General features: G+C 46.8%; 10 protein-coding genes across 37 annotated transcripts; 3 read left to right on the top strand and 7 right to left on the bottom strand.

Moving 5' to 3' along the window:
* The first annotated feature begins 7512 nt into the window (after positions 1-7512).
* On the top strand, positions 7513-15855 carry SQSTM1 (sequestosome 1). 3 transcript variants are annotated; one of them, XM_073355372.1, is made up of 8 exons: positions 7513-7883; positions 10367-10486; positions 12389-12618; positions 12795-12951; positions 13233-13316; positions 13971-14215; positions 14497-14704; positions 15550-15855. In XM_073355372.1, the coding sequence occupies exons 1-8, from the start codon at positions 7703-7705 to the stop codon at positions 15705-15707; spliced, it is 1383 nt and encodes a 460-aa protein (XP_073211473.1). In that variant the 5' UTR covers positions 7513-7702; the 3' UTR covers positions 15708-15855. The 3 variants fall into 3 exon arrangements, with proteins under 3 accessions (XP_073211473.1, XP_073211472.1, XP_073211474.1); XM_073355371.1 differs by having other exon boundaries at positions 7518-7883; positions 13230-13316; XM_073355373.1 differs by having other exon boundaries at positions 7524-7883; positions 10391-10486; positions 13230-13316.
* MRNIP (MRN complex interacting protein) lies at positions 15561-24383 on the bottom strand. Of its 3 annotated transcripts, none has more exons than XM_073355374.1 (7): positions 24261-24383; positions 22075-22134; positions 21889-21986; positions 20655-20727; positions 20100-20239; positions 19724-19826; positions 15561-17898 (listed from the first exon to the last, which is right to left on the bottom strand). In XM_073355374.1, the coding sequence occupies exons 1-7, from the start codon at positions 24318-24320 to the stop codon at positions 17224-17226; spliced, it is 1209 nt and encodes a 402-aa protein (XP_073211475.1). In that variant the 5' UTR covers positions 24321-24383; the 3' UTR covers positions 15561-17223. The 3 variants fall into 3 exon arrangements, with proteins under 3 accessions (XP_073211475.1, XP_073211477.1, XP_073211476.1); XM_073355376.1 differs by lacking the exon at positions 24261-24383 and adding an exon at positions 22241-22312; XM_073355375.1 differs by lacking the exon at positions 22075-22134.
* Positions 24384-27847: 3464 nt separating this feature from the next.
* TBC1D9B (TBC1 domain family member 9B) lies at positions 27848-65958 on the bottom strand. Of its 4 annotated transcripts, none has more exons than XM_073355367.1 (22): positions 65746-65958; positions 60910-61020; positions 55634-55752; positions 53047-53275; positions 52140-52398; positions 51052-51259; positions 48502-48714; positions 47151-47315; positions 46159-46309; positions 45443-45657; positions 44427-44544; positions 43169-43454; positions 41176-41305; positions 39459-39557; positions 38473-38541; positions 37367-37607; positions 36978-37043; positions 36393-36464; positions 35931-35981; positions 33138-33191; positions 31181-31287; positions 27848-30571 (listed from the first exon to the last, which is right to left on the bottom strand). In XM_073355367.1, exons 1-22 carry the CDS (start codon positions 65840-65842, stop codon positions 29876-29878), a joined length of 3756 nt encoding a protein of 1251 aa, XP_073211468.1. In that variant the 5' UTR covers positions 65843-65958; the 3' UTR covers positions 27848-29875. The 4 variants fall into 4 exon arrangements, with proteins under 4 accessions (XP_073211468.1, XP_073211467.1, XP_073211471.1 ...); XM_073355366.1 differs by having other exon boundaries at positions 65725-65957; XM_073355370.1 differs by lacking the exon at positions 47151-47315 and having other exon boundaries at positions 65725-65958.
* A 20108-nt stretch (positions 65959-86066) lies between these two features.
* On the bottom strand, positions 86067-177081 carry RNF130 (ring finger protein 130). Of its 4 annotated transcripts, XM_073355362.1 has the most exons (9): positions 176293-177076; positions 155517-155711; positions 134452-134702; positions 124024-124095; positions 120705-120787; positions 108547-108643; positions 107220-107424; positions 104985-105078; positions 101539-101724 (listed from the first exon to the last, which is right to left on the bottom strand). In XM_073355362.1, the coding sequence occupies exons 1-9, from the start codon at positions 176558-176560 to the stop codon at positions 101709-101711; spliced, it is 1281 nt and encodes a 426-aa protein (XP_073211463.1). In that variant the 5' UTR covers positions 176561-177076; the 3' UTR covers positions 101539-101708. The 4 variants fall into 4 exon arrangements, with proteins under 4 accessions (XP_073211464.1, XP_073211463.1, XP_073211465.1 ...); XM_073355363.1 differs by lacking the exons at positions 101539-101724; positions 104985-105078 and adding an exon at positions 86067-89941 and having other exon boundaries at positions 176293-177081; XM_073355364.1 differs by lacking the exon at positions 104985-105078 and having other exon boundaries at positions 176293-177079.
* Positions 177082-183403: 6322 nt separating this feature from the next.
* On the bottom strand, positions 183404-289093 carry FLT4 (fms related receptor tyrosine kinase 4). 4 transcript variants are annotated; one of them, XM_073355357.1, is made up of 30 exons: positions 288797-289093; positions 250457-250553; positions 241157-241431; positions 232784-232896; positions 231717-231879; positions 230601-230740; positions 229181-229352; positions 228125-228242; positions 227040-227194; positions 225595-225757; positions 212135-212276; positions 208746-208854; positions 206668-207027; positions 206218-206364; positions 204980-205111; positions 204443-204549; positions 203825-203960; positions 201872-201976; positions 197165-197278; positions 196790-196878; positions 196305-196452; positions 195043-195137; positions 194231-194353; positions 193532-193643; positions 193054-193153; positions 192508-192613; positions 190800-190939; positions 189595-189715; positions 188880-188965; positions 183404-187603 (listed from the first exon to the last, which is right to left on the bottom strand). In XM_073355357.1, the coding sequence occupies exons 1-30, from the start codon at positions 288852-288854 to the stop codon at positions 187393-187395; spliced, it is 4137 nt and encodes a 1378-aa protein (XP_073211458.1). In that variant the 5' UTR covers positions 288855-289093; the 3' UTR covers positions 183404-187392. The 4 variants fall into 4 exon arrangements, with proteins under 4 accessions (XP_073211458.1, XP_073211459.1, XP_073211461.1 ...); XM_073355358.1 differs by having other exon boundaries at positions 183404-187600; XM_073355360.1 differs by lacking the exon at positions 206668-207027.
* Positions 289094-294342: 5249 nt separating this feature from the next.
* Positions 294343-319509, bottom strand: LOC140915566 (zinc-binding protein A33-like). 3 transcript variants are annotated; one of them, XM_073355354.1, is made up of 7 exons: positions 319415-319509; positions 317659-317933; positions 316206-316301; positions 310557-310790; positions 308844-308863; positions 306760-306875; positions 294343-306617 (listed from the first exon to the last, which is right to left on the bottom strand). In XM_073355354.1, exons 2-7 carry the CDS (start codon positions 317929-317931, stop codon positions 306073-306075), a joined length of 1284 nt encoding a protein of 427 aa, XP_073211455.1. In that variant the 5' UTR covers positions 317932-317933; positions 319415-319509; the 3' UTR covers positions 294343-306072. The 3 variants fall into 3 exon arrangements, with proteins under 3 accessions (XP_073211455.1, XP_073211456.1, XP_073211457.1); XM_073355355.1 differs by lacking the exon at positions 319415-319509 and adding an exon at positions 318461-318592; XM_073355356.1 differs by lacking the exon at positions 316206-316301.
* A 26059-nt stretch (positions 319510-345568) lies between these two features.
* On the top strand, positions 345569-356199 carry LOC140915565 (neuropeptide Y receptor type 2-like). 3 transcript variants are annotated; one of them, XR_012160200.1, is made up of 2 exons: positions 345569-345852; positions 351485-351741. XR_012160200.1 is itself a non-coding variant. In XM_073355352.1 (2 exons), the coding sequence occupies exon 2, from the start codon at positions 354643-354645 to the stop codon at positions 355804-355806; it is 1164 nt and encodes a 387-aa protein (XP_073211453.1). In that variant the 5' UTR covers positions 345569-345852; positions 354597-354642; the 3' UTR covers positions 355807-356199. The 3 variants fall into 3 exon arrangements, 2 of the variants coding, with proteins under 2 accessions (XP_073211453.1, XP_073211454.1); XM_073355352.1 differs by lacking the exon at positions 351485-351741 and adding an exon at positions 354597-356199; XM_073355353.1 differs by lacking the exons at positions 345569-345852; positions 351485-351741 and adding exons at positions 353978-354121; positions 354597-356199.
* Positions 356200-386611: 30412 nt separating this feature from the next.
* On the top strand, positions 386612-450714 carry HMGXB3 (HMG-box containing 3). Of its 4 annotated transcripts, XR_012160199.1 has the most exons (22): positions 386612-386893; positions 388048-388195; positions 390219-390393; positions 391280-391846; positions 392553-392651; positions 393721-393852; positions 395204-395610; positions 396131-396306; positions 396730-396827; positions 397441-397539; positions 398654-398803; positions 402123-402424; positions 403728-403855; positions 404457-404588; positions 406171-406355; positions 407666-407885; positions 409409-409542; positions 410000-410116; positions 410665-410874; positions 411592-412162; positions 427253-427437; positions 449367-450714. XR_012160199.1 is itself a non-coding variant. In XM_073355339.1 (20 exons), the coding sequence occupies exons 2-20, from the start codon at positions 388050-388052 to the stop codon at positions 412066-412068; spliced, it is 3954 nt and encodes a 1317-aa protein (XP_073211440.1). In that variant the 5' UTR covers positions 386612-386893; positions 388048-388049; the 3' UTR covers positions 412069-413818. The 4 variants fall into 4 exon arrangements, 3 of the variants coding, with proteins under 3 accessions (XP_073211440.1, XP_073211441.1, XP_073211442.1); XM_073355339.1 differs by lacking the exons at positions 427253-427437; positions 449367-450714 and having other exon boundaries at positions 411592-413818; XM_073355340.1 differs by lacking the exons at positions 397441-397539; positions 427253-427437; positions 449367-450714 and having other exon boundaries at positions 411592-413818.
* CSF1R (colony stimulating factor 1 receptor) lies at positions 413056-459798 on the bottom strand. Of its 6 annotated transcripts, none has more exons than XM_073355349.1 (22): positions 459708-459780; positions 446147-446277; positions 440466-440720; positions 439262-439546; positions 438220-438356; positions 437166-437325; positions 435629-435818; positions 433203-433318; positions 431328-431448; positions 430176-430366; positions 427235-427347; positions 424153-424279; positions 423438-423542; positions 422937-423047; positions 422205-422367; positions 421267-421358; positions 421005-421111; positions 419681-419803; positions 419161-419272; positions 418716-418815; positions 417774-417879; positions 413056-416750 (listed from the first exon to the last, which is right to left on the bottom strand). In XM_073355349.1, the coding sequence occupies exons 2-22, from the start codon at positions 446193-446195 to the stop codon at positions 416619-416621; spliced, it is 2895 nt and encodes a 964-aa protein (XP_073211450.1). In that variant the 5' UTR covers positions 446196-446277; positions 459708-459780; the 3' UTR covers positions 413056-416618. The 6 variants fall into 6 exon arrangements, with proteins under 6 accessions (XP_073211450.1, XP_073211448.1, XP_073211452.1 ...); XM_073355347.1 differs by having other exon boundaries at positions 446147-446385; positions 459708-459763; XM_073355351.1 differs by having other exon boundaries at positions 421279-421358; positions 446147-446385; positions 459708-459763.
* A 3396-nt stretch (positions 459799-463194) lies between these two features.
* PDGFRB (platelet derived growth factor receptor beta) lies at positions 463195-519219 on the bottom strand. Of its 3 annotated transcripts, XM_073355343.1 has the most exons (24): positions 518618-519217; positions 508361-508550; positions 494385-494458; positions 491964-492260; positions 491178-491444; positions 489882-490009; positions 488446-488620; positions 485321-485513; positions 484913-485028; positions 483640-483766; positions 482266-482477; positions 480852-480949; positions 479949-480081; positions 478683-478787; positions 478027-478137; positions 476926-477079; positions 473052-473218; positions 472656-472774; positions 471473-471595; positions 466314-466425; positions 465878-465977; positions 465649-465754; positions 463975-464213; positions 463195-463345 (listed from the first exon to the last, which is right to left on the bottom strand). In XM_073355343.1, exons 3-24 carry the CDS (start codon positions 494455-494457, stop codon positions 463195-463197), a joined length of 3306 nt encoding a protein of 1101 aa, XP_073211444.1. In that variant the 5' UTR covers position 494458; positions 508361-508550; positions 518618-519217. The 3 variants fall into 3 exon arrangements, with proteins under 3 accessions (XP_073211444.1, XP_073211443.1, XP_073211445.1); XM_073355342.1 differs by lacking the exon at positions 508361-508550; XM_073355344.1 differs by lacking the exons at positions 463195-463345; positions 463975-464213; positions 465649-465754; ... (1 more) ...; positions 466314-466425; positions 508361-508550 and adding an exon at positions 470470-470900 and having other exon boundaries at positions 518618-519219.
* Positions 519220-524466: the final 5247 nt, after the last annotated feature.

Genomic DNA, 524466 nt, shown 5'->3' with positions numbered 1-524466 from the left:
TGTATATGTAAAAAAAAAATTCTATTTCTCACTCCTTGGTCTTAAGTTCTTATTATATATTTGTATAATTCTAAGCGTGTGCTAGGTGCGTGGTGTTCCCCCTCATGCACATTGTTTTGTATCTTCTATGTAGCGTGAAGAAAATATCTCCTAGAAGCTTTGTGCTTAAAAAACATTTTATGATACTCCAGTTAAAATTGGTGTTGACTGATGAGATGTCCTGTGTAAGAATCCTGACATTTCACAGCTAACCTTTCAGGATAGCTTAACCTCAAAATATGAAAATAAGACGGGCTGCTTTTTTTGCTCCTGCCTGTGGCCTTGAGAGAGAAAGAAAATCCCTCTACATCCAATCTCACATAGAGATTTTTCTGATTATGGCCATTCACCTGCAGGACCCCAGAAGGCATGCAGAAGCAGGAGATCACTGCATGAGAGCTTGTGGCTCCTTAGAGACCTCTAAGGTGCCACAAGTCCTCCTTTTCTTTTTGCGAATGCAGACTAACACGGCTGCTGCTCTGAAATGGGCATGAGAGCTGACACTGGTATGGAAAACGCTCTGGCAGAGTCTGACCTAACACAACAATGAATAAACGTTTCAGACCTAACTCCCTGCTATCCCAGCCTGAAATTTTCTCTTTGTGCAATTATGAATACTCTAGGGTTAGGAGAAAGGACGGCCTCCTCCCCGGGAGCACGGTAATTATTTCTCATAGTCACAAGACCTGAAGAACTCTGACTCCAACCTGGATTTAGCAGGCTGCAGATCACCCCATACTGACCTGCTCCTGTGCCAATGACGAAGCAGAGATGTCTGTGTGTATGTCTGTAGGAGGGGAATGTTAGATCACTGATCCCAAGCATTATCTAATCCCCAGTCTACAGCTCCCTCCCCAAACTTTGGGGAGAAAGGAAAGTGATCATCACGGGACCCAGCTGAGTCACAGCCATCTGACTTACTTCCCTTAAGTCGTCCAAGAGGGACCATCAGGGGGGTTCCAGAGGGCCGACAGCAAATTGTGGGAAGATTTTATGTGTATATATTTCAAAGTTACGAAAACTCTAGAAGGAGCATGCTGACATAAAGAAGACAGAGTAACTCAGCCCAGGTAGACAGGGAACCTCCTTTAGTTTTTGGCTTTATGCACAGTCCTGCTGCAGCTGATTTCAACTCTACTTCCAAGCTAGCTACAGTTCCCACAGTTGAAGATCCCCCACATTACACTAATATAGGTGAAACTGGTATCCCAAACACTAGCTCAACACCACTGCAGAATACATCATGTCATCATCCTTTTGAGCACATAAACCCTTTGGGGCAGGATTGTTTTGATACAAGAATCCCTCCTCAGCTGAAAAAGTATTATTATTCCATGAGCATAAGCATTCTGCTTAGTGCTTTTCAAAGAAGAGATAGTACCTGAGCCAAGGAGTTTATAGTTTATTTTGTTTATACAGACATAAAACAGTTTGGACACAAACAGTACATGGTGAATGAGCCTGTGGTATAGGAATTTCCTGGCCACTTTAAAAAAGGCTTCTCAGTAGAAGGCAGTTTTGAAGGGGGATTTGAGGGAAGAAAAGAAGAAGATTCAAAAAAAGCATTTCAGCTTTCCTACAAATGCTGAGCCCCTTCTCTCCCTCACATAGCTCCAGAATTGTAGATTTTCATGGAATCAGAGTGATCTTCTTCAAATGGGAAACCAGTAGTCAGAGCAGTCTTTTACACAGGCTTCTAAACAAAACAAGTGTGTCACAAAATTCTGTCATATTAACCCGAGTCTTGTACACATATATACAGTACTTTACTCATCATCTGATTGACTGTAACATCTTTAAGACTTTTAAAAGCTCCCGCTGTCTCTTTTATTGTTTTCTGTTAGAATGAATGCTTGTTCAAAAATGAAAACTGCAGCAATTTTCATGGCAGGTGTCAACCTTATTTAATTACACTTCCTTCCTGGGCTTCCCCACTGAAAGCTTTTCAAAATAGAAATGCCAAAGATAGCATCCACAAGCAAACATAAGAAAAATTATCATAGCTCATATGAACCTCAAGATCTCCAGGCCAACTTTAGCCATGTGTTACCCCAAAAGCTCAAGGAAAAAATATGCAAGCCGTGAAGCCAGAAATGTAAGGCCAAGGTTAATCATAGAAGCACAGACATAAGATCTCTTCCATTTTTATCATAATTTGGTCCAGTCCCAATGCCGGATTGTTCCCTACAAAATGCCTTCTAAATTAGTTCCCATACTATAATCAAAAAGTGCTCAAACCTTAACATTTTGCTGTTTTCCTGCCCATGAATTTTCCTGTCTCTGGCCAAACATGACAAAGACCCTAGAACAGTGGTTCTCAAACTAGGGCTGCCGCTTGTTCAGAGAAAGCCCCTGGCAGGCCGGGCCGCTTTGTTTACCTGCCACGTCCGCAGGTTCGGCCGATCATGGCTCCCACTGGCCATGGTTCGCCGCTCCAGGAAGCGACGTGGGCCGAGGGATGTGCTGGCCGCCCTTCCTGCAGCCCCCATTGACCTGGAGCGGCAAACCACGGCCAGTGGGAGCTGTGATCAGCCGAACCTGTGGACGTGGCAGGTAAACAAACTGGCCCGGCCTGCCAGGGGCTTTCCCTCAATAAGTGGCAGCCCTAGTGTGGGAACCACTGGTCTAGAGGGAGAAAGGACCTTCTATTATAGAGAACATGAGGATTATTCACAGTAATAAGTGAATGTGTCAAAATCAGTTTAGATTCTTAGATGTCATCTTCAGTTAGCTGGGAAGTTCTCCACACATACACTTCTGTTCCCGTGGCAACAATTAAGCGCAGGGAAAGGGAGCTTTAGCTGGATCAGGTTTCAGAGTAGCAGCCGTGTTAGTCTGTATCCGCAAAAAGAAAAGGAGGACTTGTGGCACCTTAGAGACTAACAAATTTATTTGAGCATAAGCTTTCGTGAGCTACAGCTTTTGCTCAAATAGATTTGTTAGTCTCTAAGGTGCCACGAGTACTCCTTTTCTTTTAGCTGGATCAGATTCGCTATGAGAAACTCTGCAGACTTTGAGGAGAAAGGACAGTGATATGGGACACAGGTGAATTACAGACAGATAAGATAAGCAAACAGCAATACCCTTTATGAGGCCTCAGAGTGCAAATTCCAAATACTTGCCTTTGTTGTTATTTTTCAGCTAGGAAACTTCTGGAAGGAGCATGATGTCATAAACAGAAGACCTAGCATGACTCAATACACACCAATTAGGATAGGGAAACTTCCTCTGGCTTTTGGCCACCTTTCATATTTGCTAACTGAATTAAAGTTCACACTAGCCAAATTTTAGATCTCCTTCTGTTTTTAATTTGGTGCAGCTCTTGCTTTTCATGGATGTATAAATTAATCTGGAGCAACAGTATTTAGCACATCTGTGAGAGGGATAAAGAATTCCTTACACCCCAAAAGAACCCTGTAGGACAAACATTTGTGGAGGGTGAATAGGAATGGAATACACCTCCATTTCACTTGTCTAAATACTACCCATGTTTTTAATACCAAAAATTGTTAGTGTTTCTGTGTTTGAGGCCAGGTTAGTGTCAATAGAATGTGAGTTGATGTTCTGAGACCATTTCCTAGTGGAGCAAAGGTCCACCTTTACAAATGACACTGATAGGCCCCATTGTCAGCACAGGGACAAAGGACAGAAAGTACATATAGGCTGTACTGTCTGCACACCCTAGAGGTGAGCCTGCCAGGACATGACTGAGGTACACTGGCAAAGACAGTGTGGGGAGGGGGATCTTTGTATTGCTGGTGGACATGCTGTTTCTATTTTGTGGATAAATAGAAGACTTCAGTCTCCTGTAATGTCAAGTCAATAACTTTCACCAGCATTTTGAAATAATTCCAAATTTAAATAAGATGAAAAAAAGGGAGGGCTAGTGGATTATGTCTCTGTTTTGCCCACAAACCCTTTCATGTTTAGGATCATTAGCCCCATGTACCTGTGTCTACAAACCTAGTAAAATGTTTCATTACAGACGCAGCACTATTTACCTGCACATGTGTTTAAACAGTAACTCATCACTTCAAGTCGGATCAATGGCCATAAAACATTATTACCAAGCAACTCACGTGGTTCTTCCTAAGGCAAAAAGGAGCAATTCTGTTTTCTATAAAAATAAATATACTTTAAATAAAAAGCATGTCATAATTATTTTAAAATTAATTTGTGTCTTCAAACATTTCATTGATTCACCAGGGCAGCTGAATATACTGCTGAGTCTAAAATATGTCTGGTGGGTTTTTTTTAAATATTTTTTCATCCTAAAAAAGAAATAAATCTTTCTCTTAACTTTAAAGAGCATTTAATTCATGACAAGGCCACTCAAGATTTCCCATTATGTTAGGTTAAGAAGTATGTCTCACTAAAAATCAGGGCAGCAGGCCCTTAAGGTGAAATGAAATTAACACTAACTGGGAACCTAATACTCATTGATCCATCTTTAATTATACTTGGAAGGTTCAGACAGCTTCTTCTGCCTGCCGGACTCTTATCTGACCTGATTAAGAATCCTATCAACTGTATCTGATCTGCAAATATTGCTGCCAACAAACTTGGAAAGCCCCCAAACATCCTTCTTGATGTCAGCAAGCAGCTATTTTTATGTCCCAAAAATCCAGATCCAGTAGAGATTATTAGAACAATTACTTAGCTACATTTACTAAGAGGAGGGCAGGTATATGGTACCTATTGAACATGAGGCAAATCTTGTTAACTAACACATTCACCTTCTGATTATCAAAGCGAATGGATTTTGGAGCCCCATTCCACCAAGCACTCTGTCCTGCCTATCACTGCTCGATAACATTATGGAAGCAACACAACAAGTTAAAGGGTCTCAGATGCCATGTCCACCAGAGCAAGAGCTACAGTAACACTCAGTGCTGAAGGTCCTTGGATATCATACTGTGGCATAGCAGAAGTTATGCAGTCATGTCTCCATGCTGGAGGTTTTTGGATGCTGTTTTGTAAAATAACAGAAGCACCAATTTCAATCTCATTCTTCAGCATTGTCAGTTCTTGAATGATGCACAGATGTTGTTGTTGTTGTATTTAACTAACCAAGTTTAAAAACGCTGACAAGCCTCAGATATCAAAACCCACTAGCAGCTGCTGGAAGGTGCTGAAGGTTTGTTAAATCACTTTCAGGTGAACTGGATCATATTTCCATTATACTGAGAGCTGGAGACATTAAATATTATCTGTAGTCACTCATTCATTTGAAGCTCATATATAGAGCTTTATATTTTGATTAAAAGAACACAGCACCCTCTCGCTTGTCTCCTACACTTGGAACCATTCATTCTTTTGTTCTGGGAGACAGATTTCCTCAGCACATCTATTGCCAAAAGTGGCCTAGTTGAAATCTGAAGATAGAGGGAGTTAAAAAGCCCTGTTAAAGCAGAGTCAAGTAAAAAAGAAACTCCTGGCTTTGTTGAGAAGAGGCAAAAAAGACTGGGGGCTGGAAAGAGTAAAAAAGGAAGAAAGAAAAGAGAAAACCAGAAAGGGGAACGCACAAGAGGTGTACAAGGATAAAAAGACACTGGAGGAAGAATAATATGAATACAGTTCTAATGTACAGATTTCTGAATCTTGTAACTTGTCTCACTCCCTGTTGGTATTCAAAACACTTCAGGGAGGGGCAAGAGTCCAACACACAGCAGAATCTGTATTATATTACTTTTGGGGATGAGCACAGTGGATTAAATAGCAAACACAAACTGTCCTTAACTATAACTGTCACCTGTTTAATCAACAATAGACTTACGATGGATGGTTAGTAATTTGTACTAGTACAAGTAAAAGAGTAAGATAGCACCACAAAAGGTAAACAAATAGTGTAAAGAGTGAGGCGTACCATAGGTGTTTAAAATACATTTCTTCTTCAGAGCAGTTCCATGTCTATATTGTATTTGTATAGCACCTAGCACAATAGGGCCCCAGTCCTGACCGGGGTATCATAGAATATCAGGGTTGGAAGGGATCTCAGGAGGTCATCTAGTCCAACCCCCTGCTCAAAGCAGGACCACTCCCCAATTTTTGCCCCAGATCCCTAAATGGCCCCCTCAAGGATTGAACTCACAACCCGGGGTTTAGCAGGCCAGTGCTCAAACCAAGAGTCTTTGGATGCTGCCAGAGCACAAATAATAACGTATTAACTCTTGTTACCGATGTTGTAGATAAAAACTGTTCTTTTTCTAAAATATTATTTTTAATCCAATTGCATCTTTCTAAATTGAGCTTTAGACTCAATGGGCCAAATTCCTCCCCAGTATATCTGTATTACCTTCAGTGGTTTTGCACTAAGGGTGAACTATTGGTCTCCGTGTGAACATCAGTTTCATTCACTCTCTGGCCACCTGTGGAGCCACTTGCCAGCAACACCTTCTGCGTTTACCTGTGGCTCTTGGGAGGGCTTGATCCCCACCCAAAACATCAGCTGGGCGTGGGCAGCTACTGTCAGGCAGGCCTTCCTCACCTCCATCTCCTCTGACTGGAGCAGAGGGGAAAGTGCTGAGTCACGGTTACCTATGGCTTTGACAAGGCGCGTTCCCTGTGGGCTGTCGCCACCCACTCGGGATCAGGTATCACTACTGCCTCCCAGTACCTCCCTCTCCTCACCGCCGCCCCCACGCCAGGCTCTAGCCGCCTTTCCAACCCCACCCCCCGCCGTCTCCTCAGGCTTCAGACCCCTCCCCCGCCCTAGCCCCCCCCCGTCTCCTCAGGCTTCAGACCCCTCCCCCGCCCTAGCCCCCCCCCCCGTCTCCTCAGGCTTCAGACCCCTCCCCCGCCCTAGCCCCCCCCCCCGTCTCCTCAGGCTTCAGACCCCTCCCCCGCCCTAGCCCCCCCCCCCGTCTCCTCAGGCTTCAGACCCCTCCCCCGCCCTAGCCCCCCCCCCCCCGTCTCCTCAGGCTTCAGACCCCTCCCCCGCCCTAGCCCCCCCCCCCGTCTCCTCAGGCTTCAGACCCCTCCCCCGCCCTAGCCCCCCCCCCCGTCTCCTCAGGCTTCAGACCCCTCCCCCGCCCTAGCCCCCCCCCCCGTCTCCTCAGGCTTCAGACCCCTCCCCCGCCCTAGCCCCCCCCCCCGTCTCCTCAGGCTTCAGACCCCTCCCCCGCCCTAGCCCCCCCCCCCGTCTCCTCAGGCTTCAGACCCCTCCCCCGCCCTAGCCCCCCCCGTCTCCTCAGGCTTCAGACCCCTCCCCCGCCCTAGCCCCCCCCCGTCTCCTCAGGCTTCAGACCCCCGTCCCCGCCCTAGCCCCCCCCCCCCGTCTCCTCAGGCTTCAGACCCCCGCCCCCACCCCCACCCCCGTCTCCTCAGGCTTCAGACCCCGCCCCCGAATCTAGACACACACACCCCCGGCCTCCTCAGAGTCACATCCTCCCCCCCCCGCCCTACAAGCGCGAGCTCCTCAGGCTCGAGCCGAGCCCCCCCCCCGCCCGGGCGCTGAGAAGGTGCCCGAGTCGCGCCGGGTCCCGCCCTGCCTTCCCCCTAGCGGGGCGCCGCGGGGTGGGGACTTTCCCGGCTCAGGCCCGGCCTCCCGCCAGCAGGGGTATAAGGCGGGGCGGGCCGGCGGGAGCTCACGGGTCCGAGCCGCGCTCTCGCCGGAGCCTCAGCCGCCCGCCGCCTCGAATTCCTGCTGCGCCACCGCCCCGCCATGGCCGCGCTGACGGTGAAGGCCTTCCTGCTGGGCAAGGAGGAGGCGGTCCGCGAGATCCGCCGCTTCGCCCTCGCGCCGCCCGCCCGCTACCCGGAGGTGCGCGACAAGGTCTGCGAGATCTTCCCGGGGCTGCTGCGGGCCGGCGCGGCCCCCGGCACCTTCCAGATGCATTACAAGGGTGAGCGGCCGCGGAGGGGTCCTGCGGGGGGGGCGACACACGAGGGTCTGGTTCGACCGTAGCGGGTGCGTGCGATTGAACGGCACCTTTGGGGGGCCTGGCGTGTCTACACGGAAACCCCGCCGCCGCCGGCGGCCCAGCTGGTTTTAGGTCTGGGGCTTGGTTTGTCCGGCTCTGTTGCCTTCAGCAGAGATCCCAGGCGCAGTGAAACTTCACGGGCTCCCGGATCAATAAGCGTTTTTCAAGTTCTAAGCTACCTCGGAGGTCTCAAGAGAGGAAGGGAGGACCCCACGGTAGATCACTAAGAGCTTGATCTCCTTTTTATCCGATAGGACGTGCCCCGAGGGGACCTGGCTGCTCCGCTGAAGGAAAGCCAGGAACACCAAATAGCTCTTGGAACAATGCTTTGTGCCACAGCTTTGCCTCAAGAGCTTAACTTGCTTACACAAGTTCATAGGCTTTTTTGTACCTCTGTAAATGCTTAAGGCTTGGTCTACACTACACTTATGTCCCTATAACTGCACTGCTCAGGGGTGTGGATTTTCCACCCCGAGACACTTGGTTATACTGACCTAACACCCCACCCTTCCCCCCATGTGTGGACAGACTTCTTTCCTCTGCTGACATAGCTACCATTTCTCAGGGAGGTGGATTAACCATGCTGATGGGAGCATCTTCACTAAGGCGCTGTAAGGGCATAGCTGCACTGCTGTAGCACTGTGGGTGAAGACAAGCCCTTAGAAGGAAAGTACATAAAGTGGGACTTGTCTTAGCTCAAATTACAGAAAGAAAGGCTCTTGCTGCTGTTCTGCCAAGTCTTCACTAACATGAACTGAAGTTCAGTTCACACAGTATCCATCTCCTCCTTCCTTATCAATGTCTTTTGTGTCTAGACCAGCTCTTACCAAGCTGGCAAAGCATTGAGGAGACTTGCCCGCTTCTCTCCATGAGATGTATCAAACTTCCTTGAAAGTATTATTCATACAGTGACTTTATGCTGATTAAAGAGCAACATATATTTCAGTGCCAGCTACTTAGTTCTTAAATATCTTACGCTGAGGGGCCTGTTTTCTTCAGATGGTAGTTAACTCGTTTACTGTGAAATGGCTTCCTTGTAAGATTTTTCTCAGTTCCCTCCACTGCCAGTTCTTAACAAGAACACCTACAGCTCAGCAACCTAGCTTCTTCATGGGAGTTGCTGCTGTGGCAACGCAGTACTGCAGACACAGTGAGACTTATTTAAACATACCCTCCACTCTATAACCATTGCTGCAGTGCTTGTGTCTTTAAAACTATACCAATGTGGTGGGTGTGTAAACAGAAGATACTTCCCTACCAAACTACTCTCAAGTAGAGAGGCAAGGTGGGTGAGGTAATACCTCTTATTGGACCAACTTCTGTTGGTGACAGAGAAGAGCTTTTGAATGGTTGTGTCTCTCACCAACAGAAGTTGGCCCTGATATTCTGGGACCGACTTGGCTACAACACTGCATAGAACTCTCAGGTAGGTCAAACTTTGGGTCTAAGTACAGTAAAAGCTATGTTGTTTGGCACTTGATCAACTGGAAAGCTCTATAAACCAGCATTTCTGATCTTCATTTTAAGTCTGGTTTATAGTCCGGTTGGCTCCTTACCTGGCTCTGCGTGGCTGCACAGAAGCAGCAACATGTCCCTGCTGCTCCTAGGCGGAGGAACGGCCACAAGAGGTTTGGAGTGTGGGAGGGGGGTGCAGGCTCTGTGAGGGAGTTTGGGTGTGGAAGGGGGCGTGGGGCAAGGGGTTGGGGCTTTGGGGTGCTGGATCCAGGCAGCGCTCACCTTGGGCAGCTCTTCACAAGTGGCGACATGTCTCTGCCGCTCCTAGGTGGAGGCGTGGATAGACAGCTCTGCGTGCTGCCCCTGCCCTGAATGCTGGCTCCACAACGCCCATTAGCTGGGAACCGCAGCCAATGAGAGCTGCTGGGGGCGGCACCTGCGGGCTGAGGCAGTGCGCAGAGCCTCTGGCCGCACCTCTGCCTAGGAGCTGCTGAGACAGGTTCCTTCTTGTGGGGGGGTGCCTCCGCAAAGTGAGCGTGGCCTTGATCCGGCACCTCAAAACCCCTCCTGCACGCTAATCTCTGAGCCGCCTCCTGCACCCAAACTCCCTCCCTCTTGGTTAACTGGAATTTTTGATTTACCAGCACCCTCCACCCCCGCAACATGCCGGATAACAAAGCTTTTACTGTAATTGGTTTTACTGTCCCCTTTTGCTTAATCTGGGTTCTGTGAGTAAGAACCAAGTGCCATTTTGAGGCGAGGGTAGATAATCAACATTTTTATTCCGTCTCTCTTTACTTTAACAGACAGGTTCTAACATTCAAAGCAGTGAGGTGTTGCTTGATCGTTAGTCTCCATTCTTAGCAAAATACTTAAGACTACTGAGCCTAAGTCACTGTATGAAAACAATGACTTACTTGCATCTCTTCCCGATTATCACTTCTATCCAGTTTATCAATCTCTGTCTTCTCCAGATGAAGATGGGGACATGATTGCCTTCTCCAGTGACGAAGAACTCAAGATGGCACTGCCATATGTGAAGGATGGCATTTTTCGTATTTACATCAAAGGTAACCTTAGCTCTTGAGAGCCGCTATACCACCACAAAGAGACGCATGGTTGGCATTGTGCTTCTGTAATGAGTTACCGAGTATGGCAGAGGTAATACTCGGAGTACCTGAGGAAGGGTGAACACATTGGCTGCTTCAGGAGCAATAGGCAAGGAAGCACACTTGCCTTCCTCTGCTACAAGGATGGTACTGTGATATGGGTCCCTTGAGGGCAGGGTGAACAAAGCATGAAAAAGGTGTTTATGGGCTTGGAGGAACCCTATTCAATTTTGCTGAGCAGGGGATAAACTAGAAAATCCACTGTCAGATTCTACTCTAATACAAAATTCACATTATTGGATAGTTACTTTAAGAAAAAAAATAACATGGCTGGACCTTCACTAGCACTATCCACCGATGAGAAGAGTTGTGCAATTTCATTCTTAATCATGACTCATTCAGTACTCCTCTCTGATTTTTACTAGCATTTTAACATACCTCATAGTAGCACTCTGATGGTTGGAGTCAGTGCTCACATATACCTTTACGCTCTGCTCGCATAGCTTCAAAGACTGAGACATGCACAGTTTGCATATCACTGCTCCTTGTCCCTCCCTTCCTGTCTATTAAACCTGCTTGTTTTCTCTAAACTTCTCTGAAAAGTTTGTATTGTGTCTTATGATGTTTGCATGATGCCTGGAACAATGGGGCACAAACTTGATGGATCTTGGTACTGACATGATACAAGTTAAGGAATGGAATAGACTGTGGAAGTTATAAGGCTGCTGAAGTGGGGCAAAAAGTTATCCATTCTCAGCCTTGAGAAACTGATTGTGATTACATTTCATTAAGTGTAGGTTTGGGGTGTGAAACTACTTCCTTAATACATACTTAGTTCTGAGGACCAGTCCTCTAACGATTCTTGCACTGGAGCAACAATGTAAAAATCCAACCTGGAAAAGCTAATACTTGAGGGGCATTGCTGACTTTTGGCTTTGAGTTTGAGAGGGACACTAGCAATTGCAATATATTCAGCAAAGCAGACCTCTTATTCTAGAACTCTTGTGGGTGTGGTGGGTTGTTTTTTTTTAAATACCCCTTCACATGAGAACTAGTCAGGAGCTATTGAATAGACTGGTCTCAATATCATGCTCTGATCCAGATTTATGCTGGCTTTTTCCTGCGTATGTCTTTAGTTTAAATCGTACAACGAACGGTGTAGTAGAGGTAGTATCCTGACTAATGATGGAAGGGAAGAATTAAAAAAAAAATTGTTCTTACAGACTAGATGTTGTGGTTAGCAGCAAAAGTTGAAGGCAAGAGCATCAATTCTTGTCTGAGCAAAACCTCTAATGCAGTAGTCTAAGATGGAACTCTTAAAGGAGATTTACCAGTCTCAGGAGGGAATCACATATCTTAAAATTGGCACTCTTGCCTGAGTGCAGCTAAACTAATGGAAAACTTAAAGTAAATGGAGAACTTTCCATTGTTCTAAAAACAATGGCTTGAGGATTGATACCTTATACCTTTGAATTAAAATAATTGGGAACGTGACTCAAACAAATGCTCATCTATTTCAGAAGAAGTAATCCACTAAAATCCTGTGGTTTCTGTAACCTCTAAACAATATTACAAGTAGCATCTATATAAACTAGTGCAGGGATTCTCAAACTATCATACTGCAGACAGCTCCTTCCATCATCTTCCACTCATAATCCTATTCAATATGAATCCTATGAATAGTGCATAAGTAGGCATGATGGGCACCTCTGATTAGTAGGGCTTCAATGACAAGAGCTAATGTGTGCATAGTATGTACTACTAAATACATGTATAGAAACTTTCAATGGATCATACTCCTTTAAAGACTTAAAATGGCAATCTACCAGTTTCCTTTGTACTATAAAGGCATTTTCTTTTTAGAGAAAAAGGAGTGCAGACGTGAGCATCGTTCACAGTGCAACCAGGAGCGTCCCCCCAATGTGGTGCACCCCAATGTGATCTGTGATGGCTGTGAGGGACCAGTGGTAGGTGCTCGATTCAAATGCACTATTTGCCCAGACTATGACCTATGCAGCACCTGTGAGGGGAAAGGCATCCACAAGGAGCACAACATGATCATGTTTCAAAGCCCGCTGCTCAATCCATTTGAGGTGAGCAAAACTAACTTCTATCATGGGGAAGGACTGGTCTAGAGGGGAGCCTGTAGAGGACAGCTAAATGTAGGATAAACTGTAGATATTAGGTAGCTGTATCTTGTGGCTTATAATTAGAATACTCTGTCTAAATATGTGGATTCATGTAACTTTCCCGCCCTCCCCCTCCCCAGTGGTTTCCCAGAGGTCGCTGGCTTCGTAAGATGAGACATGGGGTTCCACCCTTCGCATGGATGCATGGCTGGGGGCACCCTGGTCCTGCCACTCCATGTGAAAACTCTGGGCAGGCACAAGCCAGTGCTGCACCCCAAAATCCAGACCCTGAGCAAGGTAAGGATGGAATAACTTGGTCAATGAAGTATTCAAGGTGAAATAACTGATCACTTTTGCAGAGTAGTGTGGAGTCTTTGGATTAAGTTTGTACTTTTAAGTATTTTTAAACCAGGTTTGCTAGAACTTAATGATTAAAGGGAGGGGGTGTGTGTGTGATAGGATGGTCTGGTAGAATTACCAAAACCCCTCTTTAAACTTGAAGAAATAGATTGTGCATGGTACTCCTAATTTCTGTTAACCTGCAGTACCTAATTTTTTAAAATATTTTTTTAAAGAAGCCTTTAACAGCCAGTCGCAGGACCACAATGTCACCTTTTTAAAGAATGTTGGGGAGAGTGTTGCAGCCATGCTGAGTCCTCTTGGTAAGTGACTTTTAATCTGCTATCCCAAATCCAGCATTTTACCATAGTTTGTATCCACAGGAACAGTGGCCTACTTCTGCCTCACAGGAGACCTGAGCCATTTCTGGCCACTCAGCTTGGCACATGTTTCTCCACATCTCAGTGAAGTGGGAATGAGTGAAGGTCTATTCTCCAACAAACATACGAGAGACATTAGGATTGTCCTTCTTCAGACTGAGGCAAAAGATGAGGCATATGCTACTTTACTATGTAATGCCAGTATTTAACTGGGAAGAATCAGTGGTGACTCAAGGGACTCACCTGGCTCCTGTGAGAGTGTGTATTATAGTTCCCTCCTTTGTCCTCTAAGTGAATGTAATGAGCACCTCTCTCTGACATGAGGAGGTGAAGCACATGTACAACAGTAACATGAAAATGTGCACCAAGCTGGTACTCCATTTGGAATTCTAAGTGCTAGACTTCTACCTTCAGGTACCCCGGAGGGGATGAGATGCTGTAGATGAAAATAGAACAGTTCCCCGCCCCCCACTTCTTCCTCCCCCCACCCCCGCCTCGTTTAAAATAACAGATTAATGTGAGATCACTGAAGGAACTTCCAGGACTGTATTCTGGAGACAAGTGTACTGACTCTTCTCCCCCTCAACTGTTTTCTAGGCATTGAAGTAGATATTGATGTCGAACATGGAGGACAAAAAACCAAAGTGACTCCCCCGTGTCCAAGTTCACAGAAGAGTGATTCGGAGCCTGGAGGTAGTGCCACTAGCCAAAATGGCCAGCCCAAACCAGAAGGGAGTAAAGAACCGGTCTCTGAGAAAGAAGATTCTATTACAGAGCAGATGCAGGAGATGGTGATAGAGCCTCCATCCACACATATGGAAGACAGCAATTTCCTGTCGCAGGTACGTGAATTCCTTTACTAGATGACAGACATGACAAGTTCCTTTTTGCCCTGTTCTGGTTCTTCCTACCATAAACTAAGTAGCATCACTGGAATGGATTTCAATAGCACAAATCACAGCGTAGATATTTCTGTTGGGCTCTTAGCATTCAATCCCGTAAACTCCTCTCACTAAAAGAAAGGAATAAGCCTTTTTCATGTAGTTGGTAGATAACAGCAGAGCTTGCATCCTACTCTGGAGAACTGTGCAAGACATTGGCTCCTTTGTCTTTACACTTACAGGAACAGGGTGAATCCAGTAGTTCTGCAGGGGGTGATGAGGACTGGACCCACTTATCTTCAAAAGAAGTGGATCCGTCCACAGGTGAACTGCAGTCTCTCCAAATTCCAGAGACACAGGGTCCCAGCTCTTTAGACCCATTTCAGGTTCCCCCCAGACCAGGACCTACAGGACTACGAGAAGCTGCACTCTACCCACATCTCCCACCAGGTGCGTAGCTATATTTTGGTCAACCACCTGTCCCTTTCCAATAAAGCCTATTGTTCCTTGGGTTGCTAGTATTAGGACTTTAATGCTGTCCATCATATGGGTTGTAAGAACAAAGAGCGGAAAACCTTGTCTGTGGCTGAACTATGGCTAAGGCTACTTTGTAGCCACCTCTTGCAGCATTTCATTGGAGTGGTGGTAGAAATAAGTTAACTTCAGGCTGAGTTTTTGTATTGCCCTGGATGACTCATAGTTTGTCACTTTTGCCTCACTTCAGTTTGTGTATGGAAAAATTATAGTCTGACAAATACTGCCAGGTGCACTAAATAAAATTGGAAAACCCAAGATTTATGGGGCAGTAGTAAATACTAGGTGTTACAGGGGGAAAATTCAGAGATGCTTAGTAAGGATATTCCACTATAAGCAGTTAGCTAAGTAAACTATATTTAATTCAGCCAACCAATTAGGAAATGCTGTCCTTGCTTGCTACAAGGGGCAGAGATGTTATGAGCATCCCCTTAAGAGTAAGATGGCATTTTCTAAGGAGAGCCAGTAATGGAATACTGGGCCATAATAGCCACTACCTGACTCCAGCTATTCTTCATGCAAGGATGCTGGAGATCAAGTTTGATCATGCATTTACAATAAAGCATGTGCTGTTGAACTGTATAGCATTAAGTTCTTTAGGAAGCCAGGTCAAAGGATATATCCTTGATAAGTAACTCGCTATACAACATGGTGACAGATAGTTGATATGTAGGTACAGCACAAGTTCCTCAGCTCCTTTACTCTGTTTATTAAACTGTAGGTATAATCCCACTCTGTACTCGTAACTTTTGATTTAACAGAAGCAGACCCCCGCCTGATTGAATCTCTGTCCCAGATGCTCTCCATGGGTTTCTCTGACGATGGTGGATGGCTGACCCGTCTCCTCCAGGCAAAGAAATGTGACATTGGGGCAGCACTGGATACCATCCAGTATTCCAAGCAACCACCTCGTTCCTAATGGCATTTGCATAAGCTAGAGCACTTTCCTGTGAACTGATAACTGAACAGCAGTTCTACGCTGATTCTTTGTCTCCCTACCAGAGGGGTCATTGTTTCTTTTTCCTGATTCCTTTTTAGGAAAAATAAATATTATTTCTTGTCTTTAATTATTCAGTTGTTTGTGAAATATCTGACTGTAAAATGTGCAGGGTAACCTAGCCATTCCAGGGACAAGCTGCAAAGCACTAATACATCTGGGCTGGAATTTAGTTTAGGAAGAACACCCAACCTGGGAGAACTCAGGGTCTTGGGCAAAGTAAAGAAGTAATCAATGGTCTCACTTCTAGAAGCTGTGAATGTTGCTGAGACAAGAACTGCTTCTCATTCTGCAGCAACTATTCTCTACCTACAGCAGTGCAACCCTCATGGTATCTGCTCACACAAGTATCAGAGGAGGGTTCTTGCCTTATTTTGCCAGCAACCCAATAGCATCTACTAGTCCAGAAGCAAATTCCAAGCCCTTGGAGAGAACAGCTCCACTTCCCAGATCGCTTAGTAAATTCCTTACTCCCCCTAGGAGGAATGACTGGCTCAAATCATGTCTGCACTACAACAGTCAATGCAGGAGTAAGGGCTCCTACTTCATTGTAGAGTAGTAGAAGCTCAGTCTTCCTGCACACAAGTGTTCTGTTTGTTAACTTGTAATGGAAGAAGAGTAATGACACAGATGCACTTAATTCATTTGTCTCTGGAATTAACCTTTCAGAACACTAGCTCTTCTCCAGTGCTAGAGGGTAAAGCACCCAGTACTCCTGAGCAGGGACTAGCAGTACAGTACAGCCTGTGACCTTTGTGCTGCAGCAGCAGGGCTTTGCCTCTGGAACTGGGGGGGGGAAGCACAGCTAGTGCTTATAGCTGATCAAGAGCCCACCTTTCAACATCCTCCTCAGACACAGCTGCTGGGAGAGTACAAGGCACTACCCGAGGAAACTGGTGTATTACAAACCAAGTCTGTTACTGGTGAACAGTGAAACCCCACAATAATTGCCCTGAATTGAAAAAGTCTAATAGGTCAGTTTTTCTTCTCTAAACAGAAAGATCAGGGATATTTCCCTCACAATATTCATTCCATGTTAATTCTAACTTTGGAAGAAAGTGAGGGATTAAGACTCTGTCCTTCCCAATAGCATTTCCATAGGCAGCTAGGGTTGTTAAACTAGGGACACCAACAGGCTTTAAGGATCATCACACACCTTGGGGAAAAAACCCAGGCTTTTAAAAACAGCTTTTTATAGAGGTGATAAGCATAAATGCTCCAACTCTAGCTTAAAAAGGAAACACTTCACCACACCCCATCTATCTGGCAAAATACGGAGCATGAAAATGTGCAATGTTCTAACAAACTGAGAAACACTAATGGTATTTACTAGGCTACACTATGCCTCACTTGAAGTGAGTCACTTCAACAGCAGAAGTAGGAGGGCTGGCTAGAAAAGTAAAAGCCTAGCCAGTCAAAGTGTAGAGCCTGGAACTTTTCAAAGATCATCATCAAAATCATCATCTGTGCAAAAGAGGCTGCTATTTAGAGCAGTAAGACACTGAGGCACACCACTAGAGTTAGCAAAAGGATCTGTAGAAGCAAAGGTCACAGTGTCCTTAGATAAACAGTTTGCTGGCATCACAGTGCAGGCCAAGTACAACCTGCCTTCATTATTCTCTGCAACATCAGACCCTGCCCTAATCAGGTGGTCCTTATATTTTCCAGAAAGCACATCCCCAATAGCTGCATGGCTGATGTCAAAGGCAGTCTGCACACTGGCAGCCAGTGTGGTGCTATGAAGCTTTGAGGTATATTTCTGTGCTATATACTTATTGTTGGTGAAGCTCTTTTCAGTTTGGGCACCTGTGCCTGGAGATACAGAATCTTCCTCCTGCTGTGGATATCCATCAGCCATTAGAAAGTTTCCTGCAGAGGCCCCCTGTGTCTCTAATTTCCAACTGTTCTTCTGTGCTGCAAGGGTTAAGTTACCATTATTACAGCTGCTGGGAGACAGGAGAAATTTTTCCCACTTGGACACGGTGACATCAGCTGACTCTGGAGCTTGTGTATTCTCAGGTACCCAAAACTCATTGATAGCAGGAACCACAATGCTGTTACATATATAATCTCCACAGTCCTGTTCAGCTACAGTTGTTGAATCTTTCCTGCTCTGTAACAAGAAAGACAAAATGGCTGTGCTTGCTGGTGCTATAGCCTAACTACAGTGAGCCTGGTGAACACAGAACTGACAAGACAGACATGCAAGAAGTAATCTTGTTCTTCCAAACAGCCTCACTGCTATTCCTCATCCCCTCACTTTCCAGGGAGAGGTGAGATTGGTACAGAGCCAGCTATTCTAACACATGGTAGAAAAGAACAGTCATGAAGCAGAACCCACTCTGCCCAGCTCAGCTCTACTGTGCAAAGAATATGAGCAGTTTTGAAATTGTATTTCACTAGAGGTTGAGTATATCCAAATGTTTCATTTCACTTACACAAAGATCATAAAAGAACACATCACTTAATTAGTCATCAGCATATAATCCTAAATAAGCAGATGAAAGGGGAACCCTGCTGGTTTGATCTCCTGACCTCTATTGGGCTGTCTATACATTATCTTTCTAGGTACTCATTTTGCCCCCATCGCTGTAGTATCTGAGGGCCTCACAATCTTTATGTATGTACCCTCACAATACCCCCAGGGGGCAGGGCAGTGCTATTATCCCCATTGTACAGATGGAGAACACTAATACTGAGTAACTTACCCCAAGGTCCCACAGGAAGTCTCTGGCAGAGCAGGACACTGAACCTGGGTCTCCCACGTCCAAGGCTATAGACCATCCAGCCTTTCTCCTCCCCTCAATGAGGGAATAAGCTACACCACTAAGCACCTGTTAAACTGGGTCCACACTAGCAGTTATACTGATTTCATTATTTTGGTTAAAAAAAATTTATATCGCTAACTAAAATATAGTTATGCTGGTATAAAATTGTTTACAAACAGGGCTCAGACTGGGAAAGCTCAGGAAACCAGGATCTCTGGTGTTTGGGTGTAGCTCAGCACCTCTTCTTTAGTCAGCTGCCCAGGGTGCAGTTTCATCCAACCTCTGATTTGAAAAAGGAGGCCTGCTTGTTTTAAGAATTATGGGCTGGAGCTTCGCTCTTTATTTACTGAAGCTGTATTTCACTCCTCTCAACCAGAGGATCAATGAAGCTGAACTAAGAAAGGGGCAGAGTAAATAATTATTTGTGAAATCTCTTCACTGATCGCATATTCAGCAAATTCGATACTTGTTACCACCACCCTCTGACTGACTCCTTCATAACAGGGCCAGAGCCACCCACTACACTGTTAATTACAAGCAGTCACTGCCCAATTGTGGCAAGAGCAAGGAAAGCATGATACAAGGAGCAGTGAGGAAGGCCAGCCAAGTCCAGTGCTAGCCTGGGAAGTTGGAGACCCAGGTTCAATTCCATGCTCCACCACAGACTTTGTGTAACCTTGGGCAAGTCACTTAGTCTCTCAGTGTCTCAGTTCCCCATCTGTAAAATGGGGATGGTTAGCACATCCCCATCCCGTACAAGGGATAAATACATAAGGTTGTGAGGTGCTACGATACTTACATGACACCATCCCCCCACTACCATAATATATAAGGTCAACAGAGTAGCTGGGCTAACAGGAGATTTTGACAGCAACCCTAATCTATAGCCAATTTACTGGTGAGGAGCATGCAATCACTCTGCTGATGGGAGAGTCAGGCAGAGGGGGCTAGTTTACACAGAAACAGCATTATATTTGTCTAACTATAAACTTCAAAGATAAACTATTGTTATGCAGATTTAGTCCTCCTGCCTCCCCCGCAAAGAGATGGTTACATGGAAGGATGGGAGAAAGGAGGGGAAATGATTTTATAACCACCTTTGAATGAAGCACACATACAAGGCCAAAGAAAATAATTTAGAGGCAGGAAGCATTTGCTGCAACAAAATACCTCAAAGGTTTTGACTTTCTTGGCTTGATCAGCGAGCCCATAAATTCCCTTTTCCTCAAAGCACTCCTGAGCATCGTTGTGGCAGAAGCTGCTCTTGCGTTTCCTGGTAGGGGAGCAGGAGATGGGAATTCACAGAGATGTTAGATTAGCTCAGATGGGAAATTTCAGAGATAAAAAAAGGGGACAATAAATCTGCCAGATCTGACAGATCTGCCAAGAGGTGAGGTTTTCATCCCCAAGTACCCAACACTCCTCAGGTCAGTTTGGATTGGTCACTGCAGCCTCAGCTAAATTCAGTGAACATGCCCAAAATACTGCCCAACAAATCCCCACCATCAAGCTAAAATAAGGATTATGGAAGAAGTTATTTTTGCACCTTTGTTCTTCCACAATCTTCCTTTTATGGGAGTTCAGCTGCTCTCTGTCTGTATACACCTCCTCCTCCTGATCTTCACTGTCCTTGTCCAGATACTTATTCCAGCGGCTGACCACGGGACTGAATTCCACCTCTTCTTCCTACAACATTGTAGAATGACTCAGAATGATTCCTCCAAGGAGCCCCCACAGGTGGAGTCACCACAGAGATACTAAAGTCCTAACTTTCATTGGCTTCAATAAGAATTTAGTGAGCTCAGCATTTCATGGGAAGAGATCCCAAACTGAGCTGTATTAGTGGTTATGTTCCAAAACATCATCAATCATCATCATCATGGAGCAGAGCTTCCACACATCCTATCCCATTCACACACTGTCCTGGAGCCTCTCCACTCACTGGCTAGTTTCTCCATTTGTTTTATAGCTAGCACACAGTCTTCAGAAAAATTTGGAAGGAACATTTGCCGCTGCACTACATGGGACCCTCTTTGCTACTTTACAATTGGATGGTGTTTGATTTAGCTTTGTAGATACCATTTGTCTCATAGTATCTTACCTGCCAGCCCATGTTTTCTTCCTGTGGAACTGCTGTGTTCTCTTTGTTGTCATTCAGTGGTTCTTCTATACACCTAAAAATAAAAGATTTAGCCTAGGGTTCCTACGGTATTTGTCTTACATCTATATGCACCTAACCATTAGCACCAGGGACAGAGAGCAGGATGAAACATATGTAGGAAAACAAGTCCACAGAACAGCAGATGTGAACTATAGGATTTGCCAGTAGATATGGTAAGGCCTATTTCCCAGATATTTGCAAGTGGACTGGGTGGTTGGCGGAAGGTCTCCTTTCTCCTACCCAGAGCAGTAAGGCTCATTTACAACGCTCAATGCTCACACAACCCGTTCATTTTTAATCAGCACGAGAGATATAGGAGTGTGCCTTTCAGGGCAGCCTGCTTAATTCCACAGATTCTACACTAATCAGTTAGGGAAAAGTCAAATTCTTCTTAAAGCCCATTGAGAACAGCAATAGTTTCCTCTCCACACAGAGAAAAATATAGAAAAGCCTAATGTTGAAGCACTACACACACTTCACTGGGTCACCCAGCTAGTTTTGACTGACTGCTACAAACAAGCAGAAGGTTCTACTAACAGCTAGAGAGTTTGAGATCAGTCTCCCACAACTGAATTCTGTGGTGATGGAAACAGAAAACAGCCAGATTTTCCAGCACAGTGACCACTACACCCAAGCTGCTGACATTAAACAAACCTCTCAGCACTAGCAGTGGGGAATGCCCACTGATACTTAATGGAAACTACTTGAATTCCAACACCGCAAACAAGGAGGTGAGGATTTTCATTTAGCCTCCCAACCTGAGAGGACTGGGACTCACCCTTGCACTATTCCAATACTGCTAAACAGAGTCTGTGCAATAGGTCACCACCCCCACAGTCAGTCAGGAAGTAAACAAAAAGGGCCAGTTTCAAAGATCATCCACTGCATTTTTGCATGTGAACTATGTAAACACAATCTGTGCAATTTACCAACTGAACTTATTTGACAGGACTTCTAGTGAAAAAACAAGGTTAGGACAATATGTTCCATGGATAATTTGTCCCTAAGATCTGCTTGACACGATTGTGTTCCACATCTTTGCAACTGTAAGAAATTCACTCCCTCCAGAGATCAGCGTATGTAGTTTCCATTTTGAGGTCTGAGATGTTGAGTGCATTCATTGAGACTTGCATATTAAAATAAAGGAACAGATAAGAAATACTCAATACTCTACCAAGATGTTCCCTCAGCTGCCACCTCTGTCCCAGCCCGCAGCAAGTTTAATTTTTGGACATGGCGTCTACAGTCAGATCCAGAGCCTTGGCCATAAGCCTGAAAAGGAAATTAAGGCACAGATGAGGGAGAGAAGGTCTCGCTCCGGCTCTAGCACAACATAGAGAAACAGTCTCCGCACACTCACCTTTAGCAGCAACTGCTTCTCACCACACATTTTGCAGCTCCATTTTTTGCTCTTTTTAACCTAAGACAATGATTTGAGGAGAGCAGTCAGCACTGAGTCTAATAGCAGGGATGTGCCATTTGCCTTCAGGCCCCAACTGCCCAGCACATAGTGAGACATCACCCACCTGTACTGCTCTAGGCCTACACTGGCTGCAGCTGCTTGTCTCCCTTCAGCTGGACAGATCTCTGAGCTCCTGCAATGCCTTCAACAGACCTCCCCAGGACTCAGCCCCCTGAGGCCAGAGCACCCCTATAGAACCCCCTTGGCCAGAGCCGCTGCAGGACACCCCCAAGACCTCACCACCCCCCAGGCCAGAGACCCATGCAGGATTCCCCCCCCTCCCCCCGACTTCCTCTCCCCCAAGCACCAACTCCTGGCGGAATTCCGCGCCACTGCACACACGCAGAATTCACATTCCCTGCAGATTTTTTCTTTCCTCTGCAGAAAATACCTTATGTTGGAGAGGCACTGCAGTTATGCCTTTCGCCCACCAGGGGCTGCTGTGGCATCAGAACAGAGGGAAGCTGGCTCACCGGCCACTGCAGCCAGCAGGCAATAGTGAGAAGAGGCTACGTTCCTCACAGTACCCTGCATGCGAGGCCAGGTGAGAAGGCATGGGATAGGGGGTGGACAGACAGAGGGGGGCACACAGGGCTGCTGGGAGGGTCACAGACTGGGGTTCAGATTCGCTAGTGGGCGGGGACAGACTGGAGTGGGGGGCTGAATAGATGCAGGGATACAAGGGGGTGCAGGGATACAAGGGGATGGGGGTGGCTGAGCGGAGCTCAGGGACACAAGAGGTGCCTGAGTAAAGGTGCAGGGACACATGGGGATGGGACAGCTGTACCTGACTGACAGAGGCTAGGGCTCAGCCAGAGTTTACATGGGTGAGGCTCCCCAACTCCCTAACAATCCACAACCCAAAAACTCCAACTGTTCTATATTTCTCCCACCCACACCCAACAACTCTCCAAGTTCACTCCCAGGCTCCTTCCCAGCAATTACTTCCCTCTCCTTCAGCTCCTCCGTTACCCTGACTTCCCCAAACCTTTGCACTGCTTCTGAGGGGTGCAGTAAATAAGCTACTGTATTGTAGTTTAAAAGAATTATTACTCAAATTCTGTATTTAATTGACAGCCCTAATTATCGCACATAACTCACGCGATTAACTCAAAAAAATCAATCGTGATTAAAAAAATCGTGATTAATCGCAGTTTTAATTGCGCTGTTAAACAACAGAATACCAACTGAAATGTATTAAATATTTTAGATGATTTTCTACATTTTAAAATATATTTATTCCAATTACAGCACAGAATACAAAGTGTACACTGATCACTTTATATTATTTTATTACAAAGAGTTGCACTGTAAAAATGATAAATGAAATAAATAGTGTTTTTCAATTCATCTCATACAATACCGTCATGCAATCTCTGTATCATGACAGTGCGATTTACAACAAATGTAGACTGGGCGCAGAATTTTAAATTTTTGGCGCGGAATTCCCCCAGGAGTAAGGACCTCCGCCCCCCCCAACACCTCGCCCCCCCAAGACGCTGCCGCCCCCCCGCCCAACACCTCGCCCCCCCGCCCAACACCTCGCCCCCCCCAGACCTCGACGCCCCCCCGCCCAACAACTCGCCCCCCCAAGACGCTGCCACCCCCCCCGCCCAACACCTCGCCCCCCCCAGACCTCGACGCCCCCCCGCCCAACACCTCGCCCCCCCAAGACGCTGCCACCCCCCCGCCCAGCACCTCGCCCCCCCAAGACCTCGTCGCCCCCCCGCCCAACAACTCGCCCCCCCAAGACGCTGCCACCCCCCCGCCCAACACCTCGCCCCCCCAAGACCTCGACGCCCCCCCGCCCAACACCTCGCCCCCCCAGACCTCGACGCCCCCCCGCCCAGCACCTCGCCCCCCCAAGACCTCGTCGCCCCCCCGCCCAACAACTCGCCCCCCCAAGACGCTGCCACCCCCCCCGCCCAACACCTCGCCCCCCCAAGACCTCGACGCCCCCCCGCCCAACACCTCGCCCCCCCAGACCTCGACGCCCCCCCGCCCAGCACCTCGCCCCCCCCGCCCAGAAACCGCCCCCCCCCAAAGACCAGAGACCCTCCCGTTAACTCCCCAAGCTGCCCCACCTGGTGGACCTGGAAGGTGCCGCAGGAGAAGCACCTCAGCACCCGGAACCGTTGCCCCATCCCGTGGAGCGTCCCCCCCCCCGGCTTCCGGCCGCACACGCTGGCCTCTACTTCCGGTTGAGAGCCCGTCCCCCCGCCAGCGGGGCGCTCTGTGGGACCGACTCCCCGCAGTCCTCCAACCCCGCCCCCTGCCGGAGCTGCGGAGTCTGCTCTTGCGCGGAGCCCCGGGGTTGTGGTGCCGGCGCGGAGGAAAGGGAGATCCGAGCCCTGCCCCCCCCCCGACAGGAGGTTTTGTTTGTTCCCTGCTGTCTCCCGCCTTGCCCCCTTAACCGCCCCCCCCCCCCGCTTTCCTTTCCTGCCACCCAGTGGCCGGCCGAGGAACTGCAGCTTAACACCCGCCCGGAGGCACGGGCGGTTTTCACGGATTCGGGCTGTGCCATTTGTAAAACCGTCCTGTGGAGGCTCCTCCCGAGCGCTGATATGTAAATACTAGCAGCTGGTTGCTTCAGTGCCCCTGTGTCTTGTCACCTCTTCCTCACCCCAGCCGCTCCGCATGCGGTCTCCTTCCTAGCTCTTACCCTTCCTCCTACAGCCCCTCTTCCTTGCTTTTCTGCTCAGCAGATCCTCCAAACTGAGCCTCACCCTAGCGTTCGCCAACCACCCCGCTGCTTGCATGTCGCATCCCTTTCTCTGTGTCTGTTTAGTCTGTTTACACTGGAAGCTCTTTGGGGCAGGGACTGTTTATCCAACTTTGTACAGGGCCTAGCACCAACAGGCCCTATTCTAGGTTAGGCCTAAATTCTATTTTATAATCAATCAAGACGCTTCTGCCAACTCAGACTGATATTTGTCATTACACCTTCAAGGTTCATCTAGAAATTTTCTATCAGTGTTCATAAGCAAGCAGATTTTTCATTTGCTTTTGGGTATATAATGTGAGACATTGGGTATCAGTGCTTGGCTACATGGATTCTCTCTTCATCCATTTAGTTTGTAATTAGGCCGTATTCCATGCCGTTTAGAGTTGATGGGTCCAATAACCTCTAGCTGTTCAGTTACTTTATGGGATTAAGCAATACAATTTTCTTCCTTCCCCACTGGTACGAAAAAGGCTTTTCTTTACTATTAGCACAGCTCCTTGACTTTTCAAATGCAGTCAGCAGTGGTAAAGTAAGTTTATTTGCGATTTTTTTGTATTTGTACTGCTGTAGCATCTTGGAACCCAGCATGTCTCTCCTCCAGGCAGGTTGCTTGGTTCATGTGAATTTTTCAAGAATCCCCAGACCTGTTTTTTAATCAATTTCCCCCCATAAGCTCTTTCTCACGCCCAAGTTTTTTGAAGACAACCATTTGTGGGTGTATCAATGCTATTTCCTGCCCTCACTACTTAATGGCCTCTATTACTCATGAGCACCATAGCAGTTTAAATGCCCACTCCCCTGTCTTTAAATAGAATCTAGGTACCCAGAAAGTGTGTTTATTTCATAGAAGCAGCTGACATTTTAAAGATTTTCATGAGAAAAAAATATTCAGGATTTTAAACTCTTCTATTCCCTATTTCAGATCACACAGGAGTACATGCAAGATAACTATAGCTTCTTTGGTCAATCAAATCTTTAAATATATATATAGGCAACAAGGAATCTTTCTATAGTACTTACAAAGAGTTATTGTTAGAATTTCCACTTTTAGGAGAAAACCCAGCAGGAGTGCACTGGAGAGCACATAAGGCTACCCAGAGTTGCTGGCAGCTTATTCCATGTGCCTTTGGAAGATTTTTTTTCTTTTAATGTAATGGGGGGGGGGGTAACATTTTTTATTTGTAAAAATCAGCCATAAATTTGCCTAAGAACCAAAAAGCAGAAAGTGTCCAAAAACCTTTCTGCACAGGATCTCTCTGACCTTTTCAAATAGGAAATCAACAAGATCTGCCTTTAACTCTCCCCTCCACCTTTTCTGTCGGTCTTGAGTCAGGCCCTTTCCTCATCCCTTGACTACTGTCCTCTCCTCCTCTCTGTGCTTGATACTAGTTATATTTTCCCAAGTCCATTCAAAATGCTGCTGGCTCTTCTCTTTGACCACATTACTCCTTTCAGTCTTTCTTGGCTTGCAATCTCTACTGTATTAGATATTCTTACCTTTCCCATTTAGCCCCACCCTATCAGATCTAAAGTACCGAGCTGTCAATTACCCCACCTGTGCTCTTGCATTGATGCCAACATCAATTGCCCATGTATCTTTAAGGTACCTCCATACCTTCTACTATGCCACTAGCTGTGTATTGAAAATCTTCCCATCAAAACGTGAGAACTTTATCCTCTTAAATCGTCCCTTAATACCTACCTCTGCCCTAAAGCATACAAATCACTGCTGACCTAGTTAGGCAAGTGCAAGCTGCAACTTTTGATCATAATGGTCCCTTCTGACCTTAGTATCTATGAAACTTTGTGTTTCTGCTAACTGTTCACGTTATCATGTCCTCCCAACCCACTCCCATTCTATTTGTTTGTTTTGTCCACCTACTGAAGTCTGTCCAAAACCTAGACTTGTGAGCTTTCTGGGGCAGGGACCATCTTTTGTGACTTGTCTGTACAGTGTCTGGCACAATGCAGTGCATCTCTCATACTTGGTGGTGGTTCCTTGGAGTTGTAATATAGATTATCATAAAAAGAAAAGGAGTACTAGTGGCATATTTGAGCATAAATTGGTTAGTCTCTAAGGTGTCACTAGTACTCCTTTTCTTTTTGCAAATACAGACTAAAACGGCTGCTACTCTGAAACCACAGATTATCATAGAATATCAGGGTTGGACGGGACCTCAGGAGGTCATCTAGTCCAACCCCCTGCTCAAAGCAGGACCAATCCCCAATTTTTGGCCCAGATCCCTAAATGGCCCCCTCAAGGATTGAACTCACAACCCTGGATTTAGCAGGCCAATGCTCAAACCACTGAGCTATCCCTCCCCCATATATAATATAATCACACCCTAAATTGTATCCTCTGGATTATTAGCCAAAATTTTTGGTGTACTCTTAACTCAAACAGCTTGCTTCCATGTGGAAACATCTGATGTATTAATATTCCAAAGTCAATAAAAATGTTTAAGTTGTTCAGTGCCCCAGGACCGCTGTAACAGTTGGCAAAGGCTTTTCCACAGAAGCCTCAGGCCTACCTTGATTAAAATAATCATGAAGGTGACCACTGCAAGTCAGAAAGAAGGGACATGTTTTTGCATCCCCATAGCGATTAATCAGTGTGCAGTGGCAGTCTCCTGGCATTGATACTGTGAGGGAGATGGGAATTGTGTGGAGGGGATGGGGAGAGAAAAGTGAGACCCTCCTTCTCACACTGGGACTCCCCTCCACCCGAGAGGGTCCTTTGAGTCAGAACAGCTACACTGCAATTTTATAGCCCCACAGCCTGAGACCTCTGAGCCCGAGTCAGCTGACACAGGCCATCCATTGGGTCTACTGCCTTAGGCAACAATCACGGACATACAACCTAGCTATGGAGTGAGGAAAAATCATACGCTCAGACACCCTGAGGGTAAGCAGTGTTCAGCTGATAAAGTGAAAGCCAGTCCAGGGCGGTGTGTGGATTCTGGTTCATTTATTGAGCACATGACAGATCAGACATAGACAATGTAAAATCACATGTATTACCTGTACTTAAAAAAAATTACAATAAATTACTGAAGAATTAGTAAAAGCAATTTTACTAGAGTTGCTCTCCAGAGGTACATGACAGAGGAGGCAGAGAATTAAGAAATATGCATTGGCTGTGAATACAGAGAGAACACCACAAAAGGAAGTAACACTGAACATCGCATAAAATGGTACCTTACTTGGGAACATCCATCAGCTGGCTCCAGTCTTTGTCATCCCTGTCTGTTCTGAACACCAGCCAGAAGCACCAATGTGGCTCACCCTCAGTACTGGGTCTGCACCAGCCCCATGCTAACATTCTTGCTCTCTGCCAGTGAGGCACATGCCACTGGAACACAGATGCTTTTGTAATGAGATGAACAGGTCTGTATGAAAAGAAATGATGATGCTTCCTGGGAGGGGAGGCCCTCCCACAGGGAAGTTACCGTTTCCAAATGGAGTGTCTACTTTCCTCTGGTCCACAGTTAATTTGCAGAGGGTAATCTGTAGCTGCACTCCCTCCAGCTATATAAGCTTTTAAACTCGCAGGTGAGCTAGTCTGTTCAGATTTCAGGTATTAGAGTGATGGCTGAGAGGAGAGCACCACAACTTTGCTCCCGCTTCTGCTTTACTTCTCAGGACTGAGGTGTAAACAGCTCTTTGGACTCCTGTTGTACAGGCAGCCTGGAGATGCACATGCTCCTGGAAAGCCCTGTACTTCAGAGAGCCTACAGGGAACAGTCACAAGTGGCACCAGGTGCTCATGTAAGTTTTCTGCCTCATACAAATTAGATCTGCTGTGGCCCTGTCCACAGTGAGAAACTGATCTGTTAAGGTTCTACCAAGTGATATATTTGCTCTGTGATAATTCAGTGATTGACATGGGCTCTGTAAGCCCGGGTCATACATTGATATTTGACTGGTTTATGACAAATTTACTATGGATCTTTTTAAAAATCAGATCCATCATTAGTATATTAAAATGAAGTAAAATATTGCCAGGAAATTAAATTACAGAAGATATTTTCCTTTTAAAAGCTAATGGCTGTGCTGACAGAAAGGTTGTGAACAAACTAATGTCAGAAGCAACAAGAGTAAGAAAAACAGATCTGTGTACCAACAGCTTGTAACAACTGGGCTCCAGTAAGCTGATTTCCAGTTTAGGACTTGCATCCACGATCTAAACCCTTGGCAGACCCAATATCTTTTTGGGTCCTACTGCTTCTTATGCATCAATGTCAAGGAGCTTGCGGCTTCAGACACAATTCAAAACCATCAATTCCTTGCGTCAAAGAGTTAAAAACAGAGGCTTAGAAAACAAGTGTTTACATGACACTTTCTTGTAAAATGTTGAAAAACCACACGCTACTGGGATGGCAAATCACATCCATAGAAGCCTCCAGATTTGAGAAACTACTGAATTAAAGTCTCAGGATGCTGGGAGCAATGGGATACGATTGCAATACATTTGTCAAGTTACAGTACTGTATCTAAGAACCTAATAAGACTATTTTATAGGCCAAGGACTGAGAGCACTTAGACATACTGCTTAGATCACAGAGTGACAGCCAAAGACGTACAGAGTTTCAAGCTGGGCTGCATCTTCTGTACAAAACTACCCAGGAATCTATAGCAAATGAGGACAGGGCATGGAGTGGCTGTGTTTGAAATAAAACTTCATTAAAAAAGATAACCAGAGGCAGACATGCATAATTTACAGTGGTAATTGCAAGCCTATGGGGCTATCGAGTTCTAATAGCTTTCATGCTCTTGAGAATGTAATGTAATTCCACCAAGCCAGGTCTCCAGAGAGGTGTCTATGTTAAACAGCCACTGTGACAAGCCACTTATTCAGCAGAATCTACTGTAGTTGTTGTGTAGTTATTGGTCTGGGTAAAAAAACTCCTGCCATCTGCCCAATGTCTATAGCCTCACCCTTTATCACCTGAGACATTACTGCTTTCCTTGAGTTCAGCCTGACACTGAGGAGGAGAGATCATAGTCACTGGATGAGCTGAACTGCCTCTCTACTTTCTTCTGCTCTTTTATCTTCAGGCCAATGTCGACCTTCTTCTCAAAGTAGTTTACCAGGGCTGTCTCTGTAAGCATGGAAGCCAAGATCTGCTCAAAGGAGATAGACCAGTCAGTGTCAATGGTGCTGCCATACCTTGCAGCTGAACTGCTAGCTTCACAACCAACCAGGACTGTGTCATCTGCAATATCTTCACACTGCAGGGAACCCGTGCTAACCATGGAGTAGGAAGACATGGACATATCGTCTTTGGTTTCATCATCTGACGGGAGCTGTATAGGAGATCCTGGTCCTTCTCCACCATCCCCATCTCCTGGAGTTTGTTTTTCCTGATGGGTTTTTCCAGCCTGGATATCGCCAGAAGCTCTGTCTTCAGGGTCAGCTTGGGGTTGCTGCTCCACTGCTGAATTTTGACTGTGTTCAGACGTTGGTGACTCCTCTTCACTTTCAGCATCGGTATTATTTGCTTTGCAGTCATCAGTCTTCTTCATGGGTCGGTTGGAGAATTTTTTTCCAACTTCCCCAATTCGTAGGAGGAGGCTGGCTACAGTGGCAATGGCATGGTACAGCTCTTGTTCAACTGGGTCCTCACTGAACATGTTGTAAAGGGTCTTGCATAACTCTATAAACTGCTCCTTTAAAAACAGAAAATGAAACCACAGCAAAGATTATGAAACCTCCACTAAATCTACAATGGTGGATGAACTATGAGCCACCTACTGAGAAGCAGTGACTCCTATTAGATCATCCTGTATTAGATCATGCCCTCCAAGTAGCAGCTTATGTTGTCATGATGCAGGACACTTACTAATATGTAGTCTAATATTTTGCATAGTGCTCCATCTTCCAAAGGTAGTGAAAACCCTAGGCAGTGTATAAGTCAGGGGAATGGCATTAAGGGGATGTTTGAAACACACTGCACTGGAGGGGAGCCTTTGTTTAGAGTTCTAATTGGAGGAGGAGGGTTAAATGTACCTGATTTTCACCACTGGAAATATGTCTTAAGTTTGAAACAAAATTAGTTTAGTTTATAAGTAAAATCTCAAACTAGTCCTCCATCGGATGCATGTCCATATAATAGAACCACTAGAGTTTGACATCATTAGAACTCTAAATATTGAAACAGCAAGGAATGCTGTAAGGGTTAAAGTGTATTGGCAGAACTGTGAGCCTGCTGTATCCTGCCTTACTCCATCCCTGCTGTAAATCGTCAACTGGAAACACATTCTCAGTTCACTTCCTACCTGGTTCATTTTCGGGAGATCCTTGATGGTTTCTTTCTTGGAATACTTTTCCTTGGCCCACATTCGCAAGTAGTATCTGTAATCCTGGGGGCTGGTACCCTTCTCCTCTGCAAGGCAAAGCTAGATCATTAGAGTCAGGGGATTAATGGATTGAGATGCCAAACCAACCAAGTTTCCTTCTCTGACAAGGTTACTGACCTAGTGGATGGGGAAGAAGCAGCAGACATGATATATCTTGATTTTAGCAAGGCTTCTGATACTATTCCACATGACATTCTCATGAGCAAACTAGGGAAATGCAGTCTAGAAGAAATTACTGTAAGGTGGGGGCACAACTGGTTATAATACTGTACTCAAAGAAAAGGAGTACTTGTGGCACCTTAGAGCCTAACTTTTATTAGAGCATAAGCTTTCGTGAGCTACAGCTCACTTCATCGGATACATACAAGCTTATGCTCTAATAAATGTGTTAGTCTCTATGGTGCCACAAGTACTCCTTTTCTTTTTATGGATACAGGCTAACACGACTGCTACTATGAAACCTGTACTCAGAGAGTAGTTATCAATGGTTTCCTGTCAAACTGGCGAGAAATATCTAGTTCAGTCCCACAGGTGGATCTAGTACTATTCAATATTTTCATGAAGGTCTTGGATAATGGAGTGGAGAGTATGCTTATCAAATTTGTTTATGACATCACACTTGCAAACACTTTACAGGATAGGATTACAATTCAAAACAACCTTGACAAATTGGAGAATTGGCCCAAAATTAACAAGATGAAATTTAAAAAGGCCAAGTGCAAAGTACTACACTTAGCAAGGAAAAATAAAGCTCACAAATATGAAATGGGGAATAACTGAGTAGGTGGTAGTCCTGCTGAAAAGGATCTGGAGGTTATAGTGCATTGCAAATTGAATGAGAGTAAATAATGTGATGCAGCTGTGAAAAAGGCTGACATCATTCTCGGATGTTTTAACAAGAGCATCATATGTAAGACAGGCGATAACTGTCCCACTCTACTTGGCACTGGTCGCCTCAGCTGGAATACTGTGACAATTCTGGGTGCCGCACTTTGAGGAAGATGTAGTCAAAGTGGAGAGAGGACAAACGTGATAAAAAGTTTAGAAAACCTGATTTATGAGGAAAGGTTAAAAAACTGGGCATGTTTGAAAAATGAAGACTGAATGGGGCCCTGAAATTTGAAAATGGTTATGTTAAGGCCTAAAAAAACACTGACCAATTATTTTCCATGTTCATTGAAGGATGGACAAAAAGTAATTAGTTTAATCCACAGCAAGGGAGATTTAGGTTAGAGGTTAGGAAAAATTATAAGGGTAGTTAAGCACTGGAATAGGCTGCTAAGGAAGGTTGTAGAATCACTGGAAGTTTTTAAGAACAGGATGGACACACATGTCAGGCATTGTCTAGGTTTACTTGTTCCTGCCTCAGTGCAAGGAGGCTGGAATAGATAACCTCTTGACGTCCCTTCCAGCCCTACATTTCCATGATTCTATGCTTGCAAGAATACTGTTTTAGAGGATTTCACTGACAGGACTCAGGAGACGAGACCACAGGGAACGGCACTCTGCTTTTAGAGTTTTTCTTATGTGATGCAGAGGAGCAAAACTAACACTTCTGCAATCAGCCTGGCAGGTATGAAATAAACTCTGCTTTTCTGTAAATTTTGCAGTTCTGCAGTTCATGGCTGGTGAGTTAAGGCCTCTCTAGCGCATCAAGACCCTTTCAGCTTGGAGGCTGTTACCATATCAGAATCAGCAAGACATAAAAATTCCCTAGACCACATTACATTGTGCCTCTTTCCATGAGCAAAGCCTTGAGAGGTTTCCTATGCTAGAGTAAAAGGGGTAGGAGTTAAAAAACTTGACATTACATGAATGACAAAACTGGGAAATGCCGGGAGCTACTAATTGTCCACATTAGGGACTAGTTAGTTACCTTTTTCTTTGGAATCCCCATTTCTCCCTCCTCTGTCTTCCTGAGTAGCTGCTTCTAAACAAACATTGATATTAGAAAAGTGACTCAGCGAATATTCTATTACTGCACAGTGTACAAGACAAACTTACATATCCAGTATAGTACAGACATGAGTATTTTTAATAAAATTAGGGCTAGCTTTCCTACACCATTCCCCTACAGTATATAGCGGGACTGAAAAAGCCACAGCTTGAAAAATCTACTTGCACACAGTAAGTAGGAAGCTTTTCCAGGTGAGTATCAAGTTTGCAGAATGTGAGTTTACATTTTAAAAAGTTCATAAGCCCTGTGATTCCAAAGGTTACCTGTTACTCATATTTGGAAAGTCAACTCCTTGGGCTGTGAGGCGTCTCCTAAAATTTCCAAGACTCATGGCATTGTCTAACATAGCAGTTGTCTTAATTTTTTCCACTGGTGCAGCTTAACAGCTGGTAGCAGTGATGCTGGCAGACTAGGTGCCAGTTCATGCTAAGGTCCCTAGGTTTCAACTGAACACTGACAAATACATAACTGGAAACAGTCTGGCTCCCCCATGTGTTAGTATTATTAAAATAGGCCTTAGTTATAAAAATGTGTTTAGACTTTATGGAATGCTTGTAAATTGCTGCATGCATTAATCTCACTTATAATATCTGTATCCCATGTCATAAGGTAACACATACAGGTAATGCTCTGTTACTGCGAATCACCCAGTCAGGAGAGAAGCATTACCAAGTGTGAAATACTAGCTTGCCACAGGTGTTATCTCCTGTCCAACAAAAGAAGACCCATAAACAGTAGACAAATCACTGTGGAACATGAGAGGACAAAAAACTGTTGATTGCTCTCCTCATCCCTGACTGAAAAGGAGACATGCAACTGAATTCCTCCCAACAGCTGAACTTGCAACTTGAAGCGGAAGGGGGAAAGCAGTAAAAGGTGGTAACAAGGAGAAACTGTATCTTTTATGCTGCTTGGGCTCTGAGGGGGCAAGTACTAGTAAGCATAAGCAAAAGATCCCCAATGCTTAGCCTGGGTTAGCCCTAAGGGACATATAGAACTTGCATATTATAGAAGTTTCAATTACCTTTTGAAACAGTGGAACTCATTTGTGTGAATGTGTTTACCTGCTTTAACCTTGTAAATAACTAGTTTCCTTTTCCTAGTTAATAAATCCTTAGATGGTTTATTATAGGACTGGCTACAAGGGTTGTCTTTGCTCTAAGATCTAAGGTGCAATTGACCTGGCGTAACTGACTGGTCCTTTGGGACTGGGAATAACCTGAATATTGCTGTAGTACTTGGTGTAAGGGACCATCTATCACAAAGGTAAGCTTATCTGGGTGGCAAGATAGATCAGAGTACGCAAGGGGACTATCTGTGACTTCATGTTGAGGCTGTATAGTGCTTGAGGAGTTCACACTTGATAATAGGTTAGTGAAATCTAAGTGCAGAACTCACAACTAATTTGGGGTTTGTGCCCTGCTTCTTAACAGTCTGCCCTGAGGTTGTTATTCACATTCTTGAGCCACCACAGGACAGCTTGACATTAGCAATGGTAGAAGTTTGAAGAAAAGTGTTAGCATTACACAGCCTGTGAATGAATAGACGAATAGGCAGGAAAGGTAAGAGGGAGAAGGAGAGATTGATGGGATAAGTGGGCAAAGAGAAATATGGTACAAAGGGATAGGTAGGAAAAGAGCACAATATTGGGAAAGGAAGAGAGAGAGAGCTAAGGATGAGATGAAATAGACATGGAAGTTAACTAAGCCCCATGATCTATTATAAGAAAGAAAAAGTGGAATGAGCCCCAGAAAGGAAAGAAGATACAACAACAGCAAGAGAAATTAAATATATAAAGATGATGGAACAGTATTAGATAAATATATTATTCAGATGTCACCAGTGTTATTTGAGTAATTTATTTGACACTGTTATTCAACCAGCTCTTTAGAGTAGGGGTCTCCAAACTTTTTGAATCACACACCCCCAGGGCCAGCTCTGGGTAAGCAAAAAAAAAAAAAGAAAAAAAAAAGAGCAGCCGCCAGTGTGCCGCCGAAGACGGAGTGGGAGAGCAGAGCTGCGCTCCTCCTGCCGCGCACCCCCACGGATGGTCTTGCGTGCACCCCACTTTGGAGACCACTGCTTTAGAGGGTCACACCTTATTTGGCTAATACATTATTCAATACATATTAGTGAAATTTATCAAATAATATACTTAATCCTTTTATTCTGCTATTTGATCAGCCATAGCAGTAAGTTAAATTTTAAAAAGCGTATTAAATAGAAAGTTGATTGACAATGCTGTAGTACACATTAAATACTACACAACTCTTCCTTCCTTTAAGCTGCAAGGCTCTGGAGAAGCCCTGGTGATGGCAATGCTATCTTTACATTGGCTAATAGACCTAGTTCTCAGCCTAGTAGGTGTCAAGTAAATTTTTCAATGGGAATAGCCATTGCCAAATTCCACTGGAGGAACTATAGGTCAAACTTTTTCTCAAGGCCAAAGCCTCGAATTAAAATTAGTCACCTTCGGTTATAACAGAGTTGTAGTCCAGTAGATAGAATAAACACAGTTACTGAAAGGCATCTAAAATGCACATGAGGCAAGCAAACCAAGTGCTAGGTATAGCATTGCATGTATAGAGGGAGGGCCAGTGGAAAGCAGCAATAAAATAATTTCATGGTATTTTACATGGCGCTTCAGTGCTGGCAGATTATTTTAGCATAACAACAAAGAGCTCAGCATGTGTGCACACCCTAGAGACTAACCTTGAGACTCACAGTGCAAGAAGAAATCCAGCTCTGAGACAAAAGGAGATACTGGAGCAGCAGAGAGAGGGTTTGAGGGCAGGGTAAATCCAAGGGAAAACAGAGAGTGGGCCAGACACAGAGACACACATAAAGGAGGTGGGGAAAAAAAAAAAAAAAAGACACAGTGAGACTCCCTGAACTTGAAAACAGGAAAGACAGGTTGGTAAAAGCAGACAGCATCATTAATGTTCCTCCTCAGCAGTCTGCGTGAGAGTGTTTCACAGCATGCTGCATTCTCTTCTAGAAAAGCAGAGATTAAACAGCCCATCAACTCACTCATCTTCCCCATGCAACAATGAGAAGCAACCCTAAAACATTTCTACTGATTAACCCTGCTTTCGAGGGTCACCATTCAAACTGCACAGACTTGTGCGACACTTGCAGCCTTCATCTCTTAGGTTAGAGCAGGTGTGAAGTTACCTTCTGTCGAGATATCCTCTGTGAAATAACTTGTGGCCTCCAGAGCAGACTCAGCCTCTTCTGAGATCAGAGCTGTACATGTAGAGAAAGACAGAGAGAGAGAGCAGAAGATGATTGGGTTACTGAGGTACCTCTCCCCTCCCATCTGCCATAGAATATCAGGGTTGGAAGGGACCTCAGGAGGTCATCTAGTCCAACCCCCTGCTCAAAAGCAGGACCAATCCCCAGTTAAATCATCCCAGCCAGGGATCATGTAACATCCCTATGGAAACTTACTTACACTGATAATTCATATATATCAATGGTTCGGTTTTTGGGTTTTTTTTAATATTTAGCAGTCCTTCAATGCAATTTAGTAGCTGGAAATGAGGCTGGCTATGTAACCAGCTTTCTGCAGATCATCAGCAAATTCTTCATAGATCAGTCTGAGAACCACTGAGGCAGGCTATCCATTCATTCCCCTCAGTAGGTGAGAACACAAAAAAAGCTTTATTGAAATATCTAGCAAAACATGTAAGGATGCTCCTCAGCCAATGTGATAGCTACCATTGGGTGTCAGAGAAGGAGGGAGAAGAGATCACTCACCCGGAGGCAGGTGCAATTTGTAAAGTAGTTTAAGCTTCTCAGTCAGGTCACCATGATACATCCCACCTGTGGGGGAAAGGATGAAATAAATAGCCCTTAGTGTTAAGAGTCACCGACAGCTCACAGGGGCCATCAAACAGACCCCTAGAGTTCCCATAGAAGCAAGGGGAAGCTGAAAAGATATGCAGTTACAGCTCCTGTACAGAAAGAAATCTGTGCGGCTGCATTCTGCACAACGTCTAACTTGTTTAGCAAGAAGGCATTTCTCATTCTGTAATGACATTGTCCTCCCTCCTGGATGAATTCTATTGTCTCTCTATGGTTATGTGCTCAGAACAGTGGAAAACTTTGCTAAAACATTCCACAGCATCTCTAGAAAAGACACTTACTCATTCCTGTAACAAACTCCTTGAAGTTAATGAGAGAGTCCCTGTTCTCATCTAGAAGCCGGAACATTCGCCCTGCCAGCACAGGTGTGTGGAGGCCACAGGACCAGAGGGTTAGACTGGCAAACAGCTCTCTGAACTGCTCCAGGTCAATGCGATACTGCTCCAGGTAGGGCAAGCTCTGATCTCGGTGGGCAGCTGCAGTGCGGCTGCTCCCCCAATAACAACTCGTCAGGTGTTTTGCCTTTGAGGGGAAAGGGTTAATAGGTCAAACCATTAATAGTTACACAAACCTTCATTCTTAGGGACTCAATTAAACCTCACGGACAAAGACACTGCATAGCCAGAGAAGAAACTTTTGCTCATACATCTATTTTTCTCCTCCCCTTATTTATTCCTAAGGTCCATGTGTGATCATGGCTGAGCTCTGAGAAATGAAGGAAGAGGATTTGATCAAACTAGAAAAAGACTGATTTCAAGGAGAACAAAAGGCACTATCAGATTTGGATGAAGACTCAGGCAGAGATTTGAGTACATAAGATTTGTCACAGTGCTAGAATGAAAGTTTTATGAATAAGTCATACCATCTTACTTTGCTACGTCTACAACATCGTGCAACTGAGTATTTCAAAGGCATCAAAAACACCGAGTCTTATTGCTCTCATGAGGTATGGAACTTTCATCCCATTTTTACATACGGGCAAACTGAGGCACAGAAGGGTTAAGTGACTTGCCCAAGATTACAAAGCAAGTCAGTGGCAGAGCTAGGAATAAAACCAAGGTCTTCTGAATCCAAGTCCTCTACTCTAGCCACTAAACATTCCTTTCCAGCATTGCCAGCATCTCTCCCTGATGAATATCATTTAAATGCTGTGAACAGTTTTCCATCACCTTTGTAAAAAAAACAAAAAACAAAAAAAAAACCCAGACATACTAGAGCCGGTCTCACTGGCACCATGTACCCCAGAGCCCCACTTCTGCTTTTGACAGATCAGATTCTGGATAGAAATACAATGCTATTACTACCCCATCCACTCAATCTTGGTTATCTATCTGTATATCTGAGGCAGAGTGACTAGGACACATTCTTCCCCATGCCAGGTCCCTACCTTGAACACCACATAAAGCTCTTCTAGTTGTTCCATAGAAAAACCAATGTCACCAGATATAGCTCGGACCTAAAGTAAGGGAGAGAAACAGAATGAACATTTATTTATTACTCCTAAACTGGAAAATTTATTCACTTACTATAAGAAACAATATTTCATATACCATGAAAAAGGCCAAGAGACTTGACTAAGGTACAGAGGAGGAAGGAGTGTTATAGTGATTTTGAACTGAAGGAAAACAGTCTCACCTCTCTGAGTTGCTAGGACAGGAACATGCCAGCAACTGCTGACACAAAGAACAGCTGTACCCTCCTTGAACGAGGAGGGTAAACACAGTAAAAAGCTGCTCAAAGTGTTAAGTATGTTTTCTGCTCTGACTGCATTGTAATTGGAAGTGAGAACAAGTGACATGTCACCTCTTTGCCTTTGTTTCACTTTTTGGCTTTCTAATGCCTCTATTGTCAGACATCTATAGCGCAGGTGCTACAGTGAGAGGGGCAAAGGGAACAGGTTTCACAACTGGCACAAATAGAAGAGTAAAGTGGCAGTAAGATGCAGATGCTCCTCCTCCGTCCTAGTCCTCTGTGGGTTCCCAACATCACAGCACACACTCTGGGTGGGAAGGACAGCAGTATCTACCATCCTGCAACCCTCAAAGAGCCAAGATGAAAAGTAACAAATACAGGCAGCTCTAACAAATGGAAAGTGTTACAAAGCCTGTTGTGGCTCATACTGGCAATGATTTGCCTATAATTCTACCAGGATCACATCTTCGCACTTCAACTGTTTCCTCTGCTCTTCAGCCCAACTTGTTAGACTAGATCAATGAGAGCTAAATGTCAGCAGATATATTTTCCACATTAACCATCATCCCTTTAGTCACCACATCCTGGGTTTGCTATAGAGCAGATTTTCAGAGGACTCAAAGCAAAATGTCCTACATTAACATGCCAACTGGTAGCTCATTTAATCTGGGTGTTACATACCACACTCCTCTTGGCTGTGTCCTCCAGGGATTGGATCACCTTCAATCTTTGCTTAAAGCGCATCTGCTCAATGTCATCTGCCCTCAAGTTGCTGAATTTCTACAGTAAGGAAGAAAAGCACATTGGGTCACCCCCATGTACCAATGAGACAAGTCTCACATTCAGTGACATATTGTTCCCCAAATCAGGAATCACCTTAGAAGTGACCTGAAAGGGAAAAAATGACTTTTTGTCAATAGAGATGGTCTGCTAAGACTCTTTTGTTAAGGGTGGGTGGGAAGTATAAAAACATGTGATGAGATGTGCTAGCACTCATTAGGAATCCATATTCAAATTGAGTGATGTACCTGTAAGGGGGCAGGGCTTTTTCTCAACAGCACTAATCAGAGAAGTAAAATGATTTGGATGCTGCTGCTTAAACAAGGAAGGAACAAGAAAGAATGAACAGTCAGAAAGAGTAGTGCTTTGAAGGAAGAGAGCGCAATGACAGAAACAGGATTTCCTTGAGCAGGACACAAACTGGCACAAGTTAGTGAGAAAACGAGACTAGAAAGCAACGTACGCTGTATGGGAAGAACAGTATAAGGGTGATCTGAAGGGAGAAGAAAAGGACAATGACAGAAGACAGAGAGGAAGAGAGTAGCAGAGAAAAGAAATCCACCTGAAAAACTAAGTCTTTTCCCAATTTTCCTCATTGCATTGAGGGAGAGGATGTGTCAAGTGTGCATTGATAACTGCCCTGGTAATTAAACATAAAAATAAACTATTTTCTCCCATGCAAGTATACTGTTGTCATCATCCATGAAGAGTTACTTCTGCAAAAGTGTAATTGGGAACCAGGGAGAATGCCTGCTATTTCTGTAATATGGCCTATTGGATTCGTGGCTGCTGCTGCCACCAATCCCAGGTTAGCAGACTCCAGGTCATCCAGCTATCATCACAACACAGACACCGCAGAATGGGATTCATGGGCATGCCAAACCTGGCACGATGAGTTTCGTGCAGATACGTTACTCACAACTCTCCAAAAGTTTATCCCCAAAACATTCCTTTTTCATTCCAATATTCAGTAATTAAGTTGCCTCTACAATTCCCTGGCATTAACTCACCCCATGTGCAAAATAACAGTCTAAAGCTTTTCTCCAGAGAGTGGAGGGAATCTCTGACCTATCAGCTTTAGTAGGCACTGAGAATCAATTTTCAATTTTAGTTAGCATGGTTGGTGAGATTTCATGGAATCTGAAAAGAAGAACAGAGTTGAAGTCCCACCATATTTAACATGAAGACTTGTGGCCCAATTCTGCATCCCTTGCATAAGGCCTAAGAATATGGATTATCTACATTACAGGGAAAATTTGATCTAAGCTACACAATTTGAGTTATGTGAATAGCGTAACTCAAATCGACGTAGCTAAGATCTACTTACCGCGGGGTCTACACTACGCAATGTTGACAGAGCGTCTCCCATCGACTCCCCCTACTCTTCTCGATCCAGTGGAGTACAGGAGTTGACGGGAGAGTGATCTGTGATTGATTTAGTGGATCTTCACTAGACCTGCTAAATTGACCACCAATACATCGATCACCGCAGCATCAATCCTCTGGTAAGTGTAGACAAGCCCCTAGTGAAGCCAATGAGTCTTGGCTACACAAGGAATGCAGGACTGGACCTTAAGTGGCAAAGATCACTCAAGTAAATATTAATCTTGCCTCTGACCTCATAGGATGTTTTGATGAGTTCAAAGATGTCAATTTCAAGCGGTGGCTCATCTCCACTTGTGAGTAAGGCATGCAGGTGTGGGATAGGTGGAGAAATACTCTGCCGATTTACTACATTGTCCAGGTACCTGTGGGGATAAACAAGAACAAAGGCAGGGCTCTGGATTAACACAATCTCAAGAATTAACAAAAAAGCAAGTAAGATCTTAAACATACTATTTCCACTTCCTTTGGACAATCAATCTCATTGGCTGGAATAAATTTATTTCTTCCCAGCTAGCCTGCCTAGCACCACTGATGTCTTTCACTCTAGTACAATCAGTTCTCGTTTAATTCTTCAGAGCACCTGAAACTTCTGAGATTTCAGAAAAATAAGGTGCAGGTGGTGGCATGTTTGGAATGGATCAACATTTAACTTTGCTACAGGAAGCCTTCTTACATTTGCTACATTACAGGAAGATTTGCCTCATCAGGTTTTAGGATGCTCCCCCCACTAGGAGCTGTTACTGACAGTGAATCAGAATTCTCCCTAGATTTGGTAGCAGCAACCTTTCAGACTTCAAACTCAAGCTAGACAGCAGGGATACATCATGCCAGGATGGGCCTTGGAAAATATGATGGAACTCTTCAGACCTTAGCTTTCTATCGTGAGACCCCATTTTCTGGATGCTGTAGAAGAAAGTCAACTGAATGCTTTTGGATTCTTGAGGGTAGAACAGAATGGGTCTTTCTTCATAGTGTGATGCTGTATGATTGAATGTCACCATTTAGATAATTGATACTGCCATTGTTATACAACTGCAACAAATCTTGTACAAAGTATGTCATGTAAGATGTCGATAGAAAAGTTATGATTTAGTAAGTATGATTATCCTGTTTATATGCATGCATCATTTTAGTATCTGAAGTTATCAATATTGGCTATGTATTGGCATCATACATGTGTGTTGTATTCCTGGGTAACACCCACCAGGTAAAACTTATATTAGGGCCAAACAGCTATGTACTGATGGCCCAGCAAGGACATTTAGCTCTCCCAATGGGCCATACGAAACTCACTCTGCCCAGGTAGCTCTTTCTGTGGACACCTCAGCAAGAATACGGGCCATGGCTACCCCCTGTGAGTCATCAAGCCATGTGAGGACATGGGATATGATCATGTGACCCTGGACTCCATCTTAGGCCAGTAACTTTCCACAGAGACAGTAAATTTCCAGGCACATGGCAAAGGATATAAAAGACTCCTGAGCTATCTCCATTTTGCCTCTTTCCTGCCTTGATTCTCTAGACTGTGGATTTACAACTAAAAGGAGCATTTTGAAATACGAACTGAAGACCTTCTAATCTTTTGGAAGTTATCAGAGAGATTTTACAAGCCAGCAGTCTATTCCATCACTGCTACAAATCTGATATAAGGATGTTGCTATTATTTGTATGTATATGATCAATTAACATTATTCACTCTCTTCTTTTTCTCTTTTATTATTAAAACTTTAGTTTTAGTTACTAAAGGATTGGCATCAGTGTGATTATTGGGTTGAAAGTTCCGAATTATATATTGACCTAGCTAAATGGCTGATTTCTTGGGATTAGGAGAATCCTATATTTGATTAAATTGGTTTTCAGTAACTACTCAGACAGTGTCTGGGTGGGGAGAGAAGGGCTGGAATGCCTAAAGAAACTGAATTTTTGACTTCCTGTTAACCATTGTGGTGAGACAGAAGTTTACTTTTATTACTGGATTGGTATAATCTAATGTTAGAATAACCAGCAGTTTAGGGTGAGTCTGCCTTATTTCTCAGCAGTTTGTCCTGAATTTGGCATCCTCAGCTGTGACCCACTGAGACACCGTGACATCTACTAAAGACAGTTCGAACTGCTAAGCAATGAAGATTGTGAGAGCATGAAAAATATTAAGGATTTCACACCAGAGTGGAAGGGCGAGTACCACTGCCGTTCACTTAATTACAAAGAATAATAATGAGGGCTACCTGCCCAGGACAGTCATGGCTTCGCCTTCATCACAGCAGTTTAGCAGCTTCTCCATGTTGGCATCCAGGATGGCCAGAGACACCTGCAAGATAAGCTTGATGCCCTCGTAGAAGAAGCAGTCAACAATGACCACAGCACTCTCAAAGGGCATGACGCTAAGGAAGAGGGTGAGGAACCAGGAGAGAGAAATGGTGGAAATCACTCCCAACTCCTGCATCTTCTCTGACAGCTGTGGAAGGTAGTCTCGCGTGAGCTCCTCAAAGATGCCTTGGTCCACTAATGCACCTGAAAAGACAAGGGGGAAGTGACAATTTGCTATCGCGGGACTGGGCACAAAGTAATGTAAGTCTATGCTAGTTGGATAAATATTGATTCTAATCACAAATCAGCCAGTTTTCAACAGAACTGAAATCAACTAAGGTTTGGTCATATGTATTTCCTGGTTCCCTCTTTAATATAACTGAAGAGATCTGCATACACATGTGAATATCATGTGATCTGCTACTGTACACCCTGCGGTGAGCAAGTCATTAATTGATCTGTATATCTCACCAGACGAAAGAGTGGTGGGGTGAAAGATTCTTGTTCTAAAAATAATGTCACAGAAGCAGAGAGATTAGAATTGAAGAACTGTGTGGGACAATCACCTACAGCATATACTTTAGTGCTTTATCCAGTCTAATTTTAGAAGTTCCAAGCAATGGAGCTTCCACAACTTCCCTTGGGAGACTATTCTAAAACTGAACTGATCTCACAATGAGGAAGTATTTGATAGTCAGGTTATTTTTTCTCCCCTAATTTCATCTCATCATTCCTATTTATACCCTTGAGTACCAACCTAAATAACTCCTGCCACCATTCCTTTGTGTTTACACCCTTCAAATACTTGGTAGACTTCCCACCCCTTTGTCATGTACACATTTAGCTCTTTTAAATCTTTCCATGTAAGTCTAGCCCGCCAGCCCCTTCCCATTTCTGATTCTCTTCTCTGTCTTCCCTCCAATTAATAGTTGTCTGGTCCTGAAGGGTTAAGAACTGAATTATTCCAGGGAGAATAACTGGATATTTAGAATTTGCAGGAAATTCTTTACACATCATTAATGAGGCCAAAGCTTTCATCGGCTAGTGTCCCATACTCTTTCAAATGCACTATGTTTAATGGTCTGTTAATAAACATGACTCTCCTTCTTTCCTGAGTTCTGCTGATTGTATAATAGAAGGAAGTGCCAGCCCCCATGATGAATTTGACAGACTCACCCACCACCCTGGAATTGTAGTAGTCTGGCAGCATCCGCTCGCACAAGGCCACTAGGATCCAGAAAGCCTCCTCCTCATTGCAGTACAGCAACAGTACCGATGTCACGATGTTCATGGCCTGGCAGCAGGTAGAGGAACACAAACATGCATGGAGAGAAAAATACCACAGTAGCTGAGGGTATTCAGGAAGGTAAATGGGACTCTATAAACGTGAGGTAAATGTGGTTAGAATACTATGCTCCTATGGATAAGGTAGGAGACCAGGAGTCTGAAGATCTATGTTCTGTTTCCAGCTAACCGCTCTTGGCCTCAGCTCCTGCAGCCGTGAAATGGTGATAGCCCCACGCATCTTTGTAAAGCACTTTGATCCATGGATGCAAAGTATTAGTATTAACTAACCTGGTTACTAAAACCTTGAAAAGGGTATTTATGCTGAGAGAGTTTTTGATAGAGCAGTGTGAAGGAGGCTGTAAATATCCAAAGGATAGATAAAACAATTCAGCTTCTACATACTCTGGATATCCTGTAGCAGTTTACAAATGAGTTTGGTGCAGGCTGTGCACGGTCAATACAGCTGTCTTCATAATCTCAGCTAGTTCTTGTGCACTACTTAGGAAACTAGAAGGTGCTTTTATTGAGTGAGAAAAAGTTAGCCAGGACACTGGGGCTCTCCCCAATCTAATAAAATATTCTGTGGCTCACAGCCACTAGAATTATTTCCAGGGCTGTAAGTAATAAAACCCAAGTTTGCAGAGTATGGTTTCAATCCATCAACCTCTGGGTTATGGGCCCAGCACGCTTCCGCTGCCCCACTCTGATAGGCAGAACAAATGGATTTAACATCACATCCAAAGGACAGTTACAGTTTTACAACACAGCAGCCCCTGCCTTAGCGCTGGAGTATAAGGGCATCATCAAGGAGGATCCCAAATTCCAGTGTGAAACTTCTTTAAAATGGGGGTTTGACTCTCAGTAATGTCCAAAGCGTGGGGGGACAATCCATACTCCCCTCTTACCTGACAGTACCCGATTGTGGGGTTTCGGAACGCGTAAGCTGTCAGGACCCTCCGAAGGGCCGCGATCCCCAACTCATTCTGAAAGGCAGGGTGCTCTGGCATGGAACGGTGCAGGTCTCGCTCAATTTCCTCTGTAGCAAGGCTGTATTTTCCCATTGACTTTTCCACCAGCTCTGCATAGTACCCAGGAAGCGTCACCATCTCATTCCAGGCCCCTACAATGACAAAGGCATTGCTTCACTCACTTGTCCCCAAAGTTTCAGTGAAGGGGCAGATAGGGGACGGTACACAGACTCAAATGAATACAAGCAGATCCCAAAGTTCAGAAACAAATCTGCAGATAAATCAGGTAATTCCCCAGCTTCTAAATGTCACAATTCGGACAAAGACGACTCTGTAGCACCTGGGAAAAGAGAGAATTTCCTTTCACTGTACTGTCATGCAGCCCTAGCAGGCAACAGATCATAGTCTCTTCAGAAAGCACCTGCTGGCCTACTGCATTCAGATTGAGAGAGAAACTGGGTCTCTCTAAAGCTTCATGCAGCTGGAGTACACCGGGGAGTAAATGATTAATTTAGAAATAAATGTGATCTACTTAGATATGAACATTTAACTCTTGCAACATCGGAAATTTGCAGAAGGCCTCATATTTGTTAACTGCAGAAGGGCTACCCGTTACCTGGGAACTGTCTCGAGTGTACAGTAGAGCCTTTTACCTGAGAACAAGAGCCACAACTCTCCACGAAGATTCTCTGGGATCCCTTTTAGTACCAATTCACGGGTCTTGGTTGTGCGATACATACACATTCCTCGCCCATACTCGAAGAAATGAATATTCCATGACTCTTCCTTCATCTTCTCCTTTGCCTAAGAGGAAAAACAAACAGAGCCTTTGGATGGACTAAAGCATTTTCGTCAAGTTCACCTATAGAATGAGAGGTTTCAGAATACTCAAGCCTGTACTTGACAAAGGAAATACAGTGCCACATTTAAACTGTTTCCTCTTGCTTATTCTTTGATGTGCTACATTCACTATATACATAATTTATGAACAACTGATCATCTGTATCAAGTTTCTAAGTATTCACTGCCAAAAGGTGCAAGCAAGTAGGTTGAAACGTGACATTGATACAGCTTTTACTTGAATAAAGAGGTGCTAGTCTAGGATGTGATGGATGGCACTGTCGTCATGACACATCACCCTTCATCTTAAAGATCTGATTTTAAATAGATCACAAGTGAAATGATTTTGGTGGCCTCGATCTACATTTTATGTCTCATCTACAACACACATGTAACCAAGTCAGGGTGTTCTCTTACTACATGGTTAAAATTACTACGTCCCCCGTACCCAGGCTAAAGCTCTTGGAAATCTGAAGCGAGAGCGAAACTGACTCAATGGATAATTATCAACATAGCACAAGAATTTAGCACAATTGGCAGTCTTTGCTCAAGTAGCCCACGACTGGAAAATCAAGATAGAGCTTGGGTTACAGCTCCGATGCATTTCCAGAGCTGTATGGGAGCCTAGCAATGGAACTGCAGCTGGTGAAACAGGTCAGTGGGCAGATGCACTGATGGAGCTTTGGAGTACAGAATGAAGAACGAGGAAGTTTTCACTATGCCTGTCTGTTCTAGTCTGCATTCACTTAAACACCAAACTCCTTGCAATTAATTGTTTTCCATTAAATGTAAGCAGCTTGTATACCCCTTTGGGTCCCAAGAGCTCCTCGGAGTTTCTCCTGAAGAGTTTGAGTAGCCCCTGGGAGGCCGTTGGCACATCCCCTGTACAGAAGCTGGGGACCAACTGGTTGCTGAGAGTAGAGGTTGGGCTGACTGCAGGTGGACTGCTGGAAGAGAGCTCTGGAAACTCCTGAAGAACAAAAATATATAGTCTGAAAAAAAGCATAATAAGCTTCTACTGTTTATTTTGCAAGCACATTTTGTGTGGTCAAATACTACACTGAAGTCCTCTCTACAAAACATGCTGACTTCTCCATGCTGCCCAACCAATACCCCTCAACCCAGCCCTTGCAGGGACCGCTACCCAGAGTAAAAGGTAGCTCCATCTCCAAGCCCACTCTATATTTCCCCTTTCTACCCAGACTACCAAAGGTGCCAGCTGTGATGTGGAGACCTGCCAACAAAGATTAGATGGAGATGGCCAACAGGCTACCTAACAGTAGTAATGCCACTTCTGGCCACTAACCTAAAAGTAAGAACGTCTGTATCTCATTACCAGTCCCCAGAGCTATCCATTACTTAGCTTTAAGAACTATTCTACGATCTTCAACCATAATCCATGAATGTATTAAGATTTATTGTCTCAGGCATCCTTAAGAGACCCATTGGGCCACATCCTCTGCTGTGTCCAGATCTCATTGACTGTAACAAAATATGCTCTAGTATACTGGCCACTAGAGGCTGCTCCAAACTGTGCCAGCTGGGGATTACCAGAGCATATTTAGCTCTGGCCACTTCCCCTGCCCACCCTGACATGTCCCTCACACCAGGAGTTGTGGAAAGGGAAGCTTTACGCTCCCTAGGGATTGTCCCATTCTGAGGGTATCTCCGGCACGGGATTTAGGAGGAGGTATTTGCTCCCTTTACACTGACTGACTGTGCAGAAGGGGTACAGCAGACCAGAGAATCTAGTCTAACATTTCAGCCTCTCTCTCTCTCTTCCCCTGCCTTTCAAAGAAATAGATGCAGTCTACTTCCTTTCCCCTTGCCAACAGCACTCCCCCAGCATAAACACCATTTTCTCTGTGATGCTCAGGCTCTAGCTTTCTTTATCTTGAGAAATTATAATGCAACTCTAACCAATGAATGGGTAACTTCCCTAATCTGCCGAGAATAGTGATGCAAATGAGAAATTGATGTAAATAGGTCTTATTCCCACTGTTCCTCATTATAAAGACCTGAAATGTCAGAGCTTAATCAGCCTCCAGCTTTCAGAGTAGGAGTCTGATAGGAAGATGCCATTTCCTGGAGTAGACAATGCAACAAACATCTCTTTGGAAAGGTGGAAAGTCCACTCCAGAACCCTGCTCTAGTACCTCACATCCAGTGTCACTGAAGCTCCCCTTCCACTTTCTGCCACTGCCATCCGATTTCTTTGATGGTGTTCTCTGCAAGAAGTCAGAGATTCTCTGTACCAGGAAATCTCGGTCCTTCAGGTTGGCGAAGAGGAAGGTCATTTTACTTTTGGTGCTGATGGAGAGAGGGCGGGGCAAGACACTGGAGCTGTCTGCTTTCTCAACGACTGCCACCTGGAAAAGACAGTCACAGGCAATTTAGATATAGCAGGTCTCCATCATTTCCATTTGATCATTAAAAGGGACTCTGAGACGCAGGTCCAAATTTAATTTGCTATAAAACATTTATAACCTGGATTGTCCTCCAGGTATTAATTTTTGCCAACACATCAACTCCATCATCAAATCATTTAAAAAGACACATGCAAGATGGTCTAAGCCAGCAGCCTCTGCTGTAGCTGATGTGGTTTTTACAGGAATGATAGTGGCGCCTGTTGTGGAAAGAAGGGGGAGAAAACTGATGAAGTACCACCACAAAGAGGAGTTTACTTTGCTGTTTTAACACCTTCTTCCTCATGCCTGCCATGTGCTCTGGTTTATACAGAAAGATCAAAAGGCTTTCCTCAGTTTCCTCAGCTGAAGGACAGACCTTTCACTGCCCCCCATCAAGATGCTGAGAACCCTTTTAAATTGAAAGAATAAAAACATATGCAGTGTGAATAAGATTTTGCCTTTTTTCCTATTTACAAAATTGAGTGTGTAAACAAAATAAGAAAATACAAGAGATTGTTTAAAAAAAATGGTTTCAGAGTAACAGCCGTGTTAGTCTGTATTTGCAAAAAGAAAAGGAGTACTTGTGGCACCTTAGAGACTAACCAGGTTATTTGAGCATAAGCTTTCGTGAGCTACAGCTCACTTCATCCGATGAAGTGAGCTGCAGCTCACGAAAGCTTATGCTCAAATAACCTGGTTAGTCTCTAAGGTGCCACAAGTACTCCTTTTCTTTTTAAAAAAAAAATGCTACTTTTCTAGAATAGGAGAGAGAATGCCAAGACAGAAAAGTGTGCTCACCTGCACTGGGCACAAACAGCTGTGCCCGATACTCCAACAGTAGCCCTATCTCCACTAGTACAAAACAGAGCAAGACACCCTGAAAGCTTATTTTTTATAAGAGCTACAGAAAAAATATTTTGTTATTGTTGTTCCCCCTTCCTTCTTTGTTAATGAGTTCTATTGAAGAAGCTGTGCAGATTTCATTAATGATGGCACGCAAGCAAGATGCATTTCAGTTTAATTAAAAATAGAAAAAAATCTGTTTGCCAAATGGGAACGGACAAAGTGGCATGGGGGAAAAATGCTACTTTCAAGCTGCTAAGAGGTCCTTCTTTTACAAACAGGAGAGGAAAAACAAAATCTAAAACGTAAACAAAATAAACCAACAGTCACAATGTCCTTTGAACAGACTTTGTTAAGCACTGAAAGTTTGACTTGTCTATGGATACTTCCAGAACTGGATAAGAAACAAACTTACTAGTCAGCAGTCTCATGGTTACTGAAGAAAATATTTGCATGTGTACTCTACCTTTGCTTCCTTCCCTGTTACTCAGGTTTTGGAGACAGATTTCTCTTTCAATAGGAACTGATCTCAGTCTTTTGCTAGAAACATTGCCCATTATGAAAGAATCCCCCAGTACCTAAATAAACTGTCATTTCTGGTGAAACCATTTGGGAATCATTAGGTAAGGGATAGATAAGAAGACAGAAAACATCATATTGCCTCTCTATAAATCCATGTACGCCCACATCTTGAATACTGTGTGCAGATCTGGTCACCGCATCTCAAAAAAGATATACTGGAATTGGAAAAGGTACAGAAAACAACAAAAATTATTAGGGTTATGAAACAGCTGCCATATGAGGAGAAATTAATAAGACTGGGACTTTTCAGTTGAAAAAGAGACAACTGGGAGGGATCCGATAGAGATCTATAAAATCATGACTGGCGAAAGTAAATAAGGAAGTGTTATTTACTCCTCAGAACACAAGAACCAGGGGTCACCAAATTAAATTTATAGGCAGCAGGTTTAAAACAAAAAGAAGTATTTCTTCACAATGCACAGTCGAGCTGTGGAACTCATTGCCAGAGGATGTTGTGAAGCCCAAGACTATAACAGGGTTCAAAAAAGAACTAGCTAAATTCATGGAGGATAGGTCCATCAATGGCTATGAGCCAAGACAAACAGGGATGCAAAACCATGCTCTGAAGTGTCCCTAGCCTCTGTTTGCCAGACACTGGGAATGAGTGACAGAGGATGTATCACTTGATGATTACCTCTTCTGTTCATTCCCTCTGAAGCACCTGGCATTGGCCACTGTCGGAAGACAGGATACTGAGCTAGATGGACTATTGGTCTGATCCAGTATGGCTGTTCTTATGTTCTTAGCCTATGGATTAACTGTGGTCAAGAGTCAGGATTCACAACCTGTAAGCACCAGAAACACCCAAAAGCTAAAGACCAAAAGCTTGTAGTCCTGATGCATAAGTGGCTTTTCATTTTAATAGGTTCCCACCTCCCTGAGTGGAATGATGAGATGACAGGCCTCCTCTGCTTTGCTGGCAAAACAGATGTAATTGTTGGAAACAAACATCTGGCCAGGTATGTGCATCTTGTTAAATGGAGTCCACAAGGTGCAGTCTGTATGTCCATCCAGGCGTTCATCCTTGGGCAGCCGGAAGGTGGCACGGTACCAATCATTTTTGGCTCGAGCATCCAGATCTCTGGGGGGAAAAAAGAGAAGGGTAATCCCCACACTGGGAGGCATGAATGGCCTCACCCTCCATTCTCAAAATCCTAAGAAGGAAACAACACAACCAAAGGTTCATTCCAGTCTCAGCGTGCAAGAGTGCCTCTCGTCTTCACACTGTTCACTTCTCCAACTGAGATATACCACAACACCCACACATTCTCTGGAGCACAAGTACTTAAAAGATAAAACAAGGTTTCTCTTGGATGCATCTCATAAACATAAAATATACCTTACTCTCATAAATACTTTGAGAGAAATCATCACAAGGTTGAAACAGATGGATTTAAACAACTGTACAACCTTCCATCCCAAAACAGTGGTACTATTAAAATTTGTACAATACTTTGAAGATGTAAAATGCTATAAGCGTACTATGATTTTTTTAAAAGACCCTCACCTTTTTAAAAAAGGAGATCAGAGCAGAGGATTGGGGGGAAATATAGGGATCCTGAAAGCATGCTTCTAAATAGTTGCATGCCTTGCCCTTCCCCAAATGCATTACTGTACCAAAGCAGAAGGCATTGTAGATGAAGTCATCTCCAATAGAAGCAAATTCTGCTTACATGATTATTTTCAGATAGGGATCATTGAAAGTCCAGTCTATGCCTTCATGCACAGGGGGAAAACTGAACTTGTCTAAAATATAGATGAATTGTACTCAGGACAAAAATGAGCATAGCTACAAGGGGGGAATGTCAGAGATTATGTAGCACCTAAAGTAATCAAGCCTTGATTCAGATTTGGGCCTCAGGTGCTAATCCATATATTACTAAATAATGTACGCCCATTCTTTGACTCTCCTGCTCCTCCCTTCCCCTCTTCCCATTTCCACTGCTGGAAGATACACACACCTTTTGAGTGCAGAGATGTTCTTTAGAGGCTTGCTGGGCTTGGGAAGGGACTTGTCCTCCAGGAAGCCCTCGTTGTCCAATAGCTGCCGCATGGCGATATTGGCCAGCTGTTCCATCAGCTTGAAGGTCTCATTGATGTTGAGGAACATGGAGAAGTAAAGCTCGCTATCCCTGGTACTCACTTTAATGCACTCAGGGAACAGCAGTGTGGCATTTTTTTCCAGCTGTGTCACGTCCACCCACTGGACGATCAGGGTCACTAGGGAAGCACCCAAAGTAAACCCACCAATTACAATGTGATGCAAAACACACATAGCCAGTAGGAGAGAAGTCAAAGCAGCAAGCAAGACTTACTATTTCTTTTCCCACTCTTGGGCAGTTTTTTTCTTCCCAAGTGCCTCACCATAAAGAAAGCACTGTCTGACAATAACTGGTCTATGAAACAATACTGGATCCTACCTGAATGTTGCCGAATTAGTGCATACTCCTAATTATATCTCCTCAGATTTTCATATCTCATCCATAGCAGATAACTACGGGCAACAGAGTAACTCCTGAGGCAAATGCCATCAAGATCTCAAAACTCTAATAAAGAACCGCAAACAGCACTAGGTTAATGCGAACCTTTTAGTTTGCGTCCACAGTGTCAACATGTGGGAGTTACAGGGAAGTGCAGACATTGCCACAGGCTTCTTGATCACTTTATGTGCTTTTGAGAATTCTACCCATAAAGTCATGAGAAAGCTAGATGACAAGTGTAAGCGGGACCTGAAGGCTGTGTGCTGGGGCTAAAAGAAGATTCCCATGGGGAAAAAAAATTAAAAACAGCCAAAAAAGCCAACACCAATGATCAACTATATCAAGGGGGAAGTGGCAGACAAGAGCACATAGCAAGCTGATAACTTACCTTCTTTGCCCAGCAGGAAGGAGTAGAAACAGAGGTGATTGACAGTAAGATATAGCCAGCCCTGCCTTGGAACACGCCCTTTCCAGTAGCTGCAAGAATAGTAATTGACTAGCTTCTCCACCTCAGGCATTCCAAACTGTTTTCGCATCTTGAGTTCAGCCTCCTTAAATTTACCTGGATCCTCTTCACCCAGGGGCTGCTGATTCTTGTTCTCTTCAGCAATAATGCCCTGAAGGGAGAGGAGAGGATGATGGAAAGTGGAAAAATCAGTGCTGCCTTCACTTACAGTTTTAAAGTAGCACAATCTCAGAGACAGAGAGAAAGAACATGGCAAGGGAATCAGCACCAGATCCAGGTTAAAGGCAAAACAAAGACATTTAATAAGAACAACAAATCAGAACCTGTGCCTGAACACACACTGAAAGCTAGTGTCCATAAATAACATCTCAGTGACCTTCTCATGACTGGCCTAGTAACTCAGAGTTAGCACTCTATACTGCCATGCAGGAGACCTGAGGTGAATTCCTGGTACTGCTGAAGAGTAAGCATGCTCCCTAGAGGGCTTGGAGTTCCATAGACAGCACCAATGGGCGTTAAAGAGAGTTCTGTCCTATCCTGTTTAACCAGAAGGAAAAGACTGACAGTAACCCAAGCAAGAGTTGTGGGAAGCAGGCAAGGAACCTGACAAAGATACAAAGGAGTCTCAAGAAAAACAATTTTTCACAGTCACAACTAACAATGATGTCTTGATGTTTTGTTTTCTAGATTACAGTAACAAGTCACTCCTACTTTATGGAGATTTTTATCTCCCCTTTCAATACCATTTTAAAAAACTACCATTGACTTACAGTGACACTATGGGTCTGATTTTCAGAGACAACAAGCAACTACAACTTACATAACTTCAATGGGAGTTACATGTTCTCAGGACCTCAGAAAAACAGACCCTATCAGACTTGATAGGTTAAAATATAAAGAGCTCTCCTTGATAATGGTCCACAACTTGCACTTCCTACCCTGAAAATCAAGTATTCCCCCCCACTTTAAAAAATTCAAATTCAACAGCTAAGATGCTGAAAAAGAAGCTGCCTCTGTGTTACCAATATCCAGGAGCATACACCAATTTGTGACTCAGAAATGTGTGCCATTTTCTTATTTCTATTGGAAGGATTTTTTTGGAACATTCACATATCTATTTTAAGGATAGGATGACTCTAAAAATAGATCAGTTCCTTAGCTTATCAGTGCATACAGTGTCCTTCTCAGCAAGCACAGCTGCCCTTCTCTGTTAGAGAGTCAGCAGCCTTGATGGCAGAGCCACTGCATGGGTAATGGTACTTTTTCCAAGCTCCCCATGTTAGTTATTTCTTGCTCCTATCACCTCCATCTCTCTAGAGGATGGATCATCACATCAGCTCCTAGCATCATTCTCAAATCTACAATCTAGTTTATAAACAGCTTGATTTTCAATTTTTAGAAATGTGGATACAACTGTATCTATGGCTGGACCTACAACTATGCCTCCCTCTACCAAACCAAAATACAGATAACCTATTCCGCCCTAGACTTCAGGCAAAGGCCAAAATAAGGAAGGGGAGCTTTGCACTGCTTCCAAAGCTTAACTTTGGGCACTACCAGGAAAGCAAATTCCAGAGTTAAAGTCCCTTCACCAAAAAAGCCAGCAACCCATGGTCATTTGGATCTAGGGACTGACAGTGAAGGCACAACCACCAAGTTCAACTGTTGCTATAAAACACAAGGGAAGAGGAAATCTCAGAAAATGAGGACCCAGATCATCTAGGGAATTAATAATCTATATCAACATGCTGAGACAAAAGCACTGTTTCTGACATTCTCAGGCTGTCTTTACTACTATAATATTCCTAGTGAGAAACTGTCAAAGTCAGGCATTCAGAGACCTCGTCCATCTACCTCCTTCATGGTCTTTACTAATTGGGCAAAAGCTGACTCTACCGTCATCACACCAGGAGGGCAAGATTACTTACTCAGTCTCCCAAAAAATCAAAGGCCCCACCCACTTACAGTTCAAACTGACTCTTTCTTAGTTAACCCCTCAACCAGCAAAGATACTAGTGTGTGTTTGAAACACAGCACAGTGGGAATTAGGATACAATCACTTTACACCAGAGACAGATACTAGATAGTCCTAGTAGGGAAAGTGCATTGTTTACAGGCTAGAATTATCTGGTGACAAACATGGGGGAGGTCAGAGCAGTGCAAGGTGGTCCTCTTGTTTCTCTCTCCAAAGATACAGCTCACTGGGATAAAGTCCGAAAGGCAGCAGGTTTTATTGAGTTATTGCACTAGGAGAATTCTCAAAGGCAGGCTACTCTTTGAGATCTGCCCTTTTCACATGATTTCTACTGCAGTATGTATTAATCCTGAGCTACTGCAGTAATAACATAGTACTGATAAAACAGTATAAGTTATATGAAGATCTGAAGCATACATATGTCCAGAGAAGGGTGAAGTTGGAAATATCTATAGGGAATTTTTTTCCACTCCAAAAGGTAAAAAATCTCAACACCACCTCCCCATGACCTGCAGGGAAACATGTGCCCCTTACATGTATCTTGCCCTTTATGAAAGTGGTGATGTCGTCCTCATTATCAAAGATGGAGAGGGTCTGCAGCAAGTTATTTTCTAGCCATTCCCAATGCTTTGTGATCTCCTTACGAGATGAGCCTAATGGGGGAACAAACAGGAAATAGTCAGAACACCATTCTTCTTGCAAGTTCACAGTAGGAAACAAATAAAAGCATCACTGCAGAAAACAGTGTGCAGGGCACCTGTAACAAGTCAACTACACCCATGCTAGGGAGTCATTTAAAAAAATAATATATTGAAAGTCAAACTGTTGTCACCATTGCCAGGTCCTCCTAGAAGCGATGAGCAGCACTTTCTCTTGACAGCCACGCACACTATAGGTCAGCCTGTCTGCAAGTGTACAAGTCCCATTTTTCTCCAAATCACACAGCTTGGAAAAGTTTTCTTAATTCTTAATTAGTATTTTACACTCTGTAGAATATTAGGAAAACGTTATACAAACTAATTTCAGAAAAATAGGACTTGCTGGATCCCTGCAGTTTGACGCTATTCTCCAATGCTGTGTGTGACTGCTAGGAGAGAGCAGATGGACCTGAAATAAACAAACAAGGGCAAATGTGAAACATTCACATTTGAAATGCTGCTGTGCTATTTATTTGGGACGTTTGGCACAATTTATTTATTTCAAAAGAAGCTTGTTTGTCAATCACTTTAATGCTACATCAGCAAGTTTCAAGTCTTAAAATCCCCTTTCATGCTGGAGCAAATTAGGAGGAGGGGACATTTCTACAGAAAGGGTAGCTGGCCAGTGGTTTTGTTCCTTTAGCTATTTATTTCAGAAATTTACATTTTAGTAAGAGATTTCTCCCTTTCCACCCAGGCTCAACTTTGCATTCAAGTCAGAACCATCAAGTAATGGAAATGGTTATGTCAGATATTCATTGTTATAACTTCAGAGCAGTATGAAAGCAGAGACGATAGACGGAAGCCTTCACAGAAAAACTAAGAACTTTGGTAGTTAGCAGATAAAGTAAGAAATATAATGAAATGCAACTGAAAGATTAATCAATTTATGTTTAAATCTAAAATGTTTGTAAACTTCCTCCTCAATTAAATTCCAGTAAGTTCTAAAATCCTACTTCAATTATGTACAGGACTCACTCCCAATGGAAAACAGAATAGAAATGGGATTCCTAAAAATGTGTAGGTGAACATTTCAATTGCTTTAATGACACAGCATCCATCCTACCAAGAAATTTCTATGCAGGCAAAGAAGCCACTGTGTAGAACTGATCAATGAAATTGTTTTTAATTGTTCACTTTATTCATATAACTTCATAAGCAAAGTTTTATAAATGAAACTACATTCATTCCTAAAAGCAGTTACCCCAATAACTGGCTAATTGAGTTTCACTTTCAATCCACTTGCTGCTTAAATCACTGAAACTTACACTGTTTCAACATTGTAACTTCTGCTCACTGTTTGTCATTCATTATACTTATCTATATTGTAACTTCTGTTCACTGTTTGCCATTTCTTAAACTTGTCCATATTGTAACTCAAATTCCATTTTAACTTGTCCCAAACGCCATTTTAAAACGGTCACTTCATTTTGTAAAAGCTTGCTGTAACCTTCATTTTTGCAAAACCCTGCTGTAATCTTATTAGTTTAGTTTAGATGTGTGAATGAGGTATGTATGGATAATGGAATCAACCTCCAGCCCCAGCCTGTCCTGATGAAATAAAGTGTAAACACACAACGGCTGAAGATGCAGACAACAGCCCTGACAAAGTAAAGAGGAGTCCACCCTCAAAAGAAAAGAACAAAAGTACAATTGAAGAAACATCAAAGCCAGGTCCTAGGCTGAAAGTCAGGTCTGCAATTGACGGGTGATCAATCACACCGGACCCAGAGGCAGCGTGACACAGCAAGACCTATAGACTTTGGATTCAAACTAAAGCCTACAAAAAGGATGGGTGAGATGGAAGACTTTGGAGGGTAACATTCTGCTGCCAACATGGAAGGGCATCAGTGCATGCCCAACAGAGACCCAGCTCTTCCTTGTGCCCGGCTTTCCTGCTTTTCCAGTTAGCCGCCACAAGCTACGAACCCAAGCCACGAACTCAAGCTACATTCAGGACTGGTAACTATACAGCAGCTGCAGAACCTTTGTGTGTGTGTATGAACGAACCTGTGAATGAATGTGAAACTGAATGAAATGTTATAGCTATAACTGACTGCCTACTATGATTCTTTTTGTATTCACAATAAATGTGACACTTTGTCTCATCCCCTTTAATAAGATCCTGCTGGTTTTTATTTTATTGGTATAACACCTGCACCAGGGTTGATGAAAGAAAGGGGGCGAAGGGGCGTCAAGGGAAGATACAAAGCTCCCTGAAGCTCTTACTCTACACAAGGTTTATTTCTTACCTTGTTAAGAGGCAACCTCAGCAACAAATGAGTCACAGCTGAAAGGTCTATAGTTGGACACCTAACAATGAAACTACCCCAGCTTGTCTGTGGTTACACAAAGCAAAACAAACTCAAGATCTGAAACCAGAAATTAGAATCAGCAAGAAATACTGCTCAGGGGACCATGAATTTTGTCTTCACTAGGTCAATGGAGTATAGAGAAATATACACAAAGCCAGGAGGAAAGAAGAAGTTTACCGGCAGCCTAACTTTAACCACTGATACATGTTTTGAAACTACAAGTATCACACAATCTTAAATGACTTATTCCAAAGGCACCTGAGTATCTGCTTGGTGCCTTGGACTTGGAGGAAGCATAGTGTTTATAACATGGGAATGAATCTGGAATTCTGGTTTTTTTTCCAGGAGCTCGAGTTCTTGCTGTGTGACTTTAAAGGAACTTGACCCTTAATTATCGTTTGAGATCTTTCTATGAAAGACACTAGAGTCATGCAGAGTATTATTGTTCCATAGTAGCACTATGTTACAAGAATGTTAGGACTTTACAGTTAATCACTCAATAATCAAGGACAAAAGTTGAGGTTGCATATACAACTATAACTCTGTCCACTCATATTTATACCATATCACGTTATTTCAATCTCAACTAGAGCACCTTATATATACTATTTTTACAACCTTAAATATACATATGTAATAACATCCTGTAATTTTCTTCATTCTTTTTTCTTACATCAATATAAAAACCCTGTAAATAAAGATGTCTTCTCTCTAAAGTGTATATTTTAATCATTTTATCAGCAACCAAATACTTGCTATATATTTCATTTTAGCCCACAAAACTGCATTCCTTAGAGGTAATTCAAGGATTAAAGTAGTTAACTCAGAAGCTAATTGTGACCCTGATAAACCAACTCAGGCCAGAGCCGTAGGCCAGTTCACTTGTGTGTGAATATCAAAGGAGTTAAATGGATTAGTATATATTTAGGCAGAATAGAACAGGGCAGAATAACTGAATGAGAAGACTGAGAACCCCAGAATTATTCTGGGTAGCCCGGGAAAAAACTTTTGGGAAACTGGCAGTCTATCACATCACTACCACCATTTGGAGTTACAAACAATGGTTTACCTACTTTAAGCTCTCAATAACTCTAATTCCTTTTCTAGAGAATAAACCTTTAGTTAGTTTACTAAAGAACTGGCTGCCAGTGTTGTCTTTGGTGTAAGATCCAGAGTACCAACTGATCTGGGGGTAAGTGATTTTGGGACTGGGGAGAAACCTGATGTGGTGTGATTTTTGGTTTTAATAACCTTTTATCACAAAGTTCAGTTTGTCTGCATGGCAAGATAGGCTGGAGAGGCTAAGGGGACTGACTGTGACTCCATGGTAAGACTGCTACAATGATCCAGGAGTTCACATTTTTTTACTAGCTTGGTGAAATCTCATTATAGAACATATCACCAGTTTGGGGTGTCTGCCCTTGTTTTCTGACAGCCTTCCCTGAGATAGTCACTCTCAGTGGTGAGGCACGCCAGACAGCGTGATACTAATGTTGTTGCCCATGCACTTTACATTCTTCCTTAGATGCAGGGCTCCATGCATAATGAGATTCTGAGGCTAGTTGCACAATTTACTATTGTCACATTGCTATACAAATCCCAATTTGCATCATGTACATCCATAAAAATGCTGCTTCCTTCTGCTGAGTTTCTCACCCACCATTTTGCTTTCCTGCTTTCTTCCTGTATCTTCTTCCCCACAAATGGGAGTTGATGGGTTTCTGCGGAGGAACGCAGCAGTTCTAAGCTTCTCCACTCCTGTAGGCTTTAAGCAGCTCTACAGGAGAGACTGCGTGGCCATCTGGAGGAAGGAGGGGAACAGGGGCAGAAACTGATATTTGTGGGATCAGAGGGAGATTATTTTTAGGCTCACATTTTACTTCCCTACAGCAAAGATTTCCCATCATACACTGGTCAATCTGACCCATAAGGTTGAATTGAATACAATTTTCTCCTCATCAGTGGGTAGGACTTAAAGCCTCTCAATAACCAAACTTCTCTATCAGATATAACTTAGTAGACAATGTTTGTACTTCACGGTCCAAGAGACACAGATAAGGCTTTCATCTCGGCGCCAAAAGACCAAACACATCAAGACACTTGATCATAGCCTTTAAAAGGGCATATTATCCAACTCATACCTGGCTTGTGCAGTAAGGAATGGTAAGATTCCAGTACAGCAGTGGTGCTTTACAAGTACAAGGGATGCAGATGATACGTGGGGCTGGAGTTCTCATTACGTTTTGTTAAAGGAAAAATCACGCACTAATTATAATTAGGCGGGAAAGGACTAAGCCACGACAATATAGTAAAGAGATAATCATGGGTATTGATCAGTGCCCTGAATAACCTTCATTTCCCCATTTTTGTACACGTTCCCATTTTGTGCTTTGCTACCAAGGAGCACATCATAGCACAGCAGTTGCCCTGCCACAGGAGTCCTTAGTAAACCCAGTTAAATTCTCCAAATTATTGCCCCTGCATGCAGACATACATGCACACCTCAGAGGAGGGAGAATCCACACAACCCCTGAAGAAATTAAAGCTCTCGCTGAGAATTCACAGGACCTCAGATTTTGGAGCTCAGCCAGTTTTAGCAACCCATATTGCTTGGAAGTTTGACTTAAGAGCTGTCAAGGTTCTTAATGAATTGGTTCACATCACAAAAAAGTTGTGGACACATTAAAAATCCATAACTCCTGTGACAGTTGTAACATTCAGCCTTAGTATAACTCACTGTCTGAACGGTGCAACGATAGGTATGCAGCCACCTGCCAGTAATCACAGTAGTACCTACCACATGCCACTGCCCAATAGATTTGCAAGTCCTGAGTCTGGTGCAGGATCCGGTAAGGGGCAACTCTAGCACTGGAATCCAAAACCACATCGAGGGTTCCCACAAGCAGACCTAGGAAACAAAAGATGTGAAGATAAACAAAGTGAGTCACTGATAAGAGAATTGGGATAAGGAGAAATGTAGTCTCAATGGTGGAAGCAATATGCATGACCCCTTGGCATTCCTAGGGGACAGGTGAGCAATGGTGTTTCAGTCTTGGAAGAGGGTGTGGTGAGCATCCAGTCATAGGAGCAAACAAATTATCTGTACTGAATAGCTACAGCTCACTGTTAATAACTTCATAGTTAAGACTGCATTCAGATGTCCATTATAAGCCTCAAGGTAACACTCTCCCTTTAAACTTTCTTTGGAAGGAGATGTTCCTATGAAAGTGTTTGTAATTAACACACAGAAAAGAATTCTTCTGGAGATATTCAAGTCTAAGATAAGTAATTTTCAAATGGCAAGCACTCAAACCATAAGCCCTCTTTGAAAAATATAAATAAAGTTTTTAGGGGTGGAGACCAGTTCCCAACACGGAGAATACTTTTGGGTAGTTCCAGAGAGTTTTCATTGAACTAAAACTAAAACATTATTAAAATAACCGAAAGTTATACATCCTATAGATTTCATATTCTTATAAAATGAGGAGAGATTTTAAGGATGATAAAATCCCAAAGTAATACAGCAGAGGATTTTTGTAGGCCACAGCTTTCAGTGCCACCTTTGCAAGCAGCAGCTAAGATGATAAACTCAACCATAGTAGGACCAAATAGAGAGAAATACCTGAGCAAATACTAGCAAAAGCCAATGCTCGCAGGTCTTGGTGACATTTCTAGAAGGCATATTCGATTTAATCACTTCTTAAATTAGCAATTTAGATGGGAGTGGGGTCAGATTGCACAAGCAGAGAAGTCTTTGGTATGAACAGTATGAAACTGTACTAAAATAAGGAAAGTACTTTTGGAACTAAATATTGATAACACTGGGGATAGCAGCCAGAAAAAGGGCCGGGGGGGGGGGGGGGGGGACCTGTTTGGTTTTGTGGTTTGGTTGTTTGTTAAACTGATGCTAAATCTGAATGTTAAAAGGTGATCCTCTTTCTATCAGAAGATGTTACAGAATTCCCTTCCAGGTTACAGAGGGATCAGGAGCCTAACAACTTCCCTCACTCCTATCACAAGAAAGAATGAATCCTCAGGCTGCAAGGCAAAAGAAAACTTATTTTTTGTGACTTACAGACTCCCACCCACAGGATGCGGAAGGACTTTGCCACAATTCAAAAAAGCACATAAGCACATGCTTAGTTCATCCCTATTTAGGACACTTAAGCACATGTTTAAAGTTAAGCTCTTGCTTCAGCGTTGACCTGAACATGGATGTTTTCCTGAATTGCTGACTTCATGCTGATCAAAAGAGATTTTATGGAGTTTTCACTTCCTCCTAACTTCAGAGTGAAATTTCAAGCCAAAACATTTATCCTGATGATTTTTACATCCCAGAAATCATTTTTTTGAAAATGATTGAAGAGGATGAAGTGAAACTCTCTGAGAACTTTGATACTGATTCAAAAGATTAGATAATGGTTAAAATTTATCTCCTGCAATGCTACTGAATAGCACTAACCTGGTTTATCACTTACTCTATTACATATAACCAGTACAAGAGGCTTCAGCATTTGTATATTTATACTGTTCATTTTTGATAGCTGCCAGTCTCCCAAGCAATATATACTACATGAGTACTGAAATAAATGTAACAACCCCCGCACCCCCCCCAAAAAAAACCAACTAGAGACAAGAATCATTTAAACACAAATTCTAAATTAGCTGCCTGCAAGCTCTATATTTGAAAACACAGGTAATGGAAATTGTTTTGGGTAATTTTTTAATCTGCTGATAACTAGATACAAATTAGTTGCCTCCTCCTACTGCTAAGAGGATATGCTTGTTATACTATTATTAAAATTATTTTAAAGAAATAATCATATTTGGAAAAAATTCTAACAGCCATTGTATTTTTTCTGTAAAGCTTAACTTAAAAACTTAATATAATTGTTGGTACCAGGTCTACTTATTTTAGGGTTTGCTGCAGTGTCCATCACCATAGAATCTATACATCTCATAGATATATTATATCCGCATGGCAATGTCACTAATTAACTTGAAAGAATTTTCTGCTCTTCTTTCTGCTTGAGAGATAATATTTTAGTGTTCAACTTTAAATATGGTAATTTGCACCTAGAGCTGGGGGAAATTTTTCATCCAACACTTTTTTTTTTTTTTTGCCAAAAACCACAGCTTCAGATTGACTACACACTTTGTGAATTTGTATCAAATTCACCAAATTGTTTTGGTCAGAGGAATGGGGCAGGGAGGGGAGAAATTAGAAAAAAATTAAAATGCTTTGTTTTAACATTTTTAAAATGAAACATTTCAAAACAACTTTTAAATAAAATTTAAGTAAAATTTGAAACAAAACAGGTTAAAAACTGAACTGTTTCAACTTTTAAGAGCGCAAGTACTTAATTGACTCAGTCATAACCCTATGTTCTTCTACTCCCCCAAAACATTCAGATGCGCTGAACAAGGACAGTGCCTATCTGTAGCTTCTAGAGGTCTAGGGCTTCAAAGACAGCCACTATCCTTTTTAGATGTTAAAAAAAGTTTGCACTGGAACCAAATTGGCTTGTAGGTTCAGTCACTTAATTGCTCGAGTTTAAATGTTAAAACTTTCAGGAAATCCACAGCACTAGAGATACATCTATTCTTATAGCTTCTCTTGAAAACAGGAAATTCCAACATAAAAAAAATATAATTAAGGCTATTCAAATAACTGATATACACTATATAAACAGAATAAAAAACCCTCGCCTTTAAACACTGTGGAAAAATGCACAACTACAGCAATTTGTGTAAATATTACATCATCTTATATTGAATACATTTGATGAACTAGTGTTGACATGTAAAAACTGACTATACATTTCACAAACTAGCTTAAATGTGACCTATACATTTTGCATTATTTACATAACTAATTCTGCATTTCACATAATGAAAGTTGTATGTATTCTGTTGAGGGATGTTTTAAAAGTGATTGCACACATTGGTTTTTGATCATAGTTAAACCCTTTATGATCACTTCCGTCACTACACTTTATACCCAAATCTGGCACACACAAATAAAATGAATAATTCTCACTGACCAGTAAACAACGTCAATTTTGCGACTGTAACAAAATATTCATAACAATAAAGTCTAAACCAACTGCATACATCACAAAACACTCTCTCATAGTGCACAATAAAACTATAATACCTTTCTTGTACTCATATAAAGGCTGCCAACCATACAAATCCACAGAAAGGAAGATACTCTAGCAAGTCAAGACTACATGAATATCATACAAACAACCATCTTTTCCCATGCAGAAAAAAATAATTCCATCTACTTCTATTATTGTTATTTATATTGTGATAGCTTCTAGAAGCCCCAGTCATGACCCAGGATCCGATTGAATAGGGCCCCGTACAAACAGAACAAAAGGATGGTCCCTGCCCCAAAGAGCGTCTAATCTAAGTATAAGAGGCAATGCGTGGATACAGACAGAGCAGCACAAAGAAACAATGAGACAATATTGGTGAGCATGACAGGCAGTGGTCACAGCAAACCAGTGGCCTAACCTTTATCATGATTTTTGTAGGTGTTATGGCAAAGGAGAGTTTTAAGGCGGAAGGAGGGCAATGAAATGGCTTTGCAGATCTTTACAGGGAACTTCTCCCAAGCATTATTGCCATCACAACATATAGCAGTGACACATGGCAACTTACCAAGAAAGTTATGCAAAAGCTGGATGCATTTCATCACAAATGTCTGAGAAGAATATTAGGAATAACATAGAGAGAGAGGAAGACGAATTGAAGAAGTCAGAAAAATTACTGGACAAAGTACCCTCTCACAAATAATCTACAAAAGAAGACATCAGTGGCTGGGACATGTGCTGAGAATGGAAAAAGAACGCTTACCAAAGATCGCCCTTGAATGGAAGCCAGAAAATGCAAGAAGAACGAGAGGAAGACGGCGAATAACGTGGAAATGAACAGTTCTGAACAACATCAAGCATCTCAACATGAAATGGGAGGATTTGGAGAGAAGGGCAGCTGACAGGCAAGGACGGCAAATGTGGGTAGCCCACCGTGCAGCAAAGCAGGGGATGGTCTAAGGTCAGGGCTCCCAAGAGTGAGGCGGGGCAGCCAAAGAGAACAGGTAAAGGCGCCGGTTTAGAAATTTAACAAGCCTACGATCCATGCACCTTGGCCTACCTGCCCTACCTAACTGGGGCTGGGGAACAGCCCCTAAACGCACACTGGGGATCACTGCAGAGCTCAGCTCATGTCGCTATTTGCCCGTCAGTCCTGTCGCTCACCAAACACACACACCTTGCAAGCGAGGGGGGGTCTACACGTGAGGGGAGCCAGACCTGGGACCCTTATGGCCACGAATAAGGCAGAGGGACCCCGCCCCATGGGGACCCTGCCGGGCGGCCCTCACGACCCTCGCCCCGCCTAGGATCCTTACGGGCAGGAAAGGGGCGGGGAAGGGATCCCTCCCCCCCGGCGCCCCTCACCCCGCCTGGGGGCGCCCCGGGCTCCCCTGTCAGGCCAGCCCCCGGCCCGGCTCCCGCACCCCTGCGGCCGCCTGCCCCGCCCTCTCGGCCGCAAGCAACCGTAGGACCACCCCGGCCTCGGCCCCGGGTCCCGCCCGGCCCCTCACCCGTCAGGCCGCCCCCCTTGCCGTGGCCCCGCCGCCGCTGCAGCAGGAAGAAGGGGTTGGCCCGCTCGGTGACCCAGAGCGCGTTGGCCAGCAGCACCTCCTCGGGGCCCAGCCACATGGCGCCGGCTCCGCTCCGCGCTGGGCCAGGCCGCCGGCTTCGGGCAGGCTGGGCCGGGCCGGGCCGGGCCGCGGCTGGAGCTGAGGAGACGGGCCGAGGCGACTCAGCTCAGCCCGCGCAACCGAGGGGGCGGCGCCCTCTGGCGGCCCGGCCGGCTCACGCCAGCGGCACGTCTCCGCTGGCGGACGGGAAGGGAGTTGGCCGCTCAGGGCCGCCTCCGTCCCCGAGCCCCGGGGAACAACTCCCCTGCCCCGCGCGTCAGAGACCCCCCTCGCCGCAGAGACCCTCCCCCACCCCCGGCGAACGGACCCCCCCTCGCCGCAGAGACCCTCCCCCACCCCCGGCGAACGGACCCCCCCTCGCCGCAGAGACCCTCCCCCACTCCCGGGGAACGGACCCCCCAGCGCGTCAGAGACCCCCCCCCGGGGAACGGACCCCCCAGCGCGTCAGAGACCCCCCCCCGGGGAACGGACCTCCCGTGCCGCAGAGACCCTCCCCCACTCCCGGGGAACGGACCTCCCGTGCCGCAGAGACCCTCCCCCACCCCCGGCGAACGGACCCCCCCCTCGCCGCAGAGACCCTCCCCCACCCCCGGCAACGGACCCCCCCTCGCCGCAGAGACCCTCCCCCACCCACGGCGAACGGACCTCCCGTGCCGCAGAGACCCTCCCCCACCCCCGGCGAACGGACCCCCCCCTCGCCGCAGAGACCCTCCCCCACCCCCGGCAACGGACCCCCCCTCGCCGCAGAGACCCTCCCCCACCCCCGGCGAACGGACCCCCCCTCGCCGCAGAGACCCTCCCCCACTCCCGGGGAACGGACCCCCCAGCGCGTCAGAGACCCCCCCCGGGGAACGGACCCCCCAGCGCGTCAGAGACCCCCCCCCGGGAACGGACCTCCCGTGCCGCAGAGACCCTCCCCCACCCCCGGCGAACGGACCCCCCCTCGCCGCAGAGACCCTCCCCCACTCCCGGGGAACGGACCTCCCGTGCCGCAGAGACCCTCCCCCACCCCCGGCGAACGGACCCCCCCTCGCCGCAGAGACCCTCCCCCACCCCCGGCGAACGGACCCCCCCTCGCCGCAGAGACCCTCCCCCACTCCCGGGGAACGGACCTCCCGTGCCGCAGAGACCCTCCCCCACCCCCGGCGAACGGACCCCCCCTCGCCGCAGAGACCCTCCCCCACCCCCGGCGAACGGACCCCCCCTCGCCGCAGAGACCCTCCCCCACCCCCGGCGAACGGACCCCCCCTCGCCGCAGAGACCCTCCCCCACTCCCGGGGAACGGACCCCCCAGCGCGTCAGAGACCCCCCCCCGGGGAACGGACCCCCCAGCGCGTCAGAGACCCCCCCCCGGGAACGGACCTCCCGTGCCGCAGAGACCCTCCCCCACCCCCGGCGAACGGACCCCCCCTCGCCGCAGAGACCCTCCCCCACTCCCGGGGAACGGACCTCCCGTGCCGCAGAGACCCTCCCCCACCCCCGGCGAACGGACCCCCCCCTCGCCGCAGAGACCCTCCCCCACCCCCGGCGAACGGACCCCCCCTCGCCGCAGAGACCCTCCCCCACCCCCGGCGAACGGACCCCCCCTCGCCGCAGAGACCCTCCCCCACTCCCGGGGAACGGACCTCCCAGCGCGTCAGAGACCCCCCCCCGGGGAACGGACCCCCCAGCGCGTCAGAGACCCCCCCCCGGGGAACGGACCTCCCGTGCCGCAGAGACCCTCCCCCACCCCCGGCGAACGGACCCCCCCGTGCGTCAGAGACCCCCCCCAGGGAAAGGACCCCCCCCCGTGCATCAGAGACCCCTACCCCGCGGAACGGACCCCCGTGCTGCAGAGAGCCTCCCCCACCCCCGGGGAACAGACCCCCCCCGCATAGACCCACCCCCAGGGAAAGGACCCCCCCCCGTGCATCAGAGACCCCTACCCCGTGGAACGGACCTCCATGCTGCAGAGACCCCCCCCGTGCATCAGACACCCCGCCCATGAAACAGACCCCCGTGCCACAGAGACCATCCTGCGGGGAACAGCCCCTCTTCCCTATGACACAGACACCATCCTCCCACCACCGGGGTGGAATCCCCCCCCCCAATGCCAAGACAGCGATCACCGCCAGGGGAATAGCCCCCAAAATGCCACACAGAGATTACCCCCTCCTGCCTCCATCCCTTTACAAAGGACTAGCCCTTCCCCCAGTACCACAACAGAGGTTGCCCATGGTGGGCCAGCTCCACCCCACCCCAGAGAATAGGGAGTCCCCGCCACAGCCTCCAGCTCCTAAACCCCCTGCTTCCTCCCCTGCTTAATGTTGCCAGCCCTAAGCACTCAAATATTAGGATTTAGGCCCACCCCCCAAATCATGAATGTTGTTCATAAAATAATCAGGGTCTTTTATATTTGCCTTCTGATGTCTGAACCTGTAGGGTGCACTCAGGACACGTTTTCAGGCTTTTCTCCCTCACCCTGAGGTTTAAAAACTTACTTTCTGTGAAACAAAAGCTGAGATTCCCATTGCAGTCACAACTCCTGGAGCTGGGGCTTCAAGCAAAACACCAAATATTGTGAGACTCGCGACAAAATCATGAGAGTTGGCACCACTGGAATAGGACACACCCTCCTTCCCAGTGCCTCCTCCACTCCCCTTGTCAGAGAGCAGGCTGTTAGGATCCTGGAGATGAGCGGGCAGAGGCCGCCCACTACTAAAGGACCTCCACCAGGCTAAGGGGAGGATCCACAGGGTCCAGGATCTCAATTAAGTACGGGTGACAACTAAAGATACAACAGGGATGGGAGCAAGGTCACAGGGCTAAATGAAGGGAAGCGGACGGGGACACCGAGCTGTAGTGGTATTTCACCAGAGGCCTCCCACTTATTCTACACCTCTCGTGTCTCTTCACAGTGCCAGACTAGTTTCCCTCCTCCTGGGGAAACTGGAGTATGCTGTGCAATAAATATAACCCTACTCCCAGGGAGTGACCCTCTGGGAATGGGGGTAATGCTCTCTACCACAGACAAGGAGCATCCCTTTCATGCCACCTGCAGCCTCTGGGCAACAAGAAGCAGCTCCCATGTCCCAGCCCTCTTTGGTAAAGGAACCCCTGAGAACGTAGCTTGGAAGGGAACTCTCTGCATTCCACCTACCCCTGCAAAGGGATTAGGGAGGGCTCCTCCTCATGCTGCCTTCACCTATTTAAGCCACAGAAAGTGCACCTCCTCCCCAAAACAAACAAAAATCTCACCTTCCTTGTGGGGGCAGGTTGTGGTGTTCCAGCATTTGCCAGATGATGGAGAGTATGCATCTTCCCCCATGCCATCCATTCCCAGGCCCTTAGGAACACGAAACAGTATTTGCCCCAACATCTCCTGTGCCACTGAGGAAACAGGAAGCGGCTCTCCCCTGCCCCCTCCCTGCCAATGCCACCTACATTTCCTGGGGAATACTGGTCAGCAGCTAGGGATCAATACCCATGATACCTGCTGGCATATGAGAAACAGCTCCTGCTACAGTACAGCTGTGCTGGGTGAGGCCTCTATTTGGATACTCACTTAAGAACCATGTAGTCCATGTCTGTGGATAGTAAGTTAACCAGTTATACAGCAGTTGCAGGTCATTTATTTGTGTGTAAGCAAGACATGAGATAATTCTTCCACTCTATTCTGCATTGATTAGGCTTCAACTGGAGTATTGTGTCCAGTTCTGGGCCCCACATTTCAGGAAGGATGTGGAGAAATTGGAGAGAGTCCAGAGAAGTGCAACAAAAATAATTAAAGGTCTAGAAAACATGACCTATGAGGGAAGAGTGAAAAAACTGGGTTTGTTTAGTCTGGAAAAGAGAAGACTGAGAGGGGACATGATAAGACTTTAAGTGTGTAAAAGTTTGTTAAAAGGCCAAGGGAGAAAAATTGTTTTTCTTAACCTCTGAGGACATGACAAGAAGCAATGGGCTTAAATTGCAGCAAGGAAGGTTTAGACTGGACATTAGGAAAAACTTCTTAACTGTCAGGGCGATTAAGCACTGGAATAAATTGCCTAGGGAGGTTGTAGAATCTCCATCATTGGAGATTTTTATGAGCAGGTTAGACAAACACCTGTCAAGGATCGTCTAGATAATACTTAGTCCTGCCACCAGTGCAGGGGACTGGACTAGATGACATCTCAAGGTCCCTTCCAGTCCTATGATTCTATTTTGGACTTCTGTTCTCAGGCGAATGGCTCACAAGGATAGTCTGAGGACGATGCATAGACAGGAGGCTTTGAGAGGCACAAAGATAGGGATAACTCCTTACGTGCGTTTGAAGGAAGGGGTCAAAGAGGAGATAGCCAAGCAGGTTGTGTGGGCTGGGAGGGAGCAGCCCAAAACTGGTTTAAGATGATTTAACTAAGTGCCTGGAAGGAAGCCCAGGATTGATACAGCACAGTTATCATGGACTAGTGGGCCTTCCTGAGGAACAACTTGGTGGGGCAGTGCAGAGACCAAAAGGCTGACATTTTCTGTTGAGGGAGAAACAAGAAGGAAGGAGGGAAGGTTTTTCATCACTCAGTGTCCCTGGTTTCTGGCCTCCTTCCCCTCACATCTACCATCTAGAGCAAGGATTGTCTCCTACTCTATCTCCCTCATACAGTAGCTGGAAGAACAAGGATAGGACCAATAAGCCCTTCAGCCCAGAGGAACAGGAATCATTGCCCTAGTTTGTCTCTCCAGCCATCATGTCTCTCCTGGAGGAATCAGGATCAGCCTCTTTGCTCCACTGACCCCCAAAGCTATCAGCTACAGGGCTCAAAGAAGGAGCAACAGCAGCTTCATAGCTAGAGTGAGGATATTTTGGCAAGCTAATTCTGAAAGCATAGGTGCCCGTGCCCCTCCGTCTTGTTCCTTTAATTTATGGAGTCAGCATACACAATGCGGTTGCAGCAAGTTACTTTACAAAAGGCATTTGCTGAACTCATGCCGATTTCCTCTTTTGCACTTGAATGTCCTTTCCAGCAGAACTATAATTTGCCAGTGTAATGCACTTCTATAGTAAAATTTCAGGCAGCCCCCTTGGGGTCCACTGAAGCTGACGTTAACTACCACTGGTTTAAATGCTCTTTCCCATTGTCCGCACTGCTACATAATGGCAGGGAACATCAAAAGCAGCTTTATAAATGGCAGAGGCCTTCTTATCAAACTCCCACTCCCAGCATTTATTCTGGTCCCTTCTCTTGTTTTCATAGAGCAGCTTCAGTCCCTAGTAAACAGGAGCATGTTCAGTTTCTTCTTGGCTGTGTGGAATGGGCTCAGCACCGCTGCAAAACCTGGACGCTAGGGCAGCCAGCTTTCCCACTGCAACATGCACCCCAGGCACTCAGTGTTCGCATTGCGTGGGCCTCTCTTAGCATTTAGTATACAGATCTAGATTATTTTCTGAAGGCTTGATCTGCCCCATTGAGCATTTAGGAAGATATTTTATACTTCTATCTGAAAAGTGTACATACCACCTCCACTCCAGTACCTCCCTTCAAATTTGAAACACCAGCCTTTTAAAAACTGTTACACACCTGGTCAGGCCTGTGGAGCTTTCATCTTAACTCCAAAAATTTTCATGTGTTAAGGCATTTCTGGCAACAACATTGCGAAGGACAATGTCTGTTTCAAAGCAGGAAGCCTGATTAGTACGATATACTGATATTTCCCCTCTGTTATCTGCAGAGAACTTTCATGCTCAGTTGAGTTTCCCTTCATATTTTTGTAACCGTTACTTGAGAGAATTTCTTCAGATTCCAAAAGTGGCATGAAGGAAAAACATTGGCAATCACTTTCTCACATTCTCCCTAGCAAAACTCACAGGAAGAAGGCAGTGGCATACCTTCTTTAGGCAGTGGCATGTCTTCAAGGCAGGGATCATTTATTTTCTGTGTTCATATAGCTACCCATGATAAAAATATTTATTAGTATTAGAAACAAGCTAGCCTAAACCTAGACCCTAATATTGCACTGGAACAGAATGAAGAGGATTCTGGATGTTGTTATGTGCATGAATACATTAAGTAATCTATTTTGCCTCAATTCCTGTATTTTTGGGTGAAAGGTGCCAAATCAATGGTGGTGGAAATGAAAATCCTCTCTTTATTCACAACACCGGTACTGCATGCACAGCATCAGTGCAGGCTTCTCCCCCCCTGCCCCACCAAACTGCTTCAGCCCTGACCTAGAAGAATAAGCTCTTGGGTTAATACTGATGCAGTTCCACCAGCACAAGCAACAATGGGATGGGTAGTCTTAACTTGCAGCCAGTATTTAACCACCACATCCTCTAACCCTGCTTATTGATAACACTTCTAACCACCTGCTTTGGCACCTTGGCCACACTAGTGCTCTCTGCTGCTGTTACAAACAGAGTGAACCTGTGATAACAATGGAGGGAAATTTCTGGCCAAAAAAGCAGATGAAGTCTTGGTGTGAGTGGAGGGTTCATTCTCTCTAGCCCTTTAGTCCTTAGCCTCTACCAAAAATGTCAGCAATTTGTGACAAATGAAATGGCTTTGTGAAGTGGCTAGGGATTAGCAGCCTGTTTCACAGACCACCCCATAGAGATTTTTGTATTGGAGTAGGATTTACAGAAGCCACGAAAGGCTTAAAATAAAATACAAGCTAACAGGCGGTTCAGGAGAGCCTTTGTAAAGGAAACATTCTGTTGACATTTAAACAAAAACAAGATTTAAGGTCCCAAACACCTAGCAGAACATGTGTAGATTTTGCAAGTTGGGGCCACTCAGTGCTTCATAGGAGAAGCGTAGTGCCTTGCCCCATTGCCCATAGAGATTGAGATTTCCCTGGCCCTTAAAGCAGGTGATTTTGGTTAGGCCATGTTTTACAGCTATTCAACTGTTCTGATACTAAAAATTATATATTTAGGTATATGGATATATTAAATATATTTTAAAAACCCACTTTGCCTGTAAGTCTTACGAAAATGTAGACTATAAGGGTCTGATCCAAAGCCCATGCAAGTCAATGGGAATCTTTCCATTGTCTTGTATTGGCTTTGGATCAGAACTTCCAACAATGTGGTCAAACACGAGAATGTAAAGGTTTGATTTACTTTTAAAGTTGCTCAAAGTAACCTCCTTCCCCCACAAAAGGAAAAAGGACCTCCATTTATAATGAATGTTTGCTTTTCTTGGAACATTGCATTGTAATCCACTTTTCATGCTGGACAGCCAATGGTAATGGTTAATGACAGCTGTATTCACTGGCAGAATATATATAGGCAGATTTACAGAAGCCCTAACTGATCTAGAACCAACAGTCTCAATTTCATACTCTGCCATTTAGCTACAGAGAACAATCAGGAAGATGCTTTTTAAAATGACACAGTCCAAACCGCTATGTAGTGGAGACTGCAAGTTTTAGGATCTATGGCACCTGAGAGTGCAGAAAGCACCACCAGCAAGAATTATGTTCCTTTTAAAAATGGGGAAATACACAAATGACTGCTGATTCAACTGTACTGTTAAACCCCCAACATGCAACTGAGAGGTTTTGGAGATGAAAGCAAGAACTAATTCCCCTTCCCTCCTTACTACAGGTACCCCTTGATCCGTATCTCAATCACTGGTAGTAATCCCCCACCTCAAACCCCCACCAAGTAAAGAATGGAGAAATAAATGGGGTGTATACAGCAGGATTTATTAGAATGACTCGGCAGTTAACACAAATTCGGCATGAAGCCAGGGCCCCAAACTGTAAGTGGATTAACAAGATAAACAGGTAAAACTGAACATAACCATGTTCACAGAGACACAAGGGAACAGAGACACCAACAGGACCAGGATCATGACTGGACCAGGAACAGGAGAAGACACTGATTAGGAACACCACGGACTGGAGTATGAGGATCAGGAACAACCAGGAACAGGATCAGGACCACACCTGGGAACAGATAAGTCGATTGTCTTCTTAATGGTATGGCAGTCACTGGGCTGCCACTGGGGTGGACAGTGAGCTTCACAGGGCACACAGGGATTTTACACTCCCCTGTTACTAGGCAGACTATCCCTAAGCCACACGACACAATTGTCCCGCTCTAACTGAAAAAGGGCACCAATTGGGAGGGGGGACGATGACGACAAACAACAACAATGCAAACAAAATGGCAAAAACCAAAACAAACCCTACAATACCAGATGTGCCAGGGTTTTTAACTTGGTTCACAGGGACCAAGTAAAATTTACTAGAAAAAATGTGAAACCGTCAGTTGCTTGACAGTAACATTTTATTACCTTCACAGCACCTATCGCCTTGGCAGCCAAGTGCTGTGATACAGACTATTAAAATCATACAAACAACACAGTGCTGCCCGCAACGGGAAGAGAAACTTTCCTCGCACCCTGGATCAGCTCATTTCAATCACAGAGCAATTTTGTGCAGGGGCTCTACGTGGTCTTATAATGACTAGACAAGAGGTGAACTGTGATTACTGGTACTGATTGGCTTAAAATTGCATGCTCTGTGCTAAAACATCCCATATTTGTTACTTTCAGCTTTCCCCCTTGCTGCCTGCTTATTTGCCTCATCAACCTGTAATGTCTAGTCTTTTAGATTGTAAATTCTTTGGGGATAGGGACTACCATTTCTATATATTTGTACATCACTTAGACTAGTGGAGCTCGAGACTTATAGCACAATCACAATATAACAAAACAATAATTTCCTAAATAGAGGATAAAACCAGTTCTGCCAGTGGATCTTCAACAAAGATATGCCGGACTGTCCCATAAACTTCTGCTGGGACTCCTGTCCAAGGGTAAAGATCTCATCCTCCCAACATGCATATGTACGCACCGTTCTGAAAGACACTAAGTTGACACCATTTGTATTTTAAATAACTTTTTAATGAAATGTATTACATTAGCAAATCCTAAATTATAGGTATACACTATTAACATATTGGCATATACCACATAGCTACAATACGGTATTATATTTGCATCAAAATACGTAGACCAAAAGGTTTTGCTGCTGTTGAGCTACAATTTCACAAGGGCTTGAAGGATCTGATTGTTAAGAGGCTAACATACCACCTCATTGTGCCAAGGTTCTAAACAAGGCCATAGTCCATTTCACTTTGCAAAACCTATGGTAGTTTGCTTGCAGTTTTAGAATATATATCCATAGTGGTATAGACCACGCTGTGGCAAACAAATTGAAATGCATAGAACCCGCCTTTTTATTTCACACATACACAAATCAGTAGATTTTTTTCTTATTACTTTCAGTCCCAAGATCCAGAAGAGTTTTCCTCTCTGTTATTACAATGAAATAATTCTCACTCATCTGGTTCTGTGCATAGTTAGCCATGGCCTATAACAGGTGATCCTGATAGAGACAGTGATACAAAGAAGTTTTTATTATTAATTATTTTTTATTATTTTACTTCTAACTGCTGCAGGTCTGACTAGACAATCAGATTAGAAATCATTTCACTTTACTTGTGTACACGGCTAACATGACGGGTCTCATCACCATTGTGACTTACGTATAAATGCATAAGGTGGGATGTTTCTGTTTTGGTTGTGACATTTCTCTTTTGGCATCCAAGCATGGGCTTTCCACACATTCCTTCTGGTATGCATACATGCAAGGATCTGGATCATTTGTCAGGGAAGGGTTGGGAGAGCACTTCTTCCACTGGCCATTATCATCTAGCCAGTCACTTCTGAGGCAGATACTATCATAGTACTCTAAGAATCTGTACATATCAAGCCTCGCTTTTCCAGAACTGCAAGGAGGTTGTTCCCCATATGTACTGTGCTAAGCTTTACTGGCCTTGGAAGCAAGCGAGCCAAGGTCATTTCCAAACCCCACTTTCCAGTGCTAGAGTATGAAGCAGTTGCCAAGACACCCAGCTGGCTAAGCGGAGGCTATATTCCCTAACACAGTGCAACTTTATTAATTCACATGCTGGTAATTTGCAAACTTGATAGTCTGCAATGACTTTGGATCAATGCACCATTTACTTTCTGACACATCCTGGCATTGTCACCGGTTCATCCTCAGGATACAGAAGAGGATTATTTTTAGCAGTCAATTAATTAATTACATTCAGCATCATTCAACTGTTGACCAAGTTCAGTAATTAGCAAATGCGCTTTCAGTCTTTAGTGAGGTTCTACTGTGTCCAATGTTCTGAATATTCCAAAAGAGCTAGTCTAGAACAACCAGAGCCAAGCAACAAAAGTGACAGAACATGCACAAAGCAGCAAAGAAAGGCAAACTTTACGTCAGAGTAAATATATAAAACAGATCACAAGTCATAGCTAAAATTGATCACAGGTCCTCAGTGGCCAAAGCGTAAAGTAGGCTGAGGACAGATGGAAAAAGATAAGCAAATAGGTTGTGACCTGCTCCGCCAAGCGCAAATGACAAATAAATCTATGCATGTAAACAGCATCTTCCATGCAAAGAGTTCAATGCACTTAACAGATATTACTGAAATAAGCCTCACACCATCCTGTGAGGTAGCTATCACCCCCATTTCACAGATAGGGAAACTGAGATAGAGAGTCTGATTTGCCCCCAAAGTCTGAGGGAGAGAGTCAGGAATCTCTGCTTACACAACTCTTGGCTTCTAGGCTGATGCCATAATCATATCACTATCTTCTCATGTCTCTGATAAAAAGAATCTAGGCTCTTCCCATACCTCACACCTTACAACTGGACTGGTGTACTGTAGGGCAATGTGCCAATACAAATCGTGCCAACATTAGCAGTCTCAGCAGGCAGGAAGTTCTATTCTAGGTGGATTATTATTAAACTTCAGTTTGAGAAGCCTTTTTTTTAAGTTGCAAGGTTCCAGATGCTATCGGATATTTCACTACAGAGCCCTCAGCCGTGCTTGCCACTAGGGGACGTTTCTGCACAAAAGCCATGCCTACTCTATTTAGATTGTAATCTTCTGGGAGCAAGGACTCTCTTGTGTGTCCAGTGCCTAGCACAATGGAGCCCCAGTCACAGCTGGGCACTATTCCAGTACTGGATAGTACAATACTGTACTGGATACTACAATAATACAAATAATAAAATATTAACTCAGCTATGCAACAAAACCCCTCTGCAGTCTCGAAACAGTCAGAATTGAATACATCAAAATTAACCGTTCATTCTTACATTGTAAGCTCTTTGGGGGCAGAGACCATCTTTCTGCTCTGTGTCTGTATAGTGCTTAGAAAAATAGGGTCCTGGTCCATGAGCAGAGCTGGCAGGTACTACCACAATATAAATATTAAATTAAAATTTTTTTGCAATCTTAAACTTCAAATCCCATTCCATTGTGGTATTAGTTTTGGGTTCCTCTGAGATCAGAAGGAAAAGTGAAAGGGTGACAAAGTAATAATCTGCATAAATGAGTGTCTTGCAAAACTAGGTCACATTATCCATTTAGTAACTTAACTGAGAATGACAAGGAATCACTCTACCTTCCACTGACAACAGTATTGCTGTTTCCACTTGGAGGGTTTCTTTAGAGAGAGGAGACAGTGTGGGGAAGGGAGTCAGCAGGGGATAAGCCAGGCTGAGAGAAATCTGACAAAGCTTGTTAGATAAAATAGCTGATTCGGAAGAATGCATATGGATTGTTTCACTAAATACCCAGTGTCAGACATGGCTAAATCTGTTTGTCAGATCTGAACAGTCCTGGCATCAGACTGACAGAGAACTGAGTGAATGGTGCCTTTATTGTCTTAACAAGCAGGGAGAAATATAAATAAATAAAAAGACAATAGATAAGCTTCTTATCTGACCTTCTTTAGAGTAACAGCCCCGTTAGTCTGTATTCGCAAAAAGAAAAGGAGTACTTGTGGCACTTTAGAGACTAACCAATTTATTTGAGCATGAGCTTTCGTGAGCTACAGCTCACTTCATACACATTGTAAGGAGAGTGATCACTTTATATGAGCTATTACCAACAGGAGAGTGGGTTTGTGCGGGTGGGAGGGGGGGAGAAAACCTGGATTTGTGCTGGAAATGACCCAACTTGATTATCATACACATTGTAAGGAGAGTGATCACTTTAGATAAGCTATTACCAGCAGGAGAGTGGGGTGGGGGGAGAGAAAACCTTTTGTAGTGGTAACCACCCATTTTTTCGTGGTTTGTGTGTATAAAAAGATCTTCCGTACTTTCCACAGTATGCATCCAATGAAGTGAGCTGTAGCTCATGAAAGCTTATGCTCAAATAAATTGGTTAGTCTCTAAGGTGCCACAAGTACTCCTTTTCTTTTATCTGACCTTAGGAGTTGACCCACTCTGCCCTCCCCACTAGATGTCACTGCATGCAACTGAAAATACACCACAGCTTTATTTGGTGAGCCAGACCCCACAGGTCAGGGAGAGGCTGCAATTGTCTTTTCCTCTCCTTTTGAATCATCCTGCAGGCTGCTCACCGTTTCACTCAGATGGCAGTAAAAGAAAGCAGCCTTGCTGACAGTAAAGGGTTTCGCAGCATGAAGATGGGAAGCTCAGCTATCCAGACCACTATCCACAAGTACTCCTTTTCTTTTTGTGAATACAGACTAACATGGCTGCTACTCTGAAACCTATCCAGACCTAGCAGCCTTTGTTACTGTAGCTATGGCAGAAGTAACATGCTTGTCCAGTCACTGACAATGAAATACCCCAGGAGCGGCAAGCACTGGCTCCAGGAGGCAGATCTAGACCCACTTCAGCTACCAAATAGGCAGAACATGTTCTGAGCACAAGAAGTGGCTCTGTCATTAGAAAGTCATTGAGGGTCAGAGACTGTAGGAGCTGACAGATGTCCAAAAGAAGGCAGAATGATCCTCTCATCTGTCAGGGAGGTCAGGTTTCCTCCCCAGACCTCCATCACTATTTCCCCACTCTATTAATTGTCTCTTTAGTTTGGGCTTATTTTTAGTTAGTATTAGGTTTTATTTCCTTCTGACAAAACACAATGACACAGCAGCCACTGGAATCAGTTGATATTGACCACTGTCATGTGACGGGGTATTAATCTTTTGTAACCTTAACCCATGACAGACGACTGGGGCCAGGAAGTGAAGTCCAGTCCCTTACTAGTTCTTCTACTTGTCACAGCTTCATTACAGACTTCTCCATTTTGCAGGAGAAAGACTATGGGTAACATTTACAAAAGTGCATAAGGAGTCTTAAGTCCCATTGAAAGTCTAGTCTCTTTGGCACTTTTTAAAAACTTTACCAATTTCTCTGAAGAAGAAGAGGAAGCAAGTGGCAACTGAGAGAGAGGTTATTCATTCTTGATTCTTCCCATGGACACACAGCGACAGAGCTAAGGACAAATCTAGTCCCTGGCCCCTCATCTAGCCACTAGTAAGTATGAGAGAGGAGTTGGATACTTTGTTTTCTCTTGATTTTACAAGACATATTGACTCTGCATCACACTCACTCCCCACCCTAAAAACATTTTTTTCCCTTTATAATCTGACATTTTCTGCATTTATTCAATAGGAGCATTATACATCTGCACAAAGCGTATTCTTTAAAACGCTTGCAGTGAAAAAATAACACACCTGGTGTATGGTGATCAAAGTCCATGGGGCCAGGGTTTCACACTGAATGTATTTAAAAGCTGTATTTCCTCAATCACTTCTCATACACTAGTAGTCCCTACTCTACTAAACCCAGCATTGAAGAAAAAAGGCAAGGTTGTTTTAAGAAATGTGTGTGTGTGTGTGTGTGTAAACTCTCTTTTCAGATAACACCTATTCTTCTGTACTAATAGGTTGAAAATTAAGATATACATCGGAGTTATAACAGAGAGGGTAAAAACCTAAGGTTAAAGCTTCACCTGTGATGTTTAATCTCCATTTTACCAGGAAGTGTAGTTCAGAGGAACACATTGTTCATTTACTCAAGTTCTAAGGCTACACTGCCCCGCAATCTGATATCTATATAGCCTCTATATAGTCTAACATATTAGGAAAGTTTAACGGAACACATTTTCCTCTCCACTTTTCTGTGGGAAAGTAGTTTTGTTGCCTCCCTAGTCCTAAATACTTTCCTCTCCTTCTGTAAACACATCAGCAGGGGCAGAGAACCCCACGCACAGTGGATTAGAGCAGTGAGCACCTGCTGCCTAGCATATACATTCATTATTTGGCACTGAAGGACTTGGTTTCTGAGATGCCACATGACTTCTTTGGTTTTAAAAGCACACAAAAGTACTCTCCAAGCAAAAAATTAACAATTCCTACCATTAACTGTATTCACTCACCAGCAAGCAGATTACACAGAGCTGCCTTAGGGAAACTCCAACTAGATTTCTCTGCCCTTGCACCCAACTCCATCCTCAGGCACAGAATGATGATCTAGCCTCAAACACAGACTGTTGTTAAGGGCATACCAGAGTGTTAACTTTGTCCCTGGAGCACTCTTGCTGCAGCATATTAGAGTAGCTGTCCCTATGTCTAGCTTTGTGGTTAAAGATATTTGTTCTCCCAAGCTTTTGAAATGGTTTAAATGAGCACTGCTGTTTTGATCACCTTGTTTTATCAGATGCTCCTTGCAGAAGTGTAGGTTACATCCATTTTTTATAAAGCACATGGGGACGCTCAGACAGCCAGTCAGATCATGCAGCTAAGTCTTCGGTATTGAAGAGAGATGTTGACTTGTCCAATGGAATGGGTCATAGACTACTCCAGTGTAGTTTAAACAAGGAAGAAATAAGTGTTCCATAATATATTCATAAGCACAGTGGGCATTTCTTTCGCTATTACACAATTGTTTCAGTTTCCACTTAGCCAAGGCAGTGCAGTCTTCTGACATTACAGAATCATAGAAATGTAGGGCTGGAAGGGACTTTGAAAGGTCATCTAGTCCAGCCTCCTGCCCTGAGGAAGGACCAAGTAAACCTAGACCATCCCTGATAGGTGTTTCTTCAACCTGTTCTTAGAAACCTCCAGTGATGGGGATTCCACACCCTTCCTTGGAAGCCTATTCCAGAGCTGAACTCCCCTTATAGTTCTGAAGCTTTTCCTAATATCTAACCTAAATTTCCCTTGCTGCAGAGTAAACCCATTACTTCCTGTCCTACCCTTGGTGGATGTGCAGAACAATTGATCACCATCCTCTTTTATAACAGCCCTTAACATATTTGAAGACTGTTGTCAGTCTTTTTCTCTCAAGACTAAACATGTCCAGCTTTTTTTTTTTTTAAACTTTTCCTCATAGTACACATTTTCTAAACTTTTTATAATTTTTGTTGCTCTCCTCTGGAGACTCTTAAATTTATCTACAGTTTTTTAAAAGTGTAATTCCCAAACTGGACACAATACTGGCCTCACACCAGTGCCAAGTAGAGCATGACAATTAGCTTCCCAGTCTTACATATAACACTCCTGTTAATACACCCCAGGGTATTAGTCTTTTTCACAAATGCAGCACAGAGGTGACTCATGCTCAATTTGTGATCCACTATAACCCTCAGATCCTTTTCAGCAGTACTGCCATATAGCCAGTTATTCCCCTTTTTGTAATTGTACATTTGATTTTTCCTTCCTACGTGTAGTACTTTGCACTTGGCTTTATTGAATTTCATCTTGTTGATTTCAGACTAATTCTCCAATTTGTCAAGATCGTTTTAAATTCTAATCCTGTTCTCCACAGTGCTTGCAACCTCTCCCAACTTGGTGTCATCTGCAAATTTTATAAGCGTACTCTCCCCTGCACTATCCAAGTCATTAACGAAAATATTAAGTACTACCAAACCCAGACCCCTGCAGCATCCCACTAGATAAATTCCCCCCGTTGACAGAGAACCACTGATAACTAATCCCTGAGTACAGTCTTTCAACCAATTTTGCACCCACCTTACAGTAATTTCATTTAGATCCACATTTCCTGAATTTGCTTATGAGAAAGTCATGTGGCGCTGTGCCAAAAGCCTTATTAAAATCAAGATATATCACATCTACAGCCTCCCTCTATCCACTAGCCTAGTAAAAAAAGAAGGAAATTAAGTTGGTTTGGTACTATTTTCTCTTGACAAACCATGCTGGCTGAGTATTCCTTATAACTCTATTATCCTCTAGGTGCTTATAAACTGATTATTTGATAATCGGTTCCAGTATCTTTCCAGCTATCAAAGTTAGGCTGACCCATCTCTAATTCCCCAGTTCTTCCCCCCACCCCTCTTTTTAAAGATAGGTACTATGTTTGCCCATCTCCAGTCCCCTGGGAGCTCACCTGATCTCCATGAGTAATCAAAGGTAATTACTAATGGTTGCGAGATTGCTTCAGCTAGTTTCTTAAGTACCCGAGGGTGAATTTCATCAGGCCCCGCTGCCTTGAATACATCTACTGTATCTAAATATTAATGCTGTCGATTAATCACAGTTAACTCACGCGATTAAAAAAAATTAAGAGTAATTAATCAGTTTTAATTGCACTGTTAAACAATAGAATGCCAATTGAAATTTATTAAATATTTTGGGTGTTTTTATACATTTTCATATATCTTGTATTGTGTTGTAACTGAAATCAAAGTATATATTTTTGATTACAAATATTTGCACTGTAAAAATGATAATAGTATTTTTCAATTCACTTCATCCAAGTGCTGTAGTGCAATCTCTTTGTCATGAAAGTGCAATTTACATACGTAGATTTTTTTGTTACATAACTGCACTCAAAAACAAAACAATGTAAAACTTCAGATCCTACAAGTCCACTCAGTCCTACTTCTTGTTCAGCCAATCGCTAAGACAAACAAGGTTGTTTACATTGACAGGAGATAATGCTGCCCTAATCTTATTTACAATGTCACCAGAAAGTGAGAACAGGCATTTGCGTGGTACTTTTGTAGCTGGTGTTGCAAGGTATTTACGTGCCAGATATGCTAAACAATCATATGGCCCTTCATGCTTCAGCCACCATTCCAGAGGACATGCTTCCATGCTGATGACGCTCATTAAAAAAAACAATGCATTAATTAAATTTGTCACTTAACTCCTTGGGGCAGAACTGTATGTCCCCTACTCTGTTTTACCCGCATTCTGCCCTATATTTCCTGTTATAGCAGTCTCAAATTATGACCCAGCACATGTTCGTTTTAAGAACACTTTCACTGTAGATTTCACAAAATGCAAAGAAGGTACCAATGTGAGATTTCTAACTGACCCAACGTTTAAGAATCTGAAGTGTCTTCCAAAGTCTGATCAGGACAGGGTGTGGAGCATGCTTTCAGAAGTCTTAAAAGAGCAACACTCTGATGCGGAAACTACAGAACCCGAACCACCAAAAAAGAAAATCAACCTTCTGCTGGTGGGATCTGACTCAAAATGAATGTGCATTGGTTCACACTGCTTTGGATTGTTATGGAGAAGAACCAGTCATCAGCACTGGACACACATCCCCTGGAATGGTGGTTGAAGCATGAAGGGACATACGAATCCTTAGTGCATCTGGCACATAAATATCTTGCACACCGGCTACAACAGTGCCATGCGAACACCTGTTCTCACTTTCAGGTGACATTATAAACAAGAAGTGGGCAGCATTATCTCCTGCAAATATTAACAAACTTGTTTGTCTTAGCGATTGACTGAATAAGAAGTAGGACTGAGTGGACTTGCAGGCTCTAAAATTTTAGATTGTTTTGTTTTTGAATGCAGTTTTCTTGTACCTAATTTTACATTTGCAAGTTCAACTTTCATGATAAAGAGATCACACTATATTACTTGTATTAGGTGAACTGAAAAATACTATTTCTTTTGTTTTTTTACAGTGCAAATACTTGTAATAATAAATATAAAGTGAGCACTGTACACTTTTTATTCTGTGTTGTAACTGAAATCAACATATTTGAAAATGTAGAAAACATCCAAAATATTTAAATAAATGGAATTCTATTAACAGTGCAATTAATTGAGATAAATTTTTTTAATCGCTTGACAGCCCTACTAAATATTTTTAACCTGTTCTTTCCCTATTTTGGCTGGTGATTCTTTTATTTTGTTGTTAATATTGTGTTAAGTACATAAGAACGGCCAGACTGGGTCAGACCAAAGGTCCATCCAGCCCAGTATCCTGTCTGCTGACAGTGGCCAGTGCCAGGTGCCCCAGAGGGAGAGAACATAACAGGTAATGATCAAGTGATCTCTCTCCTGCCATCCAGTAGCTTGTCACAATTAATCCAGAGGTTTTATACGAACACTATGACACTCCTCTTAAAAGTAAGAAAGATTGTGAGGGCAGATATTAAAACTGGAAGGCCCTTTTTTCTCATGACAGGTTTTATACACACAAATCCTAGTCTGGTAACCTCATATTCCCTTATCAGTGAGACTGTAAAAGTCTTGGTGGGGAAGGAACACACCAGTGCAGTCTATTTACCAATGCTCAGTAATGCATTAGCTTGCTTTATCTGTAATATTGTCTTCTTGGCACTTGTACAGCTTTGCACTGGAAGCCTGCAAAAGCGTTGTTGAAAAGGCTTCTGATCATTGCATTTCTCTTACAATGGTAATAAAACTATGAAATATTTTGCCTACTATAATTCTACCACGAATTGGTAAAATGTAGCCTCTCCTAGGGTCTGATCCTAAGAGGTGCTTAGAACCCTTTCATTACCACTGACTCAGTGTATTCAATCAATTGTAGGCTCCAGGCAGAACTCACTGCATAAGCATTTCCTACTTGTCTTTTCTACCCCAGTTCTGCTGCAGCATTAAAGTGATTGAATACCCTAGGGGTGAGAATTTGAGAGGCATATTCTCAATTGTATAGACAACGACTCAGCCACAAAGCTCTCTTTAGCAAGAGTAACAAGTGGTTCTCTAAGCCTGGCACCTCAAGGGAAAGAACACACTGTCAAGTTGTTCTGATGACCTGGTGTCTTATTTTATAGATTTCAGAGTAACAGCCGTGTTAGTCTGTATTCGCAAAAAGAAAAGGAGTACTTGTGGCACCTTAGAGACTAACCAATTTTAAGGTTGATATTATTTTCCACGTACAGAATCTTATACATGAAGAATTTAATTCCTGCCACTTGTCCTTTGAAATAATGTTTGTTTGTAATTATTTCATAGGCTTAATGATTATGTTTTTATAAGAGTGACATTGTCCAGTTGTTTGCGCCTAAAATTCAGGATTTGTTTTTTAATACACATTTATAAAACCCATTATTTTAATGATTTCTTTTCAGTTTTCTATTTGAATGTAACCATTGTAACATTATGCTAGAAGGGGAGGTAAAAGTGAAACTGACAAGTCCTTTAGGGCAGGAACTGTCATATATTGTGTTCATGAAGTGCCTAACACAGTATGACCCAACCTGATTGTGGCTTTTAGGTGCTACCACAATATAAATGTTAAAGTTTTCTTTGTCCAAGCTTAATGAAGCAAATAAACATGGATGTTGCAAAGTACATTAGATTTTAAGATGTTTTCAATTGTAATAATTTATTTATTGTTGGTAACATAGGCAAGAAACATGCTGAGAGGTTGTTTTTAACTTGAGAATATCCCTTGGCGAACACAAGTAAATCCTAATTTTACAAACATCTTGGGGGATGCAAAACTTCCATATAATTAGGAGTTGGGTAAAAATTGTGGGGAATACAATAGCCTAACTGGGAAGATGTAGGATTTGGGATAAAAAGAATTTTAATAAAATTCATAAAATTGTTGGTGTAGCTATCAAGCCTGTATTTGCTTTAAAAATATTACTTCAAGTAACTGGGACTTACTGTGCATACATTTTACTTCTGCAAAGTGACAGCCACCTGCAGTGCCACTACAGTAGAAAGAGGACAATGATGCATGCTAGCCTCTTGTTCCTTTTAATGTTAAAAAGGAAATCCCAAAACTACGATCACTTCTCTGAAAAATCAGCCATGTTCCCTACACTGTCTCTTTCACATCCTTAATATGGCCAAATACAAGGACTTCCAATACCACATGTCAAAGCATGCATTCATGGATCAGTTTGAACTAGCATTTAGCTTTCCTCACAGCACTGGAGTTTCCAAATGAGGGAGTGTCATTTACAAGTGTTAGACTCCAACATATCCCTCAACTCACGTATTTTACTAGCTACAGCACCAGTAGATCCTTAAAGTAGTATTGCCAACCCCAAGTTTTCAAAAATCGTGAACCAGGCCCCCAAAATCATGAGATTGGCTTTAAAAAAGTCCAAGAGATTTAGTAATATAATTTTTAAAATTGTATTGAAGTTTTTATTTGCCCCCTGAGACTTTAGGATTTATTTTTGCCAGATTTTCTCCACAACCATGAGGCCTGGAAACATTAGAAGCAGATCCTTGGCTGGTGTAAACTGTCATAGCTGGAGCAAAGGATCTGCTTCCTTCATTTAAAAAAAGAGTAAGCAGAGATTTTTCACATACTCACATGACTCCAGCAGCTGGAGCTTTAAGAAAAAGCAGCAAATATCACAAGAGTTTGCAACATTGTCAAATTTATCCCAAACATAAAAAGTTAGTGCAAGTTTTAATTAATCTATGGAAGCAGAGCAAATAAACTGACTTAGCAGAAGGAAAGATAACACTGATTGGAATTCAGAATTAGTGATCACTGGGCTCAGAGGATCAATATTACTTTGAAAAAGATTGTTCCTGTGAGTGCTGATGAGTTTGCCTCTTGCTTTATTGTTCACTGTGGCACTGGGTTTTAAAAACTAGAATTGGAAATAGAATTGTTTTCAAACCTAAGGAGTTGTTACCCCTCGAGTGCTGCTCAGGCTGCCTTGTCTACACAGGAAATTTGCCCCCGTACCAGCTGTCAGTGGCCAGTCCGATACAGCTGCACTGAGGCAACCCCTAGAGCAAGACAGGCAAAGATGCTGTATAAACTAGTATTTGCACAGTGGATTTTAATCCTGCTTAAAATCAGAGTAAATTGCACCAGTGCAAATAATGGTTCATAGCAGCTTTGCCTGCTTATGTTTTGTACTGCTGCAGCTACACTGGCGGCTGGACTCTCCTGCATAGTCAAGACCTGAGGCTATGTCTACACTACGGTGGTAAGTCAATGTAGCTGGAGTCAACGTACCTTAGGTCGAGTTACCGTGAGGGGTCGACGGGAGAAAATCTCCTGTCGACTTACCTTACTCTTCTCCTTGGGGTTAGAGTTCAGGGGTTGACTGGAGAGCAATCTGCAGTCGATTTCGCAGGTCTTTACTAGACCCCGCTATATCAACCGCCGGTGGCTTGATCTCAGAGCATCGCCGGCTGTAGCGCAGACCTGCCCTTAGATGCAGGTAAAGAACGTTACAGCTTGTGAGAGTGCCTAGCGAGAGCCAACTGTAACCTGCCTGGCCTGCCTTGCTATTACAAGCCCTGCTAAAAGTCACACTGTCCTTGAAAGATGGGAATTTTATTTCTTTGTCTGGTTTGGGAAGCTTGTCGTTTTTACAGATCTGCATGTAATGATCACTCAGCTACAATGATGAAAACTGAAATGATGAAAACTTGCCCAATCAGCCCTACTCGCTCCACTGCGCCTGAATTCAGTCAGACTTAAAAGCAGGGGTGAAAGTCAGTCTAGGGACTTATCGGTACGGGGCTGGGCTGGGGCCGGCTCTGGCCCCTGGAAGGGGCAGGGCCTCAGGTGGAAGAGGCAGGGCTGGGGGACGTCAGAGCCAGCCCTGGTCCACCTTGTACCGGCAAGTGCCTCCTTCCCCCTCCCCGGGGTAACAGCGGCAGCCGGGGGCTCTGGCAGCAGTTTAAAAGGCCCTGGGCAGTAGCGGCGGCTGGAGCCCTGGGCCCTTTAAATTGTCCCCAGAGCCCCACTGCTGCTTCCCCAGGGCTCCAGCAGCAGGGCTCCGGGGATGTGGTTCCGGCCGCCACTACTGCCCTGGGCCCTTTAAATAGTCCCCGGAGCCTGCCGGAGCCCTGGGGAAGCGGCGGTGGGGCTCTGACAGCCATTTAAAGGGCCGGGGCTCCAGCCACTGCCAGGAGCCGCAGGCCCCTTAAATCGCGCCTGGGAAAGCCGATCCACCCCAATACGGTGCACCAGCTCTTGCCAGTACGCCGTACCAGGGCGTACCGGCTTACTTTCACCTCTACTTAAAAGAGTCTTTGTTCAAGGAGTTTGGGGCTTGGGTGACCAGCTTCAGGACTATTCACACAATAAATATCTGCTCTGCTTCTCAGATTTAAAAGAGGAACAACAAATGCTGATCGTGGGCATCTTTTACTTGAGTAACAGTGCTATCATCATCCACCAACCTTCAGTTTCATATCCTCAATGCTCTGTGTGTTAAAACTGTGCTTCTTAAAAGTTTTAAGAAAATGTTTCTAAAGTTAGTTGACGACAGTAAAATTTGTCAAATATAAACAAGGAGCTGTAAAAGGTAAAACACTTTAAACTCTGCACCAGCCAGTCTAGAATTATCAGATTAAATACGACTCAGCAACAGGCAAAGTTTGCTCTGCTAGAAGCTCACTTCCTCACTTTAGAGTTCTTTTTTGTTTTTAACATCTGTGTTTATGTCGCAGCTGCACCACACTTCAAGTCAGAATACATGCCAAGACTGACTGCTTTATAAAAAGAAGGCAAGTTTCCCCATCTACAGCAGAAGCTGTTTACATTCAAAGATCGCAGGACATTTCTTATGTTTCTTTTCAGTTTGCCACTTGTTCTAAATCACGATTTCTATATAGAGTGAAGATTTTGTTCACATTACAAAGGACACAAATGCATTTCTACATCTACAGTTACTCAGACTGCAATGGAGAAAATATTGACATTTGTTAAACTTAAACAATTACACAGCATTCAGTAGGAAAAGGTGCATTAGACACACTGACTTACTCCCCAGAGCTGCTTTTTAAAGGAACACTGTTGACTCCTTAAAAAAAGTCGTTTTCTATTTCTGCATTACCCTTTTAGAAGCTTTAGGACAATATTAATTTCCCGGCCACTTTTTGTTACAATCCAGAAAAAACTGATTTTCCTCCAAGTGTCAAAGCGTGGGTGCTTTCCTTAACTCTTCTGCTTTCTGCATTCACATTACTGATGGCAGCAGGAAAGGGCACAGCATTGAGAAAGTGTTGGTTACTTAACTGTTGCACATCTCAGTGGGAGACCAGGGTAGGAAATTTACATTTTGATCTGTGTATAATACCAACGTGCTGGCTTCTCAAAAATCTCAGTGAAAAAAACTGGTGGATTTTTTTTTAAAGATCAAAAGAAGATAGCTATCTAGCTATCTGCACATTTCTCAAGAAGTGTAATGATTTTAAGGAAGATCAAATGGTGGGCCCATGAACATCAGCCGCATCCCCGTTGTCAAGAGATTCACTAGGCAGGAGCACGCTAGGAATGGCTGTAGTTGCATTCTGTATAGGAAACCTTTGTCCAACTTAAGTGGAAACTGAAAAATTGGATTACTTGAAACCTTTCATGGATACTCCAGACACAGCTCCTGTCTGTAGCTTTAATGCCAACCTGTTTTGTCATTACCCAGAGTTAAATGGGCAATAGGAAAGTCAATGCATTTCTACAGGTTCCCCTCAGAAAGAGGACATATCACAATAAGCTCATGGGGAGACCGAAGAAAAATGGTGTGCCTTTACACCATTGAACTTGGAATTGCCTCTGCCACCAGGTATCTTGTCTGATAGTTCAGCAAACATGTGCATGATTAAAACAATGGAAAGATCATGTGCTTATATAAAGACACCTTTTCAGTACAAAAGTAACTGGATCAGGGCAAACCCGCTTTTGTACAGGCTCGGCTGGATTGACAAAGCTAACTTGCACTCCAATTCAGCAACTTACAACAGCCCATTTTGTGTATGCATATTGTTGGCCCAGAGATGATGTCCTTGGAGACAACCATAGTTGAGCTTCATCTTTGTACTTGGAAGCCAGGCTTGTATTCTGGGAAAAGCAGCTCTTCTTTAGACAAAAGGACACCCATGGAAGGAGTACACACAACAGGAATGAGAAACAAAAAAAGGAAGAAACCAACACCACAACACACACTCCTTTCAGGTTTTGTTCTCATCGTACAGGTCCAAGGCAGGCTGGATTGTTGAGAATTCACTCTCATAGACCAGGCTCCGAGGAGACACAGAATTGCGGTGAAAGAAGTGACCACCTACAAGAGGCAGAACAAAGAAACAACCCTGTTAGGAATTTGTACATATGGCTATAAAACACCACTGGTATTGAGTATGCAAGGTCTTGTTTGTGGTTACTTATTCTCTTGTGCCTGCTCCAGTTCTAATCGAGAACATATATACTCCTAAAATTTTCCTTTTAAAGTAAACCTCTAACAGTTTGTAGTATGAAGTGGCAGAGGAAATAAGTGTGAGGAAACCTAACCTTTGTTGCATCATCATTATTTTAGGGGTGCATGTGGACAGGGAGGGAAATATTTATACCTCAGGTGTCAGAGCTGCAGGTGTGGTTCTCTTGTAATTCAAGTGTTCTCATGCTACTTTCCTTCTGCTCAGGACCAGGATCTATGTTGTGTGTAAAAAGGTAAACAGCTGTCCATTGAGGATTGGTCTATGATCAAATTAATTTTCTCCCTTAGGAGCTAACAGACCAAACAGGCCTCTTAACAAAAGTGTTTTTTCCCCCCCCTTTTGGTATTAAAAAGAAAAAGCTAGTTTTGCAAGCTCATCTGGGAAGACATTTTCTTTAAGAGCTGAAATGAGGAAGAATTGTGTGCTTCTCAAAATGAAGGCCTAACAACAGTATTGGCTGGAGCCAGAAATAATGTGGACCGGCGCCATGTGAGCTTCCTCTAGCACAGCTGACAATACACCACAATCCTGATCTGCAGCAGCCTCAATAGTTCTAGTCCTGAGCCGAGTGTGCCAATGGTGCTGAACTGCTCTGTGGTTTTGTGACAAAGACAAACATCTACTAAGGAATGCAGCAGATTGAGAACGCCAAACATTCCCCTCCACTTCTGATTTAAATCACATTCAATCCCAAATCTTCACTTGCTAGTATACTAACCCATTCAATTCTCATTTGAAGGTGAATGCTCCTGATAAAGGGGAGGGGGAGAAAGTGTTTGTGAATAATTTAATACCTCAATCTGCTGCAGTGAGTGTGAAACAAGCTGTCAAATTCCACACGGTCAAGTTGTTGACTCTGCCAATAAAGCATATATCCACACACACACAAAAACCCACACAAACTGTGCTGGAATAGGGACAGACCAGTCAATATGATTATTGACTTATTAGTGCTCAGTTTTTAGATTTGAATCCTATCCCAGACTTAAGCTTTCTGGAACTGTGCAATGCTGTAGTAAAAAGACAGATGTATTTATTATCTGCATAGGCCTACAACTCCCAAAGAGATCACTTTCCGAACAAACCTGAACTCCACTATGAAATGCCTACTTAGGAACCACGAGGGATAAATTTGATATCAGAAGTCTCCTGCATTATGTGCCTGGCCCAATGTCACTATGCATCAGGTGCATTTAGATCTTGAGAATGCTGCATCTCATGTTACCCTGCTGCTGAAATGAGCAATGGGTAATGAATGCTTCATTTCCTCTCTCCTCCCACTGAAGTGTTACATATTGTACAAGCAACGCAGAAGCAACACAAAGGGACTCTAAAGACTGAATGCTGCTCCTATTTGTTTTTATTGCACCAAATCAAACAAGGGATTAGGAAGCAGACACCCTAGGCAATCAGTGTGAGAAAGAGAGAGAATGAACTTTTGCTCCAACAAATTTGATGGAGAAATTTTAATCAACAGGCATACGGCCATAAATGTTTCACCTAACAGATTTCTTTTTTAATTAATCTGAAAGCAGACACTGCATTCAGCATCTCTAAAATTCTTTGCTGCCTTCTGTGTTTCCTTGCTGCTTGACAAAAGACATTTAACCTGCCCACCTCCAAAGAAGTTGTGTGTTTATATATAGGTACAGCCAACTGCTCAGCTTCAAAAGCACTCTTGGAACTCCAAATCCATTCTCTTTCTAATGCCTCCTATTCAAATATCAGCTAAACCAAACCGTATTTTTCCAAATTCTTCCCTGCTTAGAGGGATTGCTTGTTCACCAGATACAACCCCTAAGGATATCATTGTTTTGAAAGACAAAATATTGCAAACTCTCCCCCAGATGCACACAACTAGATGGGAGCTCCCTTCCTTCCTTTTTTCACCAGTCCCTTAGCTGGAAGTTGTTGCTGTTTACCACAATTTCACAACCCTCCCAGAAAATAGCACACCAGTCATATCTTATTGTTAATCTTGTTTCAGAACTGGAGTCTGTGTTTCCACCTACCACTATGCAGCATTCCACCTGGACAGATGAGCCTAAGGAATGTTCAAAACAGTACAAACAAAAAGTGTTTAAAAAAGAGAGACTCTGCACTAAGTCTTATATCAGGGGAGATACTGAAAATCTTAATTTCACCCAGCTCTCTTATAGTGCTTTCATCAGCAGGTCTGAAAGTGCTTTACAAAAGGTGGTCAGTATCATTATCTCCATTTTCCAGATGGGGTAACTGAAGCACAGAGAGGTGAAATGACTTGCCCAGGTACCCCAGCAGGCCAGTAGCAGAGCCGGAAATAGAACCCCAGTCTTCTGAGTGCCAGTCCAGGCTCTGTCCACTATGCAGCAATGCATCTTCTTCCAGTCAGAAGCTATTTTGGAGGCTTCAATTTGACAAGCTATGTTTACATACTGTAAGGATATCAGAGCTTGAAAAGCAAAGCTCAGGCTTGTTTTGGTTTGTAGGAATACTTAGTTGGGTTAAAGATTTAAAAGAACCACCAACATCTTGCCCAATGTATTTCCCCCCCCCAATGCAGGAAACTGCCAGCTTTGTTTACAACCATGGCATAAACACACTTTGTAAATCCGTTGCCATGTCAGGCATGAGTATATCTTGGCAGCAAGCAGCAACATGCACAGTTACACAGACACACCAATGAAGACCTATGAGCTTGCTCTCCCCATTCTGCAGCTACTGATGAAATCAGAGTAATGGGCTGAAATAAGGTTTCTGCACTTTCGGTATGGAAAGCAAACTGGAGATACACACTTCTGGTTTAACAGGTCAAAAATATGTATGCAAGTCATACTTGCCATTATTTTTCATTATTTCATTAGACTGAACCACTCTACTAACTGATTTGTATTAAACTAGAACATAAACCTCAGCCTGAAGTCTAAAATATCCCCACCATTATGGGTATGCTGCAGGAATAGGTACAGTACAAAACTGTCAGTTGAAAAGTCTCTGCATTGCTTTGATATACTAGTTGCACAACCAAGAAGTGCTACCCTGCAGTCCCTTTTTATTTGATATTTATACTACAGTAGCACTTGGAGATACTAATCAGTGCCTCACTGTGCTGGGTGCTGTGCAAACACATACGGATCATGGTCTCTGCCACAGGCGCCAACTCTTCCCGGCACCAGTGGGTGCCCCGCCCCCACCCCGCCCCCATTCCAACCCCTTCCCCAAAGTCCCCGCTCCAACTCTGCCCCCTCCATGCCCTTATTGGATGCCTCCCTCGCCCCTGAGCATGCTGCGTTCCTCCTCCTCCCCAGCACTTGCTGCTGGCGAACAGCTGTGTGGGAGCCAGCACGAGAAGCAGGATGCAACGGTGCGCTCAGGGGAAGAGGTGGAGGCAAGCTGGGGTGGGGAGCTGCTGTGGTCTCTGCTCTGAAGAGCCTACTCTACAATCCCTTCAGAGATTTTTCTCTTGACATGGAGATAAGGTCAGGGTACTCCCTAGGCTATTTCCACAGTGTAATCCGTTTGGACACTGGGACGGTATAAAGCAGTTTGAGAGCCAAATCTCATCAGGAAATATTTCCTCTCTCTTGCCTACACCTCTGAGTTTTATATAGGATAGCAGAGGAAAAATAGAGGAAAAAACCACTCTAAATACTGAGATTATTTCGTTAACGGGTCCTTTACACAAAGTGAGCTGTTTAACACCATGTTGTTGCTCCCGTCTGAGCAGTACAGTATTACCGCATTATGTCTCCCAGTCGCTGCAGCAACATTTGGAAAAAAGGAAAACAGGCTGTTGAAGGGAATGCTTCTTTATTTACTTGTGCACAGTCCCAACAATGAAATAACCAATGTGCTCTTGCTCCCAAACACTTACACCGGAAAAGAAGGTGGACAACTCTGGAATTTGCTTCTCCTGTTTGTTCAGAGTAAACAAATGTGTTGACCTTCACGAGGTGGTATAAAGTCCATTTGAGGGAATAATAGTAGGATATATTTGTATCTTTAGTTTCAGCTTGGGGTTGATGCCCCTTTAATTTCTGATTGACATCTGTCAACTACTTTATTTTTGTAAGCATGTAATGGACACAATTGTTAAAAGACACAAAAACAAAGTGTGGAGGAAACTGGACCCTGGGTGGCCAAAGTTCTCAACAGGGGAGCAGGAACTAGAAATCAGTCAGCCATCTCGTTCCTGGTAACAGTTAAAAGGTTACTTTTCACCACTGTGCTGTTGCTCTACATAAGCGACATGAAACAGACATGTTTTAGGGAAAAAGGGTTACTCACCTTCTCATAACTGTTGTTCTTCGAGATGTGTTGTTCACGTCTATTCTAATCAGGTATGTGTGCGCCATGTGCACGGTTGTTGGAAACTTTTTCCCTTAGCAGATCCCACTGGGTTGGTTGGGGAGCCCCCTGGAGTGGCACCTTCATGTCGCTCAATATATGACCCTGCCGACCCGATCCCCCTTCAGTTCCTGCTTGCTGGCTACTACGACAGAGGGGAAGGTGGGTGGGTATTGGAATGGACGTGAACACATCTTGAAGAACAGTTACGAGACGGTGAGTAACCATTTTTTCTTCAAGTGCTTGTTCACATCGATTCCAATCAGATGACTCCCAAGCTCTCCCCCGGAGGTGGGGTCGGAGTTAAGGAATCACTGACTGGAGAACCACTTTGCTGAAAGCTGCATCCTCTCTAGCATGCTGAGTGATGGCATAGTGAGTGGTAAATGTGTGCATGGAAGACCAGGTTGCCGCTCTGCAGATCTCCTGGATAGGCACCTGGGCCAGGAAGGCGGCTTATGAGACTTGAGCTCTTGTTGAGCGGGCTGTAATAGTTGGGGCTGGGACCTTGACCAGCTCGTAGCAGGTATGGATGCAGGCTGTGATCCAGGAAGAAATGCGTTATGAGGAGACCGGAAGCCCTTTCATTGGTTCGATTTCCAAGCCCTTCTGGAAATTCCCTACCATGGGGTTGGCAAATACAGAGCATCCCAACTCTCCTGGGTGGAACTCCGAGGTGGCTGCAAGGTGTACCCTGATGGATGATCCTGCCAATCCCTGTTGCTTCAGACACAGTAGATACTCCAGGATGAGCGGTATAGATGCCTGAAGTGGAGGAACGTGCCACTGCTCACACCAGCACGAGAACCTTTTCCACTTAGCTAGGTAGGTGGCCCTGGTGGAAGGTTTCTTGCTACCAAGCAGCACCTCCCTCATTGAATCCGAGCACTGGAGTTCCATTTGGTTTAGCTATGAAGCTTCCAAGCCATGAGATGGAAGGACTGGAGGTCTGGGTGAAGGAGGCGACTGTGGTCCCGTGTGATCAGATCAGGGTATAGTGGCAGGGTGATCAGGGTGTCCACCGACAGCTGCAGAAGCGTGGTGTACAAATGTTAGCATGGCCACACTGGGGCCAGCAGAATTACCTCCGCTTTGTCTCTGCGATTCTTGAGCAGCACCTTGTGGATGAGTGGGACCGGCAGGAAAGCATACATGAGGTGGTCTCCCTAGGGTAGCATGAACGCATCTGAGATGGAGCCTAGACTGTGTTTTTTGAAAGAGCAGAACATGGACACTTCCTGTGGCTCCTGGTGGTGAATAGATCTACCAGGGGAAACCCCCACCTTTGGAAGATGGAATGTAGGACATCTGGACAGATGGACCCCTGGTGGTTGCGAAACTACCTGCTGAGATGGTCTGCAAGCTCATTTCAAGCTCCTGGGAGATGAATCGTGTCCAGGTGAATGGAGTGGGCTATACAAAAATCCCAAAGCTGGAGAGTTTCCCGACAGAGAGGGGAGGAGCAAGCTCCACCCTGCTTGTTATATAAAACATGGTGGTAGTGGTGTCTATCATCATCGCTATGCTCTGGCCCTGCATTCTGGACTGGAAGTTCTGGCAGGCTAATTGCACAGCTCTGAGCTCCTTGATGTTGATGTGGAATGAGAGCTCAGCCTGCGACCACTGACACTGCATCTGTAGGTCTCCTAGGTGGGCCCCCCCCACCCAGAGTGATGCGTCCTTTACTAGGGTCATAGAAGGTGGAGGGGTGCTGAATGGGACTCCTCTGTGGACGATACGAGGGTCTAGCTACCAGCGGAGGGATTCTAGAACACACTCTGACACTGTCACTACCGAGTCCAAGCTGTCTTGACCTGGGAGATAAGCTGAGGTGAACCATGCCTAGAGTGGCCTGAGCCTCAGTCTGGCATGCCTGATGACGCAGGTGCAGGCTGCCAAGTTTCCGAGGAGGCTCAGGCATCCCCTTGCTTTTGTGGTGGGGTATTGCCTGAGAGTCTGGATGATGTCGGTTATTGCTTGGAATCTGCACTCAGGCAGGAATGCTCTTGCCTGTATTGAGTCCAGCACTGCCCCAATGAGTTCTATTCTTTGGGTCAGTGACAGCATCAACTTGTTCACGCTGAGGACGAGTCCTAGTCTCTCGAAGGTGGCTCTGACCAACCGGACCTGGGACTCCACCTGCTCCCTGGAGCGCCCCCACAGCAGCCAGTTGTCAAGGTAGGGATACACCTGTACCTTCCTCTTGCAGAGAAAGGCTGCGACAACCGACATTCACTTGGTGAACACTCGGGGGGCTGTCGAATGGGAGCACCGTGAACTGATTCTGTTCATGGTCGACCACAAATATCAGGAAATGTCTGTGGGCGGAACGAATGGCTACGAAAGATGCGTACATCCACATGTCAAGGGCGGCGTACCAGTCTCCTGGATCCAAGAAAGGTATGATCGTACTCAGGGAGACCATGCGGAACTTCAACTTCACCATGAACTGGTTGAGTCCTCATAGGTCTAGAATGGGTCTGAGACACCCCCTTTGCCTTGGGCATAAGGAAGTATTGGGAGTAGAATCCCTTTCCCCTTAGCTCCTGAGGAACCTCCAGCATGGTGAGAAGTGATTGCACCTCCTGTATAAGGAGTTGCTCGTGAGAAGGGTCCCTGAAGAGGGACGGGGAAGGGAGGTGGGAGGGAGAGGAGGAGTAGAACTGGAGAGAATATCCCACTTCTACCATGCGAAGCACCCAGCGGTCTGATGTTATTTGCGACCAAGCACAGTAGAAGTGGGACAGACGGTTCAGGAAGCATGGGGAAGAATCTGGGATAGTGGTGGGTACGCCGTCCTCGGGCATCCCTTCATAAGCCTTGTTTGGAGCCCGATGGTGGCTTGGTTGGGCTCTGTCCCTGCCCTGAAGGTGGGATTGAAGACCGTCGCCTATTATTTCTGTTCTACCGCCATAGGAGTCCTGACTTGGGCGGTGCTGGTGGGACTTGAAATGCTTGCGCTGGGTAGCCGTCATGTGCATCCCCAGCGATTTCATAGTTGCCCTCGAGTCTTTCAAGCTGTGGAGCCTAGAGTCAGTCTGGTCCAAGAACAGCCTTGCGCCCTTGAAGGGAAGGTCCTGCAAGGTCTGATGAACTTCCAGAGGTAATCCAGATGATTGGAAGTTCTCCTCATGACCACCCCTGAGGAGATGGTATGGACTGCTGAAATCAGCAGAGTCGAGGGAGGCCTGTAGGGAGGTCCTCGTTACCACCTTCCCTTCCTCAACCATGGTGGAAAATTCCACCCTTTACTCTGGGGAACAACTCCTTGTCCTTGGACACAGAGTCCCAAGAATTAAAGTTACACCTGCTGAGGATAGCCTGCTGGTTGGCTATCCTTTTCATTTACTGCCGAGACCACCAGGGAGCAAGGGTGTGGGTGAGAGAATTAGTATTCGTATCCCTGAGATGGGACAAAGTACTTCCTCTCTATGCTCCTGGCGGTGGGCAGAATGGAGGCTGAGTCTGCCACAGGGTTTTATTATTATTTTGTATGGTCTTTATTAGTGGTAACACCACCTGGGAAGAACCTTCTGACATAAGAATGTCTACCACTGGGTCCTCCGCCTGAAGGCCCATGTCGCAGGCAAAGCGCTGCAGCAGGTCTTGGTGCACCCTGTGGTTGATGGGTGGGGGTCCTGGAACTGACACTCCTGCCACCGCCTCATTGGGTGAGGATGATGTGGCAAGTGGAGGTACAGGGTCCTCACGGCCCTCTAGCTGCCCAGGTTGCTCCTGGGCTGAACTAGGCTCCTCTACTGGCTCAGCATGGGTGGATGTCTCCTGGACTGTGGGTAGGTCCCGGGCTGGTTCCGTCGACACCTCTGTAGTCTTAGAGGGTGTTCTGGAGAGGGCAGCTTCTGCTCCCTGAGGGAAAGGTCTATCTTTAGGTGACCAGGAAAGGTAGCGTCCCGCGGTCACAGACCTAGAGGCCCTAGAAGGGGTACCCTGGGCCTGATGGTAAGGTGAGGGGGTCCAAAAGGGCCATTCTGCGTCTCTGGAGGGTGGCCACCGTAGCGGTCAGGCCTCCTGCACATCCCTTCAGCGCCTATGCTGACTGCACCTCAAATAGTATGAGTCTGCATCAGACTCAGAGGATCCCGAGGGCGACGACCATAGCAGTGCTGAAGACCCCTGTGCCGGTGCTCAGGGCCGCATAGGAGCTGGTAGGGGACCGGTGCCATAACGACCTCGCAGGGGATCGGTGCCAGCTGTCTTGTGACAGAGACGGGTGCCGGCTGCTGTGCTCCGTTGCCACATGCGGGTGCCAATCCTGTGAGGGTATTATGGAATGGTGTCGACCCCTTGGTGCCGGGGAGATATATTGCTGTGCCTCCAGTGCCATGCACATTCCCACTGAAGCCAGTGCCAGGGGATCGTAGTGTGGTGATGGGGACCTGGAGTGGTGCTGGGCGTGGTGTTGGTCTGGCAACTGGGAGCGCTGCATCATGGTGGGCTTGCCTCTGGACAGTACCGGTCTCGATGATGCCAGAGACTTGTCTCTAATGGCTGGGGGCTGAGCTGCAGCTATCTCAATGAGATCTCTTGCGGCCTCAAAAGCATCTGGGGTAGAGGGTGGCTCCAACATCTCCACCTGGCACGGCCCTGATAGAGAGTCACTGTGAGCCGGACTTGATGGTGCCTTCTGCGGCACCAGCGTCGACGGCACGGACTCTTGCTGCCTGGGAGCCAGGTCCTTTCTCTGGTGTAGCAAAGCATCCCCTGGCAGTCCTGCAGCTCTCTGAGGAGAGCACCCTCTGTCAGCCTTTTTGTGCATGTGGAGCACTGGAGAAGTAGAGCAGTGCCAGGCTACTGCTCCTTGTTGCAGTGCCAGGGATTGCTGGCAGTCTCTCGCGCTAGAATCCTTCCTTAGCACTGATTAGCAGACCGATGCCGGAGCACTCCGCACCGATGCGCTTGGGCCTGGGCCTTGGCAGTCAGGCGCCACTGGATGGAGTACGGCTTTCATGAGCTGCTGCTTTAAACAGAAATCCCACTCCTTTTTAATCCTGGGCTCGAAAGCCCTGAAGATCTTGTAGCACTCAGACTGACTCCCACAGACACCTCAGGCAAGAGTCGTGAGGGTTGCTATTTGGCATGGGCTTGTGGCATACACTGAATGACTTAAAGTCTTGGGCTCGCAGCATGCCCCGGAGCCCAAGAAGGGGTGACGGGATAGGGATGATCCCGCACACCAACATCTATGCTAACTACAGTAAACTACACTAACAACTACTACTATACAAGAAAAAAAGAGAACTAGATAACTAAGCTAACGGAGCACTTGCAAGGCAAATGAGACAGTTCCAAAGGCCGCCACGGATGGTAAGAAGGAACTGAAGGGAGGGGTCGGGTCAGCAGGGTCATATATTGAGCGCCATGAAGGCGCCACTCCAGGGGGCTCCCCAGTCGACCCGACGGGAGCTGCTACGGGAAAAAGTTTCCAACGATGGTGCAGGCAGTGCACGCACATTTGATTGGAATCAACATGAACAAGCACTCAAAGAAGAATCTGCTTTCTAGAGCCACACAGGTTTTCCCCAGCTAGCTCTCCACAGTATCTTTAAAAAAAAGTTTAAGACCATGATCCCAGCAGGTATAGGTGTTATTTGATTTAAAGCCATTTCAGTTGTCTTATGCTTTTACGAAGTTGGTGAAAAATGTAATCCCCTTACTGTATAATCTGTGCTTTACATCGTACTGCACAACATTCATCCATCTTGGCAACAACATTCAGCTGATAAACATTGGATTCTAAAACGAGCCAGTCCTGGAGTACAACACGTAGGAGTTTTTTCCTCCACAAATCCATTCAACAAGGTTTCCCAGATTTTTCAAAAACAGATTCACTGCTCTCTTCATTGACTGCATTCATGTTTTCAAAATTTCACAAAGACACTTTAAAAAACACCCTATTAACATTATTGAAACTGTCATACATACATTTCTAAAAGCTGCCTTCTCAGCTGAAGGCTCCTTGACAGCTACAAATTAAGTATTTTAATGCAGATTTTTGCTGCCTTCCCAAATTCCAGAAGTGCCTATACCTAAAAAAAATTCCCTACTTCAAGTACATTTGAAAAACTAAATCCTATCAGTTTAATAAAATGGTTCTCTTTCATAGCTGGAAATAACTGTATATTTTAATTATAGTGTTAGATTTCAGATATCAGTGAAATCTTGATACCAGAGAATACCCAAAACAGGTTCTAACTTTGATCAGCTTGTGACTCTCCCTGCCACTGATCTGCCCACTTCACCAGCCAATCTCATTAACTCTGACACTAGACTTTGGCTGTAAATCAGAGCTCAGCAGCTCTACATCCAATACCAAAGATAGCGTGTGCATTTTTGAAGTGAATGTTAGGTTATTTCTTACTGTCTAGTTGAATAAATAAGCCTGTGTGAAAATGAAAATCCTCAGCAAAGAATGGCAGGAAAGGACATGATCAGAGTTTCCATATTACAGTCAAGATCATTATCAATCTTTCCATCTTGCATAATCACCTATGAGTTGACATGAATCAGCATCATTACTCAGTAAGTTTACTGAGTAAGTGAGGAGATTCAGCAAGGGAAAGAGGAGGGAAAAAACACCTCTTCATGCAGCATTAGGCAGGAAGAGGTGGTGTAGATTAGCTTCACTTTCTGAGTGAAACAGGGTAGTGGGGGAAGGGCAAGGAAGATTAACCTTCCGATGTATTATGAAGAAGGAAAACAGAACTGCAAACTTTCTGTGGGGACCGGACTGAAGACAAGATATACTGCTGCCTTCCCAAGGTAACACAAAAAAGTATTTTAGTTCAAAACAACTCTGTAAAAAAGAAAAAAAAGTCTGATATTTACAAACGTTGCACCCAGTTATGTGACTAACTATAAGAAACGGGTATGGAGCAGTCTCCAGTAATGCTGTCACTAATCACCATGCAAGTGGTGGGTGTCATGCTTATTTCTGTCCTAGAGTAAAAAGAGAAGCATAAACATTTAGCAAAGATGAAGCCATTTGTGACAGGAGGTTAGACAATACACACATTGCAATAATATATCACACAAAACACTAAAAATAGAGAGTACTCAATGCAGGAGGTTCATGGAAAATAAAATTCAACTACAGAAAAAGTTTTCATAATTAAAGTTTATTTTTTCATTTTTTCTTAATACAAAGCTTTGGCATTAGCAAACTTTAGTGAAAAATAAACATACTAAATATAATTGCGTATGCTGCATGATCAATAAATGGTGCAAAATATAGGTGTCTCTCCAAGGCAAATCTGTCAAAGTGTTTCTTCAATACCATTCTGCTCTGTGGGGTAAGAAAGAAGACAGAATATTTATATTACTTAAAGTTAATACTGAAAGTTTAACTAAAAACTGTCAAATAAAAGTCAGCGAGAAAATTGTATAGATCTAAGAATGGTGAATGGGGTCTGTGTTCCCCACATCATTGCTTATTATAATAAGTGAAGAATATCTGTTACTAGAATTCTTCACAACACTGCCTTAAGTTTGAATCTTGCTTCTAAACCACTGGGAAATTACTGCCCAATGCCAGGAGCCTCTGGACTATGAAATGTGGTTGTGCAGTTGCTTTTGGGAGGCCAGTCTCAGGTTATTTCTGGTGATATAGAGCAAAATTTGCCTATTATCTAACTAATTAACAGGCAAGACAGCTGTGAAGTCAGACCAGTTCCTGGAAGTCTCTCTCCAGCCTGGGAATACCATGAGATGTTTTAAGGCCAAGTGAAAGCAGCCATTTAATTAAGCGCCCCTTACGGTTATTCCCTTCTTATTATTATAAAAATGGTCATAGTTGTCTGGAGTCGTTATTTATCTTTTGTACGTGCACATGAACACAGCAACTAATGCCTTAAATCAACCTGTTAGAACAGTGGGGGAGACAGAAGAGGAAGCAAGCAGCAGGGAATGTCCCTTGGAAGGGTTTCACTGACTGAGAAATGCTCTCTGAGAATTCCATCACAGAATGCCTAACATCTTCCACTTGCTTAGTTTACTACTTCTACTCCTTCCTGCTTGCGTCATCTTCCAAGAGGAAAATGAAATCCCTACGTTCATGTTTAGTTATTGTTCACTGATTGCATGGACACTGTCAGCATTAGTTTTTATAGGGAGAAGTGGGGAGTAAAAAGCTTTTCCGTTTTTCCTCCTTTCTTGCATCTATAATAGCGTGGCATTTCAAGGAAATCACTACAGAGAATTATGACATATCTGGCACATTGACCAACATAGGAGAAACTTTTCGCCTGACATACTTTGCACATTAGGCAGCAGTGAAGCAATGAGTCAAAAAATAGTGGCATGCACACACAGGGGACAGGCCTAAACCAGGTAGCTTAACTTAGCAACAGAGTTAGAGGTTGCTTAGACTCCAGTGAAGTCCAGTGGGAAAGCCATGGAGGTTTGGAGGCTGCAGCAGGTACTGAAGCTCCATGGAGAGAGAAAGGGCAAATTTTTGACACCCCCCCCTTCTGTACTCTTTCCATCTTCAGTAGTCTATTTCACTCTTCCTCCCCCCCCCTTTTTTTTTAAAATAGTGTTTTTAATATATTGACTAAGCTTTCAGTTCTATCACTGTTGCTAATAGGCAAAGACTGCATCATTGTCATGTGAACTATGTCCCTTAAATATTGGCCTGAAGAAATTCCCTGGATGCAGTAGCTCCTTGTGAATAAAGAGAGTCTGTGTGAAATTTAATGCAATACTTCCTGCTGCTTACTAAAAGAAAGAACCACAACCAACAGAGCATGAACAGAAAGGCAAGATAAGGAGCTGAAGGGGACATGCCAGACATGTACCTGGTTCTGCTTCCATCAGTGTACATTGATGGACGGTGTTACATTGACTGAGTTTTCTCTATCCTCTTCCGAATGCAGTGCCCAGAAATGTAGAAATTCCTTTTCACAGGCACACGTACACAACTCCTAACAACTTCCCTCCCCCAGATTTTATGGCTATTTTTCACAACAGTCGGCTGCTGTGGAGACCACCATCTCTAATTTTGCCAACTCCCTGATAACTAGCTGCAATTTGATGATATCGACAAAACAAAAATTGAAAGATTGGATTGACTACTTAAAAAGTCAAACTCTTCTCCAGTCAGGCCTTTGGAATTAGCACCTGGAAGACCAGGAGTGAAAGTTTTACAACTCTTACTGTAATCAATGATAACTGAATGAAGAAATTAGGGTCAATGTTTTTGACCCAAAGAATTCAGTATATCCCCCCTTCCTAAACAAGATTTACCAAACTGTAGTGGTTTAACTCATTTACTCTGGGGGCCACCCACTGAAAAGCTTTCACTTTATTGGGAGAGAATGCTCCAGAGAGCAATGAAGATGAGGGTTTTGTTTTAAAAACTGCATCTTCTCTACAGCTCTCTCATCTCACTTCTTTCTTACCCTTCCTCCCCCCCATCTTTGTTTTGCTGCCTCAATCCATACTTCAGTCTTACTGAATTCTGTTTCCATCCTGTCTCTCTAAGAGCTGAAAAACACTGTTCTCTTATCTCTGCATCTGAAGAGCGGACCCTATATTTATAAAAGGTAATCTTTTCCAATCTCTATGAGAAACTGCATTTGAAACGTATCCAACTTTCAGTAAGAGGATCAGCATAGTAATGGAACCTGAGTTAGTATGAGACATTCAGAGATAAAGTGGAAAATGGTGAAATGATGAAATTCAAGGATTAGGAAAATGTTATGGGCCTGGATTTTTAGTAACTAATTCTGCATATATTTGAGCACACCTAATTTCCATATGCAGTACTGTGTATAATGTGCAAATTGCTAGGCTACCCAGATAATACACCTCCAAAGCTAGCAAGCATTTGTCTAGACACAAATGTAGGAAGATCTGCTTACTGAAAATCACAGCCTACAGTCAAATTCTGACCAGACTTTGCATAGTGAAAATCTACCAAAATTAAGAAGGTATGGATGTTTTCACACACTAATTTTGGACTGCAACTCTTTATTAAGGTATGGATTGACAGCTCTGAAGACTGGAATGTTCTATCCACCGAACAGCTACAAAGCAAGAAGCAGCAGTGCAAGCTTCCCATTACTACTCTTGAGTCCCAAAATCCTCTGAAAGGAGCACCTCTAGTGATGTAACATTTATATCCCTCTTCCTCTGCGAAAAGGAGTTCCAACAGTGAAAATGGGTTTTGTGAGCTGAAATCTGAGAAACAGACTGAAGCTGCCAGAAAGCCATCAGATGGCAACAACTACTGGTCCCCATCAGGGAGAGTCTGGCCCGGTGGACTAGAGGAATACGCTTACTATTTAAGTGTATCAGCTGATTAAATGCTAATTGAAACCCCACTCCTTTTTTTTTGCTCTGCCCCTTTGTGGGGAGCTATTTCAGGCAAATCTAGCTACATGTGCATTAACAATTTCTAGTAAAGACTTTCACATAGAAAGAGAAGGCACTCACACTTTGAAAAAACCTCATTTCTCCCATTCCTTCCCTCCTGCCACTTCTTCCCAGTGTTGCCTGTGACACCCAAAACCAAATATATAGATGCATATCTAAATATTTACTTACTCATTAGCATTCAAGCTAGCGGTAGCTTTGATGATCATGTAGCAGAGTGTGAGGGCGCTGAGGAGGCCAAAACTGGCAATAATAAACCATTCTTCTGTTGATAAAGGAAAGGGAGGAAATCACTCGTGGGAGAAGGCTTATGTCAAATCGATGTGCACATTTCCCTCAAATGCCACTGGCAGAAGGCTACAGGGTTCTAAGCCATGACTGGCGCCAGGAAGTAAAGCAGAAGGAAGTTAGCCACAGAGTTACTGGTTGGAGAAGGCTAGCAAAGAAGAAGTGGAGAGAAGGTGTGGAAAAAAAGCCAAGCACAACAATATCTCCTGGCTGAGCCTCAGGGTTAGCAATAAAGAAGGAGCATTTAACAATGTAAAGTGAAATGCAAGACGAGGAAAAATGTAAATGAAGGCTCTCCTCTCCTCCCAGTTAATATGGATATTGTCAGGGTTGGTTTGGAAAGCCCAAAATGTGACTTCATCTACAGGTGTACAGAGACACATAATTTAATTTTTTATAAGTATTTTTTAAAAGCAAATACTTTAGTGATATTTTTATTTAAACAAAGTTAGTGCCAGTTGCCAAGCACTAAACCACAACTAACAAATTTTCCACATAACGGAAGGATGCGATATTTGGAAAGGAAACAGATTTCAGTTTCAAATGATTATAAAAACGTCCAAATGCTTTAAAATAAGAAATATTTTAAGAAAAAGCATTCAATATCAAAGGCATTATTAAACAGACACTATGCTGAGAAGTTCTGCATGTGCAAATAGGTTTAATTACAAATATTCTGGTTTACTGAGATGTATTTTAGGCTTTACTTGAGCGTGCCACAGAAATGTGTGTTATACATAAAGTTAAAACCTGAAAAGCTTTTTTAAAGAAACTTTATTTTATAACCACTATCAGAATGAACTGGTGCTTATATTTCTCTTTTCTTTACCACGGTGTTCCATCTTTGAAAGGCATTTACTACAACAGAGGACAGACAGTCAACACACCTGCCTTCAATGAAGTTGAGCAGTTAGCCTGGTTTAATTGCAAACTTCTTTCTCCTGAATGGGAACACTGAACATTAAAAATTGTTACCAGGTTTAATCTGCGTTCAGGAGAGCTAAATAAGGGATGGATTAGTAATGACAGATGCAGGACAAAGCGACTTGTTGGTTTTGTGAACAAACTAAATTTGGAGTTTGGATTTGCCCTTCTCAGGCCAGCACACTAATGGATATTGGTAAATTTGGAGGAAAGGTGGGAAAAGTGGAAAAAGGAAAGTTTTCTATCACAAGTTTGCTTTGTTGTAGCATCATAAGAAATGTTCCATAATGCAGTGTATTTAGAAGCTTTTTTTTAGTAACTCTGCTTATTAACATAGGTAAGAATACAAGCAGTCCCGAGTTTATGAGATTGGGTGAATAGATATGAAGAAAATATGAGAAAATCGACTGCCTCCAACATGGATTTGAGTTCTGTGATGCAGTCAGAAAAACATTTATCCATACATCAAATCATTACCCTAGAACATTTAGAAAATGATGCAATGCCATGCATACTGTATTCACAGGGTCTTTGTTTATACACCAGAAACCCCCAGGTAGAATCTACTCAGTGGAATTTCCTCACGTTTTCCCTTTGAAGAGAGCCCTGCAAATAGTTTGCTTACACTGTCCTACAATATTATGATACCACGAAACATCCAGATTACGCTGGGTTCAAAGACCTTCGCAACGAATACAAAAATCTTAAGTTATAAAGGCAGACATGACAAATACTAGGGCTAATCTCTTAGATCTCTGCTCCTGGGCCTTAGGGGTTCCAAATGCAACACACTAATTGAGAAAGCGTCTAAGTACCCACGATAATACCTATAACCAACTTAGTAACTACTAACTAGTTAAATAATAGTCTTGCAGTATATTTTTGCTGTGTAAAAATAGTAGATGCCTTTTTGGCTTCCCACATTGGTTACCAAATTAATTTTTTTTCTTGAAGTTCACCTGATAATTGTATGCAGTTCTAAATGAATTTACCATTAATAATGAAAGTGTTTGCAACAGTCCCTGAAGTTATCAGTTTCAATAAAAAACGTGTATGTTTCTTGCATTGAGAGAGGTCACCTTTGTCTCTATAGGGAAAGCTTTCACTGCTGTCCTGCTGTGCAGAACCACAGCAAAACAGACACTACACAACAGGGAAACCATGAAACTATAATAAAAACCAAATAATGCTTACTTGTTACGGCAATGTTGATCTCCCCTGTCCTTGGAGTTATTTCCCCATCTTGTGGAAGCTGTGACATCCCAGAAGTGCGTAGGGGCTCCAGGCTGAGCGAGTTGTCATTAGCAAAGTCACCAAGTCCTGATCGTCTATTGGCTGGCTGTCCTCTGGTGAGCCTTTCCATATCAAAGGCTACATTATCTGTACATGGCACACTTGGCTGGAAAAACATTATTTCCATATTAAAATGTTAATTATTCTATACACAGGCAGCCTGCAAAAGTCTCCCTTGCTTAATTTTTTTTTTAAAATAAAGAAGACACCGAATTATGTAAAAGCCTAACTATCATAGAGAGACAAGGTGGGTGAGGTAATATACTTTATTTAACCAACTTCTGTAGGTGAAAAGATTTTTGAACTCTTCAGGTCACTGTGTGTAGCTCAAAAGCTTATGACTTTTACCTCACCCACCTTGTCTCTCTAATATCCTGGGACCAACAAGGCTACACCACCACCATGTATGATTGAAAGTTGGTCCTACGCTTTCCAGTAGTAAGTTACAAACATTTTGTTTAAAAAGGCTAAACCCTTTTGTACATAGGTACAGAAAATACCATTATAATTCAGGAGAGGGAGTTGAATATGTTGGTGGCACAGAACCTATACACAACAGTATATTCTTAACAGTAAAGAAATTTACTATCATAGGGCAAAAAACTGATTTCTTTGTACTCTACATCAATAGTGAGAGGTTTTAGACAAGGCATGTCAAATTACACTGTTTCCTCCTTTATCAACTCAGGTATGTTAAATTACAAAAGTAGCTTACCTACAATATGTTATCTGCTGTTATTTCTAGAAAGTTTGTGCAGTTTGACATAGCTAGGAATGTGGGCCTGATTTCTCTCTTGCTGTGCTTGACCTGAGAGCTACTATAGACATGGCATAAGCTTTTCCTTCCCCTTTATATGGGAAACATAATCTGCCTGAGAATCACCACTGCACTCAGAACTTCTACCCATGCAGGAAAATGGGAGAAAGATCTCCCCTGAGATCATCCTCTAATGTCTCTTTGTGAATCAGCTAGCAGCTGGTATTCGCAGAATGGATTCTCTGAGCACTCAATCTCTCTATATTCACTTGAGGTCCTCTGGCTGAAAAGACAGATCAGAGGCCACACTCAAACCACAGGAAGGAGGACTCCAACATGGCTGAGCAATATGCTCTTGCCAACCCACCATGCCTGCTGTGATTGATTTCTTATTATAAGCACTTTGTGTGAAGAAGTTACTTGAACTGGCCGTATCAGTTATGTAATAAAGGTCACAAATATGTAACTTACTACAATTCCCAGAGCCTTCAAAATGTTCAGTTTACACATAGGACAGGTACAGTGTTCACTAAGCCAAGGATCCACGCAGGCTTTGTGGAAAACGTGCCTAGAAAAGAATACACAGGGACGCACAAAATTTATAAACTTGCACAGAGAGTTTCATGGTGTACAGCATGAACAGTCTCACACTCAGATGAGATTTCAGAAATGAAACTTCCAATGAAAACAATTTAGAAGCTTGCAAACTAAAAGAGACAAAGAAAAGAACATCATGGACCTAACCGCAGAATCCATCTCTGTTAGTGTTCTGTGCTGTCTGGATCAAGGAAATCTAAAGTTCTGCTTTCCTTTGCCATCAGTTAATCATGATTCACTTAGGAAAAATAGGATTTAAAGCCCTGGTTCTGCACTTGGGCCTGCAGAGGCAGACTCGTGGCACCTCCTGAAGCCCCAATAACCGGATCAGTTTATAACGTGAACTACAGAATCTACATAGATCCACAACCTTGTCTTTAATGGGTGTAAAACGGTGACATACTGAATATGTAGGCAATCCAGCAAATGACAGTGCCAGTAACTTTACACACACCTGTAGCAATAAATAACCTGTGATGTCTTATAAGTATTCTTCAGATTTTTGCAATATTTATATATTTGTTACTGATCATATATCATTTTGCTAAATATCAGGTATGCAAATGAAGATCCTAATCCCACAATTGGATCATTGCAGGATTATTTTCCGCATATTAAATTCGGTTCGTCTGGATGTAACTACAGTACAAACTGAAGGGTAATATTCACACGCATGTTTTCTTTTAGTACATGGTTCTAGTTAAGATCCTGTATCTGTGTTGGATGATAATCCTTATTTTTAAGGATTTTAAAATGGGATATGTATAACAATTTATAAAGTACCTATTGCAACAGTATTTAGGCACTGGTTCTATCTCAAATAGAGACCTGCCCCATTAAAATTGTTCAAATATGCTAGCTGGCTTATTAAGTAGCCAAAACAAAGTCAGAAACATTACAACTGAGAATAACTAATAATGGTGGAAGTTGGGGAGAGTGTGTCCACCTCTCTACCTTGAGATAACAGTGCTGTAATCAACTTTGGTGATTTTGCTGCTGCCTCTCCCTAGCAAAGGGCTAGTCTTTTTAGTGCTTCTGTGCTTATCATCAACAGGGATAGCTGCCAGCTCTTTACTTTCCCTCAGTTGAAACTGGCTTGTGTGGGCACTGGCCAACCTGCTGACACTGACACCTTGAGAGAGCCTTCTCTGGCAGGTTCAGAAGGTGACAACTTGCAGCAGCATCAGTGTCTTCCCTTTCCTGGTTGAACTACATGGCTGTCTGCCTCCCCATCCAGTTGTAGCTGCTGGGACACTTTGTGGCTTCTCCATGCTGGATTCTTGGGACAGGGGAGAGACTTCCCTAAATATAGCTGGGTCTCTGAAATATAGCCCTGAGGAGCAGCAGAGCCTCTTTGAAGCAGCTCTTTGCACACAAATTGCTGCTTTCCTCCTCCTCCCCCCCCCATGTCACTAATCTCCACCCAGGACTTATTCTCAATCAAGTGGCAAGAGCACAGTCCCATTAGAAGTCAAATTTGAACTAAAAATCAATTGCCATATTACAATTAAAAGCAAACCAAACCTATTATGGATTAATTATTTGCCGGCTTTTATAATTGGCAAAGATATGTCAAAGGGAGGAGAAACACTTAGAAGCTTTACCCTACCTTACATGCCTTTTGAGAACTGGAAAAACAGGTTAACCATCTTATATAGAAAAACAAATCCTCTAAAGATGAGAAAGCAAAATGGGCTTCTACTTGCACAGCATGTTAATTTGCATTAGACGAGAGATTTGTATCGCCACCCACGTGGCTTGCAAAGACATGCTTTCAGACAGATTGATTAATATAGAGGTAATTAACATTGATTTTGATATAAACTTAAGAACAGGAAAGGACTGTACAAGGATAACACCACCACGCTCAGGCAGAGGATGATGATTTGCCTTTCTTGACCTGTCACTTTACCTGTAGAACATTTTTGTCAATGAGTAGTCGGGGAAGGAAATGGTATCAGTACATTCTCCACCTTAATAAAACACAGCCATGCACTAATATACTTAGTCTATATTGAAAAGTTGTATTGGCATAAGTAGGTCAGTCAGGGATGAAAAAAAAAACACCCCGATCAACAGTTATGCCAACAAAATCTCCAATGTAGATTGATGGAAGAGAGCCTCCACTGATGCAGCTAACGTTGTTCAGGGAGGTGATGGTCCTAAATGAGAAGAAAAACTCCTCTTGGCGTAGGCTGCGTGGCTAGGTGGGCATAGCTAACAGAGACAGCTTTTTTCTGACATACCTAAGAGAATGTAAAGTGCATCATCTATTCCAGGTTACAGAGCAACCCACAGCTGGCCATCAGAGCAGCTCAGAATTAGGGAGGCGCAAAGGCGATGTACAGCTGCTTTTACTTCTGCCTTCCCTTCCCAGGTTGTACCTTCTATTCTGTGCCCCCTGAGATGCTGAGCATGGCATGTGTCCCCGAGTTCTGAAATCATAGTAATACTGCTCATTCTTCCTTCTCTACCACACGAGACATTAAAAGCAGAACAGAGGAGGCACATCACCAGGAAGCTACTAAGTCTCCAGGTTAACTTCCTGGAGAACAACTCCTGAAAAGGTGTGGTAGTAAAAACGGAAAAAGGTTGTGTGTGTACAATAATAATTTTATGTCCACAGGTGGCAGTACTCAAGTGCATCAATGTAATTATGTTCTAATCAGTAGTACTTGTTCAAATCAACTAAGGGAAATAGGGATGTACAGGTGTAACTAAGAGTCTAATCTGGTCTGCAGAACCTTTACTACTGGTGATGATGCACAAGGAAAGATTTCAGCTTGACATTAAATAACCAAGGTTGAGTTTGCACAGGTGGCAGTTAGGGAAAAAAAAACCTGTACTGGCAATAGGAGTACATTTGATATCTGCAATTTTCCAAAATATTAGATTATTGTGAACGTGTTTCACTCTAAAAGCCAGATTAGAGTTTTAAAAATAAATTTAAGAGATGAAAAGCAATAAATTGCCACCCTAAAGCAAAACAACATAATTTTATGCACCACCGGATTGGAAGCCATTTAAACATGAAGAGAAATATGGAACTCCACTAAGCTGGGGGGGAGAGGTAGATATGCTGGAGGGTAGGGATAAGGTCCAGAGTGACCTAGACAAATTGGACGATTGGGCCAAAAGAAATCTGATGAGGTTCAACAAAGACAAGTGCAGAGTCCTGCACTTAGGATGGAAGAATCACATGCAGTGCTACAGGCTGGGGCCTGAAGGCTAAGAAGCAGGTCCGCAGAAAAGGACCTGGGGATTACAGTGGATGAGAAGCTGGATATGAGTCAGTTTGTTGCCAAGAAGGCTAACGGCATATTGGGCTGCATTAGTAGGAGCACTGCCAGCAGATCGAGGGAAGTGATTATTCCCCTCTATTCGGCACTGGTGAGACCACATCTGGAGTACTGCGTCCAGTTTTGGGCCCCACGCTACAGAAAGGATGTGGACAAATTGGAGAGAGTCCAGCAGAGGGCAACAAAAATGATCAGTGGGCTGGGGCACATGACTTACGAGGAGAGGCTGAGGGAACTGGACTTGTTTAGTCTGCAGAAGAGAAGAGAGAGTGGGGATTTGATAGCAGCCTTCAACTACCTGAAGGGCGATTCCAAAGAGGATGAAGCTCGGCTGTTCTCAGTGATGGCAGATGACAGAACAAGGAGTAATGGTCTCAAGTTGCAGTGGGGGGAGGTCTAGGTTGGATATTAGGAAACACTATTTCATGAGGAGGGTGGTGAAGCACTGGAATGGGTTACCTACAGAGGTGGTGGAATCTCCATCCTTCGAGGTTTTTAAGACCTGGTTTGACAAAGCCCTGGCTGGGATGATTTAGTTAGTGTTGGTCCTGCTTTGAGCAGGCGGTTGGACTAGATGACCTCCTGAGATCTCTTCCAACCCTTATCTTCTATGATCATATTTTTACAGTCACTTTTGACATCAGAACTAGACTCTCCTGCATTCATGGGCTGGTTTGGCTTGGCTTGGCACGGCACGGCACGACATGAATTGTATTAACCAAGCTACAAATGCACTGCTGAATATGCCAGATTGTTTAATCAAGAAAAGGTAAGAATCTCCACTAACCTGCTGGTGTTCTTACTTCACTCTAGAATCTTTATTAAGGCAATGAATGTGGGACAAACATATTTTCTTATTTCTGCTGTCAATAGTTATTAACTTTTTATTTTTATCAATCATGAGAGCACAGAAAAGATTATTCAGCTGTCCTCTGAGGTCGATGTGGGCTTGCAATCCCATGGTACATATAATTATGTTACTGTGTTGTGTTACACATTTTAATGCTTTTAGTCACTTATATTTCTTTTTAAAACGCCATAGTCTGGATTTTAGAGTGGGACATGCATTTACAACAATCTAATATTTTGTGAAACAGCAGACATCAAGACTCCGCATAAGTATGAAAACAGCTTATTGCTCTTATCAGCTAATCAGTGCTCAGTGCTATAAAACCACTCATATCAAATCAGACACTGAATGATATGGATTCCAATGTGTACCTAGTAAATAATATGAGATTATTTTAAAGAGATATTAACAGTTTGATAAGGTGTTTCTGTGCATTTAAAACCTAACTATTTTTCTGATATTTTCATTCTTTGCTATTGGTTCTTAAACCTCTTGAACTCTGGGAAACCTTATAAACATTTTCCAAAATTTACAATCCCCCACAAAAAGTTTTAATTTTAATCAACATATTTTTGCCTACTATTTCTCCCTCTCCTAAGTATCCTGCTGGCGTTGATATGGGGGCTCTTGATCTGTCCAGGTTTTTCTGTATTTCCAGGGCTTGAACAGCAGATAAAAATTCATAAGACAATAATGCACAAGTATGAGTAATTTATAAAGTTGAGCTTGAAAGAGGAAGTCCTTGTATTCCACACCAGAACCCTTTTCCTCCCCTAAAAATGATTTAGTTCAATATGGAGCATTCCAAAGGTACAAACCTGAGTAGTTCTGAGGTGAGTTAGAGCAGCTCCATTAGCTTACTATGGTCTCCTAAAACCTTACGCCTGCAGGGGATAACGGTGCAGTGTGCTCCAGCCCCATTCCTCCTCCTACGCAGGGTGTTGCAGGAAAGGAGGCACAAAAGCTCTGTGCCAGCAAAGGACGCCCCCATACTGGCAGAATTTCCAGCAAGTGACTTTTAATTAGTTTTGTTTTCCTTAGAATGCCTGAGCCAATCAGCCTCTGCATATTGGTATGTAAACAGTGACCGGATTCTGCTGTACAACGTGATCTCTTTGAGTGTCTACACAGCCCGGGCAGCAAGCCTCACAGCCTCGGTTGACAGATTCAGGCTAGTGGGATTCAGGTTAGTGCTCTAAAAATAGCTATGTAGACAGCATTTGAAGTTGCTGTTTGGGTTGGAGTTCAGGCTCTGAAGCCCTAGGCTCCAAGGCTGAGCTGCAACTTCAAAGGACTGTACTGTTGGCCTGGGCTGGGAGGCTTGCTGCCACAGGCTGTATAGACATACCCTTTATGCCATTCCAGAAAGAGGGAAGTAGGCCTAAACGTCCCCCACAAAACAGCCCCATGATAGGGACATCCTTTGGTTGGTGTAATGGTTCCCTACCATTCGCTAGTCAAGGGAGCTTGGGTGGAATGCATTATACTCCCAACAGTGTTGCTCCAGCATAACAGTCCATAGATGGTTGGTACAAGCCATCTCAATTTACAGTAGCACCAGAATAAGGCAGGCACAGATATGGCGAGTCATCTTTGTCACCCTCTCTATTCCCACACCCAGCGCAAAGCAAAATCAAGAAGCTGGCTCAAAACGTATATGTACTGTATTTTATTGTATCAATTTTGCATTCAACCTTATATTTTTTAAATTTGCTGTGTTGCTTTTGTTCTTCCTTTCCTTCCTCTTTTTGCTCTTCTGTTTCTCAGTATCCGTTCCCTCTATCCCTCTGTGCACTCTTCCCCCTCCCCCCAGATTTCCCTGCCTCTGGTGTCTCCCTCCTTTCCCTCTTCCTGACTCATTTTCTGTTCCCTTCTTTTCTCATTTTCCGATCTGATTTTCCCCAACTCCTCTCTCCTCGTTTCTAAAACCATCTCCTTAGCTTCTCCTTCCTTTCTTTCCACACCACTCATTACACCAACAACTCACTACCTCCTCATCACCCCATCCCCACTCTGGTCTCCCTCCTTTTTCCTAGCCTCAGTGCTGCGATGGAAAAGTGAAGTGGAGTCTGAGTGGAAGTTATTTAAGAGGTTTGTCTTTTGTTAGCGTCTTTTTGAAGCGCTTGTTTCGTTACTTGTTTTAAAAAATTATAAGATAATGCTCACAAGTCTAAAAATGATGTCACCCTGTGTTGAAGGAGGCTAGGTAGAAATGGAGGCTATCTTATGTGCTCTTAGCACAAAGATTCATCAGCCATGTTTACAGGCTCCAAGTATTGAACACATTTCAGCTTCTGGAGCACAGAGGTGGCTGTGTAAGAGACATTGCCTTTAACTACAATATGCTATTACAATTTAACTACAATATTACAAGTAATACTATGCTATTTATATTAGTTATTTTCATATTTAATTAAAAAGGATAATTTTACTGAATGTACTTGAATCTGCCACAAAACTCAACACCAATATGCACCACAAACCTAGAATCTTGCCACAGAATTTAGGTCCAACTTGCTACGGAGCACACGGGCTTTGCATATATTGTGTATTGGGCCACACCAGATTTCACTGTACCAATGCATAACAGTGTCAGACCAGGACTTTAAACAGGACAGCACAATTCTAGCAGCTAGGACAAGGAAATGCTACGTTCACAATGGGCTATAAGAAGTAAACTGCATTGGTGTCACATGTCATTGAAACCCACTGTCCAATTATTATAGCTTCCTTAAAAGACAGAGGCCAACTCTTTCATTTGGTGTCTCTTGGTTAAAATACAGCTCTATCCATTTTTCTAATCATTCTCTTGCAAGACATTTCTTCATGTCTGGCTTATTGACTGTACTATTTTTATTGCTTCATTACCGACTACAAATATGGTATGAAAATTAGAAGGTGGAGTGGCAGGGAGGAGAGAGCAGAAAGGGAGAGATTAAGATCCTATAAAGGTATTTATTAGTACACCCAGTTCCTTACCTGTTCATATCAAACAAGGCTAGAACAGCCTATTATCTAAAGAATACTGTTCACTGCTTTTGTAATTTAATACATATTTTTGAACTTACTATGTAAAGTATGTGCAATCTTGTTAGTGATATGAGGAGAAAAATACAAGCAAAACTGCACCCTAACAAAGAACGGTATGCCAACGGCATAGTAATATTGTAATGCTCTCTTTTTTCAGAGTTCAGTTAATTTTTTTTGTTACTACATGTAGCTGATTAATACAAGATCAATCTTTTACTATAACAGTGTTCCTCCAGGAAAAAATTAAATATGAGCCAATCAAGATGCTTAAGCAATTTGAGAGATGCACAAGCAAGATTTAAAGATAAGGCCAGAAGGGACCATTATGGTCATGTAGTCTGACCGCCAAAGATTCCCTGCAATTAAGTGGTTATCAGTGATGGATTAATGATTTTGCCGCCCCTAGGCCCAGAAATAATTGCCGCGCCCTCTCCCCCCCAGCTCACCTCGTCTCAGACTCCACCTCCTCCCCTGAGCACAAAGCCGGGTCCTGCTTCTCCCCACTCCCTGCCAGTGCTTGTGCACTAAACAGCTTCGCGAAGGAGGTGGGAAGAAGGGGAACGCGGCGTGCTCAGGAGAGGAGGTGGGGCTGGGATGGGTATTTGGGGAAGGGGATCAATAGGGCTAGGGAGGGGGTGAGGAAGGGGTGGAGTTGGGGCGGGGCCGGAGAGCGCGAACCGGCACCAGGGGAAGCAGCCTCTGGCTGCTGTTATAAATTTGCTGCCCCTGCAAATTTGTTGGCCTAGGCATTAATACGCTGCTGGTGGTTATCCTGATTGTGTTTGGCTGATCAGCAGGCAATTTTATACTCTATTTATATACAAAATATTCCCAGGCAAAAAATTAGAAACATTCAGTCTAATTTTTGAATCTATTGTTACATCTATATTACTCAAAAGGAAAAGGAGTACTTGTGGCACCTTAGAGACTAACAAATTTATTTGAGCATAAGCTTTCGTGAGCTACAGCTCACTTCATCGGAAATGCATCCGATGAAGTGAGCTGTAGCTCACGAAAGCTTATGCTCAAACAAATTTGTTAGTCTCTAAGGTGCCACAAGTACTCCCTTTTCTTTTTGCGGATTCAGACTAACACGGCTGCTACTCTGAAATCTATATTATTGTAGCTGAAAAGGGTAGTGAAACATTCTTTCAGCTTGCTTTGTGTATTTGACAGCAGTTTCATCGTATCATTTGTGTGGATTTAAGGTTTTCACATAGCTCCAGGGAAGAAAAATGTTTAAAAATAGAAGCTAGGGTTGCAAGACAACAAAAATTTGTAGGGGGACCAATGGTAGGTAAGGTAAACTAATTAATTAGAATCATATCAACTTCAAAAAAATATTAAACAGTCACTACCAAATGTCCATAATACATTATATTTTACTCTCCATTGTTGAATGAATGGAAATAAATTTTTCCATGCTCATTTTTTCTTCTGCCATCTGGTAAAAATGAGAGTTATCTTTTTGTTAGCACTTCAGAGGTCAACATGGTAACCACTGACTTACTTCTGTCTGTGCATTAGGATTTTATGTTGAACTGTAGCCGTTTTAACACTTTAGAAGCTATTCTGAGGGAGTTTCACTCAGTGTGTGTATGCGTGTGCAGTGTTCTGTTGAAAGGGAGGGTAGGTTTCTGGCAGGGATGCAGAACTAGTTTGGGACTCCTGAAAGAGGCAGTCCAAACTGGTGAAAGACAGTTTAGCTTATCTGGCCTTTCTTCTGCCTACTACTATAGTCCCTGATACATACAGTTAGGCTGGGATCCAGAAGAAGGAAAACATGCATGATGATAGGAGATCAATCTCGGAGGCTCTGGCATGGAGCCAGCAGCAGCTCTATCAGGCTTTTGGAGCATGATATTCTATGCCTGGCCTTATTGTTTGGGAATGGGAAGGACTAAGGAGCCCGGGATGGACTTAGTTCAAGGTGCAAAGCAAAGTTGAGGGAAAGCAATCCATTTTACTTTGTTTTGGTCCCTCCAACTAACTCAAGTGTACTTTTCTTTATGGCTCTAAGTGTTAATGTCAGCAGGAATAGTTCTGGGAATTGAATCTGCACAGTATCAAACAACTGCCATTCATTTCATTCATTGTATCCCTTCTGCAGCAAGATGAAATACATTATTGATTCGTTAGTTGCTTAAGGTGAATAATAGTGTGGATATGTTTTACTTCTCTCTGGGACCAAAGCAGATTTAGGAAATTCATAGACAATTTATCACCATCTAAGAGGTCAGGTGTTAGGCCTAAATTGGTTGATATTCATTTTACTACATTACCACTTATTTAAATTTACAGACCTTATATTTTGAAACCCAATAAATAAAACCAAGTCCTGCTCAGAATTAGGCATACTCCTTATTCACTTCAGATGCCCAATTACACATGAAAAATTGTAAGAACACAAACTTTCTAGGATAATGGCATCCATGTGAAGATGCGCATGAATCACTCAAAGAACAGCTAAATAAAAGTTTTAATGACAGGAGGGAAAGAAGTGGGAGAGTCTGGAGTCTCTAGATAATCTTCTCTAACCTGGACCCACAATTAGTGTTACTATTATGCAATTGAATGTTCTTGAACTACACCCTGGAATTAGAGAATCAAGCAGTCTCTGAAATTTCTATCCGACAGCTGTCCCTAATAATGTTTGTAGGGCCTTTGAGGACAGAATATTTTTGCATAAGAGTAAATAAAAATGAGTGAATTTTTAAAAGTATAATTCAAATTTGGGTAAAAATTTAGACTTCGTAAAAACAAACCTTTACCACATCAAAGACCAAGAAAAATGCTTCCAAGTGGTCTTTTTTCAACCACTACATTTCAGTGGAAATAGTTTCTAAACAAACATGTCTCTGCAGTGTTTGTTACCCAAGCACTGCAGCACTGTAAACCTAAAAAGGAAACACTTCATTGATTTTCATTGTCCGACACAAACACACACAGCGCAAATAAATGAAGAATACAGGGAAAGAGAATTGATTTATAAAATCTTCCTGCCTCAGTAAACGAAGGTGTTAACAGAAACATCCATGATAAAGGCATTTACTATGTACAAATTACAATTTGAGATGGTTTCTTTAATATATTATAATAGCAAAAATTCTTTATGCATTAGAAGAAAAAATTTCCAGCTATGTAGGACAGCTTGTAGGAGGATTTAGAAGACTGATAATGAGCTGTAATATGCCCCTCAGGGACATGGGACTGATGCCTGGTTCCGACACTGTGACTTAGTTGTTTCTTAGTGTATCATGCATATAGCTATTTCTATACCAACATAGGCCAAGTTGTTGGATCTTGGCTGCATGTATACATAGTAATATACATATTTCTCTTTTGGGGTGGGGGAGAGGGAAGAGGAAAAGAAAAATGTGTTGTAAAAATGAAAGGGAACGATATCCTTGGTAACAGTCAAAGCTACCACAAATTATTAGATAATTCTTCTAAAAATATTCACCACCCAAAAAAGCAGTTTCTCTCTATAGCAGATTTTCAGTTTACGTCACATAGCTCTAAATCGAGATCTTTGGGATGTAGGGGAAATGAGAAGACTGAGGCAAGAGCACAAGGACAGAGTTTGGTGCTGCACTTTAAGTGCCAATACAGGATAGCTGTCCAGACACTGTACTGGAAAAAACTATCTTCTTACATAGTCCTTGATGTCAACACTAAGGTGGAGATGGGGGATGGCAGCATTTCTAGTAACTGGGAAATGCTTGAGCAAGCTGGAATTGCTTAAACCTCTGATTCTCACCTTTTTGGTCTCAGGACAGCCTATCACAACCCAAATACCTCAAACCCAAAAACACTAAATACCTTTAGTAAAAGAAACATCTGGCTCACTAAATATTTCTTACCCACATAATATACACACTTACATAATAAGTACTAAATAAGTATACCATGAGTACCATAGTGGCAGGTCCTGCAGCTTCTGTCCCACAGTGCTGTCTGGGCTCAGCTCCCTGCTCTGGGAGTTGTGATCTCTGGGGTTGCAGCACTGCTCATGTTTGGTGGAGACCAGGGCAGGTCAAATTTGTGAAAGTGGTGTTGTAATCTGGTGCATGCTGTCACTGAGCCGCTCAAATTTGACCTGTCTGGCCCCCCATCATCATGACGGAGAGGCAGCTGGGTCAAATCTAAGCAGTGCTGTGACCCTGTGCGTCATGTTGCAACACCTGGAGCAGAGAGCCAAGCCCAGCAAGCCTCATGGGACCGGAGCCACAGAGTGCAAGGCGGGCTCTGCAACCCCTGCCAGGCCCCCTTACCTAAGTGGGCAGAATCCCTCCCACCCTACCCCACAGGTCTCTCATCTAACCCTTTGACACATTCTGGCAGCGTAATTTTGGGTTGGGACCCATAGGCATAGCAGGATACTAAGTTGCAGTATCCACTGTGTAGAATTTTGCATCTATACTTTCGTTTACTATAATTAACGTCAGTACTGGATCTGCCCAATCTTCAGTCCTTAAAGCTCTTTGTCTCATTCATTCTCTCCCAATTTTGTGCCTTTTTCATGGTCTTCACTTCCCTTAAAAATCACTTCCTACTTTCCATTTGCCATTCCTCCAGAACCTCTTCTTGCATAGTCTCCATTGTCAATAACTCTGTCAGCTCCCACCTTCTCACCTCATTGTATTGTATTAACCTTATTTAGATTGCATGCTCCTAGGACAAGGGTCCTGTCTAAACTAGGTATGTGTAAAATATTATGCACACCTATGTTGGTATATAACAGGGAAGAGCACATGCTAGATAAAATGAAACAAAGGGATGTAAACAAGAATCAGCATAAACATTTCTCAGGAATAAACCCATTTACAAGGGAAGAGAAATTGCTAGCTTACTTGCATGGCAGGATGCGGACAACATCGTTCTGCTTGTAACACTCGATACAGACAGCACAATGATCAAAGTCTGGGTCTGTTTCCTAAAATGAATAGCATGAAAACTCAAGTCAAGAGTTAAGAATACATTAAAGGCAAAGTAGACATGATTAGTAATCAGGAATTCTACTGTGGTAGTGAGGATCAAATATGTAAAGTGGCTATGAACAGGAAGAGGCAGAAAAGGGTGAAAAGGTTATTAAATAAATTCAAGCATGCCTTAAAGAAACAACACACACTTTACATGCATATCAAAGTCACCATTTCATTTAAAACTAGTATTTGTGTATATCTTAAATTTAAACTAGAATAAACAGCTATAATTCATTTGTACAAATAGTACTTTTGATATTGACTCAAAAGATATTTCTACAGGACTTTATTTCAGTTATGATCTAGTCTACATCATTATTGCATAAAATATATTATATAATATTAAAGCAGAATTGGTTCATCTCTTCCTATAATAAGAGCTAAAAAACTGCTATTTCATACTTCAGAAAGACCAGTGTTTCCTACTCCTCAGACCCAAGAATTACTGAGGTCATTCCTATACAGACACGCAGCTCAGGATCACTTGCTAGCTATACATTTCAGAGTAGCAGCCGTGTTAGTCTGTATTCACAAAAAGAAAAGGAGTACTTGTGGCACCTTAGAGACTAACCAATTTATTTGAGCATAAGCTTTCGTGAGCTACAGCTCACTTCATCGAATGCATTCAGTGGAAAATACAGTGAGGAGATTTATATACACACAGAACATGAAAAAATGGTGTTATCATACACACTGTAAGGAGAGTGATCACCTAAGATGAGCTATTACCAGCAGGAGAGTACCTAGAAGTCACCTACTACCGGACAGGCCCAACAAAGAAAATAACAGAACGCCACTAGCCATCACCTTCAGCCCCCAACTAAAACCTCTCCAACGCATCATCAAGGATCGACAACCTATCCTGAAGGACGACCCATCACTCTCACAAATCTTGGGAGACAGGCCAGTCCTTGCTTACAGACAGCCCCCACCCTGAAGCAAATACTCACCAGCAACCACACACCACACCACAGAACCACTAACCTAGGAACCTATCCTTGCAACAAAGCCCATTGCCAACTGTGTCCACATATCTATTCAGGGGACACCATCATAGGGCCTAATCACGTCAGCCACACTATCAGAGGCTCATTCACCTGCACATCTACCAATGTGATATATGCCACCATATGCCAGCAATGCCCCTCTGCCATGTACATTGGTCAAACTGGACAGTCTCTACATAAAAGAATAAATGGACACAAATCAGATTTCAAGAATTATAACATTCATAAACCAGTTGGAGAACACTTCAATCTCTCTGGTCACTCGATTTCTGACCTAAAAGTTGCAATATTACAACAAAGACTTCAAAAACAGACTCCAATGAGAGACTGCTGAATTGGAATTAATTTGCAAACTGGATACAATTAACTTAGGCTTGAATAGAGACTGGGAGTGGATGAGTCATTACACAAAGTAAAACTATTTCCCCATGTTTATATCTCTTCCCCCCCCCCCCCTCAGATGTTCTTGTTAACTGCTGGAAATGGCCCACCTTGATTATCACTACAAAAGGTTTTCTTTCCCTGCCCCCGCTCTCCTGCTGGTAATAGCTCATCTTGAATGATCACTCTCCTTTATAGGGTGTATGATAACACCCATTTTTTCATGTTCTGTGTTGTATATAAATCTCCTCACTGTATTTTCCACTGAATGCATCCCATGAAGTGAGCTGTAGCTCACGAAAGCTTATGCTCAAATAAATTAGTTAGTCTCTAAGGTGCCACAAGTACTCCTTTTCTTTTTGCTAGCTATACTTTGTTATAAAGGTTACAGTTGGATTACTGTTTCTATACGGATAAAAATAACTTCACATATTTTAAGTTTCCCTTTGGAGAAAGGCAGATTTCATGTAGATAAAACCGTGGCATTGGTGGTATACACTAAAATCTGCGGACGACACAGACACACAGGCTGTGCTTTCTTCCAAAATCATACAATTCTTTTCAACGCTAGCAAAGTACTGAGACAAGGACATCAGAAACCACAGCAAGACAAAATTAACAACTCCACTATGGAAACAGGCAGTCAATATTTCATGCAGAGAACCCTGATGGGCTGCACTGATGAATGGCAGATTTATTCCTGTATTCCTTTCAACTACATACATGTCCCCTGCTGCCTGTTCTGCAACCTCCATATCACTTAATAATCTTGAATCTATGTTGTCAGGAAGGCAGCATCTTCCCTTGTAGTATTAATAAGTTCTAAATATATATACACATCAGCAAAGATCTACTGCAGAAGATTCTTGTAACCAAATTGCCTAGAAACAAAAAAGCAAAGGCTTAGGAAAAGCATTTTTCCTCATATTTCTCTTCAGAGAAGCAAATTCAGGTGGCTTCTCCTATTTCTGTTGTGTTGGTAGAAAAGACGATGAGAGGGAGTCAGCGGAAGAACCAAAGGGAAACGTTTTTTTTTTTAAAAAGAAAAATTGTAATCAGAACACCATTTAATTATAATCAGGTCTGTGCATTTTGGAAAGGGAAAGTGAGCAAGGCTATAAATAAATGTTACAGCACTGATAAAGAACTGTTGAGTACTTATAACTTTTTAATTCACAGTTCATCATCAATTATTCTAGGATAGCCAAACATAGTTCCCCACAGCAGAAGACTTCAGACTCAGGAAATCAACTCAAGTGAAATACCTCTCCCCTAACCCAAGAGACTAATTTATAAAAGTGAATTCTCACAAGAACTCTTCCTCTATAACCCCTCTATTTTTATTTTGCACAACATATATGTGCAACATTCCAAGTTTACAGTGTTCCACATAACTAACCCTAACCTTGCCTTTTTCTAGTACTGACAATTTATACAGAGATATTAGGAGCACAGTAAATGAAAAATTGTCATGATGGCTCAATACAAAGTCTTCTGCACTCCTGCCTGCAGAAATACTTAGCCAGCTAGCACAGAACAGCACTCACAATCACAGTTACCAGATGGAGCTCAACTAGTCCCTACGCAAGAGAAATTCTCCTTTGGGGGAGCAAAGGCTACAGTATAGAGAAAAGCTCTAGATGTCACACTGAAATACTGCAGCAAAAGATTAACTCCCCAGCAAGTAAATCAGCACCAAAGATGAGAGAAAGAAAAACAAATCAGATAAGTTAATTGTTTTTACTACCAAAATAAACCATGAGATTCAAGTATACTTTGCTGAAGTCTTTTTACTATACCTTATCACCCTTCTTTACTGTCCTGGTTGTCAATTTGCCGATGGCTTTCTTCGCAGCATCTCCAAGACGACGCTATTAAATGTACAAAGAAAAAGACACAGGAATTAATGCTTAAAGTCTAACAATTTTTCTTTTAAAATGACTTAGTTTGACTAAATATTAATGCTACAATACTCTGCTATCATTGGCTAATATTCAAAGTACTGAGGATATAGCAACAGCAATCAGAGATCCTGCACATAAGACGGGAGAGAAAATTCAACTGCAGACCATGTACATGTAGTCAAGGTAATCATCTACTATGGCAGAAGTCTCATAGGCTGTTGTAGATATGGCTTTAAAAAAACCAGCTCAGAGCCATTAAAACACATACACTGGGATATAAATAGAGGCTCATGCCCTTCCACTAGCTCCCACTGTACTCTGCTCTAATTACTTTTTATTCAATGAGCTGTATAATCACTTGTTCTCTTAAATTTTCTAGCTGGGGTTTCCTTGATTAAGGAATAAACCTGAAATTTTCAGTGCCAGAGTAGCAGCCAGGAGAAATAGCTGCAATAAAGTCCTGCTCAGACCCTACCCCTTGCAGGAGCATGCTCAGCTCCAAAAGGCAGGCAATTCATACCCAAGCCTAATATTTATCTCAATACAAGATAAAACCAACCAGTATCTACACACACCAGAAAATAATTTTATGGCCATAAAATCAAAATTCTGTCAATACTTGAATAAAGCTCACATGAATACAGATTCCAAGACAAACCTATTTGGTTGCAAAAGGTCAGGTTGTTTTTAATGGGCATCAGTGTTAGCTGGAAACAGCTATTTCTATGCTTAAAGTGCTGATTCCAACTGCACTGCTCTGATCCAAGCCAATAAAGAATGGCAAGTTGCCAGCTGGTTCACAGATTTCAGAGCCAGGTCACTCTGAGCTGAACAAAACTCATGTTTCCTCATTTCAATAACCACAGTGCCCCACAGAAACAGGATAAGGTTTACATTGATTGAGAGAAAGTTAGTTTATTTTTTTATTTAAAAACTCCTATAGTCACTCATACAATTACTATGAATATTCTACCGTTACCACTTGTAAGGACAATTTGTAAGGAAAGATTTTATTTTCAAGCTTTCCTTTACCACTGGTGTTGGGAATGTGTCTTAAGCCACCCCCGTTAAAATCCACCCAAATTTGGACAGTTTATAAACCTTAGAAAAATTGCTGTTTGCACATGCTCAGGAGAGACTTGTTTACAGTTGAATCTTCAGTGAAAGTAGTTGTTAAATATGTACTGAGCATGCTCCTGCAAGGGGTAGGGTCTGAGCAGGACTTTATTGCAGCTATTTCTCCTGGCTGCTACTCTGGCACTGAACAGAGAGAACTCCCCCGTTTTCAGTGCTCCCCCTTGCTGGAAACCACAAAGGGAAGATGAGGAGAAAGTAACCCGACTGGAATGCAGAGGGGTCAGAAATGGTAGGGGTAGGATCTGGGGTGAGGATAGACCCAGAAGAGGCAGAAGGCAGGGTGTGGGAGACAGAAGCACAGAGAGATGGGGCAGAAGGGTCTTATCTCTAGAGCACACTCCCCTTCAGAGCCTGGGTCTCTACATTACTCTGCTATTAGCAAAGAACTATGAAGCCCACTGGCAAACCATGTGTCCCATCTCCCTTCTAGTGACTGGTCAATATAGAGGATAACAGCCTATGACTTTGATCAGCTCAAGTGGTAGAGACTGTGCTGTGAATCTAAAGGTCCAATGCCAACTTTATGACCCATGTATGGTGTTGGTGATCCATATGGTTCTGCATGATATAATTTTTTTATTTTAACTGGGCATTACACCAAAAATTACATTAAAAGGACATTAAGACTGCAGAATCAAGCACTCAAAAGTTAGGAAGTGCCAGAATTAATATTGCCCTGGAAACCTTTGTTCAGTCCCGCTGTGCACGTAACTTTGTATCCTAAAGAGCTTTCTTTGAATCTAGACTTTTTGTATGTAATTATATGTTATGGTATTACTGTGACCCTAAGCACCCCTGTATTCACACCTTACACACTACTGTAAACTTTGTATAAAATATGCCTTGTATATTTGAAAATGATCTCACTGATTAATATTCTTTCATGACGTGTGTACACAATGTGTATTAAAAGTTATGGATATACGCTGAGATTATAACTAAAATGTGTTTAAACCAGGCATGTCAAGGGGAATTGGCAAACAGGTCTGCTCTGGACAAAGGGATGGGTTTGCTGCTCTGCCCAGCTTGGTCATGAGGCAGATACAAAGAAGGTACGTTTACATATAAGCAGTAAACAGGGCTATCATGCTAACAAGGGGAGGGTAGATTGCAGGAAACAGAACTATTTGCATTTTAGCAAACACCAGCTAGGGATGAAAGAGCATGGAGCTTCCTTCACCACCAGACTCCATGTCACTTTCCTCAGAGCTTGAAAAAAACAGAGCTGATCCCGAAAAGAATCAATTTCAAAGGGTTACCAGTCTATAAATAAATGGGGCTGAACCTCAAGTAATAAATTACTGAATAAACTGATTGTGTACAATAATACTGTATTATAAAAGTGTACAGAGTGAGGTCTTTTCTGAAAACTAATGACACACTAGTGATTAATATCATTGTGAAATGTATGTATGAACACAATATGAGGAAATATTATGCTTTAAGATTTGTGGCCAATCACGGTCCCTCCCAAGAAGGAGAGAAGGCAGCTATGTACCTAACTCTTATGTAAATTAAGCATGGTGAAGTCAAAACAATGGAAGCCCTATTTATATACAGGTAGATGGAAAGTCCATAGGCAGGGAAGAAGAACTTGAAGCCATCCTTCTCTTAAAACAAAGTCATTGCATTTTGGAGGACAGAAGCAAGGACAGAAGACATATTTGGCAACCATCACTAGATAACAAGAGGCCAGAGCTCTTGGTAGCTGAGAAAAATGGGTTCTTCAACCATGGAAGGGTTTGAAGTCTTTGGAAACTAAATATAGGTGAGAAACCTGCTTATGCAAAGATTTTTCACTAGGAAGACAGCATCTTGTACTTCTGTAGAAGGTCCTGACAGGGAAAGTCAGCTAGGGCTGGAAAGAAGAATGAATGGTGAGAGAAAACATCTTGAACAAAGCCTGTACCTTACTAGATGAAGTTTTAGACAAGCGTTTTCACTTTTATTTGCGCTCCCTTTCTAACCCTATTCCTTTTACTTGGCATCACAACCTATATTCTGTTATTAAATGTGTTTTATTTTTACTATAAACCAACTCAGTGCTGTGTTTTCTGGGTAGGGTGTATTTACTCCTGGTAAGTTAATAAGCTCTGATGTGTTTTTGTCTCTTTAAAGGAACAAGCAAAGATTTTTTCTCTGAACTGTCTAGGAGAGGGCTGGACACTGCAGAGCATACCATTTTGGGGAACTTCCAGAGTGTGTTGGAGTCACCTTGCTGGTTGTAACTAAGGTTGGTGGGAGCCAGAAAGGGGCTGTAGACAGGCTGTGGATCAGGGCTGTCTAGTACACAGACACTTCGGATGTGACCTGAAGGCTTGTCGGCTGGTGCCAGGTTGTGAGCTACAGCAGCAGGACATTTCAGGCACCCAGAGTTACAGGGCAGGCAGTGACAACCTCTCACTGATCTGGATTGGACCTTCAAACCATGTGACAATTACATATACATATGTACCTGCACTGAAAGTTATAATATAAGAGTTCATTTTCCTTTGGAAACGTTCATATTTAACTTGGGCACCTACAAAACTAACAGAGCAAGCTTGATCTTTAACAACATTTCACATTTAACTATCTTGTAACTCTAATAGCAGTTTGGAGATCATATTAAGTTTCAGGGGTTGTGTACTTTAGGGGTTTACACCAATGTGAAAATAAACAGCACAGATGTGTTGCACTAGTGGAACTTACCCCGGTTTGAAACCAGTGTAAATTGTACCATCTACACTTTTGATTTTCACCCATGTGCTTACACTGATGCAAAAATTCCTAATGTACACAAGCCCCCTGATGAACCAATATTCTTTATGTCTCAGTCTTGCTATTTGTACACCTTGGGTAGATGGAATTTTTGCTTTTAGACTCATGACTGATACTAGCTTAAGGAAAAAGACATCACTAACTGGCAAACTGAATAACCACAAAAGGTGTTTAATGATTTTGGACGAGTGGAAGTGCACAAGGTTAACTGTAAGGCACCTGTAACATACAGTTCGATGTATTTTTTTTATTTAAGAAACACAGCATCCGTTTTCAATGATTTCTGTAGAAAGGCTAGTGTGCTTCTACATACAATTGCTTAAAAACAGCAGAGTTCAGAAATTAGCTGTTCCTGCATTACTAAAAGCTCTAGCTTCTCCTTTACAATATATCTGAGCACTTCAAATTGAGCTCTTGCTGTTGCCACCTCCTTATTAAACTTTAATAAGATGAGCTTTTTAAACCACATAAAAATTTCATCAAGTTTGTCCTGACCTTTGAAAAAATCTAAAGAAAGTAAAAAAGGTCATAAGAGCACCTCCCCCACAGAGCCGCTGTTTTAAAGCATCTGCACTGGGAAGAAGCCTACAGCAATATATGGGATGCAGGGGGAACAATTTGTCACTCAAGGAACATCCATGGAGTACTAATTACCTTTAAATTTTTAACATCCAAAGGGATCATGATGAGTACCAGTTACAGTGTAGACACCTAAATATGAAGTATCCCAGGAAAACTTGCAGGTTCTCCATAGGTCCTACCACACCACAACCACTATTTCTGGGAACAATGGAGAAGTAAATCTTTAGTCAGACTTTGTCTACACTGGCAAGTGAAAGACAAAACTTTTGTCGTTCAGAGATATTAAAACACCCGAAAGACAAAAGTTTTGACGACAACAACAAATGCCGGTGTGAACAGCACTCTGTCGGCAGGAGAGCTCTCTTGCTGACAATACTAACCCCACTCGGTGGGTGTGGAAGATTTTTGTCAGCAGGAAAGCTCTTTCCTGATGACAAACAGTGGCTATGTTGTGCACGGCTTAGCAGCACGGCTGTAGTGACAGCCGTGTCGCTAAACGCTGCGCAGTGTAGACATAGTCTCACTTTTGAAGCTTTAAAAAGTTTTGCATTTGTTTTAGGCACTGTTCAAGTAGCATTTAGCAGAGCTGTTAGAGCTTCAAAAGGAGCCATAAGGAGTCCTTTTTTTAATGGAACATATCCAAAGGGGCATCACAGAGCAAGTCACCACAGATGGACTTAAATGACTCTTGAAAATGATTATTTAAGTAGTGAATATAGCCAATTTCAGAGTTTCAAAACAAACTGAGGACCTACAGAGAGAGCAAATTCTATCATCAGTGTGGAGAATAAGAGAATGTCAAGAAGAATGCATGCAGGATTTGTTGAGGCTTGTTAATCCTTCCCCATAAAAGAAATGGGACAGTATATGGGAACAGAAGCAGGAAGAGAATGAAGAAAAATTAGGCTATTAGGCTCCATGTCCATTTAACAAAGCTATCACTTTCAGAGTCCAATTAGTATCGGAGTAACTGTCATGAGTGACTAAGGAATTTCTTACAGTGGAGCCATATTTAGACAGACAACTATAGACAAAATATTGGTGAAAGAGAAATAGCACAATAAAGTTCAGAGACTGGCTAAGTTGGTTCATGGAGTTTTGAAATACCAAGAGTCAGAGGCGTTCTGCACAGTTAAGTGGCATGAAGTCTACATGAGAATCCTTCTCTGCATTGACATCAGCCAGGTTTGCAATATTTTCCTTGGTTCTTTAGAACCCTCATCACCATAAGGAAGCCCTAATATAGCTTCAAGCACAATATAGGTTTGTCTACTACTCTGGGCTTTCCCAAAGGTCACACAAGAAATTACTGCAAATCACTTAGTCTCTGTGCCTTAGTCTCTGTGCCTCAGTTTCTTTAGCTAGAAAATGGGGATACTTATTTAACTCACAGGAACATTACAGGATTAATTCCTTAGTGTTTGGAGTGAATTTTGACAATCTATACAGAGTGCACTGTAGAAGTGTAGTGCATTATGAAGTTAATCAGTTCTCAGTCCACTAACTAGGATAGTAAATAAGGGCTATGTTTTCTTTAAAATAACTTTCAGGATCAGCTTTTTGGAACTATAGAAAATCACTGTCAGGTGCCAACTACAGGACCCAATGAAGTTAGTAAAAGATGAAGGCACTCAACTCCCCAGAGAACTGGACCTTTAATATGACTCATTTCTTGGTCTGAATGTTCTCGGGCAGCTTTCAGAATGTCAAATCAGACACTGAGCCTACATAATTACATCTCTTAATGACGTGGGCAGTAAATTCTGTTTTTAATTTACCAACTGCCATCATTCTGCAAGTCACTCTGTAATGGTTAATGTAGAGAATTCTGTCCAGCTGCATCTCTGGACTTTTAAGTCCAGTAGAACTGTGGTCACAAAACTTTTTCATAAGGAGGATAACGTCTTACAGTGTCTCATGAATTACCAACCATTCTATTTGCAATCTCATAACAGCTCTGTGGCATCACCAGCAATTGCTTACAGGGAAGAATAATGTTAGAAAAGCAATGCCATTTTGCTATTTTTAAAAAAAGCTATTTAGTAGTTGCAAATGAGGAGAGAGTGCTATGTGACTATCAGGCCTGCAATGACCCTACAATAGCTCAGGAGATGACCAGCAATCCTTAGAACCAAGGAACTTCTTGGGAACTCCTAGTACACACATGCTACATTTGACTGAAATAGACCACCACACTAACTTGATGAGATGCACTGAAATCAGATGAAATTAGCTAGTACTCTTGGGGAAGTATCAGGGCTTGATTTTCAATTGAACCTCAACTCATTTTCTGCTTAGGCATGTGTAACTGCAGGTGCACATCCTTGTACGTTAACACTCGCACACACTGGATGAGAAAATCCATCCTGTCTATACACAGGTCCTAGTGCACCCGAAGAGCTCAAGCATATATGGAGATTATCTGATGAAAATTAGGCCCTTAGTGTCTTAGATTAGATCACATTTCATCCAATTGCATGATGACGAATGTCATCCGCTGCTTGTGGCACTGTTCCAGAAGTGCTGGTCTACATAGGGGGCATCAGCAACTAGACAGAGTGTCATGAACAGCAATCGGACAGTTTTGAGTCTACCATGCCTAGGTACACCTCCTCCTCCTCCATCATAAGGTATGTCAAGTGCCTTTGGTGGGTCAGAAAACACTGCGGAAATGTCCGCCAGCATGTCACAGGAGCTCTGCCTGTTTCATGAGACAAGGGTGAAAGCTAAATCAAGGGAAGTTCTTCAAGAGGCACCTCCTCCATGTTGCTCGCTCTGATAGCTGGAAGCACACACAGCAAAGTGATTACTCAGGAGGATGTGTTGGTAGGCTGTTCAAACTTCCTGAAACATGCAACGTGGGCAGTAAAGTTTTCCACTATGCACCATGTCAAAGGGCTAGAGAGGCCACATTTCGGGAGAGTGCTTGGGAATCTGGGGTATGGTTTGACTCAGGTCTGCGTGCTGCTGTGTGGTTGCCAGAGCCCCAGGTTAGAAAATCCTGAACACAGGGTTAACAACCAGCATTAGACGCTCAAGTCCTGGGTTCTCTAACACAAGTCAGCGGATTCCAGTCCCAACAACCCTGAGCTTACAATGTGAAGTAGACATATGCAAAGGGAGATTGTGGAATCCCTATCATTGGGACCTTTTAGGAACAGGACAGACAAACACCTGTCCAGGATGGTCTAGGTATACTTGGTCCTGTCTTAATGCAGGGGACTGGACTTAATGATCTCTTGAGGTCCCTTCCAGTCTTATATTTCTTTCTATGATTCTGAGGTCTATTTAGAGCATGCCAAATACTTTTAATTCTCTTTTTGACTGTGATCACATTATTAGACCATTACTATTTCAAGAGGGTGATTCAAATGTAGGGCTGGATGTGAAATAGTGCTGGGGCCTTCTGAGTTAACCACATCCACTGTGTTCAAATTGGGAGGTCAAGAGAAACTGTCTTTCGCTGGCATGTAATATTTTTTGTTGGCCTGCTTACATGTTGGCAGGACCCATGTGGGGGTCTGCCATATGATTTTGGCAGGGTCCAAGAGTGCCTCATTAATAGGGAGGGCTACTCTGTAGAAGAATGTAAGATGTCCAATAGCTTGTGGTGTGACTCAGTCACCTCCTGTAGTGGCATCTGTAGTGCCTCTGCCACCTGCTAGGCCAGGTCCTGAAATACTTTAAAGTCATCTGCCATTGATGGTGGAGGGAGCATCACGGTCTCATCTGGTGATGACAATGAGAAATTAGCCTGAGGGGTAACTTCCTCCTTGGCTTCAGCCTCTCGTTCCTCCACCGTCAGTTCAGGGAGCTCAGATGCCCTCGATGCAGCAGCTGAAGGAGGATGTCTCCTCAGTTGTTGATAGGCCACACTAGCGCTATGGGAGGCATGTTTGTCTTTGAGCCTGTCAGGGATCACAGTAGGGCCATTGCGAGGGTGGGGAGGGACCAGGTGGTTGGTACCAAGGCTGTCCATACGAGGGAGGCTGTGGATCAGGTGGATGGTATGGTTGTGGTCCATGGTGGAATTGGGCACTATACGGAGGGTGAGAAGAGCAATGGGAAACCAAGTCCTCTTGCTCACTTTCTGACTCAGTGGATGAGAAGGGTAGTGCATGACATGAGGTTGTTGGTGAGTCAGGAGTTCTGGGTGAACTCGGTAGAGGGGCGCCGGTACTGACCAGAGGCGAATCCAGCACATCAGACACCAAGAGGTCCATCGCGTAGCAGAAGACTGGTGGTGCCGAAGGTGTCGATAACCAGTGGTGGTTGTCGGAACTGCGATGCCTGCACCAAAGGAGTCAGTCATATGGTCCTGGTAGTATGGTCCGTCCAGGCCTGGCGTGCCACAGGTGGTATGATGTTTATGTCCATTCTAGGTGGATTTTCTATGTTTGTCGCACCAGACAGTACTGATGGCTCCTTGCCTGTGCCCATTGTGTCCTTAGGCAGCCCCACGTGCTCTTTTGGGGCAGTACTGCGCAAGCCCTGGGTAGTGGATTTAGAAAGCTTTGGTGCAAGCAGTACAGACAATCGAGCTGGAGATAGTCTTTACCTCGATCAGGGGTCTTTGTGGGGACTCATGGTCCTTTTCTTAGAGGCCTTGTGCGAGTGGCTCATGGACATCTCTTTGGGTTCACCTCCCTTAGAAGTAGAGGGTTGTGGTGAGGTTTTTCGCCATCTGGGGTCCTGATGATTGAAGGGCTGCCTCTGTGAGTAGGAGTTTGAGTCTCAGTTCTCCATCCTTTCTGGACCTGGGCTTCAGTTGCTGGCACAAACCACACTTCTGTGGGATGTGCTCCTCTCCCAAGCAGCGGACACACTGAGAGTGTCCATCAGTCACTGGAATAGATTCCTTGCAACTGAGACACTTCTTGAAGCCTGGAGAGCTGGAAATACCCCGTCCAAGCGGGGGTCCGTAGACAGATGGTTGAGGAAAGAATGAAGTCTTTTTTGTTTTGGGCAACGGCCAAATAAAAGATAAATGGAGTAAAGAAAGAAAAGAAGCTTAAAAATAGCTAAAGATTAGCACTTCTAAAGAGATTAATGATCCACCAACGAATAGCTAAAGCTCCGTCTCTCACCAGGGGCAGCTGAAAAGGAAATGAGGAGGGTTTGCCTGCACAGTGCTGGTTTGCCTCATGGCAGCGCACAAGGAGGCAGCGCATGCGCAGGCTGAACAAACACTACCAACAAAGTTCTCCGATCAGCAGTGCAGGGTCTCAGATACAACTACAGTAGAACACCCATAGGGACACTACTTGAAGCAGCAGAAAATATTTTACTGCACTGCACATCAGTTTATAACACTGGGTCATTTTTGTTTAGAGTTCTAAAGGAAGGAATTTCTCACTTTAAATAACTCCATATTCATTAATGAGCAGATTCAAGAAACTAAAGAATAATCATAAGGAGATGCATTCTTTCTTTAGGATTTTCATTATATCCTATTACACACAGCTCAAGCAGTTCACTTTCAATTTCTCAGGCTAAGAGTGATGGATTTCTAAAAACCCAGGATTTACTTTCTCAGACTAATAATTTGAAAAAGTCAATCACACTTCAGTTTGTGGCCCAATAATAAAGAATGTGCAATGACAATCAACTAGAGTAACTTTAGTATCGAATAGTATTCCTTCCTGTTTTTTGTATGGCGATATGTTACTCATCATAGCAAGCATCTGCTAGATGAAATTTTCCTCCATTGGTATATACTCTTTCGGAATACAGGGTTCATTGTTAATAGCATAGTATAATTACTATGTATATGATCTGATAGTTAATTACAGCAATATATAAAAATAAAAACATCTAAATAGATAGAAACAAGGGGCATCTTACCTGGTTCCTGTCACGTGCATTTGTGTACCTGATCTTCTGGATGAAGTAAAATATTAACCATGCTGATGAAATTATCATCAAAACGATGAATGATATTGACACAAAGACTAGAGAGCCACGACTAAAATTCTTTGGAGGAACACGGGCACCAACTGCTATTGCCATCAGGACAGAGATGTTCTTTTCCAAGTAATTTAGGATCTCCTTTACCTTGGACTCTGTAATCATGACAGCAACAATGTCTCCAGTTCCTACAAAAAACCGATAAAAGAAAAAAATCCACTCACTTTACATCTAAAATTAACATGGCACATGCTGTTCACACCAAAGTTTTATTACACAGATGTCTGATGACTTATCTTAAAGGATGCATTTAGCCCTCCTCAACACCTTGTGGCTGTTTAGCATTCATGGCTTGTACTAAAGACAGATCTCTGAATTGTGATGTTAAGTTTCCACAGTGCTACCAGGTACTTGAATGCTACCGGATTTACAGATTGTCATGGGTATTGTTTTTTCAAACTGAGTGTGTACTGAACTAGTGTAAAAAGGTACATTTCTTATCCATGTATGATACCCCGCAAACTTCAGCCATGAGACCAGAGCAGATATTTATTCTCCTGGAATTTAAATACTATTCCACAGAAATCCCACTAGAAACTTACTTCTATAGGAAATAAAATGGCATTTATTAGGGTTTTTGTTTTGTTGCAGAACTTCACAGGTATCATCCATGTAAAGTGTAACGTGTTTTAAAAAATAATTACATCTCTTAGGAAGCCAAGTAATTAAGGGAGAAAAAGTAATTCTCAGTTCTCCCCCTCAGGGGGCACCACAGTGTCAAGTATGGCAGCAATCTGTTGGGGGCCTATAAAATATCTGAAGAGGGAGGGAAGCAGCATAGGTGTCCACAAAGTACATGCAATTAACTATCAAGTTGTAGCCCTATAAAATTTAAGTAACGCAGAGAATATGGCAAACTCCCCCTGCAGTGTCAATGAATCAGATGAAGTGACTGAAGTCGTCAAGCTCCCAGCTCAAATGAGCAACACAATTTCCAGGCAAAGAACTTGATCTAGATATGAAGCTGTTAAGGCTTTCCCATGAGGTAACAGATCTAGTAGGCTACTATAGTTACTACAGTGAAAATCACTGCAATCAGGAAGCAGGAGGTAAACAATTAGGCAATTCGCTACTGCCCATAAAAAGAGAGCATTGTCTCTTTTTAATCAGACTGAATATTTCTAGACCAGGAAAAGCCATGGAGTGAAGAAGAGAAAGACAACTCAAGATTACCAATAAGCAATTTTCTCATCATGTGTCTTATCTCTTTTCTATGTTACAGCATCAGGTAGGAAGCCTAGCAAATCAGCCATGACCTTTCAAACTTCATCATGTGTGGAACAGTTTGGTGATCTGCATAAAAGGGACCTTAGAAGAGGGGTGAGAATCTTTGGGAATGATGGATTATTCTTGGTGTGGTCCATCTGAAGGAAAAGCTAAGGAATAAAGAATTACCCTTCAGTGGTCTTGACTGTCTTAAGGTACCAAGTCCTTTTCTCTGTGTGCCCTTTGGAGATAGTTTTAGGATCACTCTGACTAGTCTAGGGAATCCAGTACTACGAGGCTTCTGTTGACAAGCTAAGGAATTAGTCCTGATAGACATTGCCTTAGGGTACCCATAGTTGAGTGGCAGCTGCTCTGGAAAGATGCAGGGTTCCCCTAAAATGGTCCGACTCCCTTGGTGACCCTAGGTAAGCCACTGCAAGAAGAAGGACAGAGAGCTATGGAAGAGGGACTCCAATAGTGAAGTAGCAAAAGTAAGTTTCTGGCCAGGTCACTCTGGAGTAAGGGAAAGCAAGGAATAAGTTGGGATGGAGAACGGGGGAAAGAACAAATGTCAAGATTCAGCAGAAAGCAGAGGATTAGATGCAGGGCCTGTCAGCTGTACAGTCAGAGCCGCTGGCTCAGATTAGACAGAGCCCCTATATGTGGTGGAAACAGCTAAAGAGCAGGAAACGGAGCTCCCGTAGAAAGAAAAGAGCCCAGCAGAAGAGGTGGTGGGGGTCAGAGTGAGTAAATTAGTAGGCTCAAAATTGGCTCCCCAACAAAAGTCTGGAAAGCTGTGTAAAGGATGTAAGAGGCGGGGGAGGGAGGAATGCTAGAGAGCCCAGAGGGACAGCATGAGGGAAGTACACTTATGTCAAGAGCCTCTACAAATTGAGAGAATATATGGCTCAGATGGAGAGACCTGTTTCTCCAAACTGCTTCTCTTCGCCCATATCTTTTTTGTCTCCCTTTCTTCTTGCTGTAGAAAAGCAGGGGAACAGTTTTTTACACTAGTATGAAGGAGGAAGGGCTTGCTTTAGATTAAAAAAGTGCAATCTTTTTACCTCCTGCTTTCTGGCTGGAAGAGAGAACATGTAACGTTTCTCTATAGAATGGTTTCAGAGTAGCAGCCGTCAGAGAACACATTTAACAACTCTCCTAAGCCCTGAACTCCCTACTATGAAAACCAGTAATTGAACAGGAAAGTGTAATGATGGATCATGCTTAGACTCACTATGTACAGCTCTCAAAGAAATCGTCTTAATGAGCTTCTCAATGTCATAAGCATAGTTAACAGAATGGTACCTGCCCCCAGTCTCAGTAGAGAAGAAAAGCCCTACCATGAGAATTGATGTACATGGTAATTACTTGAAAACAAATTCCGTAGCCCATCAAGAACAAACAAGAGGGGTTCCCCACAACAAACAAACAAAAAAAAAAACCAAACCCCATAAGACCTAATTGCTTAACAGTTTAAAATATTATAAACGAGTAGGGTGGAAGGAGTAACCAAACCACCACATTTAAAAGACCACGTGTAAAATAGGCAAAATCCAGTGTTTCATTTGGAACAGAGTATTTTTAAAGAAAAGTAGACATAACTCATCTGAAGCTTTAAACAAATAAAAACCAACACAAGTTATAGAAAATTAATTTGAATAGTAGAGCACCAGAGATTCACAGAAGATCCACTGTAGATTGTTGCTGTACAGGCATTCCCTCAATTCTTGGGGAAGATTGAGTGTTTCAGTTTCACATGAAAATGTACAAACTATTTGCTGTGATATTTACTAGATGATAGGGATTGAAGAAATTAAGAGAGCAGAAAGCCCAAACCCTCTATTTCAGTATCTCCATTTCCAGTCAGCACCTTAACTCGTTAATTCTATGAACAGGGCATTAATTGGCTTCCTACCCTGTACAGGAATGGCCTAGTCCATACCTGCAGCTGAGATTAGTACAAGACAAGAGCCATCTGTCCCTTGGCTGAGAAATCCTTTGTTAACACATCAGTGCTGCATATACTAAGTATTTCTGATACCCTGAACAGTAAGGCTCATAGATGACACGTGATGATCAAGAGCAGACCATTTATTTATGCTCAGTGTTTCTGCTAGAACAGCAGGTCACATACTTTATTGATTCATATACCACCTTCTTAAAAAGAGTTGCTGTGAAGAGAGTTGATGGAACATTAAGCTCATGTACCACAATCTGGGAAACCCTGCCCGACAGCCCTGTCTTGCTATGTGTCCCAATTAGTTACATACTGCCATCCTGGAATCACTCTAGTGCATCAGAATATCAGCCAGCAACAGCCAAACTAGTGTTTCAATACAAAAGTTATTCATGGAGAAATTGGCAAAGCACAACTGCCTAAGATCTCATTAGCTTAGCCCGCTTCTCTCTCAATCAACTGCAGAAGCCTTTACTCAGTCTTTGCCCTAAAGTGATGACAATCTGTCTTGGTCATGTGTTTGTACAATCCCTAGCACAAGGGGTCTGGTCCATTACTGGGGTTTCCTTGCCACTACCGCAATATAATTTACACCTAGAATGATTCAAAGGTAAACAGATAGAAACCACTACTACTGCTTCCGACTCTCCAAAAAAGAAAAGAAAACTAAGGAAGAAAGGAAAACAGGTTGTGTAATTATGAGTGAAAACTTTCTGTATGTTTTAATCAGTGGAAATTGTAAGATGGAAAGTTCTTTAGTATGCTAACACTAACAAAGCCGATTACCCATGGAGAAGGGGAGAAAAAGTCTATCCAATGCTTCACATCTTACACAGCTTCAAAAGAGTTGAAGAAAAACCTCTGAAATACTGAACATAAAATTTTGAAAGTATTTATAGAAATAAATGTATGTATTAACAGTGAAAAGAAAAGGAGTACTTGTGGCACCTTAGAGACTAACCAATGAAGTGAGCTGTAGCTCACGAAAGCTCATGCTCAAATAAATTGGTTAGTCTCTAAGGTGCCACAAGTACTCCTTTTCTTTTTGCGAATACAGACTAACACGGCTGTTACTCTGAAACCTATTAATAGTGAAGTCACATCCCAAAATGCTAATGAGAGCCAACATTTTAGTCAGCCAAGAACAAAGCTATTCTCCAGGAAAAAGACAACTGGATTTTCACTAAAACCAGCCACAGGTTGTGAACTAGGGACAGACACTAGATCTAGGATGCAATACTCACAGATGCCAACATTTAATTTAGACGATTCTTGTATTTCATATTAGTGTAGCTTTTCCTATATTAAATACAAGTCAGCTGGCCTGGCTGTAAATGTATGGGGTTAACACTCTGCTGAATATCATTACACAATTTTTTATTATTATTTGATAGGGGGGAAACAAACCGAAAAGTGATAAAAGGAACTAAAGAAAGGGTAGAACTGAAAAGCAATGGAGCGACGAGGAAGGAGAAGTGATAAGGAAGAAGAAACTGATAGGGAAGAAATAGTGGAACTCAGACCAAGAATTTTTCCCCCTTACGAAATTGTGTGACATTAAGTTTTGTCTACTACCAAAATTTTATATTTTGTTAGCTCACTGGATTAATCACAGAGTGACAGTGTTCACTCCTAGTTAATGTAAACAAGATTAAGAAAACAGGAAGACAGCTATTTCAAAGAAGAATCCTCATTTTCTCTCATATATTCCACTGTCCCTTCAGCAGTCCACTTTTAATTTCTTCTAAGGCTACTGAAACTTCTTTTGAAACTTATTGGATTGGCCACTGCGGGAATCCGGCTACTATATTAGACAGACCATGGGTCAGATTTAATCCAGTATCGCAATTTCTATGTCCCTATCTTAGTACTAGCAATAACAGAGTCCTGACACCAACGGAGAGCTAGTAAAAGTCTACTGTCTGACAAATTCTCAGCTGACATCCTGGAGTGTCCACAAGCATCTGACTGAACAAGTTGGTGCCTGGTGACGACATGGCGAGAGGCAGATAAATGTTTTGTGAATATCTGACTCTTGCAAAACCCATAGAAGAAAAAGAAAAAGAGTAGGCTGACACCATTTAAGTTTGGTAACAATCCTTCCACGTCCTGCCTCACGTGGCTAAAGGTGGCTATAAGCGTACATGAAGTATACTATACTTTCACTTCATTCTGCCATTTTCGTGACACCAAGATCCCACAGCAACAGACTGTTCAGTCAATTCTGGTGAACTGTTTTCAAGGCAACACCTTTAGGGAAAACCATTTATTGTCCTCCTGGCTTCACTAACCTTTTTCTGAAAAGGTCCCATCATTGCAGCTCTACTGGTGGTAGCAACGGTTCAAGTAATAGTATGCACAAGGCATCAGACAGCTGCCAACATTTTAACCACCATATTTTTTACATCTGTGCCATGTTAGTAACAGTGGGAAGATTTTCTGCAGAAATGGCTAGTGTAGACATAGCCTTGGAAGGAGATAAGAACATTTTAAAGAGATTTACCACAAGAGCAGACTACCTAACTAGGGGTGGAAGATGCAAATATGGGTTAAGGCAACTGTTAGCTGTGTTTTTGTGGATACACATCCAGAAGAAATTTAAGTTCTAAAAGGGTTACAGGAAAAACCTGATCCTAAAACTGTTTGCCCAGAACAGCAATATCCCGTCAAAGCGGATACCCATACAGATACCTTTGTGTAGGTAGGATACCTGGGGTTCTAGTGAAGTTAACATCAATATCAGATGATCAGCTGGGGTCGTGGGAGTATGAAAGGGCTGAGATACCCGAGAAGATTACCACCACCACATACTTTGACACTAGTGTCTAGGTCTGACAGATGGTACCCATTTAGATTACCTTTTGTGCAATTTAAGAGTAGATATACTGTGCATACTATTTAAAAAAATATTTCTATTGCTAAATCTTGTTTAAATAGGGTTTTACTTCATGCAAAACATCCTGAAGGAGAAGGAAAAATCCTACATTTCCATAAGATAGTTGAAGAAACTTGTCAGCATCTACCACATTCAGTATTCTCAATCAAAAGAGTACAGACTAATGAGTTTTCCCCCATAAGATGTGTGTTCAGAGCTGCAGTTCTCAGAACATGTAGGAAATACTAATTAACCACAGGCATCTACATTTCATAGGCTCAGGAGATCATAAGCTAATATGTAATATTCAGTATGTCAAGTTATTACACAAAGGTTAGCTTCCGTAGGTAAGACAAAAGTCTCACCTACACTACAAACGGTCAAGAAATTACAGTAGCATTCCAGTTTCTAGTGTAAACAGGATCTTGACCATGTTCCATAACCAGGCTAAAACTTTGGAAATGTAAAGAACTTCCACAACAGTGACTTGCAATATGAAAGCTTCTCACCTACATACAGGGAGCTATTTGCTATTTCTAATAGCAGTTTAGAGCTATCTGACAACTAAAAATCAGCAATACTGATGGTAAAGCTTGAATTCTTGACTTGTCTACATAGGAGGACATGGATATACATAGAACAAGGATGTAACCAGGCTCACTGACTCAGCTTGTACTATTGCAAATAGAACCCTTCCTTAATACTGTTTGCAATAGTCAATTCTAGAGCCCTGCAAAAACAAGAGAGACACTTAAAAGTAAGCACAATGTGCAATTAGAATTCAAAAGGAAACTGCAAACATTTTAGTTTACAAGAGCAAGAACAGACATTGGACAGTATTATGAAAATCTGCCTATAGACTTCACTATCCTGGTGTTTAAAGTTCACAATTGCACTGCTAATGTAAAAGTCAGCACTTCTTAAAGAAGAAAATAGGAACTGAATGAAGGGAGGGGATGAGATTAAGAGGAACACAAATCCAGAAAGTGTATACAGCTTTCCAAAGAGTGGCACTGGGAAATCACCTAAAGAAATTGTGTTACGTGCCAGTTTAACAAGGCTGTGACAAATTAAGGCATTTTCACATCCCCTGCAGATTTACTAGCCTTAAACAGGAATACCCTTCCCAACAGAACAGCTTGTGTGTCTGTGTTTTTTAAGCTTCAAGCTTTCAATACAACTTTCACTGGAGCATCAGGAAGATAAATTGATTGTGTGCTGTGCTAAGATGAGCACCACAAAAAAAAGAGTTATAAAATCCTCTTCAGACCTGAAATTATGAATTTTGTTAAAATGGTAGGGAAAGCTTCTCTTTTTCCAACTCTCTCTTGACTACTGCCTTATTCTTAGATTCAAATAGTTCAAACAGATGTGACCAATCATTTTGCTTGTACTGTGCAGCCTTCCTCTAGGTGTAGAGCCTGTTACCTTCTGGAAATATCATTTACACCTCATGCTCCTGCAGAAAATCTCGTCGTATCCTCAGGGGCTTTACGTGATGGAAATGTCATTCAAAAGATGACCTAACCTTTTCATCCTTTTAATTCTTTTCACCAAGGCAAAACAACTCTGGAGAAACAGGTATAAGGCAGCTGAAGACTGAAATGTGTCTACAGAAGTTTGACATAGCAGTTTCTCCCTCCCTCCCACAAGTAATGCTTCTTTCTATCTATGTGACCTCGCAAGGCTGGAATGGAAAGGACTTTACCGCAGCATGCATCTTACGTGACTGCTCTCTTTTTCTGAAACATACAGTCTGTTCATATCCGACTTTCAAGTGATGCATTCATTGCCTTTTTAGGTTGTCCTTTTTGAGAACCAGTTTAAGTCAGGCAGATCACTTTCACAGTGAATGGGGTCTCTCTGAGAAGAGCATAAGTTTTAAAAAGTTTGAAATAGATAGTTGAGGGTGCTCTATGGAAGATGGAGGAGAGTTCTTAGAAGAAGTATTTCTTTTCCTATCTGTTGCTCAAACCTCTTTTGCCTAGGAATTTTGTAGCCCTGGAGATATACTCACTTCCTGTGATCTTGCAAAGTGGGTTTTAATATATGTTTATATGAAGGCAGCTAAAGCTGCTTTGATAGCACTTTCCATGCCTGTTTCCCCCAGTACCACTAACATCCCTATTAACACTTCAAGCATGTCTAAATGATAGCTCTGGTTGCCTCCAGAGTGAAAAGGAACTCAAACTCAGGTGTGAATCACAAGAAAATGCATCCAGGGAGACAAGGAACTAAAAGATAAGTTTCATAGGAGGACAATGCCATTTAACCATGTAGCTCTCATCAATAAGAGTCATGTCCATGTACTGATTTGAAAGCTTGCCTCTAAGCATTTGCAGCTTAGCTAGTGGTCACCTTTCAAGAAAAGTATTAAAAGAACTTTTGTATTGTAGCAAGCCATCATTTTTTATCAAGTGAATTAACATGGCTACCATGACAAAAGTATAAGTTAAAGGAACATTTTCCATTTCTTAACTAAAGCAATTAGTAAAGGAAAAGAGGGTAATATCGCTAAAAGAAATGTTTCAGGAGATTAGTTTGCATGTTTATTTACAAACAAGGTGTCAAGGTTCCTTCCCCACTCTGAACTCTAGGGTACAGATGTGGGGACATGCATGAAAGACCGCCTAAGCTTGTTCTTACCAGCTTAGGTTAAAACTTCCCCAAGGTACAAACTTTTACCTTTTGTCCTTGGACCTTATGCTGCCACCACCAAATGTGTTAAACAAAGAACAGGGAAAGAGCCCACTTGGAGACGTCTTCCCCCCAAAATATCCCCCCAAGCCCTATACCCCCTTTCCTAAGGAAGGTTTGATAAAAATCCTCACCAATTTGCATAGGTGAACACAGACCCAAACCCTTGGATCTTAAGAACAATGAAAAAGCAATCAGTTCTTAAAAGAGAATTTTAATTAAAGTAAAAGAAAAACCTCTGTAAAATCAGGAAGGGAAATACCTTACACAGTAGTCAGATTCAAAACATAGAGAATCCCTCTAGGCAAAATCTTAAATTACAAAAAGACACAAAAACAGGAATATACATCCTATTCAGCACAACTTATTTTATCAGCCATTTAAACAAAACAGAATCCCCCTCTCCAGCTTTGAAAGTAACTTGTTTCCTCATTGGTCATTTTGATCAGGTGCCAGCGAGGTTATCCTAGCTTCTTAACCCTTTACAGGTGAAAGGGTTTTGCTTCTGGCCAGGAGGGATTTTATATAGTTCTGTATACAGAAAGGTGGTTACCCTTCCCTTTATATTTATGACACAAGGCACTATATGAGCCAGCATGAATGATGAACAGCGGGTTGGCCTTGGGAGAAGCAGCAGCTCTCACTTTGCTCTGTTATTCAGAGGAAAAAACCCTCATGGTAGACAGATCTTTTTACTCTCCTCCCCCCCAAACTGTGCATCTATATTAATTGTCTTTGTTTGCACAAAATGTTATTGGATATTTCATAGCAAAAACATTCGGAATGAACTTGCATTGAGACCAAACATGTAGTTTCTACTGTTGGGAAGTAAGCAAAGCTAACAATCAGGGAATGAAAAATGTTAATGACACAGAAAACTCTGAGCAAATGTAAATTTGATGTCAGAATAGTTTATCAAGAATTAATCCATTTCAGTCAGCTGAAAATGAAAATGGAAAAATGATCAATGCTAAAAATCCATTCTACTTACTACTTAATCCTATTTAAAACCCAACAAAGTAAACTAAATAAAAAAGTGGTGTGCCCTAACTGATTGGCAAGCAAATCAAAATATTTTGGGGTTCAGTGGTCCTGAGGAACACACTAGTACTCACTCAGGACATTTCCATAGAATGCCTTCAAGGAGGCTGCAATGGAAACAGATATTCTTCAAGCTGATCAACACATTCAATGTTATGTTTCTAATTATCTAGGTATTTATATCATACAACCGTATGGTAGGTGAACCATTCCAGCTCACCAGTCTATCTTCAGTGGACAAACAGCTCTCTTCCTCTTCCCTAGATAAGGGGGAACAGTAGCAATGTCAAAGTTAAGGCTGACGTCATTTACGCTTATTGTTAAGAAATGTTGCAAGAATGGCAAAGAAAAATTAAAATTCACACATGTTGGTTTGGTATGGTATGGTGTGGTGTGGTATAGACCAGGTTAATTACACATAGAATAATAAGATGTCAGATGTGACTACTTAAAAATATTTGAAAGGGAAGTCACCTTTTTGGAATCGATTTTGGCATCTGGGACCTGATTTTCGCTTCTGTATATGCTAATTAGGGCAATATCGCTTCAAAGTCTTTTTGGGCGTAGTTCCTGCAGTTAAGTTACTGCTTATAAATACACCAACATGATGGGAAGGAGGAAGGGGAGAGAGAGAAAGCTATTAATCAGAAAGCCTGTATCCTACAGCAAATTACATGAGTTGGAAAACAGGAGATCTTATGTTCAAATCTCACTTCTAGTGATTACTGATTATATTTCCATGCATTTTGCCATCTCAATTGATCAAGGCTGGAATCCCCTACCTTAGAAAGCACTCAAGTATGAGCAACCATATCTCCTTTTACACACAAGTTATAATTAAGGCTACGATTTTGTCATGGACAGGTCACGGGCAACGAACAAAAATTCACAGAAGCGTGACTGTCCTTAACTTTTACTAAAAACATCCCTGACAAAATGGAGAGGTAGGAGGGTCCTGCACTCTGTCCCACTGCATGCAGTGTCAGGGAGCTGTGGCCCCTGCTGCCAGTGGGGGCTGGGCTGCTGCAGGGCCCCAATGTCAGAGATCTCTGGAAGTCACTGATTTCGTGACTTCTGCGACCTCCGTGACATACTCGTAGCCTTAGTTATAATGCTACAACTCCATGTCCTACTGTCAAGGTTCCTCCCCCACTCTGAACTCTAGGGTACAGATGTGGGGACCTGCATGAAAAACCTCCTAAGCTTATCTTTACCAGCTTAGGTCAAAACTTCCCAAGGTACAAAATATTCCACCCTTTGTCCTTGGATTGGCCACTACCACCACCAAACTAATACTGGTTACTGGGGAAGAGCTGTTTGGATGCGTCTATCCCCCCAAAATACTTCCCAAAACCTTGCACCCCACTTCCTGGGCAAGGTTTGGTAAAAAGCCTCACCAATTTGCCTAGGTGACTACAGACCCAGACCCTTGGATCTTAAGAACAATGAACAATCCTCCCAACAATTGCAACCCCCCCCCCTTTCCCGGGAAATGTTGGATAAAAAGCCTCACCAATTTGCATAGGTGACCACAGACCCAAACCCTTGGATCTGAGAACAATGAAAAAGCATTCAGTTTTCTTTCAAGACGACTTTTAATAAAAATAGAAGTAAATAGAAATAAAGAAATCCCCCCTGTAAAATCAGGATGGTAGATACCTTACAGGGTAATTAGATTCAAAACATATAGAACCCCTCTAGGCAAAACCTTAAGTTAAAAAAAGATACACAGACAGAAATAGTTATTCTATTCAGCACAGTTCTTTTCTCATTTAAAGAAATCATAATCTAACACGTACCTAGCTAGATTACTTACTAAAAGTTCTAAGACTCCATTCCTGGTCTATCCCCGGCCAAGACAGACTATAGACAGACACACAGACCCCTTTGTTTCTCTCCCTCCTCCCAGCTTTTGAAAGTATCTTGTCTCCTCATTGGTCATTTTGGTCAGGTGCCAGCGAGGTTACCTTTAGCTTCTTAACCCTTTACAGGTGAGAGGAGCTTTCCCCTGGCCAGGAGGGATTTCAAAGGGGTTTACCCTTCCCTTTATATTTATGACACCTACAGATACTGAAAATAAGCTCCCAACTTCAAACACACACACCTATACAATTTTAACCATGACCTCAGCAATATTAAGGCACAATAATTCACTGAATGCCTAGAATTTGTGCCAGTCAGATATGACAGTCTGTTAATACAAGAGAGTATGAGGTCACTTAAGTTTTGCGTTTAGAGCAAACAGATGGGAGTCTAGATCCACAAGATTACGGATGCAGAAACGAGCTAACACAAGAGAGAAGACTTCAATTGAAAGGTCCTTAGCAAATATTTCAAAACAAATAATTTTAACTTTAGCACAGTAGAACACGACTAGAGATAAGTTACCATAGCAGGCCATCGCTGCAAGGAACATCTTCAATATTTGCTTTATATGCTCTCTGCAGTTCAGTAACAACTATAAAAACTCATTTCAAAAAATTCTGAGACTAACCAGTGGGTCTCCTCACACTAGCCCACACACGTCTTCATTTTGTGTTACATTAGCGTTACTTCTAGCTCAGCTTTCATTTCTGTGACTAACAGCAACATCCCTTGCTTTACATAGTTGAATTTTCCAGCCAACCCAGTGCTCGCCAGACAAGAAGTGGAGTGTCTTGTGTTTATGGCACAAGATCAAGTCAGGAGAGCTGGTATCTAGTCCTAGAACTGCCATCGAGTCTGCGTGGCCTTGGACAAGTCATTTAACCACATATGTTAAAGGAGGATAATACTTGCCGAACAGGAGTAATGCAAGGTTTAGTTATAAGATTTGTAAAGTGCTTTATACGTTTATAAAGTGCTAAGTGTTACGTATTTACTAGTTCAACAGCATTTTCTGGATGGTCTTCTAATAGTGATTTCAGTATTGTGCTTATGACAACCTACATTCTTACCAAGTGTAGCTTATTTCTTACCCAGGGTAGAATATAATGAACACAGAAAGTAAGGTATGAGGGAGAAAAACCAATTTTAAAAATAAAACCACAATGAATACTTGCATTATGTTTCTTAATAATCCCCACCTCTGTGTTGTAAAAGTTTACCAGTCTTTAAAGAAATGCCAAAGGGCAGGAAGAGTGCTACAACAAGATTAAGTAGACCAACTTTTTAAATGTACCATGAAACTCTAAAAACGGGATTTTTGTTCAGACATAGGGTAGTACAAAGTGTAAAGATTTTATTTAGTTTTGAATCAAGAGGGAAGAGAACCTTGTCATTGGGCAGAATAAGGCATCTAAATAAGGCAGCTCTCACTATCAGTTAGATTCATGCCTCTGTCCCCAACAACTTAAATATTTTGTGATTTTTTTCTATTTCATAGAAAGTTCATATTCATATTTTAAAGCTTTTTTTGGGGTAGAATTGTCAATAGAACAGTGTCCAAGAGTTATAGCTTTAGGACCTATGATTATTTTTACATCTAAAACCTGCTTTAAGAAATCTGTAATCTTGATAAGTCAAAATATTAGCTTAATGTGGGCCATATGAGAACAGATTCTTACCAAGACGTTTTTAGTTTGATAACCAAATATTTAATTTCATTCATCCCATAACAGTGAGGTGATGCTGACAGGCAGCTCCATCTTTGCTATTTCTGGATAGCGGGATCAATTTTCTCCAAATGATTTTGGAGCCAGAAAATAATGGATTCCTATTGAAGGGATCATATTCTATATTTTTAATATTTATTATTATTATTATTATTTTTTTGCTTGTAGGCAAAATATCCCCACAGACAAACTTCAATCTAAGAGTCCTCTCAAATAAGTGTAGCTAAGTCTACTATAGGAATGGCAAGAGAACAACCGTATCTGAATCTGAAATTGTTACAAAACCCTGTGATAAACAAACCCAAGGAACTTGGGGGCACTGTATTGCCAGAGGTTTAGTCTGTGGATGAGAAACAATACCTGACTGCTTATGGTCATTATCAACCTCCTGGGCCTTTTCAAATGGTAAGAGGATGTAACTTCTTCATCCTCTGAAAACAAGCCAGTTCTACTAGTGGCTACAGATATTTCAGTGTTGGTTGAAATACACACCACATGAAAAGCACGTTGGTAGTGTCCCAGATTGCTCTCCCACTCTGCTTAATATTATGGAACAGATTTTCTCGCTAGTCTTAGAATGAGACAATAGCTTCCTTATGCTCCAAGATATGCGCTTCCTGTTTGGGACCCATTATCTGGTCAGACAACTCCATCTACTGTGTAATAGACTTTGATTATGTGCCTCCAAGAGATACAGTTGATGTTTGCTATCAATATAGTTTTTATTAGCAGAATCACAATACATAAAATGTTAAAAGCTATATATAAGATGTGTTCATACTACTAGAAAGTTTATTTTTCATTTCAGTTTATTGATTTTAAGGCCTAATCCCACACCTCATAGTCCACTGGCAGCCTGAAAAGCCTGCCACACCTCTGTCCTGTCATCCTGCATCATTTAAGACTCACAAGATTATATAAAGAAAGTTGGACAGACCACATGGCCTTAAAATCATGTTATCTAACTTCAAGAAGTAAAACACAAGTGGAGAAACAAGTTGATGCGAGATAAATTTTAAGATGACACAATCTGAACCACTAGGTTTTTATTTGATTTTTGCATAACCCTGGCAGGCTAGAATAAAATTTACTTTGAATTTGGGAATGAATGGGCGGAGCTCTCAATGATCCAGGGGGGCGGAGGGGGCCGGGGAGAGAGCAAAGGGGGTGGAGAAAAGGCTTTGGTCTGAGTCAATGGGCTATTTATGTTCAAGGGGGTTCAATGGGCATCAGCAACCCCCAAACTTCTCTTTATTATGGATCTGCCATTATTCCACTGGCTTTGGATACTTCAGATCTACGAGAAGATACATTTGAGTGCTTAAGACCTATGCAGCTTTCTACCAACGTTTGCCCATCCTTTTAAGAATAAATTTTGATGCCCGACTGGAATAATAAACTATAGTATGATCGCAAGAACAGATTTAGTGCAAGCTTCTCTTCATTGTTCCACCAAAATCCCTGAATCCTGACTTGAAATCACCACTTTTTTGGAGAGACGATAGTTCTGCTTCTATATCCATTCCCCTTCTTGATGTATAAGTGCCTGACAACAAGCATTACCATGGCAACTGCAGTGGCAGCATGAACTTTAGAGACCTGCCAACTCTGAACTTGACTGAGATCCCTGAACAGCCATTAGTTACCTGAAGTCATTGTCATCTACTGCCCGTTTTGCCTTTGAACCAGTGACCAAGAACACACCCATCTTCTCTGATCACATTTCAAAACAAGCATGAATTCTCCTCCCTCAACATTATTCTTTTATCAGAGAATATAATCTAATTATACATTACCTGCTTTATCTGTAATTCACGCTGTCTTGTTTTGGGAGGGAACGAGTGGGGTATAAGATTCATCCTCTAAAAAGCTGCGGTCTTAATTCTAAAAGCAGGATGAAAAGAGTCAATCTTACATCGTTGAATGGATATTCTCTCTCTCAAAAAGGGATGCATTATTTATCGAAGGATGCAATGAAGCAGTAAACTTGTTCTGATTACTTTAAAGGCTTAATCCAAGTCTACATTGGATATAAAGATGTAATACTAGATGCAGCGTGAAGACTTAAGGAGAAAATTTCTGTAACATTGACAACAGTGAATCAGTAATCAATGGAATTTAGTAATTTTATTTTGGCGCTTTAGTTCTCATTTAAATAAATTTTATTTTAAAGACGTAAAACAGTAAGAGCCAAGATGCAGGTAGCCCTCATCACGAAAAAGCTGAGGGAGCATCAACTGAGATTGCTGGGTCATATGAGACAATGAGATGTGAGAGGTAGTGGTAGAGTACAAGATCTAGTAGTCACAGGACAAAGACCATGAGAGAGACCCAGACAAATGTGCTTCAAGGTGCACAAAGAATGTCAGAGTAAGCTTGGAAGAAATATTTGGTCTTCAAGCGTTCCTGTCAAGACTAAGAGCCAACGACCCCAACTAACAACAAGGCGAAGATGATAATGTAGAAGAAAAAGGACAGAAGCCATGCTAATCTCAAATTTAAAATGACACTTTTACATAGATTTAAAATTACAAAAAATTTCAAGATTTACCTGAATTTGAGAATGAATTAATCAGTGATTAAGTAACACTGTTAAATTTAAATCTTTACTACACAAGCAAATTTTTAAAAATATTAACACTAGTTTTATTTTATCTACATTTCCTTCCGATTCCCATTACTGACTATAAAGAGCCAGATACTAAATATTTTCCCCTGCCACATATTCTCTCTCTGTGCATTAGACATCATTTGTTCTGCTTGAATAAAAGCAGCAAGCAAAACCACTGATAAAACTGCCTTCCTGCCAGTAATGTCCCCACCTTTCCAATATAAACTGCTCTGGGAAAGATGTCCTTCATTTACCAAAGAGAGGTCATTTACCAGGATATGTGGAGAGATAAAAACATATTACTATAGGGATACAGAGAGGGAAGAGACAACAAACACACCTGTTGTAACTAAGCTTAGCAATTTTTTGTTAGTGGATACAAGCTCACTGAGGTCAATACCTCTTTCACTAGTTGGCCCTCGGAGACAGTGCAGCATTAAAACTTGAACATCAGACACTTAATATACTACCAGAGGACATAAAATCAAACAGCTTTTGCTGTAAAAGTTGCCAATTGTTTTCATTTAATATGATGAAAATGCTGATTGGAGAGTGACAATTGACATCTGGCCATCAAAAAAGTTTTGTACTCTGCTGGAGAAGTACATTGAGAAAGTGCATATATATATATTTCCATATATTTCAAATATTGAAATCTATATTCAGCTGGGAAATGAAAAGAATGAGTTGGATGAAATGTTCTTCACCATGCCAAATGAAACTGACCTAAGGGGATAGGTACCCTTCAAAGAGCCCCAAAACGTTCAAGGTAAATCTTTATGCACTCTGTTTTTATGTGCAAGATTTGTGTATTCAAGCCTCAAATGGTTTGGTTCCCAGGTACCCAAGAAACTACCACAATATAAATATTGTACACACATTTCAGTGTATAGTATATAGAGCACCATAAATAAATCATTGTCTGTATGAAATTTTAGTTTGTACTGACTTCACCAGTGCATTTTATATAGCCTGTTGTAAAACTAGGCAATTATCTAGATGAGTTGATGTACCCCCCGGAAGACCTCTGCATACGCCTGGTTGAGAACTACTGGTTTACAGGAGTGGTGGTTTAAGGTAAAACTAGTAAACTGGGGCACACTGCTCCTCCAGGGGAACAGGATCTGGAATTTCTGTAAGTTGCCAATTAAAGGGGCTGGATATCACAGTGGAACACTTCAAAGGGACTTAGGGAGAGAGATGCATCTATTGTTAGCCTGCAAGGTGAAGACAGGGCTGGCTTAGCCTAGAGGAAAGTGTCCGAGAGAGTGCCTGAGAAAGGCTGGCAGTGTCAAGAAGCTGACACCCAATCAGGCATAGGCAAGACTCCCTCATGTCGGAGGCAGGGGTAATGACTCACAGTACTGGGTACCCCAAGAATCATCTTGATTTTTTAGTAAGGCTTTTGATGTCTCACATGTACTGATTCCTTCCCTACAAATCCATTAGGCCAGTAATCCTGTCAAAGAAGGAAATTAGGTTGGTTTGACATGATTTGTTTTTGCAAATCCATACTGGATATTCCTTATAACCCTATTGTCCTCTAAGTGCTTACAAACCGATTGTTTAATAATTTGTTCCACTATCTTTCCCGGTATTGAAGTTAAGCTGACCGGACTACTATTTCCTGAGTATTCTTTGTTCTCCTTTTTAACTATAGGTACTGTGTTTGCCCTTTTCCAGTCCTCTGAGACCTTACCCAACTTCAATGAGTTCTCAAAAATAATTGCTAACAGTTGGGAGATTGCTTCAGCTAGTTCTTTAAGTACCCTAGAATGAATTTCATCAGGTCCTACTGACTAGCATACATCTAAATATTCTTTAAACCTGTTCTTTCCCTATTTTGGCTTGCATTCCTTCCCCCTTGTTATTACTATTAATTGAGTTGAGTACCTGGTCACCATTAACCTTACTAGTGAACCTGAAACAAAACGGGCATTAAACACTACAGCCTTCTTCCTGTCACCAGTTATTAGCTCTCATTCCCTGCTAAGTAGAGCACCTATACTTTCCTTTGTCTCTCTCTTGTTCTTAATGTATTTAAAGAACCTCTTATTACCTTTTATGTTCCCTGATAAGTTTAACTCATTTTATGCCTTAGTCTTTCTGATTTTGCCCCTACATGGCTATGATATTCTTTTGGACAAATTGCCAAGAAAGAGTACAAGTTTGCTCCATAATAGCAATGTATCATACTGTATAACTGCACCACTACCTGTGTAAAGGCTAAAAGATTTATACATCAAGGCTGTGGGATCAATCATATTTTACTGTATTTCTCTTGGGTGTTCTGAACTTTGTTTTAGAGGCTTGAAAATTAGGTTTTAGTTGGTACTGGGTTTGCATGCAACAGGTGCTTAGCTTAGCTTTAAAAGTTGCCTATTTGTCCTATGTTGGTAATTTTGTTGTAATACATCTATAAGTATTGTTAAAAATACAGGAACTAATCAAAACAAATGCTCCAAAAATAGACATTTTATCCTTCAAAAAATCCAAGTGATTCAAAGCCCGGTTGGAAGTTACCTCCCCACCCCAAAATCTTAACTGGCGCCCCTGTGGGAAATGTGACAATATTTTAATAAAGTTACATAACTACATAAACTATGGTTTCAGAGTAACAGCCGTGTTAGTCTGTATTCGCAAAAAGAAAAGGAGTACTTGTGGCACCTTAGAGACTAACCAATTTATTTGAGCATGAGCTTTCGTGAGCATCTGATGAAGTGAGCTGTAGCTCACGAAAGCTCATGCTCAAATAAATTGGTTAGTCTCTAAGGTGCCACAAGTACTCCTTTTCTTTTTACATAAACTATGCCTACAACCTAAGGTATACAGCATGAATACACCTATGCTTTTTATTTTGATCCAAACCCTGTTTTGTTTTGTTTTTGTCACAAGCATTCCTAAGTTGGCGTTTGGGACCCACACCAGGCTGAGATCATGCATATGGCCCACAGGAGCTCTTCATCCTGGGCAGGTTCTATTCTCCTTGCTGTGCTTCCCTGGCAAAACAGAACATGCTGCTACCTGGTAAGCAATAGGAACAAGACGCACTGATCCATATTAACATGTGGAATTGGGACATTTGGTGTGTAGCATCTGTTTTGCCAAATATGTCAAACAACTACTTGATTAAGGCACTTATAACTTCTTGTCATCTCACTAAGAATCTACACAACTGTCAGACACATGAAAAGAATTTAACTACTGCTAACCTTCAGGAAGGGGAAAGCTGGAAGAGTGAAGAAATGGAGCTTAAATATCCAATTAGTGCAGAGATATTGCTATCCACTCCCAAAAGATGGTGCAAGGAATATGGCTGTTGAAAGTGTAGGCAAGGGAAGAGTTAAGAGAGCTGAGATCATGTTTGGCTACAAAGAGACAGGTCTAAAAGACCGCAAGATTCAGAGGTAAGATAGCTCAAGAAAAAGCTATCTTAAAGCTTCCTACATTCTGAGAGTCTGGTTATATTAATCTTCTTGCCTCTCCTCTCTGTTTTAGTCACAACAAACAGAAATCTTACTATCCTGTTACAACAAGTATCCCACTTCACTAGGGTCACTAGAAGTCAGAACTCATTTTCATCATCGGGAAGTAAATACTGTGGGCTTGGCAACTGTTACAAGCCTCACATTAACTTTGGTCTCTGCCTTTGGAGCTTAAGTCTTTGGGAGAACTGCATGAGCAGAGGAGTGATAAAAGTGGTGATGGCTCACAAAAGAAAACAAAGAAGTAAAAAAAGTTTTGCTGGAACAAAGCAAAAGACATTTACAATCAACAAAAGTAATGAAGACATGAGTTGGGTAATTTCCTTTGTATAAGGTTTTGCTCCACTTTCAAAATGAGATGGTCAGGTGACTTTATGGCTCCCTCAGGAAAGCCTTTAAAAAAAACAAACCAAAAAACAAAAAAACCCCTATATTCAGTTCCCTAGAATATCAATCCTATTCACACTGAGGTTGGTGAGATACAAAATGAGCATTTGGAAACTCCAAATTCCACAAGCATTCCCCCATTATGTTAAAAAAAACAACCCAACACAGTGGAACCATTTTTAGGGGAAGTTTTCAAAGGAAATGCAATTATCGAAAGTAAGTGGTCTTTTTGGGGTAAGCTGAAGGATGAAGACATCCCAAGTGAATAGACATTCCTTTGGGAAAATGCAGGTAATTGCAAAGTTAGTCTCACTGTAAAATTTGCTAAAGGGATTCTTTCATCAAGGGAAAACATCTAAGGGTAAGGCTCCAGTGATCCTAAAATAATTTTCTAGTAATGCCAAAATTTTACATGTGAACTGCCCTAGATATGTGCAAGTCTACAGAGATCCAGACCATTAATACATCAAATCCTGAAAGAATTCCAGATTATGTTTACAAAGACAACTCCTCCTTGAAACAGTAGGTACGTCCTGTTTAGTCTTGCATCGCAATGGTGTGGTGGCCCTATTAGTCTATACCGCCAGGAATGGTGAAGTCCTTTTAAGATGTCACTAAAAGAAGCCTGTAGGCTGGGATTTTGGAGCTTAACTATCTTCGGCTTGTTTGAAAATCCCAGCCTTCAAAACTCCACTATAAGTCCCATTACTATAAAAATTCTTCACTCTCAGATGTTTTGTATAAAGTTACTGCTCTTCTCTGTTATACAGTGTTTTGTTTTCTGCCTCTCCAATAAGCAATAGCTCTAAGATTTGAAACAAAAGCGATAGCTCTAAGATCCCAAAGAGGGGAAAGAAAAAAAGTTACTCAGCGGATAAGTGTATTCCTCTGGAGTAAAAAAAAGAAAAATACAGTTCCAGATGTATTCATTGTATGTCACTATACTGTATACTTACTCATATTTGCAAAGAGTACAAACACTTAAGAAGTAACTGTATACTGTCAACAGTGCCTTAAAAATAGTTTATATGGCAGAAAAATATCCAGAGGGCAAAGGGGACAAAAGGGGAACAGACTTCATACTATTTACCTTGATGAGTCATAGTGACAGGTTCCTCACTGGATATATTGTTGTAAATGACCACAGCTGTGGCATTATGTGAAGCTGCTCGCAATATTTTCTCTCTAAATGTACAGTTTCCTCGTTGCAGCAAGGCAATCCACTGCTTGGTATTCGGAGGAACATGGAAACGTGTTCGAGGATCACAGCCCAGACGATCCACCACTAAAAAAAGGAGAATGTATACATCAGGGATTTGTTCAAACTGGCAAAAAAGTTAGAAGGAAAACAGAAAAATGTTTGCCAAAGAATTCAGTTGTCTTATACTTGAAAGTTATTACTCTCTGGCTACCAAAGCCTAAAACAAGTTGCATGCCTAAAGAGAAAGTCCCCTTAAAAATATTTTTAAAACCTCATACTCATTAGGAGCTGTGAATACATATGCCTGAGAATTAATTTAGTGATCACAAAGATATTTTTAACTCCACAATGAATTAATAGTTGAATCAATACTTGCTAAGGGGGAAAAACAACATTAAAATATGGTTTATGTGCCATAGGCTTTACCAAGCATCTGTTTCTCAGCCACACAGGGTTTTCTCCTTTTTAATGCAGTTATAAATAATATCATTCCAGTGTGAAGTATGGCTAAACAAAGGAGGATGTGAAAACAAGCTTTTAAACGAGTTCTGTCAAGTACAGACTAGTGCTAATAATGGTCTATCTTAAGAACATTTTGATTCAACTAATTACCAATTTACCAGGTTTCTACTACAGTATTAATATACTGTCAGAATAAAAAAAATCAGTTATACCTCTTAATTTCAACACCTCTGTCAGAGCCTTCCTATAGTACTCCTCATCCATCCAACAGTGAAAGAGGAAGTGTCATACAATTTCTCCTGTGACACTGAGAAACCAACCCACAATACAAAAAGGGACAAAAAATCAAGGTACAACATATCACTTGTGGTACAACATCTGACACCAGTGCAAAATGGTTCTGTTTGCACATGGCTGGAAAGTTACTGCTTAGACAGAGAAAGTAATGCTCGCCTCATTCAAGAAATTGTAGCATTATTAAATGGTAACTTACAAGAGAGCAAAGTGGTAACATCTATAGTATTTTAAAAAAAAAGAGTCAATGTTACAGCCTTCAACTACCAAAAAGAAAAATATCACTAGCTACCAATAAGGTTAAAACCAATAGTGGTTTTGTTTAAATGTGGTAAGTCTACTGAAAGCTTTTCAGATAGCACTTTATAAAAAAAAATTAAGTCAAGTATGCTATAACTTTGTGCCCTTTAAAAAAGTAATAAAATGTGCTTCTCCATGGCAACCTGCATTTTCTGGACAAGTCTATTTGTGACTTTTACTACACAACCATCCAGCCTACTACATGTAACAAGAATCCAAACAGAAGGCCTTTGTAAGCATTGTCGGGCTATGCTGGAAGGACAGCAGATACTGGATATGCTTTAATTAGGCTGAAACTTTATTTCTACATGACTAGGAGAATCTGGCAGATAAAATCGTTAAGTGCAGGTAATTCCATACTCATCTACATATACCCATGGGGCTGCTGGCAGCCCTCCTCCTTACCCATCCTGGGCCCAGCCAACTCACTACTGGGACCTCATTATCCCCTCAAATGAGGGTTAAGAGGGTAAAGAATGGGGGGGCCGACTTCCTGCCATGCCAGTCATAAGAGCCCCAAGCCCCCCACTTCCACTCCTTTAAATCCTTTCCCAATCCATTTTATCTGATCACCGTATCCATTCCCTATGAAGTATCTGTATTCGACATCCACCCCAAGCTTACATAATCACAGCCTAACTCCTGTCCTTTTTGTTCTTTGTCCCCCCACTAAGCCCTCAACCTGCTGTGGGGAAGGCAAAAAAAAAATCCACCTCGTCTTGGCCAATCTGATGGTCAGGGAAAAGATCCTTCCTAGCCCCTCAAGAAAGGGGAGACTAGTATAATGCCCACAGCTGATCATGACGAAACCTGGCATTTCAACTACTTCTATGGGTGGGAAGGCGAGTGCTGCTCAGTCTGGTCCAGATGAAAAGAGGGCTTTTACTGCATAGACATGGACATAAACAGTCCCCTTCTCTTCTGGTCACCTAGCATCCCCATGCTGTCATGGTATGAAGCTGTCTCCACACAGCAGGTAACTCTCTAGCTGCCATTAAAGGGGCAACACAACCTTCAATAAGCCAGACAAAGGTCCCCATTGTTTAATATGCAGTGAGGTCACTCTCTCCAAGAGCAGGAGAATGTGACAAATGGGGTTTTCAAATGGTTAAAAGATCACCATCCATCCTAATTTCATTTGGGTGGATGAACCTGTGTTAGGGACATCTTTACAAAAAATTGTTTGATCACTTGCCCGGGACAAGTAATTTGACAGGAAATTAAGTTTTTTCCATCAACATTGCAAGAATTAGTAACTAAGTTATGTACCTGGGTTTTGTACAACTTCATGATGGTTCTGCAAGGTTAGATTAAAATATTTCAGGAATCGTTATAAAAGCTACTTAGCTGAATTCTTAAATCTGAATTTCATTTCTTTTCTGAACTCTGTAACAAAACTCTGAAATCTATAAGTTTGAAACTGGAATCTCTTGCTTTAAAATCAGGTGTTTTCTTCCATTACATTGACACATAACTCACCTATTTTAAGGTTTATGGTAACCATTAATCACTGGCACTGAGTCACAAAAAAGTATTTTAGGAGCACTGATATTGTATCAAGTTACTGATAATCATAAGAGTACCTTTGTATATTGCGTGTTTTTATTTAAAAGTACAATAAACCAGTTACAAAAGCGAAAGTAGCACATGTATTTGTTTTAAAAATCACTCAAATTACACTGCACTCTGCAAAAGGGACAAAAAAAGTATGTCAAGCTTTGGACATACCAATCTCGACTATGTCCATTTAGATAAAACTGTTTGCTATTTAATAAATACTTCCCACTTGTTCAGAGCAATAGTCTAAGAACTGGAAAAAACTGGACTATCATGAGCATGGCAATAAAACATTCAAATTCCCAGAAGGCCAAAGGCATATATATATTTCCTCAGCAAAATCAGATTCCAATAACTGTGGCATAGCATACACACATCCAAAGATGAAGCTCAATGTAAAACCAGAATTTCACACAAACTCCTTGGCTTAACAATGAGAACTCACAGGATATTTTTCTATCTCTAATTTCCTATTTTTAGCTTAACTACTGCAGCTCAAAGCAGAAGCTATATCCAATATTATTAAGTTTGCATTTTTTTTAAAAGCAAATACATGCAAATTTTATCCTGGGAAAATAGTTTAATCAGATTCTGAGATTACTTTTTTCATTGCAATCACTATCAAGGCTAAGAAGTAGTAGGAGCAAAGACAGGCAATATGCAAGAGGCAAGACAAAATAATTATGATAGGAAACAAAGACGTCAGAAGAGTTACATTAAATAGATGAGGTAAGAAAATTTGACAATAGCTCCATTTTTAATACATCCCATTGTAATTAGATACTGTAGTATCTAGGATGTTAAGCTCACCCAGTGCTGCCAGGGCCACTGAAACTAGAATGGCAGCCTAAAAGTCTTCTTACTACATTAAGTTTTATAGTTAGACCCTCATTCCAGAATTTTGAAAGTGTGTGAAAACTGTAGCCATACATTTTTTTACATTAATTCAAATCACTATCCCTTCACACATCACTCAAAGTTTAGACCCCCCCCCCCAAAAAAAGCTATTATAAACCTTAAACTATTTTATAATGGAATAGAACTGGTACCTACAGCAATAGAAGATGCTATTCGTTAGTTACCACTTCAGGGCTAGTTTTATCTTTTGTGGCGATAAGGATAAGAAAAAAAGTCACAAAACCATTTTATTTGTATGTTGCTTTATTAATGGTTTGATGGGATCACTGTATTTTGTTATTCTTCAGTAATTGTAGAACATTCAGAAAGGCAATTCAGCCACTGTATGACAGCCTTCTTTACGGGGATACTAATACCTTAAACAAGAGATAGATGATAAACAGTTTCCAATTCAATTCAAAAGCTAGCAGGGACAGATTCTTTTAAAACATACAGTTTTATTAAGTATTCATACTCAAAGCAGTTAATTAATTGAAGGACATTACACAAAAATGGCATAAGACATGTAGCCTATCACTGTTTGATCACAGCATTAACAGTTTAACAATAATTCCTCTTGCATACAGCACACAAGTGATTCTGAAACAGTCCCACAATCATTACTCCTGAGGGAATTCTGTGCCACTGGGCACATGTAGAATTCATGTCCCCCACAGATTTTTCTTCCCTGCTTAGAAAATACATTCTGCAGGAGAAGCACTGCAATTACACCTTTCACCCACCACAGGCTGTTGTGGCACCAGAACAGAGGGCAGCTGGCTCACTGGCAGTAGTAGCCAGCTGCCGATAGGGAGGAGGAAAGGCTGTGTTCCATCTGGCCCCATGGGCAGGGCGCTGTGAGGAAGTGGCATGGGATCGGGGGGATGCACAGCAGGACACATGAGGCTACTGGGGAGTCACAGACTAGTGTTCAGAAGGACTAGTGGGAGCGATAGATTGGGAAAGGGGCTGAATGCGAGCGCAGGGTCAAATGGGGATGGGAGGAGGGGTGACTGAGCGGAGGTGCAGGGCCACAAGGGGACAAGGACAGCTGTGCCTGACTGACTGGGAGGCGCTAGGGGTCAGCCAGGGTCTGCATGTGGGAGGATCTCCAACGCCCTAACAATCCCCCACCGTGCAAAAAGCCCCACCCTGTTCCTTACTTCTCCCACCCACACCCAACAATCCTCCAAGTTCACTCCCAGGCTCCTTCCCAGCAATTACTTCCCTCTCCCTCAGCTCCTCCGATATCCCTGACTCCCCCAAGCCTTTGCACTGCTTCTGAGGGGTGTGGAAAATACGTTTCTGTATTGTAGTTTAAATCAGTGGTTCTCAACCAGGGGTCCAGGGCCCCTTGGAGGGCTACGAGCAGGTTTCTGGGGGGCCACCAAGCAGGACCAGCATTAGACTTGCTGAAAGCTGAAGTCCCACTGCATGGGGCTGAAGCCCAGACCCTGAACCCCACCACCTGGGGCTGAAGCAGAAGCCTGAGCAACTTAGCTTTGCGGTGCCCCCTGTAATGTGGGGCCCTGGATAATTGCCTTGCTTGCTACCCTTAATGCCGGCCCTGGCTTTCATATGCAGAAAACCAGTTGTTGTGGCACAGGTGGGCCGTGGAGTTTTTATAGCATGTTTGGGGGGACCAGGGGGTCGGGTTGAGAACCCTTGGTTTAAATGAATTGTCACTCAAAGTTCTATATTAATATGCCTAGTAAGGAATCTATTCGCCAAAAAATATTTCCTGAATCTGTGTTGTCTTTATTGTTAGACATAGTTGCTAACCGGTATTTTAAAATACGCAGAATTTTGAAATACTGTGAGCAGAATTTTTCATTTTTTGGTACACAATTCCCCCAGGAGTAACTCATGCAGGATCTGTTACCAGTACTGGAGCTATGTAAGAGAAAGAAAGAAGAGGATCTCTCTCTCACTAGAATTTTCTGACTAAGCTTTATGAAGAGATGGACTACTAGACTTGTTTGAGCGAAAATATTTCCCAAAAATTTTAGTTTTGTTTTAAAGTACTACATTGAAAAAATTAGAATGACTGTAACTCACATTAAGTGATAAGGATGTATTTGTTAAACTTCCTAAAGAGCAAAAGGAAACATGGAGTATGCAGTAATATTTGGTCTCAAATCAGAATGAAAACTGAAATGGACACAGACTTAGTCATATTGATATGTTCAAATAAGAGCAAAGGTTAGTGCACATTTCCATGATCATCCTCTTCCAGCCGCAGAAAGTTTTAATGGGATGCAGCATAAAATACATCATCCATTGTAACTACCACAAAAAGTCTTTTTACTGTTAGAAATGCAAATATACTAGTCTAGTAAAGGTATGTTTGTCAGCATGCTTAATAGGTAAGACTACGATTATTTCATGGAGGTCATGGAAGTCACAGAATCCATGACATCCAGAGACCTCTGACGTTTTCTGCCCTGGGGCTGGAGTGGTCAGCAGGGAGCCCCACAGCTCTCAGACGCTGCTGGCAGGCCCCAAGCGGCTCCTAGCAGCAGGGGGACCCCAGAGCTCCCACTCAGCTACGGACACTGGGACTCCCGGCAGCAGCCCAGCCACAACAGGTGGCAAGCCCCCCCTCTGCAGCAGCGTAGCCGTGGCAGACAACGGGGGTCCCCTAGAGCTCCCAGTCACCACGGGGCTCCCTGCAACAGCCCAGCAGCAGCAGGCGGACCCCTCGTGGCAGCCCAGCTGCAATGGGCAGTGGGGGGACCCCTCACAGCAGCTTAGCTGTGGCAGGGACCCCAGAGCTCTCTGCCGCTGTGGGGGGTGAGGAGACCCCAGAGCTCCCAGCCACTGTGGATGCTGGACCCTACCCCTTCCCCATTTATCAGGGATATTTTTAGTAAAAAATCACAGATAGGTCATGGGCAATAAACAAAAATTCACGGAAGCCCATGACCTGTCTGTGATTTTTACTAAAAATATCTGTGACAACATCTGAGCCTTATTATTCATGTATACAACATAGAAATTTCACTTTTCAAAGTAGTTCTCCAATTTAGAGAGTGGTCTGATACCGTTGAGCACTTAAGGCAAAATAAAATAGAAATTAAGAGCTAAAAATGGAGTAACTAGAATAATAAAATGTCTGGCATTATGGTGGAGTTAAGAAATATCCCAGTTTCATATAAAAAGGAAATTACGTAGGAGTCTCAGTATGTTTGTATCACTTACGATTTTTAAACAATGTTTAGCTACGATCACTAGCAGTGAAAGGAGAGTATATAATTTGCTGTTCATGTACAGAACAAAAGAGTTCTTGCTAGATTTTTCCCTATTTTCACAATGAATAGGAAATGGGAGGCAGTTGTGTGTTCATTCACAAAAGAGCCAAACTATAAGCACATCTTTAATTCATCTAAAGGCAGTACTGATTTATTTAATGTCAAACAATATTACGTGGACTTGATGCAGTGTCCTTAAGAAATCCAGACAGCTCTACTTTTTCCAAAAAGAAAGAGCACGTTGGAAGCAGAAACCCAACTGCATAAACCAGTGCTTCTGGGACAACATTCTAGACTTTGTACTTCAGCAACAGAATCTGGAGAAGGAGGGGGGAAAATACAAAAGTTCCCAGAACTGAGAACCTAAGGTATGAAAGCACAACACAATAAACGCAGCAGTCCACGTGAGGGACAACTAAGTACAACAAAAAGCTGTTGCATCATTTCTTGCTAGAAGCTTGAAATAAACTCTGGTAACTTGCGGATTCAGTTAGGTGGCCTTACTACAGAAGAGACAACAAGGTGACAGAATCTTGATTTGTTTAAACACTACTTGTGCCCTGGATAATATATACCCTACAAATATTAGGCAAGTATAATCTCTAGCAGAAAATTGATTTTGAAGTCATGAAACCTATAGGTACAAGAATAGCCAAAATACGAAAGAGGTGGACAAAATGTAGCATAGCAATCCTAAAAGAAGCACTTAATGACCAACACGAGAAATGACAAGTGGCAAAAATTTAAAAAAATTACACTAAGGTGCACAGACACCTGTAACAGTCAAAACATATTAAGGAATAGTGTTCAAACTAATCATGAGATGGCAGTGTCTAGAAAATTTTAGAAAAGAGTATAATAGAATTTTATTATAGGTATATCCTTGTTTGAGATAGCACTAAATTTAAATCTAAATTTACCATCTTATGTACGTAGCATAAGTTCCATAAAGTCTGTTTTTGCTGACAACTGCACAGTGTACAGGTAACACTAATGGAGAGTTAGTACTTTAGTGGTTTTTGTTTGTTTGTTTTATTATGGTTTTTAATACACTCCAGAGGATCTAACTCTTATAGTGAATCACTCCCCCTTCTTATTGAATTTATAAAATATCTGCTATACACCAGTGCTGAGCATATCAATTAGCACTGTAAGGGACAGATAACTGAACTAAGTCAGCAAGTTTAATTGTCAATAGTTGTCCATTATCATCCGTCATCTATGCTCAGTTATTCAGATTCCATTTGGAATGTACAATATTTTTCACAAGCCTAGGACTTGAATATATCAGCTGGATGGTCTCCATGACATAATGAAAACCAATTTAAGAGTAATTTAAATGATTGCTAATACAAATCACTTACATATGAAGAGATCTAATCAGAAGTCATTTATGTCATTTCATTATTGTAGAAAAGTAACAAACAGAAAGCTATTTTTGTACTTTTCACTATAGATGTGAGTGCAATTATGTGGGCTAACTCAAAGTGATAAGTTACCAGCATACAGGTCCATTTTAGGACTGGCACAATCAGTATTTGGCCCATGTCCCCTTCCCTATATTTGCTGGTGCACTGTGAACTTGTTGGGTGATGCACTTTGGACATCCCTCTCACAGATTACAGCAAAGGCAAGTTAGCAAACCACCATCTCATAACTAGTGGGATCTAATGTTTAGCAATAAAATGTCTCTCCTTTTCTGTTTCAGTTAATCTGCATATAGCAAGTCTATTGACTGAAGTGATGAGTCTTATATAACACTGTATAGGTTTAAATAATTTAAAGATAATTTATAAAACCTCACACACTTATGTTATTTGTATCTGTTAAAGATTGTGATTTGATAGATATCTCCCTCCTCCAAGTTGGATTGGAACTGCAGCAGAAGTTTCTTTCAGACACGTACAAGTCTTATCCTTCAGTTGTGTCCGGTTATTATGAATGGCAGAGACAAAATGATCAGAACCAGTTCAACTACACTATACAACAGTGTAACAGTTGCAGTAAAAATGTCTTCCTTTCCAGACACATCATCACTTCAGTTTCCTCAAAACATTGTTCATGACCAATACACAGATAATTATGACATCTTCTGCTACGAAGTGGTTGACACGTCTATGAAGGTCAGATGGGACTTGGGAAAGATTTGAAGTTTATTTGTGAGAAGTTACATCACTTACATGTAGAACAGGTTTCTTACTGTTGTATGGAAGCAGATTCAAGGATTTTTTTTTTAAACTTTATGGCAATAGTTAAGACTACTAGTTCTTTATGGAGGAGCACTGTGGACTAGTGGATAGGGACCTGGACTGGAAGCTTTTTCTCTGGTTCTGCCACTGAAGTGCTGTGAGACCCTGAGCAACTCATTTCATCCTCTGAGGCTCTATTCACCCTTTGTCTTGTCTATTTAGATTTTAAGCTCTTTCAGACATATACAGTCTCATGTGTTTCGACAATGCCCAATACAATGGAGTCCCAGTCTCAGCTGGGGTCTCTAGCCACTACCATAATACACATAGTATTAAGGCATAATTAAAAGAACAAGACTAATATAGAAGAACTACTGTTTTAACAAATCAGACAACAGAATACACAACTATGCTGTCTTGAAGGTTTGCCTACAGTCAACCTGTCATTGTTTTTCTTACAACCTGTCTATTCTATTATCTGATCTGTTATGTCTGCCTACTAGTTTTCCTTAGTTTCTTTTGCATCTCTAATGTAATCCCTTTTCAAAGATATCACAGCACATCAGATAACATTACTTGCAGAGTTGAAAGTAAGCTGGTCTGGGTTTCCCGGCTTCCCCAGGCTGGCAATTTAAAGGGCCCAGGGCTCCCTGCAGCGGCCCGAGACCCAGGCCCTTTAAATTGCCTCCCGAGCCTCACTGCCAGAGCCCTGGGGTAGAGGTGGCAGGGCTCCTGTAGTGATCTAAAGGGCCCAGGGCTCCAGCTGCTGTGGGGAGCCCTGAGCCCTTTAAAGAGCTGCCTGAGCCCTGCTACCACTACCCCGGGGCTCCAGCAACCAGGCTTGGGCAGCAATTTAAAGGGCCTGGAGCTCTGGGGGTGATTTAAAGGCCCCGGGGCTCCCAGCCACAGCCCTGGGACCTTTAAATCTTTAAAGGCCCCGCCTCTTCCGGTTGAGGCCACGCCCCCACTCAGGACTCCGGCATACAGGTAAGTCCTTTAAGTTACTTTCACCCCTGATTACTTGCAACATGTGGAGCATATCTGTGGTGCACCAATCCATAACTACACATATGTACTCACATAGCACAGGAGTGGCATTCAGGAATGGACAGCAAAGAGAATGCAATATTTGTTTTCCTGAATTTAGCAATGATAGCATTACATACTCCCACAACTTCACGACTTATTTCCCCATTCCCAATTACTACTAGCAAGAGAAATTGTGTTAAAAAAAGCTTGTAAGTGTGCATGTTCTGCCCTTTCAATACATGCCAAGTTCAAATTTGACCCAAAAATATAGAAGTCCTATAAAACGAGGGAGGGAAATTGTGACGACCTGAAATTCTTTCTTCATGTAATAAGGTCCACAGATTAATGGGTCTTCCACCTACTTACCATTTTGGGTGGGGGGGCAGGAAGAGAACCAGATCATCAGTCACTGGCACAAAGGGGTGCATCCTTCTCCATAAACATTTCCATAGCCAAAAAATGATGATTAAGAAAATTACACTTAATTCAAGAAAGTAACTATGGGCACCACTGTCTCCTTATGCAGAACATAATAAAAACAAAAACTTCCTTCAACCTAAAGATCAATTCTGATCCAAGTTCACAACAGAAAATACTCTACCCAAGGAATGGCCAGTCTGAAAAGTCCTTTTATTCAAATAGTAAGTACAGATAAGAAATATTCTTTCATTGTTTAAAGGTTTGCATTGGTTATAATGGTCTTTTATAAGCTGCGTGAACCCAGAGTTGAAGGCAGATATATTACAATTATGTACACATTTTTACAGTACAGCTCCTCTCAAAAGGAAGATCAGATGACATTTCGATGTCCTGGTTACAGAACTGGAGAATGAGTGAACAGACAGCTATATGGCCACCATCTTCAAGTTCCCCTTAGCCTTGGCTAATTCTGATGAAATGATGCCTTGATCCTATGACGGAATCACCAGGGTGCAACCTGGGACTGGGGTACCGCTGAGCCCTTTGTCTCACCAACCTGGGCTCCCTCTCACATTGTGATGCTATGACAAGCTGCAAACCACTCCAGGTACTGCACTTACACAGCCATCCACAGGCAGGGACACATCCAGCTGAGTTATGTGAATACTTTCACCAGCCACTCATGAACCAACAATAGAGAGGCTCCAGCCAATTCCCCACAGCTCCCCAGCCTAGGGCCTCAGGGTAGTACTGTCCTGCCCTGGTCGGGAAGCCTGACCAGTGTAAGTTTATTACCCAGTCCGTCCCCCCTTCAATGTCTAGAGGACATGCGTCAGTTTTTGTTCCTGAGCAGATTCATCAAGCACTTCAAGCAAAACAGTTTTAGATAAAATATAAAATAGATTTATTAACTACAGAAAGATAGATTATTAGTAATAAGCATGCAGATCGAAGTTGATTACTTAAGAAATAAAAAGTAAAGCTGAGTTAAATCCTGTCTTGTTTATAGAAATCAAGTAGTGTCTCACTCGGATAGTATAATTCCTTAATACACAGCCTGGGATTCTCCTTTCTAGCCTGGAACCACCTCCCCAGTTCAGTGTTTGTCCTTCAGACGTATTTCCAAGTGTTGAGTTGGGGGGGGGGGGGGGAGGAGGGGAGAGGAGGAGGAGGAACGAGAGAAAACAAGGCCAAATGATGATGTCACTTCCCCTCCTTTATAGATTCCTCCAGATTACTGGAAAGATCTTTTGCTATGACGTGAGTCAAGCAGTCTCCATTGTCTAGGGGCTTTCTCTGAGAGGTCTCCATTGTATACAATTCCTGGGTTAGTCCTAGTGTGATGATTCCCCTTAATGGGCCATGATCAGTGTCTGGCTGCGCCATTTCTGTACCTGAAAGGCTGGTTGTGGGGGTTTCCAACGTCACAACATATTTCAGTAACACACACATAGCAAACTTCATGACAGCACATACAATCCAACAGGATATTAAACAGATCAAGACTTAAAATGATACCTCACAAGGCATACTTTGTGCAAAAATATATCAATTATATTGACAGTGGTAAATATGGGGGTGCCAGGGTGTCACTTTGGGATACAGAGTGTCACAGATCCCTAAACCAGCGCTTGGCCACATCATGAAATAGGTCATATTGGATGTCTTCCTTGAGACCAAACACATAGTGCGTATCAGATTATCCTCTTACAGAGTCAATTCTTCTCACATCAGGCAGCTAGTTCAAGCCTGTCTAGCTTTTGGTGCAAGACTGGCCCTTGTGTCAACAGGCAGGTCACCTTGTAGAAGAAATATGGGTAGACCTACTTGCCATGTCGAATAGTTCTCCTCAACAAGTAGTGGTGGTGGAAGAGGTATGCGTGTTTTCCTTCCAATTCTTTAATCTATTAACCATTTGAGGAGTGGCTGCTGGCCAAGTTCCTGAACCCTCCTCCTGAAAAGCTAGACACTAGCTAGACATTGTGTGGTTGCCTTGGTGTTGTAGGTCTTTGTTTTTCTTTCTAGTGTCAAGCCTGACTGTGGAGGTATTCAGCTTTCCCTTATTATCTATGGTGCATACTGGTAACAGGTTCGCTCTGCCCAAGACACCAAAAGTTATGTCTTTCTGGAAAGATGAAGACATGGTTATACTCCACTTTGTCTATACAGACCATGGCAAAGATGTGGTCTGTCATTACAAGACTCTATGGAAAATGCACAGAAGGAATCTGTGCTGTGAACCCATACAGGATGGCCCTGACCCCTAGCCAGTTTATGTTGTGCCGCTTCTCTTCCTCGGATCAGGTCTCTGATCTTTGTCTTTCAGTGGGTACTCCACTCTCCTAGACTGGCATTGGTCATTATGACTGCTCAGTCTTCCTCATGTACAAGGAACCCTTCAAATCACCAGAAGATGAAAATGGTAGCCAGTTTGGGGAAGAGAGAATCATTACTAAACAAGACAGCAGAGTGTATGGAAAAGACGGAACCTCTGAAGAAGCCTCATGTGGACTCAGGCCCATACTGGCATATCTGTGCATGACATCATTCTTGAGAGAGAGACAGACTGAGGTCTCTGAAGTTCTAGACTTCTCATGTGAGTGCCCTTAATTTACCTTGCCTCTCCTATGACACTAGCACCTTATACCATAGGTGGTGTCTCAATTTTTAATTACAATCAATATTTGGCCCTTTAGATGCATCAAGACGACACAATCCTCCAGAAACCAGGTTGCATGCTGGCTATCCATTGTTGTTTTGTTTGTAAATGGGACCCTCATTCACAAGTTGTCCAGGAAGGGAGAGATAAGGGTCTTTTGCTGTCTGAGGGCTGCTACTAGGAATGTAAGAACTTTTATGAAAGCTATAGAAACTGAACAGCCAAGAAAAAAAAAGGATCTGCTTTGAAGAGAAATATGTAGAGTCCTGCGCGGAAACACAAATGTGTATCTGCATTCAATCCGCAAAAATTATCTCTGGATGAGGATATCCGTGGATTTGCAGGGCTCTACACTGGGAGCTGGACTGAGACTCCAAGGCACCCTCCGCCTCCAGAGCCCGGTAGGGGAGAGACGTGCTGGCAGCTGTGGGGAGCTGCGGCAGACCCTTCACTTGCCCTGGGCAGGGGGCCCGAGCAGCTCACAGCCCAGTGTCCCTGCCCCGAACCCAGAGTTCCTGCCCTTTAGCCGCCCCCACCCCCAGGGCAGGTGGAGGGACCCAGACTCCCCACACAGCTCCCAGTGCAGCTCTCCCCGACCCGGCTCTGGCCGGGGATGGGGGCAGCTCAGAGCTGCCGCCTGGCTACAGTAGGAGTTGGGCGGGCAACTGTGGGGAGCCACGGTGGACCCTCCACCTGCCCTGGGTGTGGAACCCGAGCAGCTCCTGGCTCCTGTCCCTGCCCATCAGGCCCTCCACCCAGGGCAGGTGGAGGATCCATGTTGCAGTTCCTCACAGCTTCCCGCCCGCTCTTACCATCAGAGCCCCGTGCAGATACAAAATTTGTATCCACGCTGGTAATGCATAAATGGTCCACGGATATTCGCATCTGCATCCAGGGCTGTGGATACCCGCAGATACCCCACGGATTTGCAGGGCTACAGAAATATGGATTTGTTAACATGGACAAGATCAAAAACTGTGCCACAGGGCCATCAATGCCTAGCAGCTCTTCCAAAAGTTGTCCAACTGAGGATTCAGAGTAACAGCCGTGTTAGTCTGTATTCGCAAAAAGGAGTACTTGTGGCACCTTAGAGACTAACCAATTTATTTGAGCATAAGCTTTCGTGAGCTACAGCTCAAATAAATTGGTTAGTCTCTAAGGTGCCACAAGTACTCCTTTTCTTCTTTCAACTGAGGATTAGGTAACATTCAAACATGCAGGCTTGTGCAGCAAAAATATAAGACTTATACGTTAGAATTTAGATGATAGAATTTCAGCTGGAAGAATTACTGGCAGAAAAGTAGCAGTCACCTTACCACTTCCTATTTTAAAGAGGCAGCATCAATTTTGTCATGTGTGATTGTTTTAAAAAAGAAGTATCAGAGGGGTAGCCATGTTAGTCTGGATCTGTAAAAGCGGCAAAGAGTCCTGCGTTAGTCTATAAGGTGCCACAGGACTCTTTGCTGCTTTTAAAAATCAGTTGACTGGGTCAGATTATATACAAGTACTGCTTTTTAAAAGACTATCAGAGAGTTTACACAAAAGAGCATTTTAGCTACAAAAGGTAGTATTTTGGATTTAACTAAATTGATTAGAAGAAGCACTTTGAAATGAGAATTAATCTGGTTTCAAAGGACTCATTAATTCATATGGAAAGAAAGGAAAATCCCTGCAGTTTATGCAACTTTTTTGTAATACTTCATTTTTTTCTTGGTGGCTCAATAGAAAAATTTAATTGCCACTCAACTGTAAACCCCAGTAGTTTTAGTCTAGCTATATCTCCTAATCCCTATTGTCTGACACGATTTAGGCTATATGCATCTAAACCCATCTCTGCCACAATCCTTTCTTCACAATGCTCTCCCTGTTCTTGTTTGTTCATTTAGTCACCAGTCACATATTGTCTAAATCTCAAGACTGAACAATCTGGGGCAGGCACTGTTTTATTTGTACATTCCAAGTATAGCAGGGCACAATCAGGCTCCATAGGCGCGGTCGTAATAAAAAAATAAAACAGTACTATGCAACAGTATGTGGTTGACTGGGATTTGCAAAAATAGCATATTCATCCCCTAGAAAAGGACATGCCTTACTTTGCTCAATAGTTCCTTTTTCACACAATTAAGGAACAAGAGTTCAGAAAAGTCTCACCCGTCTGCCAGAAAATGGCTGAAAAACAAGAAGTTTCAAGGTGTTCACATGTTAAACCAAGGAAATTGCAGGATGGGAGTACACTATTTCTCACACTGATGCTAAGCATTGCTGGGAAAAACAAGTTACAGTCACTAAATTCCTATGTTTAAATTCCTTGGTTTATTTTATAAACTTGTTTTAAATCCCTGGATTGTACACACACGATCATGGGTTAATATTGACCACTACAGGTTCCCAATTCCCAAGACTTTTCACTGTGAAAAAATATATACTCTATAAAATACTTGTTTTTTTTAAAAAAAAAAACCATCTTCCAGAGAAACTTTCAAAGGTAGAGCAAGCAATAAGAATCCACTCTAAACACACTAATGATCACTGGGATTATTACAAAAATCTTTGCAGATATTAGATCTGTTAGAAAACTATATTGTCAGTCTTACAGATATTGAAATAAGGAGTCAGTTTTGCTCATTTAAAGTATCAGCATAATCTTTAAAATGTTAAATACCAACTGCACCTATAGTCATAGAACCATAGAATATCAGGGTTGGAAGGGACCTCAGGAGGTCATCTAGTCCAACCCCCTGCTCAAAGCAGGACCAATCCCCAACTAAATCATCCCAGCCAGAGCTCTGTCAAGCCTGACCTTAAAAACCTCTAAGGAAGGAGATTCTACCACCTCCCTAGGTAACGCATTCCAGTGTTTCACCACCTTCCTAGTGAAAAAGTTTTTCCTAATATCCAACTTAAACCTCTCCCACTGCAACTTGAGACCATTACTCCTTGTCCTGTCCTCTTCCACCACTGAGAATAGTCTAGAACCATCCTCTCTGGAACCACCTCTCAGGTAGTTGAAAGCAGCTATCAAATCCCCCCCTCATTCTTCTCTTCTGCAGACTAAACAATCCCAGTTCCCTCAGCCTCTCCTCGTAAGTCATGTGTTCCAGTCCCCTAATCATTTTTGTTGCCCTTCGCTGGACTCTCTCCAATTTATCCACATCCTTCTTGTAGTGCGGGGCCCAAAACTGGACACAGTACACCAGATGAGGCCTCACCAATGTCGAATAGAGGGGAACGATCACGTCCTTCGATCTGCTGGCTATGCCCCTACTTATACATCCCAAAATGCCATTGGCCTTCTTGGCAACAAGGGCACATTGTTGACTCATATCCAGCTTCTCGTCCACTGTCACCCCAGGTCCTTTTCCGCAGAACTGCTGCCTAGCCATTCGGTTCCTAGTCTGTAGCGGTGCATTGGGTTCTTCCATCCTAAGTGCAGGACCCTGCACTTATCCTTGTTGAACCTCATCAGATTTCTTTTGACCCAATCCTCCAATTTGTCTAGGTCCCTCTGTATCCTATCCCTGCCCTCCAGCGTATCTACCACTCCTCCTAGTTTAGTATCATCTGCAAATTTGCTGAGAGTGCAATCCACACCATCCTCCAGATCATTTATGAAGATATTGAACAAAACCGGCCCCAGGACCGACCCTTGGGGCACTCCACTTGATACCGGCTGCCAACTAGACATGGAGCCATTGATCACTACCCATTGAGCCCGACAATCTAGCCAACTTTCTACCCACCTTATAGTGCATTCATCCAGCCCATACTACTTTAACTTGCTGGCAAGAATACTGTGGGAGACTATGTCAAAAGCTTTGCGAAAGTCAAGAAACAATACATCCACTGCTTTTCCTTCATCCACAGAACCAGTAATCTCATCATAGAAGGCGATTAGATTAGTCAGGCTAATTAGGATTATTCCTAGAGAAGCTGGTAACAGACCTATAAAAGAATTCTTCCATCATAATTATTCAGTATTGATGTCATAAAGTAATCTCTGGTTTCCCATCAGTACCTATTTTATTATCATCTCTATATTTAGAAGTTACATATTCTCATGATAAAAATTAAGTACCTGGCTTTGAGTAATGTAAAATAAAAAAATATATAGTTCTTGGGACAATGAGAAAAGGACCCAAAACACATGTAAGTGGAGAACAAAAGAACACAGGAGATATTCAGCCTTTATATTAAATCTATGTATACTTTTGTAAGAAAGTTATGTTGTATTTCCATTTTAGGGTAACTGTGACATGCCATACCATTCAAGTTACACTAGCAATTTACATTCACAGAATCACTTTTGTGAATTACCATCTAATCAAGTAAAGTTTATCTGGGTGGAATACAGATTTTAAAACCAGATATCAAATTCACACAAAAGTTTTTAACTAGGCAGAGAGAAATCAAGTTGTCTTAATGTGCGTACTAACAGGACAGAGTAATAAACCGGAAGTATTTCAGCTACATATGTGGACAGAAAAGAAGGGAAAAATGCACAAGTTTAAAAAAATTGCAAAACGATGCAACCACATCTTTAACGTCTGGGAAGACCACCACATAATTGCATGGGACTACAGCATCTTAAAAAATTTGTTTTAATAGCATATAAAAATATTGAGTAAACAAAGAGCCAAGTCATAAAAACTACCATGAGGAGTCCCACTATGGCAGTTAAGTATCTTCAGGATTGGTCCTAATGCCACTATATGTGAAAGAAAGTTACTTCTCTATATGCAATGAGTCTACAGTGCACTGAAGTAACATTTGCACACAAAGAGAGGCATTTCAGGTCCTCAACACAGGGATGCTCTCAGTATATGCATAAGCAAAGTCATTATGCTGAGCACTCAGGTTCATGAAAATTCCATGTAAGACAGTGATTGAGTGAGCTGCTACCAAGCCCTAATTTCATTATCAGTAAATCTGCATATATAAATATCACAAATATAAGGTCTTTTCTGCTTAGCCTAAGTGACAGGTAAAGAGTTGATGTATAGACAAGATTACAGTCCTAGTTCAGCAAAGGATGCACTATTTATTCTGGTTTAAGAGCTATTATTACCTTCTAAACAAACTCTTGCACCAAGTTAAACAGACAATGATCAAGGTTTTAGGGCAACTGCTAGTAGCAGGAAGGCATTAAGGCTCACTTATCAAATACAGCAATAGTACCAAGATAAAACAGAACCCTAAAGGCTATTTATAAGCGTGCAAATTGGTATGTTAGTTACAGCTTGTGAAATAAATATTTTAATCTTCTCTACTCTAAATGAATAGTGCAATCCTATTATTTTTACCTGTGGGAAAATGTGCCTTTGCACAAATAAAGCAACATACGCAAGATTTTAACAGAGCAGTGTAAAGCACTTCATAAAAGAGATTAAAGGAACAGTGGAAGACAGTTAGGTCTACCTTTATAGGCTTCTCTTGACAAGCTGAAGGACAGAACTGAACCTGTTCAGCAACTGATGAAATATCAAACATTAATAATTACAGCATGTCAGAACTGAAATAATTCAGGTCTGCAATTTCATGATTCACCATGCTACCTAGTTGAAATTATTTGCCATATTAGACTTTTAAGGCTGTTTCATGGACATGCTAAGGTTTTATTTAAGCTTTTCTCTTGTTATTCCAGTGAAAATACTATCATCCTTTGACAAATGCTTTCATTAACTCTTTGGAGATGACTATCAGAAAAGAATGCAAAAAAGATTGCTAAAATAGAATTAAGGATTGTTTCATCAATAATTTTTATTGATAAAAGATGCAGCACTTCGCTGTAAAGGAAATCCAGATGTCAGACTCTTTTATATACTAAAAGCAATATATGTTAAAAAGAAACAATACCACCTATAAGACATTGTTTTACATCTCCTTCCATTTCACCAAGATCACTTGACAAGAAATTAAGATGCTTTCAGGGCAGGGGGGGAGGGGGGAAGAATGGGAGAGAACAGAGAGGTCAACCACCACTGGAGGGCCTTTATTTGAATTCCAAATCCGTCCCTCCCAGTGCCCCTCAGGAACAAATCAATCAATGGTTTTATTTTGACTGTGATAAAAAAAAAAGTGTTTTTCAGAATGTGGTATTCTAGCATGTTCTAAGTAACACTTAGAAAAACTCTAGTGAAGCTCAGGGCTTCAACTAGACCAGCTAGTACGTGCTAAAATACAACCTGCCTTGACATTACACTAGTCTTTTAAAATATATTAGTTACCACATCCCAAAATACAAAAAAATCTTCTCATATTTTAGCCTACTCAAGGCAAATCCTATAAGTGGCCTTCAGCATAAAAACATAACATTGTGATGTTAGGATTTGTGACAGGTAATTATGACAATTCAAAATATTTTTTCAATTCTTTTAAAAATGTATATTTTAGGTTCCGTTCTCTCCCCCCACTCCCAAATACTAGATATTAATTTCTGGGTTTACAGTACAAGCACTAGAAGATTATTTTATATTCCTCTCTCTCTAGAAGTTCAGCATCCAGAAAACATGCTAGGAACCAGATATGATCCATCAAATAAGTCCATCACCCAAGAAAGGTAGCAGCCTGCAAACACCCTGTGATACATCATTTAATTCAAGAGATACCATTTAAAAATTTTACTATTTTGACTTGCTCAAATATTCCTACTTAATGGCTTTCGTTCCAGCCTTGACAAGGATTAGTATCATTAAAAGAACATGAATAGCTTAATATTCTCTAAGAATCTCACATTTTATTTATCAGAATGTAACCAACAAAAAAGTTAAAGCTATTACATTCACATTTTAATTAAAATGCTAATATCACTAGTTACAAAAACAGTGCACACATTAATAAAGGATGAAAACTGGGTAAGGTGTAATTACACAGAGACACATATGTGGTGTATTGCTTGTATCAGATGCAAGCATACTGTGGGTGTCTGAAACACACCAGGATGCAAGCTTGTTGATGTCAACCATCCTGTAACTGCAAATACATTGAAATAAGGTTAAGTGTACAACTGACTATGTTATCAAGTGGTTTTATACAGTTAGACACATCAAATTCTCCTGATAAATAACTAGTATGGAAGCTCTGAGATAAACTGTTTGTAGCAATTTTGACATTGGAGATTTTGCTACATTACTTTGTTTAATGCACTAATACCTAATATCTAACACTGCCATTAATTCAGAAAGAATGCATGAGTCTCGACATGACTTAACACTTGCTGAACCCTGTACAACTGCTCAGTACTAGCACACTCAGAAACAGATTATGAATATTCTAGCAAGGGAAAGTCCTCCCTCCTCTTCTTTGCCAGAGCTAACAATGAAAATCTGCAAGCCTTACACACAGATAACTGCTCTGTCAACAAGATACCAGATAGCAAGTGAATGATTTACTCTGCCATCAGATTAGATAGTTTACTAGTCACCACAGCACAAAAAAGCATCAGCCACGTTTATTTTGTTAGTAGCTGTGCTTATTTTGTGCGCGCTACCCAACATAATCTTACTCAATAATCAAGCATACATCGAAAACCCAGAAAAAGATCTAGGATACTTTCAAGGCAGAGCCTCTCCGTTCACAATAAAGGAAAAGTGGTGGTCAACGATATTTACCTCCGTTGATAGGCACTGGTGCCAGAAGCAGGCCTTTGACCTCCACTTTGGGGGAATCCTGCCCGTAGCGTCCACGATCGATCCTTAGTAACGTAGGGCTGACTCGGTCGGGGCTCAATACAGTCACGTTGATGAGGGCTGTGTAATATGCCTGACTGGTATTATCCGCGCTAGCCAGCAAGACACAGCAGTTAACCAGGACCCAGACGGGCAAGGAAGAGAGACGGTTCCAATACTGTGAAGTCCACTTCGCGATCATCATCTTCATCCGAAGTCGAACGAGCCCAGATGCAGGTTTAAAGCGTCTTCCCAGGCCAAGGCGCCGCCTCGAGCGCAGCGCGCGTGGTTATTCCCCCACGCCCAGACAGGGGCCGCGGGCTCACCGCGCCGGCGGAGGCAGGGAAGCCCTCGGGCCCCAGGCAGTCCATCTACGGGCCAGCAGCAGTGCAGGTGGCCCCGGTGAGCTACCGACGAAGGGCCCCGCCCCGCCCTCCCGAACTTGGGCTCACAGCCTCGGGCGGCTCCTGCGCATCCCGCCGCGGCCCGGCCCCCGGGGCTCAGCGCAGGGCCGGCGCGGCTCTAGGCAGCCCCCGGCGGAGAGTCCCGCGCTGTGCCCGCGCGGCTACGGGGATGCCTACGCGGGCTGGGGGGATGCGGCGGCAGCGGTTCGCGGCCCCCCGCTGCGGGTCACCGGGCTGGGCGCGGAGCGGGCGCCGGCCAGCGCGAGGGGCGCCCGCCGGGGCTGCAGGTCTCCTCCCCGCGCGCTCCGGACTCCGTCGGGCGCTCTCAGCCCCTCCCCCCTCGCTTCAGGACCCCCCCGCCCCTCAGACTCGCAGCCTCCCCCGCGGGCGGGGATCCGCTCAGTGCCGCGGGGGCTGCCCCTCCGGCCCGGCCGCTCCCGCTGACGGCTACCGCTCCATGCCCGGCTCTGCAGCTCCCTCCCCGGGCCGGGACTCCGAGAGGCGCCGCGCCGACGCGACGCGACCCGCTCCTCAGGCAAAGCCCGCGCCCGGCGCGCGGACCCAGACAACCGCCAGCTCTTACTTCCCCGACTGCTGCGCAAGCGCACTACGCCCCGCCCCCGCCCACCGCTATGAGGGGAGGCGGGGCTCTGGAGAGTCACACCCACGTGGGGGCGTGGTTAACAGAGAGGGGGCGGTTCTGCAGGGAGTCACACCCACTGGGGGGCGAGGCTACCTAGAAAGGGGATGGCTATTACACTGAGGGGAGGTGCCTGGAGGTGAGGTGAGGTGAGGCGGGGCGGGGCCAGTCCAGTCAGGAAAAGGGGTGGAGCTAGCAGCAGACTGCTGCACCCCATGCCAGAGGGAGTGGAGGAGCTGGGGAGAAAGGGGTGCGTCCTATGAGAATCCTCCTAGCTACTTCCTTTGAGGGGTTGCAGGGGCTCCCTCCCAGCTGGGAAGTGCTGGGAGCTGCACCTTCTGATGCCTTGGTGGTGGAGCAGGGGTGGCAAAGCTGAGCAAGACCTAAGGGAGGGAGGTGTAATGAGTCTCTTTGTCAATGGGCCTTGGAGAGAATGGGCCTGGGGAGAGAACTGCCCTTCACCCATAGAGATAGGTCTCTTCTGGTTGGGACCACATGGGGATAGTCTCTGGACAACAGGATCAGAGTCTGCTCTCTGTTACTTCAGTGACTCACCAGGGTCAGTCAGGGTTCATGGTATCATATGTATGAGCAGGATCTTGCCCCTCTGTCTCCAAGACTGCCTCCTCTGCCTTAAATGTACTGAAAGGAAAATCAGAAGGACATAACAACGTCCTCCGGTTAGACTCTCAAGACTTTGAGCTGAAGCAGCATCTGATCTTTGACAGGCTCAATTTTCTTAACAGAAGGATTTGCAAAACATAACTGCTGACATTTTTCCTCAGAAGCCCTGTCAGTGCCTCTAGGACATAAACTAGAATTCAATAGACTATTAAGAGCCCTAAATACAAGGTCTGGGCCATTTTAGATACTCTACAGTTAATATAGTGAAGAAATACTTGACTCTACAAACTCAGTTTTCTTATTCAGGGATTTAGACATAAGGACAAATGCTGTGCCTAGAGCGTCTCCATTATTCTTTTAGCTTTTTTACCTCTAAGATTCAGAGTTCTGCTGAGTACCAAGCCAATCAGTGAGCATGATTAAAAGCACACGTCTAAAATGGAAAAAATGTGTTGTATGCATGGGAGGAAGGAGGGGTGATGTGGGAAAGTAAAAAATAATTTGGCCAATTAAAACTAGAAAGAGAATTTAAGTAGGTTTTTCACTACGGTGTAACAACCTGATTTGGAATTTGGCCAGGACATTTGTCCATTCCAGCATGAGTTGGCTTTTGTTTTCTGTAGAAAAATGAAAAAATTTACAACTACCCAGATGTTACTGAGTTAAATAAATATTAATATTAGATTTCTTCATTTAAATAACATCATAGAAGTTCCAAGGATCTGGGTCTGTGCATGGCTACAGGAATAATCAAAAATAAAGCACCAAAAAAAAAAAAAAAAACCCTTCCAGGCCTCACATAGGCAAGTATTTGAAACTCCACAAAACTTATTTGTATGGGAAGGAAAACTAATTGTTTTTGTATTTGAAACTTATTTCTGGGAAGGAAAACTAGTAATCCAGTATTTAAGTCTTCATAGGACCTTTGTTGAGAATACTTTCTGAATTCCTGAGCAAATAATTGTGCTGATGTTCTTTTGCAATATGCACTCCCTGATGACTTTACCAACAGCTGTGGAAGGCCTCAAGATAAGGGTGGTGATTAACCTTAAATATTGTGGTTAAACTGCTCCACTCTATAACTGTTGTGATGCACCTGGTCACAGATGCATGTGAGCTAGCAAAGAGAAAGAACTTTCTGTATTTTCATTTACTTGTAACCAGGCAGTTAAATTCTGTCCTTGGAAATGTCCGTGTAACTTCCAACGAAGAAGTGGGAATCACATGTGTGCCTCTGAGAGCACAAATTGGCCCACGAGGCCCACTAAAGGCATGTAACTTGTGGAGTTGTAAAATCCTCTGAGATGCTGTTTATGAAAAGCTCTGTAGAAATGTCAATACAATGCAGGAAATGTCTTTGAAGCAGCAGTGGAATGTTCTGCTTTCACATCATATTTTTTTCCCCTCTCCTGCTTGGGAAATGCTGGGTGAAGAACCACAATGATTTCACTAATGGCCTCTAAGCATTTTACAAAACCTTTCATCCTGTATACAAGGGGGAGGGACTACAAGGCAAAAGTAATGACAAATGCTTATATTTCAATAATGCCTTCATAGGTAATGTTTCAGAACCCTGTCTCATCACGCTTGGAATACAGATGGTAGTTTAATTTTATGGGCCAGCAGCTCTGTGGTGTTTAAAGCAAACTCAGAGTTAGCACTTTTACTGTTGAAATACTCCTTTTCCCAGAGCAGTCCTCATAAACAGCTGGATTCATCTTGGCACTGGTGCAGGCACCAGCCCCAGGACAGAGGAGAGGCAGTTTCCTCCTCCCCTGTTCAGTGGCAGCAGGGGGTGGGGTGGCCCACAGTGCGAGTTTGGGCAGCTTGCCAGGCTGTGCTAATTTGTGTCCCTGCTTCAATGGCTCCTATGCGGCTTTGTAGGGGCACAGAATTTCTGGGGCGAATGCCCCGCCACACACTCCTGCTCCCAGTCTGCTTCCTCCAGTCCATCCCTTCCCCAGAATGCCCCCAAGCCCAAGGGCTGTTGTGAAGGCAGCATGGTGCTGATGGAACTGGCTGTGCTGGAGGCATTCCTAGGTGGTCCCTGACACCTGCTCTGTAGAGCCTTTCTGCCAGCTGGAAGGAACTACAAGGCAGGGATGAATAGGGATAAAGCATGTAATAGCAGGTTTTTGCATTTCTATAGAGAGCCTGGTCTGGAGGTGTGTGCAGCGATGGACCTCAGGAGATGCTAATTTCTCACCCTGGGTCTTGATGTGCGATGCTGGGACATCCACTTCCCTTCTGTATTTCAGTTTCCTCAGCTGTAAAGTGGGGATAATAATAGCAACCTCACAGGGAATGTTGTGAGGATTATTTGGTTAATGTCTGATCCAGCACTTTGAAGGTATAAGTATTAGTTGTTATGACTATGCTTCCATTCTTCCAAGGGTCTCAAAGCACTTCATAAGCATCAATTATTCCTCACAACTCTCCTGGGGATGAAATAAGAATTCTCTCTATTTTACAGCTAGGTAAACCAAGTCACTGGGACATAAGCTGCCCAGGGTCACACAGCAAGTATCAGAGCTGGGAATAGAACACAGGTGTCCTAACTCCCAGTCCCCTGCTCTAACCACACTAGACTATACTGCCTCTAAATTTCACTTGAGAATTTCTGCCTTTTCCCTCTGCCCCTTTTCTATGTGTTACTTTTATTTCCATTTAGTACTTCCCAATTCATGAATCTCCTTGTGGGTGCTACATTCCATCATCTCTTCCATGTCTGCTGCATATTGTGGGTCTCATTCTTGAGCACCTTCACCTTGCATCTTATATCGTCAGTAGCAGTCTGTGCAAAGTAGGTGTACACCATCACCAAATCAGAATGGTAGATCACTTTGCACAGGTGTGAATGACTGCACAAGGGACCACCTTTTCTCTTGTGTTTCAACCCTTTTACACCACTCAAGCGGACCTGGCCACTAGAGAATTTCCCTAGGTAGGGCAAATCTCTCGCTAGCATACAGCTGGCATAATGCCTCTCTGTCACACCCCCTGTAGCCACATGCACTGAGGGCCTAGTTAGGAAAAATGGGACATGACCTTATGGCTCTAGGTAGTCAAATTTAAAGTAGAGCAGTCTTAAGGCTTTAATTACAAAGGGGACTGAGCAGGACCCTGGCCAACCTGAGAAAAAGGGAAAGGTAGTTTAAAGCCATATTTGTTCTCTTACACCCTGTTTTTGTGCCAAGGACAGCACAGCTGCAAGGAAGCATTAAACCCAAGAGGCAAGGCAGTTGTGAATTGTACCCCTTCTATGCCTGGAGAGGCAGCACTGGCGAGTGTACTTTCCCTCTTGCTCCCCACGAGATGCAGCTACTTGAAGAGCTGCAGGGAGTTTTGCTGAACTGGGTTGTCACAACGTCATCTTTATCTGCTGTCCAGCATCTGAGGGTTTGTCTACGCTGCAGTAAAAGACCTGCGGCATGGCCATGGCTGGTCTGGGTCAGCTGACTGAGGCTCACGGGGCTTGGTTTGTGAGACTAAAAAGTGCAGTGTAGACATTCTGGCTCAGGCTGAAAGGGGTGGGGTCTCAGAGTCTGGGCTCCAGGCTGAGGTAGAACGTCTACATTTCAATTTTTAGCCCCATAGTGCAAGCCAGAACCAATTGACCTGGACTCTCAGAATTTGTGCCTCAGATTTATTTTTATTTTATTTTATTTTTTTTTGCAATGTAGATGTACTCTGAGGGCCTGTTTTTTTCCACAGATTCAGAGATTTTGCAAGCTCACCCTATTGTGGTTAAACAGAGGAGGCTGCCAGGGTTCGGCTGGCGTTAAAGGATATGTATTTTCAGGAAACGTTCATACTTTTTCTTAACTGCACAAATTTCCCCAGTGAAAGAGCTGCTGAAAATTTCCGTAAAAGAACATCCTTCCTCTACCCCAGTGTAGAGAGGACATTTCGTCCTGGTCTTTACTTTTTATGGTACAAACATTCTTTGTCAAAAGTTTCCTCCACCCTTTTCTGTCTCTGTCTCCTGTGTACCCCTCCACAAAACTGGCTTCCAATCTGCAGTGCCTCACCTGCCCCTGAGCCGTTTCCCATCCTGTAGAGGACACTGTTAGAGCTACAGCACCACCTAGGGGAGTACTGGAGAAGAAAAAAATTCTCACCTACTTCTGAGGGCAGCTAAGTGGAGCTCTGCAGCCCACAGCGGAAAGGGGTATGACAGGGGGTGGGATTCACAGGGAGCAAAAATGGAGCTGGAGGGGTCTTGAGACTCTTGATCATGAGGTCAGGAGAGCTCACCTACGGTAGGGTGTTTCTGACAGGGTGCTTTGGGGCTCGCTTTGACTTTTGCCAGCCAATCTCAGAGCATCACCATATTTGGAGGAGGCCAATTGTACATCCTTCTAGCTCAGCCCAAGGGCATCAGAGCCTTCCCAAAAGTGGTGCTCCCCCAAGGCCCCAACCCCAGCCAAGCCGTAAGAGCAGGGCCAGGGAGCCCACCCCCTTCCTGCCTGTGGTGGGGCCAAAAGCAGCTCCCTGCCCACCTCCCCGGAACCCCTGCTCAGGACAGGTGGAGGGACCCAGGCTCCTCACAGCTGCCTGTGTGGCTCTCCCCGACCCAGCTCCAGCCTGGGGAGGTGCCTCAGAGCCACAGCCTGGCTATGGTAAGAGCTGGGCGGGCAGCTGTGGGGAGCTACAGCGCAGACCCTCCACCTGCCCTGGGCGGAGGGCCCTAGGGGCAGGAACATGTGCTGGGGACTGCTCGGGCCCCCCGACCAGGGCAGGTGGAGGGTCCGTGCCACGGCTCCTCACAGCTGCCCAGGCTCTCCAGCTGGGCTCCAAGCTGGCCTGGCCATGGCAAGGAGGAGGGGAAGGGGCGGGGTCTACCCCAGTGAAAAGTGGACAGGACAGGCCCCCCCACTTTTCGGCGCCACTGGCTCAGCAATTCTCAAACTTCATAGCACTGCAACCCCCCTCTGACAACAAAAATTACTCCATGACCTGAGGAAGGGGGACTGAAGCTTGAGCCCTCCCAAGCCCCACCACGGTATCTGGTCAGTATTTTAAGGGTCTTGCTGAGTGAAGCTCTTAGTTTTCAGGTCACTGGTTCAGATAAACATACTTATCCAAAGCGTATCCGGCTTTATCCAAGGATCTCATGAGAAAAGACTAACTTTCATCCTGGAAATGCCACAAGAACAGCTGTTTCCTGCCTGAAAGGAGGAAATGCAAAGAGACACAAATGTGAAATAATAAAACCAAAACATGTTAATTGATCTGAGTTAGATTGCAAACAAGGTTTGGATTCAACCTTGAGTTTTGTGCGAAGACCACAGTCATGCGACTTAGCAAGGACCAGCATCTCTGTAGCTGCCGAAGCTATGTAACTTCAGAAATGACAGAAAGCAGGTGAAAGTTATGACTTTATTTTATTTCACATTTAGATATTACAACAAAACTCTTAATGACAAAGTTTAACAAGTACTATAGGAGGAGAGGGGGAAAAAAAGCAGTGTTCTAACTGGTTTAATATATAACTGAACTGTCAGAGACAGGACTCAAATAAAGTGATTTTAAAAAACCCACAAACACTCCTGTGTAACACAGAGAGAGACACACACACACACACACAACATCCACTTACACTCGCACACAAACACACTTATCCATTCACACGCAACCCCTGTTATCCTACTTGCATCAAAGGCCACTTCGCCGAAATGTTCAATGCTGCTGTGGTAACAACTGGTACCAGCTTAACATATTGGCATATAAAGGAAGCATTACTTGATTCACATGTATGCCAATGGTTTTGATTGGGGGTGTGCATATGTATGAGCAAGTAGAGAATCCATGCCCGTGCTCTGTGTCAAACACTTTATTTTCATGAGAGAGGAATGATCTGTAATAACTAATGAGTGGTAAAAAAAATGAAACTAGCAGGATACTGGTCATTTTTTATGGCATAACAACAAATCTCTTAGTCTCAAAAATTAGGTTAAGTTAAAAAAAAAAGAGTGAGGGTGTTGCTAAACCTAATAAGTACAGAAATTAAACCAGGGGTTTTAAAAATTGAAATTGTCTACTGCAATTGTGGAAGCCCAAACATTGCAGCATGGGGCTAGTGCATCAGAACCGAAAATGAAACAGCCATTTCGTTGCTCAACCTAAGTTGCAGAATGTAAAAAATGGCAGATATGATGAAAACATTGATTTTTAAAACTGTCAATTTTAATAATCATGGATGGTGGCAATAACATAGGAAAGAATGTCAACTTTTTACACTATCATTTTAATCTTGATAGTGTGCTTTTAAATGACTGAAAATACAAGTGTCTATACAACTGTGCATGGTCACACGTTACATTGATACTACATCAGAGGGAGTGTCTGCAGAGTAGACAGGTTTACTCATATTATGTGTATGTATTACTGTTGTTGCAAATATAATAGGATTTGATTCCCACACCCCTCCTGTCTCTCCACCCTAAAGAGGGTACAAAGTATAGGAAGCAAAGCAAACCTCTGCTGAAATTGTATGACTGCAACATTCAAAATAAAAGGTCATTCCAGCTCCTTGCCCTTGACCTGCAGATGGACTCACCCGGGCTGCCTTTAAACAATGGATTTCAGTGCAATAACTTTTCCATAGACTGATGCTTGTGTACATGTACATGGAATGCCCATCCACTCTGTATTCTGAATACAGAAGCACAGAAAGAGTGTGGCTCATAGCCTGGTTATCTTCACAAGCAGTTTCAAAAAGCCCTGGACACACTGCTCTGGAAACCTGTGCTAGGACCCTGTTAAATGTGGGGTTTGCTAGTACATTTTCATCGGATGGAGAAGGCCTTTTGGCCCCTTTATACAGTGGCGTTTTATTTGTTGTTTTATCAGTAAATATTTTTCGGCCTTTTTTTGCAGCTGAAGTGTATTTCCAGGTGAAGTCTTTCCTGTGGCACATTGAAGGCTGGCAGGTGTGATGAGTATAGTCAGGACAAAAAAGGCTGGATCTAAAGGATGCATCAAGAGAGTGGGCTAAATTCAGCCTGGGTTTATGCCACAGTGAACCAGGCACAGAATCAACCTCCCCAGTGCCAAAGGCCTGCTGCAGCTGAAAAAGTGGGTGATAGTACAGGACATGGCCTAGGCACCTAGAGGATGCACTGATTCAGTGTCTCTCCTAGCAGCCTCCATCAGTAGGGTTCCTTACTTGAGTCATGACTGCAACTTAAAGCTACTCGAGCATTTGACAACTGTGGGTTGAATTCCCACGGGGTGCAGTGGGATTAGCAGGCACAGGGAGGTATGAGTTTTGGGGAATCTCCTCCAGCTCTCTGATATGCACATCATACTATAATTCCACTGACACAAAAGGGAAGAACAATATTGTGGTGGACTGATTTTGTGCCTTGCAGATGTCTATATGTAATTTTAAAAACAAAACCACCTACATTCCCATTCATCAAGTAAACTCACAGCCCCACACTTGTGCAGAGAATTGTAATCAAACAGACAAGACATTGAGTGTACCCACGACATACAACTCAAGGTGGGAAAGGTACAGACAATGGTAGTGCCAGCTTTGTAAATGCACAAAACCCTCTTATGGAGGAAAAATATAATCTGGAAAAATATATCTGATACCAAAATAATAATAATAATTAATAATAATAAAAATAAAGTCAAAACAAAACCCTTAGTTCTATACATAGAAGCCTGGCCTGCAAGCAGAATTCCTCTGGTGCTGAGACGCCAAAGGTATAGGGAGCTTCTGCCTCTGAAAGGTGTGTAGGATGAGATGCTAAAAGGAAACTCACAAGCTGCTCAAATGAGCCTCTTCACAAAGATTTCTCTGACACTTTTGTGAAGCTGCTCTGTGGTAGGGAGAGGAAAAGCAGGTGGGGAATGGCAGGGAACCAGAACAGAAATGTGTTTAGAGGAACTGCACAGAGAGTCCACATAGCTTCTGAGCTCATGTGATTTCACATAAAAAAGCCACTGACGCTGCTTCTATAGAAACCAATATTTCTTGATCCCACACCTAAGAAAGCCCATTGGAATGAAAGACAGGTTCACTATGCTGGAGACTCTGGCAAAGTGCTGTGATAGATGCTGAAGAGGAGTCTGTCTGAGGTGTGGTCTCCCCTTTGGAGATCCTGCTGGGGCAATGGCTGAGTGGCTGCTGAAAGTGGATGCAAATGTATGTGAAGCCAATACAGTCTATCCAAGTTAATAGCACTTACCAGACCCACAGCGCAGGGTTCTCTCTTCCACTGCAGTGATGCCAGCAAACAAAGTGATGCAATTAAAGGGACCTTATCTTTGTGCTTTGTATTCTCCATTGTTCATAAAACCCTTACAGCTCATTGCAAATAAAAAGGTCACATCCGACCACTTTGATCTTTTCTTTTCATCAAACACTGATTTTCCCTCTGTGTTTAGAATCCAGCTGAAATTAACATGACTTTGTTTTGTTTATTTTCTAACTGGAGCAACAAACTATAGCAGGGCTCTGAGGAGGGGGATGGTTAGTTACTTGCTGCCAACATAGAGTGTATAAAACTTGACTTTTTCACAGGGTCTACAAAAACAGTGGATATTTCTCTGTCTTACTGGGGTGACTTTAGCTATTAGCTGATAACTGTTTCAGGGCTTGTTGCTTTAAGGTGGCAAAAATAATCCCCCTGATTAGAGATAAAGGCAGGTCTCCATTGCTAGGGATGCTAAATGCTTGGGGATCATTCACAAAGGAATATTGGTGGGATTGGATGAAGTAGTTTTGAGGGGCCGGGAGTGCTTTTGTGCCTGAGTTACACACACATTGGTATGTTTACGGGGAATATCTGAATCCACTGGGATCCTCTCATCCATCGCTCGGAAACGTCCTGCTCTTGTTGCTGGTACCACTTTGTCAGTCTTCCCTTTTGTTCTGTCCCTCTCCTCAGTGGCTGAAGTCATGAAGACTAAGAGAGTAGAAAAAACAATCCAAAGGAAATAATTTAAGGCTGCACATCAGGAAGAGTCTTGACTCAGACATCTATTTATATCTGACCTGAAATGGGGCTTAGTGAGTGGAAACCTATCTGAATAGAGGCTGGATGTGGAGAGGAGGTTGCAGCACTCAGCACAGATGCACACTAACCAGTGGAATTAGTCTGTCTCACCCGTACAAATAAAACAAAACATCTGAATCAGTGATGTGCTCTCTCCCGTGCCTGTGTGGATCAGAAGCTGCATCCCGAGTCATCAGTCTGTAATTCCAAGGCGTTCTCGCTCCCTTTCTCCATCTGTTTGGTGGGGATTTCCTGCTGTGGTTTGTTCTAGGTTGGAGGGGAAGCTCCGTATGGCAGTGGCAATGCAGCATGAAGGGTGGAAGGTGGTGTCTCGGCATGGTGTCTCCGCAGCCTGTTCCTGTTAATACTGCTCTGAGAAGAAGGACGCATGGACAGCGGAGGGACTGGCCCCCTCTCCGGGTGGGGTGTAGCTGCCGTCCTCTGAGTGTTCTGACAGTTCCCCATATTCACTGTTGTAAAAAGTCTGGCCTCCGACCTGGGACTGATACAACGGTCGACACCTGCCTCTCAGGTCTGACTGTTCCTCTGCATTTCGACTGGGCCCTTTACTGCTGTTAGCAAAGAGAGATGCAGAGAATCAGTTCAGAGCAGTACTGGAGAAACCCAGCACCTCTCAGAGAGGCTTCCCAGCATCAGAAAGAACCTCATTAAATAGCTGTTAAAGCACGGAAGCAAGGGGGGCATTCAGGAGGACACTCTGCATGCTAACAAACAGCCAATAAGCTAACAGCCAGCTCTCTGACGCCCAGCGTGCTAACATCTGGGGCACCCACCACACTGATATGCAGCACACTCAGGCCCCAGGCCTGAGACTGGGCAGGGGTGCATGTGTTAGAATCTTCCCACAGAGGCTGCTCTATGGAGGCTATTTCAACTCAATGACTGAACTAGTCTTTGTGGGGCCCTTATGTCCAGAGGAGGATCCACAGGTCCCACTCCCTGACCTGCCTCCCCCTCCCCCTTCTCCTCAGTGTGAACTGCCAAGCAGGGAGACCCACACCCACCACACACATTCCTGCATCCAGTTCCCTACTGGCTCTGCTGCAAAGTAGCCTTTTGCAGCTGCTTGATTATTATTATATTGTTTTAGGCTTGCAGCTGGGAACCCCAATCAAGTTTCAGGACCCCATTGTGTCAGGCACTGTAGAGACAAGTAACAATGAAGACAGATCCCGCCTCAAGCAGCTGCAAGTCTAGGTGTCAGACAGGATGCAACAGGTGGCAGAACAAACCAGGTGGGGGAGGGCAGGAGGACAAGGTAACAACATGAACAGAGTTCAGCAGAAAAGCAGAAATCTCAACTTACCCCCTGCCTAGCTAATGCCACGGGGCAATGATTTGTAGGCATTATGACAGAGGAAAGATGTAAGGAAGGATTTTAACAGATGTGGTGGCTTTATGAAATTTGCTGGGGAGATTTTCCCAAATGCAGTGGGTGGTGTGGGAAAAAAGCATGGAGGTGCCTGAGGGAGAAGTGGACAAGTACTTTCATGTGCCTTGTTATCTCAGCAGAGCCATTACTCCTTGGCCTTATGGAATGTGTTTTGGGTGGTAGACAAGGTGTTGTTTTTATTTGACAACTGCTTTCACAGGTCGATTTGCTGAGGTATTTTCCACTTGTTAGTAGTTTATACTCAGCCCACCCATACCATGAAAAAGCTGTAAGACCAATCAAGCCCTTCATTGCAGAGGGCTCTAGGAATTCTGCCTCCAGTAGCAGATTCTGTGGGTAGGCAACTGCAGATATTTCAGTGATCTCAGTGCATTTTGCCTCAGGGTGCCCCACAGCAAGCAAGAGTGGTCCACGGGAGCGAGTTAAGGAGGTACCTGAATCCACCTTCTTTTCTGTGTCTGTTTTCTAGCCTCTCAAATTCCTCTGATGCTAGGACCATCCCACTGTCTGTTTGATTGTCCTGGGAGGAAACAAGGAAGCAACATGCATTATGAGTACCATCCCTGTCAAGAGATCCATTTGCTCATCAAGCGCAGCCTCAATCCTTCATTAAATCAAATACAGGAGGTAGCTGGGAAGGGTGAGAAAGTAGCCCTGAGGGGATTGTGGGACAATTTTATCTGTAAGTGCCATAGTTTCACCCGGGGCCCACTTTTCAAATGTAGCCTCCTAAAAATGGCACATGCAAACGCAGAGTTTGCATGGGGAGCATTTCCAGGTGTTATATGATGCAGACCAGGGATTGTTAAAGTCTGGCACAAGGTTATTAGCATATGACTGGTCCTGTTGTCGATTTCAGTGTGCTTGACCTATTGGCCTTGTTCTTACAAACCTGGGAAGGGTGAAGAGCTGAATCCCCTCTGGACGTTGCTGGCAGATCTAATTTACTTGTTCAACACTCAGCTCGTACAGTGATGGGCGCTATAGAAAATCCTTACATGAAAGATCGATGAGTGTGCATGGGATGGGATGAGATAGTGTTGGGATGGACAGATAGAGAACTGTCCTTCCTCCATCACCAGTAAATGGGCCAGAAAACAAACAATCCCCTCATCCCTCCCTGCCCAACTCCACCCAGACTCCACTCACCGGGTGTGTTTTATACATTGTGTGTGTCATGGGAAACTCTTCAAATGTCTTAATTCTGGATGGACACCTTATCTGATTTCCTCCAGTCAAACAACCGGGGAATGACACACAGTTATAATATCTGGCGAGAGAAGCATACAGCACACAGTAAACCAAATAAGCCAATATCTGGATCAGTGCTTCACAACAGGTCACTTGCCCTATGATGCCTTCTCAATATAGAGCTTACTCTGGGGAGCAGACAACCACAATGAGGCATTTAAGGGGGCTGGAGGGATTCATACACCTCAAGACTCCAGTGCTGTGAGGTATCCTCCTGTTCTTACACTCATGGAGTAGACTATTGGGTTCCCTGTCCCTCCTGCAGCAGAAAGCACACTTTAGTGAGGGTGGCAGCAAGGCAGACTTTCCAATCTAGCCCCAGTCCACAAAAGGTGTGTATATAAAGTCTGCTGCAGTTTCCACGGTAAACATCTGATGAAGTGAGCTGTAGCTCACGAAAGCTCATGCTCAAATAAATTGGTTAGTCTCTAAGGTGCCACAAGTACTCCTTTTCTTTTTGCGAATACAGACTAACACGGCTGTTCCTCTGAAACCCAACAGAGGAGCCGTTCACCTGAGCAGGGTAGGGTTACAGTGCTTAGCAGCAGGAGTAGCTGCTGATGTATTGCTGTAGGGGACAAGGTGAAAGGGACAGAGCCAGTTACACTGAACAGAGACATGATTAAAGCCCCAACACGCAGATGTCCTCATGTCCCAACATTAGATTGTGGAATAGCCTCCCAAAGAAAGAGGTGCAGGCCTGTCACTTGAGTCATTTAGAAAGGGACAAGATAAAGCACAGCTGGGATCAACCTGCATTGGAAGAGAGAGAGACTGGACAGTCTAACAGGTCTCTTCCCTTGCTAATGCACAGGACCCTGAAATCTATAGCCATGACTGCCCTGTTAGTGTAGCTAGAGGTGGGTGGAGGAGGCAGGTCGTATGCTCAGACATCAAGGTCTCTCCCCAGTCACCGAAGAGAACATGAACAGAACCCGGATGCAAAATCTCTAAGTGTTGGAGTCAGACCTGCCTAGAATGCACCTCCCAACCGAGCACTACTGGAATCTTAGCACTTCCAAAGGGCATCCTTAGAAGTCTGGATCCCTGTTGGCTCTCTCTTTGCCTCTCAGAGTGTTTCCCAAAGGACAGCAGGAACTCACCTCGCTGCTAAGCTGTGGCAGCGTAGCCTCATGTCAAATTCCTCTTCATCAGAGTTCTGCTGGACAGAGGAAGGCACTTGGGAGAAGCCGTCATCTTCAGAGCTTTGAGAGTCATTCAGTGGGATGTAATCCTTCCCCTCCTGAAGGGAAGGAAAGTGAATGTGCTTACAGAGAGAAGAGGACTCTGCAAACAGGAGAGAACTTTGTACATAGACACCATCAATAATGGGAAGGAGTGTTTCCATTGTATGCAGCGTTTTTGTAGCCGTATTGGTCCCAGGATATTAGAAAGACGAGGTGGATGAGGTAATATCTTATATGGGACCAACTTCTGTTGGTGAGAGAGACAAGCTCTATGTAAGCTCGAAAGAACAGAAGTTGGTCCAATAAAAGATATTACCACATCCACTGTGTTTCTCTAATATCCTGGGACCAACACAGCTACAACTACACTGCATAAAATGGAAATATTCCTTCCCATGATTACTTCACCCACCTTGTCTCTCTATTCCTGTTTTAGGTCTTTTGCTTTTCTGAAACACAACAACCCCCTAGAGATTTCCATGTCCTTTGAGTACAGTCAGTTAAGTGCCTGCGTGCATACAGGTGTGTACAGTGTGTGTTGATGTGTATGTATGGGGGGAATAGGGAAAGAAAATAACTCTGATTCCATAACTTGATAATGCATACAGTTTCTTAGGCTTTCCTCTTCGGTGTTTATAACAGGTATGTATGGTACTTGTTCTGCTGACCTCCATCCCTAGGCTCTCTGTTAGCCACTTAACTGCCTTTGGGTGTCCTGTACATACAATACAGAATAAACCCTATGTCAGGTGCTGCCTTGGGTATAGTACTTCCCGCTAACCGACTTATCAACAACTACTGAGTAGCACCTGCAGTGTGTTGCATGTCGCACACCTGTTATGTGATGTACCAATAAAATGTCAGCATTCCAAAGACACACAGCTGCAGACAAGACATGTCTGCATTTATAAAATGGTTAATTTTTGTTTATAATTGAGAAGGTTAGTCATATTTAAGCATCCAGCTATCTTCACCTAAAATAGTGTGCAAAGGAGAAGTTAAAACCACAGTGGTGTGCTCATACCAGATAAAAGTGCTGATAAGCTACTGTGTAGTAACAGTAACACGTTAAGGTAAATCTGTATGGCATTGTTTGCGTGTGTTTATGCAAAAGAATAACTATTTAATTCAAATGTCCATGAAACTCAGATCCGAAAAGTTTCAAAAATTCCTGGTGTTTCTTAATTGTGCCGGACAGAGGCAGGAGCCTGCCAGGAGTTTGAATCAGTTTAAAAACGAACAAGTCATAATTTACAGATAAGGATAAAAATACTAAAAAGACAACTGAGAAATAATTAAAATGATCTGTCCTATAGCTAGACAATAGTGATATGTTTGATACCGTGAAATATACATTTTACAAAGTGAAATTTACACTAATTTATACCAGCAAACATATATATTGTATTTCCAATGGTGCTATGCTGATTTGCACCAATGTAGGCTCTGACCCCCTGCTATGCCCCTCTGCTTGCACACACATGCACAAACACACACGGAGTCAGATGTGGACATAGCTGGCCAGCAGGATGGGAAGGAAGGAAGGAAGGAAGAACGAGCTGTTTGAAGAAAACTGGCCCAGCGCAGTTTGGTGCTGGATTATGACAGTACACGAGAACCTCACCTGCTGGACATTTTCCTGAAGAAGGTCCCCCAGGATCTCCACCAGGTCTGAGAAAGTTGGTCTCTCCTTGGGGTCCCCATGCCAGCAGCTCAGCATTATACGATAACTGCCAAGAGGAAACAACGTGCACTGTTCATCAAGTTCATCCTTCTTGTTCAAGCTGCAACCCCCAATTGAACACAAGGACTACTGTAACACCCCTGTGATGGAGGGGAATGTGATCCCCCATGTCACCACCTGGCCTCCTACAGCACCATCCCAGTTTGGTTACCCTGCACAGAAGGAAGTTTAAAGTTGAATTATTTTACATAGCTCTGAAACATCCCTCCAGTTCTTTTGATTATTCTTACTTGTTTCAGGCTCCTTCCTGGAGACTTGGTAGCAGGCTAAAGAGTGGCAGGGCCTGCCCACCGCACACTGGTTGAAAGAGAGAGGCTATCCAACCCACCTGTGGGACTTTCCCCTGGCCTCCTTGGCCCCCATGTTTTCTTGTGTTTTTTATAGTATTTCCTTAGCGGGAGTTCAGGTCTGAAATCTCTAACTCACATTTCTGCAGTTGCGTATTCTGGAGCTCTCATCCTGGTACCATCTTTCAGTCTCTGACAGAATTCCTCATTGATCTGCACTCCAGGGTAGGGCGAGGCACCTAGGACAAAAATCCAAAGATGGTCCGGGGGTTGGAAAATGAAGTCCCTAGGATAACAACCAAACTTTCTCCTCATTCTACTTTCCTCTCAAACCAAACTGAGACGCAGTAACTATTCTGTTCACTCCCACTCATGAAGTGGATCTTCCTTCTCAGCCAGAAACCCTCACATTAGGAGGAGGCTGTCTCCAGACCTCTAGTCTTGACTACCACCTTTATTTCACACTGGGAGGAAGTGATCTCCAGAATGCCCTCTGCCCCACATTGGGAGGAGGTGTAATTTTCTTCCCACTTCCCCCTCAGACATACTGCAGAAGAGAACATTTTTCCTGCACAGAAAGGCATGGTGACATCATCATCATGACCACTACCACTTACCTAGTGAAAATATCTCCCAGAGGAGGACTCCAAAGGACCAGACATCACTCTGGGTGGTGTAGACTTTGTCAAAGATGCTTTCTGGAGCCATCCACTTCAGAGGAAGGCGAGCCTGTGGGACAGAAACAAGCTGTTGGAATTCAGTCACCATCACAGCCTGGAACAAGGCTATGGATACCAACAGGGAAGCAAAGCCAGACATCCTGCAACTGCTCTTCTCTGGCCAATGTTATAGACAGATGAAGACGCACATGTGAAGTCAGGCAGTTCTTCAGTCAAAAGTAGGGAATCATTGAGGTCTGGTAGATACAGAAGGGGGTTAGGGATAAACAGGCAGGGAAAAGAGGATGAAAAAGGATAGTTAAGAAGCTAAGAAAGGAGAGAAGGATGGACTGATGGGCAGAAGGGATAAGGATTGATGTCTGGGAAAGGAAGAGAGATGTACACAGATCTGCCATGCTCTGTTTAGAGCTCATTAGTGATTATAGCAGTATATGCACGGATAAGTAAATATCCCATTCCTGGCTGAACCCAGTGAGGGATTACAATCTGAATGTTCTCCTGTCACAGATGGTGTTAGATCACTCGCTCATTCCTCTTTCCCTGGTCTTTCCCTGCATATACCAGCCACAGGATGGTTTTTATACTTCCAGTCCCAGTTCTAATCCAGATGTGAGTTAGCTTAGATTCTATACTCACACTGCCCTTCCTGACATAGTCAGGATCCTTGTAGATGTCTCGGGCCAGTCCAAAGTCACAGATCTTCACCACATTGTTCTCTGACAGCAAGATGTTCCGAGCTGCCAGATCTCTGTGGATACACTAAGGGGAAAAACAATGGCAAAATCACAAAGAGTGGGACATGTGGGGGATCAGAAGGGGTAACGGGGGAAACTGAAGTGCCTCTCATTCAGTTCCCTCGTAGCAATGAAAGTAGGATCCCAGCACTTAGATGCACTCGCCTTCCACCTCTGGAGATCTGGGGTCAAATCCCATTAGCTCACAAAGAATAAATAACAACCACACAAACAACTGCCTCACAGAGTATTGGATGCTGGAAACAGAATAAAACAAGTTACATTTTGCTTCCTTATGGGAGCTGGTACCTTTTTTTTTTTCTTTTGAAAGAGGCTGAAGTTAAAAATCAAAAGGAAGGTTGGCTAAGGGCCTGCACTGGGACTCAGGAGATCTGAGTTCTATTTGCACCTCTGCCTCAGACTTCTTGAGACCTAGCATAAGTGGCTCAATCTCTCTGTGTTTCAGTTCCCCACCTGTAAAAAAGGGAACTAAGAATAGTTTCCTACCTCACAGGGGTGTTCTGTGGATAAATTGATATCCCCCCTCACCTCATTGCCATTTTACAGATGGGGAACTAAGACACAGAGATTAAGTATATGTGTATGTATAAATAATACCCACACCTACATATGAAGTATTCAGTAACTACGATGGTGGGCACCATGTAAGGTCATTCATAGATAGACAAATGTAAAACAGTAAGGCAAACTCACCTTTCTGGATGCCAGGAATTCCATTCCACGTGCCACCTGGAAGCTATAGCAGATTAGGTCTTCCATAGTCAATGGACTTTGCCACAAATCATCCACTGTCCAGAAAGGAAAGAAAAATTGTTATCTCACCCAGCTGGTGGAATTTACCCTCCCCCCGCAGACCACCTCCACAACTGCTGGACCAGGTCAGCATCTAGGCAAACTACAAGGATGTTTAATGGAACCTCTTTCCTAAAAGTACCAGATCCACCGTACAGTTTCCCTGTGACCATTGCAGGTAAAGAAATGTTCACTGAAGGAGTCTGTGCAAGTTTGAGGAAGAAAATTCCCACAGCTTATGCTCTTCAATTAGGACAGTCACAGAGAAATCCCAGACCTATGGAGTCTGTGCCAATTGCAGAACTAGGCAAGCAGAGGATGCTTCCAGATGAACCATATTCACCACTATTAATATTTATTATTTATATCGTGGTAGAGACTAAAGGCCCTGCGGTATCAGGGCCCATTACTTAGATACTACATACATACAGAGTGAGAAGCTGGTCCTGGCCCCAGAGAATTTAGTCTAAGTTTATTACAAGAGACAAGAGATGGATGGGGGGAACCACAAGGCAACAGCAAAGTGATTAGATTAATTAATAGTCTGCCTCAGCATCAGAGGGGAAGAAGGCTCCCTCTCTCCCTTTCAGGGATCTCCCTTTATCTGTTCTCACATAAAGAGGAAGACGCATGTCCTACATCACATGGGGAGAGGAACTCACTGGGTAGCCCCAGAAAAGCCACTAGTCTTCCATGTGACTTAGTCAACCCATCTGGAAAACTGAATAAAATGTCTAGTCAGGAGACCAGGGTTCTACCCCACCTCTGCCAAAAACTTGCATTGTGCCCCAAGGCAAGGCATTTAAACAGTCTGTGTCTTAGTTCCCCCATCTGTAAAATGGGGTGATAACTTACCTGTCTCTGTGTAGCTTTTTGAGACTCCAGACGAAAAGCTCTTTGTAAGAGCTAAGGATTATTATCTGTTAAAAACTGCTAGCATTCTCCATAGACAGTATTAATCTTCATCACACTGTCTTTTGTAACATAGGATCACGTAATATCACAATTCCAACTAATGCAAGACGAATAGCCTATTTGTCCTGGTGAATCAGAGTTCCCTGCTGTACATTGTCAGATGCCTTAATTATTCAATGTTAATTAAGTTTGGCACTAGTTTAACGGGATGCAGTGAGGAGCTGCTGGTGAAGACTGGGGCTCATTACCTTCCTGTCTGGGCTGTGCTGTCTGGCTCTTGTTCATCAGAAGCCTGTTGAAGATTGCGCTGTTGCTGGTACCAGAGCGACTCCTTCTGTCTGCTCTCACTGCTTCTACTAAGGACCGGACCTGGATGCGCAGTCTGGGTGATTTTTCCTGGGAAGCAGGCCAGGCCCAAAAGGTAATCATGGGACACATCGTCTAACCACTGCAGCAGTAACTCAGTTGACACATTCATTGTATCCTAGGCTTCCCAACTCTGATCCACCAATAGAGCCCAATCCTGGCCTTGAATCACCAATCTCCCATTGGACAGGAAGAAATTTACTCTCTGCATTCACACATCAAACACACTGTTACGTGGAACTGACACATGAGGTCTTTGTATCTTATTGTCAGGGTTAAGCTCATTCCAAGCCAGACATATTCTTCTTCCTTTACTAATCATGGGAAGGGCCCTTAGAGATGCCACAAGATGAAGGAGGCTACATACCGTGTAAGGACTGAATCCTTCCCGTTTGGTCCGCAGGTAGTTGGAGAGGTTTCCATATTTACAGAACTCAACAATAACCATGAGTGGGCCTGGAAGAGAAGAAACAAAGGAGTTCCTGGGGCAGAGTTAAGGACATGGGGTTAAAATCTCTCTTGATTTACACAACTACACAATCCCATTGCGCTCAGTACATACACAATCACACACACACACAAATAAATACAAACAGTTGCATCCTTACGCTAATGCACACCTACACAGTCACACACACAACGGAGGAAATGGCAGAGTGAGGCAGAGGGAATGATGCCCAGCATAGAGGTGAAAGAGCTTTTCACTTCACGGCCAGCTGCCTTGGTGGTCTTGGATATTTACCATTGGGCTTGGTGCAGGCACCCAGCAGGTTAACGACATTGAGGTGATTTCCAATGTGAATAAGGATCTTCAGCTCCGACATCAGCGCCTTGTGCTCACTTGCAGTAGCTCCCTCTGGAAACAAATGAACTGAATTATGGTTCCCCCTTAATTACAGCCCCTTCTTCCTCCCTTCTTTTTACTGAGGCTTTATCCCCAGTAGCCTCCAAACCATGGCAGCATGATCCATAACTGAGTTAAAACAATTCTTGTCAACATGGTTATGGCACTAGTGTAGATATGGCTTTAGGACTTTTGAATATTAGCTTATAAAGTAATAACCTCAGCCCTGCAGAATCACTGTTCGAAGGCGGGGTGGGTTGGACTATTAATGTAGAACACTGAAGTAAAAGCGAACACAGGTTGGGCCCGACACATTTAGGCCAGGGGTAGTTGGAAGTGGTTTATATTCACGGATAAATTACCACACAAGGGTTATAGACACACAGATTTAGACACACACACACACACTTGTAACTTGGCCTTTTGACTTCTTGAGCTGATGTGATGAGCCACAAACCCATTTCAGGGAAACAAAAGGAATTTGGGGTTTTCTGATCCTGACTGAAGATAGGAACATACAGGTTCAGAGTCTCCAGCTTGATTTCAACCCAGGAGTTCACTCTCTAGTCCATTTACTATTCTAAACACCCAAAGGTACTCTTTGAGCAGCTCATTCTACATGGCATTTTCCCCAGAGAACATGAACAGCATCAGGCCTTGTGTCTTGGTAGTAATTTAGGCAGAAAGATACTTTGTTATTTCTCCATGACTCAATTTAACTCACAATTTGTATCCTCCTTTATCATGAGCATTTTCTCTGCTACATTCCTCCCTCCTAATCTCACCACCTCTGGGATTTGCAATTTTTGGCTGTTTCACTGTGGAGATTTTCCTAATTTGTGTGGAAGGAGCTCCTTCTTAAACAAAATCTGCCAGGCCTCAAAGTCAGAAAACAACAGCACCTAAAGGGGATCTGCAAAACTTCCGGAAAAATGTAGTCACAAACAGACACATTTTCAAACGGGCTTTTGAAATTGCTCCCACAGATTTTACATGGTGCATCCATATGTACAAATGTGCACTGAGATGAATAGTTACTTGTAGGGCTGTTGATTAATCGCAGTTAACTCATGTGATTAACTCAAAAAATTAATCAAGGTTAAAAAAATTCATCGCGATTAATTGCACTGTTAAATAGAATACCAATTGAAATTTATTAAATAGTTTTGGATGTTTTTCTACATTTTCAAATATATTGATTTCTATTAAAACACAGAATACAAAGTACACCGTGCTCACTTTATATTATTATTTTTATTACAAATATTTGCACTAGAAAAATGATAAACAAAAGAAATAGTATTGTTCAATTCATCTCATACAAGTACTGTAGTGTGACCTCTTTATTGTGAAACTTACAAATATAGATTTTTTTTGGTTACTTAACTGCACTCAAAAAAAAACAATTTAAAACTTTAGAGCCTACAACAGGGGTGGGCAAACTTTTTGGCCTGAGGGCTGCATCGGGTTTCTGAAATTGTATGGAGGGCCGGTTAGGGGAGGCTGTGCCTCCCCAAACAGCCAGGCATGGCCTGGCCCCCGCCCCCTATCTGACCACCCCGCTTCTTGCCCCCTGACAGCCCCCCCGGGACTCCTGCCCCAGCCAACCCCCACTATTCCCTGACTGCCCCATGGGGACCCCTGCCCCATCCACCTCGCCCCGGCTCTTGGTCCCGACTGCCCCCATGCACCCCGCCCCTAACTGCTCCCCACCACCCCATTCAACTCCCCCTTCTCCTTCTTGACTGCCCCCCAGGGATCCCTGCCGCCATTCAACCCCTGTTCCCCGCCCCCTGACCACCCCGACCCCATCCACGCCCCGGACCACCCCCCGAACTCCCCTGCCCTCTATCCAACCCTGCCCCTACTCCCTGTCCCCTTACCATACTGCCTGGAACACCGGTGGTTGGCAGCGTGGCTGCACTAGGACAGGTAGCCGTGCTGCGCCATGCAGCACAGAGTACCGGGTCAGACCAGGGTCTGCAGCCCCGCCGCCCAGAGCATTGCACCACATGGCAGCATGGCTGCAGGGGAAGGGGACAGTCTCCTGGGCCAGGAGCTCAAGGGCTGGGCAGGACGGTCCTGCAGGACGGATGTAGCCTGTGGGCCATAGTTTGCCCACCTCTGGCCTACAAGTCCACTCAGTTCTATTTCTTATTCAGCCAATTGCTACGACAAACAAGTTTGTTTACCTTTATGGGAGATGCTGCTGCCTGTTTCTTATTTACAATGTCAGCTGAAATTAAGAAAAGGCGTTCGCATGGCACTTTTGTAGCTGGTGTGGCAAGGTATTTATGTGCCAGATATGCTAAACATTCATATGCCCCTTCATGCTTTGGCCACCATTCCAGAGGACATGCTTCTATGCTGAAGATACTCATTAAAAAAATAATGCGTTAATTAAATTTGTGACTGAACTCCTTGGGAGGAGAATTGTATGTCTCTTGTTCTGTTTTACGCACATTCTGCCATATATTTCCTGTTACAGCAGTCTCGGATGATGACCCAGCACATCTTCATTTTAAGAATACATTCAAAGCAGATTTGACAAAACACAAAGAAGGTACCAATGTGAGATTTCTAAAAATAGCTACAGCACTTGACCCAAAGTTTAAGAATCTGAAGTGCCGTCCAAAATCTGAGAGGGATGAGGTGTGGAGCATGCTTTCAGAAGTCTTCAAAGAGCAACATATGATGCGGAAACTATAGAACCCGAACCACCAAAAAAGAAAATCAACCTTCTGCTGGTGGCATCTGACTCAGATGATGAAAATGAACATGCGTCGGTCCGCACTGCTTTGGATTATTATCGCGCAGAACCCATCATCAGCATGGACATATGGAATGGTGGTTGAAGCATGAAGGGACATATGAATCTTTAGGGCATTTGGCATATAAATATCTTGCAATGCTGGAAACAACAGTGCCATGTGAATGCCTGTTCTCTCTTTCAGGTGACATTGTAAACAAGAAGCGGGCAGCATTATCTCCTGCAAATTATAACCAAACTTGTTTGTCTGAGCGAGTGGTTGAAGTAGGACTGAGTGGAGTAGTAGGCTCTAAAGCTTTATACTGTTTTATTTTTGAACGTAGTTATTGTTTTGTACATAATTCGACATTTGTAAGTTCAACTCTCATGACAAAGAGATTGCACTACAGTACTTGTATTAGGTGAATTGAACAATACTATTTCTTTTGTTTTTTACAGTGCTAATATTTGTAATCAAAAATAAATATAAAGTGAGCACTGTACACTTTGTATTCTGTGTTGTAACTGAAATCAATATATTCGAAAATGTAGAAAACATCCAAAAATATTTAAATAAATGGTATTCTATTATTGTTTAACAGCACAGTTAATCACGTGATTAATCGTGATTAATTTTTTTAATTGCTTGACAGCCTTAGTTACTTGGTTTCCACATGCAAATGTTCCTCTCTATGTGCTTGCCCCTTTTGCTTACATGTTAGGTAGTTGTATATATGCCTGGTAACCAATACGTGCAAACAAAAGTGATTTTTTTTATCCAAATGGGCAACATGCAGAAAAGGAGGGTGCCATTTTAGGGGCCTGCTTGAAAACGTGGCCACAGAAGTTTAAGATCTCAAATCTGTAGAATGCAATTTTACTCCAGCTCTGAAACTGGCCCTAAGGCAGATTCAACTCTCTTGACTTCAACAGAGTTCTGATCTACTTACCTCTGATCTGAATGTGGCGCTTAAACATGAATTACAATCACATTTGAAAGCAAACAATTTGAAAAGCAGCTCCTCCTTCACTGACAAGCCGAGAGTGGGGTTCAGGATTCTGTATCTCTCCTTTAAGAGCCACTGATATCACCCAAGCTCTTGAAATGAAGCAGGAAAGGAGTGTTTTCCTGCTCTATGTACAGCCTCTTAGGTGTCTAATATTGGCGTTAACTCCAGCAGAACCCTGAACTCGAGTTTTGGCAGCTATATGAAAGAACTGATTTTTAAATATTTTGATTCTTAATGTTATTGTACTTTGTCAGACGTGCAGTGATCTAGAGACTATGTTACCAATTTGAGACTTTAAACAGTTCTACACAATTAGGGTCAGGTTTTCAAAAGTATGTAGGTGCCTAAAGATGCAGATGGGTGCCTGGTGAGATTTTCAAACGTATTTAAGCACGTCAGGTGCCTAACTCCAATCTGTGGCAGAACTAGAGCTGGGCACTTTTGAAAATTCTGTTAGGCACCTAAATACCTTTCAAAACCTGGCCCTTTGTCCTTCCTTCCCCTGTCTGCTCTGCCATGCTTCTTCCACTGGACCTGCATGGGGACAGGACATCACTTATCAGAGGTCAACAGGGTCAAAGGCCACGGAGTTAAACGTTAAGAAGGAAGGTTGTTCCTTTAGGGCATGATCCAACCTCCATTCACGTCACCAAGGGCTGGATCGGGCCCTTGGACTCTTTAATGGCATGAGCGCAGGTATGTGCTCTAGCGATGACAAGGGATCAGTTTAAATCACTCGAGATGTTTCTGTGAAAGACAGATATTAACCAGATGGACGTTCCCAGGCAGATGACTAATCCCCTGCTATCCACAAAAACCATTCATCATGCCTCCCCATCTTCGTACCTTTCAGCATTTTAACTGCCACAGTTTCACAGCTGTTACTCTTATTAATCCCAAAGGCAGAGGCTTCCACCACCTTCCCGAAAGCACCATGGCCCAGGACTTTACCTGCCAAGGAGGAAAACATGGGGTAAAAGGGAGCGTCATGGAGGACTGGTTCAGAGCCTGGGGAATGGGACAAAAACAAAACAGGAAACGGCGAGGAGGAGAAAAGGAGTGACAAAGGAAGAGGAAGAAGTGCAGCGTGCACCCTTCCCAGGTGGCTGCCTGCTTAGATGGTTATAATGAGAGAAAGGACAAGGGGGGGAACTGAGACAGACCCAGCACTGACAAAGCAGAGGAAGGAAACAGCTCGCGGAGGTGAGGTGCCATTTGTTGCCCTGGAGCGGAGTGCGTGGGAAAGGTGTGTGGGACACCTTGGAGCAGAATGGCCAGGGCTGATGTCATTATTCCAGTTCTTGGCATTCTCATACACAGCACTCTGTGTAACCCTTTGTAGGCTATAAGAAGTGGAGTGGAGCGGTGTTGTGTGTATGTCTCTCTCTCTCTCTCTCTCTCTCAGGGTGGTGGAGTCATTCCTAGCGCTGAGTTTTAGACTGGAGCTCTGATGTGCCCTCAGGCTGGCACACTCTGCCCATGCAGCTGCATGTTCCCTCAGGACAGCTGAAAGGAGATGCATGCCCTGGACAAGCCAGAAGCCCCAGGCTTCAAGTACATTTGCTGCTCTTCTGTTGGCCCTTCTGAGTTGTAAGCCATGTCCAACAGAGGAATACTCCTGAGTGGGAGATGGACCCGAGCGATGGGGTGGCAGAGTTATGAGCTCTGCGGTTTCCCTGGATTGAGGTGATGAATGGAGTGGAGGAGTGTGATCAATTCCAGACCAGGAGCTCTTTCATAAAGCAACCACCACATCAGACAGGACACAAATAGTAACACAGCTCTGCGATAGTAAATTCCCTCCCTGGGTCCCAAATACTAATCAGCCCTTAATCATACCCCTGCCTGGTACATTAGTATTATTATACCTATTTCACAGAAGGAGAAACAAAGAGATTAAGGGCCAGGTTCTCATATCTGTGCTCCTTCACAATTGCACCTTACTCCACAAGTAGCCACACTGAAATCAATGGGGTTAGTAGTCCAGTAAGATAATACGCAGTGTGAGCTAGGGTTGCAAATCCGGCCCCAAGTGACTAGACAAAGGTCACAGAGTGGGGTTAGAACCCAGGCGTCCTGACTGTAATGGCAAAATGACATACCTGACCCTATGAAGTGTTGTTGTAGCCACGTGGGTCCCAGGATACTAGAGGGACAAGGTAGGTGAGGTAGTATCTTTTATTGGACCAACTTCTGACCCTAGCTGAAAGACGGAGCACTGGGAGACTCAGAAGCATTGGTGGTGGCCTTCCAAAGTGTTACCAGAGCCACCGCTGGGGAATGATTTCGTAAAAGTTGTCCAAGCTTCTCCTCCTCCTCACTCATCACCCAGTGTAGACAGGAGCAGGGTCTCACAGGGAGAGCTACTTAGCTCCAAAAGCTTTTACATTGAGGTACAAGAGTTCTCAGAGAGAGGACAGCACATGTTGTTCACACAGAGAGAGAGCACGGTCCTATAGGGGCCTGGTTTTGGGGACCTGGCCATGACAAAAGAGTGACTCCTGAGTCCCAGGAATACAGGGGCCTCAGAGAGCAAGGGAATACAATCCAGAAATCCACAGTAGGTCCCAGGATGGTGGCCGAGGAGAGACAAAGAAATCTGCCAAGCATAGCTGAGCCAGGAAACATTTGAAGGTAGAAGTGGTGGCCCTGAAGCCAAGGAAGTAGTGGACACACAGAAGGAGAGAGAGCGAAAAAGCTGGAGCCCAACCATCAGATGCAGCCAAGAGGCTCACAGCTGCCTGGTGGTGAGTGCATAGCAGGGCCCTGTCTGTCCTGTGGCCAGCAAAGAGCTCTCACCTAGCCGGAGTCGCTCCCGTGGGAATTCCCACTTGCTGGAGTCATAGGGCAAGTATTCGCACTGCTCCTCCAGGGGAACCTCTCCAGGGTCCATGATGATGGACAGGTAGCCGGTTTTGATGTCAGCGTGGGCGGGCTGCAGGAATCAGCAAAGAGGGGGTGTGACTGGGCAGTTCAGCACCAGTTCCAGTGGGGAGACGCTTACACGATTCCTGTTCTATCCTACCCCCTTGTGCTGCGACCTGACTCCATTGTTTTCTGGCACCACAGAGTAGGTTTAATCATTCTGAAGGGGGGCTTGGGGGCTCCCCCCATTTTCCCTCACCCCCTTTGTTCTGGGTCCTCTTCTCCAATGCCAAACACCATTCTGCCTCCTTCCTTGTGGCTGCTGTGAGCCCTGTACTTGGAAGGGAGCCAGTCCAGAGCACCATCCAGTGATCATCCTGCTGGCAATGCTAGGACTAGGGACACGCTGCAGTGGCTTTGAGGATCACCTTTGCAGCTAGACCTCCCACCCTGAGAAGCAGGAGCCTTGTGAACTCATATCTCATTCTCCCCGCTGCTCTCCTACCCTCCCTCCCTGGCTCCACACTGCAGGGGTAAAAGCAGGCAACGTACCCTTTTGATGTTGCAGAAGATGAGGATGAGGAGGATCCAGAAGAAGACAGCGATGACCCCGGTCCCAATGAGGATCACGATCTCCACGTTGGTCCGGTCGTCAGAGCCTGCAGAACGGGAAGGGAAATTGCCAAGTCAAAGAGATGCTCATTCTCCACTGCCTGTTCCAGCCTGCCCCATCCTCATCATGGACTCCAGAGTATACTGTGAGGCAGGTGTTGGAGAAGCTGCATCTATGCCTTCCCTCTCGCATGGGGCTGAGCACAGGAGAGTAACAGACACTGTTGTGAGAGCCCTGTTCCCTCTCTGGAAGGAGGGCTGCGCTGCCCTGAGGGTATCCAAGCTTGGCCTAGCGCTGCCCTTGGACTCCTCCTCCTGGCACCTTCACTCCAGCAAAGATGGAGGGGCCTTCACTCTCATCTCTGCATCGGCTGTCTCAGAGCACACAGAAGCAGTGAGGGGCCTTACTCCTCCTGCTTTGTCCACACTCCCAGAGTCTGAGGGGATTGTTCCCTGGGGTCAGGATGCTGGCGGTACCTTCCACAGAGACGCTGGCTGAGGAGTTCACGCAGCCCTTGGCGTTGCAGACACTGCACAGGTAGAGCCCAGCATCCTCTTCTCTCACCCTCTGGATGCTCAGCCTCTGGTTTGAATCCGCTAGGTCAATCCCTGAAAGGTACAGAGGCTAATGGTATCAGTGTGAGCTGGTGCAGTTTCCGGAGGGAGGGGATTCCCGTGCCAGACAAATTCAGACTTGAAATACAATGCAGCCTTTTAACAGTCGGGGCGATTAGCCTAGGCTTCCCACTGCACATGCCCACAACCAGCTAACAAGGTTTTAAGCATGGCTTGCCCACTTTCCAGTAGGTGCAGGATCTGGTCTAACAGACCATTAGTTAAAAGATGTTATCTAACACGTCACAGAACATGGCCTCTTTTCCTCATCCAGACATGGCCTCCAACTAGGTTATAAAAAGCCCCTCCGGGCCTGTCTAAGGAAGTGGCTCTTAGAAGCCACTGGAACATGCAGGACTCAGAGCACAAGGAACCCTTGCAGGGAAAGCGGGGAACGCTCTCATTACTGGCTCCAGTTTCATAGAGCACTCACATGTGCACAGCACCGCCTATGAAGCCATCCCATTTGGAGCATGCCCTCTCCCTTCAGCCCTTCCGAAGACATGCCGGCAAATGTTACTGTTGCTAGCAGGGTTCCTGCAAGTTTCCCTGGAGTGGTGTGAATGAGGATTTTTTTTTTTTTTGACATAGAGCCGCGCAGCTAAACCATGCCACAGACTAGCCCCCTCCGTAACCTGCAACATGGTTTCATTACCTGACCAAACCGTACTCTCAGACCAAAACCTCCAGGCTGTTCAGGGAAAATAAGCCAGAAGCGCTTAGCAGCACCACTATTTAATTGCCCTAGTATCTAGTGACCAAAGCAGCCTGCCGTTTCAGATGGAGTATGGACAGAGTCTAACTTTGCTACACCCTGTAATAGTCCAGCAACTCCTGTCTGCACAGGTCTCTGACCAGCTGTGTGTAAGCATGGCATAAATGCAGCTGCGCCTGCACCAGGTCCTAATGTGGTCTGGCTGGCCAATGAGGACACAGTCAAATTGTGGCAGAACCTGGTTAAAAGAGATATTCCAGCCCAACGATCTAGTAGCGGGATCTAAACTAGGGCATGCAGGGCCATGATTCAAATCTAGTTTGCCTGACTGTCCTTTGGAAGAAGATTCCCTGACCTCAACTCCGCCCTCTTGAACCAACCGTACCTGAAACCTCTTCCACCAGCTTCTCGTCTTTATACCAGCTGATGTCAGGAATGTGAGCGCCATCCACCTTACAACGCATCTCTATCGAGTCGCTGACGTTCACCCATATGTCTGTCAGGTTCTGCTTCAGTCTGGGGACCTCGAGGGCTAAAGGAGCAGCAGCATCCAGACAAAGAGGAGATTAAAGACAAGCAGGAGATTGTTTGCTTTGAAGACCATCTTGACCCATACAGGGGGAAGAATTCTAAGGGGTCCTAATATACTGTACATTTTGAGTATCTAGCCCCTTCTGGGTGAGGCTGAGACAGGCAGTGCTGAGAACTCTCTCATACCCAACACCCCTTGCTGCTCAGGCCCTGTTCATCCCATCCCGGTGCTTCCTTGTGTGCTCCTTGCCCTGCATCACGCCCACCATCACAGAGTCACTCTGCCTGCTCCCACGCTCCTCACCCTGTACAGAGATGTATTTTTTGTGGCAGTGTTTCTCTCTGGTCTTTCGGTTCTGCACCTCACACACATAGTCTCCCTCCTCCCCCAGGGAAATGTTCGGGATGGTGAGCAGCAGGGCAGCGTCGTTGGAGTCGGGTTCGAAGTGCAGCTCCCCTTGCATCTTGGTCGCGTAGTGGTGGACATTCTTGCAGTCCAGGACTAGTGGGTTGCCTTCCTCGTGGTGCAGCTTCGAGAGGTTCAGACGGTACCACTGCAGGTTCTCATAGGTGTAGTTATCAGCATTGCAGCTCAGTTTCAGGTCCTGTCCCTCAGTGGGCTCCTCTGAAGGCTGGGATTCAATCTCAAATCCATCCGGAATGGCTGCCAGGAAGGCAAGGGAAGGAAACGGATGTGTGACTGAGATTTTAAGGCTCCATGGTGCATCACTGCCTTACAGGGTGGAATTGTCGCCCTCTGCTTCGCACTCTGAGTCCGTCTTGTATATAGACAGGGATAAAAAAACCTCCCCAAAGCACAGTGATAACCTGCATGATGCTGCTAAGAAATTGCTAAAGCGAAGAGGAGTCACAGGTGGTGAACTGAAGGGCTAGGCTCAAATTAAGCTTGGGTCACAAATGAAATAAGGTTGCAGGGTCTGAATTTAGCTTTTGGTTTTTACTTCCCTGGTCCGATATTAAAACACAGGGTTCTAAACCGCTTCCTGCTTCTGCAAAAATGTGTTTGTACCCCACCACTTGCACATCCAAACAGGCATTTGTGCATACAAGCTAGGCAAGTGCACACACAGAAGATTACTTGGGATGCAATTACCCAATCTGCTTACGAAAATGTATATTTGCATACACAAATACTGGCAGAGCGCGCACACAGTGTTGTTATTAATTATTCAGACAGAAACCAACTGTGTGCTGGGCTTTTTGCAGGCAGGCTCCACCCCCAAACAGCATATAACCCACACAGCCCTCAGTCACAAAATCACTATGAAATCCTGTCCAACTCCCAATTTCTACATAGCAGGGACATGGGCCTGTAACAGCAGGGGGTATTGCAGGTCAGGATTGTGTAAAGGAAGTTTACGCAGCATTTCACTGTGCGATCCCTGGCTTTAGCCAGTACTGTCAGTCTCTAGCTCTTAAAAACTCAACTAGATCAAATTAATCTCTCCCCTGCACCCTCAGAATTCCCCATGGCTCCTGCCAAGTGTCTCAGGACCCGAACGCAAACCGGGAAGAGTGAAGTTACCCTACAGAGCACTAGAGGGTACTGTTGCATCAGATACACCTGAGAGTTGCAGGCTCTGACTTTTACGATTATTACAGAATAAGGTTGTGAACTCTCCATTCCAGGGCAGGCAGGATAGTGTAAGGAGAAAGGATTCACAATCAGTGACTAACGGGCAGAGTCTGAGAAGATGCTGACATAGGCACTGTTTTTCCAGTATTGAATTAAAAAAAACAACAACCTGCAGCAGTGACCAAGCTGGTTTCTCCCCATCTATGGCTGCCTAAAAGATAATAAAAGGAGTACTTGTGGCACCTTAGAGACTAACCAATTTATCTGAGCATGAGCTTTCGTGAGCTACAGCTCACTTCATTGAATGCATACTGTGGAAACTGGCAGTTTCCATGATTTCATGCATCCGATGAAGTGAGCTGTAGCTCACGAAAGCTCATGCTCAGATAAATTGGTTAGTCTCTAAGGTGCCACAAGTACTCCTTTTCTTTTTGCGAATACAGACTAACACGGCTGTTACTCTGAAACCTAAAAGATAATGACATTTTACTTTAAATGCTAAGTTTGCTACCAGGATCTGTGCCTTTGCCAGCCTTCTCCAGGATTCTTTATGTGGGGTTACATCTCCAATTAACGTGGAAGCCGAAGCTAGTGCAGAATGCAACTGGCTTGCTGAGATGAATTTCTGATTGTGAGCACACGGCACCGGTTCGCTGGGTTCTGCACTGGGTTTCCAGGTGGAGTTTGAGGTTTTGACTTATAACGCCCTAAGTGGCTTTGGGACCTGCCTATTGGAGGGACCCAAGATTGACAGACAGACCTCCCTGGCATCTGGTGGTACTCACTGGTCACGTAGAAGTAGATCAGCCGTTCATCTCTACCCACTTTGTTGGAGGCAACACACTTGTACATGACGGAAACATTGGCTTCCTGGATCACCAGTTTGCTGACCGTCTGATAAAGGAAGTGAATGTCAGAATGAACGATGGTGAGGGGAGAGACAGGATCTTCACTGCTCTCAGGCCGACAATGGGACAGGCAGCAAAACACAAACAGCAAATCCTCCCTCCTTCCCCCCCAAAACCCTTAAAGTGCTGTTCTATTCTGAACAGCGATTGTGCCCCTTCCTATGCAGCGTACTGCTGTTGATTCTTGTGACAGCAATACCTTAGCATTGCAGAGCCTCCGTGGCTAACGGAGAGTGAGCAGGATTCTCTTGTGCATCAGACACTAAACTCCAATCAGTTATACAGGGAGCAAGCCCATGGAGGGCTATGGAGACAATGGGGCAAGCAGGTGTGCCTGAGCGCCCAATACGGCCTGCTGAACCTTTATTCCGGGAGACGAAGAGTGAGAAGGAAAGAGCTCTGCTTGATTCCCAGATCCCAGGTTTAGTTTGCAGGATTTGCAGTTGAGAAGAAAAAAAATCTTTTTATTTGTACATTGAGCACATGTGAACATGACGCGCCTCAGTATCATTTTACGGCTGCGTCTCAGAGCAGAACTCTACTTTGGCCCTCATTCAGGAAAGCATCCCTATAAAGGAAAGCAGGAAAGCATGTGCTTAAAGTCTCGCTGAAGACAATGCGACTTGAGAATATGCTTCAAGTGTTTTCCTGAAGACGGTTCGTTAGCATCAAGAGAAAATCAGGGGTATGAAAAAAACATTGCTCATCTCACCATTTTAGAGCCTGTTGTAATTTTTTCTGCATTCCAAGCTTTTCATTTAAAATTCTTCTCCCTTTCCCCAGCCAATGCAAAGTAAGCAAATGTACTGCTGTTCTGATAGTTCAAACTTAGAGTCATTGAGTTTAAGGCCAGAAAGGACCACCAGATCACCTGGCTGACCTCCTCTACATCACAGGTCACCAACACTGCCCAGCACCTAAACCTAAACCAGCAACTGAAATTAGACCAAAATATTACATCCCACAGGAGATTAGACTATTATGTGCCACAGGCAGAGGATAGGAGGGAGAGAGCTGCACCAATGGCCGAGGCCCCTGTAACGGCAGGGAAATGTCTCAAGAAAGACAATAGCAAGCAACATAAAAGGTTCGAATTCACTTTTCCTCCACCCTATTCACCTCACTCAGGTGAGGACTTCAAAGCTGTGTGTTATGAAGTGCTTTCCATTCAAAAGACATTGCAGTATGAAGCCTGGGCAATTTCCTTCCCCCCATTCTTTATTTGAAAACAACAAGATAATTAAATGCAAAAAACTACGAATCAATGTCTAAAATGAGGATGAAAATGCAAAAATTAAAGTTCTGACAACAAAAATAATTTGCCCACATTATGCATCCTGTACATTTTATAATATTCATTTTGTGATATAAATAATAATATACTAAGCTAGGTAATTAACCAGAATAAACAGGCATAGAAAATACTATATGTCTGCAACATGACTGCGTTAACATTATTGGAACCTTATGTATTGCATTTTCTGACATCTTGTGTTTTTTGCTCTGCAGCCATAATTTTGCATTAATGTAGGGATTTTTACATTTCACATACGTCTTTCTGTATAGACTGGATTATCCTATGCTGAACCCACCATTGCACGCATTGGCCTTTTTAGCCAATTTTTACATCACCTATGACCTGTTAACTAAAATCTGACTGGAGGGTCTCAAACTGAGATCTGTGGACCACCCTAGATTGGAGAGTCCTTTGTGAAGAATGAAGAGTGAATCCAGCAGTCAGAGTTAGGAAGTTCAGAAGGGAGATGGGTCTCTCACAACACCTCTCTCTTAGGGGCCTGCAGAATGAATTGTAGGAGACACCTTTGGGGACACCGCTTCCTCCCACAAGCAGCAGAATTCGCTCTTCCCAGAGCTTTAGTAACTCCCATGGGGCTTCACTGTCTGACTTAGAACTTTGGAATATTTACATTTAAAGTTACATCTAACTAGCTGGGGAGCGGGGAGTACAGAGGTGAAGAATGCAAGAGAGGAGGAAAGAAGAGGGGAAAAGGAGGAAAGGAGGAGAGGAACAACGGATCTAGATGCATAAGAAAAGATAAAACTGTACTAAGAGGTTCCAGGTTCCATGACCATCTCCCAATACACCTATTTGTCCCCAGTTCACACTCCTGCTCCTGGTGTGGACACTCAACCACTAACCCCCACTCAGAACTGCTCTGAGCAGATGCATAGGCAGCGTCTTCCCATCCACCGCCCTTTCAGTCGCAGTGACGGATTCCTGGCTGGGGCCTTGGAACAGGAAGTGACTTTGGAGGTGTGTATGAAAACAGGAAGTGACTTTAGGAAGCTGGGAGCCGTTTGTTTGCATCCCTCTGTGTGTGTTTGGTGTCGAGCACTCTAGCCTTGAACAGGAAGTTAGTCATGAAGGAGTGCACAGACCACTGACACTTATGGCTACCAGGGGGATGGAAAGAAATGGCTATTGAATGCTGGCCATGCTTTTATAGGGCCACACATCAGAAAGAGGGAGAGATGTCCTTTCCAGAGAGGAAATGCACTGCGAGAGCCAATGGAATTTCTTGGACTCCCAGGGGCACCTCCTGCACAAACACGTTTTCATTCACAAAGCGGCAATGGACTCAGGCCAGGATTTCTACACAACCTTTGTTCACTGGCTCTTCCCGCAGCCCACACAAGCAAGTGAAATGAACCACTGAAGGCAGGCATTTTCCTGGGATGTTTAGAAGCTTCCCCATCAGCCCTGGTCCCCATTCCCGCTTTCTGGGGGGCTTGATGACTGGTCAGCAGTATTTGGCTGATTCCCCCCAAATTAACTGATTTGTTCCTGCTTTTATATCGGCATTCTGCTTCTAAGAAGCAATGTCCATGTGTGGGATTGAAGGGAGGAGAGTTCAAGGCACGGAGTGAGGTGGGAGAGGGGCCTGTCTCTGGGGCTCAGTCCAAGGTAGGATTGAAGCCAGGGGAAACCATTCTCTCTCCAGCTTGGTTTGGCAGAGACAAGCTGGAACTGCATGTCAGGCAGCCAGGAACTACCCCAGCCATTTGACAATACTGCCTCCACCTCTCTGTGTCTCAGCTCCTTCTCTCGTGGTCATTGGAAGGGCTGGTACTTTTATCTCCCACCTTAGTTCTTGACAGACACATGGGCACGGCTTCTCATTATTCTGTAATCACTAGATAACCTGACATTATGTGGCCCATGCCAATAAGGTGTGCGGCTAATCGTGCCTGAGAGGTTCCACACGACGAGCCTGGGCAGTGGGGATACAGAGAAACAACCTCACCTTATTTCTTCCTTCTACTGACTCTGTCCAGGTGTCGATGCTCTCGATGGGGTTCACAGCATCCTGCTGGGACACGTCCTTCCAGTCCTTGCACTCGGGCATCCGGTCCCGCTGATGGCGCCTTGCCGCCCGATGCTTACTACTGCTCACCCGGCAGCCATGCGAGAGAAGAGGGGACGGGGAGAGAGGGTGCTCGCTGAGAATGAGGCCAAACAGTGGCACTCCTCTCTGCAGGGCGGGGACTGAGAGCTGGCATGCTCCTTCTGTCAGAACCAACAGGATTTCCCGGGACGAGGAAAGCTCTCCCAGCAGCAACACTTCACACGTCCATGGAGGCCCACAACACTTCCATGAGCTAGGTAAGCTGATGGTTCCTCCTTACATGGAGAAACTGAGGCAGAGAGCGAGAGGATGTAACTCTTAGGCTCCTGGCTCCCAGGCCACTGCCTTCACCACAAAATCATCCTTCCCCCCCCGTGATGGATGAGTGGGTGTAACAAGGCGGCTTGCTCTTGAGCTGGGGCACTTGGGGCTCAGCCAGCCCTGATTACAGGAGGAGTCTCACCTGAGTCAGCAAATTCCCTACAAAAAACAGCGGGCGGGTGCAGTAAGGGTGGGGATGCTCAGGAAGGAGAGGCCTGAGAATGTATAGCAGCTGAGAACTGGAAGCAGCAGCAAGGAACAAGCCTGGGTCTTGCAGAGACTTTGAACTGTGCCTGGCTCTGGGAAAGAGGGCTAGGGACCCCCAACAAAGGACGAGAGACACTGAATTGGGGTTGGGGCATGGAGGGTCAGTGTTTACTGAAAGTGACTAAGTGGGACCCCAGGATATGTTTTAATTTCTTGAGTTTGGTTAAGGAGACAATGGGTCGGAGCGCTACAGAGCGACCTCTAGCCGCGAGGGACGCTCGGGTGGCAGCCAACCCTGCAGCACTGGGAATGAAGGCCAGTCATCTGTGCCATGCTCAGTTTCTGGCTCTGTTCCGGTTTGGTTTGCTCTGTAGCGAGGCCTAGATCCATAGCGTTTCTTCTGAGCCTGATGCACAGCACCGAGGGTGTAAAAGTCACCACATGGCTTGTATAATGTTAGCAGATGTTTCAGCCCTGCAAGGAGTGCACCTTGGTTAACCCAGGGGAAATGTCTCAAACACAGTTGCTGTAGGCAGCTAAAAGAAACAGGACTGAGAGATTCACCTTGGCACCAGAGCCTCCCAGGTTATTACCACTGATGCCAGGGGTACAGGGAAGGGAAGGGAGCATTCGGTTTTTGATCTCCAGGAGTGCAGAATCCAGTCCTCACAGGGAACCTGAATACAAACTGCAGCCAGGCCTGACTAGCTGTGTGTTTCAGAAATGCATATGCACTAGGGCATGCGGTGAGGAGGGGGTGCCCTGGTGGGTCAGGAAGTGGAGTGGAGCCAAGTGTGTGTGTGTGTGTGGGGGGGGGGGGGAATGGAGGATCCAGGCCCATCCATGGGGTAAGGCACAGGGATGTCTGCTCACTGCATGCAGGAGAGGGCTCTGCTCTGAATGAGCAGATGAACCAGAATGAATGTTTGGGGTGACAGGGAATGAGGAGCAGGGAGTATCCGCTGTCTGTGCAGGGGACAAGGCTCTGCAGCGAGTGCTCCCCAGTTGTGTCTGCTGGCCACGCAGGGCAGAGTGCTCAGCAGTGTGAGTGCCCCAAGGAATCAGGGACAGGGGGCGTCTGCTGGTAGCACAGGGCAGAGTGCCCTGCAGTGTGAGTTCCCCAGGGGGCAACATCAGGAATCTGTGTAAACAACAGGAAGTCAGGAAGAAGCCTCCTGCATCCTCTGGAGCTGCACTAAGCAGAAACATTGCGGCCTTGGGAGACAGTGCTCATAATTCATCAGCCCCTCTGCTTCCTGACGGGGCCACCGAGTGCTCACATGCTATTGGAAATACACAGTTACAGCAGAACCTTTGTGGCCTAGGTGTCTCTGTCGGCGCCCCATTTCCTCCACGCTCAGTGACTCCGCCTCGCTCATGTTCTGCTCTCTGTTGGCTTCTTTTTCCGTGTGTCTCGCTAGATGCATCTCCACTACGTCTATTCCCCTCAAATGTTCTCCTAGAGCAGTTCCACTGTGGAAGCAACAGCAGGCGCACTGAGGTCAGAAAGGCAGCTGGGGCCCCTGGCTGCTTAACCACCATGTCATCTGCTCTGAGCAGGGTTAGATATCACCGGGGTAAACATACCTGGGCCCTGTCCTCACTAGTGCACCCACCGCTGCTCTCACTAGGACACCTGCCACAGTGCGAGCTCTATTGGGAAACTTTGCAGAAGAAAATCTACTGTAGACAGGCCCGCTCACTGATTCTTGCCCTTTACAACCCATCCCACTGGAGGTCCTGTGTTCTTGAGACCTTCCTTCAGCCAAGCAAGGCTGAGATTCTCTTCAGAGCCTCACATGGCTCCTACCTGGGCCAGTGGGTCAATGCCACAGTGCAGGCCCTCTTACACCATGCAGCCTGAGCACACGTCTTCTGCAGGGTTCCCAGCTCCTACCGCTCCGGTTGCAGTCCATACATGGCAGGCTGCTTCTGGAGGAGCACATTTCTTGCATGTAGTGACCCACTGTGCTGTATGACTCTGCGCTACAAAGTCCCATCCAGGTGCAGGCCATTCACATCCAACAGCCACAGTTGATCTGTTCAGTTCAGTACAGTTTTCTAACCAACTTCCTGTGGTCTTCTCTTCCCAGCTTTCCAGGCAGTGGTGAGCTCTGCTGGGGAGAGCTGGCAGGTGAATAAGGGAGACAGAACCTCAGAGACATCTCTTCCTGTGCCAGCTGAGAAAACTCTCTGCACTGAAACACTGGAAAGCCACAGAGATTTGGCATTCTCTCCAGAAATCAGTAGTCCTTTGTCTGTAAAATGCCATCTTCCAGTGCACATCCAGGGAATGGAGTCTGCGCTCCTCGTTAGCAGTGTGTGGCTTCAGAAAAAAGACAGGCGGGTATTATTGTCTAGTTTAGGTGAAAGGCCGAGATTACTTTGAGGGTGAATTTTGTGTGTAGTCTCAACAAAACCTTAACCTTATAGATAATTGTGTAATGTGGATCAGCCATAAGGTAGATCTTGCCTGCATCGTCACTGTGCTTAAAAGCTGGAGGAGATTGAGATCATCCTGGTATCAGCACCTTCAGCAGCAAACTTCCTTCATGTAAAGAGAGATCACTTACCACCTTGTACAGGAACTGAAGTTCTTTGAGATGCATGTCTCTATCTGTATTCTACTGTGGGGTACGTATGCACTGTACAGCAGAGATTGAAAGATTTTGGCTGGCAGTGTCCCTTGGTCCGTGTCTGTGTTTTCATCTGCCTGTGCTTCGGACAGAGGATGTATGGGGCAGTGTGGACCAGCTGCTTCTCCAGTTCCTTCTCTACTGCGAATCATTACTAAAGGATCCGAAGCAGGGGGAAGGAGGGCAAGTAGCAGAATACAGAAGAGAACCACACTTCTAGCAGAATTGTAACTATTATACAAGGTCAGTAACCTCTCTTTCTTCTTCGAGAGCAGGGCCCTATGTGTACTGCACTGTGGGTGACTAACAGTCAGTACTTACTGAGGAGGAGGGCGCAAGGACCTACGCGGTATGGATGACTGAAGAACCATTGATCCAAAGGGTGCATCAGCTGCAGAGACTCACGCTGGGGCCTAATGTCTTGTGAAGCTTTGGCTAGAGCTCCATGTTGCTGCTTGTCAAATGTCAACAAGCGGCACGTTCATGAAGCAAGGCTACAGGAGCTGCCGTGGCTCTGCTAGAGTGGGCCCTCATACCTTGTGGGGGAGGGGTATCAGCTGACTGATAGAGCAGGATACAGTTCGAAATTAGGGTTGCCAGATATCTGGTTTGACTGGAATGCCTGGTTTCGACAGGGAAAACCCTGGAGCTCCGGTCAGCACTGCTGACCAGGCCGTTAAAAGTCCAGCCAGTGGTGCAGCAGGGCTAAGGCAGGCTCCCTGCCTATCCTGGGTCCGCGCAGCTCCCGGAAGCTGCCAGCATTTCCCTCCAGTTCCTAGGCAAGGGCGCAGCCACATGGGCTCCGCATGCTGCCCCTGCCCTGAGCGCTGGCTCCTTAGCTCACATTGGTCGGGAACTGCAGCAAAGGGGAGCTGCGGGGGTGGCGCCTACAGACGGGGGCAGCATGCAGAGCTGCCTGGTCGCGCCTCCACCTAGGAGCTAGAGGTAAGTGCCGCACGGAACCCACACCCTGAACCCCCACCTGCACTCCAACCCTCTGCCCCAGCTCTGAGCCTCCTCCCAAACCCAAACTCCCTCCCAGAGCCCAACTGCACCCCAACCCCTTGCCCCAGCCCTGAGCCCCCTCCTGCACACCAAACCCCTCATCCCCAGCCCCACCCAGGAGCCCGCACCCCCAGCCCAGAGCCCATTCTCCCTCCCGCACACTATCCCCCTGCTGCAGCCTGGAGCCCCCCCACACCCCAAACTCCTCATTTTTGGCCCCACCCCAGGGCCCACACCCCCAGCCAGAGCCCTCATCCCCTCCTGCACCCCAACCTCCTGCCCAGCCTGGTGAAAATGAGCGACTGTGAAGGAGAGTGAGCAATGGACGGAAGGGTGATGGAGTGAGAAGGGGGCAGGGCCTTGGAGAAGGGGGTGTGGCTTCTGGAAGGGGCGAGGCAAGGGTGTTCGGTTTTCTGCAATCAGAAAGTTGGCAACCCTACATCCACTTGGACAATCTCTGAGAAGAGATTACTTGTCTCTTCACTCATTCTGCTAATGAAATGATCAGGCTATGCAACATCCTAAACTTTCCTGACTTTGTCCTTTGTGAGTAAAATGCCACCACCCAGTGCACATCCAGGGAATGGAGTCTGCGCTCCTTGTTAGCAATGTGTGGCTTCAGAAAAAAAGACAGGTGGGTATATTGTCTGGTTTAGGTGAAAGGCCGAGATTACTTTGGGGGTTAATTTTGCGTGTAGTCCCAACAAAACCTTAGCCTGATAGATAATTGTGTAATGTGGATCAGCCATAAGGCTCCTAATTCTCCAACCCTTCTAGCCAAAGTGACGGCCACTAGAAAGAGGACCATTGATCATTAGCAACCATGGTTCAAATGGTGATTTAGTTACCACCAAGAGGACCAAGTGAAAATCCCGTGTGGGAGCAGGTTTAGTTACTAGAGGGAAGGTTCTAACTAAACCCTTTAGAAAACGTTCAGTCACCGGATGGGTGAAAATTGAGTGGGTGTCAACTGGGGAATGGCAGGTGCTAGCTGCTGCCAAGCACACTTGCAGGAAACTAAGGGACAGACCTGAGAACTTCAGGATGAGCAGATAGTCTAGAACAGTCTAGAACAGTCTAGAATGTCTGGTTCTTCTGGGTACAGCAGGTGCTGTTGAACCCAAATAGAAAAATCTCTTCCACTCAGCTAAGTCGCATTTTCTGGTGGATTCCTTCCTACTATACTTAAGGATGTACTTGAACTACTACAGAACATGTCTGCTCTAGATTCAACACCCATCCAAATAGCAAGCCTTGAAGAGGAGGGACTCTGGATTGGGATGTCTGATCTCATGCTTGTCCTGCATCAAGAGGTCTGGGAAAGACTGCATACTGATGGGTGGATGGATGACTGCTGGAGAAGTTTGGGGGAACTAAAACTTTCTGGGCCATCTGGGTGTGATCAGTGATCACTGCCCCATCCTGCTGAATTTTTCTGAAGACTCAAGGCCAAGAAGAATGGATGGAAAGGTGTTCCCGATGAGGCCTTCCCATGAGATTAGAAGGGCATCTGCTTTGGAGTCCTGACTTGGAGCAATATATCGTGCATTTCATGTTATCTCATGATGCAAACAGATCCCAAGATGGGAAGCCCCATCTGAATATAGTCTTTACCACTGAGTTATATAGCTCCCATTCATGGTCAATCGAGACGTGGCTGCTGAGGCTGTCTGCTAATGTATTGTGTATTCCCAGAAGGTGTATTACTAATAGAGTGATCTGGTGATGAATACACTACTTCCACAGGTTGACTGCCTCTATCTACAGAGGGAAAGATCTCACTTCCCTTTGCTCGTTGATGCAGAACACTGTTGTCATGTTGTCTAGCACCACCTGAAGATGTTGGGATTGTATGAGCGATAAGAATTGTTTGCAGGCCTCTCGGCCAGCTCTCAATTCCAGGAGGCTTCCATTCAACTTGGCCTCTCGAGCAGTCCATGTTCCTTTTGCTGCATTTGTCCAGATGGGTGTCCCACCCCAGGAGAGCAGCGCCTGCAATCAACCTCTTCCGGGGTGGGAAATTTCAATCTGCAGATAAAGACACTGACTTGCCGGAGGTCGAAGATGAGTCTCCATCCTGCCTTTTTCTTGGGGATGAGGAAACATTTGGAATAAAATCCTTTCTCCTGATGTTGAGATGGTAGTGGCTCTATGGCTCCCTTCTGGAGTAGAGAGTCTATGTCCTGAATAAGTATCTTGTGGGAGTGGTCCCTGAAAAAGAATTCCATTCAGTTTTTCTCCCAGGTGGTGGGAGATTCTGGCCACGCCCAGTTATTTCCACTGGGTGGCTTATACACAGGACCCAGTTTCTTATTTCTTGCAAGGGGAAACCTTCCCTTTGCAGGCTTTCTTAAGTCCCTTCTGCTCGGGGATCAAAACGAAAGTTAAATGTCCCAGCGCGCCCAAGAATAACTGCTTCCCAGAGCCAAGACAAAGGAGGAAAGGCCAACAACAGTACCTTCTTATTTTGGGGCCATCTGTGTAGCGGTTTTTGAGGAGCCCTTTTGGCTGGGCTGCTGAATTGAGCTAGCCCCTGCAGGTCTAACCCGGGAGTTCACTTCACTCTCTATTAGGGTTGGGGTGGAGATCTCCTGGATGGGGGGGGGGGGGTCTCCCTGGGGCTTCAGGAATCAGTCAAGCTGTTTCCTGCTCAGGATGATCTCTCCACCCCACAGCTGACTGCAGTGTCCTCCTTTTTAAAGGCCTCCTCCCTACTAAAAATGATTGACATGGCTAGAGAGGAGGAGTGAGCCCTACACACAGGGCCTCTCTGGTGCCTTCCTCATCATTATGGGATCTATACACCTTGTCACAGTCCCTGAAAAGAGATGAGGAAGGTTTTTTTGGGGGGGTGGGAGGGGACTCAATGGTGTAGCCAAAATGGATGATGTAGAGAACCATTTGTCTGCTATCATTCACCAAGTCTGGGAAAATTGGGCTAGGTGGCCACCAAATTTGATGTCTGGGTCGGTAGGAGATGAGTTGGTTTGCAGCTCTCAAGGTCTCATCAAAAGTATCCCTTAGTGGGAGGTTGTGGTTGGAAGGAGGAACATTGTGTTTGGTTCTCTGCATCCTTCGCTGCTTCTGTGGTGGTTCATATCTGCGTTGGTAGTAGAAGGCTTGTGGCAGTGATTTAGGCTTGTAAGGCTGTCTATCATACTTGCTTTTCAGTGCTGACCTATGTATATAACTGGGGAAAGAAGAGTTGCCCTTGAGTCTTTCAAGACTCATTAGTCTTTTCGGTAAATAAGTTATACCCATAACAGGGTGAATCCTCCACAGTGGATTGAACTTCCCTGGGGAAACCTGAGGAGAACAGTCAGGATTTGTGACACATAATGATAGCAGTTGCCATTGACTTTGAGGCTGTGTCAGCTAAGTCAATAGCAGCCTGCTGAGATGTTCTAGCCACCAATTTACCCTCCTCAATAAGGGCCTGAAATTGTGCCCTATTCTCTTAAGGAAGCTTGTCTCTGAATTCAGAAATTTTTGAAGCGTTAGAAAAGTCATACTGTCCTGTGACAACAAGGCCTGGTTTGGAACTGCAGGCTGGTGGATGCAAACTCCTTCCCTCTGAGGCAGTCCAAACGTCTGGCCTCTTTCCCTGAGGGATGCTGTTTCCTGCTCTTTTCAGTGACAGCCTGAACCACCAAAAGAGTTTGGGGCAGGAGGAGTGAACGAAAACTCTGCTCCCTTGGCTGTACTTCTTGTCTGCCCTCTTAGGAGGAGTGCATGTACTGCTGCTGGAATATGCCACACGACTTTGGCAGACTTTAGGATGGCTTCATTAACAAGGAGCACTACTTTGTTAGGTCCCACGGTCCGTAAATATATCTGCAGCCTGTGAGGTAGCCTCTGGATTTCCTCCAGAGGAATCTGGAGAGAGTCCATAACTCTCCTCAACAGATCTTGATACTGTGGTCATCTGGTAGACATGATGGGGCCATGGCAACTGCCTCATCAGGAGATGATGATGGTACTCCTATTGGGCCCAGCAGTACTGCTGGATCCAGCTCTTCCTCCTCCTCTCCATGGGTTCCTGAGGGAGCTCTGGTAGATCTCTGGAGGGGAAGGGATGGTGTGATTCACGGGGAGACCACACAGATTCAGAATATTGCATTTATGAGTCTCATGGTCCCCAGTACAGCCAGTGAGAGGGATCCAACATAGGTTGAGGAGGTCCCCAAGGCATAGGGTATCATGATCAGGGTGTGGGGCCCCCCTATCTTATAAGGTCGTGGCAGGGCCCAGCAGATTCTGGATCCTCTATCTGGGCTCACTTCTCTCACTGGAGGTGATGTCAGTTCTTCCCCCATGTCAGAGTCCCCCGAAGAGGAAAATGTGGGCTTCTCCAATGGTGGTGCTATAGGTACCATTGATATGGAAATACCTCGACTGTTAGAAGGAATCAGGGATTGACCTGTCTTGTAGAGTTCATGGAGAGATGGTGTCAGAATCTCCCTTGTAAGGACTGGGTCTGATAGGAGGGAAGATTCTGGATCTGGAAGGGTTATGATATCATGCGAAGTAGTGCACCTATCACCAGTCATCGGGGTGTGAAGACTCTTCTCTCTGTGCATCTTTAGAGCTGGCATAGAACAGCCCTTGGAAGCCAGCATTTCCTTACATGAGCGTGTCCATATCGTCGGTGCATGGGGTTTGTGATGCTGCCAGACCAGATGCCAGGTCATGCCAAGGGCCAGGGCCTCAGTGAACACTGATAAATGCACAGCTGGAAACCAGTCTGGTTTATCTGTGGGTTAGTATAGTTAAAATGGATATTAGCCGAATAAGAATGTGTTTAGACTTTATGGAATGATACTGCTTATAATCTCTGTATCCCTTGGGAAAGTTATATTGCAGGTTTACACTGTAATCCTCTGTAATTGTGTAACTCACCGAACAAGAAAAAGAAGCATTAATTAAGGCAGTGGTTCCCAAATTTGTTCCGCTGCTTGTGCAGGGAAAGCCCCTGGCGGGCCGGGCCAGTTTGTTTACCTGCCGCGTCCGCAGGTTCAGCCGATCGCAGCTCCCAGTGGCTGCAGTTCGCTGCTCCAGGCCACTGGGAGCTGCTGGAAGGGGCACGGGCCAAGGGACATACTGGCCGCCGCTTCCAGCAGCTCCCATTGGCCTGGAGCAGCAAACTGCAGGCACTGGGAGCCAGGATCGGCGGAACTTGCGGACGGACGAGGCAGGTAAACAAACTGGCCCAGCCCGCCAGGGGCTTTCCCTGCACAAGTGGTGGAACAAGTTTGGGAACCACTGAATCAAGGTAAAGTGCTTGTTTTGCACACAAGATGGCCCATTGACGGCAAATGAGGCATTGTGTAACAAAGGACAGAGACCTTGTTGATTGCATTCCTAACTCTCTTCAGGAAGGGGAAACATGAACTCATCCCATCAGCTTGGAATCTGGGGAATAAAAAGTCCCTGACAAGGAGAAACTTGGTTTCTTTATGCTGTCTAGACTCTTGAGGGTCAAAGATTCCTAAACATAAGCAAGAGATTCCCATACTGCTTGGCATGGGACAGCCCTAAAGGATGCATAGAGCTGCTTATTATAGATGCTTATATTACTTTCATAAATTGAAGACTGTAACTCATTTGTGTGTGTGTTTTTCCTGTTTTAACCTTTTAAATAATTCTCTTATTTCATAGATTCATAGAATCTTATTTCTTTTCTTACTTAATAAATGTTTAGTTAGTTTATTACAGGATTGGCTACCGGTGTTGTCTTTGGTTTGAGATCCGAGTACAAATGACCTGGGGTAAGTGACCGGTACTTTGGAACTGGGAGTACCTGAATATTGGTGTGATTTTTGGTGTAAAGTGATCACTTACCACATAGTCCAGCTTGCCTGGCTGGCAAAATAGCCTGGAATGGCCAAAGGGACTGGCTGTGACTCCTGGGTAAGACTGTCACAATGCTTTAGGAGTTCACACTTGATACTGGGTTGGTGAAACCTAATGATAGAACGCACAGCTACTTGGAGATTTCTGCCCTGCTTTTTGACAGTTTGCCCTGAGGCTGGCACACATTCTCGCCAGCCACTCCACACGGCATGACAGGTTCTTAGTGTTTGACCTCGGCAGGTACTGCTGATTGTCCCGGCCTTGGCTCATGTCTCTCCTTGCTTGGCACCAGTGGTCCCACTCCTGTCAATGGCGGTGGTGTGGAGGGAACTCTTATTCTTCATATCATGACTCCTATAGGCCCTTGAGCCTCCTGGAGTCAGGCATGAAGAATCATCCAACTTATAAGGCATTGGCGATACAGGGTTGGGGGATTTCTCTGTAGGCTTTTGAGGGGGCTCCCTGTCCTGGTGGTGAGCCTAAGAAGAGGAGCCTTTGGCTCTGTCTTTGCTCACCTCTCCCTCAGAAGCGGTACTGCCAGGTGGAGTGCTCCTCAACACCGCTGCCCGCTCTACAGGTGGCTCTGCTTGGCCTGGCTCAGACTGGCATCTCCTAGCACACTCCATGAGATGTTTCCTAAATCTGAACTCCGGCACTTGCCGGGGTTGGCTGGGAAAGGAGCAGCAGATACGGCACTTAGCTTCTCTGAGGCAGCGTAGGCACCTCTGACATTGGTTGTCGCTGACCGGGCAGGACTGGGGGTAGAACATACAGTTCTTGTAGCCTGGAATCCCAGGCTTAATTTGTGTCCTGTATTGGCGAGGGGGGTGGGCGGGGGCCGCAGATAATCCTGAATTCTAACTAACTAAACTAACTCTAAAACAAAAACCTAACTAACAACATTTATACTTTACAATATTTACAGATTTGATGTCGGCGGGTTAGCTCCCTCAACACGGGAGGGTTATGTCTCAGACCATGCAGCGGGAGAAAGGAACTGGAGAGGCGGTCCGGAGCACAAGGAGAGGAAGAGTGCAGGCGGAGACTAACAGACGTTACTAGCAAAAATCTTCCTGTCTCAGGCACATGAGTACCTCACAATGGAAGATGTTGGATCATATTAAAGAAGTTCTGTATTAAAATCACAAATGAGTTTGATTCCCCAGAGTTTAAATTCCAGGGTATTACTAATTAAGAGGTCTCTTGGTTTTTGGTACTGTTTCTCTCCCTCTATGTGTGAAACTTGCAAGCTGCTAATTGTGTTAGTACCTTCTAAGACAGAGTCTGTTCTCAAAGCAATTCACAGAGAGAGAGACTCAAAGCAATACTCTAACAACAGAAACAGCACCCAGAGACTCCCCGCCCTTTTGTTGTATTAACAATTGTGATTAAAATAGAGATAGAGGATGTATGTGGATGGATGCTTGGTGTGGATAATAACTGAATGATCAGGGAGGTGCCAGCCTAAGAATCCAGTGTCCCTCGGCTGAAGAAGGCGTCAAGTGGAAATAATCAGAGGATCCCCCCCCGGTGGGCAGACTGGAATCCACCCAACAGCCTCAAGGATGGGAGAACCAAAGAACAAGATAACATCTTGGAGCCGTCAGGAATGTGCTATCTGCTGATTGATTCAGCAACAGCATGATGAAGCAATTCCCATAGACTGGCATAGGAAGAAATTCCTATAAAAATAGACTCTAAAAAGTGAGAACTTTGGGGTCTGATTCTGCAAACCAACTTCCAGGAGCATCAGATGAGCATCTGACAAGGCCCTGCTCCCTCCTCATGTCCAGGCCACCTGGCCAGTGGCTTGGCATGAGCAACTCTAAGGCTGGTAACTATGATAACAACCTTGCAGAACCTGTGTGTGTGTTTGTATGAATGAATGTGTGACTAAATATGAGATTGAATGGAATGTTATAACTATAACTAACTGCTTACTGTGATTCTTTCTGTATTCACAATAAATGTGGTATTTTGCCCTTTTCCCTTTAATAAGATCCTGCTGGTTTTTATTTTATTGGTACAACAAAGACACATTGGGACCAGCAAGCCAAGAAGAATAATGAAATTCTCCTGCTCCTCCTAGCAACATGAGATGAACACATCCAGCAATGCAGCATCAGGCTCACTAGGTGCGGATAGGACACAGGTCACCTAAGCAACAGGTGTTTCCTCAGTCAGAGCCCTGTCCTTCCATCCCTTCCAGTACCCAGAGCTCTGCAGTAAGGATCCAGGGACATTTTGGGCTGCCCTTCCTAGCCCTCGCAGAGACAGCTGCTTTCTGACTCCTCTTTAGGATGTTTCATTTACCAGTCCAGAGGTTAACCACTTAGATACCAAACAAACACCACAGACTTCTGACCTTCACCTTTCTAATAGGAGACAAGCAGGAAGCCAGATCTGATTCTAGATTCTGCATAAGTCATTGGTCACTGATGCTCGTCACCTGTAAGATGCTGGGTTGGTGTTTGCCCCCCAGGGTAGGAATGAGGCAAGAGAAAGCCCTTTGGTTTCCGAGTACTTTGTATTTCGCTGGCCGACTGCAAAAGCAGCATGGTCTAGTGGATTTCACCAGACATTGGCTCTGCCATGGGCTTATGGTGTGGCCTTGAGTGAGTCATTTGGACTCTCTGACTCAGTTTCCCCATCTGTAAAATGGGGATAGTAATACTTACCTGCCTGACAGGGGTAATGTGAGGATCAGTTAAGGTTTGTAAAGTGTTAGGTCTTATTATGGCAAATGTCTTGGAGTGTTGACAGGTTCATGACCTCACTGGAGGCATTGGAAGTCGGGGGATGAGGAGCCAGGAGAAAGTTGCCCAGGCTCTGTGTTAGAGGCTGTCAGGGGTTAGACATATGACACATCAGGAATGCTCCAAAAGTCTGTTTCAGGTGGGCTCAGCATCTCTTCCTCCATATCCCATGTGAATGAACAGGCTGAGGCAGCTCCATATCCATCGGATACTGCAGTTTTCACCTCAGTGTGTCACAGGCAAATCCTGGACTGGAGCTTTGTGCCCAGCAGATGGTGAAACTGAGCCGCAGGGAGATGAAGTGATGTAACCAAAATCACTGAGTGACTTAGTTGCGAATAGAACCCTGACTCCCTATGTAAACCGACAGACAACACTGCCTTCCCCCAAGCAATGAATCACACCCAACACACGCCACGCACCACTCACATCTGCAGCCAAGTGGCATAGCTTAGTTTTGAGGGGCTACTGGCTCCGTGTTTTCTGAATATGCCCAAGGCCTTCTCCTGAGTGATATGACTGGGATCTTGGCACCTGTTGCTAGGAAGCCAGGGCCAAGATGGTGAGGAAGAGCACTTACAGGCTACGTCGTGAGAACATCCGGCAAGGCCTCCACGGCCTCCACTGCCACTGGATCACTTCTGGTGCTGGGATGCCATAGACTGTGCAGGTGAGGGCCTGGTGGCTCCTACGGGAATAGATGCTCGGGGAAGAGGCTTCCTTCTCGTGGATGTGCGGAGGAACTGAAATCAGCAGAATGACAAAATTTGTAATCTGGCATCAGCACTGCAGTTCCTTTTGCTGAGTCGCCACGCCAGACAGAACATCGTTCCTGTTCGGGGTCATGAAAAGACAGGTCACCAGAACGCCCTGGGTTTCAGGGCAACTGGGTCTAGAGGCAGTGACCTGCGGGGAGGCTCCAGGTGGGCGATGAATTAAAGCAACACTCTTTAATCCGTGGAGCTCTTGGGCCCAATGTAGAGGTGCTGTGCAAGCAGGTAAGTTATACTTAGCAACATTTAAAGCGAATTCTTCCTCTACAAGACTTCACTGATGTGACTGTCCAATCGCTGCATGTATCAAAGCAGCTCCTAGCAGTCCTGCACACCCAGTCCATTCCTGCCAGAGCCTCGTAAGTCGCAGTTACAGTGGATGCCAAAACTACGTTAATTAGTGTTAGACCATCCCTTCCCCTCACACCCCAGAATGCCATGCTCTGCCGCGTTATTTCCACATTGCAGGGATGCACGAGGGATCAAATTCATCCCTGTTGTAACTCCACTGAGGTCCATGGAATTGCATCGGGGTGAATCTGGCACAAGTACCTAGGGGAACATAGATATAAACCCCAGGTATCATGTTTCTATTCTGCCCTGGCACAAAGTCCTAGTCGGAATCATTGTCACTCACCATCCTCCATCAGCTCTTCCTACAGGAGCTTTTCTAAACCAGATCAGGGAGACAGCTGCAAAGCCCAGCACATCAGCGTCAGAATTTAGAAGTGCATGAAGACAAGGAGGATTGCTCATGGAAAAGAGGTTGCCTTCATTTTCTATATTTGTCCATGTTCAGTGACAGAGAAATCTCTGATGATACTAATATCTAGCTCTTATCTAGCACTTTTCGTCAGGAGATCTCAAAGCACTTTAGAGAGGAGATCAGCATTTTAGAGATGGAGGAACTGAGTCACAGAGAGGGGAAATGACTTTCCCAAGGTCCCCCAGCAGCAGCAGAGACGGAAATAAACCCCAGATCTCCTGAGTTCCCCTCCAGTGCTCTGTCCACTAGATCACGTTGAAAAGGCCACGTGTAATTATCCAGCTACGATTGATGGAATGGGGAAAGAAGAGAGGTATCAACTTTGACTGCTACAGAATAGTGACATCCTCCAATGAATTAAATACAACGGGCTAATGATTTCAGGGGAGTTACTCCAGGAATGAGTTTGGCCTACTGCGTCTAAGAACACCACGAAGGTCTCTTGGCCAGTTGCCTCCTGCCATTTTCTGCCTTATCCTTCCTTACCATTGACTATTAACTGGAGGCTAATGCGCTCCTCCAGCCCAGCCAGCCTGTTCCACAGAACTAAGGTGTAAGTCCCGGAGTTCTGTTCTGACACGTCTTTGATCTGCATCGAATAGGGAGATTGCTTGTTGGGAATTAACTTGCCGTCCTTGTACCTGCAGGGAAATAGAGAGCAAATGCATATACAGAGAGGTACAGTCCTACTGAAATATAGCCAGAGGCCTGCAGGCGCTAATGCTGGGAGCCATCTGGCAGCAAAATGTGCTCAGAGGGCTTCGGTCACTAATGCTGGAAGCCCTTTTAGAGGGGACTTACCAGGTTTCTGAAGAAAACAAGTTAGGGGCAGCTCGCTGTCCTAAAGGTAAGAATGCTCCAGGTCAGGATGGGTGTAAAATACCACCCCTGGTGTGAGTGGAGAATTCTGGTTGTTAGCATTTTACACCATCTAGGCACTGGTGCAATTGGTGACAAGTGGAGAATCGGGCCCGTGGCCTTTCTCTTCCAGGCTGCAGCAGCGACCCCAGCTGGCTGGTCAGGAGAGAAGCAGCACCAACGGAGCTCCCAAGGGAGTTCAGTTCGGCCCCTTTGCTCACTGCAGACCCGAATCTTTGCTGTCTACATGCCAGGTTCCAGGACCTAACCTACTGTCCCCTCTCCCACCGCCCCACTCCCAACCCCAGGAAGGGCTCTGCCTTGTTGTGTGCAGCAAGGAGCGCTAGGCAGCCCTGTGGGTGCGGGTGCGGTGGGAGGAGAAAAGCGAACGATGAGAGAGCAGAATGTGGCCAAAACCAGAAGACTGAGTGTGAGGACCAATTAGGGAGGTTTTCTTCCTTGGCTGGCTGCCAGCTGCCTGGGAAAGAGCTAAGGGAGATCTTTTCCATCAATATAAATTGCTGGGCTCCTCAGGCCAGCCGTATTAGCCAGCTCCTTCTGCTGCAGAGTGGCTTAGAGACATCTCCCCTCCTGCAAGGAATTTCTGCAAGACCCTGGTTAATCCCAACCCCCCTCCCACCCTGTCCTTAGTCCCTCCTCTGTGAATGATGGGCATGAAGGCTGGGGGACACAGGCTAAGAAAGGTGGGTTACCACTGGAACTCTGGCGGGGGATAGGCGACAACCTTCACTGGCAGTTTCACGACTTCGTCTCCTGCTGTGGCTTCTATCACTGGGCCCTTCTTCCACTCCACGTTGATGAAGGGCTTCTCTGTAAAAGCAGGGCCATGAAGACAGGTGTCAAGACAAAAAGTGTGGGGGGGGAGCAGAAAGAGACCTGTCAAGCTGCCGTGCTGTCACAGTGACAGAGATGTCACTTGCCCAGCAACACGAGAAGGGGGTTGCACTTTTTGAGACATTCACAATACTGTACCCAGCTCTTCTTTCACACTTTTCATCAACAGATCTCAAAGCATGTTACAAAGAAGGTTAGTATCATTATCCTCATTTTACAGAGGGGGAAACAAACAGTGATAGAGAGGTGAAGTGACCTGCCAAGGCACCCAGCAGGCTAATAGAAAGCCAGGAATAGAACCCAGGTAGTCTGAGTTCCAAGCCAATGCTCTAGCCACTACCCTGCCCTGCCTCTTCAATAAAGTGATGTGACTATGCACCTCCAAGTGCGTTTGTACAAGTGTATGCTTGTCCGTGCACGTGTGTGGCTGCACGGACATATCTCTGCAGCGAGCACTCGGACGGGGGTGAGTACACACCCATGATCACATGGGCACTGGGTGGTGATGTGCAGGCGCGTATGAGAAATTGTAATTTATTGCCACAGGATGTCTCAGCTCAAATGAGTGTTTGCCTTGCAGTGAGGCTCATGCTAGTTCACACCCAGCTGTCCAGTGTGATGACAGGGGTACAGAGTGGTTGAATGACTTGCTGTGTGGGGGTGAAGGGAGGGTCACATGCGCTGAGTCCGTAGCTCAGCCGGTACTGGAATCCAAGGGTCCCGGGGCCACGGGGATCCTCTAACCTGTAAATCGCATGTAACAGGCAATGCTTCAAAGATAGCTCTCCGGTGTGTTAGTGAACAAAACGCCTCCTGATAACTTTTAGAATTCTCTTCTCCTTGGCTATCTGTTTTTGGTCTCTCTGCCCACTGCCCCACCCCTGGTGTCTTGACAAAGCAGAAGCCTATTGTACCATGCACAATGACATCGGTGCTCTCCTCGAATGTCTGCTCCCCATTGCTGGCCATGCACACATATTTCCCCAGGTCCTGCTGGCTCACGTTTTGGATGATCAGGATACTGGAGAGCTCAGTGTGGGTCTGCTGGGAGCGTCTCTCGGGCAGCTCAGTGACAGCCCGGTGCATCTGCCAAGAAGAGGTGAAAGGGGGTTAAAAGATAAGTCAAGGGAACAGACACAGTTTGGATGGGTTACATGCGAGGCTCCTCACCGCCAGGAGCATTCAGTCTTCCTCAGTTACTTCTTCCCGAGTCACTGTTTAAAAGATGGGCAGTGCCAAGAACTGCTTCAGCCCTTTGAGCCATGATAGGCCTGGCAAAGAGCCATTCCTGTGGGCCTAGGAATACACGTCATAGTCTTGTAACAGGTCCTTTGTTATCACAGGCCCCACTCCAATCTGTGGGCCAGTAGCCTGGGGCAGAGCGTAATCAGTCTGCAGAGCCCCCTCACTACAGAAATGTCTTGAAGCCCACAAGATGATATCACCCTCGAATAACATTCTGCAGAGAGAAATCTGGTCTGTGGCTATTCTCCCTGAAAACCTGCTCCTCTGTAGTTAAAGTTACCACAAGCTAGCAGTGAGCTGCCAGAATTGGTAAGCATCTCAACAGACAAGAGGGTCTCACACTCCCTGTCCTCCTGCCTTCCATATTTAACCTCCATGTAAATAATCAACTGGATGTCAAACTGACAAACAGCGAAGTTGCTTTAATGCAATAGGCTTGTTAAAGCAAAAACTCAAGAGGAATACAGTGTGGTGCCTTTAAAGAGAACACCCGCTAAAAGAATCAGTTTCTATCATGAGGGAAAATGTGCTCGATCAGAGGCTGGATTTTGCTCTCAGTTACAGACTGGAAACCTGGTGTAACTCCATTTAAGTGAGGGATGTTACTCTGGCTTTGCACCCATGGAAATGAGATGAGTGTTTGGTCTGACAACTGCTAACGCAATAAACATGTTGAAAGGGATTGTTATTTTTTGGGGTGGGAGAGAGGGAGGAAAGGTTCTTTTGTTAACTGGCTTCTGCTGTAGTGGCAAAATGGGAAAGTTGGAGGATAGCAACCTAGTCACACCATCAAAATGGGATGCCCTGCCTCAGCCAATGATGTCACAGCACAATTGGTATTGAACTCTCACAGTCAGCTGTGAAGGAGGAGTTTACTGACTGGCAAACCCCTTCCCAGCTCACAAATTGAGACCACACATCCTGCATATTGGCCACTGATTTCTTTAACCCAGCACAGAAAGAGTAACTGAATTGCTTAGAGAGGGATGTCTGAGCAGACATCCTTTAGAAACAGCCAGCACAGATTGTTCCCTAAGGAAAGGGGTTTGTGGAGGGAGCAGCTGAGGGACAGGGGAAAGTTACATGTACCTGTTTTCCAGGATAAGCCCATTGGAAGTTTACTCCAGCGTTAAACTCAGCACACACTGTGCAGTTGAGGACCAGCTTTTCTCCCACTAGTAGCTCCATGGCCTTCTTAGGAAACAACTGGATGTCATACAGCTCATTCCCTGATATAAAGAAGGTGAGAAAAATGCATCTCTAAGCTAAAGAAATGCCATTAACTCTTTGACACTGGGATCTGGAACGCTCAGTACAATGCGCATCGGCTCCCTGGGGGCTTGCAATTCAGCCAAACCCGTCATCCCTTCACCTCCCTGCCCCTGGGTTTCGCTTCATTCTGTGGACATCTGCACCTGAAGGGGGCAGTGGTGGGTAAAGCAGCAACACTAAAAGGAAGGCAAAGCGCTACCTGGTCACTGACTGTTACCAATGCAGACAGTTGTAAGGGGATCATAGAGTGCATGCTACAGCATGTTATATCCCAGCATGGAGTGCTGCATATGCACAGCACAGCTTGAATACTATAAATCCAACATAATGTCATATAGCACAGACGCCTGGGCAAGGCTCGTGCCATCACACTCTGCCACGACTCACCTCTCGAACACAGGATTTGAGAACTGCAGCGCCATTAAAACTGCCCCATTTGCACCTAACCGAATCTCTAAGGGTCAGATTCTGATACCTTTCAATTCAGTAATACCTTACTCCATGACTAGTCCCACTGAATCCAATGGGACAGCTTGAAGAGTAATGGGCCACTCAGCGTGAATAAAGGCATCGGGATCTGGCCCCTTAAGTGGTCATGGAAAAGATGCCTTCCTAAATTAGAAAAGGAGCCATTTAGATAGCATGAGGGATTCCTCACTTTTCTAAACGTCAGTGATTCCAGAGTGGGTGGTGTGTTTTGGGCCACCAAGAATTAATTAGCAATGAAATGTTCCCAAACAGACTCTGAAACCCACCCACACTAAAACAAATGGGAAAGTTCACCACTCTGCTAAGAACTTATCACCGTCTGCCCATTTGCACCAGTACATCCCATCATTTCTTTCTCCAAGTTACTGAGAGGAGAAAACTAGTTTTATTTTTCTACTGAGAGCTGAAATTCTAGAGTGACCTGCTGCCCTGCTCCAGCCTCACCTGTGACGTGTACAATGAAATAATTGGACCTGAAGAGTTTCTTGTCAATGATGGTTTCGCACTGAACAAACAAGGAGTCCCTGATCAGGTGGGTGGGAACCAGCATCCCCTTCTTGTTGTCCCAGAGAACCCTTCTCCCGTCTGGGTAGATAATGGAGCTGGGCTGCAAAAAGCAACATTTTGAAAACTGTCTGCAGAAGTACACAGTGGCAGCATTCCCTCACCAACCCCCCCTTCTTCCAAGGCTAACACATTCCATTTTTGTTGGCTGGGCAGAATAAATGCAGCATCACGCCACACTGGACTCCTGCCCTATCTTCCCCCCAACTCTTTGTCCTATAGGAATCCCAGCATCCTCTGCTGCTTGGGAAGTGACCATAAAAGACCCTGGATCCATACAGTTAAGCTCACAGTCTGCAGAATGGGACTGGAACTTCCAGGAATGGAAACAGATAGTGATAACTAAGGAAATTGCTGCTGATTCCCCAAACATAAGCCCAAATGGGATGAATGCTGACCTCGTGTGGGGTCCTTCCCGGGCAAGGGAAAGGCCCCTGGCCCCCAAAGTGTCCCAGGAGGCCTTTGCACAATAGTAACACTCATCCTGGAAGGATGTATTAGCATTGTAAAAAAGTCACAAAGCAAGCTGATAATAGAGTTGTTTTTAATCAGCAGTCCCCGCAAGTACAGGCGCCTGTCCCTTGGGAACACTGACCACCAAGGGTATATGAAGATCCAGGAGCTAAAGGTAGCAGAGACAACAATGAACAAGTATGGATGCTATTGGGAAATGCTACAAAACAAAGATTTTACAACTTCAGTGAACGGGAGCAGATCTAGCAAGAAACCCACAGGCCACGTGGCAGGGAATGCCCAAAGCAGCTGGTCAGCAGAGCTTGGGCCAACACATAAAATGAGGAAGCCAGCGGCTTGCATGTTCCATGGAAAACCCACCCTGTGCATTTCCCAGCTCCTTCAATGTCTATTCTGCTCCTTCTCAGCCAATTAAAATGCATAATAAAGAAGATATTGTCTATACCGGAGCCACATCCAGGCAGGTCTCTTACCAAGAACAGGGTGATGTTAAGATCTGGGATGGATACCAAGCAGGGCACCCAGGTGTTCTCTTTCTTGTTGATGAGGAGTGTTTCGGGTCTGTTGATAAATGGTTGCTCGAAATCTGAGAGAGAGAAGTGAAGAAAAGAAAGAATAAACAGAGGCAGGAGAAGAACAGAAGGGGGAGAAACAAGAAAAAGGTGAATTTTAGGCATTTGTTAACCCAGCAAAAGCTTGCCAGAGATAGCTCTGCTGAGCCTGACACCCTGACTATTCAGGGGCTGGAAAGTTTAAAAGACTCCTTGTAACTGAGACTCGGGTGACTTGCCATTGAACAACCTCTCAGCATCCAGCAGACACCCAGCGAGCAATCAAAGGCAAAGAAAAATGACTTGGTAGAGGCAACGAAAGGAATCTCTGAGATTCAGGCCTGGCCTGCAATTCATCTTCTGATATCATCATGAGCCTCCTTGTTATAGGAGACCCCACCCTTCATCCAGTCAATCAGGGTTGTCCATTTGTTGGGTGTCCCCTCTCAGCCCAATTGCCATGGCAGTTGAGTGGTTTTTTTTGTTTTTTTTAATTTTTGTAAATTTAGGAAGTTAACCCCCCCCCCACACACAACCCCCAGCTCTCTACAGGTCTCTCTTTCTGGGCCCTCGGTTCAACTCTACCTCAGGGGACTTTGTGAAACAGGCTCTTCATCTCTTCAGTTCAGTCCCTGGCCGGCTGTTCCCCTAATACCTAAATGGCTCTGTGTCACTGGGCACAACTAGCCAGGATGTGCAGGCCTGAAGTAAAGGCAGCCAGCACGACCTTCTGGCCCGAGGAGGAGGTGATCTGCAGCCCAATGGCATGCAGATGTCATCCTGTGGAGATCCCGCCTGGTAGATAAACAAATGAGCTGAGATTTCCAGGGCTTCCACCCAACCTCCTCTCAACTTTCACAAGCACAAATATTGACAGGAAGAGCAAAAACACCAAGTACACAGAATTAATGTTTGAAGCTGTTTAATAAATGCAGATTCTTAAGCTAGGCATGTCAGAGCCACACAGGATCCTAGTGAGGGCCTCCAAAGGAACATCCAACAAACAAGCACCCCATTGAGGGGCTGCTTTCCCTGTTCTGCTCAACGTACTGCCTGGATCACATGAGAGAAGGTCCAAAATCTCAGGGACGCATCTAACCACTAGCGCATACGGCGCTTCCAATGACATTGGGGGGTGGGGGGGGGGGTCCATTTCTGTAGCACGGATAATGTTTTCTGTAAACACCGTTTCATGACTCAGCATTTCTGATGTCACTACAAACAGTGGGACTGGATAACTGGATGATCCAGCCAACTGGAAATGGGCTACAGAGATTTTCACCTTTAAATCATCAATTCAAATCCAGCCAAGGGCCTCAGTGAGAGAGAGCTGAGAGCAGCTGACGCCTGTTTGGTGGCATATAGTGGTTGCCATTATTATTTGGATTGTGGTAGCACCTTGGAGCCCCATTATGCTAGGTGCTGTATAAACATAGAACAAACAGGCGATCCTGGCCCCAAAGAGCTTACAATCTAAGTAAAAAGATAGAGATTCCCAACAGTGTCTAAGATGCGTTATTTGTTCTCCCCTCCACCCATATTTAGAATAGGAAATAGCACATGTAACTGTGTGGTGTCTGTTGGCGAATGTTGACTTTTAAATGGCAACCACTGTACTATGTGTGCAATAAGTTCTTGCGGGTTTTAGTGGACATGGGTTCACATAATAAAATCCATTACCATAATTAGGCCTCTTTTGGGCAGTCTCAATCATAACAAAGTCAATATAACCCACACAAACACCATGTGGCTGCTGTCATCCTCAAGCTGCTAGTCCACATACACAGATGCTACAACGTTTGTGCCGCAGAACCGGTGTTTTATAGTTTGGGCGGTAGAGACTCATGCTTTTAAGTCCCAGGGTCAATCCCAGGATGCTTTAACAAGAACTGAAGAGGCCGAGAGACCAAACTCTCTTCTCATCCCTAATCGGTGTTCCCCTACAGGGCTCACTGACAGGGGCAAGGTGGGAAGTTTGCACAGCCACTGCTCACGTTCAATGCAGGTGATACACAGGGTTTTTCTGGTGCCCTTGCCAATACGGGGACTTTGCAGTGTTTTTCTCCCATGGATTTCTTTGTTGTTAAATGCTCCTGCCAAAAGGTTCCGTTTTAGGGGTTATTTCATCGCTTTGGTTTTATATAATAGTGCCTTCAGGACGCACGTGAAGAATAGCCACTGATGTTCATATGAAGGACTAAGGCAAGATTAGAATAGGAGACAACTAACATTTGGGATGGGAATTCCTGCCAAGTCTCTTCTGCTGCTGGCTATTGTTGTTTTGAGTTTGTTATGGAAGGATTTGTTCTGAAATATCAGGACCAGCTACCGAGCTGGGTATTCGATGCTCTGCAAACACCAGCCACACATGCTTAATTGGCCATTATAAATCTAGATCAGATCCTACATATCCCATGTCTAGAATCTATACTGATGCCAGCGTCACTCCAAAGTGAAGGCAATATCCTTTGAAATGTCTGTGTTGTACCTGATCTTGTCTGGCTTCACATGTGCAATCTGCCCATTTGGATTATAGGAATATTTCTTACTTAGGGTTGTGGCAGATCTTCAAAAAGACCTGGGTTTGGTGCATGAATTGCTGGGTGAACTGTGTTATGCTGGAGGTCAGACTAGATTATCACAATGGTCTCTTCTGGCCTTAAAATCTATTACTCTATTTACCCAGGTCCCTATAGAGACTATAACCATAACTTCCAAGGGAAGTGAGGTTCCCCTTTGCATAGCACCTTACGTAGGGCCATGGGCTAAGATGCCTGTGACCCCTTTTTCTCATTACCAACCACTAGAGCTGTCTTTTTAAAACAGAAATGCCCAAATATTGCCCAGCTGAGAGCCACATTTGCAACTTGCCAGGAGCCTGAGGCCTGCACCAGTGTCTCAGTGGGCCCAGCCAGAATAAGCTCATCCCATTGGCTGCTGCTGGTATAATATGTGACAATGATTGCCATTAAAAGGTGGGTTTTTGCCAGCACACAGCACACAGTGGTATCAGATATACCGTGGTCTTTCATGCCCCTTTGAAAAAGGGAATAGCTGCAGCTGCTGCAGATACTGTGTCATGGCAACTCCACGCCAAAGACGAAGGTTGTCACGGCCCCCAATTTAGGATCATGCAGCTCAGACTCAGGGGTACTCTTGTAAATTTCAATTTGCATGGAGAACCTATTGGTTCATTTTCACAGGCTCTTTGCCCTACAAGTCCGTTATCTCCATGCTCAGGGCTGCCAATTTGTTTGTGAACTTGAACACAGCCCTGATTCCTGTCACTGGCCCTTTCCACAGTTTTGGAGAAGGGGACGGAGAATAACTATCACAGGTGAGGCACTATGAGATCACCTCTGAGCTCACAGATGGCAGCAAAGAACTCAGTTACTAGGTGGATCACTGCCAAGGAGACTGTGATTCATAATCTCATTTTCTGGTCTGACCACATCACGTGTTGTCTATAAGGCTGTCATAATGGGTGGGCTGGGACCCATTTAACATCTTCTTCAGCCATAGATACTAAGTCCTCTAAGACAGGGGCTGCATCCTATTCTGTTTGTTATAGGCACTCAGTATGTTTACAGCACTGACTAAAAAAGTGTAATAATAAAATAATAATAATAATAATAATAATAATTCATACACACACGTGGGGAGAGTGTTAATTTTAGTGCTGAGTGCAGAGGATCAGATCAAAGCAATAGAGGGTCCCACTGTTCTATCCCAGCACAGACATCCTCCCGTCACTTCTGCAGAGAGCTCTAATGTGAACACTGATGATGAGTGATGAATGAGTGGTTTGATCACCATCTCTCTGGATGTCTCCAACAAATAAATCAGCCCTCTCTAGCTCTTGGGATGGATCTACAGAACAGAGCACAACTCAGCTGGAGAAGAGCAGAACTTTATCTGGAAATCCTACAATTGGCAACTCGTCAGTGGGGATGGTGAGGGGAGTGGGGAGAAGTTCCCTGATCACACATTGAATTCCAAGTATTCTCTAGGGTTAAAAAATTATAGGCCAAAGTCTTAAGAATGGATGTCAAAATCCACATGCAAAAAAGGCTCCTGGAAATGCACACGATTTACTTTCCACATGTAAGTCAGGTATCAATTATGCACATTGTTAGCTAGACACCCAACCAGCCATATTGCTAGGTACTTATACAGTCCTCACTATTGTCATCTGAGCCGCCATCCCACATTTATGCATTAGCCTCCTGGCACACCGGTGACATGGGAAAATAGCACGTTTTACAGACAGGGAACTAAGCCACAAAAAGGTCAAGCAATTCACCTTCGGGCACATGTGTCAAAGCCAGGAATTTTACCTCAGTTTCTAGAATCCTGTCTAGTGCCTTAACCACAAGACCATCCATCCTCGCTGTCAGCTGTATCGATTGATCTGATTAGCCACTGCAGTAACTGTGCGCCCAGACGCAGCCAGAATTTTGTGTGCCATTTTTTGGCACTGAGCTGGGCCTTTTGAAAATGTTGTCTCCCATGTCATGACTCCTGTCTTATGACAAGTGCACCGGCTAAAAGCAGGAGAAATAACTGTACAGCTGAACTAAGCCAACAGTTTCCAGTGAAGAGAGTCAGACCTTTATCTTAACAGCATCTATTTTAAGTCTTGCAGCGGGAGAGTGTGGGAGGAACTTTGCAGAGTGCAGAAAGTTTGTGCATCAGCCTTTCGCCTCTGCAGACCTTCAGATTTGAATTAGGTCGCATGTTGGAGTGGGACAGTCTCGATTTCATCCTGGGCGGACAGTCTACCTCTCCATAAAACACCCCAGAATTCTGCAGGGCTGGCAGGCTGTCTCTGCTCAGAGGAGGTCAAGACTGGAAGAGAAGAGGGGGCTGCATATCAAGACCGATAAAACTGGCAGAGGTTTTGGGGGATCCTGAACCGGGACTGACCTAGAAAGAGGTGCTACAGATCAGGGCTGAAATACACTGGCAGAGCAGTGTGTGGCTGGGTTGCCCAGCATCTGGGCTGCACTCTGTCCTGCTCTCCTCAGTTTGTCGGTCCAGCACTATACTGAGCATTACAGTTAGTCCAGCTTTGTTTCTTTGACAGCCCCCCAGTAGACCAGAGGCTAATTGTTTTATTTATTTATTTATTTTACAGATAGAGCTTCTCCAAGGCCCAGTGATCTGCGTCTAGGGCATGGCAGAGCTGAAAATTCCTGCATTCCAGTCCGACTGGAACAATCACCCCAGGCACCAATGTAATTGAATCCTGGACGGAGCAGAGCTTCAGCAATCCCCCAGGAGTGGACGGATATTGGTTTGCTCTCAGCATGGGGAGATGGCCCTCCGCCCCACTTCCCAAGCCCTCTGGATTCCAACAGCCTTTTGCAGACAAGAGGATGAGCATGTTTATGGAGGAACCTTTCAAGAGAGGAGGTGTGAACTCAGTTCTGTCCAGCTGCTGCTGGAAGACAAGTTGCTGCCTGAAAGCAAGGTTGGACTTTTTTCATATTTTTGTCATTGTTACCAAGCTTTCCTTGAATTTCTGTCTTTATCCCCCACTCAGTCAGACTGACAGCACCGCTGCCCTCACTACTGTCTGTGTCTTGTGATTAATCCAGGGCTGCCGATTAATCACAGTTAACTCATGTGATTAACTCCAAAAAACTAATTGTGATTAAAAAAATTATCCATGATTAATCATACTGGTAAACAACAGAATGCCAACTGAAATTTGTTAAATATTTTCAGGTGTTTTTCTACATTATCAAATGTATTGATTTCTATTACAACATAGAATACAAAGTGTACAGTGCTCACTTTATATTATTATTTTTAATTGCAAATATTTGCACTGTAAAAATGATAAAAGAAACAGTATTTTTCAATTCACCTCGTACAATCTGTACTGTACTGTAGTGCAACCTCTTTATCGTGAAAGTGTAACTTGCAAATATAGTTTTTTGTGTGTGACATAACTGCACTCAAAAACAAAACAATATAAAACTTTAGCACCTACAAGTCCACTCAGTCCTACCTCTTGTTCAGCTAATGGCTAAGCGAAACAAGTTTGTTTACATTTACAGGAGATACTGCTGCCTGCTTCTTATTTACAATGTCACCTGAAATTAAGAACAGGCATTTGCATGGTATTTTTGTGATGTTGCAAGGTATTTACATGTCAGATATGTTAAACATTCGTATGCCCCTTCATGCTTCAACCACAATGCCAGAGGACATGCTTCCATGCTGAAGATGCTTGTTAAAAAAAAATGCGTTAATTAAATTTGTGACTGAACTTCTTGGGGGAGTATTGTATGTCTCCTACTCTGTTTTACCTGTATTCTGCCATATATTTCCTGTTACAGCAGTCTCAAATGATGACCCAGCACATGTTGTTTTAAGAACATTTTAACAGCAGATTTGACAAAACACAAAGAAGGTACCAATGTGAGATTTCTAAAAATAGCTACAGCACTTGACCCAAAGTTTAAGAATCTGAAGTGTCGTCCAAAATCTGAGAGGGACGAGGTGTGGAGCATGCTTTCGGAAGTCTTAAAAGAGCATCACTCTGATGTGGAAACTACAGAACCCGAACCACCAAAAAAGAAAATCAACCTTCTGCTGGTGGCTTCTGACTCAGATGATGAAAATGAACATGTGTCGGTCCGCACTGCTTTGGATTGTTATCGCGCAGAACCCATCATCAACATGGACGTATGTCCTCTGGAATGGTGGTTGAAGCATGAAGGGTCAGGACATATGAATTTTTAGCATACCTGGCTCTTAAATGTCTTGCGATGCCGGCTACAACAGCACCATGCAAACACCTGTTCTCACTTTCAGGTGACATTGTAAGCAAGAAGCAGGCAGCAGCATCTCCTGCAAATTGTTACCAAACTTGTTTGTCTGAGAGATTGGCTGAAGTAGGACTGAGTGGAGTTGCAGGCTTTAAAGGTTTACCTTGTTTATTTTTGAATGCAGTTATTTTTTTGTGCATAATTCTACATTTGTAAGTTCAACTTTCACGATAAAGAAATTGCACTACAGTACTTGTATTAGGTGAATTCAAAAAGACTATTTCTTTTGTTTTTTATGGTGCAAATATTTGTAATAAAAATAAATATAAAGTGAGCACTGTACACTCCGTATTTTGTGTTGTAACTGAAATCAATATATTAAAAAATGTAGAAAACATCCAAAAATATTTAAATAAATGGTATTCTATTGTTGTTTAACAGCGCAATTAATCTCACAATTAATTTTTTTAATCACGCAATTAATCGTGATTCATTTTTTTAATCGCTTGACAGCCCTGCATTAATCACATCCAGGGTTTGAAAGTCCTGATGCAAGTAGGCAAACGGAATTGCTCCTCTTCACCCAGATGACCAGGGATGCCACCAGCCAACGGTGATCTTTCATACAGAGAGTAATTTCTTACCATCCGCCCCAGCTTGTATGTATTCCACCTCCCTGCTTGTACATATTCCTGTAGCCAGGCAAACTCTACACTGCAGACCGTTCTCGGGTACAGTGATGCTCCCACGTCCCTGTATTATTCACAGAGCTATGTCATCTTAATCGTGTCTACACTGCAAATGCAGTGTGGACAGGCATACCTGTGCTCACTTTAATCTAATTAGCATGGGCAACACTAAGAGTGAAGACACAGTGGCAAGGGCTTCAGTACAGGCTAGCCACCTCAGCACAAGCCTGCCAGGGCCCTGGGTATGTACTGGGGCAGTTGGCTCATGCTGAAGTCTATGGCGCCAGGGCTACACTGTTAGTGTTACCTGTGCTAGCTAAGTTAAAGCTAGGGTGGGTATGCCTAGGAGTGCTACACTCACACCTGCATTGGCTGCGCAGCTGTGCCCTTAATGTACCAGTGGTGTACCAGCGTGGGGCGCTGCCAGCCTACACTGAAGAGACGCTGGGGACTGACCTAACAGGGAGCTCTGCAGAACGGAAGTGAGGTGCACGGGCCGAGCTGTGCGAGAGGGGGTAGAGGACTAGCAAGGGTGCTTCAGGTCAGGACTGAAGTGAAGTGGTAGAACTGGGGAGTTTACACAGATCCCCATGTTGTCCAGTTCTAAACCTGCGCTTATCAGTCTCCTTTTAGAAGGCAGGTGGCCCTTTCCCACACACACTGAATCTAACCACTCCGCTGCTTCTCCTTGGGCTAGTCCTCCCCACCTGCTGCGATAGCTATTTTCCATAAAGGGTTTTAAGGCTCGCATGTGGGCCAGCCCATTAGCTCACCCAGTCCGGGTCTGTGTTATGGCAGGTGAGGTTGCACAGTCACTGGTTTCTTACCTCTCACAAACACGTAGATGCTGATCGCTGTGGTGCCCTCGATTTTGGCGCTGATGTACTTGTAGCAGCACCGGTAGTAGCCTGTGTCATTAGCCTGGGTCCCGGTCAGCACCAAAACCTTGCAGTAGGGCTTTGTGTCAATGCCCTCGCAGTCCTCCTCCCGGATGGTCCGGCCGCCGCTGAGGTTCACCAATACCACTGTCTCGTTTTCCTTTTCGCCCTGGTCAGGGCCCACCAGGCCACCAGGCCACGACCACTCCAGGGGGTGCTGCCCTCTTTACAGAAACAAAGGGGAAGGTTAGCCAGTGAGCAGGAGTGGAAGAACCTGGGGGGCTGTTCATCCTTACTCAGCCTACCCTTCATTCACATAGGAGTGTGGCTGCTACCCTCACTGCTGGGGCATCTTTTTTTTTCCGACTTCTCCTGTGCTGATTGGGAAAAGGGGACCCCAGGCACCAGGCAGCTGTCCCTATTCTCCCTCAGGAGAGCCAAATAAGGTGTGCCCAGCCCATGTCTGCACATGCCTGGAAGTGCAGGCCATGAACACCACTGTCAGGCTGGTGCCTGGAGGAACCATCTCATTCCTCATGGGGAGGAAGGGGTGTAGTGTGATGGTGAAAGCATATAGGTCCATTAACCCAGCCAGTGACACACAGGAAGATGGATATATCCCATTGCCATAGGGTCACCTCCATGGGGAATTTCATGCTGTCAAATATCAGTTCACTGGCAGTAGGGAGTCTATCCGTCCCTAGTTCCCATTACTTTATCTCACTTATTCCAGGGTGAGGATTAGCCCAGGATCTGTAGAGAAAGGATCCATTTCTTCAGTATTTCCGTCCCCTTTACTAAGAAGAGTTTCCACTGATATAGACAACATTTAAGGGCTTGTCTACACTACCGCACGGGGTCGATCTAAGATACGCAACTACCGCTACGTGAATAGCGTAGCTGAAGTCGACGTATTTAGATCTACTTACCGCAGTATGACAGGTTTTCAGAGTAGCAGCCGTGTTAGTCTGTATTCGCAAAAAGAAAAGGAGGACTTGTGGCACCTTAGAGACTAACCAATTTATTTGAGCATGAGCTTTCGTGAGCTACAGCTCACTTCATCGGATGCTGTAGCTCACGAAAGCTTATGCTCAAATAAATTTGTTAGTCTCTAAGGTGCCACAAGTCCTCCTTTTCTTTTTACTGCAGTATGTTCACTGTGGTAAGTCGACAGCTGACGCTCTCCCCTCGACTCCGCTTGCGCTTCTCGTTCTGGTGGAGTTCCGGAGTCGATGGGAGAGCGCTCAGCGGTCAATTTATCGCAGCTATTGACCCCCGTTGGATCGATCACTGCCCGCCAATGTGGCACGTAGTATAGACAAGCCCTTAGACATGACATATTCTGTCCTTACCCCATGTGGGGCAGCAGCTGACTCAGGCTCTGATGTGATAAATGGAGTGGAGAGGAGAAATGAAAGAGGAATAGGGTGTATTGGAAAGAAAAAGGAGAAAAGAAAATGAGGAGAGAGCAAAAGAGATCAAAAAAGGGAAGAGAAAACAAAGGGAAAGCTACAAATTCAAGCTGAACTTCCTTAAATCCAGCCGCTGGATCTATTTCCCTCCCTTTCATACCAGCTGGGACTCCCTGCAGCCAATCACCCTGGCAGAGGCTCTCACCATGTGTTTTTATTCAAGCAGTCCTGCAATGCTAGTTCCTCTAACCTTTTCTATATGGGGCTGCCCAGCGAGCTCCTTACAGGCCGGCTCTAAGCTGGTTCATGTTTCTGCCATTGTGGAGAGCTCTGACTGCAAATGTTCATCAAACCCAAGGAGGACACCAGAGTTTGCTCTCTATCCTTCAAGGAAAAAGTGCCAGGGAACAGGAAGAAAACTCCCAGGCATGAAATACAAGTGTGTATTTATACACGGTCTAGGATTTATGGAGCCTGGGATATACACAGACACTCATCTGTGTGTAAAAACCCACCCACCTGACCCACCCACACAGCTCGACACAACAGCACTCTCTCATTAAAAATAACACTATCGTGTATTCTACACTGAAGGTTTCATTCTGCGAAATCAGACCCTGCCTCAGAGAGAGAGTGATTACCACCAATAGCTGGATTCTTTAAGCAAGGAACTAGGAGGAGGAAATTAGATAAAGATAAGAAAAGAAATTAGATAAAGAGCCCTCACATGGCACAATTCGATATCAGCTGAGACTAGCCCACGTTAGGATTCCTGTTCCATGGTATTGGAGATGCCATGCCTTCCTCTTTGTATTTGTCTTTAGCAGAGGATTGCCCTTCCTGAGAGCTCTGTGCTGCAGAGACCTTGCTTGGCAGAGGAAGGCTGGAAGGAATTTATAGTTCCTCTAATTAGCCACAGAGGTCCCTGTTGAGTGATGCAAGAACCCTCTCCTACGTCCACGGCAGTCCCGGTCTCCAACAATATACGGAGCAAGAGAAGTCTCAGGAATTGTACAGACATATTATAATAGTTCATGCTAACAACTCTTTTGGAAGGGATGTTAAACCTTATGCTTCAGGGTGTAAGCCAATCTCTAACTATTAGAGACCAGGATGAGACCTAATATGGGGGTAGATTATCCTACACCTGGCTACTGTGAGGTTCTTACACTTCCCTCTGAAGTTGGCTGCTGTCAGAGACAGAATTCTGGGTAAGATGGACCTTGGTTCTGGTCCAGTCTGGGGTTCCTGTGTTCCTAGGTGTTTCACGGCATTGTGGCATGCTCACCAAAGGACCAAGGAGCTGGTTGCCTTCTCCACCAATCAGGATCCAGAATTAGATGCTTAATTAGTTACAAAGACTCTTTGTACTTTTTGGTCCAGACTCAGTCCAGAGTCTAAGCCAAATTATACCAGTGCAGATGCAGGGGAAAGGTCCAAGCAACAGGAGGTGCATGAGGATAGTTGTGACCTGTGGCCCCAGGGATGCCCACGTGGGGACAGTGCAGCTTCCAAAGTGGGTGGTGCTGGGAAGAGAGAGTGGCCAAGGGAGCTGATTTAACACAGCCACTGAGCACCCTGTCTTGATGGATATATTGTGAAACTCTTACCAGTACTTATAGCTGCCCTCCTCTGGGAATCCCCTTCTGGGGTTCAGAGAGATCAGGAGATGGTGGGAGGTGTAATTTACATGATGCATTTAGCCCCATCTCTCTAACCGAAGGCGCAGACTGGAGAATTCCAAGGCTCTTTGCTCTTATCGTCCATGGCTTTTGAAAAGGGCTTTGTAGGCTTGCCACAGAGTCCTGTGCTCTGTTAAAAGGTGCCTCTGCTGTGAAAGGTGGCTCAGGGAGGCACTGTGGAGTTCCATGTTCATTGTGCCTCATGAATGCGCTCACATACAAGTAGAACAATGTAGGTTCTAGCTGCCCGTCCTCCAAACTCAGCGTGGACTCGGAGAGCCGAGCTGGGTCCTTTCCTACTCATCAAGAATAGGAGCTTCAGGCTACATTGAGCCCTCAGTCATATCTGGGTATCCCCATTTTCTTCAAAATTTGCCCTTAAGGCACCTGTGCCACCCCGTTGTCTTCAGTGGGCTCGCACCGCAGTAACTGACTGGAACATTTCTGTTTACTTAATTCTGTTGATTCAGGAAATGGAATTGAAACCACAGTTTACTCAGTCTCACAGAGCTAACAGGAATAAAAATGTCCTCTAAACGTATCTTTATCGCTAAAATGAGCAGACCTGACAATACACAGAAGGATAGGTCCGTCGAGCAAGAAGGGGCTATTTTTACAGTGGCACCTGAGCACAGTTGCACTTCAAGTCTCTGATGTAGCGTGAATCTAGTTTCACTAGGACAGAACAAGCCAGAGTTGGGGAGATGCTAGATTAAATTGACTCTTTTCCATAGGCTCTTATTTATATTTTAAAAATATATTTGGATTTTTAAATTGTTTCCATCCAATGCATATACATGAAATCAAATCAATCAATCAGACATCGAAACCAGAAACAAATGATAAACCCTCCTCCTCCTATCCAGAGTCATACATGTCATTCCCCACTGAGTCCACCTAATCCCTCTGCACTTAACTTACTTTTCAAAAGCCTGGGAGATCAGACTCTTTAGCTGGATAGCAGTGCTTATTAACTAGATCTCAAGATTTTAAGGCAGACAGTATTGTGGAGCCTCAAAACCTCTTGCATTTGTTCAGAAATTCTTGGGGCTGCATGTGAAGCTTAATAATTCTACAAGTCTCCAGAGTTTCTGCTTTCTGTTTGTTTACCAACTGGGGTTTTCATATATTGTCCAATCCATTGTTTTATTAACCATCAGGGCTAGCAGTAGTTGAGTGATGGATATTTATATAAACACATATCTGAGATGGGCCAATACAAACAGACTTGTTGACAGGCCCATGGGTTGTTCTTAATTGAAGCACTCTTGCCTCAAACATTTCTGGTCCAAATTCCATGGTGATGTGTATGGGGGTGTGAGTTACATGTCGGTAAGTGGGAGTGAGTCTAAGTGACTGTAATTTGTGTGTTAAGTGGGCTAGAAAGAGATGGAAGTTACACCAACTTAGACTCACTTAGATTCACCTCTGAACCTGGCCTGCTGTGTTTGGAAGAGGTCCAAGTAATGGTTTCTGGGCATCTCCCTCTCAGCTATACTTCATCTTTGCAGTTTTGCTTCAAAACGGTCTTCGTTACACTGATCCAGCATTGGCCCATCTGTCAGGTCCTTGACAGCATTCTGCTTTGCTGAGAGTTAGGAGACAGGCAGTGCTGGTGCCACTAACAACAGAGGCAGTACAGACTTCTCAACAGCTGTTTTCTTCATTAACCAAAATACTTTCTGAAAGGACGCTCTTCAAGGGAGATGGAGAGGAACTGACAGCACTCTTCTTACCAGCCCAGCCCTCTCTGTATCTCCCAAACACAGACTGATGGATACATAGCAAAAACTGCAGAGGCTTTGTGGTCTAATCTGTTGAAGAGAGATCACCCAACTTCAGATAGGACTTTTTGGGTCTCCCATGCAGAGCAGCGAATCAAAACGGGTGCAGTTCTGCTTCTTCCAAATGCTACCATGAAAGCTTCCATGCAGGGCAAAGGTTTCTCCTTCCATGCTTCCAGCACAGCAACAGTGCTCACGTATTTGTCATCGTGCACCAGGAGGGGTCCAGGATCAAACTTCCTTTCTCCCAGAGCAATATTTGTGCAGCCACAAACATTCATTAAACAGCTCTATTAAACCGTTGTGCAGTTGACAATCCTCCACTCCCTTTTCTGAGGCTTGCTCTACACTTAGAAGTTTTACTGATATAACTATAGAGACTAACCAATTTATTTGAGCATGAGAAAGCTCATGCTCAAATAAATTGGTTAGTCTCTAAGGTGCCACAAGTCCTCCTTTTCTTTTTGCGAATACAGACTAACACGGCTGTTCCTCTGAAACCTGATATAACTATGGCAGTTAAGGATGTGATTATACGTTCACCAAAAGAGTTATACCAGTGATAGCCCTGGTGTGGATGCAGTTGCCCGGGTCTGATGGTGATTTATACTGGTATAGCTATCCCTTTTCCTGTACTTGAACAGCTATACCAGCATAAAGTACATGTATATAGTTATAACACCATCCCCAGGAGAGGGTTGTACAGGTTTAGTGATTCCAGAACAGTTAAGGCACTAAAACTTTCTAGCCTAGACCAGCCTTGAATTTCAAAGCCACTTACACCGACCCAGCACACCTGAGTGACTAAAACCTGCAGGAGGATGCAAGGGGCAGGTGGTGAGAGGTGCGATACCAACCTCTTTTTGCATTTCTTTCCTCCCAACACTTCTGCTGCTGTGCAATCAGCTCCCATGTCCTCTGCTCCAGTATTCAGGAAATGGAAAGGCATCGTCTCTCTGCTTCCCCTCTGGCAGGTGCTGCCAGGCCATGAACACTGAGATTCATCCCAATATTGGTTTTGCCATTCTTGGGACTTGCGCTCATAAAAGATGTGCGGTCTGTGTGGACCTCACCCCTTTGTCCCTACTCCATCACATGCCTGGACTCAATTGCTCAGCTCTGCCGATGGGCAACCCAAGGGCCCAGAGCTGATGCCCTTTCCCAGAAGCAAAAGAGGTTTTTTTATATGGGGCCCAGCACTGTCTGTGCAAGGAAAGAAAAGCCAGCTTGAGTGCAGTTCTCTGCCTAAACACTGCTTAACAGCCTTGTACTACAGGGATGGGAGGCAGCTATAAAGGACAGTTTCTAGGAGTTACAACATGGACAAACAAAAGCCAGCTCCACTTTGACTCCCAGCAGGAGGGTCACTGGATACTAATCTGAAAGGACATCATTTTAGTTCAACAATCTCCCCCTGCCCACCCAGCACCCTCCCCCTTTTCTCTTCTCTTCCCCCGCACCTCTGTGGTCTGGAAGCTGCATATTTTTGCTGCCATAACCCTTCAGCTCCCATTAATGTAAGCCACGTCTTTTCAGGGTGGTCCGTGGTCCAGGGGAGACTTGGAGACACAGCTGGGCATAATTAACGACGTATGAACCAGTACGGATTTGCTTTTCATTCCAATGACGGAGCAGTTGGGGGTGAGGATGATAAGGCAACTGCCTTCTCAGCAGAGTCATGCCCTTGAGATGCGATAGAAACACCAGCCCTAGAGCTCCATGGGAGGAGGGGGAGCATCTGAACTACGCTGAAGGTGCAGAGAGGAAATTCCAGCAGCATCTGTGGAGTGTCCCTGTAAAGTGATCATTCTCGGGGTAATGTAGGGAGCATGCCCTACTCTGAGGGGAAGCAGGATGTCAAGTGGGCAGAGTTTTCATGATCCTGTGGAAGGTGCAGGGATACCTCTCCCTTAGTGCTGTTTGCAGACCCCCCCCTTAAGATCTTTGGCTGGCCACGTAGTCTCCCGAACATCTAGGAGCTCAGGACAGAGTTGCTCCTTTTTTGCCTCTACCATTTCCATCCTGGCCTGCAGTTTGGATGTCTTCCTAGTGAGCATGAAAGATGAGCTGAAGTCAGCAGCAGGGAACGGGGGAAGCTGTAAGCTATTTGGGTAGTTTCTTCTGTTTCTCAGATGCTAACTAAGAGCCTGGGTCATTTTGCTTTGGCAAAGGAGGCCTTTCTGTGTAGAGTCCAGACTGGAAATCAGACTCTTTTCTGCTCCCCATGGTTTCCTTTCATGTAAATAGATACAGAATAAGGGTATAACTACAGATACAATGTTAGCATAACTGCTATTTCCTGTGCTGGAGGGGTGGAATTAAAGAGAAGGGCTTCACACGGCACATTAAACAGGCAAGTATATGCATACAGGACAGCCAGGGGCACTGACTGGCAGGGGGTATTTTTTATTTACCCACCCATTTCTAACCGGAATACATCGTCTTTGCCTTAGATCAACCAGCAACACAGGACTCTATATATGCATTTATCCATCACTTCCCTTGCCCTGCTTTGGTGTAAGGATACCTGCTCTTCCCAGCTGTACATCTGGCTTGAGAAGGTTTCCTTCCATGGCTGAGCAGGACGGGTCAGGGCTGGCGACTAGCCCATCGCAGGGAGCGTGTTGCTCCGTGTCTTGTGCAGTGCACATCACAGAGGTAATGAATAACTATACATATGCTTACATGTGGGGTTCAGCACTGCCCTTGTGTGTGTTGCTGCAAATGGGGGCAAAAGGGTGCGGCTTCCACAGTCGCATGCAAAAGCCAAGATGGGTGAAATCTGAGCTGGCAGCCAGCTTCCCTCCAGAGTGTACAGGACAGTAGAAGGAAGCCTTGCCATCAGCAGCCAGCACTGACTCACAGCAGGTCAGGCATGCACGCTGCACCAGCTCAGAGGTGGAGCAACACTCACCCTGCAATATGTCAGATGCCAGCCCGGACCCTTCCTGCTCAGCCGCGGCAGGAAGCCTTCTCAAGCCAGATCTGCAGCAGCTTTCCTAGTGTGCGGACATGCCATTGCGAAGGAACGAAGGAGGGTGTATTCAGGGAGAAGGCACGGCATGGGCACAGCCGCTGCAGAAGCGCTCCAACCGCTGGCATGCCCGTCCGCTCCTGGGCCTCCCTGCTCAGAAGGGTTCCACTGAGGTACAGTAGGTTTTGTGATGTGAAGACAGGTCCCCTAAACAGAGACCAATTACACTGTCTCTCTCCTTTACCTACCAAGGTCCAAGTGAAGCCATCACCACTGTAAAGGGAACTGGGCAGGCAGATCGCTGAACCCATGAGGAACCCCACTGATTTCATCTATATTTTCTAGCCTTCCGCTTGCTCCCCAGAACCAGGATAACAAATGACTTGCAAGTGGTGCACAGTTATGAGGGGTGTTCAAGAAAAGGCTAGATAATCTTATGTCAAGATGAGCGGACAAAAGTAACGTGCTTGCGGAGAGATTGGGAGTGGACGCGCCGCTGTAATCCTTATTGCTGAGGGCGTTCAGTGGCACAGCGGGCTGCATGCCACCACTGGAGACATGCTCTCAAATCCTGGCACCCGTCACTTTAAGTTGTTGGGGTAAAACTATTGGTTCACCAGCCAAACCCAGTTTGAGCCAGCAAAGTCTTTCTCCCCACGGATTTATTTTCCCTTAAGGGCTGCAGGGCAGCGTGTGCAGCATAAACAGAGAAACATCCCAGCGTGGGGCAAACCAGTCCAGGCAGTGTAGAGCTCTGTCTTCTCAAAGGCATCTTCTCCTTCCGATTGCCAAGTTCCTCTTGTAGAGTTACCCGTCCCTCCCTGAGAGCTTGACGGCGGCCGTCCACCCACAACCGCCTTGCCTTGCTCATCTGTATGAGGACTAAGCAAGGCATTAGCCCCCTGCTTGCTGGAAAACAAGGAGGGACTCTGGACACAGTCACAGTCATCGATGAGGGTGGCTTTCTCCCCCCAGTCTCTATTTCTCCACAGCATAAAACCACCAAATGACTGACACCCTTTGCTCCAGAGAGAAGCCAGAACTAGCTGGAACTGCAGGGAGAGCAGTGCCAAAGAGGCTATCACACAGAAAAGGAAGAGGAGGATGGTAAGGAAAACACCTTACTCTAGAGCCAACAATGGAACCTGTGAGATCATGCAAACAGCTCCCCATTCTTCTACTAGCTGCTTCCAGCTGGTCCTACATGCAATGGAGGTTACCGCCATCTCAGGGGATGCTTTGTCAACCAGGCACTTTTAACAAGCCATGTTAAACTGCCCATTTCCAGCTGTCCTGAAGCTAGGGACTCCACTGATGACCTCCTGTTGGACTTTTCTTTGAGCACTTAAGATCTGGCCCAGGTAAGCTACCCAAAAACATTTTTATTTGTCTCTTACCTGCAGGTAATAGTCAGTGTATCCTTGGAGTTTATGGTGTGTTCCTCCTCGGTGATGCTGAGAGTGGGTGGGGTCATAGAATAGCCTCTCACCAGATCTGGGGAGAGAAAGAAGAGAAGGAGCAATGCGGAAATGTGATAAATCTGGTCACTCTGCTGTGTGTTAGTTTGGTTTGGTCTCTGAAGCCAGTCTAAGTAAATGTAGGAGGGCGACCAGGCCCGCTGAGGGAAAGACTTTGTAACAGAGCAGTGGGATTCTGTTGCCCCCAGTTAATTTACTGCTGACTCACTGGGGCAAGTGAAGTTCATTAGACTCTAATCATAAGGGAGCAGTTCTCCAGCAAAGGGTCTGGTACAGGTGCTGAGGGAAGAAAACACAGGAGCAGATGAGGCCTGGAGAGAGGATTATGGTTGGGTTGAAGGAAATCTAGGAATAGCCCATCCTCAAGAGCTGGTTGAGGCTGAGATTCCATGAAGTATTGTTTTGGAATTACCCCTTTTAGTAATAAACCAGAGTCTGGGTAGTTTTGTCTGAAATTGGGTGTGAATCCCATCTGCTTACAGACCCCCAATTTAAAAACGCAGAACTCTTACATATATACTGATGACGTGGGGAAAACCTTTCAACACAAGGCTCTCAAAAGGCAACAGCATCTTTTCACACTTACACTGAATGTTTTCCTAACTATGGACTCTCTCGGATATGACTGAGACTGTCTGGGAGGATGTTATCCCTTTTGGGATTCAGGCAGAACCATTTCCATGGCTGGTGGAGTAGAATTCCATGAGACAAATTATGCACCCTTATGCAGGGAGAGTCGTTGTTTGGCTAGGTGAACACAATATAATTAATTTCTTCTTCAAGTCTTGTGTGGATCCCTCTTCCAGGACACAAGCCACGCATCTGATACACATGTCCACCATAAGAGGGACCCACACTGAGAAAGCATCTTGAAGAACCACAGTTAGTGGAAGGTAAATAACCATTGATTTTCATTAACACAGTGTGGCCAACTCTCCTGATTTTAATGTGAGCCTTGTGATATTTGATGCTTATCTCAAAGCCCCAGCTTCTGAAGGGATGTGATTAGGAAAGCTCCATGGCTTTCATTAAAAAAAAAAAAGTTTCTAACTCTCAAGATTGCAAAAGAAAGTTTAAAATGTGACCCAGGTGCATGCTAAAGGAGAAGGAGGCAAAGAAAAAGAACTAAAAATGCATTATTAAAAGCCTCCTGGTTTTTAAACCAAAGTCAGGCCTCAAAAGTCACGAGACTGAGCTTTGAACTCCTGAGGTTGGCCATCGTGTTAACATCCTGGCTGAGGGAGGGCAGCTAGGTTTTGCTCCTGGGCTGGTGAGTTTGGTTTTATGTTAGATAGCAATGTGACTGAGGATATGGAAAAGGCTAAAGAAAGAAAGCATCTGGTGAAACTACTGGCTCCCTCTAGGACTGAGCTACTGTCTGGAAAAGCACATGAGAAACGGCTATATGGAGGCTGGGACAGGCTCCCGCAGTCAGCTGTGAGACGTGCAGAGTAACATCCACCTTGTGTGAATGGGCCTCCAGTAACGGAGCTCTGTGCAGACAGCCTGGGTTTTTAATTGTTTTCCACTTCCTTCCCACCTAGAAGTCATTCTGACGGTGGTCACGTGACTGGCTGTGTCTATGGAAACAGGGATAGCGCTAGCAATCGCCCAGCTCTAGCTCTGACTGATGGACTGTTCTCCCAATCACTCTTTTCCTGTTCCTGTGATACGCAATGACTGGGATGGGGTCAGCTTTTCCCGGGTTGGCTCTGTGATGAGATGACTGTACTTGTTCATAGCACAGAACCAGGTGATCTCCTCGCTGAGTTAAAGGAATCCATGCCTTTGTCCACATAGCACCTTTAAGCACAAGCACGCACTCAGATCCACTCCCGTCCACACTGCCCCCTCCCCGCTCATTCAGATCCTTCCAAGAGACTCACTTCTTCCACAAACCTGTGAGCAATGAGTCAACAACATTCGTCACTTACAATGAAATAAGCAGATCCTAGTCAGCCACTCCTCTGGCTTCTCAGTGGGTCTGGCCTGCCCTAAGTCTGCCTTGTTTGGACTGAAAGCTCTTTGAGGAAGGCACTGCCTGCTTTTTGTTCCTTGGGTCATGCTGAGCACATTGTCGGCTCCCGGCAAATAATTAATTATAAAAAAATACCTGGGAGGGGAACAAGATATAAAGGATTTGAAGAGACAGTGGTAGGGATTGGAGGGCCTGCCAGAGATAGACATGATGAGAAAAAGGCCCCTAGAGAATTGTGCACACGAGTGGGACAGACAGACAGACAGGGTGAGCATCTTTTCAAACAGGTCTCTGACCTTGCCCAGGCAACCCGATTGAAGTGTGCCAACTTGGGGGGCTTGCCTATGCATTCTGAAACCCTGGCACAGGGTGAGATTGAGTGAGTGAAAGAGGATAAGGCAACGTGTGGGCAAAAGAGGATGGCAGTGTGGGAATGAGGGGGAGACTGAGAAAGGGAAAGAGTGAGTGAGTGTGGAAGACAAGGAGAGAGAGGCATAGACAGAAGGGGTTAAGTGTCCCATCCACCCGCGGCCATCACTTAAACAATTTGTTGTTAGAAAAGAAAAGAAAAGAAAAGAAAAGAAAAGAAAAGAAAAGAAAAGAAGATAGAAAGAGACTTTGGACAACATACAAAAAATGTGCCCCATGCTTGTGAAAATAACTGAAAACATTTTTGATAAAATCGCTGAAAAATATAATAACATTTATTAAAAAAAAAATACAGCTTCTCTGCTACAAGCCTGGTCTGAATACAAATCTGTCTTTCCTATTACTGCTGGACATGTCTATCCCTGTGCAGACACTGCTCTCCACATGGCCAGCGAGCACCCAGTCTGTCTGGCAGAGACTCTTCACTGCCCTGCAGTACCTGCCCCATGAATGGGTCCCAGCACATAAATGGAGAAAACAAACCAAGCTCTGCAAGCTTACATTGTGGCCCACCCCTGAAATAAAACATGGGAGCCCTGACAGCACCAGTTAGACACGGGGTGCTATTATTTACCCTCCAAGAAGCTTCCCCTTTTTGTCTGTTGGGGGGAATTTTCCCGCCCTTTCAGAGTGAATGCAGTGGGCTAGCAGCTCTGCAGCTCTAGCAGCCAGGTACGGCGCAGGTAAGCACCGTGCGAGGATCTGACCCTACAGACAATGCGCTCCCAGGAGGGGTCCCACTGGAGTCAATGGGCATGTCTAACTGCATCTGGGAGCGAGCAGTGTCAGTGGGGCTCACACTAGCTGTACAAATAGCTGTGTAGATATTACTTCGGACGCTCTCAAGCCCACCCCACCCCCAGGCCAAGCTCCAGCCTGAGCCGCTGTGTCTACACAGCTATTTCCAGAGTGCTTGCATGAGCCCCACTATGGGACACGTCTGTGGACCCCAGGCTGGGAGGGTTGCTCCCAGATGCAGCGTTTACATGCCTGAGGGACTACTCACATGCTGGAAGGTAAGCACATGGGTAAGTATCTGCATAGTCAGAGCCTAAGCCTCTCCTGTGCACCTCCATCAATGTACCTCAGGCTTGACCTGCAGCACTGCCTGAAAATTCCCCCCCACGCCCCGCACCAATGCGATTCAGTCCAGACCTTTAGCCCCTTCTGATACTCCTCCCTTTGGTCCCAGCACTGCTCTGAGAATGCAGCTCAATCCAGACTTACAATCCCTTTGTTAGTCCAGTGCTGGGTCCCCACACAGCTATGCAATGCTTCTCAGGCCTGCATGGACTCCTTGCTGGTCCAGGCCTCCCCGTAGCAGAGCTCCACTAAGATCTAGGCTGAGATCACCAAACTCATTTCGACATCTGGCTGGGGTGTTGTGTCAACAGAAATGTGCATAGAAATCTTTTGTTTGGGGCATTCCCCACCCCCCAGTTTTTTAGATGAAAAACTAGACCCCAGCAACTGAAATGGTCAGAGCTTTGCTAAAAAAATATTCAATTGTAGGTTTTCAAAACTGAAAATTGTTACCGAAAATGGTTTTCAAAAACGAAAAATGCTTTGGGCTTTGCTTACAGTTTTTCATTGAAAAAATCAAAACAGAACAAAACAAACAAGTCCGAAAAAAATTATTTAAAAAAAAAATTCCCCGCAAAATATAAAAGGCATTTTTGACCAGTTCCACAAGTTTTGTCTGTGACGGGGGCAATGTATGAACCCAGTTCTTCAGAGCAGAAAGGTGAGTGCATTAATCCACTTCCCCAGCTGGAAGCTCCAGATCTCAGCACTGGCCTGAAAATAAATCAGTTCTCGGATCTGGTGAGTTTAACTGACAGCAAATTAAATAACCCTAATAATTAATTCGCTGGGAAAGAGTTGGAAATTGATTTGCAGGTCCCAGCTCCCTGATTGTACTGGGGAAATGTTGAGGGATGCTTCAGCTGCTATATAGTTCTGTCTCTGCAAGGGCTGGTTTTCAGAGGCACTGAGCACCGAAGCCCCAGCTGGAGTCAGTGGGAGCTGTGCGGCTCGCTGCCATTAACCATCAGCTGTGAGTTGCTAAGACTTTCACCCTGCTGCGCCCCTTGTATTTATGGCCACATGTTAGTATGATGTATTGTACAGTAGCGCCTAGAGGCTCAAGCTGCGATAGGGGCACTGTCCCAGTAGGTGCTGTACATAAACGTAGTGAGAGAAAGCCCCTGCCCCAAACTGCTCACAAACTAAAGAGACAAGACAGACAAAGGGCGGGAGGGAACATCAGAGGCACAGAGGTGAAGTGACTTGCCCAAGGACACACAGCAGGTGAGTGGCAGAGCCAGGAATAGAACCAAGGGCTCCTGACTCCAAGTCCCATGCCTATGCTGCCTCCCTAGGAAAAGTGAGGCCTGTTAGCAGCAGCTGATTGAGATTGGTGCTCTGGGTTGTTTCCCTAGCGGGGAGGTGCAGTCAGCCTGGGTACCTGCAGGAGGCTCGGGGCAGAGCATCTCCTCCAGTGTAGACCCAGGTGAAGACCCAGTGGAGCACCCACAGCCACAAAAACAAAACCCTCACTCCCTTTATGTGCAACTTTATAACCTGTTAGAAAACAGCACCGGGGGGCGGAGGGAAGGCTGGGGAAGAAAGAAAAAGTACAAGCTGTGCAGGTTTGGACTCTGGGATTCCTGCAGATGCATCCTGTCCGTGGCTGTCCACAAGTACAACAGGAAAAGGAACAAATGCTCCATCAGAATGCGCCATGGCCTGAGCTCATCGCCCTGAGCAGGGGACAGCGGTGTGACTGACCAGCCAGCATGGAGCCGGCCCTCCCACCAATCCATCCCACCTCGCTCAGCCCCCGTTAGCTTCCCCATGGATCCCAGCCTTTCATAACAGCAAGTGGGAGTTTCCCAGGCTCCCTGATCCCTCTAGATGCAGCTTCTTGTGTTGAACTAGAAAAGCACCTGTGACCCTTAGGCCCCAAGCTGTGATTTGGCAACTGGGAATCCTGGGGGCTGGAGTTAAATAAGTACCTAGGGAGGTGGTAGAATCTCCTTCCTTAGAAGTTTTTAAGGTCAGGCTTGACAAAGCCCTGGCTGGGATGATTTAATTGGGGATTGGTCCTGCTTTGAGCAGGGGGTTGGACTAGATGACCTCCTGAGGTCCCTTCCAACCCTGATATTCTATGAAGTAGTTTGGGTAACTAGGCGGATTATGGGCAGGAGGGTACATGTCACCGGTGGGCTCTAGGGTGATCAGATGGCAAATGTGAAAAATCGGGACGGGGTGGGGAGTCAGAGGTGCCTATATAACAAAAAGCCCCCAAAATCAGAACGGTCCCTATAAAATCGGGACATCTGGTCACCCAAGTGGTCTCTGATGGGGTACTGACCTCCAAGACTTCAGCGCAGGCATCTGACACTCTACAGTTTGAATCAGAACTAATTCCAACTCCTTCCCCCGGCCCCATCCTGCTCCTTCACCAAATCCCCCCTGACGCATTCAGCATGGATACCTTGCCTGCACGGATGTGGTGGAGGTTCCCGAGGTAATGCACCCTGTGCTGGAATTCTCCCCAGTGCTCACACAACACAACCTGACTCTCCTGACAGTTGATCTTGGCACTGGGTTTTGCTATTAAACATCAGCTGACTGACATACAGATGGTTCATGTCTCTGGCAAATCCCAGAGTGTGAGGGAGATGCCTCATGCGAATACAATGCTCCCTCTTCCCCAGGAGAGTCTACAAGTTATCACTCAGCCACTTCATCTTACAGGGGGAGCCCAAGGGAACCCAACTCTTATATGTACAGTGACGTACAATTTTTGTGCATGTCTGTGTGCAGTGAAGGGGGCGATATCTAAAATCACACACACACTTAGGTGAAGAAGGAATTAATGTAATTAAAAAGGCATGCAGCAGCCCCAGCCATCTTTGTTTTTTCAAGATGGTTTCCAAGTGAGTTGGCAGCAGGATATTAAAATAAACAGTGCTGGATTGATGGGACATAGAGAGAGGAAGCAGGATTCCACAGCCACTCACACCTTGTCTATTTTGGGAAAAGTGCGTTTCCCATCGGTTTTCCTATCCTTGATCTTTCAGCACCCGGCTCTTAAAGGGGCAGGCTGCAGACCAACGACCTTATCCTTACTGGATTTATTGTCTATGATTCCTTAATCTCCTTGAAACCCCCCTCTTCTGCTCTCTGAAATCACTATACCAATGTGGAGCTCTCTCGGAATGAGGGCTAGTCTCTGATATGGAATGGCTGGCCCTCCCTGTCACCCACCCTCTCTGCAACCTGACCCTTCTGTCTCACTGTTGGACTCACAAGGTGGGTGAGGTGATCTCTTTTATTGGGCCGACTTCTATTGGTGAGAGAGTGAGAGAGAGAGAGAGAGAGAGAGAGAGAGAGAGAGAGAGAGAGAGAGAGGAGCTTTCGAGCTTGTCTGACTGTTGGACTGCCAGGGAAGGAAGGCTAATCTCCCTAAAACAGTTGCCAACCAATGGTGTACGCTAACCACCTCTTGCCGCACTTCTCCAACGTTCAGTCTTTTGTCCGACCAGCTAATAATTCCATGGCATTAGATTACAACAAAGACAAGGAGAGTGCTGGAAGCACATTGAGACAATACAGCCAGGGAGCTGGATTTCCTTCTCCCTTAAATGGTTTTACACCAGCCAGGCTGACTTCAGTGGAGTTACTCCTGATTTACACCAGCGTATGAGAAAGGACAGTTGGGCCCAATGTGTGTGAATTCATTCTCTGCCCTTTCCTATTGCCACTGGACCATCAGCTAGGACTTGGGGGCGGGCCTGAAGTGCTGTGCAGCTCTGCAGCCATGGTCAGCCACGGAGTAACAGAGCCTTTGCCTGGGCGGGGGAAAGCGGAGCCATTCATGGCACAGAGGTGAGCGTGCTGTGGTCAGTGCCATTCAGAAAAGTGAGTGCCTGTGAGCTCCCATCCTCCTCAGGCCAGCAGGAAGCTCTGCTGGGATCCTCTCTGAGCCCTCTCAAACCACTTCAGCACTTCTCCGTTTCCCTTTCCCTCCCTCTCGGAGGAGTCCGACCTGTTAATTAACACAGTTCCTCTCTGGAGAGGGATTTAGTTCACACTCTGTCCCTCTCGCTGACTTCCTTTCCTGTCCAATGCCGGACTGAAACACGCCGGCTGCAGTCACCCCTAAGTATTGTACAGCCCCAACCGGGCCCCAGGATGGAGATATCCCCTCGCTCCGCAAAGCCGCTTAATAAATGGACTTTTAAAAGGCTGTTTGTTTTATCGCCAGTGGCCCCAGTAAGTATTTCCAGAGTTGGAGCCGCAAGCATTTAGCAAAGGGTTCATTAACCCTAGGCCCTCTGCTCCCTATTCCCACCCCCATCCTAGTGCCACAGACTCTCTCCCCTCCTCCTCTCTCCTCTCTCTGCTGTTCCCACATCTCCTCTTCCCTTCTCCCTGGCCCTCCCCCTCCCCATCTGGGCCCCCATATAGTCTTCCCCTCAGGCTCCTCTTCCCTCTCTTGTCCCCCATTTCCTCTCTCCCTTCCTTGACCATCTTCCTGTTTCATTGCACACCTCCACACTGCCCATGTTCTAAACCGCCAGCGGGTTTGAAACTCACTTGGCTCTTGTCACTGTGGCCACAGCTACGCTACACTGGGGTGCCACATTGGGCTAATTGGCCCTTCTAGTCTCCCTGCTCAGACAGGGCCATCTGACCCCTGATGGGACAATGCAGGGTGGCACTGGTAAAGGTTACCAGGAAAAGCTGAGTAAGAAAGTGCATTTCAAATCCGAGTGGCTCCTCGCTGGGGAGAGGAGCAAGGAACCAACTTGAACAAGGGGAATGAAATCAATCTATTTTGTTATAACAAGGCAATTGGCATTTCCCTCCCCAAGCCCCCCTCTCTGCCTTGTTTGCCTTCAAGTTGAGCTCTGAGCATTTCCAGATATTAGCAGAGAAGCTGGCAGCCAAATGAATGTCTAGACGGCCTTTTGGGTGAGTTCCTTGTGTCAACAACAGCAGAGGTTACTGCTGATGGGGGATGTCAGCACCAGAAATGTCAGGACAAGGCCATAGATTTCCACTCCCCTTCCCCTTCCCCCCACCTGCCCCATGGCTGGGGGCACATTGAACAGCGTGGTTCTTCATTTCTCTGATAGAGCTCTGAACCTGAGGCTCATCACCAGTCCTTCCGCAGGCATGGAACACACTTAATTGTCACACAGACTTTTCCACATCTAAGGTAAAGCTAAAAAGGAACATATGTGCATTCTTCTCCCCCACCCAGCAAAGGGACAAATCCTGACACACTCATCTTATTCAGGCAAAACTGCCCATCAATGGGAGTTCGTAACAACCAAGGAAAGCCCTCAGACTTTGGACCATTATGTTTATGAAGGGCATCTCCACCCAGACAAACATCTGGTAACCAGTTCCCACAACATGGTTCAGGGCTCCTGCCCCAACAGTTTACAGTCCTCTCCCATGTGGTCTTATATGAGACGGCGCAGCTTAGTGGGCTGACCAGGGCACCATGTGTCAGGGGGATCCCTTGGGTTCTAAGCCTAGGTCTGATCCGGAATCGTCAAGTGGGTATCATTCAACCCCTCATCACCTTGGCTTCTCTATCTGTAAATGCCTACATAGACCTGCTTTGTGGGTGCTGAGAGGAGTCACTACCCAATGTCTGTAAAGAGCTTTGAAGATTTCAAGCGCTCTAAGGGTTAACTCCACTCTCAGTTACAGTGTGTAAATTGGGAGAAACTTGACTGTAGATGTAGGTGTACCTGGGATCAGACTGTGGCCTTAGTGTTACATCCTGGAGAGCCTTCTGTAGCCAAGGAGAGTTGGACCGGGTGACATACTCTTCAGAATCCATCAAGACCATTCCAAAGCTGATCCAAGGTGCAGAACAAAGTGAAGCACTCCCTGCCCCGGGGGCTGAAATTATGACATCCACAATGAACCTAGCCTCCTGCAATCAGAGACTGGAGCTGGGAATCCAGATCAGCTCTCTTCAGGGGTTCCACAGAGCCACCAGGACAGCACGACATGGGGTCTCCTTTAAAGTGTCTTCAGTTTCCTTTGACCTTTGTGTCATGAATTTGTGAGCCTGAACTCCTGGCTGGTGGGAGCTGTTGCATTTCAGAGGTAGTCTGCTCTCCCTGAACTTCTCCAGACTACTCCCTTCTCAATCTCCCTTTGTGTTGATGAGCAGAGTCTATTGAGCCCTACCAGGCTCCCATGCCTCTTGCTGGGGCGTGGTAATTCCTGCTCCTTTCCCCCATCATTTTTATAAGAATAATATCTACAGCTGTGAGATATCTTAGCTCTTTTATCTGTTTGCAAGCCCCAGGGGAAAGACCCTTTGCTCCATCCCCTTCCTGGGTTCCCTAGAGTTGGGAAAAATGACAGAACTGCCTTTTGTGTGTTTGCACCTTAGAAATTTATCTTCTTGTTCCGAACTACTCCTGACACCTTGAAAAGCGAAACTGACTCTCCAGACAGTAAGGACCCTAGCTGTAGAAGGAGCTATGTCCAAAGCAAATACTAGGAAGGAACCCTTCTCCATTTCTCAGCTTTGTTTTTCATGGCAGAGAGAAGCAGGTGAGGGGCACTTGCTACCTACCCAAGCCACATGAGACATATGTAGCAGAGACAGGATGGCTGGGATTAGGAAAGCTTATTTAGTCCAGATGGGAGGAAACTCTGTGCATTGTTTGATGGTTATTTGGCAGCTCTTACGAAATGGGTTGGTGGTCAAGTTCTATTAAACTAGTTCCTAGGAGACAGGGCACAAGAGTCACTATCAAAATGAGCACTAACACACCTGACACCCTCCACGGTGTAATCAGCAGAGAGGCCAAGGAGTGGACAGGGTGTGAGACAGAAGACTTTCCCAGTCTGGGCTGTCAGAACTAGCATCTTTCCCCAGCATTAAATCCACTTGACTCAATATTTCTGAAGCCTGATTCCCCATTGCCCTGCACCTTGTGCAGTAATTTACACCAGTGCAAAGCAGGTGCAAATCATTACCATTCTGAATGTGTAGCATTTTACATCCGCTTTGCACTGGTATCAACAATTGCACAAGAACAAGGAATCTGGCCCTGGTGTCTTTATACACCTTGCATACGCATAGGAAGTGCATGTGACACAGGCAAAACTGGCCCCATTTCCCACCTACTGGGACTGGAGTTCCCAGAAAAGAATGACTCTTCCTCTCTTCTCCAGGATAATTTTATAGAGTCATACGTGAAAAACAAAGTGTGGTTGTCACATAATGAACCTGGGAGCTGGCAGGTCTACAAGGGGAATTTGAGTGCACAGCTGTCACCTACTCCTCCTCATGGTCACTCACGTCAGGAAAGAGGATGAGGAAGGAAAGAGGAAGGCTTGTTTGTGGAGGAGTGAGATATCACAGAAGGCTGAAAAATGAATAAATCTGCTCTTGCACACTCTAGCCACAGCTGGGATAAACCACCACAAAGAGGCCCCAGGTGATTTCTCTCCAGCCTGTCAGCTGGGATGAGCAATCCCAATGGCTGGGTGGAATTTACTTTGGGAGAACGGAACAGTCTCTTACCACCAGCCTGTGCCAGATTAGGCACAAGAGCCATGATAAGGTGAGTCACGGCTCAAAGCTGGGTTTGAATAGCTCTGATCCTCTTTCTGTTTAAAGGGTCCCTGCAGGAAGGAGAGGGGCTCAGACACTGCCACCCTACAAATAATAAAGAAGAAAAAGAAAGCAGGAAATGTGCAAAAGTAGCACGTTCACACGAAGCACAAGGAACTGGGTCTCTTTCTTGTGCTTCTCTTAAGGGGCTAATTAGAGTGGATTCCAGTTTGCTTTCCCCTGTTCCACAAGAAGTTACAGTAGAACCTCAAAGATCCGAACACCAGTGTTACAGACTGACTGGTCAACCAGACACCATGTGAAACCGGAAGTAACCAATCAGGCAGCAGCAGAGACAAAAAACAAACAAACAAACAAAAAAAGCAGCAAATACTGTACTGTGCCTGTATTGCATCTTAAAGGCACATCTGGGCTGCCTCCCCCGCACCTTTCCCACTGCCTGCAAACTCATGCAGGGGTTGAGTAGGGTGCTCAGCTGCTGCCGAAACCTAGCCTGGATTGTCAGCTGGTGGATCTGGAGCCTGAATTGTGCTTTGTTCAGAGTTACGAACATTTCCGAGTTAAGGACAATCTCCATCCGAGGTGTCCATAACTCTGAGGTTCGACTGCAGTGCCGTAACTCTGAGGTTCGACTGCAGTGAGTCAGTCCGTGTCCTGCCTTTGCTCCGTAGGACATTAATTGCAGCTCTTCATTCAGCATCTTGTTCCTGTCCCACAAAGAGTTAGTTACAGGGGCTCAGCTAGTGCTTTCTCACTACCAGATGCAGGGCTAATCGCAGCTGTAGGTGTCTTGTCCATGACCACCAATGTCTTCATTATAAGGGGCCAGTGTCTTTGTCCCACACACAGTTATCCCCATTAGAGAATTAATCACATAATCCCATTCCTAAATAAATTAGGAGTTACTTAATGTTCTCTCTCTGTCACACTCCATGTGGTGTTAATTACAGGGTGACATGCCCTGTCCTACCCAGAGTTCATTTAGCTCATAGGTCAGCATCCTCCTATCCTCACCCCTGGGGCTTGCTTATAATAAATGATGCTTACAATACTATATCTAGCTGCTTTATCGTGCCTTTCATCCAGGAATCTCAAATCACTGCATATATACACATTAGTGAATTAATTAAACTGCAGAACGTCTGTGTGAGATAGGTGTTATCTCTACTGACTAGGAAATAAAATGGCAGAGAGGCCATAAGTCATCTCTGCACCAGTAGAGAGACCAACGCGGGGATCGAGGAGATGGAGGGATGGTTCTTGACTTCTCTGAGGGGCTGTCCTAGAAATCCATCATGCAGCATGTCCCTGCAGGGAGAGACCTACCCCGATAATGGGCGGTCAGAAGCTGTGGAGAAAGATGTGCGGTCTAAGGGATAGAGTACTCAACTAGGACTCAGGAGGCCGAAACTCTATTGGCAGCTGGGATATGAGGTGACTGGGGCATGTCATGTCACCTCTCTGTGCCTCAGTTTCCCCATAGCAAAATGGGAATAATGATACTGACCTTCTTTGTAAAGTGCTTTGAGATCTGCTGATGAAAAGTGCAATGTAAGAGCTGGGTATTGTTATTAATGCAATGGTGCCAGTGGGAAAGCTGGTTTATGCCAGAAGACGACCCTGAGAAGAGACAGGAGCATGGAGGGAATCTTGATGGGGCTGCAAGCATCCAGCAGCAGAGCATCTGCCTGAGTGCAGGCCAGAGGGAGCAAAAGGAATGGACCAGCAAGACCAGGCCATGTGGAATCATGGAGGCAGGAGCAGCCCTCTGCCCAGAAGATCTTTTGGGGCCATTTTAACCTTGCAAAAAGCTCCTGTTAAAATTGGGGCTTGTCCTTTGAAATAAGAGACAGGAAACAATCCCAGTCCAGCTGGAGGAGAAGAGTGGCCAGAAGAACCTGGTCCCCTAAACTCCTAGGCTTAGATTTTACAAGGTATTTAAGTGCATAATCCCATTGCTTTCAATGGTAGTTAGGTGCCTGAATACCTTTAAATATCTGGCCCTAGTGCTGCAACAGAAGAGCTCCTGGAACCATGCAGGGGGAGGTATATCATGAGGGGCCACGTATAGGCCTATAGGGGAGGAGCAGGCAATCCATTACAGAGAACACAGTCCAAAAGCCTGCTTTGCCTTCCTACATAGGTAGGTAGATCCCCCCCATCAATGTATCATCTGAGCTCCTCACAGATATTAATGAATCAATTCTTGCAACCCCGTAGTGTAGTAGGGAAGTTTTATCAGCCCCATTGCACAGGTTGTGAAATGATGCGCAGAGAGAGTCATACTAAAACTTTCCACTAATTTTGGGTGCCTCCACTTTTGGCTGCCCATCTTAAAACCTCAAAACCAGAGGCACTCGAGAGAGTGGCCCCTTTTGAAAATGTGGCCCTTAGAGAATTGTCGCGGGTTGCGTAGGAAGTCGGGCTGTGGCGGAGTCAGCAACTGAACCCAACTGAAGAGGCTCCCAGTAGGTTGGTTGGGGATGTCCAGAACTCCTTGGGAAGGCACAAAATGCAAGAGAGGAGCCTGAAGGGGCATCCTGAGTATGTGATCTGGGCTGTGTTGAGGGGCAAGGTTGAGATCTTTGGGGCTTTTGAGAAGGAATGTAAATGGATCTGGTTTCCTGACCAGCTATAACACTACATTGTGACTCAACTCTTTGGAGGAAGGGATGCAGCAAGACCTGTGGACTTGCGCTTAGACCTAAGGCCTCTCTGTGCCTCACGTGAGAACGGGAATAGTATTTACCCATCTCACAGAGGGGGGTGGGGTAGGCGCTTCTGGGTCCCCAGAAAGAAACTGCTAGGGAATAACATTGCATTATTAGCACCAGCCCTATTAAAGAGTCCTGTCTATCTGAGGGTATGTGTGTGTCAGGAAACCACCAGGCATTAGGGCCTATAGGACCTTGCCCGTGATCATATAGTGCCCTTAGCAGGCTGCCAGATGTTTGAGAGTTTGGACTTGCCTTCACAGGCTTGCCATGTCTGCAGGGCCTTGGTGCCCTGGATTTGTTTCCGGGAGAGAGGAGACGGGGAGCAGGGAGGGGAGCCGTACATGGTAAGCTGCCAAAGTTCAGTCAACTCCAGGACTTCCAGCATCCTTACTTTGCTCAGGGAACAGCATCAGTTCCTCTGGTCATTGACTGTCTGAGTGTTTATCTGTCTGTCTCTCTCCCTCTCTCTCTGCAGGAAGCTCTATCTCACCAATCCCCTGGCTTGCTCCAGCCTGATTTCCTGCACTATCCTGCCAGGTCTACCCTGCTTTTTCCTCCCCCACCCCCACACTATGGCTGTCAGGCCATGTTTGCATTTCTGTCTCCCCCAGCCTTTCCTCTCCCCTCCCTCAACCCCCCCTCCCTTTCCCCACTCGCTCTCTGTTCCATCCTCCCAGAGAGGAGATGTCCTGAGCCAAAGTTAGTCTCTATCAGGTAGCCACATGTCCGGCCTGGAGCAGTGGGTCAGCCGGGGCCACCCTGCAGACCTCCTCTCAGATCTGTGCTGTCAGCAGCCGCTCCGGCCCCCAGGGGAGCTGGATGTTTGCCACTCTTGGTTGGGGAGGGATGCTCTCTGCACATCTGAGAGAGTGTTTCCCTTCAGGCCAGCCAGCCAATAGCTGTTGTCCCACCCTTCTCTGATTGGCAAGGGGCTGGCCAGAGCCTCTTTGTTTGGTCCTTGATTCTCTGAATTGCTTTAGGATTGTTGGCTGCCCATTCCTAGCGGGTGAATCTTTTCCCTGCCTTTGAGCTAGAAGATGCTCCAGCCATCTGTGTGTTTTATTTCCTCATAGAAACTGAAATGCCCAGGACTGCTTCCTCTGCCAGAGCAAAGCTTGGGTTTTCAGTGGGACACAGGCCAGGGAGACAAGGGAGGCGGGGGGGGAAGGGGGAAGAGAACAAGCACCTTCAGTCACAAGTCAAGTTGGACCTGCTTTGATCACCAGATTCAATCTTCAAGGAAGAGAAAGGAGCTCTTCAAAACCTGACAGGCTTCAAGGTGTCTGCAGTGACTTCCAGAGCTGTACTGTAGCCATCAAAATCAGAGTCAGGCTCAAGGACTTCTTAGTAGCACGGAGCAGAGGTTTTCTCCCAATTAACGTACTCTGCCAGCCTCACGGATGCAGCTTCCATTGGTCGCATGGTTAGACCCTTGCAAATCAACTAAATATTACCTGTCCGCATCTTAGGGTCTGTCAGTTTTCCTCCCTGTCCCTTGTCATTTCTCTCTCTCACAGCCTGGCAATCATACCATTTTACACGTCAGTAAGTTCTGACTAATTATAAAAAGCATGGGGCCCAGATGGCTCAGTGGATTGGTAATGGAAAATAGCACATTTTGCTTGCAGCTCACTAGACATAGTGATCCAGCCTATATTGGGCATGAGCAATAGATCTGATAGCTGACTGATGGCCTGTGTGAATTAGTCTAAGTCCAGCTCCTAGCAGACAAGTGTCTGTGTCACAAAAAGACACCATCGCACCTGGTACTACTTGGCCTTCTCAGCAGAGACCAAGATTTGAATGGGCCAGGAAGGTTGAATTCTGCTTGAGTTGTAGTGGTGATCCCTCTCGGTCAAGGTTGAAGGCAAATGGTTCTGTGAGCTACGTGCATGCTGGTGGGGTGGCTTGGGGGAAGCCTGCATGGCCCTTGCCCATGGGGACTCTATTCTGTGACTAACCAGAAGACTGGCCAGATCTGTGCTTTTCACTAGCATTCTATTTATAGAGAAAACCAGAGGTAATCCAGCCTGGTAGGAATAGGATATTTCAGGACCGAGGGGTCAATCGAGGAGGTCAGGCTGGCCCAAATTCTGCCCTTAGCTACAGAGATACAACTCTCAGTGACTTCACCGGGGTGAATGCAGCCAAAGATACGTAGCAGCAGCGGTAAAGAAGTGGGTGGGTACCTGGGATGGGTGCTGGAGCATTTAGAAGGGATCAGAAAGCCTGGGATAACAGGGGGGAGGATGGTCCAGCAATTAGGGTGATAGCCTTGGACTGGGAAAACCCTGGTTCAATTACCTGCTGTGTCTGGGTAACCCTGGACAAGTCATTTAGTCTCTATGCCACAGTATGCCCAATGGGGATAACAGCAATGTTCAACTTCACAGGGATGTGGGAGGAAAAATACACTAAAAGACTGTGAGACGCTCAGATGCATTGGCAATAGTGGTCATATAAGTAGATTAGATAGAATGGGAGAACTTTCATTGGAGAGGACAGTTTGAAAGGAGATGAGATAGGAGACCGGGGAGGTGGGGGAATCAAACGAGGGAGGAAGAATCCTTGCAGCTCACAAAGAAAGGTAAGATAGGGCAGAATAAAGGGGTTTATTACAGAGACCACCTGATGTGAAGGAGCTATGGGAGGTGGTGACGATAGCAAGGAGAGTTTTCCAAAGAACAAGCTGACAGTGATAGGAACCTTTAACTTACTTGGATCTTAAGGGCAGGTTTTTCAAAACACGAGATAGAATCTGTGCAAATAAAACTATAGAGAATTGTGTGCAGATGCATGTCAAATCAGACATTCATAGACATTCTTAGGCAAGGTGCTGATATATACATCCACACCCCTCTGCAAGACTTGTTCTGTCCACTCAAAAGTGGGTGCGGAGTGAGCAGAGCCAGGAATATTAGTCACACAAGTGTAATCTGCAAAAAGCGATCAATGCTGTGGGTGGCATCAGGTAAATGAAAACCTCGGTGACAAGAGGCTAGGGTTCATGTACAAATGGAAGCAGCAGCAGGAATGCCTTTAATCACTCACTTGAGCTATGGAGACTCCTGTGTTTGAATTAGAAGTACCATTAGCAGGACCAAGTGATAGATCCCAGGAGTATGAAACATAAGAATGGCCACACTGGGGAAGACCAATGGTCCATCTAACCCAGTATCCTGTCTTCCAACGGTGGCCAATTCCAGATAGTTCAGGGGGAATGAACAGAACAGGGCAATTATCGAGTGAGCCATCTCCTGTTGTCCAGTCCCGGCATCTGGCAGCCAAAGGATTAGCCCTCTTAGCTAATAGCCATTGATTGATCTATCCTCCAAGGATTTATCCAATTTGATAAGCAGCACTATAGGAATCAAAAAGGAATTCCAACCCCCATGGAAAACATTGCACAAGTGGCTTCTTGCCATCTTCCACAGCATCCGGCTTTGATCAAATCTGGACCACTGGTCTAATGTGCTAATGCAGATCCAATTGACTATAGCGCCTTCTGGATCTCACAGAGGAACAAGTTTTAAATGAGTAAATGGCAGGGAACTCATACCACATAAGGTATGGAAAAGAGCCCTGGTTTACTTGTAATGATGTAAATTATCTTTTCTATTCCCTATTAATAAGAACCTTTAATACACAGATGCTGTTGTAACAGGGCTGGCCCACAACATTTTGGCACCTGAGGCAGGGAGCTCAAATGACGCCCCCACGCCTGGGCCAAAACTTTGAAACTCTGGGTCCTAGTGGCGCCCCCCCCACAGTCCGGCACCTGAGGCGGCTGCCTCAGTTTGCCTCCATGGTAAGGCCAGGCCTGTGTTGTAAGGACAATTAGCCATATTTGGGACCAAACTGGCAGCTTTTAATTTACTCCTGTGAGTAGACCCCTTGACTTCAAGGAGAATAGTGAAGGTTGCAGAATCACACACACGATTTCTTTTCCTCTTGGTATACAGCTGTGATAGCCAGCCATGCATGATTTTATTAAGCCATTATATTATGATCAGCTCTGAGAGCGATAGATTGAATGACAGGGGGGCAGTAGCAATGCTATACTAAGGATGAGTTTACTGTTTAACAGCTGTGCAGGTATCTCTGTTGACATCCAAACAATAAATTCCACGCAGACATTAAACTCATTTCATTCCTTTCAAAAGATAAGAGTTAGTTATCACAGAGAACGGCATCATCATACTGAGGAGCTATTTGAAGGCAAACAAGCTGAAAACTTGTTTTTTAAATAGCTTACAAAAGGTTTGCAGAATGTTGTAAATATCCAAATTACTTTATTTACTCACACTGGCTGATTGCTGTTTTCATATTTAAGGTTACTTCCCTTACAAAGAAATTCGATCCATGGAGCACACAACCAAACAACAGAAAGGAAGTGTTTACATATGCTAATGACTGCCATTTAAGGAGCATAATTAATAGCTGAGAGATTGCCTAGAGAAACAGCATGCTAAGATGCTTTGGAAACCACAATAAGAACAAGCTGGTTACCTATGTAACCCTGGATAATTGCAGTATAGCCGTCTAGGCAAAAATACATGGGGATATGACGAAGCTCGGTTTACCCATGTCACAGTCTTTGAAGACAAAACAATAAATAGACACAAGCATACAACTGCACACACTGCCTGCTCAAAACGATTTCCCAGAAACACTATTAAACTTCCCTGAATCATCAAAAGTCTAAAACAGCCAATCGGAACTGCCAAGCTTTGTGCCACTCCATATGTGACATTTCACTCATTTCCCCTTTCCCACCCTGAGCAGAGAAGGCACAAATCCCTGCTGAACACTGAGAACAGGTGGGAGCAGGAAGTGGCGGGAACAGCCCGCCATACGCACAACCAGGACCCCAATCTCCAAGTAGAGGGTGCTTAGGAAAGCTGGGTGGGTGGTTGGCAGAGTGCCTGGGGTTGGTGCTAGGACAGCCAGATGGATAAAATGGTGCCGGGGCAGTTGGGTGGGAGGATGGCACGTGCGAGTGGGGTGTCTGAGGCAGCTGGTTGAGTAGAGGGGTGTTTAGAATTGCTGGGTGAGTAGGTAGAGAGGTTCCTGGGGTGGGTGCTAAGGGCAGCAAGGTGGGTCCCTGAGGCAGCTGGGTGAGGAGGTGGATGGGTACCTGGGGTGAGTGCTGGGGCAGTAGGATGGATGAAGGGGTGGCTGGGGCAATTAGATGAGTGGGTGGTGGGGTGCCTGGAGATGCTGGATAGGTGCTAGGGCAGTGGGTGGATAGAGGGGTGGTGTCTGGGGCAATGGGGGGCATGAACGGAGAGACTGGGGTGGTGGGTTGGTAGAGGGGGGCCGGGATAGCTGCTGCGGCAGTGGGTGAGTGAGTGTCCGGAGCCACTGGCTAGGCGCTTGTGCAGCGGGAGGGGAGGCTGGGGTGGTGGGTGGGTACCAGGGGCAGCTGGCTGGGTGCTAGGGCAGTGGATGGGTACCTGAGAAGCAGGTGGGTCAGGGGGTGTCTGGGGCAGTTAGGTGGGTGTTGGGGCAGTGGATAAGGGAGATGGGGGGCACTTGGGTAGGGGGCACTGGGGGCAGTGAGTGGGGAGTATTGGGGCGGTGGTGGGGAGTACTGGGGGCAGTGAGCAGGGAGTATTGGGGTGGTGGTGGGGAGTATTGGGGCGGTGGTGGGGAGTACTGGGGGCAGTGAGTGGGGAGTATTGGGGGCAGTGAGTGGGGAGTACTGGGGGCAGTGAGTGGGGAGTATTGGGGCGGTGGTGGGGAGTACTGGGGGCAGTGAGTGGGGAGTATTGGGGCGGTGGTGGGGAGTACTGGGGGCAGTGAGCAGGGAGTATTGGGGTGGTGGTGGGGAGTATTGGGGCGGTGGTGGGGAGTACTGGGGGCAGTGAGTGGGGAGTATTGGGGGCAGTGAGTGGGGAGTACTGGGGGCAGTGAGTGGGGAGTATTGGGGCGGTGGTGGGGAGTACTGGGGGCAGTGAGTGGGGAGTATTGGGGCGGTGGTGGGGAGTACTGGGGGCAGTGAGTGGGGAGTATTGGGGTGGTGGTGGGGAGTACTGGGGGCAGTGAGTGGGGAGTATTGGGGCGGTGGTGGGGAGTACTGGGGGCAGTGAGTGGGGAGTATTGGGGGCAGTGAGTGGGGGTATTGGGGTGGTGGTGGGGAGTATTGGGAGCAGTGAGTGGGGAGTATTGGGGCGGTGGTGGGGAGTACTGGGGGCAGTGAGCAGGGAGTATTGGGGCGGTGGTGGGGAGTACTGGGAGCAGTGAGTGGGGAGTATTGGGGCGGTGGTGGGGAGTACTGGGGGCAGTGAGTGGGGAGTATTGGGGCGGTGGTGGGGAGTACTGGGGGCAGTGAGTGGGGAGTATTGGGGTGGTGGTGGGGAGTATTGGGGCGGTGGTGGGGAGTACTGGGGTCAGTGAGTGGAGGGCACAGGGTTGGTGCTGGCTAGGAAGTCCCAGCGGGGGGCAGTGCATTCTCCCTGCCCACCCCCCTCCTCCCATCAGCCCTGGTCAGGGGAGCAGCGAGAGACGAGGCAGAGGAACCACCTGCCTCATGCCTGCTCATCAAGAGCCACAGCAGCCTGGGGCTGGCGGGAGGATCGTCTGCAGGGCTATCCAGTCACGGGCCTGTGCACGCAGGTGGGCCGCAGGCCCGAGGCCGGGCTCCAGCAGCCCTGGCCAATGCAGATTGTTATAAAACGTATTTGCTAAGAGCAAGGCCGCCGTGGGTGCACATGCAGGACGCCGCTGGTGCAGAGCAGTGCCGAGTCAGCACCGTGGATGCCACAGGGAAGATTATGCCCCATAAATCTAAGAGCTTTCTTTTGCAAAGAAGTGATTAAGGCTGGGGGGCCTCCTGGCTAAGCAGAGAGATAAAGGGGTATGGCTCGTTACACCTCTACCTCCCTGTTTCTAATCCGAAAGTCGTTACCATCTGATGGCTGAGTGGTGGCCTCACTGAAATCACAAGTTTGGTTGCAATTCAGTTCCTAGTGGACAAGTATCCACATCACAAACTACTCCTCTAAGAACAGATGCAGATTGCCTTGACAACTGAGAGTGGAGAAAAAAATCTAAAGTGCAATCCTGGTCCCACTGAAGTTAATGGCAAAAGCACTGATGTCAAGGGGCCAGGATTTCACCCCTAGACTCCAAATCCAAACAGAATTTCTGGATGTCTTACGTTTTTCAGCAGAGTACCCGATTTGGACAAACAATTCTCCACCTGCTTTTGTCCATCCCTGTATGCTTGCAAGCCCTTCCTCTCTTGCAGAATTTTCTGCTCCATCTGCTCAGCGTTTGAAGGTCAGTTTGAAGATAGTCCAGCTGCCTTTCTGTGGGGCATCGCAAGTGGCAAATTTCACACCTGGTGGATCTACCTACCACAGAGTGCATCTCAGAGCATCACAAGCATGAAAGATGTAGAAGGGGGTGCAGAACAAAGGGAACCAGATCAGAAGGAATTCTTAAATGTAGGGGAGAGAAGAGAGTGCAGAGTCTGGGGGGATGTGGGTAGCCATCAGAGCAGAGCGAGAGTTGTCTGGGGTTACAGATTTCAGAGTAGCAGCCGCGTTATTCTGTATCCGCAAAAAGAAAAGGAGGACTTGTGGCACCTTAGAGACGAACAAATTTATTTGAGCATAAGCTTTCGTGAGCTACAGCTCACTTCATCGGATGCATTCGATGAAGTGAGCTGTAGCTCACGAAAGTTTATGCTCAAATAAATTGGTTCGTCTCTAAGGTGCCACAAGTCCTCCTTTTCTCTTGGGGTCACAGAGAGGCATGATTGCCTATAATGACCTTGTATTAGAATGCAGCACTGAGCTCTGTTTTATTTGTCTGTCTTAATTTGCATCTATCTCATCGCCGTCCCAAAGATCATCCTTGCGGTCTCAGCGGCGGGGGCAAGGGCTGAATGCATGTGGACAGAGAAGGACCCTCTGTAGGGGAGATGATAGAGATCTTCCCTTCAGATCACGGTTGAGATGCATTTTGGGGCTGGAGTAAGCTTGTGCTATTGGATTCTGTGCTGTACCTCATCTGTGCATAAAAAGAGGATTTCTGACCCCAGGGCTGTCAACCCATCACCTCTCACCTCCACTAGAGTCACCTCAAAATATTTTTTTCAAGGTATCAGGGTGGTGGTTGAGAACAGGAGATGCTGCAACTCTCCTTCACTAGGATCTCAGCAAAGCCTTGGTTGCAGTACCATGGAAAGGCTCAGTAAGCCTCAGGGACACAGTACTGGCAAGAGTGAAGAAGTGGCTTGGACTCTGAAGGGAGGAGAAGCAAGGTGGTATGGTGAGCAGTGGCCAGGTGAGTGATTTCCCTAACGAGGTATTGAGAGGCTTAAAGCAAGAACTGTGACTCTCCCTTTTCAATGACTTGGTTCTAGAAGAACATTGCCTGCTCCAGCTCCCATCTGGTAGGTCTGATTGCAGACGTATCTTTTTACACTTGCGCAGGTCTCGAGAGTTCACACAGGGCCATGTTTATTATTGTGTTTTATCTACTATTGTGTCAAAAAGTGTTTTCTTTCGGTGAGGGTGACTGAGAGGTGAGGGCTGCATGGAATCTTCTGCCTTCCATTCACAGCAATAATCACTAAGCAGCAGCCCAGGCCCGGCCAGTGGCTCTTATCTACACTTTAGGCAGGCTTGTACTTTCCCCTGCATATAAAAAATAGTTTCTGATGTTCCCCCTTTCCCAGTCCTCTCCCACTGATAAATTCTTTGAAATGCCACCCAGCTCTTGTTATTGCTACAGAGGCCGGAGAGCTGAGGATTAAATGCCTTCCGTCAGCATTATACTTTATTTGTCTAAGCAGCTGGGGGTGGGGAGGGGCTGTGAATATTGTAAAATGCCAAATTCTGTGAGTACAGACCTTGTCCTGGTGTCATTGAAGTGCAAAGCCAGGAACAAGCCATTTGCAAGTCACTATCACTTTGCAATGTTCATTGAAAGCCAAGTCTCACACTGGGCCTGATTCTAAAATGTTTTGGGGGGAGGAGGGGGAGAATGGAGCTGACAGAGTTGTCTTTCCCTCAATGGAGATTTGGATGATACCATGAGGAACTGTTCCTGCTTTGTTCAAACCTGCTCTTGCTTGTGCTTGAATATGGAGGGACCAACATGACTAATTGTGAGGTCAGTGGATCCTGGAGTGGATCCTGTCAGTCCATAGGACTGGGTGATAAAATTCCTATTCAGGCTGTGTGGGTGTGCGCACGTGTGTAAACAAAGGACTGGCACGACAGACTGTTTTCTGAATTGGTAACGGACTGATCATTTTCCATGAATGAAATGGGTCACATACCCCCTCCCCAGCACAGTCAAGGAGCTACCCGTGCAAAGAAATCTTAGGCTCTGAACTCTGCAACTGAACCTGTTCATTCTCTTCAGCTTTCTCTCCTGCCGGAAAACTGGCTCTAATGAAAGCAGATACAAAAATTGACTTCTACAGCCTGCTTAGAATAATGTCCATGGTCCTTCCCGTGTGTTCTACACACCAAGAGCCCTCTGACTGACTCCCAAGGCCACAAGAGACTTCTACCTGCCTCCTTTCTGGGTTCCTTATTAATTATACAGCAATATGTATGTGCATGGTACTTAACAGACAACTAAATCAGACATCTATCCACACATCCATTTTTGCTAGGGCAAGTTTGTGGGTAGGCAGGGCCTCTTCTTCCCATACATCTTTTATATGAATCTGATGCCACTGCATTTCTATAACCACGTTCCATCCAAGGATCTCGGAGCTTTTCACAAACACTAATGAGCTGAAAGAAAAGGAGTACTTGTGGCACCTTAGAGACTAACCAATTTATTTGAGCATGAGCTTTCGTGAGCTACAGCTCACTTCATCAGATGCATACCGTGGAAACTGCAGCAGACTTTATATATACACAGAGAATATGAAAAAATACCTCCTCCCACCCCACTGTCCTGCTGGTAATAGCTTATCTAAAGTGATCATCAGGTGGGCCATTTCCAGCACAAATCCAGGTTTTCTCACCCTCCACCCCCCCACACAAATTCACCCTCCTGCTGGTGATAGCCCATCCAAAGTGACAACTCTTTACACAATGTGCATGATAATAAAGTTGGGCCATTTCCTGCACAAATCCAGGTTCTCTCACCCCCTCACCCCCCTCCCAAAAACCACACACACAAACTCACTATCCTGCTGGTAATAGCTGCAGTTTCCACGGCATGCATCTGATGAAGTGAGCTGTAGCTCACGAAAGCTCATGCTCAAATAAATTGGTTAGTCTCTAAGGTGCCACAAGTACTCCTTTTCTTTTTGCGAATACAGACTAACACGGCTGTTACTCTGAAACCTATAATTAAGGTGGGCCATTTCCAGCACAAATCCAGGTTTTCTCACATCCCCCCCACCCCCATACACACACAAACTCACTCTCCTGCTGGTAATAGCTCATCCAAACTGACCACTCTCCAAGTTTAAATCCAAGTTAAACCAGAACATCTGGGGGGGGGGGGGGGAGGAAAAAACAAGAGGAAATAGGCTACCTTGCATAATGACGTAGCCACTCCCAGTCTCTATTTAAGCCTAAATTAATAGTATCCAATTTGCAAATGAATTCCAATTCAGCAATTTCTCGCTGGAGTCTGGATTTGAAGTTTTTTTGTTTTAAGATAGCGACCTTCATGTCTGTGATTGCGTGACCAGAGAGATTGAAGTGTTCTCCGACTGGTTTATGAATGTTATAATTCTTGACATCTGATTTGTGTCCATTTATTCTTTTACGTAGAGACTGTCCAGTTTGACCAATGTACATGGCAGAGGGGCATTGCTGGCACATGATGGCATATATCACATTGGTGGATGTGCAGGTATACGAGCCTCTGATAGTGAGGCTGATGTTATTAGGCCCTGTGATGGTGTCCCCTGAATAGATATGATGAGCTGCAGCTCCTAGCACTCCTGGGAGGTAGGTATTACTGTGCACACAAGATAAACATCCTGCCTCATGACTGGCTGAGAACTTTCTCAAGACGAATCGTTAAGTTTCTGTTATTTACCTCCTGAGAAATGAAAAGGGGTACTTGTGGCACCTTAGAGATTAACCAATTTATTTGAGCAAAACTTTCGTGAGCTACAGCTCACTTCATCGGATGCATTCAGTGGAAAATCTGAGAAATGAATACTAAGGTGTGAAGGAATGTTGACCAATCAGATCACATATGCACCCTGATAGACTCTGTTGAATATAACTCGCCTTCCAGTAAGTGAATAATAGATTTTTCTGTGCTTCTGACTTCCTTTCCCCTATATAATCTTATTTTCAAATGGGGAAAACCCCCCGATTGTCAGTTTATTCAGTTACGTGGAATTACAGACTAGCTGTTTTGAACGACAATGAATGTCAATTACAATTCATATATTGACTTCTTGTTTTAGTGAATATCAAGATTTATTATCCTTCAAGGAAACTATCAACTTAAGCTTCACTTTGATCAATATTTACTTTTCAGGTCAATACATCCTGAAGTCAATATGTTACAGATGGGGAAACTGAGTCACAGAAAGACTAAGTAACAAAGGTCACAGACTTAGTAGCAGAGCCAGGAACAGAACCCAGGAGTCCTGACTTCCAGTCCCTTACTTACACTAGTAGAATAACACCCTCCTTATGGGGGCTTCAAAGTGTCGTATGCACGCCTTCTACATTGGGTGATCATATAGTGTCCATGTACATTTCCTATGCTGGGAACCTTTTACAGATTCTGGTGCCCAAGCTACAGCTACATACCTTCTACAGGCTGCCTGGGGGCTATAAGGCCTTTGACAGACCTCATTTGTCCCATGTAGAGCCTATGTGCCTTGTACAAACTTTCTATGGCCAATGAACACTTTATAGACCTTCAGGGCTCTTTTAGGACTTATGAATCTCTTGATATGCCTCTCACAAGCCATCTGATTCACGGCATGACTCCATGCATCTATCATAGGCCCTGCAGGGTCCACAGGAGAAGAGCATCATGCCTTCCAGAAGGACATCCAGTAGCGAAGTCATTGATTGATTATATCACTATTATCAGTGTTAATCCACCCATGAAATAAACACATATCACCTTTAAAAAAAAGTGATAGTGACACTGTTTGGAGGCCTAGCATCTGGTGTACGTATCTGAACTGCACTCTCTGGCTAACTTAGGACATGAGCTTCTTGTGAAAGACACCATATGCTTGTGGATGCTTTATGCTCTCAATAAATAATTCTAATAACAAAGGGTAAATCCTGAAGTCCTTACTCCAGCTTTACTTAGGCTGAAATCATTAAAGCTTTAGCCTGAGTAAAGATGAAGGACTTCAGGATTTGGTCAAATAATAAAGACTTCCTTCCTTCATGTAGTGCTCACTCTGCATGAGGCTGTTAAGCCCTATTCTCTTCTGTCCATGTCTCTGGAGACCTGGGCCACCAGTTATTTTGGTTATGTTGCTCTCTGTCGTTGTACCATCTGCTGGATGAGATGCCCATCCCTTCCTGCAGCTGCGAACTGCCACGGTGGAAGTGAAGCTTTTGACCATCAGCAAGGAAAAGGGTGTGGACCCGTGTAAATAGCAACACAGCAGATGGGCACTACTACCCTGCTGGAATGTGGAAGGTTGGGTCATGTGGATTGTTCACATGAGGTGTATAAATGTATATAGGTAGGAATTAAACCATCTTAGTGGAAACACGAGTATACATAGTTATAATGAGCAGCACGGGCCAGCCTCTCTAGAGGAGGTGACAGTATAAGCAGTGCGTGAATAATTTGAAACGAGAAATTTACTCAATGCTTTGTGCTTATTTGTCTGCTCTCAGAATATCTGCAAAATGTGTGGTTTCCTGGGTGTTGTTATTTGAATGCATCTGATGGTTTCAAAACATTGTTCTATGGAATGATCACAGTTCTCCGTGAGCATTCGATTCTTGAGCACCGACATTTCAGATATGTTTAGGTGGAATTGGCAAGGAAAGTCACATGGTATTGTTTCTAGTTCCCATTGGATGAGTATGCATGTGACTTTGAAATTCACTTTACCTGAACCTGCGTGTCAGTGACACCTAAATGCACAAATGTTCATGGAAAGTGAATACAAAAAGCACCTGAACCTAGCTGAAGTGAATTCATTTAAAAATCCAAGGATACGTGCACAGAAAATGGTTAGGTAATCCAAGGTCATGGCATTGAGTGCAGTATGGAGGTAGCCTAGGCCATGATCCTTCAGAGACTTTTGTACATGCTTAACTAGATGCACTGGTGATATTTCTACGCTGCAACTGGGAGGTGTGATTGCAGTATCAAAGCTAGATCAAAGTTAGCTCAGGTATGTCTACACATACTGCAGTCGCACCTCCTGATTGCAGCGTTGACATAGCATGGGAGTAACCCCACTGAAGCCAATGGGGCCACCCAGTGCATGAAGTTAAGCATGAGCGGAAGTCTGCCCTAGACAGATTTATGCAGTGTTGTAGCAGTGTCAATCCCAGGGTATTCAAGAGACGAGGTGGGTGAGGTAATATCTTCATTGGATCAACTTCTGCTGGTGAGAGAGACAAGCTTTCGAGCCACACAGAGCTCTTCCTCAGATCTGGGAAAGGTACCGAGAGTGTCAGAGCTAAATACAAGATTGAACAGATCATTTGATCTTAGCATTACTTATGCTAAACTATCTGTTTGCTCTTGTATTTAGCTGTGACACCCCTAGAACCATTTCCAGACCGGAGGAAGAGCTCCGTGTAGCTCAAAAGCTTGTCTCTCTCACACACAGAAGTTGCTCCAATAAAAGATATTCCCTCACTCATCTCGTCTCCTTGTAATATTTGCCCAGCTCACACAGAATATATTGTTTGCAACTATTGCACGTAGTGTGCTAGTCCCTTGGCTTCTCCTCCACTGCATAGCATATGAAATCAAAGCTGTCTAAATTACACCACTCTGGGGAAACTGTCGTGCCATCCCACTGTGCAATGCAGAACAGGCCACCCAGTGCAGTGGCTGGGCCCAAGCCTTGCCCAGCTCCACGAATGTGTGTGACCAACCTACGAGAAGGTAAAGCCACGTGGACTATGGGAAGGCTCCTGGGCAATCAGTGGCTGAGGAGAACATCCAAAACCAGTAGGAAAATAACTTCACAGCTTCCTGTTGCATCACCTGCTGGTCCAGATTTTGGCTGCAGTTATACCAGTGTGAATCCAGAGTCTTCCACTGACTTAAATGTAGTGGAACTGAGAGCATTAATCCTGTCAATGTATTAGGTCATTTATCTTGCTTGGTGTTTGCCCTTCAAAAAAACCTCTCTTCTCATTGTGTCTCTTTGTAATACATCAATTACGACGAAACAAGGATAAATATGTCGTTGGTACGAGAGGATCTTAATGGTATCCCCAAATGCAGGATAAAAATCAATGGGTACAATGTTTTCACCCTACTTTGGGGCACTTTGATGTTTATGGGATGATTTGCATGAGCACATACATTGTAGGGGGATATAATATGAATATTTCACTAGTCTCTGAGCCAGTGAGATGCATCTTTCACCAGGAGAGGATGGGGAAGAGATGAGGCACATGGTGGATGTTCCCCTTGATATGGTTCTCTGCTTGACTGGCTGATCTTTGTGTATATAAGGCACATCTGTGTCTAGGTGTGGGGGGCTCGTATGTGCACCGCACGAGGGAAGCATAGATAGTACACATGCAGGTGTGTGTGTTGTTTCATAGCTCCCTGGTGCACAGACCTGCCCTTCCACCCCTCTCACTACACCCAGCTGACACGCCCCGTGTTACCATGCCACACCATTGTTATCACTGGCCCTGCTGTCACATCATCACCATTAGTAATTGGAAAGGTCTGCCCAGCTCTGGATCCCAGCCAGGAGGCTTTACTCCAGGATCTCCCCCCCGCCCGCCCCCGCAGTCTCCTATCCATCCGCCAGCTTGGATGCCTGCAGCAGTGCTCCACAGAAAGACGTCATCACGTCTCGCCCTTGATTGCCTTGTAAACAGAATCTGGTGTGGTTTAGGCACAAACAAGCATGAGTACAAAGGGAGGGGCTGAAAATACCATCCCCCGCGCCCCCCCGTCACACCCAGAGGCGGCGTTTATAAAACAGCCAATGAAAACATGGCGCAAGGGGGCAGCCCAAGTTGCCCTGGGTAGAATGAAAGCTGCCTGTTCCCTGCGTGCTGCCCATCATAAAGGGGTCCCTGGGCTGTTATCAGGCAGTGACAGTTTCCGCCACCAGGTCCCTCCTGTCCGTCAGGAAGGCTAAATAAGGAACATCGCTCAGGCGGCTGCAGGAAGAGGGGAAATGCAGGACATCCGGCCCAGCTGCCAACTTTTCCTTTCCCATGAACCCCTGCTGACCTCCACCAGCGAGAACCTGGACACCAAGCCTGGCATCAGGACCACTCATCTTCACTTAACCCTTGGGAGGTTAGCCACACTGGCCACTCCACGTGCAACGGGCATCCCAGACCTGCTGCCACGTTCCTTGGCTTAACCCCGGGAGGGACGGCGCGTTTGCGTGCAAGGCACGACGTCACTTGGTTTAGCACCGCCATGGGAGCTGGAAACCAATGCAGCTTGATTCCAGCACACCAGCTGACCTTCACTCAGCGGCCTGCAACCGTGCAAAAATTTAACCCTTCAGCACCTACAAGTTGCGGATTTGCGCAGCTAGAAATCAGAATGGTGTCTTCTACACGTGTGCATGTCTTTAGCTTTTTAGAGGCAGCTTTGCCGCTTCTTGTTTGCATTAAGATTGCACATGAATCCCATGATACTAGTTGAGTCTACTCCATTTTGAAGCTATCGGGACCAGACTATGTCTTTCCAGAAGCTGATCTGAGTTCTGACCAGCGTGAGAGTTGCTGCGATAGGAAGACAAAATTCACCCCCTGCAATTACTGCTCTGCCAACTCTCCAGCATAAAGCCCAGGAGGTTCGGACATGTCTATGACATGGTTTCTGTCTAGCCCTTCTCATGAACATCACCATGTGCGGTTACGGCTTTTGACCAATCAGACAGCACATTTTCACCACAAAAATCAGCAATTAGTTCTCAATGCAGAGGCAGAGGAGAATGAAGATGAACAGTATTATTGTTACCATAACAGAGAAGGAGGAACAGAGCGAGAGCCAGAATCAGAGGTGATTTTAAGTGTCTGTGTCTGGTCTGATCCATGCCTTTTCTGTATGTTACACCAGCTTGGATTTATTCTACACTCCCTTAGAGTCACATCCATTTATCCATATGTGACTTGCATCCCATCTCACACATCGCTTCTGAACTGGGCCTGCTAAGCCTAGGAGTCTGAGCTGGGGTAAGTCACCCCCAGGGATCAGGGGAGAGGAGTGCTGCAAGAAAAGCAACTCAGCTGGGAGTAAGAAGGTGTACATGAAAGGACAGTCAGCTGCTATAATTTACTTTAGGTTCTTCAGCATGTACACTTCTTCAGTTTTGACTCCCTGGATTAAATCATGGGCCCGCTGAAGTCAATGGGAGTTTTGCCGTTTCACCGACTTCTATATCACCATATGCATCACTGCAATACTGAATTTGAGTATTAAGTGACTTGCCCAAGGCCACAGAGCAAATGCGTGGCGGAGCCAGGCTCTGAACTCAGGAGTTCCTGCCTCCCCGCCCCCTTGATCTCTCATAATTCCCATTTCCAGGAAGGCTTGCTATGTTGCTTTAACAATGAGACGCTGCAAATGGGCAACAACACTTTACGCTGAAAACATCATAACAATTCTGACCACAGAGGAAACAGACCCCTGGGACTAATCTAACCCTTCACATTAACAACTTGAAATAAGCAACAAAGGTCTGGGATAGCCAGAGGCAATAAAACCTTGGGATTAATTTAACCAGTCGCTAGATGCCAGTGCAGCTGCAGCTGTATTTCTTTGCTCATAAAGGAGATATTATGATTCCTGATAAGAGCCCAGGGAAAACTTAGGCTCTCGTCCCAAAGAGCAGACAGTGCCGTGAAGCCTGCAAACACCACGTGTATAGTTGTCTTCCGCTGAACACTATGACAAATGCTACCGTCCCTGGGTGTTTGTCTGAAGGAACTGCTGCAGTCAGCACCTTCTGCGTGGCCTGTGTGCTGCTCCCACCACAACCAGTCTTCGGACTGGATCCTCCCACCCCTCTGGTGACATAGGCGGAGATTTTCGAAAGGGGCCTAGGAGCTGGGCGTTGGGCAGCTAGGTCTCCTAGGCAGATTTGGAAAATCTCACCCAAAAAAGTCGGAGACGAAATGAAATGAGGTGCGGAAATCTCCTCTTCGGTATCATCGAGATGTAAGTGCAACCTCACATCGACTGGCTCGGGCTGTCAGGTTCTCCCCGCCCACAGACTCCCATTGGTGATCATAGGGGACACTCCATGTAGGGTCACCCCAGTAAATGAACTCAAACCATGCTACTCCCTTATGGTTGGGTTGTTACGGTCAGGTTTCTCATGCTGTAGGAGTACCCCATCAGCTGGCTCCCTCTGTAGGGTCCCCCCTCATCACTGGGCTGTTACCGTAGGATTCCCTCAGCCACGGGTTCTTATTGGGTTTCCCTTAAAAATCCCTATTGGATTTAACGTAGGATTCCTCCAGTAGTGGGGACGTGCCGTAGGGTTCCTGTCACGAGGCTGAGACTGTAGAGTCCCCCAGCAATGGGTGCTGTCTCCGGTCATAGAAAAGACCCCAAACTCTTAAACAACTGAAAGAGGGATGGCAGGTAAAACCGGCCTTGCTTGGCAGATCCCCTGAAACCTGCTCACGGACCCCAGACCCCTGTTGAGAACCACTGTCGTAAAACACCGATTTGGAAGCTTCCCCTTCTTGATGCCCGTCCGCAGCCCGCGCCATCCTCTCTGTAAAGTTCCTTCTGCACTGGGCTCTTAGCTGCAGTGTAACAGTCAGTTTCATGAGGAGGTCACGTCTTGTTGTGGTTCCCATGGAAGGCAATTCTCCCTTTTCTTCTGCAAGAAATTCCTGCAGGGAGCTGTAAAACCACAAGCTTTCTCCCCTGTCACTTCTGTTAACCAGGGACACTGGTGTCTTCCCATGCCAAGGAGGGCAGAAGTGGAAAATGTAAAGCTAACAGGGAGATATTCTAACCCCCTGCGCTGTGATCTCATGCCCTAAGCGGAGCCGAGCGTGGTCAGCACGCGGATGGGAGACCTCTAAGAAAAACCTAAGCAGTTCTGGCAACCCCCTAGGTAGCTCTTCCCTATGAGCTGGTATTGTCCCACACTGGTAGGGGGCACCCTGCTGCAGGTGGTGTGGCCTTCAGAGGAGATGCACAAATCAAGGTCCACATGTGTTAAAAATCTCATGGTGGTTTTTGCAGGGGTGGGGGGTGTTTGCTCTGGTATTCTGGCCACATCCCAACTAGGCAATGCCATTTGCTCATCAGACATGCTCTTCCCTTTTGAAATGAACTATCTAGTGTTGGAGTGTACTGTATAAAAGCTGCCCCCTTCCCCTCCACAGGGGGTGCACGGCCATGAGAGGTGATGTGATCTCTGTATAATTTTCAAGGCTCAAGGCACAGCTCTACCCCCTATGTCCTCTACTAGTGCTCTCAGACTTTCCTGCTCCACCTAGTCTGGTCTCCCCAGTGCTCCCTTTGTAGCCTTCCTCCCTGCCTCCCTTATGCTTGGAACGCCTTCCTTCATCTTGAGCACACTGCTGGCACTCACCACATAGTTAATTAAAGTAGAGCTAATAAATCCATGTCTAAAGATTTCACCTTAGGTTGCACGTTCTTGGATCTTTGCATGAAGGACGTTATAGAATTGGCTGGTATTATTACTAACAATAAATAAGTCTGGATTTAGCTGCTTCACCCACAAGATGGTAGTGGTACAACCATCTCTCCACCACACTCATGCCAAGGCTGGATCTGTATTGCCATTGCATGCAAACAGAGGGATGACTGAATGCTCTTGGAATCTGGGTCAGGGACTTTGGTCAAAGTGAATAACTCTGTTCCTGCACATGTATCCTGGCCACCAGTGGGATGGTGGGATGCTTACATCTATCTATCTATGAAGATAATCCCCAAAATTCAATGAGCTGGCCAGACTGTCCTGTCCAGGAACTCCCGTCCTACGACTCACGTGGCTGGTCAGGTAGACCTTCCCCGCAGCAGTCAATAGGATGGTTAAGCTTTCAGACATTGCACTCCCACGGAGCTTATTACACTGGTGGGGTGACAGTCCTATGCAATTCCAGCCATGCAATATCCATTGCCAAAGGGAAATATGCTGCACTGACCCTGATGCTCTCTTTTGTGGCAGTTTAGATCTGTCAGTGTTGGATTTACCACCCTAAAACACCCAACCTGGCTTCTGATCCAAGAGAATGTTGCAGTGAGAAAGGAGGGTCTAGAAATCCTAATCCATGAACTCGGATAGTCATATACCCCCACCCCAGATACCTACTGCATTTACCAAATCATATCAGTCAATCAGATAATTGGTCGTGAGTGTGGGATATCAACCAGGATAGAACAGAATAGCTCTTGCATACATCCAAAGTGAGCTGTACACTCCAGTTTCTCAGAGGATAAGCCTCTGCACTTGCCCACAATTAGGAAGATAATTATATTTGTCTAATAGGGGCTAATGTGGTGAGGAGTTTGTGGATACTTCACATTGTTGTGCTCTACTCCAGGATACCCTTGGTCATAGGTAGAACTGAAAAATAAGCCATATGTTCCTTGGTAGAGTCCCATGTTTCATATGCAGGTTTCCCTGCTTCTTAGCGCTAATATTTAGCCCTTATATAGCACCTGTTAGGTCCAAAATGCTGTACAAACAGTTAATTAAACCCACACATCACATCAGTCTTCATTGGGCCAGACACTCATCTTACCAAAGCCTTCAGCACTAGGACAAGAGGAAAGAATTTAAGGAACAGCTGTAAGAAGCTTTACAAAATGCCACCGAAAGAGCTTGGCTGGACATATGGCAGCTGGGAAGCTCCGTTCCAGCAGCAACAGGCCAGTGTGTTCACCCCGATGTGCTCTAACCCAGCAACATGAGGCCCAGTACAACCTTTCCTGGCAGCACATCCCAGCGCAGGGTGCTCCCTGCATTGGTGCAGCACATTCCCATCTCGACTTCTTTCCTGCCCCTCATTTCAGAGCACAAGCCTGCCCTTAGCACTAACGCGGCAATGAGGAGTCCTGAAGCTGAGGTTATAAAAAAGGTTCATTATGATCCAGAAATTGATCCTCTCTCCTTCGAAGCTTCCTGCACTGTTACGTGCCTTGTGGTCTCGCTCTGATGTTACCCTGCACATTTGAGCTGTTGCAATTTGTGCAGTAAAAGCACTGGCCCAGCACCTGCTCCATGCGGCAGTGCAAGTCCAGAGCCCGCTCCATCCCAGCTGCCCTACCCCAGTGCTCACTCCATCCTGACACCACCGGCCCAGAGCCTGCTCTGTCTGGCCTCCTGATACCTGCTCAGTCCCTGAACAGCTGGCCCAGCATCACTCCATCCTGGCAGCAGAGGCCTGGCATGTTTTGTTTCTAGATACCCCCCAACAATCGAGTGGGCTTCTCCCAGTGCTCCGATATGGCTACGCCGGCCCAGAGCATTTCGCTGCTGGATGCACCCACAGAGCCCACCTCCATCACTCCAGCACCTACTCCATTCTGGCTATGTGAGCTCAGTGGGCTTCGTTCGTAGATGCACCCATAGGACCAGTCACACTGCCCAGGAGCATCCTCGGGGACAAGCAACCCAAGGGACTGTGAGGGGCTCTGCTTCTTGAGGGGGCTGTGCAGCCCTGGGTCTCTGTGTAGGTTGTGTATCAACCTGACCTCATATTCTGGCCATGGGATCGGAGGCTGGAGCACATGATTTATGAGGAGAGGCTGAGGGAACTGGGATTATTTAGTCTGCAGAAGAGAAGAATGAGGAGGGATTTGATAGCTGCTTTCAACTACCTCTGAAAGGGGGTTCCAAAGAGGATGGATCTAGACTGTTCTCAGTGGTAGCTGATGACAGGACAAGGAGTAATGGTCTCAAGCTGCAGTAGGGGAGGTTTAGGTTCGATATTAGGAAAAACTTTTTCACTAGGAGGGTGGTAAGGCACCGGAATGGGTTACCTAGGGAGGTGATGGAATCTCCTTCCTTAGAGGTTTTTAAGGTCAGGCTTGACAAAGCCCTGGCTGGGATGATTTAGTTGGGGATTCAGTCCTGCTTTGAGCAGGGGGTTGGACTAGATGACGTCCTGAGATCTCTTCCAACCCTGATATTCTATGATTCTAACTCTCTGCCCAAACCACCCCGTTGCCCCCCCAGAGTGCTGTTGACGAGAGAAGTGATTCACAGCCCACTGCCCTGGGGGCCTAGCGAATTCGTGCTGAGTCTGTGGGAGGCAAGCTCTGGCCCCCTGGGGAGGCCGCACCAGAAGGGGTCTCATAATGCGCTTACAGAGCACTTTTCCTCTGCAGAGCACAGCGCAGACATTAACTAATTAATGAATGACGTTAGGAAAAGTAAATAAACAAGCCATCAAAGTGCTCCTCCCTCCCAATTCCCCGGCCCCAGAACTGGAGGTGGACAGAAGACTCCTTTGCAAATGGGACAGGGGCTGTCCCCCGTGATACAGCATGCCATGTTCCCATGCCGATCACAGGCACAGGTACAGATTAGCCCCTGACCCATAGTGCTCGCCACGGGGTGGGGGGGGAGAATGGGGCAAAACATTTTAAAAGACCAGTGAAGTGAGAGACCCGCATCCCACCAGAGGGGGCCAGCGCAGGCATGGCCGGGGTCAGCCATGGGAAAGGCCTAGCTGGTCCCACCCAGTCCATCAGCCTGGGGGCCAGTGCAAAGCTTGTGCCTCCAGCTACTCGTGCTCCGGGCTGGGGGGAGACACCCCACGCAGCTGACCCATGGCTGGCTACAGCGCCTTCACATTGGAGCGCCCCCTGCGGGCAGGCCGAGGGACAGTCTCAGTCCCTCTTTGACTGGGTTTGTATCATCTATCAAAGGTGGACCAGCTAAAAGCAAAAGGTGTGTGTGGGGGGGGGGGCAGATCGCCGGGGGAGGTGATGAGGAGTGGGGGAGTAGCAGACGCGGGGGGGGGGTTGGGGATCAGGGGGTAGCAGACGCGGGGGGGAGTTGATGGGGGGTAGCAGATGCCGGGGGGGGATGATGGGGAGCGGGGGGGGAGTAGCAGACGCCGGGGGGGGATGATGGGGAGCGGGGGGGGGATAGCAGACGCCGGGGGGGAGAGTGATGGGGGGATAGCAGACGCCGGGGGGGAGATGATGGGGGCCGGGGGGGAGATGATGGGGAGCGGGGGGGGATAGCAGACGCCGGGGGGGAGAGTGATGGGGGGATAGCAGACGCCGGGGGGGGGATGATGGGGAGCGGGGGGGGGTTGCAGACGCCGGGGAGGGGGTGATGGGGAGCAGGGGGGGAGTAGCACACGCCGGGGGGGGGATGATGGGGAGCGGGGGGGGATAGCAGACGCCGGGGGGGAGAGTGATGGGGGGATAGCAGACGCCGGGGAGGGGGTGATGGGGAGCGGGGGGGGGTTGCAGACGCCGGGGGGGATGATGGGGAGCGGGGGGGGGTTGCAGACGCCGGGGAGGGGGTGATGGGGGGATAGCAGATGCCGGGGGGGGAGAGTGATGGGGGGATAGCAGACGCCGGGGGGGGGGATGATGGGGAGCGGGGGGGGAGTAGCAGACGCCGGGGAGGGATGATGGGGAGCGGGGGGGATAGCAGACGCCGGGGGGGAGATGATGGGGAGCGGGGGGGGAGTAGCAGACGCCGGGGAGGGATGATGGGGAGCGGGGGGGGATAGCAGACGCCGGGGAGGGGGTGATGGGGAGCGGGGGGGAGTAGCAGACGCCGGGGGGGATGATGGGGAGCGGGGGGGGATGATGGGGAGCGGGGGGGAGTAGCAGACGTCGGGGGGGAGAGTGATGGGGGGTAGCAGACGCCGGGGAGGGATGATGGGGAGCGGGGGGGATAGCAGACGCCGGGGGGGAGATGATGGGGAGCGGGGGGGGAGTAGCAGATGCCGGGGAGGGGGTGATGGGGAGTGGGGGGGGGAGTAGCAGACGCCGGGGAGGGGGTGATGGGGAGTGGGGGGGGGATAGCAGACGCCGGGGGGGAGAGTGATGGGGGGTAGCAGACGCCGGGGGGGAGAGTGATGGGGGGGTAGCAGACGCCGGGGGGGGGAATGATGGGGAGCGGGGGGGGGATAGCAGACGTCGGGGGGGAGAGTGATGGGGGGTAGCAGACGCCGGGGGGGAGAGTGATGGGGGGGTAGCAGGCGCCGGGGGGGAGATAGCAGACGCCGGGGAGGGATGATGGGGAGCGGGGGGGCATAGCAGACGCCGGGAGGGGATGATGGGGAGCGGGGGGGGATAGCAGACGCCGGGGAGGGGGTGATGGGGAGCGGGGGGGGGAGTAGCAGACGCCGGGGGGGGATGATGGGGAGCGGGGGGGCATAGCAGACGCCGGGGGGGAGATGATGGGGAGCGGGGGGGGGAGTAGCAGACGCCGGGAGGGGATGATGGGGAGCGGGGGGGGGATAGCAGACGCCGGGGAGGGGGTGATGGGGAGCGGGGGGGGGGGAGTAGCAGACGCCGGGGGGGGATGATGGGGAGCGGGGGGGGATAGCAGACGTCGGGGGGGAGAGTGATGGGGGGTAGCAGACGCCGGGGGGGAGAGTGATGGGGGGGTAGCAGACGCCGGGGGGGAGATAGCAGACGCCGGGGAGGGATGATGGGGAGCGGGGGGGCATAGCAGACGCCGGGGGGGAGATGATGGGGAGCGGGGGGGGGGAGTAGCAGACGCCGGGAGGGGATGATGGGGAGCGGGGGGGGATAGCAGACGCCGGGGAGGGGGTGATGGGGAGCGGGGGGGGGAGTAGCAGACGCCGGGGAGGGATGATGGGGAGCGGAGGGGGATAGCAGACGCCGGGGGGGAGATGATGGGGAGCGGGGGGGGGAGTAGCAGACGCCGGGGAGGGATGATGGGGAGCGGGGGGTGGAGTAGCAGACGCCGGGGAGGGATGATGGGGAGCGGGGGGTGGAGTAGCAGACGCCGGGGAGGGATGATGGGGAGCGGGGGGGCATAGCAGACGCCGGGGAGGGATGATGGGGAGCGGGGGGGGGAGTAGCAGACGCCGGGGGGGGATGATGGGGAGCGGGGGGGGATAGCAGACGTCGGGGGGGAGAGTGATGGGGGGTAGCAGACGCCGGGGGGGAGAGTGATGGGGGGGGTAGCAGACGCCGGGGGACAGGGCTCATGCCCATTTGCGAACGGAGCTGGGCTCCCCGAGCCGGCAGCAGCGCCCCAGGGACAAAGTCCCGCGCCTGGGCGCGCTGGGCAGGGGGAGTCCCGGCCCCGGCTCCGGCACCCCCTCCTCTGCCCTGCCCAGCCCGGAGCCGAGGGCAGCCTCCGGCCCCGCAGCCCCCGGGTCCCAGCGGGGCCCCGCCCGCGCCGCCGGGCTGCCCTGGCGCCTCACCTGCCTCCGAGACGATCCCGATCCAGAGCCAGAGGGACAAAGTGCAAACTCTCTTCATTTCCAGCGCTCCGTGCCGGGGGGCGTCGGGAAAGGCCGGGGCTGGCGGCGAGCCGGGGGCAGGGTCCCCTCTCCCCTGGCCCGGGCGGGTGCGCGCTGGCTGCGGGTTCGGGCGCAGAGCCCCGCGCTGAGCTGTGCAGCCGCCGGCTCGCCGCGCACAGGAGACGCTGGCCCCGCGCGCAGGGGAGGATCGGGCCCCGCGTCCTTTTCCTTCCTCTGCTCCTGCCAGCGAGCCCCGCGCACTCCCACTGCAGCGCGCTCTGCGAGCACGGGGGCGGCGTGTGCGCCGGAGGGGAGGGCGGGGGGCGATGGCCAGAAGGGGGGGAGGGGGTCCTAGGGCAGGGGAGGGGCAGGGTGGGGGCGATGGGCAGAAGGGGGGGAGGGGGTCCTAGGGCAGGAGGGGGCAGGGCGGGGGGCGATGGCCAGAAGGGAAGGGAGGGGGTCCTAGGGCAGGGGAGGGGCAGGGTGGGGGCGATGGGCAGAAGAGAGAGGGGAGGGGAGGGGCAGGGTGGGGGCGATGGGCAGAAGGGAGGGGAGGGGGTCCTAGGGCAGGGGAGGGGCAGGGTGGGGACAATGGGCAGAAGGGAAGGGAGGGGGTCCTAGGGCAGGGCAGGGGCAGTGGGCAGAAGGGAGAGGAGAGGGGCAGGGTGGGGGCGATGGGCAGAAGGGGGGGAGGGGGTCCTAGGGCAGGGTGAGGGCGATGGGCAGAAGGGAGAGGGGGTCAGAGGGGAGGGGCAGGGTGGGGGCGATGGCCAGAAGGGAGGGGAGGGGGTCCTAGGAGAGGGGCAGGGCAGGGTGGGGGCGATGGGCAGAAGGGAGAGGGGGTCAGAGGGGAGGGGCAGGGTGGGGGCGATGACCAGAAGGGAGGGGAGGGGGTCCTAGGAGAGGGGCAGGGCAGGGTGGGGGCGATGGGCAGAAGGGAGAGGGGGTCAGAGGGGAGGGGCAGAGTGGGGGCGATGGGCTGAATAGAAAAGAGGTCATAGGAGGAGGGGAGGGAAGGAGCAGAAGGGACCCACTGATTTGTTTTCAGTATGTTTCTATCCGTTCCTTCATGGGCTGGCCTGGGAGGGAGACATCCGTGTTAGTGTCTCTGCTGTGGGATATTTGCTGGGAGTTGCAACTAGGGAGCACCAGGACATTTCAAGTGAGAGCTGCCAGGCGTATCCGGGCACACAGAGAGGCAGACGTGCCCCAGGGGGCACACCGGCTATGCCCACGCACACATACCCATGGCCACCTACATGCGCAAACAGGAACACACGGAGGCATACGGCGCTTACACGGTGAACACACGCAACGGTATGTACACGTGCAGGCATGTATGTACATAGATGCATCCAGACACAAGTCTACATGTAGCTACACCGGTGTACTACACCTCCCTCCCACCCAAAGGAACACACACCCATGCGTTTCGTGCCCTATATGGTATGTGCGATTGCAGCTCTCTCTCCGTCTGCAGCAAGCCCACTCCTGGGGCCCAGAAGTGCTGATTACTGATTTCCTCCTCCAGCTGTTTGTTGATTTCTTTCCTTTCCTTTCCTTTGCTAGCCCCGTTAGGAAACCTAGAACCGATCCTTCAGAGAATGTCTAGGCCGCAGGCAGAGCGTGCCCAGCGAATTTACAAGCATGCTGGTTTAGTGTGGCTGCTAGGGATGGCACTGCCATCAGGGTAGGGTGCACCACAGGTCTTTGCACTAGTCAGCTGTGTTATAGGATGCAGCCATCTCGTCTAGAGATGGCAGGAAATGCCAGGGCATGCCATCTGGTATGCTCAGTCAGCTGGCAAGGGAGCACTGATTCCTTGCGGTCTCAGAGGTGTTGAGAGCCTGCGATGTACTGGCTTTGTGGGGGGATGAATGAGTGAGAGAAGATATTCTCTAGTGGTTGACCTGCAAAGAGGATAAGGAGCCTACCACAGCTCCTTTTACAAATCCCGAAGAGCTGCATGCTGGGGGTGGGGGGGTTATATCAGTGTGTTTGGTCTATCACCCTGTGTGTATCCATGACTGAAACAAGAGTACTGCAATGCACAGTACTCGACCTTCCCCTTCATTCATGTAATGGATAGTTTTGGTTCTGTGGACTGTCTAATACATTGACAGGTTTCAGAGTAACAGCTGCGTTAGTCTGTATTCGCAAAAAGAAAAGGAGTACTTGTGGCACCTTAGAGACTAGCCAATTTATTTGAGCATAAGCTTTCGTGAGCTACAGCTCACTTCATCGGATGCATGCCGTGGAAACTGCAGCAGACTTTATATATACACAGAGAATATGAAACAATACCTCCTCCCACCCCACTGTCCTGCTGGTAATAGCTTATCTAAAGTGATCATCAGATGGGCCATTTCCAGCACAAATCCAGGTTTTCTCACCCTCCACCCCCCCACACAAATTCACTCTCCTGCTGGTGATAGCCCATCCAAAGTGACAACTCTTTACACAATGTGCATGACAATCAAGTTGGGCTATTTCCTGCACAAATCCAGGTTTTCTCACATCCCCCCCACCCCCATACACACACAAACTCACTCTCCTGCTGGTAATAGCTCATCCAAACTGACCACTCTCCAAGTTTAAATCCAAGTTAAACCAGAACATCTGGGGGGGGGGGGGGGGGGTAGGAAAAAACAAGAGGAAATAGGCTACCTTGCATAATGACTTAGCCACTCCCAGTCTCTATTTAAGCCTAAATTAATAGTATCCAATTTGCAAATGAATTCCAATTCAGCAGTTTCTCGCTGGAGTCTGGATTTGAAGTTTTTTTGTTTTAAGATAGCGACCTTCATGTCTGTGATTGCATGACCAGAGAGATTGAAGTGTTCTCCGACTGGTTTATGAATGTTATAATTCTTGACATCTGATTTGTGTCCATTTATTCTTTTATGTAGACACTGTCCAGTTTGACCAATGTACATGGCAGAGGGGCATTGCTGGCACATGATGGCATATATCACATTGGTGGATGTGCAGGTGAACGAGCCTCTGATAGTGTGGCTGATGTGATTAGGCCCTATGATGGTGTCCCCTGAACAGATATGTGGACACAGTTGGCAACGGGCTTTGTTGCAAGGATAAGTTCCTGGGTTAGTGGTTCTGTTGTGTGGTATGTTGTCTAATACATTGGGGCTACTCTCTTCCATCATTCCCCTCCAGCTACAGCCCGGGGGTTCTTAAATTACAGAGGGTACAAAAATACCTCCACTCTCGCCTCTGTGGGGTGGGGGGAGGAGGGGAGAGTCCTTTCCCAAGAAATTTTTTAAAATAAATTAAAAAAAAAAAAATCAAAGCAAAACAGCCATAAAGAAATGCCATAAAATAGCAACTTGTACGTCATTGACTGTAGAGCCCTTACTAATTACATTAAAGACTCAGCAATCTGGACACCAGTCCTCACGTACATTGCATATTTCCATAGTAAAAAAGACAACTAACCAACCAAAAAAAACCAAAACAACAACAACAAAAGTCCCAGGTCTGTACCTTAGAGATTTATGTATTATACAACTTTGCAGACATCACAAAAGAGGCCTGGAATGAGAACCATGTATTCTGAGTTTCAAAATGGCATGGAATTCTATTGTGTGTTTAATTGCATCCTCAAACCTGTGGAAAAAATGCACCACGCCCTTTTCCCAAAGCCATCAAAGGAAATCTAAGCAGCTACAGGTATTCTAAAAGATTTCTCCTCTCCCCCGCCATGAGACACAAATTTGGAGATTCAACCCCCTAAAATGTCTACGCATGCACACACATTGTACCCTCAGTACCCATCTTTCAAACTCCCTTTAGAGGTCAGAATTGGCAAAGACTCATGCATTTTCACCTGAAATTTCCATAAAAAAGCTTTTCTGACCTGCTCAAAACTGCCAAGTTCTCTCATTCATCAGTTCAAGAACTTTCCAAGTAGGAAAAAGATCTGTTAGTTTAATTTAGCCAACAGTTATTACAGAATAACAGTCTACCTGTCAGGACAATTTTAGATCCCACCATAGGCCAGAAATACCATCTGTAATTCTGGATCAGAATCTAGAGCAGATACATCCCCAATTGTGCAGCAGCCCATGTCCCATTTTGGAGCAACTCTGCAAATTTCTGCTGCAGTCCCTTCTGGAACAGTGAAATGGATCATCTCTGTATAGTTCTATTGCACTAGGGCTGAAGAACTCCCAGTGAAGGAGCTGGGCCCACTGTGGTAGGTGCATTAAATATAAGTAACCAAATAGGCAGCCCCAGCCCCAGCGGGCTAACAGCCTGTACGGCCAATGGGGATTGGTGAGACAGAGAACTGAGACATGTTTTCTTAACGTTTCTGTAAACGTATGTTTAACATTCTTAGGGGAATCAATTGCCGGTGACAGCTCTGGAGCCTGAGCCTGTCTGGAGAAGAGGCAGCAGGGTGAGCAGCAGCTGTCCACATTTCTCCTCCCTGCTCTGCCAACGTGATTCAGCCCTAACGGGGAGGGACCATTTAGAATGGTGAGTCTGTGGCCCCCAGTATTGAGATTGCCAAAGAGGGTGCCAGCTGTGGGGGCAGTAGGGGTTGGTGACATGGGAACGGGACAGAGAGAGAACGTGTTGGTTTTCATTAGCGAACGTGAAGATTGTTTTCCTGAGTCTCTGGGATGATTCTCGTAGACCATTTGACAGTATGAGCTTAGGTCTCCTACCCTTTGAAAGGCTACGAGAGGCAAAACACGTTTTTAACTCATGGCTATGGAAATCAACATCAGAGTGGAGACTTTCTGTGAACACCTGTTTTAACCAAGAGAAGCAAAGACAGACACCTACCTGGGCATGGACCAAGTGACAAAGAGGCAGCTAGCTTCAGAGAGTGACAGATCAATCACATGGCTCTGACAGACAGGTCCAGGAGGAAATATAGCTCTGCTCTTTTGAGGGACTGGCTGTTAAACTGATAAGAGAGGACCACTAGGGGTGGAAATGATGAAGCGTGGCTTCTATTTCACCCATTCACCGCTCCCCTGAGGATGCCAGGCCGAGGGGCAGCGAACACAGAACTCAATCAACAATCCCAGGTGGGGAAGGGTGTGTTTGTTACCAGAGCAATAAAAACAGCATGACACAGCCTATGGAACAGCCCGGAATTGGTCACATAGGGGATGTCTCACACTGTGCCCCAAAGGGGTCTGTCACCCAGCCTTTACCACACTGCCATCTAATGGTGGGAAGTGAGGCAAATTTTCCATCACAAACACAGGGTTACTATGTGACTGACGGGGCCTTTCTATTGTTGTATTCTTGGGAAACAAAAGGATCTTATTTTAAAATCTTACCCTTCCCACACCCAAAAAACCCAACAAGTGGAATGAAGTAATCATGTTTCTACTCAGCTAAAGCGAGTGATGAGACTTGGTGGCGTCTTCCTCTCTCCCATGGTCCGGTCCACTCAGAGTCAATACCCAAACAGGTTTCAGAGCAGCCGTCGTGTTAGTCCGTATCCACAAAAAGAAAAGGAGAACTTGTGGCACCTTAGAGACTAACAAATTTATTGGATCATAAGCTTTTGTGGGCTACAGCCCACTTCACCGGATGCATAGAATGGAACATATAGTAAAAAGATAATATACATACAGAGAACATGAAAAAGTGGAAGTTGCCATACCATCTTAATTAAGATGAGCTATTATCAGCAGGACAAAAAAAACTTTTGTAGAGATAATCAAGATGGCCCAGTTCAGACAGTTGACAAGAAGGTGTGAGGATACTTAACGTGGGGAAATAGATTCAAAATGTGTAATGACCCAGCCACTCCCAGGCTCTATTCAAGCCCAAGTTAATGGTATCTAGTTTGCAAATTAATTCCAGTTCAGCAGTTTCTCGTTGGAGTCTGTTTTTTGAAGCTTTTCTGTTGCAAAATTGCCACCTTTAAGTCTGTTACTGAGTGACCAGAGAGGTTGAAGTGTCCTACCAGTTTTTGAATGTTATGATTCCTGATGTCAGATTTGTGTCCATTTATTCTTTTGCGTAGAGACTGTCCGGTTTGGCCAACGTACATGGCCGATGTACATGTGCTGGCACATGATGGCATAGATCATTGGTAGATCTGCAGGTGAACGAGCCCCTGATGGTGTGTCTGATGTGATTAGGTCCTATGATGGTGTCACTTGAATAGATATGTGGACAGAGTATGGCATCGGGCTTTGTTGCAAGGATAGGTTCTTGGGTTAGTGTTTTTGTTGTGTGGTGTATGGTTGCTGGTGAGTATTTGCTTCAGGTTGAGGGGCTGTCTGTAAGTGAGCACTGGTCCTTCTCCCAAGATCTGTGAGAGTGAGGGATCGTCTTTCAGGATAGGTTGTAGATCTTTGATGATGCGCTGGAGAGGTTTTAGGTGGGGGCTGAAGGTAATGGCTAGTGGCGTTCTGTTATTTTCTTTGTTGGGCCTGTCCTGTAGTAGGTGACTTCTGGGTACTCTTCTGGCTCTGTCAATCTGTTTTTTCACTTCAGCAGGTGGGTATTGTAGTTTTAAGAATGCTTGATAGAGATCCCGTAGGTGTTTGTCTCTGTCTGAGGGATTGGAGCAAATGTGGTTGTATCTTAGAGCTTGGCTGTAGACAATGGAATATGTGGTGTGTCCTGGATGGAAGCTAGAGGCATGTAGATAAGTATAGCAGTCAGTAGGTTTCCGGTATAGGGTAGTGTTTATGTGACCATCACTTATTAGCACTGTAGTGTCCAGGAAATGGACAGCTTGTGTGGATTGGTCCAGGCTGAGGCAAACAGACTCCCATCCCGGGCACTTACCAATAGCCTTGATTCAGCTAGGATGGCATGGGTTGTAGGCTGCAGTTCCTCTCAGCTGCTGCAAGGGGGCCACATTATTAGCCATCTTGAAAAAAGAAAGGCTTCTTCCCAAGAAATACAACTGATGTGGCTTTGCAGATAGTCAAGACACTGTCTCCGAAGAACTGCTGGAGCTTTCCGCAGCAGAAGGAATAGGTGCTTCCATCCTACAGTACCAGCAGATTCAGAGATGGGGAGTTCCAGGGTTCATCAATATAAATTAGCACATGAGGTTTAGTGACAAGAAAGACATGGTTCATAAACATCTCTCAGTCACATGGGGGTCGTGTGCAATGGGTTTCGTGCAGTGGGTTTCCGTAGCAGCAGGTCTCTCAGAATGCTAAGCAGGCGTGGAACAGAAACCGTCCCATTCAGATCACAGTCAGTGATTAAGCATCTCTCATATATGGCCCTACTTCAATAAAGGTTTAAATAATGTGCAGAATAAACAAAGGCTTGAGGCCTGTTTGAAATGGAGGCTTCGACAGAGTCCCCAGCTGCAGCCTATTGGTTTGATCCAAGAACCTGGCCTGGCTTTGGGCTAGCTGCTGCCTTCATGCCTTAGGCTGCGATCATGGGTCAAGCAGCAGCACTGGTTGGGATATGGGTTTATTAACAAAGTTCACCAGGAAACAAGAACTCCCACCCAGCCTTCCGAACTGGCTCATGCCCTTAGTGCAGGGTTCTTATGCCGGGGCCTGCTGAGACTTATCCTCCATGCTCCAGCTTTCCTAGCTAGCTCCTGCTCCCTGCAGCAGGCTGTACCTCCGGCCCCCTGGGAGCTACAGGGGGCTTCTATGAGCAGAGCATCTTAGGCAGCTGACCTGCTCCTTTGAATCACCCCCAGCAACTCCTGGGACTTCCTTTCTCTTATTTACACCCCAGAGGCCTGATTGAGTCACAGGACCTGCCTGGCATGCAACATTGCTCATTTTCTCCACCCGGAGAGGCATAGGACGCATTTCCCAGCAGGGGCTGGATCCATTCTCCTTAAAGGGCCTGTCACCCTGTGGCAAACCCTTCCATTGGGTGGGCCAGGGAACTTGTCCTTTTTAGCAACGGGGCGTGCAGCACATGGGGTTGGGAACATTGGATGGGGTGTTACAAATTATTCTTTTTGCAGTGTTTCTCTGGGTAGATGCAACCCCACTTCATAGACTCAGCTGACATCCCCTTGATTGCAATGGGACTTTAACCTGCTGTTGTCACCTTCAGACCTACAGTGATCTTTTAAACTATCTTATCTGGGGTGGGTCCAATTTTTCCACCTAAGGCCCATTGGCTGCAGCCTTACTGCCAATACTGATACTGCTAAATAGGAGGCTTGTCTTATTTTCAGAATGTTTCTCTGGCAGTGGGTGATTTCCCCCTTTTTACAAAGTTATTCTCTCTTGCACTTTTTGTGGAGGCTGAAAGGATGCCCAAGGGTTTGGTGCAGGAAGTTGTTACCCTCAGGTCTGCCTGCTGCCCCAGCAGACTCCGTACTCTGCCATTGTTACTTGTGATGACATTACACCATACAAGTGAGATGCTAAGGAACAGATGCCTCTGGAGTAGTTGGTGGGAAATTGAGTATGTAACCCAAATGTAATAACACTCCTTTGGAGGGTGGAGTTAGAGGGATGGGCGTGCATGTTTTCCAGAGTTAAGGTACCGTAGTGAGACTCAGGGGATCTGGGTTCTTTGACACCCCTCTGCTGCGTGATCTTCTGCATGCCACTTCCCCTTTCCCCTTCCCCACATTGTCCATCTTGTCTAGAGAGAATGTAAACTCTTTGGAGCAGGGCCTGCCTCTCACTCTGTCTTTGAACTGCATTTAGTGCAATGGAGCTGGAGCCTCACCTAGGAATAGAAATTGTACGGTGGGCTTTGAATGCTCACAAAATTGGGTTTGGGGTGCAGAAGGAGGTGAGGGCTCTGGTTAGGGGTGCAGTCAGAAATGAGTTCAGGGTGTGTGTCGGGGGGCTCTGGGCTGTGGCAGGGGGTTGGGGTGCAGGAAGGGGTACAGGCTCTGGCTGGGGGTGTGGGCTCTGGGGTGGGGCTGGGGATGAGAGGTTTGGGGTGCAGGAGGGTGCTCCAGACTGGGATTGAGGGGTTTGGAGGGTGGGGGGAGGCTCAGGGCTGGGGCAGGGGGTTGAGGTGTGCAGGCTCAGGGGTGCAGGCTCCGAACGGCGCTTACCTCAAGTGGCTTCTGGAAGCCGTGGCATGTCCTTCTCTGGCTCCTACGTGGAAGAGCAGCCAAGCGGCTCTGCATGCTGCCCCATCCCCAGGCACCGCCCCTGCAGCTCCCATTGGAGCACTGGAGAGGGCCATTGGAATGTGTAGGAGTCAGAGTGGGGCTATGCCATGGCTTCTGGGAGCCGCATGGAAAGGTCCTCAACCCTGTGCCCTGGCTGGAGCACCAGAGTGGGGCAAGCCCCAGACCCCGCTCCCCAGAAGAAGCTCATGGGCTAGCTGTAGTTTGCCCACCCCGACCTAGAGTATATTTTTGGCGTAGAGTTGCTTCCTGGCATTGGTGCTGGGGTTAAGATTTCTGAAGGTGGTTTGCCCAATGCCATTTATAAATAAACCAGTTATGCTAAATGAATCCCCCAACTCCTCTGTGCTGATTTCTCCTCCACTGGAAAACTGCTCCTGCTCAGCAGAGGGTGGCAATACTAGAAGCTTGTGTGAGATCCCTGATGAGAAGCAGGTAAATATGTTCTTACTGCCCATAGCGCCTCTCATTCTCTCTCATCGTCCACTTGATGATGTTCTTCAACATACCTGTATTGGACCATTTTTTGTGCCTTGCTCATTGTCTTATCATTTGCTTGTTCTTGTTGTGGCTGTGTTATCCCTATTCTGCACTGTTATAGTTGATTAGTAAAATGCATTTCTCATAAAGCCCTGCAGCAAGGGGTTCGAGTTTGCAATGCTGATTGTAGGCAGTGCTGTATCAGACGGATTTTAATAGTGCACGTGAGGCTATAGTGAGATGCAGAAGAGCATTTTACGTGCTTATAAGAATGTGCTTAATTTACCTGCCACACTCTGCAGACCACAACAAACCCACAATTCAGAGTGCTCTGCCTGCAGCAGGAGTCTGCCTGTTACACTCACATTGCCTGGCTGCCGGCAGGATAATATGCCCTGGATTACACCATCACCAGGAAAAGGAGGCCATACCCCTGAATTATGGCATCACCTGGGACAGGCACATCACTACATGGACAGTTACAAATGCTTGGGTCATATCTCTGCCAATGTCTCATTTCCTGACAGTGACCCTGCAGGGTCTTCAATATGCTTCCTCCCCTTCTGACCCCCAGTGCAGGCTGTTGCCATTTCAGGTCCCTTCCTCACAGAAGAGGGTATAGATCAAGGGCATGGTAGCACTCAGAGGGAGACCTTCCTGGGCAATCAGGCTCTCTCTGCAAAGCTGGTGATCACCTTTCAGACCCCGCTCTTGTGATCCCAGTTCCCCTGGCCTCTGCCTTATGGACAGTGTGAAACCTTTGCCTGGCTTTTCCCCTGTCAACAGGAAAAACACCCACCCCTTTTAAAAACACAGTCCATATTGTAGCATTGAGCAGCTGCTGTCAAGTATGGTTATAACAAAGAGCAGCTAATTCAGGAGGGTAGGGGGCGCATGTATAAATGGGGAACTGTACTGAGGTTCCTCCCCCAAGTTCAATCTGACAAGGCACGACCCAATGCTGCAGCCTCATTTCAAGAGCAGCATCTTAAAGAGGCAGATGGGCAGTGGAGCAAGGCTCAGAGAGGGAAAGCTGCAGGGGGAGCACAGTCCCTATAAAGTGCTGTCTAAAACCAACACACATTTAGAATTAAGGGATTATGTTCTTGGTGACTCCATTTTTGCTAGTTCTCATGGTTTGGGACAGCACCAGAATCCCCTAAGCGGAGTTACAGCCTGTTATTGCCAGCTGCCCGGATAGCAAACGCAGAACAAGGCCCAGTGCTGCATTCAGCCCAGCAGTGACATTATGGGTGGGCGTCACAGGGAGACATGGAAATCTCCCACTGGGAACTCTGATGATTCTAACAGAGAAAGTCAGTTACTTAAGCGGAGCAAGAATGAGCAATGGCGTGCACTCAAGCAGTCAGCGCTGTGCATGGGGTCATTGGAATGCTAGCTATAAGGCTGCAGTAAGGACACAGAGCACATGACATGCTCTGCTAACGGCAACAGCCACCCCACGACACCCGAACGAACTCAGCCACAGCAACATTCGCTTTGTACCGTTATCTCCCCCAGCACTAACCAGTTAGACCGAGGCTCTGTGCCTAGCTCTGCCCGTGACTGGCTGTACACTAGCCCTTTAACCTGCATGTCTCAGATCCCTGATCTGAAAAGTGGGGACTGTAATATTGAGCTAGGTCCTCGCGTGTTGTGAGGTGCTCCGAGAAACAGAGTTTTGGATTGCAGTTACCAAATAACAGGTCTGATGAGAGGTTCCCAGTGAAAACTCTCGCAGATGGGTACCGAACAGACAGAGCGATGCTCCCGCTGCCTCGCTGTAGGGACAGAGCTATGCCACTTTTCTGACTGGAGTCCTTATTGGGGGGGGTATTTAATCCCAGTCCAGTATGGGTGGGTCAGCCAGTCTCAGCTATGATTAAACTGTCCTCACCTTTCCTCCTATCCTGCCAGAGTCCACATGGACAAAACATCCCCAGGAACTAGATTTATCCCTCACAGCAGGAGTTGTCAAACAAACAACGCTTTGCTGCTCTGTTTTTATTTCATCTGTGGCCAGCAGGCTATGAGGGGGCTAGTTCTGTTCCAGGACTATCAGGGAGAGGGCAGAGCATGCTGCTTGGGATCAGTGCAGTACACGCAGCCAGAGCCTAGAAGGTAGATGGGGAGGGAGTGCAGCCCGTAACGCAGCACCGCAGTTAACAAGGGAGACCTTGATTCTTGGAAGGGGGAAAACACGGCAGCAGTGCATTAAATGCACTCCCCTGCAGCTGTGGGCCCATTCCTAAAGCACAATTGGTAACTGCCTCTAGGTCCCATCCATCTGAGCCAATGTTAGAGCTGCCCTTCTAGCTGACCAGTCCTTAAAGCAACAGTCACACTAGGGCCATGTATCCCATGTGACATCTGCCCCCTCCCACTGCTGAGCCTTTAGTGCCAGGCTGCCAGGTCTCAAAAAGGCCCATTGTTTTTGAAGTCCATCCCCATGGTAAATCCACAATACTTGGTGTCATGGGGGAAGTGGCCCCTGACAGGAAAAGAACCTTTCCCCATCCTTCAACAGATAAGAGAAACAGAAGAGGCAGGTGGTAAGGGAAGGACTCTCTTTGTACCAGGAACTAGATACACCACTGCAGTCACACCATATCAGCCTGGCTTCCTGAACAACCCATTAGCCTTGGTAGCCCCAGCTACCCGCAGCCCTTAATCATGAGCGCACTACACTGAAAAACAGCTGTCAATGGGCATTTGGGCTTTATAGTAAGCCAGAAAGCCAAGCTTCTTAGGATCACGAATCTGTGCTCTTCATCCAGTACTTGGGGCTATATAATCTTATATTGGCTCTGGCCTCTGCATTGCGCTCAGAGTAGGATTATGGTGAGATAATCATGACAATCCCATCCACCCTCCATCTCCACAACATCAACAATTCTCCTCCCTCCTTGACCCTCAGGCCTGCTCACTCTTGCCAATTCAGACATCACTCTTGCCAGCCTGGCCTGGATCTGCCAGCTTGGCTGCGAGACTCACATCAGAGAGTCTCCTGGCTCCTTTGGAAATGCTGTTGACAGATGAGAGGTAGTGAGCCAGCCGGGGCTGCAGCCAGTTTCCCAAACCTAAGAGCAGCAGCAGCAAGAATATATGCAGCTCCCCCTCCAGCAGCCAAGACCATCTTCTGGTTAGCGTCACTCCAAACCTGCTCCCAAGAGAGGCACGAGTCAGTACAGTACAAGTGAGTACAGGAAGTGCAACAACTTGACAAAGCAGTGGGTAGGAGCCTCTCAACAGGTGCTATAGTGAGGGCAGAATGGTATTCGCTCACTTACCCAATTAAAGGGAAGTCGTTGTTTTAAGAAATGCAGTGTTGGTGAGAGGGTGGATGCTGCAAAAGCTTCCCCACAGAGCTCTGCTTGGAATGGTCGGTGTTAGGCCCAGTCTGGCCCCCTCAGTTTTGTGGCGGGCAGCGTTAGAGGGGTCTCAACTCACCACTGGGTGCCTCCTCGAGGCTACGTCTGGGGAACAGCTCTGCCCAGTTGGACGCCTCCTTCAATCATTCACGCTGACACCCCTTCCCAAGCTTCAGGAGTTGCAGTGCTCCCTCTTTGCAGCTCGGGGCTCCAGCCAGGTCAGTACAGTGTCCCTTTCTGGGGTAAAGTCTCAACAGACTGCCTGTCCAGGTATTGTTCCTGGCCATCCTTTACCTCAAAGCTATACCACTTCTTCAGTGGGCAGTAGGGGAACCTGGGCCTACCCACTACTCCAGGTTCCACCTCAGGGACTCTCAAATCAGCAGTCAAAGATAGCACTATCCCAGACCTTGCTGCCTTTTCCCAAGCCTTTTCCTAATCCACCCCATCAGGCTTCTAGGTAAACCCCCCTCCTTCAGGGCCAGGATCCCAGGCTGCTTCTGTCCCTGCGGGTTTCCTCCTTTGCCTTGCTAAGCTCAGAGAGTGACTACAATCTTCTGCACTGCAGTCCTTTTCTGTCCTATCTTCCTGGCCTCATACCAGCCCCACCTGCTCCTGCTCAGCTGGGTTCCATCCTCAATTAAGGACTGCTTATCAAGCCTCATTATCCCTCAGGGGTGGCCTGTCAGACTGGCATGGGGGTGAACACCCCATCACAGGCAGAAATGCAAACCCAGTTTGTTCTCATGTCTGACTGGAGATGGGATTTGAAACTAGGCTCTAGAGGGAGACGACCAGGGTTCCCCCAGAACTGCATGAAATTCAAGTACTCTAAAGCCCGTAGAACTAGGAACTAAAAGATCTTGGCAGCCGTAGAGCAGTGTGTAGAAAGGATGATCTCAATCAAGCAGGGGCTGCTTGGCATATGGGGTGAAAGACAAGGATGCCTGATGAACTCTATGGTAAGGCCAGTGCTGATCCTGTCTCTCTCCCTGTACCATTGTTTATTATGTAACACCATAGTGTGTTTAGCGATAGAGCTGGGACAGAAGATGGACACAAAGTAAAGCTGTATTGTCTAAGGCTTGGTCTACACTTAAGTTAGGTTGACAAAGTTATGTCAAAAAAGAGATATGAAAAAATCATACCCCACACCAATGTCGGTATGCTGCCCTAAACTCACTGTAGATGCAGCTGTGTTGTTGGAAGAAAGCTTCTGTGAACACAGCTACTGCCCTTCAGGGAGGTGGTGTTCCTACACAGATGGAAAAACCCCTTTTGTCTGTGTAGGCTGCCTCTGCACTATGGGACTAGGCTAGCACAGCCATAACATACATGTACCCTAAAAGGGAGCAGGGCGGAAGGAGGCAGGCCATGAAGAATCCAGATTTCAATGGTTTTAGATTAAGTTCCACCAGTATAGTTCTGATGGAAAATACCTCACTCCCCTCCACCCACTGACTGGAGCCTAGTCACTGTTGCATCTTCTTTTGGCAAGTTGCTTGGAAACGAGAGGAAAGTGCCCACCAAGGCTACGAAGAGTGACAGCAGCTGACAAGGGTTTCAGATCTCCACGTCTGGGGCATGGGTAAGGGTAGGTCGTGGGGAAGGAATTTTCTTAAAATAAAGGCAGCATAAGAGTCCCTGCCAGCGAAAATGAAACCACATTGCCCAGCATCCTCTCACTGCATTGTCATCTTGTGGGTAGGGAGTGTTGGGATGGGTTCTTCCCTAACCCAAAGGACACACTGGTGACAGGGGCCTCAGATTCCCCCTCCAAGCCTTTTCTTCAAGACCATCCTCCCTTCTTTCCCAGCACCCATGATCCACATCCAGCCCAGATGACAGGGGAACAAGCTAGCGACAGAACTACAAAGAGACAGGGCAGGTTGTCTGCTGCAGCCAGGTGAGGCGCTATTGCTGGAGTGGAGACAGGAAGACTAAGGCAGCATGCAGCTGTCTTTTTAAAAAGCTTTAATAGCAGCACAGCAGCGAAGAGTACAGTATATAAATCACCTGCAGCTATAACAGCCTGTCAGCATGGAGCTGTTCATTACATTCACTTAGTGGAGAGTGCCCTCTGCTGGCCCCCCCGGTTCCCATGCAGGGAGCAGCAGCAGGAACCCCTCCCTCGTATCCTCGGAAGAAACAAACTTCAAGTGAAGGAAATTCCACAGCTGGGATTAAGAAATTCTTCAAAGCATCAACACTAGATGAAAGGCCAGTTTACCAACTGCTCAAGCACTGATGTGAGAGGGCAGCACAGGCTGGGGATCAGAAGTGCTGGCTGCAGAATGAAGACATTCCTGCCGAGGATTGCGTAGCGGAAGATTTTAAGATTACATGAATTTTAAGATCACAGCACTGAAGAGCTGACCACATGGCACAGCACAAGCCAGCACCATGGAAGTTCTCATGCAGCTCTGCCAATGCATGCCAGCCTTCACCACCAGCACCCCCGCTACCTCCTCCATCTGTGCCAATGTATCCCAAGTCTGATCTTCAGTGCTCCTGCTCCTCAAGCCCTAGCTCTCCCTCTTCCCCCATCTCTCTGCCAATGTACCTGACTTCTAGCACCTACACTGCAGCAGTAGGGCAGCTCCGTTTCCCTAAACCCCTAAACAAACCTCTCCGCCAGCAGCCATAGAGCTCAATCCTGCAAGGCGCCGAGTGCCTCCTGGGAGCTGCCGCGGTCTCACCTCTTACTGACTTCAGTGAAAGCTGAGGGTGCTGCACACATGGAACAAAAAGACTGCTCCAAAGAGCTTACAATCTAAACAGATCAGAACCCTGCCTCCCCCAATAGGCTCTGGAGCAGCACTGGAGAAGACCTGACTTTTGCCAGGAAGCGTGAGAGGGGGAGGCAACCACTCAGAGCGGCAATGTTGGCAAGAGGTGCTTCCACATCAGCTCAACTCCTCTCTCTCCACTAGGGCTGCAGGGAAAGACAACGGCTATCACGTCAAATAATCCGAGAGCCAAACACAAGCCGCCCAGACTGACGACATGGGAAGGAAAGTTCGACGTGTAATAATAGCAGACACCCCTTGGCCCCTGAATTGCCCTCTTCCTCCCAACAGTTTCGCATTCGGAAGGTTCCAGGCTCTCAACCCTGCTCTCTAGAGAGCCCCCGAGACTCTGCCCTGTCACGCTCCCAGCACTGGGCGGCACAGTCCTCTGCTCACAGGCAGAAAAGGGAGGACTGAGCCCTCCACTTTGTCTCCAGTGGCAGAAGTGCATGGCTGTTAAAGGCCACACCATTTGTGCAGAGAAAGTAGAGGGGAGCAGAGAAGGTCAGTGAGGCTACAGCTGTCCTTCCTCTCCAGTGGCTCCTCAGGGCTTGTAACACCCCAACAAGCTGGCACCGAAATGCTTGCTACTAGGATAAGCAGTGTCCACGTCACAGATCAAATTCATAGAGTAAGAGCAGCAAAATCTCAGTAAGTCATTGAAGATCCATCCCCTGCCCCCATGCTTGTTCCACTCACAGCCAGCGCTGTCCATTGTGTCACGAAGATACAATCCCCACCATGCAACAGGCGCCTCCCCACTGACCAGGAGCTCCCTAGAACTTACCACCTGACTCCTACCTGCTTGTTCTAGTCCCAGAAAGGCAGGAGCCCTTTGAAGACAGCTGTTTGAGTAGTCCCTAATGAGCCTCCTGGCCTTTTCCTGAGTGATTACAACCAATACAGAATCCAAATCATCGCTGCCATTGTGCAATTCTTGATTATTCATGTAGGTTGCTCAGTTTCCTTTGAATCTTCTCACAGTATCTACCAAAGTGGCGGCGGAGAGGAAGCTGTCTATTGATCAGCGTCACTGGCTGCGACACAGCAGCAAGATGCACCATCTTTTTGATGGGAGGAAGGCTGGGGAAACCTCAGCGCACAACAGACTGTGGCTTAAGCTGAGCTGAGAGTCCACGACCCCTTCACCCCTGTGCCAAGGCAGGGAACAAAAGACAAAATACTGGGACCTAAGATTCAGTCACTTCCTCTCTCCCTCCAGCATAAGCCACAAATGGAGTCTCTCCCTGACTCTGCCCTAGAGCCTTGGGATTTACAGGTTAGGCTGACCGAAGTCCACACACCTTTGCTGCATTCACTCCAACCGTAAATGACCAGGCACTAGGGCAGGGCGGAGCCAACTGAGCTGTTCTAGAAGGCGATTTCTATTCCAGGGAGAGTCCAAGCAGTAGCAACTATAGCCAAACCAGAAAATAACACCAGCTCCCAGGGCCACATGTTGTCTCTCTGGTATGTGCATGGCTTCCTGGGAGACTGCCTGCACCCCCTGCATCACCCTTACAGAGTCAGGTGGCAGATTCTCATGGGCTCCACATTCAGCTTGCCGTCGCTGAAGCAAGTGCTGAAGAAGGGGCAAAACCTGCGTGCAGCAGCCTGGTGGAAAGTGAAGAGGTGGGTCATGTCTTCAGCGTCGTAGAACGCCACCTTCCCCTCTTTGCAGTCCAGAAGGACCCCCACCTTCCGGAGACAGCTCCTCGGGGCAAGGCGCACCCATGGGGTGGCTGTGGCCCAATACTCCGTCCCGTTCCTCAGACGAAGTGCCCAATAGCCACTCTCAGGGCACAGCTTGACCTTGGCTGCCCGGTCCACGGACTCTGCTGCCACCCCCAGGTCCCACTTGGTCTTGCTGCCTACCCAGACCTCCCAGTAGTGGCTCCCGCTGTCAAAGGACTCAGAGCCCAGCACGTTCACACACTGCTGGAAACGCTTGGGGCTGGTGCAGACAGGTTGGCGCCTGTCGCTCTCCGTCACTGCAGTCAGGTCTTTGGAGAAGATGAGGTTAGGGTGGGCTGATTCGGGGTCAAATGTCAGCGGGGTGGGAGCTATAACAGAGTTAGAATTTGTCAGGGCTTTGCTCAATGTTTTTCAGTCCAGGCGACTTCCCCTCCCTAGGCACTCCTCCTCTGCCCACCTCCCTATCTGGACATTTCCACCCCCGAGGACCCTGCATTGCGTCACACTCACCAGGGTGGATTGACTGTAGCATTTGTCTCCAGAAGATGTATTGCAGGGGGCCGCTGTACCGCTCTCTGTGGTGCTCTATGTCCAGGGCAGGTTGTGCCTCCACGTGCACTGGGGGCCTGGGCAAGCAAGAAGGGGCAGGAGTAAGGCAGGGTCCAGACAAGGAGCCAGCTGTTTTTACAAAGCCATTAGTAAAAGAGGACTTTGACTGGGGGTGTTTTAGGAACGAGGCCTTTGTGGGAGGCCAGGGACCAGAGCCAGTGGACTTAGTGGGGCAGGGTACACGCCAAAAGGTCGGGGGGTGGTTACATCCTGCCAAGGAGATCAAACAGGAAGTCACTCCAAGGGCAGAGTGATTAGTAGATACAGAGTAAAACCTCCGAGCTGAGACAGTCTGCTGTCCTATCTCCCTGCTCCCCTACTGGCTGAAATGCCCTGGAGAAGGAAGGTGCAAGCCCCCCAGAAGCCTTGGGCCAAATTCAGCAGAGATGGGCATGGTGTTGTGGCTGGTAAAGCAGAGCAACATGCACTGGTTCACCATTCAGCAGGTATGCAAAATGAGCACGACCTACACACCACCGACCATGCTCTCAGCCCCACTCAGGCTGATTCTGGCTGCTTTGCACTGCCAAAGCAGCCTCCTGCTGCAGCAGCTCCTTCCCCTTCCCCCAACACACAGTGCAGCGCGTGGGGAAAGGGGCACAAATGCCCCTTTGGGGCCAGTGGCAGCTGGCATAATTTCAGACCTACCCTAAGGTTGCTCTCAGTTGTGCCTTGGAAGTGAGCCTAGAGACCCCCAGGATCTGAGAGCAGCCAAGGTGGCTCAAGTTCAATTTTGCACCTGCCCCCTCTCCTCTGAGCTATGTCAAGCACTGAAAGGCTGGTCCCAAGGGGGCAGAGAGAACAGTAAAAGCAACTAAACAGGATGTCACGGATTCACAGGGCCAGCTATGTCCCAGCCTGTACCCAAGTCCCTTGGGAGTGATCCCTTTAGAGTGCCACAGGGACAGCTTCGTGGCCTCCATGACTCTGACACTGGGTCTTCAGGCACCAGCGATCCCTCTCTACGGCTTCCTGCACCAAGTCCCGTCAAGCCAGACTCCTGTGGGAGGCCTGTCCTTTACCCCTTCAGGGCGCAATGCTCTTAGTGAGTATTTGCGGTGACACCTGGCAGCCTTTTCAAAACAAGGTAACAATTTATTCGACTCCTGACCTCCAGAATCTGAAAGTACTTGGATCAGCACAGGGAAGCAAAGGTTAAGCCAGTATTCAGACTGGCCAGTGCCAGGGCTCCCATAAGCCATGTGCTCTGTCTCTGCCCCTTGGTCTCTGTCCCGGGTGAGAGCCGCTGTGTTTCCGGTATCTCAGCTTTTCACACAGCCACCTGACACCTTTCCCCTTGTTCTCCAGCTTGGGGGCCTTTGCTCTGCTTCTTTGCAGAAAGTGGGAGGGAATCGTCCTTCCTCTTGGCTTTTGGTCACTGGGTGTGAATGTCTCGTCCACTAGAGTTTCCATTGTCTGTTCTGGATTCTCCATTCACACATGTAGCCTCTATTCAGTTTGTTAATGACTCTGGTCTCTAGCCAAGTGGCTACTGGAGTCCAACACCTCATCCCTTTCCTTTGCAGTCAGTGTATAGCAGCATAAAACACAGAGACAACAGGGGTGTGCATAAAAATACAAATATTACCAACATTTCCATATTCATCACACACGGCCCTCCGGTTTAGCTTGTACACCCTGTTATTTGACGTAACAGTTCTCCACTTTTCCCTGATGTGTAATTCATGCTCATTGTACGCAGCCAAACTGGTACCTGTGACTCCATTTTCCCACTTCCACTATAGCCCACGCTTCCATTGATTCTAGTCCCAGGAGCCCAGCACTTCTACATGAGAGCATCTGATGCTCATTGGGGGGATGGATCCTTCTCCCCTGGTCTGGCTCCATGCCAATGGTCTGCGAGACAATTAGCCATGCTTTAAAAACTAAAAAGATAACACCTCTCTTCCCACTGTCCCCAGCCAAGGAAGGGAGATAAAAGCCTCATGAAAAGGGAAACAGCTTGTTTAATTCCAGACACATACCTGATAGCCACGCTCTCCACCTGCAATGAAAGGCAGAGAAAATTAACAATCACCGTACTTAATTCATACAGCTGCACAAACAAATTAACTCCCCTTTTCCCTGCCACCACATTCAAACACAGAGAAGATAAACACACCAGTCCAACTGGACCCCAACAGGGGATGGACATTGTGTATATAAACCAAGGTTGTTTTAGAGGGCATGGGGATGAGGACGACGACTCTGAACACATGTAAGATGCCTCAGTCCAAGGGACTGAGAATTAGATCCAGAAGAGTGGGAGGGAGACACAAAATTGCAGCTGTGTGTCTAATAAAGAGTCAGTCTCCAGAGAGGTTTCACTCGCTCATTAACAGTCTCTCTCTCTCCCCTTCTCCTGTAGGCTTTCATTTGCCTCTTACAGTTTGGGACTCATTTCCTTCCGCTCAGAGGATTTTTTCTATAATTGAGATGGGAAGAAAGGTTACATGATTACAGAGATGGGCTCTAATGGATACAGCTGGCTCTGGGAATTTGAGGCAGGTAAAGGCATGTGCTTTATTATTAAATAAATTAAGTGTACCTTTACCTACCTGAAGTCACCAGAGCCTGCCTTCATTATCTGGGGCTCCTCACCCCTCTCCCAGTACAGGAGTCAACCTCTTCTCACCCTCTCCTGCACCTTGCTAGTCTGTTCTCAACCTGAGCTTCTGCAAAGACAACAGTGCCAAGGATTTCCCCTTTCCCCTTCCATCTACTAACTTGGAGATCTTGCCATTCACAATGGGGAGAGGTGGGGGGCATGTCAGCCCATACAGACAGGGAATGTAAGTGTGCTTTTGACCCCACAATCAGAGAGGGGCGAGTTGCCTGGGTGCTCCAGCTTTGCTTTCATGGCCCCATTAATGCTTTCTCTGCAGCCCATCAGTGCTAGGGAAGGGAGTGCCATTGAAGCACAGTTTCCCAGCAGCGGCTTGCTCACTCACTCACTCACCTTGGGTGCCAGCTATTCACAGTTGCCAAGAGCAGTGACGGACGATGATTTCTTAGAACATGAGCCTTGGCAGATCCAGCTCAGCAACGCTGCTCAGTGCTGCTCCTTTCGCCCAGCCCCAGAGTCCCCTACATGTCTCCCCAGTACAGACCACATCTTAATAGAGAACTTGTCTCATGAACCACCTCCTCCCCTCCCATTCACAATCACAAAACATCCTTGTGGCAACCTCTGCAACTGCTTACACAGAAAAGTAATTTGGAAGAATTCAAATGTATTTTAATGTTTCTATGATGTCATTTAGCAGATGGAAAGAGAGGGAGGAGGTCACCTCTTGACCAGACAGCTTTGTAGGGACCACAGCAGGAGCTCTAGACCGTGCTTCTCAAGCTATCTGATGTGGGGGACTGGCAATATTTTCCCCCAATGTGCGCGCAGACCGACAGCTGATGGCACCGGTCCGGGGACCACCACTTTGAGTAGCACTGCTCTAGACCACCCAGGATCTGTGGATCTCAATTTTGGACTGTAGATCTTGCTGCTTGCCTTGCTGCTTCCCTTTCAGATGTGTAAGCCTAGAGTCCCAGGCAGTCCTACGGAACAATACAATTTCTTCTGCTGCTTTCCAACTTCCCAATTCAGATTTTGAGCTCTCCCCACCATGTATCAACATCCTGCTAACATCCTTTGTCCTCCTCCCCAAGCCTCAATGCGTTAAGAGCTGGCTGAGTAATCTCACCTCCAGCAGTAATGAGTCTCCCGTCTTGTTCAGGATTTCCTGTATGTGCTCAATGTTCTTTCCCAGCTCTGAGATCCCCTCCTCCAGTTGCATGATGTCCCCACGCAGCCTCAACAACAACTGCTCCTCCTCTTTGGCCAGCTCCATCAACACAACTCTCTCCTTTTCCTCCAGGATTTGATGAAGTCGCTCAAATTCTGCCCGAATCTTAGAGTTCAGCTCCCCAGAGGCTTTCTGAGTACAGGTAAATGCCATAAAAGACACAGTGAAAAGGGCTGCAGGTCCATTTCCTATAGGGTTTCAGAAATCTCCAAAACTACGGGGCAGAGGAAGTGAGATAAAAATAAAAATGAAGGGCTTTAGATCCACAGGGGAGCAATGACTGGGGTACTTTTAAGCAGATACACAACTAGTTTATATATATGCATGCACATACACAGTGAATAGTCTGGAAGGCTAATGTCAATTCCTTTTTGAATTATTTTTTTCCTCTAAGTCTGCCACTCCGGATTTAATTAAAACCACTTCTGAGCATCATACTGGTGTGATCCCACTGACATACAGCTTCTGCTCACACAGCTGAGGCTTGCTACCTATACGTACAATGTTTAGAACATGGTTCTATGGTAACAGTAACACACCAGCTACTGATTGAAATGGTCGCATGAGTCCAAGTTCTCTTTGTGGCCATTATACACTTCTGGGCAATTTGGGGGTGGGCTTTGATGATCAGTGAAAGTGCAACAGCATCCAAAGGCATTAGCAAAGGGACTAATTTCACCTGCTTAGACAGAGTGGATCAGGGATGCGCCTGCTTTTTAGATGGATTGTTTGGTCCAGCAACTGCTACTTTTAGTCATTCCCAATAACAAGACTAAAACCACAATGAAAAGAGATAAATCCTGTTTCAGTTAGTCTGTACCACACTATTTTATTTACATCTCTGTATTCATAATGTTAATGCCTAGAGGCGCCCCGGTCACAGAACTGTATACCGCCATCACACAGTAGCAAACACAGTCCCTGCCCTAAAGTACTCACTGTGATGTTATATCCCATATTCTTCACAGGAATACGGTTATGATATGAATATGGCTTAAGATATATTTTATGCAAGATGGGTCTTGTAAGGTATCACTGGAAAGGTTATGATTTACTGAATGTGATTATCCAATCTGTATGCATGCATCATTTCTGTATCTAAAGTTAGGAATATTGACTATGTAACAATCACAACTGGCTGTGTATTTGGGAGACACCCACCAGGCAACTGGCCATCACAGCCTTGATGGGCCATTACGAAGAACCAGTAAGACTGTGAAGATACTAATCCCGCTCCTTCCTGAGAGGCAGCTGAGACGCTACCAGGTCTGGTGGTCCTGTCACCGGATACAAAATACCACCTTGGACACTGCTGGTACTTTTCCTCTGTAGGGGGGATGGGGATCAAAAAAAGGTTTCCTGCCTTAGATAAATCCTTTTTAAGGCTGGGGAGGGGGTTAATCTAGACTCTCCTCCGTTGCCTACCCAAGAAGAAAGACTGCTGAAAGTACCTGGAGGGACAAAGGAACTAACCTGAAGGGAAAGGCAGGGGTGAGTCCACACTGAGACGGGGGTCCAGACTGTAAGAAGAAATAACTGGGACTCTAAGCTACAGAAACTCTGCAATTTACCTAAAACAACATTTCGGGTGAGAAATTACTTCTTGAAACCAGTCTCTAAGATCTTAAGCTTAGTATGCGTGTTTTGTTTTATTTGTTCAGTAATCTGCTTGGTTCTGTTTGCTATCCCTTATAAATTACTTAAAATCTGTCTTTCGTAGTTAAAACTTATTTCTTGTTTATAACATAACCCAGTTTGTGAAATTCATAATTTGAGGGGTGGGGGCAAGAAGCTGTGCATCTCTCTCTTCACACTGAGGGAGAGGGTGAATTTTTATGAGCTTGTGCTGTGCAGATCTGTCTACACAGCACAAGACAATATATCTTAGGGTATGCACTCCAAGGGAGGTGGGCACCTGAGTTCTGGGACAAGTCCCTTAAGCTGAGTCTTTCCAGAACTGACCTCAGTGTGTGTGTCTTTCTGCAGCTGGTTGTAGCCCTGCCTGCATATGAGCTAGAGGAGGGTTAAGAGCCTGACTGAGTAAAACAGGATAAAGGGGCCCAGACTGGCGGAACAGGCGGGCTCAGTGGTATCCCAGTACATCAGGTGGCACCTTAAAGTGGGGGGCAACCTATCACACTTACTATGCAAGCATATGATGAAATGTAGCAGGTGGATACAAACAGGTACTAGGTAACAATGAGACAATTATGGCCAGTGTGATAAGCTGTGGTCATGGCACACCAGCAACTAGGCCACTGCTGATCGTTTTGCCAGCTCTGTGGCAGAGGTCTAATCCACAATGGCCAGCCAGTGACTTGCTCAGACCACCAGAGATGGTTATATTTACATTTTGGGATGCAGAAGAGCTCGACCAAAACTGAAGACTCTCCTGTGAAATCAACACACGGGGCCACGAAGGATAAGGTGCATTAAAGTGAATGTGTCCAGTCAGAGTAGGCCTGAAGCCTAAATGGTAAGTGGGTTCCATAAGGATGGTATTCTGAGTGCCACCCCCGCCCTGCCTTTACAGAACTTTTCACAAGGAGATTATTTTCTCCAAAGGAATTTATTACACTGTTAAAGCACCACCAATAAGCATTTGTTTTCTGTACCAACTGACTTTAGCTTGCAGGACGCACAGCTTTGCTGCAGGCTGACATTTAGGCTATGTCTACACTGCAAGTGTAACAGTGGCATAGCTGCAGCTGCATCATTGTAGCGTAGACATTTGATGGAAGGTTATTTTCTGTTGATCTAATGCACCCCTCGAGAGGCGGTAGCTAGGTCAACAGAAAAATTATTCCATTGACCGAGATGCTTCTACAGTAGGAGTTATGTTGACCTAACTAGGCTGCACAGGGTGCAAAATTTTTCACATCCCAGAGCAATGTTGCTAGGTCGACCTACATTTTAGGTGCAGAGCAGGCCTTATTCTACACTGAGTGGCTCTTTGGATTAAGACTCAAAATGAGCAGTGGGTGGCAGAGGGAGGGGCAAAACCCAGCTGCCTTTGCAAAAGTATTTAATTAGAGAAATCAGTGTAATATAGCCAGAGAGGGGATAGAAGGGAAGCCTTCCTCCAGCCCTCTCTGCTAGAGGCACCACTGGAACCCTGCTTTGGGACCACTTGGATGCCACTAAGGTTCTCAGAAGTAAAGTCACTGAACTAAGCTTTTCAAATTACCTCTTTGAACTCAATTACCTTGTCTGAATTGCTTTGACAACAATCTGGGAATAATAAGAACATAAGACCAGCCATACTGGATCAGACCAAAGGTCCATCTAGCCCAGTATCCTGTCTTCCAACAGTGGCCAGTGCCAGGTGCCCCAGAGGGAATGAACAGAACAGGTAATCATCAAGTGATCCATCACATCACCCATTCCCAGCTTCTGGCAAACAGAGAATAGGGACACCATACCTGCTCATCCTGGCTAATAGCCATTGATGGACCTATCCTCCTTTAACAGGGTTCAAAAAAGATCTGGATAAGTTCTAGTCTTGGCCTTCACAACATCCTCTGGCAAGGAGTTCCACAGGCTGACTGTGCATTGTGTGAAAAAATACATCCTTTTGTTTGTTTTAAACCTGCTGCCTATTAATCAACTTACAGGTCGTAAATTCTAGACCTAGGTTAACATTTTCAAGAGGGCCTAAGTCTCAAAAATAAACTTGGAAAATGTGAGTTGGTCTCATAAGTCACTTTGGAACCTTTGAAAATTTTATTCCTAGCCGGAGGTCCTGAGCTGCAGTGGGGCTCTGAGCTTCTGCATTTGAAACGTTAACTCAGACAGATGTGCGCGCCATCTCTGAGTAATTAATTCTACAGGTTAATTATGTGTCAGGTAAGACATTGCTTTTTGTCAGTTTTAAACATACTACCTTTGAGCTTCACCAAAAATGCACCTATTCTTGTTTTATGAGAAGGGGTAAATGGATGCACTCAATTTACCTTCTCTGTAGCATTTGGTATGCATCTCTCGCTATCCCTCATCTCATTTAAACAACTCTATGTTTTCAAAAAGAAAAGGAGTACTTGTGGCACCTTAAAGACTAAGTGAAGTGAGCTGTAGCTCACGAAAGCTTATGCTCAAATAAATTGGTTAGTCTAAGGTGCCACAATACAGACTAACACAGCTGCTACTCTGAAATCTACATTTTCAGTCTCTCCTGGCCCCTAACTGTTTTCCTTGCTGGTCTCTGAACTCCCCTGCCCCTCTAGTTCTGCTATATCTGTTTTCAGATGAGGTAACCAGAACTGAAGGAAATATTCCACATGAGAACACACTGTTGATTTATAACAGCATCACAATAGTCAGTATTATTCTCGCCCCCATTATTTGGTTTGTCTGCTGCAGCAGACTGAATGGTGGCTTTCACTGAGAGGTCCATAATGAACCTTGCAGCTTTTTCCTGAGTGATTACAGCTAATTCAGAACTCAAATTATTGCTTCCATTGTGCAATTATGGCTACCTTGCATTTGTCAACACTGAATATCATCTGCCATCATGTGGCTTGTTCACATAGGTTGTCTACGTTCCTTTGAAGCTCTTTCATCTCCTCTGATTTACATAATTTTATGTCAACCACAGGCTTTGCTACCTCACTGCTCACCCCCTTTTCCAAACCGCTAACCTATGAAACAGCACTGGTCCTAGCCTGGACTCTTCGGGCACCCGCACTGCTAATCTTTCACCATGGCACAGATTGATCATTTGTTCCTACTCCTTTGCAGTCTGACTTAGCCAGTTTCTATTCACAGCAGAACTTTGCCTCTCACTCCATTATGATTTGTATAAATTTTTTATATATATCAGCAATCTTGACTAAAGCCACAAGAGCTAGACACACAGACACTGCTGATTGTTACCCAATGAGCTATTTATACGCAACTATAAAGGTATGCCCCAAATTAAACTATCACATGGCTTAGGGAAATCTGACAGATCCTTTGGCTCAAAACGTAGCACTGGTGAGGAAAAGCTCTGACGTATTTTACTAAGGTTCAGGAGCCTTTAGCTGGCTTTGTACACTCGTCTGTAATTACCCTATGGCTATCTCTTTACTCGCTTCAATTACAGTTATTCATCTTCCCTCCTGCAAAAGCATCTCAGCAGATCAAGTGTTACCTTGACTGGGGAGCTGTTTTTTGCTGTCTCCGCAGTATTTTTACTTTGCTGGTTTTAATCTTTTGCCCATAGTCTAACAACGATACTTGGCATAAGACGTCAGTGACGGTAGGTATCTGCTGTGAGCCTGCTTATTGGTCAGGCTGTTCAAGGCCCCAGATAACTCAGCTTTTGATAATAATCTATTTTTATTCTTTTCTCCAGGTAGAAGAGCTCTGATTATATCCTGCCTGACCCTTACTCACCCTGCAGGCAAGCTTGTAGTAGCAGCAGTGTGAAGCATAGGGCCAGTACATTATTACAGGGGGCTCTTGGGTGTGCAGTGCTTCTACCAGTAACCTCCCAGTCTTCCCTTATCCAAGTGAATGGCATTGCCATGGAGCCTACACAAGCGTAGCTGGGAGAACTGGCATTACCGTTAGACTGCAAATATCCTCCTCCGCCGTGTGCTTCATTCGCACAAAGTTCTCCATCTCTCTCTGGTGAGCTCGCAGCGCATTTTCAAGATGTTTCTAAGAAGGAAAAATTAAAGGAGACCATTTCACTACTCTGCTGTTTTACATAACATAAGAATGGCTAGACTGGGTCAGACCAAAGGTCCATCTCGCTCAGCATCCGGTCTTCCAACAGTGGCCAATGTCAGGTGCCTCAGAGGGAATGAGCACAACAGGTAATCATCAAGTGATCCGTCCCCTGTCGCCCATTCCCAGCTTCTGGCAAACAGAGGCTAGGGACATCATCCCTGCCCATCCTGGCTAATAGCCATTGATGGACCTATCCTCCATGAACTTATCCAGATCTTTTTTGAACCCTGTTACAGTCTTGGCCTTCTTGCCAGAGGATGGTGTGGAGTTCCACAGGTTGACTGTGCATTATATGAAAAAATACTTCCTTTTGTTTTAAACCTGCTGCCTATTCATTTCATTTGGTGACCCCTAGTTCTTGTGTTACGAAAAGGAGTAAATAACACTTCCTTGTTTACTTTCTCTACACCAGTCATGATTTTATAGCCCTCTATCATCTCCCCCCCTTAGTTGTCTCTTTTCCAAGATGAAAAGTCCCAGTCTTATTACTCTCTCCTGATATGGACACCATTCCATACCCCTAATCATTTGTATTGCCCTTTTCTGAACCTTTTCCAGTTCCAATATACCTTTTTTGAGATGGGGGGACCATATTTGCATACAGTATTCAAGATGTGGGCATACCATGGATTTATAGTGGAGCAGCCTACATGTATGGCACTGACTCTAGAAGGGCAAGTAGGAGCTGTTTAAATCAAAGACTACAAAGACATAAGGCAAGAACAATCAATCAACCAACCAACCAACCTGAGGTATATATTCACGAGCTAAATTGATTTTTTACACACATGTGAATCCAGTGGGTTGGGGAAACTCCAGACTCAGGATACATAAGAGCTGGAGATATAAGTTTGCATGGGGTTTAACATTTGTTTGTTTTGAACTCTCTGGGGCAAGGAGTCTCTTATCACTTGTTTGTACAAGACCTAGCATAATGGATCCCTAATCTTGGATGGGGTCCCTACATGTTACAAACAATAACAATGTGTGATCAATGTCACAAGGCAGCAACAAGTGAGCAATGCAAGAGAAGCAACAGCACAAAAGCTAAACTACAGACTGCAACTCGCCAGGCGCTAGAAAGAGGAATAGGGAATGAGTCAGTAAGAGAAGCAGAGAGTGTCTTCATCATGCTCTGCCCAGGTGAAGGATGCGTATGTGGTTTCATGGTTGAATGAACCAGCCTCAGAGAAGTGGGTGGGTAAGAGACACGTCAGATATCGGCTCTATGCTGTGCTGAGGCATGACTGATGCCTTCTAAATAGGCATGCCAACAGCCACTCACCTGCATTTTTCTCTTGTGGTCCTCTGAGCTGCACTTCCGCACCTTCTCCACAACCCCCGACACCAGATAGTGGGGGCGAAAGGTGCGGCTGGAGAACTCCCTTCGACACTGGGGGCAGGAAGCCACACGGGGGCACCTGCCCCAGTAGCCTTGGATGCATGCTCTGCAGAAATGGTGCATGCAATCCAGCATGACAGGGTCACTGAAAAGCTCACAGCAGATGGCACAGGTCAGCTCTTCCCTCAGACTCTGCTCCTGACTCCGGCCAGCCATTCCTGTGTGCACACACACGGCACAGTCCTGGATCTCACATAGGGGTCAGAGTGACAAACATCTGGCCCCCCTTTTCCCCCCACCCACGTACTCTGGACATCTGACCCTCTCCAACACCTACCCTGACACTCTTTCCACACTACTTTGGCTACACATCAGTTGGTTAGAGGGTTTATTGCCAGACTCAGTGCTAGAGCACGAGTGCCCAGAAACCACGAATGGGCCCCATGATCTGCAAACTCTCTGTGCACTGTCCTCTCTATGGGTTTCTAAAGAGACATGTTTAAGTTTACTTTAAGTGGAGCAAAGTCCAGGCAAGGGGTCATTTCCTTTAAGCTGGGCTGAGTCTGTAACTTCCACTTCCCTTAACTTCAGCAACAATTCTCAGAGGCTTCTTTGGGAAATTAACCCTGTGGCCCCAACAAAAGCTGGGGGTAGGAGATGCAACCCTGAGTCCAGGGAGGCCTTCTTCCAGCTGTTGTAGGGTGCACTCCTTATCTCTCCAGCTAGGGGAAAGGAAAGTGCTCACCATCACCGTGAAAGCTGGGCAGGTTTCTACAGAAACCACAGCCATGGAAAACATCCACCTCCCCAACTTTGCACAGCGGCTCCTGCCATACCCTCCACCACCATGCATAAAGTCTTGCACACTCCTACCCTGCCACAGCTGGCCCCCCAACCCCTTAATTCCCCCCACCTGCCCCCCGCCCCCTTGACTCCCCCCACCCCACCGCCAGCCCCCGCCCCCTTCACTCCCTCCGCCCCCGCCCCCTTCCTTCCCCCCACCCCACCGCCGGCCCCCACCTCACCCCCGACCCCCTCACTCCCCCCACCCCACCACCGGCCCCCGCCCTGTCCCCCAACCCCTTCCTTCCCCCGCCCCACCACCAGCCCCCGACCCCTTCCTTCCCCCCACCCCACCGCTGGCCCCCGACCCCACCGCCCCCAACCCCTTCCTTCCCCCGCCCCCTTCCTTCCCCCCACCCCACCGCCGGCCCCCGCCCCCTTCCTTCCCCCCACCCCACCGCCGGCCCCCGCCCCCTTCACTCCCCCCCACCCCACCGCCGGCCCCCACCTCACCCCCGACCCCTTCACTCCCTCCACCCCACCACCGGCCCCCGCCCCCACCGCCTTCCTTCCCCCGCCCCCTTCCTTCCCCCCACCCCACCACCGGCCCCCGCCCCCTTCACTCCCCCCCCCACCCCACCGCCGGCCCCCACCTCACCCCCGCCCCCCTCACTCCCTCCACCCCACCACCGGCCCCCGCCCCGCCCTGCCCCCGCCCCACCACCGGCCCCCGCCCCCTTCACTCCCCCCCCACCCCACCGCCGGCCCCCGCCCCGCCCTGCCCCCCCCACCACCGGCCCCCGCCCTGTCCCCCAACCCCTTCCTTCCCCCCACCCCACCACCGGCCCCCGCCCTGTCCCCCACCCCCTTTCCTCCTCCACCGCCGGCCCCCGACCCCTTCCTTCCCCCCCCTTACTGCTCGGGGCTCAGGCGGCGCCTCCCCACCGCTCCCGTCCTCCGAAGGTCACCAACAAAAGCCCGGCCGCTCCACACGCTCAGCGACCCGCCTTCCCCGGCGAGTGACACCGGCCTGCACCAATCGGAGCAGAGCTGTGCAGGCCACGCCGTCGCCTATTGGCCAGCAGCCTGCCCCCGCCAGAGGAGGGGGGGGTGTGTGTGTGGTGTCCTGCGGCCCGACGTGAATCCCGCGCGGCCGGGATCCGCCCCCTGTAGCCCCCGGGACTCCCCCCCCCGGGCGCACAGCACCCCGCCCCCCCCAGCCTTGCACCTCAAGGGAGGTAGTTTCAGTTCCCGTCCAGCCGATGGCCCTAGGTCTGCTCCCCCCCACCCCGGACTGGCCTGAAGTCTCCGGGAATTAAAGATTCCTGAGAAGCGCCTTCCAGGGCTGGCAGACTTTATTCCGCAAAGACCTGCCCTGGTTTAAGCTCTCTGTCCCAAAGCCCTGGCTGCCTGCATGCCCCCGGTGAAGCGGGGCTTTCACCCTCCAAAGCCCCGGCTCCAAGACGTCTGTTAGTCTATAGGGTGCCGCGGGACTCTTTGCCAGGTTCCTGGAGGACCCGTTAACTGGGTTCCCAAGGCCTACAGCGCCTGGATTAGAGGGCGGTGTCAATCAGGGGAGAAAATGGCCCTTCCTCTTGAAATATGCTCCCTGGGCCAGAGGCCTCCTCCCCCGTTCACTTGCCAGCTCCCATCATAGTGCCATCATAGAATATCAGGGTTGGAAGGGACCTCAGGAGATCATCTTGTCCAACCCCCTGCTCAAAGCAGGACCAATCATCTCCCGAATCGCTCCGATCGCTGGCACCGAGCACCCAAAAACAATGAGCCCCAGAGCCTGCGAAGTCAGGAGAGTAAAACGAAACACGCTGGGTTAGTTTTATTCGCCCTCTGGTTTTTAACCCTTTGAAGAGTCATCTTTTGAAGTTTGCGCCACAACCCCAAGGGCTAGAAAGTTTGGTTAAAAAAAGAAGAAAAGAAAAAGAAAATTGACAGTTTCATGTAATCACCTGACATCAGGACCTGGGACTTTCAGAAAGACACCACATAATTCAAATATTCATGACCTAGCCATAGAGTAAATAATTCTGACCTATTTTAATTGAATACATTTCGGATAACGATTTTATCAGAGGAGTTATTTATTATTTGCATTCCCCTGGTGCCTCAGGACACTAATCATAGACCAGGACCCTATTGTGCGAGGAGCTGTAGAAACAGAACAAAAAGCTGGTTCCTGCCACAAGGGGTTTATAATCTTTATATGTCAAGAGACAACAGATATAGGGACAGACAGGGGAGTACAAGTAAACAATGAGACAATATTTGTCAGCATGGCAGGCAGTGCTTTCTGCACATTAGCAGCCTAAACATTGTCAAGTTTTTGCAGGCATCATGGCATACGCCATCTGCTCACAGACACTCACAAACGGAAGAGGTTAAAATCCCTTTCAGAAATTACTTGTTGCAAATGGAAAAGGAGTACTTGTGGCACCTTAGAGACTAACCAATTTATTTGAGCATAAGCTTCCGTGAGCTACAGCTCACTTCATCGGATGCATAAAGTGGAAAGTACAGTGATGAGATTTTATGTATACACACAGACCATGAAAAAATGTGCATTGTAAGGAGAGTGATCACTTAAGATGAGCTATTACCAGCAGGAGAATGGGATGGGGGGAGAGAAAACCTTTTGAAGTGATAATCAAGGTGGGCCATTTCCAGCACATTTCCACATTATCACTTCAAAAGGTTTTCTCTCCCCCCACCCCACTCTCCTGCTGGTAATAGCTCATCTTAAGTGATCACTCTCCTTACAATGTACATTTTTTCATGGTCTGTGTGTATATATAAAATCTCATCACTGTACTTTCCACTTTATGCATCCGATGAAGTGAGCTGTAGCTCACAGAAGCTTATGCTCAAATAAATTGGTTAGTCGCTAAGGTGCCACAAGTACTCCTTTTCTTTTTGCGAATACAGACTAACACGGCTGCTACTCTGAAACTTGTTGCAAATGATTTGCTCAGCTCTACTGGTCCCACACTCTAGTCAAGTGCTATACTGGAGAGCAGCTCCACATACACTTGGTCTTCCATTGAGGCTGCATGCTGTGCCCTCCTTATTTTATAAAAATGATGCTAATAATCACAATTAAACAATACTAAATGTGAGTGTGTGGAATATAAGTTCCCACTGGACCCAATTTTGCAGCGTGGCACTTCACCTGCAGAGTAAGGTACGACCGAACATAAGTATGGATGGCAGAATCAGACCCTATGAGATTTGTGCTTCAGTCAAAACCTGCATATGCTCGGTGATGCTGTGGGATAATGCCACTCTTACAAATAAGTACATGCTGTCAAATCAGGATGTACAGCCCTATTAATATGATCATTTTGAATTCTCCAACATCAGGAGGAAGAGGGAGATGTGAAGCTGTGGCCAAAACTGTATTGATTTTTTTTCTGCCCTTTCTACTGAACATTAAATTAGAAAATTTTATTTCAGCGGCAGCCTTTATCTTTGCCTTTCTTGCCTGCTGTAAAACAGTGAGATGCAATAATACATCAGGAAGTTGAAAGGAAAGGGGACAAGGCCACATGATTACTGTAATTGTCTCCGCTCTGTGACAGCATGTCTTTTTCTTAAGTTTTAAGATCCAAATTTTGCCCTGACTACCTTGAATTGCAACTGCAGTACTTGTGGCTACAACTGTTTGTGTGTAAAAACCCCAGCATTTGTGTGCGCAAATGCAGGATTCTTTACATGCAAAGAAGGATCCTGCACGCACAGATGGAGAGGGATGTTCCCCTAAATATTCTTGGTGCAGACAACGAAGATGGCTGGAAATTTGGCCCTTAACTGATTCAATTCAAAGCAGTTCCAGCCCCTGGACAGGAAATAAAGGGCCATCCTACGCAGAGAGGAGAGCTCTATTGCTGTGTACTAGATTAGCCAGAACACAAGTGGGAGTAAAGAAGGGGGCAAGATGGTGTCCGGACGAGAGCAGCTCTTTGTGGGTTGTGGGGAGGGATGATTTGGCCTCTGAATGTGGAGGAAAAGACTGAGTGGACCTTCGCTGTCCCCCGCCCCCATCCTGGGGGTCTCACCCCATGCTCTCCGGGTATCTGGGTAGAACTAGACACCATCAGCTTGCCCAAAGAATCTCTGCTACTGCAGAGACTGATGTTTCATGCCATCTCCTGGGTACTTTGTTTTCATGATGGTGCTGTGGAAAGACGCGGAGCCTCGCCCCGCGCCACGCTGAGGCTGCTCGACTCCATGCTGTGCAGCATCAATGAATGAAAACCCCATCGCAGAATAGTGCTGTGCAATCAGACGAGGGGAGGACAGAGACCACCTCTGTGGAGGGGGAGATACAATAGATGCTGCTTTATTTAGAGTCAAACAGCAGGGTGTATTCCTTTGCCAGACCTGGGTGAACTTTATTCTTGTGAGTGTCTGGATTCTTCTTGTTCCTTCTATTACCAGTGGGTCATGCCCCAACATAAGGCAGGCATGGAACAAATCTTTATTAGTTGCATTACAAAACTAGTGACCCCAGCAGCAACACAGCCATGCCAGGAACCATTGCTTAACCCTAGCAGGCATTCATGGGTTTTCCTGCTTGAAGAAGCCATGACTAAGTTTTATTAAAGCCTGGGTGGGTAGTTAAAATGTTATAGCGGGAGGTAGGAAAACTGAGTTCTATACCTGGCTTTGTCACTCACCCATCATATAACCTTGGCGCAGTCACTTCACCTGTCTGCATCTCAGTCCTCCCATCCTTAACAAAGGGTGATGGTATTTACCTACGTGACAAGGGTGTTGTGACCATTCATATTTGCACAAGTGCTTTGAGATCCTCACATGGAGGGAGCCATAGAAATGCAGGAGAGTGTATGTATGATGTCTGTAAACGCTGCTTTGCTGCATGTAGTTAGTCCAATGAATCAATACAGTGCCCAGGAACATGTCATCAGGTACATTCACTTCTTGCTTTTGGGCCAGTTGGGCTACTACAGTAACTGGAGGCTAGATGTATGACAGGGATTGGCAACCTTTGGCACGCGGCCCATCAGGGAAAGCAGCTGGAGGGCTGGAACGGTTTCTTTACCTGCAGCGTCTGCAGGTTCAGCTGATCGCAGCTCCCACTTGCCGTGGTTCGCCGCTCTAGGCCAATGGGGGCTGAGGGAAGCAGCGGCCAGCACATCCCTCGGCCCATGCCGCATCCCGCAGCCCCCATTGACCCGGAGCGACAAACTGCAGCCAGTGGGAGCTGCAATCGGCGGAACCTGCGGATGCTGCAGGTAAACAAACCATCTCGGCCCATCAGCGGCTTTCCCTGACAGGCCGCGTGCCAAAGGTTGCCAATCCCTGATGTGTGATATCAAAGTCCTCCATCAGGTGGCAAAAAGAAAAGGAGTACTTGTGGCACCTTAGAGACTAACCAATTTATTTGAGCATGAGCTTTCGTGAGCTACAGCTCACTTCATCAGATGAACACATCATCTGATGAACACATCACAACATCTGATGAAGTGAGCTGTAGCTCACGAAAGCTCATGCTCAAATAAATTGGTTAGTCTCTAAGGTGCCACAAGTACTCCTTTTCTTTTTGCGAATACAGACTAACACGGCTGTTCCTCTGAAACCCATCAGGTGGCAGTGTAACAATGTCAATCTCGGACATTATCAGCTGCTGTGGATGTAGAAAAGGGAGGCACCTGAGTCTGTTGGACAGGGGCAGTTTCCCAAGGTGTTGCATCTGCTACAATTTTTACTCTCCACTATGTGAACCAGCAGCAATCTGCAGAGACCAGAATAAGAAAGCGGCTGTATGCTGCCATGTAAAGACTAGGATTCCCCTGATGGTGCACAGTCTGTTTTTCCTTTTAATCACATAGTGTGGCTGTTCTGCCTTCATTGTTTTCCTCCAGGTTATAGACTCCTGATCCAGCAGAATGGGGAATCTGAAGAAGGGAGTTAGTGGAGCAATAGCTCTGGCTCTGTGCTATCATGGAGCTGTTATTTATCAGGCCCATGCATGGGTTTAAGATGAATGGAAATTCCACACCGTGTCCTCAGAGAACCCAGGGGTACCATCTAGACTTGACTGAGGGCAGTGATGGGTTCAGAGAAAAGTACCACGCAGAGCCCAGATTTGACTGAGAATAGCAGTGGGTCTGGAGAGCAGTACTAACTAGCCATGTCTGAGGGCCGTGTTGGGTCACAGAGCTGTCTTCTGTGAGTTCCTTCCAGATATGTCTGTAAAACAGATCTGAAAGCAATCTTTTTATAATGCCGTCATTACCACTCAGGCCTTGCCCTGATAATCCCCGCTGTGCCCCATTGGGGTTAACTTCAAACAAACAAGCACAAATACTGTGGTGTTGAAAGATGTGTGCTTAGCTTTACCCCTCTGCTCCATGTTGTTTTATTGCTCTCCTCCTGCCTTCTCTGTCTGATGCCTGATGCCATTAATGGACTAGAAGCTTTTGGGGCAGGAAACCTGTCTATTTAACAGTCTGCAAGGTACCAAGCACACCGGAACAACTATGCAAAATAATAAATAACAATGAACGATTTTCCAGGGCAGAGGGACTTGCCCTGTTGTGCTGCTGTAATAATAATAATGTATATATCGGCATGGCAGAATTCAATTTTTATTTTTTTATAATTTAAACAGATATCAATGTTTATTTTTAAGCTTTTTTCTAGTTGTATCAATGTACCTGTTGACAGTTGTGTAACAGCATGGGTTTTAAGGATTTTTAAAAAAATGTTTTTATCACTTTAAATTTTTAGTTGCTACAGATTATGAGAGGGTGTATCAGACAATAATTATTTAATGATAGTAGGTGTTGAGATTCCAAAAGCTAAAGCTTTATAACTTTAAAACACAAACTGTCAACATCACATGTTAAACCTTACAAAGTAACTATCCTTAAAGCAAACTTTAATAAGTTCTCAAGCAGCATTTTTCTTACTTTGTCTATCTGTAAATTTCTAATATCATCAGTAGAAATATTTTTGTCAGTTTATGTGTATATGGTGAAACTGATGTTTACCAACATTTATCAATAAAAATCTCTTCCCAAACCTATGTGTATAGCACCAGGGATAATGTAGCATATCTTGGAGTGGAACAAGTTAGAGTATTTATCCCCTATTACTTTTTCCACATACAAAACAACATCCTAACTGGGGAATATTCTTTTTTTTTATTATTATCCATTTGTATTGTGGTAGCATTTAAAGGTCCCAATCAGTAACTAGGACCTGTTTAGAGGAAGGATGGTCCAATGGTTAGAGCACCAGGACTTGGAGACTTGTGTTCAATTCCCTGCTTTGCCACTGACTTCCTGCATGTCCCTAGTAAATCACTCAGTCTCTCTGTGCTCTAGTTCCCTACTAAATATAAATGCATTAAAGACCATGACATGCTCAAATACAATGATAACAAGGGCCATATAAGTAACATAGATAGATTAAGCTAGATGCTCTACAACATTACAGTTCTAATTTTCAAGACTAGTATTTTAAAGACATTGGGCTAAATTCATCAGACACCAGGGATGAATGTGTGCGAGTAACGAAGGAGCAGGAGGAGCCAGGAATATGTAAAAAAACACAGCAAATGCATACCTTAAGCCGTGAATTCCAGAAAAGAAAACCTCTCTCCCCTCACATCTACTATTGCACTTCTGGTGATGTTGATCTTTCCAAGGACAATCCCATCTAGCCTGTTGAGAGAGGGTGCATGATACCAGCTTGGAAGTGTTAGGCTCTGTTTAATCTGGTATATTATAGTATGGGTCTGAATGGAGTATAGCATGTTCAGCTGGATGTCACTTGGATTTGTGTTTCACTTCCATGCCAGGCACTGGGAGTCACTGATAAATGGCTGGCTTTGAACTGATTGATTTTTGAATGAAAGTTGAATCATCTGCCCAGAATGCTTTTAAAAAAATGGATAAGTGGCTTACTAATGCAAGTTCAGGCCCTGATCTCCCAGCCGGCCAGCAGGTGGCTTTGTCCCTGTTTATACGTCATTATGAGATGTCTCGGATGACATATGTACACATTAGCATTACAGCCGGGAACTAGCCAAATCCAAAGAATGCTGGTTAACTCATCTACTGCAGCCCCTGACAATACAGCTCGGGATTCCTATAGCTCGCCCATGCCCAGGAGAGCTCAGGGCACAGAGGTAAAAAAATATGAATAATCATCTCTAAGTATAAAGCAAAGTTCCGTGTTTGACTTGGAATGTGCTGTTAAAGGTTGTGTTCCCCCCTGGGCAGCCCAATCTGTCACAGCCAGGAGCAGTCTACATGAATCACAGACTATTGCATGCACAGAGAGCTCTTCATGCTACTTATCTCCTTCCAGCCACAGCAAATCAGTGTGGGGCACAATCAATGAGCCTCCTCAGCATGACATCTCCTAGCCTCTGCCCAGCCTGTACCCAACCATATCCTTTTCTATGGGTAACTGCAGGCCTGCCATGTGGCGAGAGAAAAGCTAGAAAAGGCAGATTCTTGCTTCTGTCATGCTCTCAGACACAGGGAGGTGGCCCTGTAAAGAGATGGTGGAATTCACTCAATGCACAGATGAGTAAGTTAAGCAGTAGGGGCCAGATCCTCTGCTAGTGCAAATCAGTATAGCTCCACCGATGTTAACTGAGTTATGCCAGGTTGCACCAGTTGAAAATCTTGCTCTAGATACTTTGGTGCAGATTCTCACAATGCATCCCCAAAACTTGTGCAATGCGGGCAGCAGGGTGCCAGGTAGATTGATATGCTATTGGGTACATGCAGTGCCATACAACTCCTTTTTTCACAGGCCTGGCTCCATGGTTACCACTGCTTCCAGAGGAACAAAGATGCCATCTTGCGCTGGCTGTGGATGGCAGCATATGCGCTTGCCGAATTTGTGGTGACCCACCTCCCTCTTCTTAAGACCATACCCCTGTGTTTCAGGGAATGTACCATGTTGCATTTCCCATATATTTCTGCTCCATGTGCCAAGGGAGGACAAGGCACACAGAGTATATTGCTTTGTATCTCTCGGCTGGGATATCAGATCTGCTCAAGTGTTGTCAGAACTAAGCCTTGCAGCTAGGAAATGGGATTTTCCTTTAGCTCAAATGGTACGGGCCTGGGCCTTTGGAGTAGAAGGGCCTAAGTCTAGCCTCCTTAAAGCTCTGAATTCCTGCGTGAGCATGTGTCTGCCCCAGGGCACGCCCCAGCTCATGTGCTGACTCTGTGGTCTCTACTTCACTTCCCCATTTATGTACCTGCATGGTTACAGGCAGGTTTGAGCCTCCAGTGTCTAGAGGTAGAGGGATGGGTCTGTTCTGTAGCTCAGCTAGAACTGTGCACTGGGCATCTACATGTGCAGCCTTCTCTCCATGGGGGCCACCCAGAGGCTGGTCTCACAGTAAAGTACACCCTCTCCGCAGCTTGAGAGTTATAAATGGGGACAAATAAAATATGATCTAAATGTCATGGGCCAAATTCACCACTGGCATAAGTAGGTTCAGCTCCACTGATTCCAGAGAGAGCATTCACCTCTGTGGCAGAGCAGGTAGCCGGGTCCTGTTATGGGGAAGCAGCTTTCAGAGCTGGTCAGGGAGTCTACCAGGGCATCTTTTGGTTTATGGCACTGTGTCCCTGGACTTCTTGCTGTGGGGACCCACAGGCCAGGTTCCGCTGGCTTGTGCTGGCAGAACCCAAGGGGTGAATCTGGCCTTTTGACAGCAAGACTTTCAGCATCCCTTAGATGAAATAATGCAGCAATGCTGGACACCTGCAATTCTATGCACTCTCCTCTCGCTCTGGCTCATTTCATGCTCAGTTAAATTATGCCTCCTGGGCCTGTATGTGGGCTCATCCATCCCTCACTGCCTCAGAAAACCAGATTAACAGAAACAGCCCTTTAAAAACAGATTTTCTTTAGCTCCTGGGAAAATTTGAGTTCCTTCTCTTAGGGACTGGAAGCAGAAGCTTCCTACAGCACTCATGGAACTCTACTGTGTGGAAACAATGAATGGGACCAATTTTCTTGGACATGAGGATCTTTTCACATGATAGTTCTGCCTCTACCATAAGCTCTTGTATCATTCATCCTTATTTTATCTGTTTTTAATTTCTCTTCTTTTGCTCATTAATGAACTCTCTGCCTGAATGTGTGTAGATATGTATATTTACACATACCTTCACTGGATAATTTTTTATACTTAGTTAATAAGTAATGAATCAAATCTCTTATACAGAATTTGGCATTTTGAATGACTAGGGAGAATTCGTGTTTGTCTCTTCCCATCTGATGGTATAAGTTTGAGAAGTGTAAATAAAGTTTTGAAAATGACAAAGCAAGAAAAAGTGCCAATTATTGTTGGTATCAGCAGGGGGAGACACACAGCAGATTTAGGGAGCAACCTGGCTGTCCAAACCAGGGATCTCAAACTCAATTTGCCTTAGGGCCAGGGCCAGGGCCAGTCCTCAAATCCTCCCAGCAGGCCAATAATGTCACTGCAGATGGTGTTCAGAAAATAAAACGTTAATTTCTCAGAAATAATAAAACTGTCATACACCTTTAGACAATTCTTCGCCTGCCCGAGAGTTTTTAGTGTTTGCCAGACACCTGGCAACGCTTCAGTTCGGTCAGTTTGTTGGTGTTTGGCCCCCATGACTGAGCAGTTGAAACCTTCAGGACTGCAGCAAGGTGGGCATCAGAGAGTTGTGTTCGGGATTTGGACTTGTTTATTATTCATTGTGGAAAAAAGTGACGCTGTGTCCATGGCTGACTCTGCCTGGCAACTAATGATGATATCTCTGTCTCTCCTGCAGCCGGTGGGAGCTACGGGGGGCGGCACCTACAGCGGACGTGGCCGGCAGCGTGTCTGCCTGCGTCTCTCCTCCGTGGGCCGCAGTGGGGAGGTTCTCGGGCCACCGATGGCCCACGGGCCGGGAGTTTGAGACCCCCTGGTCCAAACTAAGGCCCTGGATCCTGCAAACACATACTCCCAAGAGTAACTTTATGCACATGGACAGTCCGCTTTTGAGCCAACAGGACTATTTGTGTGGGTAAAGTTAGTCATGGGAGTCTTTGCAGGTTCACACCCCATATGTGTAAGCTTTAGAACTTTACAGGGGTGAGTGGTACAATTTTGTCATATCACCAATCCATTGTTTCAATACATCCATCCAAAGGAAAAGTGTAATGAAAGAAGGGATGTTCTTTGCATATATTTTCCAAATTGTGTGAATTGGGCAACACTGACTATGAAATCTAAATATAACGGAAGGTGGCAGTTATTTCCTCAGCACATCTCGTTGATACTCCTGCAATCCCAGGTATCTGAGCCTATATGAAAATATACTGGGGACCTTTCCCAGGTCTCTGATCCTTGGTTAGGTCCCACAGCATCTCCTGCTAAGGGGCTGATTTTCAGTACCAAGCACCACTTATCAATGGAATGTTTTTCTTTCTTTCTTTAGAATGTGCATCTCAGGAGGTTCCAAGGTTTTAAACTGAAAACCAAACACTCTGCGTCTTTGGCAGCAAGATTGTGCATTGGGGAAATAAAGAATAAAATGGACAAGGGAGAATTTGGCTGAAATCTGATGGGTTTTGTCCAAAACCCTTTAGAATTATCTGCTTCTCACTGTAAACACATACTCTCATAGTTGCTGTGAAGCCAGTTCCACAGAGACCAAAGTGGAAGAGACACTTGCTTTGCCTCATAAAACCAGCAAGATCAAGAGTGAAATCAGATGGGTTTCATTGTAATTTCAAACCGTTTGCATTAAATCTTTGTAATTATATATGAACTGGAAGTGGAACTGCTTAGGTACGTTACCATGCCCTTGGATCAACTCTTCAAGCAGAGACAGAACAGCTGGAAGGTTATTTAAAAACACAACATTTTCTCTTCCCTGTTTCACTTTGCTTGAGATGAAAACAAACACTACAGGTTTTATGGTCCTCCAGGATTCCTGCTTCACCCAGGCAACTTCAGTGAGATAGACAGACAGACAGATAGAAAGATAGCATCTATCATACCTATTACTATAGTATGGAATCCTGCAGTTGTATTGGCCACGTCATATAATCTGTCTGTTTCTCCATCCACCAGTAAAATTGGAATAACAACTGTTACGATGGGGCAGTGAGGATTCATTCATTCATGCTTAAATAGCACAAAAATATATAACACGTTCCTGTGTTAGTGCTAAGTGTTATTATTTGCAATCCTAAACCTGGGAGATTAATTTAAATGGCATTAAAAACCGACAGAATTGTGGGAGGGGGACTGTAACCAGAGATTTGGGATAGGCCATACTTAGGGTGGCCCCTCATGCACTCCCCGAATATCAGACATTCATTCTGGTACTTGCACGAATGGCGTGGGCTCACCCCCACAGGAGTGACCCCACCCCCACCAGCATGCCCTTGCACGCATGGTACGCACAAAGTTATGCCACATGGGATGCCATTTTGAAGAGTGTGGTGTGATACAGATACTGGACAAAACTTCTTCCAGGTTTGTCTCAGTACTGGACAGGGGACAAACCACCCCCAAATAGGACTGTCCAGCTTCAAACCAGACAAATGGCCTGCCTAGGCCATGCTCCTTTGCCTCTAGGGCTCTCACCTGGTGGAGCTCCACAGAGAACCAGCCTTATTTTCACATCATGGCTTATTTTCTGCTTGAATTACATCCATCCTTCCCCATGCAAAGCCCCAAATGGGCTTTGTGCAAGGAAACTTAGGAAGATGGGGGATGGATCCATCTGCCCAATCTGCAGCCAGGACATGGGGCCAGAGCACAGCCCCCTGTGGCCATTGTTCTGGGCTCTGATCAGTAACAGTAGCCACATCCCTTCCTTATCCACTCTATGGGGGAGTCCCAGCTGCTGGATTCCCATAAGAACAGAGCCTTTGGCCCTGTCCGTGGCCAGGCCCCTCTACCCTGGCCTATTTGGAGCTGGCATTGAGACCCTTTCTGTGTTTGCAGAAGTCCCCTGCAGGGCTCTTCCTTGCAGGGCTTGTGTAGTACAGCGGACCTTACACAGGCCTTCTGCAAAGGGATGAATTCACCAAGGAGAGAATATACTGGTGTGCTTGTCCCCTTCGTAGCAAGGCAGGGGAGAAGAGAGGGAGGAAGGGAAGGAAGCAGGAGGCTGAGAAAATAGATTAAGCAAGAGGAGAGTAAGGCAAAGGAGAGAAGAGAGAGAAAAGGGATGGGAGGTAGAAGTGAGACATGTTCTGGGGCTGCGGGACTCTCATTATTTACTTTTCCCTTGATGCTGCTGCCTTTAGCTAAATATACAGAAGCACATTTCATACGGTTATAAAACCTCCGCCTGGCTTGGTCTCCTTCCTCCAAGAGCTCTTGTATAAACCATCAGAGGCTTGCCTGCCAAGGGCTCTGACATGTTAACGAGTGAGATTCCCCACACCAGCTCTTCCCTATAGCCAGGAATCTATGTTTGCATTCCATCAGGAGCCCCAGTCCTTCCCTCATCCAAGCTCCAAAACAGAGTTAACAGGGAATATTAACGTTTATGGTTGCTGTTTATTTGTATGTTCATTCCACATTTTGCATACATTCCTCCTGACGTTTCACACTCAGCACAGATGTCTAGTGCACCCTTGCATTGTCAAAGCTGTTTTGCACCCTTTTAGTCGCTGGTTAATACTTCCTTGGCTCCATAAGCTAATGACCAGCTGCCACCATCATGGGGGAGTTAATGCAGCCCCAGTCTGCCAGGAGTGCCAGCTTTTGTGTAGGTCTTGGAGGATGGTGCTTGTCCCTCATGCTCCTGCCTGCACTGGAGTTGCAGACCCCCAACCATGCAGAGTTGCCTTTGTCAGGTCTGGGGAGGGTGGATGTTGCCAAGAAGTTTGACCCCCACAGTTATGTGGGGTTGGGATCTGCAATCAGTTGTTACTAATATAGGCCAGACAGTCTGGCCAATATTAGTTTAAATGCTGTTGGAGTCGCTTCTGTCATTTTGAACATATTCAACAGCCAGGGTATCACAGCCATGAAATAGAGCCTTCAGGTCACATCAGATCCTCAAATCACTATTCTCTATCTGGCAATGTGATTTTTGCTATGTTCATTAACTACATAAAAGTTTGCCACAAAGTTCAAATCATATACAGAACACTTTGATGTCAAACATGGAAGTCTTGCGCTCATTGAAGGTAGAGAAATAATTCATTTACCTCTACGCCGCAGCAAAATGTCTTTGAAAACCAAGGTATATTCACTGTTTCAGCAGGAGAGGAGCCAGAAAGAGATATTCACAGACAATCAAGAATTCTGAATACAGGCAGAATGTCACAAAGTGCTGTGCTGATGCAAAATATAAATTGCCAGATACAAATGCCAACGTTTACAGTTGCTTTCGGTGATGATTGTTGGTACTAGGGATGGGCATGAACTAAATAAAAACACACACAAACTTTTGGGAAGCTCAGATCTGGATCCCCATCTAGAGCCAAACTTTGCAACTCAGGGCAATCTCTACTTTGTCCGAAGGTATTAATTAAAAATACCCATAAACTCTTTGTTGTATTTTTCCCTGTTAGAGCTGATTATTTTTGGCACTTGTGCACAAAAAAAGTATCCCCAGGTCCAGGAATACAAGCTATACAAACATTCAAGCAATCCTCAGAAAGGAAATGAAGGAATTCTCATTCAGCAGAGTGCAAAGATAATGGTCTCCTTGCTGCAAAGTAATTGAAGTAAGTATACTGTAATCATAAAATCTCCTGAAAGATCCTTGGAAGTGTTCACTTCTGGAACTGTCACCATAACAACCGACATTTGTAAAGGGAGAAAAGTGCCTTCAAAACATGCTGTTTGAGATTTTCAACTATAAAGTGAGGAGACACAAACCTCATCAAGGTGACAGAGAAGCATTAGAGGAAATGGGTGCCTTCGCAAATTAGAAGTTGCAATGTGCATTTGGAAAATCTTGGTAGCAGAAGAGAAAACAAGGAGGAAGGCAGAGGCTTCCAGGAGGCAGGGTTTTAGTGTCTGTATAAATAAGAATGATGACCTGACCAAGAAGGATGAATTGATCTTCTATGTGATGTTGCACTTCTAGAGCACTTTCCATCCCAAGAGCGCAGTGTTTTAAAAACATTATTCCAGCCATACAACAGCAAAATGAGGATGGGAGGCACAATCCTCCTCCTCTTAGGGGTGGGCAAACTGAGGCACTGGAGGTTGGCTTGCCCAAGGCCATGCAGTGAGCCAGTGTCAGAACCAAGAATAACCACCACAGGAGACCTGGCATCGAGTCCAAGCGAGCACCTTTGCTCTGTGCTGTTGGTTAAGCTGATCTTGTTGTCCTTTATTTTTTCTTGCAAAGACACTACGGATGAAATTCACTCCTGTGCAAAAGGCCAGCAGAAGGACTATGCGCTACTTAAATCCTCAAAATAGGGCTTATGCGGGACTTGTGTGTTGCACAGACCTTGTGCTGTTTCCTCTGCACTGGGGTGAATTTCACCTCCAAATTAGTGTCATTCTTTCCAGGGAATTTCATCATTCCAATTTCAAAGGAACAGACTTTTTATCCTGTAGCAGTTACACACTGGCACGAGAAGTCCCAGCAAGCAGTAACGGCTGTCAAACAAATAGATTTGTTAGGCTACCCTTCTGCCTAGCACCAAGAATGCCAAATAGGAATAGGATTGTGAAATCAGCACCTGATGTGTTCTCTGTTCCAGAGTTAAGTCAATGCCAGGGGAACAAAACCAAACCATTATGCTTCATAAGTTTGCTTTATGTTATTACTGCTTCTGCTTACGCTAGGGAGAAACTTGCTTCTTTTGTCTCCAGTGTGAAGCGGCGATCAAGGGGGATTTATAAGCTACAGGCTCACCTATCTCCTTTCTCTGCGGAGAGACTCTGGGCAGAGCGGAACCCCTATTTAATAATATTGAATTGCAGGCATGTGTTACCTGAGCAGTTGCTTGGAAAATGTCCCACAGTCCCCATGGCAATTTGCTAGCAATGGAAGCTCAGGAATATTAGCACGTTCTATTTAAATTAGCAACTGCGAATTTGCCTTTTTGTCTTTCGGAAGAAGTGAAGGAAGGACAAACCCAAAGGTCCCTCCTGCAAGGTTATGCACATTCCAGAATTCCCTCCCATTAGGCTGTGCACATTCCATTCCCTGCCCCCTCCCAGGAGCTTAACCCCATGTAGATCTTGGCTATTGCTGAGCTATTCTCTGTGGAAGGCGCTTGGGTACTATAAAGCCCTAAGATAGAATGATTCCAGGGCTCCTTCTTATATGGCCATGCATATTCCAAAGCTTCAGCCTATAAAGGCGTGTGTGTTCCTGGGCAATACAGAATTCCAGGGCTCCCCCCCATAAGCGTGTGCTTGTTCCTGAGCTATCTTGCAGCTGCTTCCTATAAGGTCAATGGTGTTCCAGGGTCACCCCTCTTCCCTCCCCATCCTCCCTCTGGTCCCCTTCTGGGCGCTCAGATTCTATTGAACTTCAGGGTGAAGGCAGCAGTTGCTGGGAGGAAAGGTGAGATGGATAGTGGAATTTGAGCAAGTTTAAAGGGGGGGAAAAAAATCAAAGCTATGGAAGACCCCATATCCCACCCCTTTGCTCCATTCCAGGATTTCAGCTTCAAAGGTTTAAAATCTCTCCGGCATGTCTTGTTTTTGTGAACAAAGTCCTATATGTTGATGATTTGTAACCCACTAGTCAGGGTGTGCCATCTGCTGCTCTGTGCATGATCCACAAAGGATATGAATCTCTTAGAGCTCTCAGCTGGCAAGCCTGGCTATTTAATTCAAGCTGTTGAGATCTGCGCTTTTAGCTCTGGAGGTCCCCAGTTCAGTTCTTGGTGGTAGCCAAGAGGACAACTGTCACAGTATTATTTGACAAGCAGTAAAACAATCCCATTCTCAGTTCACTGCAGGGCAGCTGCTGTTCACTCAGTGCTACTTCTGGCCATCATGCCAGGGTTGGGCTCACACCCTGTCATGATTGTTTCCCTCACCAAGATTGAGCCTTAGAGGCTCTTTGTCACTCTCGTCAATGACCCGCCAATAAATGACTCCAACCTCTGGTTCAGATAGATAACGTGACACTTAATCACTTCCGGGAGATCCAAACCAACTGTACATTTTATGCAACAGTTCCTGTGTTTTGTAACAATAGGACATAATCATTCCTATCTGACAACTCTTTGGTGTCCTACAGATATGTGACATGAGTTTTGTGGGATCTCACTCAAGTTTCTAAGAAACAGGAACAGCAAAGGGGAGGAGGGACTACATGACTTCTTGACATCCCTTCCAGCCTTATCTTTGTATGATTCTATTAAATTAATTTCTGGTGTAACTCCATTGACTTTACACCAGAAATGAACTTGGCCCCAAGCATCCCTAACACAAAACCCCGCCATCACAAATGGCACCTTTGGTGGCAGCCTCAGCAGACAGACCAAGGGCTGAATGGACTCTGGGGAAGGAACTCCTTTATCACACCTGAAGGTGGTCTCAGAATCATAGAATATCAGGGTTGGAAGGGACCTCAGGAGGTCATCTAGTCCAACCCCCTTGCTCAAAGCAGGACCAATCCCCAATTTCTGCCCCAGATCCCTAAACAGCCCCCTCAAGGATTGAACTCACAACCCTGGGTTTAGCAGGCCAATGCTCAAACCACTGAGCTACCCCTAGTTGAGGCAGCTGGGTGGGGTGGGACAGCAACCACTGTCCACGGACATTTGTTATGGAGCTAAGTGTAAGACTTCACTCGCTGTCAGTTTAGCATCTTGCACCTGTACTTCATCCATTTTAAAGAAGGCAGATACTGGATTTTTCTCAGGCAGTCAATGTGCTGCCTTTGGTCTTATACAGCTTGACACGTATATAGTGTTTATGCTAGAGCTGTCAACCACACTGTCCAGCTCTGTCTGCTTCTGATGTCACAACCCTGTGTTTATCACAGCACAGGTTGCAGCCATGGAAGTAATTGACACGTCACAAATTCTGCATTAACAGCGAGGAGTCCTTGTGGCACCTTAGAGACGAACAAATGTATTGGGGCATGAGCTTTCGTGGGCTAGAACCCACTTCATCAGATGCATGGAGTGGAAAATACAGTAGGCAGGTATAAATACACAGCACATGAAAAAATGGGAGTTGCCTTACCAAGTGTGGGGTCAGTGCTAAGGAGCCAATTCAATTAAGGTGGAAGTAGGGTGACCAGATGTCCCGATTTTAGAGGGACAGTCCCAATTTTTGGTCCTTTTCTTATGTAGGCTCCTATCACCCCCCCAGCCCCTGTCCCGATTTTTCACATTTGCTGTCTGGTCACCCTCGGTGGAAGTGGCCTATTCTCAACAGTTGACAAGAAGGGGTGAATACCAAGGGAGGGAAAAATCACTTTTGTAGTGCTAATGAAGCCAATGCAATCAAGGTGGCCCATTTCAAACAGTTGACAAGAAGGTGTGAGTATCAGCAGAGGGAAATTAGTTTTTGTAGTGATCCATCCGCTCCCAGTCTTTATTCAGGCCTAATTTGATGGTGTCCAGTTTGCAAATTAATTCCAGTTCTGCAGCTTCTGTTCAAAAACAGATTCCAATGAGAAACTGGTACTAGGGGCCACAGAAGTATCCGAGCACCTCACAACACTCGTGTGAGGTGGATGAAATATCTTTATACCCCATTTTACCAGTGGGGAACTGAGGCAAAGAGAAATTAAGTGACATGCACAAGGACCCATAGAAAGTCTGTAGTGCAGCAGGGAATTTAACTGAGATCTTCTAAGTCCTAGGCTAGTGCCCTAACCACCCAGCCATCCTTTCACCCACTGAGCAGTGCTCTCAAGGCAGCTTACTGCACATAGTATATTATTATTGCTCACCACTGTAGCTGTACAGACACAGTACGAAGTCCCTGCTCTCAAGAACTTATCTTCAAGGTATTATCCCCTTTGTGAAAGCCATTCTTTAGACAGCTGGGTACATAAACAAACAGCAACAACGTTCCAATCAATTAGCAAGCTCTGAGCAGAAATGACCGCTAAACAGAGTGGACCAAAGTCTAGTATGTGTCTGGAAACAACTGCTGACTTCTCTGCTGAAGATCTTGCTGGAATATATGGGTGCTCAGATACCACTGTGATGGGCACCTTATAAGAACTTAGATGAGAAATATATGCTGGATGGATCGATCCTGCTGCTGCTATGCTGCTTCACTGAAGACGAAAGCCTGGGCTGACCCCAGCTGGGCGGAGTACATTTTGTATGTCGGAAGGAGATCTGAGGGCCGGATCCTTGGCTGGTGTGAACTGGTGCAGTCAGCTGAGCTAGGTTGATTTGCACCCGCTGAGGATCCATCCCAGGGAGATTTGAACTCTGGCAGTAGTCGATGAAGCAGAGCTTGGGCCTTTGGCTCGTCTGTCGGTTACAAGCATTAGCCTTTGTAAATCTGTTTCTCTATGCTCTGCTCTGTGCTTGCTCATTTGCATTGGCACTAAAGATGTACTTATCTCCCCTGCCTGCTTTCGTCTTCAGCGAAGCAGAACATCTTGCGTTCCTCTCTCAGCTATCTAGGTTCTTACCTAGTGCCCATCACTGCGGTATCTGAGCAGCCATATATGCCAGCAAGAACCTTTCTCTGAAACGATACCAATTATTTTTCTGACCCTGGAATTTGTAGGCGGGGTTAAAAACAATGACAGAGAATTACAAATGCAGAGGGTGGACAGATACCATACATCCTTACGCCACCTTTCTGGAGGTGATTTACTTGACAGATACTTGGCTGAGATCACCAAATTTGTGGCACCTGTGGCCAGTTGTGTTCAAAAGGGAAAATTGGCTTTTTGTGCCATCACACGGGTTGTTGTCTCCATCTCTGATCAACAAAGCGCAGATTTCAAACCACACTAATGAACATTTTAGACATTTTAGTCACATGCACATGGAATTGAACAGCTGTTTTTAAAATGAAAGGCTGCTTTTAAAATGTGTGTTGCGACTGCTGCTCCCAGCCCCAGCTGAGGGAGGAAGCCGGAGTCTGGAAGCCTTGGTAACAAGCACTGTATGACAAATTCCTCATGGGGATAAAAGCTGATAATATTTTTTAATTTGTTGAAGGAAAGTGAGACACAGAGTTTGCCTTACACTAAGGCCAGAAGGGACCATCATGATCCTCTAATCTCATCTCCTGGTCACATAATCTCACCCATTCACTCCTGTAATAGACCCATAACCTCTGGCTGAGTTACTTGAAGTCCTCAGATCATGATTTAAAGTCCTGAAATTACAGAGAATCCACCATTTACTCTAGTTTAAACCTGAAAGTGACCCCTGCCCCATGCTGCAGGGGAAAGTGAAAACGCCCCAGGGTCTCTACCAATTTGACCCGGGGGAAAATTCCTTCCTGACCCCAAATATGGCGATTAGTGAGACCCTGAAGCATGTTGGCAAGACCCACCAACCAGACACCTGGGAAAGAATTCACTTAGTAATTCAGAGTCCTCTCCATCTGTGTCCCATCACAACCAGTGGAGATATTTGCTACTAGCAGTCGCAGATTGGCTACATGCCATGGTAGGCAGTCTCATCCTACCATCCCGTCCATAAACTTATCAAGCTCAGTCTTGAAATCAGATCATTTTTTTGCCCCCACTGCTCCCCTTCAAAGGCTGTTCCAGAACTTCATTCCTCTGATGGCTAAAAACCTTTGTCTAATTTCAAGCCTAAATTTGTTGATGATCAGTTTATAACCATTTATTCTTGTGTCAACATTGGCGCTTAACTTAAATAACTCCTCTCCCTCCTGGTATTTATCCCTCTGATGTATTTATAGAGGGCAATCCTATCTCTCCTCAGCCTTTTTTTGTTAGTCTAAACAAGGCAAGCTCTTTGAATCTCCTCTCATAAGGTAGGTTTTCCATTCTCTGATCCATTCCATTCCTCTGTGTAGCTCTTCTCTGCACCTGTTCCAGTTTGAATTAATCTTTCTTAAACATGGGACCAGAACTGCACACAGTATTCCAGCTGAGGTGTCACCAGTGCCTTGTATAATGGTAATAATACTTCCCTGTCTTTACTGGAAATACCTCACCTGAGGCATCCTAGGATTGAATTAGCCTTATAGGAGCAAGACTTGTAACCTGCCTCCATTCCAGACAGACCACTGGTCTGTCAAACCTCACATTGTATCTGTTGCACAGATATTTTGTGATACATTTTGCTCCTAGGGTTGCAAAATTCATTGCGAAATTCGGAAAGTGGGGAGGAGTTTGCTTTTGCCTAGTCAACACTCAGACACTATATGGGTTTTGGGCTGCAAAGATCCTCTGAGCAATTCTACAGATTGCTTGAAAAGGTAACTGATTGACCTCTGGAACTTGCTGCCACAGGATATTATTGAGGCAAAGACCTTTAGCAAGACTGAAAAAGACTGGCCATTCATGGGATGAATCCTCCCCAGCGCATGCATGGCTGTGTGTATGCCCAGCTCACATGTGGAAATTTCCCAGTGTGCACTTTGGAATATTTTTGCCTGTAACAAGGGTGCTCCCCTGGGAAGATCTGACTTGATGAGAATAAGTCTAGCACCCACATTTCCACTAGCAAGGATACAAATTAACAAAGACTCTCCAGCCTCATGCTTCAGGGCATAAATTGACTGCCAGCTAGGATCAGGATGAAATTTCCCCCTATGGTGCACTATTGCAGTTAGGGGCATTTTAGGGCCTTTATGCACTCATTCCAAGTTTCCAGTACTGGCTGCCATTGGATATTGGGCTAGATGGATCATAGGAAATGGCAGCCAGGAAGTTTGCCCAGAGCCAAGCAGGCTTCCTGGTACTGAATCTCTATCTTGGAGGAACCTGCTGGCTTTCCTAGAGAGGACCATAACTGTGTAAGTAGTTTGGCCCAGATCAAAGGTATTCAGGTGTATGACATTTGGAGTTTGCGGATCTAGGCATTTGTGAATTTAGACAGGCCCCTCTACTTGGTACCTCCATCTCTTTACCGGCTCCGCAGAGGGGATAGGCCATCACCCAGCCCCTGCTGCACCAGCAATTGAGCCACCCTCGAAAACAGTGGGGGATTTTACAGCAAAGCTTTCCCCAGGCTGATCGCTCCCATTGAGCAAGTGAGGAAGGTGAGTGGCTCTTGGCCCAGTGGTTTCTTTAATAAATTAGAAGCTCAGGGTCCAAGTGGTGTTTAAGCGTTTCACTACCAGAGCGCAAATCCAATAATAATTATGCTTGGGGTCGGGAAGGAATTTTCCTCCAGGGCAGGTTGGAAGAGGCCCTGGAGGTTTTTTGCCTTCCTCTGTAGCATGGGGCACGGGTCACTTGCTGGAGGATTCTCTGCTCCTTGAAGTCTTTAAACCACGATTTGAGGACTCCAATAGCTCAGACATAGGAGAGAGGTTTTTCGTAGGAGTGGGTGGGTGAGATTCTGTGGCCTGCGTTGTGCAGGAGGTCGGACTAGATGATCATAATGGTCCCTTCTGACCTTAGAATCTATGAATAATTATGTTACGGCATGGAGAGATTAGGAAGGCTGGCACGCATCCCAAACCTGCTGTGCAGCAAGGAGAGCCAGGCTCTCAGGACAGGGTCTGTGCAAGGGGGTTTGGCTAACTGGGGGCAGCCTTAGGCAGGATGCCGTCTCGTGGACAGTGGTACAGCAATGGGAGGTCTGCTTTCGCTCGCTAGCAGGCCAGCCCTGAGCTATGCTACAGCTGTGCATGGTTATTCCACAGTTACATGGAGTGGGGGCTCTTTTTTAGGGCCTCATCCTTCCTAGCCCCATTGTGGCTGCAAGCCCCCGGGAGCGCAAGGAGTGGCAAGCTGCCCTCAGCACTCAGTCTCAGAGGGGCCTGTCTGTACGTGGCAGGGGGAGCCATGGCCCAGCCCATTTGGATACCAGTTAGAGTTGGCAGGGCAGCATGGGATGTGGGTGTAGGGTATGCACTCTATGCCTGATGCACACGGGAGTGCCAATTGACCCCACTGATCCTTACACAGCTACCACCCCTCTGGCACTGTACTCCTTCCCCGCAGCATGACTCAAGCTCTTAGGAGCCATAGTAGAGTCCTAAAGAAGTAGAAGACGAGTCCGGATGGATAGCTGCCAGTTAGACGCAGGTCTGGCCTTTACTAACTGAATAGACAGACAGGAGTGCACACAACCCCAGGGCAACGAGTGCCCAGCTGCAGGCTGTGGTGTGCTGCAGAGCTCTCCAATACTCAGGTCACACAGCCGGGCTGGATCTGGGGGGGGGGGGGGGGGGCACATCCTCGCCTGTCGTACGTCAGTGATGGACTGCACTCTGCAGGGGCGGGAACGTTCTATTTAGCAGGGTTTCTTTCACTTGTCAGGGTAATGATCTGTGGCCACATGCGGACAGCAGCAAAGTCAGCAGCTAAGCCTATACAGTGCTTCCTCCCCGGGCTCTGTCACCCCTTCTACTGGGAGAGACAGGGGCTGTCATGAAGCTAGTGTAGCCCGCGCATTTTCAGGGTCCCAGGCTCTTTGACCCGGTTTAGTTCTGGGAGAGGAGAGGGCTCTGACTCTTGCACTGCTGAAGTGATCCAAAGCCCATAAAGAAATATCTCATCTTTGGCTGAAGTGATTTGTTAATATTTGCAGAAATCTCATCTTTAGTGCTAAACCCCCTGCTGGGACCCATCTGAGCTGTGGGAGGGGAGCGAGCACAGACAGTTACGCTGATTAATCCAAAGTCCATAAAAAAACAAACACATAATTTCTTTGGCCCCAGACTTAGCGTTAATATTTGCTGGCATCCAATCAGCCGTGATGTTGCAACACCCAATGCCAGAAATGGAAGGCACTCACCCGTAGCTCTGAGTTGCATCCTGACAGCACCAGGCGGAGGAGGATGTTGCTGGGGGTAGCCTCTGCCCTCTTCACAGGCATCTCAGGACAGCCAAGGGGGGATCTCAGCGAAGAGCTCTGGGGCACGGGTAGCAAGCATCTCTTCCCAGAAGAGAAGGGAGGAGTTTCTCTTCAACATGGGTAGAAATCAGCCGTCCACTTTAGTTCTAAGGCTCTTGTTGCTGGATTCAGACTTTCTCCCTCCTACAAGAAGAGACTCAGGATATTAGGCATCACTCACTACCCATCAGCTTCCCCTGCTGGGATGTGATCACCTGCTTCATTATCTTCCAAGAGGACAGCTGGGAGACACTGGCTCAGCTTGGGGCTCCTCAGTTTAGGGGGCTGACCTGCTGCTTCTCTTCACCCAGCTAGCTGGGAATTGAGAGCTACAGCTGTCCCTTTGGTCTTAAGTTTCTGGTACATCTAAAACAAAATGAATAGTGTGAAAGAAGAAGGGGGAAGAGAAAGAGATGCAAACCTCCCAGGCAAGGGTGGCTCAGCAAGAGTGTATAAATGACACACTTGCTGGATTTGCCTGCCTGTGGTTACTGAGCTCTGTCCTGTACTTGTTAAGAGACTTTTATTAAAGAAAATGGCAAACAAAAGAAAGAATGGTCCAATGGTTAGCATTTGCCTCGGACTTGAGAGACTTGGATTCTGCTTTGCCACAGACTTTCTGTGTGACCTGGGCAAGTCACTTAGCCTCTCTGTGCCACAGTTCCCTCGCTGCACAATGGGGATAATAGTACTGCCCTGCCTCCTAGGGGAGTTGTGAGGATAAATACATGAAAGACTGTGAGGTGCTCAGAAACTAAGGAGATGAGGGCCATATAGAATCCCAGAAATGTAGGGCTGGAAGCGCCCTCAAGAGGTCCAACACCCCCTCCTGAGGCAGAATGAAGTATATCTAGGCTATCCCTGACAGGCGTTCGTCTACCACATTCTTAAAACCCCCACTGCTGCGGGTTCCACAACTTCCCTACGTGACCAGCTCCAGCAGTTAACCATCCTTCTCAGCACTATAGAGAGAAAGAACCTTTGCTAGTATCCAGTGTGCTGCCATGTCCTGAAATACTGCCCACGTGTTGGAATAGTAATAATACTGTAATAACAACTTACAAATGAATACACTAATGCCTCCTATCCTGAAGGGTCCCACTGCACTGGGCAGATGTAATCCCCTGGAACAATTGGCAAATGACACACTGCAGAGGCAATACAGAATACATTAAAGCAAAGTGTACAGTATAGCTCATCAGCCTTGTATCCTCACCTGACCTTGGCAAGCGGAAAAGGTTCAGCGAGCAGCTTTGTTTTTTGTGTCTCCTGGGCTGATGCTGATGAGGGGCCGTCAAAGGAAGCCTACATTCAGACCTGAGTCTTCCGCAAACCAGAGCAGAGCGCTGACCCCTGGACGGAGTGATTAGGTGGCCTGACTCTTGAACCGGCAGAGTTCAGGCGTGCTCTATATACCACAGGCCTGATGAGAAGTGTAGCTGCACGTGCCTGTCACATTTGCACCCAGCACGGGGGGCAGAGGTGAACAAGCATAATCCTTAGGCTTGTGAAATGATTACACGTCAGCCTGTAGCAGCAGCCAGCGTAGATCAGGCCTGCTCACTCCTCGCACTGTGTTTATTACTGTTTAGAGTTATATTTTGGCTAAGGTGCTCAGAGGCCTTTGGGTACAGCTGTCTAATACATTGCTGAAAAAGTAGTGTGATTATATTGCGGAGCAATAAAGAATGCTTTGGTTAGAATCTACCCCATGCATCCATTTACTGAGTGCTTGGAAGCTGTGGGTGACAGACTGATTCAGGAAAGGGATGTCTCTGTTTTACCTTTCCTTTCTCTGTTGGCCACCTGGGTTTTCTCCTTTTCCCTTCCCCTGATTATAATGACCCACTTAGCACCCTGGACCTCTTCGAGCAGGCACAAAAAAACCCAGTTTGATGCTATTCGGCTCCTGATTCTCCACAGCTGACCAGAGAGAGGAAGCGCAGCCTGCCAGAGCCAAGCCTGGGGTGTCATACTAACCCGTGCCGCAATGGCTTCCTAGTTGAAGTGTCTCAAAGCAGATGCTGGGTCTCCTTCTCCTCATTCCCTCTCTCCTGCATTTCCTTGTCCAGGTCAGCTGGAAAGGCAAACACACGTAGAGCTCATGTCGTAGAGCCTCCTTCCTATTGGCTATCCTCCTGTGGGACTTTCAGCAGGACAGGTTTCAGAGGGGTAGCCATGTTAGTCTGTATCAGCAAAAACAACGAGGAGTCCTTGTGGCACCTTAGTGACTAACAGATTTATTTGGGCATAAGCTTTCGTGGGCTATGCATCTGAAGAAGCTCATGCCCAAATAAATTTGTTAGTGTCTAAGGTGCCACAAGGACTCTTCGTTGTTTCAGCAAGACAGGAAACCCTGCCCCCTCTGCTACTTCCCTCATTCTGGCTGCAGGATATTCTGCCATGCCCCACGGTTCTGCCAGGCTAGTTGTTGCAGCAACACCGAACATTTGCGGTCATGATAGATCACCTCTCTCTTTCTTGAATTATGTCTCTATGGTTTTTTTTATTCCAAAAAAAAGAATAGAAAATGTAACTCCACCAACTCCAACACACTGCAATGCCTTATTAACGTATTAACGTAGACACATCTGCACTAGACAGTAAGCTCCTGGAGGCAGAGACCGTTCAGTTTGGACAGCACCAGGCACATGGAAAGCTCACTCGGCTTCCTAGTTCCAACTTCTGAAAAGGGACAAGCAGTTGCTATGTGGCTACTGCCATTTCAGACCATTATTATTTATACCACTGAAGCACATAGATTGTGCTAGGTACTGTACAAACACAGAGGAAGAGATAGTTCCAGGCCCAATGCACTCACAATCTATATAGGCAAGACAGGCACAGAACGAGTGGAATAAGATTTGCCCAAAGTCACGAGCAGAGCCAGGAACAGAACTCTGGTCACCTCATTCCTCAGCCACTGTCCTAGCCACAAGACCACACTACCTCTCCGTGGGATAGGAAGATGATGTGATGGAACATTTCAGCTTCTTCTCCTCTCCTCCACTGCAAGAAGCCCCTCAGTGGCTGAACAATGTATGAACAGCAGCAGCAGGCTCCCTCCCCCTTTCCTTTCCTGTTTGTTAAAACACACACACTCCCTCTTCTTTCTCTCATTCAGTATCTAACGGAGCATCCAGCTTTGTGTGGCAGGGATTGTCAGTCACTCTCCTGGAGGAAGCTCTGAGTGCCTGCAGGCTGGCATGTCAAACTGTTCCTCCGGGATGAAGCACATTCCAGGAGCACAGTCGTCCATATGATTTTTTTTTTGTTTTCCAGGAGTTAGTTAGTTTCCAGAAGAAGTACTTTAATCCTGCTTGCTATAGGTTGATCCACGTGGAGAGAAAGTGGAACGGAAAGGACAGATCCCCATCCCAGACAGCGATGAGACAGTAATTCCAGGTATGTGGCTTTGCTGTGCTTTCATTACTGAATTCAGAGAATGCTCTTGCATTTGCCAGGTGGGTTGGGAAGGGCTCATTCCTGGTGCACTGTGGAGATTTGGTATGCTTTGTCCATGGCAGAGTTTAAGCATCATCACCCTGGGGACTGATTTCAGGTGCTGGCAGCCCTGAGATATGGAATTAAGAAGACGCATGCAGCAAGCAACACTGACCAGAGTTTTGAGATGTTCCTGAGCAGAAGCAGGGAGCCTGGGGAACAGGATGCTCAGAGGAAAGAGGGGATAGGAGTGGGGAGGCTGGGGGCATCTGTGGAAACGAATCACAAACCTACAGAGCAGAGAATGGCAGGTGTGGATATAATGAGCTGCTGCCTGAGAAATTCTGCTCCCCCCCTGTAAATCTTTCCCTGAATCTTCTGATAGAAACTGCCTTATGCTGGTTTCCATTGTCATTTACAAAGGAACACGCTCCTGGTATGCTGCTGTCACTACCAGGAGCAAGCCGGAGAGGTTGGGTGTAGAATGAAAGTCAGGGGTTGCCATCTTTCCTCCCTTGTTGCATATTGTTTTTAAGAGTGGTTGCCGCTCCCGGAGCTGGGGTAGACTCTTTGCTGTCTGCTCCTCAAATGTGTCCAACCAGAAGCTGAGTTACTGCTACAGGTTTGGTGGAAGTAGGATTCCAGTTTCTCCCTTCCAACTTTCTCTTCAGGGATTCTCTTCGCCTCCTCCATTATCTGCTGTGGTTACATCTCACTCCTGGAGCAGAATCAGGCCGCACACTCCCCAAACCACAGCTGGATCCTGGCACACAACCAGAATATCCCTTCTCTTACCTCTTGCAGCCTCCCACAGCTGGTGAAGAGAAAAGCATGTCAGGAATCTGCTTCCCCATGCCCAGCCAATCTCTGCCACATGACAACGTTGCAGGCACTTCTGCGACAGGCTTTCATGTCTGTAAGGGGAATACCAGCTCCGTTGTCATTCTCCACAGGGCTGGGAACCACTGGGAATGAAGTATGTGTGAGCTTCTCCACAGCCAGTGCTCCTTCATCCCTCCCTATTGGATCTTCTGCTGGGACTAGAGTGGCTGTGAGCTCTTCCGCTGTCAGTGCTCCTGCAAATTCCCCCCAGTGCTTTCTGTGGGGGGAGAACTAGGGCTGAAGTATAGATGAATTATGTCTCCTACAGCTAGTGCTGCTACCTCCTATTGCTCCTCCTCTTCTGAGCCAAGTAGCTGGGAGCTCCCCCAATCAATTCCCTTGCACCATTTCCTGCAGAAACTTCTACTGTTCCTTTGAAGCACCCTAACGTGAAAGTAGGAACACATCATGCTAGGAACCCGCAGGTCCCCGTACGGAAACAGGAGCCCCTGGGGTTATTCCCCCCAGTTATGCTTCATCGCTTGAGCAGCGCTAGGTCATCCAACTCTTGACCTCTACATTTGTTAGGGTGGTTTTAGTGCTGTTGTCCCTTCCTTGTTTTATCCTCTCTCCTCCACCCAGGGGCTCAGTCATGGAGTGACGAGGGATTATGCTACCACCTTGCTGGCGTGACATTCCCCAGTGTTTTCAGAATCAATTAAGATTCAAACCTGGGCCCACTGGGTTTCTGAGCACAGGAGGTGCCAGAGTGCTGGGGAAGTGGCCACTTGATGGTGCTCTTGGATTTCTGTGGCTTCGAGAGTTGGACTAGATGACCTCCTGAGGTCCCTTCCAACCCTGATATTCTATGATTCAATTTCCAGCTGCCTGACTTCTCTTGATTTTCCTCTCTGTCCGGCAATCTCTACCCTCCCAAGAAAGCCCTATCACTGTTCTACACAATATGGGGGCTTTGTGCTCCTCCAGGATCAGATGATATTTTGCAGGGAACGAGGAGTAGAGTGGAAAGTGGGCAGGTTGGAAGGGTGTCTCTCTCGCTCTCTCACACACGCACTTTGGGGCAGACCCTCAGCCAGAGAAAACTGTCATAGCTCCTTCCACTGAAGGCCATCTGCTACTGGCCAGTCTCAGAAACAGGATCTGGACTACATGGATCATGTGTCTGATCTGGTCTGGCAATTCTTAGGTCTAACCAGGGACAGTGGAAACCTAGAACGTTATTGCTACATAATTTCTGGAGGGCAGAGAGTGGCTCAGACCCCAGAGTCCCCCTGTAGTGCGGTCCATAATGATTCCCTGGTGTTGCACGAAGGATAGATCCAGCTCTTGCAGGGTCCCGGCTTCAGGCAATGACTCCAGCGTTGCTGCCCCACCTCACGTGGTAACCGTGAGGTCGGTCTGAAGTAGGGAAGGGAGAGTTGGTCTAGTCCTTTCTAGGTGTTGGTCTAGTCCAAGCCCTAACTCAACACTTTTTCTTGTTTTGACCTGATGGGCCAGTTTGGGTCTGAGCGGGAGAGAGGGAATAGCAGCAACAGGACCATGAGCAGGTACATGAAAATACAGAAGTTATTAGCAGCCCTTTGATTCCTCATGCCCCATGCCAGGAGCAAAAAGAGACCATGTGCAATGTTAATCAGAACAGCTACTCTAAGATTGGAAGCAGAGAGAAGAGTCTGGCTCCAGGTCCCTTCCTTTCCCACTTTAAACCTAATGGTGACGGGCTCGTGACTCCAGAGGGCCTTTGATCTAAGGATAGCCTTTGCCATTATCCCCCTCCCATCCGCTCCCTGTGCCCCCCTCACGCTCAGAAACTGCTGATTGGAGCCACCATAATCTCACTGTGCACGGCTTTGAATTAACCAGCTCTGTTTTCTGTCTCCAAAGGGAAAGACTCTCCCGCTCTGTCTCCAACTCTGTCCAACTGTCTCATTTTTCAGGAGATGCCCTCTGCCATTTCTCCTGTCCTGTCTCTGTATGGAGCATGTTCACAGCCTGGACACTCACGGAAACAATGTATAGATAGGAGTCAAACCATCCAGGTGGCTAGTACTGGGGGCTGTACGGGTGCATGTCGTGGGGGCACACTCACCCTTGCAGGTCAGGACGCCGCATTGCAGGGATTCTTTCCACTCCAGAACTGCCTTTTGGTGGCCAATCTGGTTCTGCAGTAGAGTTCTTCTGGGTTACTCAGCCAGGTCACACTTAAAGTTCAGTCCCCTCCTAAGGCAAGGGAAGTCCTCCTGCTGTAATTGGTAAGGCTGCAAACTGGCTTCCCCCAGTCCGCCTCTTCAGAGTCCTTTTCCTGGCTTCCCTGGGGCTGGCAGCAGAGTCCTTCCAAACAGAACTTGACAGAATTTCACACTTCCTTTGCAGAGCAGCACGTGCCAGGGCACCTCCTCCAGCTCCTCAGTAGAATGCAAATGAACTCAAACTACAAATGAAATTAAACACTACTGAAGGATATTTCACCCCTCTCCAGGCTTGAGCCTCTCAGTCTTCATGAGCTCCCTACTTCTCTTGCAGAACCACAGCCCAGATTCTCTGGAGGCTTCGCTCTTGCTCCAAAGGCCTACTGCAGGAGTTAGCTCTGCTCCTGCATCTCAGCTGTCCAGCCACAACCCAGCTCAACTGCTGTCCTCCACAGTCAGTCCCAACTGCACTTGCTTAAGCCTTTTTAATGTGAGGCTTAGGTGTTTGCCATTCTAACACCTAACCCCATTAGTCCCACTCCCTCTGGGTGAGATGCAATTAATTACAGCACAGGTGGGGCTGGTCCCATTTCCCCTTAAAGGGGCCAGTCACCCAGTGACAGTGCGATTTGTGAGTCACCTATCACTCCCAGGTGAGCAGATCTGGATAGTGAGAGCAGGCAGGCAGGCAGGCAGGCCGGCAGGCCAGGTCATTTAGAATGTGAATATTCTGGAACTGGATTTCATTGCCAACTGGAGTGGACTCTGGGTCTAATCCCTGGGAGAAAAGGAACCTAAAGTAGACCTCTCTGCTCAGGTGGGATGGACTGTGGCTGCAGCCCTGATGGATCCTTTGAATGGATGCTAGGCTGGGGTTTCTATGCATAACTGGAAGCTACAGAACTCCCAGTTGTGGCTGCATGTCCACCAGACATGCTTCTATCCCATCCTCAGTCTGGTCCTGTCCTGCCTTGAGAACTGGGGTGCAGCCATTAAAGCCTGCACTGTGCACAGTGTCACTCTCCCACATTCCCATATGGGCAGGAGGTAGACTGTAGCACCCAGGAGTGGAGACATCCAACATCCCAGTTCTCCTTACTGGGGGTAGCCTCTCTCCCCTTTGGGCTGCAGTTGCCACTCTCAGTGTGGCAGGTCTTCCCTGAAGCAGAGGATGAAGCATCCACATACAGGACTATTACTCGGCCCCAGCAATGTGTTCAGTGCTGCACAGGGTGCTACTGTCGTCTGATTACCAAAGAGGTTGAGCACAAGCAGTTCCCAGTGACTTCAGTGGGATTTGCGGGTTCTCAGCACCTCTGAAAATCAGGCATCCTCAGGCCCTTGAGCAAGGTGACCCTCCTGGGCCACCAAGGAGACTTGACCTGTGCCTCTCCCGTTGAAAGGTACACTCCTCTCAGAGACAGCTGGGTGTATATCTCTACCCCTGAGGTCACCTCTTGCTCCCTGCAGACCACAGACCTTCCTCAGCGTGACTTTGCCTTTGAAGAGACAGAGATGGTAGGTTTCATCTCAGCAGTGGAACAGATCTAAATAATTTCCCTGTCAGAGGCACAAGGCCGTTGAACACTTTCCCAGGTGTTTACGGTAGTGGAGAGGACTGAACAGCAATGGGAGTATTTCTGGTTCTGCCAGCCCACTTGTCTGCACTGCTACTGCTTCGTTCCCACGAAAGTAGTTCCTAGCTCCTGAAATCTCTCCATTTAGCCTGGCAGCTTTGCTGGGACTCTAGGGTGTGAGTGGCTTGCTACCCTAACTCCCACATTCCAATATGCATTTAGGGGGCTGTAACTCCACAGTTTGATTTCCCATTGGGATGAACCTTGGTGCATGAGCTGTCGACCTAGAAGCAGCCCAAATGGCCTTGGAGCAGCCCAGTGGTGGGGGTTTTTTCACCATCCTCTGCAGCCTGAGGCACTTGGTGGTTTGAATTAGAGTCAATGGTAGATTCTCCGTAATCTGAAGTTTTTAAATCATGATTTGAGAACTTCAGTAACTCAGCCAGAAGTTAGGGATCTATTATAGGAGTGGCGGGGTGAAGTTCTGTGGCCCGCCATGTGCAGGAGGTCAGACTAGATGATCACTATGGTCCCTTCTGGCCTTCACGTCCATGAGTCTATGAGCCTATTGCGGTTTTGCCTCTTAACTAAAATTCCTTAATTGGTTTTTAATTATTGCCCTTTGAAAAGCAAAAGTCCATTAAGACCTTTTATGGTTGAGGCAAAAACAGCCCTAATGATTATTATGTTTCTGGCTGTTCCCAGGTTGTTTTTATCGCCAGTCTCCAACTAAAGAAAATAGCTTGATTTTAAATAGGAAACTCTGCAGCCAGTTGGCAGCTGATGTGGGAAAAAGAGAAAGGAAAGGTTCGGGACCAGGGATGATGCCAAGGCTGTGGGTAGATAGCTAGTTAGATGACTACAGATGGGGCAAGATAGACAGCAGTGAGGAAGCTGAGAAAGTCAGCAGTGAAAACATGCCCATCATTCGTTCTGTTTTCTGCCTCAGCCTTTGAAGTGTAACTCTGCTCTTCCCTACTGCAGTTTGACTTTGGCTCAGCCCAGCACCTGGCACCTGAGGAGGGCAGCAGGCCGGAGGGAGTTTTCTGGACCGCAGGGAAGCAGTGGGGCTGGGTCACCACTGCAGCATGCTGCCCATTGATCGGCAGCTTTGTTTCCATGGAGGCTCGTGCAACAAACTGTGTCTCTCCACATTTTCTTTGTGCACTGATCAATACATTCTCTATGGCCCAACTTCTCCCTGCTCAGCTCATGTCTCCATTCAGTGCAAGAGCAGAAGCCTCTGTGGTGCAAGCTGCTAAGCCAGCTTCTCTTAGTTGTCTGGGATGAGCAGGTGGCCCTAGGGTTTTCTCTGTTGCTGTTAACGGGTCCCGCAGGGAGAAGAGAACAGTTCCAGCAAACCTGCCTGGGGATGTTGGTTTAGTTGGTGAAGGTTTAGTAGACACAACCAGTGCCAAGTGGGGTTACCCTCCCATTACCCCACCCAGCCACAGGTTACCTTCAACGCTGACTTCTCACCCTCATTACCTTCCTCCTGGCCTCACCTCCAGCTGAATGGGGGTGTTACCTTTCCCCCCTGCTGCCTAGGGTTACCCTTGCTCCTGACCTCTCCCACCTTAGATATGGCCCCCATTACCATACTATGGGAGCCTCTCACGGCCTTTAGTGTATTAGCCTCACAACACCCTTGAGAGCCAAGCAGAGTGATTTGATCTCTGTTTGTACAGCTAAGGAACTGAAACACAGAGATTCTAAGTAATTTGTCCAGGGACCGTCCTCACCCCTGGACCATCCTTTCTCCCTCACTTGTAGCTGTGCAGAAATTACTCGGTCAATGCACTGCTTTTGCCTAGATGAGAAATACTACAAAGGCAGAGAATCACCTCCTCTTGGTCAGACCAGTGCAGCCTCACTGAAACCTGTCACTGCAATGGGATTGCACTGATTGCGCTGAGAGGAGGAGAACTTACCCTCGCATCTCTGCCATAGAAACCAGCACCGCCAGCAGAGCCACTGGTGCCAATAAAAACACAGAGCGCGCAAGGCAGAGCACAGCTGGGACGAGTCTAAATGAGGCTGTTCCCCTTTCCCTGGGCTTCCCAAACAGCATCGCTTTGCAGCCACCAGAACAGATTCCTGAAGCTGCTCCCAAGGGGAGCTATGATCCTTGTTTCTGAGGAGTGATAAATGAACACAGCTATTTATTATTCATTACAACATAATTGCAGCCTCATTTACCATCGTGCTGGCCAATATTTTCTTCCATTTATTTAAGGAACTAGCTTAAACCACTTGCACATTTCACATAAAAACTCAGAGTCATCCATGCCTCGGGACATACTGTTCTGAGAACCCTGCAACTGTGGCTGTCAGGTTAGGATCTGCTGAGCTGCCCAGAAGCGGACGGTTCGCTGGTTCCTGTAGAAACAAATGTGAAACTTGGACCAATTCATTTGAAAGAAGGACGATAAGATGCTGTGCAGCTGCTCCTGCCTCTCAGGGTGCACTCTTCATTTTGGACCCATATTTCATTTACCTCAGTTGAGCAGCATTAGAACCCTTTCGCTCAACTGGAAATGATCCAGAACAGAAAAGCTGAACGGCAAATTTGCAGACGTTGTTATTTATGCAACTCAAGCGATCTACCCAGCACTTTGTTCAAGCATTATTCTTGGATCTTGGCCCCACATTTGGGTCTGAGCAGGTGGAGAGTGTGACCTCTGCTCAGCCCCCGTCACTTCTCAGCTGGAGGGGTTCTGTCAGAGAAAGGCTGGTGGGGATTTAATAGCCGTGTTGAATTTTATGCTGCGGTGTATGTGCTGAATAAAACCCCTGCAGTGGCAACATTCTCTTATTGTGATCGCAACAAAATCCAGCACTGGCTTATGGAGTTGGATTGGCCCTGTGTCATCATGCACAATGCTGCCAGAGGCACTTTCATGTGAGATGTTTGGGCTCGTGCACCTTGCTGGGGGGGCATATTCACATCGGGACTCTTGTTTTTGTGTGTCACACTCAGATGCTTGTTCATGCTTGGATGCTCATGCACAACACTGGTGGAGCCTGTTCACACTCAGTCATTCATTCCCATCCACGACTCCGGTGCACACACATTCACACACGTTCCGGCAGAATGTCAGTGAATGCTCAGGTTGAATTTTCAGCGGCAGATTTCAGACCTAGCATCAGTGGGAACAATGGTTGAAGTGGTAGTGTAGACAAGGCTCCATCTAACCCTGTTCAGAGTAGGAGGTGAATTACAGGTTCTAGTCTACCTATTGTAGAGAAGGCCTTATATGCTCACTCTTTTGCATGCAACTGCATTCTGGCCTAGACACTGACTTCAGTACTTGATAACGATGGCTTGTTCCTGCTCAGATGCTCACACTGAAATACTAAGATACCCAGTGCTGGTAAAGGCAAGAACTACTTAGATGCTCACTTTCCTGTGCAGGACTAGTTCACAGCCCTGGTGGATATGTCACATGGACACTTATTGTTATACATGAAGCTGATGGCTGCGTACCGAACTAGAGTATTTTATTGCACCCATTCTCGTGTGCCACGCTGGTGTTTCTCATACATGATATCGGCTTGTGCCAATCCACCCTTAGACACCGGCTGGGAGAAACAGTGCCACAGGTTCCAGCCCCTGCTTGGGTACTTTATTTTTTCTCTCTCTAGTCTAAAGCACAGCAGGGGCCTGAGAGACCACAACAGGCAAGGCGCACAGAAGTGGTGCTGTAAACTGAGCTCCGTCTTGTTGCATCAGTATGGCGAGTGGAAGGATTGTTTGTTTGCTTTGTTAAAAACACCATTCACTTTTAAATAAATAAAATCTGAAAAATTCATTTGGGAAATGGAATGGGCACTGGCCTTTCCTTGGTGGGTTAGGATGAATTTTAGCGTATGTTTAAAATAAGGTCTAATGGGGATTAACATCCCTCTGAGTGGCCGTGGTAACTATGTCTGGAAACCACAAATTTATCAGGGAGTAGGGAAAAGGCAAGGGATGTTACTGCAGCTGCTTCATTTGAAATGTCAACCTGGATATGCCACTGTGAATTGAGGTGCTTGAAGCTGCTCTGCTGTCTGAAATGGTCTCACTTTTACTATTTCCCTTTTACTCTTCCAGAGGTGACGTTATAGACCTCCCCGCCTCCTGAAAGGACACGTCAGACATGGGGCTGCTGAAGCAAACCAACAGCACCTTGGTCATGGAGGAGCTGGTCTTGGATGAGAAGCTGCCACTAGGCTGGCACTCCAATGGCATTGTCACTCCTAGCCAGGGTCTCCAAGGTTCCAGCAGCATGATGATGGACAGTACCAAGATCGTTGGGGTCCAGGTCATATTGATCGCAGCGTACTCCTTAATCATTCTCCTGGGATTCATCGGCAACTCCCTGGTGATCTACACGATAGTGAAATATAAAACCATGAGGACTGTAACCAATTTCTTCATCGCTAACCTGGCCGTGGCGGACCTCATGGTGGACACTCTCTGTTTGCCTTTCACTTTGGTGTACACACTGCTGGATGAGTGGAAGTTTGGGGCTGTTCTTTGTCATCTGGTCCCTTATGCCCAAGCTTTGAGTGTCCATGTGTCTACCCTCACCTTAACTGTGATAGCTCTGGACAGGTATAGATGCATTGTTTTCCACTTGGACAGCAGGATCTCCAAGAGGCTCAGTTTCGCGATCATAGCCATTACATGGTTGACTGGTGCGGTCCTGGCTGGCCCGCTGGCCATCTTCAGAGAGTACAGGCATGAGGAAATCCCATCCATCAACCTCAAAATAGCCGTCTGTTCTGAAAAGTGGCCTTCCGGAAATAATAGAGATGCCACCATTTATAGCCTTTCCATGCTCCTTCTGCAGTACATCCTTCCACTTGCCATTATCTGCTATGCCTACATCAGGATCTGGTTCAAGCTGAAAAATCATATCAGCCCCACCTCCAGCAGCAACAGCCAGTGCCGGAGGAAGAAGACAACAAAAATGCTAGTGATGGTGGTGGTGGTGTTCGCAGTTTGCTGGCTCCCCTTCCACATCTTCCAGCTTGCCATCGACCTGGATTTGGTGCTCATCTTCCATGAGTACAAACTCCTTTACACTGTCTTCCATGTGGTGGCCATGTGCTCCACATTTGTAAACCCCTTGCTCTATGGGTGGATGAACAAGAACTACCGGAATGGGTTCCTCACGTTCTTCAGCTGCCAGAACAAGCCTGAGAGTATCTACACTGACGGTTCAATTAGACGCCGGTCTTACACCTTCAAGGCCACCACTCTGAATGGGAGCATCAAACACTCTGCTGGCAATGGGCAGCTGCCGACAGAGGTATAGAGATGAGAAACCCATTATCCACAGGGCAGAGACTGATTGCCCTGAACAGTTCCTCCCAGGACTGATGCCTTTTAGAGGGAAATGTTGTGTTGCCAAAATATTGTAGCTACTGTAGCCAAATGGAAGCACCTACTGTATCTATCAAAACAATCAACCCGGTGTACTGTCCATTCTGTCTTATGAAACAGGTTAAGTATTCTGTCCTTTGAGTTCTGTGCTTACTTGTCCGGAAGTACAGAGAGCAGTTTGTTTGTACGTAAGCACGGAAACATGTGTTGTACAAAGGATATTTCCATTTAAAAAATGAGGCGATTCTCTTCTGCTATTTGTTGTGAAAAAGCTTCCATTCACTGAAATAAGATCCACCACCAATATGAATCTATTGAGACTGATGCACATTAAATATATTCTTGTATCTGGTATGTACATGCTCTTATTTGAATCTCTTCCTCGGGACCCTTATTCATTCCTCCCTAGACAATGATTCCAAACAAGGAGAATCCCACTTTATCCTAGAAATAGTAACACTTAGGATTCTGCTTGCTGCTGTTAAACTCAGACTCAGTCTTGGACAAGCAGGATTGAGCAGCTGAAAGTTAAAGTCATGCAGCACATAAGCCTGTCCCATGATTTTACATTTCCAGCCATTGCAGATGGGTTACTTGTCCAGCATTACCTCTAACAGGAGCTACTATTTCTAGAAAGGCTGAGTAGTAGCAGTTGTGTAATTAGTAGTTTGTTCCATGACTGCTTAGTTTAGGCAAGGATTTAGGATTGCATTGCCATGTGGTGACACTAGGCAATGCAAGCTGTGTTTAGTTAGTCTGGGAGTCAGAGAGCCAGTGACAACAATGTTGTGGCGCTGGCAGATCAAGAGCAAATGTGGGGAGGGGAGAGCAGATGTGGGTTGGCAGATCATGAACAACCTCTGCATGGATCAGTTTAGCTCCTGACTCAGGATTATTGACAGTATTGCTTTCATTCAGACTCAGAGATGTGGGCCTCATTCCCCAACGTCCAGAACCACTGATCATTGAGGAAAATGTACGAATCACTATTTGAGGGTCTTTAGCAATAACCCCATTTTCTAACGCCCTATAAACAATGAGTAATTAAGGTACAGGTTTCAGAGTAACAGCCGTGTTAGTCTGTATTCGCAAAAAGAAAAGGAGTACTTGTGGCACCTTAGAGACTAACCAATTTATTAGAGCATAAGCTTTCGTGAGCTACAGCTCACTTCCTCAGATGCATATCGTGGAAACTGCAGCAGGCTTTATATATACACAGAGAATATGAAACAATACCTCCTCCCACCCCACTGTCCTGCTGGTAATAGCTTATCTAAAGTGATCATCAGGTGGGCCATTTCCAGCACAAATCCAGGTTTTCTCACCCTCCACGCCCCCACACAAATTCACTCTCCTGCTGGTGATAGCCCATCCAAAGTGACAACTCTTTACACAATGTGCATGACAATCAAGTTGGGCTATTTCCTGCACAAATCCAGGTTTTCTCACATCCCCCCACCCCCATACACACACAAACTCACTCTCCTGCTGGTAATAGCTCATCCAAACTGACCACTCTTCAAGTTTAAATCCAAGTTAAACCAGAACATCTGGGGGGGGGGGGGGTAGGAAAAAACAAGAGGAAACAGGCTACCTTGCATAATGACTTAGCCACTCCCAGTCTCTATTTAAGCCTAAATTAATAGTATCCAATTTGCAAATGAATTCCAATTCCAGCAGTTTCTCGCTGGAGCCTCTCCTTCTGCCCCTCCACCCCCACGAACATGATACAGTTCTGTGGTGACCTAGAATCCTATTTTCGACGTCTCCGACTCAAGGAATATTTCCAAAATACCTCTGAACAGCATACTAATCCACAGAGTTCTCCCTACCAACACTACAGAAAGAGGGATTCTAGGTGGACTCCTCCTGAAGGTCGAAACAGCAGACTGGACTTCTACATAGAGTGCTTCCGCCGACGTGCAGGGGCTGAAATTGTGGAAAAGCAGCATCACTTGCCCCATAACCTCAGCCATGCGGAACGCAATGCCATCCACAGCCTCAGAAACAACTCTGACATCATAATCAAAAAGGCTGATAAAGGAGGTGCTGTTGTCATCATGAATAGGTCGGAATATGAACAAGAGGCTGCTCGGCAGCTCTCCAACACGAGTTTCCACAAGCCATTATCCTCTGATCCCACTGAGAGTTACCAAAAGCAACTACAGCATTTGCTCAAGAAACTTCCTGAAAAAGCACAAGATCAAATCCGCACAGACACACCCCTGGAACCCCGACCTGGGATATTCTATCTACTACCCAAGATCCATAAACCTGGAAATCCTGGGCGCCCCATCATCTCAGGCATTGGCACCCTGACAGCAGGATTGTCTGGCTATGTAGACTCCCTCCTCAGGCCCTACGCTACCAGCACTCCCAGCTACCTTCGAGACACCACTGACTTCCTGAGGAAACTTCAATCCATCGGTGATCTTCCTGATAACACCATCCTGGCCACTATGGATGTAGAAGCCCTCTACACCAACATTCCACACAAAGATGGACTACAAGCCGTCAAGAACACTATCCCCGATAATGTCACGGCTAACCTGGTAGCTGAACTTTGTGACTTTGTCCTTACCCATAACTACTTCACATTTGGGGACAATGTATACCTTCAGATCAGCGGCACTGCTATGGGTACCCACATGGCCCCACAGTATGCCAACATTTTTATGGCTGATTTAGAACAACGCTTCCTCAGCTCTCGTCCCCTAAAGCCCCTACTCTACTTGCGCTATATTGATGACATCTTCATCATCTGGACCCATGGAAAAGAAGCCCTTGAGGAATTCCACCATGATTTCAACAATTTCCATCCCACCACCAACCTCAGCCTGGTCCAGTCCACACAAGAGATCCACTTCCTGGACACTACAGTGCTAATAAACAATGGTCACATAAACACCACCCTATACCGGAAACCTACTGACCGCTATTCCTACCTGCATGCCTCCAGCTTTCACCCTGACCACACCACACGATCCATCGTCTACAGCCAAGCTCTGCGATACAACCGCATTTGCTCCAACCCCTCAGACAGAGACAAACACCTACAAGATCTCTGTCAAGCTTTCTTACAACTACAATACCCACCTGCAGAAGTAAAGAAACAGATTGATAGAGCCAGAAGAGTTCCCAGAAGTTACCTACTACAGGACAGGCCTAACAAAGAAAATAACAGAACGCCACTAGCCGTCACCTTCAGCCCCCAACTAAAACCCCTCCAACGCATTATTAAGGATCTACAACCTATCCTAAAGGATGACCCAACACTCTCACAAATCTTGGGAGACAGGCCAGTCCTTGCCTACAGACAGCCCCGCAACCTGAAGCAAATACTCACCAACAACCACATACCACACAACAGAACCACTAACCCAGGAACTTATCCTTGCAACAAAGCCCGTTGCCAATTGTGCCCACATATCTATTCAGGGGACACCATCACAGGGCCTAATAACATCAGCCACACTATCAGAGGCTCGTTCACCTGCACATCCACCAATGTGATATATGCCATCATGTGCCAGCAATGCCCCTCTGCCATATACATTGGTCAAACTGGACAGTCTCTACGTAAAAGAATAAATGGACACAAATCAGATGTCAAGAATTATAACATTCATAAACCAGTCGGAGAACACTTCAATCTCTCTGGTCACGCAATCACAGACATGAAGGTCGCTATCTTAAAACAAAAAAACTTCAAATCCAGACTCCAGCGAGAAACTGCTGAATTGGAATTCATTTGCAAATTGGATACTATTAATTTAGGCTTAAATAGAGACTGGGAGTGGCTAAGTCATTATGCAAGGTAGCCTGTTTCCTCTTGTTTTTTCCTCCCCCCCCCCCCCCCAGATGTTCTGGTTTAACTTGGATTTAAACTTGAAGAATGGTCAGTTTGGATGAGCTATTACCAGCAGGAGAGTGAGTTTGTGTGTGTATGGGGGTGGGGGGGATGTGAGAAAACCTGGATTTGTGCAGTAAATAGCCCAACTTGATTGTCATGCACATTGTGTAAAGAGTTGTCACTTTGGATGGGCTATCACCAGCAGGAGAGTGAATTTGTGTGGGGGGGTGGAGGGTGAGAAAACCTGAATTTGTGCTGGAAATGGCCCACCTGATGATCACTTTAGATAAGCTATTACCAGCAGGACAGTGGGGTGGGAGGAGGTATTGTTTCATATTCTCTGTGTATATATAAAGCCTGCTGCAGTTTCCACGATATGCATCTGAGGAAGTGAGCTGTAGCTCACGAAAGCTTATGCTCTAATAAATTGGTTAGTCTCTAAGGTGCCACAAGTACTCCTTTTCTTTTTAATTAAGGTACAGTCTGTTTAGAGTCAGATTTAGATTGTATATAAATGCTCTAGTTTGGAAGGCAGAAATAACCTGTTAACCAACCCACCATGACAATGTCCCTGTACTTACATTAAGGGAAGTTGTACAGAAAAAGATATCTTCTTTTAAACCAACCCCAGCATTTTCCTCTTTCAGGCTGCGTCAGCTGGAGAAACATATTTTTAGCTTTCCCATCAAAGGAGACTTGATTGCCACAGTGATCTTAACAGCTCATCATTTGTGTCATTTGAAGTTAGTGTTCAACAGAGCGGAAAGTAATTCTCCAGAACCCCGGAAAAGGGACTTGACATACCTCTGAATTTAAAAAAAAAAAGATTTGTAAGTCTTCAGTGGAACACAGGAAAACAAATGAGAGAAGGATGAAAGACCACAGGAATATAGGATTTGCCATATTGGATCAGATCATTGGTCCATCAAGACTGGAGTCCTGGGAAGCTTGGGGGGGAAAAATTGCTAAATGACTTATTTGTGGGTCCTGTTTTCCTACCCCCTCCCTGTCTTGACCAGGCTCCAGCCATGCTTGCTCCTCAGCTCAGCTTTATGCTGCCACATTAGATTAGTTTCCTCCAGTCTTTTCATTCCTCCTAGTATTTGCATTAATTTAACCCTAGCTGCAAGGAGGTATAAAAAAGTCCATAGGTGGCACAGTTATTCTTTCCAAACAGAGGGACCATTGCGCTGCAAGTTATGGCACCAAGACCTCACTTATGTGCCTGGGCAGAGTGTCTGGTGACAATTGCTATGAAGAATTGTCATAAAACCTGGCTGGTTGCAGATTTTCTAAATCAAACCCCATGCGGTTCTTTTTAGAGTGCTTGGGAACAAATGGGGATTTTGCTAATGAATTTAAGCTCTGGTGTTTGGATAACAGGGGTATCCTCTTTATATAGGAGCAATCTTGGCAAAATCCTTTGCTATTTAATGAATTTGTCAGTTCTGTGATCCATCTTCCAAGGAAATCACTATGTATCTTCATCAGACCAGAGGATAACAAAATGTTTATCTTCTTAAAGGAGGCTTAAATGAGTGGCAAGTATTGAGTTTTACCAACAAACATGTCATAAAGCAATTTAGCGCTCAGTAACATATGTCACAGTAGAGCATCAGCAAGACAGATTCTGGAGCAGATCGTTCCGTCAGCTGAGAAGCATGGGAAGCCAAGTTGCTTTCCTAAGTGCTTGCCAAATTGTCTTGTCCTGTGACACTACACAGCATGTCTGACTGCAGAAGGATGGACATGATGACATTATGAATGACCATTTAATTGGAGTCAGGCTTTTAAACTAAACATGGGTAAATAATTCAATAGGCCATAGTCCTTCCCAAATAAAAGCTAGTGATCTTGTTTATAGGGGAACTGTCATTCTGTGGAAAACTTAGGAAAGAAAAGTATTTGCTTGAAAATAAATATACTCAACAAAGTTCTCTTTGCTTTACTGAATATGCTTGCAGTTTTATTAAGGGATTTCTTTCTCTGAGCTGTCTGCCTATTGCCCCCCCGCGGCTACTGGAAATAACTGTGATCTTAAGGGTATGTCTACCCTGCAGTTAAACACCCAGGGCTGGCTTCTGTCATCTGACTCAGGCTTGTGGGGCTCAGGCTACAGGCCTGTAAAATTTGTGGTGTAGACGTTCAGACTTGGGTTGGAGCCTGGGCTCTGGGACCCTCCCCCTTGTGGAGTTCCAGAGCGCCAGCTCCCGCCTGAGCCTGAATGTTTACACAGCAAATGTTACAGCTCCGCGAGCCCAAGTCAGCTGACATAGGTGAGCTGTGGGTTTTTAACTGCAGAGTAGACATACTCTTAATACACAGTATCACATGGGCACGCAGGGTTTCTGTGGAAATTGCATTCCTACAAGGAGAGAAATTGACCCCTGGACTTCACTGCCGAATCAAACAGGACAAAGTGAACAGCAAAGGAGCGAAGTTCTCTACCAAACACACATACGCTGGGTAATTAATCAGCATGTTCAGAACAATTATGACAATCCACTGAAAGGCAAATAGATTTAAGTTTACATAAAGAAGAAACCTGATATGATTCAAGGGTTCCCCCAGTGTAACCCCTGCCTATGAAATTACACTAATTGCATGATAAGCCCCACAAAACTTGTAAGCAGCTACAATTCAAGTGTTTAATATATTTCCAAAGCCCAGAGGTAGGGTCATCTGTCCCTGCTCGTGTTGAAGTCAATAAGAAGTTTGCCACGGACTTTAGTGGAAGCAGGATGGAGTTGCTACGTAATGTCTGTTTTGGTAGGGCTGCAGGACATCTTCTCCATGTTTAGTCCTCTGTCCTATTCCAACCTGAAGCTATTCGGTAATTTACCAACTCGTAATATTACAAATGCGAAAAGGACATTGGAACCACACTGACATGGCAACATAGTCTAGAAACAGCTGCTATTGTTAATAATTGTGGTCTCTCTCTTACAAAGTCTTCCAGGGCTCTCAGAAGCCCAAGAGTTCCTTATCAAACCAGCATTCTGCAACAAGTCCCTATAGAACACAACACAGAACTGAAAAAAACAGCATGGTTGAGATTTTCAAAGCAGTATAGGGGATTTAGATACATAGCATCCACCTTGTTTATTGGAAAGTATGTGCCTAAATCCTCTAGACTGCTTTAGAAAATCTTATCCCATTTGCTTTCCAAAGCAGATGTGATTATAACAATTTAGTTCAAGTGTAAATATAAGAAATATAGGTTTGGTTTTTATTTTTCACAGAGTATTTTTGGGGCATATCCCTATCAGTATGTTGCAGGCTGGGTTCAACCAGCTTGTGCCTATTTGCCTTCACTGGTGGAGGGTTCGGTAGAGTTTGAAAACAAAAGTTTGTCCATGAATCTCACAACAGATTCCAGGTTTAAACATTTTCTAAAACTTCTCTGGATGACTTTGGAGCCAGTTCTCCCCTCTCATTGGTTTTCCACTGTCTGGACTCCATGGGCTTCAGTCAGAAGAAGGGGACAGCTGACTGGTGGGGTGATCAGAGGGAGCCAAGAGCCATCTGTGGAATCCTTGTGCTTCCACATTAACTCTTCGCTCATGCAACTCCTCTTTCTTGGCAGCTAAGCCCCACTGGAGCCGTAGCGTCAATGTTTATCTGACAGCTCTCCTGGAGCCCTTCCCTAAAGGGGGATCCCCACCGGGGCAGGGGAGGTCTGGCAAAAAGAAACCAAATCCCCCTCCCCCTTCCTATGTGAAAATCCCAGCATTCATGGAGAACCCTCTGCAGGGTCAGAGAGGAAGGAACTGGATGCTGCTGCACAAGGATTAGGGGAATACAATCATGGCCAAAGACCGTTTCACTTTTCTGAGCACAAGGCAGCTGTAGGTAATGAGTGCGGAGATGCTACTAAGAACCGTGTATAATCTAGATTCTTAATGCCAAAGCAGAGCAGTTGAGTGTCTATTAGAGCTTGCTCTGTCCTTGCACGTCAGACTTTGTTCCCATCACACGGCTGATTTGGGAAGGCTCGGGATGTAGTGATCATTCCGATGGAATGTTCTGCAACAGGGTTTGCCTGTCACAGACCTTGTATTAGGGTTCCACTGGAGTTGGAACCAAATATTCCCAAAGGGCCTCTGAGCTAGAGAGACTAGGCTAATCCCCCTTTGAACATTCACACTGCAGTAAAACTTGGTCCCTTCCTGGACATGTGAAAGCCCAAATAAACACTGTCAGATGGCTTCTATTTTACCACATATGCTGTTGGACATGGCCCCAGAAAACATTGCCTTGGGTTTTTAGCAAAGGCTTTGCAGGAAGAACGAACGCTATGTCAGGAGAAAGAGGAATCGATCCTAACAAGAGATGCCTGGGATGCTCTGCTCCAGAATGAGGTCACTGACAGCTCAGCGCTCCACCTGAAATCAGGTATTAAGCTTTTCATTATTAGTGCTTATTTGTTCTGGAGCCAAATTAACCTTTTGCTTGGGCACGAGCTGCAATTTTGGTGCCTTTTCTTCTTGGAATTGTCGTCTGTGGATCTATTAATTATGGGGGCTCTGGGGTTTCCGCAGGCTTTGTTTTCTTAAAAAACCATTCTGTGCCAATTTTTGCTCTCAGCTAAAGGGGCATAAATCAGGAGCCACTCCAATAGTTTAAAAAGAATTACTCTGGACCTAAAAAGAAAAGGAGTACTTGTGGCACCTTAGAGACTAACCAATTTATTTGAGCATAAGCTTTCGTGAGCTACAGCTCACTTCAACTGTTGAGCGAAATTTGGCCCCATGCTTTAGAACAAACAGGGCTTCACAGCCTCCTTTCAATTCCTCCCTTATCTATTTTGAGGTTCTTCAAGTGCCAGAAATAATATTGCATACTCCTGCCAGAGCATTTATCTATCTCTTGAGCTTATTTCAGTGAAGAGACTTATATAGGAGTGGTTTGAGGGGAAAGTAGATTTTGAAAGCTTATAGTTATCTCTATTCTCAGTGTTTTATAAGTTAAAGATAAATCAGACAAAGACAGAGACAAAGTCACTCTCACACATGGCCCCAATTTATCTTCAGACATACACAACACATATTTAATTAACTACCTAGACACCCCACCACTGGGTGCAGAAGTGCCGTATGTGTATGGGATTGAATGAGGCTGTAATTCTGTGGGAGGAAAGCACTTTGCCTCTGCCCATAATAATACCATTTTGTCACTCATGATTTTTATTCCCCAGAAGATGCTTTTTCTGACAATATTATTTCAGAGCCGGTGCAGTGTAATGAGCAGAAAGGGAATAGAGCAGACATCTCCTGGTGCTCACAGGAGGAGACTGGCATGTGGTCCTTTCTTATGTATTTTTTAATTTTGCTTTCAATGCGTTAGCAAAGATTGCAAACAGTGGAGAAGGAAGTATCGGGGGAGGGAAGTATCAGTGTTAGTCTGTATCCACAAAAACAACAAGGAGTCTGCTGGCACCTTAAAGACCCAAATAAATCTGTTAGTAGAGAAGTAGAGAAGGAAGCCTTTTGTTTACCACCAGTTTATTAAAGTGCCTGGGCATGGAGTCCATACAGGGTCACTTTGCTTAGCCCCTGCACACTTTCAGACACCACCTGTCACAAGCGTGAATGGGCAATTCATCTACTGGCTACTTGTCCACTCCAAAGACAACCTGAATATAGGAGGAGGATGGTATCAGTTGGGTTATAAGATTACAACTTCTGAAGCATTAGAAGAGGCAATGGAGGTGACAGAAGAATTTTCTTGGGGCGTGTGTCTTTGACATTGAAATCCTGAGCAGATACCACTGTCTCTGTGTATGTCTGAAGGGCAAGAGCGCTAATAGCTGAGAGTTGTGAAGTCCAGAGTCCAGGAGGAACAGGATCGCTACCACAAGAGAGACTAGAAAATTTCATAGAGGGCTGAATTGTGCTCTCAGTTACGGTGACAGAGGAGGATATGTCTGTATCAGATTACGAACTCTATTTTGTATTATGTGCTGAACATATGTCTAACTTGCCCAAGGGCAACCTATTAGGGTGTATTCCAGACAGCTGCCCTGTCTTGGAGCAGTGTTTGACACCCTTTTGAAGGACTATCTATCACTGAGAAACCATCAAGACAGCAATCCAGGGCCAGGGACTTTGACTGTCACTCAACTACCGGCCTATCAATGGACTTTCTACACAGGGGTCCACATAGGGGCTGAGGGAAACATGACTGGAAAGTCTTTGGAACTTCCCAGTGGAAAGTGGCTGGGGGGAGGGGGTACTGCTCTGTGCAGGGTAAAAGACTGACCATTGCCACAAGTAAGAAGGACATGCAGGAGAGTGAGACCAGTGGGGATTCTGTCCTGTCTGGATTCACAAGAAGGGGAGAGATCAGACCTGGGGAGGGAGCGTTTCAGGACTTTTCTTTGGTTTGTCAAAGATCTGTACCTCTTGGGTGCTTTCAGAGTAAAGTTGTAGTGGGTAAGAAATTCTTTTGCAAAGCCTGTGTTCCTTGCTTGACTACCACGTTGTACCTGAAGGGGTTAAACAAGAAGGCCAGAGTGTCCACAGCCCAAGTGGAGCTGTAGGGGTGCATTTGTAAGTGACTGGGGTGGCCTGGGAGGTCTCAAACACCAATTTTGTGGTCATGGGGAGCTGGATGGTGGCACCTCCTATTTCAAAGAAGGGCGTCTGACAAGATGTCTGAGGTTGGGAGTGTGGCCTATAGTTCCAGAGCTAGAGACAGTGACTAGACTCTACCCAGACCCAGTTGGCTTGGAAGCACAAGGCATCCAGCGACTGGGTTCTCTTACAACAGGATGACCATACAGGGGGTACTGGGCCATGTTTTAACAGCTACATCTCAGCAAACCTGACTTCACAGGACTCCAAGGGTTGCACAGGTAGGGAGGGTAAAATCCCAGCTCTTCTCAGCACTGACTTCTATTTTCCACACAGAAGTTCAAAAACCTTTTGGAAATACAAGAGGAAACCATGAGGATGGAAAAAAACGGAAGAGAAAGCTCAATGGGCCATTCTAGTGGTTGGTTAAGCAGCATTTATGTAAATCACTTTATCAATGTCAATTACTCCGATCAAGCAATCTCCAAGCAAAGATTGAAGCCTGAGCACCCATTGACAGCTTTCTGACTCATCAGTCTATCACAGAAATTAATATCTGATAGAGAGAAGTTTCCTCAGGTCTGAGTCACAATTGTTTGGGTGCTGATTGGACATGAGGGCCCGTTTTTCTACTGTGTCATTATTATACCAGTTGTACTGCATGCAGGTAATTTACTCTTACTGAGTTTCTGAATACATAGAAAGAGACAGGTAAACTGCAGGGGATAGAGAGAAGAGCTAAAGAATTGATACAGGAGAAGGAGGGACCAACTTATGAGACAAGATTGAAAGAACCAGATCAATTGTTTGCTCACTCGGCCAGTTGAGAGTTAGGTCATGCCTACACAACAGACTTTGGTCAACACAAGTTATGGCAGCGTACAGCTGCTGAAGTCTGGATATTGTTTGTACGTGTGTGTACTTGGCTGCTTGCATTAATGCTACATGTACTCACCAGGAGTGCATGTGTCAATACAAAGTGCGGTGCACCATGGGTAGGTATCCCAGTGTGCTGCATGGTGCCATCCGGCACAATCCTTTTGGGAACTTTTCACAATGTATTGTAGGACAGAAATGACTCACAAATCCATATCCCGTAGTTTTTGTGCCTTTAAAAAAAAATCCAATAAACCCATGCAGTATTTTCTGTGTCCGCCATCTCGGACAGACACATGGAGCCTGCAGAGCTCTGCACTATTCTCATGAACATTGCAAATACAGGATATATGCAGACCCACAGGAAGTACTGCAACAAAGGGGGACAGAGAATTTCTGGGAGGAGTTTGCTGAGGCACATAGCGAAAAACAATTCAAGATTGTTGGTGGCATTTAAGGAGCAGCTGTAGATGGTAGACTACTGCTTCTGGGCCCGAAAAATGAGGACTGACTGGTGGGATCACAGCGAAATGCAAATTTGGGATGATAAGTAGTGACTGCAGAACTTTCGGATGCAAAAGGCTACACTCCTGGATCTGTGTGCTAACCTCCCCTCAGCCCTCCAGCGCAGGGACACCAGAATGAGAGCTGCATTGACAGTGGAGAAATGGGTGGCAATCACACTCTGGAAGCTTGCAACACCAGATTGCTGCCAGTCAGTGGGAAATCATTTTGGAGTTGGAAAATCTACCATAGGGGCCACTGTTATACGAGTGTGGAGGGCCATTAATCGGCTCCAAATAAACAGGACTCTGACTCTCGGCAATGTGCAATAGTGGATGGATTTGCAGCAATGGGATTCCTGAACTGTGGTGATAGACAGCATACATCTCCCTATTTTGACACCAGCCCACCTTCCCACAGAGTACATGAACTGAAAGGGCTACTTTTCTATGGGCATGCAAGCGTTGGTGGATCACCAGGGATGCTTCCCCGATATCAGCAGGATGGCCCCACTTTAAGAACACAGGACTGATCAGAAGGCTGCAAGTGGGGACATTCTTTCCTGAACGGTGGATTACTATTGGAGATATTGAAATGCCAGGAGCGATTCTGGGAGACCCAGCCTGTTCCTTGCTCCCCTGGCTCATGAAGCCGTACACTGGCCACTGCAACAACACCAAGGAAAGACTCAACTACTGGCTCAGTGAGTGCAGAATGACGGTTGAATGTGCTTTTGGTAGACTGAAGGGATACTGCTGGTGTTTACTCCCTAGATTGGGTATCAGTGAGAAAAATACCCAATGGTTAGAGATGCCTGCTGTGTCCTGCATGATGTCTGTGAGAGGAAGGGGAACAAGCTTCTGCCAAGGTGGAGGTGGAAGTTTGCCTGCTGAATTTGAACAGCCAGCCACAAGGGCCATTACAAGAGCTCAACGTGGAGCTATGTGGTTGAGGGAGGCTTTGAAAGGGCACTTCAACAGTCAGCCCCAGTAGTGTTCTATGCTAGAGTGTCTCTGGGCCCGGAGCTTTGGGTGCTGCTAGGAATTATGTAGTGCTGTACATTTATAAATACAGCTGTGTTTTCTTGAACCTATGAATTCAGTGGTGCTTGCTGTATATTTACAAGTGGTTTGAATGTTTTTATGCATTCTGTAATATGCCTGGTGAACTAATAAAGATAATGTTATGGTCTAAAAAACCAGAAATTTATTGAGTGGCAAAAACAGTGCAAAAAGAAAAAACACAACATACAAAAAAAATCAGGCAATGCAAACAAGCTTTTAACATAAATGGAGTAAAATTTTAAAATGGGAAAGGTAGCAAACAAACACTTCTGTCCATTAGAGTGCACAAATGTCATCCACTGTAGCTACTCCTAAACCAACCGTGGTTCTCACAGGTCAGCATATGTGAAGCTGTGGCTTACCTTGCTGTCCCCAGGTGTGGAGCGGAGGGGTAAAGATGCAGCTTCTGGTGCCACGTGGCATGATGGGAAGTGTAGTGAGCTGCAACCATGAAGTTCTCCAAGGACTGCCAAGGGTGGACAGCACATTTTAATTACTGGAAACAGGATCTCAATCAGGCTTTGTTGAAATGTGACAAAAGACTTTGGGGAGAGATACGTTTCCTTAGACAGAAGGTTAGCTTGGTAAAGTAGGTTTCATCTCTAGAAAGTATGTTATGATGTGGGATGGCTGCTGCAGGACTGGTAGGGTCGACACAGGTCATGGAGCATCTAAAACTTGCACTGTGTTGACCTCAGTAGGTTGGCGGTGGCTCCATGTTGTTTGGGGAGGTGTTTTTATTGCATTGCTTATATTGGCAGGAGACAAATTTGAGTGTAATCACATGCATGAATAGGTTGTCACAAGGCAACTAATGTCAACCTAATTTTGTAGTGTAGACCAGGCGAAGGAGAGCCTATCTACTAGTGTTTTAAGGGTAAACATCAAGGCTTGAACGCATTGATTAGATGATACAAGGGACTAAAACAAGTGAAATAGAAGGCTAGTTCAGGAACACTCTGTGTAATTGTTTCTGATAATTTTTTGATTAAATTGTATGTTTTCAAACATGGGTGCCCAAAGTAATCTAGTTACTTATCTGGCCTCCATTATAGTAATATCTGAGCAAATCACAGTCCTCAGTGTGTTTATCCCACAACACCCCCTTGAGATAAAGAAGTGTTATCATCTGAACTGGGACACAGTGGCCCAGATCCACAAAGATATTTAGGTTCCTAGTGTCCATGGGAGCCAGAGAGCCTAAGTGACATGCCCAAGGTCACCCACAGAGTCTGTGGCAGAGCAGGGAATTGCACCCAGGCCTTCCAAATCCCAGGCTGGTGCTCTACACACCACTGCACCAACCGTCCTCTCTGCTAGGCAGCTAAACAAATATCTAGGCATCTCAGTGAAAGAGGGTTGATTCTCCCAGGTGCTCAGCAGCCATTGATTTCTTGAGAGCTGTGATTGCTCAGCAATGCTGGAAAATCAGCCTGTGCATTCAGGGCATGGCAGGGTCTTTGACCCTCTCACACAGGAAGGTCTCTCATGACCTGCGCAAGCATAAGCGGCTGTCCCAGTCTGCACAATCCTGACCTTGTCTTTCCGACATGATTGGCTGTGTGAGCCTCTGGGCTCTTTCTGCCTTGTGAAATAATCCCTCATTGTGCCACCTCCACCCAGGGGAGGCATTTCGCAGCAGAGTTTGCACGTGCTCTAATCCAGCTGTCAACTACAATCAGTGCACACAGAGGTAGCACAGTGGTACTCCTGACGGTCGAACTCTGAGTGCCAGAAATAAAACCTATCAAAGGGAAATAAGTCAGGTATTTTCATTTAAAAGCCGTAAGGGATGAAGTTAAATCCTGTGGCCCCATAGACATGTGCATACAATGCCACTAAGTCCCTGCCAGATAAGCTAGTGTTAAAGTTTGATTTGTGTCTAGACAGGACCTCTATTATTTAAATTGTAAAAAATTCAAAATCAGATTCGTTAGCTAGAAGCTCATCTCCAATATCAAGAGGCAGTCAATGGGTAAATTGGCCTCAGCTAATGCATTTGAACAGCAATTCAGCATGTCATTCCGGTTTTGTTCACAGCTTTGCTGTGTGAAATACCACTTTAAATTCCAAGCCTGGATGAAGGGCCGCAGTGGTTTCAGTGAACAAGGCTCATTTTTCAGGGACAGACGACCTGCAATGCCCAATTAACCAAAGCTAATGTGGGAGAGTTAGCATGGCAAGAACTGATTGAAACTCTAAATTGCCTGAAGATTGCCAGTGAGTGATAGGATACTCCTCGTGGCAACGATGTCACCTTCAAAGGGGCAGTTTCTTGGCAACATCTGATCCAGATAAGCAGTTTCCCTCTTGCCTGATACTGCAGTTCTTAGTCCGGCAGAATTCCCATTGGCTTCATTGAAAGTCAGTAAGCTGCACATCCCAGACCTAGAAATTATCTTAATGCAGTGGTCCCCAACCTTTCTTGTGGGAATAGCATATCGCTCTTGCCAGAAGACTGTGGCTGGCGCCAGCCACCCCACCGCCAAAATAAGAAGTGCTGCCACAGAGAAATGGCAACGCTTCTCGGCGGCATTTCGGTGGCGGGGTTTCCTGAGGGCACACAAAAATGCCCCGGCGGGTGCCATGGTGCCTGCAGGCACTGTGTTGGGGACCCCTGTACATGCATAGAGGCTAAACTGGAGTCCATGATGGGAGCTGCTGCATTCCTATTGGCAAGAAGAGCCTAGGAAACATAGACCCCTCTGAAACATGGGTATCAAACTCCTGACTGTGAGCCCCTCAGCAGCACGGGGAGGCTTTCTAAAAAGCTTCTTTTGTTTTATAGGTAGGGTCCTACCAAATTCACAGTCCATTTAGTAAATTTCACAGTCACAGCATTTTAAAAATCTTGAATTTCATGGTTTCAGATATTTAAATATTAAATTTCACAGTGTTGTAACAAAGCATGAATATGTATTTAAAAACAGCAAACTATAAACATGTAAAGCCCTTAAGTCAGCATTTCTCAAACTGGGGGTCCCGACCCAAGAAAGGGGGTGTGTGTCACAATATTGCCACCTTTACTTCTGTGTTGCCTTCAGAGCTGGGTAGCCAGAGAGCAGCTGTTCCGGCATCCAACTCTGAAGGCTGCGTGGCCACCAGCAGCAGTGCAGAAGTAAGGGTGGCAAGGGATCTGTTTTCCCTTCCAGCCAGGCAGCAACTACAAGGCTATTGTAGGGGGGTTGCAGTATTGCCACCCTTACTTCTGCACTGCCTTCAGATCAACTAAGCTGGGCCCTCTCCAAGGCAAGCCTGACAGTACATGCAGATGTAGCAGGGTGGAGTTAATTGAGACCGCAGCAGCTCATTAACCCTTGCTAGGGCAGTGCAGTATTTGAATACCTTACCACATCTGTCAAAAAAACTTTAACAGAAAATAGAACCAGCTGTACATTTTAGTCCAGGCTTTCCTGTGAAATCTGCAGCAAGCCACTAACCTCTGTGCCTCAGTTTCCCCAGGTATGAAATAGGAATAACAGCTGCCTTTCAGAGGTGTTCTGAGACTTATCCATTAATGCTTCCAGAGCACTCTGCACTTATTAGTTGAATGATGCTACAGAAGTGAAACATTGTATTTGAACACATAATTTAATACAAAACTAAATTTCTCAGTCATTTGCTAACAGAGGTGGATGTTGCTTTTATTTAAAGTGTTGTTAAAAAACTCAGTGAAAATCAGGTGTGGTCTCTGAGCTCTTCTGTGGAGACAAGTTACCAGAAAACGCCTAACAATCATACGTGAATCCAAAGGGGATTTTCTCCATTGGCAAAGGTGCAGAGAAGCATCCAATGTATTTAGGCAAAACTTCTATTGATCTTAATGGGAACCATGCCTGAGTAGAGGCTGAGAAAGGACTGCAAAACATCAGCAGATCTTTGAGATGAAAGGTGATATAGAAATGCATTGTAAAAATATTTTTGTTTTCTGCTCCACAGAGGCTATTTTTTTAAATAATCAGCATATTTTAGCAAACTCTCACTACTGCCATGTGCTGTCTTGTGTTTCCTTCCCTGATTGCCAAGATATATAAAGTGCCATCACTAGATTTCGCCTATGAAACAGTTGTAAGATCACGAGCCCTGGACTTCAGCAGCGGTAAATGGACTGAAGAGAAGAATGATGCAAATAGCTTACAAAGGAGGTTTATAATCTCACATATATCTTGGCAATCTGCAATGACAGAAAATGAAATTTGGGAGCAGCATATAGGTGACCTCATGAAGTAGAATATTTCTCACATCCAGATTAGGCTGCTGGAAAGCAGACTGTTGTGTCTCAACTGTTATGAGTAAGGTGGCTGGATCACATCCCCCCAGACCTGCAGCCTATGTGCTGTCTGCCTGTTAACGTACAGCAGAGATTTTTTTTTTTTTTTTTTTAAAAACTGCTGTCCCAAACCTCAATGCTTTGCATTGCACATCCATCTGAGGGGCTGGAAATGCTTTACAGACACCAAGGGCCAAATTCTGCCCTGAGATGTGTGCGTACAACTCCTAGTTACAGAGTCAGATCTGGAAGAGTGTATTAAAAAACAATATACAGACAACGGCCCCAATTCTGAGCTGTGCCAAGGGGTCAGGGTAAAAATGGCTTTATGCTGGCTTTGCACCTCTGGAATTCAGGGCTGCCACTGGATGTGTGGCACTTCCCAAGGTACCCAGGGTTGTAAGGTACCTTGTTATCACCGGCCCTTAGCATGAGGAAGCCTTGTCTGTGCCTGAAGTAGGTCAGCTCCCCAGCTCCATGGGCAATAGAAGCACTGCCCTTTAGGTCTTGCTGTCAGTCTACTTGTTAGTAATTGGTACACCCCAAACCTCGAGTGCTCAGAGCGTCTCTCTAGAGCATCTAGCTTGTTTCACTGGACACTTGCAGTATTTGCAGATGTGTTGCTTTTAAAGAAGCAGTACACCCCTGCTTACTAGTTTCACCTCAGATCACCACTCCACTTAGCACAAAGCACTCAGATATGTTTATAGTTAGGGCCCTACCAAATTCACGGCCGTGAAAAATGCGTCACGGATCGTGAAATCTGTCTCCCCCTGTGAATCTGGCCTTTTGTGTACTTTTACCCTATACTATACAGATTTCATGGGGGAGACCAATGTTTTTCAAACTGGGGGTCATGACCCAAAAGAAGGTTGTGGGGGGTTGCAAGGTTATTATGGGGGGGCAGTATTACCATCCTTACTTCTGTGCTGTGTTATTAGGCCCTGTGATGGTGTCCCCTGAATAGATATGTGGGCACAATTGGCAACGGGCTTTGTTGCAAGGATAAGTTCCTGGGTTAGTGGTTCTGTTGTGTGGTATGTGGTTGTTGGTGAGTATTTGCTTCAGGTTGCGGGGCTGTCTGTAGGCAAGGACTGGCCTGTCTCCCAAGATTTGTGAGAGTGTTGGGTCATCCTTTAGGATAGGTTGTAGATCCTTAATAATGCGTTGGAGGGGTTTTAGTTGGGGGCTGAAGGTGACGGCTAGTGGCGTTCTGTTATTTTCTTTGTTAGGCCTGTCCTGTAGTAGGTAACTTCTGGGAACTCTTCTGGCTCTATCAATCTGTTTCTTTACTTCTGCAGGTGGGTATTGTAGTTGTAAGAAAGCTTGACAGAGATCTTGTAGGTGTTTGTCTCTGTCTGAGGGGTTGGAGCAAATGCGGTTGTATCGCAGAGCTTGGCTGTAGACGATGGATCGTGTGGTGTGGTCAGGGTGAAAGCTGGAGGCATGCAGGTAGGAATAGCGGTCAGTAGGTTTCCGGTATAGGGTGGTGTTTATGTGACCATTGTTTATTAGCACTGTAGTGTCCAGAAAGTGGATCTCTTGTGTGGACTGGACCAGGCTGAGGTTGGTGGTGGGATGGAAATTGTTGAAATCATGGTGGAATTCCTCAAGGGCTTCTTTTCCATGGGTCCAGATGATGAAGATGTCATCAATATAGCGCAAGTAGAGTAGGGGCTTTAGGGGACGAGAGCTGAGGAAGCATTGTTCTAAATCAGCCATAAAAATGTTGGCATACTGTGGGGCCATGCGGGTACCCATAGCAGTGCCGCTGATCTGAAGGTATACATTGTCCCCAAATGTGAAGTAGTGGATTCTCCATCACTGACGATTTTTAAAATGAAGATTGGATGTTTTTCTAAAGGAGCTGCTCTAGGAATTATTTTGGGGAAGTTCAATGGCCTGTGTAATACAGGAGGTCAGACTAGGTGATCACAATGGTCCCTTCTGGCATTGGAATCTATAAACAAGCCAGATTCCAGCATGCTTTAATTAATATGCCATCCAGGAACTGCAGAGGAGAAGACGCTAGCTGCTCAAATGGCTAGACTGGGCAGTGAGTTTACTTTGTCCTGTTCTACATAGGTTCTTACACTGTGCTCATTACCATAGTCTTTGAACACTTTCCAGTCAGGTATTAACCAACATGGCTAACTTCTGCCACATTCGCTCTCTCATCCTCTCCCCACGGAAAGAAGTATTTGCAGAGGAGTGTTTTTATTTAAATTCACTCACACATCCTCCACACCCCCCACCCCACATGTATGTTAGAGAAGACAGGATCAAAGAAATGTGCCTTGCATTTGGAACAGAAGGTGATGAGGTTTATGATGGCCCTTAGTTCCAAGGGGAGTTCATTTCACAGTCTCAGACCAACCTCAGAGAAAGTCCTGTATCGCACACAGACAAGCTTTACCCTTATTGTAGAAAGTTTCATTACGCCAGAGGAGCATTGTTGTCAGACACAGTCTTCATCTGAGAACTTTATATGGTCTTTTAGATATCCTGTGCCCAGCCCATGGTGAGCCTTGACGGTAAGGGCCATGCCCTTGAATTATTCTAAATTCTCTGGGAAGTCAGTGTAGGGAACATAGGACAGGCTTTATACGCTCACAGTAGCCTGTGTTGCTGAGATGTGCAGCATTCCATACTAATTGGAGTTTCCTAAGCACTGAAGGCTTCATGCCCAGGTCTATCACGTTGCTGTAGTCCAGCCAAGAGATGATGAACGCATGAGTAACTGAGGCCAGGTTATCATTTGTCATGCTGGGACTTATTCTCCTAGCTAACTGAAGATGGTAGAAAGCATTACTCTAAACATTTTAGTGTGTTACCATGGACCCCTGCCACCTCTCAGGTCAGATAGCAATAGCTCATGGTCGACAGTGCTGAATGATGCAGAGAAGTCTCAGAAGAGAAGAATGGATGTCTGCACTCTATCCACTGACAGGAGATCATCCATCAGTGCCACTAAAGTGGTTTCAATTCAGTTCTGGCCTGAGTCCAGATACTGCCAGGTCTAGAGTATTAGCATCAATCAGATGAGTTTAAAGTTGGCCTTTGGCTAGCTTCTCTGTGAGCTTTCTCATGAATGGGAGGTTTGACACTGATTCTTGCCAACTACCACACGATGTATCCAGGAGGGGCACCTTCAGTGTTGGTTGGATTACTGTATGTTTGAAGGAGGAAGGGAAGATTTCTTTTCTGAATGAGGCACTGGCTATTTTGATCAGGAGTGGCACCGACTGTCCATAACTCTCTTTCACAAGCCATGAAGGGCACTGGGTTCAACTGACAAGTCTTAGGTTGAAACTCCTTTAAGGTGTCCAGATGCCTGAATGTACTGAACTCTAGGTGGGAATGCAATTGGCTGTTGGGTATAGGCAGAGCAGATCTGTGCTCTCTCATGATCTTTAAGGAGCTGATTCATGATTTTTAAGTGTTTGGTGTTAGGAATACTGGGAAATAGTGGGCCTGTTTCAATGTCACCACGATACTCTGCTGTACCACATGCAAAGAGTGGAGAGGGAAGAAACACAGTCTAGTGGTCACTAGAATCTATTGGTCTGTGCCAAGCCAGGAGTTCCTGTGTTCCAAAACTGGCTCTGACACTAACTTTATTTATGACCTCAGTAAATGATGTAACTGACTTCATTGGGAGCATGAGCATGTGGACCACTTCTGAATATTAGGCCCTTAGCCTTTTTGTGTCTCAGTTTCTCCATCAGTAAAAAGGGGATTGTAGGCTGTTGGTCCATCTCCCTCAGCACAGGAAGGACTAACTCCACAGCCAGTGTCTGTTCAGGCCCTTCCTTCAGGGAACAGTTGTATTCCTCAAACCTCAAATACCAAAACAAAGTTAGTTCTCTGACCAAAGAAAGCTGCAGCTGCCTTTTCCCTTACTTCTCTCCCCATGCTCCAGGACTAGCTACAAGAACCTATCTACTGGTCACACCTTCTCCATCCACTAATCCACTTACTGGTTCTTATAATCACTTGTTCAGGTTTGGCTAGGAGGTCACTGATCAGTCACAGGTGAAGCTGAGCCCAGCTCCCCTTAAAGGGCCAGCCACCCTGTGACAGGGATAAAAATATTTACCTAATTCACTTGAGATGATCAGTTAGTTACTGCACGTAAAGTGATAAGTACTATTATTGCCAGAGAAAGCTGCTTATTGCAGCTGCAGCCTTCAATTCCAGGACTCCAGATGGACTCCAGATATCTCCTCCACTTGTGAATCACCTAGGCCAAGTCTCAGCACAAAGGACATTCTAATTTCAAAAGGCAATGAGCCTGTAAATGCCCACCCCTAACCAATGAATATATTTACCAGCTCAGTGAGACATATATCTGTAATTTGTGAGCTCTGGAAGGATCTGAGGAATACATTACATTGGAAGCAGACCCATCATGGATCTAATTCATTAACATGTTCATTAAATAATGGGTGCAGTGTCTCTGTGTAATATTTTTTTACAAAAAATAAACAAATCCAGAACAAATTAAAGCAACAGGCTGCTTTTGAAAGATAGCATTGTTGCTTATGAGTCTCAGGGTCCAGCATGTCTGCAAGGCTTCTAATCAAGACAGACAGAGTAGCACCACATTAAAATCAGAAAGTTATATTATTTCTGGAACAGCAAACTAGTAAGAAGTACAAAATCCATATGCCTTCTGCAAGACCCCAAGCAGTTAGCCTCAGTGCACAGCCCTGGGCTGGCTCTGTCTTTGGATTTCTCATATAGTAGTAACAAGAGGATGAATCCTTCATAATGCAATTGGAGGCCAAAATATCAGTCCAGTATCAGTAGAATATAGAGATATCCTGACCATGTCCCCATTGCCTCTATGCTGGCAGAAAGGATAGAATGAAGGAGGAGATAGCACAACTGCTGGTGTGACATCAGTGGCTTGCCCCGTATTAGGATGATCTTCCTATGTCTCTGATTATGTCTGTCATTAAATGGCTTGGGCAGTCTTGGACAAAACAACCACACAACATACCAGGACTTGAACGTGGGGTTTTGTTGTTGTTAACAACTCTTGTAACCCAGGGACTTCTTGATGCCAAGCGGCAGAGTACACAGGGATTTCAAAGGATTTTACAGATCCCCCGGGTTAGATATCTGCATAACAATTCAGTAAAAGGGTGACTTTCAATAAACCCGATGTGCTAACAGAGCAGCGGTCATCATAACCATTGCAAAGTATTTGTATGGCTAATGTTTAAAGACTTATGGGTCTATTCTAAAAATTACATTCTTAAGATAGGTAACCAGGAGGGAACATGTCTCAGGCAGGTTCCCTTCAGGCAGTGAGTAACAGACACTTATCTCCCAGTCTGATCATGGTATATGAATACCTCACAATGTGTGCCTATTTGCAGACCCAAGATGCTGATTAAGAGATTGTTTTTTCCTGTATACTCCTTTCTTGTTGACTGCACAACCAGCAGCTAAGTAAGTATAGGTTCTAGAATGCATGTTATTTTATTTTTATATGTAACCTTTTGTTTCCAATACTTCTATTTGCTATTTCTTGAATTTCTATACTTTGTTAAATAAGCTTTTACTTGTTATCACTATAAACACTTCTAAGGGCTGTGTGTCAAGCAGAACAGTGATTTGAGATGAAACTGGTAAGCTGGGGGGTACTGTTTAATTGGAAGCCGTGAATCGGAATACTGCAAGTGTCTAATGGAACAAGTGCTGAAAAGTCCAAGGAGATGCTTGGAGGGTGCAGAGGTTGGAGTGTGCCTTGTGCTGCTTGTGGCAGGTGGAGTCGGCAATACAGGGCAGATACAGATGAGACTTCTCATGCTAAGGGCAGGTGGTAGTGCAGTGACTCACAACCGTTGTTACACCTGCGAAGCACCACACTACTAAACTCAAATAACTTACAAAAAAATGGGAGAAAATTCAAAATCTATGCCCAACTGAGGATAGAAAAGGTTCCCACTCATAGAACAAGAGAAAACCTTCAATAAAAAACAGGAAAGATATACCTCATCTTTTTAAATAAGAAAAAAAGCATAAAAATTCTCGGGGGAAGGGGTAGAAAAATCATCCACAATTGCTTTAGGAACGCAGAGATTGCCACAGCAGATCAGACCTCTGTGCCACCTTGTCCAGCAGTCTGTCTCAAAAAGTTGTCAGTGCTAGATGCTTCACAGAAAGGTGCAAAAACCTCTTGAAAGGACAATTACGGAATAACTTGGCCATAGAGGAAGTTCCTTCCTAACTCCTTTCAGTTAGTGGTCGGATTATTCTAAAACAAGAGGGCTTAGAATCTTTTATTTTTTTATCCTATTCAGCATTAATGGATGCATGTTCTCATTATCCATATGAATGTCTAATACATTTTTGAATCCTACTAAATTCTTGAACTCCAACAAATGGCCATGAGTTCCATAGTTTATGTAAAAAGAAAAAGGAGTACTTGTGGCACCTTTAGAGACTAACCAATTTATTTGAGCATGAGCTTTCGTGAGCTACAGCTGGCTGTAGCTCACGAAAGTTCATGCTCAAATAAATTGGTTAGTCTCTAAAGGTGCCACAAGTACTCCTTTTCTTTTTGCGAATACAGACTAACACGGCTGTTACTCTGAAACCTGTCATAGTTTATGTAGTGGAGGTAAGTGGTATTACTTTTTGCCAATTTCAGATTTAAATGGAAAGGTAACCAATCTGAAATTGGCAAAAAGTAATACCACTTACCTCCACTACATAAACTATGACAGGTTTCAGAGTAACAGCCGTGTTAGTCTATATTCGCAAAAAGAAAAGGAGTACTTGTGGCACCTTAGAAACTAACCAATTTATTTGAGCATGAGCTTTCGTGAGCTACAGCCTTCAATTTAATTGTCTGTCCCTTGTTCTTTTATTATGAGAACAGTTACATCGGAGCTCCCAGCTGACCTGCTCTGTGCCATTTGTTAATTTGTGTGTGTCATGCCCCTAATTTATCTGTCTCCTCTCCAAAATAGTCCTAATCTTTTCAATATTCCCCTCACACAGAAGCCTTCCCAGGCCTTTTGTTATTTTCATTACCAGAAATATGATTCTTTATAAATCATTTGGGGAAAAAAGGTACAAATTGGATTTTCTTTTGAAATATAAAAAGTCACCTTTAAGGCTAGCAAACAATGATATAAGGATAACTGGACTACAGAAGCAACTTGAATCTGTGTCCCTTTGTTTACTGTGGTTAAGAAGATTTGACTAAATGCCTTGAAAATGTTTTATGTACGCTCTTTAAAACAAATTCAGTTATCTTATTGTGAAATATGTCCTAGTCTTATTACTGCTGGACAGATTTTGTTTGCTGGGGACTTAAGTCAAAGCAATTTCAAAGAAGAGAGGCCCATTTTGTTTTTTAATGTATGAAACCCTATGTAAGCACTATGTATGGGTATATTAGGTCTCTTTGATAAATTGAAATGTTTATGCTCCAGGGAGGTTATGGATAAGTCAGTGCAATAACTCTCTACATTTAATGGTTATTTTGCTTTTAATGAAATGAAGAGAGACTTTTCCTCTTGGAATCTAGTTTAAATCAAACAGCACTTACAACCTCTTTTCTTATGCAACAGTCTAAACTCATTAACAGTCTAGGTCCTGAGTAATTAATTACAACTTCAATAAAGGAAAGGCAGTTATACTTAAGAGTCCAAGATTTCATCATTTTTGTACAGAGATATTTTGGGATGGGATAATTCATCTGGCATTTCCTCCATTTTTTCATTCCCCAGAGGCCCCATACTGGTCTGATCTTGGCTTTCCAGCCCAGTAGAGATTGTTGTGCTTCCTTGTGAACCCTCTCAATACTGCAACTGGGATGACACATGACAGTCACTCAGGGTGAGAAAACATGCTCTTGTCTGTGCAGTGATTAAGCACGCTGTCTCTGCAACCTGCAATGTTCTAGCTAGTACTGTATGTGTAACCCTTCTGCCAGGTGGAGCCAGTAGCAACAAGGGGTGGGTACAGTATCTAGGGGTTCCTTTTCAACAATACAACACAAAACCGGCTCGAGCCCCCACCCAGTGACCTGGGACAATTACACACCACCCCCTGGACACCTATAAGAGGCAATACTTCCCCTCTCACAAGCACAGAGTCTGAGTGTAGCAAAAACTTTTAATAAAAGGAGGAAAGTAACACTGCATTAATTTGGGAGAACACCGCAACCAGGGTTCATAAACATAAACCAGGATCAAAAGACCCACTCACAAGTAAGTTGGGCAGAGCCCTCTTCCCTTCAGGTTCTTAAGTCCAGCAACCCAAAAGTCCCTTTGAGGTGCTCGTCCCTTCTCTGCACCCCACTCACAGTTGCTCTGCTTGGCCAGTGCATCCCCAGAGTTCAGAGGTTCATCTACAGAGTTCACCTCCCACCCTTGTGTGGAGGGGGCGTGGATAAGGAGTCACCTTACACGCTCCGCTGCTTCGGCACTCGCTCGTCGTCCCAATGGCCGATTGCGGGGCTCTGCTCTGGCCCTCTCTGCTAGCCGCCTGGCTGGCCACTTTGCCAAGATGTCTTCAGGGCCCCCCCACTTACCACAGCTTTCAGTGATTAATTTTAACTGGAAACCAAAGCCTCAATAATGAGAATCTCCTAAACAGCCCGACCAAAGTATCCTAATCCTAACTGGTATAGCTATGCTATTCCAATCCTGAGCTGCCACATATTCATCCCTACTATACACGATTTTCCAGTGACAGCCCAATCCTGAGCAAAGACTTCTATGTCGCATTATGAGGTGAACTTAAATCCATTATGGTTAAGGATGAAACAATCTAACTCACTTCAGGTCAGGTCGATGTCTGATCTGAACGATCAGGAAGAAGTGCAATATGCTATTGAACAGGAGATCAGGCTCAACTTCTCAGACTAGCATTTCAGGAGTTAAGATAAGCTAAAGATATTTTGAGCCTCAGAAGGCATCTGACACTACAATTTTTCTATCCGATGGGGAATTGGGAGAGGGAATCTGACTATTAGGTTGCATTGCTACATTAGGGGACGGATATTTTTTTCCCAGTCGCTGTATGTTTGTGAAGAGAAATGTCTTTATGAATCTGGATTTCCTGCCGCAGATTACAGATTGAAAATATGTGTGGAATTCTTATGACTCCCCCTTCCACACAAAATGGTCCATCTTTCTTAATCCTTGATTTAGTAAGGGAAGAGCTTCCTGGTTGACGTGAACCTTTGTTAGGGTTTGGTGAAGTTAAGGAGGCATGTACTTCCCAAAAATAGAATCATGTTTGGTAAGCAAAGGCACTTAATAAACAACAAGAACTACTTTAAAAGCCTATTAAATCTAAAAACAATGAGGCTCCTGACAAGCCCTACTGAACATTTTAAGGTCTGTGAGCTAAACTATTGTTGCTCCCACTTCCAACTCTTTTACACTATGTATATAATTAAGAATATTGAAAATGTTAACCTGCTTGAGATCTGGTGTTTGTCCTTGCAGACACTTCTCAAACATAGCAAAATAGTAACAGGACCACTTTTGCTTCTCCACAAGTGCCATTTTAAAAATAGTAACAACTTGTTTCAACATTTCTGCAAAAAATTGACCCATTTACCATTCTGCAGACAGACACACAAGTCTTTTCTCTCTCTGTATTATATAATTTTCATTAGCCTCCATTTCACAGACTTGCATCTTCATCAGTAAGAAGAATCTTTCTGAGTGGTGTGACAAAATAGGAGTCCCAAAGCCACAAGAAAAAGAGCACCAGATAAATAGCTATAATGAAAGACAGAAAGACTAAGTGTAACCCTTCTGCCCGTCAGAGTTTGAAAGTTTATCTGCGGAGCTTTACCTCCCAACTTGGATGAAGACGGGACGGGGTAAGAGGCACCTTACATGATCTGAAGCTGACCGCCCCACAGCTCCATAGGCCTTCGCTCCGCTCCACCAGCTGCCCCACAAACTCCTTCACTCCGTGGCCCACAAGCAGCTCCCACCGTCCCACAAACTGCTCCGCGTCCCACCAGCAGCTCCTGCCATCCTATGAACTGCTCCACCAGCCTGTCCACAAGGCACTCCAGCCATACTGCAAACTGCTCCACAATATAGCTTCAGGCTCCCCCACTACTTAACACAACACGCAGTGATTTCTTAGTCAATTCAGCTGTTAGGTAAATTCAACTTATAGTAGGGGAGCCTCAGTACTGGTGCACTGTTAGCCCAAAGTGAGCTCAGCAGCCTGTAACTAGACTCCTAATAGAATCAAAATTAGCTCTGATATTCCACAGTGGAGAGAGGAGGAAGTGCAATTAGCATGTAAGGCCCTCACCAAGGGGCCCATACCACCAACTATTAATACTTGTCCCCAACCTCTCTCCATTCACAGTTTTGGAACCCATGACCCATGCCTAGCGAGTGCCACTTAGTTGATGGTGAGTCCCTCCATCATAACAAAAGGCCAAGTACAGTTCCAAGCACAGTTCCCATAATCAGGGTAATAACAATTTATTCTTCCTGCCCCAATAACAGAGACACTGGGGATCCCACAGCAGCCAAAGTGACCATTTGGGCAGCTATGGCCTCATTCTAGGCGGGGTGGGTGTACCTATGCAAATGAGATCGGCCCCTGAAGTTCTTTTCCGCAACTTGCCACACCTCACCACCAGATGTCAGGGTGGAGCTCACCCTGACACTGCTTACATAAGTATACAATAACTTCTAAGTGATCAACATAATAGCCATGTTAGCCACCAAAATTAGCAATATTAAGAGCCTGAAACATAAAACACTGGCAGCTTAAGCACCCCATCTTCTAAGATTGGCTCAGAAGAGGGCTAATCAAATGCTGCATTACCCTTGAACCAGTATTAGCATCAATGGGAATTTTCTGCAAGTTTTCCCTATTGTAAACAAGACTTGTGCAGAAGCCAATCAAGTTTTGAATACTCAATCCTGTCTATACCACATGAAAATGCTCTATAGGGGGGGATGGTATAGAGGAGGAAAGTTCTTTGAAGCACTTCCTTCTTCCTGCCAGGGTCACCTTGTTCATACTTGCGTTTATCTTGAGCCAGATGCTGATTTCAACTAGGTAGAGAGCTAGAAATCATACTGTTTGTTTGACACAAAGGAGATGGAGAGTTGAGGGTCATTTGCTTACTGCTTGTGCTCAAGCCCTAGTTGTCTCACCAGTCCTCACAAAAGCTTGATACAGATGTTAAATAAAATGGGGGAGAGAGGACATAGCTGCATGGGACTCTGAATGAAGGCTTTCAGAGTGGATGAACAGTAGCCATAACAACCCAATGAGACTATCACGTTCAATTTAATCGGTAACCAAATCAGGATCTGAAAATAACTCATCAGAAGTGAAAGAGCAGTATATTAGCTCAATAATAAGTATAATTTTGCAGGGAGTTGAAGAGGGTGATCCACTTTTCTCTCAAGTCTGAATTTTTGAGACACAGTGGCTTGGGAGTACTGGGGAAATGATGCTTTCTATCTCCAAAGGTGGCCAGTGTGCGCATCTTTGCACTCTTCCGCAGGCCAGAAATTGAGATCTTTAAATAGCAATGTTCTTTTTCTGTTTCTCAAAACACTATTACAGCAGGATGGAAAAAAATTTCACACTGCTGGTGTCACTTTTCAGCAATAAAGCTGTATGCCCAGAGAATGCTCTGAAATGCCCACTTTAGACAAAAACTTTCATTTCAAATGCAACTGACAGCATATACAGAATGAGAAACTTAGCTAAGAACAATGTGCAAAATGTAGTACTTTCTTTCAAAGAAGACACTTTCACTTGTTTTCTGAATTAATGAAAATATTTACAGGTCAGCCAGGTGAACTCAGTCAGCCTCCTGCCCCCCCTAAAAGAATGATATACAATGTCTAATGGCCACACATTGCTCTGGGATCAATTTGTGGAATTTATAGGACTGTACAGGGTCTTAAAGTAGGCTGTATCATACTTAATACAGAACAGTTTGCCACCAATTACACATACACAACAGGTCAACAGCTGCAGAATTTCAGCAGGATAACTGCCCTCAGATTTAATACCTGCAGTCATCTCACTAGCAGCTGATTTTATAAGCTGAAAGGAGTCCCTATTCCAATGCTCAGATTTGATGTGTTTATACTTCTGGGATGGAAGAGGGTTGGATTTCCCTATCATTAGAGGTGGAATGCCTGTAAAATATATACATATATACAAATAAAACTCAAACGAGAAGCAGACCCACTAAATAGTACCAAGAGGGTACCCTATTTTCAGGCAGCTCTTGGAAAGTGTCTGAATTAATAATCAGAGAGAGAGAGTTGTACCTATAGAGGTCTCTGCGTTTATCAGTTCCCCTATTCCTCCTTCTGGGGGAAGCTGTGTTCTAGTTCTCAGTGTCAAGCTTATAGCTAGAATAAATCTGGTTCTTCTTTTACTTTGCTGTTTCAGAGCAGACAGGCATTCTCAGTGGAAGAGAGAGATGGAATACAGGGCGGCTGTGGCAGCTGGGGTGTGATTTGGCAATAGCTAAGTCAGTTGGGTGGGCCGGGGCACATTAGGTTCAGGGAGCAGCGACTGTCCTTTTGTTCTGTTTGTACAGCACCAACCTGGTCCAAGACTGGGGTTCTTAAGCACTATGATAATACAAGATAAGCAGCTCCCATGATAGAGTCTGTGTCAGTTGGGAGTAGTTATGGCAGTTGAAAGAACACAAGGGACTGGATGTGTCATTTGGAGTAAGAGCAGGGACTCGCTGCGATGAGGCAGGAGTGGCTGTGCAGGCTGGGATGAAATTGGGAGTGGCTGTGTGAGCTGGGGGGCGGGGAAAAGGATCTTGTGAATTAGGAGCCTTGGTGATTGTAGGGTGGCCACTCATGCATTCCCAGACTACCAGACATTTGGTAATTGCAGGAATGGTGTGACTTACCCCCCACGACATGCCACATGGGGGGGGGGGCGGGATGCCATTTTGGGGAGTGCGCTGCCCTGCTCCTGCGACCTCACCTGCAGGGCGCGGGAGGTCACACAGTGGAGCAGCGTGCTCCTCAAAATGGTGTCTCCAACACCCAATACGGCCCAAATCCACCTCCGGTTCGGTTTCAGTCTCAGGCAGGGGACAACCCACCCAACCGGTGGCCTGTGGGGTTTACAACCTCACCAGCAGCTTCCCCGGCGAGAGCTGGGGCAAAGGCCGGGAGCGGCTGTGCCCGCGGGAATCCGAGGCGCGGCTGCCGCTCGAGCCTGTGCCGGTCAGCCAGGCCCCTTCCAGCCGGCCCTTTGGCCTCCCCCCGCACGGCCTTCAGCCCCGAGGCGGGGGCAGGGCCCGGGGGGGGGGGGGGAGCCCACGGGGCCCGGGTCAACGGACGGCTCGCGCCCCCTGGCGCGTGGGGCCAACGCGCCGGCCTGTGTGTTCCCCCAAAGGGGGCGTTACCCGCGACACCCCTCCGGGGGCCTCTCCTCCCGCCTCGCTCCGTCTTCCCAGGGCCCCCAACGGGGCAGCCCGCCCCGCTATGGGGCACAGGACTCCTCCCGCTCTGAGGTGACGCCCGCTCCCCGCCGTCCACTCCCGCCCGACGCTTCCCTCGGACGCCGGAAGGCGCGAGGCCGTTGGGCGCGCTCTGACCCCGGAAGGGCTTGGGGAGGGCTCGGCACTTCCGGCGGTGGCGGGCCGGGTCCTCGCCGGCGGTCGGTCGGTCGGTCCGTCGGTCGCCGCTTTCCCCGCGGGGCCGTGCGGCGGCGCCGCCTCCTCTCCCCGGCATGCTGGGGCGGCCGCCCCCCTCGCCGAGCGCCGCCTCCTGGGCCCGCGGCCCCCCATGTCCGCCGCTGCCCCCGCCTCCACGCTGCGGCTGCGCCGGACGCCGGGCCCCGGCTGGGATGTGACCGGGCCCCGCCGAGTGAGTAACGCCCCGGCCTGGCCCCTCCCGGCTGCCGCCGGCTCCTAGGCGATCCCTGGGCTGCGCCTGCTTGCCCGGCTCCCCCAGCAGCCCCGGGCTGCCCCTCGGCGCCCGTTCTCCGTGACAGCTGAGGGCGCCGCCCTCCCCCGCGGAGCTGCCAGGGCCGACCACGCGCTGCTTGCGGCCTGGGGCCTGGCTGGGACGAGTGGTCGAGTTTCGGCAACGTGCTCGCTCAGCCAGACCTGAACGCGGCTCTCTTCCCGCGGGCAGGCTTGCGTTGCGTCGCTCCCGTGAGCTGGCTGTGTCCTGCCGAGGTGTGAGGCAGCTCGGAGGCCTTTTTCTTTATTCCGTTGCATTTTGTTCTGCTGTTGTGGTCATGAGGATCCTGAAAGCCTGACTCTCGTGTACTTAATGAAGCCTGCTTCAAAAAAAAAACAACAAAAACAAACAAACAAAAAAACAAATGGAGTGGGCACCTGTTAGGATAAGAGGATTATTTAGCTCCATGCTCATTCAATCTTTGCTGTCGTGAGCATGGACAGTCAGATAAAGTGGCTTTTGGAACTGTCCACAGAGACCTGGGCTTAAAAAAACCCCCAAAAAAACATTTCATGGTGGCTGCCCCAAATAACTTTTAGGTGCAGCTACTCTGGGCTGGACTTGAATTAACAATTTAAAGGAAAATAGCTAGTCCCATGAGCCACCTAATTTTCCTTAAAGAAAAGAAGGACTTGTGGCACTGTAGAGACTAACAAATTTTTTATTTTAGATGAAGTGAGCTGTAGCTCACGAAAGCTCATGCTCAAATAAATTTGTTAGTCTCTAAGGTGCCACAAGTCCTCCTTTTCTTTTTGCGAATACAGACTAACACGGCTGCTACTCTGAAATCTAATTTTCCTTATCACAGTACCTTACTGTGATTATCTTGACTACATTGGTGGTCTGTGCTGTACTTACTTCACTATTGTCCCTATTGTGTTTTTTGTACTGTACAGAACTCAAGAATAGTGAAAATAAAGCTAAATATCTGATCTGTTGGAATCAAGGGCCAGTGCAGTCTTGAGTTTATGAAGATGAATTAAAGACAATTTACTAAAACTGAAGTGGTGTTCAGTTTCTGAAGTTATGCATTTTTAAATAATGGTCTGTTTTAGCAATGGAGGCTCAGTATGATGGCACTGAAGTAACTGTAGTGATGGAGGAAATAGAGGGCACCTACACCTATGCATCTCCAGTACCATCTAAGAAGAAGAAAAAATACAGAAGTCCTGGAGATCAAGGGGAAAGGGCCAAAAAACCCAGGTGAGCTCCTCTGTCTTCCTTGCTTAGATAATCTCTGGCTTTGTACATTTTGGGAGCAGTATTCATTACCTTTGGTATAAGATTCACCTCTGCAATATATTTGGTCTGGTCTACTTATTGATCTAAACAACTGTTACTCAGCACAGAAGAGCACATATGTATCCTATATACAGGAATATAGCCATACCACTTTGACATAATGTTATGTATGTACCGTACCTTTGTGATAACTGCTATTGCTTGACCAGAGTCCTGCAGGTTCTGCAATTCCATGGCTGGGGGGGTGGAAACCCTTTACTGCAGAATTGCACTCCAGAATCTAAAATTTCATTTAAAAACCATTGCAACCCTAAGGGTAGCTAAAAAACACACTTATGTTGCCTGTCTGAGTCGCAAGCAGCCTGAAACTGAAGCTCTAATGGGGAACAACTTCATTCATCTCAATTGAGTATTGACTGACACCTAATGACAACTTGAAGTATTAAGGGTCATAATAGAATGTTTTATATCAAATTGAACATTAGTATTTCCATTTTAAATAAGTCTTTTTAAAACACGAGTCTGCTAGAATTTCTAGTCTGCTGCTCTGGAGTGTGGTAGAATTTAGGCCACCGTAGTCACCAAGTACACGGGGCTCTTGGTTATAAAATAGAGCAGAGTAATGTACAGGTAAGCATTTACCTCAAATGAAAGCAAAGGAAAATAAATTAGTATTTTAAAGGCAGTAAAATCATACCAAGGGCTCCACAATTCAAACAGTTCTCTCTCCTTGAACAGGCACCTGCCAGCTCCCCCTTTCTTATAGTTAGGGACCTACCGAATTCACAATTCATTTTGGTCAATTTCACGATCATAAAATTTTTATGAAAGTAAATTTCATGGTTTCAGCTATTTAAATCTGAAATTTCACAGTGTTATAATTGTAGAGGTCCTGACCCAAAAAGGAGTTGGGGGAGGGGGGGTTGCAAGGTTATTATGGGGTGGGGTTGCAGTACTGTTACCCTTACTTCTGTGCTGCTGTTGGCGGCAGCTCAGGTGGCATGGTATCGTACTGTCACTCTTACTTTTGCACTGCTGCTGGCAGGGCACTGCCTTCAGAGCTAGGCACCGGGCCAACAGCTGCCACTCTCTGGCCAGCCAGCTCTGAAGGCAGCATAGAAGTAAGGGTTGCAATACTGCGACCCCCCTGCAACTCCCTTTTGGGTTAGGACCTCCAATTTGAGAAATGCTGGTCTCCCCTGTGAAATCTGTATAGGGGAAGATAAAAGCACACAAAAGACCAGGTTTCACAGGAGGAGACCAGATTTCACGGTCCATGACGCGTTTTTCATGGCCATGAATTTTGTAGGGTCCTTTTTATAATCCTAGCGGTCTCATTCTTTCGGAGAACCAGGAATCTAGAGTCCATAGCCCTCCTTTCTAGAGCTAGACTGTGATCTAAACAATCCCTTTATTCCCTGCAGCACTCACCTGCAACTGCTTACTCAGACCAGCCACAGGTTCCCAGGCATCTGTCCTACCTAGAGTATTACTGGCTTCTTCCTTTGGCTTCTTCCTTATATCCCTAGGCTTGGCCTGAGTTAGTCACCTGCCCTTCCTATCACATGAGCAAAATCATTTTCCCACCTGTGGAGCTGAGCTGATCTTGTCACAAGTGGGTCTGAGGCCCATCTCCTCTTAAGAGGCTATCCATCCATTGACAGTACCCAATAATTGCATGTTTAATTTGTGATCCACTGCTTTGTCCACTAAATGGTTAAAGCACTATTAGCGACTCAAGTATGTGTCATATTTTGTTGAATAATTATTGGTCTGTGTGCCCTGTCCCCTAAGACTCTTCATATGTTTTTACTTTTATTAATAAAGACTTTTCCCGTTTCTCTGGCTGTGTATGGAAAACAAGCCCATAATTCTCATAAATTCTCATAATTGCCCTTGAGGCCAGTATACCACTGATGGTGTCTTTGTTTCAGGTGTGTTGTTAAGGAATAGACTTTAAGTTCAGTATCCACTTGTGTTTCAGATCTGCTTACCTCCTGTACTATTATGATATATATTTGAAAGTACAGCAGGAGCTCCCCCACCTCCCCCAATCTGAAATTAACAAGAAGATCAGTGAGAGCTGGAGGTTGCTCAGTGTGGCTGAAAAAAGCTACTATTTGGAAAAGGCCAAACTGGAGAAAGAAGGATTGGACCCGGTAAGTCAACTTTCTTAAATAGCTTCACATCTCCTGCTGTCCCTAGGCATATGAATCATCAGTTGCTTTATCCTTTGCTTTTGCCTGAAAATATGATGAGTAAAATATTAGGAAAAGTCATGAGCTGCCAGCTATTTTTTACTTAATCTAAATTTGATTTTGGTGTCAGGTAAGCATTGTTTCCCGCGTACTCAGATGTAGTTGAGATGACCTCTCCGTTAGAATTGAAGAGCTTCTCCTTTTCTTTAAATTTGCAAAGCATTTTGAGTCCAGTGATATCTGATTACGCTGGACTAAGTCACATTATAGTGCAGTACAGTCAGACAGGTTACAGTTATAGTAATGGTAACCTGACAAAGCACAGTGCGTAAAAGGACAGAAGCAGACTAACTATATGTATGAGAGATGTTTTAGACCAGTCCTAGAATATGGCTGGCTTAGTGGCAATGCAGATCATGGTTATGTTGGTGAGATGCACTTAATTACGGATTTTGGTCTGTAGTCCTGCTTGGGTTAAGATTGTTGTAGAGGGGGTGAAAAGAAGGTGACTTCGTCTGTTGCTCCAGCCAGCTACCTAAGGAGCAGCATTGGCAGACTCCAAAAGGGTCCTGTCCAGTACCTACTGGTAAGAGGAATAGTGACTTCCTGGTAAGGCCTCCAGGTTGAGTGGAATTAATGTAAGGGATAAGAAGAGAGGGGGGGATTCTGAAGGCTCTGTTAGAGATGTGAAGGACTCGCCAGCAATCTGCCTTTGGAAGTTATTTGAGCTGTAATGGAGCACTTAAAAAAAAAAAACAAACCCACCCCTTAGCCATGATCATGAACCAAACCTACTTCCTTCTGTGTCCCTTGCTCCTCTCTATTCCATGCTTTGTCTTGTCAACAGAACTCCAAGCTGTCCACTCTGACTGCAGTAGTTCCAGACATTCCAGGTTTCCGTAAAATCCTCCCTCGTTCGGATTACATAATTATCCCCAAAACCACTCTTCAAGAGGACAGGAGCAGGCAGCACCTAGAACTCTGCGTGGCACAGGGTCAAACAGCATCTGAAGGAGAAACAGCTTCCACCAACATCACGAGTGTTGTCCACGATTCCATGCAAAACATCCTTTCTGTGGACTCGAGCCATGTTGGCATTTCTGAACAGTGCATTGCCATTGAAGGACTGACGGAAGAGACTGCCTCATTTGGTCAGTCAGACACTATAGAAGAAGTAGTTGCTTCAGAGATTCTCTCTCATTATGTCAGACCCATAGCAGATAAAATGACTGGAGATATCCTCCTGGACGAGGCTTCTTTGGAAATAGGAGAGGGGCATCCATATCAGACAACTAGTGTGGTTATTGAAGAGACTCTGGTTAGCAGCTGCAGAGACATCTCCAATGGGAGCATTGCTGTGGCAGAACCCCAGGTTTCTGATGGTTTGTCTGTGGTAACAGTGGTGACCGGGAGGGTAAGCTAAGCTTAGTGATAATAGAAATAGTTACTAGCTAACTTATTGCCTGAATTTTTCATAGAGCTGCTTAAAATCTTGATAGTGATTCATGCTGGCTGAAAGTGACATTAATAAATTACACCACTCCTGCTCCACAGCTCAACTAGATCAATAGTGATGGGAGCAGCAATCTTTGCTCATTATAAGTCAGTCAAAAATGCAGTGCAGTGTCTCCTCTCCTCCCTTCCACTATTCCCCTCAGGCCTAAAAGATGAAGTGCTGGATCAAGCTGTAAGGTGTGGGTTGGATTCCACAGATATACTAAAGCACTGTTCTATGGTATCTCCGTGTTTTATCTCTCTTTCCCACGTGGCTAACTTCCCAGCTGCAGAGGGCTGAATGAGGAGTCCTTTAGAATCCCTGGTTGGTGTTAAGGATTCAGTGACATAAAGCAGTTTCTGTTTAGGAACGGAGTATTTTGCTTTCATAGTGCTTAGATTGTAAAAAGAGTAACAATCTGATAATCCAGGCTGCAGAGTGGTGCCACTAGGCCTTCACTCCTGAAATCCTGTCAGTTGTACTGGTGGTGCCCCACTGCTCTCCTGTATGATATACTCTTAAATCTGATGTTGAAGAGACCCTCAATAAAAGGTCAGAACACAGCTAGCTAGGTGTGTCCCCCTGTCTGTTACGTATCTTTTCCTCTTCCGCTTTTTATTTTTAGGACACAGATGAGAGCTGCTCCTCCATGCCTACTACACAGTTCATTATGCTGCCTCTCCCGGCTCACTCTGTTGTGGAGAACCCAACAGCAATCAAACTGGTGAGTAAAGGAGGAGCTTGTATGTTTCTCTTGGGGCTTATCTACAGTAGTATATGGAAGGTGTTAGTGTGCCTTGTCTACCTTAGGGTACTAATTTGTCTACATTAGGCTGTTAACATATATTGGTTGACACCTTCCAACTCCTAGCCTAGATATAGCTTTAAGAGGTTTTATCATGTTGTGCTCCTTTACCCTACCAGATGGCTATCCCTTCCTCTCTCATATAAGTTCCTGTATACTCTAGTGCACAGCTTCAGATAAACTTTAAAAAAATGGAGTTTTATAATGAATATGGAAACAAATAATGCAGTCAATACAACCGCCTTCTGTGCTGCTTACTTTGAGAGTAAATTTAGTTTATTTTAGGCTGTCTTCACACTTTCATCTGGTAGTAAGCTACACACGTTTTTTGTAACGGTGCGTGAATAACTATACTGTATAGACTGACTGGGGACGAAGGAGCAGCTGGTAATTGTTCTGAGACACAATTGAGGCTTTTTATACCTAAACCTGAATTGCCTTCCATTTCTCCTTTTGTTAAAATCATCATCCGTGAGATATTTCACAATTTAAGGGTCAACTTCGGATATTACAGTTAACACCCACTGCGATTAATAGAGTAGTTCACGTCTCTTTGGCTATTTGCATAGTGGTATGGCAGTGAATCAGCTTATGCTTGGTTCATGTTTCTTCACATTCATAAAGGATTGAGATGCATTTTTAAAAATGCAAGCTTAGCTTCTGCAGCAAGGGTTATATCTTGTGCCAAATTGCACAGCCGCAGAAAACAAGGGCCTTGATAATATTTAGTGATCAGTAAAGGACCTAGACCTCTGAACCTCTAGGTTCTGACTACAACCCTGACTCACTGACCTTTTACAGGCAAAATATTTGACCTTCGTGTGCATCAGTTCGTCATCTGTAAAATGTGTAGTACTACTTGGCTTATGGAGGATTGTGGTGATTATAGAGTTAATATTTGAGTACTTACTGGTAGAGAACGATGATTGTGATGTGGCTTTATGTACCTAATTCTGAAAAGAAATTGTTGGCAACCCTTTTGTTTCAGACAACCACTTACACCCGCAGGGGCCATGGAAACTGCACCAGTCCTGGTTGTTCTTTTACTTATGTCACCAGGCACAAACCGCCAAAGTGCCCAAAGTGCGGGAACTTCCTGGGAGGGAAATGGATCCCAAAGGTACCTTTCCACACTTCTCATAACTTTCTTTTATTTCCAATGACTGAGTCTCAGCTGGAAAGTGACACTTGTGTGAATACCTGTGACACCCCAAAGTCTGTGTGCTGGGCAGGTCAGAGACCTGAGGAAGTGAATCTCTGTACTTTTCCACCAGTGTCTCTGCAAGAGCAAGTCACCAGTGAGAGGGTTAGACTTGTTTTCTGTCACAGAGCTCTTTTCTGGATTTCTTGTCTCTGTGCTGAGGATGCCACTCATGTAGTAATCATGAATAAAAGGGACAACCTTGTGAAGCCCGGATCCTTAGACAGGACACTGTTCCTTTCTTGCTTTCTGACTGCAATATGATGCCAGTGTTTGAAAGGTGCCCACCAAACCTGCTTACAGCATCAAATGAACTGAGGGACTCAGTTCAACCACTTGTCTCATGGTCTTTTTATAGACAGGTGGGTAAACAAAACAAGCATAGTCTTGTCTGGTTTGCAGCCATTTTAGTAGGGTAAGATTCCACTACAGCCATTTTAGCATGATCTCAAAGGGAAACAAACAGCAAACTTCAAAATACAGAGGACAGTTGGACCACTTGGGAGCCAAGCCACAGGAATTCCAGAACCACCACCCTCCTCCCCACTTCAGTCTGGGTCAGCAAGGTCCTGTGTGTAACAGACCTGGCTGCTCACTTAGTATACTTAGCTCCTGGTTTGGGTGTGGTGGAAAAGGCAGCTCTAGAGAGCTGGAGCTGTAAAGAGAGGGCACCATATTTAGAGAAAGCAATGGATGAACGAGTTCTGAGGTGGCTATTTTGATAGTAATGCTGATGTCCTGAGAGGGTTTCAAAAATGACTAAAGCCTGGTCTATGCTTAAAATTTGGAACAACCTAGCTGTGGGGAAAAAAATAAAAAAATCACACTTGAGTGCCATTATTAAGCCAAGCTAACCCCCAGGAAAGATGTGGCTAGGCTGACTAAATAATTCTTCCATTGACCTACCTACTGCTGCTCAGGAGGGTGAGTGACCCACATTGACTGGAAAACCACTTCTTTTGCCATAGCATGTGTCTACACGGTGGCGCTACAGCGGCGCTGCTGCTGTCGAATCCGTAGTGTAGACGTGGCCTCATGCTACGTAATGAAGTGTTCGTGAAAAAGGCATGACAAGATAGAACACTTCATATGTAATGTTAGCAAGGATCTCAGTGTCTGAGGAGATAAGGTTTGTTCTGGCTCAGACCCTGCCTTGCTGCTCCTCTAGCCAATGTTAAGCAGCCATCAGCCAAGATGTGAATAAGTTTCGGATGTGAAAGTCTGATGCTCTAAAACATCTGGGATGTTCTGATCTTCTTGTTCTTTCTAGGAAAAGCAACCAAAAGGCAAAGCTGAGCAGAGTTCAGGTATCCCCCTCAAAGCACCGGGGGCTAAAAGAAGCCAGCAGCCAGTAGCCACAGAGAAGGCACTTGCTCGGGAAGATGCCACCAAGTCTACTCTGGAAAGCTCTGAAGCTGTCAGCCAGCTACTGAATGCAGTGCCTCTTCAGGAGCAGATACAGGAGACTGAATGGGAAGAAGTGATCATCTCTGAGGCTCACATCCTTGCAAACAGAGGGAATGCAGCAGCAGCAACACTGGCTAAAGAGAACGATGCGCAAGGCAATTCCTCCTTAGAGCAGCCTGAGAAAGACAGCATAGGGATAGGGTCACAGCCATCTGCTGAGATGACAAGTCCACTTGCCAGTCCAACTGCCACTGTAAAAAAGCCAATGGGGTGAGTCAATTTTGAAAAAAGAAAAGGAGTACTTGTGGCACCTTAGAGACTAACCAATTTATTTGAGCATGAGCTTTCGTGAGCTACAGCTCACTTCATCGGATGCATCCACGGTATGCATCCGATGAAGTGAGCTGTAGCTCACGAAAGCTCATGCTCAAATAAATTGGTTTGTCTCTAAGGTGCCACAAGTACTCCTTTTCTTTTTGCGAATACAGACTAACACGGCTGTTACTCTGAAACCAGTCAATTTTGAGTGATTCATAGAGATATCACGCTGAGCCATCAGTTGTGTGTGGCAGTGTTCATGGTACTGATCAGTACTGGCATCTGAGCTTCTTGGGATGGCTCATTTAGGTAACAAGTGAATCAGGATAAATCCGAGGTCAGAGATTTGATCTCCAAAAACATTGTAGCTATTAGTTTTGCTCTCTTCCATTCTTCCCTCTGCCATGGTATGTGACTGCACTTCACTGGCATAGGTGGAACTTTTGCTACAATTGCACTTCTTGTCTTTCAGAATTGATGCTCTTGCTGCTGCACCCAAAGGACAAGAACTGAAGAGCAAACCAAAACCCAAGCCCTCCTTACTGGCTGCTGCGAGACCCATGAGAGCGATCCTACCTGCCCCTGCTAGCTTGGGGAGGGAAGCCCGCACAGAGCAGCTCAGTAGCCGACAGGGCTTTCCAAGTAATGGTAAAAACAAGAAGCCATCCACAATAGGCTTAGACAGCAGAAGCTCCTTAAGCACGGGGAGAAGGAGGCAATTAGCACATGGCATGTAGTGGAATGCTATAGTGACTTGCTGGCTTGATATTACAATGTTAATGCCCCACAAAGACATTTTAGAAGTACTTGTTTGGATTACAGGTGGTTTAGAGTTCGGTGGGTCTGTTGTAGTCACCAGTGGACTCTTTACAAAGTCAGCTTTCGGCAGCAAAGGGCTACTTTACCTGACCCCTCAGCTGGACAGAATGGGATTTGCAAAGCCTGATTTGATCAGTTCAGGTTCAGAGAACTGCAGCTCCACTGTGTCCCGTGGCTGCATTTGCCAAAGTTGTCAAAGCAAAACAAAAAGCAGATTTCACACAATTAACCTGTTTTCTTTCCTTCTTCAAGATAAGCATTCCCCTGTGAGAACCTCAGGCCTGAAGTCCAGTACGCTGAAGCAGTTGGGTCAGTCTGTCCTACAGCCATCTAGCATTAGTGAGCGAAAGGTAAGAGTGATTCTTGCTTTTTCAAGTGCATGTTCGCTTGCACTTGGATTTCTCTGGTAGGTTCAGGGTAGGATTTCACTCTTTTGACCTGAATGTGCAGAAATGGAATATAAATCTGGTAACTCCTTGATGATGGAATTTGTGTCTGTTACTTAGTACGTGAGACTTGTGTCAGGCAGCATAGGCTAGTGATTGGAGCACGGGACTTTGGAGCCAAGAAATGCTGAGTTCTAATCCTGGGTCTGAAGCTCTGTGGCCTTGGATTAGTCCTTCCACTTGCGTCTTTGATAACACCTCCTTAGTTATCTCAGAGGGGTATTTTGGAGATCCATTAGTGCTTTGAAAATGTGATGTCTGATAGAAGTACTAAGTAATATTCTTGCAGGTGTGCTGTGAGAGGACTAGTTAAGAAGCAAAGCTGTTGGAATAAGTTTGAATTTTAACCCTATAATTTGCAAAAAAAAATGTACTAAAATCCTTTGTTACTTAAAGGTGTTCACTGGTCTTCTTTTAAAGCCATTAATAGTTACTGCTTGTGAGCTGTAATCAGTGCCAGATCTCTCAAATGTTTGATTTATATGCTTCCCCCTCCTCAACTGCTCTCAATCTACAGCTCCACAGCAGCCCAGCCAGCAGAGCATCTCAGGTGAAAGTAGTGGAGGTCAAACCAGATGTATTTCCCTCCTATAAATACAGCTGCACCGTAACTTTGGTAAGGGTCTTTTGGTGGTTTGCTTCCTTAAGGGGGGGCACCACTGAGCCTGTTTTGAGAAGTGGCAATATTCTTGAAAGGCAATTGCTTTCTTCTTCATCATTAGTGCTTTGGAATTGAAAATTCTAAACTTAACAAGTCTCTTGTGGGTACTCAAGCAACCACTTCTGGCTCTTCAGTCTGCTCCAAAGGCACAGCTTAGGGTTTGGCTCTTTTAATTTTTAAATGCAGGTATTGTCCATATAATGTGCTGCATTAACAGCACTAAACATCTCAGTCTCCTGCATGGGTAATGGTAAGGTAAACTTCCCTGCATGGCAGTACTAACATTCAACTCTGTGCTGGAGAAGCCATCATTAGAGGGAAGAATGTAGGCTACAGTTTCCATGCTGATGAAATATTTGTTCTCTTGAGACTGCCATACGAAACACCTGTTGCAGTGGTGGTTTTTGTGAAGTGACACCTCTCTAACAGAGTCTGACCTGAGAGGCCAAATCCAGCTCATTTTTTCCATGAACTGCTGTGCAGGCTTCAGCAGGTAGTGATTTCAGGTCACTACTGACCTGGACTGGATTTGAGCCAGTGACATATAGTTGGACGGTTCTGTGTGGTATTACAAGTACTTTCAGTCACACAGTCCTTATGATTTGGCTTCTCAGTCAGGCTCATCTCTCTAGAATAGCTCTGCTCCTGCGACTTTCAGGCTTGCACGGAAATATCCTGTTTCATTGCTGACTTACAACAGCTGCATTGAACTAGAAAGTTTAGTGTTGCGTTGAAATCATATTACTACTAATCCCTTAAAAACTGGATTTTTCTTAGTGCCCTAATGCAATTGTACATCCCCCTTGTATTAATCCAGGAGGGTCAAATATCCTTTTATTGCTGAATTTGTTTCCTCTGCCAAGTATCTATGGTATTTGGAACTAGATTTAAAGCATACAGATTAATTGAACTGGTCCTCAAAGTAAGTGGCCATGCCTGTGGTTTATCCCCTGAAACTAAGTGTTAGATATTGGGGGTCAGCATGTGCTATTCTAGTAGACTTCTGTTGTCTTGAGCCTGTTGGCATATGAAAGTAAGATAGAAGAAAGTTTTGCCTGTCTCTTTCCAGGATTTGGGATTGGCAACATCACGCGGCAGAGGGAAGTGTAAGAACCCCTCCTGTAGCTATGTATACACAAATAGGCACAAGCCGCGGATCTGTCCCAGCTGTGGCTACAACCTCGCCAAAGATAGAGCTGAGAAAACTGTGAAATCCCTGGTGAGTTATGTTCTTTCACACTTGCTGAACTATTGAGTTAATTATATTTTGTCTTTTAGATTCATAGATTTCAAAGCCAAAAGAAACCATTGTGATTATCTAGTCTGACTTCCTGAATAACACAGGCCATAGCATTCCCCTGAATAATCCCTAGAGCATACTTATTAAAAAAAAGCATCCTATCTTGATTTAAAAATTGCCAGTGATGGAGAATCCACCACAACCCTTGGTAAATTGTTCCATTAGTTAATTACCTTCAATGTTTAAAAAACAAAACAAAAAAACCTCATTTCTAGTTCAAATTTGTCTAGCTTCAGCTTCCAGCCACTGACTAGTGTTATACCTTGCTGTAGTCTGTTGGCTTTCTGGGTTATATATATAGAGAGAGAGAGAGCTGGTTGAAGCTCAGAATTTCCATTCTGTGGGAAACTGACAGTTTGAAATTTGTGTTTGCTCTGAATTAGAACAAAACCAAAAAGATTAAAAATTTTCCACAAAAATGAAATTGTTGAAAAAAAAATTTAGTTTCAGGTTGATAGGCAAGTTTGGTTCTGATTTTGACTTTAAAAAATTTCTCTTTGAAGTGAACAGGCCTTTAGAACCACAAAGTAAAAACACTAATTCCAAGAAAGTCTGGAACTTTTCTACCCTATTAAACTGATTTTGTAAAAGTGAAAAATTTATCAAAATTGACATTCTTAGGTGAACGTTTAGATTTTGATGAATCAGTATCTGGTGACTGAAAAATGATCCGCTGGAAAACTGTCAACCCACTGTAGTTGTGTAGTGACCTCTTTTGGGGGCTGTATGCTGCCCACAGCTGTGAATGGTAGTTTTCACTGAGAATAGGTACTACAGACTTATTGTATTCAATCTTACCTCTAGGGGCACTCAGCAATTAAAAAAATGCCTCATGGATCAGATGCATATGGGGCAAAACCTCCTAAAACTAGAGAGCAGCAGCAGCCTTGTCTGATTTGTGCAGTCTGAAGAAGGTGCGGTCCCACTTGTGTAGTCTGATGCTGCCTTTGTGACTGAGCTGCGGTGGCAAGTGTCAGTTCAGTCTGTCCATTGTGTACTACAATGTCCTGTTTGCAAGAGCTTGTAACTCAAATTTACACCGCGCCTGAATTGTTGGCAGACACATTCTCAGCCAGGATTTTTTTTTTTTTTTATTTAAATAAAGTTGCTTTCGTTACTTTTACATATAAAAGTGCTAATAATGAACTCTGGTTTCTTAAGATGCTTGTTTTTGCCACTGTGAGCAAACATCTCTTCTGGATTTTATAAATTTAGTTTTGAAGTTCATTTGTGTTTTACATGCAAAATTGTTTTGAATAAAACCAAAGAGTTTGCCCTGTTCTTATGTGCTGACTGAGCCCGCTAGCTAAGCCAGCTGCCTGCCAGTCTGTACAGGAAACTTGTTTCCTTCAGCTGTATTTTATTTGGAAGTACAAAATTGTTCTGCATACTGTGTGAAAGCTACCCTCTCCCCCCCAGAAAAACCTCCTCCAATAACCCCATGTGAAACTCTCACATAGACAGATACTTAATGTAATGCTTTTCTTTTAACTGCTTCCTTAATGCACGAAGATGGACTGGCATTTTTGAGAGAGACTCTGGTTTGTTTTTCTCCTTGTTGGCTTTTTTGGACTTCTGTTTTTTTTGTTTTTGTTTTTAACAAGCCTTAACATTCGTGTAATATGGTTTGTTGTTCTGGAATCAATGCAGTATACCCTTTTCTTGGACAGGCCATTTATCTTATCACTAGACTAGACAGAAACACAAGCTGAAGCATTATCAGGATGGTTTGTTTTACTGATTAGTTGGATTAAAGGCTGTAATGTTCTTTCTGTCCTGTTGAGCCCCCTAGTGTTTTGATTCTTCTTTTTCTGTATACCTTAGTTCTTTGAGCTGCTAGTTCAGAGGTGGGCAGACGACTGCCCGTGGGACCGTCCTGCCTGGCCCCTGAGCTCCTGGCCAGGGAGTCTAGCCCCGGCCCCTCCCCTGCTGTCCCTCCTCCCCCACAGCTATGCCACCATGCAGGCAGCATGGCTTGCGCCTGCCCACCTCCCAGGCTTTCCAATAAAGCCTGTCCTGCCGCTCTGAGCAGCATGGTAAGGGGGCAGGGGCAGGGGCAGGTTTGATGGGGGGCCGTCAGGGGACGGGGTGGTTGAATGGGGCGGTCAGGAGACAGGGAGCAGGGGGTGGGGTCCCGGGAGGGGGCGGTGGATGGGTTGGGGGTTCTGGGGGGCCTGGTGGGGGTGATAGGGGTTGGGGCAGTCAGGGAATGGGGAGGGGTTGGATAGGGGGTGGTGTCCCCAGGGGATGGTTGGGGCGGGGGGTCCCGGGAGGGGGCAGTCAGGGGACAAGGGTGTGGATAGGGGTCAGGGCAGTCAGGGGACAGGGAGAAGGGGGGTTGGATGGGGGTGGGGTCCCAGGAGGGGGCAGTCAGGGGACAAGGAGCGGGGGGTGTTGGATGGGTAAGGGGTTCTGAGGGGGGCCGGAAGTGGTAGGGGGCTGCGGCCAGGCTGTTTGCGGGGGCACAGCCTTCCCTACCCGGCCCTCCATACTGTTTCGTAACCTCAATGTGGCCCTCAGGCCAAAAAGTTTGCCCACCCCTGTCCTAGTCGCTTGTATTTCCATAGACTGCACCATAATCATTTTTTTTTTTTTTTTTTTGTTTAAAATCACAGTGCATTCAGTGCTGGACACTTAGTTTTCTCTTAACATTCAGTTGCTAATCACCTCCTCTGTGGATTTTTATCTTCTACATACCATGCATTGTGTCTGACCATGTGCTATAGGGGAGGAGAATTTATGCAGTTGCCTGCAGTTGAGTAAATGATAGTTTGCAGAAATGTAAATGTGTATACCTTTGCTGTGCTCACCCCATACTCTCCATCATGCAGTCTATATGATAACACTTCATCACCAAATTTTCTGAAGGCCTGCAAAGAGTTGTTGCTTATGCAGGAGCTGGTAAATGATGGTAGGTGAGGTTTCCTCACTGCTGCATTCTACCTATTTTTATAAAGCAGTTCTACTGAAATAAAAATAAATAACCCAGCCCTTAAAGCTATGAGCTGCAGAGACAATGCATTGTCTAACAGAGCAGGGGACTGGAGTCAGCATTTCTGGATTCTGTACTATGCTGTTCTGCCCAAGAACAGATTACTTAATATCTCTGTATATGTTTACTTATCAGCAAAATGAGAAGAATAGTTATCTACCTCTCAGGAGTGTTGAGGCTTCATAATCAGCTTTTTACTCCACATTTGTCTGACAAAATCCAAGTGACATTTTGCTCTCTTTCTAGGAGGTCAGCTCAGGTCTTCCTGATGTGTTGAACACCAGTGAACCGCTAACACAGTCCCAGAAAGAGGTCCAGCGCCAATCAACGCTGCAGCTGCTGCGCAAGGTAATGCAAATTCCAGAGAATGAGTCGGAACTGGCAGAGGTCTTCGCACTCATCCATGAACTCAACAGCTCACGGCTCATCCTGTCCAACGTGAGTGAGGAGACGGTCACCATCGAGCAGACCTCCTGGTCAAACTATTATGAGTCTCCATCTACGCAGTGCCTCCTCTGTAACAGCCCTTTGTTCAAAGGGGGACAGAAGTAAGATCCTGTTTTAGATTTGTGACTCTCATTCACTCTTATCTGATGTTCTGTATTAAAGATGTCTTTGAGGAAAATACTGCTTTATTTTCTCCATATGAAAGCCATTGTAAACACCATGCAACCTGCATCTCAGTAAGAAGTGCACATTTCCCTTAGCTCCCAAGGTCAGCCTTACTCACATCCATGTTTATGTGAGTTTGGGAGTAGACTATTGTAATATGTATTCAGGCCCTTTCTGCATCTGGGATGGGTGATGGTGTTGAATGTTGTTCTTCTGAAAGTGAAGGACTTGCAAATACTATCCAGAAGCAGACAGTGTGTAAATTTTCCATCCACAGCTCTATCCGTCCACCTCAGTCCTGGTCCTGTAGTACCACCTGCTTACTCCAGTTCTATACCCTCTCATAGCTCTGCTTGACCTGCAGTATGTCTGTTACTCAGAACACTTCAGTCCTGAATTCTCACGCCATCATGTCAACCTGTGTAGTATCTTTTTGATAACATCCAATGAACCAAGGTTTCCAGGCATGAAAGCAGACAAATATTAATCCTTGTGCAGCTACCATCTTTGAGATTAACTCCAGATTCTTTTGAAGTGCAGCAGCAATGATTCTCATCCTATCACAGCTCCTGCACTCCTTTGAAAGCTAACAAGCAAACTTCAAGCATTCACATTCATTTAACGTATGATGCATGACCACAACCTTAAACTCTCTTCTTCCATTGAATTACTTGTCCCTATGACAGTTTTTGTACTTTGATATTTTAGGAGATTGGGTATGAGCTGTCTCTTGGTTTCTCCAGGTTCAGATGAAAGTTTCACATCCTTGGGGTTTGCTTTCCTACAGCAGGAGAGTTCAGTGGGTTGAATGAGCATTAAATCTAGATTTAAATCTTATTTGACATCGGCTTCTGGTTGCTAATCCCATTTTATTTTTCCATTTCTGATGCTTTGTGAGGTGCACGGTGAGGCAGGTGTGAAGGGTGCAATAGTGTAAAGCTGCAGGATTATAGATGTGCTGTAATACTACATGTTCTCCCTGTTCTCATTTTGTTGCCGGTTAGAGTGCTTGCTGTGTGGATCCTGATAGTTTTGATGGGTTGTGCATAAATTCTCAAAGCTCAGCCTAGGTTTGGTTCTGTCTGTTGTTAGAACTCAGGCTGATGGTTTTGGAAAGAATCTTGGCAATCAGTTGCCTTCCCATCTTCTCAGCTAGTGGCTGGTGTGGTTGCTTGCTAGTGGGATAATTATGTGTTTTTTCTTTTTTCCCTCCCACCCCCGCCTGCTTCTATGTTACAGTTCTCTTGCTGGTCCACAGGAGTGCTGGTTGCTGACTGCTAACCGGTTACAGGTGGTTACTTCCCAGGTTAAAGTGTGTCTGAATCTGCAGTGCCTGGCCTTGCATAGCTTCATGGATATATACACAGGTAGGGGGAAAAAGCAAGCTATCAGTGGCTAATCTATTGAGACTGATATTTAGAAATCTAGGGCTTCTGGACTATGACAGAAGAGTTCTCCTTGTACAGAAAAGATCTCTTCTTTCCACCCTACCAGACTTGAATTTTTGGTTTGAGAAGTGAGCTGCTGCTCTTCCTTACTGAGGTATATGTTCGTCATGATAGTGACTGAGAGCACACCCCACTTGTCTTTGTATATGCAAATAGTAAATCATTCATTCTGTGTTGCAGACCATGAGTGCTCAGGCTCAGCTGAACAATTCTGAAATTCCATGGGCTTCCTAGTCCTTGTTGGCTCAGGGAATTGAAGCTGTGATCATTGTAGGTTTTGTAAAGCAGTGCAGGGCTGGGTGCTGTTACAATTAAAGGCAAGACTCAAAAGGGAGCTAATCCTGCTGTAGTGAAAGGAGAGGGAATACAGACCCCAGAAGGCCTTTCTAGACATAATGTATTTGTCCTTCTAAACCAAACTCAGCATGACTTGTTTGGCAATAAACAAGTGTTTTACGTTCGGTGTCTGTGGAATTCTAAATCTTCCCTGGTAACTGCTGTATTGTTTGTTAAACTGCAGGCCTGTTCAACGTGGGTAACAAGTTGTTAGTGAGCCTGGACCTTCTGTTCACTGTCCGAAACCATATTAAACTTGGAGAGGATCCCAAAGTGGCAGTTGGCAGTATCCTGGAATCTGTGCAGGAACAGACCGGTAAGGTGCTCCCCTAGCCCTCTCTCGGAACAGTGGCTATTCTGAACTTGCTGACCTCTGTCTTCTCTGAGAATTGTGTGGAGAGGGATTTGGGTTTAATTTTAGATGAAAGTAGTAAGTGACTGCTGGATTATAAAACTCAGCCCTTCTGAGGTTTAATGTATTCCTGTTGAGCTGGGTAGAATTTTGTTTTTGAGAGAGGTTTCTACTGTGTGTGTTAAACAGAGAATTCAGTATCTTTTTAGTATTCAGACCAATGGAAATGGCTCTAGTTAGCAATCAGTCAAATGTATTGTTTGGTGGCTGCCATCTTCTGTGAAAGGGGAAAAACTGTCTCTCCCTCTCTTTCACCTGAACTCTACTGGCTCCATCCCCATCTTCCCAGGATATAACATTTTATAGCCCCCTTCTGCCCGGGCATCCTTAATGTCTCCTCTGCAGAAAGGAAGGGCTACTCCTTTCAGGACAAGGGGTTACTCTGGCAGCTAATCTGTTTGCAATGCCAAGGACAGTTGGGGGTAAAAGAGGAGAAAGGGGAAAATAAAGAAGGCCTGAGTTCTTTGTTCAGTCAGGTGAACCAGGCAGCTGGCCTGGAGACTTCCCAGTGTGATGCGTTCAGGCTGAGAAGGCAGCTAGGGTCCTAGGTTAGGCTGGAGGGGAGATCTATCATTGATGCCTGGGGGGTGAGTGATTGGAGCTATGGAATGTCACACACTGGACAGATGGAGGTGTGGCTGGAAGTGTCCAGGTGACTGGGAAAGCAATATGGCACCAGGGAATAGTCTTCAGGAAGTGAGATCAGAGCCATCCTTAGCCATAGGCCTACCAATGACACAGGTGTTTAATGTTATATTCTTTCTGAACCTGTATTCATTCAGTCTTTGATAGAAAATGGCCCATATAGCCATTAACTTCCTCCTTTTCAAGCAACAGAACACGTGGCTCTTTGCTTCTTGAAGTGCTTTGTCTAGGGGTTACTTGGGTTAATTTAAAACCTTGTTTGTCTAAAAACCCTTCCTGGGGGATGTTTCACTTTAAAATAGATTAGACTGTGTCTGCATCTTGTTTGCAACATGTCATTGCCTGTCTTTCTGAGCTATTGATGCTTGTTTTTATTAAGTGGGGGGTTTATGGTCATACTCTTCTCTCTGAGGAATCCAGAAACATTATATGAATCTGTCTTCTGGAACTGTCCAGCTGCCTCTGTGAGGCTATTTCCAAGGGGAAAGACACTGACACCCTGAAGTAAAATTGCTTCCAAGAGCTACTATAGATTCTTCGGTGTCCAGCTGTTCTTAGAGCTCGCCTTAGAAAGTACTCCGGTTAGAGCCAGACTTGGCCTGTTGCTGAGAGACTTTGGACTCGGAAAGAGAGCCATTTCAAACAGTACCTTTATTATCAATTCTCCCCAAAAATTTCATGGAGATATATCTATGGAGTGTGCTTTCTCTGAGTAATGAAATGTTTTCTGTTGGTGAGTAGTGTGCTGTCTCCATTGGCGTTAGGAAGTGAAAGCTGTGTGAATGCAGTTTGAGTAAACCATGGAAATGACCTCAAAAGTAACCTGCTCTTTTCTTCACAGAGAAAACCCTGAGTCCTGAGGAGCTGAGTCAGCTCCAGGAGCTTCTGTGCAATGGCTATTGGGCCTTTGAGTGCCTCACTGTCCGGGACTACAATGATATGATCTGTGGCGTCTGTGGCATTGCACCCAAGATTGAGATAGCCCAGAGGAATGCAGAAAATGTCCTGGCACTAAAGAATGTTGAGGTAGATTGTCACAAATCTCCCTCCAGCTTTTGTTTAACGCATGTCTCTGTTCTATAGTTCCATCCCCGAGCAAGCCCCACATGTGCAGAAGTGACTCACCAGTTAGCGCTTCCTTGTGGCTGGGTGCAGAATTGCTGGGCCTTCCCTTTGGTTGCGTCCTGTTGGTTTCCTTAATCTGTGTCTTCTGTGGGTTAGCCCTTAGGTCACTTAAGAGTTCCCTTCCCTTCTGGGGTATCCAAGTCCAGCTGTAACACAGGCCCCACGCTGTTTTCTCCCAGCTGGCCTCTTCATAGTCCCTTTGAGTCAGCAGCAAAGTCCTTCTAAATCAATGAGAATTGCACTCTTCTTTCGCAGAGGAGCATATCCCAGAGCTTCTCCCTGGGCCCCTCAGCAGAGCTCCAGAATAAAACACTGTTAAATATCTTTCACCCCTCTCCATCATCTGCTCCCGGTTCCCCTTGTGGACAGCCTGCCTGGAGCCCAGCCCTTTGTTCCAGGGGACCCACCACAGAAGCTAGCTCCACTCCTGTGGCTTAGCTCTCCATCCACAACCCAGCTCAACTGCTCTCCTCCGCAGCCAACCCCTAACTGTTGGGCTTCCTCCCTTTTAAAGTCCTAACCCCAGCACAGGTGTGGCAAGGCAGGGCTAATTAAACAGAGCTGGCTATCTCCAGGTCTCTTGGCCATAAAGGGGCAGGCCCCCAGGTAAAGTCTCAAGAAGACATTTGCTCAGTCTAAACTTAGTAATTCATAGTCATTACACACAAGGATTTAGGCATCAGCAGAAAATATTAGACAAACAGGAGCATGTGGCCTGACTCCATGCTGTCCACATGTTGTCCTCTCTTGGGGGAGAGAGATTTTAGATAAGCAGTTTGGAAAAATAGGGTCTGTCCTACTGGATCACACCATTGAGCCAACAGGATTCTGGTGTAAGGGAGCTGAGTGAAACTCTCAGATAACCATTCTCTTGTGTATTGACTTTGAAGCATCCTTCTGATTTTGTTAGTAGCAGTTTCTCTGAGGTGTCATGGAGTGTTTTCCTAACACACAGGGAAACGAATAGTGCTATGTAGTAAACCCTGTTTCTAACTAAAATAGATTGGTCTGAATCCTTGTAGGGCAGAAGGGTCCTGTGGACTCCAACCCCAAATACAGTAAGCAGACCCCAGGCTCCTCTTCCTACTCTGGACAGTGTGCGTGTTAGCCTTATGCTTCTGTTTCAAGTCACAAGTGGATACAGAGCTGTTTAGAAATGAAGCATGTGTGCTGTTGAATATATGATGTGTTTGTTCTCTCACCTCTGTTAGTTTACCTGGCCAGAGTTTTTGTCATCCAGCGAGGTAAATGTGGAAGATTTCTGGTCCACAATGGAGACAGAAGTGATAGAGCAGGTGGCGTTCCCATCTAGCATCCCAATCACCAAGTTTGATGCCTCTATTGTTGCCCCCTTCTTCCCACCACTGATGAGAGGAGCTGTGGTTGTCAACACTGAGAAGGACAAGAACTTAGATGCACGTCCGGTGCCAGGTAACTCACTGCCATAGAGCTCCTAGGGCTGCTTTGGCTAGGGGTGGTGCTGCTGTGGGATACCAGTAGGTGACCCATCTGCAGTTAAGAACTGAGGGTTTTGTTACACAATATGCTCTAAAGAGAAGTGCTTGGCACTTCCTGGTGGAGTCTTTAGATCCACCAAAGCCAGAGAGGGATGTGTAGGTCAAATTTTGGTATTTCTAATTTTGAATCCCAAATGGGGGACTTGGTCTACCCAGGGGAGTCTGAATGCTTAGCTGTGATCACTTAAATTTCCCTTTATCTTGTCTCCAGCAGAACATCCCATTGCTGCAAATAAAGTACATCAAAGTCTATAAACAGAATGTGTTTTCAGAATGTTACAGGGAGATTAGTCACTCAGCACTTGCTGAAACTGTTAGAATACTCTTTGTTCTGTTTTGTGAAAACTTGTATTCTGTAGCTGCAGACAGTACCTTTTTTGTGCTGCTGCCGAGACACCAGAGAGACATGTCTTAAGTCTGTATGGGGAATAAAAGGAATAAAGGACAAGATGATGGGCGCAATATAGCTCCGATACCACAATCTAAATTTACTCCTGGTTAATGCTGTTAATATGCTGGGTCAGGACAGCCTGTGTTTCAATCATATATAATAATGAGCTATGAGTGAATAACTTGCATCAGAGTTGGATTCACCATTACTAGCTCTTTTCTTACAACTCTGGTTAGCAGAGACACTGAAATTTTACCTTGAATTGGAGAGAACTGACTCCCAGGGCTTATTAAATTCTAAGGGGGAGTGAATTTAAAAAAAAAAAAAAGTTAACCTCTTCATTCCTGAACTGAGTTTGAATTCCGGGGAAAAGGCACAGGGCAGAGTTGATAGTAGCATGTGGCCCTCCTGAAGCAGAAGGTGGGTAGTGGCCAATTTTGGGGGAGGGAACTGGAGCCGGAAAGCCGGTGGAGAAACAGAAGCATCGACCCTTGGTAGTGGCTGGCCGGCCTAGGAGAGGGGCTGCACCTGGGAGCCAGCACTGCATAGTGGAGGAGCAGCATGCAGGCAGGCCTGGGTGGAAAAAGAGTTGTGGAGACAAAAATGAAGAGGTAGGCCAAAGGGTAGGCCAGCTCTTAAAAGAAAGGGACTTGCTGTGCAGTGAGAATGCAGCAGACTGGTCTTGTCTTGATGCCCACTTAACACTTTAATCCCAACAAATTATTTAAGAATATTTGGAGGGACTGAGAGTGCTCCTTGGATGACTTGGTCCTGCTGACTCTTAGAACTGGTGCACGTTAAATGTCATGATGCTATCAGAACCCAGAAAACCTCATTAGAAACATAAACATCTGCTGACTCAATAGTTCAGGATCAGGCTGGGCTTTACCTTTGGTTCTGGGACTTTCCACATATTTTGCCTTTTCACTGTAGCCTCACTGACTTCCCTTGTGTTTCTTGGCTACAATCCATCCACTTCTGGAGAAACTACATGGTGTCCTTTCCCTTCTGAGGGTGGGTGTTGAGAGTGCTTTCTGCTTCTGCAGGTAGTGGGAGTGCTTTGGTGAGGCTGCTTCAGGAAGAATCCTGCAAACTGGAGCAGATCAACTCTTATAGTGAGGAAGAGCTGCAGTATTTCTTGACACAGTGCAGCATCCCCTGGGGGGCAGCAGACACGAAGGTAACAGGCCTATTCCCTGTCCCCCGCTATGCCCCCACCACATCTAGTTTTGGAAGGGGAACCGTTCTCATGCCTTCTTGTAAGACAAGAGGAGATGATGGTTATTCAGAATGATAATATGAGAAGTAACTTTTCGCTCCACTATATTTAGGAAGGAAAGAGGTGATTAGAAATGACAAGACCCTGCAGATTACAGGGTAATTGACACATGGGGGAAAAATTCAACCCTGGTGGGTTGGAAAATGGAAACCTATAATTACTCTGTTGTGGGCTTCTCATCTTGGAGTTGCTTGTCATCCTCACGGTACTGAGCAATGAATTAAAAGGCTGTTAGTTACCATGTGTTTAAATGCAACTTCTGTGATATTTCACTTACAGCCATGACCTTCTTTGGAGAGCCCCAGGCTTTGATTCTTAATTTAAATGCGGGCTTTTCTCTTGGTCTCTCTGTTCTTAGAATCAGCTCTGTTACTCCCTCCTGGCTCTTTATGACTTTGTTCAGAATGGGGCAGATGCCAAACAACCCCCAGTCCACCACACAGGAGGAAAAATCTACAAAGTGTGTCCACATCAGGTAAGGCAAACTAGAAACTGCATTGTGGCTATAAGATGTGATTGACAGATTCTTAGACAGTAACTTGACTGACAGATGACCTACCACAAAATGTGGGTTTTTTTTTTTTTTTCCTCTTGGAAGAATAAACAGGAGGCTGAGAGTAGGCAGGTAGTGAATTTTGGGTTCTTGTTATCCACACTCAGGGGTGAGGAAAGATGAGCCAGATTTTCTCCTGGGGGTGGACTTCGCCTTCCAGAAGCATTCATGCCATGTTGCCTAGTAGTAAGAGGGTGTTTGGTGTTGAATTTTTGACTCTGCCATAGAGGTGGAATTGGAAATTATTGTTCCTTGCCTGGGATACAGTCAGCTTTTTTGGGGAGGAGAGAGAAAATCTGAAACAACATGAGGTTGCTGAGTCAGGTAGTTTCAAGACGCACTGAGGAGAGGAAGTGTAACACTGGATTTGTTCTATATTCTTTGTTGTTCCTTAGAAATTCTCCTTTCTCAGCTCTAGTGCAATGCACCAGACCAAAAATTCATGTTTGTCCTCTTCACTTTCTTCCGAGGTGGTGTGTGGCTCAAAGTACATTGTGAGAGGGGAAACTGCCCGGGACCACGTGGACCTACTAGTCTCCTCACGCCACTGGCCACCAGTCTATGTGGTGGATATGGCTTCTTCGGTGGCATTGTGTGCCGATATCTGCTGCCCTGACCTGACTGTCCAGATGTGGGGGAAAAACCAGGGATGCTTCTCTGATCCTATGGAGCCCCCAACGGTTAGTTACATTGTTCAGTCTATGCTGTCTGTGAGGATATAAGGAATTTTTAGTGTTGGTATCTGTATTGTGTAGTGTGCAATTAATGTGAAGTTTTTTAAAAAAAAAAAAAAAGCGAGTGATTTATGCAACCTTTTGTTACTAGGCTAATCTTGGAGATTTGAGCCCCACATTCTGCCTATTAAGATGACCGAACCTTTGGAAATGCATGTTTCATGACCTGCCCAGTGCTGTGGCTTCACTTTTCATGTTGCTCCTGACGAGAGTTACAGACTAATTCTACTGTCTGTATTGCATGACATTTGTACTCCTCACAGAGTCGCTGGTTTACCAGCGCAGTCTGTCTCTTGAATACCATAACTATCCAACTCACGGACTGTGGAGATGTGACACATTTTTAAGGGGGACAGTGCAGTGTACCCTGTATAACATAACTTCTTATTGGTCATTACTTACCTGATAGGGAGGCTGGGGAGTCAGAGAACATCACTGATGAGCTGCTGTGTGGTGGCAATGGGGTGTACGGACCCATCCTTCTAGGACTTTTGGGGCAAGCCAAGTATATTTGCTTCCATCCTGCTCCAGGTCATTATTCTAGTCTCTTTAATTCAGGGAAATTTTAGGGCTTTCTTATTTTTTGGGATCAGGCATGGTTGAGGGGAACTGCTGAGCATTCAGCTGGTTTGTGTGCAATCTTTATTCTTATCTCTCCCTCAGTGTGTATCCTGCCCGGAGCTGTTAGACCAACACTACAGTGTAGATATGACTGTAGCTGAGCACTCTGTCCAGCATCCAGTCACCAAATCCACAGCCCGCCGAATTGTTCACACCGGGGCAGAGCAGAACAGCCAGAGTGGTCCAACTGCTCAGCACCGTTCCATCTCACTGTGCCAAGAGCTAGAGCCTTACAGTGCCATCATCACTGCCATCAATGACAGCAAAACCAGCAGTGTCCGCCAAAGGCCCATCACCTTCGACAACGCGACCCACTATTACCTCTACAACCGCCTGATGGATTTCTTCACCAGCAGGGAGATCGTGAACCGGCAGATCCATGAAATCGTGCAGAGCTGTCAGCCTGGTGAGGTGGTGATCCGGGACACGCTGTACCGACTGGGAGTGGCACAGATCAAGACAGAAACAGAGGAGGAGGAAGAAGAGAACCAGGAAGATGATGGAGAGGTTGCTGAATAAACCACTCTTAACTGGTGATTAATCCCTATCTAACCATGCAGATGGTATGCTGGGCTGCTGCAAGGTCTTGGCAGACTGGCCAGGCTTAATTGAGGTAGTGTTTTTTGTTTTTTTGTTTTTTTTTTTAAACAAAGAAGCTGTGATACTGCTGACTTTGACTGCTTACACTGACCAAAGAGCCATGTGCTTCCAGAGGATCATGAGTGCTGCTGTGAGCATAAGTTCCATTAACATTCTTGCTTACAGGATGGGATTCCCTTCCAAGGTGCTTCTTGGACCCAATGATTTGTCGTGCAATGGGCTGTTCTCACACAGCAGCTGGATGGAGTGAAGGGGGGATCCGTTTCTAGTCCCTGGGAATGTCTGAGATAGAAAAGTACAGGGTTGGGTTTTTGTTCCCCCGCGTGCTCCCCCCCCGCCCCAATGGATCTTGTTTGCTGACCTTGTTAATATCCTCAATACAGGGTTGGGTGAGAGGGAGCAGGAGTAGACGGAAGAAAGGCGGATGAAAATGTCCAAGTTTGAATGGATTAGCATAGTAGACTGACATTCCCTCTTTGGAATCACCCCTTCCATCTGGCTAGGCATTCAAAAGGATCATGTTGGGTGGCCTGCAGCTTTAAAATAGTCATGTCTGGGTAGCCTCCCAGGAGGCGCTGGTGCCCAGGACTGAGTTAAGTAGTCACGAGGGGTGGATGTTTCTTGTTGTTGTCCTGGGTTCAGTAACAGTGCAGTAGTGCAGGTATTTAGCGTGTGGAGAGGTGTGTCTGAGTTTCTAGGACTGTTAGTCCCTTAACAGGAGGAGCAGTAATAGTTATGTAGATGTTGCTGATTATCTGCATTACCTAAGCATTGAACTTGATGGGCTGCCCTTGACTTGGCTAGCCAAGGGCTAACAAACTTCTTTAAGGACTGCTTTGAGCTATCTAAGGTAGCAACAACTTAAACCAGTGAGGCACTCAAATTCCACGCACTTCTTTTTTGGGCACTTTATTCTTTTAGCTGTTACATCCCATTCACGGACGTCAAGGAAAATTCATATTTGTCCTACAATTGGGGTTGAATGGCAAAGGACATCTGTGCAGCAGTAACGAGGCAATGAATGCAACATAACCAGAGAGGCCCACAAAGAGAGATTTTTATAATCCTTTCTCTGCTGAGACTGTGGTTGAGGGGGCTGCAGCTTCTCTGCTTTCTTGGGCCTTTGCAAAGTGTGGTAACCCATCCTGCCATTATCCCCACAGCGCTGTAAAATTTAAATGGGTCTCATGCTATCTATACACTGCTCTCACTGTTTTCCTTTGACGAGACAGGCTGAGTCCCCCTTCCCTCCAACATATTTAAACAGCAGCTCAAATCCTGTTTGTATAGCTGCTTGCATTGCCCACTGACACCCTTTCTCTGCTGCTGGCCATAAATCTCAAAATATACACGTCTGGTCTGGCTCAAACAAGGTAGAAGGTGGGATACTGGAATGGTGGGAATCCAGGAAAACGTCCAGGAAGGCTTTTCCTGGTGTGGTCAGAAGAGTGGATAAGAGACTTGTGGTGTAGATGAAAATTTCCTTCTGTGAAGGGGAACCTGCTGAGTACCATACTGTAAACATAAATGTATTAAGTATGAGCAAATGCAGTAATTATGGTTTGGGGTTTTTTCTGTTTAAAAATGTTAATTTATTATAAAATACATTAGTGACTTTTTTCAGTCAGTGATAAATTTTAATAAATTATCTCCAATTTTTTGGGTGAAACTATGTGGCAAAGTGCGTTTTTATTGACATTTGACAGCCTAAGGACTCTGATAGCTAATGGGAAAAGCTTGTAAATCTGCCAATTAGTCGTGTGGTCTGACAGATACATTAGCCGTGCTGCTGACACAGAGGCATGCCAGCTTCTCACAGCTACATGAACTTCACGTGAGGAAAAATTAGGGGAAATTAGGGGAAAAGTTTTTGGTCTTCTCTGTAGCGCTAAGTTCTGAAAGGGGCAAATACAGAAGCTACCTGGGCTCCTAACCCCCACTGCTGAATCTGTGAGGTTTTCAGAAAAAGCTGTGTTTTTAAATACAATTATAGTGTACCTCCTTTAAATGGAAAGAAGGCAGCCCCTGAGATAAAGAATTAATCCTGGTGTCTAACTGTAAAACAAATGTCAGAGTCAAATGTTCCCCCTTCCCCAGCATTTCAGATGTTCATGTGGGAGATTATGCATCATCGAGCTGCTCTTCTGGGGTGAACACAATATTTAAAAATAAATATCCTTTTGGAGATATACTGATGTCTGCTTATCTTCATGGTGCAAGAAGTACAGTGAACCAAAACCTAGACTTCATTCTGCGCAACAGGTCCAATTCATTCATTTGTGTAACTCCAGTGACTCAGTTACACAAGGGTTGAATTAGCATTGGAGCACTCCCATATAGCTAAGATACAGCATTGAAAAGGAGGGGTTGATACAAGCTTATAGTTCTACAATTACTTGTACTGTTCTGATAATGAAAAAGTTTTGTAGGAGGGAAATTGAGCAGATGACATCTCACCAGTAAGCCTCTCCCTCAGTGCTGATGTGGGTCTTTTAAATCATTTCACTTTCATCTTCAGCTTTTTGCTGTTTCAATTGTGCATTGGTGTGGAACAGACTCTGAAGGAGGCAGCAGAGGTAAAGAGGCACTTTCTCCCTTCATATGCCAACCTATCCTGTTCAGCCAGGCATCCACTCTACCCAGAATACCATAATTTCATCTATTTTCTTCCCAAAAGTGTTTTAACCTATGAATGAAAATATCCTGCAGTTGCACCCCTCCTCCTTCCATTACTTTACTTCTCCCAATAACAGATAAGCACCTCGGCTCAAAAGAAGCTTGCAATTAACAAGTTTGTCAGCTTGTAATCAAGTCAACATTCCAACAACTGGAAAAAAGGGGTTAGTTAGCTACCTAAATAATTATCAGAGCAAATCAGTAGGGTCTAGAGTGACTGGCTAGGCTTTGCCCTTTCTCTGACACCTGAAGGGAAGGGGAGGAAAGACTCCTATGAGGTTCTCTGGAGAAGAAAAAATGGACAACATTGCTGTGTTAATCATGTTAATTATATTTTCATCATTATAATGCTAAGTGGAAATACATTAGCTTGTATTTAGTTAGTGGAAAGGAATAATTTATCTTCAACATAGGATTAAACCATGTATCTTCATGGTGCAAGAAGCACTTGCACTTTACACTTTAAACATGTAAGTGTAAAGTTTAATTAAAAACGGCCCACAAAGTAATGGATAGTAGTAGTCTGATAAAGATCAAATTATATAGCTGCTATTGTACAGTAACAGTTGCCTAAGCCAAGTCAGTGTATATACCCTGTCATATAATATATTTTGGCAATGCAGTCGGGTAAGGCTAACATTCATTAGAGACTCCCTGACCAGAAGTCTTACACTAATATAGACTAGGCTGCTGTGTAGAATTAGTAACCCTGAGTAAAAGAATTAAAGATTTAGAAAAGCTTCCTGGGAGGGCCGCAGGGCCTTAGCTTATAAAAAAATGATCTTGTATAACATTATCAATATCTACTTTAAAACATTCCCACAATGGTTTTGGTACTGGCAGTAGTTGCTGAGTTGCTACATTAATTGTTCAGTAATTCAAACATACAGTATTTTGTGTGTGTGTGTGTGTGTGTGATGTTGAGCTGTTTCCAGGGTTCCTTGATGGGGATTTACATTCCATGACTCTTTTAAAGAGAGCATGGTCATACTTCATATTTCACCTGAGGACATTCACCCTTTGGAGCAGTCATGGTTCAAAGGGACTCTTCTCTCAAAGTTTGTAATGCTGAGTGTCACATCAGCAGCCGTTCGAGTGAAGTGAGATGCAGACTCCTCACCTGCACTTGGCTGGGATGTGGGGTCTGCCACATATTTAATGCTAGAGAGAAGCTTTTCAGCTATAACTAATATTCTGTAACGTGAGGCGAGGGAGGGAGAGTAGTGAAGAAAAAGGCAGGGCTGTCTAGGAGTTAAAGCGGCTTACTTTGAAGCTCTTGTGCCTCCAGACATACACTCACATACAGAAACCCAAGGATTGCATTATAGGTGCACAGCAATACATATCCATGTAGAACAATACATGGTACATGCATACCAGCCTGCAAAACTGGCCTTTGGAAACTTCTTACGAGTCAAGAGCCAGCCAAGCAAGAACGGCTAGCATGGAGTTAGGAAGTGCTTTGTCAGGACGACTGCATCAGTGGCCTGTATGTTACCAGTGTTGGTGAGAGACTCTAAGGGGATCTGATCATCTCCTCATATACATGGATCATGTATAACATTCCTGGTGACTTTGAGCTATGCTTCAACACAACTGTAGGGACCATGCATGAGTCTTGGCTCTTAGCTCCTCTAATGATGTCCTTTCAAGTGGGGAGTTCTGTAATTCTTTCACACTTTAGAAAGCACAGAGATGAGACACTGAGCAAGAGGAACCTGCCTTCTAGCCAAGAGAGGGACTAAGTCCTTTGCAAGGATAGGGGAAGATCCATCCAAATTTGACCTTACACATTAACAGAACTGGTAATTGTTGCTCTTCAGAAGAGGCTGACTGCTATCTCCTTGGTCACAGGACTCTTCACAGCAGCCAGAGGGCTCACACACGCTGTCTTCCTCTGAGCTACTGGGGAGGTTTGTATAGTCCTTAAAGTAAGAAAGGGAAAATAAGTTTCAGTCCCTTGAGTTTACTTAAACCCAGCTGTGGCCTAGTTCTCCATATCACTTGCCAGACTGAAATGCTGCTGCTTCCACACCCAGGAGACTCATCATTTATATTTGTGGATTTTCTTATCTTTTGGGGGGACATGCTGAACTGCCTTTGATTTCAGTAGGCATTGAATGTACAGGAGCTGGGCACGACCCTTGTGGATAAGGCACTAACTAGACTTCAAGATCCCCCCACGTAATTGGTTAATACAGTATGTGCTCTTGATATTGCGTCTTCTGTGGTATGACTGTAACTTGTGCCATAGCTGGCAAAGCAGAGAGGCCGTGACACTTAGAAGTTCTTGTGCATCTTGAACTATGCACAGTATTAAAAAAAAAAAAAATCACTTCAGCCTTCTAAGCATTTAATTGATTTAAAAGGTGCTACTGGCCAGGCAAGAGTGTGGCATGTTTAAGTGCAGGGGAGCTGCTGTTGATAATCAAGGACCTGCTTAGGTGCCTCCGAGAGAGCAAATCTGTGCTTTCTCCAGGGCCACTTGGATATACCAGGGTACTGTTCATGAGGTATGGCACCCCTTGCCTCACTGCTTCCATGCCACTCCACGTTAGGAGTGACAGTACAGTTTCTACCACCAGTTGCCTGCGTGAAATGAATGGAGATGTAGATGTGTCCACACCCCAGAACATCATGGCTACTGGCAGCCTCAACTGAATCAGTGTGGTGACTTACCCATTTTCTTAGCACTCACTAGTAGTCCCTAGTGCTGAAATAAATGGATGCCATCAGAAAACCAGTGCTGTCAACGTACCTATGTGAGGGGCGAGTTGGGGGACTGCATACTCCAGTTCTGTACCTTTCCACCAGCACTAAAAAGTGTTCGTTTTGATTAAAAGATGAGAAGCGACAGATAAGGCAGGGCCCTGGGTCACTGGTGGATGGAAAGGAACATCCTTTCTCTCCCCACACTTATCTGCACCTGAGTCTCCAAAGAGTCTCACCTTTTCCTTGTTGGCATCCAGTTGCTTTTGAATGAAAAGCCATATTTGGTCAAAGGTGGGCCGTTGGGTGGGTTGCAGATTCCAGCATGCTTGCATGATGCGATACCTGCAGTATCAAACAGCAGTAACAAGTGTTAGCCTCACTTTGAGCAATGGGCATGCTGACATGGCTCAAGGCTCTCCCAGGAAGCTGTAATAGGATGGACATACTTCATGCCTTGGGTGCATGACCTTTTGGCTTGAGCCAGCCTTCACCCTCTCTGTGCACTTACCTTACATGCTTGTGACGAGTAATTAATAAATATTGGTAAAGTGCTTTTGAGTTCCTCAGATGGAAGTTGCTCTAGGAGAGAGTACAGACTATTGCTAGAAGCCTAAAGAGCCAGAAGCCACACATTCATGCAGTGCTCTATGGACTGTATATTATAGCTTGCTTCTTTTCTGTGGGTTGCAAGAATTTGTGTTTACACTCCTACCTTCAATTGGTAATGGGATTCATTTGGATAAAAACCATTTCCTTTAATATTTACAAGGTGGTAAGTGGTGCCATGTCATGGGTGGTTTCTGGAAGGAAACTACAGTCCATTCCCAGAAAGCCCCATCACTGCATGCTCGTATATCCGGCGGAAATATGCCTAGACAATGGCATTACTGCCTGTAGCATTACGTGCCATCTTAAGCAGCAAAATGACAGGCTCTGAGCAGAGCTGGGTCCGAAACAAAATCTCAGACCAAACACTCCCAAAAACTGGGTGCTGTTTAAATTAGGATGGAAACTTTGTGGCTTGAGTGTCTCTCTCTAGCGCTAGAGTAATTAAATCATGAACTTCCCAGCAGAAGGACTCATTGGCCCTCAGTACCCTGAAGCTAGTGCTAGCTTTTTCACTAGCTGTTGTGCCTGCTTCCTTTGCTACCCATGCATTTCCAAGTGGCTGTACTTACATTTCCATAGGAGCAAAGTCTGGTCTAGCCATCTGATACCCCTGCTTCACCATGCTGTAAAACTTGCTATTCACCAGCATGCCAGGGTATGGGCTTTTACCTGCATCCACAACAGAAAACAAGCTATGGTTTAGAGCAGACGTGATAACGAGAGATCTTGCAATCAAACTCAATATGCAGCATGCCTTTGAGTGGTGCTGCAGGAGTTTGCATGGACTGAGTTTCTTGTGACCAAATAGAACAGTTACTGTGGCAGGTTGCCGATGGTAACAGACACTGACAAGGACCAGTAATTTGTACAGCTGGTGTTAAACAGGTTGCTTTGGTCCTACCTCCCAAAGCCCAGTTTCTCAATCAGCCCTTCTCCAATCTCTACTTGTTGCCTAAAGACATTTGTGTATCGGTAAGTGATGGAGGTTGAGAATTCTGAAGGATCCTTCCTTACCCAGCGAAAAGATCTCCCAGAGGAGGATGCCGTAGGACCACACGTCGCTTTGCACAGTGTATATGCAGTCAAAAATACTCTCTGGGGCCATCCACTTCACCGGCAGCCGGGCCTGCAAGGGCAAAATGCTCCACTCAGGGGATAACTTGCTTACTTACACTACAATTCTAGTCCTGTTCTCTCCTGCTCCATCCTCCCTGCCTTAAGCACCCTACACCAGCAGTTCTCAAACTCTGGGTTGGGACCCCTGAAGCCCGAGCCCCACCACCTGGGGACAAAGCCTGAGAGCTTCAGCCCTGGGTAATGGGGCTTAGGTTGCAGGCTCCCTGCCTGGGCCTGAAGTGCTTGGGCTTCAGTTCCCCACCACACACAGGGTGGTGGGGCTCGGGAGGGCTCTGGCTTTGGTCCCCCCTCCTGGGGTCATGTAGTAATTTTTGTGGTCAGAAGGGGGTCTCGGTGCGATGAAGTTTGAGAATCCCTGCCCTACACCTCACTTCTGCTAATGCTCCCAGTTACTTACGTTGCCTTTGACAACATAGTTTGAATCATTCATGATGTCCCTCGCCAGCCCGAAGTCACAGATTTTGGCTACTCGTCCGTGGGTCACTAGCACATTCCTTGCTGCCAAGTCCCGGTGGATGCACTGGACAGAACAGATGGCAAAACAGCATCCAAATAAAATACCCTGCTACAGTGATGGAACACTCTCAAAACCTCCTTTCTTCCCTCTAAGAAGGTAATTGTCCGTCCAACAGGTGTGGGGCAGATGAATTCATGAAGCCCTTTGAAAAATACTAGATGTCAGCAATTACAATTGCAGGTGCTCTCTCATATTTTATACATGCCCCTTCCTACAATTTATTATCAACATAAGAACTGCCATTTGGAAACAGACCAATGGTCCCTCTAGTCCAGTATCCTGTGTCTGACACCGACCAGTACCAGAGCTTCAAGGGGGAGTGTACAGAACAGGGCAATTTGGAGAGATCCACCCATCTCCTCCTGGTTCCTGCAAGTCAGCGGTTTAGGGTTACCCGGAGCATGGGGTTACATTGCTGACTATCTTGGCTAATAGCCACTGATGGATCTCTCCTCCATAAACTTATTTAAATTCTTTTTTGAACCCAGTTCACTCCACTTCACTTCTGAAACGCTTCATACTACATCCTGGAATCACTCGGCCCTGCCCTCAGGTGCCGTGTTGATGGAGTCTCAGATGTATGGGGGTCTTTGCAGACCATGTCAATGGAGAACACTCAGTACGTTTGCTCTTTTTTAAAATGTATATAACCAGGTTCAGGCAGAAATCTCAACTATCACTTTCTGTTCCTTTTTCCTGGAAAAAAAAGGCTATAGGTGCGGGACCGTGCAGAGCCTAAATCTTGACCTAATGTAAAAGCCAAGTGGAAGAGATGTGAAATTGGCACACAACACACACACACACACACAAAATTCAGTTCAGTAATTCTGCCCTGATCTATCGAGCTGTGCGCGTGGAGCTGCAAACACTCAAAGGGAACTATTAGTTGTTACTCTCCATGAAATACAGGCAGGATTACAGAATGAAATCTGAACTGGGTACTGGGTGAGGCCACATCAGCAAGGAAGACCCATTATCCTGCGACCCAAAAAAGTGGAAGTTGGATGCTAGAGGCCTCTTTGCTCGCCCCCTTGCCCAAGATGCAAGCAGCAGTTTACTCAGAAGGCTCAAGGACAGAGGTTCCACCCCAGTTCACAAGGCTGACTATGTTTTGCCCCTCAGATCTTTATGCTCTGGGCTAACAGTGTGTTTCTTAATTAACCTGGTAGGCAGCCCTTGGGCCACCGTCCTCTTTGCCACTTACATTTTTTGAGGCAAGGAAGGCCATCCCCTGGGCCACCTGATTGGAGAACTGCAACAGGTCATACAGATCCAGGGGCCGAGTATCCTGTTCTTCCTTTGCACTCTTGCCTGGAACAGAGAAGAGCTCTTTATGGTTAACCCAGGAACTGCCTTCTGGCAGGAGATGTAAGTGCTGCATGCACTGGATCCTGGCCCACAATGGGGAATGATACAAGCAGTATGCCTATCAGAATGCAGAGCCCAATGGAAGACGGAAACCATACCTTGTAACTTACCCCCTGCTGGCGTGGAGTCTGATGGCACAGGTCTCATTTCAACATAGGTCTCCAAACACTCGCTTGCAAACCCACTATCACTGAACCAGAGAGAACAGAGACGGGACAAGTTGTTAAAAACAATCAGGACTATATCTGTCTATTCATCCTTTGAGCCCAGGGTGCTGAGCAGAGAAAACACTTCTAAGTACCTGTGAGGTTTGGCGTATTTTAAAAGCTGAACTGCAGAGCAAATGCCAATAGTGATCTAAATACCCCATGCTAATTAGATTGTGTGTGGAAGCATTCAGCAAAGAAATAGACTGTAACTACCCTTTCTAGAAATGCACTTTTCCTTCTGTAAAAGGTACTTCCTGAATCAGTGTGACTGGCCAGATCTCCTTCTGAGACATGACACTAACTGCAAACAATGGAATAGTTTTGACTCAGTAGCTAAGATGGGGGGAAAAAGAGGGGAGAATGGACAAGAAGCATAAAATCACATTTGTGTGGAAAACATTATCGGTAATTTTCAGAGGTTTCTGAAATGTGCCAGTCATGATTTTCCACTCCAAGGCCTGGCCAGGTGCATTCTGGCTTTACAGAGGGTTTAAAAATATTACCTGTACTACTTCTTTTTTTTTAAAGTGAAACATTTCTACATGTGAGTACCATGACCTCCCAACCTCATGCCAATAAAACCTTCCCATTGCCTCCTGTTGTCAGGCATTGGAGTTCTACATAGAATCGTAGGACTGGAAGGGCCCTTCAGAGGTTTTCTAGTCCAGTCCCCTGCACTCAAGGCAGGACTAAGTATTATTCTAGACCATCCCAGACAGGTGTTTGTCGAACCTGCTCTTAAAAATCTCCCATGATCGAGATTCCACAACCTCCCTAGGCAATTTGTTCCAGGGCTTGCATGTACAATCTCCAGTCCTGAGTCTTACCTTCGGACATACTTCTTCTCCAGATAGATGTTTTTGTAATCGGCTGTGCTATCCAGAGAGGACTCCAGGCTTGAGTCCTGGATGATTATGGACTCTGCGTTCTTCCGCAGGAAATTCAGCAGATCTCCATAGCGACAGTACTCCGTGATGACCAGAATTGGGCCTAAAAAGTAGGAAGTGGTGATCACCAAGAGGTGATTTCACTGCATCCTTTCTCTCTCTCTCTCCTGGAGGCCTGGTTTCCTCTTTAGAATGGCAGGCCTGGATGTGTGCGGGTGAATAGGTGCATGAGTACATAGATAGGTTTGGTGTGAGTCTCCATCTCTAGTGAAAATGGTAGATTTCAATAAATTAGATAATCTTGAGACTGCTGCTTCAGTTCAGATATGGGTCTCCATGCTAATGCTCCCTAATTCTTGGAGCCTGTCTAGGCAACAGGATGGGCAGCTCTGCTAGCTCAGACAGGCAGACTGGTTTACACATCCCTTAGGGAGCTCCCTGAAGAAGAAATAAACATGGAAAGCCTCCACAGGAATGTTCATAAATTTAAGGCCAGAAGGGGCCATTATGATCATCTAAGCAGACCATCTCCTTGGGATTATAAGGGGAGTCAGCAACTTAAGACTTGTGCAAAGCCCCTCGTGTTCCCCTGGGGGTGGAGGTGTCACTGAAAACAGAATTCAGGAGGATGTCTACTGAGGCTCTTAGAGGAATGGTGCCAGCACATCCTACCTCCATAAGTACAGGCTCCCAGCAGGTTCACAATGTTCTCATGGTGGCCCAAGTGACTCATGATTTTCAGCTCAGACATAAGGGCCTCCTGTTCATCTGTGTGGGCTGTTGCTATAATCAAATTGGAAAAGATTACTTCAAGTCTGATGGGAGTAGGGACAGAAAGAGAGAAGAGGTGGGGGGAAGGAGAAAAGGGTGAGAGAGAGCTGGGGGAGGCAGGAAAAAGGATGAAAGAGAAAAAACGAGAGAGAGGAAAACAGTGGAAAAATGGGGATGGAGAGAGGAGGAAAGAGCTGAGGCATGAGAAGATGACGAACATGCTTCCTTTGCCTGGATATATATATGCCTAGGACAGCGATGGCTGTCTTGCCAAAACTGGTGCCTAAAAACCATGCATTTTAATCCATTATTGGCAACCAGTGCAACAATCACATCTCAAATTCTGTGCACATGTGTTTGTGTTTTCAGTGTGCCTTGCGCTGCAGTCTGCTCTTGACTTACATTTGAGCATCTTCACAGCCACTTTGAGGACAGTGTCTTCCTTCCCCAGCCCGATAGCAGTGGCTTCTACCACTTTTCCAAAGGCTCCTGCTCCCAGGGTCTTTCCTACAAAAATAAATGTACTCAGAAGAACCAACCAACCAAACAACAACTGAGTGATGGTGATTTTCTATGCTGACATAGCTCTCTCTCTTTATGCTTTGGACAGACCCTCCGGACAGCCTAGTGACATGTCAGCAGCAGAACCCTGGCAAGATGCAGAACATGTGAGCAATATGGACAAGTGACATGGAGCTCTGCCCACATGTATGGGGCATTCACTGGGAGTGAAGGCAGAGTTGTAAGGAAGTGAATGTCCAGACATGGGATCAGTCTTTCTCTACATGTCAGAAAAAGTCTGGAGAGGGTGATCTCATTCTGAATGTGTGAGCCTGCATGTGACAGGTTGGGGCAGAATCATAGCACCCTAGCTCTGTTTGTGAGAGCACATGGAAAGCTGCAGAAAGAGCAGGATCATGTTGTTTGTAGTTCTGCATGCAAGAGGATGTGAGCGTTTGGATGGGGACAATATTGTATTGTATTTTTCTAATCCTGTATGCAAGAGATCACAAGGGTTTGGACATCGTCAGCGCCCTTTTAGCTTTGCACATCTGAGAATCTGGATCTGAGAGTTGAATCACCGACCAACAGTAGAGAAGCTCTGAAGGTTTCTCACCAAACTGCAGGTTGTTCCTCGGGAATTCCCATTTCTCATTGTAAGGCAATTGGGTGGGGTCAATAAAGATGTAGTTATTCCCTTCACAGGCCTCAATGATCTTCCACCGCACCTGGTATTTTGGTTTCTGTAAAGAAGAGAATCTGATTAATTAAAATTCCTTCTCCTGCTCTACAAGGCTCTGTAAAAACAATGCAGCGTATCACAGTGACTTTAAATCCCCATCACATTCCCTGGGGCATCACGTAGCTCCACAGATCTTCTGGAGAGTCCTATTTTTATACCATCGAGGGCTTCTTGCTTTTGAATGTGGGGTGAATGGAAAGAAAGCTGACAAGCTGGTTCTAAGCATTATGACCTACATCATGGGTCCTTCTGGCTGGTCGTGAAGCCTGATTGCCCCCTGTTCTTGGTTGTATATTAAGAACTACACATTCCATCCACCAGCTGAGGTCAGCACTTAGGCTTGCACTCCCGTTTTCCTCCTCAAGTAGCAGCAAGGGGGCCTGCAGTGTTCTCAGAAACTGTCTGTCGACTCTCTCTTCATTCTCTGGGCAAACTTGCGAGAGCATCTGGGAACATGGTGCTAGAACAGTTGGTGTGTACCACAAATAGAGGAAGCACATCTCTAGATGGTTTGAGTGGGCAGCAGATGTCAGCATAGTAAGTGCTTTCATTTCAGTGGAAATCATAGATCATAGAATATCAAGGTTGGAAGGGACCTCAGGAGGTCATCTAGTCCAACCCCCTGCTCAAAGCAGGACCAATCCCCCATAGTTGCCCCAGATCCCTAAATGGCCCCCTCAAAGATTGAACTCTCAACCCTGAGATTAGCAGGCCAATGCTCAAACCACTGAGCTATCCCTTCTCCTAAAGGAGCCTCTCTTCCTCCCCATTGCATTCCTGAACCAGCACTGCCTGACTCCATTTTGCTGAGCACAGCACTGGCATGTATTTTGTTCCTTTTAAAACAGAGAAATAGAACTTAGCATTTCTCCTCTTCTGCCTGTGTCTGATTCCAGCAGAAGTAAACAGGCAGGGAAGAGGAGGGCAAGCTGCTCTCGGAGGTGGACAGAAGCAGCCATCAGCTTGATATGATTGTTGTCAATATCACGTCAGAAGGATGGGAGAGACCAGACTGATGTAAGGAGAAAGAGGAAGTGAAAGAGTTTGGCATTAGAGTGATCTGTGCTGCCCACCCCCATGAGCGAAGGGGAATGAGACATCTCCTCCTCTGTCTGCACAGCAGGGCCTAGAGGTCTTGTCTTTGCCCACTAGCAGGAGTGGAGCGTGCTGGCTCAATACGAGCCATGACCACGATGATTCACTCTGCGGCCAAGTTCCCGGATGTGGAAATTTTTCCTCCTCCACCACTTCTTCCTCCTTCTGCTGCTGCTGGGCAGCTGCAGACAAAGGTGAGTCACCCATGTGGATGGCTAGGGAGCTGAGTGGGCCACAGGCATGAAAGGGAGAAAGACTGAGGTAGATGGACACCACCTAAGGCTAGGGCAAGTTCTCTGTGTTTCCTGGCTGGGCAGTTTTCCCTTCTTCCTAATCCAAGGTCTAAGGTTTAAACACCTGCATCCACAAAGGTCTGTCCAATGATAGAAGAAGGCAGCAGGTCCAAGTCCCCAGAAACTGCTGCAATGAGGGTAGGTCCTACATGGCATCAAAGGTGTGCACCTGGGTTTGGTTTACTGTAGACCGTGCATGCAGGGGGAGCATTGCTGATTTTTTTCTCCATGAATTGTCTCAGGCTGCAGGGATCCAGGCTGGATTAAGAAACCCAGCAGTGATGCATCCTTTCAGAAGCACCTCCTGTTTCTCTTTGTGTTCCAAGACTCTCCTAAATTCCCAGCATCATCGGTGCTGGGCTTGCTTTCAGGTCCCCACTGGCCTCTCTCTCCATATCAGTGTCTGAGGGCTTGTTCCTTCCAGTGATGGTAGAATGCGGAGCTGAGGTCTCAGTTACTCTGCCTGGGACTGAGATTTCTCAGAACTGAAGACACCTTTTCTAGCTTTTCCTCATTTTGTAAGATATTCCATGCTAATTATCAGCTTAAACAGACAAGAAACAGGAGTTCAACAACTGAGGATAAAGTTCCCTTATGCTCACTTGCTGAAACTCATGCAGCAGGGCATGTAACAAGAGCTATGGGGAAACAAAACAAAAAACAAACAAAAAAACCTTCAACCCTGATGGGAAAAGAAATCCTGTTTTCAGCAGTTGTGCAAGGACGGACAATTTGTGGTTTATTGTCAAAATTCTATCAGTGATCTCCCCAAAGCCAAGAGACAGCTCTAATAGGCAAAACGGGGGCAGTTCCTGTGTGAAGACAATAGAGCAGTCTCACTAGAGACAACTGGGTGTTAGCATTCCCAGCATCCACTGTCACTGTGGAAACAGCTTTTTGTTTAGTGGGGAGTAGGGGAAACTGAGGCAAAAATTGCAAAACACTGGCTGAAAAGGCAGTTTTGCCCTCCAGTGAATGCATGTTTCAGCTGACCCATACAAAATACTCTTACAGTTCAGAGAAGCGGGAGCTAGTTCCTTTGCCCAGTGCTCCAAGTAACATCCTGCACAGATTTGTGAGCCAGTGACACTGGGATGAGTCACTTGGGGAGCAAGAGCCTGTACCATGAGTGGCTGGGCTTTTGCGGGTTTGCATCAGACTTCCACTGGTATTGAATGACTAATGAGAAGTCAGGTTTAAGAAGTCACGTTCTTGTGGTGGGAGAGGGACCTGGAGGCAGGCACAGAGTTAGAATTCCTCCTGGGGTTCTAGGGGAAGAGCCATGGGCTCAGGGACTGTTGATCATTCCCAGATCTTACAGTATCCCAGCTAAGAGACAATGGAGCTTCAGTGAGATGTCAACTCATTGGCCCAGATCCTGAGGCTCTTAACTTCCATGGATTGGAGTGGAATTTAGAGGAGCCTAAATGCTTTGGAGGATCTTGGCCATTGTGGCTCCTGGGCAAACCCACTGGCTGCATCGCTGGGTAGGGGCAGTGCTGCGTATACGGACATTTATATATGGGTTACAGTCCTTTCTCTCCAGAGAACAGGAATCAGAGTCTGACCTGATTATATTTGTACAGCAGGAAGAGGAGCAGCAGGAGAAGCAGGACCAGTATTCCCACAGAGGCGGAGAGAATGGGGTTGAAGAGCTCATGTGAGTGCATCCATGTTCTTCCTAGAGGAGCAAAGGAAGGATGGTGAGAACCAGCCGTTCAGATGTTTACTTCACTAGAGCGTCATCCATGCTAGCATTTTACCCAACCAGGTATTTGCTCTAGAATCCCCCTGTACATAATTACACGGGGGTGGCCCCAGAGCTGATGTGCTGCCCCCAAAGGAGTCGGGGGAGGGAGGTCTTAATTTTTCAAGATGAAAGATATTGTTCTACAAAGTATATAATAGAAACAGGGACGAATAACAAAAACCACCCAGCCCTTCATAATACAGCGACAGCTCCTGAGACCCATATTCAGTGAGAATGTGCCAGAGTAAAATGCTTTTGAGTAAAGACCTCAGGATTTGACCCAGAATGATTAACAATAAAAGGAGCCTATTAGTCCATCTGCCCAGGGCCAACGCAGGCCTGTTCCATACAGAATGTTGTCTCGTGCTTCCATTCACATATCCCTCTGTCCTGACCTGCATGTGGGGTATCAGCACCAGCAGATGCATGTCCCTAGTGTTACTGTAGGCACTAGCGGAGAGACAGGACTGTCATTCAGTCCTAGTAGAACCAACTGTCCTTATAAACCCAGGAAATATAATGAACTTCCCCCTTATCATCTACATCTCAAGCATCTTGTTGTGTGACTTTGCCCCGGCGCTAACATGGTTCATACGCACTAAGGGGTGGACCAAAAAATCTCACTGTGGTAGGAAATGGAGGCTATTATGCACTCGATCTTCGTCAGTATTTTACTTATAAATGTAACAACTAAAAGCAGGTTCCAGAGCCGCAGCCGTGTTAGTCTGTATTCTCAAAAAGAGCAGGAGGACTTGTGGCACCTTAGAGACGAACCAATTTATTTGAGCATAAGCTTCCGTGGGCTACAGCTCACTTCATCGGATGCATCCATAGTGATGAAGTGAGCTGTAGCTCACGAAAGCGTACGCTCAAATAAATTGGTTAGCAACTAAAAGCAGGTTCTTCTGCTGAGCAACGGCCATTTTGGAGGATGTCTAAGATGGGAGGTTTCACTGTCGTCTCCACAGGTTAAAGCTCAGCTCAGCGGCCTGCAAAGTGAAGTTTCACTCTGGATTAAATTAGCAAATCCATATAAATACCTGAGAAAAATGGTATGGCTTTAAGCGTGAAAATGAGTGGTTTGGCACATTTTCAGTCTGGGGGGTGTGTGTTGATGCCCTCTACTGGAATTTGATGTACCGATACAACAGTTTCTTTTGTCATTGGTGTTGCTTGTGTAGCTAAGTGAGTAGCCTATGTTTGTAGTAATAAAAGTCTTGAGTTGAAATCTCTGGGTCTCCATATGATAGTGCCTTATGTAGGGGATAATTATACTAGTGCATTGCCTTCTCTCCCAGATTTCACAGGGTCAGGAGAACAACATGCTGTACAGCAAGACCTAGCCTTAGAAATCCAGGATTTACCAACCTACCTACACTGCTATGGGGCTGGAAATGAAATTTCCCCCAAAGCAGTAGATGTATTTGGAAATGCCAGTATGAATGGATTAGATTAAACTGAAAGATGTGTCTTTTCCCCAAAAGAGCCACTTAGGACCAAGAGAAGGCCAGACGATCTGAAACAATGATATTTTCTTCTTGATTTCATTAGGTTTTAAATTTGCGCTGACAGGTATGTGATTTTGGGTGTAATTTCAGGAATTAGTCATGCATCTCCTATTGACGTTCTAAGGAGTTGTGTGTGGCTAAAACCCCTGGAACTCCACTAAAGATTTACCCATCATCCCCTCCAGCATCCAGAGGATTCAAACCCAAACTCTCCAGGTCACCAATATGTCCTCATGGATGCAAGTAATGAAAACTGAAGTCCTCTTTAGCAGTATGTTATTGGCAAGGGGAGGAGACATACTTAATCCCTTCAAGTTAGGATTGATCTGATTGCCCTCTTAATGAACTCAACAAGAGCAAAAAGAAAAGGAGTACTTGTGGCACCTTAGAGACTAACAAATTTATTTGAGCATAAGCTTTCGTGAAGTGAGCTGTAGCTCACGAAAGCTTATGCGCAAATAAATTTGTTAGTCTCTAAGGTGCCACAAGTCCTCCTTTTCTTTTTGCAAATACAGACTAACACGGCTGCTACTCTGAAACCTGTCAACAAGAGCAGTTATTGGGGCATTCAGAGTGTATGCACAGGAAGACTGTGTTGCCAGCACAGAGTGCCCAAGGCAAGCAACAGCTGGGTTCGTTGCCCGGTATGCGTCGCGCCAATGACCACAATGGGGTGGAGAAGCAAAGAGATTTATTTGGAGCTCCAAATAGGGCGCAGGGAGACTGAGCTGTCTCAAATCCTGCAGCAGATTCCAGTATACATTTTATACCTTTTCCTACTTCACTACAGAATCTTATGCAACCAATTACCTGTTGCCCCGTACAATACCGTAGCCAATCAGCTAAAGCAGCCAGTTGTGTTTTTCCTCAGTAGCATTGCCCAAGCCTTGCCTTATTTGGTCCTATTTGTTACTGGTTTTTGCTAAACGTTTCTGCCTTATCTATCTGTTTCCCAGGCCGAAGCTGGCCTTGGCTGGCGAGCCGTGTGCAAACCTGTCTGTTTGTGTGCTAGCTTCCTCAGAGTTATGCAGGATAACAGAGGGTTCAAGAAGCAAAGGGACCTTGGTTTATCCCGGCCTAGAGCAGGAGGGCTTCCTTGACACTCATGGTCTTCCACCCTCCTGAGTTACCTAGTGTAGTGCCCAGTGTCCCCAACAACTGGATCCTCAATAGCCTGTAGCCATCTTTAATTGAAGTCTGGATTAAATTGATTAATGATATATAAATAATAAATGATCTGATTTATCTCACCTGGAAAAGGGACTAAGCTATGCATCTGTGAGTCATTCCCTTCGCTGTTAATGGCCCAGCAGCAAAAAGTAACATTGTCCTTCAACTCCTTATTTTGAAGGATGCTCTCTACTTCCACCTTTCCAAAGGGCAATTTGCTTATTACCAATGGGTTGGTGTCATTCTGAATCAGTGTTCTTCCCTGGTCATATCTGCAGAAACACCAAGCAGGGGAGAGAAAACATTTCCATGGAACATGCCTGACTACAAATGGAATCCATTGCTACCTTATCACAGAGGGCTAGGTGGACACAGATGGCTAGACAAGTGGTCTGGGGTCAAAATGCTACACATTGCCCCGCCAACTTCAGAGAGAATCATAGAATACCAGGGTTGGAAGGGACCTCAGGAGGTCATCTAGTCCAATCCCCTGCTCAAAGCAGGACCAAGCCCCAATTTTTGCCCCAGATCCCTAAATGGCCCCCTCAAGGATTGAACTCACAACCCTGGGTTTTGCAGGCCAATGCTCAAACCACTGAGCTATCCCTCCCTAAATAGACCTGTCAAAGGAAGTAATTCAGGGGTGGCACGGCACCCTTGCCCCCTGCATTCAGGTGATAGAGATGGTCAGCAAAGCAGTGCCCCTGCACATGAATGGAAAAACTGGACCCAGCTCCTGCTCACTGTATGGGTTGCATCAGCTTGATTGTGCCAACAATCTCCTTCCCTAGCAGCTTTATTACTGGGGAATGGCTCCTCATTTACATCCCTTCCCAAATGATGCACCAGGGCTGAATTTTGGGGCAATAGCACATTAAGCAGGTCTGCCCCATCAGCAAGCATGTTTTAGTGTGTATTCTAGACACTGCTATTAGGAACTGGTACCCATCACCTGGTGTTGGAAAGCCACCCCTGGGACAGATGCTGAAATCTATAAACATCTATTTTAAATAGCAGAATAATTCTCTGTTGTTGTAATATTGGACAGAACTCTGGTATATTGTCATGTATCTTTTGCAAGTCTGTGCTGAGCAGTTTAGCAAATACAGATGACATCTATGGGGAATCTCGGAGTTCTACTGTAGGGGCAGGGAAGGACGCGGCGAGCTCTGGCATTGCGATTGGACGCATTGCACAGCGGAAGGCTCCCCAGCCCTCTCTGATGTTTCTCACCTGTCTGATTGCCCAGAACACTGATACCACTCAATACGTGGAGCAGGGTAACCACTGGCTTTACAGTGAAGGCTCGTGGAGTCATTGAGTACCATCCAGACGAGATGGACCTCAGGCGGGACTGAATAGGGAATGCAAAGGAATGTTAGGTACGGAAGTTATATGAACACAGCTCTCTCTACATTTCAATCCTACTTATTTATGTGCAATGTCAAAATGGCAGGGGGAGTGCTATGTGTTTGGGGGAAGGGGTAATAGCTCCCTTTGGTCTCTTGGCCTGGTCTTTGGGATCCAGGTTCCACACTGCCCCTTCCCTGTGCTGTATCTTGGTAATCTGTCTATCCAGAGAACAAGATCAGTGAGTGAATATCTTTTACTGGACCAACTTCTCCTGGTGAGAGAGACAAGCTTTCCAGCCTCACACAGCTCTTCTTCAGGCGTAAGCTTGAAAGCTTGTGTCTCTCACCAGCAGAAGTTGGCCCAATATAAGCTATTACCTCACCTCCTTTGTTTCTCTAATATCCTGGGAACAGCCCAGCTACAAAGCAACTCTGCATATCCAGAGACCAGGTTTTGTATGGGCGAGCTGCTCTACTCCATCCTATACAGTATTTCTCATTCCCGACTGCCACCACTGGTGACCTCTGGGAGTGAGAATTCAGTCTCCATGGCCACTTCCATAGGCCACCCCCCAAACTGTCACGTGGTAACCACTTTCAGGCATTGCCATCCTGGACCCAGTGATCTAGTGATGGAAGGTCGCATAGCTCCTTATCAGTCCTCCCAGCCAGTTACTTATGGCAGCATTTCTACAAGCACCATTTCACATGGTCTGTCATCCAGCAAGGACAAGTCTTTACTGAGTGCACAAACCCTTCCTGTTACTCTCATTCGTCATCTTGCAGGACACTCCCTACGCTGGGACCTATCTCATCAGTAGTGCACACCCTCTTCTGTCCCGACCCTCTTCTCATATGGACAATATGCTACACTACAGAATCTTGGGGATTCACAATCCATGTAGCCAGTGACCCCTATTTCAATATGATCCACAAGGATGCCCCAGAAAGGAAGCAAAGAGAGAACTGTAGAAGAACGAACAAAGAAGGCTACCCTACAGAAAAAAAATACAGCCTTTATTCTGAAATTACAGTAGAGCTACAAATGTCATACAGTGAAATTATGGTACTGAAGTGAACAAACAGAGACAGCATTTATTAAATGGAATCTAAAAGCTACAAGTGGCCCGAGGCTGAAATTCTCTGCCCTGAAGTACCATTGGATAAATTCACCTCTGCTAAGCTGGAATTTGTAACAATGCTGTAGCTTGCATACAGTAATGAATGTAGTAAGATTTAAACCGTGAATCCTGGTATTTAATGTAAATATACAATGATATATTTGTCATAGTTTACTTGCTGGTAATCCACCGAATACAGTACAGTAGAAAGCTTAACACCTTCCCTGTATGCTGACTCTGCCATGTTACAGTCACTGTACCTTGGAACTTCTGACTGTAACACCAGCTTAGCAGAGGTGACTGTATCCAGGTACAGTGACCCACCATTGCAAAGGGCTTGGAGAGCCAGAGTTGACAAGCACAATGATTACTGTGAAAAGGCCACTGTGGCCATCGCTACCATCACTCTCGTGAGTGCACCACCCCACAGGCGTAAGTGAGGCAGCATTTAGCAGCTTTGATGTTCTCAGCGGCTGCTTTGATGGTTACTGTGACAGCTGCCTTCCTGGAACTAATTCCGTAAGCTCCTCATTTGCTGGCAGGAAGAGCAAGAACCATCTCCTCTCATCCCCTTGCTATCCGCTACTGGTTTCCATCCTCTGCTTCGCAGATTTGGCGGCAGGCAGGGCACTTACTTTTCAGGGAGATGCTGAAGGTCACCGATGCATTGGCCTCAGTATTCGCAGCATAGAATGTATACAGTCCGCTTTCCTCTTCTCTCAGCCGGTTCAGGGAGAGCGTGGTGTTGTACCTGTCCCGAGAGAGAATAAAAGGGACTGAAGAAAGCTGCACATCACAAAAACAACCAGGTCTCTCAGTGCTGCGCAGTGGTGGTGCGATCGCTGCATGCACGTTTGCAGCAGCCAGTGCGTTCCTAGCAATAACCCACACCTAGCCTTACAGGGAGGGTTTCAGTGGCACCAAGGGCAGCTAGCGGCTTCACCCTCTGTGAAAGGCAATGAAAATCTCCCCCTAGGACATGAGACCTGTTCTTCTGAGAGAGAGGATGTTGCCCAGGAGAGTGCTATGGGGACTTCAGTCTTCAGCCGGCTGGCCTCTCGAGACAGGCAAGAGGGATCTCAGCATCATATCCACAGGAGCTTCTGTCCCTGCCTTGACTCAGGAGCCTGGATTAAAAACACCTGCTTCTGTGCTGTGCCGGCCTTGGAGTGCTATGAACACTTTCCCCTCTGCAGCACATCTTAGGTCTGATTTTCAAAGGGCTGAGCACACGCAGCTTCCACTGACCTCGAATGCATCTTGTGATGTAAACAGTGACATGAAAGGCACCAGCAATTGGTAAACAGCTGTCACGTAATATCATTGGCACTTCTGGATTGCCAACCCAAACAGGTTAAAGTCCAGTGGTTAAAGCAAAGGATTGGCAGTTCGGATTCTGGTTCCTAGCTCTGCCACCGACTTTCTCTGTGACCATAAGCAAGTCACTTAGCCTCTCAGCAAGAGGTTCTTTATCTGGACTTCTCTGGACTCACTCAATTCAAGTTTGCAAGACACTTTTGTAGTAGTACCTTCAGCCAAGGATCTTAAAGTGCCTTGCAAACATGACTTGCTTGATCCCAGAGAGATGGTCATTATTATAATCCCTATGTGTGTGGGGAGAAGCTGGGGACACTTTTCTCTCCACACCTTCCAAAATGATATCTTCTTACCATCGCCCTGGCTGGAGCAGGAGATGAAGTGAGCAGCTTGCCTCCCATGTGATGTTCCCCTATTCCCCTTGCTATCTATAGTGCTGACCCAACAAAGTGATAAAACAGTGTGTGTGAAGACAGCAAACTCCAGAGAGGTTACAGTACGCCCGCCCCAGCAGGAGAGAGAACTCAGACACTGAGGAGAGTTAGTCTCCAGTCTGTAACTGAGAAGGACGGGGAATGGCCAGCCACACAAATTTTGAAAAGATGGACTTTTCCCTCATTACTCAACTTGCCCCACCATCTATCTCATCCCATTAGTGTTCCTGAACCCCTAACACAGCCCTTAGAACCCTGACTCTGAGTGACGGAGGGCCCTCTCCATAGTTCACTGCTCCAGTTCCTCGTTCGGTGGGTAATTGTTTGTTTCTGAGAAACAAAAGGGGAATTAGCCAGTTCTTCCCAACTAACAGAAGGTTCTGTTCTTTAAATGTGCTGGTTTTTTATGGGGCACTGTGTGAGGTCCCAGCCAGCTCTTTTCCTTTGGCTTCTGGCCACATCTCATCTGCCTCTGACCCACCTCCAGCATTGGCCATCATCCCCCAGCCTGTGTGAGAGCTCCATAGCCACTGGTGAAACCAGTAGGTGGAGCTGAAGTGCAAATGGATGTGGGAGAGGCCACTTAAGGAATTCGATCTCAGCTGAAGTCCACTGGCCCCAGAGTCAGCTGGGACCACAGTGGAGGATAGGGGCTGTTGGTCTGGCTGGTGGACTGGGTGTGGATCTGTGGTGGGCAGCCCCTGGTAATGGAAGGGTCTGATGCAGTAGGAGACATGCAGACGTATGGCTGCCTCCGCCCTGTCACATCCCATAGGAATTATGAAGACATGGCTGTCTTTATCCCTGTGTCTGGTTGCATTGAAAGAAGCCACCCTGTCCTCAGCCCACATTTGCATTTTCTTTGCCCCCCAACCAAAAAGTGAACAAACATGAACAACAGTATCAAATGCCTACGAGAGTGATGGGGACTTCCCCTGTTGTGCCGCCCAAGGAAAGGCTGCCTTGCTCTCTGGATAAGGGGGGATAGTCCCCTTGCCCTTTAAAATGAATAATCCCCCTAGAAGGGGTCTGCTGTAGGGGGAGCCTGTTCCTAGTAGAAAGGATCCATCTGGCAGTGTTGGAAATTAGCTCAGTGGTTTGAGCATTGGCCTGCAAAACCCAGAACTGTGAGTTCAATCCTTGAGGGGGCCATTTAGGGAAATTCGGCAAAAAAAATTGGAGATTGGTCCTGCTTTGAGCAGGGGGTTGGACTAGATGACCTCCTGAGGTCCCTTCCAACCCTGATATTCTATGGTGCCTATGATGAAATACTCTGCTGATGAGCACAAAGGCGAGAGGAGATACTATACCTGTTGTTACCAGGGACCATTTGGTCATTGTGTACGGCGCTCACGGAGTGTTGGGAAGGATTCTCATGTGTCCACCTCCAGTTGCTAAGTCTGGGGTAAGCCTCAATCAAGACCTGCAGTTCCAGATTTCCTCCCAACTGTACTTCGTGGCTGCTGTTCTGCATGGGCAACAGATGTACATAACCTCTCTCTGAGAGACAAAAAGAGCAAAGCCAATCAGTGGGTGTGTCTGCGAAGGACAAAGGTCATCCACATTCAGCCCTGGCACAAGTGCTGCCCAGCTCCACTGATCTCAGCAGTCGCCTGCCTTTACATCAAGATTGGCTTGGGCGTAGAGAGGTCTTTGCTGATCCCAGTTCCTGGTGGGACCCAGCTCAGCCTGACGCGGGACAATGAAATTACATTCTCTCAGTGCAATGCTGTCTTTTCCTGATGAGCTTTCAGTTACTCTCAGAGGCTGGGGCATATCCAGGTCACACTTCATATTAAAGTTCCATTTACAAAGGGCTAATAGATGGCTAATCAATTGCTAGAGATTGTTACAGCCCAGCAGGTTAACTGGTTGCTTAGAACCATGGCTTATGACTATCTTTAACACTGTCTGCTGGTGTTCTTATAACCACATGTGACCTATACTACTCATGTCGGCAACAAGCATATCGCATCTATGAACCATCCATTAACACCTTATAAATAGAACCTTACTATATAGTGTGACCCATACCCAGGTTTGGAGGGAACTGATATGACAAGGACTTGAGGTTAACTGATTAACGGACAGGATAGCTGGGAAAGGGGAGGACCTGAATGCATTGGCTGAGTCAGCTATGCTAAAGAGTGATGTGGCTAAACTAGCAGGCTGTATCACCTGTGCATCCCCCAGGAGTCCAGTCCATTCCCTTTGCCAAGCCCCTGGTCTCTTCTCGTCTGGGGAGCACATTCAGATCTGAGCCCGCCTTCCCCCACCAGCGTACTACAAACCCCTGCTTTGGTCATCAGCTAATTTGAGCTCAGGAGCTTCAGAGCTAAAAGGATGAGCTGCTTCTTTTTGAACTGCAGAAGTAGCTCTTTCAACTTGCATCTGCATTAGACTTTTATTCTCTTCTATGGATCTGCCACTGGAAGGGAGCACAGACCCACCCTCTCCCAGTGTGGGGCATGCAGTCAGCTTTTGTTTCAATGGCCTCTGCTGTGACCTTGTCTGATTAATCTTTTTAGGGGCTGTTTATTAAACTTGTAGACAAAGAGAAGATCTTCCCTGGCTTTGCATCTGACTGCACCAGCGACCAGATCACTAACTGGATAGTGGCACCTGCCCCTTTTCTCTCAAGACACCTAGACTTCCCTTTTCTATCCACTGTAGAGTTCTGGGATTGAACCAGGTGGGTCTAATCAGGGGGTCTCCACTGGCAAACCAACACAGGGACAAGGTTGTGGTGTTAGATGCAAATGAATGAGGGAGACGAGGTTGTATGTGCGTGTGCATGGGCACAAATTCCATGATCTCACTTTTCTTGCCTGTTCAGGAATTGCTCACCTACAACCTGGAGCACAGCTGAAGAATTACTGGATCCCACAGAATTGTTTGCTACACAACTGTATAGTCCACTGTCTCCTATTGTCACCGCTGGAATGTATAGGGTGAAGGAAACGTAATAGTCCTCTTGTGCAAAGTCGTTGTTGGTAGTGATGGTGACCTGCAGCCATAGGGAAGGAATGTTAGACTGATTTGTTTTGGAACAGAAATCAGTATTAGCGATTACTGTGCCCTTCGTCTTGTTTTCTACCTTACTAGACCTTGTCCAAGAATTTATATGGCTAAAGTGCAGACAAGTGGAGACAAACAGATACAGTTAATTGAAGTCTTCAGTGCAGATACTTGTAGCATAGACAGGCATATAGATTTCTTTACACTCATTGTCAACCCTTTGATTATGAGCTGTAGTTACATTGCATTATCTGAACAGACTGCTATACTTTGTGTGCTAATATCATCTCCTACACTGAGACAGTAACAACTCTCAACCAGGAAGTACTATTTTATCTAACCTAGGTTTTTAAAATGCACTCATCAAAGTTTTATCTATGTATGAAAAGTATTAAAACCAACCCATAATGTACTAAAGTCAACACAAGAAGACCGCCCTTGCTCTCCCCTTCTCGAGGGGAGTGTCTGTGCATTGTGGGTGTTTGTTGTTTTATGAGCTAGGATGTTGATGGGGTTACTGGGGCAAGGCTGGCTTGTAGAAGTGGGTTTTACGTGTCATTTTGCAGGCACTGTTCAGCAAACCCCAATAAAACAACCCCCATTTCATTCTCTCGTACAGTGAGCCACCAAGAATGTGTGCATGTGTCTCTTAACCCTTTGTAAACTGTCACCGCAACAAAGGAGAGAGAGAAAGGATGGCTGTGCTTAGGTCTCCAGCGTTTACGTGCAATACGCAGTCTAATCATGCGCTTCAGTATTGTGCTCCCATCAGCGGCTACCATATGGAAGGCTCCGTGGGTCAGGAATGACTCTGGCCATCCTCTCCCTCCCCATTTTCCAGAGAGATCACATTCCCCCTTACGGACAGGGGAAAATGACTTACATTCTGAGCTGGATGGATCCACTTGATGTTGTACTTGTGGGAAGGAGAAATTAAATTGCAGGTGATCTGGAAACTTTCCCCCTGTATTCGCACATGGTCTTTTTGTTCCACAGTGACTGAAAGCGGCTTTACCATTGCTAAACAAAGGCAGAGATGGGCAAGGATTAGTTACAGGTGGGCTTAAAGGCCTCTGCATCCTTGAAGAATCCCCAAGGACGTGGCTGCTTGGCTCTTGCTGCCATCCACTTTAATCCCTTCACCCATCATTGGCACCACCTTCACCACCATTGTCATCCTCACTCCTCCCAGCACTATCACTTTCAGGGCGGGGACATCACCACGAGCTGGCTCAAAAGCCTTACAGGGTGAGGAATCCTTGTCCCATCTGCCTGTTTGCCCAGCTGCAAGAGCACTGCACCAAGGCCTCAGGATTTGCAGTGTTCCAGTAGGAAGAGCAGATTTTCCTTCAGGCTGCTGGATGCATCTGCAAGGATCTGCATGATGCAAACAGCCAGGAGGTAGAGGAGCAAGATGCCAGGGGTATTATCAGCATTAATAGGAGTCCATCGATCAAATGTATTATTCATGTAGTAACAGCAGTGTACACGGGACTGTCCAATAGCACATCCGTGCTAAACAGAGTACAGAGAAAAGGTTCCTGTCAGGCTGTGGAATAGTCTCCCAAGGAAAGGGGTGGAACCCCATCAATGGGAACATTTAAAACTAGACTGGACATAAGTCCTGGGAATACACAATCAGAAACAATCCTGCATTGGTAGAGGGATGGACTTGGGCTCTGCTTTATAAAGGTGTCTATGGGGATTAGGTGACCAAATCCCACTGAAATTCAATGGGAACTGTTCACCTAACTCCCTTAGGCTCCTTCGAAAATTCTAGCCTCCGTGGCCCAGGAGGTCATTTCCATCTCTAACTTCTATGACCTTTCCCCAAACGAGCTCCCTAGACCCGCTCCTGACAGAGTTAACAATAGCTGCCTCCCCATGGAACTGCTGGAAGAGTGATCAGAAACCTAACCCTTTACCTTTCAGGACAATCAATTGGATTTTCGATGACCTCTCCATTTTTCCATTGATCAGGGCCCCACACCTGTAAGATCCTTTATACTCTTGCTTCACGTTGTATATGGTTACTCCATCCCGAGGGCTGAAAGAAAACTCGGTCCCTGGTAAGACTGGAGAATAATCGTCCTTCAGCAGGGTAACGTTGGACCCATTTTCTGGGTCAGTGATCAGACATGGCAGCTGTGCATCACGGCCTTCGCTTACTCTGACCCTGATGCTATGGACATACCACACCTTCTCGGGATCTATCGATGGAATAAGACAAACCAGATAGTGGAATCAAGCAAAGCGCATACAATAATTAATATTACACTAGGGGGTAATATGCTGCACGCCTTCCCAGAATGGTGGGAGCATAGCTTCGTGGCTTGCAGTGCACCGTGGATTTCCGTCCATGAGGCCATCATAGCACCCCTGCCTGCGTAGGGTCCCCAATAGCAAACCCTCTGCCTGGCAGGGTATATTCAGCAGAAGCCAGGTGACAGTCACCTGTGTGGGCACTAGACAGTGTTTCTTAACAGCTGATCCACGGACCAGTGACGGTCCCTGAGATTTTCCCAACACAGTTTAGGAAGGCAGCAAGCTGGTCCCTGACATCAAAACGGTTGAGAAGCACTGCACTAGAGGAGTGTACTAGAAGCAGTAAGCAAAACCTTTCCGCACAAGAAAGTTATAATGGTATAAGCTAAGGTGTGAATTTAAATGCATACTGTATTGGTCTAGGTCCCAATGAGGTCTCGTTTATGCTGTTTTGGAAGGGGTTTAAACAAAACAAAAAAAGAAAGCCGCTCTAATCCACTCTAATCCCAGAGTATCTCTTATCTGGAATATCCAGCTCTTACATAGCATTTTTCATCCATAGATCTCTAGATGGGGAAACTGAGGCATGGAGCAGTGACATGACTTGCCCAGCTCATCTAGCGAACCAGTGGGAGGCCAGGAATATGGACTCCAGGCCTTCTGAGGCCCAGTCCAGTGCTCTATCCAGGAGGCCACGTTGTCTCCCTAAGGGTGAATAAGAGTGTCCACATGTGGGGGAGAGGGTTATACTGGTATAATTGGTATTGGTATGGCTACAATTGTATCAGGGTAACAGGTAAAACTATCCTGTGTAGACAACCCTTAAATGAGTGTGACAGTAAGCGAAGGAACGGCATTAGCTACCTCTCACAAAGAGATGGACGGACGCTCGCTCCACGTCTCCGCCGTGGGTATAAGCGCACTGATAGGTGCCGGTGTCCCTGTACGTGGCACTGGTAATAGTGAGAGTGCTGTTAGTACCCCTCGAGTCCACGATCATATTCCGTCTGGTGCCGACCCATTCCACGCTGAAATCCCCAGAGCAGCGCCAGGTTACGGGGTCTCCTTTGTTCACAATCATGGCGGTGACATTAGGGTCGATTGTCGGAGATGCCGAGCCTGCAAACAAGAAAGAGAGGATAGGTGAACAACCAGCGTGCCTTACAGATAAACTGGTGGGATCTCATCTCACCTCGCATGGAATATCTTGGCAAGGGCACAAGGAACAGTTGCCATAAAGACTGGGGTGGCTGGCCAGAATTGGACTTTTGGTTCATTTCATACTCATAGCCCAGATTCTAGGCTGATATGGTTGGCTGGGCTTTTTATTTTAATTACTTCTCTGATGGAATGAATTTTAGGCTAGGAGGGGTATTTGCTGTCAGAACATTCAGAGCCTTAGGTGGCAAAATCCACTGTTTTGCACTGATTAATCCAGGCTCCAGGGTTGCTTTGTTTTACTTTCTTAGAAGTTGTTTTTTTCCTATTGATCAGCATTTATTTGGCCGTAAATTTCACTGTGGAGCTGTAAGCACATTGTGTAAATTGTGCTGGGACATACTCCTACTCCTGCATTTTTAATCCAGCAGCAATCAATGCCATTTTCTTTTGTTTACTTCTCTCTGTGTACTACATTAGTGCTAACATCAGAACAGAACAGGAAAGAAATGTGCCAAACTATTTTGTGCAGAGCAACTGAAAGAGCTCAAAGCACTGATTTTGTTTCAAAAACTGTTTTGGGGAAACTAATTTCTTGGTGGCTGAGTCGTGGATTTTGAAAATTACAAAATAATACATGGTACTTGTATAAGTACTCAAATACTGTGGTGATAGAGGCCAGATAACTACCCAGATCTGATAGCATTTCATCCTTAGTACTCACAGAATTGTATAAAGGGAAGCATTATTATTCCCATTTTACAGATGGGGAAACTGAGGCACGGAGCATTTAAATGACTTAGCCAAGGTCAAACAGCGAGTAATTGGCCAGGCCAGGGGTGGAACCCAGTCCTCCTAACTCACAGACCTGTAGCTATGCACTGGGCCACATGATCTCCTAGCCTAATGATCACCATTTTACAGTGGGTCACACTTCAGGCCTGAATTTGAGTTGCCATATTTGCCTTTAAGAGGCATTGTGGAACTAACTCCTTCATCTGTTTGAGTAAAGGGGAACCTGGAACCTCCTTCAGTCCTCACTGTCATAGAGAAACACATTTATTTTGTCTTGTCAGCGAGTTCTTTTAGTCACTGCCTATATTTAAGGAGAGGGGGGAAGTGAAAAATGAATCAGTGCCTTATGGGGAAAAAGCTGCAATAACACCCTCATGACAGGTTTTCTTTCAGGGGACAGGAAACACATTGCAAATGGCTATCTGTGCTCTGAGGGGGTTGGCTTCCCCCCCCCAATACACAGCCAGCCCCTTCCAAGAGCTGGCTGTTCTCCCACTTCTGCTTTTCTGAACACTAACCTCTTCCCCAGATCTTAAAGGAACATACACTCAAGTTAAAAAAACCCCTTCCTATACTGGAAAAGTGCTCCTAGTGTAGACGTGGCCTAACTCAACAGGAACTCAACGAGCAGACTCCAACAGAGCTGTGTATGAGCAATTGGAAAGGACGACATATGGAATATTTGACATTTATTCCTCTTGAACTTTTTTTTGCTGTTTTTTGACTTCTTATAGAAACAGGAAAAAACCCATTTAGTCCCCAAGCAGAGAATATCCCACAATCCCTTTGAAACCATATTTTCCATGTATCTACAGTTTCCTGCTCCCTTCTATGCTAGAGCTCTGTATGAGGGGATGGGAGTGGATCTGCTTGTATGTTGGTTTCTTGTCCAGCCATCAGTGTGCCTTGCTGTCACTGTTTTGCTAACTGGTTTGCTTGGTAAACTTAGCATTGGCCATTAGTATTAAGGATATGTCTACACTGCAGTCGGGAGGTGTGATCACAGCACCTGTAGACATACCTGAACTAGCTTTGATTAAAGCAGATAAAGCATGCACCAGGGCCAGTACCCGAGTGTGAGTGGAGTTGCTGGTGAGATGCATTAGGACAGTAAATCAGCCCCCCCCCCGTAACGTGGCAGGAGCTCTGGCTCAGGGTTCTGTTCTCCTGCTGACCAGAATGCAATCTCACACAAAGCTGGAGAGCGTCACCCACCAACTTCCTCATTGTTGTCGGTAACTGCTGGCCATTGGCTTCATCACACCATGGTTGTGTAACAATGACCTCCAGTTGCAGGATGAAGCCCATCCCCCTTGACCATCCCAGCCACAACAATTAGCCAGGCCCCTTCATTGGGCCAGAGCTTGTTGTTCTTTAAACTTATTTTCCCAGGGACTCTAAGCTCAGAGGCAGATGCTAGTATCCGGTGAGGTTCCAGCCTGAGAGTGCATGGAGGCCCAGCGACGTCCCCCAGGCTCACACAGAGTCAGCAGGACTTAAATCAGATGTTGGAAATTGAAAGGGCATGGGGCCTCATGGCTCAGTGTCCTGCATTAGAAGCAATTCCTGAGGCACTAACTAACCAGAGTCAACTGCAGCATCCTTCAGTGCCCAATCTCTCTCTCTCACACACATCCCAGCTGTCTAGTCCATAATATTCTAATAGCCAGGCAGCTCCAGTTGCCTCCAGAATCAGGAATAACCTTACATCTATGTCCCTACCGGAGCGTAGCCCACATTGCATCCCTCACTGCCCTGTGGGGATGTCCAGTGAAGTGACACTCCATGCCTTTGTTAGGACCCCCTTGAAAATGGTATAGTCCCTTGGCAGACTTGTCCCAGCATGCAAGGTGTCAAACACTCAGGGGCTGAATGTTCAAATGGAGTTAGGCTTCTAACTTCTATTTAGTTTCCTAACATCCACTGAAATCAACAGAAGTTAGAAGCCTAACTCCTTTGAAGGGGTCAGCCCTCAGAGCCCAACCTTCAAACACAGGTGCCTTAAAAGGGTGTCCAGATTCCACCCTGGGATACGCAAACAACCAGTCGCTGCATGCAAGTGGGGCATCTGATGTGGGATTTGCCCAGCCTATTTGATCTGGGGGCAGGGATGCCATGTTTGGGAACTGGGCCCAAAGTTATTAAAGAAATATAGCATATCTGGGACCCAGCAACTGTACTGTGACCTAGCAGGAGGAAACACAGCAATGCCAAAAGAAACAACTAAGGAGTCAAGAAACAGATTAATCAAATTCAGACAAAGCAAAATACAACCCACTGGAGACTTATGCAGGGATAATGCTGGTTCATGCAAACCTAGGGATGCTTCAAGATTCTTGGTGCTGTGGGATTTCTGAATAACTGTGATAAAACTCAGCTATCAAAGGCTTCATGGGGGAACTCTGTAGGGAAATACCCAGCAATGCCTAATGAGATGGACCCACTGAATGTGGATCTTCATTGTAAACGTGTCTATGTTTCCAGTGGAGATCCTGACAGAGTTCTCTAGGCTCCAGGAAACCTTGTGTCTCCCCAGTAACTGCCTAGTTCACATTATCCCAAGTTCCCATCCTACCCAGGGTTCCCAGCCATTCCTGTCTTCCTGGGACAGTCCCAGATGCTCAGTTTCATGGAGGAACTGCACAGTTCCTTAAAGGTTAGGGTTAGAGTTCGGTTGCAGGGGAGAGGGACTGGGGAGGGAACCTCTCCCACAATGTCACCATTGCTTGAAATGCAAAACCAGAAAACACTCAGTTTCCAGAGGGGTCCCCTTTCCATATTTTATTTTGCAAATGGGCGGGAGAATCCTGCATGCTTCTCTTGGAGGACTGAAGAGAGACAATGACAGGGAACGGGCATAGCATCCAAATCAGAACAGACAGCACAGACTTTGCTGTATTTCTCTCCCATCCCATTCCATTGAAAGGCTTAACAATACCCTTGGCCTAGCCCTTCACAATGATTGGAGAAAGCAGGCTGAAGTGGCTTAGGCATGTTGTAGGGATATAAAAAAATTCCAGTATTCCTAGACAAGCCTTTGACTGGATCCCACTTGGTGCAAGACAGAAAAGAGAAGGAGAAGAGATGACATAAAAAAAAGATCGGAGAAGACGTTGCTGCTGTGGGAATAGATTATAATGGAGCAAGAAACGTGGCACTAGACAGCTAGAGGTGGAAACACTGGGTCATAAGGCACAAAAGCATCTAATCTATATGCACCACCAGCATCACCAAAGGGCTGCAACCCTCAAACACAATCTGATACAGCGCCCCAATACCCTAGCCACTGCCGAGTTTACAGGCCACCTGCAGGAACCAGCGCTGGCTATTCATAGCATGCTCTTGAGTGGAGCTCTTGAGCATGCTCATGCTCTTGAGTGGAGGGGGACTGAGTTGAGAATAAGTGCCCCTCAGATGCAGCCCATGATTTTCACTGGGGATCCTGCCTTCCCAAGAGAAAAAAAAACCACCAGGGCTTGTCCACGCCCATCCAATAACACTTAGCACGTCTACAGTGCCTTATATGTTCAAAACAATGGTGCAGGCGTTACGAATAGAATGAGCCCACAGCTTAGCGGAGATCTGTCCTGGGGCTCTATTGGTTCCTAGCCCTTTGCTCTAACAGCTGGGACACAAGGGACTGGACTGACACAGGCAGATGGGCACCTAGAGGATTTTACAAAACTGCCTCAGTATGTTAGGTGCCTAACTCCCATTGTTATTTATTATCTGGATTCTCAGAGCGTCTCGGATCCCTTGTCAGGGACCAGGACCCCCATCAGAGGCGCAGTACAGACAGAACAAAAGTCAATGGGAGTTAGTTGCAGAACTTGATTTGTAAACTCCACTTGGTGCCTCTCTGCATCTTTAGGCACCTAAATACCTTTATAAATCTGGCCCTAGGAGCCTCAGATTGTCTTGTAAATCCCTGATAATGTTGGCATGTTGCTCTTAGTGCAGCATCATTCTCTTGTGCCCAGTGCTATAAATGAGCCATAATGAGTCTGCAAGGCAAACCACACCTTGCCTATTCCGGCTGTGTCGGAGGGGCCGCCTTTTAACTCTCCCACCATTGCAGCAGTTGCCCCCTGCAACAGTCTGCTGAATGAGGGGCTGTAACGCTTCATCCCAGCCCCCCTTGGTTTGCTGGGGATGGGATCATGAGTGCTGCGCTCCCTTTTGGATTCGGGGCTGCATGCTCTTTGGGCCAAACCCGGAGCACCTTGCTGAACTTCCGTTCCATCCTGACCCAGGCAGAGCGCTAAGGGCCAGATTTTTAAAGGTGTTCCTGAAGCCGTTAGGCACTCGAGTGCTTTTGCAAACCCCAGTTGGCGTCTATCTGCATCTGTAGGGTCCTAAACACCTTTAAAAATCCGGCCCAGTGACTTTAATGGGAGTTTGCTGGAGAAAGGGTGGAGCAAACACTGACCAGGGAGCTTGGGATCCCTCCTGTTCTGCAGAGTCACCTATGGGTCATGCAGAAAGAGTCTCCCCAACATGCAAGTCTCTCTCTAGACACATCCTACATGCCACCGCTTTCCAGCTGCCGCGGGCTCACATTGGCTCAGTGGAGTTGGTGCTGTCAGACCTACCATGCCAGATGCCAGCTGCTGCCAGAAGCACCAGGACGGCAGGGTCCATCTCCCTTGGACTGAAGGTGCCTCTTCAGGTGAAGGAACAAGTGCTTCAGCTCAGCGGATCCTCCCGAGTAGAACGGAGAAGGCTGGAATGGAAAGCGCTGCTGAGTCGTCTTCAACTGTTCTCTGCTGCCGTCTCTCTCTGGGATAAACTTCTCCTTTTCTTTCTGAACTGACCACAAGTTAGGAAATCCCTATTTTTTGTTTGTTTATTTTTTAAAAAAAGAGTTACACAGTGTCACCAGTGGCAGAGGACACCACTGCACACCGCTCTGCTCAGAACCTTTCCAAACCCCACCTTTCAGCGCAGGCCTGGGTTAGCCTCCTCCCACCCCTGTCTCCTCCTGGGTTTGTGATGGGTCAATTATTTACAGTCCTAAAAGCTGGATCGTGAAGTGGAGATTTACGGAAAACGTTCTTGACGTGAAACACGCACTAGCGTAAGCTGCAGGGACAGGCCAATGCACTGCAATGGCCCGACAGTAAGCTGCAGGGCTGGGGGCCGGGCTGTTGAGAATTCAACTACATTCCCACCATGGCAGAAATTAATCCAGAAATCATTTCAAAGGGATTGTCAGGGCAAATTTGGCACCAAATGCAGGTTGTGTGAAGCCAGGGAGCACACTGGGGTACAGCCGTGGAGAGCTGGCGCATAGTGTCAAACCCTGAGGGCCTTCATCTGTGGCTTCCCAGTGAAATCAGAGGGAGTGATGTCCACGAAAGGACTGAACAAAGGCAAGATCCTCAGGATTCAGACTGTAGAAGCCAGGTTGTACCTGAGGCCATTATTCCATATGGGCAACAGGCAACCCATGCATGGGAGGAGCCTTGTTTGTTTTATATATGTACATATTAAATGTAAGGAGAAGCACCCAAGGTTAGGCCTCCCCACTAGCATCAACAGTAGGACAGTTCAGTGAGCATTATCCGTAAGCATTAGTGAAGTTGTGGCCACTTCTCACCCTGCCGAAACCGTTGTAAACAAGAGCCAAGGGCTGTATATGCTAAAGCAGCAGTTCTGTGCTGAACTTTGGAGTGAAACAGCTTTATGGGGCTACATGCAGTCAGTGGGCCAGGGACTCAGTTGGTGTAAATCAATATCGCGCCAGTGAAGTCAACGGGGCCATGCCAATTTCCACCCTCTGAGGATGTGGCCCGATGCATGGCCCATGGTGTATTCTGCAGATAGCACCAGCTGCCTTTGCTGCCTTTTTCTTTAGCGCTTTGCAACTTGTACATGCTCAAAGAAATCCTTGTGCCAGTGTTTCTGCAAAATGCCAGGAGACCTCAAACACAGGTGCTGGAACTAGGGATCTGGGGGGTGCTGCAGCACCCCCTGACTTGAAGTGGTTTCCATTATATCCAGGATTTACAGTTTGGTTCAATGGTTCACAGCACCCCCCGCATAAAAATTGTTCCAACCCCCCTGACCTCAAATGCATGGAAAGGCAGGCTTGTAAAACTCCTGTCAGTTATTTGGTACCTTGCTCCACCTAGCAGGGGAGACAATTTACCATAAACTTTGTGGTGCTCCAGCCCCACTTCTGCTCTGACCGTATTTTTTTCCTCTATGGAAGGAGCTTAAGAAAGGATTTTGGTTTTTCCATATAGTCTTATGCTCTGAGGTGACACTCACATTGCAAAACGATACGTCTGCCTTCTTGCCATAATGCACACCCTTTTCAAAGGCATGGCTCAGAGCGGCTTTATGGAAAGTGAGGTCGGGAATATTCTTTGTGACCTGTACCATGGTATCCTTCCAAATAACTCCTTCAGCTGCCAGTATCTGGCAAATGGGTGTAATTAGATGTCTCAGCCAGGCACCATCTCCAGTTGTGTGATTGCAGCTCGCCCTCTCTGGTCAGGCCAGAGGATGGGTGGGGGACGGAAGAAGCACTAGACATGAGCTCAGCCATTAGTGATTCATTGTTTCCTCCATACATGCATCTGACGCCCACAAGCAGCAATGGGGATTCCACATGTGCTGGTGAGGTAGAACACACAGGTACCTATGGAATAAGCTGCCCATAGGGAATCAGCCCTGTGAATGACAGGCGACGTGGCTCATGCTCTTTGCTGAGGCTGCCTCAGAGGGAGTCAATAAATGCTCACTTCGATGGTTGTTTATGATGTGGGAACTTGTCCACTGAGCACACAACTGAGACTTGTTGCACACCGGTCACCACAGAGTGTCCAATATCTTTTATCATTACCAAACTGGGCTTGTCAGTGCAGGCTTTGCTGGTCCAATTGAATCTGTTGCCACCAAATGACCTGTTTATGCAAGTGGGAGACTTCAAAGAGTCCTTTCTCAAGGAGGTGTGCAGCCTATGCATTATTGATTACGTACTGTTATTATTTATTGGCCGAGCTCGTAGCTAATGACCTATTTTGGAAAGCAGTCCTCTTCTTACAGAACACTAGCCTTTCCAGCCAAATCAAGTTCAAAGCCAGGAAAGAAACCTGACACCAAATTAAAGCTAACATCTAAGTGTGTTAAAATGAACACAGCAGGAAATATCCTGCATGCAAATGCCAAAGCATAAAGCCAAACTGAGGCTGATTTGACCTTGTCCATAGCTAAGTGAGGGCTTGAATTAATCAAGCTCAAGAACCAATGTGATGATTTATCTGCTCCCTTCACTCTTCTGTCTGGCAGGAAGAAACAGCGGGGGGCGGGGAAGGGAAGGGAAAAGAGAAATGGCATGAACGTGGTTTGGCACTAATCAGAATTTGTAAAAAGGGCCCTGGAAAGTGCTGCCACAGAAATGCCATGCAGTAGCATAGATGTAATGCCTCTCTGTGGATCAGGGGGTCCAGGATTTGGATCAGAATTTAATTAACACTGGCTAGCCCTTGAGGATGTGAGGAAAGTCTGGGGGCGGGGGGTTAAAGAAAAGACAGCTTTTGGAAGGAAAATGTTTCCTTTCAGTAGTTTTTCCTGGCTTAGCCAAGGAAAGAAGAATTGCCACTAAAATCTGCAGTGCAGGGCAGAGGAGGGGGAGTCTGTCTCAAATGAGGGTCACGTCCCAGAGCTGGGCGTTTGCAGGTGAGGAGATGATGCACACTGGCTGCTCAAAAGTGCAGGAGACGTTTGGGCTAATTCTCTTTCTCTGTCTTTCGGGCCAGAGGGGATTTCTAAAGCCTGTTTATCTCTCCTCTTCCTTTTTTCCAGGAACAAATGCCAACTCAGAGGGAACTGACTCACCAGAACGAACAAGTGCTAAACCAGCCCAGCTCATTACAGGGACAGGAACAAGCTCTCAAGCAGCTCATCCATTACTTCTTCCCTCTGGACAGGCCCATAGCAGAATGTGCAAAATGCCAGCAAACCAACCACTGAAAACCCCGGATAACAAAGCACAGCACTGCTGATGGGACTGGAATGCTGGTGGACCTGGGATACCTGAGCTGTGATAGTCTAGATTAGTGTATGATCCTATCACCCCCACTGGCTGGTCCCAGCGACTACAACAGGCTGCTAAATGCGGACGGCTAATAGCCTTATTCCTCGCCTAGCCCTTAACTCTGAAAAAATTCCTATCATGTTACCACCAGATCAAATTTGGGAGGGAGGAGGAAAAGCTAGTGTAGACTCAGCTTCCATAGTAGGGCCTGTGCTTTCGCAACTGAAGACCCCGGGTTCTTCCCTTCTGGCGACTTTGGTCACGGGTCACTGGCACGCTGGGGAAAGAGATGCTGAAGTTCTTACAATAAGTAAGTGCCAGAGTCACTTTTAGGAAGGCTTCAAGGGAAGCTGATGGCTGCAGCAAACCTCTGGCCCATGGGGGCTATTGCTGGTGGTTGTTTCTCCTAAGATGCGATGGCCGATACTGCTCCATCTCCAGTAGCAATGTTAGCATCCCAGCACCTAAACACATCATACTCAGTACCACAGCCTCATTTCAGGCTGGCACTGAGCCTGTTCCGCTGGAGCCCATTTCACCAGATGCCAGGCATTGCTACCCAGGTAACTGACATCAAAGAGCCAGAGGGCAAAAGCACGGCACCCTAACTGATCCTGGTGCGGCAGAAAGATGTAATGAGGGCTCCTGGAGCATTGCCAGTAAAATCCCCCTGCTATCACTAGGAAGCATAACATGATCATATAAGGCTACCAGGTTAAGGAGAGAAGAGAGACAAGGTCACCACGGGACGTGCTCAGACACTATGGATAGACAGTCCACAACGTGAGGGTGACAACTCATCACATACCAGGTCTTCCACATAAAAAGCAATTTTACTGAGGCTACCAAACCTTGCTCAGTGTTCCTGGGAACCAATTCAACAGATAGAGCAGTGATACTCAGACTGTGGCTCGAGAGCTGCAAGTGGCTCTTTAACGTGTCTCCTGCGGCTCTTTGCAGCACGTGATGTTTAAACACTGTCGTTTAATTATTAGTCAATCTCAGCTGTTAACCAACCAGGATGCTTTTACGATGTTGTTAATCAATTGTAGAACACTCAGTCAGTCACTCTGCTGCAAGAATAATATAGCTACATATAAAAATAGTAAAGGAAACAGTGAGTTCACACGTCGGTGGCTCTTTTGGGTAATGTTGATCGCTAATTTGGCTCCTGAGCCACGGTTCTAAAGCCTCCCCCGGCCAATGCCATTAGACCATGTTCAGTGTTGTGAATAACAACAGAAGGCCTCTGTTTTCTTTTGGCTTCCCATAGGGCTGTCTGTGCATAAGGGGCTGTAATTCCATCTGGGAAAAGCAAACAGCCCCCTTTGGTTTTCCTCAGTAAATTGTGGAACATCAGCCTGGGTTGTGGGCCCCACACGCAGCTGCTAGTGAGAGCTGGTTTTCTTAAAGGGGCCCTCTCCAGATTCTAGTATGTTCCTGAGCAGTGTTCAAAATCCGTGAGTGTCCATCTGTGCAGAGGTTCCTTCCGTGTAGTAGCGTCCATGAACAGAGCAGCCCTTTGCAAATAGCTCGGAGCAGATGTACTGGACCACAGAGAAAAGAGGAAACAGAACTGGTACTTTGCTGGATTTCTTTCTAGGCACATTTACCACATCCAACTACGTCACGAGCAGTGCTCCAGAGATAGCCCCCTCTGCTGCCATCAGAACTGCCTGAGCTGGGCATTCCGGGGCTGCAGGAAGAGGACAACTTTCCCCACACATCCCATTGAGCAAAAGTTCAAAGTCCACTCCCTATGCTGAGAGAACAGTTGTCCCCCTCCAGGGATGTGGGAGACCCAGGGTCTGATTTCCAGAGGTGCTGAGCACCTGCAGCTCTCACTGATTTGAAATGGAGTTATTGGTGCTCAGCACCTCTGCAAATCAAGCCCCAACTAGAAAGGCAGCCGTTGATCTCATCCCCACCAGTGGGTCAGTGCGGTTATCTTCGGAACTGATGAATTGGGAAGGCGAGCATAAGGGTCACTCTTCCAGGGGCTGAACGTACCAGAGGGGCAAAGAACGCAAAAGTAAATGTAAACCCAAAGGAACCAATGCTGCATTCCCACAAGGGGAAACCAGAGCTTCAGAGCTGCCCACAGACCCCAGGGGCAGCAGAACATTTGAAAGGGTACGTTGTGTGTGCTGGCAAAACTGCCTAATCCACATCCCAGAGGCAGAATGAACTCTGTCCTCCTGCTCCATTCAGCCACAGATTGCTGGAAGGGTATTTCCATAAGCCACAATTGGGAGGCCAGGCCATTGTCATCCTCCAGCTCCTTCTCACCAAAGAGCACAGGTAGGCCATGGTCCAGGAAATGCAGATGGCACTGGTGTAGCTGCACCACTTCAGAGTGTCAGTGTCTGGAGAACATATGCCTTTCTCTCACTGGAAACCACATGGCCAAGGGCTGACATGTAGCCGGGAGAACTGCTCTCCACTGAGAACTGAAGTTGGCTACAGCAAATAAGGTTTAAAAAGAAAAGCTGTCCTCTATGAGGGATGCTCCTCAGTCAGCGTACTCCCAAAGGAGGGCAAGCATGTGCACTATTGCTAGTTGCACTGCGACCAAGGAGACTGCACGCCTGCTAATTTTAGGGCTAAATTACTGGAGTCAGAGGAAAGCATGAAATCTTGCTACATAGTTTTACAATGGAGAGAGCAGGGAGATCAAATCAGGTCACTCACACAAGACTTAGGATAAACGCTCTGCTGCAACAGTGTCAGCGACGGTCTTTGAAAAGCTGGCATTCCAGGCACTTCGGAGGAGATGAAGCAGAGATAAGCAGTGACAGAGGATTTGCACCGTGTACACTAGATGCACGATATCACACAGCAGACCCAGGCAAACGTGACTAAATCTAGGTAAGAAATGAGTAACTAGGACTAACGAGACACAATTTAGTTCACAGCAGTGGCAGAATTCATGTTAATCCTGAGCCTGGTAAGTAAAATGTGACCTAATTCCAAGGAAAATTTTGTAACTGTGCTGACTGGGTGAACTGCAGTTAGTGCAAACATCCAGCAAACTCTCAAAAGCTGTGACCCTTCCTAGTTGGAGGTGACCTTGGGGCCGGGCCCAGGACAAATCTTTTGAGAGGACATCAAGGAGGGTCTTCTACCAAGTGAGCAGCATTCAGTGTTGGTGTCTCCATCAGGATGGACCACTGGGTCTGGAATCATGCAGGGGTCATGCGTGGCAGTAGCCAATGGGAATTTAGTGGCTAAAACAAAATCTTTGCATTTAGGGGTTTAACGGTTTGCATCCAAGACGACATACAGCCAGGTCAGATCCTTTCACCATCTGTGCATGAACGACTTTCAGCTGTTCCCGTTGTCCAGTCCCTGTCCGATTCATGCTCAGATTAAGAGGCGAATCAGTCTGAGCCTGTTACCGCTACTTGCCCTTCCTTCTAAATGTGATCGTTAAGGCAGAGGCGTTACAGATGAGGCTTTCTCGCAGCCAGGCCATTGAGAGAACTAGAAAACAGCTCGGATTTTACACTGGCCGCTACTTCTATTGTCTCCTCCCTTTATACTCCTCCCTCTCCAGTGCTTAGTTTGTCATGAAAGAGGTGCCAAGGCTCAAGCAATTAGGTGCCAGGGCTTAAGCAATTTTTTTACATTCGTAACTGATGTGGCAAGCCGAGAGGCGCTGGGGCTATGAACTGCCAAGCCTAGAGGTGGCAGGGCTCAGCCCTGGCACAAATTAAACTCTGTCCTTCTCACAAAGGAGCCACCTGATGGAGACCTTTCCTCCAGCACAGGGTGGGCTGTGTGGGGAGCTCCCTTCAGAGTTCTCTGGTACCACTGCATGCATCCTCCAGAAGGTATCTCTAGATAATCACAAGAACACTCCCACAATGCCCCTGCTAGCCCATGAGCAATCCTGTCAGTGGGTCACTGTTTCGGCTCTGGCCATGAAGGCTGATGGGATGGCACCAGGCCCAAGGACATCCTAGTGAAGAGCATGATAGTGTTATCACACAGCTGGATTACATTAGCACCATTTTCATATCACTGACAAGAAGTCTCACACTTACAGTGCAGACCTATTAAAAACTGCAGATCTGTGGGATACTTAATTTGCAAGCTAGTAACCTCAGGTGTCTAATTAATGATCAAATAACCCACAGGAACATGCAAATAGTTTGCATCTGCCTTATCCTGAGTAAATAGTAATAGGCATTTTGCATAGAATGTAGACAGGGAATGATGGGAGAAGGGTGCTGGGGGGACAGTTCCTTACTATGCCCATGATACCAGAATAAGCTTCTGCTAAAATAATCAGAAACGAGTAATGAACAATACTGACAATCACATAATTAGGCTTCAGAGTCAACATCCCATTAGAGTGATTGGTTCAGTTCCTCTGCAGACGAAGGAAGACATCAGTCCATGGTTCACATTTGGAACGGGGCATGAGCCAAGTCCCAGTACCACCCCACCGTGCTTCATTGCTACTGCCACAGCATGGAGGAGGAAACAGAAGAAGCCAATTCCTTCTCACTTCATGGTCAGGTGAAGCGTTAGCCTAACAAGCACCTCACCTTGCTCCCCTGATGACTGGTGCTTCTTCCCTGGGCATTAAGATGTTCCCTAGAACACTAGCAGCTTCTCTTTAGTGCGTGTGTTCATGCAAAAGGTCTAAAATCCAGAGAGGAAACTGGGAGGGAATGGCCAAGGAGGGGGGTGGGAACTGGCTCCCACAGTAACAGCTAGCTACATTCCCCCACCCTGTGTTCCAGCTGTCTACTCCCCAAGGGATTCAGGACCTTGCTGCAGTCTTCACTGAGAAGGGGATTTTTTTCTCCCTTGCTGAGTCAGCTCTGGCTGACTCAATTGAGGGACAAAAGGTGCCAGCCTGCCTGTGACAGCTCAGCCTTGCCACATGAATCAGAGCAAGCCCATCTGTCTTTTCCTTGGGAGAACCACCCCGAGCTACTCAGAAAACCATCAGCCTCACGTTCCGCAACTAACACTGCGTGTCAAAGACAGGCGCACAGGGCCGGCCGGTCCCAATGGCCGAGGGCAGGCGACTTCACTGTCTCCTGCTGTAGTCTATGTCTGCGGCCTTGGCCACACTGGGTCAGGCTAAACAGGCAAGGTTCATTACCCTGGGAAGTAGCCTGACTGCGTTCTACTGTTCTCTGTGGTTCTAGGGGATGGTAGAAACCCCCAGAGGCAGAGAGGGAAAGCCGGGGTGGGAAGGAAGGAGGCAGGGAGCCCGGAGTGAGGGGGTTTAGTATAAAGGAATTGGGTAATGTCCCTTTAAATAGTTTAGGAGACCTCCTGGAAGACCTTCTCCACCCTGCTTCTTCTGGAGAGCTCTCAAACTGCTTAAAGGGACATTACCTAATTTCTGCACATTATGGTGGGGAAGGAGAGGAGGGTGGGTAAACCCAGGTGGGAGGAGAACCAGGGGGGTGGGAGAGAGATCTACCCAACCAAACCACATGGGACTTCTCTCTCAGGCACCAAGGCTAGGCCCTCCACCCCAGCTATCGCCTTCCCCACTCTCAATCCTGCACTTCCAGAGCGTGCGCTGGGCCTGGCCTCTCTGAGCTACTACACCTTCTGGATCAGGGTTTAAGCCAAGCTCCAGTTGCTTGGGATTAGGATGAGACATTAAGGGCAAGGACAGGTTACCCTGCATCTGCTACTGTTGGGTTCTTACCTCCGAAGCACCTGGGCTACATGGACCTTGCCAATTCCGGTGTTCCTCGTCTGACTTGGAGAGAGAAGCTGTGACTGCCCTCCAGGACCTGAGAGGCCAGCACAGCTTCAGGCCCAGGTTGATGACGGCAGGGCCTGAACGCCCAGAGTATGGGTCTGTCTCTGCAGCCAGCGATGCATTAGGTTCGGGGGCATTCGTACACCAGCTCCTGGCTCATCCCTAGCCCCGTGCTAGGTGCCTTGCTCACTTTCCGACCAGGATTGGGTGTGCTGTAGAGACAACGTGCCCAGCCGTGGATGGGGTGGGGAAAGGGGACCACCCCACTTCTCTGGCATAGCTGTACTGTGCTGGGAAAGCAGCATCCAGGCTGCCTCCACCAGTGGGAAGCCCTCTGTGACACAGGGCTTTTGCAGGAGGGGAAAAGGAGGGAGGTGGAGTCTTCAAGAGGGGCTCATGGGCCCTCCCTGGGAATCATTAGAGCTCAGCTATTTGCACATCTGCCTGAAATGCTGCTGAATAGCATCCCTCCACTCACCTGCCTCCATTCAGGACACCGACGCCCCGTGTGCTCAGTAATCGAAGGGCTCGAGCAGGGCGATCCACATCCACAATCGCTGGCTTAGCTTTGCCTAAGCCTGGGGAGTTCTACAGAGCATAACAACATTCCTCTCCCTTAGCCTCCCCACAGCTAATCTTCATTCCCACCAAAACACAAACACAACCAGACAGGAGATTATGGGAGGAAACACAGCCAAAACCTCCCCAAAAGGCAAACAAATCAGGAACCAGCAAGAAAACGGTTGAAAAAGAAGAAATACCTTTAATTTTAAAATCTTTCCTTAAAAACATGTATATAAAGTTTACAGCATAAAAATATCTCATAGGTATAAATGTAACTTAATACGAGCCCTACAAATACATTTGTAAACCTAGGATAACATTAACTCTTTGGTACCGTAGTTTGAAGGCTGTTCCGTGTCTTGCCCCCATGATGGCTTAGGATAGGTTAATAGGAAAAATGCAAATACAGGCGCTGTTTCTGTTTAGAGATTCCACACAGGCCTAAATAACGTGCTTTAAAAAGGTGCAATCCCAACAGATTATCCATATTGTACCGTGCGGGGGTGAGCTGAGAGAGATAGAAATCAGTGGGCAAACTCACTAGTGCTTTGGAATTGGTAGTGCAGTCTATAAAGGGGGAAACAGCAAACGGGGGGCGGAGGAGGGGGGAGGCGAGACATACCAGTCCCCTGTGTCATATGCCCTCCCACTGCTTGGCTCCTCAATTTCATGCATCCCTTCAGTCTAGAGGGAACGAATCACACATCTGGCCAAGCTCTTCTCAGAGTAACCCGGGAGCAAATCTAGAACAACTCCATGGCTACGCTCGGGCACTCCAGATTTACACTAGAGATCAGGGTTTGCCCTTTCACGGGAAACTGGGAACTCCATTTAACTGGTCCAGTGGAGAGGGTGCTGACTTGGGAGTCCTGGGCGCATTTCCCTGCTCTCTCACAGACTCCTTGTGTGACCTTGGACAAGTCACTTAGCCTCTCTGGGCATCAGTTCCCTTCTGTACAGTGGCTATAGAAGCACTGCCCTGGCCCACAGGGGTGCTGTGAGGACAAATACACCAAGGACTGTGAAGCGCACAGATACCTCAGGAATGAGAGTCAGATAAGTACCATAGATAGAAACAAATGGGGTGAGGCTGATAATCTGCTTGGCAGGCAGGTCCCTCCCTGACATTCCCTATCTATAAGGTGTGGAAGTGATTGCGACTGCAAGGTTGCGTGTGCACAGAGTACCGGCATCAATATCACTTCGCCTTTAGAAATGGCATTGCTGAGTGGCTCCAAGCGAAAGATCTGATTCTCTTTCATTGAACTCTGCATCAGGCCACCATGACTCAATATGACCTGCTTCCTAATCCACAGTCCCTTCCCTGCAGGGTCTTCCCTTCCGTTCTGTCACTGCCACTTGAGAGTCTGTGTCAGATGTCCCGCTCCAGTTCTGACCTGGCGCTTTAAACTTTGGCTCCTGTCCATTGAATACCTTCAGAAACGCAGAAGGTTGAAACGAAGGTTAGAGGAACTAGAGATGCGCCAGGTCTGAAATGACTGCTCGTAGGAAGGAAGCTGCTGAGCCTATAATGAGGCTTGAAAGTGAGGGGAGGAGGAGCCCAGGAGACATGCCACGGGGATGGGTGGCTCATTTCACTGCAGTTTGATCTCACTGGGGAGGATTTCATTAATGGTTCTCCCCTCTTCCCAATGTGTTACGTCCCCCGCTGCTGCCATGTCACTGAGACATGCTGTGTTAGGCTTGTGTCAGTGACCTGTCTGATGCAGCTCAGGTTTCTGATAGGCTTGACTTAAGCAAGTGTCCCTACAGGTCTGGAAATCTAGAAGCTGCAGGAGCTTGGTCCCATGGGCCATGGAGCAGAGTTGCCATCTGCAGCAATGTGATGTAAAAGCTGCAGGTCAGCGGCTGTTTTGCTGTCTGAATAGAAACACTGCACGAAAGAAAAGGAGTACTTGTGGCACCTTAGAGACTAACCAATTTATTTGAGCATGAGCTTTCGTGAGCTACAGCACGAAAGCTTATGCTCAAATAAATTGGTTAGTCTCTAAGGTGCCACAAGTACTCCTTTTCTTTTTGCGAATACAGACTAACACGGCTGTTACTCTGAAATAAACCACTGTGTCATACTTAGGGTCACCAGCGCTCTAGGGCAGGGTCAGGAGCCAGCCACTCTCTTAGCATTGTCTTAAACCTAAAGTGGGGAAAGGAGAGCATTTCCCTGGTACCCTGCATGTGTGTGTGGCGGTTGTGTGAGCCTGTGCCAATATTTTAACCCCTTTGCAAAAACTGGCAACGCTGGGATTGGCATCAATTGATGTGGGGGAAGACGGGAGGGTGAGAAGGGAGGCTCTGTCTCTTTAAATTCCCCCTCCCTTTATGGGGGAAGAGCGGGGTCAGGTGGCCAGTCACTTTTAGTTCCCCACCTGTTCTGGGACTGCCACCTGGCTTGCTAGGAGGCCTTCAACAATCATAGAATATCAGGGTTGGAAGAGACCTCAGGAGGTCATCTAGTCCAACCCCCTGCTCAAAGCAGGACCAACACCAACTAAATCATCCCAGCCAGGGCTTTGTCAAGCCAGGCCTTAAAAACCTCTAAGGATGGAGATTCCACCACCTCCCTAGGTAATGGCGAGGGTCAAGTTAAAACTCAGCTGGAGCAGAAATCCTGTGGGGAACAACCCTGCGTTGCTTGGAAGGAGGAGACAGACTAACAACATGTTACTCTAGTTCTTTCTCTAACCTCTGTGCAGTGGAACAAGGAAGAGATCCCCGCCCTCCCTGGTGCTTGGGATGTGGCAAAACTCTCCCAAAAGGATACAGCTATGAGATATCCCTCCCCATCTTAGTTCAGTATAGTGTACTGACATAACACAGTGTTCCCCAGGATCTCCATCTGACACTGGATACTTCCTGCCTGTTGGTGCTGTACCTCCCAGAGAGTTGGCAATCCTAAGTTAGGTGGGTCTTTAACACCAGTTTTGGCCACTTTTCTACTGACTGCTCATTGCCATTGCATGTCTAGCTCCCATCTCACTGCTCCGAGTCCACCAAGGAGCTGCTGGTCACCAGAGGGGTGAATAGAGGCAATTTAGTTCCAAGTAAAGTCCACTGTGCTCTAGACTTTACACTGTGACGCAAAACACTAAACACGATTCTCCTTACATAAAACCATCCCAACTGAAAATGACAAACATTAAAAAGTCAAACATGTCAGTCTGAGGAAGCATCTTAAATATGGAGAGAGACACTGTCGTGTAGCAATAGACCCCCTGGATGCACAGAAGTCGTGACTGGCAGGAGGAATGTGCATATATGGGAGCAGATAACTTTGTAATGACTGCAGATTAAAATAGGAGTTAAAAAAATATACCAGCGATGGGCCCAAACTGCAGCACTGGGTTCCCTTTTGGGGGTTTGGAGACTCCACCCTTTGGGGTCCTTGGAAAAGGGGTTCAGTTTGGACCCATCCCCCAACATTAAAAACAAACAAAAATAGTAACAATATAAAATAAAAACCTTAGAGGAATTGGTTCCCTTCAGGACAAATTATGGCTACAAAATTGATGGCAACAGATGCGTTAAAACATTTGTCACCCCCAGAAGTCTGACGGATCCAGGTGGGGATTTCAGAAGCAGAGAGAGAGAGAGGGTGTGAACCTTAACCCCTGGCAGGGATTGGCCAGGGAATTTCTTCTGGCAACTGTAAGGGGTAGGTGTACTTTGCCCATGGACCCGCCACCATTGTATCCATTGGCTGGGGGGGAATTAAAATGAGCAGACTCCTTTCTTTGAAAAGGGTTTTCCCTGCTTGGTGTTACTGAGGCTGCCCAGCTGGACCTCTTACCTTGGGGTAGGCTCACCTGGTCAGCGCTGTCTGCCCTTATCCGAGTGGGTGTCTCACTCTGACACAAGGCAGCGAGACACTGCATGCTCGCAGCAGGATGTGAAACCAAAAAGCTTTCCAACCCAGCGGAGCGGAAGGCAAATCAAACTCTTCATGTCAAGCCCAGATGGGGCTGGAAGTAGCCAGACAGTGTTCAGCACCAGCACAAATTTGCCAGACTTCCTGCTAGCCCCAGAGTCACAAGGTCAGATTTGTACAGCTAAATTTTGCATAGGGCTGGTATGCAGGCATTAGCTAATGGGTTCTTTAAATCACAGCTTCTATTTCAAGTAGTAGCATGGGGCATCATAAAAAGAGAAATCTGCTCTGACCATAAAGAGGATCTCTTAAATCCACCCAGATTGAGAGGTGTTAGAAATCTGGGACAAAAGCGGGACACAAACTATTTGATAAGAGCAGTATCCCTTCACCTGGCTGAAGTTGCAGTGGCTTGTGCCCTACAGAGCACCTAAGAAACTGAGGAAAAGTGAGCTAACCCCGACGATCTCATGTTTTGTTGCTTCCCTGTGGTTTGGGGCATTTCTTGAGTAATGTCCACTGGATCCTGCACTATGATCAAGAGGAAAAGTGTGTCGGAAAACACAACGATTCCTGAGGATAAGGGGATATGAGAAAATCTGACCATACTTGCAGGAAATAGAGAAACGCCCCTGGCCATGGTTTGCAGTATTGCAGTAGCACTTGGCTGGCTACCACTAACAGTGCTATGTCTAGCTTTCACCTTTTATTAAAAACATAACCCCCCGACACACACACAGGTACCTGTTCCTCTGGATTTAACTTTATAAATATGTCACTGTTAACAACTCGAGCTGATTGGAAAAGACACCAAAATTTTCAGTGTTTTTCGGTGGACAGTTTTAGACGGCTCTATAAACTGGCCAACAAACCTCCACAAAGAACATCATTGAAAATTTGAACATTTCCAACCATCTCTGTTATTAAGTGCACAGCCACCGTGTGTGAGAGAGAGACAGGGAAGTGGATGAGCTAGAAGGAGCTGTGGATGTGGAGGAAAAGGGTGCTAAGAAATTTGATGCTATTCAAAAGGGAGAAAATGCTGGTTTCCTAGCTGAAGCCATTGTGATAACCTTCCTGGTTTTATGGCTTTTCAGCCACTATGGTGGGGATTTTCATGGTTTCCTTGCTTTCCACCTGGTTTAACTCTTTGAATAAGGAGTGGAAGCTCAGAGCACTACAGGTCACAGCCCTGCCAATGGGGATAGAGGAGGGGTTTGAAGGAAGACGAGGGGTCTCCAACATTTCCATTCTGCATTCCACTTTCTAAGGCCCACTTCCCATCTGACAACCTGATCCTTCTGCCTCTGCTTGGGTCCCAAAATGTACCATCCTGCAAGGCTCCATGGATCCTGTCAGCATGAGAACGGCTGCTCCTGGCAAACACAAATGCTGCTTGTTGTTTAAAAGTTGGCTTCCCCCATGTATTTGTACAGTCAAAGAGACTGTAAGTGGCAGGACCATATACAGCTCTCAGATGATGTAGCGGGGTGGTCACCCATTCCTGCCCAGAGGGGCTTAAAACAGCCCAGGAGAGGGCTGTGGCTGGGGGCAAGTAGCTCCCAGGCTGATTGGGGAAGTAGGCACCACTGGGGCCACGTCCCAAACAGACCACAGCTGGCCCTTATAAAAGGGCTGTGAGCCAGATGCTCAGACAGAATCTCCTCTAGCTGTGGAGGGAGATGGGCCTGGCTGCTGGGAAGCATACCAGGGTACCTGAGGTGAAGCAGGGCTGGGGAAGGCCAGAGGAGCTGGGAGACTCCAGGCTGGAAAAGCCCCAGGCTGCAGGCCTGGCAGACAGCCTAAGACAGGGTACTGGGGTTGCAACAGGGCAGCCCAAAGGTAGGCGGAGGCAGCAGGCCCAAACCCCCCTTACCTGTGATGAGTGGCTTGTACACTGCAGTCCGTCCCAGTGAACAGGGGCTAGGTGGTGACTGGCAGTAACCATATACTGAGGCGAGGTGGGAATAGGGGGTTGGGGGTACCCCTGGGACGGGAGACCCAGAGACTGTGGGAGTACTGCCAGGGGGCAGCTTCCAAGGGAAAGGGACACCGGGGTTCAGGGGGGATACAGGGGCTAGCGAGAGGTGAGACACTGGCTGACAGAGGGCGATCTGGAGGCTGGCAAGCTAATTCCCTGGATGACCAGCAGGAGGCGCCGCAGGGGTGAGTCTTGCATCACTACAGATGACTTCTCATCCTCTCTCTCTCTCTATGTCCCTGGACCGCCTGGGCTTGTGTTTATGCAGCCTGGTTACTCACTTAGGGCAAGAGGCTGCAATTCACGTGAGGGACCCAGACGGCATGGAAAGGGGAATTCGTATGAACAAAGTAACATCAACTTCATACCCCTGCTTCCCAAAGATAAAACAAAGATTCTGGCACCAGCTGGGTTGAGAGACTTTCCCAGCAGGTGAAATAGGTTCCCTGGCACTAGAGGATTAATGAAAAGCCATTTTTGTTCCTATACTGGCCTGGCTAGTGAATTAAGAGATCTTATTTGTTCCCTTTAAATGAGCGATATGGAGAATGTCTAGGCTTAGAGTCCACATAGAGGAAGACAATGCTGGAGTGAGATGCTGCCACAGCAGAGTCAGAATCGGAGCATCCCTGATTCCTGGCAGGCCCTTTGGAACCCAGGCTGCTGTGGGCAGAAAGAGGGTCAGCCTAAGACCTCTCCTTGGGGTAGATGCAGCATTGTGGCCCAGTGCCACAGGTACCTGTACCATAGTGCGTGTGGTGCCGCATCCATCTCAGAAAGGCTGGACAGGGCAAGAATGTGCCTAAACGTCTCCGAAACCCACGGCTGGTTTCTCCTCAGCGGCCACAATAGCTCTTCTGTGCTCGAGAGAGAATCCACTCAGTATGATCCTGTTCTCTAGCCACTGGGGCCTGGCCTGTCGGCTTCCCGACACCCCACCAGTGAGCTGCAAGGAATCTGTCCAGCCCAGCCATGTACAGCACTACGGCAGCTGTACCCCAGCGTGGTGGACACGCAGAACATCAAAGAGGCAGCTTCGGCCCAGACGGACACTGAAATTCAGAGCCACCTACTGCACCGGGGCACGGGAAGGAGGCTGGGATATCAAACAAGTGGAGTGAACGGCAGGATCTCCTCTGGAGACTCGCTGGCGCTCTGCCCCTTGGTCTGGGAGCACTGCAGGCTTCACTGTGAGGAGAAGAGGTTTGTCTGTGAGGAGACCCCTCCTCGTTTCAGTAGTTTGATCAATGGGGTGGAGTGTGGCAGTGAGGCTGGGGGAGGGAAAAGGTGCCTCTATAGTCCACGTTGTGCCGAGAGGTGGGACGGAGGGCGGGATAAATAAGCACCCAACAAGGTTCTCCACCAAGTCTGGTTGCCCCACAGCTGGTCTCACTGGTAGGGTGTGGGCTAGCATCAGCTCTGCCCCTTCTACAGAAAACTTTCTTCCATGTCGTGGTGCCCTGGGCTTGGCTCCTGGCAGCCCGACTTTGGTTCAGGTTCCTGTTCCCCTTCCTGCTGTAGGTCCAGGGGGCTGTCGCAGGATATTGTGGACGCTGTGTTCACTTCGTTCAGAGTAGAACTAAAGGGGGAGGAGAGAAAGGAGAGAAATAAATGTGCTGTCCGTAATCGCTGATGACCCAAGCAAGGACCCACTTGCTAGGGAAGACATGGCTGGCTCTCTTGTGGCACGAGGAGTTACTACCTATGCCCCACAGGGGCCCAGTGCCACCCTCCATCTTAGACAGGCTTCTACTGAGGCTCCAACTCCCACAGAGCGATTGACAAAATGGAACTTAAATTCGCCCCCCTTCACGCGCGCACAGTGCAGCCATCCACGCCCCACAGGCTGTGCACACCTGGAGTGCTAGCTGTTGGGTATACATAACAACGTGATGTCCAGCCTCTCTCCGGGCCTCCAGCCCAGCGCGGTGTGAGGACCATGGCCGTGCAGATAGAATAACTGGGCAGCTGTGAAGGGAAAAGCCAGGCTGGGGGTAGATTTAAGGATCCTGAGAGTGAAGGGAGCAGATCCTGGGGTTGCTTTACCTGTTCCGCCTCCCGCCACCCCCATCCCTACCCCTTTCTACCTGACCACACTCTCCTGCTTCCACTTTTGTTGTGTGAAGCATTTGTTGTTGAGCTCTCAGGATGGTCAGTGGTGACAGAGATCAGATTAGGGGGAAACATGAAGAGGCCTGTGTTTGCTACCTGGCCCGGCTGACAGAAGCCTCCTGAGGGGCGTCATCGATTCCGTCGGGCTTGGGATCAGGGAGGGGGATGATGTAATCGTTGTCCCCCCCATCCTGCTGCACAGCTGTATAGAGGACACTTCCGGTGCCGGAGCTGGGGGTGAGCCCGGCGCTGCTGACCCCTGGGATTCTGGGCCTTGTGCGCAGAACAGCAGGGTGGTCGCTCTTCAGGAATTCCTCCTCGACCTGTTGGTACCTCTGCTCCCGTAGGGCAGGTTACAAAAGAAATGAGGCGGGTGAGAGGGGGTGGCGCTAACCGGGGTCAAGCCGGCATCCCCAGGCACATAAAGAGAAACTACAGAGTCTGGGCCCCGTTCCCACTCTGCACTGCTATAGTGCCCTCCCTTGCAGGATTGCATGGTGCTTCCCAGCCGGGCGTTAATGAAGCCCTCAGGGCAACCCTGGGAGGGAGGAGGCCGATTTCCAAGCATCTGCCGAGCGGTTCAATTTTTGCGTGAGCCACATGAGATATCAGGGGTGATACTGCTGTTGCTCCATTGTGCTCTACGTCTGTGTGAGTGAGAGGAGAATCAGGCCTTCTGTGTCCAAAAACGGAGCCACACCCGCTGGTGGCTGGACAACTGGGGAAGCACGTGGAATTTAGTGACCCGAGAACACCGGGGAAGAGCCAGGAACAGAACTCTGATCTCCTGAGCCCCAATCCTGGGTTTCAACAACGAGACAATGCTCACACGTTACATTTGTCCCTCTCTTTTTATGTATCCAGGCCACTCTCAGTGTTACCAATAAACCCAGCCACGCTGGGAAATGTCACTTTACGAAAGGCTGCTGATTTTTAGCGTCGCTTGTAAATTTTTTCTCTAAATTGACCAGCAAATATATTTCAAGCCTTATGAATTAAACTGTTAACATTTCATTATCACCACTGACCCCAAAGGAGCCAGAAGTGCTTTACAAAAGCTCAGACAAACTATACACAAGGAGCACTTTGCCACCAAAGTGCAGCCCGCTCTGAGAAATGGCAAATGTTTAACTGCACACAGGAACACTACACAGCATTTAGGGCAGGAAGGGAAGCAGAATGCTGTGTCCAGCTGGAACTGCAAGAGGGATTTAGATCGCCAGAATGTAATTGCTTGAGTTGGGATATGCCCTGGAAAATGGGATTAACACCCCTTTCCCTCCCAAAAGTACCTGGGGATCTTATAGACCAGAATTTGTCAGAGCCTCAGTTCTCCAGCTCATCTGAAAGAGGTGTCACCAAGCATAGAATATGTTTGGCTGTAAAATGGGGCTCATTTCTTATACAGACTCTGTATATTTCATGGATAGGTTATGTCTAATTTAGACAAAGGAAGAAATGCTTGTGGTGTATCTAACTAAGGTGCTTACATGTTCTCCATTACCATAGCATCAGAACACCTCATAATCATTAATGTATTTATCCTCACAACACCCCTCTGAGATAGGGTGGTGGTGTTCTTCTCATTTTATAGACGCGGAACTGAGGCACAGAGAGACTCATTGCTCAAGATCATACAAGAAGCCGGCAGAGCAGGGACTTGAACCCATGTCTCCCAAGCCCTAGGCTAGTATCCTAACCACTAGACCCTCCTTTGTCTAGAGTAGAGTCTCCTTCCCACACTTCCATCATAGCATTCCTGGGACATACCTTCTTGTATCCATCTGCCAGGAGGTTCCCCATAAGTACCACCAGCTGAGAGAAGGAAGGTCTTATCTCGAACTTCTCTTCCCAACATTTCTGCATGATGTCATAGCTGGGGAGATGGGGTGGGGGAGGACACCATAGAGAGTTAGATGGTGGAAGGGGTGATGGAGCAAAGATGCTTCTCCAGTTTGAGGAGATGTGGCCAGTGCAAACGTGCACGGTGAACACTTACATCTCGTTGGAAGCATGGGTGGGTTTAGACATTCGATAGCCACATTTGATGGCATTGTAGAACTGCTCATTCATGGGTAGTTCAGGGTATGGAGTCCCACCTAGGAGGAGAAAGAAGAGTTGGAAACCAGGCTAACGGGGAGGCTCCACCACACTCACACTGTCAGTGTTGTTATAAAATCAGCACTACCCTCCCTCCCTTCTGTTCACCATTCCTACCCCACCTTCATCATCAGACCTGTGCTGGTCAGTGTGTGATCGGACAAGGCTCTGCCACAGAAACCCCCTTGTGGCATGGATGGGATGGGACTCAGGGATTGGTATCTTTCTCCCAGGGTGGGACTGGAGGAAGATTCAGGGACAAGCACGGGGGGACCTGTGTGGTCCTGGGAGGTAGGCTGCATTCTGTTGAAGGAGAGTGATGTCAGGGCACTTACCCAGAGTGAATATCTCCCAGAGGAGGATCCCAAAAGACCACACATCACTCAGGGTTGTGTAGAGGTTGTTGAAGATGCTCTCAGGCGCCATCCATTTCAAAGGCAGGAAGGTCTGTGAGGATGAGAGAAAGCAGGAATGGGTTAGGCCCATGAGTCAGCCAATCCCCTGGAGACAGCTCACTTCTGCACCAATAAGCAGAGAAGTTGGACACCTTCTCCTTGACTCTTCATGGAGCCCACTTTACAAAGATTGAGGAGAGCCCCTTGGAGCGACTCTTGAGCACTTTGCATCAACCGTTTTCCTTAGGGCCTTGACTCCAATTTCCCAGAGCAGGGTTTTACACTGACCCATGTCAGATGAGCCAGGAGAACTGCAGTCCCCTTCACAGTTCCACTCAGTCCTGACACTTGCTGTGGCCCTGCTGAGGTCTCTCACCCCTCTCACACCATCACGGAGAGCTTCTGGCCTAGGGTGACCAGCTTGCAAGAGTGAAATATTAGGATACATTGGGCAAGGGGTGGGGCGGGGAGGGGGAAGAGAGCCACAGGTGCACAGCCCTGACCGGAGCCATGAGAGGGGGTGCACAGCCCTAGGAAGCTGCAAGAGGGGTGTACGGCCCCTACTGCAGCCCGCACCACAAGCCATGGGGCAAGGACTCATGGCCCCAGCTCCAGCCCCCAGCAGAAGCCATGGAGCCAGGGGCACAGGTTTCTCCTCCCTCCCAGTGCCCTTTCCCACAGCCCCACCACTACAACTAAACAATGCCCCACACAGACCCCCACAGCCCAGTGCCCTGACGCACAAAGATCTCCCACACTGCCAAGCACCCCCCAACAGGTTCCCATTGCCCAGCACCCCAAAACACACAAACCTCTCCCACTGCCCAGCGCCCCCCCTCCCCACACCTCCCAGACAGTCACTCCATGACACCCTGCCCCCTTCCCTGGCTGCACTCACCAGCTCTGCTGGGAGGTCTCTGGCTCCTAGGGTCAGAGCGGCTAGGGGGGGTCTCCAGACTGTCCACATGCTGCGCCTGCCACAAGTGCGAGCTCCGTGGCTCCCATTGGCTGGAAAAAGCACCAATGGGAGCTGCCGGAGCCGCAGAGCAGGGCTTGCAGGTGTCAGCAGCATGCACAGAACCCCCTGCCCCCCAACCCCGACCCTAAGAGCCAGAGGGACCTGCCACGGGGCGAGGTAGGGAGTCCTGGTAGTGCTTACCTGGGGTGGTTCCCAGGAGGCATCTGGCAGGTCCCTCTGGCTCCTAGGGTCGGGTCGGGTGGGGGTGGAGGGCTCTCTGCCCATTGCCAGTGCCTGCAAGCCCCGCCCCCACAGCTCTGATTGGGCAGGAGGGAGCCGGTGCAGCACGGGGAGACCCCCTCCACCTCTGTGCCTAGGGGCCGCCCGCACTGCAGGCTCCTGCCGGCGGGCGGGCGCCGGGAGCTGCCCCAGGAAGTGTCGCCACGCCAGCCCCAGGACTTTGGTGGTGACAGTGACCGGTCCGTCCCCGATATCGGGACAAAGGGCGTCCTGACCGACGTGCGGTCGGGACGCGGGACAAATGGGTTAAAATCGGGACGTCTGGTCACCCTATTCCAGCCCTGCAAAGCCACCTCCCTTCCAGGGCTGAGTTCTCCTGCTGGGCCACTACATCAGCCTGGCAAAACGGACTGTTGCCTTTCTGAGACAGACCTGCAGCTGGTGCCAAAATGACCGCTCTGGGGACAGAAGGCCCCAGCAGTGCAAGCTTCCCTCAGGTCCGCTCTCCGGTGCGCCTCCGCTCTGACCAGGAGAAGATGCCTGCTCAGGTCAGGCACCAGCTTGGTTTCTACATCCCTTCTCATCTCAGCCAACAGGCCTGCTTGCTGCGATGGAGGCTTTTATGCCACGGATACCCGGCCTTCGACTGAGTCTACTGACCCCAGGCCATTGAAATGCGGTCACATGACGACTTTCCACCCATCCCAGTCTAAGCTGAGTGTCTGAAACCTGGCAAATGTGCATCACTATGAATTAGGGTGACCAGATGTCCTGATTTTTATAGGGACAATCCCGGTTTTTGGGTCTTTTTCTTTATAAGTTCCTATTACCCCCCACTCTGTCCAGATTTTTCACACTTCCTGTCTGGTCACCCTACTATGAATAGATCTGACAGAACAGGACCTGACTGGAGATTTCTAAGAAGCCGGGAAGAGAGGACCAAGATAGATATCCTAGTCCTCTTCTCTCCGTGTTTCCTGTCTTTGGCCCAATCCAGCCCTGCCTCTATCAGCTTGCGTGCGGCTTTGGCTGCGTGGCGCCCTATGCTGGATGCGGATTTCCTTGCGCAACTGGTATCAAAAATAATCCCCAGGAAGGATTGCAAAGGGGCCTGGTTTCATTTCCTATTTTATCAGGAACAGCAGCGGCAGCAAAGCTGGATTGGAAAGCCCCAGCCCTGCTGTGGAGGGGGAAAAGGAGGGGCCTTGCCCCCTGCCCATGAGCTGAGTGGGTGGCCAAAGCTCCTGTGTTACACTGGCTGCTTCTGGCTTCCAAGCAACGAGGGCAGCTCACCTACCCCTGTCGAGCTCTCCACTCCCAGCTTCGCCTGGCTGGCAGTGATTCAGCAAGAAGAGGAGAGTGGAACAGAAGAGCCCTGACACGATTCCAGTGTGGTCTGGTGGCTCAACCCCTGCACTTGCACTCAGGACCTAGGTTCTAGCCCCAGCTCTGCCACTCACTTGCTGAGTGACCTTGGGCAACTCCCTTCGCCTCTCTGTGCCTCAGTTTCCCCATCTGTAAAGTGAGGTAATGACACTGATCTCCTTCATAAAGCTCTTTGAGAGCTGCTGATGTGAAGAGCTAGGGATTATTCATCTTCCCCCAGCACTTGCTCGTCTATTGCAATTTAAAACAAAGAGAACATTCTGGAGAATGCTCATTGGAACCAGGGGCTCTTTCCGACCTGAAAGACCCGAATCTCCTTCCTTGAAAGCACTCGCATGGGAGCTTGCAGAAAAGCACTTCCTCTTTCTGTGCAGTCGAGTGGTTAGAGCAGGGGCCTGGGAGTCAGAAGGTCTGGATCCCATTCCCAGCTCTGCAAGAAATTCACAGTGACGCAGTTTAGCCTCTCAATCTGAAGGATGATTCAGAGCTACTAGTCGCACAGGGATAGGATGAGGGGTAGTCCTGTGCTCTAGGGTCCTTGAACAAAAGGGGCTGTATTTGTGGGCAGTCATTACTGCTGTTTTCTAAGTTCCTGCATAGGACCCTAGAAAGCATGATCATGTGGTTCCATTACAGGTAAAGCTGGGGTTAAAGTAAGAGGGGAAAGGGGGGGCAGAGGGAAATCTCTCCTTCCTCTCCCTGACTTGGGGGACCAGTGCTCCCACAGCTCCCACTCCTCTATGGCTGGCGGGGAGAGTTCCCCACCTATCTAGTCTAACCAAGGTGTAACACCACGAGGCAAAGCACTCTGGGAACTGGGATGCAAATGGCACTAATTACCCTGAGCACTTGTTGCCATTTCAGAGACAGGAGAATACTTAAGGAGCTGACTGAGGATATATCTGAGCCATTAGCAATTATCTTTGAAAAGCCATGGAAGACAGGAGACATTCCAGAAGACTGGAAAAGGGCAAATATAGTGTCCTTCTATAAAAAGGGGAATAAGGACAACCCAGGGAATTACAGACCAGTCAGCTTAACTTCTGTACCCGGAAAGATAACGGAGCAAATAATTAAGCAATTTGCAAACACCTAGAAGATGATAAGGTGATAAATAACAGTCAGCATGGATTTGTCAAGAACAAATCATGTCAAACCAATCAGATAGCTTTCTTTGACAGGGTAACAAGCCTTGTGGATGGGGGGAAGCAGTAGATGTGGTATAGTTTGACTTTAGTAAGGCTTTTGATACTGTCTCGCATGACCTTCTCAAAAACAAACTAGGGAAATGCAATCTAGATGGAGCTACTATAAGATGGGCAAATAACTGACTGGAAAATCATTCACAGAGAGCAGTTATCAGTGGTTCATAGTCATGCTGGAAGGACATAATGAGTGGGGTCCCGCAGGGATCGGTTCTGGGTCCGATTCTGTTCAATATCTTCATTGATGATTTAGATAATGGCATACAGAATACACTTATAAAGTTTGCGGATGATACCGAGCTGGGAGGGGTTGCAAGTGCTTTGGAGGATAGGATTAAAATTCAAAATGATCTGGACAAACTGGAGAAATGGTCTGAAGTAAATAGGATGAAATTCAATAAGGACAAATGCAAAGTACTCCACTTAGGAAGGAACAATCAGTTGCACACACACAAAATGGGACATGACTACCTAGGTAGGAGTACTGTGGAAAGGGATCTGGGGGTCATAGTGGATCACAAGCTAAATATGAGTCAACAGTGTAACCTCATTCTGGGATGTATTAGCAGGAGTAAACAAGACACAAGAAGTAATTCTTCCATTCTACTCCACGCTGATTAGGCCTCAACTGGAGTATTGTGTTCAGTTCTGGGTGCCACGTTTCAGGAAAGATGTGGACAGACTGGAGAAAGTCCAGAGAACAGCAACAAAAATGATTAAAGGTCCGGGAAACATGACCTATGAGGGAAGATTGAAAAAATTGGGTTTGTTTAGTCTGGAGAAGAGAAGACTGAGAGGGGACATGATAACAGTTTTCAAGTACATAAAAGATTGTTACAAGGAGGAGAGAGAAAAATTGTTCTTCTTAACCTCTGAGGATAGGACAAGAAGCAATGGGCTTAAATTGCAGCAAGGGCGGTTTAGGTTGGACATTAGGAAAAAATTCATAACTGTCAGGGTGGTTAAGCCCTGGAAAAAATTGCCTAGGGAGGTTGTGGAATCTCCATCATTGGGGATTTTTAAGAGCAGGTTAGACAAACACCTGTCAGGGATGGTCTAGATAATACTTAGTCCTGCCTTGAGTTCAGGGGACTGGACTAGATGACCACTCAAGGTCCCTTTCAGTTCTATGATTTTTTGATTTGTTGTCAGGATAATGGACTTTTTGGACTATTTGGGGAGTGGGGGAGGATCAAGGGAGTCAGGTGAGAATTCTGCCCTATCCTTGGGAAGAGAGATTTCCGCCCGGTAGAACAAGGCGTGTGTGAGCCTGCTGGAACCGGGCAGGAAGGGCTGGGTCCCTGACTCACGCTGCCTTTGGAGATGTAGTTGGAATCTCTCATGATATCTCTGGCCAGGCCAAAGTCACAGATCTTCACCAGCTTCCCCTCGCAGATGAGGACGTTCCTTGCTGCCAGGTCTCGGTGCACACACTGTAAGGGAGGAGACAGGGTGTTGTTAGAAGGGGTGCTCAGGCCACAGAAACACCTGCATTCAGAGCAACAGAAGGCGCCACAGAGGTCGCCATGGTACCAGAGCAAACCCCCACAGAGAGCAGCGAAACGAGCATTGCAGATGGACAGTCGGAGTCTTGGAGCAGCAGGGTTAGGCCAGCCTGGCTTATGCCTTCACGTACCCCGGACAAAGCATGCTCACGGGGTTTGCTCAAGCATTGCACTGGCACCAGCAAAGAAGGCAGGCTCCTCCGGTATCAATCCATCACTGAAGCACGGACAGTTGATATGGCTGGCATCTCATTTAATGCAAGCTGCCTGGCCAGGCATGTGAAGGGGACTGGGAGACTGACCAGAAATGTCACTCTGAGCTTCTCTCTAGGGCCGTCCCCATTGCTGTCACACCCCAGCTAAATACTTTTCCTAACAAACAACAGAGCTTTGGTTACATTCACAATTGGCTGAAGCTCAGCCAGTCAAATTAGCCTTAGAGACCCTGGGAGCTCTGTCCTCATTGGCAGTTCGGCTTTAATACCCACTGTTTCCAGAAGCCCTAGCGCTGCACCAGTAAGCCTGGCTGCTGGACGGGTGTCTGGAGAGAGCTCTGCCCCAGGCTGGGTTGCTTGTTCATTGACACAACACTGGCCTCTGGTGAGGACGCTTAGGCTGGCTCTGAGGAAAGGGCACCAGACAGCACCAGAAGCACCCGGAGAGCGGTTCTAGGGGGCTGCAGGCTGGGGGTTTGGAAGGCAGTGCTTGGCCTGACTGGAGCCAGACCTACTTGAAAATGTAGTCTGGTCACACAGGCCCCATGACAGTGCCAGAAAGTCAAGGCGGTCAGTAGCTATTCAATGCAAAGGCCTGTTCTCTCCTGAGGGAGGCAACATCGTCAGAGAAGCAGAGTCGGCTCCTGGTGAAGCCTGACTGAAGGTTTGGCTGGTCAAGAGGGCTTTCACATCACACACCAAGAAGAAGCTTTGATTTCTTCCCTTTCAGAGTCGACTCCCACCAAACCCACCTGCCAACTCAGCACACGTACGTTTTTGGACGCGAGGAACTCCATCCCGTTGGCCACCTGGAAACTAAACCCAACCAGGTCTGTGTAGCTGAGGAGCGGGGACTCGTTTATCAGGGTCACGCGATCCGTCCTTTCGGGAGCTGGAGGGAGGAAAAGGGCAGAGCAGAGGGACGCACAATGGCTGTTACCAGGCTCCCACACGGATTAAAGCTGGGGCTCGCGTTGGAGGGAACAGAAGTTGGTCTGGGGTTTTTCAGGCCTCCGCAGAGCCTCAGTGTGGGAGAAACTATGCCAACACTGTTCTGGCTCAACAGACCCTGCGGGAATCAGCTCACATCCCAACCAGCTCCTAAAGCAAAGGAAACCAGTCACCCCGGCACAAACACCATCTCCCTCCCATCCAGGGACTCCCGTTACCTGAGGGGGAATAGCTGTCCAGCTCGTAGGGGGTGCCGTAGTTGGAGGACTCAATGTCAGCATACTTGATCTCTCCCTTCATATCAGACATGGGAACGTAGTCCAGGAAGTCATCCTTGCTCATATCCATGTAGCCCCCGTCGCTTTCGACAGAGAAGGAGGTGAGGCTGGAATGGGGAAGCAAAGAAACCATTCAGAACAGATAGTGTAAGAAAAGGTTGGAGTGGATTTCAGATTCAGAGAAGGGAGACTTAATTTCAGGGACTGTGGTTATGGAGGGCCAGAATTCCAAACATAGGCATGGACAATTGTACACGTATCATTGCTCAGGCCTGAGTTGTGGGTGCAAATTCCGATGCACGAAGCAGGGACTGGCACTTGCATGGCCACGTGTGAGCAAATGCCCCCTTTCCACACGCACCTTGGAAATTTGCTGCATATCTGAGGTGTGCACATATCCACACATGCCTAAGGGCAAAAATCGGAGTCTGAATTTCCTTCTCCCTCCACAGGAGAGGGGGCCACCCCAGCTGGGGCTATGGGGAGTGCTGGTACATTTGAAAGCCCTGGAAATGAATGACTCTGAAGACTGAACTGCCCTCTTCTCTTGGGAGAGGTGGCAGGAGCCACACTAAACTGAATTTTTAAAATCCTCATTCTTTAGTTAACCACTGGGTCACATCTCCTACAAGGCCTGAGCCCAGCCTCTCTAAGCACACTTGCAATCTGGTGCCTACATGTTTTCCCGTGTGAGTTTTTGCACAGGAGTCAACTCACATTGGTGCAGGTGAACGGGGTCCTTAGAGGGAGGCCTGTATGCAAAAGTGTGTGCAAATTTGCCTGCTTACTCTTGCGTGCTCGTGTGTAGGCGGGCAGCTGGGCTGGAGCAGAACCGCCTTTGCTGTGAGTGCAGCACCAGTCTTTAAATGGTTAATGCTAACCAAACTCAAGTTTGGCTCTGTGCCTTTAAACTAGTCAACACAAGAGATGACTGCTTAGTTATAGTATTTAAGTAGAAGCCAAGCCAAGCCCTGCCCTGCCCTGCCCTGCCCTACCCGCCACGCCCCGCCCCGCCCCGCCCCGCCCCGAGTATTCTGGGCTAGTACTAAGAACCTCCTCTTCTGTTCCTCTCTCACTCAGCACTGCCCAGTTCAGACACAGGCAAGCCTTCTTAACTGGTGTGCTAGCTCCCTATTGGTCAGTGCCTCCTCATGGCCCTTCTAGGCCCCTGGAGGACTGCGTCTCATTGGTATCCTGGCCCTGAGCAGGTTTTCCTTAAGCAGAAGAGTCCAGATCTGGGCCAGGCTGTCAGGGACCCAAAGCCTCTAGCAGGCAGCAGAGAAGGCCTGACAGACCCCATCACAGTGTGCAAATGAGGTGATGGTGCATATCTAATTAGCTTTTTCATGTGCTGCTATGGTAACCCTGTACACAAAACCTGAGGTCTCCTTTTGGGCCTGACTACCTAAATGGTAACTATCCATTTTAGCAAAAAGAAAAGGAGTACTTGTGGCACCTTAGAGACTAACCAATTTATTTGAGCATGAGCATACCACGGTATGCATCCGATGAAGTGAGCTGTAGCTCACGAAAGCTCGTGCTCAAATAAATTGGTTAGTCTCTAAGGTGCCACAAGTCCTCCTTTTCTTTTTGCAAATACAGACTAACATGGCTGTTACTCTGAAACCTATCCATTTTAGGGTTGCTAAAGGCCCCACCCCTTCTCCGAGGCCCCGCCCCTGCTTGCTCCATCCCCCCTCTCTCCATCATTCGCTCTCCCCCACCCTCACTCACTTTCACCGGGCTGGGGCAGGGGGTTGGGGTGCGGGAGGGGGGTGATGGCTCCTGCTGGGGGTGTGGGCTCTGGGGTGGGACTGGGGATGATAGGTTTGGGGTGCAGGAGGGGGCTGGGGTGTTGTGGGGGTGTGGGCTCCAGCTGGGAGTGTGGACTCTGAGGTGGGGCTGGGGATGACGGGTTTGGGGTGCAGGAGGGGGCTGGGGTGTTGGGGGGGTGTGGGCTCCGGCTGGGGGTGTGGGCTCTGGGGTGGGGCTGTGGATAAGGGGTTTGGGATGCAGGAAGGGGCTGGGGTGTTGGGGGATGTGGGCTCCAGCTGGGGGGGTGGGCAGTGGGGTGGGGCCGTGGATGAGGGGTTTGACATGTAGAAGCAGGCTAGGGTGTTGTGGGGGTGCAGGCTCTGGCTGGAGGGGATGCTGGGGGTGCCAGGAATGAGGGGTTTGGGGTGCAGGAGGGGGCTGGGGTGTTGGGGTGTGTGGTCTTTGGCTGGGGGGGTGGGCAGTGGGGAGGGGCCAGGGATGAGGGTTTGGGGTGCAGGAGGGGGCTGGGAGAGGGTGCTGGGCTTTTGCCGGGGGTGTGCGAGCTCCAGGAAGGAGTTTGGGTGTAGGATGGGACTCTGGGCTGGGGCAGGAGGTTGGGGTGCAGGAGGGATGTGGGGTCCCAGCAGTGCTTACTATGGCTCCCAGAAAGCGGCCGCCAGGTCCCTGTAGCCCCTAGATGCATGGATGGCCAGGGAGGCTCTGCAGGCACCGCCCCCCACAGCTCCTATTGGTCACAGTTCTCAGCCAATGGGAGTTGTGGAGCGGGCACTTGGGGCGGGGGCAGCACATGGAACCTCCCAGGCCCTGCCCACCCAGCGCCTAGGGGCCGCAGAGACCTGGCGGCCGCTTCCGGGAGCCGTTCAGAGCTAGGGCAGGGAGCCTGCCTTAGCCCTGGGCCCCTGCTGCTCCGCCGACTGGGCTTTTAACAGCCTGGTCAGTGGTGCCGACCGGAGCCGCCAGGGTCTCTTTTCGACCGGGGGTTCCAGTCAAAAACCGGATGCCTGGCAATCCCAATCCATGTACACTGCACAAATGCAACTGGCATGCAGAAATCCAAAGTTTTGCACCTGCCAAAACTCCCCTGAAAAGCTGCGGTGTGCACAAAATTGTAGGTAGCATTTTCAAGGCCTTAATTTGAGGTCTGAGAGCCCAGATTAATGTTCTTTTGTTCAACATTTATTATTGCCTCATCTGACTTGAAATGGAAACTGCAAGAGCTTCCATCAATGTACTGAGCGCCTGTCTTGTTTCACTACTGCTTCTGTGCACTGGGACAAAACACTGCCTTGTATCGTCCATCTGCGATGCCTCTCAGTCAATCCGCACAGAGATTCCCACACCTCTTACGGCAGCGGGACAGTAACAGGACTATTTTCCGTTGTTTCAGCCGGGGAAGAAGAGCTGTCACAAAGCTGTGCTAAATCTGCCCACTTCGGCACTGAGCTCAACAGGACCTGTTCGGCAAATGCAGAGCTAAAGCAGAAAATTCCAGGGTGGGACCCAGATCCGCAAAGGTATTTAGGTTCCTAACTTCCATTGAAATTAATGTACTGCAGATCTGGTCCATAGGTTAGCCTACCCTTAAGTCACCAGTCTTCCCTGGTGTGAACAAGAGAACAAAATCTGTAGGATTTAGGACAGGACCCTGCTGTGGCTGGCTGGGATGGCTGCATGCATAAAGGAAATAGAAGGCAGGGGCACCAGAATGGGGGGGGGCATGGCCCCCCCACTTTTAAAAGTGGGAGGAAATAACCCTCCCACTTTATCACGTTGTGGGAGGAAGGGCTAGAGAGAAGTGAGCAGGGGGTGAGTCTTGGGGGGAAGGGGCAGTGCAAAGGCGGGGCTTCGGGGGAAGTCAGAGTGCAAGGGCGGGGGCTCAGGGATAAGGGGCGGCGCGGGGGCAGGGCCTCGGGGGAAGGGGCAGGGACTCAGGGGGAAGGGGCGGCATGGGGGGCGGGGCCACTGTCTGAGCACCATTGGCCCCCCTACTTTTAGAGACCTTCTGCTGCTCCTGAGAAGGCTATTACTTTAAAGGCACCTGTACACCTTGTCCTCTTCGGAGGCATTCCCATACACCTCCATCTCTCGCCTTGCTTTCTCAGTGTAGTACTGGAGGAAGCTATGCTTGTTCCGGAGCAGGTAGTCCACGAGGTCTCCGTAGCGGCAACACTCCGTTATGATATAGATGGGGCCTGCAGGAGAGGAGAACGCTTGACTCAGGTGTGGGCTTGGGCCCTTTTCTTAGCGACCACAGCTGGGTGGGAAAGGCGGTTCCTGTCTTGTGAACATTTGCAAGGTAACGAAGAATTTCCCTGTCCCGAATTAGGACGAAAAGTTAAATCTTGCAAACTGTCATGAACTGGAAACCCCCTCGAAACGTTTGGTTCTGGGTCAACTGGAACATTTCATTTCAGTTTCGACCATTTTTTATTGACAAACAATTTTATTGACTACGCTTAGCTTAAATTTCAAAACAACAAGTCACTTTGAGACCGAAAACTGGTATCTTTCATTGTGAAAATGTCGACAATTTCTACACTTTTCAGCGTTTTTTTTTTTTTTTGGTTGAAAAATTTGTCTGAACCGACTTCTTCCTGAGAACAGGTTCAGTTTGACAAATCGGCATTTTCTAGTGAAATTCCCGACCGGCTTTACTGCCAACCCCTTCACAAAGAGGTGTCTGCACGTTCTCACAACCACTTGTAAGGGGATTCAGGAAGCCCCAGGGAGGAAGGCCCCTTGCTTTGCTGAGGGCTTGGGACACTCAGATGAGTGGAGAGCAGGCAGGACCACTGGCCTTCGAGTTTGGAGCACCGTCGGCTACCTGGGCTTTCCATGGGTCATGCTGCTGGAAGGAGATCGGATGGAGATCATTTTCTTATACCTGCTGCTGGAGGGGGATGGACACGCAGCAGGGAGGAGTGGAGTCTGGCAACTCGCGCAGAGTTTTCTCCCATTCAGGCAGCAGGCCCATGCGGACAGATGGGCTGGGCTGCCTAAACTCAGCCTGGTCACCATACTAAGGGTAGTGACCTCTAAGCAGGATGCTAATGTTTGGGTCAGTAGGGGGAGGGGACGGGTACCAGCTGTGATGAAGGGGGGTCATGTCCAGGGGAGGGACATGGGAGGGGACAGGTACCTCCTTTGGTGCAGGCTCCAAGCAAGTTGACAATGTTTAGGTGAGGTCCCAGGTGGCTCATGATCTTCAGCTCAGACATCAGGGCCTGTTTCTCGCTGGTCCTGGCGGTAGCTGTTAAACGGACCCATCAGTAAGATGAAATAAGAATGCTGAGGTGTGAGAGATGCGAGCATGACCCTGACACACGCACACCCACAAGGAACTGGTGTCACATACACAGCACTGGGTCATCAGAGGGAGGGGTGCTCTGAGCACGAGGCTGGGAGGCGGGAGCTCCTGAGTTCTTGTCCAGGCTATGATACTGATATAAGCAACTCCCTCTGCTTACCTAGACCTTTGCCTTTTGGAGAGAAGGCAAGAAAGACAGTGGTGCTTAGAAATAAATCGCTGTCCATGCTAGGCAGGGGCCACAGAACCCTGCTAGAATCACCTGTGAGTGAACAGACATGTAGCTAGCACAGTCCTGATCCCACCATGGGCAGGGCTGGGAGCGGTGAGACAATGACTGACCCAGCTGGTGTCTATGCAGAGGGAGGGAATGTCTCCCGGTGAGAGGGAACAAGCAAGGGAGAGAGAGGGAAGGAAGCAGTGGGGGAGAGCAATGGAAGAGGGGTAGAGTGACAGTGAACGAAGGGAAGAGATGGTGGGAAACTCACATTTGAGCATTTTCACAGCCACTCGCATCGTGGATTGCGAATGGCTCAGGCCATGGGCCGTTGCCTCCACAACTCGGCCAAAGGCTCCGGATCCGAGAGTGCGACCTGCAGCAAAACACCAGGGAGATGCAGATTTCAGCTGCAACAGCAACCCTCAGAGGGCCAGATGGGAGGGGCCCACAAGGCAGCTGCTCAGAAAGTGTGCATCCCTTACTGGAAAGACAGCAGCACTGCACACCCCCGGCGATTGCAGCAGGGAATGGCGGAAGCTGGGAGTTATTATGTCTGTGCCAGGGCTGATTTCTGCCTGGCTGGGAAGCGTGTTAATAAAGAGGAAAAGCCCGAGGCTCCTTTCCCAAACAGAACTGTAGCTATTCCAGATGTGGTCACCAGGGGTAGCACTGTTTGACAATTCCATCCCCGCAGAGGTTCATTCTCAGAGGTGCTTTATACTGTCTGGTTTCCTTCTGACAGTTCAGTGATCATTTTGACGGGGGCCTGGATCTATTAGCCCTGAAATTTCTAATGGGTCCTATTCCCACGCTCTCTGTTCCCCCATGCATGCTGGGACCAGGCCTACCAAAAGTTCCTGAGCCCAAGGAAAGTCCTGGTGTTTCTACCCCACCCATATGCCCTCCTGCTCTCCCAGCCCCCTAGGCAGTTGTGAAGGGCTTCGAGATCCCCAGGTAAAGGGCTGTAGGAGGACGGGGAACGCTCACATTGTTATTCCCACAATGGAGGCCGTTCTTCAATGCTGAATGTGGGTTCATGGATGGTCCCATATGTACTAGCGTGCTCCCACCCTCTGGGGGCTGCCTCCGGTGCTGGGAGCACAGCTAACATCACCCTGATGCTGCCCGAGCAGCAATGCCCCTGGTTCAGGCGGAGTGGAGAGAGAAGCATGGCCTAGAGGCAGGGCCACCGGACCTGACAGCCCTGTGGAATGTGCCTCACTAGCCCACCCCAAAGCAGGCAGTAGGCCACTGAATTCCCCTAAATGCCCTAAGGAGCACAGGCTCTGGGTGCGATCTGGATGTGCTCCCCATGTCCCATCTCTCCGTGCTAAGAGCATCGGCGCGTCGGTGACATGGACATCCCGTGAAAGCGCATCTGTGGCCCACCTTCTGCCCAGCTGGCCCTGGCTACAGGCCCACCCTCTGGCATTGGAGGCATGCTCTCCCTCTGTGGAGTCATGGATTTGTGCCCCGTTCTTTTACGTCCTTTTCACTGAGCATCCCCTGGTGATTCCTGCTGAGCACACGGTACCTAGCACTAGCTTGTCCCGGGAGAGCTCCCAGCTGCAGTCGTAGGGGAGTTGCATCGGATCCACGTAGATGTACTCATGTCCATCGGAGCTGACCGACTCAATCACCTTCCAACGGATTTCATAGCGAGGCTTCTGGAGAGGGGGAAGGGAGGGGAGAGGAGAGAGCTGAGAGTGGGGCTGTGCTGGGAGGTGTCCCCTGCAGACAGTGACCCTGCACCCTCTGCCTCCCACAGCCCCAGCAGGGAGACATCCCAGCGGTGCTGCCTCGCACAGTATGGCCAGAGGGAAGGTCCGCTGCTGCGCGTCACACCGGCGAGCTCAGGTGGCACGGATGCCGGCTTCCTCCGGGCCTTGGACGTGCTCAACCCCCTCTCTGCCTCAGGCCCCGCCCCCACCTGACCCTTCCCCCAAGCCTCCCCACCTCTTCCCGCCCCTGCCTCACCTCTTCCCACCCAGTTCCACCCCAGACCCCGCCCCATCCCACCTCTTCTCCCAAGCGCCCATCCCTGCCCCGCCTCTTTCTACTTAGTTCTGCCTCCTCCCCCAACCATCCCTGCTCCTCCCTCCTCCCCTGCAGCACCTCCTGCATGCCGCAGAACAGCTGATCGGGAGGCACTGGGAAGGAGGGGAAGGAGTTGATCGGCAGGGCCGCCGGCGGATGCGAGGTGCTGAGGGTGAGGGGGGCGCTGGCTGCTGGTGGGTGCTAAGCACTAAATTTTTTCCCTGGGTGATCAGCCCTGGAGCACCCATGAAGTTGGCACCTCCAGCTCTGCACCAAGGAGCTAGAAGAGGGGGATGTTCCCCAGCTGCCCATTGCAGCCCGGCCAAGCCCTCTCAGTGCATGCAGTCAAAGGGAGGAGACCTCCCCACCTCCCGAAGGGGGAGACGGTGCTCGCTCTGACCTTCAGCCACAGGACGATGAGGACCACCAGGAAGATGACGGCAAGCACCACCACCAAGGCCAGAATGACTGAGATGATGATCATCTTAAAGGGCAAAGCTACGACAAGAACCACATGGAAAACAATCAGATGCCTCCAGCCCCACGTGGCCTGGGGAGCTCAGGGCAGCCACTTGGGAGAAACTAGCCAAGAGGGCCTCATCCAAAATGCCCCACTCTGAGACCCTGCCCTGTCTTGTCCCATAAGTCCTGCTCTCCCTCCCTCTCCAAACCTCCCCGGATGACTTCAACCCCTGGCAGCCACTGCTGGGGCCTGGGGCACATCTTGGTGCTTTCGTGCCATCCCTTGGAAACTGACAGGAAGTGACCCTTAGCCAGGCCTCTGCGGTGTCCCCTGGCTGGCTGTACCCAGCCCTTACTCCCATGAGAAGTGTTCACTGATCCAGACCAGCCAGGGATGCCCAGAGAGGACCCTCTCCCTTCTCTGCTGGACTCAGGGTAACCCTGGACGATTATTCCCTGTCCCTAGAACTAATCCCCCCGAGGGGTGCTGGAAAGCGGCACAAACACACGGGGAGGGGGGCCACTCCATCGGGGTGCGGTGGGAAGGAATTAGTGGTGACGCTCCAGCCCCTTTGCTGCAGGAGAGCTCCCCACAGCCCAGAGGTTTTTGGAAGAGATTTGACCTCATGGCTGTGTACAGAGCCATGGGCTGTAGGAGGCAGTGGTCTGGCTCTTGGTGGGAGCTGGCCTGGCTGACCCTTTAGCCCAGAGTGTTGGTTCCTTTTTTAGTGGCCTAGCCTCAGCCCTCTCACACCCTATAAATGTGTGGCTGTGGCTCCCCCTAGTGCCTGCAGCCTGGATAACAAGTTGCTCACACGAATGCTGGTGAAATATACTGAGGGTGATGCCCGCTTGCTATCTGTTTGTGCAAACACCCTGCTCTCCCTTCGCACCGACGCTGTGGGGTCTGGCTCTGGCACATCCACCCGCTCCTGGTTTCTACACTGATGTTACTGCTCGGTGTCAGGACAGAGGACATTACAACTGGACTGTGCAAAGAAAGGGATGTGTAAATGTTACCCTTTGGACACAGACTCCAAAGCAGGAGGCAGTAGCTCTGCAGGAAGACGAGCCGGGAGAGGGAGGGGAGGAATGGGGCTATTTTATCCAGATAGGCAAAGCATGCACATACCAGGCACTGAAGTTGCCTCATTCAGGTGGCACAAATTGTTGGACACATCCAATGGGCACCAAGGGCTCCAGCTACGCTGCTCCATAAAGAGGCCTCTTCTGCTTGAACTAAAAGAGCAGGCTGCAGACACTAGTCCCCCAGCCTGGGCTAAGTTTCCACCCCACAGCAAACAGCGCAGAGACCTGCACACCTGGGACAAAGCGAGTGCCAGCCAACTCACCATGTGAGACCAGGGTGATGTCCTGAAAGTTACTGCCCAGGAGGTTCTGCACAGAGCATCTGATGAGCAGGGGTTCGTCCACCCTGCGGAGCCGCAGTGTGCTGTTCACTCTGTAAACTTTCAGTGTCTCGTGGTACGTAGAGATGGTTTGCAGGTTGATCTCCTCTGAGTTGTTCCCCAGGACCCTGGTGGGCTGCTCCTTGGTGCCGCACCTTCCAGTTGAAAAAGCCACACATGGGAGACAATCCCGGCTGCAGGATGCTGCAGGATGCTGTATTATAGCTGTTATAGCTCGGCTCTTTGTGACCCTGCCTGTGCCCTGTAAATGCTTGCGGATTACAGCTCTTCCTCCAGTGAGCTTCCCTGCCCCGCTGACTTCCCTGGCGCTGCATCTCTACTAACACAGAGCTCTTTGTTTGGTCTCATGCTCCATCACTGATAAGCTGGGGGGACTCAAGTGAGCCCCATCTCAGCTTCTGTTTTGAGGCACTTGTTCCAGCCCCTTTCCTCGTAAACAGTAAGTGACACAAACGAATGGCGAGGGCTGGAGGGAACAAGCCGCTGGGCTCCATTTCTCGCAGCACAACACGCGGATCTGCTTGTACCTGTGCAGCTCCGGGAATGGAGATTGAGAACAGTGCACTGCTGCGGCAGAGCCAGCAGGGGGAGCACCCACTGATTTTTGTGTGTCCCATGAGAAATAATATCTGGGCCTCACAGAGGATGTTAGAAAACAAAAATGGGAGATTCAAGACTGGTGAGGACAAGCTGTGCCAATCTGCAGCAATAGGCCAAAGGTCAGCCCCTAAGTGACCTGATTCACATGTGCTGTGACTGCTGCCTATCACATAAGCCAGCCTCCCGTCTGTCTGTCCATATTCACCTGTTGTCTCTTGTCTTAGACTGGAAGCTCTCTTGGGCAGGGACTGTATTTTTGTTCTGTGTCTGTACCCCTAGTGCACTGGGGTTCCCATCTGTGGCTGGCACTGCTAGGCACTATGGTAATACAAATAATAACTGAGGTGAACAACCAGAGCTCCGTCTCCTTTACCCCACTGGCAGAGATCTAAACCCCTTCAGGACTGAGATTATGGAGCACTAACTAGACACACAAGTGCATCAATTATACAGTAAAATTCAGTCCCAATTTTTCCCAACAGGAGACACGGTAAGCGAGGTGTGGGAGGTCTGGGCATGGGACGAAAAATGCCTAGAGATGCCCAGTTCCCGGTTTCTCACAGCAGGAAGTGCTACAGGGCATGGTCCAGGAGCTTTGGGTGAGAGGACACCCACAACTGTCAGTCCCATCCTCGCCCAGCAAGAGGTGCTTTACACACTTTTCCATGCCTGCACTGGGTCACCAGGCCCCCTCACCCTTTGATGTCGTTGCAGGTGAACCACCTGAGCTCCGGCTGGGGCATCCCTTCAGTGGAGCACGTGACGGTCTGCTCCCCACTGCTGGCATTGCTGTTCTCCTTCAGCGACAACACATTGGCGGGCACTGGGAAGGGAAAAGAGAGAGTCAGCCATTTGCTTTGCCGGCAGGAGGGGAGCAGGAAAGCCTCCCTTTTGGAGCCATGCAAGATCCCACCATGTGTTTGGAGAGAGACTGCCAGGGGGCAGGAACTCATCCATGCTAGAGAACATGAGTGAAGTAAGTAGTCACTCTGCAGAGGGCCAAGGAGGGGCCTGGGCTGGTGGCCATGTACACAGCTATGGTCCCTTCAGCAATAGCTGTACAATTTGAGGGCCCCCAGCCACTGGAATGGAGGATGAGCGTGTCCCCTCCCTTGAAGTCCATTGCTGGAGGCAGAGGGTGAGCCGAGGTGGTGCGGGCAGTAGGTTTCCCTCCCAGACTGCCCTGCTAGCTTGTGGGGGACTAGCAGGGAACACTTCTACACCTCAGATGGGCTGCGATTTAAGGGGCAAATTCAGACACAGTGTAAGTGGGGTCAGTGCCATTCTGCTGTGTCTGCTAGACCTGCACCCATTTCACGACGGGCCCCCGAGTCCCGCCGCGCTGGGAACGTGTTATGCCCAGGGAGGGTCGACAGGTTTCCAGCAACATGTTTTTTTTGAAAAAAGGCTCTTTGAGCAAAATGAAAAAATGTTTTGGTAACACACGTCGGGAGTTTTGAAAACTGGGAAATTTGACTGGAAATGGTTTCTGAAAACTACAGATCTTTTGTGGTTCTGGTTTTGTGGTTCTAGGGAAATAAAAAAAACACTGGAAATTAAAAAACAAACAAACAAACCCCAAACCAAAAAAAAACCTCCACAACTTTCTCCCACAAAATTTCCCGCAAAAAACAACTGGCATTTTCGGACTGTTTTTAGGCAGGAACATACACTTGCAGTACATAATGCCACCTGACGGACCAAATGTGAAGCATTCACCTGCCTTTGATTGTTTGTTGTATGCACATGGCAATAGTATTGCTTAGTTTCAGTAGGCAGTGGTGAATCAATCCGAGACATTTCGAGTGAGGGTGTTGTCTGCTTCCGCCTGTTGTTCTGACAAAAATGACCCAAAAAGGCTGCAGTCAAAGCAGCCAGGTCTTTATGTCCCGCTGTGAATTGTGGCGGGAGCTGCTAGGACCCTCTCTAACCCGCAGTGTCTCAAAGGTCGTTGGTGCCGCCTCCTCACCGTTAATTTGCAGGTAGAAGGACAGCTCCTGCGTGTCATCCTCATGGGATGCCCGGACGGTGTAGAATCCCCCTTCTTTCTGCTTCACCCGCACCAGGGTCAGAGTGGTTTGGTACCTGGAGGGAAAAGGATCCCAGAGCAGTGAAGATGGGAAGACACTCTCTGCTGCCCAACAGGCGTACTGGGGTGAGTCGCTCCCATCCAGCCGAACCCTGAGGCTGGCACAGAAACCGCACAGCAAACGGTCGAGTCAGGATCAATGTGGAGGACCCCCCACCACGTTCTGGCTGGGCACAGAGAATTCCCATCGCCCTGCTCCACTCAGGATGGGAACGGTTGTATCGCTGGGCCCTTGCCACACCAATCTCTGGGGGGAGGGCTGTGTCCCACCCACCGGGGCCGCCTCACCTGGTTTCCGACAGGTTCTTGCTGGTGATGGCGAATTCGCTGCTGTTCCCCACCCACAGAGTCTCATTGTCCTTCAGCCACAGGATGGTTGGCTGCGGATAGGCCTCGATCTGCACCTGGATGGTGCGACTCTTGTGCACCTCGGCCAACTCGATGTTGTTCAGACCAGTGTGGAACCTCACAAAGCCACGCTCTGCAGAGGGTTCAGAGAGGGGCAGGGTCAGCACCCCCATCCCAGGGCCTGCTCCCAGGAAAGGAGAAGGAGCAGGAGCAGGGAGGCTGGGGGGAGACAGAGAGAAGGGTGGGAGAGGGTAGGGTTGCCAACTTTCTACTTGCACAAAACCAAACACCCTTGTCCTGCCCTCCACCCCGCCCCTCCTCTGAGGCTCTGCCCATGCCCCACCCCTTCTCTGAGGCCCAGCCCCCCACTCACTCCACCCCCCCCCCCGTCGCTTGCTTTCCCCACCCTCACACACTCGCTCATTTTCACTGTGCTGGCTCAGGGGGCTGGAGTGCAGGAGGGGGTGAGGGCTCCAGCTGGGGGTACGGGCTCTGGGGTGGGGCCAGGAATGAGGGGGTTGGGGTGCAGGAGGGGGCTCCGGGCTGGGGGGTGGAGCAGAGGGGGTCAGAGTATGGAAGGGAGCTCTGAGCTGAGGCAGGGCGTTGGAGTTGGGGGGGTGAGGGCTCTGTCTGGGGATGCAGACTCTGGGGTGGGGATGAGGGGTTTGGGGTGTAGGAGGGTGCTCCGGGCTGGGACCAAGGGGTTTGGAGGGTGGGATGGGGAATCAGGGCTGGGGCAGGGGGTTGGGGCATGGGGAGTTGTGAGGGCTCTGGCTGGGGGTGCGGGCTCTAGGGTGGGGCTAAGGATGAGGAGTTTGGGGTGCTCCAGGCTGGGACTGAGGGGTTTGGAGGGAGGGAGGTTGGAGGGAGGGGGGATCAGGGCTGGGGAGGAGGCTCAAGGGTGTAGGCTCAGGGCAGTGTTTACTTCAAGCAGCTCCCGGAAGCAGTGGCATGTCCTTCCTCCGGCTCCTATGCAGAGGTGTGGCCAGGCGGCTCTGTATGCTGCCCTGTCCACAGGCGCCACCCCCGCAGCTCCCATTGGTCGCGGTTCCCGGCCAATGGGAGCTGTGGGGATGGTGCTTTGGTGGGGGCAGTGTGCAGAGCACCCTGGCTGCCCCTACGTATAGGAGCTGGAGAGAGGACATGCCACTGCTTCCCAGGAGCCACGTGGCATGGAGGCTAGCAGGGAGCCTGCCAGCCCCGCTGTGCAGTGGCACCAACTGGACAGTCAAAAGCATAGTGAGCAGTGCTAACTGGAGCTGCCAGGATCCCTTTTCAACCAGGACTTCCGGTGCAAAACCGGACACCTGGTCACCCTAGGAAGGGGATCTGGCTACTCGCTATATGGATACACAACTCTATTTGTTAAGAGTAGAGATGGCCCAATGCCCCTGAAATCTCGGGACAATTTGATCTGGATCCAATCTTTGTGCCTCAGACCCGTCTTTAGTTGGAGGATGGTCCTTCCAAGGTCTGTGTGGGGTCCTCTGGAGACCGAGGGCTTCTAGGAAGCCAGCAAAACTCACAGCAGGAAAGGAGTTTGTTATTCTCCCACAGTATTTTTGCCAGCAAGTTAAAGAAGTATGGATTGGATGAATGGACTATAAGGTGGGTAGAAAGCTGGCTAGACTGTCAGGCTCAACAGGTAGTGATCAAAGGCTTGATGTCTAGTTGGAAGCTGGTATCAAGAGGAGTGCCCCAGGGGTTGGTCCTGGGGACAGTTTTGTTCAACATCTTCATTAATGATCTGGATGATGGGATGGCTTGCACCCTCAGCAAATTCGCGGATGACACTAAGCTGGGGGGACAGGTAGATATGCTGGAGGGTAAGGATAGAGTCCAGGGTGACCTAGACAAATTGGAGGATTGGGCCAAAAGAAATCTGATGAGGTTCAACAAGGACAAGTGCAGAGTCCTGCACTTAGGAAGGAAGAATCCCACGCACCGCTACAGGCTGGGGACCGACTGGCTAAGCGGCAGTTCTGCAGAAAAGGATCTGGGGATTACAGTGGATGAGAAGCTGGATATAAGCAGTGTGCCCTTGTTGCCAGGAAGGCTAACAGCATATTGGGCTTCATTAATAGGAGCATTGCCAGCAGATCGAGGGAAGTGATTATTCCCCTCTATTCGGCACTGGTGAGGCCACATCTGGAGTATTGCGTCCAGTTTTTGGCCCCCAACTACAGAAAGGATGTGGACAAATTGGAGAGAGTCCAGCGGAGGGCAACAAAAATGATTAGGGGACTGGAGCACATGATTTACGAGGAGAGTCTGAGGGAACTGGGCTTGTTTAATCCGCAGAAGAGAAGACTGAGGGGGGATTTGATAGCAGCCTTCAACTACCTGAAGGGGGGTTCCAAAGAGGATGGAGCTCAGCTGTTCTCAGTGATGGCGAATGACAGAACGAGGAGCAATGGTCTCAAGTTGCAATGGGGGAGGTCTGGGTTGGATATTAGGAAACACTATTTCACTAGGAGGGTGGTAAAGCACTGGAATGGGTTACCTAGGGAGGTGGTAGAATCTCCATCCTTAGAGGTTTTTAAGGTCAGGCTTGACAAAGCCCTGGCTGGGATGGTTTAGTTGGGGTTGGTCCTGCTTTGAGCAGGGGGTTGGACTAGATGACCTCCTGAGGTCCCTTCCAACTCTAATCTTCTATGATTCTGAAGGGGCAGGTTTCACTCAATAAAATCCAGTTTAAAATGAGAGGAATTACACACATGAGGCGAGTGTGTTTGGCTGAGCCAGCTCCTGTGTCCTGGGGAGGCTGCAGCCGAGCTCCAGCCACATCTCAAGGGGCCTCAGATCTCCTAGGCCCAGCATGGACGAGTAGCTCATTGTCTCTTGCCCATGGCTATAAGCAAAATGCTGGGGTTTTCTTACATGGGGGAGTAAGTGAGGGTGAGTCTAGGCCTCTTTGGGGGGCGGGTGAGTGACTTTCTGGGAGCAGGGTTTGCCAGGGCCATGTGGAAGAGGGATGAAGCCAGGCCTGCGTGGCATGGGGAGAGAGAGGTTGGAGGGCTAGCTGGTGCCCAGAGCTAGCTGGCCCTGAGGGTGTGGCAACACACCGATCACGTTGACCTCAATGTCCTTCTTGTCCATATTCTGGAGGTAGACCTCGGAGACGTGGCAGATGTAGGTGCCGGCGTCCTCCAGCTCTGCGTTCTGGATGGTCACGGTGGAGCGGATGTCATGGCTGGATCCAGGCAAGAAGGCCATCACAGGCTCCACGGCCTTACCTGCCTGTGCAGGGGAGAGAGGAGACCCCCGCCCCGTGAGATCAGCAATGACAAGACCGCCAGGCCAGGGGAGCACTGGAAACTGGACCTCCCCGTGTGTTTGGATCAGCCTGCGTATGCAGTGGGGACCCTCAGCCTTCTCCAGCTGAAGAACTCACTGCAGGGTCAGGCATGAACACAGCTCTGGGCTTGCCCTTGTCCTGGGGCCCCAGGGGCAGGAGCACTGGAAGGAGCTCCCTTCAGAGTCCACTGGCCCCGCTCCCTAGTCACTGCCAGAGGTCACTCTTCCCCTGAGTGGCAGGGTTTGTAGAGAAGGGGCGAGCGGCTCTCCCACCTCGCCCGGGCTCCAGTGAGCAGTACTTCCCCACAGCTCCCCGTCCTTCCTCAGTCTACTTGAACTCAGCCGTGCATTGCTGGCCCAGCCAGCTGCGGGAGGGAGCATTGACCAGCGGGCCGAGTCCCCCACAGAGGAAGGATGGCCCAGTGGTTTAGGGCACTAGCCTTGGACTTGGGAGACCTGGGTTCAGTCCCCTGCTTCACCCCACACTCCCTGTGTAACCCTACATAAGCCACATAGTGCCTCAGTTTCGCATCTGTAAACAGGGATTACAGCACTTCCCTACCTCCCAGTGGGGCTGTGAGGTGTTCAGGTAGGATGAGGACCAGATACATACCTTAGACAGACACAGTTCATGACCTTGCAATGCAGGGGTGCAATGGCTTTACCCAAAAGGTGCAGGGTTTAGACCCACCACAATCTGCCCCCTGACTTCACCCCCACCTTCCAGGTAGCCAGGGCTGTGTGCTGCATATGCCAGCTAGGTCAAAAGCCCAGGACTCCCAGCTGCTGTGGGGCATCTCCTCCCTCTTGGGCTCTGTGGTGGACGTGTGATGGTCTCATGGGCCAGAGCCCGACAGCAATTTAAACCCTGAGAGCTGCTCTCTCAGCCAATGCACCAAAGTCTGAACTGGGGCCCTCCAGAGCTAAATCCATGAGTCTCTGAAGCTTGAACTAAGGAGCCAGACTCTCAAGCCGAAGCCTGTAGCAGACTCACAGACTGTGTCAGGCGGGCACCGAGGGAGACACATGGCGGGTGGCCAGATGGCAGCTGTGCACCCCCTGTGGGAGCCGAGTCCTGGGGCTCCTGCCGTGAAGGGGGCAGCCCGGCTTGACACAGATGTGGCCTTGGCCCGCTATCTCCTGGCACAACCGGCAAGGGGAGGAGCTGCCAATCTGGTTACAGAGCGTGGGCTGCAGCACTCACCTCCTGGCGAGGGTAAAACCAGCTGAAATCGACCACTTCGTTGCCGCTTACAGTGCACATCACAGTGATGTTCTCGCCTTGCTTCACCACGGTCTGCACCGCGCTGATGGAAACATTGAGGGACGAGACTAAAGAGGAGGGAGGGAAACAGCAGGGGGTGAATCATTGCTTGGGAGAGCTAAACCCTAGGCAGCTGGCATGCGGGGACCACTACCTCCCACCATCGTCTCATGGCTTCCTTGTTCTCCCCGTCTGTCTGCATCCACCTGCTGTCTCTTGTCTCTTACTCAGCCTGTAAGCTCTCTGGGGCAGAGACGGCCTCTTTGGTCTAGGACTGTGCAGTGCCTAGCGTTACAGGGCTCTGGCCACTAGGCTTTATTGCAAATACAGTGGAAAAAAAGTACAGTGGAGTGAGGCAGGGGCATAATCTTAAAGAGATCCTGGGGAGCCCAGGGACCTCCGGGGAGCCAGGGAATTCTCCGGGGGAAGCAAAGAGGAAGCCCTTTTCTCGATGGAATCCAGCGTGGCTCTGACGTGTTCCACCTTGTGCCCATTTTACCGCCCTGTGAGACCGTTCCCTTCCCCAGGAGCTGGAGCTGCGGGCTCAGCAGGGAAGGAGTGCGTGGACCTGCACTGAGCACTATGCCTGCCGTCAGAGCTTGTCATTAGGAACGGCTCAGGGCAGGAGGGACAGGGGGTCTGCAGTCCTGAGAGGAGAGCCTGTTCCTCTGGGGGCGCTGCTAGAGCACTGTGGTGGAAACTCAGAACAGAGTGAGCCCAGAGGCCTGGCTTCTGCTTTTATTTACCATGGTACATGCTCATTATGGCAAAGCCAATGGAGAGCCACTGGGGTAAACGAGAGCAAAATGTACCCCATAGAAAGCAGTGCCCGAATCCTCTTTCACCCAGGAAAGGGCGGCCTCTCCAGCAGGGCCGCAGCCAGAACACAGTGATGCTACACCATACACCAAGCCACAGCTCACGCTGAGGAGAACAGACGTGCTCCTGAGACAGAGAAGCGACAAAGGAGGAAAGAACGGGCACACCACTCCAGCCAACAACTATGTCTCCTCCAAGACTACACCTGACACTTCTGTGGGAAAATCTGCAGGGCAAGAATTGGGCTCCTCAGCCACTTAAAAACTCACCAGTGACCCCCCTGGACAGACACCATCCTCACAGCAAGGGGCAGCCGAAGAAGATATTTAGCTGGAGAGAGGCTGAAGCTGCCTTTAGACAGATCAGCCCAGACCCCTCTGATCCATCCCACCGGGGCAGACCTAAGAAGTGGCTCACCCTGGATTCTGTAGACGTAATACGCCTCAGAGTCCGCCTCCCGCTCATCTAGCGTTGCCCGGCAGATGTAGGTCTTGTCTTCGAAGAACCCCTTGAAGCCTTGTTGCCTGTCATAGACTGCGGGAATTGGGTTCTCCACCTTCCTCTCATAGAGAGTCACCCTGGCTTGGGGGTCAGTGACGCGGCACGGGATGGTGGCCTCACTGTTGCCGGTCATGAAGATGAATGATTCCTCGGAGGTTGTGGGGAGGAAGACCAAAGAGGGGTCTGCAGAAGGGAAAGGGGGAAGGCAATCCAGTTACAAGAGAGACAGGAGAAGAACTTGCTTTGCAGCCCTGATTGCAACTTCCCACGAGCCACGGGATGGGACAACACCTCTGCTTGGAGACGGATGTGCTAAACTCCCGGGACGTTTCTCTCCCGAAGCTGCTGGGGTTATTACTAGGGACATGTCCCATCGGGGCTGCGTGCCTTGTTCTCCAAGACGTGAGTTTCACTCACTTTTTCTTTCCAATGATCCTCTCCTACCTGGGGGCCTATACTTCTCCCGGTCTGCACCAGGCCCCTGCGCTGGGGGTGGGGGGCTGCAGGGGCACTTCGATGCAGATAGGCGACTCCAGCCTCCCACGTATGTCGCTCATTCTCTTAGGTCCTGTCGTCCCCGCAGCCCTACTGCAGAGCAGAAGAACCCCCCTCTACCATCTTCAAATTCAGCCCCATCCTTCCACTGCCCTCCATCCCCCAGAGATGCACACAGAGAGGGGATGGGGGTGCTCTGTCCCCTACCTGGCACAAAGACATAGACGGCCTGTCTCTCCGCGTGCTTCTGGTTCTGGGATTGGTTGTAGGTGCAGACGTACTCCCCTGTGTCAAGGCCTGTCACGTTCCAGAGTGTGAGCGTGCTGGAGAAGGTGCCGTCTCTCCACTCTGGCGACGCGGCTATGGGCTGCGTGTCCCGTTCCCAGACCACCTCGGCCTCCCCCGAGCATGTCAGTGAGAAGTTGCTCAAGAGACTGAGGATGACTTCGGGGTTGCTGGGTGAAATGTACAGCTTGCTGCTTCCAGACACCGCAGCTGGCAAACCTAGGAGAGAGCGTAGAGAGTAAATCAGAGTGGGGCAATGGAGCCACTGAGCTCAGTGGGGGCTGGATCAGAACCTAGAGCAGGAGCATTTGGTTTGAGAGGGTAAGTAACCCATTGTGGCGTTCAGGAATGACCTCACGGCTCCATCGCTACGGACTTGGAGCTAACTGTTGCCACCATAGGCTGAGATCCATACAGCAACACGGGTGCTCCCTTTGCCGGCTTCACCGCAGCTCTTAATACACATGGACTCTTGCCGCTGCCACCCGGCCTGGGGTTTTCAGAACCGACCAGGGGATTTAGACACACAACTCCCGTTCATTTGATTGAGAGTGTGTGTCAAAATCCTTCGGAGCCCGCCCCCCCAAGCCATTCACGTTTTGGATGGAGCCCCCACACCTGTCATACCTGCCATCAGCAATAACCAGACCATCCGAATGAATACTTCTCTCTGGGGATCTCAAAGCTCATTGCACTCTTTGATGCATTTAGCCTCTCAGCAACACTAGGTGGTAGATAAGTTTTATTACCCCCATTTACAGATGGGAAAACTGAGGCCCAGCATGAATAGAACCCAGGTCCTCCTGACTCCCAGTGTTGCGCTGTACCTAAATGACCACCCCCCACATGTATGAGGTAACAGTGCACCCCAAGGGACTGTAGAGCTCAGTTTTCATGTGAACATTTGGGATGGGATGGCACAGATGGTGAGTGTGCAAACTGTCCAGGTGTGAGTCAGGTGCCAGCCTTTGAAAACTTGGACGCTAAAAGTTTGTGCACTGAGCCAAATTCACCATCTTGCGGCATGAGGCCTTTACACCTGCCCTCGGGATCGTGGAAGGGAACTTTTGGGGTGGACAGTGCTGTGAGAATCTGGCCAGGGAGCACCCGAGGGCCCCTCACAGCCTGCTAATAGCTGTGCTTCCTATGAATCCCCTTGCTCTGGTTTATTTGCCCCAGAAATGCTGAGTCCAAGAGCTGTGTTTATAGCCAACAGTGCACGTGTCACAGAAATGACCCTGGCCCTGATGCAAGTTCACCTCACTCCCTCCTCACTGAGGGCCCCAGATGCATATTCTGAAGGCCCGGAAGGGTCCTGCATTAGATGTGACAGGTCGACCGCTAGGGAGCTCCCTCCCCATCAGCTCTGTTCCCATGGGGCAGTGTGGGAAGAGACATGGATGAGGTTGGACCATGGTGTTTAACAAAAAAAAAAAAAAAAAGGGGGGGGGGGGAAGCAAAAATAAACTTTCCAGGAAATCCTTTAGAAGCAATACAGAAGGCAACTTCTTCCTGAATTGTTTCCTGTGCCACTCCCTGTCAGCTCTTCCTTGCTGACGGCTTCCTAGCTGCCCTCTTTGCTCAGACTTGCCCCTACACACCTGTTCCTGGCAGAAGAAGCACGCTGGAACTGGAGGGCGCACACAGTATTCCACTCAGCACCCTGCCACCAGGGCTCCTAAAGCATTGCGCTCCCATTGGCAGGCGGGGTGCAGCTGGGGGGGGGGGGGGGGTCCCTTGCTGAGCTACACGCACCTCCCTGGCCCAGAGCAGTGAAGAGAGAGAGAACAATTTTTGAAGCCGAGTTTTTGCACTATTGTGCATGTTACCTGGGAGGGGAGATTCAGTGAGCCGGGGAGCCTGGAGCAAATGAATGTGGGGATACCTGCCTCATCCCCTGCTAGCGATGGCAGCTGAGTCCTGACTCAGCTTCTAAGAACTGTTCATCCCTAGGCTGGCAGAGCACCTCGGCTGCACTTTGCAGCTCTCCCCACAAGGCTGCGTGAGAGACACGCGTGTAGCCACTGGAATCCTCCTCTCGACTCATCTCACATGCATCAAAGCCCTGTAGGAAAAGGAAATTGGGCCCTGATTTGGACCAGAAATGTGTGACACTAGCCCTTTAAATATGAATGCTGGTGTGGGTGTTTGTCTGCCTGTGTGTGTGTATGAGTGTGTGTGTGTGGATGTCTACGCATGGGACTGTGGGTGCACAGGTGTGTGTGTTCATCTCAGCCCCACTGCCCCCCATCGCCCTAATCATTCTGTCCCCAAAGCGGGAAACATCCTTGGAGAAATCATCCGTCAGCAAAGAATCACCCTCATGCCCAGCCATACGCTCACCTGCGAGGAAGAGGAGGAACATCTTCAGAGCTGGAAGGAGCATGGTGGGGTTCAGCTGCACTGCAGGCCGCATCCTGTCCAAGGCAACCCACAATTAGTGCAATGACACCAGAAAGGACTCCTAGGTCAGCCCCCATCTCCCTAACTATACTGTTACCCGTCCCTTCTCAGCCCCCAGACCAGCTCAGTGCAGCCCCCAGGTGTCTGCAGGGAGCAGGACCTTTTTATTTCATGTTTCCAAGGCACTTGGCTTGTTTGAGGATGATGATGGTCCAGGCTTGTGGAGTTTACTCCCCTTCTCAAGTCCCCCTCGCTGAGGGCCCTAACCCCACCATCTGCCCCCAGACCCCTCTTGAGACCTATCAGGCCGCAGGTGAATACACCAGGCAAAAGGACCCATCTTTGTTATTCTGACATCCCTTTGGCTGTTGACTCCCCTCTTCTGGATCCTATCCCTGGGGCGGTCTAGGTGACTCTTCCAAACACACAGGCAGGGCCTTGGCAGTGAAACCACCAGGAGAAAACTGAACAGGGGCTGTGTCAGGGCATCCCTTGCTGGCTGCCAGCATGCCAGGAGTGTCATGTTTCTCTCCAGTCTTCTGAGGCCACTGGTCATCTCAGGCCATGGTCCAACGTGAGCTTCTCTCTGTCTCTCACTCTTAGCAGGCCTACCTAGTTTCCCTCATTCTGGAGTCACATAGAGGCCAACTCTAAAGCGTCTCTTGTGAGCAGGGATTTTGCTGAGTGTTTCAGTGAAATGTGTCATGTCTTGCTCATTGTTTGTTTGAAATCTCAGTCCTTTGAACTGGACCAGCTGCAGAGCCCTGCTCTCTCTTCCTCCTTTCCTTATTCTCTTCTCCCCTTGGTCAAGGGTTGGGGAGAAAGGTGGACCCTGGGATCTTTTACTCCTGAAAAATCTAACTTTTTGTTGAAAAAACGAATAAATTTTGGGTGGTTTGGGTTTTCTTGCAAAATATTGAAAGTTTCGGAGGAAAGCAGACCTTACCACACACATTTTCACTTGGTTAAAATCCTGAGTTTCCCCCACTCCCCCACCCCCAACCCCAGTCTGGAGCCCCCTCCTGCACCCCAAATCCCTCATCCCTGGCCCCAGCCCAGAGCCCACACCCCTAGCCAGAGCCTTCACCCACCCTGCACCCCAACCCCCTGCCCTAGCCCAGAGTCCCCTCCCACACCCCAAACCCCTCATCCTGACCCCACTTCAGAGCCTGCACCCCTAGCCAGAGCCCACACCCACCTCCTGCATCCCAACACCCTGCCCCAGCCTGGTGAAAGTGAGTGAGCCTGGGGGAAAGCGAGCAACAGAGGAAGGGGCGATGGAGTGAATGGGGGGTGGGGGCTCGGAGACAGGGTGGGGCAGGGGTGGGGCCTCAGTTAAGGGGCGGTGTAGGGGGTCTCCGAAAACTTTTAAATCAAAGTGGGGGTCCTTGGGCTGCTAAAGTTTGAGAACCGCTGCACTGTACCATGATTCAAAATACCAAGGAGTCTGACCAAACCCTTCCTCCTGCTCTCAGACACAGTACAAGGTTCCCCACTAAAAGCCCTGGTGGGAAAACTGTCCACAACTCCCTGTGACAGGGAGGAGCCGACGTAGACCATCTCACCCTGCACAGCCACTGAATCCAAAACGGGCAGTAACACAGAGCATGGAACCCCATTCCCAACGGCAAGCCACCTCCTCGGTACAGCTACCTGATGGATTAGCAAGAGGTGGGCCTGCGCACCTCTGAACTTTGAGAAAGCTCAGACCCAGATCTGAACTTCACAGTTGCGCCTGATCACTGTAATGGGCTGGAGCATCTTTCAGCGCTGCTACTGCCCACCTCGCAAAGCACTGGGGAATGGTGGATCTGGAGCTAATGAAGAGACAAATGCAAAGGCAGCTCTCTGCTTGTGAGGTCATTAACAGCGTGAACCCGGTCCGGAGTCTCTTTGTCAGGTCCGTATCTAAAGAAATAACGTGGTAGTTGTGGCACGCAAAATGTTGCCAACTCTGGCGCTAGGTGCCGCACCGATATGTTGCATCTTGTCCCTATGGTTGTGCCTGTGTCTGCTTGGCGTTAGAGGGAAATGGTTTTGAAATGACGTGCAGTCATCCACTGCTTTTGTTTTTCTCTCGCTTTGGCTTGAAAATAACTGATTTACCAGCAAATCCTGCCAGGTTGCTGACTTATTCAGCAACTTTCCCCAAAGCTTTATTTTTCTTTCTTTCCTGCTTCTTCAGAGGTATATTTCCCAGAGAGAGAGAGAGTCAGTTCACTTAGGGTATGTCTACACAGCAAAGAAAAACCCACATCCGGCCCACGCAGACAGCTTGGGCTGTGGGGCTATTTCATTGCTGTGTAGACTTCCCGGCTCAAGCTGGGGCCCAGGCCCTAGGACCCTGTGGGCTGGGAGTGCCCAGAGCTCTCCAGCCTGAAATCTATATAGCAATGAAACAGCCCCACCGCCCAAACCCTAGAGCCCCGAGTCGTCTGGGTTTTACTTTGTTGGTAGACACACCTCTGTGGAGAAGAGGAGTGAGATGTTGCTTAGGCTGAAAACTTATGTAACATCACAAGTCAAGTCCTCCAAGAATCTTGCCCTAATCCTGCAGCAGAGAGGGGCTAGAGAGATCGCTAGCTAGCCAGCTTTATATTTCTTAACTGTGCAGTAAAGGCTAAAACAAACAATTGGTTTTGTTCCACAATCCACCTTCAACAAGGTGTATTACTCAGATTCTAAGACCAGAAGGGACTATTATGATCACCTAGTCTGACCTCCTGTATTTTACAGGTCCCAATCTATGCACTGAACCCATAACTTCTGTTTGCGCTACGGCAGCTCTTTTAGAAAGACATCCAGTCTTGATTCAAAGAAGATCTAAAAACTATCACTATTAACCTCACCTGGGGCCCGACTTTGATCCTCATCCCTCATGCTGAGTAGTACTTTACTCCATGAGTATTCCCTTTGATTGCAATGGGGGTCACTCATGGCGTAAGGTACTACTTGCTACTTGACATAGAAGTGTAGGGTTGGAAGGGACCTTGAGAGGTCATCTAGTCCAGCCCCCTGCGCTGAGGCAGGAGCAAGTAAACCTAGAGCATCCCTGACACGTGTTTGTCTAACCCGTTCTGAAAAACCTCCAATGACAGGGATTCCACAACCTCCCATGGTAACTTATTTCAGTTCTTATCTATCCTTAGAGTTAGGACGTTTTTCCTAATAGCTAACCAAAATCTCCCTTGCTGCAAATTAAGCTCATTACTTCTGATCCTACCTTCAGTGGACATGGAGAATAACTGATCACTGTCCACGTTATAACAGCCCTTAGCATATTTGAAGACTGTTATCAGGAGCCCCCTCCCCTCCCAGGGCTAAACAGGCCCAGGGTTTTTAACCTTTCCTCATAGGTCAGGTTTTCTAAGCCTTTTATCATTTTTGTTGCTCTTCAATGGACTCTCTCCAATTTGTCCACATCTTTCCTAACGTGTGGCGCCCGGAATGGGACACAGTCCTCCAGTTGAGGCCTCCCCAGTGCCGAGCAGAATGGGACAATGATCCCCCATGTCTTCCGTACCACACTCCTGTTTATACATTCCAGAATGATAATTGGCCTTTTTTGCCACTGCATCACATTGCAGGCTCATATTCAACTGGTGATCCACCATAACCCCCACCTCCTTTTCTGCAGTACTATCCCCTAGCCAGCTATTCGCCAGGTTGTAACTGTGCATTTGATTGTGCCACATCCCAAGGGCAGTACTTCGCACTTGTCTTCACTGAATTAACATTGTTGATTTCAGAACAATTCTCCTGTGTATCAAGGTCCTAATACTGTCCTCCAAAGTGCTTGCAGCCTCTCCCAGCATGGTGGCTTCACAAATTTGGGTTCTCACAAGACATTTTTTGGTGGCCTCAGAGCACGGCCTCTGGCTGGTGGACATGCTGACAATTTTTCCTAAAATACTTAATTAACTTTAGGAAAAACAAATAAATATGCACGTTTCCACATCCAAGTCATTGTAATTTATTTATGTAGAGTTTTTTTCAGACTCAATAATAAAAATAATGTACAGTTGTCTCTATTCTTTACAGGACCTAAACAGAATAGAAACGAAATAAGGTGCTTTGCACGTTCTTCTCTTTTGTTGTTGTTTCTTTTGGAGGTTTTTGATTGCTGTTTTTTTTAAGACTTGCTAGCTAGTAAGTCTGCTCCCTTGAAAACAGATATTTGTAGATTTGTTAATATCGCTTTTCACAGCAGACTTACTCAGCTCTGGCAAGCTGGGGGAAAAATTAAGCTCTGAATGGAGAGGTGGGTAGGGAGGCAGTGGGGGCCAAGGGCAACAGAGGGCTGGGGAAGGCAGCTGGGGCCATGGGTGATGGGGGGCGGGGTTGAGAGCCCGGGACTGGAGCTCAAAACCCCTTGGCCGGAGAATGGAACCCAAGCCCTGTGGCTGGAACCTAAAGCCCCATGGCCAGAGACTGCCGCCCAACGCCCCAGAGCTGAAGCCAGAAGTCTGAGCCCCACTGCCCCTGGGAAAGGAGGGAATTTACACTGGCTGCCTGCTCCTCTGGTGTTTATGGCTCCAGCAGGAGGCAGGGCCCAACCCTTACTGGTGTCCCCGGGGAAGGGGTGAATGCTTTGCACTCCTCCGCCCACATAACTGCTCAGGAGGCTGTGGCCACAAGAAAAAACTCCTGGTGGCCACATTTGAGAAATGCTGCTTTAGAAGCATATGCTCCACTTCATTATCCAAGTCACTCATGAAAATAGTGTACACTACCAGACCCAGGCCTGACCACGGATGAATCCACCAGCTACGTCCTCCCTGGAAGGGTGTCGGGAACTGGGCCTCAGTTAGAACACAGTTCAACACTGAAACAACACCGGTAACATTTGCCCAAAGAGCAGTCAGGACAGCGCTGTCAGCATACTCCTTTCTCGTGCCTCTGGCTGCCTTCATAGCGGGTTTTAGTAAAACTGCTGTCTGCGAGAGGGCATTTCCATTGGAAATGCTCCCCATACAGCGTACAGATGGTGACATCTCACCGACTGCAGCGACCTCGCCTTTGTTTATCCGCTCTGGCAGGGCGAGAGGCATACACAGACTCTTCCCATCTTACAGGAAATGCTTAATATCTTCTCCAGTTGCTTCACTACACAGCTGGCATGTTCTCCTTGGCCTCGAGGATGGAAAGAAGAGAGGAGGAGACACTGTCATTGAGGGAGTGTGTTTGGTTTTTATTTACATGGCGTCTTTCTGGAGGACAGAGTGTATTTTATTATCCTTATTCATCTTGCTGTCACAAAGGTCTATCTCTCTCTCTCTCTCTCTCTCACACACACACACACACAAAGGCTCCATGACACATGGATCCCATCAAATGTTGTCAGGTTTGACCTCCTCAAACTTAACCCAAATAATTAGCCCCAGACTTTTGCATCTGGAGATGGGAAAATGTCTCAGGAAGTGGGCGTTGTGGTGACGTGGAGGACTGCCAGCTCTGGCAGTCATATTGCGACTCTTGTGATATTTGCTCTTTTCCTCCTAGCTCATCTCCTGGAATAAGGGTGAGACCCTCGGCTTTCATTGAAACACCAACAAGACTCTAGCCCTGCTGGTTGCAGAGAAAAGTCTGTTCTCTGATCCGGGGCACACTAGTTCAGTGTCTGGAGGGCTGTAACACTTCCGTCTAATCTAGGTTACTGGGCTTCGTACTGGGGTGGTGGGGTAAATTTAGTGGCCTGTGTTATACAGGAGGTGAGACTATAGTCTGGTGGCCCCTTCTGGCCCTGAACTCTATGATTGTATGAAAAGGCTGCAAATGCTCAGAAACCAGAAGGCAGATATAAAGGAATTGCCGGACTAGCTCAGACCTGAGGTCTGAGCCCAGCCCAGGCCCAGGCCAGCACCAGATGTTCCGAAGTAAGGTACAGCCCTCCCCACTCAGTAGGCAGATGTGCGGTAATTGCTCCCCATGAATCTCTCATCCTGGCTCCTAACAGAGGGCGATTGCCTGAAGCCCTGGTGCATGAGGTTTCATATCCCTTCTGCCTTCCAGCTGTGGGTGAGAACCCAACCTTTGCACCCTCTTGCCCCGGCCTGGAGCAGCTGAAAAGCTGTTGTCCACCTCTCCCGGCACCAGACAGACAACTCTCCACCTAGTGACTCCGCTCCAGGGGGCTTCTTTGGAAATTTCACTGCCACCGGTGCCCCTGGAATGAACCGCTGCGGCCTCCCACCCCGGGGCATGGCTCTGCGCATCAACCGGGAGCAGGAGGGACGAGAGAGTGGGGGGAATCTGCTGCCTTGGTCCAGGGCTAGGACACAGCTTTCGCTTCTCCCCTCCCCCAACTCGGCTCTCCTTGCTAAGCGGGGCACCGGACTCCTCGCGTGCTTCCCCGCGACTTTACAGCAAGTAGCCTTCCTCCCCTCTCTCATCCCAGCACCCAACTGCGACAGGGTGGGATTCAAACCAGCCAGACTGGAGTTCGCTGAACGCTGGCAGAGGCCTCCCCCTGCCACGGGAGATAGATGTGGCTCTGGCCACGCCAGTGCTGCCCGGCCTCCCCGCCCCATCTCTGCCCCAGAGGGCTGTGCGAAGGAAAATTGTTAGCAGCCTGTCAGGGGAGGTTTTCTGAGCTGAACTGTTTATTATTCTAAAAGAGGAATTTGGCTGGGAGAGGAGACGGGAGGTCACTCGGTTCTGGGACCCAGCCCAGGCTGGACTGGAAACGCAGGCCCTTTGCTCACCGAAAGGCACATTGTCAGCTGCTGCTGCTACAGTCCCGTAGGCCGGCGCTGAAAGTGTCCCAACGCCTCCAGATTCGCTTCTTGCCTCGGTGCTTAGTTCCAAAACCCCGCCTCCCGCTACGCTGAGAAGGGCCCGAACCGGGACCCCTGAACTAAATCCAGGCGTTGGAGATGTAGACAAAATGGGACCAGGAAACAAACCAACCTTCTTCTATACATCTGTACCATGCCCTGATTGTCATATTTTATCTCATCTCTAATCCCATCAGGCCCTCCTGGATGTTGCACACATATGCCTCTGCAGTCAGCAAGCACAAGGCAGGGGTCGCTCCTTTTGATCAGTGGGAATATTCTGCACAGCAAGCCAGCTGGATTCATGACTGCAGGATGAGATAGAGGACAGGGGCAGCGCTGGAGTTTTCCAGTTTACAAGCCCATGGAAAGGAAGGTCTGAGAACTCTGGCTAGAGCCAAGCACGGGGCGGGGAGGCGCTGGGCAGCATGGCGCAGTTGTTAAATGTTATCACAGCCCTGGCCCTAGGTCGCTGCTTTTCAGAGCACGACATGCGGTGATGGAATAAAAAGAGCTCCTTTGACCACTCTTCTTTGGATTGATTGTTAATATTACAGTCCCCAACCAAGACCGGGAGCCCTCTGTGCTAAGCTCTGCAGGGACAGGGTCCAGGCTTTGGAGACCTGACTACCTAACTAGGCAAGGCAGCCAAAGGATGGAGGGCAAACAGAGGTGACATGACGTGCCCCAGGTCATCGACTGAGCTGGAAATAGACCCCCACCTCTCTTGAATCCCAAGCTTGGGTCCCATCTGCTGGAGCATGCTGTTTCTCAGCGCTCAGGGGACCGGTTCTCCCCTTGCTTCCTGTCTGCAAGGGCGGGTTGCAGTTGTGGCTTCTCAACCGCCCTCTGGCAAATGATAGTCTGCCAAAGTCACGTCTTCTAGGGCAACGAACTTGCTTTGGAAGTCCTGCGATGGGAACTAGGTCAGGTCCAATTCCTCGCTCAGTTTAATGGTAGTAACTGGTACATCCTCTGTCTGGGGAAAACATCCTGCCTTTACTTGGAGATGCACGTGCCCCTGTTATCCGTCTCTGACCACGTTGCAACATCACATGGAGGAGTGTTATCAGGCTAGTACTGGATCACACTGATTCATGACATTTCCACCCCTTCTGGGCAGTGATCTTGCACAAGGATGTTATTAAGCCAAAGACCCCTTTACTGATACTGGAGGGACGCTGTGAGGGCTCTGGTATGACTGTCACCGAAGTTCTCTTCATGTAACGAGTAACAGGATGAGAAATTATGCTGACTTCCCTAGCGTGTAGCCTGTCTGCTCTGAACGCTAGTCCTTAGTGCTTGTACAGGGCGACAGCTTCCGGCGAAGCATCTCACACGTGGGCACAGGGGAGACTGCAAAAGTTGGGGGGCCAGGTATCAGCCAGCAGTGTGGCACCAGGCAGACAGTCCCCTGGGTTTAGTCTCAGGTTTCTCAACTTGTTTCCTGATGAGGAATTAAGCTCTCCCCCTCCCCCACACTCTGGGCACACCCACAAGGAGCAGCAGCCCTGCGTGCGCACCCACCCACACGCTCCAGCAGCCTCTTCCAAGGCATGCAGCCTGCCTTCCAAACAGGGCAGCGTCACAGACGCCGTGTGTCCAGCTTGGCTCGCGAAGGCAAACGCAGCCAAGAGGCCTGGAGCTTGCGATGCTCAGAGCATGGCCATACGCTGGCTGCCATCAGAACCAGGCCTCGGTTGAGCCCTTATGCAGCCTGATCGCAGCTGCTCCCCGGAGCTCACCAGGGCTGTGCAAAGAGCGGAGGCCTGTAGGAAGCTAACAGGAGAGCAGTGCCAGGATGCCCTAGGAGAGCCCTTCATGCCAGGCTGGCTCAGGCACAAGGGCAGGGACTCAGACGCGCCTGGGTAGATGATCTTTTCTCTGATTAACATCTGAGTGGCGTTGTGATCCTGGGAGCCAGATCACAATGCTACTCACCCACATGTGGCCCCTCTGCCTTGCCCACCGGGAAGGGGCTCCACCGTTACACCCCCTGCTGTAGTCATGGGCCGGGGCAGTGGGGAAGGCCTGGGTCCCTTGGCCCTGCCCCTCATTGTGCCCTGCCGAGCTCAGGTTCTCTAAAGAGGGGGGCATGCCCCCCCATTTAAAAGGTGGGGTGGCAATGGCCCTTTGGCTCCCCCTGTCTCCAGCATCCATGATCTCACAGCTCTTGCCAACATGAATGAAGTAAGCACCACACACAGTACTGCCCACTCCCAGCATTTGCAAATCACGAGTCTGCCCCCCCAGCCTCAAAATCAAGAGATTGGCTTAAAGTGCAGGAGACTGAAAGTAAATGTAGGGCTCTCTTGGGTTCTAGCTTCTGGTGTCTGAGCCTTTAGGGCACAGCTGGTCCTGGGGTCCCCTTGTTGGGGGAGTGGGTATTTTGGTGCCCCTGGAGGTCTCTATTTGCAAAACAACTAACTAACCTTCCAGGCTTGTGAGACCCCTGGAAAATCTTGGATTGCAAGACTTAAAAAGGTAAAATTTGGCCACTGTGTCAGTATTTTGCTGTGACTTATAGCAAAGGGGGAAGACGGCCCAATCTGCTGCTGCTGCTTCACTGCTTCACACTGGAAAACTTTGGACCTATTTTGGCCTTTCTGACAATAATTTGGGGCCTCGTGAAGGTAGTTTTGGCGGGGGCAAACGTCCCCTTTGCACGCCCGATAGCACCAGTCCTGCTTTAGGGTGCACTCAGGTCATGTTTTCCACCTTTTCCCCACACCCCATGAGGGCTAGAGCCACATGGGAACCTAAGTGGAGTCCCAAGTTCACTCTACTGGGAAGGGGGTGTTCTGGAAGCAGCACCCTTGAACTCTGGGGGATAGGGGTAGGGGAGTGAACACCTCATATTCTGGTGAGTGACCACCCCCTCCAGCTGATGTTTGGAGTGGCGTATATGAAACCCATAGGGAGGGCCTTTGGGATGCAATGGGGGTGGGGCGGAGAGGGGCGGATGAGATGATCTTGTAGGGCTCCCAAAAATACAAATAAACTGGAAAACCATCATGCAAATCCGGCAGGTTGATAGTGAGAGTGGCTAATGCGCTGAAGAAAAGGAAGGCCACTTGTGCACAGATAGCAGCATAGGACAACGGGTGCTGCCATGCTGGGCCGAGGAAGACAATGAGAACCTTGCATGCCACCGGCCAGGATGGTGAACTCTGACCCAACCATTAAACTGTTCCTGTCCCACCAAAATCGGAATGCATGGCAATCTCTCAGCAAATATAGCTAGAATCCATCCATAGCTAGAGTCCATCCATAGCTAGAATCCATGCCATCACACTTCCGCAAAGGCAGTCCAGGCCATCTGGCAAAGGGTCGCCCCATCCCTCTCTTTTGTTATCTTCCTCTTTCAAATCCCAATTCCCTCTGCTGGGCGCAAACCATCCCCTGCTTCCTCAGGCTAACCTGCCACGGGAGACAGTGACAGATAAAGAGGGGGTTAATCAGGTGTGTTTTGTTGGAATAAGAACCGCAGAACCAGGCCCCAAACCATTGGGGTTTTTGATATCTGATATTTACTGTCTGCAGAACTAAGGCAAAGAAATGAGCAGAGAAGTGGGAAGAAGCCAGGCCTCAGGCACTAAAGCGAAGCCACTTCTCTTCCTCTCGTTTTCTATTTCTAGCTCTTTTTTATGAGGTCCCAGCCTGTCTGCGATTCCAGGATCTCCCACAATGCTTTGCTGGACCCAAAATTCTGCCAAGCAGGCAAAGTACAGCTGTTGTAAATTAGCTGAAAGTAAACAGACTTTATTTTTGCTTTGTTTCACTATATCTGAGTCAGTAAGTGAGATCATAGGTGCCCACGTGCAATGAAAATCATCATATGGATCCCATGATCGGTGTGTACTGGCTCCATTCATCCACACCGGGGACTTTCCCCTGCCAGGCTTTGCCCACTGTGGCTCTAGGGGTTCTCACTTTTGGGGACCCACTGTTCTTCCTCAAACAGGGCAAGGTGAGTTCTAAAAACTTTGATCACCATGTCTTTGCAATGAGTCTCCTCATCTGCCTTGTCTCCTCCACCACCACCCCGCCTCCATGACTCCAGTTCTTTCCCACCCTTTAATCTAAATAAACCAGAGTGTTTTTTGGCTGGAACTGTCCTCAATTGCAACATCCCTTCTCTGGGGTCCAGAGGCTCCCATGACACTGCATTTACTCACAGGCCAGATTATCATCAGAGAGCCTTTTCCCAGCACATGGCTGGAATTAGGAGGCGCACACATGTGGAGAGACTGTCTTTCCAAGCCCATAAACAACTGATGATAAAACACAGAGGTATGAAATCTGAAACCAAGCCAGGGGGCCGGGGGAAAGTCCCAAGGGATGCATGGTACATACACGCATGCTGAAATGTAGTTTCCTGGCTCCAGTCTAGGACATTTAGACTGGGTCTGATTCGCCACTGCTTACAGCCTGTGTAGGCATTTGCACCAGTGCAAAGTGGGTATAACTTGCTGCCATTCTGCTCAGGTAGTTTTGGGCCCACTTTGCACAGGTATGAATGATGAGAATCAGGCCCTGCGTGGTTATCTAGTACATGCCAGTCTAGCTCTTTCCCTGTTGAAGTCAGCAGGATGTTGCAAGCCTTTCCTCTAACAACCCTCCGAATTGAAAACCCCACAGCTACAAAAGTAACATCCAGCTCTTGTACAGCTATGTTCTGCAGCAGATCTCAGAGCGCTGTACAAAGGAAGTCAGTAGAATTATCCCCATTTCACAGATGCAGCCAAGTCACCCAGCGGATCAGTAGCGGTGCTGGGAGTAGAAGGCAGGTCCCTTGACACCCACACCAGCGTGCTATCTGCTAAGCTACCCTGCCTCCTCTACACAAAGGGACTCCTCTCAGTGGGTTTTCCAGCGCTCCTTGATCTGCCCACAATGAACAGATGATTAGGCTCAGAGACAGATTCATATTATAAACAGGCGCCCCTTCCAAATTCCTTTCCGGTGGTGCCCCATACATACACGTGACTTTCACAGTGTGCCCTGATGAGACAGCAAAGCTAGCATAAAGGGGGTCAAAACTTGAGGGCCGAAATCTTCACACGTCAGTGCCTAATGTTTGTTAGATCCATATTTAGGCAGCTCAATGAATGCAGCCTGCTTTTCAGAGCCCACTGAAGTCTGAACCAGGTGCCTTTAATTTCAGAGCCCAGGGATGGATGTTGGTGCCTGACTTTAGATACCAAAAATGAACATTTTCTGTAAAAATTTAGGGCCAAATCCATTCTTCGAGTGACTTCACGGCAGTCAATGAAGTTATGCTACGGATGAACATAATCCATCCAACGTACAGCTCCACGTGCTAATATTGTACTGGAAGGATCGCCACTCTGGTCCTAGTAAATTTTACCCTTGAGTTAAATACCCAGTGGCAGATCCTCAGTCGACGTAAACTTATGTAGCTCCATTGAAGACAATGGCTCTGTATTGATTTACCATGGAGTTACGCCAATTGACACCAGGTGAAGATCTGGCCCCAGAATGTCACAGACATTAGAAAGGCGAGGAGGCATATTGGCTGCATAAACTAGCCTTTCACAGCTGGAGGGCTCATCTTAGTCACGGCTTGAGTCCCCTGTGAAATGACTTCAGTGGCCTTGGACATCTAGAAGCGGGTCAGAATTGGATCAGAATGAGGGTGGGTAATCAGGAGCGAGGTAGAGCAGTGTGATGGGAGCTGGCATGGTCATTTCCAGCATCACATGTCAGTGACATCAGGCCTTTAGTTTCCTGAATGCCCAATTCATCTCTTTCTAATAATTGATTTTACTGGTTTTTACTGGTTTATTGTACAGAGATTTCCAGTCTAAACAGGCTGGGGAGCCCTACAGACAATCAATGCAAATGCAAAGGAAAAACCATGGCAATTAGCCCAGGAATAAAACTATCTGGGGTTTAAAATAGCAGCCCTTTCTCTATACCACGGGAACAAAAGAAAGCTCAGAAGAGACATTACTGCACGACGAGCAGCATGAGAGTGGAAGGATTTAACAGTGGCAATGGGTTGGGAAGCCAGCCCATAGAGGGCCCGATCCCAGGCCCACTGCCATCTGTGGAGAGCCTCCCATTGACTTCAATCACCTTTGGATCAGGCTCATATTTAGCCTGGGTCTAGCCTTGTTACTATCAAGGCCTCACTTTCATGAGCACGAGAATACACCAGGTCAACCTTCAGGACGCAGGACCCAGCTGCCTCTCGTGCTCTCTCTCAAGGTGTCCATGCATGTCTCGCAGTAACTCAGTCCTGGCCCCCCCACTCCTGCCAAAACACAACTCTCCCAGTGCACAAAGCTGGCTCATCGGCCTGACAGCCTCTGACAAAGGCCCAAGATGAGGGAGACAACCCAAAAATAGAGGGGGAGGAGGCTTGAAATGATGTTGAGTTCCTCTCTGTGCCATGTGTAACCCTGGTTGTGTGACTCAGCATTTCTGCTGTCAGCTATTTAGAGTAACAAAAAACGGGCTGGCTCAGAGGTTGGCCGGAGGCTCACAATGAGCTGGCGTGGATGCATTTGCCGATGTATTGTGTGTGTGTGTGACTACCATGCCTGTCCTTGCTTGAGTGTGCAAGCTGTGTTGGCATGCCTGCCACGTGTGTGTGCGGGAGAGAGAGAGCAGGGTGTTTCAGTGCGTGGCTCGCTGTGTATGTGTATGAACATAGCTACATGTGATCACACGCCTGTGTGGACACGTGTCCGTTCAAGGAAGCTCACTGCATCACCTGTGCGGCGTTTGGGATCAGGCCGTGCCCTGCCCATTGCCCCACTCTCCGTCAGGCCCCCGGGAGAAGTAGGAAAGGAACGACCTGTTTTGGATAAATTCAGAATAAAAGGAAACATCTGTTTGGAGAGGAGCCAGTGTTATAAATAATTCCCCAGTCCCGGAGGGTCGACATTCATCACCCACTCAGCTGCGCATGCTTCTTCCAGCTCCGCCTTCAGAATAAAGAACAGGTTCCAGAAGGCGCAAGGCTATTCCTGAGTGCAAGGGTATGTGGGACTGCCTGTGGGGAAAGCGTTTGCCTGTCAGGTAGGAGGAGGGGCTGGGGATGGGCCGGGGACAAAGACTGGGAAACGAGGGCTGGAACAGTTCGGAAGAGGAGCGGCACACGCAGGATACCTAGAGCAAAGCGGATGTGGGACATAGCTCTGCCATTGCTCCCGACTGATGGATGATGCCTGCCTCTTCCACTCGTTCCAAGCTCGGTCGTCTTCTGCACAGTGACAGCCAAATCCTGAGGCGCCCGGCCAGTTTGGATGGTGGTGACGGGGACTTGACGAAGGCCATGAAATCCTGCTTCACTGGTGACCTAAATGAGGATTTATAAGCAGAGCTCCCAAGGCCAAAGAGCAGTGCGCTAGCCACCTCCCGTAGTTGGCTAGAAGAAATCAGGCCCTGGCTATCCCGGGGGTCACTCAATTCCAATACAAAACCGATGGAGACATCAGGCCCCTCCTGTCTTCCTCACCAGTTTTCAACACACCCAGGGCCCCCTGCGTGTGCACAAGAGGGTTTGGGGGAGGGCCCACAAGGAACCTTCCCACCCACTGCTTGTGCCCCTGCCTGGGCCAGCCAGACATGGGTGGGGAGTCCATGCTAGGCTTGTGACAGCAGAAGAACTAGCCTCTCCAAAGGACATGGGGAGAAGTAAGGTGGGGATGGGGCCAATAGCCCTGCTGCCCTACTGTACCCCAGCCAGCTAGGCTGAGGCGGCAGGAGGGAGGTGGGCAAGGGGATGCAGGCAGCACCCTGTCAGTGGTGGTTGGAGTTCCTGGTCCTGATGGTTTGTGGTAACTCGGCCGGAGTTCTGTCAGGGACTCTCTGTGCTGACCCTCTTTGTCCTCTTTCATTGCAGCCGATGGCTTAAAGCCACAATCAGGCCTATACTAAAGATAGATGCAAAAATATCTGCTTCCATGTAATGGAAAGGAGGAACAGCTCAATAGCACTGAATGAAGTATGAGGCTGGGGCATTCTAACCCCAGCTCTGACATCGAGTCCCTCTGTGGCCTTAGTCAAGTCACTCCATCTCTTTCCCCCAGCTCCCTCCATGGGGATAAGAACATTTGCCTGCCATCATCAGGATGGAGTGCTTTCAGCTGAGCCTAAGGACTAGCCAGCCCAGCCTTCAGGAAGTTTAATGAGCTCAGCTGGGTTGCTGCTGGTCTGCCTGATTGGCTGAGGGGAGCAGGCAGGCCTGCTTTTAAGATCAGCAGCAGTTTATGCCTGCAGTTGTGACTACTCCTGAGCCTGTCTTGTTCTCAGCCTTGCTCCAGTCCTGCTTGGTGCCTGACTCTGATCCTCGGCACAGATCCTGGTCGCTGGCTGCTGCACCTGGCCGCTAGGCCTGGCCACCCACACCTGGTCCTGACAACTTCATAGAAAATCTGTGCTGGTTAATTAGTGTTTGCAAAACAATAACTATGAAATAAACCAGAAAGTGCAAAACTGCTCCACTGAGTGGGAGCCCAGCAGCCTCCAGACCTTGGGCTTATTTAGGTAATTGGTCCTTGCAAACATCCCTACAATGCTGGTGATTAACACTGGCCACAGCACAAGCTGCTGGGCTCCAGCTCCCTCACAGCCGGAGGCTAGGAGTAGCTCAAAGATCCTCTTCCACTCCTCCATGCACTTCTTAGATACAATGAGTCTGTTCCACTTAGGTATATAGAGGTGCGATGCATAGGTGCTGACTCCATGGGTGCTCCAGAGCTGGAACACCCACAGGGAAAAACCGGCAGATCCCTGCCCCCCGCCCCAGCTCACCTCTGCCTCCGCCTCCTCCCCTGAGCATGCCGCTGCGTCCTGCTCCTCCCCCGTCCCTCTCAACGCTTGCGCCGCGAAACAGCTGTTTCACACGGCAAGCTCTGGGAGGGAGGGAGAAGGAGGAGGAGGAATGCAGTGTGCTCGGGGAAGAGGCGGGATGGGGGTGGGGATTTGGGAAGGGGTCCAATAGGGGCAGAGAGGGGGCGGAGTCAGGGCAGGGGACGGGGCAGGGGCGCAAGCACCCACCGGCACCAACAAAAGTTGGCACCTGTGGTGTGATGGGAGAGAACAGGAGTCAGCTGTAATTTGGGGTAGGAGGGATCTGTGAGAAACAGCTTTGCAGGCCCATCCCTGTGTGCTAAGGCCAGCGCTGAACTCTCCCAACCGGGAGACAAGCCAGAGAGACCCACAAAGCTTCATGCCAGAGAAAGTGACCTGTTATCAGGGCTCAGAGCAGCCATCCTTTCATCTCCTTGCTCATCTCTTCCCCCCCCCACCCTTTGCACATCTTATCTCAGTGCAGTCTTCACTACATCCACTCCATTGTGAAAAAGGAGCTAGGAGACACTGGGTATCAGATTGAAGCGGTGAGTAAGGCTGGAACAAAGGTGGGATGCTGTCTCTGTTACTCTGACTGTGCAGTTGGCTGGCTTTAGAGAGGCAGACAGATGTTTTCTTGCTGTCAAATAATTCTGTGGCTTGCAGGAAGCTGTGATCTATCCTCCTGCAGTAATTAAAGGGAAATGCCATACTAAGGAATACAAGAGGAAAAAACCCATGCTCCTGGTGCGTAGGAGTCTTTCCTTCAGCTGCTCGGATGCTGTCCTTTCAGCATGGCCATTGTGGCAAAGTTTAAGTCAGGGTGGGATCCGGAGAGCCATCCATGTACTGACTGGCTGCAAGTTATTTACTAATTATAAACAGAGAGGGCCTGGGGGATGTAGCGGGAGATGATGCCAAAGAGGAGAGGGAGAAAGAAAAAATATTCCCCTTCCCCTTACGTTCCTCTCTGAGTTTTCAACACCCCCCGCTGAATGGAACCAGGGAGCTCCTCAAAGCCCAGGGACAGAGACATCTCTGAGCCCCAAAAGTGAAACCCACATAATGCAGTGAGCAGCTACCAGGGCATTTTCCCAGCACAGCCAAGGGAACCAAGGAAGATGAATCTGCCTCTAATTTGAAAACACAGTACTAGCCAGGCACAGAGATGAAACAGCTCCAACGAAGGCGTTTGATCTTCTATTCTCCACCATCTGCGAAGGACCCAGGCTTAACTGCTTAGTTATGGAGCTTCTTGTCCTTCTGCCCAGGATTAAGCTGCTCTCCAGATTTGAGGTCGGGGAGGAATCTCTTGGAAAGGGCTTCGGGGGCACTTTGCCTGCTTGTGGAAGTGTGATCAGGGCAGCTTCTTGTGATTGCAGAGGCTGCAGCCAGGAAGGGAACCTAGGGGGAGGTGCAATCAGTGGAACACGACCCCTTCCCGCTCTCCTTCTCCTGTAGCATGGCTAAGTGGCTAGGACACCAGAACCAGGAGACCCGGGTGCTGTTCCTGGTTCTACCAGTGACCTAGGTCAGGTCACTTCCCCTCTCTGTGCCCCTCTTTTTCCTCCCACTCTTTAGAATTTGCATTGCACTAGAACCTAGAAGCCCCAGTAACGGGCCGGGAGCCCACGGTGCTGGGCACTGTACAAACAGAGACCATTAGGACAGCTGCTGACCCGAAGTGTTTTGCTTCTCTTGTAAGCTCTCCGGGGACGAGGACTGCCCCTCACTCTGTGTCCGTGCAGTGCTCGACATACTAGGGCCGGTAGGTGCTATTGTAATACAAATAATTAACGATAATAGTATGTCTCAGTGCAAAGAGGTAGGTGGAGATACTCATGGGACATCACTGGGGTGCACCCTACGATCAGAGGGGTGTAGACCCTACGATCAGAGGTGTAGCAGTGATCAGCAGATTAGAGAGTGACAAGAAAGGAGGGAGCGGAATGGAACAGAAGATGAATACCAGGTATGGTGCTGAGGGCCCTCGCTGAGCTACGCAGTGTAGCTGACACACTGATTGGTGGTGCCCAGAGAAAAAAATAACACAGGGTAGGAGGTGCAGGGCTAAATGCTACAGGCAAGGGATGGGAGTGGATGGTCTTGTGGTTAAAGCACTCAGTGGGACTCAGGAGATCTGGGCACTGGCCCTGCTCTGCCACTCACTCCCTGTGTGACCGTGAGCATGTGGCTTCTGCCCACCCTCTCAAAAGCATAATGCAACATCGACGTGCGTGCAGAAGTCTGACACAGGTGTGTCAGGAGAGGGTGTGCAAACACCCCTCACTGGTGCAGCTGTACTGGGGGGAGAGGGGTGCACACACAAGTCAGGCCCGGGAACAAGTGTGAGACTGTGGACCCTTGATCTCTCTGTGCCTTGGTGCCGCTATGTGGAAAAATAAGTGGGGATGCAGTGAGGCCTCATCCATTCGTGCTTTGAGCACTCCGAGAGCTCCTAATGGGAAGTGCCATAGACACACGAAGTGATACCGTTGGAGGCATTTGTGCCTCAGAACATCTGCTCCGAAACCAGTGGGGATGAGATTTCCTGCCGATTGGACCAGTGCGGGGGTGGGGGGCGGGAATTGTTCCCTTCAGCTCTAGTCGCTGCCTTGGAGAAGATGGGAAAGCAAAATGGATGTAAGGGTGGCAGGGGACGGGCAGCCCCTAAGGGGAACATGCATGTTTGGACGGGGGGCAGTGGAGGGGAGAGGAGAATCCCATGAGGAACTGGTGACTCGACCTTCTGGGACGCCCACGGTCAGACTGGAGCATTGCACTCACAGGATGGAAGAGGAGGGTTTTGCTCACTGAGTAGCTGGTGGGTCAAAAACTTCCCACAGCTTCACACAAGAGACCGGGGTCAGTTTCATCCCCTGCGTAACTCTGCTGACCACCTGGCCCGGAGCCAGAGCTCCCCAAGCCCCTGAAACAATTAGCTTGTCAGCAGCTCCATCCCCATCAACCCCTGATGCTCGCACCGCTCCTGGGGAGCTGCATACTCCTTAAGCCTCGCTGTCTTTCTGGGATCCGAAAGCCACAGATCGGAAAAGGGGAAGGAGAGCCAAGGCCTCCTCATTCCAGGCCTGGCAGTCTGACAGCCACAGCCGCATGCAAAGATTCCTGCTCTCTTGCAAAATGCCAAGCAGCAAACCTCCTGCCGGCTCAGCAGGAAGCTGAGGTCAGACCCTTGCGATACAGCTGCGCGGAGCTGCGGAGGCCCCCCCACCCCTTCTTACAATCATAACATTTTGAAGGGGCGCCTACCAGGCAAACAGGAGAGCAAGAGGGGACAGACAAAGAGCGGCAGAGAACGACCCTGGGTGCATCTGCCAGGAGGGTTAGGCAGCTGCTCTCACAGGTCCTCCCCCCCATGGACACGATCCGCCCCTGCTTGCTGGGGGCACCCTCAGAAAGGCCTCGAAGGAGTCGAAGAGATTATCTCAGCAATGTGACCCCAGTCCTGCCAACGCCAAGCTCAGCCTGAAGGGCAGCAGGAGTGGCAGCGAGCAAGGGGTGCCCACCCGTGAGAAATGATAGGCACTTCCACTAGGATCCCAGTGTGTTAGGGGCACTAGAGGTAGCTGGTGATGTCCCAACACTCACTGATCTCCACTTCCACTAGGATCCCAGTGTGTTAGGGGCACTAGAGGTAGCTGGTGATGTCCCAACACTCACTGATCTCCACTCTTGGCTGCAGGAGGTGGGAGTGCTCCAAGCAAAGCTCTTGACCCACTCCCCAGCAGCACAGGAGAGCGGGGCGGGGAGCCCAACCACTGGAGCGTCGATCCTCTAGATCTTTAGTTTCATGGCTCCAGCAGACGTGATGGAGACCTAAGTCACTGGAGCCGCAACCCTTCGTGGATGCGGGGGGCTGGGGAGCCTGTCCTTTATAACCTGGAAATGTTTCCTCTTCTTTCAGTGCCCCCGTACAGGGGCAAGGGAGCTGAGACCCTGGCATTCCATTCTTCTCGTCCCACCACTCTAATGCCCTGGGGCCTCAGTCAGGATCAGGATCCCATTGCTCTAGGTGCTGTGCAAACAGGCCCTGCCCTGAACAGCGGCCAATGGCTTTGGGAGGACACTAATCTGAGCTGGATTTCCATGCGTTCCTGGGAGAGTCCGGCTGCAGCCAGCTCCCCAAATCTACCTTCTCTTCTCAGCCCGCCAGACACAGCTTTGAGAATGATCAATATGCGTTCCTAGGCCTGGAGGATTTCTCCTTCCTAAATAAAGCCACATCCATGTTCTCTTGAAAAGCTCCCAGGCTGGAGGAGAAAAGCTTGGCAGCTGTGTGCAAGAGAAATGGGGGAGCTCTGAAAGGTGGTGGAAGCTCCCAACCCCCTAAAACAAGTGGGGCTTCTATTCTGCAACCGGTTTCCAGGCACATAAATTGAAACTGAAGTGACTTCCAATTCGCAAGGGGTGAATGCGCCTTCAGGGAAAATGGCTTGCGATGGTGTATTTTCTCCTGGCCCCAGTTCAGAGAAACCCACAAGCAAACATATTTTTTGTATAAATAAGACAGTGTGTCTCGCCAGTTAAAGCAATTCAAACATGAATGTAGCAATTTAATTGGTGCCAATTACTGTGTCTCGGTAACATTAAGATTTCAGTCACAGCCCCTTAAAGTGCTGGACAGGCCAAGAATATGAAGGCAGAGAACCCAACGCGCAGGGCACAGCGGCAGGAGACAGGCCTGCAAAATCGATCAGCTGGCTTAGGTTGCCTGCCAGCTCTCTGGCTACCGAGTGTCGCTAGTAAGGGATAAACCCCCTTCTGGGCAGGATAAAAGTCCATCTGTTCCATGAGGTGTTGGAACCAGATGCCTTGGGAACCAGGTTTTTGATCCAGGCCTGTCTCTGCTCCCAAAATACAGGTACAATGCACCATTGCACTTACCCATCCGCACACCCTCCAAGCAGGGCTTTGTTCCTGTTCCCATCCCCACCCCCCATTCCAGGTTTTCTCCAGGGGCACAATAATGGGTACTCTTGTGCTGGGGAGAGGTGGGCGCAGCTAGGGATGTAGGAGACCTGGCGTGATGGGTGTAGGCAGATGTGATGCTCGGAGGCGGGCGTATGCCATGGCAATTGGGTACACGAGAGGCATAGGAGAACAAACACCCCAGAGGGACATATGTCATTTACATCACCCCGCGCTGAATTTTAGTTGCCTGCAGGCCTCATTTCTTATGGGGACTTGCCGGTGCACCGGCCTTTTCAATGACAATCTGCTGACTCCTTATGCAACTATCCTCATTCTTATTGATCTCTGACCTTTCTATAGCCCCCTGGGAAGGAGGGCAGTGCCCAGCCAGCAGGGAGCACTCTGCACAGTGCGGGAGGAGCAGCACCCTGTGAGTGGGACATTACGTCTGTGCTGCAGGGAGGGGCAATGGACTGGCAGCCTCTGTGCATCTTTCAGAGGGCGAAGCTCCACCCCGACCTCAGCACTTCCTCTCTCTCCACGCTGTCCCATCTGCCCCTTGTCCTTTCTCTTCCAGTTACTGCCCCCTTCGCTGGGCACTGGGGGCTCTCAACACACACCATGCAGCACAGCACTGCAAGGTGCAATTTGCTCCTGTCGCTGAAATGTTGGATCGAGGCCCAGGAGAGATCTGGGGTCAATTTTCACCTCTGCCACAGGCTTCCTCTCCGACCTCAGGCAACTCACTGACTCTCTGGGCCTCAGTTCTGCATCTGTAAAATGGGGATACTAAAACCTTCTTGGTATGCTTAGGCTGGGAGCTCTTTGGGGGGAGCTCTCCTGTCTCCTGCTGGGTGTATATGTCACATTAGTACAATGGGGCCTGGATCTTACTGGGGGCCTCACAGTGTTAGCACAATGAAAATAATAATGATCAAGTTCAATATATTGCTGGGTTCCAGAAAGACACTGCAGCTCCAGACCCGGACAGTCCCTGCTGGGGGGATTGGAAGCTGAGGGGGCCAGAGGGGTGTTTGGTTCAGGGAGCCTAATTAGGCATTTGGGGGGTGGGGAATAGCAACCAAAACCAGCTTCATTATGTCCTGTTTGCCAAGCAGAGCAGAAGGAGCTTTCTGGAGTGGTTCCAGCTCTTGGGGAAACAATACGCGGTTTATACAATCCCCTCAAAGATCCTCTTTGGGATTTCGTCCCCTTTGTTTAAACAAAACAAACAAACTCCCAGAGGCCTTCACTGACATGAGGTTGACAAAGCCAGAACAATCCCAGCCTTCAGGCGGACTCGGGGACAGAGCTGGACTCCATGGAAGTCAACAAATGGGGCCAGGATTTGGTCCAGCTCACAGCAGCGGACTCCCACTCTTCCACTTACCCCTGGAGGGGTAGCTCAGGGCAGAGTGGAGCCTGCAATGCTCAAGTACAGTAGGTAAGAACCAAACATCGCCCTGCACCATGGGCCTGAGACAGTCACCACCTCACAAGCCCCCCCAACCCCGTCCAGTCTAGGGGTTTCCCGTTGAAATCAGTAAAATTACTTGTGTGAGTGAGGCCCACTCACCTGAGTAAGGGCTGTAGGATTGGGCTCAAAGAAAATGCTCCCCATCCGTGCTGCTGGGCTGATAACCAGCAGACCCTCATCTCAGCGCTGTCATAGGCATGGCTGTCCTGCCCAGGGATTTCTGCCCTGCAGGAAGCACTAATTCTCTTGGCTAATAACCTCAAATGGCTGCAGGTTGCGATGGACGCTCCATCCCGCGTCATGGCCTGTTCCATGTTGTCCAGCCCTCATAGCCCTCGGAAAGTCCCAGCCTAGCATTAATAACCCTCTGATGTGAGGATACAGAGTAAATGTGGCCACCTTCCCATCAGCTGCACCCAAGGGCTTGCTATTCATTCAGGAAGCCCTGCCTGCTTCACAATCTCACTGTCAGAACATCTCAGCCTCCTGGCCCTCTCTCGCTGAAGTAAGTGCCCGACTCCCATTGAAATGGGGCGGGGGGGGGGGGGGGGGGACACTGGAGCTGGTGCTTCACAGCTTTCCATGAAGCAAGGCCTAAAACTTGCCATTACTCTGGAACGGCCCCCCTTCCATCACTGAGATGCGTGGTGCTCCGTTGTAGAGCCAGGCTAGACTAGACTGAATTTTGTGGCCATTGACCAAAGCTCACACTTAAAAACATAACTCGGCCCTCTCTGTAGAACCAGGGTGACATCCCTGCTTTAGAGTACCAGAGGATGGCCAAGGGGCTACAGGCTTCCTCCCACTGTGCCCCATCAATGTGACGTTGATGGTAATTCAGTTGATGGTAATTCAGTCTCGGGGTCCCATTCAGACTCCGGCCTCTCAGCTCAGACTACCAGCAAGCATGTGACTGGTGGTGGTGCTCTGTGTGACCTGAGCGCCTATCTCCAGTAAGAACTGGACTAAGACCCCAGCTCCCGCCCCAGAGCGTGCTAAGCAGCCATCCTGCTGGGAGAGATGCAAAATAAATGCCCAGAAGGTGAAAGGCCACTGCCCATCTCCTGAGCCCTCCTGTCCTGCTGCAGAGGAATTTCTCAGCATTGTGGTTACCTTTCCATGACCCAGTCCTGGAGAGATGCGGCTCAGCAGCCAACCACGCTAACCTTTGCGATTGCTCCCTCTGCTTTTGCTGCCATCCTGGGTCAGTGTGGGCTGCGCACAAGGCTCATGGGGGAACCAAGCCCTGAGCCCCTGAGGCCGCGCTGCCCTTGGATAAACCAGCCAGATTTGCAGCCGTGCCAGTGGGAACCAAGCCCTGAGCCCCGGAGGCCACGCTGCCCTTGGATAAAACAGCCAGATTTGTAGCCCTGCCAGTAGATGGACACGCCCTGGGGAAGGCTGACCTTGCCCTGTCACCAGCAGTGCCCAGAGTGACCCAAGGCCCCCAGGATCTGAATCGGTCTGTCCTGCTAATCCAATCTACCTAGACATTACTCCAGCATCCAGAGCCTTGTTCTCCCAGGGCCCAGTCCCTGCCCTACAATAGCAAAGGGCTCTTCCTGGGCAGGGGCAAAACGATACGAAGAACATAAGACTGTCCAGGGGCGACTGGGGTTTGCAAGGACCGAGCAGCAAGGCAGGAACCCCCTGGCTTCCCCAGCTCTCTCGGGACTAACTGCCCCACTTCAGACCTGCCCCCTGCGCTCAGACGTGCGGGCTGCGCGTCCCTGCAGCTCGGATTGCTGCTCCCGCCCGGGGCACCCCCAGCGGGCTCTGCAGGGGAAGCAGCCGCGCTTTAAAGCAGCGCCGAGCTCGCTTCCCCGGCCGTCCAGGCGGGATGCTGCCCCGCCCTGCAGCCCCCCGGCCTTTCCCTGGCAGCTGGGCGCTTGGCAGCACATCTTAGGACCCGGAGCGAGGGCCAGGTGCGAATCCAGCTGCCCGGGCTGGCTGGAGTTCACTCGCTTCCAGGCTGGGCAGCGGGGTCCCTTCCTCCCCCTTCCCCGCCAGCCGAAAGCGGCTCCCGGCCGCGGGGCTGAGCGCGGCCCCTTGGCAAAGCGGGCGTGAGCCCAGCCCCGCTGCCCGCCTCGCCCGGCGGGATTTCCAGCCCCAGAGCGCAGCGCAGCGCAGCGCCGCGGAGCTCTCCCGGGCGCGCAGCTTACCGTGCGCGGGGCTCGCTCCCCAGCCTCCAGCCGCGAGCGCTTCCTCTCCCTCCTCCTCTTCTCCCGCTCGCCCTCCTGGGCAGCGTCCCGGCCCCGGCCCCGGCCCGCCGCCCGCCCCAGCGGCTCCGTTCCTCGCAGCTCCCGGCCGCTCTGCGCGCCGCAGGGGCGGCCCGCTCCCCTCGAGGCGCCCTGGCTTTGCCCCTAGCGCATCCCAGCGGAGCCTAGAGCATCGCCGCGGGCCGTGCGCCTGGGGGGCCCGCCGCGCCGCGCCGCGCCGCGCTGCGGAGAAACAGCTCGGCAGCCGGTGGGGAAAAATACAACTGGAAAAAAACACAGAACTTGGGGGGAGAGGCTTTGGTCCAATAGGCAAAAGGCTGGAGCCGTCTTTAAAACTTCTTCCCTTCCTGCCCCCGCCCCCTGCCAGCTGGAGCCTTTTCCAAAACTTTCGATTCAAAACAAACGAAAAGGAACCGAGCTCCAAGGGGGAGTTTCACTGAGAGCTGGGGGCGGGGGGGGGGGTGCCGGGGGAGGGCTTGGACCTGAGCTCTGCCCAGCTCAAAGCAAAACAAAAGCGGAGACAAGCACCCTGCCTTTCCTCCTTGGACTTGAGGAAACAGGAATGGGCTCAGCTCAAGCTCTCTCTGTCTGCTTTCAGTTCTGGCCTTTCTCCCTGTAGTTTGTTCAAACCTCCCCCCGCTTTCCATTTTCCCCCCTTTCTCAGGATATGAGGGGATGTTTAGAAAATCCACTGCCCACGCCAGCAGCTGACTCATGGTTTTATTAAAGAAGGCCTGTATTAAAGGGACTGCATGTGCCCTCCCAGGACTGCCACAGCGTCTCCAGCCCTGACAGAACCGCTGTCGGGATGGCCCCGACTCAGCCGCTGTCACAGAGTGGTTTCTGTAGTGATTGCCTAGAGCTTCTGCTGGCACAGCTCGGATGGCCAGGGCCGCGATTTTCTCACACTCCTCTCTGACACAGGCCCGTCTGATGGTAAAACTTGCTAGTGTAAATGAGACCTCAGGCCCCCTTATACTGGTGTAACTGCATCCACGCCAGGCGCTGTGTTGGTAGAACTTTCAGAGGCCCGTCTTCCGTAGCAAGGCCTGGTCTTCACTCCAAGTGGAGACGCACCTTATTCTGGCACAGGAGGTCTTTTGCCTGTATCGTCTATAACAGCTCCCCAAAGGCTTATACCGGTGCAGCTGTGTTGGTGAAAAAGTCCCATCCCGAACAGACATAGCTCTGCTAGTAGCAATGTTGAGTTTAGACCAGGCCAAAGTAATAAAATCACCCCCCTAGTTAACATAATTGCACCAGTACAAAAACTGTTGTAGGCCAGGCCTAAGAGCTGCCGTGTTTACACGAGGGAGTCATCATTTAGTAGTTCCTTATGGGGATGTGTTTACAATAGAGCTGACTAATAATTCGTGAGCCTTAACAGTTTAGACCCTTGCTATTTATCTCTGGTTTATCTCCCCTGTTTCTTGTCTTCCCATTGATGAAAATCCAAGTACAGACTGTTTATTCAGCGATCTCATCTGACTGCTGTGGGGAGGAAAGTTCAAACCCCAGGCCATTACCATACAATGCCACTGCATGTGGGATGGTATCTTGCACACAAGTGCTTTACTCCACTGTGATGGGCAGATAATGCCATTACCATAGCACCCAGAGGTACAGGCCAGGGAGGAAAGATGTGAGCCGCTGAGATCTGAAAATAGAGAGAGGGAAGCGAGGAACAGGGCGAAAGGGAGGTCCTCCCAGGATCGCAGGAGATGTAGAGAAGATTCTTGCACCGGCCTGTGCAGAGACCTGCTGAGGAGGTCAGGGTGGGCTGGGCTGGGCTAGTGGAAGAATGTGGCATAGATCTGGGTGAGTGAAAGCACATGGCTCCCCTGTGCCATTTTTGCTGGAAATCAATTTCAAAGAGAGTTTGATTTACCCTAGCTGCTGGCTCCCTCTGAGTCCCTGCGTTGAGGCGCCAGATCCCGTGGACATACCTCTTCAGAGGGAAGTCATGAATCCTTAGGGGTGACCTCCTCGCTGGATGGTTGGGCAGGGCTCCGGTAAGTGCACGAAGCTGTATGTGCATGTAGTGAGGGGAGACGGGGTTGGGATGGATGAACCCAGTGACCTTTGGGTGCAGGTACTGCGGTTCCCCACCCTGCCACTGGTGGCACCCTGCCCACCCTGCCTCTCTTGCCCATTGGTGCCACCAGGTAACACTGTGATGCGAACGTCTATGAGGTCCCTGCCAAGCTGACCTGGCAGCTTTCTCGTTGATCAGGCTTGAAAGCAGCCGGCTGGGGGCCATGCTTGGGTTCTGCTTGTGTTTGCTTCCGTTTGCCAAGCCCTAGAACAGACTCTGTGTAGTGAAACCCTCCCTGGTTTCCAGGATCAGAATATCTGAGCTCCATGGAGATTTAGGCCTCAGCCTGCCACAGGCCAGCCCTGTGTTACCAGTGAGTTGGAAAGGGGCATGGGGTAGATTTTAGTCACTTGCCAGGAGAGTTCTCTACTCCTGGGAACTCTCTACTCCTAGTGCTGGGCCCCCAAATGGCTGACCTGTTCCCGAGGAATCCCCTAGCTCCCACTCCCATCCAGAATGAACTCAGGGTGAGAATCTTCAGTGCTCTGCCCTGTGTTATGCAGTGAAAGCTGGCACCCAGGCAATGGTAGCAGGCAGCTGGCACTGGCCTACCTAGGGGAGAGAGACCAAACTGGGCTCAAGGCCATTGACCTATTACCCTGGGACTTTGGGAAAAGGCTTAAAATCACATAGACAAAGTCACACTAAGAAGGGCCTGACGCATGCTGGGAACGTTGTTGTGAGAACCGGACCTTGTTGATGCGTCCCAAGTGTGTGTCCAAGGTTGCTTTGTTCAGAAGCAAAGATTGTTTGGTCTAAAGAGGCTCCTCGGACAGGCTTGTTCTAAGGAAGCACGAAAACCAGAGTAACCCAACTGGGTGGGGGGAAGGGGAGCGTGTCTCTACTTTGGGTTGGTTTGGTTTTGCTAGCTCTGTGTCCAGTCCTTTCTCACTGCCTTCCTCTATTTCCTGCTCCAGTCTACCAGTCTAAGGGGCCTCTGGCCACACTGCTCGAGGGGTTTAGCTACTTTTCTCTTAGGCCTTGCCTCCCCGGGGCACTCTGGGCACTGGTACTGCTGCAGGGAGCTCAGGCTCAGCCGCTGGCAGCTGTGATTTGCAGCAGGGCAGCTTCATGCAGCTGGAAACCACAGCAAGTTGCCCTGTGCAAATGGTGGTTCACAGTAGCTTTGCTTGTCTACACCAGGGATTTGCACTGGTGCTGCTACACCAGGGACTAAATCCCTAGCGCAGAGAAGGCCTGAGACCCATCTGGATTTGGTCTTCCCCAATTCCTGCCCCCAGGAGAGAATTGACGGACAGCTGGACCGCACCTCCAATCCAGCCTACGGACAGGGACTCTGCCTCTCTATGAAAGACTCAGCCTGGGGCTGATCCTGACAACAGTCATCACCCCTTTGCCACCATGGAGAGGAGCAGCAATTTGCTAGCTTCCCTCCCCCGCACTGCCTTTCCCCTGACCTGGGTTTGTTGTGTGAGGGAGGTTCAGTGAGGGCACAAGATTGCTCTAATAGTAGGGCATTAGAGGCCACAAAAGGATGGAGATAGCCCAGTTAATGATTCCAACATTTAGGAAAGAAAAGAGGGGCCTGGGATGTGCCAATTTCCCTGCAGATTTGAGCAAAGAAAGGGAAGCCCTTTAAGGCTCAGACCGTATGAAAGAAGCTGTAAAGTTTGGTCATTGGCTTCGGGGTGCACAGAATAACACCTGGTTAACCCACAGACAGCACCCAGCATTCCGCCCATCCAGCGGGTGTGAGCACCCAGCTCCCACGTAACGCATTGTGAGCCAGGCTTTAAAAGGATTTTGCCTGGGCTTCTCAAGGACAGTTTTCAGCACTTGCTCCCGAGCAATGCTTGTGGGGGAACTGATGCTGTGGTCCAGGGGGCTGATGCGGAAATGGATGCCAGCGCCCAGATGAAAAAGTAAATGGTTTATTTTCTCTGCAGTGATAGCAGTGAGTTTTGAAAGGAAGTCCAGGCAGGCAGGAAGCTCTGGATAGATTTCAGGAGCAATCACATGACCAGGCACTAAAGCGCAGATCCCTAAAACAAGGGCATCCAGCACTCCCCTTCTGCATCCCTCCCCCTCTTGGGGCAGAGCGAGAGTCCTGAGGATTTGCACACTCGTGCACTGGCCAAGGGACAAAAGCCAGGGACTGCAAGGGAGCTTTTCACTCATATTAACTCCTTTGTGGGCTGGAGTATTGTCAGCCACCCTGTAAAAGGCAGGATGCTCCTCAGTGTCATTGGCCCATCCTGTATCCCATTGGCCCAGTGAGCAGGGCAGTCAAAGAGCGTTCAAATGCAGCATCACCATACCAAGCCACTGCATCACCCTGTCCTAAAAGGGACGCAGTGACAACATGCCACAAAGAGGCAGCATCACACTAGCCTGATGGGATTGTGCAGCCCCCCCCACCCTCTCCCATGGCCCCAGCAGGCAATCCTACCACCCTCTCCCCCATCTCTCAGGAACCTCATGCCCACTTTGCCCCTAGTTGTTCAGAGAGAAACAGCCCTCGTTAGCAACAGGGGGGTTGATTCGGGGCAAACTCACACCACCTTCTCCCCCCGGATGGCTGCGGAGAGCTCCCAGCCCCGGCCCGTCCTGCTCTCTGAGCCCTTCTCACACGGGAGATCTGCCCTGTAACTCAGTGGGCTCAGCCCTGTTCTCAGAGGCAGCAAACTCCAGTGGTGAATAATAATAGCAGCTCCTTCCGGTCACCCAGACGTTCCAACACATCTGGAGCCACTTACGTTCTGGAATATTTAACCCCTCGCAAGCTCAGCTAGTGCAATGCCTGGACGAGCCAGACAAAATCCAGGGCAAACGCTGAGACCTCTACTCCCGGCCACTCCCATCCTGTGTGGGCTGGGCCCTCCATTGTTTCCTTGCTGAGCCTCCAACCACTCTATTGTCTCCCTTTCACACACACACACACCCCACTTCTTTTACTGTGGAGTTGGTCCCTTCATTCCTTTACAGGGCTTTAAAGGGGTCTTGCTACCCTGGGCCCCTCCCTGGATCCCCATAATGGAGACCGAAGAGCAATGCAGGTTCTTCCTCATGCCTGCACTTAAACGGAATGACAAGGACTCCTCTCCCTTCCTCCTCCCACAGGAGACATCTAGCAAAGGTAGCCTTGTCTCCCCATCTCCAAGTGAGCCCCTTCTCTGAGCCTGCTGAGGCAGCCACAGAGCAGGGGCCAGATTGCGTCCGGCCAGTCTAGTCCCAGGTGTCCTTGCTGCCATCCCTAGCCAGAGCTAGGACCCAGGCATCTCATCGGCTGGAGAGGAAGAGCTGAGAGCTGCTGTTTGGTTTAGAGCGTTGTTCCCTGGTCCTTGACACAGGGCAGATAGATATAGGGCCCAGGTTTGCATTAGCTTCTTGCCCTTTTTCTCCAGTTTCAGTGGCAAGGGTTCAACTCTGCCCTGCCCATCGCAGCAGGGTCAACGTAAGTAACAGGGATCAGTCGAGATGGGAGTGAAAGGATTGTTTCTTGCCACACACGCACGGTCCCACCAACTATATTGCTGCAGGGAATAAGGAGTAACTCGGAAAGGCTGGCTGCTCTGTGTGAAATGAGCCTGTGTGTGAAACCAGTGGCTGGGTGTCAATCCAGAGCCTATGAGACGCGTGTCCACATCACAAAACCTGCAGCCACCATAGGCATTCTCAGCGGAGGGATTACAGACACCCAGCCCCCATGCTAACCCAGTGGGAACAGGCACCCTGC

This window comes from Lepidochelys kempii, chromosome 8 (genome assembly GCF_965140265.1).
Source record: "Lepidochelys kempii isolate rLepKem1 chromosome 8, rLepKem1.hap2, whole genome shotgun sequence".
Taxonomy (NCBI): domain Eukaryota; kingdom Metazoa; phylum Chordata; order Testudines; family Cheloniidae; genus Lepidochelys; species Lepidochelys kempii.
This window is presented reverse-complemented; position numbering and strand designations above follow the sequence as displayed.

Excerpts from the sequence above, each read along its gene's own strand:
- CSF1R (XM_073355345.1), bottom strand. The coding sequence starts at position 459,792 with ATGCAGTGTCTCGCTGCCTTGTGTCAGAGTGAGACACCCACTCGGATA. Across the intron at positions 430,367-431,327 it reads TGTTCTGGGCAATCAGACAG|ATATGACCAGGGAAGAACAC; the intron begins GTGAGAAACATC and ends GTGTTTCTGCAG. Across the intron at positions 416,751-417,773 it reads TGGATGCCAACAAGGAAAAG|GACTATACAAACCTCCCCAG; the intron begins GTGAGACTCTTT and ends TCTTACTTTAAG.
- PDGFRB (XM_073355343.1), bottom strand. The coding sequence starts at position 494,457 with ATGCGGCCTGCAGTGCAGCTGAACCCCACCATGCTCCTTCCAGCTCTG. Across the intron at positions 488,621-489,881 it reads GGTTTTACCCTCGCCAGGAG|GCAGGTAAGGCCGTGGAGCC; the intron begins GTGAGTGCTGCA and ends TCCCCTGCACAG. Across the intron at positions 480,950-482,265 it reads CATCACCCTGGTCTCACATG|CTTTGCCCTTTAAGATGATC; the intron begins GTGAGTTGGCTG and ends TTCTTGTCGTAG.
- LOC140915566 (XM_073355354.1), bottom strand. The coding sequence starts at position 317,931 with ATGGCTGGCCGGAGTCAGGAGCAGAGTCTGAGGGAAGAGCTGACCTGT. Across the intron at positions 316,302-317,658 it reads ACCACAAGAGAAAAATGCAG|AAACATCTTGAAAATGCGCT; the intron begins GTGAGTGGCTGT and ends TTTCCTTCTTAG. Across the intron at positions 310,791-316,205 it reads AGGATATTTGCAGTCTAACG|AAAGCCTCTGGGGAGCTGAA; the intron begins GTAATGCCAGTT and ends ACCTGTACTCAG.
- MRNIP (XM_073355374.1), bottom strand. The coding sequence starts at position 24,320 with ATGGGGCAACGGTTCCGGGTGCTGAGGTGCTTCTCCTGCGGCACCTTC. Across the intron at positions 22,135-24,260 it reads GCACCTTCCAGGTCCACCAG|GTTAAAAAGAGCAAAAAATG; the intron begins GTGGGGCAGCTT and ends TCATTGTCTTAG. Across the intron at positions 17,899-19,723 it reads AGAAAGTCAAAACCTTTGAG|AGCAGGAAAGATTCAACAAC; the intron begins GTATTTTGTTGC and ends TTCTTGTTACAG.
- SQSTM1 (XM_073355371.1), top strand. The coding sequence starts at position 7,703 with ATGGCCGCGCTGACGGTGAAGGCCTTCCTGCTGGGCAAGGAGGAGGCG. Across the intron at positions 7,884-10,366 it reads CTTCCAGATGCATTACAAGG|TTTATCAATCTCTGTCTTCT; the intron begins GTGAGCGGCCGC and ends ACTTCTATCCAG. Across the intron at positions 13,317-13,970 it reads AGCCATGCTGAGTCCTCTTG|GCATTGAAGTAGATATTGAT; the intron begins GTAAGTGACTTT and ends ACTGTTTTCTAG.
- TBC1D9B (XM_073355366.1), bottom strand. The coding sequence starts at position 65,842 with ATGTGGCTGGGCCCCGAGGAGGTGCTGCTGGCCAACGCGCTCTGGGTC. Across the intron at positions 51,260-52,139 it reads AACATCTCTGCACTCAAAAG|AGATCTGGATGCTCGAGCCA; the intron begins GTGTGTGTATCT and ends TTTTCCCCCCAG. Across the intron at positions 41,306-43,168 it reads GCCATGACTGTCCTGGGCAG|GTACCTGGACAATGTAGTAA; the intron begins GTAGCCCTCATT and ends TTATCCCCACAG.
- RNF130 (XM_073355363.1), bottom strand. The coding sequence starts at position 176,560 with ATGAAGATGATGATCGCGAAGTGGACTTCACAGTATTGGAACCGTCTC. Across the intron at positions 120,788-124,023 it reads CAGTAAAGAAGGGTGATAAG|GAAACAGACCCAGACTTTGA; the intron begins GTATAGTAAAAA and ends TATTCATTTTAG. Across the intron at positions 89,942-107,219 it reads GATCAACATTGCCGTAACAA|GTGGTCACTTCTTTCACCGC; the intron begins GTAAGCATTATT and ends TGCCTCTTGTAG.
- FLT4 (XM_073355357.1), bottom strand. The coding sequence starts at position 288,854 with ATGAAGAGAGTTTGCACTTTGTCCCTCTGGCTCTGGATCGGGATCGTC. Across the intron at positions 228,243-229,180 it reads CACCGATGTCATTGTGCATG|AGAAGCCCTTCATCAACGTG; the intron begins GTACAATAGGCT and ends CTGCTTTTACAG. Across the intron at positions 203,961-204,442 it reads TCTTCTGCAACATCAAAAGG|CCCGCCCACGCTGACATCAA; the intron begins GTACGTTGCCTG and ends TGATTCCTGCAG.
- LOC140915565 (XM_073355352.1), top strand. The coding sequence starts at position 354,643 with ATGGGGCTGCTGAAGCAAACCAACAGCACCTTGGTCATGGAGGAGCTG.
- HMGXB3 (XM_073355339.1), top strand. The coding sequence starts at position 388,050 with ATGGAGGCTCAGTATGATGGCACTGAAGTAACTGTAGTGATGGAGGAA. Across the intron at positions 395,611-396,130 it reads ACTGTAAAAAAGCCAATGGG|AATTGATGCTCTTGCTGCTG; the intron begins GTGAGTCAATTT and ends CTTGTCTTTCAG. Across the intron at positions 396,828-397,440 it reads CTAGCATTAGTGAGCGAAAG|CTCCACAGCAGCCCAGCCAG; the intron begins GTAAGAGTGATT and ends CTCAATCTACAG.